The 566001-nt window shown below is 39.2% G+C and overlaps 8 protein-coding genes, 5 long non-coding RNA genes and 1 pseudogene across 29 annotated transcripts in view; 7 read left to right on the top strand and 7 right to left on the bottom strand.

The window, feature by feature from the left end:
- Positions 1-47051, top strand: part of LOC129417250 (BRISC and BRCA1-A complex member 2) — a 205963-nt gene extending 158912 nt beyond the window's left edge. For both annotated transcript variants that reach the window (XM_055171795.2, XM_055171796.2), the window contains exons 7-12: positions 5980-6089; positions 13754-13853; positions 38001-38071; positions 45375-45457; positions 45583-45736; positions 46674-47051. In XM_055171795.2, the coding sequence (XP_055027770.1) occupies positions 5980-6089; positions 13754-13853; positions 38001-38071; positions 45375-45457; positions 45583-45736; positions 46674-46737 (582 nt within the window). In that variant the 3' untranslated portion in view covers positions 46738-47051. The remainder of the gene's footprint in view (positions 1-5979; positions 6090-13753; positions 13854-38000; positions 38072-45374; positions 45458-45582; positions 45737-46673) is intronic.
- A 7071-nt stretch (positions 47052-54122) lies between these two features.
- On the top strand, positions 54123-59149 carry LOC141362538 (E3 SUMO-protein ligase ZBED1-like). Its single transcript, XM_073864770.1, has 2 exons — positions 54123-56276; positions 56355-59149. The coding sequence occupies exons 1-2, from the start codon at positions 54866-54868 to the stop codon at positions 56747-56749; spliced, it is 1806 nt and encodes a 601-aa protein (XP_073720871.1). The 5' UTR covers positions 54123-54865; the 3' UTR covers positions 56750-59149.
- A 40977-nt stretch (positions 59150-100126) lies between these two features.
- Positions 100127-102175, bottom strand: LOC141362573 (uncharacterized). The gene is made up of 3 exons (XR_012368310.1): positions 102035-102175; positions 100362-100417; positions 100127-100267 (listed from the first exon to the last, which is right to left on the bottom strand). It is a non-coding gene; the product is annotated as an uncharacterized lncRNA (long non-coding RNA).
- A 776-nt stretch (positions 102176-102951) lies between these two features.
- On the top strand, positions 102952-105303 carry LOC141362574 (uncharacterized). Its single transcript, XR_012368311.1, has 3 exons — positions 102952-104881; positions 104981-105111; positions 105195-105303. It is a non-coding gene; the product is annotated as an uncharacterized lncRNA (long non-coding RNA).
- An 8111-nt stretch (positions 105304-113414) lies between these two features.
- Positions 113415-130179, top strand: LOC129418067 (fos-related antigen 2). 3 transcript variants are annotated; one of them, XM_055172993.2, is made up of 5 exons: positions 113415-113705; positions 113926-114141; positions 116630-116884; positions 117031-117138; positions 126803-130179. In XM_055172993.2, the coding sequence occupies exons 2-5, from the start codon at positions 114040-114042 to the stop codon at positions 127346-127348; spliced, it is 1011 nt and encodes a 336-aa protein (XP_055028968.1). In that variant the 5' UTR covers positions 113415-113705; positions 113926-114039; the 3' UTR covers positions 127349-130179. The 3 variants fall into 3 exon arrangements, with proteins under 3 accessions (XP_055028968.1, XP_055028967.1, XP_055028969.1); XM_055172994.2 differs by having other exon boundaries at positions 113418-113705; positions 114049-114141; XM_055172992.2 differs by having other exon boundaries at positions 113415-114141.
- Positions 130180-200119: 69940 nt separating this feature from the next.
- Positions 200120-201766, bottom strand: LOC141362512 (uncharacterized). Its single transcript, XM_073864708.1, has one exon. It carries the CDS (start codon positions 201585-201587, stop codon positions 200523-200525), a length of 1065 nt encoding a protein of 354 aa, XP_073720809.1. The 5' UTR covers positions 201588-201766; the 3' UTR covers positions 200120-200522.
- Positions 201767-224097: 22331 nt separating this feature from the next.
- Positions 224098-236450, bottom strand: LOC141362565 (uncharacterized). Of its 5 annotated transcripts, none has more exons than XM_073864822.1 (4): positions 236349-236450; positions 235449-235663; positions 234248-234464; positions 224098-227216 (listed from the first exon to the last, which is right to left on the bottom strand). In XM_073864822.1, the coding sequence occupies exon 4, from the start codon at positions 225628-225630 to the stop codon at positions 224383-224385; it is 1248 nt and encodes a 415-aa protein (XP_073720923.1). In that variant the 5' UTR covers positions 225631-227216; positions 234248-234464; positions 235449-235663; positions 236349-236450; the 3' UTR covers positions 224098-224382. The 5 variants fall into 5 exon arrangements, with proteins under 5 accessions (XP_073720923.1, XP_073720925.1, XP_073720924.1 ...); XM_073864824.1 differs by lacking the exon at positions 234248-234464 and adding an exon at positions 234788-234901; XM_073864823.1 differs by lacking the exon at positions 236349-236450 and adding an exon at positions 235997-236342.
- A 3077-nt stretch (positions 236451-239527) lies between these two features.
- On the bottom strand, positions 239528-240880 carry LOC129416943 (uncharacterized; the record flags this gene model as incomplete). Its single annotated transcript, XM_055171356.2, has 1 exon — positions 239528-240880. A coding segment is annotated over one exon (1125 nt), but the record flags the coding sequence as incomplete, so codon positions are not given.
- A 17876-nt stretch (positions 240881-258756) lies between these two features.
- On the top strand, positions 258757-260512 carry LOC141362617 (uncharacterized). Of its 2 annotated transcripts, XR_012368338.1 has the most exons (5): positions 258757-259074; positions 259667-259726; positions 259822-259912; positions 260011-260090; positions 260293-260512. It is a non-coding gene; the product is annotated as an uncharacterized lncRNA (long non-coding RNA). The 2 variants fall into 2 exon arrangements; XR_012368337.1 differs by having other exon boundaries at positions 258757-259726.
- Positions 260513-262270: 1758 nt separating this feature from the next.
- On the top strand, positions 262271-267296 carry LOC129432530 (uncharacterized). 2 transcript variants are annotated; one of them, XM_073864928.1, is made up of 4 exons: positions 262271-264172; positions 264918-266087; positions 266235-266271; positions 266483-267296. In XM_073864928.1, exon 1 carries the CDS (start codon positions 262340-262342, stop codon positions 263627-263629), a length of 1290 nt encoding a protein of 429 aa, XP_073721029.1. In that variant the 5' UTR covers positions 262271-262339; the 3' UTR covers positions 263630-264172; positions 264918-266087; positions 266235-266271; positions 266483-267296. The 2 variants fall into 2 exon arrangements, with proteins under 2 accessions (XP_073721029.1, XP_073721028.1); XM_073864927.1 differs by having other exon boundaries at positions 264918-266271.
- Positions 267297-282576: 15280 nt separating this feature from the next.
- Positions 282577-469835, top strand: LOC129417554 (molybdenum cofactor biosynthesis protein 1). 7 transcript variants are annotated; one of them, XM_073864847.1, is made up of 11 exons: positions 282577-282921; positions 316173-316311; positions 317842-318009; positions 328545-328709; positions 331323-331384; positions 418641-418752; positions 436457-436569; positions 438616-438726; positions 438842-438962; positions 439308-439355; positions 469099-469494. In XM_073864847.1, exons 1-11 carry the CDS (start codon positions 282796-282798, stop codon positions 469269-469271), a joined length of 1338 nt encoding a protein of 445 aa, XP_073720948.1. In that variant the 5' UTR covers positions 282577-282795; the 3' UTR covers positions 469272-469494. The 7 variants fall into 7 exon arrangements, with proteins under 7 accessions (XP_073720948.1, XP_055028282.1, XP_055028284.1 ...); XM_055172307.2 differs by lacking the exon at positions 469099-469494 and adding an exon at positions 469501-469835 and having other exon boundaries at positions 282580-282921; XM_055172309.2 differs by having other exon boundaries at positions 282582-282921; positions 439308-439370; positions 469099-469240.
- LOC141362541 (uncharacterized) lies at positions 350517-353870 on the bottom strand. Its single transcript, XR_012368288.1, has 5 exons — positions 352438-353870; positions 352022-352119; positions 351785-351905; positions 351590-351704; positions 350517-351451 (listed from the first exon to the last, which is right to left on the bottom strand). It is a non-coding gene; the product is annotated as an uncharacterized lncRNA (long non-coding RNA).
- LOC141362618 (5S ribosomal RNA) lies at positions 358553-358669 on the bottom strand (annotated as a pseudogene).
- Positions 381632-383864, bottom strand: LOC129417556 (uncharacterized). 2 transcript variants are annotated; one of them, XR_008635792.2, is made up of 4 exons: positions 383750-383864; positions 383518-383659; positions 383180-383305; positions 381632-382973 (listed from the first exon to the last, which is right to left on the bottom strand). It is a non-coding gene; the product is annotated as an uncharacterized lncRNA (long non-coding RNA). The 2 variants fall into 2 exon arrangements; XR_008635791.2 differs by having other exon boundaries at positions 383518-383824.
- Positions 469836-566001: the final 96166 nt, after the last annotated feature.

Here is a 566001-nt window from a genome sequence, read left to right on the forward strand (position 1 = left end):
GACAGGGAATATCTTAAGACAGGACTCGGCCTTAGTTTAATTAGAAAACATAACTAATTTTAACAAAAATGCCTTACTAAAAACATTATTTGTGTGGATTTTGAGGCAAAACAAAGGGCACTGGTGTATTTTAAGATATGTCAGTGCAAGCTTTTTTCAGTTTGGACAGCTCTTAGCCTACTTTTTGATAAAGTGATTTTCACTGACCATCAAAGAAACATTTTTAATTGACACCAGAGTTTAAGAGGCACAAACAACAGCCTATATATAATTTAAATGAAATAGAGTAAATAGAATAACATTTAAATAAAATATTATATAAAATAATAAATATAAATAATAAATAACACTTAAATGTTTAAATTTTTCAAATAAACAAAATTAACAATAATATCTAAAACACCACAAACAAGGTTAATAGTACCTAACATTCGCTAAATAGCATAACAAAAGTTAATAGGCTTGTTTGAGATGAGCTAAATCTGACACAAACATAGGTTTGTGGATAATAACAATTAACTTGCAAATAATATTAATAATTGAAGATTAACAATTAACATTGCATTCATAACATTAATCTAACAAAGCTGGCTACTGTATGTCATATGCATTGCTATAGTTTAAATATTAAACACTGAACAGTGACATTATACACTTTTGCAAAGGCTAGCAGGTGGTTTAACAACGGTGCGCTGTCTGGACATTTACCACGAATATGCGCATGAGTTTGTTTACTCTTACACATAAAACACTTTAAATTCAGACATTTAACAATATAATTACACTAATAACATAAATATGTAGAAATGACAATGGCATATGTGAAATATAAGCGTAACAGAAGTAATTTACCACATTAAACCGTTTAAATATTAATTATTAAGCTTAATAAACCAATTCACGTTATGATGGGAAATATAAGAAAGAGAAAACAAACAGAACACGGTTTGGTCATTACTGAAGTCAAATAAGATCCACTTACTTTGCATTTACGCACAAACACATAACATTAAAGAAATTGTCCTTAAAGCAACAGCAAAAGTTCGCGTCTGTAGCAGCCGGCTCAACTCAACTTTGCGTTCTGTGGGCGGGATGCTCGCCTGCACATAGATCGCTGGCACTGATTGGCTGCTGCGCTGGATGCTGTGTGTCAATCAATCTCGGCAAGAAAGAGATCTTATTAGCGAACTTTCATAATAACTATAATAACAAGTAACAGCCTTTTTAACATTGCCATAATAATAAATAATTAATATTTATATTTATTTTATGTTACTTTTGATGAATTATTTTTTTCAACCACTGGCTAAGTGACTTTAGGGGGCCCTCTGCTGGCCACGAGGCCCTTTGCAATTGCAAGTGTCGTTTAGTGGCTGGGCCGGCTCTGGACATCCTGTTTAATTTATCCACGTTTAGTTGGTGTTGTGGTCTACCGCAAAACTAAATCCAGAGAAGACACATACGTTATCTCGTTTAAGATGTGGCTTGAGAAAGGGTAAAAAAAATACACAAAAAAGGTTGCCCAGCCTCGATACCTAGTGTCAGAGTTGCATGTACCCCATGCACACCGTTTGACCATTTTAAACTTAAAATGACAAGAAAAAACATATAAAAATGATTGATAACTGACTAACTGCATTGCATTTCAATGGACATGTAAGCAGAGAATGTCCAATGTATTGGGTTAGCTATGCGTACTGTGATTGGCTCTTCGTGTTTGGGGCCGTGGTTTAGCCATAGGTCAATTGGGGCAGAGGTTACATGGCAGGCAGCAATTATCACAAATGGATGAGTTCAAACCGACTGAAAGACATTTGATTAAATCCCTTCCTAACCACTGTGGTGCCAATGACATACATCAGGGCCTAGCTCTAGGCAAGCTGGGCACAACCAGCACAGAAACAAAAACAGACACGTATCATCTAGATCAGGGGTCTTCAACTAAAATTGGTGGAGGTCCAGTAAATGAACCATCTGCACCAGCCGAGGTCCAGACAATTATGTACTGCTTGTAAAAACATAAATTGACCGCTTTCGCCAGACTAAAGAAATTAGTGTAAATATTTATTGAACAAAATATAGTGTTATCAAGTATATTGAATAATGTTTCTTCATATGTATAAGCATAAATAATCCTTCACAAAATGGATTTCATTTTAATGCTGTTCTGTTACTGTATGTCCTTTCAGTTGATTGGTACAAAATATCTACATTTATCCAGTAACAATGTCTGACAAAACTATGAAGGGAACAGTGCAAAATGCATTCATCTCTAAATCTGCAAAACACACATTCATTTCCACATAACAACTTAAAAGGAAAACTAAAGTGCTCTTTTCTGCTAAACTGAGAATTACAATCACAATCAATGAAGACAAACCTCTCTGGCTTAATCAAATCATATCACGTTACTTTCATTCTCATTTATTGTCTGTACTTAAAGGAATAGTCTACTCAATTTCAATATTAAACTATGTTATTACCTTAATTAAGAATTGTTGATACATCCCTCTATCATCTGTGTGCGTGCACGTAAGCGCTGGAGCGCGCTGCGACACTTCGATAGCATTCAGCTTAGCCCCATTCATTCAATGGTACCAATCAGAGATAAAGTTAGAAGTGACCAAACACATCAACGTTTTTTTTTATTTAAGACGAGTAGTTATACGAGCAAGTTTGGTGGTACAAAATAAAACGTAGCGCTTTTCTAAGCGGATTTAAAAGAGGAACTATATTTTATGGCGTAACAGCACTTTTGGGAGTACTTTGACTCGCCTGAAAAGTCCGCTCCCCTTCTCCCTCTCATAATGGGAGAGGGAGGGTGTTACTGCGCCGAGTCGAAGTACTCCCAAAAGTGCTTTTATTACCTCTTCTTAGTTAAGGTAATAACATAGTTTTATATTGAAAATGAGTACACTATTCCTTTAACTAAATGTAAATGTTGAACTCTTCTGCTTCAAGTTGCACTGGTAAAAGATCATCATCAATATCATTCATAAACACAAACAGGTAAAAGTAAACTGCCAGTTTTGGAAAACTGAAAAAGTGCAGGAAACCATTTCTCTCTTAATTTGTACTGTTCCTTCAAGTCTATAAAAATGTAAATAAGTTCAAAAGACGAAAGAATAAAACGTCCTAGTTAAAAAAAACTATGTTCATTGATCATTCTTGACATGTTTTTACTTTTGATAATGTTAACTGTTAAATGCTGACTTGCAACTATACATTGAACCAAAAATGCAGCATCCACGCACTCCTTTACTATTTTCCCATCTGTAAAGGGCTTGTTATGCTTTCCTAAAATCCACTGTATTTTCAGTGAACACTCATAGATGGCTCGATGACGCATAGCTCGTTGTTTGGCAATTGAGTGTGGGTCGCTCATACTGGGCTTTTAGTTTATCTTCTGGGCATTTATTTTTCGCACCCTTACCTCGGACTGCTGAGGGTAAGTTTCTTCAAAGTGTCTTTGTTTAGTTTCGTAATGGTGTTTAATGTCTTCACTTTTGACAACCGCAACAGACTCGCGAGCAAGATGAGGCTCTCTGCTTTCTCCCCTGCACACCTGTCTGTGACTCTGTGACTGTTCGCGCTGGCTCCGCACTCGAAACCTGTGTTGATGCAGGACCCATATAGCGCTACTGGGCTGACCATATATGTGCCTGGAATAAATAGGATTTTATAATAACGTTAAATAGCCTTTGCTATTTATGTATTTTATTGTGTTAAAAGTCTTTGCGGTCCGGATGGACGTATCTCGCGGTCCGGATTCGGACCGGGGTCCGCCAGTTGGGGACCCCTGATCTAGATTCACCTGTAAATCTTCTAAAGCAATAAGCCGGAGACAGATATGGCTGCAACACAAGGGAAAGCTAATACAAGTGAAAATCCTGGTTGTAGTTTTTAAATTAAGCTTCTCAGTACAAGCTGATTCTTCTAACTGACGTGAAGAGTCTGTAATGCATTAAAGTCTCAAACTGGTTGCACACCCACAGCATTCATACTGCTCGCTCAAAAGCTGAAGCAGCAGAACGATTGTTTCGGTGCTGGGCCAATTTTTGCTGCACTGCTTGTGCTCAATTAAAGTGACAATGCATTGTTTATGGTTTGAATGCTTGTGGATTGACGCAATAAAGTGACAAATTACACAAAATTATGTATGTGATGTCTAATGTGTTTTCAACTGTCACCATGACTTTCAGCAATTTAAAAAAGCAAATATAAAAACACCTTTGGCAGACGTTTTTTTGCCAAAATCACAAAAACGATCTTTGATATAAATCTAGCTTGAACTGATGATTAATTGTATCATGCATATCGTCGCTGCCCGATGAAACTCATGTAGCCTATGTCCAAAATGGTTACTTTTCAGGAAGTGAAAAAACACCGTATTTCAAAAGCAGTTGAATGTAGCGTTGTCATACTTGGTACGGCATCTTTATATGTAACCATATTCTTGCCAGTGTAATGATATGATCCACATTTGACCAAAATTGAGTTTAAATGGACATACATGCATATTTTACAGTAACGCACACAAAAATATATTTTTTAAACTAAAACAGCATATAAAGCAAAAAACAACAAAAAACTCCCCAAAATATTATGAGTATGAATTGCTCTATCTGAGGCTAAAGTGGATCGCACACCGGCCGTGCAGCGCCGCGCCGTTCTAAAAAATTGGACACATTGTTTTCTATGAGTACACGCCCACCGGCGCTGCCAGGTGCCCAGCTGACTCAGGAAGTTGCTCAAATCCCTATCGCGCCACACAGCGCCACTCACATAGTTTAACATCAAATAACATCATATTTGTCCCAAATCATTAAGGATTAACATTGACTGCTAACGTATATTTTGCATTTTGAAGTAGACGCTATCTGACGAAGCTCGCGCTATTTAATGTGCACTTCCGGTTTACAATACCTCCGAGTTGTCCTAGACGCGACTCGACGCGACGCTGAGCTGCGGGGCCGGTGTGCGACCCCCTTGAGACCTAAACTCAACTGCCGCGTTCATATAATGACAATAACACATGACTCTAATGTTAAACTTGATATTAACAGCAATATAAAACATAACACCTCATAACTCTCAAATGTTCTTGATCAAAATTGTATTTATTGAACATTTACTTACTATTTACAGTGAAAGAGATGATCTTCTGCTTGAACTGCATCAACCAAAAACACGGTTCAATGTGTGCTGTAAAGAGGGGGAGGTATTCTCTATTTAACACCCTAGGAGTTAACAAACACCACTAACAAAACACTGTAGGAGTTGATTTTTTAAAAAAAGTGGTAACACTGTGTTTTGACACCAATTCTTTATTTTTATAGAGTAAAATAAAATAGTTTTAACTCAATTCAGTGTTAACTCCGAACTCTTTATATTTCCATTAACACCATAATTTTAACTCTGCTAAATTTGCTGTGTTCTTGGTGGTTCCGGCCTAGAAATTAAAACTGGATGGCAGAGAAAATTATCCTGCATGTATCCTGATAAATCAAGCTGTACAACACAGTTAGTGTTTTGTCTTGCTGTCACTGTAGTTCTTGTAAGCTGTTGGAAAAAAGAATACTATGGAAGTTAATGGGGCTCGTGGACAATTTGGTTACAACCATTCCTCAAAATGTCTTCATTCATGTTCATTAGAACAAAGAAATTAATACAGGTTTGTAACAACATGAAAGCGAGTAAATGATGACAGAACTTTTGACTGAGCGTTTTTCAATTTAGTTGAACAGATATTATTACCATTTTATTTTTAAAGACATATATTTTGTGTAAAAATGTTATTATTTAGGAGGTTCATGTTATTAAGCATGGTTGGTAATATTTAATTGGCAATTGTTGAAGAATTATATTAGCATGCACACAATATTTGCATGTTTTTGTTTTGTAAGAATATCTTGGTAATTTCTTATTAGAATTTTCTCATTAAAGATGTCATCAAATATATGTGTTTTTCTGTCACAGGACACTTCACTGGATCCAGGCGAAGATGTGGTGCTTCTTTCAGTTAACTTTGAAGATGCTGAAGCCACACAGGTCTTCCCAAAACTCTACCTGTCTCCCAGCATTGAGCAGTGAGTGTTTCTGTTATTATTTTCACAGTAATCTGATTTGTGATGGTGAAGACCTTTCAAAGTTTGCTTGAATGTCTTACCACATTTACCATTAAAACAGCACGTGGAAAGGCTTGCCTATAGTCTGTGCTGCACATAACAGCCTGGAAAATATGAGATTTTCTATTTATTTGCTATTACAAAGGGCATTATGGGAGGGAACGTTATTCTTCTAAAAAAGCATTTTAATTGGACAATAAGCTAATGATAAGTCAGTTTTTCCAAATGGGTCGTTATCCCATTTTCCTTTTACTATAGTTTTTTTTTTGAAAATGTCTATTTTATCAAAATACAACTTGTGGATTAAAGGATAAAAGCTTGTATTGTAGAAAGGATGTGTTCATTTTTACACATTCTTTTGTGTTATCCTATTTAACAAGTTATGTGTTATTTTAACACATTATGTGTCATTTCGTGTTGCTTTTTTGTGATCTAGTAAATTAAAGGGACAACATGTGTTGTTTTAACACATTCATTTTAAGAGTGAAACATTGTGAACCATCATTTAATAATATGGTTTGAATTTATATTAAGAATCAAAAAGCATCTATTGTTACTTTGGCAGTTATTAATACACTGCCAATATGAGAATTACTCACTTATGGCATGTTTTTTTATGTAAGAGATTCAAGTGCATGGTTCATGACACACCTTATCCAACCACAAACTTCGTAAAATGAAGCTTCTTCTGCTATTTACTTCCTTAAACCCCGAGGGAATTGAGAATTGGTGGTAAAACAATATACTGTTTACGCAATGGACAAAAAGAGACATTATTAAAGGGTTCAGTTAGTGTGGAACTCATAATTTTACAGCTACTGTTTACAGTTTGTGCAGAAAATGTAAATATAAATGTATGTGCAACACAACTGATGAATATTTGATATAAAAGACAAAGAATCTTTCTTTGTATGACCCTGAGTGCAACAGTCACCGCCCGCCATATCAAGTTATTTTTAGATTTTTTATGAAACATATCAATTATTAAAATAAACTAAATGTCTTTAAACAACATTTAATCAAAAAGTAGAAATGTAAAAAAACACAAAATAACAACAAAAAATAATAAAAAACATATTATTTACACATATCACCAATAGCAGATGCAAGTACAAAGGCTTTGGTTTCTGTCTGGAAGCTTTATAAGAAACTACGGCATAATGCATGGTTTAAATGGGGCTAAATAAAGTGAATTTTATGATTAATATCTGTTTACTACTGTAAATAACAGTAAATAAAAAATGTTTTCTTACTTAAAATAAAATACTTTGTTGAACCATTGAAGAGTCAATTAAGAGAAAATGCTGCCCTGCCAATGACAGGTTTTTACACAATCCATATTTCCGCTGTTATCTACTAGATGGGGCTCTTAGCCAGCTTACAAAACATACTCTATGGTCATTAGATTCACTGTCTTTACCTTAAGAAGATTACTTCTTGTTGCAGTTTTAATTTTGTTCTGGGGGCTTAACACGCACTCTTCTACCACGCTTCAGCTTCATGCAGTATTCAGCGCAGATTGATCAGTATATGACATCAAAGTGTCGCGAGAGCGTTTCAAGACCAGTGCTTACTAATTGCTCACTTTCACGTCATACGCCATTCGGTCTGTGCAGTACTGCATGAATTCAAACACCTACTGGCTTATCAATATGCACAATTGTCACCAGGGAATTACAAGTTAAAATAAATCACCCTTAGTGTAATGTCAAAATGAATATCAGATTTTGTCACTTCTATAAAGACGCATTTGGTAAATTCGACCTCTGCTCCAGCATAGTTTGGCAAGTTCAAAACTCTGTACAGAACATCTTCAATAAGAAATTGTTAGACTGTCAGTTGGCTTGTTTTACTGGAAGGCAGGACCTCTAAAGCAGCCGTAGTTGCACTTTCACCCATTCATAGTAACAGAACTGCATAATGTTTTTAAAATCTACTGTATAGTCTTGGTTTAACTCAACATGTTCTTGTAATCAAAGCTATATAAAGTATGAAATAAGCAATAGAGATTCACATTGCTAGGTTGCCCCTATTTCCTCCTGTCCTTTGTAGTAACTACCATAGGACAAAAGATCACCTTACAGAAAAAATGAAGGAAACTTCAGTGTGCCCCCACAACAGGCAAACGGCAGCTTCTGAGTGCCTAATCATTTTTCTGTCTTCTTTCACTCTCTGTGCCATCCGATCAAATCAATGTAGCATTAGAGATGAAAGCACAAGCCTGTTTTGTTTTCTCTCCAGCCATGTCAGCATCTATCTGTCACAGCTACGCTTTCTCCACCCTGTAACATTAACTAGGGGTTGAATAATATGGAACCACACAGGGTTAACATTGCCTTCGCAAATGCATGTTAGCGGCTCAGTCTTGAGAAAATTATGAGAAGGGACAGCCAGGCGATTTTGTGTCTGTAAGGTTTTTTCTCAAAGGAAGAGCCAGAGGGATAAAGGAATGCGTAGGAATGTAGAAATAGACCTTCTGAGGATATACTTAAAATATGAAAAGTGCTTGAACAGGTACACAGAGGTTTTTGATGCCCACTTTTGTATGCAGTATCTGAACTTAATGCTTAATGTTCACAAATACCACACAAGTACAATAGTAAATCAGTGAAGCAAATGTTTATACAAAAAAATAGGAAGAAAAATAGACTTGTTCTTGTACCTGCATCTGTATTGGGTTTCTATAGACTTGTATAGGTGTTGCCAGATTGGGTGTTTTTCCCGCTACACATTAAGGCCTGTTTAAAGTGTGTTTTAGCCAGGTTTTCGCCTGGAAGACTATAGAAATCTGGCACCCTATTAATGACGTTAAACTGAGAGAGTGTGCCGTTCACAAGCACCAGAATGAACGAGTTCACAGTAATGCAGTACGTTCAATTCACGTTTGCCCAAAATATGAACGAGTTCATGAACTTTCGTTCAATGAACTCGTTCAGGCACAACACTGATGAAACCGGGAGGCTTCTGTCTGTCGCATAGACATCAGTTTGTTTCACAACTCTTTTCACCCAGAAATAAATGGAAGACATTGGCGAAAAGGTCCATGTTCCATCAGTAGTTCAATAATAATATTATGAAGCGATGAGAACACTTTTGTGTGCAAAAAAAACAGAACAAACTTTTTTTAAATAATAAAAATAGCTGCCTCTCATTGGCATGCACAAACCTCCTCGGAGAGAAGGGGCGGACGGACAAATAAGGGCATAAAAATACCACATCAAAATAACAATCAAATGTATTTTTACAGACTTTAAGTGCAATCAAGAGAAGACGCTTCCCTGCCAATTACAAGTTTTTATGGCAATCCATATTTTTGCTATTATCCACTAGGTGGTGCTCTTTCAAAACAATAAAGCATTCACTCTAGAGTTGTGCCGATAGGCACAATAGTATCGTGTTTCGACGACCGTCAAATATATTGCTAATAGCAGGCTTTCATGACAATAGTTGGCGATGGTTATTATCATCATCATCATAGTTTCACATTAACATGCACATTGTGTGCTTTTTTTTTCACATTAAAGGGTTTGTGGGCTTCAGTTTGCACGAGAGAGCTTGTAACCCGTGCGGATTCCTTCTCGCAAGCACCTGGAGGACTTAATGCACCCGTCTTAGCTGAATAAAAAATGAACAAATAAATAAATGAGTAAACTACTGCCACCCCGCCACCCCCCCCACCCACCCAATGATTTTACAGGCTGAAAATAGGATAATCCCAAAATGCAAAAGGCATATCATAGGGCCTAATACAGCTCGCTCAGACTGGAGATGTAAAAAAAACACAGATCAAGCTGTCACCCCATATCCAAAAAAGTCTCAGGCATGGTCTTCCAGTGAAAACTACATTTGCTCCAGGTAGAGGAGCTGGACGCAGAGAGATCCATGGGGGAATTAAACAGAGAGAAAACGCAGCAAAGTAAGTCCAACTTGTTGGTCAGGCCTTCTGTCACGGTTGTGGTGGCATGGAGACAGGCAAAGAAGATGAGAATGTAAACAAACTTACTTTTACTAAAAGCTTAAACAAAAGGATAAAATAAAGAACACAACACTATACTTTAAGGGAACAGAACTAAGGCAGTAGTATAAATAAACAGAATTGATGAGGAACTAAACAAGACAAAGGTGAACGGAGTAATCAAACAAATGAGGAACAGCTGAGGATGATGAAACATAATTAATTAATTGACACACAATGAGAAATCTAGGAAAAACAATATAACTAGAGCAAGACTATTACATCGTCAGCATGGGAAAAATGCAAAAATATACTATTTTAATAGTGTGTTGAAGTGTGAATGAACCACTGGGGTGATTTTCAGAATTTTCCTTTAAACATACCCAGGACATTCCTATAGCTCTCATCCAGGCTGGCACAGAACATGTCATCTTTCGCCAGCCAGTCATGTGGCTGTCCCTGCAATTCCGTCACAGAACCAGACAAAGAGTGAGTGGGCCTTAAAAAAGAAGAACCAGATTTTTTCAACCTGCCCGAGTGAAATAAAAACCCTCCCAGGAATGTTTCTCTTGTACCATCTCTCTTACACATCCAATGTTTAGCCGCCGTATCGTTCTCTCCAAACATGCCTGCTTTTGCACTGATGGCTATTCTCGACTCCCACACAGGAGGCTCCTTCGGTATGCAATGGTGCGAGATTGACTCCTACACATTTGTCTATGGTTTGATGAAGCACTGAACATTTTTTTTCACTTTTTGATACACTTGTTGATTGCGTGTTTTCTGTTTAGAAGATGCCTGTTTATTTTTTCTGTTTCATGTTTTTGTGGAGTTTGTTACGTGTTGTCTCATTTCTGTGTGGTTCTTGTTTATTCTGTACTGGAGTCCATAAGAACATTTGCTCTTTAAAATGTTAACCTGAATTATTTTCTTTGAACCCCCCCCCCCCCAAAAAAAAATGAAATAGCCAAACTAAAATAGATACAGTTTATGAAGCCTTTGCACTAAAATCATACGTTTGGTCTCATTTGAAAGCAGACACTTGGAAGTTTATTAAGACATCAAAATTAGTTACTGTCATCATGAAAAAAGTTGTTATAAAGAGCTTAAATGATAAATTTTCAAATAACTCCACAAAACATATGAAATATTATTTTATGAAAACCTAACTGAAACTGGCCTTTGAGCGATCAAGATTCAAATCGGTTTCAAATCTGAAGATGATACCTCTAAAACTCTAAATGTTTTTTAAAACCATGGCTCAAGATGGCCATTCCTGAGCTCCCTGAACTTTCTGCCTGGCCCAAGATGGCCGTTCCTTAGCTCCCTGAACGCTCTGCCTGGCACAAGATGGCTGTCGCCGAGCCCCGTGAACTCTCTGCCCTCCCCAAGATGACCAGCCCCAAGCTCCCTAAACTCTTTGCCACAACTAACCTGTGGCACCACCCTGGTCTCCAGTTCCTCCTGGGTTCCTGAAACCACCAGCACCACCATGGTTTCCCGATCCACCCTGGATCCTGGTTCCTGCCCTGACGGCTCCGCCCTGTCTGCTCTGCCCTGAACTCCTGGTTCTTGGCCACTACATGGTCCTAGCCCACCTTCCTTCCCCTAGTTCCGCCTCCGCTACACCACCCACCAGAACCATTTGTTACTGCGGGTGCATCTGGAAGCCACTCTTGGGGGGGGCGCTCTGTCATGAGTCTGTCCTGTTTCCCTTGTCAAGTCCTGTCATTGTCTCCCATGTCTGCAGTTCATTGTAGTTCTTTTGTTCATTGGTCTGTGTGCTGATTGTTCTTCAGGTGTGTATAATTACGTTTTGGTTTCAAATGTACTATATTTAAATATAATATCATATTGTAAACTACTGATATTACCTTATGAACTGTGTTTACATTATAAATTGTCATTTTTCATACAATTACATTTTACATTATGTGGAAAATTCTTATTACATAAAAATTATTACATTATGAACTCAAGATTTTATTACATTTTGAAAAATTATTACAAACATTTCATTAAATTATTAATTTACATTATATGCAGCTGTTTCATTCTTCTTAGCTATTACATTATGAGTTGCTGCAAGGGACCCAAACCATATGTAGAGACCCATAAGTTTTATAAGACTTATTTGAGACCACTTATTCGATCCACCTACCCAAGTAATGGCACAACAACACCCTAGCAATGACCCATTACACTCAAGCATAGTGCTGGTGAATTTTGAATTGCCAAGCAACTTGGCTGAAGCAGCTCAATTGTTATTGTAACAGTGCGACTAAACTGTTTTATGATGTTTTTTCAGATTTATGGAGAATTGACAGCTAAAAGTGTTTTGAGCCATGTCTCTCCCCATGTCCTGTTTCGCTTTTAATAAATAACATGTCTGTGCATTAACATCATTAAACAGTCAATGAATAAACTTCAAGTGTTGATGGAAATGAATGACATTTTCATTCTTGCAGATTGGTTAAGATTGTTTCAGCAAAGGTAATCTTTCTGTCAGTCAAGGGCATTGTTGATCTTAACTCAACTGACAGTGTATTCTAGTCTCTATTCTTTATATTCTGAAAGAATAATTGCAGAATATAAGAAATTGTATTTTTTTCAGAAGCGCATTGTTATCTTCCGTCAAATTCTATCAAGAGATTTTCTCCATTATTTCAGCCACATAAAAGGCCCCTTTTAGTCAAAATAAGTATCTTAACAGGTATCTCGAACGTTAGAGGCATCAATGGAGGTTCTCTTTCTAACACATGTTTACATCACAGCCTGTCATGTCATCTCACTCTATATTCATCTGTTGTGGTTTGGAGTAACAGTTGTCTTAGAATCTGTTTTTCTTTGTGGGTTTTATTGTCTCCTCCTTGTCTCCTCAGTGCAAAATACCACCTGCCTTTTCACATACATGTATAAACCAGAAGCAGATTATATTGTGCTTATTTTAAATATGCAGATGCACTAGTGTAGAGCAGTTGTCTAATTATTTTTTTTTTATTTCACTGTAAATGCTTTTGATTAAAGCCTTTGTCAGATGATTGAATATGATATAAATTGACAGGTGATTCACACAATTATTTCAAACACAACATGTCTACGGTGTCAATTTTGAAAACCAGTTTAATCAGATAAACATAGTGGCTTGGTGTCACAGATGAGACGTAGCTAAAGCCAGGACTAGGCCTTAGTTCAATTAAAATGTTTGAGCATCTTTAAATGCCTTGGAAAAAGACATTACAGGTGTGCATCTTGAGATAAATTAAATGACACTGGCATATTTTAAGATCTGTCAGTGCAAGTTATTTTCAGTTGAAACAACTCAAACATGTATCTTGTCTGTGAAAACGGGGGAATATCTAACTAATACCTAATCATTCTACAATTATTTAAAGCGGAATTAAACTCTAGACATTTTAGCCTGTTATCACAAGTAATTTATTTCCATCTTGCATTTTACATGAGAAATGACTTTTTACATGACTTTTTTATGTGGTTTAAAGTCAAATGAAGTCAAATTGGCATTACAAATTTCAGTTGTATTGTATGAGTTGTATTATTAATCCTTATTATAAACATAATGCTGTGAATCGGGGTAAGGTAAAGCGACTTACTTGCTTCGTTTACTTTTATTTTCATTTACTTTTTGTTCCTTTTTTTCCTCTTTTAGTGCACTTGGAGGACCTTCGGCATTACATATACCAGCATTCCCCAGTGGAGGCTGTCTCATTGATTATGTGCCTCAAGTATGCCAGTTACTTACAAACAAGGTAAAAAAATCCCACACTTTACTATGTAATTATTACTGATAATAGAATGACTCTGGATACTCCATCAGCTTAAAGTAGTACAAGTATGGAACTGGTGGGTTGTGACCTAACAGGGCTGTTCTCAAAATAAGGCCATGGACAGGAACAAAAAACTGTAAAGTTAATATACCAGATGCCAACTTGTACCAATTGTTTACAATTCCCCTGTCCTTTAAAACTGTATTAAACACTTGCAGCTATGCTAAGCATGTTCTGGCCATGTGTTTGTACAAATGCATGATTGTTTATTGGTATTTGTGCATCTTTAGACAAGACCCATGCCAAATGGAAATACGACAGAAAAAAATATGACTGTCATTGGCCTGAGGATTTACAGACATTCATTTACCCTGTCATCTCTCTTTTGGCATCACACCTTATATCCACATAGACAGCATGAATAATCAGGCATTCCATTTTCCACATTATGCCCTAACAGAGCCCACCAGCTCTTCAGGACACACTCACCTGAACTGGGGTCACTCATTTTGGTGAAGTATTTGTAAGGGTGACAACTTGTGTACATTTTCCCCGTTTGTGCGTGTGTGTGCGTGTATGCGTGCGTGCGTGCGTGCGTGCGTGTGTGTGTGTGTGTGTGTGTGTGTGTGTGTGTGTGTGTGTGTGTGTGTGTGTACCTGGTAATTATCATGTATGGGTCCCCATAAGGCTGTATTATATCTATAAAGCAGTCCATGACCCCATTCTAAAATTAAATTGTGTGTCTTTAGGGCTGTCAATAATCAAATTAACTGCATAATGTGCAAATAAATTCAAATCAATCACAAAGTTTGGGCTAAAAAATGTATCCCCAAAAGCTCATTTAAAATCATTGTGTTAGACTACTAGCTTTAGAAATATTATTTCTTGATTCAACATTGACTTTATTACGCACAAATAAAGCCTACAGTCACAATAAAGAATTTCTATAACAACAACATATTGTATTCATCTCAAGACTGTATCTCAAGCCTAGTACATATAGGCAGCATAACATTATTGGCAATTTTAAAGTATAATTTATAACAGAAAAGAATATGAGCATATTTTTTTAATCATTTTGGGGTGACACACGCTGTTGGTTTGTACTCTGATAGAAATTATACAACATTCCTTATGAACATTAACCATAGCTTTACTACAGGTAAAAAAAACATGTTTACTATAGTTGTATAGTAATATTTTAATAGCTTAATAGCCATCATAATATAATATCATATAAAAGGTGGTCTCATATACAAGAAGATATTAAAATAACCAGTGTTGGCAACGTTACTTTAAAAATGTAATTAGTTATAGTTACTAGTTTCTTCTCAAAAATAGTAACTAAGTTAGTAACTGTGTTACATCATTATAAAAGTAACTAATTACCAGGCAAAGTAACTATTGCATTACTTAAAAAGTTCAAATATCTCAAATAACTTGGATGCCCCCTATATTCAATTTGTTAAATAAATGAACTGGACACTAAAGAAAAAAACACACATTTTGTTTGTGGCAGCATGTGATGATGTGAGGTGCTTAGATCAGAATTACAGACGTGGAGAGACTCTTTACTCAGCATAAGTTGCACGTTAGGTAAACATTCTTGCTTTTCACCTCAACGATGGAAAAGTCATGCTTATTATACTTTGTGTTTGCGACGGCTACCTTTGAGTTTTTGTACTTGCCACCGCTCTGTTGTTGGGGACTTGGACGGACTGCAGCGCAAGGACTGGGCTGCCTGTGAGTGGCTAGCAGCACCCGCTGCTCGTTGAGTAGAGAGAGTGATACATGCTCTCACATCAGTCTCCAACCATGCCAGAAAAGATCGCTAGATTTGTCCTAGTCACTTTTTTAAAATAAAGTCGTTAAAGGGGTTTAGAAAGTTGCTAAATCTAGCAACAAAGTCACCAAGTCTCATTTCAGTTTTCTTTAAAGCGCGACTCTGATTCCGCATGTTTGCCATTATATTAGTGTAATGCAGACAGATTTAAACTGTGGTAAAAAATTTTGAATTCATAAAACCCTTTCAAATGCAGATTGACCACTCAAATTAAGAATGCATATATCAGGTGGTATATACCTGGAGCAGTGTCAAGTACAACTGTCATGGAAAAAAGAAAAAAACACGAAATGGTCACCCACTGCTTAATAAAAGTCCAAGTATATACACTTAAACAATAAATAAAAAACATCCCAGCATGCTACAAATTCACAAAAGAAAAAAACCCTCACAATTAGTAGACAGTCAGGGTGGCTACTCTTGAATAGCTGTAAAAATCAATCCCTCGCGGAGATCACATGACCTGCTGACAGAGTCAGCTTGAGTCTGGAGCTCCTCTCTCCTCTCTAACCTTTAAAGGACAATGGCTAAACATCAGCTTTTACTATCGTCTCAGAGAAGAAACGTCTAAAAGACCCGGATGACGAGAAACTTGTGCAACATGGTGGCTAACGAGCTAAAGCTACAGCATGGTTCGAGAAATTCTCAGGGAGGAGATTCAACCTATGGTAGAAAGAACCGGCTCTCTCGAAAAAGAGATGAACGCGATTAGCAACAATTTCAGGCTGTGGTTATGCTACAAGACAAGATGGCGAGGCTAGAGGATAAGAGCCAACAAAGCAACCTGCATCTTGTCTTAAAGAGGGGGAAAAAGGAAACGATTCTGTGGGTTATCTACAAGCTTAGCTGCTGATATGGATTCCGGCTCTTCAAAACAGTAGGTTGGAAATAGAAAGAGCACATTGAATTTACACTGGCGATAGCAAAAGAAAGGCCCCGCGAACACTGATTTTCAAACTGCTACGTTTCCAACCTTCTCCACTTCTACCCGGACTACAGTAATCAAACTGGCACTCAAAGCCAAGAGATGAACTTATCCAGGAAGAAGCTGACCCACATAGGGATCTCCTCCTTTATGATCTACCCCTCCGTAGTAAAGGTAATGCACCACGGATCAACCTGCCTTTCCATATGGTCCTCCGAGTTACAGGTACATCCCTTATGGGATTGGCTAGAACTTAAGATCCCTACCAGTGGCTTAGTATTAAGTCTATGACTCAACTCTTTGTTCTCAATATTCATCTGTCCTGGCCACATATTCCTGGGAACGTGAAGACCTAGCCAAACCCGACTGGGATAATGTATGGGGAAATTGCTTCACTGCCTCTAAGAATCTGGCACACCAGATGATCCACTACAAATCTATTAATAAGTCTTATCCTACCCCAAGTGTTTTGTACAAGATGTGGTTTAGATCTGATTACTCTTGTCATATTTGTAATAACTCCATTATTAGGTGTGTCACGATTGTCCACGATTCAATTCGATTCTCAATTTAAAAAAATTTTTAAAGACAAAAAATGCTATGCCATTATTATTTATTATTATTTAATAGTTTCACATTAACATGCACATTGCGTGCTTTTCCTCGCATGGGGGTTTGTGGGCTTCGCAACGTGAGAAAGCTTGTAGAGAGGACTCCTTCTTACACCCACATGGACTTAATGCGCGCGTCTTGGACTCCTAGCATCTGAAATAAATCCAGCGCGTCATAAGCAGCTGCGCTTCTGTGGCTCACATGCACGCGCTATTGCATCTTTCCGAAGTCTAAACATAAACTAAAGTAGTAATCCTTACGTATTTGTTCAGCTTTATGCGTTTCAGGTGAGCTGAAGCAAACTATCCCTTTTGTTTAAAATATAACCCACTGCATCTTGGCGCCTTTCTCACTCTTGTGCACGTGCAGAGAGCTGCGCTCTGTTTGAAGTCAGATCACTAGGTAGTAATCCTGTTTATGATATGCATTTCAAGGAGTTGTAGCAATACATCCCTCGTGTTTAAAATATAAATCACCTTCCGCTGAACCAATGTTTTTAAAGGCACCTCAGAGAGTTTTTCCCCACAAGCCGACCGGACGTGACATGGGGGCATCGACAATCCCATTTTTTAATTCGAAGTTCAAGGTCGTGACTTAACTTCGATCGATTTAGATTTAAAATCGAAATCATGACACCCTTATCCATTATAGGTTTATATATACACATGTTCTGGAAATGTCCTAGAATACTTTCCCTATGGAAATCTATGGATTCCCTATGTATCTTCCACTCTCTCGGACCTTTTGTATATGGACATACCCAAGGACCCATTACTTCTCCTGTTACTAGATGATTCAAATGCTAATCAAAAAAGGATACTCCTGGCAGCCAGTACGGCTGCCAAAAAGACTATTCTGAAATTGTGGCTTGAACCATCCATCTCTCCAAACTTCATCTAGATATCTTTCCTCAGAGGCATTGTTCTGTTAGAATGCACCACTGCTAAACTCAATGGTGCAAAGGATCGGACTATCAGAAGCTGGGAAGAAATGGCAGAAATCCCATTGGACAAATTGAAAAGCTGATACCATTTTAAATGACTGTAAGGGCTCTGATCTTAATATCCTACTCCATATTGTTTTATATTATTTTCTTTTCTGTACCATTTAACTCATACATTTGTCTATATTTGGACGTTACATGTACACACTGTGTTTGGCAGTAATCATGGTATCTGTTGTATATAGTTTTGATTCTTTTCCATAAAAAATACTGATCACAAAAAATCAATCCTTCAACATGTGCAAAAAACAAACCCCAAGTTTTATTAAACTTTGCAAGAGAACCATGTATCAGGCACCTAACTTTTTCCAACTTAAAAAACTGAAGATGTCCCTGATCCCTGAAGTGAGAAGGCGGCGCAGGAGACTTCCACATCAATAAAATCAAATGTCTAGCCAATAAGGAGACAAAGGCTAGGAAGTCAGCTTTATATTTAGGAAGCTGCAAAGTGGGAGGTAAAACCCCAAACAAAGCGCTCTTGAAAAGCACCCCCACTCTAGCCCAAACCATGAGAAAACCTACTTTCACTAAAATGGTTGTTTTTACGAAACCATTTAGAGTATAAGCATAGTTATGGTATCATTATAGAGAAGACACTTTGAGCTTCATTTTCCAGGTTTCAAAATTAGTTAAAAATTAAAAAAGTTAGAGAGGCTGAAGTACATTAGAATAAAACTTTTTTTCATAACATCTTTTTTATTACTAAAAAACTTGATGAATATACAGTCTTGTTCAAAATAATAGCAGTACAATGTGACTAACCAGAATAATCAAGGTTTTTAGTATATTTTTTATTGCTACGTGGCAAACAAGTTACCAGTAGGTTCAGTAGATTCTCAGAAAACAAACAAGACCCAGCATTCATGATATGCACGCTCTTAAGGCTGTGCAATTGGGCAATTAGTTGAAAGGGGTGTGTTCAAAAAAATAGCAGTGTCTACCTTTGACTGTACAAACTCAAAACTATTTTGTACAAACATTTTTTTTTCTGGGATTTAACAATCCTGTGAATCACTAAACTAATATTTAGTTGTATGACCACAGTTTTTTAAAACTGCTTGACATCTGTGTGGCATGGAGTCAACCAACTTGTGGCACCTCTCAGCTGTTATTCCACTCCATGATTCTTTAACAACATTCCACAATTCATTCACATTTCTTGGTTTTGCTTCAGAAACAGCATTTTTGATATCACCCCACAAGTTCTCAATTGGATTAAGGTCTGGAGATTGGGCTGGCCACTCCATAACATTAATTTTGTTGGTTTGGAACCAAGACTTTGCCCGTTTACTAGTGTGTTTTGGGTCATTGTCTTGTTGAAACAACCATTTCAAGGGCATGTCCTCTTCAGCATAGGGCAACATGACCTCTTCAAGTATTTTAACATATGCAAACTGATCCATGATCCCTGGTATGCGATAAATAGGCCCAACACCATAGTAGGAGAAACATGCCCATATCATGATCCATGCTTCACTGTCTTCACTGTGTACTGTGGCTTGAATTCAGAGTTTGGGGGTCGTCTCACAAACTGCCTGTGGCCCTTGAACCCAAAAAGAACAATTTTACTCTCATCAGTCCACAAAATGTTCCTCCATTTCTCTTTATGTCAGTTGATGTGTTCTTTGGCAAATTGTAACCTCTTCTGCACATGCCTTTTTTTTAACAGAGGGACTTTGCGGGGGATTCTTGAAAATAGATTAGCTTCACACAGACGTCTTCTAACTGTCACAGTACTTACAGGTAACTCCAGACTGTCTTTGATCATCCTGGAGGTGATCATTGGCTGAGCCTTTGCCATTCTGGTTATTATTCTATCCATTTTGATGGTTGTCTTCCGTTTTCTTCCACGTCTCTCTGGTTTTTCTCTCCATTTTAAGGCATTGGAGATCATTTTAGCTGAACAGCCTATCATTTTTTGCACCTCTTTATAGGTTTTCCCCTCTCCAATCAACTTTTTAATCAAAGTATGCTGTTCTTCTGAACAATGTCTTGAACGACCCATTTTCCTCAGCTTTCAAATGCATGTTCAACAAGTGTTGGCTTCATCCTTAAATAGGGGCCACCTGATTCACACCTGTTTCTTCAAAAAATTGATGACCTCAGTGATTGAATGCCACACTGCTATTTTTTTGAACACACCCCTTTCAACTAATTCAACTAATTGCCCAATTGCACAGCCTTAAGAGCGTGCATATCATGAATGCTGGGTCTCATTTGTTTTCTGAGAATCTACTGAACCTACTGGTAACTTGTTTGCCACGTAGCAATAAAAAATATACTAAAAACCTTGATTATTCTGGTTAGTCACATTGTACTGCTATTATTTTGAACAATACTGTATGTGTGAAACCTAGAAATGCAATGATCCCAAAGCCACAAGTCTAAAGAAGTTATGTTTCACGTTTAAGGTCAATGAACTAAGAATGTCAAGAGCAGCTGGAACTGAGACATAGATATTGGACACATATAGTAACAAGTCATCGGCATATAGGGAGACCTTCTCTTCAAGACCATATCTTGTTATACCAGTGATGTGTGGCTCTGAACAAAGTGCAATAGCCAAAGGTTCAATAGCAACAGCAAATAAAAGAGGACTACAGAGGACAGCCCCAACGAGTGGAGCGGTGCAAAGGGAGATAATCTGAATGGGTGTCATTAGTTCTGATTGAAGCCACAGGGGATTAATAGAGCAACTTAATCCAAGAAATGAACTCCTGGCCAAAACCAAATTTCTCCAAAGTGTAAAAAAGGTAGTTCCACTCCACCCTGTCAAATGCCTTCTCCGCGTCTAATGAGATTACGGCTTCCGGCCCCACTGACGTAGACGAATTATAAACAACATTGAGAAGTCGTCTGAGATTAAAGAACCCATGCCTGTTCTGGACAAAACCTGTTTGATCAGGGGAGATTATCAAAGGCAAAACTGATTCCAGTTGCAGAGCTAATAATTTGGACAGAAGTTTTACATCTACAGATAAAAGACTAATTGGATGGTAACTAGAGCAGGAAAGATGGTCCTTATTCTTTTTTAAGAGTAAAGGTATGAAGGCCTAATGTACAGTCTGAGGTCACTTAGAGTAAGTAAGAGATTCATTGAACATTTCTATCAAAACTGGTGCTAATTTGTCAAAAAAGGTCTTGTAAAACTCGGTCGAAAAACCATCCAGGCTGGACATTTTTCAGACTGCATAGAAAGTGTTGCCCGTTTAAGTTCCTTTATGGTGATTGGGCCTAGAGTTCTCAACGGGTTCGGGTCAAAAATATAAGCAACTGAATCGGATCATCACTGCTGTTCACCGTAAAGAAAGTCTGGTCTGGCTGCTGCAACATGCATCACAGAGAGGGGCGGGGGATAGCAATAAGCTCCGGTTGCGGATCTGCTTCAGAGCAAATCCGTTGCGGATCCGCCCCAGAGCTTATTGCTATCACTGCGTGCACGCCTGTTGCCTGGAGAAGAAGAGATGGAGAAAAGTAAACTTGCTGCAGGTGAATTCACCGTTGCTTGCTACTACAGGAGGAGAAGCCGCTGGCTGGGTACATGTTTGAGTTCTTTTTATTTATTATTGTGTGATTTTTAGGCATATTTATATAGCCTATATTTAAAGTTTATTGTTTCAGTTGTTTGTATTGTTAAAAGGCGTGAACATGATAGTATCTGCTGGTCATGAAAATAGCCTACGTGTATGAGAAAAAAAGGCAGGGGGGGGTCAGCGGCGTCGGGCCGCAGGTCGGGTTCGGACAGATAATTCACGTTGATGTGTTGGGTTACATCGGGTCCGGGCTTTAAAAGCCACGGGTCGGGTCGGGTCGGAATTTTCAGGCCCGTTGAGAACTCTAATTAGGCCCTCTAACTGCTCAGTAATATTAGCATCTACCTTAACCGACTCCAGTAAGTCAAAAAAACTATCCAGGGCTGACAAATCAGACCCAACCTCAGAAGTATATAAGAGGAGTAAAACTGTTTGATCATTCAAATTGATCAAATTGATCATCAAATTAATCATTAAATTTTTTAGGATCAGTTGTGATGCAAGGAGGAGTATGAATTTGTGGAATCTGCTAAGAGGAGGAAGCCTGTAGAAGCTGATGGGCCAAAAGTTTAGTTGCCTTATCCCCAGATTCATAAAAACAATATTTAGCCTTAAATAAGAGCTCCTCAACCTCTTTAGTGGAAAGAACGTTAAACTCAGCCTTATATATGTTAGGGGATGGGGAGGAAGCATTGATATTATCAAGCTGGGAGATTCGTAACCTCAATTTCTTTCATTGTTTTCCTTTGTTTGTTCTCATATTGCTGCTGTAGACTCCCAGAGAAGGGAGGCTGAGATCCCTGGAGTTCTGTTGGTAGTAAGAAAAAAGTAAATTTGATTAGAGACATCCTCACTAGATAACAAGCACGCATTGAGATGCCAAGGGGGCATGTACGTTGGCACTCCTGTATGAATAGCTCCAATGTGGTCGGAGCATAATCTGATATTAGAATAGTACACTCTTAAGAAAAATGGTTCTTCAAAGGTTCTGAAACGATGGTAAAGGTTCTATATAGAACCATAGCTTACTGAAGAACCCTTTTTTCCCGAAATGGTTCTTTGTCTTGGCAAAAGGTTCTTTATTTCCCTCCTTTTTTGTTTTAAATTTAGTCAGTTATTTTCAAGCTGCCTCCTGATTATTTTCACCTGTAAAAGCTCTGAATCATCAGTCCTGCTGAACGGCTTGCAGACCAACAACACAAACAGGTAAGAGAGTAAAATAATCATCATTTACTGTTAAAAAACATTTTGAAAATTGAAGTTTAGTGTGTTCTTATTGTAATTTATTTATTTTATAACAGGTAAACTTTATACTGTAAGCTTCATTCCCTTTATAGCAGGTAAGCTTCATACTGTTTTAAATGATATATTTAAAGGACTCTGCTTTAAGACTTAGGATAATGATTTGTAAAGTGTTAAAAAGCTAATACATGTATATTGTACATTAAGTTTATTAAACTAATTATGAAAAGAATGTGGTACAACATATGTTTAGTGTTTTTTTATTGATATTTCAGAGTTTTCGTATGTGAGGTAATCTTACTGGGAGTGAAGGCAGTGCGTATGACCGCTTGATATGAGAGACACATCCTGCTTTTAAAGGTGATGTATGCATGTTTCTTTCAATGCTGACATTAACACTCTGGGGTCGATGGCGGCGCGGGTGCCGCAAACTCTTTATTTTTCAATCACTCCGCAAAGAGAGTTAGATAACTTTGCTGATTTTGGACATACAGATATGATTTATACATCATTTAAAACGTTAAAGTGTCTAGTTTTTTTTCTGTCCACTCCCAATAAAAACATAATGTTTTGCTTTTCGCAAAATTAAGATAATAAACATGATGCGCGTTTTGTTCTCTCTCCCTCAGTGAAGTCCTTTCAGAAACACGTCAGAAAAATTAACTGTAACTTAACGAATACTTGTCATAGAAACAAAAGATACATGTCCACAAAATGCTTGGAATGTCTGCTTTTGGAAGATGTAAGTGAAATCGAAAACAAATATTGTAATTCGTTGTTAACTGTCTTAGAAGAGTGAGATGTACCGTCTTTCTTGTGTTACTGCATTATCTATAATGAGCCACGCCCCGCTCCATTGAAGAGAAGAGCAGAGATCATCCATATTCATTAGTCAACCCCAGTCAATGGAGTCTCAGTCTCTGTGGCCATTCAGTGCTGTGTTGAGTTTTAATCCAATTGCTGGTGACATGACATCTACTTGTTTACTGACTCAGACTGTAACTTAAGTTATCTCCAGACGCGAGTGTGTGTGCTTCATCAAACAGACGCGATCGACGTCCAAACGCACACACAAACACACGATACCACATATTTGACGCGCTTTGTGGTATCATTATAAAATATGCGATTGTAAACATCACATCTACTTGTTTACTCGCGCCTAAAGTTATCTCCAAACAGACGCAAGTGTGTGTGCTTCGTCAGTGACGCGATGTTCAAACGCACACACAAACACACGATGCCTCATATTTGACGCGCTTTGTGGTATTCTTATAAAAGGTGCCATTGCAAACATCACATCTACTATTGTTTACTCGCGCATAAAGTTATTTCCAAACAGACGCGAGTGTGTGCTTCGTCAGTGTGACGGGATCAATGTCCAAACGCACACAAAAACACATGATGCCTCATATTTGACACGCTTTGTGGTAAAATTATAAAATATGCTCTCTCGCCTGTAAATACAAGTTATCTCCAGGCGCTTATGTGTTCTTTGTGCTTCCGTCAGACGCGGTTGACGGCCAAACGCACACACAAACACACAATGCCTCCTATTTGACACACTTTTGTATTAAGACGCATCTAAACACATCTAAAACCCTGTTTGTTCACGTATATCTCTGCACAGTAAGTTTATTTAACGCAGGATCACGCATGGGAAGGCATTTCTTTTGTGTTGCTTTCACAAACAAACACGTAACAAGGCGTCATCTTACTGCCTAAAGGCTCATTATGCAGCTCATTATGCAAGTGTTTTGTTCTTCAGCTGTCAATCACAGATTATTCAAGAGCTTCCAGCCTCCTTGCATATTGCCCTCCTAACCAAAAAGTGACTTTGAAATTATAAATCAATATAATGTCTTTTGTAAATGAGTAAGCAGAATGATTTTCACATCATTTTAAAGAAAAAACTCTAGACTACTAGATCCTGTTTTGAAAAGTCTTGGGAAAACATGTTTAGTATGGGTTTTTTGGACTTATATCAGTCACTTAAAAATGTAGCTTTTTCAAAAACCACGCTTAAACATTTTTCTCTCAAAAATACAAACATGTACATACATGTTGATCATATAATATAGTAGCCCAGTTTGTGCTGAACACAGTGTTATAAGACTTTTGCCATTATTATGTTTTTAAGCAACTGAAAAAAGCACAAATGTCAGTGCATGTCAAAACTTCTCCAGGGCCCTAAAAACCCCTTAGACTCCAGAGGGTTAAATAATAATATTTATTTACTGTTAAAACATCTTGAAAATTGAAGTTTTGTGTGTTTTAATTGTACTTTATTTATTTTACAACAGGTAAACTTTAAGCTTCATTCCCTTTAAAGCAGGTAAGCTTCATACTGTTTTAAATGATATATTTAGGGGACTCTGGTTTAACAATGATTTAGGATAATAATTTGTTAAAGTGTTAAAAAGCATAGACATGTATATTGTACATTAAGTTTATTAAACTAATTATGAAAATAATGTGGTACAACATGAAGGCAGTGCGTATGACTGCTTGATATGAGAGACACATCCTGTTTTTAAAGGTGATGTATGCATGTTACTTTCAATGCTGGCATTAAAATAATAGTTATTTACTTTTTAAACATTTTGGAGATTGAGTGTGTGATCTTGTGGCACATTTACATGTAATAGCAGAATTACTTATTATTTTTGTCTCTTTTAGGTGGATCATGAGTGAAGCTCTGCAGGTCGGCCATTGACTTGATAACAGTGGTTTATGTTTATTCAATTTATGAATAAATCTCTCGCCAACCATTCACCTATTTACTGACAAAGCAGGTAGCTTGAGCAGAATCATATTAAAACTTCTGTCAAATCATGTTTTACATACAGTATGCAAGCAAACTTCAGGCTAATATTAACTTGTTTTGTCTCTATGTCTTATCCTTTCTCACATGTCCAATAGATCCAAATCTTGTTCAGCCTGATGCTCAACCTTGTATAATGATGACCACTGCAAGGTGATGGAAATCTGCGTCTCAAGATCAACATGACGATAGCAGACCATCTCTTATCTTACTCTTATCTGACTAAATGTTCAACTTCATTGCCACAAAACAAAGAATATTGGATGGAGTATGTACTGTACAATGATCCAGCAAACAAAATAATATGGACTTTTTTAGCGAGATTCTACAAACATTGACACAATCCTATTGACTTTTATTATTAACATCCCATTCATTTGTATTCTATGCCATTTATCTGTTTGTGCTAAAGTGAAAGTAATGTCATAATATGTTAATATTCAGTATTTATTATCATTTGCATGATTTGATGTCGCATATGTCATGATTTTATTGATTTCATGTTATTGTTGTCTATTTAGAATGATTGTCTTTGCCAAATTTTATTGTTCATTTATTTAATTTTGAAGCTGTCATTTAACATCCATATCTTATTTGAGTAATGATTTGTTATATTTGCATAATAATTCACATATTTATTTTGATTGTGATTTTAATGCAGATATTTATTATTGTATGATATCTCATGTAATGAAAATAAAGTAAAAGTATTTTTCTGATGTCTTGAAGTTCTATTTTTAAACTGTTAAACCTTATAAAGTGCTATAAATAAAAACAAAACAAAAATATAAACAAAAATAATCCTCCTGACTGCTGATAAATGAAAGGGTTCTTTATAGCACCACTGAGGTTCTATTAGGGCTGGGTGATTTGTCCCCATAAAAAATCTGAGATTTTTTTACGATTTACGATTTTTTTATTACGATTTGATTCGATCCCCCCCCCCGCCCCCATTTAAAACAAAATAATTGCAAACTGTATATATTTTAAAAATATATATTTATTATATTTAATTAAAATGCATCAACAAAAAATTGTGAAGGAAGGAAGATTTGGCAAATGCAAAATGTATGTCAGTGTTTCCCACAGATCTGAAATTTACTTGTGGTGGTAGCTGGTGAAAAGGGCAATCATTATAATCCACTGACAAAAATGGTCTACTATACATGTGACACAGAACTAATAATGTGTGACACAAAACAATACTTTGATTTATTGAACATTAATATTAATTTCACATTATAGTTCATTAATCTAACCACCCCAAACTTTCTTTGCCATAAACAAAGCTGACACTGTTTGTCAAAGCACTACTAAAACACTTAATGTTTTTGCACTGATATATGAAGCAATTTGATGACCCCTTTTATCAAACTCAATATAATACAATACTATGTACAGTATATTAATAGACAGTGCAGGTTTATAGATTATAAATGTGACTGATGTTATAATTGTAATAATTTCTATTAGATAGGCACTTTTACTGCTTCTGCTTTCTATTTCTCTTTTGCCGATTAAAAAAGCTTAATCCACTCATTATTTCAGATTTAAAAGTCTACTTGCTGTCCCGATGGTAGGCTTTACATTACAGCTTTGCGTTTTTTATATCCTGAGTCAGCTTGAGCTTTGCTCGTTCAGTGCAATGGGCTTGACATTAGCACTGCTTTTTGCTACAATCTCTGTGCAAACTTTTTAGATTTTAGAAAATATATGGTCTATTAATAGTAAGATTATTAAAAAATGGGATAAAGAAAATGCAGCGCGTGGTCTCAACAAGAGCCAGTTGTTATCACCATAGAAACCGGAGGCACGCTGAAACTGCACTCGAGCTTTAGCGCGGTAGCGCTCACGGCCGTTCTCCGATCGACTCTGGTTTTACACACAATATTAATCATACTTGGGACCCTAAGTAATAAACTAGGACCGACCCGGACCAGACTGACCATTTCAAATATAAACCCGGAACCGTACGGGTCCTCTCAGTGAAGAAAGACCTCTAATGGTAAAACTCTGATCAAGTTCAGAAACATGGAAGGATACATTGTGACACTGAGCTTGCTTTGCGTCGCACCCAATTCATTGAGAAACAAAGAGCACGTGAACGCACACTCAACGGAAGAGACACAACATGCTTGCACACAAAATGAAGCCAACATGGATGCTATAAACACATATGCACATAAGCATATGCGACCATTTTGGTCGCAGTGGAGTTCCCTGGCTGCTCAGTATGTGCTGCAGTTGATCCAGTTTGCCGCGCTGGATGATGAGTTTATGACGCGCTGGATGATGAGTTTATGACGCGTGCATCTTCACGGGCTCTCTCAACAAAACACGGGTCATCCAGTCGAGTTCAGAAAATACGGAAATTCGTAAAGTGATTTTTTTTTCTGGGCGGGTCGCAATTTACCTGGGCGGAATGCCCAGTAGAGCCTATGTTTGGGAAACACTGTATGTACTGCGCTATACTGCAGAGGGGGAGAAAAAAATCTAAAAAAATCGATTTTTTGAAAATATGAATCGATTTGACCTACCAACTCGATTTTAAAATCAAATCGATTTTTTTCCCAGCCCTAGGTTCTATGTAGCACTTTTCAAGGCAAGGTTCTATATAGAACCATCTAAAAAGGGTTCTATATAGTACCAAAAACGGTGCTGCTATTGTTACGAGCTGAAGAACCTTTATTAGGTACTATATAGAACCAATTTTCTTAAGAGTGTATCATAAGAGCAAAAGACTGAACCAAATGGAGAAAATGGTTGTCCATGTGAAAAAAATCAATACGAGAAAAGGTGTGATGTACATGAGAAAAAAAAGAATACATTTTACCAGACGGATTAAGAAAGTGCCAAGGATCAGAGACCGAGACTCATCCATAAAGGATAATATGGACTTAGAAGACTTTGAGGGCACTCCTGGTCTAATAGAAGAATGATTTAATACAGGATTAAGCCAACAATTGAAGTCACCTCCCATAATAAGTAGATGTGTGGACATGTCAGGTAATTTGCTGAATAATTGATGGAAAAAATTGTCGTCATCCCAGTTTGGACCATACATATTAGCCAGAATTACAGAATACTGTAATACTATATAGCTGTCCCATTACAAACACAAACCTTCCATTGGGGTCAGCTATTACATTAGAGCACACAATAGAAACCAATTTGTGAATCCAAATTGCAATACCCCTAGATTTACCATTAAAACTAGAATGAAAAACTTGACTGACCCACCTCCCCTTTAATCTGATATGGCTGGAAGTGCATCAAGTGGGTAAATATCAAAGGAATATTTTGTGTTGTTACTGACCCTTTTGGGGACTGTAGGTAAAAGAAACCCCAGATTTTAGACAAACGGGGGCACCAGAGAGCCACTTAAGAGACTTTGTCTGACCTTTTTGTCTACACTTAATGGGCGGGCCGCATTGACGACTTGGAAGTAAACCCCCACTGCTATGATTGGATAACAGTTTTTCATAGTCAAACTAACTTTCAATACTTATTTAATCTCATGTGTAATCAGTTTAATGTTAAGTGAGTGTCTTAAGACACAGTGTCTTTCTTACACACACACATTTTATCATAAACCCTTTTGACACACACACGCGTGTCTTTTATTGTAAACCCACGCACAAACACGTACACACGCGCGCGCACACACACACACACACACACACACACACACACACACACACATCTTTTATCGTAAACCCTTTCGATGCGCGTGTAGCAGCGCGCACGCACAAACACACACACACACACGTGTCTTTTACATAAACCCTTTCGACGCACGTGTAGCATGAATTCCCATGAATCGCGTCCCTCTGAAGAGAAGTCCCGGCTGCCACTGATAGTGACACATAGTACTAAAGTGTTTTACTCACACAAACACGCATGTCTTTTATCATAAACCCTTTCCACGTGTGTGCAGCATGAATTCGCGTGAATCGCGTCCCTCTGAAGAGAAGTCCCGGCTGCCACTGATAGTGACACATAGTACTAAAGTGTTTCACTCACACACACCCCCGTGTCTTTTATCATAAACCTTTTCCACGCGCGTGCAGCATGAATTCGCTTCCCTCGGAAGAGAAGTCACCGGCCGCCACTGTGACACATAGTACTAAAGTGTTTTACTCACTTAAGCTGTGCCATTCTGTCCAGATTCAATATTGATGGAGGAGCATTGCTTTTTAATCGCAGTCTTTCTTCAAATCCAGCGTTCTTCTGAACATCCAAACATGTAGCAACTGTTATGATTCCCTCGTTTGATTGGAATGATGTCTCTTGACAAAAACAATGGCCCGAATACGGTACGGTTGACGTTTAGCCATCCTTGCTGTAACTTGTTATGAAAACTCTGAACTACACGTATTATGTGGGCGCGATCTCAAGTTGGAGAGCTCATGAATAGTGATTACCTCGATCAGTTCCACGTCACACTGATCAGCTTTTCAAACTGACCTGGGGTGCGTTCTCCGATAACGTTCTCTCTTAGCGCGATACGAAGACTCAAAAGGTACACCTTAACTACAGGTATATCTTTCCTACGTCTGTTCTCCGAACTATACCTTAGGATGTTGCTTAAGGTAAACCTTCTTAAGTTCGACCTTAGCGGGTGCTGTCCATGGTGGAGGTGCTGAATAGGTTGATATCGATTGCTCGACAATCAATTATTCACTTTATGTAATAGGTTTCGCTGCGTTATGAGATAGCGGTGTTCTTTATTAAATAAACATTTTAGAAATAGTTCAAGTTAAATTTATTAGGAATATCTGTTAAAAATATTTTAAATTGCAAACAACTAAATTCAACCTTCTATATTTTATATCAAACCCGTGCAAAACCCGCAACTTTATTTCCAAACGTATCATGTTTAAACTGCTCCAATTCATCCGCTTTGCCTTCACTTGAAAGGATAATTTATATTAGGGGTTCCCAATAAGTGCGTTGCACAGGGGAATAAATTGGGTCGTGCAAGTAATTGGTTGTGCAAAAACAAACTGTTGTTGTTCATTAGTTCACGCGTTTATTGTGCTTGGACAGTGGATGCGCAAGCAGCATCGTTACAATGCGGATAAAGCTTAATGGACGCATTTCTGGAGCCTGTCTGTCTACCTCAAATATAACATATAATATATATATATATATATATATATATATATATATATATATATATATATATATATATATATATATAATTAATAAATATATATTATGATTACTTTAGATTTTAGCTTTGATTAGTTTTAATGTGGAAATTGTGTTGACCTTAGGAGACTATAAGTAAGTGCGCAGTTTGTTTTGAATGTTTATAAAGAATATGGCATGCAGTTGCCTCAAAGTTATAAAACATTAAAAAACTTCGATGCAAAGTCGAATTAACATTAACAATCCTAATTAGTTTTTTATTTTTTATTTTACCCGATTTATTTATGCAGCTAAAATACTTGCCGGTAGACTAAGATTTAACGGATATGAAATGCACAAATTAAATCGTAGGATTCGCTGTATAGCTGCCAGTTTCACCAACTCCATCACCCAAAATATATTTTTTAAATAGTTTCTTAATCCTGTAGCATTTAATAGTTCGCAGTTGATGTCCCTTTGGAAAACATAATTAAAAATCTAACAACCATTAATGTAATGATGTCTAATTATGTGAATGTTTTATTCTTTAAATATAAAAATATTTGCCTAATTAAACACGAAGTGTTTTTTTTTTTACAAATATTTAGTTATATAGACTGCAATGTAAGCTTTTATGAAAGTGATGGCCCCTAGTGGAGTCATGTGGGATAAGGAATAGTTAAGAGTGCTCCAGACCAACCTTCCGAACGAACGACTTACAGAAGTGATACGTAACTAAGAACGTTTCGGAAAACACGTATTAGCGATAAGGTACAGCTTAAGGTACAACTTAAGAACGACGTAGCGTTAAGGTAGTTTCGGAGAACGCAGCCCTGATTTCTCCGCTTATTTCTTTTCAGTGGCTAGAGTTGACGAGGGGGGTGGAAGTTAATTTTCACATTCACGACACAACACATATAGACCTAACACATATCAAAAAATACAAGTAAAAACGGTTTCATCTGGAAGGGCCTCTTTAAAGGAACAGTATGTAGGATTGTGACCAAAACTGGTATTGCAATCAGAAAACTTGTGGCTAAAACTGGTACTGCAATCACATAACTGGTGGCCAATACACAAAATGACAACATAAACATCAGTTGAGGGCTGCAACTCCACTTTTTAAATGAAATATCATGGCCAGACCACTGTTGTCACTGTTGTGATATAAGTATTTGAAATTAAAATGATTTCCTAATGTCAAGTGACATATCAGGGCCATTTTATGATTAATTGATATACATTTCTTACATACTGTTTCTTTAAACGTTCATCACATGCATTTTTGAAACAATCCAAAATGGCTGACTTTCTGTTGTACGGAACTTACCAACTTTAACAGTACCAACTTTTGTACATGTGCGTACATGTTTGCACCATCTGTGCACCAATGTTTTTTTTTGTTTTTTTTTTGCATTACAGGGGGCGCTACAGAGCCCCCCTGCCACGCCCGTGTTCCAGTCTTTGCTCGGTCGCAATAACGGATGACTCTGACGTCTGTGCCAAATTTCAAGAGTTTTCAAGCATGATAAGGCATGGCTTGTGCAGTTCAGCTGCATATGCAACCTCAGCAGACGGCACGCTTCGGATTGAGAAACACCCATTGTTTACAAACGAGGACGTGTGTAATCACGTAATGGCGTATAATTCCGTACATGCCATGCAGTTTAGACATAGTAATTCACTATCGTGTATCCTTCAACTTTCAGTAAGGATGCACTACAGGTTTTTTTTAAAGGTCCCCTTCTTTCTGTGTTTTTGAAGCTTTAATTGTGTTTACAGTGCACAATATAACATGTGTCCATGTTTCACGTGTAAAAAACACAGTATTTTTCACACAATTTACTTATCTGTATACAGCTGTTTTCACTGTCCTCAAAATGGGCTGATGTCTTCCTTGTTCTATGAAGTCCCTCTTTCAGAAATACGTAACGAGTTCTGATTGTGTAGTTTGTTTAGTGTGTTGTGATTCGACAGCAGCTCAACTTGCCATTAGCTTAGCTGGCGACTGACGTATTCCTGTGGGCGGAGTTTAGTCAAAAAACTGTTTTATTGACGTCATTAAAGCAGGAAGTAGAGGGCTGCGGTCCAAACCGGCCGTTCGCTGTAGGCTTTAAAAGGGGAATTCTGTTCAAGAAAATATATCGCCTGGCAGGAAACTCTGAGCTTTATAATTTTACAGGTATTATTTATTCTATTATAGCAACATGACACACTAACTAGGGTTTAAAAAATGGGATCAGAAAAAACATGACCTTTAAGTCTGTGCTGTAATATGATTCCATACACATGCCACGCCAATGTTTACAAGTGCTGCGTTGTTTACTTCTGTTCACACAGGAGGCATTCCATAAATGTTACTAGGTCCCCTTTACAGGAGCGATCACATAACTTTTACAGGACATGTTTGTGTTCGTACAGAAGGCTCTCTGCCAATGTTACAGAAATTTTCTGCGATCAAAGTGCTGTGTGAATGGGGTTTATGATGCACAAGCATGAACCTCTACCCTCAAGGGTTTAATTTGCCTTTGCACAAACAAATGGGCACTTTCAGCTCTATGAATTTCTCTCCGCTCTCGCTCAGAGAGTGAGCAAAAACTTAAAATCTCTTCTGTGTAATTGCGTATTTTTCCCCTTCCATGAAGTGTGCGTGTGTTAGCTTAGACTGCGTCCCATGCGTTTGCAAATCCATCAGTGCTCTAGCTCTCTATGGTAATAGCCCTTGTGTTAGTGGCTAGTGGGAGTGTCTGTCTTACTTGTCATAGCTGAAATCTACCCCCATTTGGAGGGTTGGCGGGGTTAATGTCAACCCCTGTTTGTATTTACAGTAACTTTATAGGGATACATATATTTATGACAGATGGAATTTGTGTTAGTAAGGCCAGTTATGAATGGCATTTCCAGTTTCAGAATGAGCACTCTGACATCAGAAGCTGGACTCTTATTTAGAGTAGCCATGTTTCCATTGCCATGATTTCATGCACATTTTGAAGTATCGCATCAAGAATGAGTGATGAAAATGCCAAAGTTCGATAAAAAATCACCTAATTTGCAAAAAAAGTTGTTATGCTCGCTTGAGGTGGTTTTTGATATATTTGAAAAAGATTAAATGCGAATAATGGGAGATGGAAACGCATTTGCCGAATTCATTCTGACCTAGCGAACAATAAACCAACAGGACTGATCATCTAGCTGTTTCCACTGTCTTTGTCTTTACCATATATATTGGGCTCAACGTCATTACAATGATCTTGCTGCTAGTGCCTTCATCAAAAATGCTGCATTCCTTTTTCTGTGCACAGCATTCAGTTTGGCGATTACAAGCTGTACAGCTAATAAATGAATAACTTGCCCCATTGTGAGTACATGCAGTCCTATCTCCATTTTCATGTACCTTGTTTTGTTTACTGTTGGTTACTAGGTTACCACCTACCTAGTAGGTTACCACCTCATTCGCTCAAACTACTTGATGGAAACGCACCTAATTCACATTTCTTTATTTATTTATTTTTTGCGAATTTTGAAAAGATTTGCTTAACGTTTAGATGGAAACCCAGCTAGTGATAAACGTTCAGCTGTGTTAAAACATTGATCTCACCTGTCATTGTCTCCCACGCTCCCTGTGTGGGTGTATAGTTCACTGATCCAAAGTTCCTGACACACCTCTTCTAAACAAACAAGCTGAAAGAGAGGGAGAGAGAGAGAACAAATGTGTGTGTTTATGTGTGTGACCTTGCATAGAGCAGTAAAACATTTCTTTCTGCTCTTAACACATGCTGAGTCATGAAACGAAGAACAGCATTGATCCTTACTTCACACATCACACAAATCCCCACTTGTACAACCTTTAAGATAAGTAATACAATCTGCTAGACCATGCTGTCTGTTTGGGTGTTAGAGACACTAATTTATGTGTATCTAAGTCATTGTGTGTAGGTCATCTTTAGTTGTTCAGGGCCTCAAGGTCTTTCGCCTTGCATCCACATGAGTACAGGCCTGCCACAAACTTTGACTGCCACAAGCCATCAGTCATGAAAACAAAACACTGGTTAGGCGACTTGCTCATTAATGCTAATTAACGTGTTCACCAGCATAATAGCACACTGCATCACAAGCTCCTTTATGATCTTATCATAAGCAAAATGCCTGTGTGTGGTTTCTCAAAAGAAAATCACGAATAATACGCGAATTTTAGAGGCTGCAAAAAAAAAAAATTAATCCCTTTATGAGATGTGTGAACCATAGACCGTAAAAAAATATGGACGTAGTGTCCGTGACGTCACCCATTGGTTTGTGAAGATCGCTTTTGAAGCTTAAATTAGGCGTTGCCTGCCATCGCCATCTTGGTTGCGCGTCCCCGCAAATTACTCGCGGAAAACCGAAAATGGGTAAAGAGGCGGGACATGCGTGAAGCTGAGGTGAAACCACGCCCGCCTAGCGCGAGTCTAGTGACAGCAGTGGCTGTTCAACCGACACTCAAGCGGCCACGCCCTTAATTATGCAGAAGTTTAAGGCTTAATATAATCTAAACGGATGAGTTACAAAAAAATTCACTCCCCTCACAGTTGTCATGAAGGGCAAAATTAGCTATATAAGCTTTTTGTACCAGGCTGTAAACATATTATTTTCTACTGTAAAGTTGGCCATTTTTAACATGGGAGTCTATGGGAATTGACTCCCTTTTGGAGCCAGCCTCAAGCGGCCAGTCAATGAATTGCAGTTTAAGGGGGCAGTCACACCAAAAGCGCTTTAAACGCTTGCAAACGCAAGGCGTGACGCACTGCCTTTTTTAAAAAAAGAGCAGTGCGACGCGGCTTTTCATATTGCTAAGCAACCACCGAGTCAGCTGTCTTGTCAATCAAATACTGAAGCGTGAGCGCTCTTTTGCTGTTAACTCTTTCACCGCCAGCATTTTTTAAAAAAAGTTGCCAGCCAGCGCCAGCGTTTTTCATGATTTTCACCAAAGTTTAATGCCTTCCAGAAAATGTTCTTCTTCAAATAAACATACAATATACCAAATGAAAGAACAGACCCTCTGCTTTCAAACAAAAAAAAACGTTTCATCCTACCTTAAGCAGTTCTTTTGTAATCAGCTTTTGAATATGGGTAGGTTTCTGCAAAAATACCACATTTTGAGCAAAAAGCAGAGATAATTCAATTTTTGTGAAGGACTTTTCATAGAGATCCCATTCAGAGCGATCTTTAAAACAGACACGGACATGCAGCAGCTTGCCATAGGGCAATACTTCCGGGTTTAGAAAGTTGCGGAAGGGCGCCACCTAGTGGATAATAGCGGTATTGCGGAAAGACGGAAATACTCGTCATTGGCGGGGAAGCGTTTTCTCTTGATTGATGAGATATCTCGTCAATGGCGGGGAAAGAGTTAACTGTCATATTAGCAGAAACTTTAAAAAGAGGGCGCTTGCTCTGATCTTGTTTGAGGATGAGAGGTGCACAAACACGCAGGAGAGAGTGAGCGAGTGGAGTCCGGTTCTTCAAAGCAACTGTAAACTTCCCTCACCACAACGTAAGGCCCGCCTCTCCCCTCATTCAATTGGACAATGGAAAGACGCGAATGACGTCGGGCGCTTCTCCGCTCTCAGCGCTCCTTCAAAAACGCGTGCGTGGCAGGCGGCAAAAAAACGTAAGGCGCTCGGCGCGCATAAACAGCGCGCAAACGCGCCCTGCCCATAGAATATCATTCAAAAAAGGCGCCTTCAACTGCCATAAACGCTTTTGGTGTTTCTGGCCCCTAAGGGGGCGTGCACACCAACGCTTTTAACGTCGCGGCCGGCGCATGTTTTCAATTCATTTCAATGGAAACTCAGCGTTTTTCAAATAAGCCAGCAGCTAGCGGTTTTCTTTCGCGCTGAAAATCGGCGCCCGGCGGTTTTTCCGCGCTCAGCTCTGAGCACCGAGAGTTGAAAGATGTTCAACTTTGGAAGAAAAGCTCCGCTCGTCAATGTCAGTTTTCACACGGCCGCCCAATCACAGTGGAGGAGGGGCGGGACATTACCACAGCAACCAACCGGCTCGCAGCTGAAGAATCACAGCTACCAAAGCGCTCATCTGAAGAAAGCTGGCACTCAGCTGAAAAACAGCTGGCATTCGGCGTCCTCAAGGCGTTTTCAGCCGCGTTTAAAAGTTTTGGTGTGTCCAGCTCCAGCCCCTAAGTCACTTCCGTGTTGGCTTCATTAGAGAGATCGGAAGGTTGCCCCTCGGTGTGAACACACAGATATGACGTCAGATTTATGATAAAAAGTGCCCATAAACACAGATTTAGACTGATTTGTGAACAATATTTGAGAGAAATTGTTTTTGTACATAAAAAATATGGACAAAAACAAAAGTGTTGCTTTTATAATTTTGTTCAGTGTACTAGGGCGGCAGTTGCTCAGTGGTTCATGTAGGTTGTCTACAAATCGGAACATTGGTGGTTCAATCCCCGGCTCCACCTGACCAAATGTCAAGGTGTCCTTGAGCAAGACACCTAACCCTAACTGCTCCCGACGAGCTGGATGGCGCCTTGCATGGCTGACACGACCATCGGTGTATTAATGTGTGAGTGAATGGGTGAATGTGATGCAAATTGTAAAGTGCTTTGGATGGCCATGGGTCTATGAAAGCGCTATATAAATGCAGTCCATTTAACATTTACTATTAGTTACTATTACTCCACTAAGGCTGAAATGTATATTGTATGTTTTAATCCCCTGGAAAAAAACTCAAACATGATGATTTTATAGAACATGATGCATTACTGTGTCTGTCATAATTGAATAATTAAATACATTTGGAGGCAGTGGTTGTTTTATATTTGAGCACCATATAGAAAGTTAACATGACAAGCCACTGACCACCATTCCCTCTAGGTATTAACATCTACATTGGTCTTTAAAACACATATAAAGTCATAGTTATTTTATCTTTAAGCCACATGCCTTTTGTTGTGTAATTTTTACCTTCACTAATCTTCTACCAATGTTATTACAGTTCTCTCTTTCTTGGTTTCAGGTGCAGTATGTTATTCAAGGATATCAGAAGAGAAGAGAATACATTGCTGCTTTTCTCAGTCATTTTGGAATGTGAGTGCCTTTTTACTCTTGAAGACTTTTTGACATTAAAAGTCAAGTTAAAAGTCCACTCTTTGTTCTTAAAACCATTAAGCTTGGTAATAGATAGGTTGAGGAAAAAATTATTTATATTTAAATGTTTCACAAAATTGCAAACAAAAATAGTAATGACACAATATCATTGCTATTTTATTGATAAACCAGAATCAGAGGCTGCCATTCCACATTATTACGTGGCTCTTTAGAATGTTTAATTCTGATCGGACAGTTGCAAGTTTTCAGAGGTATATTATTCCTAGATAACAACTGTCTGAAACTGATAACTGATCCAGGTACTACATGTCATATTGAGCAAAACAATTTAATACTTAAAAATAAATTAAATATAAATATGCTTGATTAATAACATATATGAGTCTTTATTAATGTAAAAAAGTAAAATCCTAGCAAAATGTTTGTGTTTCTTACAAGTGAGCTAATTGAATATTCCAGATCAATGTTCCATGTCCATATATTTACTCATGTGGGAAGTAGCTGTGTAATAAGAGGGATAATGTACAAATGTACATCCACAAATAAACCCCTTCAGGGGGATACAATACCTGCTGTAAAAATACTGAAATTTTTGGGTTGTCAAAGTTTTTGATAACTGTTTTTGATTAGTGGATGGTGGAGATTCGCTCATGTGATGTAGTAGGTATCAGTAAGTAGATCAAAACTTAAACACTGCAGTGACATTGAAAGATCAAATGTAGTTCATACCTTATGAAGCTTATGTACAGGCAAGCACACAAATGCAACAATTCTGTCTTCTTAAAACAATATATAAATCAATTATTTAAGTTTTCTATATTTATTTATTTTTTTATATTTTGTATGGCGTCTCTATTTACCTACATTTGCACTACCCTATTCTGCATATTCGGTACATACAGTATTTGTTTATATTGCACTTTTCTATATTGGTTTCATATTTTGTTTAACACTGTACTTACTAATATTTTGTACAGATTTGTTTACATTGTTGATATTAGATTTTTGTAAGTGCGTGTCTATGAGAGTAGGTAAAGTGTTGTCCCAAAGTAAAATCTAAAGTCAATACATTAAGCAGCATAGGCATAAGGCATTTAGACAGCAATGTTAAAAGGTGAGATTCAGTACTTTGTACAGATAAGCAGATAAGCCTAGAATATGAAAGCATTGCACTTGGGCATTGTAGCCTAGTGGTTAGAGTTTCAGGCTTATAACCCGAGAGTTGTCTGCTCACGACTGGCAGGTTGCAACTGTGGTGCCCTTGAGCAAGTCACTGGGTGCTGCAGTGATAGCTGCCCCCTGTGTGTGTGTTCACAACTTGCAGTGAGTGTGTTTTTTTTTCACTGGATAGATTAAATGCAGAGGTCACATTCCAAGTATGGGTTACCATACATTGGGCAAGTACGTCACTTTCGCTTGTTTCACTTCACTTTAGATACGTTAAGTGTTTTCCTCCTATCATTATTATTGGAAAATGCTTCTCTAAAGGAAATCAAAACAATGTATGCATTATAAAATGTCCTAGTCCATCGCATTACATTTTAATCATCTTACAGTTTATGAAGTTTATTGTTGCTATGTATGCACTCAGGTTTTTGTAATTTGGCCAAAATCTCCTGTTATAAAAGAATTGCTATGCACCTGCTATGAGACAGTATTGTCTATATGACTTGATGACAAATTCTGGATTAATAAAATTTTCTTCACTCCTTAGGTACATGAAACATAAGCCTTTAGGGTTTGTTGAGTAAAGTCAGTTATACCACCCAACAAAGTTGTGAGGTTTCATTAGAAGCTCTTTCTATATGTGTAAAACCCACAGACAGAAGTCAATGGAGATCGATAGCAATGATTTATGCAAAAAAATTACCAAAAATGGAGACACACGGTTTACGTTGGAAAGTGATGATATACACTTGAAACAAGCTTAAAAACGTTCTTATTAAATGTGTGCTGGCAGCAAATGATTATCTTGTACAGTATTTGATTTGGTATAAAACTGCTCTTGCGAGTACTGGTCTGTTCTGTTACTAGTACAGGAACTTGTAACACTGGCACACCCCAGTGATCATGAGAAATTAGTTACCAACAATAATCTTTTTTCTTAATTACTTGAGATAATTCAGGTTCTAATCTCACAAACAAGCACAGACAGTCACCTTATTATAGACCGTAATACATGAGGCACCTAGATGTCTCTGGTTTATTAACACACCCTTATGCAGCAACAGACAAGGCATTCTGGCTAGAGGCACAGCCTTAAAGGGATAGTTTACCCAAAAATGAAAAATCTGTCATCATTTACTTACTCTCATGTTGTTACAAAACTATATTAATTTATTTTTTTTTCTGCTGAACACAAAGTCAAATATTTTGAGCAATGTTTTTAACAAAATCATTTTTGAGCACCATTGATTTTAATAGTAGTATTTTTCCTTCTATGAATGTTAATGGTATTTTTGTTTTCTGCTTGATTACAAATACAACCCGAATTCCAGAAAAGTTGGGACGTTTTTTAAACTTTAATAAAATGATAACTAAAAGACTTTCAAATCACATGAGCCAATATTTTATTCACAGTAGAACATAGAAAACATAGCAAATGTTTAAAATGAGAAATGTTACAATTGTATGCACAAAATGAGCTAATTTCAAATTTGATTTCTGCTACAGGTCTCAAAATAGTTGGCACAGGGCATGTTTACCATGGTGTAACATCTCCTTTTCTTTTCAAAACAGTTTGAAGACGTCTGGGCATTGAGGCTATGAGTTGCTGGAGTTTGTGGTCGTCTTTGACGTATTTTTTGTTTAATGATGCGCCAAATGTTCTCTATAGGTGAAAGCAGGCAGGCCAGTTCAGCACCCGGACTCTTCTACGACGAAGCCATGCTGTTGTAATAGCTGCAGTATGTGGTTTTGCATTGTCCTGCTGAAATATAAAAGGCCTTCCCTGAAATAGATGTCGTTTGGAGGGCAGCATATGTTGCTCTAAAACCTTTATATACCTTTCAGCATTCACACAGCCTTCCAAAATATTCAAGCTGCCCATACTGAATGCACTTATGCACCCTCATACCATCAGAGATGCTGGCTTTTAAACTGAACGCTGATAACAACCTGGAAGGTCTCCGTGATTTCCAACAAGAATGTCAAATTTGGACTCGTCTGACCATAGAACACTATTCCACTTTGAAATAGTCAATTTTAAATTAGCCTTGGCCCACAGGACACGACGGCGCTTCTGGACCATGTTCACATGTGGCTTCCTTTTTGCATGATAGAGCTTTAGTTGGCATCTGCTGATGGCACGGCGGATTGTGTTTATTGACAGTGGTTTCTGGAAGTATTCCTGGGACCATTTAGTAATGTCATTGATACAATCATGCCGATGAGTGATGCAGTGTCGAAAACCCGAAAACCACGGGCATCCAATAAAGGTCTCCGGCCTTGTCCCTTACGCACAAAGATTTCTCAAGTTTCTCTGAATCTTTTGATGATGTTATGCACTGTAGATGATGAGATTTGCAAAGCCTTTTCAATTTGATGTTGAGGAACATTGTTTTTAAAGTATTCCACAATCTTTTTACGCAGTCTTTCACAGATTGGAGAGCCTCTGCCCATCTTTACTTCTGAGAGACTCTGCTTCTCTAAGACATACCTTTTATAGCTAATCATGTTACAGACTTAATTTCAATTAACTTGATGTTCTCCCAGCTGAATCTTTTCAAAACTGCTTGCTTTTTTAGCCATTTGTTGCCCCCGTGCCAACTTTTTTGAGACCTAAAGCAGGCATTAAATTTTAAATGAGCTAATTAAGTGGATAAAAGTGTAAAATTTCTCAGTTTAAACATTTGCTATGTTATTTATGTTCTATTGTGAATAAAATATTGGCTCATGTGATTTGGAATTCCTTTAGTTTTCATTTTATTCAAATTAAAAAAACGTCCCAACTTTTCCGGAATTCGGGTTGTTTGAGCTGTCCTGATTGGTGGACACAATCGACTGTGTTGACGCTGATAATTAGTCAAAATCAATATTTATAGTCGATTCTATTTTTTACCTTTTAATTTTTGATCTCATGCTAAAATAACAACTGTTCTCTTCACACCACTATGAGGCGCAAACCTTATTTCTATCTCCATCTCCACCAGTGGGCTAACTGGGCTCAGTAAGCAACAGTTTCCAAAGAATAAAGCGGGATCGAGTGCAATGTCAAACTCTGTAAGGTTTCGTTGGCATATCACAGCAGTTCCAGTTTGATGCATGAACATCTGAACATCTGCTACTGTAATTTTTTGGTGAATTAACTTGTCCGTTTAGGCAGAACTATTAAAATCTGCTGTTCTTTTTTTTAAAAAAGGGTCGGGAGGGCTGGAATTGATTGATCATTTCGATTGATCTATGCCTGCGTTTGATAATGTTCAGGCATCTGCTGCGCCCCGGCCACTGACTGCAGATTGATCCGCAAAAAAAACATAAAAGTCTTCTCTCGCAATGCTTTGATTTCATACGCCATCCGTTTGCACATATTTAGGCTACAGGGGAGCTCCGCATACATACATACATACATACATACATACATACATACATACAGTGAGGAAAATAAGTATTTGAACACACTGCTATTTTCCATTTTGTCCCACTTAGAATCATGGAGGGGTTTTTTAACTATTTATTTGTATGATACAGCTGCAAATAAGTATTTGAACACCTGTTTATTAGCTAGAATTCTGACCCTCAAAGACCTGCTAGTCTGCCTTTAAAATGTCCACCTCCACTCCATTTATTATCCTAAATTGATGCACCTTTTTGAGGTCGTTAGCTGCATAAAGACACCTGTCCACCCCATACAATCAGTAAGAATCCAACTACTAACATGGCCAAGACCAAAGAGCTGTCCAAAGACACTACAGACAAAATTGTACACCTCCACAAGTCTGGAATGGGCTACGGGGAAAATGCCAAGCAGCTTGGGCCAAAATCCCTCCTGCAATTTAGTTTTTATTTTGTAACCCACATTTAGTTTTATTTTTATTCGTCAACAATATTGGATTATACATTTAATTATAGTCATTGTCACATGACCCGCATTTTCGTTGCGTCTCGTTTTCATCACGTGATAAAGGTTCGTTGACGACTATATTTAGTCATACTTTTCGTTGACGAAAGCAACACTAGTGAGCACCACTTTCACTTCCAGCCATGTAGTAACAACAATCAACTGTAAACCTTATCACCCCGATACACTGTAAAAATAACTTGCCTCCCTAACTCAAAATTATCTAGCGACTGGTATCTTTGAAATTTTTCACTTGTGTCAATAGATTTTCTGTGAATTGGATTTTATCAATTGTGGCAACAATCTGTAAACATTAGCTCAATGGGAAATAACAGGTTGAGCCAATTGAAATTAAGAAACTTAATTTAAAATCATATCTTAACAAATATCAGTGCCATTGTTTTATCTCAAGATGCACACCAATAATGTTTTTTATAAGGTTTGTTTGTAAAAACGACCTAAATATCCTAATATAACTAAGGCCTAGTCCTGGATTAATCCGTACAGGAAAACACCCAAGTGTTCAGTAAAGCTTCACATAGATTTTAGCATTCTTATGACGAGTTCAGACTGCTTGATTTTCAAACTAGTCGGGTCACCGATATCTTCACACTGCGTGATTATATGGGGAAGCGTTCAGTCACTGCTAATTCAGGCTGCATGATGGATTGGCGTTTTCATACTGCATGACTTTAACGTAAGAAGAATCGCTGATAACTTTGTCCCGGTCCGCAAACTACGTCTCACAACCAAACGTACATGAGAAGTGACGGGAAGGAAACAACGCGAGGTCACGCGTGCAAGACCGGAGTTCTCACGTGAGACTGGAATTATTATTAAAAATGGTAGCTCGCAAGAAGCTTACCATACAAATTGCATGTGCGTTTATTTGCAGCAGAAAGAAGAAGAAATAAAGATTATTAAGGAGGACTCCCCGAACTTCCAGCTGCCCTGTATGTTGCTCTCTCATTGGCTGTAGGTCATCGCTGATGTTATGGTCAGTCAATACACATTTCACACTGCATGATTTTGAAACGCAGACAGGTCGAGATATTTAGCATGCCAAATATCTCACGGATGTCGGCGACTCGTTGGCAATCTCAGAACGCATCTTTTATAATTCACATTGTGTGATTGTCACTCGCCTGCACGAGCATCGATTTGCCTGTGATTTCGGGCATTTGTCTGCGATTTCTCAAAACCTGTCGGCGAGTCAAAATCAGGGCTAAAATTGTGCAGTCTGAACTCGGCATTACTCAAAGCTCATGGAACTGCAACTTAACAATTCATACGTTAAACATGTAAACATTTTATAAATATCTCCAAAAATACCAATATAAAAGTGGGGAGGGTTCCTCACCCAATGTTAATCACAATTTCACTTGAATTTAACATTCTCACACGTAAGAGCTTCTGAAACTACTTCTTCCAAACATCTTACAAATATTTTAAAAAATTGTCAAAACACTATAAAATGTAAGTAACTGAGTGAAGGGTTTCTCACTCAGTGTTCAGCAAAATGTCACTTGAATTTTAGCATTCTTACATGTAGTAAAGCTCATGAAAATGCCTTATAACAGATTAAACATTAAACACCTAAAACATTTTACAAATTGAAGGCATTTATAAAGTCTCACAAATTTTCCAGCACAACCTGGAAAGTAATCTTGACATGGAACAGCTACTGCTCAGAGTTTCACAAATTCCCATTTTCATGTCACGTGTGTATCTCCAAAGCCAATGTAATAAATAAAACCAGATCAATACAGAATATTCTTAAATTTTACACTTCTGAACATTCTGAAAAACGGCTGTTCTTAGCTATATTGCTGTTCAACATTATGAAAATTAAACACAATTTTAATATAGAAGTACAGTTATTGGAATTTTTTTTAAATATACATGTTTTACAGTGTAGACAGGAAAGGGAAAAGAGCATATTACATTTTCTGACAGTATTTTTGCAAGTTCACACAGCTTTTTAGTGTTATCTTCAGTTTAAGGTAATTACACAGTTACATGTAAGAAGTACATTCATTATTTAAATTTTTTTTTTAAATAATGTAATGTATATCCAGCCAGTGCTTATTGTGAAATAAAGCCCCTCAGGGTGATAGAATACCCTTTCTCTTCACATCGGGTTTTCTTATCACCTTGTCAGAGTTTGTTCTGCAGTAAAAACCAGCTGGCTTTTATAAAAAAAATATTTTTTGGTCCACACAGGGGGGTGGTGGAGTATGATGCTGTGGGGTTTACCAAGCTCACCCTTTTGCTAATGTGGAAAGATTTCTGCTTCCTGGTACATGGTAAGATACACAAAAACACAGATTCACTCTAGTAATAATACAATGTACTCCATACGTCACTATTTCGTTCTGAATGTTGATCTGAGACCTGTAGTAAAATTGTTCTCCATACTGTCTTGCTGTAGTGGACCTACCTTTATACTTCCCTCGAGATCAACCAACCCTTACCTTTCAATCAGTCTATCACTTTACCAGCAGTGGGCAGCTCTACTCTCAGGTGCAAAAGTCTTACCCCTATAGTCCACGCTGGGACGGCAATGAAATGGCCAAACGAGCCAAGTAAGAACAAAAAGATACTCTTTGTTTTCCCCCTGTGAATTACTGGCTGCGTCCGAAAACTTGGGCAGCTGACTTGTTGCCTCGTTGCCTCATGAGTCAATGACTTTGGCGGCATAAAGGCAGCTCTGGGAAATGCATTCGGTCAGCCTTCATAGGCAGCTTAATGGAATTCAGAATTCAGAGCGCCTTTGTGATAACTAATCGCATATTTGAAAACTAGAATACTAATTTCTCACTAGAAATGCAATCAAAAGGTGTACAAATGAAAATAAAACCACATTTGTGCTCCAGCCACTTTCTTGGCCGCCATTTTATTTTTCCGAACTTGACCAGGCTCGACCAATCACATTTCCTGCGCACTTTCAGGCATAGAATTGTGGGACAAGATGATGAAGGTGTTTCAGGAGTAAGAAGTAAACTAAACATTAGATTTGTATGTGCATGTGCTCCGAAGGCAGCATTTTAGAGATTTCGGACGTAGCCAATATAGTATTTCTTTTATTCGGATTTACTTCCTGTGTAATGCTGATCTTAATGCAATGAAAGTGTATTTTTTACAAGCCACTGGAATATGTAATGTGTAGGTTATAGTGTACACCTTTGGACTGTTCTATCAGCCACAACTCATTCCTGGAGAGCACTTGTTGTCCTGAGTGTGTCAAAGATAACAAATCTCTTATGTTTGTGTTCAGCCCATATCTCATCTCTCATCTCATTTATTGCTTCCACTTTTCAAGTTTATTGTCATGCCATGTCATGTCATATAACATAATGTAATATAATACTGTATTTTAGAGTATTACATTACATTATATTATGCTGTCAGGTTATGGCCATTTGAGTCAGAAAGTCAGAGAACTTTCCGTTAAAATTAATGTCATTGTTTGTCCCTTTCTATTTTTCTCTATCTCACTTTTTTGTTTTCTCTTTTCCTCAGGGCTTACTTCAAGGGCTTTATTCCTCAGTTCCAAGAGGGGGCTTTTACCAATGGAAAACTGTAGATATATTCTGTAAATTAGGATAATGTCTCTAATTTGACTGCTGACTTTTGGAGTTTTTGGAGAATATCTATGAATGTCAATTAGTCTAACGTGCATGAACCCAGAATTAGTCTGTTTTTTGAAAAACCTCTGAATCACAAGGCTTATATTAGCTGGTCCTTTTTATTGTTCAACCTTCTTGACCTCATGAGCAAGAGGTACACGTAAATGTACTGCATGTACTTTTTCATCTTTTTTTGTGCTCCTGGCTAATAATTTAAATTGGTTTATTTGTGTTTTGCAATAGATTACAGCAATAAATCTAATTTCTTTTACTTTCCTTATTTTCTACAATTTATTCACAAGTTTTGTTTTACACCAATTATTTGCTTACCAATTTATATTCTGGTCAAATTACAGAAAGAATTTGTCTAAATGCATACATTTATCAAAGAAATACAAACCCAATTAACACTAAGATGTGGATCTGGACTGTCACGTCATACATAGCTCACATTTTTTTAACACATTTTTGTCATATGTTATTTAGATATAAGTTGCATTCCACATAAAAAGGCTATAAATATAAGCTATGAAAATATATTTTAGAGTTAAAAAGAAGGTAGTCAGTTATGTACAATTAATTAACAGAACTGAAAAGGTACAGTTGTTATAAAAAATGGCATCCTTAGTAAATATGAGGAAAAAAGCTATGAAAATAAATATGCAATGTTTCTCCTTTTGAGCAGCTCTCTAACGCATAACAACGTTATTTACGTCACTGTTCAAAATTGCTCACTCATTTTCGTTCACTTCTTTCCCATATAGTGGACTCAATTGTCATTCGCTATATAGGGAATGACAATTTTGGACACAGCAGAAGACTACAGTGTTCCGTTCCACCGTAAGTGGACTGAGAAGTGGACTTAACACCGTATTCCACCATCTTAAAGTGCCAGACAGATCCAATATAGAAAATTACCTGTACTGCAGTGTGTCATGTAGCTGTCCATAAATGTAAACAATGTGCAAAGTAGTTAAAGCAAAAAGTGCACGATAAATAAAGTTATTTGCTTTTAAAGTAGGAGTCAACTCTGAACTGCGTTTTCGAGTCATATTATTTTCGAATTTCCCACCTGTTTTCTGTCTACGTATAAAGGCAATACTTTGCATATTCTCCGCCTACAGTGTTGCCGTGAGTTTCGTCCAGTCTTATGTAGCCTCAAGACTAGAGGCACCTCAATTTGAGACACGCGCGATCAGCAGAGGCTCGTTTCGTGGTGCAGAGCAAAGCGCAAGTAACTTATAAACAAAGGTTAGTAGGTCTGGACATTAGAAACTAAAAGAGAGGCTGCAGAGGTCAGAGAGAGAGAGAAAAAATGTGCTGACAATTACCCAATATTTTTTAAAGAAAGGTAACCTCACGTTATATATAATTTCTTTACGGATTAAATCATTATTTTCGCTAACAGTACCTAATGGTCAATTCAATAGGTTACTTTATCACTGGTAAAACTGAGAAAAATATCACTTTTATCAAGATATAGAATTTGTACCCACTTGGCAGCATTATATATATACAGTTGAAAGAAAAAGTATGTGAACCCTTTGGGCTTACTTTGATTTCTTCATAAATTGGTCATAAAATGTGTTCTGATCTTCATTTAAGTCACAACAATAGAGAAACACAGTCTGCTTAAATTAATACTGCACAAGCATTATACGCAGTAGCGGAGTGGCCATCGGGAGAGTCGGGACATTTCCCGGTGGGCCGGTAGTGTTTTGAGGCTGCGAGGGCCGGTCTTATAATGGATAATAGTTATACATTGCAAGTTATATAGCAACCCCGTCTGGCGGCATGATGTGCAGCCGCTTCCTGCTGGTCAAACTGTGCAGCCTCTTTGCTCAACACAGTAGGCTATATAAAAGTGCTCAACCTGTTCGCCAGGTCCAACCATGTTTAGGATTTTTTTTAAATATAGGGGGATTATTGAACGGCCCCTCTCCAAATTGCATAGCCTGTTGGCCTTTGATGTGAAAAGCCGCGTCGCTGAATACCTGTTTATTTCAGAACAAGCGGAGACTATTTGATAGAAAGTGTGGATTAAGGATGTTTAAAATCTCTAGCCTGGTGGTCAGTACTTGAATGGATAAAATCAGCACATTTGCAAAGGTTTATCTCCATATGGCTATATATAATAAATAAAATTTAGAAGGGTAACTTTGCAGTATCACATTTTATATTTCCTACTATTAGACTTCTATTAGATTTCCATATTAATAGACGAGAGTATTCAACTGAAATATATAAATATCCTCACAACATTATTATTTTTCAAAACTTTGACAAAAATTATTTTCAAATGAACTGTATTCTTACAGTACAAAGATGCACACATTATTCCGGATATGATTTGAATATTAGACGAGATAATATAACGGCAATTAACGTCTCATATGCCATTAAATATCCACATAACTTAATATAACAGCATAATGAAATGAATAAAAAGACAAGGAAGCAGGATTGGCATGTAAATTGTATTATTATTAGCGGGAAAAAAGCAATATTACTGAAAGTAACTCTGAGGTAATGCGCCAAACACGTTAAAATAAATAAGCAATAACCGTGGAAAAAACATTATTATCTCTCAAAACTTTATATGACAAAAATGATATTTAAAGGAAATATTCTTACAGTTATTCAAAGATGCACAAATTATTCCATATTACTCCGTTTATGAGCACATTCATCTCTAGTCTCGCTCTGTTATGTAATAGCTGATTGAGGTGCGCATCTCCGTCTTTCAACCAGGTATCATTTTGTATAGTTACTCATTTAGGAGAATTAGCCATGATTTAATGATTTTATTAATATTATGAAAATTTTTTTTTTTTTGGGGGGGCAAATTGATTACGATTTGTATTACCCTAGTTTTACTACAAATAGGCTACAAGACATTTTTTCACCACGGAGGGCCGGTGGTATACGAAATTTCCCGGTAGATTTTTTGGTCCCACTCCGCCCCTGATTATACGTTTTCATGTTTTTATTGAACACAACATGTAAACATTCATAGTGCAGGGTGGAAAAAGTATGTGAACCTTTGGGTTTAATAACTGGTTGACCCTCCTTTGGCAGCAATAACCTCAACCAAACGTTTCCTATAGTTGCAGATCAGACCTGCACAACGGTTCGGAAAAATTTGGACCAATCCTCTTTACAAAAGTGTTTCAGTTTAGCAATATTCTTGGGATGTCTGGTGTCAATCGCTCTCTTGAGGTCATGCCACATCATCTCAATCGGGTTGAGGTCAGGACTCTGACTGGGCCACTCCAGAAGGCGTATTTTCTTCTGTTGAAGCCATTCTGTTGTTGATTTACTTCTATGCTTTGGGTCGTTGTCCTGTTGCATTGTCCATCCTCTGTTAAGCTTCAGTTGGCGGACAGATGGTCTTAAGTTTTCCTGCAAAATGTCTTGATAAACTTTGGGATTCATTTTTCCATCGATGACAGTAATCCGTCCAGGGCCTGAGGCAGCAAAGCAGCCCCAAACCATGATGCCCCCTCCACCATATTTCACAGTTGGGATGAGGTTTTGATGTTGGTGTGCTGTGCCTTTTGTTCTCCACACATAGCGTTGTGTGTTCTTTCCCAACAACTCAATTTGGTTTCATATGTCCACAAAATGTTTTGCCAGTAGTGCTGTGGAACATCCAGGTGCTCTTTTGCAAACTTCAAACGTGCTGCAATGTTTTTTTTTTTGACAGCAGTGGCTTCCTCCGTGGTGTCCTCCCATGAAGTCCATTCTTGTTTAATGTTTTCCTTATTGTAGATTTGTCAACAAAAATGTTAGCATGTGCCAGAGATTTCTGTAAGTCTTTAGCTGACACTCTAGGATTCTTCTTCACCTCATTGAGCATTCTGCGCTGTCATCTTTACAGGACGACCACGCCTAGGGATTGTAGCAACAGTGCTGAACTTTCTTTATTTGTAGACAGTCTGTCTTACCGTGGACACATGGACATCAAGGCTTTTAGATATACGTTTGTAGCCCTTTCCAGCTTTATGTAAGTCAACAATTCTTGATCATAGGTCTTCTGAGAGCTCTTTTGTGCGAGGCATGGTTCACATCAGACAATGCTTCTTCAGAACAGCAAACTCAAAACTCGTGTGTGTTTTTTATTGGACAGGGCAGCTTTAATCAACACATCCAATTAGGGTTGTTGCGGTGACAGAATTTTCCCACCAGTTAATCAGCGCGTGACAAACCCGGTTATATCGGTTTCACCGGGTCAGATGGGCTTATAAATGCACATACAGACGTGCGCATTTTACTTTTACTTTTGAATGAGATGCAACTGTTGTTTAAATCCAGCGCTTGCGTACGCTGCGTTAAATCGCGTATGAATTTGCGTGCAAATGCGAGTGCAACAGCTGGTTTAATGCTTCAGTCAATTTGCGCAGGTACTTCTGACAGAAACCCGCCAGTCCCAAGCAGAGCAACCGGCTATTCCTCCATAAAGTGCTGCTTGAATGATGGGTTTATTATTATTCTTAATGAAAAACACAACAACAAAACGATCTCGCATATATTAAACATCATATGTATATTATAACAAAAACGAGTAAGCACGCGGCTTCTGCCATCGTCTGGTCGGTCAGCTCGCCTTGCACACTGACAGAAATAAATGAAATCTGACACCTGCTGCTCTGTGACGTGACGCGCGTTCAGCTCCGCTGAAATCAGGCAGCAGATACATTCGGTTGTTAGTGTTTGCTCTCTCTAACAAAACTAAATGATTTAATTACAAGAAAATATCAAAACGACGGTGAAAGACGGTGTCGCGGTGGCAAGTGATCTAACCGGTGAGAGGCTGAAGCACCGTAATCACCGTTTCACCGAATATTGCAACAAGCCTACATCCAATCTCATCACATTGATTGGACCCCAGGTTGGCTGACTCCTGGCTCCAATTAGCTCTTGGAGAAGTCATTAGCCTAGGGTTTCACATACTTTTTCCACCCTGCACTATGAATGTTTACATGTTGTGTTCAATAAAAACATGAAAGCGTTAAATGTTTGTGCGGTATTAGTTTAAGCAGACTGTGTTTCTCTATTGTTGTGACTTAGATGAAGATCAGAACACATTTTATGACCAATTTATGAAGAAATCCCAGTAAGCCCAAAGGGTTCACATACTTTTTATTTCAACTGTATATATATATATATATATATATATATATATATATATATATATATATATATATATATATATATATATATATATATATATATTAGGGGTGGCACGGTTCATAAAAAAAATCCGAACCGTTCAGTTCGCTTGTCTCGGTTTGGAGCGCGTGTGTGTCGTACGGTTCAACGGTTCATGGCATGCGCAATGTATGTAGCCTCGTGCCCTGTATGTGACCTCAGATAGTAGTGATGGAAATTTTTGTTCATTTAGGTGACTCGTTCATTTTCAGTTCGTTCACCAAAATGATTCAGTGACCATTTCTTAATTTTACATAAATACTCCAATAGGTGGCGAAGATGTGTGTCATTATGTGTTATAAGACAATGAAAGACTTGCAAAAACTCATTAGTTTTTAATAAAGCTCAAATTGTGAAATACTAAGCATAATTTTATCAAGCTACAGAATATATTAAGACACACGCACATTTATAGTACATCTAATCTGGATTTGTTGTAAATAAAGACTCCCGTGCATGCCTTCTCTGGTTCAGTCAGTCATCAGATCCTCATTCATGAATCATAACATTTCGGTCATGTCGTTCAAGACTTCGTTCAGACGTAGATGACTGATTTAAGTTCAGTGAAAGGGTGGATTTGAACTATATAGATATATAAAACTATATTAAACAAAAATACCAAATTTTTCAACAGTAATTACCTTGATTATCATTTGTATTAAGGTAAATAGTAGGGATGTCCCGATCCGATCACATGATCGGAAATCGGCCCCGATCACGTGGTTTCAGACTCGATCGGAATCGGCCGTTACCTCCCGATCAGGACTCGGATACATATGCAGGGTTTAAAATCCATTAAGGTCTCGCTCTGCTCCGCGCCAGTGTACGCGCTGCGCTGGTGCGTGTGAACTGATGAGAAGAGAATAGGCTTGTTTGACTTCATGCAGCGCCACAAGAACCGGCAGCTGGATGACGTCTAAGTTCCGCGAGAGCGATTTAAAAGCAAACTCCTCCGTATGATTTCGCGGATCACTCTCGCGATAGTTTGACGTCACCCGGCTGTCGATTGTTGCGGCGCTACATGAAGTCGAACAAGCCTATTGACGTGCTACGGTGCTTTCAAATTCATTCATAGGCTTCACACTCGTGCGTGCAAGGAACCCACGACAAAACCGTGTTTTTACCGCTCATTTAAACGACGCGTTGATCGTTTTTGTCACCATGTGCTCAGACGCAGCTCCGCGTCTCACTCAGAACCTCAAGAACGCGCATTCGCGCAGGATACTGTAGAGATGACATGAGAGAGAGAGAGAGAGGTAAGAATGGTGCCCACGTCGAAGAACTTAATAGAAGTCTAGAAACAAAGTATTAAAGCATGTCTAACCATGTCACTCATCTCATTACAATATGTTAACTAGATAACTGGATACAACTGATTGTATAGTTTAATAAAATAATGTATTTTGATTATACAGATTAATTACGACCTAACTATAGGTATTTTATAACTAACTGCTAACTAGCTTAGGGAATCTCTATGGCTAATTTATAAGATATATTGCTGAATCAGTATGTTGTTTTTCTTGTTAATTGAGTCTGGGTAGCCTATCTTATGCCTAGAATTAGTCAAGGAGGTTGATTCTTATAACTTCCTTTAAAGTTTGATCAATTGTGCATAATGACATGTGCAACAAATGCATATAGGGTGTCAGACTCATAGATTTGCATAATTTAAAGTTCAGGTTTTAAAGTTTGGGTCAACATGTGGCAAAGCTTTAAAACTGAAACTTATAAAATCCTATCAGAGGTCCAAAATGTCATTGAAACACACCAGTGGCTTTGCTGTCATCAGGATTAAACATGTTACCCCTCGAACCCTCCCTCCCAACAGAGCATCCCCACAAAACAAATCCCAATTTAACCCCTGTACATATACTATATTCTCATTATTTTTTAACACATCTGTAGTTATGCGCTGGCACAGAGTTAGACTCTTTTGACTCCAGAAACAGCAATGCGTGCGGCATGACATAAGGAACATCCTGGTTTTGTTTTTTTCGCTCTTATTTATTCTTTTTTATGTATTATAGAAGTATCGGATCGGGACTCGGTATCGGCAGATACTCAAAATCAAATGACTCGGACTCGGACTCGAGGGCAAAAAAACCTGATCGGGACATCCCTAGTAAATAGTCCGCCTAAACATGGTTACTATAACTTTACTAAAATAAAACCACATGATTCTTTCACAAGATTGTTTACGTTGCTCTCGCTTTCTATACGATCCCTCTCATTCATCTCATTCATTAGGTTGTAACTTGTACCAGTCATTCAGTTTGTTTAAGAACGCAAATCCCTGTCTCTCTCGTTCGTTCAGACTCAAAAACAGCGGCTCGGTCAGTGAAGGGCGTATTATCAGTGTGTTGAGCCAATCATATGCTCGGCCACAGCTTATACTCGATTGCCATTGGCTCGTAGTTTTGTCACTCTTTGAAGGCGGAAAGAAATCCGCGCTTTATTTGTCCCTGATCCTCAAGAAGGGAGGGAAATTTCAGTGAACGAGAAATATGAGTCAATGGATGGCGTGAACGAGAACGATTCGTTCACCTAAAAGATTCGTTCAAAAAGAACGATTCGTTCACGAACGTAACATCACTATCAGATAGCGTGTTCCCCTTTCGCGAATAGCGTGAAAGAAGAGGTGACTGGTGTGGAGAGTGAGTGCTGCCGGTCATGTTACGTGTAGAAATGGCAAGAGGGAGAGAAAAAGAAGTCTGCCCGCAGTTGGAGGATGCCCCAGCGTCGTATAAGTTTGGTGTGTGGTAGGGCTTGCATAGACTAGTCGAGTAGTCGAGAGATCGACTACTCCAACCACTAGTCGGCGCTGTCGGAAACGATCGAATACTCGAGCGCGCATTTATAAATGATTTCAAAATGGCGAACGTCACCAGCAGACAACACACATCAGATGTGTGGAAGTATTTTATCAAGGATGACAAAAATGTTGTAATTTGCCAACTCTGTAAGACTACTTTAAAATACAACAGTAGTACAACAGCTATGCACAACCACCTACGAATGAAACATCCAACAACTAAGGCAACTGTTAGTGAGACGCACACCAAGAAGCAAACGAGCATTGGTGAATTCTGTAAACGCCCGATTACAGAGAGGAGAAGACAGGTAATAACAGATTTACTTGTGGATTTTATAGTGAAGGATATAAGACCACTCTCTGCAGTTTCAGGAGAGGGATTCAGGGGAATTATAAACTTTTTTGAACCCAGTTACACCGTTCCATCGAATGCTACACTCTGGAAAACAATTGGCCACAAATACGACTCTCTAAAAGCGGACATTGCGTCTGAAATGAAAGGCAAGAACGTCTCGCTTACTACTGATCTCTGGACTTCTTGCACCATGGATCCGTATATAACAATTACGGCTCATTACATCAATGAACTGTGGAAGTTGAAATCGAGGGTGTTGTGCACCACTATAATGCCAGGAAGACACACTGCTGTTAACATTGCGCAAAAGCTTACAGAAACCATTAATGAGTGGGAGTTGCGCATATTCTGCACAGTTCATGACAACGCAAACAATATGAACTTAGCGATGGAAATCTGTGAGGCATTACCCCACCACATTGGTTGCAGCGGACACACGTTACAGCTTGCAGTGAAGGCAGGTTTGGATTTACCTGTGGTTTCGAAGGCCGTTGACGCTGCGAGGCGTGTCGTCAGTCACTTCCGTCACTCTTCGGTTGCGACCCGCGCATTGAAAGCACGCCAGGAGCAGCTATCCATCAGAGGGAGAAAACTCCAAAGTGATTGTGCAACTAGATGGAATTCCACGTTCGATATGTTGGATCGGCTTTACGAGCAGAGAATCCCGGTACAAGCTGTACTCGCTGACGAAGCAGTGACCAATGTCCAGTATCGAAAAACTCTGGCAATAAAGTCATCTTGCTGGGATCTGATTGAACAGCTACTTCCAATACTGAGTCCGCTGGCTAAGGCGACAACAATCATGTGTGGAGAGCTGCACGTCGGCCTGTCCTTTCTATATCCGGTGATTATCAATCTGACTGAAAATACTCTGCGGCCCAGCGCGGGTGATCTCACCGGCACTCAGGCATTCAAAGAAACGGTTCGGAAACAGCTGGTGACGCGGTTTAAACTGGACTCTGAAACGGTAGCCAAATCGCTACCCATTAGCGCGTGCATGTTGGATCCGCGGTTCAAGCGTTTGCTGTTTCTACCAGAGAAAGCCAGAGAGGATGCCAAAGCCCATCTCACCGATTTATTGCATGACAGTGAGATAACGCACTCAGAAACTTCAGGTGAGCTAATAATTCACAGTAAACATTTTGATTTTTTATGCATATGCATGCTTGATGCATTTTTCACTGTCATAACAGGTGAACAGGATTTTGCCGACTGCAGCGGGACAACCAATGCGTTGCCCAGTGAGCATAAAAAACCAAGACTCGAAGCTGATCTCGAGGAGCTCTTTGGATTCCACTACAAAAGCCGAAATCCTACGACAAAGCAGCCAACTACCAGTGAAGATGAGATTCAAGATTTTTTTCAGATGCCTGACATTCCCACCTTGGGGAATCCTCTCGAATGGTGGGCATGTAATGGACACCAGTTTCCTCGGCTATCCAAGCTGGCTAAATCTTATCTTGCGGTCCCTGCCACCAGTACACCAAGTGAAAGAATTTTTTCCTTGGCCGGCAACACCGTCACAAGGCAAAGATCAAGCTTGCATCCATCTCACGTCGATGCTCTTGTGTTTCTAAATGCAAACTAGCGATCCACGAGCTCGACCAAAGACTGTGTGTTGCGCGAGGAAGAAAGCGACGATGACTAAACTTTCAAACCGGTTGAAGAAAGATATTCGTTCTTGTTATTATTACGGTTGAAAACTTGGTAAATATAAAATTATTAAATGAGTTTATTCATGTTTTTACTGTTTTCCTAATGTTTAAACTAAATACACATTCACAGAGTTTTGAAGTATGATGCGAATTTTAGTATTAAAATATTGCGTGCCTGAATTTCTCTGTTAACAAGTAAAATTTGAATTTAATGATATGTATATTTTTTTATTTTTTTACGTAACGTAATTGTTGCTTGTTGTATGCTTGTTGACAATAACCAGTGAAGGTTGAAGTAAGATTAATGTTGTTCTTGTTATTACTGCTGAAAACTTGTTAAATATTAAAGTTGATACTTATTATATAAGTTATTAAATTGTTACTGTATGCATTTAGCCATGCACGTATAGTTTGCATATACGGCGCAAATGTTATGAATGCAATGTCGCGTGCAGCTATTTATTTGTCTTTAATCTGTTACATGAAAACTTAAATAGCCTATGTAATGTCATAATTATAATGTTTTGATTGTTTACTTTATTTAATTAATAGCCTAATGCAACAATTAAATAAAGATTTATTGATAGAAACCATTTCATGTCTTTTCATTTGCTGTAGCATGGACCACGAGTAATCGAGTAACTCGAGTATTGTTTTGATAAGAAATCGACTAGCAGAAATCAGTAGTCGTGCAACCCCTAGTGTGTGGAAACATTTTTTATTTCATGTTACCTATGATGACAGCGGAAATAAAACAATAGATAAAACTGCAGTCTATGGGTTGAATGTGTTCGAACAGCCACACGCGACAGCCTTCTCTCCGACCATTTATCTAATCTGATGTAATGAACACTCTTTTACGTCTTTTCGTATTCAGCGCTATTTTTAGCCTTTCGTTGATAAAACGAAAGCGGCTGATTTCCGCGTAGTTTCATTTTGCTAGCGTGTGAAAGTTGCGCGATCTTATTTATTACAGGATTTAAATATTACAGGTGTAAACGTAATGTTTCTCTCTCGTCCACATATACTCTGCATTATTTAAGCAGCCTCTCAGTGATAAATCTTAAAGCTACACTGAAGTTGGCATTTTGATAAATGCAAGTTATCTTTGTGTGCTAAAAATGCACACAAAGTTCATGTAGATGGCAATACACATTCTCTTTTTTGCCATATAAATGAAAAGCATGTTGAAATCATCAATGTCTTCCCTCTCGGTGTGTCAAAATCTCACCTGGCTTTCCTCAGGGATGTTCCCAATAATGTGCTTAAAGTCAAATTCAGTTTGCATGATTACATGATATAACTTTTTTTAATACTGTATCCTAAATTATGGATAATTAATACATTAATAAGATAATACATTTCTGGAGTGTTAAAAAAATAACAACAAGAACCGTACTGAACCGAGAACCGTGACCATAGAACCGTGATACGAACCGAACCGAGGGATTTGTGAATCGTGCCAACCCTAATATATATATATATATATATATATATATATATATATATATATATATATATATATATATATATATATATATATATATATATATAAAACGAGAGAGAGAAAGATAATGACAATACATATAATACTGGTAGAGAGAATAGCAAAATAGTTAATTTCATGGAGGCGTAATCTAAGATCATTTGCCATGAATTCTATAACAACCTAATCAGACATTATCAAAGAAAACTTGTATGCTGTTATAATTGCAAATGGATGTACACTGTCAAAAATAAAGGTACAAAAACTGTCACTGGGGCGTACCATTTGAAAAAGGTCCTAATATGTACCATTTAGGTACAAATACGTATCTTTGAACTACGAATGTGTACCTTTGAAGTACTAATACGCACAATTTGGGAAAAAAGTGTACCTTTTTGAAAGGATACTGTCCCAGTGAAAACTTGTGTACCTTTATTTCTGAGAGTGTAGCAAAGAGTATTAAATGAAGAGGGTTCCAATAATTGTGGTCAACTGAGAAAAACATTTTCTTATGATGTGATCCCCCTTGCCTTTCAAATGTTTACCATCAATGAAACTGGCTTTTTGTGAATGAATTAAATAAAAGATAAAAAGGAGAAACAATAAAGATTTATTTTGCCAAATTTCTTTGCTCATATTTACCAAGGGTGCCAATATCTTTGTCCACAACTGTATCTAAATGAAGAGCATACTTATTAAAATGGATAAATCTAGTCTTTATTTTTTTTATTTAGCAAGCAGAACACAGTAAGCCATGGTCATCTGTGCACAGCTTTTTAAAAGATTTCACAGCCCAATTTTTCTGCATGTATGTGTAAATAAATACACAATAAATAAGTTGTATGTTTGCTTTGTCTTGTGCCGAGGTCTAATGTTGATAGAAGTGTCTTGATCAGTGGCGGAGTGGCAATCTGGAGAGTCAGGGGTTTTCCCGGTGGGCCGGTAGTGTTTTAAGGCCGCGAGGGCCGGTCTGATAATAGTCGTGCTTTCAGTCTTTAGTCATGCACTCCGGCCACACTAAAAACGATTTATCATATATTTAATATGCTTCAGCGCTCAAAATGTATCTGGCCGCACAGCTCTTTCTATCAAGCCCGTCTCCCCTGGAGTTCTATCAGCCAATCAAAAAAAAGAAAGAGGCTACACAATAACCAATCAGAAAATAGCACTGTTGTATCTGGGTAAGATTTAACGCAACAACCAATAAAAAAGCATAGCCTTGCACACCCATAGGAATGGAGCTCCGAGCATCACTTTGAGCAGCACAGAGTAAGTCTGATCTTCTATTTTAATGTTACAACAAATGCACAACTTTGACACAAACAATGACAACTTGACTGCTGTTAGAGAATGTTTCCCAGATAATCAGCATCAGTTTTTCACGAGTGTATGTAACTTAGCCAACAGTTTACAGCCTGTTCACTGACAACACCTGCTCAGAACATGTAAGTTAGTCTAAGCCTCGTTATATTTTCGGTATCACACGATGACTTACATTTTGTCACATAAAACATCTCTCTCCAAACACGCTTAATAATTTTATAAGCAACTGCTTTGCAACCATAGTAAGCTTAAGCTTACCTAAAACTAGGGAACTGTTGTTGACTTTAAGATCTTTTAAATAATAATTATTACACTTGGTATTTCATGTTATTGTGCAGTCATTTTATTGTAATTTTAGATTTCAGCATTTGCTTCTTTACAGGGAACCATTTTCTTTTTTCTTTTTTTTTTGACCACGGAGGGCTGGTGGTCTATGAAATTTCCCGGTAGATTTTTGGGTCCCACTCCGCCCCTGGTCTTGATGTTCCGTAACTATCAACCCTGACAGAGCTTTAAGCTTTTTCTAAGCTTTCAAAAAGAAACAAGGCAGCAGTTTGAGGAGTTTAAGGGGCCAATCACACCAAACACGTTTATGGCAGTAGCAGGCACCTTTTTTAAATGATTTTCTATGAGCAGTGAACGTTATGCATGCTGTTTATGCACTTTTTTCTGCCTGACTCTCCACACGTGTTTGAAGTAGCGCTCAGAGCGAAAAATCATCTGACGTCATTTGCGTTTTTCCATTGTCCAATTGAATGATGGGAGAGGCAGGCCTACCGTTGTGGTGACGGAAGTTTACAGTTGCTTGGAACAACCGGACTGCACTCGCTCACTCTCTCCTGCATGTTTGTGCACCTCTCACCCTCGATCAAGGTCAGAGCAAGCATCCTCTTTTAAAGTTTCTGCTAATAGGACAGTTATTAGCAAAAGAACGCAAGCTTCAATATTTGATTGACAGGACAGTGGTTGCCTAGCAAAATACAAATCCGCATTGCACTACTCTTTTTTTAAAGTCACCAGAACAACGGCAGTGTGGCGCGCCTTGCATTCCCAAGCGTTTAAAAAGCATTTGGTGTGATTGGCCCCTAAGAGTCCCTAACCCCTGTAAGAGCGAGTGAGAGTGCTCGCTTATTTTCATCATTAAACATGAGGGTCATTGTCAGGGGTATTTTTGGCCTGGGGGTCTGCCCTTTCCTATATTTATTTATTGTGTTGGTAATGTAAGAGCCTGTCATGTCTAATTGGGAACTACAGCATGAATGTATTTGGGGCATTTAAAAGACTACTCTATAAAAACATTGGGTTAAAAATAACCCAAATTGGGTTGTTTTTAGCCCAACGGCTGGGTAAATATAGGACAGAACGTGAGCTGGGCTAACTTGACCCATCTCGTTGGGTTGTTACTTTTAATCCAGCAAATGGGTTGTTTTTAACCCAAGGATGGTTTCATTTTTATTTAAACATTGGGTTAATTTGACTTAATAAATGGGTTAATATTATTTTTATTTTATCTTAATTTTAATTTATAACTTTATTGCAGATGTCAAATACACCACTTTAAAAACACATGCCAACATGGTATCTTCTTTACACTGTAAAAAATGCTTTGCTGCCTTAAATTTTTTTGTTGAATCAACTCGGATTTACAAGTCATTTCAACTTACTATTATTTATCTTGACTAGAGACGAGTTGTTATAACTACATGTAAGTTGTTATAACTTATAAAATTAAGTTGGCTTTTCTCAACTAGCCTATATTTTATAAGTTGTGACAACTCATCTCTGTTGTCAAACTCATAAAAGTGAGGTTGATTTGACTTTTAACCTGGAAACCAGAATATGTTCAGAAATGTATTTTGAAAGCTGCTTAAGTAGTTTATGCAACGGTTTAACATTTTTTAAATTATCTCAAAAAGCAGATTAAGGGCTCTATCATACACCTAGTGCAATGCGCGACGCAAGTGTCTTTTGCTAGTTTCAACTCGGCGCAATGATCATTTTCACATTACAATGTAAAAGAATATTATTGAGTCTCTTGGACATAAATAAAGATCGATTATGAGACATTAGAAGGCGTAAAGAGCTGCTTCACCTGTAGCCTGGTAAGTAAATACATGCTTTGCTTTAAAGAAATGCATCTATTTTTAAATGTTTTTTAAATGCTACCCCACAGATTTATTGTATATGATGACTCTGTACCTGTGGATATGGTAAGATGAGAAACATTTTCAAGTAGTTTTTTTTTTTTTTAAACCATGGCATGGAGTATAAACCTTTTCAGTAATGTTTTATTTTTTTTTAAAACCATGGTATGAAGTATAAACCTTTTCTTGCATATTTGCAAATTATTTTATGAGATTACAATAATTATGTAGGATATCAATACATTTAGAGCAATTAAAAGCCTGCTATTTTTACTTCTGTAACTGAAAGAAAACGGCTTTTAAATGTTTTAATCCAAAAAAATTACAATTTAAATAGACCCCTTCAAGGTTTGTAAACATTGAATGACTATCGGGTGCGTGCGCAGCATGGGGTCAAACTGTTCATACCATCCAGGCTTTTTAATTTAATATAACAGGGCTGAAAAATTATGACTTACCTGAAATGAAGTGAGCACTACAAACAGAAGCCTCTTTGATCTTTGCATTGTCCCAGTCTGCAGGTTAATTGCTTGCAGCCGCAGATGTTGTATTTTTTTTGTTTTTGAGATTCTGCATGAATCGCGAAAACTTAATGGAAGACCTGGTGCGATTTTCACAGCCCACGACGTAAGTAGACATTTTTAACGATACCGAATAATACGCAACTCAATCTGCTGTAATGACTTTTCTGACCCCAACATGCGCAGTGGGAACCGCCTGTGACGTGAACCGTGAAGGAGTCTATAAAAATGAAAACAACACAATTTTTAACATTATTCTTAAACTGGTGGTCTTTTTCCTCTGCTTAGTTTTTCAGTTTACAAATTCCACTTTCTAAATAGGGATTAGGCATGGCGCCAAGTGCAACTGGCTTTTAAAGAGGATGAGAACTGAGACTCTCATTGGTTTATTGCACGTTATGCCCAAAACACACTGATCACTCATTAGGTGAATAGGAACAACCCTTTTAGGCTGTACGCTATGACGCATAAACCATTTTTCCCATCTTTAAATTAACAAAAGTGGATTCGGACACGCTGTTTAGACCGTGCACTTTAAACAAAGCTCGTTAAAATAGGGCCCTATAGTGTTTTTACATGACATTATTGCATCACACTTCTTCCTTTATTATAACATGTTATTTGCTTAGATTTTTATAGACTCTGGAGTAAAAACCTCACATAAGTCATATTTTGATGAAAATGTTTTGAACATCCAAAACAGAGTAACCAACGTATTTACGATCCAGTGGGTGCAACTAATCAAACTAGCTTACCGCTAATGAACATAGCAGTGCATGTACAGTAAAAACGTTTTACGTCATGAAAACTGGACTGTTGACACACATATTTGCTTTTTCTAGTAAACAGTAATGGTTTTATGGATAACTATATTGATACGTTGTTTATCCACATCAATCTGTCCATTTAAAAATCGCAGCCTCTGCAAAATTAATTCAAACAGCACTGTGCACCTACCCAAGCGCTTAATTAATTTGAACCAGCAATTTGGGTAAATGTTGATTTTTTTGGTAGTATTTGAGAAAATGACCCAATTAAATTATCCAAAAGGCTCACAGCTTTGGGTAGAAAAAAATAACCCAGCATTTTTAAAATGTATTAAAAAATTAAAAGCAATGTTTCTTTTAGTCTGTTTTCAATTCTGTCTCAAATTTGATACTCTTACCTGTTCTTTCTAAATGGCCTAGTCAGACCCTTATTCAAGGGAGGTTTTGAGAGGGGTTAAGGGAATGATTAATGGTCTCTTTAAACTGCCATCAACTTGTTTTCAAAGCTTACATTTTAATTTTAGTAGTTTTTATTAAAGCTCTTGCAGAGTTGCAATAGATGATTAAATTGCTGTACTACGAGCTTGTTTTTTTTTTAAGTCAGGGTCTTGCCTGCCAAGTTTGCAGCTAATTCCTGAAATCCATTAATCCTGCCTTATTTAAACCATTTTAATGGCTGCAGGCCACAGAAAATAAAAAGCTTTGCAATCTACATGATGCTCAGATGCATCAGTTACGAACATGTAAACCTTTGAGGGAATTGCAGCTTATAGCTGCAGATGTTTGTGGCTATTTTAAATTGACGTAGGTGTTGTTTACACTATAGAATTTGTTTTTTTTAATGGCATTTTAGAAAAAATAATCCTCGTCTATGCTGGTATTTCAGAAAAGATCTCCATCCACACTGTACACAACTGTAAACACGTGACGCATGACCATTCACATACTGTACTCTTTGCATGCATGTACAAGTGTAGAAAAACATATTACTCTAATAACACTCTTATGTGTTTTAATCCTTGCAGCCGTCTTTATTGTAATTCATAACGATTTTATACTGCATGTGTTGGCATTTTCTCAAAGCTGCAGAAGCTTGGCAGTGGGTTGTATTTGTTACACATTTCATTCTACTTGGTGTTCCTTTTGATGTTCTTATTAATTTTTGTTCATTAACAAAACACTGATTAAATTTAGGAAACAAATTATACACAGCAAAATCAGCAGTCTTTAATCAACAGACCTGGTGGTCCCCATATATACACCAGCAGTGTTGATTTAACATTTGCTGTGTATGAAAAGAAATTAGCCTCTTGGCTTGGATTTTCACTGCATGTTATGGAGGCGGGCAAAACACATTTTCTGCAGGCAGCTCAAAATAGAGCACTCATAACATTATAACTCCATCAGGATCCATGTTAAAAACATGTTGGTGTAGCGTTTAAAATCTGTGGCAGTATGTGGTAAAACATACAGCAATACATACAGCTCTGTCTCCATTTTTGTTTACAGGTCATTGTGGCTGGTCATTTTCATCTTTTGGTAGCGTAATGGTCACAATATAAGGGCTTGATGAATTTAGGGAAGGATACGCAGTCATGCAAATGTGGGTACTCAGATTCATTTAATTTGGTCATTTTCTCAGTCTGTGTAACCAAATCATTGAGTTATGATATTAGGACAGTTTTTACTGACAGTTGAATGAATGCCCCCTTTCCGTGACACATCAACCCAAATGCTGGGTCAAATTAACTCAGTGTGTGGTGCTGTTGGAATTCACCTCAGGTGTGGAGTGGCTGCGTTTTTACACAGTTTATGTGGATAAACAAGGTTCGTACCAATATATGTATCCATAAAACCATTACTGTTTACTAGAAAAAGCAAACGTGTGACAACAGTCAGTTTACTTAATGTGAAACGTTATTGCATGCACCCGCTATGATCATTAGCGTTTAGCTTGTTTGATAAGTTATGCCCACATGATCGTAAATACATTGGTTACTTTTTTTAGATGTTTATAACGCCTCCTTTAATCAAAATCCGACATTTTCGTCATAAATAAATTACTTACTTGAGATTTTTACTACATAGCCTATAAAAACCTAAGCAAGTGTTGGGAACGTTACTTTAAAAAAGTAATTAGTTATAGTTACTATTTACCTCCCACAAACGGTAACTGAGTTAGTAACTGCATTACATCATTATAAAAGTAACTAATTACCAGGAAAAGTAACTCTTGTGTTACTTAAAAAAAGTTCAAATATTTCAAATAATTTGGATGCCCCCAATATAAAATGTGTTAAATGAAAAAAATGGCCACTAAAGAGAAACCATTAATTTTGTGTCAGCATGTGACGATGTGAGGTGCTTCATTAGACTTGCCACAGATGTGTAGAGACTCTTCCTTCATGGGCATAAGTTACACGTTACATAAACATTTCTGCCTTTCACCTCAACAATGAAAAAGTAGTGCTTATTAGGGCCCGAGCAGAGAGGTGCAAAGCCATATTGTTTTCCTTAGGATTTATATGGGCCAGACCCTAATGGCCTGCACCAAAAAGTGCGAAGCCCTATTGTGTTTTTTTTTTTTCTTAAATGTATTATTACATCCCCAGCACAGAGAAGCAGGCCAAATTGCCCTGCAACGAAAGGTACGAAGCCCTATTGTTTTCCCTCAAATGTATTATTGTTTTTCAACGCATTGGCCAATTTGAGTCCCTTAACATGCTCAAAAATTCTTGAAATTTGGCACACACATCAGAAGGTGTTTCTCAGTGTCAAGTAAGGATCCTTCGAAGCCAGAATTTCGAGGATGCTACGTTATCAACACCCGTCGAAGGACTGTTCCAATGTTGAGGATCCTCGGAATTTCAACCAAGAACTGAGTCCTTAGTTCGAAAAATATCCCATATACAGGAAAGGATGCATGTGTGTAGCCTTCGCGCTTTCGCACTCTCAAATCACCTACAATCCTATGCGCACAGTGCAGAAAGTACACCTTTTCACTGATGTAATGACGCAATTACGTGCACTTGCTAGCCTGTTTCATTTACATGTTTTCCCGATGCTAAAAAGGAGCCTCGCTTAGCCTCTGAAAGAAATAACTTGGAAGGACCAGACATTTTTTTCAAAGTTTTTTTCTATATTTGGGTTTTACAGGGTGAAATAAAATCGCTGTCTAGAAAGTTGCTAAATCTAGCGACAAAGTCACCAGGTTGCAAAGACTGCTCTGACTTTTTTTAGAGCAGCTGGTAGCTAATATTATGAGCATTTTTCCCTGTACCTTTCACTTTCTTAAAACATCATGACAGGGATGTGAGAAAGCACGAGAGAATCAAAGAAAAGACAGAGAATAGCACATATAGGTGGCTGTGTCCTTAAAGCAGATTCCAGCAGGATACGTGATTGGCAGACAGGATGACGTGTGACGCGTCACGTGAGTTAGTCTGTTGCTTCCGAACAGGCTGCAGTTTGTTTGGAGTATTGAGAGCGGTATCTTTATGTACGAGTTTCATTCAATCCTACTCCAGCCTAAGCATATCGGTAAGCTAAAACAGAGATATTCACGGCATATGGACACCTTGTTGTTCCTGCTGCATTCAACGACTAAGCATGTGATCTGCTTAAAACATAGACTGCAAAAAAAATATGGACCGTGACGTCACCCATCGGTTTGTGAAGATCTTTTTTGAAGCCAATAGTAGGCGGTGCCTGCCATTGCCATCTTGGTCACGGGTCACCGTGCATCACTCGCGGATATCCGAAAATGGGTAAAGATGTGGGACGTGGGTGAAGCTGAGGTGGCTAGTTGCTGAAACCACACCCGCCTAGCTCGACTCTAGAGACAGCAGTGGCTGTTCAACTGTCACTTGTGGCCATGCCCTGACTATGCAGAACTTTAAAGGAATATTCCATTTTCTTAAAAGAAAAATCCAGATAATTTACTCACCACCATGTCATCCAAAATGTTGATGTCTTTCTTTGTTCAGTCGAGAAGAAATTATGTTTTTTGAGGAAAACATTGCAGGATTTTTCTCATTTTAATGGACTTTAATAGACACCAACAATTAACACGTAACAGTTTTTTTCAACAGAGTTTCAAAGGACTATAAACAATCCCAAACGAGGCCCAAGTGTCTTATCTAGCAAACCGATTGTCATTTTTGACAAGAAAAATAACAAATATACACTTTTAAAGCACAACTTCTCGTCTAGATCTGGTCGTGATGCACCAGGTGACCCCACGCAATACGTCAAGAGGTCACAGAAGACGAACGCGAAACTCTACCCCAGTGTTTACAAGTGTAACAGATGGCTCGGAGTCAGATCGAGGCCATTGGGCATCTGGACTGTAACAGCCCTAAAATTGTGATAATTAGATAACCCTGTCTCCTTTGTTGACAATCGTCGAGATCTCTTATCACCTATCAAGGCTGTAAAGTGGGCGACAATTAAAACAAATGCCATCGTAAAAGGAGGTTCAAAGGAATTCCACCATTCTGACCATCGCCAGAGACACAGCAGGGGGCACAGACTATATGTCTGTGATGAAACCACATTTAATGAACACAATGAGCTGTTTAAATGTATATATATATATATATATATATATATACAGGGAGTGCAGAATTATTAGGCAAGTTGTATTTTTGAGGATTACTTTTGTTATTGTACAACTACAGTGCTCTTGGTCAATTCAAAATGTTAACAAACCCTCAAACCTGAACATTTAAGTAGTAAAAGTGAAATTTTGGCTTTCTTAAGAGAATATTTCTATGTACATCATTATTAGGCAACTATTAGTGTGCAGAATTATTAGGCAACTAAATGAAAAACAAAGATTTTACCATCTCACTTGTTTTTTTTTCACCTGTTAAAGTGAGAATAATAAACAAACTCTACATTTACAAAAAAAATAATAAAACAATAAAAAATAAAAAATATATATAGACTCAGTGACCAATATAGCCACCCTTCTTTTCGATAACAGTCACAAGCCTTCCATTCACGGAGTCATTCAGTTTCTTGATCTGGTCTGAACCAACATTTTGTGCAGCCACAACCACAGCCTCCCAGACACTGTTCAGAGAGGTGTACTGTTTACCTTCACTGTAAATGTCCTGCTTAAGAAGGGATCAAAAGGTCTCAACAGGGTTTAAGTCAGGTGAAGAAGGGGCCATGTCATTAGTTTTTCCACCTTTAAGACATTTACTGGCCAGCCACTCAGTTGAGTACTTTGATGCATGTGCTGAAGCGTTGTCTTGCATAAAAAAGTCTTATTGAAAGATGCTGATTTTTTCCTGTACCACTGCTTGAAGAAAGTGTCTTCTAAAAATTGGCAGTAGGTCTGAGAGTTGTTTTTTATTTCCATTTTCAACCCAAAAAGGTCCAACAAGCTCATGTTTAATAATACCTGTCTGTGCCTGCCTGCCTGTAATGTAGAAGACACTTTCTTCAAGCAGTGGTACAGGAAAAAGTTTGCATCTTTCAAGAAGACTGATTATTTTGCAAGACAACGCTCCATAACATACATCACAAGTACTCCACTGCAAGGCTGGCCATTAAAGGCCTGAGAGATGAAAAACTAATGCCATGGCCCCCTTCTTTACCTGACTTAAACAGTATTGAGACCTTTTGATCCCTTCTTAAGCAGGACATTTACAGTGAAGGTAAACCGTACACCTCTCTGAACAGTGTCTGGGAGGCTGTGGTTGCGTCTGCACAAAATGTTGGTTCAGACCAGATCAAGAAACTGACTGAATCCGTGAATGGAAGGCTTGTGACTGTTATCAAAAAGAAGGGTGGCTATTTTGGTCACTGAGTCTATATATTTTTTTATTTTTTATTGTTTTATTAATTTTTTTGTAAATGTAGAGTTTTTTTTAATATTCTCACTTTAACAGTTGAAAAAAAAACAAGTGAGATGGTAAAATCTTTGTTTTTCATTTAGTTGCCTAATAATTCTGCACACTAATAGTTGCCTAATAATGATGTACATAGAAATATTTTCTTAATAAAGCCAAAATTTCACTTTTACTACTTAAATGTTCAGGTTTGAGGGTTTGTTAACATTTTGAATTGACCAAGAGCACTGTAGTTGTACAATAACAAAAGTAATCCTCAAAAATACAACTTGCCTAATAATTCTGCACTCCCTGTATATCCCTTTACTGCATGATCATGTATGTGTGATGTAACTGTGTGTTAACACTTTAGTTAGATTTTGTTCACTGTAGCATGGTTCATATCTTAGGTATGAAATTATTATTCAACGTGATCTTAAACCCATGTCTTGTCTAGTATCAAATTAATCTATTCTTTATTTCCCAATCATTTCTATGTATCATATTACCATAAGCCGCATCAATGTCATTTAATATCGATTTGAAGAGTTATGGAAACAAACTTTTATCATTATGCAAGTACGCAAATGTGATGTCTGAAAGATCAAAGGCTTGTTTCCCCGCGCGATCGAACACTTCGCACATTGGTCATTCACCTAAAATGGGCTGGGCGCGTGAAAGGACAAAACGGCCTATCGCCCAAGCCATCATTGGCTCAATTTGCTCAATAGCTCAATGGCTCAATCTCTCTATGGCTGAATCGTTCAGTTCACTCATGAGCGCCCGGTTACTCAGGTAACCCGTCAGCGCAGTTTGGAAACTCGCTGAGACTCACCCAGAGACTCACTCGTTTTACTCGCTGATGTTCAAGCTTTACCCCTTATGAAAATTAAGGCGATCCTTATGAGATTATCCGATGGTTTGTGCAGATGTTAAGCAATAGTGCTATTGCCAATCTTTCACTCTCTCTAGTTATTTTTCAATCTTTTCTTTCTCATCTATGTTTTATGTTATTGTATGTGTGTATGTTTAGTTAGTCGTTATGTGTACTTCGTTTTATAGTTAATAAACCGGTTTTGCATTTTCACAATTGAGTTGTTTCTGTGTTCAATGCTCATGAAAGTAAAGTCACTATTTCTGCCTTTTGATCCAGCTACACGCTGCGAGTAGCACTGTATATCAGTGAGAAGGTTAATTTTAAAGGCCATGAAATTAACATTTCTTAGACGTTAATATACGATTATGGATATATGTCTTCGGTGGACGAACATATTAATTAATTGTTATTATTAATTCTGCTACGCCAGGTAAAACCTGATAAACTTGTATAATTAATTACAGTTAATTATACATAACATTCCCTTTTGAGCTAAAATCTAAGATTCCCTTTGGAATCCCCGTAGTGTTTCGGTCGGAGGTTCATAGTGTTTCAAATAACGTTATTTCCCTCCTCCCGCTGAAATTCGCTACACAAGTGTGTTGAAAGAGGACCGTTCCTACGTTGTTGTATGTCAACTGATACTAATTAATGTCTTTGTGTCAGTTTATTGTTTACAATGGTCCGCAAATGTGCGTTTTATATGTGTAACACGTGACCTCCCTACGTCACTACGCATTTACGTTAGGTCGCGCTGGACCGGACCTAGACGAAAAGTTGTGGTTTAAAAGAGCATATTTTTTATTTTTCTTGTCAAAAATGACAATCGTTTCGCTAGATAAGACCCTTATGCCTCGTTTGGGATTGTTTATAGTCCTTTGAAACTCTTACGTGTCTTCTAAAAATTAGCAGTAGGTCTGAGAGTTGTTTTTTATTTCCATTTTCAACCCAAAAAGGTCCAACAAGCTCATGTTTAATAATACCTGTCTGTGCTTGCCTGCCTGTAATGTAGAAGACACTTTCTTCAAGCAGTGGTACAGGAAAAAGTTTGCATCTTTCAAGCAGACTGATTATTTTGTAAGACAACGCTCCATCACATACATCACAAGTACTCCACTGCATGGCTGGCCAGTAAAGGCCTTAGAGATGAAAAACTAATGCCATGGCCCCCTTCTTCACCTGACTTAAACCCTATTGAGACCTTTTGATCCCTTCTTAAGCAGGACATTTACAGTAAAGGTAAACCGTACACCTCTCTGAACAGTGTCTGGGAGGCTGTGGTTGCGTCTGCACAAAATGTTGGTTCAGACCAGATCAAGAAACTGACTGAATCCGTGAATGGAAGGCTTGTGACTGTTATCGAAAAGAAGGGTGGCTATATTGGTCATGAGTCTATATATTTTTTATTTTTTATTGTTTTATTAATTTTTTTTTTGTAAATGTAGAGTTTGTTTATTATTCTCACTTTAACAGTTGAAAAAAACAAGTGAGATGGTAAAATCTTTGTTTTTCATTTAGTTGCCTAATAATTCTGCAAACTAATAGTTGCCTAATAATGATGTACATAGAAATATTCTCTTAATAAAGCCAAAATTTCACTTTTACTACTTAAATGTTCAGGTTTGAGGGTTTGTTAACATTTTGAATTGACCAAGAGCACTGTAGTTGTACAATAACAAAAGTAATCCTCAAAAATACAACTTGCCTAATAATTCTGCACTCCCTGTATATATATATGACCAAAATAAATTATTCTTTAATCCAATAAAACCAAATATATTATATTCAGTAATTGACATATTAAAACCAGCATGAGCTTAGAAATTGATGATGTGGTACTAGAAAGGGTCAATGAAAACAAATTTCTTGGAATAATATTATACCACAAATTATCCTGGAAACCACACATCGCAACAGCTAATTACATAAAACCAAATATTTCCAAGAAGAGGGAACATGTTTAAATATGTTTTAATGGCGGAATAGCACTTTTGGGAGTACTTCGACTCTGTGCAGTAACACTCTCCCTCTCATTATGAGAGGGAGAAGGGGAGCGGATTTTTCAGGCGAGTCAAAGTACTCTCAAAAGTGCTATTCCGCCATAAAATATAGTTCCTCTTTTAAATCCGCTTAGAAAAGCGCTATGTTTTATTTTGTGCCACCATACTTGCTCGTATAACTACTCGTCTTAAATAGGAAAAACGTTGATGTGTTAGGTCACTTCTAACTTTATCTCTGTTTGGTACCATTGAATGAATGGGGCTAAGCTAAATGCTATCAAAGTGTCGCCGCGCGCCACAGCACTTACGTGCACGCACTAAGATGATAGAGGTATGTATCAACTCTTCTTAGTTAAGGTAATAACATAGTTTAATATGGAACATGGATAGACTATTACTTTAACACATTCCTTATGAAATACATCAAGTATTCCTTATGACTTTAATAGACTCAATTTATTGTACATTTTTAGTAAATCAGTGTACTGTTCCTTAATTCAAACGACATTTAAACATTTTTAAGACATACACTTTCCCCATGAAATTTCCAAATTACACAGGGTCACATTTGTCTATGCCAAACAGGCAAAAACAAGAACCACTTCTAGAGAAAAGCATTTCTGCAAAGGAACTTTTGACTCAAACATAAAGCTTATAACATAAAGCCCTTGTGACAACTTCCTCATGTTTGTCATACCTCCGGTCTCTTCTATGCCAAGATCTCCAGGTCCAATCGCAATCTCACACAGTGTATGTGACAGCTCCCACTTTACTAAACATGACCTTTGCTTTCACCTCAACCTTTCCTCATCAGCCAGAAAACAACCTTTCTGACCCTCCCAAATCCCTTTTATCTGTATTGCATGGGTTCAAATTATAACACTAGATAGCGGGATGATGTTGACAAAAACAGAGAAATAAGAAAGAATATGACTAAAAATCCCATCTGCCACCCCATCATCTCTGTTTTTGGAGATGCTAAAAAAGACACGGAATTAGCAAACACGAGAGATCATCGCAGTGAACTAGAAAACATTATGAGGCCTACAGGTAAATATGTCACAGTAAAGATGAGGAAACAGGGCCGCTGTTACAGTCACAATACTAACAACAATTAAAGAAAAATGCAGACAAACACTTTAAAATGAACAAATAGAGACAGACAATGGTTCCTCCTCAGAGGTACTTTATGTCCTGATGTCTGTAAATTCAGAGTGACACTGGGGAGCATTGCAAACCCCCCATCTTTTCCAGTAGAAGAGAGGCGAAAGGGATTGAGTATTGTGGATTTTAGCTGTGACAGCCCTGCTGAAAAAAACTGCATCAAACCAGCATGGACCAGCATGGGAATTATGCTGGTCTATGCTGGTTTAGCTGGTGGTCACAGCATACCAGCACCAAAACACAACATATGTTGGTATGACCAGCATGGGATGCTGGTGCTAATGCTGGTTTAGCTGGTGCTAATGCTGGTTTGTTGCTGGTTTAGCTGGTGCTAATGCTGGTGCTGGTTTGATGCTGGTTTAGCTGGTGTTCACTAGCAAACCAGCACCAAAACACAACATATGCTGGTCTTGCTGGTATGCTGTTTTTTTTCAGCAGGGAGAGCTCGGGATAGCAGCTTGGTTGTTAAAGCGAGCCATGTTTTGGATGAAGAAGCTGAGAAGCTTAGCTAATTTGGAAGAGTAAGGAAGATTTCAGGCTTTTTGTTGGAGCCTGTTTTATCTGTTGCTAGAAAAAAATGGCCCCCGAGATGTATTGGAAATGAATTACAGCTTTTTTGTCTCAAGGATGTTCCTTGCTTTGTCAAAACACAAGATATGTTTTTACCCTTGCTTAATTATAACTTCCATTCGTTAAGCCCTGATTGTAAAAATTTGTAATTACTCTCCTCTAGCCATGAATCAAAAAGCAGGAGATGGGTATACTAAGCAGATCAAATGAAGTCTATTTCTGGCTCTGGCTGGTTTCTGTTTTTGTCTCCCCCTCATGTTGTAGGAGCTTGTTTAATATTTTTTCACTTTTTAGAGAGTTATGATAAAGAAATGAAAATTGGAGATTTTACTTTACTTCTCTGGTCTGCAACTCAAAACTTTTAATTTAAATGTGACATGGAATTATAGAAGTAAACCCCTCAGCTCAGCCTGGCAAGGATCTAGTAGTTTTCCCCTAACTTAAGAGGATATTAAAGGGACTGGCATTTAAAAGCTTTAGTATATTCTCAGTGACTAAGGATGTGATCACTTCTTGTGACTCTTACAAAAAAATTCTGAGCAGTCTTTTTTTAGATCAATTATTTTAAGCTGCCTTATTTTAAAATTCCAAGCACAGCTTTCAAACAATTTTTTTTTCAAACCTGAGTCTCATGGTTATATGCTAGGCATTTCCATGATCCTCTTTTATGTACAGTATGGTACTTTCTGGCTGCCGGCAATACCTGGTCAACTGTCAGGCTGGATTGAATTTTGACCGCTGTCAGGGTATGAGATATGATGTGATGGCCTTGTCTGGCTGATTGACCTGTCCGAAAAAATTATGCATACATGGTAGAGTCCCAGGTGCACACTGCAGATCAAAAGGCAGGATCCTCTGAAGTTCTGTGAACCTATAGTATATAAGTATATAAGTTCAAGCTTTGGCCACATGGACGTGTGTCATTGTTGCTACGGTACCTTTATGATGTCATTTGTTGTTGCCAAAGGTAGGGTATTGTTTGTTTATAGCTTTTAGTTTCGTGCTTTGTGCTTGAGGGATAATAATGTGTATTTATTGTTAGAAAACGCTGTATGTTGCCTGCTTGGCTGAGCTTTGCTTATTCCTCCCAGTATGTGATTTACCTTATTCTTTTCTAAATGAGTTCAGATTTGTTTCACTTCTGTTTTTTTTAGTTAGGCTTATGTGTTTGCAGCTGATTAAGTAATTGCCATACACTTAAATAAATGATTCATTGAATTTAATCAATTTTCTTAAGGTAAGTGGTTGCAATCAATTTATTTAAGCTACATTTAAACAAAAAAGATTAGTACACTGTCAAAAATAAAGGTACGAAGCTGTCACTGGGGCAGTACCCTTTAAAAAAGGTCCTAATATGTACCATTTAGGTACAAATATGTACCTTTAAAGGTACATTTTGGCAGTGCAAAGTACTAATATGCACTCTTTGGGTACAAAGGTGTACCTTTTTGAAAGGGTACTGTCCCAGTGACTACTTTTGTACCTTTATTTCTGAGAGTGTAACGTAAAACAAAATATAAAACTTTTGTTTAAATGTAGCTTAAATAAATTGATTGCAACCACTTACCTTAAAAAAATTATTAAATTCAATGAATCATTATTTTCAGTGTAAGTGGCGTGACCTGCATCATTCGTTTTGGTATGTACTTATGATTTTGTCTTCTATTTTTAGTAGTGTAATGTCTAATTATTTATTATTCATGTTCGGCAGGTTTATGATCACGTAAAATGATTTCAGTGGTCCTTTTGAGCTAAACGTTAACTGATTTAACGTGTTGCTGTTTTGCCCTTGCTTGCTTTGATGCTGTTACTGTGCTCGTCTGCGAGCTTCGCTCTGTATCGCCACTTCCTGCTTCTATTAATAAACATCTTGGATGCTGTTATGGTGTTCGTCTGCCGAGCTTTGCTCTGCCTAGTGCTTCATACTGCCGTTTCCTGCTGCTATCAATAAACTCTTTGGTGCAGTGGCTGTGCTTGGTTACAGAGTTGTGCTTTGTTGGTATTTCATGCTCATATTCTGCTGTACTAATACAACTTTTCTGCGCTGCTCCGCTTTTGGCTGCTTTGTTTTGTTTCTTTGTTCTTTTGTTATTTACTTATTATTTACTTTATAGGGATTCACAAAGTTTATATTGCTAATTGCTAAAATTTATATTATTATTCTGCTGTAAAACTAAAGATAAGGCCTAGAGACATGCAACTTGACCAAATGGTAGGTCCTGATTGGCCAATGGGGGGGCACTACAGAAATGGCTAACATGTTGGTGCTTATAACTCCCACAATTTTTGTCCAAATATCAAGTGCCTCTTTATATCATTTGAATCCTTTGCTCAAGACGAACTAAATATCTGAGATATCATTTCATTTCCATCATGATATTTTGGATTTAGTAAAAAAAAACTCATTCTAGGTTTTTCGCCCAAATATCAAAGTTATCAAAAAAGTTGAACTTGACTAGACTGACCGATAAAAATGACACGCCCAAATGTTTGGGAGCACAAACAGTTGGAGAAAGAGACACCGAAGGGGTCACAGGAGACAGACCTCTGTAAATTAGTGTTTGATGCCGAAATTAAATGTTTTTTTACTGCTTCCTAAGCATGCAACTACAACACAACTGAAAACTGAATGTGCCCTTGACTTCAGAGGTAATACCTGCTGACTGGAGGCACACAGACTGTTCAGAAGGTGTTCATACTCAATGGGTTTGCTGTTGCACTATTCTTTGATATGACAGGGGCAACTTGAGTAATTCAATCTAAAACCGACACAAACTAGAGGATAGAAAATGTTGTTCACTGGAACAACCATTAATATACAGTGGTGTTAAAAAAACGGTGCAACATCAGAAACCTGATAAACCACTGTTATTATTAGTAGTGATATTTCTGCATTGGAAATTATTTACTTACAGATGTAGTCATGTAATAGAAAAACAATAGACCCATTGGTAATGATATCCACACTACTTGTTCTGAGTTATAGACTTATTTATTAAAAGTGACGTGATAAATATAATAGCAGTGTGAAGTTTACTTAGAAAATGTGTTCATTCTGTGTTCATTTTTGTCTTTTATTAAGAAAGAGAAGCAAATGTTTCACCCATTGTTATAAAATACAGTATATAGGCTGCTGACATTTTTTAAGTAAAATGGACCGTTCCATCTTTGCTCAGAGGAACAACGCAATTTCATTAAAAAGTTGATTTGAGAGGTGAAAACATATAAAGAAATGCAGCAAAGTTTAGAATGCTCAGCTAAAATGCTTAAAATGGCAACCAAAAATCCAAAGCACATGGAAGAAACAAGCAACCACTGTTAAAACAGATGGAAGAATAGTCAGGATGGCAAAGATTCAGCCTTTCATCACCTCTAGAAAGATTGAAAGATTGATTGAAGCTAAGCTGTTTGCAAGAAGCCCACAGACCTTGCACCCTCAAGGATCACACAAAGGTATTTCTGGACATTCAATTCCCATTTATTTGTATAGTTATTTTACAGTCACTGTCTCAAAGAAGCTTTACAGGAAGACACAAGGTAAAATACACATAAACACAGTTCAGAAAATTCAAAGAAAATTGTAAACAGTTTATAGTCCAGTGCAGGCTTTGTCTAAAGTTCTTGCAGGGCCAGTGTCATCTTTCCACATGTGTGGTCATCTGATGGAGGCAGGGCCCGGACTGGGGCTGGTATAATCGCTTGAAACAGAAAAGCACAGAGAAAAAATAGTGTAGCTGCTGTTTAAAATATGTTCAGGTAGAGAGAGATTAGGTTATTTATAAACATAACGCAAAGTTATACAAGGCAGTAATTTGTATGCAAGGCTGAAGAGATGTGTCTTTAATAGGGATGGGTATTGTTTAAAATCTTTCGATCCTGTGCCAATTTCGGTATATCCGTTTCAATACCGGGTCCTAGCGATACTTTTTCGATACCATACTGTGTGTTTTAAAATCCATTTAAACATCAACAAAAATATATTAAACACACAACTTTTATTTTTCACTTTAATTAAAACAAATTCTGGTAACACTTCTCACTCAGGGTAACATTATTAATAAAACTGGTTGTGGTTTTTGGATAGGGGTGCGCACAGACCCGGCGCCAGACCCAAATTCACGGATGGGCATTTAATTTTTTCAGGGGGGGCACAAATGAGATCAACCTCACTGCAATGCATATCATTAATTATTAATTAAATGGACAACAAAGCGAGGAAGAACTAACATACCTCTCCAGTAATGCAATACAACGGAGAAGTCGTAAAGATTGGACCTTGCCTAATGAAGCATTCTAAACACAAATAAAAACACGTCGCTGGGCTCGACATCAACGCTTGTCCGCTTAATATCAGAGACAAGTGGATTTTTTAAAAGGCCAAGTGAAAGAGAATTTTACTTGCTTGACCGAACAAGTTGCCTAGTCTGATTAAAAACGCAAATAACAATCACCAAAACAGGATAATTATTCTGCATCCTTTAGTCTCAATGGCGACCGAAAGTGCATAATGTAATAACGCTAAGTTAAACAAATAAGCGCAGCAAACACAAAGTGAGTTAACAAAGTGGGTTAAACATACTGCGGTAAAAATTTTGAGTTTTTAATAACATGATACAGTTAAGCAGCATCACATCACGGTTGAAAATGTGACAGATTTAATGACAGTTCACTAAACAAGTATTTAATATTAAGCCACTTACATCTAAGATGCAATGTTGACTGTTTTGTTGTTTCAGCAGCAAAAATAGTTGAAAGATATTCAATTCAATTCAATTCAATTCAATTTTATTTATATAGCGCTTTTCACAATACTCAATTGTTTCAAAGCAGCTTTACATTAATAGAAGCAGTAAAAGCCAGAAAAACGACAGATAGCATAACATAATACACAATAGCATAAGAAGTCAAATTTGCTGCGGCTCTGACGCGACATTATAAACGAGCTTATTACTAATGTAACGTCTAGAAGAAGAAGCTAAGTTAAGCCAAAGCAGGCTACCTCCCCGGGGTAAAAAACCCCCTAGGAGAAAAAAAACAAAAACCCTGGGTTGTTTAGCCGAGGAAATAAAAATAAAAGTCCTAGGAGGGAAAAACCCTTGGGAGATATACATGTATATACACACATATAAACGGATAAGGAGTTTAAGCGGAGATTAAGCGGAGATTAAGCAGAGATTAAGCGGATACCAGCAGAGCTTAATGTGTCAGTCTCACTGCAGCACTCAATCGTGTCATAAGCGGTGGCGCGCTTAGCAAACAAGCAAACATTTCCGCGCTCACTATTAACAAACCAATCAAATAGGTTTAAAATATATATATTTTAAAATCAGACCAAACACATTTTTATTTTTATTCAGGAGTTATATATGTACAAAACAATACATTTTAATTAATAATAGTGGCCTATTGATAAAAACATGGAGCTGGTGAACAGGTGAAGGGAGACCTTAGGCTTGTCCAGGGCGGGCACTGGTGACTCACAGGGCGGGCCCGGCCCCCTAAAGCCCGCCCATGGCGCCGGGACTGGGTGCGCCAGCAGACACACTTATCAGTTTTTTATGAAGATAAGGAAACAAAAATAAAGAAATTAAGAATATAATTAACACTACTTTATTTTATAAAATGTAAAATGGTATTTAGCTTGGACTAACAGTATTTAAATAAGTGGGTTCATTATAGCTGCAATTTTGACAAAAAGTTAAAATATTTAAATGGGTGACTGAGTTTTACTGGGAAGATTTGTATGCATGTTTGTTTTTTGTAAACAATACTCAACTTCATAATTATCAAAATATTAAATACATTTGGGATTTTGAAAATGAGTAGAAAATGCAATGTCATTTCATTCAAGTGAAATTAGCAAACCAGTTAAATGGAATTTTAGTTTGTTTTAAATAACGTGCCAGGCTTGTAAGCAGTGTTGGGCTGCGCGTGTGCGTCAAGTTTAAACCATAGACTGTAAAAAAATAGGTTTAAACGCATCGTCCATTTTGGGAGATGAGGGCATGAAGTCTTTGCGATGTGGAGAGACAGGCGCGAGTATGTCATAAGCATTGAAAAACACAAGCTGCACGCGTGGGTCAAGTTTAAACACCTTGTCGAGACTATTGTGGGAGATGCGCGCGCAAAGTCTTGCAATGCGGAACCAGGAGCGAGTAAAACAAGCAGAGACACAGGCTACGTGAGTGCTTTGAATTGAAACCCCTCGTCAGAAGCGCTGTTTTGGTTGACGTGCCTTTCACGGAGACAACACGGCCATACTTGCGCTAACTCTATTGGTAAGAGTGTCACAAAGCCTTTCTGTATATTTCTCATATTGCATCCTTTCTAAACTTGGGTGACTGCGAGTATCTTTAGAAGTCTTCCCCGTCACGTGGTGGTGGACAGCCAATCGCCAGCGCTTTAGGTCCTTACACGCAAGTACAGGCTCACACAGACACAGCCGTTTGGCTTTTGGAATCGAAATTTGGCCCCGAAAGATAAATAATTTTTCGATACTCAAAGTATTTGAGTTTTTCGTTCGATACCATAAAAGTATCGACGTTCGGTACCCAGTCCTAGTCTTTAACCTAGATTTAAACTTAGAGATAATGTCTGAGCCCTGAACAGGCTACCCAGATAGGCTGTTCCACAGATTAGGTGCCAGGTAGGAAAAGGGTCCACTTTTCCTACTCTAGGAAGTACCAAAAGTCTGGAGTTTTGTCATCTTAAAGGTCCCATTTTTCGAAGCTATGATTTTGTTTATGGTGCGCTATATAATGTGTTCATGTTTCATGTGTAAAAAACTGTGTTTTTCACACAATTTCCTTATCTCTGTCAGTCACCTGGGCTAAGCGTGTTACCCTGGAGGACCCGGGCTGACACTGGTTCTACCCGAAGATTGTAAAATCAGGCGAACGTGTTAGGTGTTAGCTGCAGCTCTGCATATGTCTGTCAGGGAGGCGCCTTGCACCAGTGTCCAAGAGGAGGCCACACCTCTAGTGGAGTGAGCCCTCACAAGGGTTCACCACCTGATCCCTGAAGGGAGTAGTGGGAACCTTGGGCACATAGCCTGGCCAAGGTCTCAGTATAACAAAGGAGTCACTCGGCCCGAACTCCAGGCACTCCGAAAAAAACAGAGAGCACCTGTAGGTTCCCCACCCTCTTAATAGAGGCAAGCGCCACTAAGAGTCGTCCGGTGCCTGAGAAGGAAGAGAAATATTGGGGGACCTGGCAGACGGCAAGACGGGGAGGTATCCATCTTGTGCAGGCCTGGGGACGATGTAATGGTCTGCCGGGCCATGCCTGATGGTGAGGTATCATCCCTGGGCTGGGACCATCAGAGCCACTTGGAAGCCTTAGGAGGGTCCCTCACAGACGCCTGATGACCCACCTGCCTGTGGCTGACTCCTTCAGTGGTCGGCCACGTTTTCTTTTCCCAGATGGAGGTGGTGCCGACGCCACAGAAGGCTTTGGCTGCTTGGGAGCAGACGCCGGACGAGACCTCAATGGCTGATAGGCGGCCAGGTTGCACCGAGGCAGGATGTGTTTAATTGCCTCTGTCTGCTTTTTCACTGTAGAGAACTGAAGAGCGAAGTCCTCTACAGTATCGCCAAACAGCACTGCTTGTGAGATAAGGGGATTAAGAAAGCAAACCTTCTCGGACTCTTTCATCTACACAAGGTTAAGCCAGAGATGTCTCTCTTGGACCACCAAAGCGGACATTGATCGACCCAGAGCTGGGCAACAAAGGTGACGGCGCAAAGTTCCTGCATAACCTCTGGGTCGCACCTACCCTCGTGCAGATCTTTCAATGCCTTGGCTTGGTGTACCTGCAGGATAACCATGGCATGCAAGGAGGAGGCAGTATGACCCGGAGCAGTGTAAGCTCTCGACACAAGAGCAGAAGAAAACGTACATGCCTTGGAAGGGAGCCTTGGTCGGTCCCACCAGGTGGCAGCCATCTGCGGGCATAAATGCACCGCAATAGCATGCTCCACCTGGGGTACCTCGACATAGCCCTTAGTTGCCCCACTGCCGAGGGAGGTGAGGACAGCTGAGCTTAGAGTCACGGCTTAGAGTCACAGCTGGACACGACCATTCATCCAGGTTCGAGCTCTTGGGAGAAGGCGGTGCGGTGCACTGCAACCCAATGCTCTTGGTTGCCTGAGCGAGCACGCCTACCATCTGAGCGTCGGCTTCATCCTGGTATCGACCGCCCCTAGGCGGGATCTCCATTGACTCATTCTCTACATCAGACAACAGAATGTCGCCCTCCAATGCTGCAACAGACAACTCATCTTCTGCGTGGACTGCAGTGACTGTGAAACTGCCGAAAGGCTGAAACAGACTAATTTCCTGAGCTGATGGGGGAAGATGAGCGTAGCTGGGGGCGAGCGGACTGCAGGTATTTATCCGGCAGTGAAGCGCCCACACCGCAACCACAACATATTCATAGACATATTCTTGCAATGAGAAAATGTTCCCTCATCAAACCCTGTCTCAGCATGTTGATGACCCAGACAGCCAAGACAACGAGCGAGCCATATACTCGCATAATCTCATACGTAATCAGAGTTTACTGTTAAGGGAGTGTCTTGCGTGTATTTTGTGAACGTGAGCGTTTCTTTTATCATAAACTGTTTTAACGGGTGTGCAGCAGGCACTTATTTTGACAAAACACGTGATGCACATGGTTCACATGACGCAACAAACACATATTTTGAAAACACAAGCAACATACATGACACTCCAAACACTTATTTTGAATATGCACCCCTCGGATGAACAGTCACGAGCCGCCACTGACTCACACACTAACAATGCTCCCACAAAACCTAACCCTTCCTTTTTAGCCTATACCATAATCCTACCCAGTCTCCTGAGGTTGCGTATAAATAGCACGAAGTGTAAAACTCGTGCAATACATATGCCAAGTCCTTCCCATTCACTTAAACGGGGCATCTTTTTTTGTCGTTTTATTTATTGGTTTCTCAATTTTTTTCTGTTTTTTAAACCATTTTCGCTTGGGTTTAGGGTTAGATTTCAGATTTGCTTAATAAGGTTATTTAATATACAGGTTTCTCTATGTTTTTGTCCATATTTAAGCCATGGTCGCTTAGAGTTGGGGTTTGGGTTAGGATGTCATTTTTAAATAACAAAAAGTTGTTCTAACCCTAAACCCAAGCGAAAATGGTAAAAAAATAGCAAAAAAATTGAGAAACCAATAAATAAAACGACAAAAAAAGATGCCCTGTTTAAGTGAATGGGAAGGACTTGCGTATCATATGCACGCCAAAGTGGAATTTGGCGTATGTATTGCACGAGTTTTACACTTCGTGCTATTTATATGCATTTTCAGGAGACTGGGCTGCATAATCAATGACAATCTTTGAGCCATCCACGAAAATGCAAACACAAGAACAAGGTATAAGTATGCTTACACACTTCCCTACATGCATACAAATACATAAATAAAAACATTTACAATATAAATAGAAGATAATAATAATAATAAATAAAATTAAAAGCAAAAGGGATCAGAAACAGGAACAGAATGTTTGAAAATAAGTAAGAAGAGATAATTGGAAAAGAAAAAAAGAAATTTATAGATCTTAGCGAACAGGGAAGATTGTTCCAGTCAGATGGAGCTTTAAATTTGAATCCACGATGACCTACTTCTTTGCTGATTCTGGGTACATAAAAGAAGGGCTGATTCATATCCCTTAAATTGTATTGTGTATTAAAAGGAGTTAGGTAATATTTCAAATATGGGGGGAAATGAAAATGAATACACTTAAAAATAAATGGAATTGCCTTCTTGACTTGGGAGCCAGCCAGTTCAAAAACTCATACATTTGGCAGTGGTGAGTTCTACAAGGACATTTGAGCACAAATCTACAGAGACTGTTATATAGTACAGAAATAGGGTGAACATTTTAATCTGTGGTGTTTCTGTATATAATATCATCATAATTCATCATTGGATGTATCAAATAAGTAATACTTTTTTCCAAACCTGTTTATTAGTTTATTACCTGAGTTTATTAGAGGAAAACCATTTTTGAACTACATTCTTTACCTGTTACCTGTTGCCACTTTTGTTTGTCCTCTTGAAAATAAATCGGTAAGTTTGGCACATTTGGCAGCATCCTCCTCCAATGGCTTTTTTCTTCAACCTGTTTTTTTACACCCTCCTGGCCTCTTCCTCTCAGACGGTAGGGCCAGCCCAGCCTACTTGAGAAAAGTTTTGGAAAACCCATGCAGAGGCTGGCACTGCGGTGTCAGAATGCGGAACGTGTGTAGTGTTATTTAGGAGAAGATATACTCACTAACATGACAAGTGTAAAAAAAAAAACTCGACCGGCCCAAAAGTGAAGCGGCCCACGGGAAATTCTCCTGATTCTTCCAATTACCCACCCTGGGCCTGGACAGTTGTATTTGGAGATAATAATGGTTTACCGTACTTTTTGGACTATAAGCCGCACTGGAGTATAAGCCACATCATTCAAAAATGCGTCATTAAGACGAAATAACATATATAAGTCACAGTGGACTATACGTCGCGTTTATTTAGAAAATTATTTCACAAAATCCAAGTTGAAGAACAAACATTTAATCTGTAAAGGCAAGTTATTCAACTAAACCATAGCATACAGAACTTACCTGGAAGGTTAAATAGTCTAAATTAACCAAACAAGCCAACTAGCGTGAAGTTCGCATACTCTTCATTCCACATTACTGAATCCATTGAATTACATAAATACAGAAGCAGCATATGGCAGACTCTTGTGGCTGTAGACGGTAATGCTGTCTCTTGCTTCATAAATGTCAAAATGAATTCATACTGTCTTACAAGGTGCACCTGACTGTAAGACGCAGCACAAGCCAAGTTATGAAAAATATGGTACGCACCGCTGTGTCTTTGGCATTTTTCCTCTTATGAGCGCTTCATCATGACATGCATACGGGGAATCCCTCTATTTTGGGTGGTCCTTCTCACGTAGCAGTACTGGAGAGTGGCACTGTTTCACTGTGGTGGTTGATACTGTTTGACGAGGGCAAATACACAACCTAAATGACTGTGCGGCCATCGGGGCCCCCCTTCAGCTGGGGGCCCTAGGCAGCTGCCTACCTTGCCTACCCCATTGCGACAGCTCTGGTCATAGTCACATTCCAGCACAACCTTATGTAAACTCTCTCCAGCTTATCCTCTGTGGTCTCCTCCACGCTCCCTCCCCCTAATGCTAACAACAGCACCAACACTCTATGCTCCACACTATTATCCTGCATAGACAGCTTATGTGTGACCCCTTCCGCCCTTTGGTTATCTGATGTTCTCTGTGGGCATCATTCCAGGCTCATTTCTGCTGAGAGGAAGTGGCGCAGATGAAATATCCTACTGACCTTTGTCTCTTTCGGTCCCTTCTTGCCTCTTTCTCCACTGATGTCTCCTCTGCTAAAACTTAGTACTACCACTCCACTCAAAAATCAACAGCTCACCTGACTCTCTTATTATCTTTAAAATTTTCTCTGCTCTTCTTTGTTAGCTGATGATTTTCAGTTCTCTACTCCACCACCTCTTGCACGGTGCATGCTCGCACCGCTCTTTCGCTCTCCTATCTGAAGCTGATGTTTCCAAGGTATTTGCTTCTAATCACTTGACTACCTACCCATTAGATCCCATCCCCACCGATCTCCTTCAGGCCATCTCTCCATCAGTTATCCCTACTCTCACCCACATCATCAACTCATCTCTCTCCATTGGTACATTCCCCACAGCTTTTAAAGAGGTCCGTATAACCCGCTTCTGAAGAAATACACACTTAATCCTGCAATGTTAGATAGCTACAGGTATATGTCCTTCCCTTCACTGTCAAGACTCTCGAGCGTGTGGTTTTTAATCAGCTTTCCTCCTTCTTTACACAAAATAACCTACTGGACAACAATCAGTCTGCCTTTAAAAGTGGTCACTCCACAAAGACTGCACTGCTTTCAGTCATTGAAGCCCTAAGGCAGGTAATGGCAGCCTCTAAATCAGCCTCTAAATAATCTATATTGAACCTACTGGATCTATCTTCCACTTTTGACACTGTCAATTACCACAACCTCCTGTTGACCCTTAAGGCTACGAGTGTCTCTAGAATGGTGCTACTATGGTTCCAGTCTTACCTCTCAGGCAGGTTATTTAGAATATCCTGGAGAGGTGACGTCTCTGAGTCCCAACGTCTCAACACCTGGGGTACCTTAGGGCTCAATGCTTGGATTGCTGCTCTTTTCCATATAAATGATATCCCTAGGTTCTATCATTTGGAAACATGGCTTTTCCTACCACTGCTATACAGGTGACACATAACTCCACTTGTTATACTATCCTGACAATCCATCGGTTTATGCGTGCATTTCAGCATGCCTGAGTGACATTTCATGAAATATTGTGAACAACAATAGGATTTCACGACTTAAAACATCTCTCTGAAAGGTGCAAGCAGCATGAAAGTAGGCGCAGTCATCTTGACAACGCTATGAGACTCCAGTTTTTTGGGAAGCTTAGCATTGCTGAAGAGTTAGATGAAGGCTACAGTATTGGCATTAGAAGGCACAATGTAGAGGTCACCAAAAAATAGACTGCGTGAAATTTTATGGCACATTTGACCTGGCTTTGTGTGGATGTGATGAGAGCGAGAGCTCCGAAAATCCTGGGATATTCCGTGGCTTGGTAGATTTTGTTGCTTCCCTTGACAGAGTTTTAAAAGAGCACCTCAAGAATTCCACTGTGAACTAAGGGAACTTCATAAAACATACAAAAAGGCTGTAGGACTGTATGTTGTCTGTTGTAATCCAAAAAGCGCAGAGCAGCATGTTTCTGTCAATCCAGGCCGACGAAACCACAAATTTTGCCATACAGTGCCAACTTGTGCTTGTGCTGCGCTACATTGATGGAAAAAGTAACATAAATTTTTTTCATTTATTCCTCTGCATTCAACTACAGCTGATTCCATTGCTACACCACTTAAAAAGTTCTTGCGGTCATCCTTCCAGAGCAGGTGTGTCAAACTCAATTTAATTCCCAGGCCACATCAGCATTACGGTTTCTCTCAAAGGGCCAGTTGTATTTGTAAGACCATATGAATGTATCAACTATTACATTGCATAATTACTTCTGCATTTGATTACTTCTGGTTTTGTTAACTCTTTCCCCGCCATTGACGAGATATCTCGTCAATCAAGAGAAAACGCTTCCCCGCCAATGACGAGTATTTCCGTCTTTCCGCAATACCGCTATTATCCCAACTTTATTGCCACAAAGTATTGCCCTATGGCAAGCTGCTGCATGTTTTAAAGATCGCTCTGAATGGGATCTGTATGAAAAGTCCGTCACAAAAATGGAATTATCTCTGCTTTTTGCTCAAAATTTGGTGTTTTTGCAGAAACCTACCCATATTCAAAAGCTGATTACAAAAGCACTGCTGAAGGGAGGATGAAACGTTTTTTTTGTTTGAGAGCAGAGGGTCTGTTCTTTCATCTGGTATATTGTATGTTTATATATTTGAAGAAGAACATTTTCTGGAAGGCATTAAACTTTTGAGGCAAATAATGACAAAGTGTATTTAACTGTGCAACTATTCTATGTGTAACGTGGAGCTGCTACACAAGCGAGAGAGAGACAAATCCAAATGTGAAAGAGGTTTTTATTCAATAATCCCAAAAGGGCAGGCAAACAAATCCACATGGCAATCCAAAAGAGTAATCCAAAAAACAGAGATCTTCTGCCGACCAGAGTACAGGTGACATCGGACACCAGGGTGGCACTGGAGGCGCTCTAGACCTGTAAACAGAGATAGCGGAAAGAGATACTGGTACAGACAGGTTATCAAAACACAGGTCACTAAAAGCAGAGTGTACAAAGAGGTCAATAAGGTTAATATTGAGCCAGACAGAGAGTTCGTGATTGGCCATCTTAGGCAGGGCAAAGAGTTCAGAGCCATACACAGTAATTTTGGCAAGGGCAGAGAGTCCATGGAGCTTAGGAGTGACAATCTCAGCTGACCTACAGGACACAGGGAAATCAGGAGTAACCATCTCGGCCTCTACATGACACACAGGTAACTTGGAAACAGGCAGCTCAGAAACAGGCCTTAGGGTTGTGACAGAAAACTCAGGAAACTTAGCTCAGCAGACTTGTTCGGGACAATAAGTGTAGGGGACTCAGATTCAGACCTTCCAACCGAAACAAAGTGCAGGTGACTCATGTGCAGCAGACAACTCAGGTGAATTAGACTCAGGTGAAGCAGACGACCAAGGTGAATCAGACTCAGGTGAACCAGACAACTCAGGTGAATCAGAGTTAGGTGAACCAGGCGACTCAGGTGAATCAGGCAACTCAGGTAAATCAGACTCAGGTGAACCAGATGAAACAGGCGACTCAGGTGAACCAGGCGGTTCAGGTAAGCCATGCGATTCAGGGGGTTCAGGTAAGCCAGGCGATTCAGGGGGTTCAGGTAAGCCAGGCGATTCAGGTAATCCAGGCGGTTCAGGTAAGCCAGGCGATTCAGGTGGTTTAGGTAACTCAGATGATTCACCTTTGACGGAATGTGATGGAGGCTCAGGTTCGGACCTTCTAGTTGTGGTAGCAAGTGCAGGAGACACAGTTTTGAACCCTCTAGCCGTGACAGGAGGTGCATCAGATGATTCATACTAAAGGGCTTGAGAATCCTCACATGGAACAGAAAAGCAGAAAACAGACCACACACACCACAGGGCCATGGCAAATGCAGGAAGCACAGAGTTCACAGGACATACCTCAGTAGCCGTAGGAACCACAGAACAGGATAAAACTTGACGTGAGGTCCAAGACGTCCATACTAACACCATCTGGGTATCCAGCAGACTTGACCTCAATAGTCTGTTTTTGGGATGAACTGGAGAGGTAGGTGAGGCAGCCATTTTGTGAAGTGGCTCAGGTGAGACAGCCATCTTGTGAAGTGGTTTGGGTGCAGGTATGAAGGCCATCTTGATAACAGGTGCAGGGTTAACAACAGCCTTCTTCAAGGCAGGTCTGGTGGTGGTGATGGCTCTTTGGATCACAGGTGCAGGTAAAGGCGGAAGCCATCTTAAAAACAGGTGCAGGTAATATGACAGCCATCTTGGGTGCAGAGACAGGCATGGTGGCGCCCATTTTAGAGACAGACATGGTGGCGGCCATCTTAGAGACAGGCATGATGGGGCCATCTTAGAGACAGGCATGGCATGGTTTGGTGTATTGTGAACAGTCTTGGGTTTCTCATCCACAACACCAACAGTGAAGGGAGATCCATTCATAAGCAGTGCAAAGTCAATATACTTTTCTAAAGTCCAGGTTGAGGCATTACGTGGCATACACAGGCTCAAATCCTCATTAAGGCCATTAAAAAATTCATCCCTGAGTGCCACATCATTAAATCCTACCTTATCACTCAGTTTCAGGAAGTCTTCAAAGTAATCCTCAATCGGGCGGTTGCCCTGGCATAGCTTGAACAATGCAAAAGCTGGATTCATGCTGATGGCTGGAAATTTCAAACCTCTGCTGAATTCTGGTTTAGGCTGAGTATTCTGTAACGTGGGCTGCTTACGTAAAGCAAGGGAGAGATGAATCCATGTGCAAAAGAGGTTTATTTGTAAAATCCACAAAGTGCTATCCAAGAGAGTAATCCAAATAACAGGCAATCGGTCAGGGCAGGCAGCAAACAAACAATATCCACATAAACAGGCATGGGTCAAAAACAGGCAAACACAGAACAGGAAACAGGATACAGGATAACAGGTTGAATGCTTAGTAAGTAGCTACACACCAACAATACTCAGTGGGGAGTAAACATATTTTACTGGTTAAATACAAATATACAGAAAGTTGGAAGTGAAGCATGGCATGATATGAAAATAAAAGTCAGAACAGAACAGGGTGTCAAAATAAAAGAACACAAAACACAACACAATACCCTTACAATTACATTAGTTTGTGTGTTCCCCGGGATTTGCCTTATGACATTTATGCTACTAACTAAGTGTTTTATCAGTTAAGATAAAGACGCACTATATTTAGTTGTACAGTTAGTATTGTCAATACACAGCTTATGAAACATTTGATACACTTGATTAAATAGCATTCTGTACATAGACTAATTGTCAGGATCCTGCCAGAACCTTGTCTCATTTTTTATATTAGTCCAGTATGGCAGGGTTCTGACAGTACAATGTTTTGTAGGGGGAATCCGTGGTCTATATTGTGTATGCTAACCACATATTTCCTGTGTCTCGTCACTTTTTACCCAACCCCTACTTGTTATGATTTTCACCTGTTCCCCTCATTAGTTCTTCTTATTTAAAGTCCTTGTGTTTGGTGTTCTTTACTGGTTCTTTTTGTCCTGTCATTGTGAGTACTTAAAGTAATATTTAGTAAAGTCATAGTCAAGTTTCTTGTTATTGTCTTTGTAGTCTAGTCTAGTCTAGTTATAATAGTCCAGTGTTTATCCTGTCTTCTGTTCTGTTTATTGTTTTCCCCATTGTGGGTTTTGTTTTCTTGTTTTTTGTATAATAAAGTGTTTTGTTACATCTACGTCTGCGCTTGGTTTTTCTTCCTGCTAATTCCTAATGAACCAGTCAAATAGAACCTAGCAGACAGTATGGATCTGTGCTAGCTCATCAGGCTCACCTTTTATTTGGCCTCCACCAGAATGGGACCAATGTCTGGAGCTTTCTTTCAGAGTTCCGATTCAAGTTTCAACGACGCCGAGCTTTACACTATTTTTAACCGTTGCCTCGATGTGGCCCTTAAACCCAGCGAGCTAAGGATGCTGAGACCTCTGGGTTTTGAGGACATGGCATGTTTCATCAGTAACTGGCCTGAGCCCAGGGTCTCAGCCAAGGTGGCACCTTCAGTTTCGATGCCTTCAATTCCTGAGGGCCTCGTCATGGGAGGGTTGACGCTGGAGGACCCGGCTCTCACCACATCAGCTCTGCCAAGCCTGTCAGCCTCCAAGGGAAACGCGAAAGGGGGATTTCTTGGGAGTCGGCATCCGAAGGATCTTCCATGGAGCCTGTCGCTCCCCCCAATGTGCCCACAGCAACAACCTCACTCTCTGCACCTCGCCCTCGGAAGAAGAAGAGGAGAGGGGCATCGGTTTTTCATGCTGCCCACTGCTACCCCTCTGGTCTCTGCCCCACAGGAGCCAACTCTGTCTTGCCTACCCCGTCTGCTCCCTTGTCTGCCCCTGTTACGCCTTGGAACCCTGTCGTGCCCCCAGTCATTCCTGCATCAGCCCTGCCACATTTTGCTCCCTCTAGACCTGCCTCTCCCAGAACCCCCACTTCACCCCCTGAACCCAAGTGTTTATCCTGTCTTGTGTTCAGTTAACTGTTTGCTCCATTGTGGGTTTTTTTGTATAATAAGGTGTGTTACATCTACGTCAGCGCTTGGGTTTGCTTCCTGCTAATTCCTAACACTAATTATTTTCACAGTATTAAGTAAATATTTTGTAAAAAAAAGCAACAATGCCATGTATTCTATACTTTTTTCCTGTTGTATCTACAGTATGTATTTTAAGTAGAAGTGATAAACAGCATTGGTTTTGTATTTTTATTGCACGTGGAATATTTTATTAATCAGTCTCAACATCCAAAGTCATTTATCTCTCAATAATGAAAACTAAAACTGATGACACACACCACTTATTTAAGTATTGAAAAACATCTGGACCAGTCATGGCTGTAGAAGTTGTAAGAACTCTGCCATTGGCATTCTTAAATCTTTAATGCCTCACTCTTGCACAAACAGTGTAATGCCAAAACAATGGAGACTGGTCCCAGAGCTGGTCCATAGTCTGGAAATGGGCTGAGAAAACTCTGGGATGGGCCCACTTAGTAAATACAAACAGCTACTCAGACAGTGCTTCTAGGCACATGACATAATGTATTTATTTTATCTCACAAACCCCCTATTGTCACACAAATACCACAAAATGTATAGTTCAACATAGTGTAGCAGGATTAGTTAAGCTGTGATTGACAGCTATCACCACCTATTAGGGAGTGGCAGTCCCCTTTTTAAGCGGCGATTGGCTGCTGCCACGAATGCGTCATGTCCGGCTTTCCCCCTTGGTGTTCGCAACGATGGCGATAGGTGAGCATTGCGTGTAAATGTTAGTAGTTTTAATCTGTTTGTTATTTAAAACTAATGTTGCGTTGGTTTTAGAGCGTTTGTCTATCGTGCTGGTGCCTTTCCTGTACTTGAGTGGGTTAAATGACTGTTTACCCTCAGTTAGCTGTTGTTTACCTGATGTTGGTAAACTTATGCCGTAAAACTGTAATGTGTCTGAGGTGATACCACTGTTTGGTACAATCTCAGAAATAAAGGTACAAAACTGTACCTTTTCTGTCACTGGGGCTGTACCCTTTCAAAAAGTACAGCTTTGCACCTAAGGATTTCATTTTAGTACCTCTGAGGTACATATTGGGACCAAAGAGAGCTTATTAGTACTTCAAAAATACATATTAGTATTTCAAAGGTACATATTGGTGCTAAATATTTACATATCTGTACCTAATGGTCCATACTATTACCTTCTTAAAGGGTGCTGACCCACTGACAGCTAGTGTACATATTTTGACTTTTTTCTAACAATATAGGTCCTAAAGGTACGGTAATCTACCCAAAATTGTATTCTGTTTTTTAGTCAGGTAAAGGTACCAAACGGAAACATAGGGTACAGCCCCAGTGACAGAAAGGGTACAGATTTGTACCTTTATTTCTGACAGTGTAAGTGTCCAGCCCAAAGTCGTAATGTTTGAGTGTATAACGTTGTGATTTAGTTTTAATATTATATTTATTCATTTTAGGATTCTCCCTTTTGTTCCACGCCGTGCTTCCTCTGTTGCTGCAGTTTGATTTTCGCGCTGCTGTGTCGTACCGCTGAAACAACTATCTTTACCGTGGTACCATGGACTGTACACAGTCTGGCTTCTAAGCTTTACTGCAAAATTCTATTTCTCAGTGGAGGATTGTCCAGCACATTGAAGCTGGCGTATGGACTTTGTGTTCGCGCCGTATGTTTTCTTCTGTTTAACCCATTTGCCATTTATTGGTGTGTGTTGATTTGCTTTCAGGGGCTGGGGGTTTCCTCGGGCAAAGGATCTTGTAATGGTGGTGGTACAGCGTCAACGGTTGCCGTGCTACACATTTTTGATGTGTATGAGTGTGTGCTCTGAATTCACGGTGTGGTGTGTGAGTGCTTTTTGATAATTTGCGCCAGTGATCACTCCTGAGGGAACCTCAGCTCTGTAAGTTGATGTATTGTGTTTATATTTGTTATTTTGACTGTTGTCAGTCACTGTATTCCTAAAAGAAATTATATTTCTTTTTTTTCTACAGTCGTTTTGTACTGTGTAATTTTGTTTTGTGTGATGTTTTATGTAATCTGTTTTGTGTCTCTTATTGTTGAAGTATAAGAGAGCTGTGTGGAGTAACATCAGTCTATGCCTGTTTTAAGTAATTCTCCTACCTCAATGAAGGTTGTAATAATACATTTTATATTTTTGTATTATACCCACGTCTCCTGCTCATTGCTCTTGTTCTGAGGAATGAACGTGTGTGCCTTACAGCCTTTTTGGGGGTAAGGATTATTTCCCTGGGTGTAAGTCCCGGGGTGGCGTAGTCGGAGTTTTATGCAAAATCTTTGCTTTCGTCACGAAGCTATCCCGCAACCCCCTCGTCATGCCACAATAGTTATGTCAACAAATCAATGAAGCAAAGGAGCTGAAACACAGTAAAACATTTCTTCAAAGACAAAGCAACTTCAAGTAACAATAAATAAAATAAATGTTCAATAACAGCTAAAGCTAAACCTTAAAAGTGAAAATGTAAGAAACAGTTTCATGTTACCAAATGAAACACAACAAAGATAGTTTATTTTGAATGTTTGTATTAAGCTATTATCAAAAATGTTTTACAAAAACAAATGACAGTACAGAATATATAGAACAAAAAAGTGTTTGTTAAAGGTCCCGTTCTTTCTGTGTTTTTGAAGCTTTGATTGTGTTTACAGTGCGCAATATAACGTGTTCATGTTTCATGTGTAAAAAAAAACGTGTTATTTTTCACACAATTTACTTTATCTCTATAGTGCTGTTTTCACTGTCCTAAAAGCAGGCTGATGTCTTCCTTGTTCTATGAAGTCCCTCCTTCAGAAATACGTAACAAGTTCTGATTTTGTAGCTTGTTTAGTGTGTTGTGATTTGACAGCAGCTTAGCTTAGCAGTGCTGTTTGAGCTAGGCTGGCGACTGACGTAGTCCGGTGGGCAGAGGTTAGTCAGAACCCGGGAAGTAGAGGGCTGTAGTCCAAACCGACCTTTCGCTGTTGGCTTTGAAAGGGGAATTCTGTTTAAGAAAATATATCGCCTGGCAGGACTTTGAGCTTTATCATTTTGCAGATATTATTTGTGCTCTAACAGCAACATTACACACTAACTAAAGTTTGAAAAATGGGATCAGGAAGAACGTGACCTTTAATGTGTATAATGGTATTTTCAGGCAATTGTATTATGTTTTAAAATAACATGCAAAGAATTTCCAAATTATCCACTCATGTCTCCCTATTAGTGCAAAGCACTAATATAATATAATCTGTAATTATTATAACAATATAATAATGATTCGGGTAATGTTTGTGACGTTGTGGGTTCAGCATCCTCTTTGGTGAAAATGCAAGACAGGTTATTTTGTCCTGGGAATGGACAAAATAATATAAACATCTATTGTAATAGTGATAAATAATATTTGTATTGGCTACTGTGAAAAACAAGCACTGTGGTTATCTTTAATTACTTAAAGTTGTCTAGGTTTCATTCCAAAACAAGGTTTTGCCAGAATATTGTAAGCTGGTTAATATGTGTTAAGCCAGGGGTCTCAAAATGTTTATTACTGCTCTATGTGTTATTGCATAACAAGCTACATAATGATATTGTCAGGGATGGTGGTGGATGAACCCAAGTGCAGACAGCTCTCAACTCAAAATACTTTTATTAATAAACAAAAACTCCCTCGAGGGGGTAAACAAGACAAGAATTAAATAAAAGACATGGGGTAAACAAGAATTAAATAAAAGACATGGGGTAAACAAGAATTAAATAAAAGACATGGCAAAAACAAGACAAGAACTACTGACGGTGTCACACACGAATACAATGATCCGACAAAGACAAGAGACACAATGGCATATAAATAGGGGAACTAATAAGGGGACAATAACAAACAGGTGAGGAAACTAATCATACATAATAAGGAAACAGGAGGGTAAGGTTAAGACTAAAGACAGGAGAGCACGTGCCACACATAACACATAGGTCACGTGACTCTCCACACAAACACAGAACACGCATACGGGGGTGTCAGGATCCCGGCACCAGAAACAAGACTAAATACACTTAATAACATTCGGGATCCTGACAGATATATTAGATATACTTCATTATATATAGCAGTATACATACTTTTATCCTTTGTACGTTTCTCCTCATCTTTCCTCTTTTCCTAACCTAGGCACTTGATGGCTCTTTTTCTTATCTGTAGTTTAATATGTGTTGCATTACATCTACTGCTACCTCCCTATGCAGTCCATTAGAAGCTGTGACTTGATGTGATTCAACTAAGCCCACTGCAGCTCTTCTCTGAGTAACAGCAGAGTATTCACCAGGAAGTAACAAATCTTCTCTGGACAAACACTACAAAGTCCTGATATGATATGATATGATTGACCCAAGGTTCACAAACTCTAAAAAATGTTGGGTTAAAATTAACCCAACTTGGGTTGTTTTGAAACCCAACATTGGGTTAAATATGGACCAACCCAATGCTGGGTTATTTTATCCCAAGAAGTTGGGTTGTACAATTCAATTTTTTAAGATTTTTTAACCCATCTGTTGGGTAGAAATAACTTTTTATTGGGTTGAAACAACCCAATGTTTGGTTAATGTGTTTAAAGCTGTATAAAATGTTTAAAAGTATCATCTTCTTTTTGTGAAATTTTGGTGGTTTAAATTGCTTTCATACCTTTCATTGTGGTGTCTATAAATAACAAAGCATAAATTTAGAGAAACCATATTTATTGCCCATGAATAATTAAAGAGTACATAGCCCTACACAAACAATCACATTTCTGATAAAAATATATTAGAATATTTTATATCTCATAATCTAAAATGACAGATGCCCAGTTAACATTACAATTAGATTAAAAAGTTGTACAACTAACGGATAATGTATTGGCAGCAGGTCATCACAGAAAAAACCCCAACAGTTTCTTCAGGACAAATGTCACAAACACATTGGTTTAATCATTTGTAAATTTAATGTCGGATATGTTCTTAATAGACATTGAAATTAAATTTTTGTGTAATATTAAAATGATTTGCAGCATCTGAGTTTTTAGTTTGAGCAGTAGTAGGATGTCACGACTGGCAAATCAGAATCTAGCATTTTAGAAAATCGTGTAATTAGAAATGGTTAATGTAACAAATAAGATCAACACAAAGTTGCACAAACAGTCAACATATAATCAACATGAATTATCATCTTAGCATGACAATAACTACACAGACTTCTTATAGAAAGGGATTCTATTCTTGCAAGTTTGTAAACAACTGTCTGCAGAAAATCCCACACTGGTGTGCACTGCTTGGTAAAGTGAAAGTCTAAAACATAAACAAAAAGTTCAAAACGTTTCAACAGCACCAAGGAGGGTGTATTGCTGGAGTGGCTGTCTGTCAAAAACAACGAAGGCTTGATGGCACAGATCGCCATCTTCCAAGTCAATGACAAAAGGGAATGGTTTTCTCACCTCAGCCTCTCACAAGAATGCAACCATGTTGGTCCCAACGTGTTAAAAACACTTGTTAGAATGCAAGCAAAGACTAAAATCTATCTAGCAAAGTCTAAATGCATGATTCAGCATCATTATACAAAACCAAACAATTCATATTTCATAAACACAAATGTACCATCTAGTTTAATTTAATTTCTGTTTTATTTTTAATAAACTTGCAATGCACAAACCCTTTGTTCGTGCCAATAACTCAGATTCTCAGTAATTTCAGATTCTGCCACGTCACGTCATTTTTTGATTTCCCAACAACCTGCATACTTGCCCTTATTACTTAAAGGCGCTCTAAGTGAATTCACGCGTTTTAGACCATAAAACATTTTTTGTTAAATACAGAAAACATCTCCTCACTATTTGCTTGCTGCCTGTCCGCTGATCAAACTGTAAAAACGCGATCTCTGTAGATAGCCCAGGCTCCACAAACTGCAATAAAAACAAAGTGGCCAAACCTACAAACAGAAACCATAACAAAGTGTTCCAGCCAATAAACGACAAGCAGGATTTGAGGGTGGGGGTTGGGCGCGTTCATGAAAGCACGGAAGGGAGGGGGAGCGGGAGGAGTTAGCTACGCTCCGTTTGTTTGAAAACAGTTCAAACATCAACAAAAAGTGACGTCACACAGATTTGCTTAGAGCGCCTTTAATAAAGCCAACGCTTTATATATTATGTAACGAAAACAGGGCTGGACATAAAGTTTGTCCCTAAAGTTAATGTTTTAGATGAGTGAGTGAAAGACAATTTTACTTGTCCGTTTTAACTCTATTACTACTTGTAAGCATGTCTACTTGCTAGTTCACCAACAAAATATTACATGTTTTAGGTCTTTCAGTTAATTAAATGTAAAGTTACAGGGTCCACATCCCTTAAGTCCAAAAAATTTTCATCTATCCTTCACAAAATAAATCCAAACGGCTCCACGATGTAGGGGTGGCACGGTTCACAAAACCGATGTAGAGGTGGCACGGTTCACAAAACCCTCGGTTCGGTTCGTATCACGGTTTTATGGTCACGGTTCTCGGTTCAGTATGGTTCTTGTTGTTATTTTTTCTTTTAATTTTTAACACTCCAGAAATGTATTATCTTATTAATGTATTAATTATCCATAATTTAGGATACAGTATTAAAAAAGTTATCTCATGTAATCATGCACAAACTGAATTTGACTTTAAGCACATTATTGGGACCATCCATGATGAAAGCCAGGTGAGATTTTGATACAAAGAGGGAAGACATTGATGATTTCAACATGCTTTTCATTTATTTGGCAAAAAAGAGAATGTGCATTGCCATCTACATGAACTTTCTGTGCATTTTTAGCACACAAAGATAACTTGCATTTATCAAAGTACCAACTTCAGTGTAGCTCTTAGATATGTCATGGTTCTGCCATCTTGTCCTTTGTTTAATCTAGTCTTGTGGCAGAATCATGACAGACCCATGTTTTGTGTGGGTTCACGTGGTCTTGGTATTGGTTTACTGGACCACGTGTTCCCTGTGTCTTGTCTCTTTTACCCCGCTCCCTTGTCATCCTCCTCATTATTGTTTCATTTATATCACCTGTTCCCCTCTTGATTTGTTACCCTATTTAATCCTCTTGTATTCATTGTCCTGTGCTTGTGCATTGTTGTCTCATGCCTGTGTATACTCTGTCTCAGTTAAGTATAGTGATATTCAGTGTTTTGTAGAAAAGTGTTCTGTCAGTTTATTGTAAGTGTTTACCAGTTTAGTGTCTTAGTCTAGTCCTGTTTCCAGTTGTGTGTTTATTCTGCCATATTAGTTATCCGGTTTATGTTGTTTTGCTCCCTCGTGGGCCTTTGTTTTCTGTTTGTTAAATAAAGTGTTGTGTTCATCCCACTTCTGTCTGCACTTGGGTTCCCTCATACTTCCACATAACAAGATATGGGTCTGTGTACTTTTTATTTTAATTTTGTCAGTCTTGACTCAAGATTATATTGAAAATGAAATGTCAAATCATTAATTTAATTTTTCAATTTGGCCGGAATGATGCTTCATCACATTAAAAATGAAAATGAAATAATTTAATATAATGTTTTAATTTTAATTTTAGCATTTCATTTTCAAATTTGGGACATATTTTGCGATTTTATTTTATAATTTAATTAATTATTTTATAATTTAATTAATTATTTTATAATTTAATTAATTATTTTATAATTTAATTAATTATTTTATAATTTAATTAAGTATTTTATAATTTAATTAATTATTTTATAATTTAATTAATTAAAAAAAGACCAAAAAAACCTTTCATACTTAGATTTATCACTGAGAGGCTGCAGACAGTAGCCTATATGTGGATGAGAGAGAAACATAACGTTTACACCTGTAATATTTACATCGGTCTCTTTTGTTCACTTTTGACTACTTCTGTCCTGATTACTTTGAGGGGCAATTTATGAAATAAGATTGCGCAACTTTCACACCCTAGCAAAATGAAACTACGCGGAAATCAGCCGCTTTCGTTTTATCAAAAGGCTAAAAATAGCGCTGAATACGAAAAAACATAAAACATTGTGTTCAGTACCTCAGATTAGATAAATGGGCGGAGAGAAGTCGTCTCCTGTGGCTGTTTGAACACATTTAACCCATAGACTGCAGTTCTATCTATCGTTTTATTTCCGTTGTCATCATACGTAACACGAAATAAAAAATGTTTCCACACACCAAACTTATACGATGCTGGCGCATCCTTCCAACTCCGGGCAGACTTCCTTTTCTCTCCCACCTGCCATTTCTACACGTAACATGAGCTGCAGCACTCATTCTCCACACCAGTCACCTCTTCTTTCGCGCAAAAGGGAAACACGCTATCTGAGATCACATACAGAGCATGAGGCTACATTGCGCATGCCATGAACTGTTGAACTGTGCGACCCCTACCATGATGATAAACAAAGGCCTTCTCAGGGTAATCCACGTGGTGTTGTTGTAGAAATATCCATATTTAAAACTTTAAAACTATAAACGGAAAAAAAACTAGCTTCTGATAACACCACCATCTTGGTCGCGTCCACATTCAAGATGAGAGCTGTCCTGAATACAGAGCAGTCTAAGATGGTGGTGTTACCAGAATCTAGTTATTTTCATTTATAAATATAAATATTTCTACAACAACGGATTACCCTCAGAAGGCCTTTGTTTATCATCGTGGAGCCATTTGGATTTCTTTTGTGAAGGATGGATGCACATTTTTGGACCTAAAGAAGTGGACCCTGTAACTTTACGTTTGATTAACTGAAAGAACTAAAACATTTTCTAAAATAACTGAAAATGTGTTTGTCTGAAAAATAATGGACATATGCATCTCGGACGGCTTGGGGGTGAATAAATCATGGGTTTAATATCATTTTTGGCCAAACTATTCCTTTGATCATGCAGCCTTACATACCACTTTTCAAAAATAAGCAAAATAAGCAGCGATTCTTAAAGGCGGAGTCCACGATGTTTGAAAAACGCTTTGGAAAATTAGACGGGCCGTCTACCAAAACACACTTATACCCAATCAAATCAAATCAAATGCCGGGTTGCGTATGTGTGGGGCGGGTCTATCAACAGAAGGTCCAGATTCTATTGGGGTAGGGGCGTGTTTGTTTAGGTGATTTCAAATATCAACATTGGCTTTCAAACATCATGGACTCCGCCTTTAATAAAGAAATGCTTTGATATGCCTTAATGTAATTGTCACGGAGTGACTTCAGTAGGGTGGAATCTAATGAGAGTGTAGTGGTTCCGTCCGGACCTATCTGCAGCAAACACCAGCGCTTCCGGGTTTCCCGGGAATCCCCGAAATCACCGCAATGGGCAACAGCTGTGCCGATGACGTGGCGGATAGCGATTGGTCAGGATACGCTGGAGAGACGAGCATAAAAAGAGGAGTTAGAAGAGGCACAGTGCGTTGTGTTGTTATTGAACTGGTGAGTGTGTTGGGCAGACGCTGGGCTACCTCCGTAAGGATTACTCTGGGACTGCAGGAAAGGAAATTAGGAGATCGTTGGGCATCTGCAAAACAAGAGAGAGATATCGCGAGGATTAACGAAGGGTGAGCAAACGAGAATTAAGAACGCACAAACGATTGGATTGTTGCGGTGTGTACGGAGGCTGGAGAACGCTTTCTTACACGAGGCTGGAGAAAAACCACGGAGCTGTGAGTAATTGCATATATTGTTGTTGGCCACCGGAGTGTTAAAGGAGTGTGTGCTTTACCTTTCTAGCGGCCCCATTAAGGGAAGTCAGTGGGTGAGCCGTGAAGCTGGAGAGAAACCACGGAGCTGTGAGTAACTGTATATATTGTTGTTGGCTACCCGAAGTGTTAAAGGAGTGTGTGTTTTACCTTTCTAGCGGCCCCACCCAGGGAAGACAGTGGGTGAGCCGGAGACTAAGTGCGCCTACAGGCAGCGGGCATTAAAGCCTTTAGTTGATTGGGGTTTCGTCAGCGTGACATCAGAGGTTGCCTTCTTCAACTAGGAGCTGGCTTTGTCTAGAGAGGAGCCAGACCCTAATTATTCACTGGAGTGTGTGAAGTGCTGTGTGAGGAGTGATCGATTGACGTGAGTACACAAGTTGCAGTGTGGTGCCGTGCTTTATTGTCTGTGTTCCCCCTCAGGGAAAGGAAGCTCTTTGCGAGTACTATCGGCAGCCGCCGCGTCGGCGAATACCCAGTCTACTCTATACACGCCAGGATATAAGCCCTGTAAGGACCCTTGGACGCGGTAGGGAAGGCACTGAGAGGGACGTGGTAGTCTGTGCAAAAACCACTGGCGGAGGAGCCACCAAGAGGAGGGCTGGGGGGCCCAGGAGCCGTAAAAACGCTGTGTGTGGCTAGAGCACCGGAAATAACTGCTATCTGTCTAGATCTTCGCCTGCCCTAGGAGAAAGGGAAGAGGACGTGTGGATCCCGTTAGCTGGAACCCACGGATAGCGAGGCGCCACCCGCAGTATCAGGAGGGACCCCCCGCTCCCGTGTCTGGCTCCGTTGGCGATGTGGTGACGTATACCTTCCTTTCCTCCACTTCCTCCAGTGTCACCCGTACTGTACACATCTTGAACGCCCCGTAGAGAGAACACACTCATTACAAACAAGCTAAAGCTATACTTACCCAACACGTCTTGAATGCCCTGTGGAGAGAACACACTCAATGCAAACGAGCTAAAGCTATATTTACCCAACACGTCTTGAATGCCCTTTAGAGAGAACACACTCATTGCAAACGAGCTAAAGCTATATTTACCCAACACGTCTTGAATGCCCTGTAGAGAGAACACACTCATTGCAAACGAGCTAAAGCTATACTTACCCAACACGTCTTGAACGCCCTGTAGAGAGAACACACTCAATGCAAACGAGCTAAAGCTATACTTACCCAACACGTCTTGAATGCCTTGCAACGAGCTAAAGTTATACTTACCCCATTCGTCTCAAAGGCCCCGAGATCCCAGTGGAAGAATAAACTTACCTTGCACGCTCGAACACATAGTGGTACCTAGGAGAGAGAGAATACTTACCTTGTGGCGAGGTGACGCGGCCTATCTCCAGCTTGGCCCGAAGAACCTGATATAGAGAAACAGAGAAAGATTCAGCGACGAAGACGTGGGGCGTTAACATATCATCACACTCACTTTGTGTTTTATTCTATCCTCAGGAGGACGAAGCGGGCCGTGAGGAGACCGTCCATCCAGGAGGCTCCGCCCGACCCTTGCCCTGTGATCTCCTGGCCCTACAGTATCGACCTCTCCCCTCCAACGTCCCAGGCCCGTAGTGTTCCCCCTGAGGGCGAGAGGATATTATTAGATTCCCTTCCCCGTTCCCTTGATTCTTTTAACTAAATTAAATAAAGTTTTGTTATCATTTTACTTATCTTTCGTCTGTCTAGTCATTGGGGTGCTTTGGGGACCTCCTCAAGGCGGAACTTTGGTAAGAGCGTGACCCACGTAGCTCGTGGTCCGCTCGGGCCGTGACATAATATCAACATATAACTTTGAATAATAAAAGACAAACAAGTGCATTTTCATGTTACCTGTAAAGAACTTGGTAAAAGCTGGTATCAGAACCTCCAAGTTCTGTTGTTTTAGCTTTTCCAGGACAAAATTATCCATCTTTTATCCATCTCTACAGGGTCTGTGGAAAAAGAGCCAGAACTGTGACTTAAGTGGGCATAATTTCTCTGAAATAAAAACGTTAATAACAGTTATGTAATGTGAACCATCATTTTGCGTACTTTTGCATTCAGAAATAGTTTAATAGATTAAAAACAATGATAGAAACCTTGTTCCTTCAAATTAATCAAAGATAAGTCGATGAAAAACCATTCATGAATACGGACTACCGGCACATCCGGGAACTTGACTGTAAATTTCGTCACCGCCCCTTTTGGGGGAAAACAAACTAGACTTCTCATAGACTTCCATACAAAATAGTGGAACAAAGCAACGTACGTACACAGCCAGCAGGCGTAAATAACTTAAGAAATCACTCATATTAAACATGTCGAGTAATTATCTGTCCACCCTGCCTGCCATAGAGTGCGAAAGATACATTAACACATTTAATTTGGTCAATATAAAAACATGTCCCTTTCATTCTCCCACCATCCAATTTGTGTAACAATGATATCCAGTGATTGCTGGAAAATCACTTAGGCTAGTTGTATGGCTGGACGGAAAAGTGCACTCAGTAATCTAAATATAAAGACATAATATATAAATACAAAGTAACTTTCAAATACGAAGTAAAATCATTCCCTGGCTTCCCTGTTAACTTGATGAGGTACGGGTAAATGTCCAGGTAAGACACCTCTGGCCAATGGGGTTACACAAATTTGACGCTGTGAGAAAGGGGCATGTTTTTATTTTGACCAAATTAAATATGTTAATGTATCTTTCGCACTCTATGGCAGGCAGGGTGGACAGATAATTACTCAACATGTTTAATCTGAGTGATTTCTTAAGTTATTTATGCCTGCCGGGTGTGTACGAACGTTGCTTTGTCCCGCTCTTTTGTATGGAAGTCAATGGGAAGTCTAGTTTGTTTTCCCCAAAAAGTGGACATGAACCTGTTCAGAGACATTCTATGACGTTGTGCCGGTTGTGCGTATCCTGAGGTAATAGTAAATTCCCGCTTCAGGTAGCATTGCAGTGAGAGGCAGGAGTTCAGCTGACGCGTCTGTGTGGGGGAGGGGAGGAGTTCTCTCTGGGGAAGAAGAACACTGACATCCGGTGGTTGCGCCTGGACCTTTTGTGACTTCACTTAAAGAGCACATATTATGAGATACAGGTTTTTAAACATCCTTTTCTGTGTAGGTGTGTATTAGTACATGCTAACGATATTCAAAAAGTACATACCTCAAAGAAAACAATGACGCGAGTTATCGTCTCTAACGTTCTAGGACTACAAAAAACACTCGGATTGTAGGCAACAGTTTACTTCCTGGGATTAGTGACATAGACAAGACCAACATTATCATAGTTCAGCCCTCTCTGCTTTGCTTGGGTACGCCCTCAAAGATGGGGGTGGAGAGCGCTGAGTCCGAAGAGAGCTGAAATGGTGGAGGTTGGGAGTCCCTGATCGAGTGTGTTTGTAAACTCTTTCATCGTTTAAGCGATTAAATCTCTCGAGTAGACGCTGTCTCTTTAGATGCGAGGGCAAAATAGCACTTTGTGGACTTCCACAGAGGACATCATGTTTAATACGGTTCCGGCAAAATCCAGTCAGAAGTTGTTTGTAAGTTCTCAGACTTTTTACAATGACTGCTTCATGAACCGAAGCTGGATTTGCGCAACATCTCCTCCTGAAAGTGGGATTACTGTGGACTTCTGGATCACAGGCTGTAAGTATTCATGTTTATTATTTGCCTTTTACTGTAAGTTACGTTACCGGTAACCGGAGCTTAACATTATGTGTGTGTAGAGCTAAGCTTGCAAGCTAATTGTTTTGTGTTGTAATACTGTATTTCATAACGTACCATATTTACACACGTGTATATTGAATTATGCAGACTATCGTTTTTTTATCAATGTTGATTTAACGTTAGACGTGATTTAAACTTGCTAAGTTACCAGCTAAACTGTTACCGGTAAAGTTTGTTCTCATGATCAAACTCAAGAAACTCTAAGTACAGATGATTTGTTTAACGTTATATGTATTTTACTGTTGTATTTACTTGAAGCTTTCTTAGATTTTGAAACGAAGTAAACACGTAATGTGTGTTGCTAATGTTGGGCCATGTAATATGTAATACATGAATGTTTTAATGAATAGTCTTACGATTTATAGTCGTTGTACCCTATTGTTATAATATGTCTTTTTGACTGAATACATGTTTGTTTTATTTGTCTATATCCTAGATTCGCAGCTGGACACATCCTTCTACACTGTAGGCAGCAGTAGATGTGATGTACAATGCCAAACATGCAACATGACAGTGGGCACACAGTACAAGGAGTCATACTGGCATATGAGGAGCAAAGGTATGTAACACATATGATGTATTTAGCTAGTGATACCACTACCAGTCTTAAATGTATAACTAATGATGACAAAGTTTTTTTTTCACTGCATAATCATAGGAACCCAGGCAGTAGCGTCGTTTCACAATGTTTCCATCACCATCATTAGTGGATGCCTTTGCCGTCCGTAGCCTGAAATTTCAGATTTGCAGAAAAAATGTGATTTTCCCATTTATTGGAATGCTGTGCAGGTATTTAAGTATTTTAGTAACTGTGTTAAATAAAGTAGTATTTACTTTTACAGTAAATGTATTGCTTGTTTATATTTTTACAGGTTGTACCTTGCAGCCATCCATTACAATGTTACCAAGCCGTAACAAAAGCAGGAGAGGGAAAGTACAAGGCTATGTTCCCAAAACACACAAGTGACATACTATAAGCAGTAATGTTTTTATTTCAAATATATTCATAAATAACAACTTAATGTATGAAGCAGGGAAATAAATGATCAAAACAAAAGATTTATTGACTGCAATATTTGAACAGTTATGCGGATGATGTGATCAGGCAGGTGTTTGATGAGGTATTTGAAGATAAGCTGAAGGAAACCCCGATTCCAATGGACCTGGCATCACAGTTTGAGAGACCTTCAAAGGAGGACGTGATTGCATGCCATCTCACGCGCTTCAGTGCAGGGGTCGTTGGAAGCCAACATACTGACCAGTCTGATCAGGAAGCTCCAAGCGTATCTGGAGAACAACACACGACAGGATGATAACCCTATTGTGTCGTCTTACACTGAAAAAAATAAATAATTGCATTTAATCAATTTTTTAAAGGTGAGTGGTTGCAATCAATTTATTTAAGCTACATTTAAACAAAAAAGATTAGCAACGTAAAGTAAAATATAAAACTTTTGTTTAAATGTAGCTTAAATAAATTGATTGCAACCACTTACCTTAAAAAAATTGATTAAATTCAATGAATCATTTTTTTCAGTGTAGATTTTTCATTAATCTGTATAGAACTTTTGACTGAGTACTATATTTTCTTTGTTACATCTTTTGTTCTTTTGGGTACTTTGTTACTATAATGCTACTTTAGTGTTATTAGTTTAAAAATGTAATACAACTTATAAACACTTACTCGAGTCTCCTGCGCCTCAAGGGCCCAAAGTTGGTACAATAAATGTTCTGTGTGTAGGGATTTACACAATTTGTGCAAAACCTGGATGATGAATCACGCAGGTAAGAGGCCATGGAACCTGTTCCATTCTCCTTAAAACCTAATAAGTAATAACATAGCACTTATAAGTAAGCAGTCTTTCATAAAAAAGTTTACCATAGTGAAATAATGTAGAACTAACATTAATTTCAATGAATACTTTATGTGCTACATTTGGTGTTTCCATATAGTTTGCACAGTAATATATTATGTAAGCAGTCTTTTATAATAAAGTTTACTATAGTAAAATAATGTTAACAAATAAAATAACAAATGAAATAGTCTTATAATCATTTCAACAAATACTTTCTATGTGCTACATTTGGTGTTTCCATATAGTTTGCAAAGTAATGAAGTACGTTATAATTACCTTTTGGATGTCTTTGCAACACATTTTCGTCTTCGTTTAGCATTCTGGCAGAGCTAAGGACACCTTAAAAACTTAAATCCAATCGCGTTCATTGACGGACATCGTTTATACCGTAACGGCCGTTTGAACTCTCTGGATCTAGCTCGAAGTGGTAAGGCAGTACAGATACCATCGTTTATAGAGAAATATAACTGTTTGTTTACATTCATGCCTGTGAATCTCAGTCAGAACCGGAAAACCCACGCGTAGTCAGGGGCGTAACCTTTGAAACACATGCTGAACCCAGTTGACCAATAACAGTTGTGTAGGTCATCTGACCAATTCGAGTACGCTAGACATTTTGGGAGGCGGAGACAGGAACTAAAGCGTTTCACAGACAGAGAAAAATCTGTGAGGTATGTAAGCAATTTATAAGACTCATAATGCATTAGTTCAAGTTTTAATAACATGTATGTACTATGGGATATTACAATAATGTGCTAACGTGCTAATTAATTAGCATAATAGGTGCTCTTTAATTAAATTTTAAAACTGCCGCTATCTCTACAAATTGACTGCAAATTTGACCATTAAACATATATATTCTCACCTGAACTTATCTTAAAAATAAATTTTGTGAACCAGAGAAAGTAATATTGAGAAACTATATGTATCTATTAAGTTGGCTCTGCTTCAAAATTACCCAACATTTAACCCAAATCGTTGGGTTACACAAAAACTATCCAACACTGATAAAACAATCCAACAAAAAAACAACGAAACATTTTTTAGAGTGCATGAGGAATTAAAATCAGATCACGCATTCCTTTATCCTCACCATCACGGAGAGTGCGGCTCATGGCTGTGTAGCAGACCCCCACGCCACGGTGCACATCCTCCCAAGCACTTTGGAAAGTAAGAAACACCTCGACTCGTTTTACAAAAAATGGTAAAATAGGTAACTTGGGTAACTGATTTCCAAAGAGGATGATTTGTGGGAGTTCATTTATCAGAATGTTTTATACTGTTTCACTGAATTATACAGATTTTTTACACAGTTCACTAGAGCATCTTCTAGACATTATTCAAAAGTTTGGATGAATCTATTGCAGCTGTATTAAAGGCAAACAGTGGTCCAACACTTTATATATTAAAGAAATTTACCTGGTGTTCACATTAGTGTGTCCAGTCCTTGTACTTATTTGTTTGTTTCTTTTGATGTTCACTAGATGTTTTTGCCAGAACACTTCATTGTAAAGACTTCTTACACCATTATTTGTTTGCAACAGTCATAAAAGGCAGGCTTACAGGGACTATATCAGATCAGACAACCAATTGGGCCACACTTAGTGTTATAAACAAATCTTTTATAACACTAACTCCATTCATACTTCTTATAAATCCTACAAGAACCTTATTAGATCAGACAACCAATCACTGGGGCCACACTTTTGTGCTTTAAACAAATATATTAGCATTCCAAGAGACTTTTACTCCACTCATACTTCTCATAAATCTAAAATAGTAAGCTAATTACCTTTCTGAAAAATTCTTCCCCATTGTGTTCTGTGCCTGTGATGAAAAACATTTAAAGGAAGTTGAAAGCAACATGCAACAAATAACTTGCAAAACAAAAGGAAAAAAAATGTAAATCTCTCAAATGCCCCTGCATCTTTCCTTTCTGCCCTCTTGGAATAAAGGCTAACCCTGATGGGTCATATTTGCCTTGGCCAAACACCCCAGCTTTACAGGAATACCCTTTTACAATAAAGACTGATGTTCAGCCTGTTATTCTTTAAAGTCCCCCCACCTCTCCTATTTCTTCTCCATTCGTTTAGTTCTTCCACTATACTCTCCTGCATTTGCCCCGTCTTTGTTTTTAAGTGGCAGTTACTCTGTTCTGTCGCTCTTTGTTTTGAGTCAGCAATGTGTTTATGACGCATTTCCTTCCATTCTAGCAGGAATTGGTTCTTGTAATAACTCTTCTAAACCACATTCAAACCTTTGGTGCATTTGTGTACAAATGTAGCATACCACCAACAAAACTGTTTTTCTGTTATAAAGCGCCTGCATAAACAGTCAGTAACACTGAGAAGGTAAAGCATTGTTAGGGTAATAGTAATAGGGTATAAGAATGTGACATTGGATATTGAAATGGCAGTCATTTTATTGTAATTTTAGATTTCAGCATTTGCTTATTTACAGCGAACCATTTCCTTTTTTTGACCACAGAGGGCTGGTGGTCTATGAAATTTCCCGGTAGATTTTTGGGTCCCACTCCGCCCCTGCTGTGGGCATTAGCATATGGCCAGACATTGCTTTTCCTAACATATATGTTTGTCTTGCCTAACAATATTAAACCATTCCACCTTTGTACACAAGGCTCATCATAATGGATGTTTTTTAATGAAGGCTCACTGACAAAACTTAAGAATAAAAGTATTCACTGGTGTATTTTTATCCCAAAATTTTACATACCTGACATATGACTACTGCTACTGATTTACTTTTCCTTTGAGTCTTTTTTGCAGACTTCTCCAAATGTTTGTTGAATCTGTAAGCACAGTCGATCACACAACTACTTTCGCACTTTAGTTTTTCACGCAGTCGATCACACAACTACTTTTACACTTTAGTTTTTCAGGCTATGATGCTTAGACCGTTTGCCACTCGGTGGGCATAATCGCAGTCACTTTTGCCGAAGGTGACGTCACATGCATACCCTCTATACCTGCATATACCCTGCACTACACCACTGTTGCCAGGGAAACCTGCAAATAAAATTTTAAGAGATCATCGAATCTATATCAGATGATCTCACTCAGTAATCCACAAATAATTTTCTCACCAACCTTCACCTGAAACTGCCATACAGTTTGTAGAACATTGCGTGAGCAATGGGTTCAATATAAAAGGAACACAAACAGATAAAAACTGATGAAATATATACTTTAAAGGCACTGTGGGTTTGTTGAATGTATAAAATAGCCTACAAATGTAAATATATTTACCTTTGCAAAAAAATGTGTTACATTATTAAATGGCTTTAAAAGTGTGAGAGTAGACATGGTGTAATATTTGACAAACCAATTTTGCTTAATTGTGTATGATAAGCAGGTGTTGATGCGACAATTCTTTAAATACAATAAAGTATAATATGGACTATTTCTCAATAACTATGGCTTTAAGCCGAATTAAAAGTGTTTTTTTTTTCAGTAGCAATGTTTAACAGCTACTTTTAGGTAAGACTTTAGGATACAGAATGTGCCCTATACCGAAAACGACTTTAAAAGAAATTAATCATACTTAAAACTAGGTGAAAACTCCAAATCATTGATTTGTATACTTAATGTTTACACCTGACCCAGCGTTGTTCTTCTTCTGAACAGCGTTTTTCTTCTTCTGAGGTATTTATGGCAGGTATTGGATTTTATGACAGGTGTTGATAGTGATAGAAAATCGTAGCGTAATGTGTCCATGCGAACTGTTATAATTTGTTTCCCTGGTTTAGGAGAGCTGTGCCAGACAACGAGTGACGTTCACAAGTACCGAGAACGCGCGTCACTCCCCAGCCAACATTGCAAGGTGGGGCCCATGTGGGCCCCATATGGGCTTCCTATGTGGGCCCTATATGGGTTTGTCCATGGGTTCCACTATGGCCCCACATGGGTTGCCCACATGAATTTGATATAGAAACTGAGTGGGGCTTATGTGGGGCCCAGCTGGGCAACACACATGGGACCCATGTGGGCCCTATATGGGCCCCATATGGGCTTCCAATGTGGGCTGTACATGGGTTTGTCCATGGGTTCCACTGTGGCCCCACCTGGGTTGCCCACATGAATTTGATATAGTGGGGCCTATGTGGGGCACACGTGGGCAACACACATAGGGCCCATATTGCACCCACGTAATGAAGCCCACGTTACATATCAGGGCCCAGAATGGATTTTTAATGTGTACTGGACTGGTCCCTTATTATGAAATAATTATACTTTTAATGCTTAATTGTAATTTACTTAAATAATATATTTGTTTTAAATTGAAAACAGATAAAAGCAAATCATTTCAGTTCGGTAAATATCAGATTTCAGCATAAATATTCAACAGTTCATTCATCTGTAACATCACAAAACATGAAGGAGGTGCAATATGAGAAATCAAATTAAAAAACTGTAAAGGTTCAATATATCAAAATACTTTATTGTCAATTTATAACAATACAATGCTAAAATAATCATGAACATTTCAAAACTGCTAAGGCAGGTAATGACTAACAATTTAACATAACACTTAAAATAAGCATTGAAAGAAGTCAAACTCTTAAAATACTTCGAACTCAAAAACAACACAAACATTGCTCACTCTTCTGGAGATGTTCTTCTGATCATCAATTAATCTTTGCTCAAACAATTTATGAAGAACTTCCAAAGCATCCACAGCCAAACTCATTAAATGTCCTTGCACGTTTGCTTTGATTCATCCCTGTGCCGTCCGTGAACTTGTACCGTAGTATTACATTTTCTAAAAACACAACTCAGGATAAATTACAAGTGTAACAGTTGTGAGAGACTCCTGCTGCTTCGATAGAAACCGTATCCTTGCGCCTGAGTGGAAATTCTTGTAGTTTAAATGTTTATCATCTTTATAGTTGTAATTTTAAAAGTCTGCCTATTTTAGCAAAGATTATTTAAAATATGATATTATATTATGTGATAAAAATCACAATTAAAAACATTTGAAGCAGGACTACTTTGTCAAGCGTAATGTGTCGTAGCAGTGAGCAGATCGTAATGAGGTCTCCTTATATGAAACACCTGACTCCAATAATCAGACTCCTTTCAGAATGTTTGAAACATTTCTTTAATTAACACACTTATCAAACTGATGAACTTTCTGACATTTCTTATTTTCACTCATGCTCAGCTGTGCAAATTAAAATTAATAATTGGCAGGTAAACATTACAAATTTCACAAATAAATGTTAACAATAATGCATTTTTATTTAAAATGTTTTATACTGATCATATCCTATCTGTGATATTATTTGCTATTTGTATAAAAGTGACTATAAACCAAAAGTAATAATTTTAAGAGTTTAAATGTATATAAAATGTATTTTAAGCATAAAATGTTTTGCCCACATAGGTGCCATGAGGGCCCCACATTATTATCCCACATAGGCAAACCTATATGGGGCCCACATAGGGAAACCCACATGGGACCCACATAGTCAACCCATATGGGACCCATATATATTGCCCATGTTAAGCCCATGGCCACATGAAACCCATGTTGCCCATATGGGACCCATGTGGGGCCCACATATCAATGTTAATTAAATGTAAAACATAATGCATTTTTATTTAAAATGTTTTATACTGATCAAACCATATCTGTTATATTATTTGCTATTTGTTTAAAAGTGACAATCAACCAAAAGTTATTATTTTAAGATTGTAAATGTATAAAGATATATTTCAAGCATAATTTTTTTTTGCCCACATAGGTGCCATGAGGGCCCCACATTATTATCCCACATGGGCAAACCTATATGGGGCCCACATAGGAAACCCACATGGGACCCACATAGGCAACCCACATGGGACCCATATATATTGCCCATGTTAAGCCCATGGCCACATGAAACCCATGTTGCCCATATGGGACCCATGTGGGGCCCACATATCAATGTTAATTAAATGTAAAAATAATGCATTTTTATTTAAAATGTTTTATACTGATCAAATCATATCTGTTATATTATTTGCTATTTGTTTAAAGGTGACAATCAACCAAAAGTTATTATTTTAAGATTGTAAATGTATAAAGATGTATTTCAAGCATAAAAATGTTTTGCCCACATAGGTGCCATGAGGGGCCCACATTATTATCCCACATGGGCAAACCCATATGGGGCCCACATAGGAAACCCACATGGGACCCACATATATTGCCCATGTGAAGCCCATGCCCACATGTAACCCATGTTGCCCAGATGGGACCCACGTGGGGCCCACATGTCAATGTTGGCTGGGTCTTGTTCTTGTTTTTTTCCATTATTCTCAGCTGTCGAGGCAGTCAAGTCACACAAACATACAGGCATTTAAAACAACAAGTACATACTTGTTTAGTTTGTAGTTTCTAGATTGTTGTTGTTTTTTCTTTTTTGTATTTGTTCATTAATTGACTGATTTCGTATTTTAATATAATTGGAGATGGATAGGAATTGAATGGTACACATATGACTCTACTCCTTTATTGTTGTACCTGGAACAGTGGTTGTGTCTAGACATGCCTGATCGCTTATTTATTCCTTGCAATTCCAGATATAATACGTGGGCTGGACCTCACTTTGGGATCTAAAAACTGCATTAATCTAAACATCCCCTCCACCAGTGAACGTTTTGTATCTCTGGCGACATCTACAGTATCTGTTCTCCTAAAGATAAAGATGATTTATTGTAGTCTCAAAAATAATCTTAAGATATTTGTAAAACACAGACTGTAGCCTAACAAATGATATTTCCTTACACCGTGTCAAAATGATGTTAAAGGAATTGCGCAAGCATGCATGCAAATTCAAAAAGCCACTCGTGGTTTGTAGAGCACTTCCGCAAAGCAGCTCTGTGGCCGTTTTCTAGTGAACCCACGATCACCTCCATTTGATCTTGCGTGTTCCATGCATTCGGAACCCCTAAAACATGTGAACAGACCACCCAGTGAAAATACAGGTGGGGAAAGAGGGGAGGGAATCCCTGACGTGTCTTTACATTGCTTTTTACCAAGGAAACCCATGCGCGTGTGCTCTGACGCAACTGCCCATTTTTGGAAACATGCGTCAATGGTCGAAACCAAATGAGAAACGGGGATTGGAGTAAAAAGCGAACAGGTCTAAAGCAAGCCAAATCACAATTAACTAAATGCCCTTTGGTAAATACGATTAGTTTGAACTAGTTTTATTCAGATTGCAGTCTTTGTCTTGAATGATTATCAACGTCTGACCTAATATGTAACAACGTACGGATTGAACACCCCTATTTTATATCAGGGCTGTGACGAGTACTGTAGTTGGCGTTAATAAGTCAAGCTGCGAACTAGAGTAGTGCCATTGAAGTGAGTCATCTTACGGCGTGACCTGAAGAATTAGCACTAAAGTTCGCTTACTCGCCAAAATCAGTTCAGCAAAGTCCAGAGCGGTACACTCATCGCTGCCGTGAGTCACAGCTGTAGGGACAGGACTAAACCTGCGAGAACACCGAGTTCACTGAAGTAGGTGCTTCACGGATTTTTTTTCCAATTTTTATCTTGTTCTTGTAGAACATCATAGTGTCTTTTAGGTACGAGTTTACAACGGGAATATCAATTTATTGGACTATAGGAGACATTTGAGAGCACCGGCTTCGCTAATAATAGAATGTTAATGTATCTGGATTAATGTGCCTACTATAGCCTACAGACCATTAAGAAGTATTCTTGATATTATGTGTAGATTAGGCATAAAGGAGTCGCTTTGATTGGAAGTGCTTATTTGCCACTGAAGACAATCTGATCGTGTGGGAACTCATTGTCAACCTTTTGAAATTTCCTCCTATTTCCCTGGATCATGTACCAGGATTACACAGGGACATACGACACATCATCCCGCGGAAGCAGCAGCTCACCGGCGCACCCAGACAGCAGCCCTATTCCTGTTTCCAACTACCAGGTACGTTACATCCTAGTTCTTGTATTTATGTATCTAATAGCCTAACTTCATACTTGCACATAGCCTACATTACACATACACTGCAAATCCTGTACTTACCAACCTGATAATTATTACAGTAGCCTACATTCAAGCGGCACCACAAAACAATTGCACATGTAAATAGGCATAGTCTTAAACTTATTATATCCCGAGAAGTGAATATCAGTTATTGGATGTTGCTTTTTTTACTTTGTTTTCTGATAGGAAAACTGCACACATGTTGCACCTGAATACAATTTACTTTGCATATTGTGACAAACTTAAAGTTTATTAATATAGCAAGATATGCTTGGGGCGCGCATCTTCGCTCAATGTTAAAAACATATCTTACGAATCCCTCTCGTGCTCGTAATGGAGTAATTTTCAAAGGAAAAATTTCCCTTCTGCAATCATATTGCTGCAAGAGTGCAGATGTTGGCTCTGATAACATTATATTTCCGTGGAATTAGACATCTTGACAGATAAGGAGAGTAATGGCGTGGGTGGCGTGCGTAATGTGAAATAACACGCGGGTGCGCACATAGTGGCCACAGGATGCCACATTTCCGGTACTGTATCATAGTTAATATACTTTATTAAACTTAAAATATGGTTTATGTACAGACTAGTTCTGTACCAGTCTTTTAATTTTTTTTGCAAAGAAGTCATTATTTTATGAATTACTTATACATTTGTGTGACTACATGATGAACAAAATGAAAGTAATAAAAATGCCCAAATGCATTATAAAGGTATTCTAGGTTTTATGCATTAAAATAATCTAAAAATGAAATTGAATTAAACTAATGCCAGGGTTCGCACAGGGTCAATAAAGCAAATTTTAATATCTTATAACTATCATGCTATCATTTACTGGTAAATTTGCTGTTTTACTAACATATAAAAATGAAATGCCACCTCCCATTCCAGCATGTGCTGTTTAATCAAGGGGAGTAAAGGCAAAAATTGTTTGGAGGGGAAAATTTGGGTCAACAGCAAAGCAAATGTTTCAGCAATAACACAAATACTGCTTTGTAAGAGAATAAAAGGCAATTTCAAAGTGCTAACCTTTCCTATGTGGTAGAAAATGTGGAAGCTTATAGTCTTTCACAATACTGATATTTTGAGAGAGAGAATAATCCTTAGTGAACATAAAAAGATTTAAGTAAAATGTTTGACTGTAACCTTTAGAGTTATGCTACAAATGACCTATACTTGCAATGAGTGGTGAGGTTATTTTATTTTAAACAACACAAAGTTTCCTGAAATTCATTCGCCTGTAAATGATTTGCGGTTAACATTCTCCATCACGTTGTCAGTTTACTGTTAAAATCCCACCAGGAATGTGTGAATGGACTGGAATTGGGTGGATGGAATGCGATGACATGGAAAGCTTGTTAATTTTCTCGGAAGACTGGACAAAGTAATTTTATAACATTATTCAGCATTTATTAAACCAAATCTTTATAAATATTTGTCTAACATTTTGTTAATAAGACTTAATACTTAATAGATTAATTCTCATGTGTTTTGAGTATGAATTTTATATAAACAGAGTTTAATGGTTGTTTGGTAATCTGTTATTATTATTATTATTATTATATTCATAATATAAATTCATATGGAAATTAGAAATGAAAAGCTGGAAATATTAACAGTACTAGCTATTTTAATTGAATAGTTAAACTTACAATTAGTTAAACTATAACACGTTTCCATTATGTAATATAATTGTATTCTGTAGGTATATAAAAAAAATGTTCAAAATTGAAAATGTTTCACAAATGAGTTTATAAACGGAGCTTGCTTTATAGACAAGCAAGTTCACACACTGAAAGGAAATACATTTAAGTCAAAACAATGGTAGCATTTTCAGTAGTATACCACCCTTTAAAACGGAAAATATTTTTATTATAGTTTTTATAAAAATGACAATTGTTTTTTCTTCTTTGACCATTTTTCTTATTTGCATAAGTAAACAAAGCTCTTCTCTGTTTTTACCATGATCTTTATTAAAGACATTGCCCTCTTTGAAAAAAAAATCTGTTAAAAATCCCACACAAGTGGTGATTCTGTTCTCCATTGCATCACAGAAGCTATTATCTGTTCCTGCTTGGCTTGTGTCCTGCTTGGCTTGTGTCAGGGTGGGTTGCGGGCTTTCCCATGATTCACAGTGTGTATCACCCTTTCGTTCTGGGGGTCAAGCAGTCAAGAGGGCACAGTATGAAAAAAGCAGTTGGAATGATTAATTAGTCTTCAAATGTGGAGATTTTTAAAATGACTAAAAGTGGGTGGCTAGGGGGACTACATTACCAAAAATAATAAATCATACTATGTTTAATATATGGTAAAAGTTAAAGCCTACTTTTCACCCTTTTTCCCTAAATGCCAATATTTGAACAGGTTGTTTGTTCTATCATTTTCTTTGGATTTGTGTTTATCCACACATCTTCCTTTTTTTTTACAGAAATACAGAGGAGACATGCCTGGCTCTAGCAGTGCCTTTATTCCAACCATTAATGCCATAACTACCAGTCAGGACCTGCAATGGATGGTTCAGCCCACTGTAATCACCTCTATGTCTAATCCATACTCGCGGCCTCATTCGTATGGTATGTCTGTGTCTAGTGGCCCAACCCTTTTTGGCAACACAGCCCTCACACGGCCCGGGGTCATCCGATCCATCGGCGACACCCGAGGACGACGCAAGAGAGATGAGCAGGTTAGTGTAGATGAAAACAACAACAGACCATTAAAATAAATGTATAGACCAAACAAACATGTTGTCAACATGTAAAAAAAAAAACTATAACTAATTTTTTTTACTGCTTGTCAGTTATTAAAGCTCACTTCTTATTTTGTATGCAGCTCACTCCTGAGGAAGAGGAAAAAAGAAGAGTTAGGCGAGAAAGAAACAAATTAGCTGCAGCTAAATGCCGGAACCGGAGAAGAGAACTAACTGAGATGTTGCAAGGGGTAAGTAGTTTGTACTTATTAAAAGAAGCATTCCCTTACTGTACGTGCACAATTAAACACTAATTTACAAAATGCCCACAATTGTCTCAGGGCTCTTTTTTGGAAGGTAAAAAAAGAGACATTCTAAAATGGCAGTGTTTACAGCAACAAAAGACCAGTTGTTTTCTGACAAACATGGGAATGCCCAATGAAGGCTGTAGTTGAGCTACTTAGATTTATAATGTCATCTGTTAGCAAGTCAGACCTGAAACATGAGGGAGGAATGTGCAGCGTGGAGTTGGGCTGAGGAAAACTTCTAATATTGTTCAAGGAGGAAACCACAGCTAACCATCAAATCCCACACACTGTTAACTTCCTTTTTCCCTTCTCCCAGCCCATTCGTTCATCACCAAATAAGGAACTTTATCTAATACAGTAATAACTTCCAAAGTATGCATTAACTGCTTCTTTCTTAGCAACTGCAGCGTTTGTTTTAATTTTGATTCCTACACAAATTTTTCGGTAAAGAATTCAGACCATTAAAGTTTGTCTTTGGTTGTCGCATCATGTTGTTATGTCAGTATTTTAACTTAAAGGGGACAGAGAATGAAAAAACATTTTTGCCTTGTCTTTGTTGAATAATGTAGTCTACCCGCATTCCCAAACATACAAAAAGTGCTGGATATGCTAAACATCTCAGTCTCATAGAAATTACTCTTTTAGAAATGTCAGCCAGAAAACGGCCCAATCTGAAAAACTGATGCTTATGACATCACAGGCATCTCACTGCCCCTCCACTTTAAAATAATTGGCTACATTTTTTGAGTGGCAGCAAAGTCAGCCAGTCAGTAATGTAGGGCCCTATAAAATCCGTTTTATTTTTTCCCAAATTCCGTTTTATTTTTTCCCAAATTCCGTTTTCTCCGTTTTAATTTTTGCAAATTCCGTTTTATCCGTTTTAATTTTTGGCAATTATATTTTTTACCCTTTACTTTTATTTTAGTCATAAAAAGAGTGTGCCTTTAATGTTAATGATTAAAATGTAAATGATTTGGGGGGAAAACTGGATAACAGGATTACTTAATGACTATAAAAGATGCATTTACACACGCACATACACACGCACGCGCGCACACACAACTCAATTCAATGCATTGTTTTTTAGTGTTGTTGCAGGAGGCTACAACAAGGTGTCAACGCAGTGGTGCCTTCAAAAGTGCCTTAAACACATCAATCCAGCGGAACGCGATCCATATTTTATACACAATCGCTTGAAATGCATATAACTTTACAAACATACACAGGATAGTGATCTGACTTAGGACAGCATGAGCACGCAGCTCTTTGCACGTGCGAGCGAAAGAGAGACAGAGAGCGGCGCCATGATGCAGATGATTATATTTTAAATGCGAGGGATAGTTAGTTTGCCTCAGCTCACTTGAAATGCATAAAACTGAACAAATACATGAGGATTTGTGTTCGCACTTCGGACAGATGCGTGAGCGCATGACGTGAGAGGTACAGTGAGACAGACATGGATGAGAGAGTGCATGTATCTTTGCGCTCACCGTGAACAGAGTGTTGACTAAACTTCCAAAATAACAGTTGTCCGGTCACATAAAAGTCATGTTAGACCTGCTCGGAACTAAGTGCTTAGCATCGAATTTCTTATTTTTTTCGCTGACGAAAGCAGAGTCGTGGAGAGCCGCTTCGCCATGGTTTCAATGTTTTGGAGGAGGTCTGAAACGACGGGAGGGGGCGTGTCGCCCAGATTTACTTCCCCCGGTCTGCATTTCCCCCAGACATACGTTCGTCTCCCACACAAAAACATAATTTTATCCAAAATATGTAAAATTCCGCAAAATTCCGCGTTAATACTAGATTCCGTGTTAATTAGCCAATTCCGCGATTCCGTCCGCGATTCCGTGATCGCGGAAATTATAGGGCCCTAGTAATGAGATTGCAAGTTAAGCCAGTACGGGGAGCCAAATAGGTGCAAAACCACTTGTTTAAAATCCCCCACCCTAGAGCTATCTAAGATAGGTTTTTAGGAAGCTTCTAAGGCATTAGAGACCCAAACACATTTTTTTTGTCTACATATCACAGAACAAGGATAAATACCCCGTTCAATCAGTCTATGTCACCTTTAAGGCCTTTTACTTAACTTATAATTTAATTTCACAATATAAATCAGTTGTTTAAAAATATTTAACAATAACACAGATTTTACTGACCTGATCACCCAATAGCGCTGAACTTACTGCTTGAGTTAAAATATTACTGCTACAGATGCACTAGTAACAGTTGTGGACAGTAACGAAGTAGATGTAATTCTTTACTGTACTTAAGTACTTTTTTTGCGTATCTGTACTTTACTCAAGTACTTTTATTTTGGGATACTTTTACTTTAATACATTTAAAGTCAAAAATCTTACTTTTTACTTTACTAGGCAAGGCAAGGCAAGTTTATTTGTATAGCACATTTCATACACAGAGGTCATTCAAAGTGCTTTACATACAGTAAAAATGAGAAAATAATATATTAAAGAGTAAATGTAAAAATAATAGATACACGATAAAATCACAATAAAAACAAAGATACTACATTTTAAAAATCGGTTGTTCCTTTTTTATTTATCAGTGGATAAAAACTTAACTGGGCAAACTAAGATGCACACGTGACGCGTCAAACCACCAATCAGGCTACAGCACGCGCTTCGTTTTGAACTTGTTTTGGTTGCCCCGGCAACGTTATATTTTAGCGTGAATACACGGTTCATGTAAGAGACACGTCAGTACAGCAGCCAGCGTATCGTTTGGAGAGTGAAACTGCATTCATAAACAATGGAGAAAATAACTGACTCACCACAACACCCATGGACTTACTTACGCAAATTTTTTAAGTAGTTGAAAAGAAGAATGAGTCCTTGTGTCTTCTCTGCCTGCCTCGAGACTGTGCTATTTTATTTTACAAGAATTCTCCTTCAAATCTAAGGAAACACGTAGAGGTAAGCCAATTTTATTCTGCTTATATTTTTTAAATTAGCAATCTTAACAGTAACTTGCATTCCAAAATATATAAATACATTTATTTATGTATTACAATATACATATGACATGCTTAAGCACATAAAAATGTTTCTTAAATTATATTGGCTTATTTTATTTGTCAAAGTAAGCAAAACTAATTTCTAGATATGTAGTTAATGTTTTGAATCTTTTATTTTGCAGAGAAAGCATGGTAGCCACATTAAAAGGTATGTTGCCATAACAGCATCAAGGAAAAGAAAACTGGAAAGTGTGGATGCTCCTTCAACCTCTAGATAGTAAAAGAAAACTCCTGTGAACCTGTGCTTAGTTCAAGCTTGTATTACCCTTAAACTGTTAAACTATGTAACAAATAAATCTTGAAATGAGACTTACTGCTCTCAAATGCTGTTATTTCATTTGGTGCTAAAGGGAATCTTTTGGCTTTAAGGTTTTAGGCTGATGATCATTAATAGACATCAGTGTCTGATTCATTAATGTCCTTCTATTAATAGATTGGTGAGCCAAGCAAGTCTTTTCAATTAATAGATTGGTGAGCCAAGCAAGTCTTTTCAAGTAATTTGAGTTCAGCATGAGTTTTTTTGACAAAAATGCAAAGTACTTTTACTTAAGTAATATTTTACCTTGGGTATCTCTACTTTTACTTAAGTACATAATTTGGTGCGAGGTCATGGCATTTGGGTTCTGGCGCGAGGTCACGGCGTTGGGGTTCGCACGCTTACAAGGTTTGTGAACAGTAAACGCTACAGGCTAAAACACTCGAGATGACAGGATAAAGCGTGCAAAGAAAAGTAGTGTCTTGGACCATTTCTCCAAAATGAATGACACAAATGAAAGTTGCTTGCAACTTGTGTATGCAAAGCTTAAATACAGTAGTAGCACATCACCTATGATGTATCACTTGAAAACCCGACACCCGCAAGCCTCTTCGGGTGAGAAAGGTAGCCAAAGCCAACCTTCCTTGTCATCTATGCTAGCTGGTAGGAAATGTGACAAACAGTACTCAGAGATTATTACCCAAAAGATATGCAGAATGATTGAAAAGACATGCTGCCTCTTGACTTTGTAAGCAGTGAGGGCTTTCTGGAGATTATGCACTTCCTTGAATCCAACTACACAGTCCCGTCTCGACGGACCATAACCACAAGCATTGAAGAGCATTTTGTCAAGAAAAAAGATGACCTCAAAGTGCGCCTGTGTGGTGCCAGATGTGTAGCCATCATGACGGACCGCTGGACACACTAACCACAGAGAGTTATGTGTCACCTCCCACTGGATTGACAAGGTCTGGCAGGTTAAGTCAGCAGTACTCCTCACAAAAAGTTTGCCAGGCAGACACACCGCCGACAACCTGGCTGCAACACCAAACGAAGAGGTAGATGCCTGGGGTATGACAGGGAAAGTGGTTGCATGTGCCAAAACAACGGGAACAACATAGTGGCTGCCAACATTCCTGAAAAGGTGGACTGAGTATCAGTTGCATATTCCGCCCATATACCACAACTGGTGATCAATGACGCATTTAAGCCGTTTGTGTATAAAGTTATATCTGTAGCCGGCAAACTAGTTCCACTTTTCAATCACAGCACTGTAGCCTGCAAAGCACTCCAGGATAAACAAGAACAGATGCAGCTCCTCAAACACAAGCTCATTCAGTCCTGCAAAACTAGATGGAATTCGGTGTTCGACATGTTTGAGAGGCTTCTCGAACAGCGATGGGCAGTGACAGCCGTCTTGTCCGACCGCACCATCATAAGCTGCAGGATTCCAGAATTCTCAAGATCAAGGACGAATACTGGGCAATAATGTCTGATTTTAAACCTGTCCTGGAAACCCTCAAATCCGCAACCACTATCATGTCTTCTGAGAAGACCGTGTCGATCTCCCACAACTACACCATCACCTTCAGCATCATAATAAGCACATTGCCATCGCTATGGATGACAGGCCCCGGGTAGCAGAGTTCAAGGCCACGTTTCGACAGTCATTGAGTGAACGCATGGAGGTAGGTTATAATTTTGTCTTTAGGAGTATCGTTTTTCATTCATTCATCATACACTACACATAGTCACTACACACAGTCAGGTTCAGTGTTGGTCAAGTTACTTGGAAAAAGTAATTAGTTACTGATTAATTATAAATTAAATTAAATAAAAAAACTTTTTAAAAACTTGTTTTATTAGTTTTAATATTTTCGTTTTATTCACATTGCATCAAGCAAAATTTAATTAAATGCAACAGTTTCAGACTTGTAGAAAATTGCTGATCATTTAAACCTATTTTCTGCACAGCATATAAAATAAAAATATTTTTGTTAAATCTTTCATTTGAACAGTAAATAAAATACAGCAATAAAATAATTAAAATGAAAGTCTCTCCTGATTTGATTCCAAATTATTAACATTTACGTCTTTTAACAGTAAAGTGCAGAAGTTTTGCTTTGTAGAAACCTTTCTTTAAAGTGAATTTCGTTTTCTATAAATTGTATCTTCATTTTAATAAATGTTTCATCAACCAATTGCATGTATTTAATAACTAATGCGTGCTTTGAGCTAATACGTTACTGCCCATCACTGGTCAGGTTATAGGCCTATTGGGCGTTATATAGGCTACAATTCAATATATCAAGCGTTATGAATTAATTCATTATAGACATTAATTCAGCTATATTGTTCACCACAGGATGACTACAACGAACGCTTGGTTGCAATGCCAGTGATGATCGCCTCTGCCCTGAACCCTTGACATAAACATGAAATGCTTGAAAAAGACATGAAAAAGACAATTTATCAAGAAAAAAACAAAAGGCAGTGCTTGATAAACTCAAGGAACTCTGTGCTGACGTGGAGCATGCAGCTGTTGAGAAGGACATGGGTGAGGAAGAAGAGCCTGGTGCTGCAGGATGATGCTGCTGTGACAGCGGGTCCATCCAGTGGAGCCAGCCACAAGGAGAGTACAATGAGTCTGCTACTGGAAGATGATTACAGTACTGCCGATGCCACAGATCCACAGTTGGAAGTGGATACATATGTGAAAGATAGTCGCCCCTTACTAGAAAGCAATCCGCTTGATTGGTGGAGGGCAAACCAGACGCGCTTTCCCAGACTGGCAAGATTGGCGCAGCGCTACCTTTGCATCCCCGGGACTTCTGTTCCATCAGAAAGGGTTTTCTCCGCTGCAGGCCTTGTGGTTAATCGACTGCGTACCCACTTGGGGTAGACCCATATTTTCTGTTATGTAAGAGTGGTTGGGGCCTAACCCTAGACACCTAAGAAAAATAAGTTACGGTGTCTTTTATGCATTCATTAAAGATTTTCAGACAGTCTATTTGGTAGGCCACAGTATTCTCTATTTAACTTGTTTTTCGTTAATTTATTTTCCAAGAATAACTAATGGCCAAACCATTGTGTTATGTTTTAATAATTAGGCGGCCTAACACTTAAACCTGTCTGTGAGCTGTCTGTTTTTTTGTTTATTTAATGTTATTCTTAAGAATAGCTGTAGGCCGTGTTGGCCATTGTCTGTTATTGTTTAGGAGATGTTCCCCTTAACAGAAGTTGACACTTGTCTTTTTCAAAAATAAAAAATAATAATAAAAAAAAATCTGAAGGGGCCTGTTTTATCCATTGGTTTTATCGTGTATTAGGTAACATTCCGCATAAGATGGGCTTAGATTTGGAAATACATTACATCGACTTTCAGTGGTAGTCATCGTCTTTCTTTATTATGTGTATATATGCTAATTTGTCCTCTGATTACATAGAAGCTTCTCAACGCCGCGTTTGCGGGAATCATGTTTGAGTGGAAGAAGGGCAGCGCCAGGGCTGTGTGTGTGTGTGTGTGTGTGTGAGCGGGAGGCAGAGCGGCAGAGAGATGCGACAGAGTTGCGAAATTGCAGGCGTGGCTCGAAATGGCTGTTATTTCAAATAGCGTAGCATATTATAAACTAATCAGTTTCAACCGATTAATGAGGCTTGGTGGTCGGTCATGAAAATGTTTAGTTTTCGCCATCCCTAATTTTCACAGAACTTTTAACATTTTATCATTTTAGAGAAAATAGACAATATTCCATTGTCAGCAGTGTTCGAATTATGTCAAAGATTATGGGGGTCCCCTAGCAAAGCCCCACCCCCGGCAACCCCCTTGTCATTATAGGGTTGCCGTGATTTTACAAAGTAAAACATTTTTTTTGTTGGTCCTGGATCAAAGTTTATAAAAAATATATATTACCCTTAACTCAAACCCTAATCATTTACTCCCACAAATTAGTATGAAATAATAATTTAAGAAGAATTTTTTTTAAAAGCCCCCAATCCTAAATCGAACAATCTGTCGATTTCTCCAGAAAACAGCATGAGGCGCACTTAAGAGTTTTTTTCAGAGAGTGATTTATTTCAGATAGAAATCTTTTTGGATTAGTTAATTGCAAAATTAATAATGGACAGTAGCCTACCGCTTTGAGGCAGCGCACCACGATCATTTTAAATTCATGTAGTATTTTAATTTGAATAAAAACCAGGGGATCCCTCAAATGTATATTTTTGTATATAATGTATATAATTCTGATTATCAATAATCAGAATTAATAATACTGATTATCAGTGGTTTAAGGCATCCACTCACTACCCACCAATTAATTTATGCTATTTTTAAATACTTGACCCACCTGACCGGAAGGAATCCGTACATCTTTAGCTCCTAGACTTCTAAACATGCACGTTTGTCCTATGAAGGCAATTCACAGCTGTTCAGCCAGCGCTACAGACTGCTTGAATCAAAGAGTGCCAAAAAATTAATTCAGCGCTGCAGACCTGAATTGTGTGAAGGACATCAAATTAACGCAAGAATCACTTTGGGTAGTGTGGCGTCAAGTCAAACACATTACTTCAAACTGCTTTGCCCAACAGGCTTGGCCAGAGGTACGCCCCTGATCAGGTGTCTCTGTTTACAAATGAATGTCAACAGCTAAAGTCTGATTGGGGACCAATAACTCGAGTTGTTGGGAGGTGTGCCTTTTATAGTGTTGAAACTGCTATGAATGTTGAAATGAGGACAAGGTTTGGCAGTTAATGAAATGCACTAGGTATACATGCATCATCAATGTGTGTCTTCAATTAGAAGTAAAATAAGGCTTAGTTTATTATGGTTTATACCAAGATAATTTACTCTGTGGTTTCTTAACTAATTGCTTATGAGATGTAATTAAACAGCACATGCTTAATATTATTAATATTACTATTGCTCATTTTAAAAAGGAGAGGTGTGCTTTTACTTTTCTCAACAACTAGTGCTAAATGAAGCTTGGCAGATCTCATTATCTTACATTTTATGAAGAACTCAACAATATCTTAGGACCAGATAATCAAAGACTTTGACACTGCCTTTTTTTACTTGGGCTAGTTGGCAACCCCTAAGTACCCTACCGACTTTATGTAAACCTTCAGAACACCTTAGCAATGTCCTGCATGTTTCTTCTGTCCTGAATTTAAGCAATGCCTTGCTTTGATTGTCACATGACAATTGGTCTGCACAGCACCACACAAAATACCTCAAGAGCAATTCGAGAGGAGACTGCTCCACATCCTTTTGAATGGTCACATTGTATTTTTATTTCTTTTTCTTTTTTGCATGCATTTCTTTGATCAATTGTTAAATCCATTTTAAGCCATGTTGGGTAGTGTTTGGGCAGAACACACTGCTGGGTTAAAATTGACCCAATGCTGGGTTGTTTTAACCTAACTTCTGTGTTATAATAACCCATGGTTGCATAACAACACCCAAACATTGGGTCAGTTTTTAACCTATCATGGGGTAATTTGTCCAATATCTAACCATTATGGGTTAAAAAGAATCCAGCAATTTTTAGAGTGCAGTCATTATCATATCTGATTACAGGTCAGTGCAGACTTGTGGAAATTTAGACCTGGGTTGCTTGTACGGAAAAAACTAAAGTTTATGTTAAGTGGTCTCAGAGAGGACTGGAGAGGTATAACAGTTTTGCTGGTGGCACCAAGAAACACACCAGCTGTTTGATGGTGTGCTTTACATTTAGTCATTTAGCAGATGCTTTTATACACAGCAACTTACAAATGAGGAAAACAATGGAAGCAATAACATCAACAAAAAAGCAGCAGTGCATAACTGCTCTCAATCTTGTCTCTGCTAATCTAACGCAGTACACAAAGCAGAAATATATATATATATACATATATATATATATATATATATATATATATATATATATATATATATATATATATATATATATATATATATATATATATATATATATATATACAAAAATTCTTCAGTCGGTTTTTGAAGGTTGCTAACAACTCTGCTACTCTTGTGGAAAAAGGCAGATCATTCCACCAGTCGCGAACGCTCCAGGAGAACATGTATGATATATTTCTGACTGAAGATTGTTTGCATCAAGTTAGATTCAGTTATCTTCTAATCTTTATTCAGACCCTCTAAATCGAACACTCATTTGCATAAATAAGCACTTATGTTTCGCTGTGAAATGCTTTAACATTATAAATCAATTACAAGCAAAAATATTTTCTATGCAGAAGTGCTTTAAAATGTATGTTGTGAATATTTTATTAAACATTACCATTTTGTCTTTTTAATACAGGAAACAGAGAAGTTAGAAGAGGAGAAGGCAGACCTGCAGAAGGAAATAGAGACACTCCAGAAGGAAAAGGACAAGTTAGAATTTATGTTGGTTGCCCACAACCCAGTGTGCAAGCTGCCCCCTGAGGAACGACAGAAGAGCTCTCACAGCCAGCAGTGTGGACCCCTTCCTCTGACCCTGCGCTCCAACCTGGTTTCCCGGGGCCTAATGAAGACTCTGAACCCAGTGGTAGTGAAGCAGGAGCCTTTGGAGGAAGATGAAGAAGAGGAGGGGGGAAAAGCACAACATTCAGTCATCAAGCCTATCTGCCTGAGCAGTGGCATGTTTTGTTCTGATGGAGACAGCCTCAACACACCTGTGGTGGCTGCCTCCACACCGGTGTCCACCCCCAGCAATCCCAGCCTCATCTTCACTTACCCAAACATGCTGGAACCCGAGAGTCCCTCACCCTCGTCGGAGTCCTGCTCCAAAGCACACCGACGTAGCAGTAGCAGCGGTGATCAGTCTTCAGATTCCCTCAATTCTCCCACTTTGTTGGCGCTCTGAAGGAAGCTTTTAGGATCTCCATTACACTCTCAGCTGGGATTTGAAGCTCTATGAAGCTGAGAAACCTTGAAGGGCTAATTTGCTCATTATAATGTTTTGGTTGTTGTTTGTGATTTGTTGTTGTTTAGATGTATGCACAAATTTTAAACGCTATTTCAGCTCTGAATAGTGGTGAGGTTTCTCAATACAAATAGAAAGTGGGAGGAAAGCTTGCATCATTTAATCTTTAAGAGCATCTTGCAGTCAGTGCTTAATAAAGCTATTGGCCCCCAGTTTGGAAGCATGGCAGGTTACTATTATCTGCCAGCCATCTGATTTTAAACAGAGCAAAATTGTTTAAAAACGTAATTACTGATAGGTACTGAATCCAATATTGGACACTACGCTAGACAACTGCTGCTTTAAACTTTCGTACTTGTGATGTGTGAATTTTGTCTCATTGTATTTTGTCTCCTGCTGTTTATACTTTTTAGGATTCACTAGATGAGCCTAAATTCCAGATGGTAAAAGAATAACCTATAATAAAAGGCTGTTTTTTGTTGATATTTTGTACATGAGGCACAAGTGCTATCAAATTTTGCCAAATTTACATACCTTTTGATATGTTTAAAATAAAAAACACTCATTAGCATCAGTGAATCTACTGTCAGGGATTTTTGTCTTACAAGCCATACAAGCATTAATAGAAGCAATTGCACATAGAAATCAATAATTAAAACATAATATATGAGTATAAATAAGGGAAACTCCAGCCATATTAGGCTCTGCCTCTTACCCTGACATTGCAATACTGCTTTTGTATTGGTGCACACTGTGGTTAAAAACATTTAACTATGTTTAACTTTTATAATATATACTTTTATGTATTGACTGGTAGATGCCCTTTTTGCAGGGTACAGTTTGAACTGATACATATACCATGGGCACTTCTCCCTGAAACACTGGTTGGCTTTATAGCTGCACTTGGGAACAGATGCACTTTGTTAGCAACCTTATAATCAAATAAAATGCTATTACTTTAAAAAGTCAGATTACATTGAAAATTTGAAGCAATAGGTGAGTGTATGTGTTTTGGACACTGAAGAAAAATATTTTTGAATAAACTCTTGAAAAACATTCCTTGGAAAAGATACTGAACTTTAAAGAGAACTTGAGTTATTGTTTGTTGTCACTACAGTCAGTTAATGACTGAGCATCAACAAGAGTGTCGTCTTGTACTGGATGCAGCAAAAAAAAAAAAAAAAAAATGCTGCTTGACTGGTTTCTGTTTGTGGGACTTCTATATTGCTTATTTATTTCAGGAACTTTAGTTTAAGGGAAAGTTCACCCCAAAATGAAAATTCCTTATGTTGTTATAAACCTGTATGAGTATGTTTATTGTGTTGAACACAAAATCGCAACCCAGTCGATGGTCCCCATTCACTTCCATAGTAGGATTAACAAATACTATGGAATTCAATGGGTAATTTCAACTGTGTCCTCATCATCTATTATCAAAAAATATTTTTTTTTCTACAAAATGAACAAACTCATAAAGGAAAGATGACAGAATTTTTTTGGGTGGGGTTAACTATCCCTTTAAACTTGATTTAACACTTATCAAAAGTAAGAGATTTTATTTGTGAATTTAATACCAAAAAAGAGCAAATGTCTGAGGACAGTGTGTTATGTTGTCAGTCTTTAAACCCAGTGTAATTTAAGCAATCAATTTGTACAGTTTTCTGCATATGTACTTCTCTGTCTGTATTTTCTCTTTTAATATATTGCTTTAAATCTTAAAAGACAGAAAATAACCAACAAAAAACAGCAATATACAAAGCTTTGTTTGTTTAATTGGTCATTTAAATTGATTATGATATATGAAAATACCACTTTGGAAACCTTTTTATTATGTATTTTGCTTGTGGACAGTATTTGAATATGTTGGATTATCATTGTTACATTGTGGTGCTTTTGTATTTGCTTTTCATCAATGCTGTTAATTTATGATTTATTCAATTAACATGAAGATATAAGCATCTTAATATTGGATGGTATAGCTCTAAATCTGTAGACCACTTTGTTTAAGATTTGTTAAGCACCAATTGATGCTAATGAGAAATTTTAGGAACACACAAACACTTGCTTTGTAAAATGCATAAAAACATTACTTGATGAATGGATATCGGAGTTAAAACACGCTGAGTTAAAACACGCTGTAAAAAATATGCAGCATTGTTGTCAAATCAACATATATTTTTATGTTACTTTAACTTATAAAATCAAGTTGAAATAGTTTTAACAGCCAAAACCTAAAACCAAGTTGTTTTAACTTTATACTGCATTTTTTCACAGTGCATTAATAAAAAGAATCTAGGTATGTACAGTATGTGTGATTTAATTTGAGTGTAGTACATCAAATACAAATCTACTTGCTTCTTTCATCAGTGCTGATAAAACTGTGCTTCTGCTTTAGTTCTGACTATTAAGCCATTGCAAGCTGCACCTTATGGATTTGAATTCAAACATTGCCCAGCAAGTAACACTAAATTGAGAATGTGTCGATTTGCCTAACAAATGCATTTGTACATTTTACTTAAACCTAAAAATCACCATATACAACTATCATTTCAAACATTTATGTTAACATTAAGTTTTGGTTAAAGGTTTGGCATTAATTTTACTTATACATTATTATTAAATAAATATAATTTGCCTGAAGTTTTGGTAATAATCAAATCGACTTTGAAAGTCATTAATGGATGTTTTGCAGTTGTGTATTGAAATGTAGACCATATTCCTGTGTTTGTGTGGAAATCTATTATTTTTAAATAAATCTTTTTGAAAATGTGTACTCTGAGCACATTGTTTTTGAATATTATGAATAAGGTACAGTCATTATGAAATTAGAAATGTTCACACGTTTTGCTACAGATTGATAAACAGCATTTTATGAAATCTCATATAGATAATTTATTGTAGCATGTCAAAATAGGCACTTTATGGGTGTGAGCAAAATAAATAGTTTTTGTGTTCATCCATTTAAATCCAAAATAGCTGGTGGGTAGGCGGAGTCTCAAAAACTTGCATGCTGCAGACAGTATCAGATAAGCCACAACAAAGCAGGAGATTTTCACTTAACAAGTTAGTAGCGGTGTTCAGCTTTATTTGATTAAAAAGTCAATCATCTGTTAGCCTCGTCAGAAAAGCTGGGTCGGTAAGGCCCGCAGAGCCGGATTAAATAAATGGACTACACTAGGCAGGCTGCATTTTTTTGCCCCCCCCCCCCCATCGAGGTTATTTATGAATTGAAATCTGAAACTTACCAAAGTTACTAATAAAACTTAATTCACATTTTACATAGCCTAGTCTTTGGTTACAAATTGGTTTTTGTATACCAAATTAAGTCATGTGTTGTATATTAACCAGTCTATCAGACAATTTTTTGCTAAATGTATTATTTATACGTCATTACACGGCTCTATTAAATGCTATTAAATTATCCTCACCTTATCCATTGGGAGTGTCGTTGTTAAGGCAGTAGTACAAGTAAATAACCAATAGGTGTCAGTAATCCGCGGGAGAGCTTCGCTGCATATTTCTCTTCAAGATTGAATCGCAACCTAATCCTCGTCGAGCAACACGTCCACTGAGGTAAATGTCCTCAAAACACTGGTTATTTATGTTTCAGTTATATGAATTATATAATAACAGTTTTTATATTATGTATAACAGTTTTATCTCAAAGTAATGGTAGTGCTAAAGTCTAATGTATCGTTTCTGAGGCTGCTAGATTTTTCTTTACGCTATTCACGTTTGTGAAGTGAATTTAAAACACAGATTGCTTGCAGTTGACTTAGTTAGCCACTATCCATTGGTTTTGTTATCATGTTTGGTATCTAACGTGATTTTTGTGGGGCTTAAAGAAAATAAAAACTCGACTCCGCTAGTTCTGCCATTGCAGAATTATTATGCAAGGAACTGTTTTTTTTTTTTTTGCCTCGTTATTATACGCAAACATGCCTTATATAACGTAGGGAAATGATCATTTGTCCTTTATTTATTTATTTTTTGCAGCAACCATGTCTGTGTCCTTAAAGGAACTCTGTCAGAGAGTGGAACGATGAACTTGAAAATCAACCATTCTGATGACTGGCGTCCCCATCCGAGTCACCACCTCAGACAACAACAGTCATAAACTCACAAACACAAATACACTCAGTAATGCGCTTAATAAAGAAAGACTTAACTATGATTTTATCTGTGTTAACCTATGATATCAGTTATTGATGTATTTTAAATATTTACGTATCATAGGCTTATCATACATGCATTGAAGTTTTAAAATGTATCTAATATAATACTTTAATTAAATTGAATGTTTTGGAAACCACCATTAAATTATTTTGTGCATGTAAAACACAAGTAGCAATGTTTTTATTGAATTCAATTTTGAATTCAATTGAATGTTTTGCATACCACCATTAAATTATTTTGTGAATGTTAAACACAAGTAAATGTTTTATTTATTGGAGATAAAATGGCTGTTTAATTAATATAATACTTCTGTTTGTTAGGCACTAACAAGTGAAAATAGTTAGGTTTTGAGTACATTTATTAAAACTCGATAGCTGTAATGCTTCTGTGCAGAAGGAAGCCCGTGAGCCACGAAGGTAAGTTTGCGAGCAGATTCATTTCCACTTATTAGACAGCAGTCCGCTCATCGTGTTTTGTATTGCATCACTTATAAATCGTAAACCTTTAAAATCGAGTTTAGTAAGATGTATACTACAGTCAGCTTTGGTTAACTATTGAAGCATCGTCTTTAAGGCTCAATGTGACCGTATTTGTTGAACACTGCTGGCAGCGGCGACGTCTGTGTCCGTACCATTTTTATCAATGAGAGCATAAGTTCGTATCTCTCTGCTCGCGAGTCATAAAGCTCGTGTTTAATTGAAATAATGTTTAATAACTTAAAAAATACGGCGTTTTTTTAATTTCCTGAAAAACAATGGTTTTGGACATACGGGGATCCCGCCCGACAGCTGCGAAATTGTAGATGGGACATTTGTAAAAAAAAAATAAAAAATCCATCTCTGTCTGGGCCCCATCCCGCCAATCGGGCCCTAGGCACGTGCCTAGTTTGCCTTTGGGTTAATCCGGCTCTGAAGGCCCGGTCTCGGTTAGTTTGGCAAAACACTTTTAGTTTGGCAAAACACTATTACTTAGTTCTTGTAGAATTGTAAAATAAAGCCGTAAAAATTTTTTTAAACTATCTAGCCTGCAAAAAAATCTACTGTCTACAAACAATATTAACAATTTACATTTAAAAGGTATAATTTACGGGATTAGCATCAATGTATGATCTCTGTTTTGAGATACAGATGCTCTAGCATTTTAGGTTTAAATAAACATGCGTTAAAACTTTGTTATACAGTATAGAGGATATCAGTGACTGCTCTGTGCTCTCTAGCTACCTGGTGGGTGGAGAGCTGCGAGTGGGGTGGTGGGCGGGATAAATTCAAACAGAATGTGACGAAACGGCTAGTTACATCACAACGGCGCTGAGTTTGAACTCATGCAATCTGAGACTCAAGGCAGAGGACATTCAGAAACCTGTATCTCACTCAAAACAGCATGGATGGATTTTTTTCCAAGTTTGTATGCGTGTGGAAGCATCAGAGACACAAAATAACACCCCAAAACCCATGAAAAAAATTAGTTTTTCATAATATGGGCACTTTAAATACGTGTTCATCAACAGATGGGGAGCATTGTGGGATAAAAATAAAGACTTTTAGGTCTCATGCTGCCTTCACAGGCTAGTGTTTAAAACAGGCACAATGATTTTCATAATTTTACAATAAAATACACGTCCACAAATACTCAGTTTACATTTTGACTGAACCACACAAGCACATTTAAATGATCTGTAATAAAACAACAAGTTTAATGCTTGTATTATTCTCATATTCTTAATCTTTATGTCACGGAGTGACTGCAAGCAGCGGAACCGAAAATATGGGCGGAACTAAAAATGGCGGAAATAATTCGTAATCAGGCGATATTGGCATCAGGTGTGCTTATTAAGCGTGGCGATTGGGCAGTTCTGAGGAGAGAAGGAGTATAAATAGAGCATCAGGAAAATAGGAAGAGGAAGTTTATTCCAGCAAACATTGTGGGGGAGAGGGAAGCGATTGGCCCACTCGTACAGTACATCATCGGTGTGGTGCCCTACTTCATCCTACCCACCGTGTACGAGTCTGTCTGTGGCCGTGTCTGGCCCAATGTGCAGCAGCCTCGACCTGTTCCTCTATCTGCTCGTCTGTTCAAAGTCAAGGGGTGTTGTATCTCCCTCTACATATTCACCAAAATAGTCTATTGTTGAAGAGACTCTGTGTCTGATGCCAGTCTGCAGGTTTGAGCCAAGGGCTCTGTGTCGACGTGGGACTGTTCCACGACGTATTGGAAAGTCAACGTTCAAGTGTTGCATTGGAAGTCTGCCCTAGCAAGGAAGGCTAGAAGTTCACTGTATGTACATACGTCCTCTCCAGTCACCCAAGCCCCAAAGAGCTAAAGCTTGACGTCTGCCTACCTAGGGGTGTGTGAGTTGCATTTATTTCAAGTCTAGTATACTCACCTGTACGCCCAAAGCCAAGTGCCCAGTGTACCCTTCTGTATACTCACCTGTACGCCCAAAGCCAAGTGCCCAGTGTACCCTTCTGTATACTCACCCGTACGCCCAAAGCCAAGAGCCCAGTGTACCTCCCTGTATACTCAACTGTACGCCCAAAGCCAAGTGCCCAGTGTACCTCTCTGTATACTCACCTGTACGCCAAAAGCCCAGTGTACCTTCTGTATACTCACCTGTACACCCAAAGCCCAGTGCCCAGTGTTTCTCCCTGTATACTCACCTGTATGCCCAAAGCCAAGTGCCCAGTGTACTTTTCTGTATACTGACCTGTACTACCAAAGACAAGTGCCCAGTGGACCCTTCTGTATACTTACCTGTACGCCCAAAGCCAAGAGCCCAGTGTACCTCCCTGTATACTCATCTGTACGCCCAAAGCCAAGTGCCCAGTGTACCTCTCTGTATACTCACCTGTACGCCCAAAGCCCAGTGTACCTTCTGTATACTCACCTGTACACCCAAAGCCCAGTGCCCAGTGTTTCTCCCTGTATACTCACCTGTATGCCCAAAGCCAAGTGCCCAGTGTACCTTTCTGTATACTCACCTGTACACCCAAACCCAGTGCCCAGTGTACTTTTCTGTATACTGACCTGTACTACCAAAGACAAGTTCAATTCAATTCAATTTTATTTATATAGCGCTTTTCACAAGTGTTAATTGTTGCAAAGCAGCTTTACATGAGAAGATGTAGAGGAGAACACAGAAAATCTATAGATAATATAAGAAGTAGAGATAGCGGTTAAACCGTACAAGCGAGCATATTAATAATGTAACGTATACAGTAAAGTGCTAAGTTAAGCCAAAGTTGGCTGACTCTCCCTGGGACGAAAACACCCCCTAGGAAAAAACCCAATGGGAAAAACTCCTAGAAGGACAAAGACCCTTATAGATACGGTAGGGATAGGAGGCGGGTAAGCGAATTAAACTGGTTTAGCCGGTGGTCGTTGGTCGGGCATCGGCTGGTCATCACGCTGAAGGACAGCCAGTGGATCAGTGGTGCGATGATCTTCACAGCAACAGGAACTGGGTCTGTTTGTCTCATTGTCCTCGTGGTTGAGGACGAGACAGGGAGAGAAAAACAGAATTCTATTAGCGTAGGGGCCGTTCGCATGTAATGCAAGTGTCAAACATTATAGTGGTTCAAGTCAGCTCGGTTCCAGACAGGCTAACTATTGCGGCAATAGTATATTACCCATATGAGGTATGTGAGTGCTTTGTTCTAGACAAACTGACTACTGCGGGAAAAGTACATTTACTGGACATTTTATGTGAATGCTTTGTTAAAGAAGAATGTCTTATTATTTGGTAAATCATTCCAGAGCTTAGGGGCTAAGTAGGAAAAGGATCTACCACCTTTAGACACTTTTGATGTTCTAGGGATAATTAAGTGACCAGAATTTTGTGAGCGCAGTTTACGTGATGGATTGTATTCTGATAGTAGTTCTTTAATATACGAGGGCGCTAGGCCATTTAAGGCTTTGTAGGTGATTAGTAATATTTTAAATTGTATGCGATATTTAACTGGTAGCCAGTGTAAAGATGCCAGAATTGGACTGATGTGGTCATACTTTTTAGATTGAGTAAGCACTCTTGCGGCGGCGTTTTGAACCAGCTGTAGCTTGTTTACCTGATTTGCATGGCATCCCCCGAATAGTCTATTCTAGAGGTCATAAAAGCATAGATAAGCTTTTCTGCGTCTGATGCAGACAGCATATGGCGTATTTTTGAGATATTTCTAAGATGGAAGAATGCTGTGCGGCAGACGTTGGCGATATGACTATCGAAAGATAGATTGCTGTCGAACATTACGCCTAAATTCTTAACCGTGGAAGATGGCAGCACCGTGCAGCCATCTATGGGCAACTTGTAATCTGACATATTATGTTTGTAGCGATTCGGTTCAATAATAAGTATCTCTGTCTTATTGGAGTTTAGCATAAGAAAGTTATGTGCCATCCAGTCCCTAATATCACTAATGCAGTCTGTTAGCTTAGAAAACTGGTGGGTTTCGCTAGGATGCGACGAGATGTAAAGCTGGGTGTCATCCGCATAGCAGTGAAAACTTATGTTATGTTTCCTGATAATGTCTCCTAGAGGTAACATATATAACGAGAATAGGATAGGGCCTAGAACTGATCCCTGAGGTACGCCGTATTTAACGGGGGAGTGATATGACTCTTCCTCATTTACATAAACAAAGTGATATTGATTGGTTAGATACGATCTGCACCAGGCTAACGCCTGACCACTGATGCCAACATAGTTTTCTAGTCTATTGAGTAAGATTGTGTGATCTATTGTGTCAAAGGCTGCACTAAGGTCTAGTAATATAAGGATTGAGATTTCACCACGATCGGATGTTAATAGGAGGTCATTTGTAACTCTAAGCAGCGCTGTCTCTGTGCTATGGTGGGGCCTGAATCCTGATTGGAACTTTTCATATGCTTTATTATTTTCTACGAATGTGCGTAGCTGGCTTGCCACTACTTTTTCTAATATTTTAGAAAGAAAAGGTAGATTTGAGATTGGTCTAAAGTTATTAAGATCTCCCTGGTCAAGGTTTGTTTTTTTAATGAGCGGTCTAATAACTGCTAGTTTGAAAGCTGTTGAAACGTATCCTAATTCTAGAGATGAGTTAAAGATATTAAGTACCGTGTCTGACACTACATGAAATACCTCTTTTAGTAATTTTGTGGGAACGGGGTCTAGTATACAGGACGATGATTTGGATGACGTTACTAGTTTAGAGAGCTCTTCTATTGTAGTAGGATTAAATGACTCAAAATGTTCGTTTGGTAATCTAGTGGAAAATGTACTATTGGGTAGAGTGGTGGCTGCTTGCGTAGTTTCTATGTTTTCCCTAATAAACATAATTTTGTTAGTAAAGAAGTTCATGAAGTCATCACTATTGTGTTGGAGTTTACTATTGGTTTCTGTTTGTTCTTTGTTTCTAGTCAGTTTCGCAACTGTGCTAAATAGGAAACGAGGGTTGTTATGATTTTCTTTAATAAGCGTACTGAGATAGGTAGATCTGGCAGTTTTAATAGCCTGTCTGTAGTGTTGAACACTCTCTTTCCATGCTGAACGCCATACCTCTAACTTTGTGCTTCGGTAGTTTCTTTCCATTTTTCTAGCTACTTTTTTAAGGGCTGCAGTATGATGGTCATACCATGGAGCTGGCGGTTTTTCTTTGATTCTCTTTTTTCGAATGGGAGCAACGGCATCCAACGTGCTAGAGCAGACGTTGTTCAGGTTTTCTATTATAATATCTAGATCTTCACGGTTATCTGCTACATGTTTCATTTGAGACATGTCTGGAAGAGTGCTAATAAAGCTATCTTTAGTGGTGGAAATTATTGTTCTGGCTAATCTGTAGCATGTTGTAGACTGAGCGGTCCCATCTAGAAGTATTGTGTATGACAGAAGGCAATGGTCTGAAACGGCATCGCTCTGGGGTGATATTTCGATGTCATTAATATTGAGTCCGAGTGACAGAATTAAGTCTAGTGTGTGATTACGAGTATGCGTGGGCCCTGACACGTTTTGTTTAATGCCGAGAGAATTTAGAACATCCATAAACGCACGTCCTAATGCATCTTTTGGATTATCCACATGGATATTAAAATCACCAACGATAAGCGCTTTATCTACAGTGACTGTAAGCTCAGATAGGAAGTCTGCTATTTCTTTAAGAAAATCTGTGTGGTCGCCCGGAGGCCTATATATGGTAGCTAAAATGAACGAAAGCCGTTTGTTGTTGCGATCAGTTATTTCCATATTTAACAGTATTATTTTAAACAAATTAGTTTTAGGTTGGATTTATGGTTTACTTTGAATATTTTATTGTATATTGTAGCTACACCACCCCCTCTCCCTTTTAGACGAGGAACATGTTTATAATAATAGTCTTGTGGGGTGGATTCGTTTAAACTGGTGTAATCGTCTGCTTTAAGCCAGTGCATCTAAGTTTTGGTCAGTAATTATTTCATTGATAATTGGTTCTTTATTGGTAAGCGATCTAATGTTAAGAAGGCCGAATTTTAACATTTGAGTTTCATCTGTTAATGTATTGTGTTCTAATTTTATGTTAATAAGATTTGTACGAGACGAGGTAAACGGTGTTCTGTATTTATTTGTTCGAGGAACAGACAGAGTCGAGATGTGTTGGTACTCTGTTAAAAAAAGGCTCTATGTGCTGGGATATATGTGATCTTGACATGTCAAGGCAGCTAACAGACTGATGGGTAAGCCGATCTGTCTGTTTCCTGACCTGGGCCCTGGATAGTCAGACAATATCAAAAGTAAGACTATTGGTCAGATTTCTAGAGAGTAAAGCACTTCCTTTCGGAGACGGATGGAGGCCATCTCTCTTTAGCAGGTCAGGTCTTCCCCGGAAATGCTTCCAATTGTCTATAAACCCTACATTATGCTGAGAGCACCACTTTGACATCCAGCCATGAAGAGACACTAATCTACTGTAAGTTTCATCCCCCCGGTAGGTGGGGAGGGGACCAGAGCAAATTACATTGTCTGACATTGTTTTTGCAATTTCACACACCTCTTTAATAGTATCTTTGGTGATCTCCGACTGGCGGAGTCTGGTGTCATTCGTGCCGGCGTGAATAACAATCTTAGAAAACTTACGGTTAGCATTAGCCAGCACTTTAAGTTTGGATCTAATGTCAGACGCTCTGGCTCCCGGTATACAATCGACTATGGTGGCTGGTGCCTCAATGCCAACGTTCCTGAGTATAGAATCTCCAATAACCAGGGCACCTTTAACAGATGTCTCAGCCGGTGTATTGCTGAGTGGAGAAAATCTGTTTGATATTAAAACAGGAACGTGATTTGGATGCCGAATGTGACTAGGCCGCCTGACAGTAACCCAGTTAGTCAGCCGCCTTGACTCTGAAGTCGGAACCGAGCCATGTGTATTACACTTAACACTAGGTGCACCCGAAACAGTGTTTGTAACATTAACATTAGCGGTCTTACTGTCCTCAACTAGCGTTCGGATGCGCGCTTCTAGTTCTGCAACCTTCTCTGTCAGCCTTTCTACTTCAATACACTTAGCACATGTAAACCCCTCTATGCTGACGGAAGAAGCTAAACTGTACATGTGGCAAGTAATGCAGGATACAATGACAAGCGTAGTCTTACCGTTTTCATGCTGGGCGATGGCGTCTCCGTTCGCCCGAACGCGGTCCGTGAAGCTGCATCGAGATGGGTGCTCGCTCGTTGCGTTCCTCGGTCGTCTCCGGGTGTCTGGAGCCAGGGTGATGTGAGGCACGCTGTACCGCCTAGTACGAATGCCGGGCCACAACTCCTCCACAGCTTCCCGCTCTGGTGAGGAAAGGTCTGAAAAACATACATCGGATGAGTCCGCCATTAGATCGAAAAGGAAGGCAGATTTACAGTAAACAGACAGTGAGCAAGTGCTAACTTCAACCGGCACGTTTGCTGATGCTAGTGGGCTATATGCTAATACTGGGTGTTTACCAGTGATAAATCGTTTCACTTATTGAAACTGTTGAATAATCGTCACGGTAAAGTATTCCTAAGATGAACTAGTAAGTTATATTATATAGATAGGAACAAGATAGTAAGAAAATAAGATTTAGATGATGAACTCGACGGAGCTCCGATAACAGTGTTGCCACTCTCTTGCGTCTCTCTCTTGCGTCTCTCTCTTGCGTCTCGGCCAGACGTAATCACAAGTGCCCAGTGGACCCTTCTGTATACTTACCTGTATGCCCAAAGCCAAGTGCCCAGTGTACCTTTCCGTAAACTCACCTGTACGCCCAAAGCCAAGTGCCCAGTGTACTTCTCTGTCAACTCACCTGTATGCCCAAACCCAAGTGCCCAGTGTACCTCTCTGTATACTCACCTGTACACCCAAAGTCAAGAGTCCAGTGAACCTCCCTGTATACTCACCAGTGTACCTCCTAGACATCTCCAGTTCCAAATCCAGGCACGTACTTGTATACCTTCTAGATGCCGTAAGCCCAGCGTACCCCTCTACATGCTGAAGGTGGCCTGTCCAGGTATTTACCTACCCATTCCCCAGTGTACTTACCTGTCTCTGCTTTGACACCCAGGAAGAGAGGTTGGAGCGTCTATCTGGAATCCATCTGTAAGACACAAAGAGCGGAAGTTAAGAATACCCTCCTGTAATTCACGAGTGAACCAAGGAGATAAAGACAGGCTAAGAGGACTTACCTGTGATCCCTGTGAGAGTCAGAAGCAACTCAGAGCCTTTCCAAGTTCCCGTACTTACCTTTTAAAGAATCCCTTTCCCCCTTATTTTAATATTTAATAAAGATTGTTGTATTTTATCTCGTTCTTTCGTCTGTTTGGTCATTGGGGCATTTTGGGACCTCCTCGGGGTGGAAACTGAGGGAGGGGCGTGACTCACGTTAGCAGTGGTCCGCTCCGACCTGTGACACTTAGAGGAACAGATAAAACAACATGTTTATGATTATTTTGTGTATGATAAAGTGAATACATTCGAGTTGTTCTTTCAGTCTGTAAGGGTTGTGTTTGTGTTTTGTTTAAGTCTTTTATTATGAAGTCCTGTGGTTCATGTTCATGTCTTTTATTTTGAAATGTTCATTGTCATGGTTTTGTCTTGCTTCCCCATCCCCTGATGTGTCATGTTCTGATTGGTTCTATGTCTGTGTAAAAGCTCTCTTGTGCTGCATTGTCTTGGTCAGGCTTTTTTAAATGTATGTGTGTTTGCTAGAGGTTTTGTTATACCTTGCCATGTTTTGTGTTTGTTCCTGTTTTGGTTAATAAACTGCATTCGTCTCCTCTAGGTTTGTACACGGTTACAGAAAGCAGCAGCTTTGATTTTGAGCTTTGCCAGGGCACCAGCTGCATTGAGGATTATGTACCACTGCTATGCGGATGACACTCAACTTCACTTGTCGTTCCACCCTGATGTCCCCACAGTAGAGCCCTGCATGAGCTTTAAATCTAGGCCCTAGCCCGGCCCTGGTCCGACGCGCTCAGGCCCTAGTCCGGCCCTTGTCCGACAGCTTACCAAAATTCTCAGCCCGAGTCCGACTGAAGCCCGTGTATTTTTTTCACTCCACATTGCACAGTCACAGGCTTTTGCAGCAGTTATAGTAGTTCTTATTTGTTTTTTATTGCCAAAGTAGTTATATTTCGTTTCCTTTCTATATAAAGTTAATTTAGAAAAATGTTTGGATCATGTTTCGTTTGTAAAAATAAAGTTTTACATTTTTTAAGTGACGAGTAAATGACCGACAGCCGGTTTACTTTCAGTTTAGCTTCTCAAATCAACACCTGGCTCTCTATAGAATTAATAAATACAATAAAATAAAATATACATTTAAAACACTTAAACCAATTAACTTTTTTCTTTAAATGTTTATTATGACTACAACAATGAACATGTATATTCTGATAATTCTTTCTGTTCGGCTGCTCGCAACGATGAGGCGGGCGTGCAGGAAAAAGCTGTCTTACCATACAGCTAACATTAGACTATGTTGCAGAAATATAAAAGGAATATTGCCGAACATGCAGCAGAAAAGAAAAGAACAGCGACTAAAGAGAGGTCAAGTCCCAAACGAAAACCAACAGCCTTCTAACAGGGTTATACACAGAAGAACAATTTATTTAGCGAGCATCGTGGAGAAAAAGCAGAGCATTCACAGTGGAAGGTTTTAATCCAGTCCTCCTTTCTTCTAAAACCCTTCCAGCTGCGCTAAAAACACGCTCGCTGCTGCTGCTGGTCGCCGGGACACTTAACACTGTGCGAGAAAGTCTTGACAGTCGTGGTAGCATTGTCTCGTGTTTTTTCCACCAGCCAAGCAAGTCTCCTCCATCACCTTCCATGCTGGGATTGAGACGCAGATAAAGCTGTACTTCATCGGCATCCTCATCAGTCTCCACAATATTTTCCCACTCTTCCTCAAACTCGGCCAGCGCTCTTTTCTTTGTCTGGGCGGCAACAACAGGTGCAGGCACAGCTGGGCCCACCGCTGAAAAGTCATAATTTTAATTGTTAGTAAGGGCTAAACCAAACCAAGTCAATTTTTATATAAATTTTTATTTATATAGCGCTTTTAACAATTGTTCAATTTAAATTGAGACCATGTTGGCTATGATTAATACATTAATTTAGAACCCTTTGTAATACAAGGAAAGCAACGTTTTGTTATTTCCAGTGCAAATAAAGTGAAATAATGGATTTCATCCTTCTCCGCGTCCGCAAACATCCTTAACTGGCTAAACTTAGGCCATAAGAAAAAGGCCAGTTTGTGATGTTGCTGGATGTGGACTTTTTTTTATTATCCATTCAAGGTGTCATTGGCGAATAATGGCTTGATAAGGCATGTCTGACACATTTGGCTGGCAGTGATGTTTCAGTTTGTGTAGCCAGGGCACGACAAGGTTCAGAGTTGGATATTTATCCCCCTCCAACTCCCTTTGTGCTTTGTAAAACGGTCGCAAAAATTGCACCAAGAAGGCCAGCACATCTGGGGACAGATCGTGTAGTCGCTGGCTCTCATTGCGGCTGTTAAGTATTTCCTGTAACTCGGCGTAGACTGACTGAATTGACTCCAAAGTAATGAATACAGTGCTGTATCTGGTTTCTGACATTTGTTTTAACAGTTTTTGACAACTGGCTTGTTAGACCTGACTGCTTTAGATATCGAACTAAAGCTTTGGCAGCCTGTAGGGTCTCTGCTACCTTTGGAACTATTTCTACACAGTGGCGTGTTTACCCACCACGCAAACCACGCAATTGCGTAGGGCCTCGCGGGCTTGGGGGGCCCCCTACTGGCCACAAGGTGTGCGAAAGTATGTTACGTTTATTCAGACCCAAATCTAAGGCACGGATAAAGCACGCGCAAGCGAGAGATTTGCAAGTATGCACGCAGAATAATATATGCGCGCATCCTCGCGAGGGCACATATAGTATGGGAAGCCGAACTCATCAAAAGAAGGACGAAACTGTGCCACTCGAGTGATCTGCGCTGCGCGAACCAATTATATGCGCGGCTATGGCGTTTAATCAGACCCAAAAGTTGCGTGCACAAAAACCACGTGCGAGCGAGAGATATGAGCGCGCAGAAGACTATTCGCGCGTGGACAAGCGTCCTCGCGAGCGCGCAGATGAGCGAACTCTACAGGACAGCGCACCTCTGCACAGCGTGCACAAAAGCAGCCACACAAGTGCTGGAATGAGCGCTCGCTCGACTCTCTCTGTGCTCTCGTAACTGCACAACATTCACTCGATGGTCAAGACTTTGGGCTTCACACTTGTGATTGGTGGTTTGGTTTGATCTGTGACACGCATCTTTTGTTCCACACTTGTAGAGGTATAAACATGATAAAGACACCACGCAGAGGTTTAAATAATGTCTAAAATACATAAATCATATTCTGTATCTCATCATTGTCATTAAAATCTCATCTTTAGTGTATGTCTAGTCTATTTGCTTGTTGTATCTCACAGTAAGTTTGTTTTTACAATATGAACATGAGAGTTATGTGATTCCCATCTATAAATTCAAGCAATAACCAACTTACAATGTGCTTTGCTGGTGTTTGTTAGTTCAGTTTGTTAGATCAGTCTGAATAATAATCTAATGCTTCCTCTTTTTCCTCATTTAGTTTTTTTAGTAAGATGTCAGACACTGAAGTTGCAGTATTAATTACATTGTTTTAAATACATCCTATAATACATTTGCAATCAAAAGAAATATCTGAGAGGGGCGCGAAACATTTTTTTTAAACCAAGAATTTTTGTCATGTCAAACTGTAACAATTTATTTTTATTTTAAGCAGTGTAAAACAAAATAAACCCGGTTTATATATATCTCACTTAATTCTATATACTGAATATTATTGTTGTGCAATTCAATTGAAAAACCTTGGGCAATGCTGGGGCATGGGGGGGCCTTGGTTCTTGGACTTTGCATAGGGCCCCCAAAATGGTAAACACGCCACTGTTTCTACAAGCTCATCTGGGTTCAATGCATGCCGAAGCACAGTGTTGTATAAATGGTCTTGGCAGTCCAGGCGCCGATATGGGTGAAGAGCGGCAACTATATTAGACCCCTGATCGGTTACCCAGACAACATTATTCATCACTGATGCATCAAAACCAAGGACTGAGACTAATTGTTGCTGCAACTCTTTTCGGATGTTGTCTCCTGTTTTGGCCTCATTTGGAAAGCTTGTTGTTTTAAGTACTCTGCTCTTCATGTCATATTGTGGTGTGACACAGTGACATGTGATTGACATGTAGCTTATCTTATGGTGATCATCTGTCCACATATCAGTTGTCATGCCCACATTTATCAATGACATAATGCCTTTGATTTCTTCAACCACGTACCCTCTCTTAGCAGCCGCAATTTCTTTACATTTTCGGGAGATCGTGGTGGGGTCAGGAAGTAAACTTGCAGCTGATAGGCGGCCGTGGGATGCGCCTACATTTATTAGCTCTTGTGCTAACTGAATGAAACCGTTACCTGCTACCGTTTCGAATGGCCGTATGTCCATACAACAGAAATCAATGCACTTAGTTGTGATTTGTGATTTTACCGTGGCGGGAATTGGTTTTGCTAGAAAATCACTCACAGTCTTTGTTTACCTTTGCAGTGTGTTCCACTACACCCTCCACGCTCAAAATGTCTTTGTAAGTGAGATGACCCCGTCTTCTTACTGTCATAGCATAGCACTGCTTTACAAACTGTGCATTGTACATAGCCAGTTGGTTCATCATTTAAGGTTGTCACTACCTGAAAAGTAGCCCAGAAGTTTGCCTTTCCTCTTGTGTTTTTCTCAGTTTTAAGTTCGCCACTGGCGATTTTTCGCTTTATATTCTCCATTGCACGTGGGTTGAACTGTAGGTCTGTCCGAACAATGTGCTTGCGACGTGTGTGTGATTTGGACTGTCAGCGCGCAGCGCGATAGGTTATAACATGTCTTTTTTTAAATGTTACCAAACGTTTTTGCTTTAACACCATAACGTCTCTTTCTTTTAAATTTTAATGTTTTTTTAATAAATGAATGTCTAAATTATTAAAAGGTGGTAAAATCTAAAAATGGCCCGATGCCATGGATCACCATCTCCAGCTTAACCTTGCAAAGACAGAACTGCTTGTCATATCATCTGAACCAAAGATTCATCACAACCTTTACATTCAGCTAGGTTCCTCGACCATCATGCCACCCAGGACAGCCAGAAACCTGGGAGTGGTCATTGATGATCAGCTTAGCTTCACGGCCCATGTTGCCAGCACCTTCTGCTCTTGTAGATTAATTCTCTACAATATTAGGAAAATTAGACCTTTCCTAAATGAGCATGCCACGCAGGTCCTACTCCAAGCTCTTGTCCTGTCCAGGCTGGACTACTGCAATGAGCTACTGGCTGGACTTCCAGCCTGCACAACCAAACCCCTACAGATTATTCAGAACGCAGCGGCAAGAATGGTCTTCGATAAGCCAAAGGGGGCGCACGTCACTCTTCTCTTTGTCAAGTTACACTGGCTCCCTATACCCGCTCGCATCAAATTTAAAGCTCTGCTCCTGGCCTTTAAAACCATAGCTGGGGCAGCACCCCCTTACCTTCACTTGCTTATACAGCCTTAGGTACCCTCTCGATCCCTGCGCTCTGTCACCGAGTGACGGCTTGTGGTGCCATCTCAAAAAGAGAAAAACAATTATTGCGTACCTTCTCTGGAGCTCTGGATCAAATGAGGAATGATTGGCCAGTCGCGACACATATCTGCTGACTCTATAGCTGTCTTTAAGAATCTGTTAGGAATGACACAACACAGGAATCCCAGCGCAGAGGTTTTAATCACAAATGTTTGGAGACAGACACTCAATGTAACCAGAGAAAATAATAACACTTGAAGATATGTATAGTAGGAAATTCTCAATGTCCGTGTGTGTGACGAAGAGCTGGAGATATAACACAATCGAAGTGATCCAAGCGATCCTCTAGAAACGTCACAATGTGGGAAACACAGCCGGGCTGTAGGACATCCACAAGCTCTGTAATCACAGAGACGAAATCCTGGCGGACTCAGATGGAAATTTCTGGCGGGACACAGAGAGAGAGGTAAGTGTGGATGGTGCTTCAGCAGGTGGAGCCGCTGGACAGCGCTCTGATGTAGACAGCGCTCTGGTGAACCCTTTAACTGGAGACGCGCTCTCTTGACTGTTGCCACTCCAGCCCAGAGAGTCCAGCAGACTGAAGGCGATGACAGGTAAGAACTTCTCAGGAAAATAATGCAGTAAAACAGGGGATCAATAATATAAAGGCAGCAGAGAGCACTGGCTATGATATATAAAAGACAAGAGACGACACAACACGACTAGACTTGAACTAGAATACTCTAGTGCAGCATGAACATACAAAGACGAACCTGCAACGAGACACTGAAAACACAGGGAATATATACTGGACTGATGAGGGGAAAACAAGCTACAGGTGAGGATGACACAATGAGGAAGCAATCACACTAAACAGGAACACCTGTGAGGAAGCACACGTGAACCTGTAAAACACATACAAACACAAGACAACCACAGTACAAACAAGACAAAACCATAAATATATTTATATATAAATAAATATATATAAATATATATACACATGGAAACAGAACACAAGACTAAACAAGACATAAAAACAAAGACTGGAAAATGCAAGGGAGCGGGGAAAAAGTCACAAGACACAGGAGAAACGTGGTCAAATATGACAACACTAAAACCACTTTCTCCCACACAAAACATTGTACTGTTAGAACCCTGCCATACTAAACTAGATATAATTACCAACAAGATTAAGGCAGAGTCCTAACAGAATCAGATAAAAACCCATCTCTTCCGCCATTACCTCACTTCCTAATATAAGACTTACTATCTGTTTCTTTTCCTTTTTCCTAATCCTCTATGTACACATCCTTAAAAAACACCGAACCCATGGCTATGTATACTGTGTAAGACTTGAAAAGACTATTTCCAGTGCACTTATGTATTGCTGTTTTTGTGTTGCTCTAATTGCTTCTATTGTTTACCTCATTTGTAAGTCGCTTTAAACAAAAGTGTCTGCTTAATGATTAAATGTAAATGTTCAGGGTTTTCTAACGTGGCCTGGAAGGGCAAAAAAATTACAATGGTAAATGACTTATTTACTAGATTAAAAACAAATTTACAAGTTTTTTTTAAACAAATGTACAAGTTTTTTTTTTTTAAATGTACAAGTGTTTTAACAAATTTACAACGAGTGAATAAATGTACAAGTTTTTAACAAATTTACAAGTGTTTAAACAAATGTACAATGAGTGAATAAATGTACAAATTTGAAAACAAATTTACGTTTTTTATGGAAAGATATGTCACGGAGTGACTTCAGTAGGGCGGAACCTAATAAGAGTGTAATGGTTCCGCCCGGACCTTTTTTCGAGGAAACACCAGCGCTTCCGGGTTTCCCGGGAACCCCCGAAATCACAGCAATGGGCTACAGCTGTGCCGATGACGTAGCGGATAGCGATTCGTCAGGATACGCTGGAAGGACGAGTATAAAAAGAGGAGTTAGGAGAGGCACAGCGCGTGTGTTGTTATTGAACTGTTGAGTGTGTTGGGCAGACGCTGGGCCACCTCCGTAAGGATTACTCTGGGACTGCAGGAAAGGAAATTAGGAGATCGCTGGGCATCTGCAAAACAAGGGAGAGACATTGTGAGGATTAAGGTAGGGTGAGCAGTAGAGTATTAAGAACGCACAAACGATTGGATTGTTGCTGTGTGTACGGAGGCTGGAGAGAAACCACGGAGCTGTGAGTAACTGCATATATTGTTGTTGGCCACCCGAAGTGTTAAAGGAGTGTGTGCTTTACCTTTCTAGCGGCCCCATCAAGGGAAGTCAGTGGGTGAGCCGTGAAGCTGGAGAAGAAACCACGGAGCTGTGAGTAACTGCATATATTGTTGTTGGCCACCCGAAGTGTTAAAGGAGTGTGTGCTTTACCTTTCTAGCGGCCCCATCAAGGGAAGTCAGTGGGTGAGCCGTGAAGCTGGAGAAGGAACCACGGAGCTGTGAGTAACTGCATATATTGTTGTTGGCCACCCGAAGTGTTAAAGGAGTGTGTGCTTTACCTTTCTAGCGGCCCCATCAAGGGAAGTCAGTGGGTGAGCCGTGAAGCTGGAGAGAAACCACGGAGCTGTGAGTAATTGCATATCTTGTTGTTGGCCACCCGAAGTGTTAAAGGAGTGTGTGTTTTACATTTCTAGAGGCCCCACCAAGGGAAACCAGTGGGTGAGCCGGATACCGAGTGAGCTGAAGGAAAACCACGGAGCTGTGAGCGTTTGCACACATTGTTGTAGTTAAACCTGAGTGTTAAAGGAGTGTGTATTTTATCTCTCTAGCGGCCCCACCCAGGGAAGACAGTGGGTGAGCCGGAGATTAAGTGCGCCTACAGGCAGCGGGCATTAAAGCCTTTAGTTGATTGGGGTTTTCAGCAGCGCGACATCAGAGGCTGCTGTCTTCGACCAAGAGCTGGTTTTGTCTAGAGAGGAGCCAGACCCTAATTATTCACTGGAGTGTGTGAAGTGCTGTATGAGGAGTGATCGATTGACGTGAGTACACAAGTTGCAGTGTGGTGCCGTGCTTTATTGTCTGTGTTCCCCCTCAGGGAAAAGGAGCTCTTTGTGAGTACCATCGGCAGCCGCCGCATCGGCGAATACCCAGTCTACTCTATACACGCCAGGATATAAGCCCTGTAAGAACTCTTGGACGCGGTAGGGAAGGCACTGAGAGGGACGTGGTAGTCTGTGCAAGAACCACTGGTGGAGGAGCCGCCAAGAGGAGGGCTGGGGGGGCCCAGGAGCTGTAAAAACGCTGTGTGTGGCTAGAGCACCGGAAATAACTGCTATCTGTCTAGATCTTCGCCTGCCCTAGGAGAAAGGGAAGAGGACGTGTGGATCCCGTTAGCTGGAACCCACGGATAGCGAGGCGCCGCCGCGCTGGCCGCAGTATCAGGAGGGACCCCTCGCTCCTATGTCTGGCTCCGTTGGCGATGTGGTGACGTATACCTTTCTTTCCTCCACTTCCTCCAGTGTCACCCGTACTGTACAACGTCTTGAGTGCGCTGTAGAAAGAACATACCCATTGTAAACGAGCTAAAGCTATACTTATCCAACACGTCTTGAATGCCCTGTAGAGAGAACACACTCATTGTAAACGAGCTAAAGCTATACTTATCCAACACGTCTTGAATGTCCTGTAGAGAGAACACACTCATTGCAAATGAGTTAAAGCTATACTTACCCAACACGTCTTGAATGCCCTGTAGAGAGAACACACTCATTGTAACGAGCTAAAGCTATACTCACCCAACACGTCGTGAATGCCCTGTAGAGAGAACACACCCATTGCAACGAGCTAAAGCTATACTTACCCAACTCGTCTCGAAGGCCCCGAGATCCCAGTGGAAGAATAAACTTACCGTGTAGTGGACTAGGGTGAACTTACCTTGCACGCTCGAACACATAGTGGTACTTAGAAGAGAGAGAATACTTACCTTGTGGCGAGGTGACGCGGCCCATCTCCAGCTTGGCCCGAAGAACCTGAAATAGAGAAACAGAGAAAGATTCAGCGACGAAGACGTGAGCCCGTTAACATCATCACACTCACTCTGTGTTTTATTCTGCCCTCAGGAGGATGAAGCGGGCCGTGAGGAGACCGTCCATACAGGAGGTGGGTCGAGGACGAAGGAGCTCCGCCCGACCCTTGCCCTGTGATCCCTTGGCCCTACAGCATTGACCTGTCCCCTCCAACGTCCCAGGCCCGTAGTGTTCCCCCTGAGGGCGAGAGGACATTTTTAGTTTTCCTTCCCCATTCCCCCTCTTCTTTTTAACTAAATTAAATAAAGTTGTTATCATTTTACTTATCTTTCGTTTGTCTGGTCATTGGGGTGCTTTGGGGACCTCCTCGAGGCGGAACTTTGGTAAGAGCGTGACCCACGTAGTTCGTGGTCCGCTCAGGCCGTGACAGATGTATACGCTGATGTCACACATCCGAGCCTCCGGTGGAAAGAAACCCGGAAGTATTGCCATGAATCACATGAGAGTTGCGAATGCGATGTTGTTTGTTAGGCTGTACATCCTATTATCGGAAAGAGAGTGATAATATATATCCTTTCATCGCTTCCCGAGTTACTCAAAGGCCTGCCGTGAGTGGATTATGAAAATATAAATGGATATTGGACCTTATTTTCAGGTAAGTGAAATAGCTTTAGTTAGCTAACGCTAGCTTTCCAAGTTGCACACGTTTTGAATGGCAGTTATCAAAATAATTCACTGACTTTCTCATTAGATTACAGACAACAGAGGGTGATCCAAACTTTTTAATCAGGATTGCATTGTTCATTCACTCCCGGGGTTACATAGACTGAAACGGGGAAGCATGACGAGTTTGTTTACATGGTGCTGTGAACTCAAACCCAGGAGGACACTTCAGAGTAATCCAGGGTGGGTTTACTTGTTCAATGATATCATCTGAATTACCTTTTAAAGATTAGGATTTTATGTAATGAGACAATTTGTTAAAATTACCAAAATTAATATTATAAATTATATTTTCATTTAATCATTTAAACCTCTCTGAATATGATAGTACTGTAATGTTTTATCATATTACAAATACTCTTATGTTGCCTAAGCAAACTGACATTTATGCCAGATAGATAGATAGACTGCCAAGACTAAAAACATGATTATGTTAATTTCCAGTGTCTGTGATATTGAAACACTAAAGGAAGAAGAGGAGGACTACCATTCGTTTCCTGATCAGAACACAAGAGAAGAGTGAGTCATTGTCTCAGACCTAAGGGCAGGGGGACAAGTTAACCCTCTGGGGTCTGACCATTTTAGGACACTGGCAGAGGTTCTGACATGCTCTTACATTTTTTCTTTTTTCAGTTGCTTTAAAACATAATAATGGCAAGTGTCTCATAACACTGCGTTCAGCACAAACTGCGCTACAATATTATATGAGCTACATGTATGTACAAGTTTGTATTTTTGAGAGAAAAATGTTTATGCATAGTTTTTGAAAAAAGCTAAATTTTTAAGTCACTGATATAAGTCCACAAAACCCATACTAAACATGTTTTAACAAGACTTTTCTGAAAAGAATCTAGTAGTCTAGAGTTTTTTCTTTAAAGTGCCCATATTATGACTGCTTTTCCACAAGTTAAATAGGTGTATGAGTTCCATAAAGCATGTTTCAAAAGTTGTTTGCTCGAAATAGCTTGTAGGAAAAGATTGTTACCCATCTCTAGGAGCCTCTGTTTCAGGGCATTTCAGATTGTGCCGTTTTGAGCTAATCATTACATATTTATGAGCTGCTGCTCCTTTGATCACGCCCCACTACTAACGTCATGTGCGCGTGCATAGTGATATCATGAGCAGTACAGACCATACTGTGTTATTATTTTATATATTATTATTATTAACGGTTCATGTTGCCAACAAACAAATCATGTAGAAAAGTATCACTAATAAGTACACTACAGGAGAAGGAACTCATGACACACAATGATTCCAGAGTAAATTGTGATGTAGCAGTTTCAACAATACACTCGTTTTCCCTGGACAATGCTAACATATTCCCGTTATAAAACATTTTCAAACGCATTATTTTCGCAAATTACAGAAATTAAGACCCGGCGGGGGATGTATACTGCTTGTGGACCACGTGCTAATTGCTAGAAGCTAGCGGGAGGTCCGGACCATAAAGTTATAAGAGGCTCGGGGGTTAGCCTCGTCAGAAAAGCCGGGGCGGTAAGGCCAGGTCTCTGTGTGTCAAACTCATCATGACACACAAAGATTCCAGCGTAAATTGTGATGTAGCAGTCTCAACAATACACTTGTTTTCTTTGGACAATACTAACATATTCCCGTTATAAAACATTTTCAAACGCATTATTTTCGCAAATTACAGAAATTAAGACCTGGCGGGGGATGTATACTGCTTGTGGACCGCATGCTAATTGCTAGAAGCTAGCGGGAGGTCCGGACCGTAAAGTTATAAGAGGCGCGGGGGTTAGCCCCGTCAGAAAAGCCGGGGCGGTAAGGCCCGGTCTCGGTTAGTTTGGCAAAAAACTTTTAGTTTAGCAAAGCACTATTATAAATATTATAAATATTTTTTTTAACTTTCGAAACTTATCTAGCCTGCAAAAATATCTATATAGCCTACTGCAAAAATATCTATATAGCCTACTATATACTATACTATATATCTATATAGCCTACTATATAGCCTACTGTTTACAACCAATTTTAACATCACTATACATTTAAAAGGTATAATTTATGGGATAAGCATCAATGTATGATCTCTGTTTTGAGATACAGATGCTCTAGCATCATAAATGTAGTATTTTGTGACAGAAGATGACAACATGCAAAATATAACGTGACTTCTTACCTTTTGTGTTGATAAAACGATCGCGAATCGAATCCAGTCTGTTTCAGATGTGTGAATGATCCATGAAAGTCCAATAAAATACATCCGATGACCATTTTTGTCCACAAATGCGTATAATCCGTGAAATATAGATACATAGTCTGTTGTTTACATCAGATTTCGCATGAAGGTCTTATCGCCTACAATCTGATGACTATTTGCGTCATAACACACTGTACATAAGATTACTCCGGGTTCCAATAACCACGGGTTAAAACTTTGTTTTTAAAAGTAGGCGGGAGTATAATCCATAATATCCAAATAGCGCTGTTATTTCAGTGAGACATGATAACAGCAGGGTATCAGCGACGTGACTGACTGCTCTGTGGGTAACACTTTAGATTACAGCCCGGAAAGTACTGTGTAAGTACAGCGAATTTACATTGTATGTTTCTGTAATTATAGTACACTTATGAAGTACGTACGTGTAATTATAAGGGAACAATTTATAATATTTGTGGAATAAAGGGGTAACAACCAGGAAAAATACAAATGATGCAGTAAAGTACTGTGTAAGTACAGGGAATTTACAGCGTATGCTTCTGTAATTATAGTATACTTATGAAGTACGTACGTGTAATTATAAGGGAACAATTTATAATATTTGGGGAACAAATGGGTAACAACCAGGAAAAATACAAATAATATATGCAGTAAATATTTTATAACTAAGGGCTAACTGTTTTAATATTACATGATATGTATGACTTATATGCTAAAAACGTGGGAAATTACAAATTATTAATACAGTAAGTAATTCATAACTTCGGACTAACAATTCAAATACAGTCCAAGTCAATTTTTTTACCCCCTTGTTTCACGTAGTTACAGAGTAAGTATAGCATCTGCGGGCTTTAAATTAAAGTGGCACTTGTTACCCCCTTGTTTCACGTAGTTACAGAGTAAATACAACATCTGCGGGCTGTAAATTAAAGTGGCACTTGTTACCCCTTTGTTCCCAAAATATTATAAATTGTTTCCTTAAAAATACACGTATGTACTTTAGAAGTACACTATAATTACAGAAATGTATGCTGTAAATTCGCTGTACTTATGCAGTACTTTACTGCATATAGTATTTGTATTTTTCCTGGTTATTACCCCTTTATTACCCAAATATTATAAATTGTTCCCTTATAATTACACGTACGTACTTCATAAGTAAACTATAATTACAGAAACATATGCTGTAAATTCGCTGTACTTACGCAGTACTTTCCGGGCTGTAATCTAAAGCGTAACTGCTCTGTGCTCTCTCTAGCTCCCTGGTGGGTGGAGACCTGCGAGTGGGGTGGTGGGCGGGAAAATTTAAACTGACTCAAGACTCAAGGCAGAGGACATTCAGAAACCTGTATCTCACTCAAAACAGCATGGATGGATTTTTTTCCAAGTTTGTATGTGTGTGAGAGCATCAGAGACACAAAATAACACCCCAAAACCCAGAAAAAGTGAGTTTTTCATAATATGGGCACTTTAAAATGATGTGAAAATCATTCAGCCTACTCATTCACATAAAACAAAATATTGATTTAGAAATTGTAAGACACTTTTTGTTTAGAGGGGCCATATGCGAGAAGGATTGATTAATGGACAGCTAGCAAACAAAGACTTGCATAATGAGCTGCATAATGAGCGTTTAGGCAGGAATTTAAGAGGGAACTACAGTAAAGAATGTGAGGACAAATGTATACATGTTTGTTTGAGGTTGATTAAAAAGTTAACAATATAATCAAAATAGAAATGAAGGTCAGTAGGAAATTTTCAGTTTATTTGGAAACAAACCCTATTCAAAAACTTAACTTGCATAAACAAAGAAACTGATAAACAACAGAGCTGTAAACATGTGGCTCATGTTACCATTCAATTAAATTTTATTTACATAGCGCTTTTCACAATTGTTAATTGTTTCAAAGCAGCTTTATATGAGTAGATGTAGGGGAAAACACAGAAAATCAATAGATAATATAAGAAGTAGAATATAGCGGCTAGGGATAAACCGTACAAGCGAGCATAGTAATAATATAACGTATACAGTAAAGTGCTAAGTTAATTCAATTCAATTCAATTCAATTTTATTTATATAGCGCTTTTCACAATTGGTGATTGTTTCAAAGCAGCTTTACATTAACCCTTAAGAGATCCTAGGGACATTTTCTGCCATTTTGATTTTGATTTTTAAACCATCTTGACTGTGATGATTGAATATAGCCAAAACTTGCCAAAGGTTAATCATTTTTGATACATTTTAGAATTTTGGTTTCATTTTTTAAAATTAGCTTAAAATGGCTAAGCTACGCAAAAACCGACACATGTGATCCTAGGGACAAAAAATGCCCCATTGAAAACCATTATAACTACCATTTTTGACCCCCCATTTATCTTAACATAAACTAATACATACCTTTATGTCAATATATCATTTTGAACTACTGGCCTTGAAGTTTCAATTTTTATACTTTTCCACCAGGTGGCGCTACTTTTTACCATTTCATGCATTCATCAAAATGTCACAATTTTTGCTGTTTTCTGCGGACCGCATAGCTGCTGAAAAGATAAACCTTTAATGTTGAAAATTGGTGTGTGTGTAAAAAAAGTGTGTCTGAGTGGTAAGGGGGTGGTGGTGATGTCGGGGTGGAGTCGATGTTGAGTGGGGCAGGGGGGCATATTCAACATATCCAAATTCTTCTCTCTTTGAAGGGCACATTCTGCATTATAAACTAATTCAGTAATAAAAACGATGAGAGGTCAGAACCGAAACAAAATCAATGTTCATTTTGGTTCTCGCTCATGTTGTTTATGCAAGTACACTGCTATAAGTATGAACAGTATAGCAGAAGTAGTAAAAATGGCAAGGCATTACAGCACACACAAGGCTCCTGAAATAATCATGCATTTCAAGAGCGAGGATGGCTCCTCATCTTCCTCCGAGGATTCTGAGGTCGACACGGAGGCCTCAGAGGTAGAAGTAGACCAGCTGGAGTCTAATTCATAAGAAGGATCTTCAGAAGACTTGTCAGAAGGTGAGAGTGGAGAGGAGATTGATGAAGTGGCGGCAGGATGGACATAAAAAAATGAAAAATCTTTTGGTCTCCCACAAACATGGAGACGCTCCGCTACTTCCCAGCAGCCAGAGATTTGATCCCAGGGCTTACACACTATGCCACTGCCCAAATCAGTGCCCTGACTTCAAGCTTTTCATTGATGCATGAAATCCTGCAGCATATTGGGGCCATGACAAACCTACATGGGAGACAGTCACAGACTGGAGAGATCTTGAGACAGAGAAACTGCAGGCTTATGTGGGGCTGCTCATTCTGACCGGTGTTTACAGATAAAAAATGAATCAGCCCTCAGTCTCTGGAGTGAGAAATGAGGACAGGTCACTATCTGGGCTACGATGTCCCACAAAAGTTTTCACAACATCAGCCGAACACTGTGGTTCGATTAATGTTAACATATTGGCATTTAAAGGGTTAAAATTTCCACAAATTTAATTAAAATTTGACATGTATGTTTCAGGAAGAAGTAGTGTTAAAAGATTTAATAGTTTAAAGTGGAAAAAATGATTGATGTATGATATTTTTAGAGCAGTTTTTGGGAAGGTGTCATTTTGGCCTTAGGATCATTTTGGCCTTAGGAAGTGTGAGTTTTGTATAAAATCTGACCCTGTTCAAAAAATAACAATGCATCAAAATCAATGTTACTACCAATCTTTTACCCATCCTAGAGTCTAATAATAATTATAATCAAATGGTAGTTCAAATGTTTTTTTGGGGGAAAATATTTAGATTTTTGTTTTTTTCTGTTAAAAAAAAACATGGGTTTATGTAAACAAACTGGCATGTAAAGGGTTAAAATTTCCACAAATTTAATTAATATTTCATATGTATGTTTCAGGCAGAAGTAGTTCTAAAAGACTGAATCATTTAAAGTGTAAAAAAATGTTGACATATGATATTTTTAGAGCAATTTTTAGGAAGGTGTCATTTTGTGGCCTTAGGAACACTTAAGGAAGTTTTTTATAAAATCTGACCTTGTTCAAAAAATAACAATGCATGAAAATTAATGTTGCTACCAATCTTTGACCCATCTCAGGGTATAATAATAATAATAATAATCACATGGTGGTTCAAATGTGTTTTTTGGAAAATATTTAGTTTTTTTGTTTTTTCTGTTAAAAAAAACATGGGCTAATGTAAACAAACAGGCATATAAAGGGTTAAAATTTTCACAAATTATATTAATATTTGATATGTATGTTTCAGGCAGAAGTAGTTTTAAAAGACTGAATCGTTTAAAGTGGAAAAAAATATTGATGTATGATATTTTTAGAGCAGTTTTGGGAAGGTGACATTTTGTGGCCTTAGGATCACAAGTGTGAGTTTTTTATAAAATCTGACTCTGTTCAAAAAATAACAATGCATTAAAATCAATGTTGCTACCAATCTTTGACCCATCCCAGGGTCTAATAATTAAAATAATCAAATGGTAGTTCAAAAGTTTTTTTTTGGAAAATATTTAGTTTTTTTGTTTTTTCCTGTTAAAAAAACAGGGGTTAATATAAACAAAATGGCATATAAAGGGTTAAAATTTTCACAAATCTAATTAATATTTGATATGTATGTTTCAAGCAGAAGTAGTTTTACAAGACTGAATCGTTTAAAGTGGGAAAAAATATTGATGTATGATATTTTAGAGAGGTTTTTGGGAAGGTGACATTTTCTGTCCTTAGGATCACAAGTGTGAGTTTTTTACAAAATTTGACCCTGTTCAAAAAATAACAATGCATCAAAATAAATTTTGCCACCAATCTTTGACCCATCCCAGGGTCTAATAATTAAAATAATCAAATGGTAGTTCAAAAGTTTTTTTTGGAAAATATTTAGTTTTTTTGTTTTTTCCTGTTAAAAAAACAGGGGTTAATGTAAACAAAATGGCATATAAAGGGTTAAAATTTTCACAAATCTAATTAATATTTTATATGTATGTTTCAAGCAGAAGTAGTTTTACAAGACTGAATCGTTTAAAGTGGAAAAAAATATTGATGTATGATATTTTAGAGCAGTTTTTGGGAAGGTGACATTTTCTGTCCTTAGGAACACATACGTAAGTTTTTTTAAGGATCTCTTGAGGGTTAATAGAAGCAGTGGAAAGCACAGAAAAACGACAGATAGCACAACATAATACACGATAGCACAAGCAGCTAAATTTGCTGCGGCTATGAATCAACATTATAAGCGTGCGTATTGCTAATGTAACGTAAAGGGGAAGGTGCTAAGTTAAGCCTAAAAAAGCTGCCTCCCCGGGTTGAAAAACCCCCTAGGAGAAAAAAAACCCCAGGCTTAGCCGGGGAAGTAAAAAAAAGTCCTAGGAGGGAAAAACCCTTGGGAGATATATTTATATACATTGAAACGATTAAGGAGATTAGGTGGAGGTTAAGGGCGTTCTGCTGGTGGTCGTTGGTCATGCATCAGCTGGGCATCACGTTGAAGGTCTGCCGGTGGGTCAGAGGTGTGCCGACACATTTACCGGAACTGGGTCTGTTTGTCTCATTGTCCTCGGTCGAGGACGAGACATGAAGAAAGAAAAACAAAACCCAATTAGCGTAGGGGCCATTCATATGTATACACATGTACATATACACAAACATATATGTGTACATATATATATATATCATATATATATATATATATATATATATATATATATATATATACACATACATACACATACATACACATATATACACATACACACACATATACATACACACATATATATACACACACACACATATATATATATATATATATATATATATATATATATATATATATATATATATATATACATACATCCATACACATATATACACACACACGTTGTGTAAAGATACAACGTCACCCCAGTGACAGACTCTGCACAGTTTGGTTTAGGGAGAATGAGAAAATTGCACGGGACGGCGAATGTTTTGGAGATGGATGCAGTGACACCCTTTTAAGGACCGAAGTACCGCCCCCGACTAGTGGGCTTAATACCACAAATCTATACCCACCGAGCTTTATTGAAATCCGGACGAGCAAGGGAGTAAAGGGGAGGCGGCGACGTGACTGCGCCAGCCATCTCCCTGATGCCTGTCTGGGCTTCATAGTAGCCTTTTCTATTTTATACATGACATTTGTTTTTGAAAGTTTATGCCCGGCTCATGGTTTGCTGCACATATGTAAACGAGTAAGGAGAGATTAAACATATTTCTTAAGAATATTAATAGCATTTACCATGCTTTGAAGTGTTGACGAAAATGAGGATTTAGTTCATTTATTTATTAGGTTGTACAAGCTATCTATTGTGAGATGAGTACCATTACTAAAACAAATTATGTGAATGCCTTGTTAAAGAGAAAAGTTTTAAGTCTAGATTTAAAGGTATCTATTGTGTCTGATTCTCGGACAACGGTTGGTAAATCATTCCAGAGCTTAGGGGCTAAGTAGGAAAAGGATCTTCCACCTTTAGACACTTTTGATATTTTAGGGACAACTAAGAGACCAGAATTTTGCGAACGCAGTACACGTGATGGATTGTATTCTGATAGTAATTCTCTAAGATATGAGGGTGCTAGGCCATTTAAGGCTTTGTAGGTGATAAGTGATAATTTAAATTGTATGCGATAATTAACTGTTAGCCAGTGTAAAGATGCCAGAATTGGACTTATGTGGTCATACTTCTTAGATCGAGTAAGCACTCTTGCAGAAGCGTTTTGAACTAGCTGAAGCTTGTTTACCTGATTTGCTTGGCATCCCCCGAGTAGCGAGTTACAATAGTCTATTCTAGAGGTCATAAAAGCATGGATAAGCTTCTCTGCGTTAGATGTAGACAGTATATGGCGTATTTTTGAGATATTTCTAAGATGGAAGAATGCTGTGCGGCAGACGTTGCCGATATGACTATCGAAGGATAAGTTGCCGTCGAACATCACACTTAAGTTCCTAACTGAGGAAGATGGCACCACAGTGCAGGCATCTATGTGCAACTTGTAATCTGACATATTATGTTTGTAGCGATTCGGTTCAATAATAAGTATCTCTGTCTTATTGGAGTTCAGCTTAAAAAAGTTATGTGCCATCCAGTCACTAACATCGCTAAGGCAGTCTGTTAGTTTAGAAAACGTGTGTGTTTCGCTGGGATGTGAGGAGATGTAAAGCTGGGTATCATCCGCATAGCAGTGAAAACTTATGTTATGTTTCCTGATAATGTCTCCTAGAGGTAACATGTATAACGAGAACAGGATAGGACCTAAAACCGATCCCTGCGGTACACCGTTTTAACCAGGGAGTGATATGACTCTTCCTCGTTTACATAAACAAAGTGATAGCGATTGGTTAGATACGACCTAAACCAGGCTAGCGCCTGACCACTGATACCAACATAGTTTTCTAGTCTATTGAGTAAGATTGTATGATCTATTGTGTCAAAGGCTGCACTAAGGTCTAATAATATAAGAATTGAGATTTCACCACGATCAAATGTTAATAGGAGGTCATTTGTAACTCTAAGCAACGCTGTCTCTGTGCTATGGTGGGGCCTGATTGGAACTTTTCATATGTACTATTATTTGTCAAGAATGTGCGTATATATATATATATATATATATATATACAGTGGGGCAAAAAAGTATTTAGTCAGCTACCAATTGTTCAAGTTCTCACACTTAAAAAGATATGAGAGGCCTGAAATTTTTGTCAAAGGTACACGTCAACTATGAGAGACAAAATGAGAAAAAAAATCCAGAAAATCACATTGTCTGATTTTTTTAAGAATTTATTTGTAAATTATGGTGAAAAATAAGTATTTGGTCAATAACTAAAGTTTATGTCAATACTTTGTTATATACCCTTTGTTGGCAATGACAGAGATCAAACGTTTTCTGTAAGTGTCCACAAGGTTTTTACACACTGTTGCTGGTAGTTTGGCCCATTCCTCCATGCAGATCTCCTCTAGAGCAGTGATGTTTTAGGGCTGTCGCTGGGCAACTCAGATTTTCAACTCCCTCCAAAGATTTTCTATGGGGTTGAGATCTGGAGACTGGCTAGGCCACTCCAGGACCTTGAAATTATTCTTATGAAACCACTCCTTCTTTGCCCGGGCGGTATGTTTGGGATCACTGCCATACTGAAAGACCCAGCCACGTTTCATCTTCAATGCCCTTGCTGACGAAAGGAGGTTTTGAGTCAAAATCTGACGATACATGGCCCCATTCATTCTTTCCTTAACTCGGATCAGTTGTCCTGGTCCCTTTGCAGTAAAACAGCCCCAAAGCATGAGGTTTCCACCCCCATGCTTCACAGTAGGTATGGAGTTCTTTGGATGCAACTCAGCATCTTTCTCCTCCAAACACAAGAAGTTGAGTTTCTACCAAAAAGTTATGTTTTGGTTTCATCTGACCATATGACATTCTCCCACTCTTCTTCTGGATCATCCAAATGCTCTCTAGCAAACTTCAGACGGGTCCAGACATGTACTGGCTTAAGCAGGTGGACACATCTGGCACTGCAGGAATTGAGTCCCTGGCTGCATAGTGTGTTACTGATGGTAGCCTTTGTTACTTTGGTCCCAGCTCTCTGCAGGTTATTCACTAGGTCCCCCCATGTGGTTCTGGGATTTTTGCTCACCATTCTGGTGATAATTTTTACCCTACGGGATGAGATCTTGCGTGGAGCCCCAGATCGAGGGAGATTATCAGTGTTCTTGTATGTCTTACATTTTCTAATAATTGCTCTCACAATTGATTTCTTCACACCAAGCTGCTTACCTATTGCAGATTCAGTCTTCCCAGCCTGGTGCAGATCTACAATTTTGTTTCTGGTGTCCTTTGACAGCTCTTTGGTCTTGGCCATAGTTGAGTTTGCATTCTGACTGTTTTAGGTTGTGGACAGGTGTCTTTTATACTGCTAACAAGTTCAAACAGGTGCCATTAATACAGGTAACAAGTGGAGGACAGAGGATCCTCTTAAAGAAGAAGTTACAGGTCTGTGAGAGAAAGAAATCTTGCTTTTTTGTTATTGACCAAATACTTATTTTCCACCATAAATTGCAAATAAATTCTTAAAAAATCAGACAATGTGATTTTCTGGATTTTTTTCCTCATTTTGTCTCTCATAGTTGAAGTGTAGCTATGATGAAAATTACAGGCCTCTCTCATCTTTTTAAGTGGGAGAACTTGCACAATTGGTGGCTGACTAAATACTTTTTTGCCCCACTGTATAAACTGGGGCTGTCAACGAATATTCTAAATTCGAATATATATTCGAATAGTTAAAAAAAACGAATTTCGAAAATGAAAATTAATATTCGAATTATTTTTTTTTTTTAAAGCCCGCGGTAGTAGAGGCGGGGCTGTCTGCTTTGTGAGTGGGCGCACTAGTGCGCCTGGTTCAGGGACAGGTCACAGTAGTCACAATGTCTGTCACTGTTAAAAGTTGACGTGTCTTCCATGGAAGATGGCAGAAAGTCGACCGCAGCAGAGAAAACGATTTTAACCCCCCAAAATCTAAAAAGCTATGTCTGGAAGTACTCTGGATTTTGGTCGGTAGGAGGTAAAATTGTTGAGCAGCGAGATAAAGTTGTTAGCATACCATTCGACCACTAGCAACATGATGTCACATCTCGAAAATGTGCATCCAAATGAGCATGGCATCTTGTACACACTGCATATTAATTAGTTTGTCACTTCAACTTTAATGCTTAATCCTGTTCTGTACACACACACACTTCAGTAATTTACGGGACTGACAATCGCATTCTACAACCCCATTAACTCCCGCAAACTGCAGTGACAACCACATTTACAGAAACTTTGCATAGTGTGTAGCCTACATAACCGAACTGAACAACTAGTAGTTAATAAAGTGTTCAAACGTGCATCATGGACATTACAGGTCTCTCTTCTGAAGAAATATATTATTGCAAGGGGGAAAAGTCTTCTGTATGTGCGGTACAGAGAATGACAGAGGCACAAGCGTTTGCTGCTCAGTGTTGCCAGATCTTGCACTAAAAAACAGCGAACAAGAAAAATCCAATAATAAACCAAAATAAATCCAAACGCTTTACCTCAAAGATCAAAATATTGGGACTGGCACCTTCACATTTTAACAACACCAAAAACTTGATTGCTTTATGAGCCAAAAGCCATAAACGGTTAAGCGCTAAAATGGTATGCGAATACAAAAAAGACGAGGACCTGGCAACACTGCAAGAGCGCGCGCAGCCTCACAAATGCGTACAATACACAACGACACGACGGAGGTTTATTGCAAAACATAATGCTGTTAAATTATTTTCATCAAAGCTGTGAGTGATAAGCACGTGAGATGGCAGACCGTTGCTATGGTTATCTCCGTGTCAATCATCACATTTTCACATTTAAATGCGGTTGTCACTCCTGAAAGTTTGCAGTGTGTACAAGACCACAATGTGTGGAACTCCAGCTAAACAGTCACGTCTTAACACTTACTTTGCATCGCCCGCCACAAGCTATTTGTCTGCAACACGACAAGAGGTCATAACGGAGAAATTAATTTCGTTCATTTGTAAGGACATGAGACCGATCAGTGTCGTGGATGGAGCAGGCTTCAGGGAGTTTTGTCAAGCAATGTAACCGAGGTACCATATCACTTTGATGTCTCTTGATTTACTTGTTTTGTGTATGTAATATACGTTGTCAAATATGTTTAAACTTAAATAGACTACCTATACAAGTAGTTATGTCTCTTTATATTAATTTGTCCTGTTATTGACGTAATGCGTCATTAAACGTCGTTAACGTTGTTGAAAAAATGGGCAACCAGACATTCGAATAGTTTGAATATTCGTGGGTTTTTTAGGGAGAATATTCGAACGTCATTTTTTAGCAATTTTGACAGCCCTAATATAAACACGGTAGGGATAGGAAGCGGGTAAGCGGATGAAACTGATTCAGCCGGTGGTCGTTGGTCGCGCATCAGCTGGGCATCACGTTGAAGGACAGCCAGTAGATCAGTGGTCTGATGACCTTCACAGCAGCAGGAACTGGGTCTGTTTGTCTCATTGTCCTCGGGGTCGAGGACGAGACAGGGAGAGAAAAACAGAATTCTATTAGCGTAGGGGCTGTTTGCATGTAATGCAAGTGTAATACATTATTGTGGTCTAAGATCCGCTCGGTTCCAGACAGGCTACCTATTGCGGCAAAAGTATATTACCCATATGAGGTATGTGAGTGCTTTGTTTTAGACAAACTGTCTATTGCGGGATAAGTACAATTACTGGACATTTTATGTGAATGCTTTGTTAAAGAAGAATGTCTTAAGGTTAGCTTTAAATTGATCGACTGTGTCTGATACTCGAACATTATTTGGTAAATCATTCCAGAGCTTAGGGGCTAAGTAGGAAAAGGATCTACCACCTTTAGACACTTTTGATTTTCTAGGGATAATTAAGTGCCCAGAACGAGTTACAATAGTCTATTCTAGAGGTCATAAAAGCCTGGATAAGCTTTTCTGCATCTGATGCAGACAGCATATGGCATATTTTTGAGATATTTCTAAGATGGAAGAATGCTGTGCGGCAGATGTTGGAGATATGACTATCGAAAGATAGATTGCTGTCAAACATTACGCCTAAATTCTTAACCGTGGAAGATGGCACCACCATGCAGCCATCTATGGGCAACTTGTAATCTGACATATTATGTTTGGAGCGATTTGGTTCAATAATAAATATCTCAGTCTTATTGGAGTTTAGCATAAGAAAGTTATGTGCCATCCAGTCCCTAATATCACTAATGCAGTCTGTTACCTTAGCAAACTGGTGGGTTTCGCTAGGATGTGACGAGATGTAAAGCTGGGTATCATCCGCATAGCAGTGAAACTTATGTTATGTTTCCTGATAATAAAACTGATCCCTGTGGTACACCATATTTAATGGGGGAGTGATATGACTCTTCCTCATTTACATAAACAAAGTGATATCAATTGGTTAGATCTAAACCAGGCTAACGCCTGTAGGACAGGTGGACAACTTTTGTTTTTGGAGCTGGACCATAAAACAATAAAAAACACATTCTGTGTCTATTTTTGAGAGAACTGTTGTCTCTCTCCACAGGGGTCACAGATACCCAGGAACTGATCTGTATTTCACCCCCTCTCTCTTCTCCTTTAAGGGTTTGGTTACTGGAAATATACTAAACACATGTAACATTGGGTATATCATATGTTGTGATGCTACAAAGGTTTCATCTTCATGTTTGGTGTTGTTTTAAAGGTCATGGTGCGATGGTTAAAAAGGTCTAATTTCTGTAATGTTAAGAGAAAGTATATCAAAGTTTAAAACTTAAGACATAATCTGTACTCCTGTGATGGGTGTCAACTCATGAGGAGATCTAGATTACAGATGGTTAACAGTCCCATTTGGTGCTCCTCTTCAGGTCACGAGAACCGACCAACCAAATCCTGATTTGAGATGTTACTATTCTTTGTCTCGTTCTGTGTATATAAGGTGGCTTGGCAAGAGACTCTGGGAAGTATTCTTTAGCAAGAATCTTCCCCACACTTTGTGTGTGTGTATTCAAACATTATGGAAGTATTCTTTAACAAGAATCTTCCCCACACTTTGGGTGTGTGTATTCAGACATTATGGAAGTATTCTTTAGCAAGAATCTTCCCCACACTTTGGGTGTGTGTATTCAGACATTATGGAAGTATTCTTTAACAAGAATCTTCCCCACACTTTGGGTGTGTGTATTCAGACATTATGGAAGTATTCTTTAACAAGAATCTTTCTAAACCATTTTGGGTATATTATATTCACGATGGAAGTACTCTGTAGCCAGAGTGTCTATTGCCAGGTATGACTTTGTAACTTTTGCAACTGTTGATCATTTTAAATAATTGGAATTGAATCAACTTCTGTATGATATTGTTTAATTTATGTTTGAAGCTGAAACCTGCCTGGTATAATAAATTGTTACATTTGATTCATCTGAATTCTTCAGAAATTGTATTGATTTATTTTAATTCTTTCAGAAATTGTTATGACCAGTACATTAGAAGGAGTCTGGTATTACCGCAAGATTATCCTGTCAGGATATTATCACACTGAGGTTTTGATGGTCGAATGGAGCATGGGGCACATTCATTAAAACTCTCAGATTTATGTTTATCACCTGCCTTAGCAAGTTGCATGAGCGCTAAACTAAAGTAACTATTTTTATGATCGGAGCAAGCATGGAGCGGCCAGACATAAAAATATTAGTTTACCCGGTAACCTCTGACTAAGATCAGACTGACAATTTTGTGTCCGTGAGATGTACGCAAACGGCCGGCGTATGCTCTGTGCGATACCGGGTCCCTAATGAACGAATAACTAAGATTATGGGAATTAATAAATAATCAAACATCTAAATTATGATCAACAGATAATTGGAATAATGCACTAAATTCTTAGTATATTAAATTGGAGTCAGATTATAATTTAAACACAGAGATCAAAGAAATTAATTTAATCATGATATGGAATTATTCTTCTAGAAGCGCTGAGGAAGGAACGAACACGAGTCCCCTTCACCCACTCCACTTGTATCTGTCGTTGGGCTTGTGGGTGGTACCTTACACGCCTGACTACTGATGCCAACATAGTTTTCTAGTCTATTGAGTAAGATTCTGTGTAGAGCCCTGCACATGCCTGAAATCTAGGCCCTGACCCGGCCCTTGCCCGAGACGTTTAAGCCCTAGCCCGGCCCTTGTCCGACAGCTTATCAGAATTCTCAGCCCGAGTCCGACCCGAGTCCGAACTTTTTAATTCTCTCCATTAGGAATCTGTGTCCGCAGATATAGTCACTGCATCGCGTATGTTTGTGAGTAGAAGTCTGTGCTGTCTGCTGTGAGGTTTTTATGAGAGAAGCACAAACTTTTTAATAGCCTATTTAATATGTAAAACTTGAATTTGAAATAAAACTTACTGCGGAGAAGTTAATGAGATCTCTATCGTCTCTCTTGCTACGTGACGCGACAATTATTATTATTTAAAATCCGTGTTTACAAGATAAATATATATACATTGTGTTGTTAAACTGATGAAATTATCTTGCTATACATTACATTCATTATGAGAAGCCTTTTCTTTTTACTCTTACACTGTAGAGAGTAATATATGTACATTATATAAAACTCTATGGTCGTGACAGCACATTATTCATTATCTGTTGGTTCATGTTGGTCCAGTTTAATTTAGGGTAATCCTTTAATAAAATGTATAATATAGTTATAAAATATTTTATTGTTTTGTAATATTCACAGCGCAAATTCTCTCGGATCGTTTTAAAACATTTTAAATCATTCTGCAAAATTCCGCATAGATTTTGCAAAAGAAATCCGCAGAAATAGCAAAAAATAACTCCTTACACAGCTTGTACAGCTGTACTACTCTTGCAGCAATTAAAGCAGTTCAGTTTTGTTTTAAATGGCAAAATAGTTATATTTCTTTTTTATTTACATTTTAGAGCATTTTTTGTTTGTTAAAGTTTTTTATGATAACCAAGTGTTTAGCGGCCGACAGCAAGTTGACGACATGTTTGATGAATTGAGCCTCTCAAATCAGCACTTCACTTGCCTATAATAACAACTATATAAAATATATATTTTCAGCATATCACAATGTTAGTTTAAACGTTTATTATGAACACACACTATTTTTAAAAAGCGAAGGCAGGTTGCTCTGCTGCTCGCAGTTGCAACGGGTGCAGAAATAAAAAAATAAAAAGGGCTATACAAAACGAAACGAAATAAACATGAAACGGAATAAACATGCATGTTGCCTTATCTTACAACTTCGCTATGCATATACATTTTTTTTAAATGTAAGGACTTACCACAGAACATGTCTATTCATGTATCCATCCAACAGTTAAACTAAGAAAAAAATCGATCTAAACAAGAAATAAAGACACAGCCTTTTTACACGAAATTAATACAGGGAGAAGTCTTTAATAGATTGTGTCTTGGATGCTGTCTGCATAGATTATGTGCAGTATCCAAGGTTTAAATCTAGTCCTAATTTTTCTCGGTGCGCTGAAGGTCCTGCTGTTAAATACGCAACAGCTGCATTGTAAATGTGTGGCTGTGCGTAGCGGACTCATGCGATAGGTTAGACGTCTTCCTATGTTTGTTTTGCAATTATCAATGTCTGTCAAAAGGTTCTTTTAATTAAATTGAAAAATATAAAAAGATGAAGAAGCCTAAATAAGCCCGAGGTCCGGCCCGCATATCTGCTGTGACGTTAAAATTGGCCCGAAACCCGACCTGAAGGGAGTAAACAGGTTGGGCCCCGTCGGGCTTGGGCTGAAATGCAGGGCTCTAATTCTGTGATCTCTTGTGTCAAAGGCTGCACTAAGGTCTAGTAATATAAGGATTGAGATTTCACCACTTTAACTTTTTGTTAAAAGCAGTGCTGTCTCTGTGCTATGGTGGGGCCTGAACGCTTAGGTTACTCACGTAACCCCGGTTCCCTGAAATAACGGGAACTAAGCATTGCGTCAGTTGCTGACGCTATGGGGGGAAACTCCTGTTTACTCCGCGATTGAATCCTATTGGTAAACGTCTGTAAAAAATACAGACCAATGACGTTTGAGCCCGCGCACGGGATGGCACACGTCCATATATAAGCACGGGATCAAGCGTCAAGAGCTCATTATTATTCGACTGAAGCGCGCAGCCGAATAACACTCGCTGCGTAGACGTTTGTAGCATGGCAAGAGACGCAATGCTTCGTTCCCGTTATTTCAGGGAACCGGGGTTACGTGAGTAATCTAAGCGTTCCCTTTCAATACGGTTCACTTCGCATTGCGTCAGTTGCTGACGCTATGGGGGAACGTAATCTCATCATGCCATGCATACACAACGGACTGAAGTGCCTTACCGGAGAGACACTGTATGTGGCCCTATATCCAGCATGTTCACAGCTTTAAAGCAAAGTGTAAGCACCATATAAAATGTTAACGCGCATACAGAGGTATTAAACGCACCAGGAAGCACATTACCTAGCACAAGACAGCGAGATCACAGAGCGCGCCGCTGGTGTGCGAGAACAAGTAAGTCCAGAGTCACGTTGGTGAGCTCGCTGAGTGCACCCCGATGTACATATAAAGAGCATGAATGCGCGTGCATGGTTAAGCCGAGAGAACCTGTGCTCGTAGGGCAGGGACGTCTAAGCTTTAAAATCTGACAAACGTAGACGGCGAAGACCAGCCGGCTGCATTGCAGATATCAAAAATAGATACTCCTGTAAACCAAGCCCATGATGAAGCCAACTTCGCAGAGAGTGGGTTCTAACATCATAGCTTATTGAGGAAGGCATGAGCCAGCACAATGGCTTCAACGATCCATACAGGTGATCTTACGGGTGCACCTTTAATGCAACAAACCCCAGTAGTGCGCAAGGCAGGGATGTCGAAGCTGTAAAATTGGCAACATGGATGGTGGGGACCAGCCGGCCGTGTCACAAATGTCAAATGAGAAACCTCTAAGACCATGCCCAAGGTAGAGCTAATCCATACATGGAGTAGATTAACCACGAGTGAGCATCATTGTTGCGGGAGGTGATAACTTCAACGATCCATAAATAACCTGTATTGACAGGTGCGCTAGTGAGTGATCTGTGATGCAGACGAACAGCTGATCGTCTGATGTACGTCAGACGTGTCTGTCATTCAGGACCTTGGACAGTTGCGACGGGCACCGTCCGTATCTGAGAGATGACAGGCTTATGAATTAGTGAATGGCCGGCTGTAAAAGCGTGGTTCGCTGTTATCACCGCCGCCCGCATCTGAGAGATGACAGGCTTGTGAATTTAAATGAATGGTCGGTCTTAAAAGCGTGGTTCGCTGTTATCGCCGCCACATAGATATAGCGTAGGGGGAGAGAGCCGCCGTGCACGAGCCTCTGTAGTGAGGAGAAAAGTGTTCCACACCACAATTCGCGGGGGTTTAGACTTTTCGCTGTCACTAGACAGAAATAGATCAGACTTTGCATAAGGACGCCTCGCGAAAGGGGCCCTAGAAGCTCGTGTCAACGTGTCATAAGGCACGTAATGTAGGTCGTGTCTCACGGATGCAATCTCCACACGCCCATCGTAACGGGTTAATATGTCTGCACCTTGGTGGTTTAAGCATGAGATGCGTATCCCTCTGATTGAACATAGCTTATAAAAGCGATGCAATGAGTTTATAAAGGAGATGACTCGTCAGCTTGTACAGGGGGCGAGATCTCAGCCTGGCTCGGTGAATAATGAAACCACCGTAGTTTGCTCGACCGCATTATCACAATAACACGGTCGAGAGTGCTGCAGTGCTAAAATCATCCCCTTAAATGGACTGTATGTACAGTACAAGGTGATTGATATGAGACAAACGGGCGTTCCACGCGCCGAAGGCTGATTGCCGTCGCAAGGCATGTTTAACCCACAGCAGATGCTGGGCGAGCTCGTAACGATAGCACTTCATGCAGCCGTGTGTAACTCAGCATAAGCTTCCCGGCCGTCAGCTCGGGGCGGGACCTTTGCTTGTCAAACTGAAGTGGTCTTATGAACAGAATGCCACAATATTCAGCTTTTTGGGGCTCGTTAGGGGGGTACGTGAGCCCGCCTTAAACGAGATGCTGCGCGTCTGATTGTGAGCGCGTTCTGGTGTTAAGCTCGCTTCCGAGCGTCATAAACGAAACTCATTGTGGCGGGTAGCAAGCTCACTTGAGGTTGATATTACCTTTAATTTCTCAGAGTATTGGAGCGGAGCGGAGGTGTGAGCGTCTTCGGATCCACTGATATAAACCAGCCATATGGCCGAAAAACGTCATAAACCGCTTGGCTGTAAGCCTTTGAGTGGTCGTCCGGAGAGGGGACGATTCAAACGCTTGGAGCCATGAAAAAGTCTGAGGCTGCCGTCTCTCTAGGAAGAGACAATAACAGCCGCAAGACCAGGCTCACTTGCACCGTCAGTATCATAGCGGAGAAACTGAGGTGGGCTGCGAGCGAATTTCAGCGAGAAAGCGTCTGAATTATTGTTTAGAATCCAGCCCGGTGTCCCGGGAGAGGATCGCCAAACCAGGCGAGCGTCGATACAATTATGAACGGCGGGCCGTGTGTGCGTATTTCTGACTGCTTGTCGGTAAGGCAAAAAGTGTTTAGAGACACCGTACAGCCGTGGGGTGTCAATACACAGTATAGTAAGCACGAAAATTGCTCTTAGAGGAATTCAATACCGTTTGCCACTACAGTGAGGTCGCATAACCGACAGTATTACACAGTATGTTTTTTAGATAAACAGCACACAGAAAACATTTCAGGGTAGTCCAGCCGAGGCGCGAGTTAACCCTTCCTCTCCCAGACAGTCTGTTCTCTGTCGACGCAGCTATGCTGCGAAGACCAGAGCTCGGCTGTTCAGGTGCACGAGCCTCAGTAGTGACGGTGACCAGAGCGGCTCACAGAGCAGAGCAGTATGTCTAGGTGGTTTGATGTCAGACTGGACCCATCACGCAGAGAGGAAGTCTGCCGTGAGGCTCGCAGTTTTGCCGTTTATTAAAAGGGCAGAAAAACCAGGATATATAAGAAATGTACCAATATTCAGCGCACTGATATAGGACAGGACTGAATAAAGGAAGGTATTCGGGCCTCAGCATATTATAAACAAATTTGTTCTGCCTCTGATTCCGTCTAAGCCAGAGAGAAATGACCGGGCAGACGAATAGTGAGCTCTACCGAAGTGAGACAGACTCAGGCCGGTTAGGCTCTTATAAAAAGTGTTCTTAGTGCTCCAATAGCGCCGTGTCCGCCCTATCGAGCAGACGAATGAGATCGCGCCGCTCCAGGAGGGGAGGGGCATGAAGCTCTGTAATCGTTGAACACTAGACAGCTGCACTTAGAGGCAACGAGCCGTAAAACCGCGAGCTGACTCTAAGAAGCCGTTAAGAGACCTCGCTACTGCGTGGGAAGGAGCTGATGCTGTTCTTGCCCGCTTTACTGTGTTCTCATCTTTCGCTCCAGGTTGGGGGTCTTGTGTCCAACTGGTGCTCAGGTGGTTGGATTGGTGGCATGTCATCTGGAATGGTGGCTGGCACATGCCTTTGATTGTCAGAGTAGGTCTTCCTCAAGTGCTCCTTCAGTTCCCTCACAGTTACATTAAGAGTCCCGGTTTTCTCCTTTACAAAGAGGTCTTTGGCAAACTTGTAGGGATCTCTATAGAAGGCTGTCCTTGCTCTCTCTTTCTTTTTACGTTGCTTTCTCAAGCATTCTGCTCTTCGCAGGGTTGCAAGGCGCTGCTTGCTGACACCCTGCAATACCTCAATTCCTGCCCTTTCCACTTCTGGGGCCTTCCTCCACTGTCTCCTTAAGCATCTTCTCTCTTTCACCAGTCGCTCAATCTCTTGCTGCCTCCTGGACTTAATATGGGCTGTAGGTTCCTTCTGAGTACTGTGTTCCTTGCGTTTCACTCCGAACCTCTCTGTGCCATAGCGGTAGATGATCTCTCCTATCTTTTCCAATTTTCTTTCAACATCCCCTTTCATCCCTTCAAGCAGATGGATGAGGTCTGTGTCGATGGTTCCCCACTCCTTTTTCTGGCAGGATTTAGGCCACAAAATTTGAGGCTTTCGTCCATCCATTTTCCTCTCTACTGCCGGCTGTGACTGGAAGGGGTCTGGGCTCCTGTCCATTGGTGGAGCTGTACTTGACAGAGCTTCGTCTGGGATACTGATACCCTGTGGACTGTGGTGAGTATCCTGCCACTGGGCTTCATCCGACTGATTTTCCCTACCTCTAAGGAAGTATTGGTCAATGCGGGGTCCCTTGGTAAGCTCTTTTAAGCACTTTTTCCTGCCTTGATGGATCTTGAGACCCTTCTCCGATGTAAACTTATTCCAACCACATATACAACTTTGTAGTTTGTGTCCTGCCAGTGCTGTTAGTCCATCAACTGTTTTGCTAATTATCTGTGTCGTCGTCGTATCCGTTCCAAGGTCTGTTATCGTGTGATCAGCCAATGAGTCATCTTGCAGTCACCCCGCTCTCGTAGACTCAGGGGGTATTTTTCCTCTTACATTTTTCGTAGCATTGGTTGGGTGGATTCGAGTCATTGTATTGTGACCGGACCCTGCCAACATGGGTAGCTAGCCCATGCCAGCCCCGTTGGGGTCTGTTTCCTCCTGTCAGCAGTCTCTCCAGGCCATCACCAGGTCTTTCCCAGGTTGTCAACTGCCCTTTCACAGTAGTCACTGGTTTCAACCCAGAGTTCATTATGCTTACTAGGACTAGATGTTAAAATCCCTTGATAATTAACAAAGTTGTTGTTGGAGACGTCCTCTTGAGTGGGGTTGGGTTGAGGAGGAGGAGGAAAAAAAAACCTGGTGCCTCCAATACACCACATCATCAGTTGTGCACCCCGGCCTCATTGGGTGTTTCAGCCTTTTACCACAATACACCCTCACCCGAGGATGGCCCACCACAGGCTGATCAGACCTGGGTGTGTGTTGCACTAGAGGCTCCATGAGGTCATTTGGCTGCCCATACGGTCTCCTTCCGCTTCAGCCACAGCCAGTGACTGCTTCTTTCGGCAGCGGTTGCAAGGTCTTTGATGGTTTTTCGCTGCGCCTGTCCTCTGATTCCAACCTCCTTTAGTAGCCTTGTGGTGGAACTAGCAACAAAGCCCCTGCAGCCCACTTCCACTGGACGCACGCTTACCTTCCAGCCCCGGTCCTCTGCTTCGGCAGCCAACTCTGCATATCGCAACCTTTTCCTTTCAGATGCCTCTTCGATGGCTTCTTCCCACGGGACTGTCAGTCCTTGTGTATCTACTTGTGTATCTACTTATTATTGAATCGATATTGAAGCAAACAAATCAATATCGAATTGAATCGAATCGAATTGAATCGAAGCCTCAAGAATCGGAATCGAATTGTGAAATTCCTAACAATACCCAGCCCTAATTTTCACCAAAGTTTAATGCCTTCCAGAAAATGTTCTTCTTCAGATATATAAACATACAATATACCAAATGAAAGAACAGACCATCTGCTTTCAAACAAAAAATAAACGTTTTATCCTACCTTGAGTAGTTCTTTTGTAATCAGCTTTTGAATAGGGGTAGGTTTCTACAAAAACACCACATTTTGAGCAAAAAGCAGAGATAATCCCATTTTTGTGACAGACTTTTCATAGAGATCCCATTCAGAGCGATCTTTAAAACAGACACGGACATGCAGCAGTTTGCCATAGGGCAATACTTCCGGGTTTAAAAAGTTGTGGAAGGGCGCCACCTAGTGGATAATAGCGGTATTGCGGAAAGACGGAAATACTCGTCATTGGCGGGGAAGCGTTTTCTCTTGATTAGGGCTGGGATAAACTATTATTTTTAAACGATTAATCTAGCGATTATTTCTTCGATGCATCGATTAATCTAACGATTCATTTTATCAGTCCGATTCGACTTCGATTCGATTCTCGATTATCTCCCCATTAATTAACTAATAGCAATTTATACATGCTGATTTACATATCTGAATGTAAACATTTCAATATATGTTCATTGCTCTTAAAATTTCAAAATAAAAAAAGACTATACAAGTGCAAAATACTGCATTCTTAGTCAGAGGTAGCATTCAATAAAGCGTTTGCAGCTCATACTGTGCAGTTTAGTAACAGTATAAAAATCTGAAGTTCAAATTACTTTATTTTACATGCATTTATGAGCAGAACCTCTTCAATGTGCCTTTTGATGGTCAGTGTAACTTTTATAACTTGATTTGTTTAATCCACATTGTTTTCGTGCTGTTCTAGTCCATTTAATGAAAGATATAAGCACAATTATAGACTTAAGAATCACATATATTATTAAATCTCTTTCTCTTAAGTTTGTTAAGATAGATTAGGACTCATTTACTGCTGTACAGAGAGTGAATGAAAGCGCAGTCTTCTGGCAACAGTGACATATTTCATTGCTTTCTGTTAAATTGCTCAAAGTCATGACTGTTTAAAACACACTTCACATTCATGATTTTAGGGTAAAATGACACTTTTTCGCGTCAATCCACGAGCATTTAAACCACAAACAAAGCACTTTCACTTTAATTGAGCATGAGCAGCGCAGCAGAACCGACGCAGAAACGATTGCAGCACTGTTGCTACAGAGCCGCGAGCTCGCGCTGCTCATGCGGCGGGGTGCATGCTTGTTAACATGGGCGCTGAAAAAAACACGCGCTGCACGTACTGCTCACACTTGCTGTGTGAAACCGGCTTGGACTGAAGCCACTCGCGTTGCTACTATTCTACGGCGCCGCCTTTTTGGGTCTGACGTATTCTACGGCGCCGCCTTTTTGGGTCTGACGAATCGACGCGCATATTTTGCGTCAACGTATTTTTTGCGTCGACGTCGTCGATTACGTCGACGCGTTGTCCCAGCCCTACTCTTGATTGACGAGATATCTCGTCAATGGCGTGGAAAGAGCTAAGATCTCCCTGGTCAAGGTTTGGTTTTTTAATGAGCAGTCTAATAACTGCTAGTGTGAAAGCTGTTGGAACGTATCCTAGTTCTAGAGATGAGTTAAAGATATTTTGTACTGTGTCTGACACTACATGAAATACCTTCTTTAAGTAATTTTGTGGGAACGGGGTCTAATATACATGACGATGATTTGGATGACGTTACTAATTTAGAGAGCTCTTCTATTGTAGTAGGTTTAAATGACTCAAGATGTTCGTATGGTAATCTAGTGTTAAATGTACTGTTGGGTAGAGTGGTGGCTGCTTGCGTAGTTTCTATGTTTTCCCTAAAAACCATAATTTTTTTGGTAAAGAAATTCATGAAGTCGTTACTATTGTGTTGGAGTTTACTATTGGTTTCTGTTTGTTCTTTGTTTCTAGTCAGTTTCGCAACTGTGCTAAAGAGGAAACGAGGGTTGTTATGATTTTCTTTAATAAGCGTACTGAGATAGGTAGATCTGGTGGTTTTTATAGCCTGTCTGTAGTGTTGAACACTCTCTTTCCATGCTGAACGCCATACCTCTAACTTTGTGCTTCGGTAGTTTCTTTCCATTTTTCTAGCTACTTTTTTAAGGGCTGTAGTATGATGGTCATATCATGGAGCTGGCGGTTTTTCTTTGATTCTGTTTTTCCGAATGGGAGCAATGGCATCCAACGTGCTAGAACAAAGGTTGTTCAGGTTTTCTATTATAATATCCAGATCTTCACGGTTATCTGCTACATGTTTCATTTGAGAGTGCTAATAAAGCTATCTTTAGTGGTGGAAATTATTGTTCTGGCTAATCTGTAGCATGTTGTAGACTGAGTGATCATATCTAGAAGTGCAGTGTATGACACAAGGCAATGGTCTGAAACTGCATCGCTCTGGGGTAATATTTCGATGTCATTAATATTGAGTCCGAGTGACAGAATTAAGTCTAACGTGTGCTTACGAGTATGCGTGGGCCCTGACACGTTTTGTTTAATACCGAGAGAATTTAGAACATCCATAAACACATATCCTAATGGATCTTTTGGGTTATCCACATGGATATTAAAATCACCAACGATAAGAGCTTTATCTGCTATTTCTTTAAGAAAATCTGTGTGGTGGCCCGGAGGCCTGTAGATGGTAGCTAAAATGAACGAAAGCTGTTTGTTGTTATGATCAGTTATTTCCATATTTAACAGTATTATTTCAAACAAATTAAATTTTAGTTTGGATTTATGGTTTACTTTAAATATTTTGTTCTATATTGTAGCTACACCACCCCCTCTCCCTTTTAAATGAGGAACCTGTTTATAATAATAGTCTTGGGGGGTGGATTTGTTTAAACTGATGTAATTGTCTGCTTTAAGCCAGGTCTCTGTTAAACAGAGTGCATCTAAGTTTTGGTCTGTAATTATTTCATTGATAATAGGTTCTTTATTGGTAAGCGATCTAATGTTAAGAAGGCCGAATTTTAAAATTTGAGTTTCATCTGTTAAAGGCAGGGTAGGCAGGAATTATCTAAAAAACTTTTTTACAAATTTGTTTAAACTGTCTCTATATACAAATACATAATTAAAATGTAAGTACTCTGAAAAAGAGAGTATAATGGCGCTTTTCCATTGCATAGTACCCCACGGTTTAGTTTAGTTTGGGTCGGGTCAGCTCACCTCACTTTGGCGTGGTTAGCTTTTCCATGGAGTTTAGTATCACTTCGCAGTGGGAGGGATTATAGGCGTGTCATTATATTTGCGCTGCCTGCTGTGACATCATACAAGTGAGAGCTTCGTTGTATTTTCCCATACAGTTATTTATTTCTCAGTCCGCCACAAAATTAAAATTGACCACCACAAACAGATATTGCACATTGCGTTTATCACTATACCTCTGTCTCACATGACAGTTTCTGTACAAACACCCGCGGCGTCAGCCGACGGCGCTCCCCGGAGCCTCATTTAGGTTGCATTTAAGCATATAATGCTGACGTGCTCGTCGCAAATATTCCGCCACAAACTGCAAGTCTGGAAAAAACTGTTATGGTGTCGCTGATTCTCAACCTGTAGACGTTTTTCATCGCTTTGGGAACTTATAGCAGAGCAGATGACAACATGTTTGCTCGAGACAGCGCAAGCTAGCATTGAGGTAAAGCTAATCTTTTACATTATAGCGATGACGTGACGATTCTCTCAAACCAATCAGTGATCTACAGTGTTTTCGCGTCACGTTTGGTGTCAGCTCGGGTCGCTTGGAACCCCAACCGAGGTGGTACGAAAAAAAGTATCGGGTACTACGTACTGCACCCAATGGAAAAGCTCCCAAAAGTAAGCTGACCCGACACAAACTAAACCAAACTGTGGGGTACTATGCAATGGAAAAGCGCCATAAAACTCAAGTGTCTGTAGACCTCTCACGACTGTTTAAACACAGCTAATTATTTCCATTCGGGACGAAACAAATGATTAGCTTGCGCGAATATCACTCTCTCTCGCTACCATGGCACCACCCGTTGCTATGGGATCTGCCCAGACATGCGCACACCCAATTGATTTGAACGTGCACGAGGCACTCTAGAAAGAGCACAAGCATGGCAGAGAAATTGCATTCAGAACTCCCAGAAAGTGAATTCAGAACTCACAGTACCTGCATATCCAGTCAGCGAAGGCAAACAAGGCAAAAGGGGAATAAACGAAGCAATCAAATGAGAGTAAATATCACGTGGCTTTTCCTCGAGTCGGCGATGCGACGTAGCGGTATTGTCTGCGGAGTGTAGTCCTCATCAGAGTCAACAATGCTTTCATCACGGAAACTCTTCCATGCAAAACACTGGCTTAATAGTGAGTACTAGAAGGCATCCTATCTGTTTATATTCCTACTGATAAAGTTAGGTGTATAATTACATGTGATTGTGACATGATGTTATTACTTGCACCGCGCTCCTTCCTCTCCGCTTGTCTGAGGTAAATCCTTCTCCCAGCAAAGCTGTCGGTGTCTCGCGTTCATGTGTTTTGGGGCGTGGCTTTAGAAGAAACCCAGAAGGGAGGGGGTGGAGTGAATGGAAAAAATGATCTGTGTTTAAAACAGTGGTGAGAGGTCTACAGACACTCGATTTTTATACTCTCTTTTTCAGAGTACTTACATTTTACTTATGTATTGATATATAAAGACAGTTTAAACAAATTTGTAAAAAAGTTTTTTTAGATTATTCCTGCCTATCCTGCCTTTAATGTATGTGTTCTAATTTTATGTTAATAAGATTTGTGCGAGACGAGGTAAACGGTGCTCTGTATTTATTTGTTCGAGGAACAGAAACAGTCGAGATGTGTTGGTACTCTGGTAAAAAAGGCTCTATGTGCTGGGATATATGTGATCTTGACATGTCAAGGCAGCTAACCCATTACTTACCCATCTGTCTGTTTCCTGACCTGGGCCCTGGGTAGTCAGACAATATCAAAAGTAAGACTATTGGTCAGATTTCTAGAGAGTATAGCACTTCCTTCCGGAGACGGATGGAGTCCATCTCTCTTTAGGAGGTCAGGTCTTCCCCAGAAATGCTTCCAATTGTCTATAAACCCTACGTTATGCTGAGGGCTCCGCTTTGACATCCAGCCATGAAGAGACACTAATCTACTGTAGGTTTCATCCCCCCGATAGGCGGGGAGAGGATCAGAGCATATTACATTGTCTGACATTGTTTTTGCAATTTCACACACCTCTTTAATAGTATCTTTAGTGATCTCCGACTGGCGGAGTCTGGTGTCATTCGTGCCGGCGTGAATAACAATCTTAGAAAACTTACGTTTAGCATTAGCCAGCACTTTAAGTTTGGATCTAATGTCAGACGCTTTGGCTCCCGGTATACAATCGACTATGGTGGCTGGTGCCTCAATGTTAAAGTTCCTGAGTATAGAATCTCCAATAACCAGGGCACTTTTAACAGACGTCTCAGCCGGTGTATTGCTGAGTGGAGAAAATCTGTTTGATATAACTACAGGAGCGTAATTTGGGTGCCAAATGTGACTATGCCGCCTGACAGTCACCCAGTTAGTCAGCCGTCTTGACTCTGAAGTCGGAACCGAGCCATGTGTATTACACTTAACACTAGGCGCACCTGAAACAGTGTTTGTAACATTAACATTAGCGGTTTTATTATGCTTAACTAGCGTTCGGATGCACGCTTCTAGTTCTGCAACCTTCTCCATCAGCCTTACTACTTCAATACACTTAGCACATGTAAAACCCTCTATGCTGACGGATGAAGCTTAACTGTACATGTGGCAAGTAGTGCAGGTTACAATAACAAGCGGAGCCTTACCGTTTTCATGCTGGGCAATGGCGTCTCCGTTCACCCGAACGCGGTCCGTGAAGCTGCAGCACGCCTCGGTCGCCTGCGAACGTCTGTGGCCAGGGTGATGTGAGGCACGCTGACTCTGCAAAGGCCGGGCAGCACCTCCTTCACAGCTTCCCGATCTGGTGTGGACAGGTCAGAAAAGCATACATCGGATGAATCCACCATTAGATCGCCAAACAAGGCAGGTTTACAGTAAACAGACGGTAAGAAATGCTAGCTTTGGCCGGCACTGACTGGTGATGCTAGCGGGTTATATGCTAACGGGCTATATGCTAACACTGGGTGTTACTAGTGATAAAATCGTTTCGCTTAGTAATACAATTCAGTAATCGTCAAGGTAAATATTCCTATGATAAACGAATAAGTTATATTATATAGATAGGAGTAAGATAGGATAAAAAATAGGATTTAGATGATAAGCTTAACGGAGCTCCGGCCTGCGACCTCACTCGTCTCTCTGCGTCATTCGTCTGTCAGCGTCACTCACTTCAGAACATCTCAGATAAACATCTGCAGTGATTCGTTTTATAAAAAGCTGTTTTCAGATGTTTTTAACTCGTTTCTGTAAGCGCTTATGAATTTTAAAAACACATCGCATATGGTGACCATGTGCGCGAGTATTCGCGTAAACAACGCGGCACTCATAAAAACAGGTGTCGCATGTAAAGCGCAATGTATGGAATTGCGTTGCATGTAAACAATATGTAATCATATTACAGCACACACTTAAAAGATCCCGCAGTGAACGATACGAAAGTGAATTACTGTGTCTAACACTGTACAGCATGTAACAGTTATCCGCCATTACACGCGTCCTCGTTTTTAAATAATGCGAAAGTTTTTCAATCTGAAGCGTGCAGTCTGCAGAGGTTGCTTTTGTAGGCTGAACTGCACAAGCCATAAGCATATTACATGATAGCAAATATAAATGAGGATAAATTAACTGTTACTTACTTCAAGTATATATCTTCCTCCAGTGCGTCTTCCATTGTTCTTCTTCTTAGGTAACGTTAACTTTAAAGATAAAAGCTTCTCTTCCTCAATGTCCAGACAGAAGATCTTCCTCACATGTGTGTATAAAGTTTATAATCCAAACATGCGGTAAAGTCTTTAAATCTGATAAAACTTTACGCTTTATTTGTTATCGTTTGAACTGCTCGTCTGTTCATTACCATGTCAACAGTGGGTACCGCCTGTGGCCGTGGCCGCATTAAAGATAATGAAGTCAGACAGGAAAAACAGTACTCTTTTACTTCAATGCAGATAATACAAACAGTCAATATTTGTTTTCGATTATAATTCGCTTGTTTAAAATTAGACATTTCAGGCTTTCTTTGGATATGTGTATCATGTTTGTGTGACGAGTATTCGCGGCGTTTCAATAGATTTTTGTAACGTGTTTTGAGAGACAGCTGGCGGAGACAGAAAGGTCTGAATGCGCACCCTCTTTATTCTTTATTTGACAAAAACACAAAGATCTGTTGTTATTGTGAATGTACACAAATAAAAGAAGACCCTTCACAGTTTCAAATAATGTCAAACACGTAAGTGTATGATTATTAATGATGGAGTATTTTAAGTTGATTCTGCTATTATAAGGAGAAAACAGGTCAAAACACAGCGCCGCGTTTCTGGCCCCCTGGGGGTTAAATAAAAAAAATAAAAAATGTAATTCATTGATGAAAGTTAGAACATGTAAATAAATATTATGACCTCTTTGATCTTTCTTTTTTTACATGCAATTTCCTCTTTCTCAATACACAGATCTAACAGTGGTTTGCAAGACCATGATTACCTGGAAACATCTCCTATTATGGAAGAGCACAACATCATGCTCGCAACATTTGTGCGTTGGATCAGTTTTTCTTGTTTCTCTGCCGTATGAGGCAGGGGCTTTAGCTGTAAGGTTTAAAATGTACCATTTTTCCTGATCCCATTTTTTAAACTTTAGTTAGTGTGTAATGTTGCTGTTAAAAGCATAAATAATACCTTGTAACAATCAGCCCTATCGGTTGTGTCACAAAATATATATAAGGGGTCAGATTTTACTGTGTGAGATTAAAAGAGTTAAAATGATGAGACAAACAAGTGTAATCAACTTAAATAAGTGTATTTACAAACACAAGACTTAAAACAACACACTAAAAACTCAAGACTGTTAAAAGAAAGGAATATAAAAAACCAAACCTAAAACAATCTAAAAGTCCAAGTGTGCTAAAAGTCCAAGTGTTCAAAGTGTCCTCCAGTGTATATACAATAAAAGTGTAATCCACAAAACGTGCTTGGAAGGGTAAGTCCACAATGATAGGTAACTCCACAATCCATCAGAGCTTTAGCTTTAGCATATGCTAACAATGTGCTTCTGCTGCTTCCTTTTATACTGGCATTGTTTCCTGTCATGTGATTACTCACATGACAGGCAACCCAAACAAAATAAAAGACATAAACACATAAAATAGCAAAAGGAATAAAATGGAATAAAATGGCTAAGAAAACATGTAAAACCTATTTAAAACTCAAATATACATAAAACCACAATATAATGTATAAAATGAGCGGTACAACATGTTTCTTGTGTGACGGTGTCACATAGTCCCCCCCCTTAGCTTACCGCCTCGGGGAAGGAACTAGACCTTTAAAAGTTACCGTCAGCCATTGACCATGAAATGGGTATCCTTTCGCACCTGTGCATTCAAATGTCCTTGGTTCATAGTCTGTGCTAGGCCCGCCCACATCGGCACTAGCTTGCCGGAGGAATCTGTGAAAATCCAGTAGAGAGGTGGAATCCAATACCAGCCCGAGTGCCCCTGGGTAGACGGTACCTTTCCTCCCAGAGTTCTATTACACCCAGCTCCGCTGGCACGCCATTCCCCCTGGTGTTTCCTCTTTTCCGGCTTGTGGGTCTGATGATGGATGTTAGCAGATGAACGGTGGTGATGCTGATGTTGTGGTTGCTTATGTGAGTTGGTGACAACATACTCCTTGTTCTCCACACCACAAGACTCGCAGTTGGTGATGAATGCCCAGACGTCTTTGCGGATTGTAGGCCACCAGGCCACCTCCAGGATCCTGAGGAGAGTTTTCAGCTTTCCTTGATGCCTCTCCTCAGACCTGTAATGGAGGTGCTGTATCGTCTGGGGGACCAGGGCTTGAGGTATGATGAGTTGTATCTTGCCCTGGCCATCTTCCTTCTGGATATGACGATACAGCAGGCCCTGGTGGCTCCTCACGCTGATGATGGTGGTCTGGGCGGTGGGTGGAGAGATGGTAAGTCCTTGGAGTATGTCGTCCCTAGCCTGCGTGCTGCAAAGTTCCTGTCTGGAGAAGGGGAGGACGGAGAAGGTGAAGTGGAAATCTGGCCCTGCTGGTACTGTGGCACAGTGGTCTCTGTCCATGGCTCTGTTGACTGTCCGTGAAGTAGTAGAAATGGTGGAACTGTTGGTAGGAGGAATACCAGGGGAGATCGTGGGAGGCACTGGGCTGGCAGTCGATGCAGGTGGAGAGACTGTAGCAACTGAAGCTCTCTCTTTCTTCAGCTCTTTTGCCAACTTGTTGTCCCTCCTCTTAAAACACTCGACCACCTCTCTCTCCAGTGTGGCCATGGCATCCTTCACAGATTCCTCCAGCTTACAGATTTTAAAATCCACACTTTCTCTAAAAAACACTTCACGGTTAAAATGACTTTCAACAGAGTCTTTAAAATCCTTCTCCAGTTTTAAAACAATGTTCTTAAGTTCAGATAGTTCAGCACGCAGTTTTGTACACTCACATTTACATAAAATCCGTTCATCATTAAAACCAGCAGATGTTTTAAAAGAAGCAGCATTGAAAGAATTGGTCGTCATCTTTTAACTTTTTTCTCAACACAGCTTATAAAATCTTTAAAACGATCCCCGTACGGGTCACCACTATGTAACAATCAGCCCTATCGGTTGTGTCACAAAATATATATAAGGGGTCAGATTTTACTGTGTGAGATTAAAAGAGTTAAAATGATGAGACAAACAAGTGTAATCAACTTAAATAAGTGTATTTACAAACACAAGACTTAAAACAACACACTAAAAACTCAAGACTGTTAAAAGAAAGGAATATAAAAAACCAAACCTAAAACAATCTAAAAGTCCAAGTGTGCTAAAAGTCCAAGTGTTCAAAGTGTCCTCCAGTGTATATACAATAAAAGTGTAATCCACAAAACGTGCTTGGAAGGGTAAGTCCACAATGATAGGTAACTCCACAATCCATCAGAGGTTTAGCTTTAGCATATGCTAACAATGTGCTTCTGCTGCTTCCTTTTATACTGGCATTGTTTCCTGTCATGTGATTACTCACATGACAGGCAACCCAAACAAAATAAAAGACATAAACACATAAAATAGCAAAAGGAATAAAATGGAATAAAATGGCTAAGAAAACATGTAAAACCTATTTAAAACTCAAATATACATAAAACCACAATATAATGTATAAAATGAGCGGTACAACATGTTTCTTGTGTGACGGTGTCACAACCTGTAAAATTATAAAGCTTAAAATTCAATGCCAAGCGCTATATTTTCTTCAATAGAATTCCCCTTTCATAGCCTACAGTGAATGGCCGGTTTGGACTACAGCCCTCTACTTCCTGGTTGAATGACATCCAAAGAAAAGTTTTTTTTTACAACCTCCCACCGCCCACAGTTATATGTCTGTCGCCAGCTAAGCTCAAATGGCTCTGGCTAAGCTGAGCTGCTGCTGAATCACAGTACACTAAACAAGCTACAGTACACAATCAGAACTTGATATGTATTTCTGAAGGAGGGACTTCAAAGAACAAGGAAGACATCAGCCCGTTTTTAGGACAGTGAAAATAGCGCTATAGCGATAAGTATTTATGTGAGAAATACTGCGTTTTTTACATACAAAACATGAACACGTTATATTGCACACCATAAACACAATCATATTTTAAAAACACAGGAAAAACGGGACCTTTAATCTGTCAAAGGCAACAGTCAGTCAATTATGCATAACATGGGCTAACGTCCAAACATGCATCTTTTCACTTCACAAGAGGTGCAAAGTTTTGACTCTTTATTCTCACGGCACCCATTCACTGCATCCAATTGTAAGCAATGTAATATTGAATTTCTACAAATCTGTTCCAATAAAAAAACAAACGCATCTATATTTTGGGTGAAAAAGTCCTTTAACACTAGAACCTCCATGACGGTCAAAACGACAGTTTTGAAATGTATATGTAAAATAACTTAAATTAAAACATACAATATTGCTGGTTTGTGACTTTTCCTAAAAGTGTTTTTATTTTAACTTGCAATAGATTTTATATAAATTACATAAAAGGCACAGAAAATATGACCATTTCTACCTATTTAAGCCATAGAGGTCATTTAGAGCAACCGCTCTAAATCTCTGGCGATTCTATTGTTCTTTCCCATGGTTTATTGTCTCTGTCAGCGTCTCCAGTACTTTTAGCATATGCTCATTTGATTACAAATATAATTTCTTGAACTACACATTATTATTGACTTAAAAAAATAGGTTTATAAAGAGTTTAGAGGGACCGTTTAAAAAAATGTCTGATACAAATAATAGAATAAAGAGAAATATGACCGCTGCCATGGCCATGGAGATGCTTTACAATCTGGACAGTGATGACTCTGATGCAGGGGCGCTATCTGAGGTGGAAAGTGACAGCGACCTTTCCTGTGTGCAAGACAAGAATTCATCCTCATCAGAGAGTGAGTCAGAATCAGTACCAAGGAAAAAGAGGCGGCTACCTTCTTCGGAGTTTAGGGTTCCAGATGTTCCGTTCACAGCTGACGTTCCATGTAAGCTTGGCAGCCCAAGTTTTATAAAATAATTCACTTCTCCCCCTCAAGGTATATGTAATCTTTTCTAATGGTACACAGTTGCAAATTTCTGACAACCACAAACCAATTGGGACATTAAAATTTGCTTTCCATTTCAAAGCAATACATTTCTTTGCTATTATCAACAAGATTTCAGTAAGCTTAATAGCTTGATTATTTTGGATATTAGAGTTAGCAAAATTACCTAATAAACATATCTCTGGATCCAATGGAAAATCACTTCCAAGGATCTGTGATATAATATCACATACTTGTACCCAAAATACCTTCACTTTAGGGCACAGCCAGGTAGAATGCAAAAATGTTCCTTCTTCTGTACCACATCTAAAGCAAAGGGGTGAAATGCTATTTTTAAATTTATGCAATCTGGATGGAGTATAATACAGCTGGTGTAAGAAATTAAACTGGATTAATCTATATCTGGAATTCAAAGTTGTGGTGACCCCATCTTTGCATAACTGACTCCACAGATTGTCATCTATCGTTATCTCCAAATCCTGCTCCCATCTTTTTTTGGATTTATCTAAGTCCTCTAAAGGCTGGCTTGACATCAGAGCTTCATATATTCTTGAAATTATTTTAAACAGTGGCTTATCCGAAAAGCAGAGTTGTTCCATAACTGTCAATTCAGGTATATTGGGATATGTTTTGGATTTTGCCCTTAAACAATCTCGTAATTGCAAATAACTAAAGAAATCTTTATTACTCAAGTTGTATTTATTCCTTAACTGTTCGAATGACATTAAAACACTATCTTCAAAGCAGTGTTCCAAACGTATAATTCCCTTGTCTGCCCAATTTCTAACATTTTTTGGGAGCAATCTATTTCCCCATAAAGGTGTTTTAGGGGAAAGAAAGGTCTCCTGCCCGAACAACGACTGCAGTTTATACCAGATCTGAACTGATTGAATAATCATTGGGTTACTGGTTCTTGTTTTAATCAATTTGTTATCCCATGTATATAATATATTTGCAGGGCACTCTTCTTTTATACCAGATGTCTCCATATTAAGCCAAGACGGATAAGGGGTACCAGCAAACATCTGAGCCAAATACCTGGATTGGGCTGCCCAATAATACATATTAAAATTGGGAAGCTTCAGTCCTCCTTTGTTGTAGTCCAAAGTCAGTTTATCAAGGCCAACCCTAGGAGTTTTTCGATGCCAAATAAATGATCTTATCATTCCGTTAAGAGACGTGAAAAAGTAATTAGGGATTGATATTGGAAGAGTTTGAAACATGTATAAAGTTTTGGGCAAAATATTCATTTTCACTACATTTATTCTACCAAATAATGTAAGTGGTAGATCCATCCACTTCGTTAAATCTTTACCAATTTTTTCTAAAAGATTAGCCAAATTAAGTTTATAGAGATTCTTCAGATTACCATCTACTTGAATACCTAGATATTTAATGCCTGTAGGTGAGCACTTAAAGGAAAAAGTATCCAGTGAAGTATAATTAAACCCTGATAATGGCAAAATTTCACTTTTGTCAATATTAACTTTATATCCGGAAAAAGTACTGTATAATTGTAACACATTCTGTAATTTTGATAAGGATTCTACTGGATTAGTTAGGAACAAAAGGATATCATCGGCAAACAATGATATTTTGTGAGTTTCGTGACCAATATCAAAGCCCTTTATATCGGGATTACATCTAATAGCCTCGGCTAAAGGTTCGATAGTGAGAGCAAAGAGAGCTGGGCTAAGGGGGCATGCTTGTCTACATCCCCGGTACAGAGAGAAGGAGGTAGAAATATTTCCATTTGTAACAATTTTAGCCTTTGGAGATTTATAAAGTGATTGAATTAGGTGTATAAATGCTTCTCCGAATCCAAACTTTTTCAATACTTCAAACAAATAGAACCACTCTACCCGATCAAAAGCCTTTTCGGCATCTAGAAAAACAGCTACTCCCGGTATATGTTTTTGTTTAGCAGTGTAAATTACATTAAAAAATCTCCTCAGATTGTTTGCAGATAACCTTACATTTACAAAACTAGTTTGGTCCGGGTTTATTCATGGGGGAGTCGGGTTTCTAATCTTTTAGCTACCATTTTTGTAACTAATTTATAATCCACATTAAGGAGTGAAATTGGCCTATAAGAGGCACATTTCATCGGATCCTTACCTTTCTTGTATATTACTGAAATTATTGCATTAGAAAAGGAATCTGGAAAACATTGGTCCACCCTAGACTGATAGAATTCCCATTAAATATGGCACAATCAAATCCTTAAATTCTTTAAAAAATTCAGCTGGGAAGCCATCCTCACCCGGTGATTTATTATTAGGTAATAGATTGATTGCTTCAATTAGCTCAGGGGCAGAGAAAGGTTCATCCAAACTAAGTCTGTCTTCCTCTGAAAGATATGGTAGATTGATTGAGGATAGGAAAGTATCCATTTGTGAATGATCTGTACACATTTGAGAAGTATATAACTCTGTATAATACTGCTTAAACGCATTGTTAATCTCTACAGGGTTGTATGTTTCCATATTACCAGTATTTATAGCATTTATCGTTCGTTTCTGTTCATCTCGTTTCAATTGCCAAGCCAAAACTTTGTGTGCTTTCTCACCAAGCTCATAATAACGCTGCTTAGAATAGGTAATAGCTTTCTCTACCTGATAGTTGTTCAATTTATTATATTCCATTTTTTTATTTAGTAATTCCTTATAAACATCCTTTGTCTGTGACTTATGGTATAATTTTTCAAGAGCTAAAATTTCAGATTCCAAAGTATTCAGTTTGGAATTTTTTGTTTTTATTAACCCTTTAGTGTAAGCAATACATTGACCCCTAAGAAAAGCCTTTAAAGTGTCCCATAGTAGAAAGCTATTGGGACATGAAGGTTTATTTGTAGAAGTAAAAATATCAATCTGTTCTCTTATGAATTTATGGAATTCAGGCTGTTTAAGAAGGGTGGGATTAAGCCTCCACCTATATGTACCACCTGTTTTTTCTGGAATGGTCAATGACATTACCAACGGAGAATGGTCACTCAGTAATCGAGGGAGATATTCAACATTTAACACACGATATAAAAGTTGAGTGGACAAAAGTAATCTATACGAGTATGTGTACCATGAGGATGTGAAAAAAATGAGTAGTCTCTATCTTGTGGGTGTTCCTGTCTCCAAACATCAGTAAGGTTAAGATCTTTCATAAAAGCAATGGTAGATTTAGCTGCTTTGGAGAGAGGCATTGGTTTAGTAGAAGATCTATCTAGTACATTATCTAGAAAAAAATTTAAATCTCCTCCTACCAAGAGTGAACCTGGTGCTTGAGCAATTTGGAGAAAAATATTCTGCATAAACAAATGATCGTCAATATTTGGAGCATACATATTCAGCATCGTCCACTGTTCAGAATACATATGGCCTTGTATCATGACATATCGTCGTAACCGTAAAAGGGATATTTTTATTTATCAATATTGCCGTCCTTCTTGACTTGGAGTTAAACGACGATGCAAACACTTGACCGACCCATTCCCTTTTTAATTTTATATGCTCTGGGTCTGTTAAATGAGTTTCTTGTAAGAAAACTATCTCTGCCCCCAATTTTTTTAAGGTACATATAGACTTTTTTCCTTTTAACCGGACTATGTAGACCTTTCACATTAAACGTCACAGATTTCAATGGTTTTATCGTGTATAACCCGTGCTCGCAATATCACCATATTGAATAACCTCATGTTTAATTGTCTCCATCCAGATCGAACCAATGTCACAGATTTGAAATGCCAAAAAGTACCTCTCAGGAAAACTAACAAACAAAAGGAAAAAACACATATATAAACACATATATAAACACAGAATAGCTGCTGAACCAGAACTATACAGCAACCAAGGAAAAAAACACTCTGTTGAGAAACGATAAAGTCGCTCTAACTTTCTTAAACAAATAAAGTCCGTAAGCTCTCCTTACACCTAAAATGCACTGAAAACCCAAAAGTCACTTTGTAAAGTATAGTGATCCCAAACATATTGAACTAAATTATAAATAATAATAAACAAAAATCGTATTATCCATCCATGTAAAATTAGTGTCTGGTTTAGTCAGGTGGAATCCTTCGAATTAAATGTGAACATACAGGCACTCACCGGAACTCCGGTTAATTCTGCCGGAGCACCGCGGGTGCGTGCAAGCCTCAATTTAACTTCGTTCAAAAAGATAGGCGTGATCCGTCAGAAATTTTAATGCTTCGTCCGGTGTGTAACAGATCCGTGCTCCACCATCCGCCGTGAGAATTCGGATACGAGCGGGATACACGAGATGACATTTAACGTTCTTTTCCTTTAATGCTTTGAGAGCTGGAATCATTTCTTTTCTACGGCTCATCACCTCCGAAGAGAAATCCGGATAGAAGCTGATTCTCTTTCCTTCAAATGAAATTGGAGCTTTTTCTCTGGCAATACGTAAAATGCTTTCACGATCCTGGAATCTCAGAAGTCGGATAAGGATGTGCCGCGGAGCCTTTCCTGGGATTCGCGCCGCCGGGAGTCGGTGGGCGCGCTCGATGACGAGCGGAATTCTGAAGTTTTCTTCTCCCAAAACATTCGGTAGCCATGTGCTGAAAAATTCAACCGTGTCGCGGCCTTCCACTCCCTCACTCAGCCCAACCAAGCGGATGTTATTCCTTCTGCTATAATTTTCCATGTATTCCAGCTTATTTTTGAGAACCGCGTTATCTTTTTGGAGGAGACTGAGGGACCACTCATTTCCAGAAATTGTGTCTTCCACATCGCTGATTCTTTGCTCAGCAACGGCAACTCGGGTCTGCGTAGAGGAGACAGACACCGTGAGGGCATCAATAGAGCCCTGGATGGAGTTGCGAAGCTCTGACATCTGGGAAATTAGTTCCTGCTTAAAGGGGGGGTTTAATGGTATTTCAAGCATTCTGACTTATTAACACAGTTATAGAGTTGTTTCCTCATGCTAAACGTAGGCAAAGTGTCAAAACCGCAGTTGGGCATGTTTCAGAGTATTTCTGTGCCGAATGCACTTCGCCAGGGTTCGTACAAGTTTCGGCTAGTTTTTTTCGATTACAGTTCTAACTGAAGTTTCAGGGGTTTTCGATACGTATCACTTCTTTATATGGGCTTCCGCCGGAAAACTTCCCCCGTAAAACCCCGCCCAGCCGTCAGTCAGCGGGAGACGCTAGAGCTTGCTAACAGCTTATCACGCCACTCAGCTTTGTTTAATTTCAAAAGTCAACAATGGCACAAGAAGAAGTGTGTTTTTGGATGTAAGGAGAAGACATCCAGCCTTATGGAAACAATGGATATAGTTTATTATCCGGATTAGCAGTGGAGTTTTGCGTGTGTGTTTGATGCTGTGGATTTTCAGAACCGGGTCATGACGAGTTACACGTGGTAAGTAAGACTTCTGTCTTATGTTGGAAATAGGCGCGTGTATATTATATAAATGACACGAACATGTAGTGAATCATAAGTTAAAACAGTGTTGTATAGTGTTGCATGACTCGTACTCGCTCCTCCTGCGGTAGTAACTCCTCCTTTTATTTTTTCGTACGTTATCGGAAAGATTCGGTAAAGCTAATCTTTCTTTTATAAATCTGATTAAACTAAAGACTCTTCAGAGATATAAAGGATGTCATACTACTCTATAGGTACTCCAGATTAACATCAGAAATGCAGAAACAGCGTGTGTTACGTGAGCTTTAACACTCCCGATTACCTCACGAAACTCCTTAAGTGCGGCGGCAATCATGCTTGCAGTACTTTCCCCCTCAGAGACGTTCATCTCGGCGCCATTTTGCGGGGTCTTTTTCTCTGTAGTTTCGGCGGTTTTATGCTTGTCTTTCTTGGGTTTTGGACGACGCTCCATAATTCCACGTTGATCACCAGTACCAGGTAATAAATTCCCACTATTTAAACGAAGTTTCAGTGCTTATTTCAAATGTTATTATAGACAATTTCTAGAGAGCTCGCTTAGTTACGTCTAACTACTCTGGGCGCATCACGTGACTCCAAAATCAGCAGAGTAATTTAAGTCTCTTTGCGGAGTGATTGAAAAATAAAGCGTTTGCAGCGCCCACGCTGCAGTCGATCCCAGAGTGTTAAATCTATATTCATTTAGTTGAATCGAGAATCGAGTATAAAAACCGACCTGAGAACCGAAATCGAAAGTTGAACCAGCCTGTAGAGTCATCTCATCCCGAGGTGGCTGTGGAAATGGGAAAGGATGGGACAATGTGGACTGTCCTTCAGTCAACTGAACGTCCAGGGAGAAGGCAGAGCCAAAATGTCCTAACTGAAGCTGCTGGCCCCACCGCGCACGCGAAGCGCAACATCGAAGATGCGCTCACAGCCTTTCTGTGTTTGTTTGACGATGGTATGCTGAAACACATCAGGGACTGCACTGTGGCTGAGGCACATCAGCACCGTGGTGACAGCTCATGGGACCTGACAGTGGCTGAACTGAAAGCCTTCATAGCTCTGTTATATATCCGTGGAGCACAGGGTGCGAAGAACATAGATTTGGGGAGCCTTTGGTCGGAAAAATGGGGCTTCCCGTTTTTCAAAGAAACGATAGCCAGAAATAGCTTCAGGGAGATAATGAGATTCCTGCAGTTCGATAAAAAAGAGACCCGACGTGTGCATCTGCAGGATGACAGGTTTGCCCTGGTATCGGCCACTTGGAACAAGTTTATTCAGAACAGCATAGCCTGTTACAAGCCTGGTGGGGATATAACCATAGATAAGCAGCTGTTTCCCACCAAAGCCTGGTGCAGATTCATTCTTCAGTACATGGGCAATAAGCCTGATAAATTTGGCATCAAATTTTGGCTGGCTGCAGATGTCTGTTCGAAATACATGATAAACGGGGCTCTATTTCTGGGTAAAGAAGAGGCACGGAGCAGAGGTCAGCTCGTGGAAGAGAGTGTGGTGCTGAAACTGGCGGAGCCATTCTTGGGTAGGGGAAGAAATATTACAACGGATGATTTCTTCACTTCACTGAAACTGGCCACCGCCCTACAGGCCAAGAAGACCAGCGTGGTTGGCACCATGGGAAAAAGTAAGCGTGAGTTGCCCCCCTCCGCAAAAGAGCAAGCGGAGCTGTATAGCACAAAAGTGCTAAAATGTGCAGATGCGACGCTAACCATTTACCAGGGAAACCCGAGGAAGAATGTGTGCATCACCAATGGGCCGAAAGCAAAGCCGGAGTCTGTGACGTATTACAACAACACCAAGTATGGGGTGGATGTCTTAGATCAGATGGCACGGGCATACTCTGTGAAAGGCGGTACGTGTAGATGGCCAGAGGCTGTATTCTAGAACAATATATCTTTTTAAATGTTATTTTGTTGTTCTAAGTTATGTTAAATAGAGAGAAATACTGAATATATAATTACATTTTACTATATGAAATGATGCGAATATTTCTATTAATAATATTTCTATGTATAATTATCTTTTTTAACTAAACAAAAATGTACATGTTGGTGTTATTTGTTTTTTTTTTAAATATCCTTACACAATTAATGCATTAATCTCTCATTTGGGTAATTTATTTAGATATTATAGAGTTTATAATCTAGCGGTCAAAATGACTGCTCACGGCGGTTCTAGTAGTTTTGGAATTCTGGCGCTTCTAGTGTTAATCCCCAAAACAGACTTTTTTCATTTAAATGTTTTTACTTTGCTTTATTGTTACAATTTGTACAGTAGAAAATGTGACATAGGAACAAATTTGTTCAATACAGGAACAAATACAGTGGTGTGAAAAAGAGTTGCATACTTTAATGTTTCAGATCATCAAACAAATTTTAATATTAGTCAAAGATGACAAAAGTGAACACAACATGCAGTTTTTAAATGAAGGTTTTTATTATTAGGGGAAAAAATCCAAAACTACATGGCCCTGTGTAAAAAAAAAGTGTGTTAGTACCCATTGGCCTTTAATGTAAATATGACTGGTTCTAAAAATGTACATATATATTTTTTATACTTGAGACAATATACATTGAAGTTCATTTATAAATAAAACTGTATTTTGAACAATGAGAGAAATTAAGTTTCTTTAAGTGTAAATAACTTTCATAAAGTTAAATATATGTCAAAGTGATGCATATCTGCAGAAAGTAGAGATTCTAAGCTTTCGAACAGTATCTCATATGTGGTACTGGGTCCATGACAGACCATTATAAATTAAAGGAAGATTTTATATTAAGTCATATTAAGTGATTTTGGACCCGGTACAGGGTCCACCGTGTAGAGGAGGTTAATGTAAAAATGAGTTGTTCTAAAACTGTACAATTATTTACTTAACACGACTCTAATGTGTGCAGTGCATGTTTATAAGCATAGGTTGGGCAGCCAGTAGTTAAAAAAGAACGAGCACAACTTAATTTTTACTGACTCCCATTTCTCTTCAAAGTAAATGCGTTCCAGGTGGATTTGGAAGTCAGTTCTGATACTTCCGGGTTTCTTCCCACCGGAGGCTCGGATGCGTGACATCAGCATATTGTATCTACCCTTTCCGTATAAAAATGTACATTTGCTTTAAAACTTGTAAATTGGTTAAAAAAATTGTAAATTTGTTCACTCATTGAAAATTTGTTAAAAAACTTGTACATTTGTTACAATTTTTTAAATTTGTTTAAACACTTGTACATTTGTTAAAAATTGTAAATTTGTAAAAAAAAACCTGTGTAAATTAATTTTTAATCTTGTAAATAAGTAATTTACCATTGTATTTTTTTTGCACTTCAAGGCCACCATAGTTTTCTGTGTCTGAGAAACTTGACCTAAAGAGACAGTAAGTAGGATTTGAAGTGTTTTATACATTTTTATACATGTCCTCATTGGTGTCAAATGACCTCTGCCAATTATCTGACTTTTCTTTGTAAGCTTAGAATTTCTTCTCTGTACTTACATTGAACAGGTAAGTCCAAGGAGGCTTCCATGTCGTTCCGCAATGTTGATAAACTATAATAGCAGAGAGGGATAAAAAGCACTAGCCTACCAACACGTTTCCACAACGCAGAACACATGAAACGGACAAGGAGATCAGTGAGTACATAACAGCTACTGTAGTTGCAACACGCATTTGGAAAAGCGAGGCGCTAGAGAGCAATATTACAATTTCACCACTAGATGGGGGGAAATTCTACTTATTGTCCCTTGTCCCTTTTGTGCTTAATGCCATGGGGGTACGAAGTAAGTACCTTATTGGAATTTATAGCCTGTGCTTTATTGTTATGTGGCTCTCGTTTCACTGTGGGAACCGTGGATGAGGAGCTCCACACTCCCACTGTGATTTCTACACCTGAGCCTCCACACATTGTGACTGTTTAGCCAGAGCTCACAGCCGAGACGGCTGAAAGGACTGTTCCTGATACACCTAAGCCAGTTCTCGAGATTGCCACCTCTACAACATCTCTGGTGAACTGCAGGACCAGACCGCTGATTTTGAGTTTGGCAGACACTCCATATGTCAGTGTGGTTGGCTGGTGTTCCTATTCTGGTGATCCCAGTTCTGTGGTCTCCGTGGTGTCTGAGGTATGTCCACTGTCTGATGTGCTTCCTGTATTTGCCATGGCTCTGTGGTTTGTTTGGGCCACTCACTGTTCTGACTTTATTGCAGCCCAGGAACCTGAGTCTCCTGAATCATCTTCCATGCCTGAGCCTGTTCACAAGATGGCTGCCACACATGAGCCTGTTCACAAGATGGCTGCCAGGCTTGAGCCACTTCCCAAGATGGCCGTCGCCGTGCCTGCAGCACCAGCCGAGATGGCCGGCGCCGTACCTGCAGCCCCAGCCAAGATGGCCGCCACCATGCCTGCAGCCCTGCCATGCCTGCGACCCCAACCATGATAGCCGCCACCATGTCTACAGCCAAAGACAAGTTAACATACAGTTAACAAAGAATTCATGAATCAGTAGATGTCTACTGCCTTTGAACTTCTGCAGGGAGCGTGTTTCTTCACCAAATTAGACCTGCGCAATGCCTATCATCAGTGTTGGGAACGTTACTTTAAAAAAGTACTTCTCACAAATAGTAACTAAGTTAGTAACTGCGTTACATTATTATAAAAGTAATTAATTACCAGGAAAAGTAATTACTGCGTTACTTAAAAAATTCTAATATTTCAAATAACTTGAATGCCCCTTACAAAATTAAATATGTTAAATGACTAAAATAGATACTAAAGAGAAATCACAAATTTTGTGGCAGCATGTGACGATGTGAGGTGCTTTATTAGATCAGAATTACTTGCCACAGACATGGAGAGACTTTTTCTTCATGGGCATAAGTTGCACATTACACAAACATTCTTGCCTTTCACCTCAACAATGGAAAAGTAGTGCTTTATACTTTGTGTTTGCGACCGCTACCTTTGAGCTTGTTGTACTTGCCATCGCCCTGTCGCCGGTGTTTTCGGAGTGATTGACGCGCGATGAACGGGCTTGCATGTCAGTGCTTTGATATGGGGCACAGCAGCAGCACCGCTGCTCGTTGAGAAGAGAAAACGACGCGTATTTTCATGTCAGTCTACAAAAGCCTCCAACCACGCCAGAAAAGATAGCTAGATTTGTCCTATAAAGTCGCTAAAGTGATAGAAAGTTGCTAAATCTAACGACAAAGTGACAAAGTTGCTCAGACTTTTTTACACTGTTCGCTCGGACTGTGCGAGTGTGCGTGTCTGTTTGTGAACTAGCCTCTGGTTGGCTAACGATGGAAATTAAGCCAATCATCATCAGCTATGGGGTTCTCCTACCCCCTCTAACACACACACACACCAATCATCATCAGTTATGTTTCTCACAACAAACACACACAAGAGAAAAACAGTGTTTGGCTGAGAGAGCGAGCATACGTGGGTGAAAATCACTACAGTGAGATCAAGTTTATTAACGTGCAGCATTTTAATGTCAGTAACGATAACGGCGTTATAACGGGGGAAACAGTAATTTATTTGATTACTCGTTACTGAAAAAAAATAACGCAGTTTCTAACGCCAATTACTTATAACGCCATTATTCCCATCACTGCCTATCATCTGGTGCGCATCAGAGAGAGAGCGATGAGTGGAAGATGGCATTTAATACACCTTCTGGACATTTTGAATACTCCGTTTTACCGTTCGGATTTACGAACGCTCCGTCCGTCTTCCAGGCTCTGGTTAATGACGTGCTGGGGGACATGATTAATGAGTTTGTCTTTGTGTACCTGGATGACATTCTCATCTTTTCCCCCTCTATGCAAGTACACACTCAGCATGTTTGCAGAGTTTTACGACACTTACGAGGCTTCATCTTTTGGTCTTAATCTGACCAATAACCTTTATTTTATTGTTCATATTAAATGTACACATTTATGAAATATGAGATTAATTGTCATGTAAAATGTTACTAATAAATGCATAAAAATTGTTTGAAATAATCGTATGTTTTGTCACTGTTGTTACATTGCATCACTGGTGTTACTGCATGGCATATTGGTTTTCTGGCATTATAGTTGCCCAGTTTCATAGAATATGTTTTTTGTATCTACCTAACTGTTGCTGCATTCATTAGTAAGCATTAAGGATATCATCATTCAATTTTGATCACTCAACCTCAATTATTTCTAATTATTTCAATTATAACAAAAAACACATGGTAGAAATAGAAAAAGGTCACACAATAGAATTTTACGCATGCCTGTTTAAAGTAAATTAATACTAATCAAGACAATTTCTTAATATTACATTAACTTTTTCTGTCTTTGATTATGTATGCAAATTAATTAGTCAAATTACATTCTGGGAAGCCAGAATAAAATATAGGTAACACCAGGGACAAAAAAGCAGCACAAGCATTTTTTTATGTAATGTAGTAAAAATAAAAAAAATATATTAAGCTGTAATTTACATTAAGCCCTTACAAAAGTAACCGTGGATTAACTACAGTTAAAACCAAAAAAACATGGTTACTGTAGTAAAACCATGTTAACGAGAAAAGTACCATGGTTTTGACAATTGTGGTTTTGAAAAACCATAGTTAAACCATGGTTAGTAGCAATGCTGACATCGCGAGTACGCCCGTCGAACTTCTGGGTTTCAACCGGCGTGTTACTTGCGTGTAATGCATGTAATGCAATATCCACTTCTCACCACATGGTTGTAGTAATTTTTTTACTAAATACTACAAAAAATATGCAAAGAATTGATATTTTGAACTTTCAGTCCTGATGTGTTTTTATTTTACAGCAACTGTTTAAAAATTTGTGTCACTTTTGAAGGATTGCATTCCTGATATCTGCCTCCTCTTCTTCATATCCCTAAATTATTTTAAATACTTATTAATCAAATACTAATCAATATTTATCATCCCAGATATTAAAGTGATTGGAGTAAATTCTTTATGATTATGAAATAAGCTTGTTTCTCAGTGTTAAGATTACAAGTAAAACAATTACTTGTTGCATAGTCCTCAAATATAACTCTGCTTTCTGTGAGAATGCACTTCTTATCATAATGTTTTTATTACACTTCCTAAACAACCAGTGCTCTGAGGAAGGTCGGACTAAAGATGGTGGCCTTCACAGGTCATGCTGTGCCTTAATTGGACTGTTTGCTGTCATACTATTACTCAGATATGCTCAGAACTGGATGTCCATGTGTGGAAGTTCTCTAAATGTATCTATAGTTTAACCAATCAGAATCATGACATTTGACATAATGACGTATTTTATTATCTCTGTTAGAGTACAAATCCTTCTGTATTGGAATGCATGAGCTGAGTGTTGCTGCTGACTTCTGCTAAATGATCTGCAAAGAATTCTCTTCAGTAAAATTTCTTATTAAATTTATCTCTGACTTCTGGTCTTCATTTATCATCACAGTTCAATGGGTCTTAACTGTAATTCCCCTGAACTTTCAACCGGTAGGTGTGCTTCCGCTAGACTGAGGGCACTAATGAAGGTATGACAAAATATATATCTTTTATCTTGGTACTGACGAAATTTCACAGAAACCTATGGAGGAGAAATTATTTAAATAAATTGCAAAAATTTGGTAGTCACGTTTGTGGTGGTAGATTTGCAAATCTCCTTTCTGAACATCAGAATTGCAGGCATCGTTCTAAAAACCATGGGTCTGAGTCTGAATAAGACAAACAAATTTCAACTAAATGGCCCGTTCCAACCGAAACAGTAAATGTTCATGATTTAATTTGAAAGAACTAACACAATTCTACCGTCTGTTAAAATTTCATGCAAATATCTGATGAAATGAGAAAGTTACAAGCAAAAACATGTGAATAAGCAGCATTTTTGGTAACACACCTCCCATTAACATCTATATATAACTTTTTCTCTGATTTCTAATATTAAAAATATCATAACTTTCTCAATCCTTAACCGATACTGGAAAATTTTGTCATCATACCTATGGTTAGTGTAGTAAAACCATAGTTTTGCTGATAGTTTTGTCACACAATGAAGTTGCCAACCTGATCTCCCGGTCGAAAAAATGAACAAAAAAATTCTGTGACTATCCCACAGAACTTTGTAAGATCATGTTGGAAGTTGCAGTTCTGTATTAATTACATTGTTTAAAATAGCCTACATCCTATAAGAAGTTGCAGGCAAATGATATATCTGAGAGGGGCTTAAACACTATTTGGAACCATGGGCTTAAGGTAAATCCAAAACAGAATTTTGTATAGAGAATGATTCTGTATAATTTTGAATAAGACAAGTGTCCATTTTATTTTTCAAACAATTTGTCTTATACCACACTGTATCAAACTGTAACATGATTCATGATTTGTCATGATGAATAATGCCTCTGTCTTTGTCTCTTTTTAAATCCTTTTAAAATGCCTCTTCTAATCTATTTACAGTTTAGCTCAATTTTTCAAATGTGAATTTTTGTCTAAACAAAATCTCTGAACAATTAGTCTCTTGTTAACATCAAATGATCAGGAATTTCTTATTGATTTAAACCAATTGCAAGTGTTTTGGCACATGAGTGCAAAGAGAGGTACAAATGTCACAGTTTGCACAATAACTAAATTAATATGGCATGTTGGCAAAACTAATTTAATTCTCAGCAAAACTGTCAAACTTTCAAAACCTCTCAATATTCTTTCATTGTGTAAGTAATCAAATTAAAAATGATCCATTCAAGTATTAAAATCTGTCTACAACATGTATATTCCATAAATATCTGACATGGAATGATTGTAATGTCTACCATTGCAATAAAATTGGAATCAAATCAACCAATCAAGTTTGGGAACATATAGTTTGTCTGCAGCAATCGGAGGACTACACCCTAATTTGAACAGTTCCACAGTGTCATCAATTGTGCAAACCTTTCATGGGGAAAACTGGTAAATATGTAAATAGAATAGAATAGAATAGAATAGAATAGAATAGAATAGAACTTTGCAGTACAAAGTGAATAACTTACCAAAATAACGAACATAATCAGAATTTTAAATCAGAATTGGATACAGCACATTTTCAGTTGTGTAGACTTAGTAGTTCGCTTGTAATTTTGAAAACATAAATATTGTTATGCTAATTCATGAAGGTACACAAACTACATACATAAGCAACACAATGTTCAATCAAAATAAAATATCTGAAACCATCTGAATAGAATCATACTGTGTACCTACCTTGCCAAAAGAAACACTGCAACAACCCTTTCAAACCTTTTGCCTCCAACAACTGTTTCTATCTCATGGAAAAACAGAAAGGTTACCAATGTTAATCCACAGGTTTTTTTGTTGTTGTTTCAAAAAATATCTTTACAACAGGTGTCACTTGTGTCACGGGTAGCAACACGATGAGGCAGAAGGCGGATCCAAATGCAGTTATTTATAAAATTATACAGGTAAATAAAGCTAAACATAAACTCAGGCACACTAGAGACAGGCAACATCATACAACGAACGACAAACAATGAATGAACAGGCAAGTTATAAATGCATGACAATGACCAGTAACAGAGCAGACACAATCAGTAACTAAGACAATAAACAAGGGGAAGAGCATGAGAACAATGAGTAAACATGGTAACAAACAAGGGGGTGGAGACACTAATCAACATGAGGAGATACAACTAGAAACAAGGGTACACAAGTAAACCACAGAATACAGAGACATATGAATTAAACCAAAACACAAATGAACACAGGGACAACACGTTACATAGCCCCCCTCAAAGGGGCGGCTTCCAGACGCCCCACCAAAAAACCCAAAGTACATAAGTCTAGGTGGGCGGTGGAATGGAGGTGGAACCGGGGGAGGGATGGTGGGCCAGGACCATGAAAGTCCAGAGGCTAGAGCCCAGGTGGAGCCACGGGCGGAGGCAGGAGCCCGGGCAGGGCCGCGGGCGGATGCTGGGGCCAAGGCGGAGCCGCGGGCAGAGCAGGTAGCCAGGGCGGAGCCGCGGGCAGACCAGGTAGCCAGGGTGGAGCCGCGGGCAGAGCAGGTAGCCAGGGCGGAGCCACGGGCAGAGCAGGTAGCCAGGGCGGAGCCGGCAGAGCAGGAACCCAGGGCGGAGCCGGCAGAGCAGGAACCCAGGGCGGAGCCGGCAGAGCAGGAAACCAGGGCGGAGCCAGCAGAGCAGGAAACCAGGGCGGAGCCCGGGGCCTGCAAATAGAGACAGGGTAGAGAGGCTGGGAAAGCCAGAGAAGCACAACACAAGGGGGGACCAGATATCAGGCACAGACCAGTTGTACCAGGCAGAGAGTTCATCGAGTTCAGGAACAGCCACCTTGGGACAGGCAGATAGTTCAATACTGGCCATTTTAGACAGGACAGAAAGTTCACAAGGAGCCATGTTATGCTGAGGACAGAGTTCATAATCAGCCAACTTTTCGCTTACAGTAAAGAGTCTCTGGCGCTTAGCGGTGACCACACTGGCTGACCAATGTGGCACAGGGGACTCGGGAATAACCATCTCAGCCTGTAACAGGGGCTCAGAAGCCTCGCTCGGCTCAGAGGGCTCAGAAGATTCGCTCGGCTTAGAGGGCTCAGAAGACTGGCTCGGCTCAGAGGGCTCAGAAGGCTCGCTCGGCTCAGAGGGCTCAGAAGACTCGCTCGGCTCAGAGGGCTCAGAAGACTCGCTCGGCTCAGAGGGCTCAGAAGACTCGCTCGGCTCAGAGGGCTCAGAAGACTCGCTCGGCTCAGAAGACTCGCTCGGCTCAGAAGACTCGCTCGGCTCAGAAGACCCACTCGGCTCAGATGACTCAGATACTTCCGATTCAGGATCCTGGAAAGCATCACAGGAGACAGAAGCGCAGAACGCGGACCACACACACCATAGAGCCATGCCAAATATGGGAAGTGCAGAATGCGGAGAACATACCTCAGACTTAACAGACACCACAGAGCTGGAGACCACAGGACGGGGAACCCCAGCCACCCGTACAGATACCAATGGGGTATCCACCAGACTGGCGATTAAACGTTGGAACTTAGGCAGCGCTGGAGAGTTCAGCAAGGCAGTCGTTTGGTGAAGTGTGGGTGTGGCAGCCATTTTGTGAAGTGGCTCAGGTATGGGAGCTATTTTGGGAATGGGTGTAGGTGTCACTACTGCACCTTTAACAACCGGTACAGTGATGGTGGCTTTCTTAAAAACCGGAGCTGGTATGGTTGTGGTAAACTCGAAAACCGGGGCAGGTAGAATAATGGCAGTCTGAAGCATGGAGTGGGATGAGGTGGTGGCCATCTTGAGCACAGAGTCGGGCGCTGACACAGGGAGAACAGGACTCGGGAGAACAGCGTCCGTGCTAACAGCGGGTCGCTCGGGCATGGGTTTCTTCCTCCGCCGTCGGTGACGTGAGCAACGCGAGGGGGTAGCGTTCACCGGCACGGAAGTCACAACAGTCTTATGCACGGGGCAGCGGACATGAACTCAAGTGACTCGGGCGTGAATCGTGCATACCTTCCGCCACGCTTGTCCACGTAACGGGCGAATAAAAAAAACTCCATATACTCAAGCACGGCCATCTTTCATCGCGGCAGAGCCTCATCCAAACTATCATTAAACATGTACTTAAGTTCCGTTTCACTAAGATCTAAATCGTTTGCCAAGGTCCAGAAAGTAGAGGCAAAACAACTCACGGGTTGCGCCTGTTGCCGGAGGGAAATCAGGTCCGTGAGTGCGTCCTACCATTCTTCTTCCGTGGTGGGGAGCGAAACCTGCACTCGGACACTGCCGACACGGAGCATACAGACACTAGGGACACACCAGGGAACTTGGAAAAAACACGGGAAATGGACACTGCTGGATCCTTATTTGGTCGTTCGTTCTGTCACGGGTAGCAACACGATGAGGCAGAAGGCGGATCCAAATGCAGTTATTTATCAAATTATACAGGTAAATAAAGCTAAACATAACCTCGGGCACACTAGAGACAGGCAACATCATACAATGAAGACAAACAATGAATGAACAGGCAAGGTATAAATGCATGACAATGACCAATAACAGAGCAGATACAATCAGTAACTAAGACAACAAACAAAGGGAAGAGCATGAGAACAATGAGTAACCATGGTAACAAACAAGGGGGCGGAGACACTAATCAACATGAGGAGATACAACTAGAAACAAGGGTACACAAGTAAACCACAGAATACACAGAGACATATGAATTAAACCAAAACACAAATGAACACAGGGACAACACGTTACAACTTGTCAATTCAGCAGGAAAGTTTGCATGCCTGCCATTCTCAATCTTTTTACAGAGCGGACATGAACGCGCTGAACATTTCATGGTCCTACGCCTTTTACATACAGCATATATTTATGTGAGGAAACTTTTAACCAACTGTTCGTTAAAGTTACTCTCAATGCAGTTCCATTAAAATCTTTTGGATTTCCTCAAAAATAAAGCGGAGATCAGGATAGAGGATAGCTTAGGTTTAAGGCATACATCAGCTCAAACAACATGGCACGATGTTGCAACACCTTCATGGCTTCCAGGACTATACAAAGATCCTCTTCTTCATCACAAGAAGCATGTTGTTTGAGAGCACAAATCCCAACATTGGTGTCTTCAAATGACCACACTGATGCTGACTTCATCCATGCCCTGTACAAAACAAACAAATGTAGTTAAAGAAACAGAAAAAAGGTTACAATAAAAGTGTCATTGGAAATTAGTACAATGCAAACAAATATAAATGTAAGAATACAGACCCATGTGCATTGCCACTGCATGTTACAATTGGTTACAAATACATGGGATACAAAGCAAGGCAGCTGCACTGTCCACTGCTCTGGATGTGTGTGTGTGTGTGTGTGTGTGTCTGTGTGTTCACTACACTGGGATGAGTTAAATAAAGAGGCCACATTTCGAGTGTGTGCTACCATACCTGACAATCACATCAAAAGGGAATTCTCTCATTTTCTCATTCTCATGTTGTTACAGACCTGTATAAATGTCTTTGTACTGATGAACACGAAGGAAGATATTTATTTTGAGTAATGTTTGCAACCAAACTGTTCATGAGCCCCATTCACTTCAATAGTATTATTTTTCCCCACTATGGAAGTGAATGGGGCTTATGATTGGTTTGGTTACAAACATTCCTCAAAATATCTTCCTTAGTGTTCATCAGAACTAAGACATTTATACAGGTTTGTAACAACATGATACGGAGTAAGTGATGAAAATTTTTATTTTTGGGTAAACTACCCCTTTAAATCTTCCCAGGTGTTTTAATGACCCGTGTGCCAAAAGATGTTGTAACTAAAACATACTAAATGTTCTGTACTTCCAACAATGTTTACACATTTTTATGTCTATGAATCTATATTACTTACTTCTGTCATTTGATCATTAATTGTTTAAAGTCTTTTTGCTAGCTGTCCTCCTTTCTGATAGAAGAGTTTCATCAGGTTTTTGGATTGGAGGTCCAGGTGACACGCAGGTAGGGTTGCCACCCATGTCTGATAAAAAACCTGGACATATCGATGACCCGGCCAATTGGTTTGCTCACAAGCCCCCCCCCCCCCCCATAGCATAATATTTCTATAGGCCTATGCAATTATTGGCAACACTTTACAATTGTCTTTTTTTAATTCTTATTTGTTAACATTAGTTAATGTATTAACTAACATGAACTAACCATGAGCAGTACATTTGTTACTGTATTTGTTAATCTTTGATAACGTTAGTAAATAAAAATACAGCTGTTCATGGTTTATTCATGTTAGTTCACAGTGCATTAACTAATGTTAACAAGATTTAAATAAATGTATTATTAACATTAACAAAGATAAAAAATTGCTTTATGCTATAAGTGCAGTTTATTATTAGCAGTGGCGGAACTAGAATTTTTTTAATGGGGTGGCCAGGGGGTGGCCAAAGCTACTTTAGGGGGTCCATAGTCCATAAAAGAAAATGACGTGTAACCATGTGTCAAGAAACATAAATTAATCTTTTGATCGCATTAGATGTAAACATAATAAGGGTGAATTTTAAATCTTTCTACTGTATTTCTTACATCTGATTTACTGTCTGTTAAAGGGATTCACCCAAAAATGAAAATTCTGTCATCATTTACTCACCCTCATGTTGTTCTAAACCTGTATTTTATTTTAATAAACACAAAAGAAGATATTTTAATAAATGATGGTAAGCATACAATTAATGGTATATCCATTGAATTCCATCATGTTGTTTTTATTCCTACTATGGAAGTCAATGGTTACAGCTGTGTGCATACCATCATTTATCAAAGTATCTTCTTTTGTGTTCATCAGAAAAAAGTTATACGTACACAGGGCTCGAAATTGCGACCATTTTGGTCGCATATGCGACCGAAATTTAATCTGTGCGACCTTAAAATATATTTGGGAGCATTTGTGCGACTGCCCATTTTGTTGTGACGCGAGTTGATTGTGATCCTGCGTGCTGGCGCCATAGATATAAAGGCTGGCGCTGTCCCAGGTTCAGTGTTCTCTCCAACGATACATAACCAATCAAATTTCACCATTAAGTTCTTGCGTTTAATGAAGACCGCAGATTGGCTAATATGAGCGTCAGTCATTCCTTGTTGCCGTGGAGCGCGGAAATGTGAAAAGACGAACGCGTCGCGAGCATGACGAGAGCGAGCCGATTACAGCCAAGGTTATTACTGTATTTTATGACGACGATCCGGATTCAAATGTAACTCCACCACCGGAAAATACGAGTTGACGTTAAACCTTTCAGAGAGAGTGGCTTAAAGATTTCGAGTGTCTTTGCTATGAAAATGTAACTTACTGTGTTTACTGTAAATCCTGTAAAACGGCGTTAATGGCGGAATCAAAACATTTTAAGCGCCAGACGTACCTTGCTTAAACATGGCGAAAGTGCCAAAAACACAAGACGTGTCATGACAAATGTGTTTATTATTGATGGAGACACCGACCTCCTGTCTGTCAAAGTGTGTTTGATGGTGTATGTGCGCATGCGCTGGTGAATGGACATTCGACAAACATCCTTGTGGTCCATGTTGCGGTGGAATACGACAATGCTGATGGTATGTTTTTATTGTATTTTTTAAAACATTGCCTATTTAGTAGTAAAAGCATCCTGGTAATGCAGTTATCAATACCAATATATATTAGCCTTCTATATTAGGGTCACTTTTGTAATGTCACAATTAATCAGTGTTTTACGTGTTTGCTAGATTTTCTATGTAATCTTAATCATGTTACCTGTAATTGTTAAATTATTATTGCTGCTATACTATTTCAACAGCATTGGGTATTAATTTAGGAATTTATGCAGCAAAAAATAAAATAAAATAGAAGACCAACTTTTAAATGCTGGCCATAGGATGTGTAAAGCCCGGTGGTGGTGTTTTATTTTTAATAAAATAAATCTATTAACATGTACATTGTAGTTGTGGTGCTTTTTAATTTTTGGATAAATGCGCCAAAATTTTTGCTGGTGCTCCTAACTCTTTAAAGTTGGGAGCACCAGTGCTACCAAATAAAAAAGTTAATTTTGAGCCCTGGTACAGGTTTAGAAAAACATAAGGATGTAAAAATGATGACAGGATTTTCATTTAGTGAACTATCCCTTTAATGAAGCAAAAGATCAGGAAATCTAAACTCCATGATAAACCTTAAACTTACTTTAAATAGCAGAGCTTAACACAAAGGATGGTTGGATTAATCTTTATTTACGAAGATACAGAAGATGCAAAGGTTTTCTTTTTTCTTTTGATATTTAATTAACTTTAATGACAGAGAGACTTTAACAGGTTAGGCTAAGACCGAATGCAATAAAATATTTATTTGTTTAAGACGTACAGTAACCAAATGTTTAGTATGAAAATCACCAGCCATTTTGACATATGAGCATTTGTCCGTTTAAGCCAAAAAGACGCGAACAGTCGTCTAAGCTCTGGCTGTGCACGAGCACGGATATGCGCGTCACGCTTTCAAGTTCAATGTGGCAATCCAGTCGAATTAACAATCATACAGTAGCCTATAAAGATCACGTCAAGAATGAAAACACGGTTCTGGGTTTTGTTGTTAAAAGAATTGGCAATCTTAGACTTTATTCAGTCCACAAGAAAATTACCACACTTCCAGCATATACGGTGATATCATGTAGTATTAGCAATGTATGACTTCACTTACATAATTTTAAAGAGATTCCAAGCATTATGTAGACATGACATTTATCTTCTGATGGTATGAAAAGTATTCGTTAAGTTACAGTAATTTTTCTGACGCGTTTTTGAAAAGACGTCACTGATGGAGAGATAACAGAACGCGCATTATGTATTTCTTAATTTTGTGAAAAGCACAACATTCAGTTTTTATAGACACACAAAAAATGACACTTTAACGTTTTAAATGATGTATAAATCATATCTGTATGTCCAAAACCAAGTCTCTTTGCGCATTGATTGAAAAATAAAGAGCTTGCGCCGCGACCGCAGGGAGGGTTAATATTCATAATGTTTGTTTTTAACAATGTGCTGCGCTGCCGCACGTCGAAAATAAAGTGAAAGTAGCGCATTAAATTTGGGGTGGCACACGGGGTGGCCAGTGACATGTCAAGGGTGTCCAGTGCCACCCTGGACACCCCTCTGGCTCCGCCACTGATTATTAGTTCATGTGTTAACTAATGAACCTTATTGTAAAGTGTTACCCAATTATTTGTTCATTATGTTAAAATATGTAAATCAGGTTTACAATTTATTAAAGCTGCTTATACTATTTATGTAAACTGTTTTTATTTATATTCCATTGCAACTTTAAACACGTCTAAATAGCAACTAGCAAATATGCAAATTAAATTAAACTTGTTGAACTCACCTCAACATGTATTTTACAATCATTTAACCCGCCATGGGAAAAGCTGAAATCACTGTTACAAACTCTACACCATGCAAGATTTTAAGTCTTTTAAGACAGGGATACACTTTCGTGTAGTCTGGTGTAAAATGTGTCTTATATTTTCGCTTTTGGGGCACTCTCCCTCTGCCATGGCGCTCCTGTTTCTAGATACACTGATTAGTTTGGTTCGGGAGAAGAGATAAAAGCCCGCCCACACTGACAATTGATTGGTTGGTGTCCTGAAACAGGCCAATCAGGATGCTCTCTGTCTTACATGCGCTAAATGAGGCAAACACACACACAGACGCAAGGTCTCCCTCTCTGCCGTGCGCGCGCTAAATTTCATATTTACATAGCTTTTCGAAAACTGGGACATTCAGTGTCCCGGGAGAGTTGATAAATTTCCCGGGACAGGTTATTAAAAAGAAGGACGATCCCGGTAAAACCGGGACAGGTGGCAACCCTACACGCAGGAACATAAGACAGTAGTGATTCTTTTAACCCCCAGGGGTCCAAAAACGCGGGGACGCGTTTTGACGTGTTTTCTCCTTATCATAGCAGAATCAACTTAAAATACTCCATCATTAATAATCAAACACTTACGTGTTTGACATCATTTGAAACTCTGAAGGGTCCTCTTTAATTAGTTCACATTCACAATAACAAGAGATCTTTGTGTTTTTGTCAAATAAAGAAAATAAACAGGGTGCGCATTCAGACATTTCTGTCTCCGCCAGCTGTCTCTTAAAACACCTTACAAAAATCAGTTGAAACTCCGCGAATACTCGTCACACAAACATAATACACATATCCAAAGAAAGCCTGAAATGTCTACTTTTAAACAAGCTAATTATAATCAAAAACAAATATTTCCTGTTTATATAATCTGCATTGAAGTAAAGAGAGTACAGTTTTTCCTGGCTGAGCTCATTATCTCTAATGCGGCCACGCCCTCAGGCTGTTGACATGGTAATGAAGAGACAGCAGTTCCAACAATAATAAACAAAGCGTAAAGTTTTATCAGATTTAAAGACTTTACCGCATGTTTGGATTATAAACTTTATACACACACGTAAGGAATATCTTCATTTATGTCTGGACATTGAGGAAGAGAAGCGTTTATCTTTTGTTGTTAAATATTTTTATTAGGAATTTTAACCGCCAGTCCATTGTAATTACATTTTATGCCAAACAAAACTTACATTTAACAAATACACATTAAAAGAAAAAATACAAAACCCATACACAGAAGACATCAAAATAACTATTAAACAGAAAATATAACTAAAATTACCCTCCCCACCTAAAAAATACAACCCCTAAGTGCTATCCAATGGTAATAATAAGTCAAGTAGGCCTGGTAAACAAATTAATCAATCACAAGATTGCAAAAAGGAAATAAAAGGGGACCAAATTTTTCCAAATATCAAAGTCTTATCCATTAGCATATATCTAATTCTCTCCAGATGTAGTGTGCTTGACATTTCTGTCAACCATAATTTAAGAGCTGGCACTTCCTTTTTCTTCCAGAACAAAAGAATAAGTTTTTTAGCAGTTATTATTCCATATGAAACAAACTGTTGTTGTACCCGAGTAAGTTTCAAAAATTCTTCTGAAATTCCAAATATAATTAATATAGGATCAGGTTCAATAAGAGTATCCAATGTATCTGAAAATACCTGGAAAATTTTGATCCAGAAACTTTGTAATTTTGGACACATGGCATAGCTGTGTGACAGGTTAGCGTCTAAAATTTGACATTTGTCACATACTACCGACACATCTGGGAAAATTTTATTTAATTTACACTTGGAATAATGAAGCCTGTGAAGCACTTTAAATTGAATGAGACAGTGTCTTGCATTAACGGAACATCTGTGGACCAGTTCCAGACTTTGTTCCCAAATTTCACTAGAAATTTCTACTGCAAGTTCCTCTTCCCAGGCAGCTTTAATTTTCTCCATAGATGGACTTTTCACCTGTTCTAAAGCGTTGTAAAACAACGAAATGGTACTACCCCCTCGAAGACCTCTTTCCAACAATGTGTCCAAATACATAGGTGAAGTTGTGGCATAATTAGAAATGTTAGACTTCACAAAGTCTCTAATCTGGAGGTACCTAAAGAAGTGATTAGAGGGGATATTGTATTTTTCACACAACTGCTGAAATGAGGCAAATTTTCCATTCACATATAAATCCCCTATTTTCCATAACCCTAACTTTTTCCAAATCTCAAATACATTATCCAATACCGAAGGGCAAAAAGCAGGGTTAGCTGAAATTGATAACAGAAATGACATTTGTGTAAATTTAAAATGTGTCAGTAATTGTTTCCAAATACGAATAGAATTATGAATAACAGGATTGTGATTATAAAGTGAACTAACTATACCTTTGGGTGATAAAAGAATTGCATTAATAGAATATGGGGCACATTCTTCCTGTTCCAGCCCCAACCAACTATCCCACACCGGTGTTAAATCTATCCACGAAGTCAAGAACCTCAGATTCGCAGCCCAATAATAAAAGAGAAAATTAGGTAGCGCGAGTCCTCCCTGTATTTTAATTTTACACAGGTGTTGTTTCGAAATCCTGTGGGCTTTATAATTCCAAACAAATGGGACCAAGATAGAGTCTAACTTTTTGAAAAAGGATTTGGGCAGAAATACAGGAATGTTCTGTACCACATATAAAAATTGTGGGAGAAAAATCATCTTGATCGCATTTACCCTTCCCACCAGAGATAGAGGGAGTGTTCTCCAAAAACCAATCAAGGAATTAAATTTCGACAGCAGGGGTTGAAAATTGGCTTTAACCAGATTGGAAAACTTTTTTGTCACCTCAATTCCTAGATATGTAAATTGTTCTGAGGTAACCTTAAAGGGCAATCCCTGAAGCCAAGACGAGTCCTTGATAGTAACTGGCATCAACACACTCTTGTCCCAATTAATTTTATATCCTGCAAATGTGCCATAGTAATTAATCAAATTAAGGATATTTGGAATGCTACTATTGGGATCAGAAATAAATAAAATTACATCATCTGCGTATAATGCCAATTTATTATCAGTGTTTTTAGTTTTATGGCCTTTAATACCTGAATGGGCTCTAATAGCCTGAGCTAGAGGCTCAATCGCTAATGCAAACAAAAGAGGTGACATCGAGCAGCCCTGTCTTGTGCCTCTGTGTAATTCAAAACGAGAAGATATTGATTGATTTGTGAGAATTCTTGCACACGGATTAGAGTACAACACTCTAATCCATGAGATGAAATTATCTCCAAGATTAAACTTCTTCAGTACAGCAAATAGGTAAGGCCACTCAATTTGATCAAATGCCTTTTCTGCATCCAATGAGAGAATGGCAAAATCTTGTTTCTGGGCTTTGGACGAATACAAAATATTAAAGAGACGCCTAAGATTAGACGAAGAGTTACGCTTTGGTATAAAGCCATTTTGATCTGGATGCACCAAGTTACTTATCACTATATTTAGTCTGCATGCCAAAATTTTTGCCAGAATTTTTTGATCTGTATTTAGAAGTGAAATCGGCCTATAAGAGCCAAGTTCTTCTGGGTTCCTTCCTTTTTTTGGGATTACAATAATAATTGCCTCATTTAGGGAAGAGGGCAGAGACTGATCTATAAATGCTTGTTTGTAAACCCTATATAAATAAGGTGATAGTAATTCATAGTAGGCTTTGTAAAATTCGTTACAAAATCCGTCCGGCCCAGCAGTTTTACATCCTTTTAGAGATTTTATATTATCTGAAATTTCTTTAATAGTAATTTCTGCACCTAACTCTTCAGCTTGTTCTTGATTTAATGCGGGTAGGTTCTGTTGATATAGAAACTGTACTATTACTGAAGGATCTATATTTCCTTTAGATGAATACAGTGACTCATAAAATGTTTGAAACTTACTATTTATATCTTTAGAGGACGTTAGGAAATTTCCAGTGTCTGATTTAATTTTGTATATTGTACGTTCAGCTACTGATTTACGGAGATGTCGAGCTAAGAGTTTCTGAGGTTTATCACCAAATTCGAAGTATTTTTGCTTTACATACTGAAAGGATTTTAAAATTTTGGAAGCGAGAATTTCATTCACTTTATATTTAAGTGCACAAATTTTTTTATATTTTTCCATACATGGGTGTTTAGCATTTTCCACTTCTAAATCGCGAATTTGAACTTCTAATAGCTCTAGTTCAGCCCTATTTTTCTTTCTTTGAAATGCTTGATAGGAAATAATACACCCCCTAATGTATGCTTTAAATGTGTCCCATAGTACCCCCATAGAAGTGTCAGGTTTGTCATTTAATTAAAAAAAAAAATGTATATCCTGTTTTAAGTGATTGATAAAAACCTTATTTGTAAGTAAATGAGAATTAAGTCTCCAATTTCTTTGTGGTTTCTCCATATTATCAATCTTAATAGAGAAGGTCACTGGACTGTGATCAGAGATAACTATATTATGGTATCTAGCCGAGCAGACCTGGGGCATAAGTTTACCATCCAAAATAAAATAATCTATTCGGGTATAGATGTTATGTACTTGCGAATGAAATGAGTAATCTCTAGCTGATGGATAGAGAGATCGCCATACATCAAACATGTTAGAGTTACTTATATAAGCATTCAGAAATTTTGTGGAGTTGGAACTAACTATTTTTGTGGAAGACTTGTCCAAATATGGATCAAGAACACAATTAAAGTCACCCCCAATTATAAGATTTGTGTCTGAGCTAGATGGAATTAAATCCAGAACTTTTTTGAAAAACTCAGGATTGTCAGCATTTGGTCCATAAATATTGACTAGTGTTAATGGCACAGAGAATACTTCCCCAACAACAATTACATATCTCCCTTCTTTATCTGAAATAGTCAAATTATGTTTAAATGGGACTCCTTTACGAATAAGGATAGCTGTTCCTCTAGATTTGGCACAGAAATTGGAATGATATATTTGTCCAATCCATTTGCATCTCAGTCTAACATGTGCAGTACGTTTCAAGTGGGTCTCTTGTAGAAACATAATATCTGCAGACAGTGATTTTAAATGAGATAATATTTTCCCCCTCTTAACTGGTTCATTCACTCCTTTAACATTCCAAGTAGAGAAACTTAAACACGCCCCTTTTGCATTTAAATTATTTAACATACACAGTAATTATAATCTGTTCTAACCAATTACCAACACACATGTAGTTGTCATCATGATACCATTTAGCACTATCCCACCCTCCCAACAAAACATTAGTTAACAGAACATGTTTAGCTGTTACCAAAACACATGTACAGCAAAACTTACCACGAAGTATAAGGCAACAAAAACGTATAATAAAAAACAAAAAATTGAAGGTTAAAGCCGACCTTCGCATATTACTTGCAGAGACTTCACACACAAGTCCAACATAAGTCCGCTACATAACTGAAACTTCTACAAAACAACAGATATTAATCTTGGAGTACTTTTCCAATATTTACTTATCTGCGCCAAACTGTTCAATAGCAAATTTCCATGCTTCATTCACGTCGGTGAAAAGCTTCTCTCCTTCGCTGTACGTCACCCGAAGTTTCGCTGGATACAAGATTCCAAACTTCACCCCGGGTTTATCCCGCAGGATCTGTCTTACTTTGGCAAAGGCAGCTAGACGTTTTACCCCAGCCGCCGGGTAATCTCTGAAGATCTGGATGGAGCGACCGTTAAAGGTTAGCTGTCTTTGTGATGATACTTTACGCATGATTTTTTCCATTGTGTGGCCCTGATGCACTCGTGCAATAAACTGACGCGGAGGGTCATTGTTATCAGGCCGGGAGCGTAGAGCCCGATGCGCGCGATCCAGCACAGGCAGCTCATCTAATTCAAGCACCTCCATCAGCAGCTTAGCTACAAATTCTCTAGCACCTTGACCGTTTTCCAATCCTTCTCGGATCCCCGCGATTCTTATATTTTGCCTCTTAGAGCGGCCTTCCAGATCGATGCATTTCTCTGTTAATTCTGACACCTGCTCGGACAAACTTTTAACATGCGCTTGTAGTTTCGTAACCGCATCTGACGAGGCTGTAGCGTTCTGTTCAAGATGTTCGAGAGTAGTGCGATGGTCATTTATAATTAACTGCATTGCATCAAATTTTGCATCAATTTTCCTCTCCAGCGTCGCCATCTCTTCTTTCAAACTTTCTTTAATATCAGTCTTAACTTTGCCCAGCTCTAATCGGAGAGATTCAATAGCAAGCAGCACCGGGTTATTGCCTTCGGTTGCACTGGCCTCTTCCAACGAACCCGCTGGTTCGGCCGCACTTTCTCCTCCAGCGACATCTTTCTTTCCTTGTTTCTTCGACGGCATTTAGGCAGGAGAATTGCGATTAATGTTTAGCGTTTGTAACCCTATGAACAGTTCGCAAGCACACTAACTAGCTTTATGTTGTCTTGTTTTAATGAAGTTTGAGTGAAAATCAGCGGAGCTACAAAACTCACGTCTTACTCCATCTTGAACCCGGTTAATGTTAATATAATTATACATGATTTTCGAGGATACATCACTCGTATTACTTACCAAACACAATGAAACACATAGCAGCATTGTGAAGCAGTGTGACTTTCTTATAAGGCATTTAGCTTGTCGCTGTTGCCCCCTAGTGTTACTCATAATATATAAAAAAAGATAAGTATAAAGTAGATGGCCACCAGTAATAAAATATTAAACCATTAAATCTATATTATTCACACATTATACACAACTCATTAAAATATAAAAATTGTACTAGTTATTATTAACGATAATCATTACCTACAGCAGAGTTCATAAAATATCACTGTTGACTATATTCATAAAATGTCCGAAAATGTAAAGAGAAATGGTAATTTCATCGATTTACCAGCAGGTGCCATTGAAATGAATGGGGTTCAGTGCTGCATTTGTAACTATACGGACTACCGGCACATCCGGGAACTTGACTGTAAATTTCGTCACCGCCCCTTTTTGGGGATAAAAAGCAGACCTTCCATTGGCTTCCATTCAAAATAGCGGAACAAAGCAACGTTTTTACACAGCCGGCAGGCGTAAATAACTTATGAAATCACTCAGATTAAACATGTCGAGTATTTATCTGTCCACCCTGCCTGCCATAGAGCCCGAAAGATACATTAACACATTTAATTTGGTCAATATAAAAACATGTCCCTTTCTTTCTCACAGCGTCAAATTTGTGTAACAACGCCATCCAGTGATTGCTGGAAATATCGCTAAGCCAGTTAGTTGTATGGCTGGACGGAAAAGTGCACTCATTACTCTAAATATAAAGACATAATAAATAAATACGAAGTAACTTTCAAATACGAAGTAAAATCATTCACTTGCTTCCCTGTTGACTCGATGAGGTACGAGTAAATGTCCGGGTAAGACACCTCTGGCCAATAGGGAGCGTTGTTACACAAATTTGATGCTGGGAGAATGAAAGAGACATGTTTTTATATTGACCAAATTAAATATGTTAATGTATCTTTCGCGCTCTATGGCAGGCAGGGTGGACAGATAATTACTCAACATGTTTAATCTGAGTGATTTCATAAGTTATTAAGGTCTAGTCTGATTTCCCCCAAAAGTGGGCGTGAACCTGTTCAGAGACATTCTATGACGTTGCGCCGGTTGTGCGTATGCGTCACTCCATGACACGCTGTTACTTCCGCATTCCATTCTTACAACGGACGTCTATGAGTGTCGTAACTCTATTATTATACGACTCTGGTTTTTAAGTACCGCGAGAGCGTTTCGAGAGTAGCCGGCTAGCTCAGCCGGTGCAGCTTCTCCAGAGCGGATGCACGGAGTTGTGATGACGACATAGCTTTACGTGATTGGTTACCTCACTGATGACAACGATCACGTGCGTTTCAAGTTTAATCCAACCTTTAGTTCCACTAATAAACATTATACATTTTTGTTTTAAACAGGAAAAAAAACACGGTAATATGCTTAAATATTGTTATAATGAAGAAAATTCCAAGGCAGATATCACAGGGAATTAGAGTCTTTAATAAAAGATAACAAAGGCAGTCTGGAGATTTCACACAGCACTGGAATGAAACAAAGATACTTGAGTCCCGATCCGGGAAAACGACACAGATCTAATCCCTGGAGCTGGCCTGGAGCGCAGCAGTCAATAAATCAGGCACGGAGAATTCTCCTCAGCTTCACACGCAGCTGAACCTCAATGAACTTAAAGGAGACACTGGACAGGACAGACAAGACAGGACCAGGTGAGTTACTCCTATGACACGACACGATAAAGCTGTAGAGTATACAGAAAACATGTGTAATTCAATAATCCGACAAAGAGACTGCCAAAACAGCCACCAGATAAATGCTAAAGGCAGAGTGGGAACAGGTGTCAAAGCAATCAGCGCGAGCGCAGATTGCAATGACACACAGGTGAGAGGGGAGAGAGAGGGAGAGAGAGAATGATAACCAACTGAAAATGAAGGGGTGTGTGTGAGTGATAGGATGTGTGTATGTGTGAATAAGCATGTCTATGTGTGTGTATATGAGTATGTGACAAAAAGGCAGATAGAGAAAAACAAATTCATGACAGTACCCCACCCCCAACGAGCGCCTCTAGGCGCTCGCGGGAGGGGGCTGACGGGACCGGTAGAAGTCATCAATGAGCGATCGATCCAGAACGTCCCGGGCTGGAATCCACTGCCTCTCCTCTGGACCGTAGCCCTCCCAGTCAACCAAAAACTGGTGGCCACGGCCCCGAGGACGAACATCGAGAAGTCTGCGAACTCTGTAAATAGATTCCCCCTCATCAAGGGGAGGAGGGGGAAGGGGGGGACGAGTGGGCACATGAATGACCGGTTTAATACACGAAACATGAAAGACTGGATGAACGCGGCGTAACCGACCGAATAGCTTGAGCTTAACAGCGACAGGACTAATGACTTTGACAATGGAGAATGGACCAACAAAACGGGGCAATAGCTTGCGAGATGTCTCCTGAATAGGGAGATTTCGGGTGGACAACCAAACCTTCTGACCGCAGATATATCTAGGGGACCGAATTCTGCGGCGGTTGGCAGCTCGACGCGTGCGTTCTCTAGTCTGACACAATTTGGATCTCACTCTCCTCCAGGTACGCTTACATCGCTTAATAAACGCTTCGACAGACGGGACCGAGACTAGAGACTCCTGAGCAGAAAAAATAGGCGGCTGGTAACCGAGGCAACCCTCAAACGGAGAGAAACCGGTAGCGGATGAAGGGAGGAAATTATGGGCGTATTCAGCCCATGACAGCTGATCACACCATGACGCAGGACTAGAGGCGGTAAGACTACGCAACATGCGACCCAAAATCTGATTTGTCCGTTCGGCCTGGCCATTGGTCTGAGGATGGAATCCTGACGACAGACTGGGGGAAGCCCCAATCTGGCGACAGAATTCCCTCCAAAACTGAGAGGCAAACTGCGGACCTCTATCAGACATAATGTCCAAGGGGAGACCGTGGATTTTAAAAACGTGATCCACCATAATCTGAGCTGTCTCCTTAGCAGATGGTAATTTAGGAAGCGGAATAAAATGGGCAGCCTTAGAAAAACGGTCTACGGCGGTGAGAATGACCGTATTCCCAGCTGAGATAGGGAGACCGGTAACAAAGTCCATGGCGATATGAGACCAAGGACGTGTGGGAATAGGAAGAGGTCTGAGAAGACCCGCCGGAGGGTTATTACTGGACTTAGCCTGGGCGCAAATAGAACGTTGCGCTCACGAGTGGGCCACCAAAATCTCTGACAGATCGCGGCTAACGTACCTCTCACCCCCGGGTGAGCGACCAATTTAGAAGTATGACCCCAACGAAGGACTGACGGACAGACAGACTCGGGTACATATGAAGAGCTATTTTCCAAAACGCTATAAATCCATTTCAATAGTTTTCAGAAAAAGTACATTTTTTACCTAGACCCACACATTTTGTGAATATTCAATTTATTCTGTTATAATTGTTTGTTTGCTCAATCTGAACATGTTGAATAATGATTATTAAATCAAACGACAATATTGTTGATTATAAATTCAAAGATAATTTTATTTTTTTTCAAAACGCTATAAATCCATAATTTTTTCCATAAATTGACTCAGGGACTCTACTATAAATGAATAAGTAAATTGTTCAGATTGTAATATACATTGGAGCCAGTATGAAATAAACAGAATTACACATAACTAACTTGCTATTACTCCCTCCACCATTTCAGTTTTCTCCTTAGCAGGGCGTTAGGAACCTCTTTTGCTTAATATATTTCACATAACCGTAACACCGTAACAATTTTGTACTTTTGCACGACATTGATCAATGTATCAAACGCCAGTCTGTCTATCAGCAGGCTATCGAACTATTCAGTACTTTTCATGTTACGTTAGCAGGCTTCTTCACAGTAATTAAACTTTATCGCGAACGTACAAAACGGTATTAAACGAGCCAGTTCTGAAACGAAAGTTGTACATACCAAACACTTTGATGAAGATCGCCTTGCAAACGGGTACCTTCTCCGGGTGATGTATTAACATGACATTAATCCTCATTTTGAGTAATGATGAATGAACATAAACAAACATCTGTTCAGACTCAGAGTGCCGCCATTGGATTGCGTCGAACGCTCATCGAGTTCTGATTGGTCGAGAGGATAAATCGCGTTTAGGCTAAAAATAGACTCGGCGCTTATCGCGTTTTGGAAAAGAACGGCATCTTGTACCTACATTTTAACAAGGAAATGTAGTGATTTGGCATGAAGCGTTCATGGAGCAGTGAATAGTTTCAGTACACAGCCAAATGACATGACAAACTCATTTTTTTAAAATGGCGTTTATCGCGTTTTGGAAAAGAGCTCTTCATATAAAGTTCCCTCGGGAGAGGGAAGGGGTCTCCTAATCTGAGAGAGTGCTCGCTTAACCGTCCGTTCCACCCCCCAGACGGCTGCCCCGACCACACAGTGTTGAGGTAAAATCCCCTCATAGGTCGGGACTCCCTCTGGAGGATCGAACTGCCGGGAAAGAGCGTCAGGCTTCTGATTCTTCGAACCCGATCTAAAGGAAATAGAAAAATTAAACCGGTTGAAAAATAAAGCCCAGCGAGCCTGACGAGCGCTCAGGCGCTTAGCCGAACGAATATACTCTAAGTTGCGATGATCCGTCCAGACAATGAATGGAACACTGGCTCCCTCGAGCCAATGTTGCCATTCACCGAGCGCGAGACGGATCGCCAAAAGCTCTCGGTTACCAATGTCATAGTTGCATTGCGCGGGAGAAAGACGATGCGAATAAAAAGCGCAAGGATGAATGTGATCATCCTGGGGGGAGCGCTGCGACAAGACAGCTCCGACTCCAATATTAGAGGCATTGACCTCCACAATAAATTGACGCTTAGGATCAGGCGTGATCAGGATAGGTGCGGAGGTAAAAAGTCTCTTAAGATGATCGAACGCAAATTGAGCAGCCTCGGACCAAGAAAACCTGCTCTTGGATGAGGTGAGGGCAGTGAGGGGGGCGGCAACCTGACTAAAACCTTGAATAAAGCGTCGGTAAAAATTTGCAAACCCCAGAAATCTCTGAAGCGCAACTCGGGAACCGGCCAATTTAGAACCGCCTGGACCTTATCAGGATCCATACGAATCCCCTCCCCTGAAAAAACCGAACCGAGAAACGTGACCTATTGAGCGTGAAAGACACACTTCTCAGCCTTAACAAAAAGGCGATTCTCTAGCAAGCGCTGTAAGACCCGGCAAACGTGTTGTACGTGTACCTGGGGAGACGGTGAAAAAATAAGTATATCGTCTATATACACGAATACAAAGACGTTAAGCATGTCTCTCAGAACATCGTTAATTAAAGCCTGAAAGACGGACGGAGCGTTTACGAGACCGAACGGTAGGACCCGGTACTCAAAGTGACCGACAGGGGTATTAAAAGCGGTCTTCCACTCGTCCCCCTCCCTAATGCGCACTAGATGGTAGGCGTTACGCAAATCCAATTTAGTAAAGATCTTTGCGCCCTGTAAGATTTCGAAGGCTGACGACATAAGAGGCAAAGGATAACGATTCTTTACCGTTATTTCGTTCAGCCCTCGATAATCGATACACGGATGCAAAGACCCATCCTTTTTCTTGACAAAAAAGAAACCAGCGCCGGCAGGAGACGAAGATGGAACAATAATCCCCGCGTCAAGAGACTGTGATATATTTCTCCAGAGTCTCTCGTTCGGGCGCAGAGAGAGAATAAAGTCTACCGCGGGGGGGCGTGGTGTTGGGATGGAGATCAATAGCGCAATCGTAAGGACGGTGAGGCGGCAGAGAAACCGCCCGGGAACGGCTGAAGACAGATCGCAGATCATGGTACTCCTCCGGTACCCCAGACAAATCACCTGGTTCCTCCTGGAAAACAGAAACAGAGGTCACGGGAGACACAGCAGACACTAAACAATTACTATGACAAGACAATTTCCATGAATGAACACCCCCCTTAACCCAGTCTATCTGAGGATTATGAAGAACAAGCCAAGGATGCCCTAACACAATGGGGGTAAAGGGAGATTGAAAAATAAAAAAAGAAATAGTCTCTTGATGATTACCGGAAACAATAAGACTAACCGGACAGGTAGTACGGCGAACAGTGGTGAGTTTTCTGCCATCCAGAGCGAAGACTGAGGTGGCTTGAGGCAAATCGACCAATGGCATCTTCAATGAGAGCAAGTCCAGCGGCGGAGTGCCCAAACCAGCGGAGAGTTGCAGGGATCATAGTCCGGGACCGGGGGGAAGAGGAGATGACAGACGCGCTCACCAGTACTCCTCCGTCTACTGGCGAGCCCTGACTTTTAAAGGACAGTTGGAGGGGAAATGCCCAGCAGTGCCACAGTAGAGACAGAGGCGGTTGATGATACGGCGCTGACGCTCCTCCGAAGAGATGCGCACACTGCCCAACTGCATGGGCTCGGTGTCAGCCGAGTGACGGGAAGGGGCAGCCGAAGAAAAAGTGTCAACGACAGAGCTGGGAGTGCGAGCTCGTCTTCTCTGCTCGAAACACCGGTCCAGATGGATAGCCAGGTCAATCAACGGGTCGAGCTCAGCAGGAGCGCCTCGAGCATAAATCTCCTCCCTGAGCTCCAAACTCAGACCCTCCAGGAAACGAGTGACCAGGGCAGGGTCGTTCCACCCACTGGTAGAGGCAAGAGTATGAAACTCTATAGCAAAGTCGGCCACAGATCTCCTTCCCTGACGAAGAGTGGCGAGGAGACGAGAAGCTTCACTGCCAAATACGGACCGATCGAAAACCTTAGTCATCTCCTCCTTGAAAAGACTGTACTTGCGGCAGCATGTGGGGTTCGCCTCCCACACAGATGTTCCCCACTTGCGTGCTCGACCCGTCAAGAGGGAGAGAACAAAGGCAATGCGAGCTCGATCCTCCGCATATGTCTGAGGCTGAAGAGAAAAGACAACCTCACATTGGATGAGAAAAGCTCTGCATTCAGTGGGCTCATCGGCATAACTGGATGGGTTGTTAACCCTAGGTTCCGTGGACTGGTGTCGATTAGATGGCACGGCCGCCTCCTGATGAAGATGGAGTAAACGAGCAGACAAATCGGCCACCTGAGCGGAAAGACTCCCCACAGCCTGATGTGCGGCGGCCAGTTGTTCCTCATGCCTGCCAAGCATGGCCCCTTGTACCTCGACTGCTGAAAACACAGATTTCTCCTCTGCAGAATCCATATTCGTGGTCGGATTATTCTGTTATAATGAAGAAAATTCCGAGGCAGATATCACAGGGAATTAGAGTCTTTAATAAAAGGTAACAAAGGCAGTCTGGAGATTTCACACAGCGCGAGCGCAGATTGCAATGACACACAGGTGAGAGGGGAGAGAGAGGGAGAGAGAGAATGATAACCAACTGAAAATGAAGGGGGGTGTGTGAGTGATAGGATGTGTGTATGTGTGAATAAGCATGTGTATGTGTGTGTATATGAGTATGTGACAAAAAGGCAGACAGAGAATACCAGATTCATGACAAATATGTTATATTGTGTCGTGTAATAAAATAAAAATGAAAATAACAAACTCTATTGGTATTTTAATAATATAGGCTTGTTTCCCGTTATTTTCGGGTATACAGTATAAGCAGCAAGCAACATATTCAATATTAAATGTTTTTGGTTGCAACTTTTTATTAAAAGATTTGTTTGTATCAAATTCAGCATCTAATTCACTTCATTCGCGATTAAAAACCAGGAAACACGGCGCACACGTCACTACGGCAAGCAGCAGGTGTCCGGCTTGACGGTGTTGTGTCGAAGTCTGTTCCCCCTATGTTCCCCCTATTTTTCCCTTCAGTGTAGTGTTTTTATGGCGTTTTTATCACGTTATAGGTTTTTTTACTTATATATTTAAAGTTTTAATGGCTACTGAGATGTATATGTGTGCATTTCTGTAATGTATCTGTATTGTTCTTAATGGTAAGTCAATTATTTTTACAGTATGAATCATATTATATGTATAATTTTTATTTAATTATGTATGCAAACATTACATTTTTAAAACAACCAGTAAAGGAAAAAAAGAAAAAGACAGGCTATATTTTAAAAGAAATACCCTAATAGAAAACTGTCAAATGTATGAAATATTTAATAAATTGTATTATAAAATACATGATATTATGCCTTTTTAGTATAACCAATTCAAATCTTTAATCTTTCTAAATGTAACGTGATGAAAACGCTATAAAAGCACTACACTAAAGGGAAACATAGGGGGAACTGAGTTCGACACAACACCTGATGATCTCGAACACACCTAATGGAGAAGGTTGGATTGTTTCCCCCCCGGTAGGTGTGGTTTTCAGGTTATGACGCGCTGCACTCTGTCTCTAGCTCTGTCCCAATTCAAGGGCTGCGACCTTATAAGCATGGGACCTTAAAGATGAGCACTCGGTCTTTCAAGGTGGCAGCCTCAGAAGTTCACGAAGAGAACTGAAATGAGACGGTCTAACCTTCGGACGACCCATAATTGGCGTCACCTGCTGCACGCGCCTGTCAGCAGGACATAGCGGAAACGTTTCTGACTTATTAAAATAAATATGAAATCAGAAAAATATTAATTTAGTTTAAGAAATATGACATGCTGATGTAGATTAAACTATTCAACAGTATATTAAATTAATCAACCTTAGAAATATATGCATCATAAAAATAATAATATTAACACAAAACATAACTTATAATACTAAAACAGTGACAAACTTTTTTTTTATAAATACACACTTTTATTTAATGAACGTTTTAATTGTTTATTTTAGAATATCCAGCCGTTATATGCAGCTGTTTCAGGCGCGCAATGAATCTTGGGATATCCTCGGCTGTTAAGGATCCATTCGTTCTATCCTTCATCGCGGGGAAATGAGGAAGCATTTTGAGGCTTCATTCTAAGCATCCTTTGAATTGGGACCTCCTTAGCCGCCTCAAGTCGCGCTGCTGTGACGCAATCGGTCTTAAAATACGTCCTTAGAAGGTCGCAGCCCTTGAATTGGGACACAGCTTCTATGTGATATCTATGCTGGGACCAGTCACTGGGGGGCGATCGTATGGAAGGCCAACAGGGCAAAAACATCTTAAAAATACGTGTTAACACGCACTACGCGTTAACGCGTAAATGCGTGTTAACACGTGATTTACGCGTTAACACGTACCTACACTGTTTTCTTTACCACCACCTACTGGTGTGGAGCTTTGAAAACACAGAAACAAACAAGGCTTGGATATCACAGGATGTAATCTAAAATATATTTTGAGCATTTTATAAAAGCATTAGTAGGCTACAACTACATATTTTTAAACAGTTAACTATAACCGTTTGTAACGGATGCTTTAAAGAAAGCGATGAGAAGGTGAATCCATGTGCAAAAGGTGTTTATTAGTAAAATCCCATAAAGGGCCAGCAACCAAATCCAAACAGGGTTAATCCAACAAACGTAATCCAAAATACAGGCAATGTGTCAGGGCAGGCGGCAGTACAGGCAAAATCCAAAATAACAGGCACAGGTCAAAAAACAGGCAGATCCAGGTAACAGGTAAAACAGATAAACAGATAACAAAACAGAATTCAGGTAACAGGTATCAGACAGGTAACAGACAGGCTTACTATGTATGATATTCAGCAGGGAACAGGTGAACAGGAAGTGACTTATATACACAAAACAGACAGGAAGTGTGAACTGAAACATGGCATGATGAATATCAAAATAAAAGTCAGAACAGAGCAGGGTATCAAAATAAAAGTCCAAAATACAAAAATACACAGAACACAGAACAAAACCATTACAGAACCCCCCCCCTCTAAAGGGCGACTCCCGGAGCCCAACAAACAAAACATACAGTCCAATAGAGGGTGGGCGGGCGGGCCAGGACCTCTTGGCGAAGGCAGGGCAGTTCAGGAGAGGTCCTGGGTCATATGGCCAGGATGGTCCAGGGTTGTGGGGCCAGCATGGTCCTGGATCATGGGGCAGATGTGGGCCTGGGTCATGGGGCAGATGCAGGCCTGGGTCATGGGGCAGATGCGGGCCTGGGTCATGGGGCGGATGCGGGCCTGGGTCATGGGGCAGATGCGGGCCTGGGTCATGGGGCAGGCTTGGACCTGGGTCATGGGGCAGGCTTGGACCTGGGTCATGGGGCAGGCTTGGACCTGGGTCATGGGGCAGGCATGGACCTGGGTCATGGGGCAGACATGGAGCTAGATCATGAGGCAGGAATAGACCTGGAACACAAGGAAAGGAAGGGTCCGAGCACACTTCGGCCTCCGCCTTGGTGTCCTCTGCCTCCTTCCTGTGTCCGGGTACTACCCCCCCCCCCCAAAAAAAAACTTGGGAAAGCTTCCGTGGACCAGGGTGATGATATTCCAGATGGTGGACCAGACGAATCAGATGAGTCAGTTGAGCCAGGTGAATCAGACGGGACAGGTGAGCCAGGTAAGCAAGATGAGTCGGGCAGGACAGACGAATCAGATGAGTCGGGCAGGACAGACGAATCAGATGAGTCGGGCAGGACAGACGAATCAGATGAGTCGGGCAGGACAGACGAATCAGATGAGTCGGGCAGGACAGACGAATCAGATGAGTCGGGCAGATCAGATGAGTCGGGCAGATCAGATGAGTCGGGCAGATCAGATGAGTCGGGCAGATCATATGAGTCGGGCAGATCAGATGAGTCGGGCAGATCAGATGAGACGGGCAGATCAGATGAGACGGGCAGATCAGATGAGACGGGCAGATCAGATGAGACGGGCAGATCAGATGAGTCCAGGGGTTCGGGTTCAGGGCCTTGAGAAACATGGGGAACAGCAGAACAAACGGCAGACAAAACGCACCACAGGGCTATGGCAAATTCTGAGAGTCTAAAATCCAAGAGACATACTTCAGGGGAAGATTTAGGCATGGCGGCCATCTTCACGGCAGGTGCAGGGTGATCAACAGCCCTCATCAGTGCAGGTGTGGTGACGATGGCCCTCTGAATTACAGGTGCTGGGATGACGGTAGCTCTCTCACAAACAGGTGCAAGTGCAGAGACAGGCAGGATGGCGGCCATTTTAGGAACAGGCATGGTGGCAGCCATTTTACGAACAGGCATGGTGGCAGCCATTTTAGGAACAGGCATGGTGGCGGCCATTTTAGGAACAGGCATAGACAAAACAGGCATAGCAGGGCTTGGCGTGTTGTGAATAGCCTCTGGTTTGCTATTCACAACACCGACAGTGAAGGGAGAGCCACACAAACACAGAGCATAATCAATATAATGTTCTAAAGTCCAGTGTGGTGTATGGAGTGGCATAGCACGGGAAATGTCTCGATCTAACCCACAATAAAAAATATCTTTCAGGAAAGAGTCTTTGAAATCTACCTGATGTTGTAGTTCACAAAACTCTTCTACAAACTCCTCAATAGGGCGGTGGTTCTGGCGGAGACAAACAAGTTGATCTGCTGGAGTCATGGTGCTGGTGGGAAATTTCAATCCTTCGCTGGATTCCGGTTTAGGCTGAATATTCTGTAACGGATGCTTTAAAGAAAGCAATGAGAAGGTGAATCCATGTGCAAAAGGTGTTTATTAGTAAAATCCCATAAAGGGCCAGCAACCAAATCCAAACAGGGTTAATCCAACAAACGTAATCCAAAATACAGGCAATGTGTCAGGGCAGGCGGCAGTACAGGCAAAATCCAAAATAACAGGCACAGGTCAAAAAACAGGCAGATCCAGGTAACAGGTAAAACAGATAAACAGATAACAAAACAGAATTCAGGTAACAGGTATCAGACAGGTAACAGACAGGCTTACTATGTATAATATTCAGCAGGGAACAGGTGAACAGGAAGTGACTTATATACACAAAACAGACAGGAAGTGTGAACTGAAACATGGCATGATGAATATCAAAATAAAAGTCAGAACAGAGCAGGGTATCAAAATAAAAGTCCAAAATACAAAAATACACAGAACACAGAACAAAACCATTACACCGTTCAACCCTTGAAATCCATGACCACTTTCACACATTTCTCCAAACTATATTTTTAAATACACTTTAACTTTATCATGTTTCTAAAGCCTAACTGGTAACTGACAAATGAAAACAGGACATTATGTTTTCACAGGTCAACCCATATGCATTATATTTGTTTGTTAGTCCCTTTGATAACCACCTTAAGTCTTATGAAGCTGCTATTGGTTTAGATAGCTTTATAGTAAATTTAGTAGCTTTGCTTTATCCTTCAAAGTATAATTGATCAATTATAATTTTTTATTATCATTAGACACACACAGGAAAAAAACAATAAATAACACTGGTGAGGATCATATACGTCCTCCAGATGCTGTGTTGTCTGTGTAAAATGTGTCGCGGTTGTAAAAGGAGAAATACTATGTGAATGAGTCCTTTTTCTTGGGATGTTTTTATCTTTGCTGGAGATGGAGCAAGCAGTAGCCTACTGTAGACTCCAAATACTCATCCTTTTCAATATTGTAATGAAACAGAGATGTATACCATAGTTTAATGTTGCATGTGCAAATAAACAGTTGTTTTGATATTATGCTCTCTATTTTCATTGGCTTTTTTCATAAGGGTTAAAGTGCCTGACACACTACTAGTAGAATACATAAGGAATGAAAAAAGATACATGATGCTTTTAAAATAACATAATATTTAACTTTTATTTATGCCATAAAACAGTAATTACTAAATTTAAGACTCAAATTCCACAGGAAGAAATATCTTTGCTTTTCCATAGCATTTCTTCATTTAATAATTGATTAGTTCGTAAATTGTTGAGGAGACAGGAGCTTTGCAGTATCCAGATGTGATAAGGAACATGGCCCTTCCATTGTATGGCACATCGCATGGAGTATGAACTACCCTATCTTATGTGATTTTGTTAAATGGTTTATGAAGCCTTTAATGGACAGTGGTCCCCTGCTTCAAAAACAGCAGACCTCCAACATCAAGCTTAGCAGAGCTGGGGTGGTTGGTGAGAATCGTTTTGGTTGGCTGAAGAAAGATGGTGATGACCTCAGAAGTGCAATGCCTGCAACACATAAATGGTAAAGTTTATTGTGCTGCCCTGGGAAATGGGTTACCTAGGAATGTTAGTATATGTAGGCCTAATGCACATCACAGCCTGTAAACTGTTAAGTCTTATAACTTCATACAATCAGAATGTACTGTAGTAAAAACATAAATGACAAAGAAAACTGAACTTTATTACTCTAGTAAGAATTAGGCAAATTATAATGGAATATAAACTCCAAAAGGATTTTTTTTTTTGCTCAGTTATAAATTAATCTTATTTAATATTTGATTATTAATAAAACCCATAAACAACAAACATTGGCAACAAAGGCATTGTCAGGAACCACACAAGTCAGGAATCCCAGTGCAGAGGGTTTTAATCAGGTATGAAGGTAACAATCAGTGGGTATGTATAAGAGACAAAACACTCTATGTCTTCATGTAATGTATGTAAAAATATGTATGGCAAACACTCAATGTCTTCATGAAAAACGTAAGATATGTATGGCAAAAACACTCAATGTATGTATGGCAAAAACACTCTGTGTATGTATGGCAAAAACACTCTAAGTGGGAAACACAGCAGGGCTGTAGGACATCCACTAATTCCGTAGACAAACGATGAAATCCTCACGGGGCACAGAGAGAGCTTCCTGGTGGGGCACAGAGAGAGAGAGATGGCTCACGGAGTCTTCAGCTGACTAAGTGCTGGACGGCGCACGCTCCCGGTCAGCACGAGCCACTGGACGGCGTCCGGAGCTTCACTGATGCAGAGGGAGAAACACGACTGTTGCCACACCAGTCGGGTTAAACTTGAAAGCAGCGAAGAAGAGACAACCAGCTGGGATGGAGGACAAAGACTGATAATAATCCACAACTGAGTGAAAACGGGACAGGGAATCTAAGGGGCAAAGGCAGCAGAAAGCACAGATAAAATCAGAAAACTTTCAGAGCTCAGACTAGACAAGAACTAGCAACGCTAGCGGGCACGAACATACAAAGACGAACTTGCAAAGAACAAAGGAAACGAGGGGAATTTAAATCAAACCGGATTGGACAATAATAAGAATCAGGTGCGGGACGCCGGTGAGAGAAGTCAGAGGTAATGAGATCACCAGGTGGAAGACGCGCACGTGTGGAGCTGTCAAAACAAAAACACACAGAAGTGGTGTGCACATCACATGAACCCAAATTTGTTGCCTGATGAAGACCTGAGGGTCGAAACGTTGCCTTTTAATTAATTAAATAAACTTTTGTATGGAGCACTATTTTTCAGTGTGCAGACTGCATTTTTGTATTTATTGAAAACAAAAACACAACACATAGTAAAACAAAGACAGAGCAGCCAATAAGACCGAAATCATGACAGGACTCCCCCCCCACGACCGCCACCGGGCGGTCCATGAGGAGGCTCACCCCATCGCCGGCGGAGATCCTCTATCAACCCAGGGTCCAGAATGTCCCGGGCCGGTACCCAACACCTCTCCTCCGGACCATATCCTTCCCAGTCTACGAGATATTGAAATCCCCTACCCCGGCGACGCACATCCAGTAAAGACTTAACTGAATACACGGGGGCACCATCTACAAGCTGAGGAGTGGGAGGGGTGGGGGCAGAGGGAACAGGATTAAGGTGGGAAAAATACACAGGTTTCAGTTTAGACACATGAAAAACTGGATGAACCCGACCGAGTGCTGGGGGCAATCTGAGCTGGACCGTTACAGGATTAATAACCTTAACTATGCTGTATGGCCCAAGGAATCGTGGAGCCAGCTTGCGAGAAGGCTCACGGAGAGGTAAATCCTTGGACGAAAGCCATACTTTCTGCCCACAGATAAAACGGGGCGCGGTTCTACGGTGACGATCGGCCGCGGCTTTGGTTCGTCTGGAAACCTGGCGTAATGTAAATCTAGCCTTTCTCCAGGTGCGTTTGCAACGACGGACGAAAGCTAGCGCAGACGGAACCACCGCATCAGGTTCTTGTGACGGGAATAAAGGAGGTTGAAACCTCATGGACGCCTCAAAAGGGGACATGTTAAGAGAAGAAACAGGGAGAGAATTATGGGCGTATTCGACCCAGGGTAACTGTTGGCACCAGGAACTCGGATATTGCGATGTCAGACAGCGGAGAGCTCTACCTAAATCTTGGTTAGCCCGTTCACATTGCCCGTTGGTCTGAGGATGATACCCCAAAGACAAGCTAGCTGTGGAGCCTATTTGTCTACAAAATTCCTGCCAGAAACGAGAAATAAACTGAGGACCCCTACCTGAAACAACGTCTGTAGGCAGACCATGTAAGCGAAAGACGTGTTCGATCATAACCTGGGCAGTTTCCTTAGCAGTGGGCAATTTGGGCAAAGGGACAAAGTGAGCCGCCTTGGAGAAGCGGTCAACAATGGGCAAAACAACAGTGTTTCCCTTAGAATTAGGTAAATTGGTTACAAAATCGATAGCGATATGTGACCAAGGATGAGAGGGAATGGGTAACGGTTTAAGCAGACCAATAGGGGCTTGATGAGAGGCCTTATTACGGGTACAAACCTGACAGGCTAACACAAACTGTCTGACATCGGGACCCATAGAGGGCCACCAGAAACGCTGACGAATGGTAGCCAACGTTCTCCGAACCCCCGGATGGCAAACAAACTTGGACTCGTGACCCCACCGGATGACCTCGGAGCGAAGCGCATTCAGAACCCACAATCGACCCGCTGGGCACCCCTCTGGCACTTCCCCCTCCCGACCGGCCCGTCTCACCCGTTGTTCTATTCCCCAGCGCAGGGCACCCACCACCCGCTCCTCAGGGAGGATGGTTTCGTCCCCAGCAGAACCGGGACTTTCGAACACACGAGAGAGAGCATCGGGCTCAGTATTCTTTGAACCTGGCCGGTACGAGAGAGTGAAGTTAAATCTGTCAAAGAAGAGTGCCCAACGAGCCTGACGAGAAGATAACCTCCTGGCTGAACGGATATATTCGAGATTTTTATGATCCGTCCAGACCAGGAAGGGCTCCGAGGTCCCCTCCAACCAGTGACGCCACTCACCCAAAGCCAGTCTGACGGCCAGCAGCTCCCGATTACCTATGTCATAATTTTGTTCTGCTGGGTTTAACCGATGGGAGAAAAAGGCACAAGGATGCACCTTGCCATCCTTAGCAGACCGCTGAGACAAAACGGTGCCTACCCCGACATCCGAAGCATCCACCTCCACAATGAATTGAGCAGCCGGGTCTGGAATAGAGAGAACAGGAGGAGAGATAAACCGGGACTTTAAATTATCAAAGGCCTCCTGAGCACTAGAATTCCAGACAAACCTCTCCTTAGTAGAAGTGAGAGCAGTAAGAGGTTGAGCAACCTGACCATAATTTCTGATAAATCGCCGGTAAAAATTGGCGAAGCCCAGAAATCTTAATAAATCCTTACGGGACTCGGGGACTGGCCATTCGGCAACCGCTTTGATCTTGGCTGGGTCGGGATGGATCTCACCTGGGGCAACAACAAAACCCAAGAATGAAACTGACTTACGATGGAATTCGCACTTCTCCGCCTTAACATACAACTTATTCTCTAACAACCGGCGTAAGATTTGGCGGACATGCTGAGTGTGTTCCTGCATAGAGGGAGAAAAGATGAGAATATCATCTATGTACACAAAGACAAATTTGTTAATCATGTCTCTCAACACATCATTGACCAGAGTTTGGAAGACTGAGGGAGCGTTACAAAGCCCGAACGGCAAAACGCAGTACTTAAAGTGTCCAGTAGGGGTATTAAATGCTGTCTTCCACTCATCTCCCTCTCTTATACGCACAAGGTGATAGGCAGTGCGTAAATCTAGCTTAGTAAAGACCTTCGCTCCCTGCAAGAGCTCAAACGCAGTAGACATTAAAGGAAGGGGGTACCTATTCTTAACAGTAATGTCATTCAAACCCCTATAATCAATACAAGGACGCAGGGAGCCGTCTTTCTTTTCAACAAAGAAAAACCCCGCCCCTGCGGGCGAGGTGGAGGGACGGATGAGACCAGCACGCAGGGCATCATTAATATACTGGTCCATAGCCTCTCTCTCAGGACCCGATAAAGAATAAAGTCTACCTTTAGGCGGAGAAGTGCCGGGGAGGAGATCAATAGCGCAATCATATGGCCGGTGAGGAGGAAGGGAGGTGGCCCGGGCTTTACTAAACACCTGAGCGATATCCGCATACTCCGCCGGGACCCCGGTCAAATCGACCGCCGGAACCTGAGGAAGAGAAAGAACAGAACCAGAAACAGCAGAACCTAGAGATGACACATGACAAGACTGGGACCAAGACAAAATAATACTATGCTGCCAATCAACGGGAGGATTGTGTTGGGCTAACCATCCATGCCCTAAAATAATAGGAGATAGAGAAGCATGAAGGATATGCAACACAATCTCTTCACGATGATTACCAGACACAGAGAGACTCACAGGAGAAGTGCAATGTGTAATCCGTGCCATCTGCTGCCCCTTAAGGGACCAGACATCCAAAGGGGATTGGAGAGGGACAATCGGAACACTCCAGGCGCGAACCACAGCTTCATCAATGAAGTTGCCCTCCGCACCAGAGTCGAGAAGGGCAGTGGACGGGTAATCACGCCCAGCGAAGGACAACATGACGGGGAGTTGGGTACTGGAAACAGGGGAGAGTTTTGAAGAAGTGGCGCCCACCAGGACTCCCGTATTCACTGATGGGCAGCGGCTTTTAACGGGCAGACCTTAGCAAAATGTCCGGGTTTCCCGCAATACAAGCACAGAGCCTTCTGTAAACGCCTTTCTCTCTCTCTCTGTGACAGGCGCATGCGCCCCAGCTGCATGGGCTCTGGCTCAGCTGATGGTAAAGGTGAAGAAGAGGGGGAAGTGGTGGTCTCATCTGTAAACACTCGCTGACGAATGGAGCGTCGCTGATTGCGAAGCAATCTCCGGGCTTCGATCCGGAGAGCAAGATCAATAATAGCATCCAGCGAGGGAGGAAGATCATGAACAGCAATCTGGTCCTGGAGATCATCGGACAACCCCTCAACAAACTGGGCTTGGAGAGCCGCTTTATTCCAGTGGCAGGCAGCCGCTAGGGTCTTAAACTCTATGGCATACTCAGTAACTGTGAGTCTTCCCTGAATAAGATGTGCCAGTCGAGCTGCAGCGGGGTCCCCGCGCACCGAACGGTCGAAGAGCTTCTCCATTTCTTCACGAAATTCATCAAAAGACCGGCAGCAAGTATCGCGGGCATCCCACACGGCCGTAGCCCACTCGCGTGCCTTGCCAACCAGAAGGGTAATCACATACGTAACCCGGGTGCGCTCTGAAGAATAGCGGCGGGCTGGAGGGCAAAAACCAAAGAGCATTGTGACAGAAAAGCCCGACAGGAGGCAGGATTACCATCATATGGAGGTGGGGCTGTAACATGAGGCTCTGTCTGCGACGGCTGACTGGGTTGGGTGGCATCATGACTGACCTGGTCAAGCCGAGAGGAAAGGTCAGCCATACGGGCAGATAAATCCTCAACCTCTTGAGATGTTGTGGTGAGGCGAGCCGAGTGTTGTCCCAACCATGAGCCCTGCTGGGCGAGCGCCGACCGGAGAGCATCAACCTCCGCGGGATCCATACTGGCAAGTTCGTCCTGTCAGGAACCACACAAGTCAGGAATCCCAGTGCAGAGGGTTTTAATCAGGTATGAAGGTAACAATCAGTGGGTATGTATAAGAGACAGAACACTCTATGTCTTCATGTAATGTATGTAAAAATATGTATGGCAAACACTCAATGTCTTCATGAAAAACGTAAGATATGTATGGCAAAAACACTCAATGTATTTATGGCAAAAACACTCTGTGTATGTATGGCAAAAACACTCTAAGTGGGAAACACAGCAGGGCTGTAGGACATCCACTAATTCCGTAGACAAACGATGAAATCCTCACGGGGCACAGAGAGAGCTTCCTGGTGGGGCACAGAGAGAGAGAGATGGCTCACGGAGTCTTCAGCTGACTAAGTGCTGGACAGCGCACGCTCCCGGTCAGCACGAGCCACTGGACGGCGTCCGGAGCTTCACTGATGCAGAGGGAGAAACACGACTGTTGCCACACCAGTCGGGTTAAACTTGAAAGCAGCGAGGAAGAGACAACCAGCTGGGATGGAGGACGAAGACTGATAATAATCCACAACAGAGTGAAAACGGGACAGGGAATCTAAGGGGCAAAGGCAGCAGAAAGCACAGATAAAAATCAGAAAACTTTCAGAGCTCAGACTAGACAAGAACTAGCAACGCTAGCGGGCACGAACATACAAAGACGACCTTGCAAAGAAAAAAGGAAACGAGGGGAATTTAAATCAAACCGGATTGGACAATAATAAGAATCAGGTGCGGGACGCCGGTGAGAGAAGTCAGAGGTAATGAGATCACCAGGTGGAAGACGCGCACGTGTGGAGCTGTCAAAACAAAAACACAACACATAGTGAAACAAAGACAAAGCAGCCAATAAGACCGAAATCATGACAGGCATATAATTGTTTTCAACCAAAAACATTGTAATAGGTAGTACTGACATAGGAAACAGAAATACAGACTCTCTAAAAAAGGCCCATCATAAAGACAACTGTGTAACTAGAAATCAATATTAAAAGGTATAAAGTTGAGACCTTACTTACATCACTTGGTCAAAAAAAAGTCACAGACTCAACTGTAGGCACAAAACAGTTTATTGAATGGGCAATGAAAGTCTCAATTCCAGAATGCAGAGACTCACCAAGCAGCAGGGTGGCACTAAATTGAATCACTGCTGAGAATGGCACCTTGCAGAAAGAGTCAGAGTGCAAGGCATCAGTCAGGAAATGTTATCAGGGAGAGCAGCGAGGCAGGCAGACGGGATGAAGAGAGCCAAAGAAGAGCCAACCGATGTGAAGCTAGGCATAGAGAGGGAAGATGAGGCTGGGAGAACGGGGCAGATGGCATCAGGGCACAATCTGGAGAGAACAGAGAAGAGTCAGAAAGAAAAAGCACTCAATTCCAGAATGCAGAGACTCACCAAGCAGCAGGGTGGCACTAAATTGAGTCACTGCTGAGAATGGCACCTTGCAGAAAGAGTCAGAGTGCAAGGCATCAGTCAGGAAATGTTATCAGGGAGAGCAGCGAGGCAGGCAGACGGGATGAAGAGAGCCAAAGAAGAGCCAACCGATGTGAAGCTAGGCATAGAGAGGGAAGATGAGGCTGGGAGAACGGGGCAGATGGCATCAGGGCACAATCTGGAGAGAACAGAGAAGAGTCAGAAAGAAAAAGCACTGACAGCGCATCTCATAATTAATGAGATGATGACTAGACGGAGGGGAGAATATAGCCTGGGATACACTGCATGATTTTTGGCGGACCCAAACGAAAGATTACCATCGTGAAACATTTGTGGTCATTTCTGTGATCGTGGCTCTTCGGTGGTCCTATGTCGACCAGCGTACCAGTATTTGTTTAACACTAGCACATGCTGGTGACATTGCACTTAACTGGAGTCACAGTCATCACAACCTATGAGTCAATAGGTGTCATCATTATACAGTCTACATGCTTGTCGTACCCAAGTTTAAATGATCCATGTCGCACAGTGTGATAAGGTAATGATATTATAGGAGAGCAAAAATCTTGCAGTGTATCCTGGGCTTAAGACAATGACTGGTACGTGCATGGCCACCTGTCAAAACAAACCAATGACAAAACACACAGCATACAAAACACATAAACAGAAACAACTGATCAGAACAAAGCTGTGACACACTTTTAGCTATAGTATTCAATCAGATACTGGTTGCCCAAATTCATTGATTGTTTCTATCTAATGAAACAGGTTTTGGAATGTTTGGTGTGATGGTTGCTGTATCGGTCAGGTTAACAAGTGAAAACTCTTCTGTAATCAAGTGCTATTTGGGGCTGAATATTTCATTTAGTATGAAAAGTAAAAGTTACACTCTGATTTTGACCTTAAATGCTTAAAAATGTATAAATTAAGTGCAAAGTCATAGATATATTCATTTGTGACAGTTCTACTGTTTGCACTTGAAATAAACACAGACATGACATGTAGATAATAAAAATCTTTAACAAAATTATAATCTGAAAAAGGATAAAGATGTTTTAACAATTTAAAACAAAACTGTTTACTAATAATAAAACAGACAATAGCAGAAAGAATAAGCATGCATGTTTAAGTTAAGAAGAATAATGAGCTTTTTAAAAAGTACCTGTATGTCCAGTTGTGCGGTCTGGAGTACATTGCTTTGCATGAAGTCCTATAAGGATCGCTTGGTCTTCTTGAATATATTAAGTCCTATAACTGCTTCAAGTACGCATTCTCTCATCAGGCACACTCTTACAGCCTCAGGGTGGGTCATTGTTCATAATTTGGTCATCTAAATAAGCTTCGGTCAATCTTGTGAATAAACACTGGGTGAATTATCTGTGAAAGACAAGCATATAGAGAACCATAAAAGTTGCTTGTATTAGTAATAACTAGAATCAGATTTGTTTTTATGATTTTTGAAACAATGGTTATTCAAATGTAAAATCATAGTATTAATGTAAAATCAACAAGGAAATTATATAGACCAACTTACTCTAATAATGCTACACAGTAGGCCTACAAAGTAATATAAATATAGTTTCCCTCATATTTGGACAGATCTGTGTTATTAACTCTCTTGCCAGTTTGTCATTAGTCATAACTTTATGTTCATATGTTTAAATGAATAACAAACACAACGCATTCATTTAAACAGCACTAAAATTTTACCTCACTATATTGTCTCGATCTGGGAAAGCCTGACACTGTTTCCACTAACTTATGTGATTGCAGTTATAAAGACTTTTGCCCAAGGCCATTTATCTAACAAAACTGTTTTCTGTTGTTGTTACTGCTGCGGCTTTTGCGTTTGTATTCCTCCATAGTACTTTTTGGCTCTTCCGTGTGGTTACGTTACCCTTCTGTCAGCGTACCTGGCTTATGATGGCTATGAGGTAAGCTTACGGCAAACTCGACGTAATGCTTGGATCACTATATCATTAATTATTCAAACAATGACAGTGCCTGTCGTAACGCATTCGCTGCAATATAATTATTCATAAGCTTGTGAGCGAGCACTTACCTAATGCTTACGGTGAGCCACCTCATCTCTGACGTTACAATCTTCATCTTCTTCTTTTGGTTTAATGGCGGGTTACGAACCAACTTTAAAGGTGCACCTGCTGTGATAGAGTGTGAAAATAATGATCTGCCTCTTCTATATCCTGTTATATAACACACTATTCTTAATAAATCTCAAACTGCATTTGACTTCCTGATTTTGGATCTTCATTTAATAAGTTGGCTATAGTAAAACCATTGCATACTATTTTTTTGTAAATCTTTCTTTAAAATACAACTCAAAATGATAGTGGCGAAGAAGTCATCTGCCATCTTGTGCTCATTAGTGGTAACAACATGCAATGCACAAATGACTAAAACAAGTTATTGTTTTTAAAGCCAGTTTCATTGAAAGCATGGTTTACCGACAATGCATTAATGATCTTATCATTTTAATAATATATTAATAAATCTATGTCCAAAGTTAAGAATATGAACGTGTAGCAAATGGCTCGGAGTCTAATAGAGGCCATTGGGCATCTGGATTTCAAGAGCCCTAAAATTGTGATAATTAGATAACCCTGTCTCCTCTATCACCTATCAAGGCTGTAAAGTGGGCGACAATTAAAACAAATGCCGTCGTAAAAGGAGGTTCAAAGGAATTCCACCAGAGAAACCTGAGAGTGACAATCGCCAGAGACACAGCAGGGGGCACAGACGATATGTCTCTGATGAAACCACGTTTAAAGATCACAATGAGCTGTTTAAATGTATATATATGTTATATCCCTTTACTGCATGATCATGTATGTGTGATGTAACTGTGTGTTAACACTTTAGTTAGATTTTGTTCACTGTAGCATGATTCATATCTTAGGTATGAAATTATTATTCAACGTGATCTTAAACCCATGTCTTGTCTAGTATCAAATTAATCTACTCTTTATTTCCCAATCATTTCTATGTATCATGTTACCATAAGCCGCATCAATGTCATTTAATATCGATTTGAAGAGTTATGGAAACAAACTTTTATCATTATGCAATTACGCAAATGTGATGTCTGAAAGAACAAAGGCTTGTTTCCCCACGCGATCAAACACTTCGCACATTGGTCATTCACCTAAAATGGGCTGGGAGCGTGAAAGGACAAAACGGCCTATCGCCCAAGCCATCATTGCTCAATTGCTCAATTCGCTCAGTTCGCTCAATCGCTCAGTATCTCAGTAAGTGGCTTAGTTCACTCATGAGCGCTCAGTCGCCTGGTTACTCAGGTAACCCGCCAGCGCAGTTTGGAAACTCGCTGAGACTCACCCAGAGTCCCTCGGATTCATCATCTTTTCTCTGAGCCCTGTCCTACTCTTGGGGACAGTCTTTCCTGGCTTTGCGCTAGAGTTCGGAAAATCCCGCGGACCAATCCGCCCTACGAAACAACTTAACGGACTTCCATCTTAAACGAACACACCTGGATTTTCTCTCTCTCTCCTTGCTCGCACCGCGAGCATAAGAAACTTCGCACCGCATCACAAAGAGCCAAACGCAAGTATAAACTCGTTTTACTCGCTGATGTTCAAGCTTTACCCTTATGAAAATTAAGGCGATCCTTTGAGATTATCCGATGGTTTGTGCAGATGTTAAGCAATAGTGCTATTGCCAATCTTTTACTCTCTCTAGTTTTTTTCAATCTTTTCTTTCTCATCTATGTTTTATGTTGTTGTACGTGTGTATGTTTAGTTAGTCGTTATGTGTACTTCATTTTATAGTTAATAAACCGGTTTGCATTTTCACAATTGAATTGTTTCTGTGTTCAATGCTCATGAAATTAAAGTCACTATTTCTGCCTTTTGATCCAGCTACAAGCTGCGAGTAGCACTGTATATCAGTGAGTAGGGTTAATTTTAAAGGCCATGAAATTAACATTTCTTAGACGTTAATATACGATTATGGATATATGTCTTCGGTGGACGAACATATGAATTAATTGTTATTATTAATTCTGCTACGCCAGGTAAAACCTGATAAATTTGTATAGTTAATTACAGTTAATTATACATAATATTCCCTTTTGAGCTAAAATCTAAGATTCCCTTGGGAATCCCCGTAGTGTTTCGGTCGGAGGTTCATAGTGTTTCAAATAACGTTATTCCCCTCCTCCCACATAAATTCGCTACAAATGCAAAACACTAAGGGGCAGTTTCCCGGACAGGGATTAGACTAGTCCTAGACTTAAACACTTTTAAGAGCTCTCTAAACTGAAAACAACTTGCACTGACAGATCTTAAAATACATCAGTGCCCTTTGTTTTACCTCAAAATGCACACAGGTAATGTTTTTAGTAAGGCATGTTTGTTAAAACTAGTTATATTTCCTAATTATACTAAGGCCTAGTCCTGGATTAAGCTAATCCTGGTCCGGGAAACCGCCCCTAAATGACAAACATTAAGTGGTGTTTTCCCGGACAGGGGTTTTCTTAAACCAGGATTAAGCCTAATTAGGAAAAAATAAACAAACATACCTTACTAAAAACATTACTTGTGTGCATTTTAAGGCAAAACAAAGAGCACTGATGTATTTTAAGATATGTCAATGCATTTTTATTTTTTGTACAGCTCTTACATTTATTTTAGTCTAGGACTAGTGTAATCCCTGTCCGGGAAACCGCCCCTAAATTGCTCCCAATACAATTTTGCCGTGTTCTCTACTGTACATTGATTGTACTGATTATAATCCAAAGGTCAGACAGGCCAAGTAATTCCCACGTCATCCATTATAAAGGGAGTTTTATTGTGTAGTGTAGCCAATTTCTATACAATTTAGTCCAAGTTTGAAAAACCTTTTGTTTCTATGTCACTCAGAAAGTCAGTGTGATGTCTTGAATTAGTAAGCAAGCAAAAACCATTCAAACGTTTTAGCCTATAAAATGAATTACCTATAAAAATGCAATTAAGCATTTTAATGTAGTTTATTAATCAACATTAATTATCATGATTATCGAGGGCATAATCAAAAATAAATATTTTTGTTTTATTCTTGCAGCCCCCTGTAGTGAGTAGCCTATCTGTCTCATATCTGCTTGGAGTTTGAAAGACTCTTCTGATGCTTTTCTATTAAGTTTATTTACATATTTGACATTGAAGTTGTTGTGATTATAATCCAGGTAAGACAGGATGCGGATCCAAATGCAGTGAGGTTTTATTAAAATAGCAACAAACAAGCAAAAACATATCAGGAAGTCCCACAAGGAACCAAGAACACGGAACATGAAACACCATAACATCAAGTAACGATCGACATCAGACACTGGAAACACTAGGCTTAAATACACAGAGTAATCAGGGAAAACAAGACACACCTGGGGAACAATCATCACACGACCAATGAACAAAAGAACTACAAAGAACTACAGACATGGATGACACAGACATGACTTCAAAATAAGAGTACAAGACAGGGTACACAGACAGAGTTCATTACATAGCCCCCCCTAAGAGCGGCTTCCAGACGCTCCCAGAGAGTCCACAATAAAGTCCAGGTGGGCGGAGGCTGGAGCCAGGGCGGAGGCTGGAGCCAGGGCGGAGCCCCGGGCGAAGACAGGGACCTAGGCGGAGTCACGGGCGGAGACTGGGACCAGGGAGGAGCCGGCAGACCTGGCAACCAGGGCGGAGCCGGCAGAGCAGGAACCCAGGGCGGAGCTGGCAGAGCAGGAACCCAGGGCGGAGCCGGCAGAGCACAGAGGGGGACTGGATACCAGGGTGGTGCTGGTGGTACCAGGAACCTGGGTAGAGAGGAACAACAGAGAGAGGCCCTCTGGGCCTGGTTAGACAGGGCAGTGAGTTCACATATTGTCATCATGGACCAGGCAGTGAGGGCAAGGAGCTTGGGGACAGCCATCGTGGGATAGGCAGAGAGTTCTGTACTGGCCATAGTTCTGGTGACAATAGAAAGTCTCTGGAGCTTCGGGGTGGCCACACTAGCTGACCAAAGAGGCACACGGGACTCACTCGGCACAGATGACCCACTCGGCACAGATGACCCACTCGGCACAGATGACCCACTCGGCACAGATGACCCACTCGGCTCAGGGGAATCAGATGACTCACTCGGCTCAGGGGAATCATATGACTCACTTGGCTCAGGGGAATCAGAAGACTCACTCGGCTCAGGGGAATCAGAAGACTCACTCGGCTCGGGGGACTCAGAAGATTCAGGGGACTCGGGGAACTCAGAGGACTCGGGAGATTCACTCGGCTCGGAGGACTCGGGAGATTCACTCGGCTCGGAGGACTCGGGAGATTCACTCGGCTCGGAGGACTCGGGAGATTCACTCGGCTCGGAGGACTCGGGAGATTCACTCGGCTCGGAGGACTCGGGAGATTCACTCGGCTCAGAGGACTCGGGAGATTCACTCGGCTCAGAGGACTCGGGAGATTCACTCGGCTCAGAGGACTCGGGAGATTCACTCGGCTCAGAGGACTCGGGAGATTCACTCGGCTCAGAGGACTCGGGAGATTCACTCGGCTCAGAGGACTCGGGAGATTCAGATGATTCAGTGGGTTACTGGAAGTCATCATAAGAGACAGAAGAGCAGTACGCTACCACACACTCCACAGAGCCATGCCAAATATGGAAATTACTGAGTGCAGAGAACATACCTCAGATTTAGTATGCACCACGGAGCTGGAAACCACAGGACGGGGCACCCCGGCCACCCGTACGGTTACCAATGGTACATCCATCAGACTGGTGATTAAATGTCTGACTTTTTGGCAGTGCTGGAGGGTTCATCAATGCAAGTTGGTGAAGTGGAGCGGGTGTGGCAGTCATTTTGTGAGTTTGTTCGGGTGTGGGAGCCATCTTGACAATGGGTGTAGGTGTTACTACTGCACCTTTAACAGCTGGAACAGTGATGATGGTGGCTTTGTGGAAAATCGGAGCTGGTATGGTTGTGGCAAACTCGAATACTGGGGCCGGATTAACAGCAGCGAACTGAAGCATGGAGTGGAATGTCGTGGCGGCCATCTTGAGCACGGGCGCTGACTCAGGGGAAACAGGACTCGGGGAATTAGCGTCCGCACTAACAGCGGGTCGCTCGGGCATGGGTTTCTTCCTCCGCCACCGGTGACGTGAGCAACGCGAGGGGGTAGCGTTCACCGGCACGGAAGTGACAGTCTTATGCACGGGGGCAGTGGACATGCACTCAAGTGACTCGGGCGTGAATCGTGCATACCTTTCACCAAGCTTATCCACGTAACGGGCAAATTAAAAAAAAACTCCATCTCCTCGAGCCCGGCCATTTTCCATCAGGGCAGAGGCTCGTCCAAACAATCATTAAATATGTAATTAAGTTCCATATCGCGGAGACCCAAACCAGACGCCAATGTCCAAAAGATTTGAGCAAAACAACCCACAGTCTGCCCCCGCTGATGGAGGGCAGTAAGGTCCGCTAGTCTGTCCCACCACTCCTCCTCCGTGGAGGGAGGACAAACCTGAACTCGGATGCCGTCACAACGAAGCATACTGGAATCCCTGAGACGCACACGGGAACAAGGAGTACTGCTGGATCCTATTTTTGGTCGATCGTTCTGTTGTGATTATAATCCAGGTAAGACAGGATGCGGATCCAAATGCAGTGAGGTTTTATTAAAATAGCAACAAACAAGCAAAAACATATCAGGAAGTCCCACAAGGAACCAAGAACACGGAACACGAAACACCATAACATCAAGTAACGATCGACATCAGACACTGGAAACACTAGGCTTAAATACACAGAGTCATCAGGGAAAACAAGACACACCTGGGGAACAATCATCACACGGACCAATGAACAAAAGAACTACAAAGAACTACAGACATGGATGTAGGAAAACATCGTAGCTACACAGGCAGCCACCACTCTACCCGTTAGTTCACTTAACACTAGACTACCACACGAACATCTTGATTCATTTAAACCTACTACAATAGAAGAGCTCTCTAAACTAGTAACGTCATCCAAATCATCGTCCTGTATATTAGACCCCGTTCCCACAAAACTACTTAAAGAGGTATTTCCTGTAGTGTCAACCCCGGTTCTAAATATCTTTAACTCATCGCTAGAAATAGGATACGTTCCAACATCTTTCAAACTAGCAGTTATTAAACCGCTGATTAAAAAACCACAGCTTGATCAGGGAGAGCTTAATAACTTTAGACCAATCTCAAATCTCCCTTTTCTTTCGAAAATATTAGAAAAGGTAGTGGCAAGCCAGTTACGCACATTTTTGACAAATAATAGTACATATGAAAAGTTCCAATCAGGATTCAGGCCCCACCATAGCACAGAGACAGCGTTGCTTAGAGTTACAAATGACCTCCTATTAACATCCGATCGTGGTGAAATCTCAATTCTTATATTATTAGACCTTAGTGCGGCCTTTGACACAATAGATCATACAATCTTACTCAATAGACTAGAAAACTATGTTGGTATCAGTGGTCAGGCGCTAGCATGGTTTAGGTCGTATCTAACCAATCGCTATCACTTTGTTTATGTAAACGAGGAAGAGTCATATCACTCCCTGGTTAAATACGGTGTACCGCAGGGATCGGTTTTAGGTCCTATCCTGTTCTCGTTATACATGTTACCTCTAGGAGACATTATCAGGAAACATAACATAAGTTTTCACTGCTATGCGGATGATACCCAGCTTTACATCTCCTCACATCCCAGCGAAACACACACGTTTTCTAAGCTAACAGACTGCCTTAGCGATGTTAGTGACTGGATGGCACATAACTTTCTTAAGCTGAACTCCAATAAGACAGAGATACTTATTATTGAACCGAATCGCTACAAACATAATATGTCAGATTACACGTTGCACATAGATGGCTGCACTGTGGTGCCATCTTCCACGGTAAGGAACTTAGGTGTGATGTTCGACAGCAACTTATCCTTCGATAGTCATATCGCCAACGTCTGCCGTACAGCTTTCTTCCACCTTAGAAATATCTCGAAAATACGCCATATACTGTCTACATCTGACGCAGAGAAGCTTATCCATGCTTTTATGACCTCTAGAATAGACTATTGTAACTCGCTACTCGGGGGATGCCATGCAAATCAAGTAAACAAGCTTCAGCTAGTTCAAAACGCTTCCGCAAGGGTACTTACTCGATCTAAAAAGTACGACCACATAAGCCCAATTCTGGCATCTTTACACTGGCTACCAGTTAAATATCGCATACAATTTAAAATATCACTACTCACCTACAAAGCTTTAAATGGCCTAGCACCCTCATACCTTAGAGAATTACTATCAGAATACAATCCATCACGCACACTACGGTCACAAAATTCTGGTCTCTTGATTATCCCTAGACTATCAAAAGTGTCTAAAAGTGGAAGGTCATTTTCCTACTTAGCCCCTAAGCTCTGGAATGATTTACCAACCGATGTCCGAGAATCAGACACAGTCGATAATTTTAAATCTAGACTTAAAACTTTTCTCTTCAACAAAGCATTCGCATAATTTGTCTAGTAAAAGTACTTAACTCGAAATAGTTATTTGTACCGAACAAAGCACTCGCGGTCATAAAACAGACCAACCAAATAAATAAATAAAAACCTTATCTTAACGTATAGTCGGATTGCGATTTTGGAACTTTCGTGTTCTTGTGAATAGTATGCCATACAAACCCGTTTGCCACTGATCGTGCATTAACGGCGTCAGTGGGGCATCCAGCCTTAGTCAAACGGGTTGGCACGTATGGTTGGGTTGGGCTTTTGGCGCTTTCTTTATATTGCGAATACTATGCCATACAGACCCGTTTGCCACTGAACCTGCATTAACGACGACAGTGGGGCTTCCAGCCTTAGTCAAACGGGTTGGCACGTATGGTCGGGTTGCGATTTTGGCGCTTTTTTGTGTCTTGTGAATAGTATGCCATACAGACCCGTTTGCCACTGAACCTGCATTAACGACGACAGTGGGGCCTCCAGCCTTAGTCAAACGGGTTGGCACGTATGGCCAGGTTGCGATGTTGGCGTTTTCTCATGATCTTGTAAATAGCATGCAATATAGACCCGTTTGCCACTGAACCTGCATTAACGACGACAGTGGGGTTACAGGCCTTAGTCAAACGGGTCGACAGGTTTCATTTTCTCTTTCTCTTAAAATCAAAAGGTGACCCTTAGTTACCATATATACCGTCGCAGTGGGCCCCCAATTTGCAAAATCCTCAACTGTGGATAATATAATTATGCCGCAATAGTTAGTCTGTCTGAAACTAAGCTGATTAAACCACATCACTGTGTGACACTTGCATTACATGTGAACGGCCCCTACGCTAATATGATTTTGTTTTTCTCTCCCTGTCCTGTCCTCGACCCTGAGGACAATGGGACAAACAGACCCAGTTCCGGTAGATGTGAAAGTCGACTCACCTCTGATCTACTGGTCGTCCATCACTGTGATGCCCAGCTGATGCCTGACCAACGACCACCGGCAGAACCCGCTTAAACCCCGCTTAATCCCCGCTTAATCTCCTTATCCGTTTATATGTGTTTATATACATATATATCTCCCAAGGGTTTTTCCCTCCTAGGACTTTTTATTTTTTTTTTCCTCGGCTCAACAACCCGGGGTTTTTGTTTTTTTTTTTCTCCTAGGGGGTTTTTTACCCCGGGGAGGTAGCCTGCTTGGGCTTAATTTAGCATCTTCTCCTAGACGTTACATTAGTAATACGCTCGTTCATAATGTCGAGTCATAGCCTCAGCAAATTTGACAGCTTATGCTATTGTGTATTATGTTGTGCTATCTGTCATTTTTTCTGTGCTTTTACTGCTTCTATTAATGTAAAGCTGCTTTGAAACAATTGAGTATTGTGAAAAGCGCTATATAAATAAAATTGAATTGAATTGAATTGGATGACACAGACATGACTTCAAAATAAGAGTACAAGACAGGGTACACAGACAGAGTTCATTACAGAAGTAGTCTAAAGGTAAGTCTTGATTACTTTCATTTTGTGATACTTGAATTAGGTTACTGCATCTCTTTAAGGTTATTTGTAACTGTATTGGAAATTATGTTGAAGTAGTTCTCCCTACCCTGTTCATACTTACACACAAATATAATAACAAAATTACAGAAATCAAAGTATAATCAGTTCAATGTAAGAAGTTATTATGATTACTAATAGAAGTGTACTCTTTGTCCTGTTATTTTCCTTACCTGTCCTTTAGGTTAGGGTAGTTGAAACTATTTCTAATTTCAGCAAAATCTCCAGAGTTTAATCAACACTGCTTAGATCCACACCCAAGGTGTTAAAAATTACCACAGATTTTTTTGTATTCTTCCTACAAACTATCACAATGCATCAACACAAACAATAAATTTTTTGGGGTCAAGTGCTCAGCTAAGTAAAGGTAAAACTACCCACTAAACAAAAACACGTCCAAAAGACGTCATTATAACGTCTTTGTCTACCGTTTAAAAGACGTCCACTGAGTAGCCAGAATGAAAGTTTTTACAACGTCTTTTTTAGACGTCTTATATATGTTGAAATTAAACGTCTCACTGACATGCCTTTTGAACGTTCAAAAGACGTCCACTGAGTAGCCAGGATGAAAGTTTTTGCGACGTCTTTTTTAGACGTCTTATATGTGTTGAAATTAAACGTCTCACTGACATGCCTTTTGAACGTTCAAAAGACGTCCACTGAGTAGCCAGAATGAAAGTTTTTGCGACGTCTTTTTTAGACGTCTTATATGTGTTGAAATTAAACGTCTCACTGACATGCCTTTTGAAGGTTCAAAAGACGTCCACTGAATAGCCAGAATGAAGTTTTTGCGACGTCTTTTTTAGACGTCTTATATGTGTTGAAATTAAACGTCTCACTGACATGCCTGTTGAACGTTTAAAAGACGTCCACTGAGTAGCCAGAATGAAGTTTTTGTGACGTCTTTTTTAGACGTCTTATATGTGTTGAAATTAAACGTCTCACTGACATGCCTGTTGAATGTTTAAAAGACATCCACTGAGTAGCCAGAATGAAGTTTTTGTGACGTCTTTTTTAGACGTCTTATATGTGTTGAAATTAAACGTCTCACTGACATGCCTGTTGAACGTTTAAAAGACGTCCACTGAGTCGCCAGAATGAAGTTTTTGTGACGTCTTTTTTAGACGTCTTATATGTGTTGAAATTAAACGTCTCACTGACATGCCTGTTAAACGTTTAAAAGACGTCCACTAAGTAGCCAGAATGAAGTTTTTGTGACGTCTTTTTTAGACGTCTTATATGTGTTGAAATTAAACGTCTCACTGACATCCCTGTTGAACGTTCAAAAGACGTCCACTGAGTAGCCAGAGGCCACAGTTCAGTCCTGTCTTACCATCAATACCATCAAATATACTACACAGGTGTAACCCAGGCTCAAAAACATTTGTAGTCTGAGGTAGTGATAAAATGAATAATTTTATTGAATGATAAGTGAAAATGAAGAAGAGTCTAAGTATTAAAATGAAGATAAAGTTTCTATCAAGGATGGTTTATTTACAATATAAGTAAAAACAAAGAAAAATATATAGCACTAAAGGGAAAAAAAACTAAAGAAAAAGTTTTTGTTGTAAACTTGTTCTGATTTGTGATATTGATCTGCACTGCACAACTGGGCAGCCAGTTGCGTGTAAGTAGGTCACGCTGACTCCGCCCTAGGCAGAAGCTGCTGGAAAGGGGAAAGATAGAGAGCATGAGAGCTGAAGCATGAGCCACATGTTGCTCAAATCTTTGATAAAGTTGGATTTTTGAGAGGTTTATTTGCAAAATACACCTGGAAGATAAAACTGTAAGTTATTTTGTCATTATTTTGTTGAAAAATAAAATGTAACAGATCTTAGTAGAACTTACCTTTTGTTTTGTTATCCACGTGCTGTTTTCGTGTTGAAATCCTATGATGTAGGCCATCCGGTAATCATCTGGTGAAAATCTGAAGGAGATAAAAATATATTTTTGTTATATGAGGGAATCGGTGAGTTTTGTATGATTATTTTGAGTATATACAGTGGATATAAAAAGTCTACACACCCCTGTTTAAATTGCATGTTTTTGTGATTTATAAAATGAAACCAAGATGAATCATTTTGGAACCTGTTCCAACTTAATTCCCTACTTCAAACCTATATATTAAAGTAATTAACATTAAGAATAATTTTGTGGTGAAAAAATGGCAAGTAAAGTTGTACAATAACCAGGTTGCATAAGTGTGCACACCCTTTTACAATAGTGATTGTGGCAGTGTTCAAAAGCAACCAATCACATTTAGACTTAAGTTAAATATGAAGTAGTACATACCTCTCATCAATTAAAATTACTTTTTAACTATTAATATAGTGTGCCTGGTCCTAAAGGTTTTTTTTATGTATCATCCCACTGAAAAAAACATTGTCTGTGTAGAGCTTACTCAGCAGATACATGATCCCATTGTTGAAAAATATCAATCAACAGAGGGTTAAAAACATTTCCAAGACACTGAATTTACCATGGAATACTGTAAAAACAATAATCCACAAGTGGAGAAAATATGGCACGACATTGACATTACTAAGACCAGGCATCCACCTAAAATTTATGAGAAAACCAGGAAAAAAATGGTAAGGAAGGCTGCTGAGAGGCCTACAGCAACATTTAAAGAATTGTAACAATATCTGGCAAGTACTTTTTGCTCCCTACATGTGACAAAAATCTCCTGAATTCTTCATGTTTGGGCTATTTGCATTTTTTAACCAAAAATATCATCAAGTCCATCTAAAGTTTGTAAAAACAAATATTTCTATATCCCAAATCCATGTGGAATAATGTATTATAGTCAATTGAGACCAAAGTTGAACTTGGGCCATTATACCAAAATATATATTTGGTGCAATAAAACCCACATCACATCACCAAATGAACACCATGCCCAGAGTAAAGCATGAAGGTGACAGCATCATACTTTGTGGCTTCTTTTCTTCAGCTGGAACTGGGGTTTTAATCAGGGTGTATGGAATAATGAATAGCTCCAAATACCCGTCAATTTTGGCCCAAAACCTAAAGGCTTCTGCCAAAACACTTAAAATGAAGAGAAATTTCACCTCACAGCATGACAATGACAGAAAGCACACATCTAATCAACAAAGGAATTACTTCACCAAAACAAGATCAAGGTTTTGGAATGGCCCAGCAAGAGTCCGGATCTAAATCCCATCCAAAATCTATGGGGTGATCTGAAGAGGGCTGTGCACAGGAGACACCCAACCAATTTGACAGATTTCAAATGCTTTTGAAAGGAGAAATGGCAAAATATTGCAAATTCAAAAGTGTGAAATTGATTGACGCATTCCCATTAAGATTGAATACTGTGATAAAATCTAAAGGTGCTTAAACTAAGTTTTAGTTTAAGGGTGTGCACACTTATGCAACCTGGTTATTGTACAACTTTACTTGCCATTTTTTCACCACCAAAGTTTTCTTATTGTTATTAGCTTTAGCCCTCTAGGCGCCACGGTCGACTTTTGTCGACAAGATGCGTCACTGAATGTAACTGCCGATTTTGTCACATAGGGTGTCAAATTTCGTTCATCCCCCCCCTCCACTAGATGGCAGACATGTCATACTTTATACCCGACTCAGAAACACATCATGCTTCTATACAAACTATTAGAGCAAGAGCGCATTGAAGTGCGCAACAGCAAAGCTAGTGTGCAAGTGAGTCATTTTATCAGAGCGATAACCTCAGCGAGTTTTTTTCAATACATGATAATATAATGGCATCAAAAAAGCTTACCTGCAATGAAGTATTGGGTCTTATATTCGCTGACAATGATTATGAAGGGGAATATCTGCCTTCAGAAGATGCTGGTGATTCATTTAGTGACCACGATTCAGACGCGCCCCTGCTTTGCAATCGTGCGGCTGGACAAAGTGAAAGTGTAGCTAAGTTATACACCAAGCACATGATGAATCCTTTGCCCAATGTCAGTGGTGGGAATGTTACACGGGGTCGGAGAATTCATCGGGTTAGCGGGCGTGTTACAGGTGTGGGGAATGAGGCTGGAGGTAATATGCGCGTCCAGTCTTTTTACCGTGCAAGCAATGTAGAGCGAGCTGCGTCTTCCCGACGGGCCCTGGGAGTTTGTCGGGCGAGCGGACGACTTCCAGTGCTCCGTCCCGTGCACACAATCACGGCGACAGTAAAGGCAATAGTCCAAGCTGTGCAAATTCTCTCCACTCGGGGCGCATGCGAGGAAGATCTGGCCATTAGTGATGGGTCGTTGGCGAACGAGCGGCTCTAAGAGCTGATTCTTTGTAGCGAACGAGCAGAGCCGAATCTTCAGACGCATGCAGGGGAGCCGGCTCTTCTAAGGGAGCCGAGTCAGAAGAGCCGAATCTATGAAAAGAGCCGGACTGCCATCACTAAAATGTAGAGCCAGTGCTTGAGCCGAAAGAGCCGAATCAAAGAGCCGTAGCAGGAGCAGAGGCGGAGTTACATTACACGGGGCAGAGAGGAGCCATTATGCATAACGTTAGTCTATCGGCGCGCAGATCAGTTTGTTTACTACCTACTATTTACCTGAGCATTCAGTATTGTGCAATATAGCATACAGAAGGTGAGGGACATTTTGGGGGGAAAGAAGTGCTGCATTTTATCATTCAAACATGTGACTTTTCATGAAAATTCAAGATGGCTGCCACATATGACGTCATAATATGCAAATTTAATGATTAAATTTAATTAATTTTTATTTCCCTCCATAAAGTGTTTCATCCTTAATATTTCTCTAATTTACAGAAAGTCTCTATCTCTTATCACGTTTAAGATATAGCCTTTTGAAAGTAACATGTCAAAATTAAATGTTTTAGGAAAAAACCTCTGGCGCCTAAAGGGTTAATATATAGGTTGGAAGTACGGAATTAAGTTGGAACAGGTTCCAAAATGATTCATCTTGTTTTCATTTTTTAAATCACAAAAACCTGCCATTTTAACAGGGGTGTGTAGACTTTTTATATCCACTGTATGTGAAAATGTATGATTTAATACTATGTTCATGTGTTAAAGGATAAATGTTCTGTTTATATTGAATAAATGTGTGTATTATATGAAAGTAGATATGTATAAAAGTTTAAAGTGTATCTATAATGAGAGATGCATGTGATGTATACATTGATTAAGTGTGTATCCTGTGTGTTGTGCACAGGCCAGTTTTGTTATTTGAGAAATCAGATTCTGGATCTCTTAACTGTGGACTGCATTAATCTGGAACTTCGAATGTGCATAGTGTGAGATGGCGAGCCACCATGAGACACCTACTTTTCTTCTGTTGATATCTGCGTTGCAATTTCTACAAATTGTTTCACTGGATTATTGAAGGTTTGATTATTGAAGCACTGGAACATTCATTCTAAGGAACTGAAGAAAGAGAAATTATTAATCTCATTTGAACTGATATACTTGATTTTTGTGCCTTGTTGAACTATACACTCCAAGGAGTTTCTTGGTATTTGAGTTTATTTCGTTAATTATACGAATTGTTACTCTACTTTTAGAGTTGGTTTGCTTTCTTTTACATTCCTTTTATTTTAATTTGTTTATATTGTGATAGTGTCATACTAAAATTTTCTTTTCTTTGGTAACAATTATAAACATAACATACATAAACATTTACATTCAAACTATATATATATACGTGTGTGTGTGTGTGTGTGTGCGCCATTGCCTCCTACGAACCTTGTTGTCTTCTGATCTATCTGGCCTAGTGCATTGTTGCATTTCAGTGAGTAGTCATCCCTAAGAAGCCTCATAGGGGCTACATATTCGTGGCGAGCCAGTCAGGAGGCAAAGGAAAACACACACACTTACTAATGTTTGTTTAAAGTTCCCATTTTTTGGAGGGAGTTAACCATTTTGGAAACAGTTGTAGAAGTAGTGAAAAAAAACAAATGGAGGTTGTAGAGAAAGAGGGCGTGAAAGTTCCAAATGCTGTTTTAATTAGCGGCATAACTGATACTGAAGTGGATGAAGAAATATTAGGCTTCCTGGCGCAGTATGGGGAGGTTAATAGATCTATCCCGGTGATTGATCCTAGCTTAGAGTCAAAGAAGTCTTTAATAGTTGAATTCAGCTCTGGACTAGCAGTCCAAAACCTCCAGGAAATGCTTCCCTATGTTCAGCAAGCAGAAGATAATCCTGACATCTCTTTTCATGTAACAGCTCTATCAGACACTTATATTCAGAAGCTGGGAAAAACCACAACCCAAAGTTATCTCAATGATCTGAAAGAATTAGTGAGTCGTAGTGGGGAAAGCTTTGAGGATGTTCTGAAGGGAATGCTAGATCATATTCAGGAGACAATTATCCAAAAGCCATGTCTTGAACCTACCCTTGTGGGAGCTGACGAGTCATTACCTGTTCATTCAGCAGATCCTCCCCAAACTGAGTTCACCCTTAAGCAGTCTCAAGTGCCAACAAATGCTGCACAACATCACACTGTTCCACCAGCATCTGCAGCCGCAAGCCCAAGGTCCCCATCATTCACTGTAAGTGACTTAAACCCAACTGCAGTGCAAAAAGTTGTAGTGGAGCACCTTGTACGCACAAGTGACTTTGCAATGACTGGGAATTCACCATTGCGGCTCCGCGCTTTCTCTGGGCGAGTTCCCCACCCACCCAATGAGGCTGATTATGAAACCTGGCGCACCAGTGCTGAACTTCTCTTTCAAGACCCAACAGTATCTGATTTCCACAGAGTTCGTAGAATCTTTGAAAGTCTTTTGTCCCCAGCAGCAGACATTGTGAAATCTCTTAGTCCCACAGCGACGCCTTCAGCTTACATTCAGCTACTTGACTCTGCTTTTGCTCCCATTGAGGATGGTGATGAATTATTCGCCAAATTTCTAAATACATTCCAGAACCCAGGTGAAAAGCCATCTGCCTACCTACAACGACTGCATGTGGCATTGCAGACCACCATGCGACGTGGTGGAGTACTTAGTTCAGAGGTCGACAAACATCTGCTTAAACAGTTTTGCAGGGGATGTTGGGAAAGCCCTTTGCTTCTAGAGTTGCAATTAGAGCAGAAAAAGAACTCACCTCCGTCCTTTGCTGAGCTGATGACAATGTTACGTACTGAGGAGAGCAAACAAGCTTCAAAAAATGTACGGATGAAACAACACTTAGGTAATCCTAAGCCGCGTGTTGTAGTAAATTCTCAAACAGCCATTAGTGATGATGTGACCCAGTTACATTCCGTTACTGCTCAGTTAGCAAGCCAAATAACACAGCTCCAAAAGCAGCTCGCAGTGCTAACTTCAAAACAGTCCAAAGAGAAGCAAAACCCAAAGATTAGTGCTGTCAAACCTGAGAGTAGTTCTAAGAGAAAAGACAAAATTTCAGACAAATCACAGCCAGCTAGACCTAAGCCAGGTTACTGCTTTAGGTGTGGAGAGGAGGGGCATATTGCCAGCTCCTGCTCAAATGATCCTAATCCCATGTTAGTAGCAGAAAAAAGAGAACAACTCAAAAAGCGTCAAAGCGAATGGGATTTGCAGTATGGCAACCTTAAGCCGCAGTCAAACTGAAAGCAGTTCCTGCTGCGGGACAAACAGGAACTGGAACCAAATCAAAGTGTCCCAAACCACAAAAAGTGTTGATAGCTCGAGCACAGAGTAATTTATGACAACCAATGTTACCCAGAGGATTAATTGGAGCCAGATGCACCACCCAAGTGAACATAGCAGGAGTAATGTGTGACTGTTTGCTCGATACTGGTTCGCAAGTTACCACCATCACGCAGTCTTTCTATAATAGGAACCTAAGTGACCAACAAATTCATTCTTTAGGTAATTTACTTGAGGTTGAGAGTGCCAACGGTCAAAATGTCCCCTACCTTGGTTATGTCGAACTCACCATCACCTTTCCTAGAGTATTTGTTGGAGTCAACATGGATGTACCTACCTTAGCTCTTGTTATCCCTGATCTTCCATCTGCCTTTCAGACATCTGCATTGATTGGCACAAATACCTTGGATGAGCTATATAAGGACTTTTCACATCAAAAACCTCGTTACTTTTCACCCTCTTTTGGGTACAAGCAAGTTCTTAAAATCTTGGAGTTGCGCCAAAACCAGGCTGTGGAAGGAAATGTCGGGCTGGTGCGTTTACCTGAGAAGCAACCCCAAGTAATTCCAGCTGGTCAAAGCACAGTTCTTTGTGGAACAGCATCTGTTCAAAGAGTGTACCCTGACAAATGGGTAGTTGTTGAACACCCAACCTTTTCTTCCTTACCTGGTGGCTTGATTGTAAAGAAATGCATAGCTACCCTTGGGGAGTTTAACCCTTGTTACTTACCTGTGGTGATTTTTAATCCCACCGCTCATGACATCACCATTCCTTCCAGATGTATTGTGGCTGAACTAAAGGCTGTTCAGTCTGTGAATCCTAGTAAACAGTCAGCCAGTGAGGTTGATACAGAACCCCCTCTGAAGTCTTCTCTTGAATTCAATTTTGGAGATTCGTCCATTCCGCCAGAATGGAAAGACAGGCTTACCCGTCGGTTAAGGGAAATGCCAGAAGTCTTTTCTTTACATTCTCAAGATTTCGGGTGCACTGACAAAGTTAAACATAAAATCAACCTCACGGATGAGACCCCTTTTAAACATCGGGTCAGGCCTATACATCCAGAGGATATGGAAGCTGTAAAGAAACATCTACAGGAGTTGCTCGATGCAGGAGTCATACGAGAATCTGTGTCCCCTTATTCCTCACCAATTGTCGTTGTGAAAAAGAAAAGTGGTGATGTCAGATTATGTATAGACTACCGGAAACTGAACCAACGAACCATAAAAGATGCTTATGCACTTCCAAAACTGGAGGATACCTTCATGGCTTTGACAGGATCCAAGTGGTTCTCGGTACTTGACCTGAAGTCTGGATTTTACCAAATTGAGGTCGAGGAGAAGGATAAGGCAAAGACCGCGTTTGTGTGTCCCTTGGGATTCTACGAATTCAACCGTATGCCACAAGGGGTCACTAATGCAACAAGCACTTTTAAGAGAATCATGGAGAAGTGCATGGCAGACATAAATCTCCGTGAAGTTTTTGTGTTTATTGATGATATAATTGTGTTCTCCAAAGATTTGAATGAGCATGAAGAAAGGCTATTCAGGGTCTTAAACAGGCTCAAGGAATATGGCTTAAAACTTGCTCCAGAGAAATGCATCTTTGCACAGTCCTCAGTCAGGTACCTTGGACATATAGTGTCCGACAAAGGTGTGCAGACCGATCCAGACAAAGTGGCAGCTGTCAAAACCTGGCCGGTTCCTAGGAATCTGAAAGAACTTCGATCCTTTCTAGGATTTGTAGGTTATTACCGCCGTTTTGTCAGAGATTTCTCGAAAAAAGTCAAGCCCCTAAATGACTTAACTTCAGGATACCCCCCTGCTCGTCGGGACACAAAGCCAAATAAAAGTGGACAGTATTGGAACCCGAAGGATTCTTTCAGCAGTAGATGGACAACTACTTGCCAAAGAGCATTTGATCAAATAATTGAGGAACTCACTACTGCTCCCGTATTAGCATTCGCTAACCCAAAATTACCATATGTTCTGCACACAGATGCTAGCACATCAGGGCTAGGTGCCGCTTTATACCAAGAGCAGGACGGGCAAATGAGGGTAGTTGCTTATGCAAGTTGGGGACTCTCATCCAGCGAATCCAAGTATCCCGCCCATAAATTAGAATTCCTAGCGTTAAAATGGGCGGTCACAGAGAAATTCCATGATTTCCTTTATGGCAGCACCTTCACAGTAGTGACAGATAGTAACCCCCTAACCTATGTCCTTTCCACTGCCAAGCTTGATGCAGCAGGGTATAGGTGGTTAGCTGCGCTCTCTACTTATGACTTTAAGCTGCAGTACAGGTGCAAGAGGCAAAACATTGACGCTGATGGATTGTCTCGCCGACCTCATACAAACCTTTCTGTAGATGATGCCTCTCACAATGAACAGAACCAAATACTTACCTTTGTTGAACGGCTCACTGAAGAGGCAGGAGAGAGAAAAATTAGCAGTGAAGTAGTCAGAGCCATATGTGACAGTCGTCTTACCCAACAGTCAGAGTATGTGCACGACTTACCTGTTACCTTCATTAGTTCTCTGACAATGCAGACAGCTGCAGTGCCTGATGTTTACTCACAAGAAGACCATTGTGGGGGATTACCAAGTATTCCCCATCTATCTTCTTTAGAGATCCAAAGAGCTCAACTGGCCGATCCCTGTATCAGAGAAGTTATCACCCAAATTCAGACTGGAGAATTTCCTTCAAGAACTGTCCGTGATGCTCTTCCTAGGTTACCTTACCTTCTCAGAGAAAAGGAACGGTTGGAGTTCCATGATGGAGTTCTATCGAAGAAGTGTAGCTGATAAGACAACATATCAGTTGGTTCTGCCGGAAGAATATCATTCCGACGTCCTTAAATATCTACATGATGACCTTGGTCATATGGGAATTGACCGTACTTTAGAGTTGGTGCGGAACCGTTTCTATTGGCCCAAAATGGCTTCGGACATAGAGTATAAGATCAGAACATGTGGTCGATGTATACGGCGAAAGGTCCTACCTGAAAAGGCTGCACCACTAGTGAACATTACAACCAACCGGCCTTTACAGTTAGTATGCATGGACTTTCTTACACTTGAGCCTGATCACAGCAACACTAAGGATGTGTTGGTAATAACAGATCACTTTACTAAATATGCCCTGGCTATTCCTACTCCAAACCAAAAAGCCAAGACTGTTGCGAAGTGTCTGTGGGAGCAGTTCATATGTTACTATGGCTATCCAGAACACCTTCACAGCGATCAAGGCCCTGATTTTGAGTCGCAGCTAATTAAGGAATTGTGTGATATTGCTGGAGTGCGGAAAGTCAGGACAACCCCATACCATCCGAGGGGAAACCCAGTTGAAAGATTCAACAGGACTTTGCTAAACATCCTTGGAACTTTGGAAGCCAAGAAGAAAAGTTGCTGGAAAGAGCACTGCATGAAAAGAGCTGTATACGGACAAATACGGGATGGGAAATCCCTGCTAAACTTTAGGTTTGCCAGATTTTTGAGGCAGAGTGCTTGGAAAGGTAATACACCAAAGTAAACTTGTGAAACATCCAGAAACTTTACGTTTGTGGATGTATATAGGAACTGGTGGAAGTTTCCAGGAATCCTTACAGCTGGTTGTGAGGAGAGGTGGGTGTGAGGTGTGAAGGGCTTTTTATATGTTAATGACCCACAGGTAGAGGTGTCTTCTTTGTTTTCAGAGCTGAGTGAGGTGGGGGGTTAACCATGTCTCTTTAAGATAGCACATACAGTATTGTGGTACATAAAAACTGTTTTCTAAATAGGTTTATTATTAATATAATTTAATTAGTCTATTTTAGAAACTTAGCATCATTCAAAATAACTAAAATTCAATGGACACAATTAGAATTTTAATGTGTGAAAATTATGTCTCTGACTCAAGAGAAATGCAACAAATGTTATTTCAGAATATTTATTTCCAACACTTTGAAAACATGTCTCCAACTGCCCTAGGTCAGAATATTGTGCACGTTTCTCACAATGCTGCATACATCGTTTAAAAGAAGCCGTTCAAATGACATGTAACACATTTTTGCTAGCTAGGATGTTGATAAATGAGTCAGTGAAATGTAAAGCTGCTTGATTTTGCTGATGTCTCATGATTTGAAGTTCACTGTTTCTATTGTTATTATAATTCTACCCTAACATTTCATTAAATCTTTTAAAATAGAAACAAAAATATCAATAGACAGGTCCATAATCTAAAAGACAGTCTTTCACATGTGAATGCAAAACATGTTGGGTGATACAGACTGATAAACTCGGGTAAACATATCTGCAGATACCTGTCAGCTACTGTACTTCTAATCCAGAGGTGCCCAAAGTTGGCCCACAATAGATCTTTAATTTGGCCCAGTGGCTCAGTGGTTCATGTAGGTTGTCTACAAACCGGAAGGTTGGTGGTTCAATCCCCGGCTCCACCGGACCAAGTGTCGAGGTGTCCTTGAGCAAGACACCTAACCCCAGCTGCTCCCGACGAGCTGGATGGCGCCTTGCATGGCTGACACCGCCGTCGGTGTATGAATGTGTGCGTGAATGGGTGAATGTGAGGCAAACTTGTAAAGCGCTTTGGATGGCCATAGGTCTGTTAAAAGCGCTATATAAATGCAGTCCATTTACCATTTACCATGCCACGTTAGATAAGGAAAAAGAATAAAAGTCATTGACGCAGATGTTCATATTTTTAATTAAACATTTTCTAAAATGTATCATTTTTTGTTGTATTTTTACATTACAAAAATGTAAATTAATATTAAATGCAAGGGATTAAAGTGATTTTTTTATGTTTCATGCATACTTGAAGGTGTATAAAATGCATCACGAAACTTAAAGAACTTGGGTACTACAGGCTAAAAATGAAGAGGTTTTGGCAGTGGCACACAGAGAAAAGGATATTTAAAATTGATTGGAAAAATTATTTCTTTTTTTTACAAAAAGCCTTGGAAAATAAAACTGGATTAGTTATGCATAAACAGAGTAATGTTTGCTTTTTTATTTTTAAAATATTAGAAAATTATAAATTAGGGGATATCAGGGCAACTTTAATTTTAATATAACACAACAACGTTTACTTTTGGCCCACGGCCCTCAGTCAGGTGTGGCCCTTGTAAGGAAAATGTTCGGGCACCAATCAATGTATAGTCTATCTGAGGAGGTAACTGTTAGCATATGATAATGCATGCTTGTACAAAGTCAGACCACATATTATCATGTTTGTCTTCAATTAATACATTTAAATAAAAGAGATGGGGACTTTATAATATAATAAGGGTCCATATATCACAGTGATAAAAGACATATATGTATTTTTACATTAACATGAACTAATGCTGAGTTAAGGCATATACTAATCATAAACTATGAAGAGTCATCATTAACTTCAACATGACATGTTTTCATTGTTAGTTAATGCATTCATTTACAATAAATTAATTTTTGAGTTCATGTTGTAATTAAGTAAGTTCAGTAAGTTACATGTCTTAACTCAGCATTAGTTTATATTTACTTATATTTAAGTAAGAATTCATTTAGGTATACGTTCAATGTTTCCAATGATGAGCAGTGATAATTCCTGAGGCATGTTTAAAGAGTTTTGTATTTCATCAAGAAAGTGCTGATTCACAAAGATTTTATATTTAAGAAGATCTGAGCATCATTCAAAATAACTGTTACATGTTTGTCAACTAAACATGTTTTGTCAACGTTATAAACTTCATAGAAATATTTTTTTATTTTTTATTAATGATCAAGTATAAAGAACAATGCATAGTGTAAAAAACGCGGATTATAAAAAAGTATATAAAGTGCGAGCAGAGGATCAATCAAACTTGGGTTGGAATGATGTAGTGCAGTGCATCCAATGGATCTTGGAACTCGTAGTCCGTTTACATCTAACTTACAGCAGCATATCTATGCTACAGCAGTGACAACGCCAAAGAAAATGACTACATTTCCCAGAATGCACCTGCACCCACTCATCTGCCCTCACCCTTCAGGTGCAACCGCTTCACCTATGGGCTTGACGGGAAAATTCAAACTCGCGAACCGTTACAGCCTGGACTACTCGCTGTCTTTGTTTGTTTGCTCATCAACAGTAAGGTAAGTTTGATTTAATTAATTTGTCTGCATCGCGCTGATCGGTTGCCTATTTGTTCATATTATGTTATTTACTATGATTCGTTTTTGTCTTTATACTAGAACTGTTTGAATTTAAAGCACAAACAGTAAAACATTAAGGTTATACGTGGTACACAGCGGTAAACACGAGGTTAAAAATACGCAAAGTAACATTCAAACCGGGCTGTTAAAAGAATCAATTCGATGTTTAAGTTTTTAAAAACAAAACTTTAAAGAAGCCAAGATGAGACGTTCTTTGCTTAAAACAAACATAACAACAGTAACTTGTGTGTTGGAAATGTTAGCAGCTAGCAAGTGTGTCTCTGCTATTTTAAATGATAAACAGACGATCTTTTGTTGTTTAAAAGCTCATTGCTTTAGTTGTGGTAGATGCTGCTTATTTTTCAAGACGGTTTTAATAGCTTTATATTGATTTGTAACAAAGCCAGCTTCACTTTGAGAGAACCTAGATGCTAATTGTAAAGAAGCTTGGAGTCATAATATATTTTAACGTAATATGTTTGCTGTTCTTCATCTTTTTAAATATGAAGTCTATCCATGTTTGTGTTTACAGAGGTCATGTACACTGTGGTCAACTTTGTGGACGCTGAAGAGGTTTCTGGGGAAAGATGATGTAAGTTTATTCATTCAATTTTAAAAAACAGGTTAAATAGTAAACAGATGTGTTATGATGTATGTGATTTTGATTTTTAATTCTGTGTTTGACAGAGAAATATAATGAAGTAACAGTGGAAGCTAAAACATCAGACTGATCCAGACACTGAAGAAATTGAGGTCACTGCAAACTGGCCAAAATGATGTAATTTTAATAATGAAATTATTAAATCAAAGAGGTTAAATAGTAAGTAGAGGTGTTATGATGTATGTGATTCTATTTTTTTATTCTGTGTTTGATAGACAACTATAATGAAGTAGCCTACTGTAATGAAGCTGCAGAACGTCACAGAGACTCTGAGGACATCAACACACAAAATCAAGTAAGAAGATGGACATTATGAAGTTCTTTGATCATATATTGTTGTATCTTTGTACAGTTTAATATAAACTTTCTAAAATGTACAACTTTAATTATATGTCATTTTTAATTTGCCGTGTGTGTGTATCTGTATATGTATATGTATATGTATATATGTATTAGTATTATGCCAAATACTTATATGTACTTTTATATTTCCAAAGGGCTCCAAAGAGATGTCTGTCCAGATGAGGGTGCATCAACATTACCTTTGCTGACAAGTATATGCTTTACAATGTAAAACCTAACAGTTAACTTAACTCAAACCATTTAAGGAAATCGGTTGCCTTAAACCATTAAGTTTAAAAAAAAAACATACATTTGAGTACTGTGAACTTAAGTCTTGTGCAATTATGCACTTATATTTAGGTAGTGTGAACTTAAATTGAGTCACATGCAGTTATGCACTTATATTTAAGTTCACACTACCTAAATATAAGTGCATAATTGCACAAGACTTAAGTTCACAGTACTCAAATCTATGTGTTTTAAAACTTGAATGGTTTAATGCAACCGGTTTTCTTAAATGTAAGAAATTACAGTGTTACAGTGAGAAATGTTTGAGTAATTCCAAGACAGAGCTCTGTAATTGATTCTACACTGCAAAAAATCACTTTCTAATTTAGGATTTTTATCTTGTTTTTAGTAGGAAAAACTAAAAATTCTTAAATCAAGATGTATTTTCTTGATGAGCAAAATTACCTAAGAAAATATGTCTAGTTTTTAGACAAAAATATACAATTTAAGATAATTTGTGCCTAAACAAGCAAAAATATCTAACAATGGGGTGAGAAAATTGTGTTTTAATTAAGTTTTTAAGAAAAAAGAAAACTTAAGATTTTTTTTCTCACACCATTGGCAGATATTTTTGCTTGTTTTAAGCACAAATTCACTTAAATTGTGTGTGTGTATTTTATTTATTTATTTAGTCTAAAACTAGACTTATTTTCTTGGGTCATTTTGTTCCTCAAGAAAAAGCATTTTAATTTAAATAATATTTCTACTGAAAACAAGACAAAAATACTAAGTAAGAAAGTCATTTTTTGCAGTGTAGGACTGATTTCTTAAAGCAAGATCAATATAGTTGTTGTTCATTTTATTTAGATATTTACTACATTACAGTGGCAGCTGGTGACTTCTTTTTTTGTGAGCACTTGATGCGAAGTTTGTCAGAACATGTATATAGCCCGTCATTTGTGTGGTTCCCAATTTCAAAATATGTGTTCTGCGTGTCGAGTGCGTGTATGTGCATCACGTGTTTTGACTAAACACGTGATGCACGTGGTTTACATGAAGCAACAAACACACATTTTAAAAACACAAGCAACACACATGACACTGCGAACACTTATTTTGAACTTGCAACCCTCGGATGAGCAGTCACGAGCCGCCACTGCTACATTACATTGTACTGCTTTGAATGTAGTTTTCATTGTTGCTTTTATTTTGTTTTATTTTACTCTAATATTGCTTTCTCTGTCTGTATATTTATGAGTTTAAATAGTGTTGTTTATGTATGCAACTTTAATATTTGTGTATATTATTTTGTGATTGTGACAATTGTGGATTGTTCAGTTATTTATTAAATAAACATTTCAAACTCAATTCAAGTTTTTATTTTTTTAAGGGTTTTGGGGATGTATAGTAGTATATAATGTGGGGGGGCGGTGTAGTCTATCTGCAGAGCAGGCAAATAACCAATCAAGTCACTAAGCGTGGGTTGGGCTTAATACAAAGTGTAACCAATCAAATCATCTCAACTGGAAAATTTCAAAGTGCTGTCCCAATAGTTGTCAGAGTGTTGGGAGGGGGTTTTAAAAGCAACCAATCAGTGTTGAGATTAAACACCAATGGGGACACTAGAATTGTGCAAAGGTGTGAAATTCCAGTACCTCTGTAGGTGTGAAAATGTCCCCTGACAAAATCTTCAATGGGATTATTTGCCATGGCAACAAATGGCTGCCTATACCACGGGGATATCCACTCAGCAAGATACATCCGAATTGGTATCATTACGGGAGTTTCCTAACTTGGTGGAATTAGTAGTTTACCCTCAGTGGAACTAGTAGATACTTCCGAAAATCAGTAGTGTTTACAGGAGTTTCCTAGTACGGATACACCTCTTTTCATGCAGTGGAGTTTGTAAAGCCACTCGTACACGCTTACAACTGTACCAGAAATGAAACCACCGGGTTTAGCCCTTATGAGCTAATGTTTGGGCGACAACCTAGGCTTCCAGTAGATCTAGCATTTGGATTACCCATAAAAGACAAGATGGATGTGACACACTCTCAGTATGTAAAGAACCTAAAGTCAAACCTCAAGGAAAGTTTTCGGATCGCAGTCGAAAATTCCAAAAAGATGGCTGGGAAAAATAAAGCTCGCTATGATAGACATGTTGTTGCATCAGTATTGGAAAAAGGTGACAGAGTTCTCGTGAGAAATGTCAGATTGAGAGGAAAGAATAAACTTGCCGACAAATGGGAAGAAATGGTCTACGTTGTGATTGATCAACATGGTGATTTACCTGTGTACAAAGTGTGTCCTGAGTTTCAAACCGGGCCCATTCGGACTTTACATCGTGACTTATTACTTCCTTGCGGAACCCTCTCTTCTGATGTAAAGGAGCATGAGTCACCAAGTCCAGTTCCAAAGCGTAAAACTCGTAGTAGAGCAGTCTGTGAAGATTCTGAAAATATTCCTGACTCAGATGAGGAGGTTTACTATTTAGGACCCCAATTAGATGTTGTACATGAGTCTTACACACTTCACACTTCTGAAGTTACGCATCCTGAGAGGAATACTGTTAAGTTCTTGAAGGCGTGCTCCGAGAATGAAAGCCCAAATGGTGAGGTTCAGCCTGAAGAAAACTTACCTGGAGATCCTGAAGAAAACTTACATGGAGATCCTGAAGAAAACTTACCTGGAGATCCTGAAGGAAACTTACCTCTGAGTCTTGAAGTCGAACCTGAAAGAGAGAACACAGTCCAGCTAACTCATTCAGCTACCTTGGTGTCAAGTGAATCAAGTGTTCATAGAGAATCGCCCATAGATAGATCTGGTTCAGCTGGAGAGGAATCAAACAATGTTAAAGTTGCTGAAACTTGTACAGGAGTCCAAAAACCTGAGGAGATCATAGATGGAAATGAGCTAAGAAGATCTACCAGAATTAGAGAGAAACCTAAGGTCTTGACTTACCCTAAATTAGGAAATCCTCTGATTACAATAGTTCAGTCCCTTCTTCAAGGTCTGAATGATGCTTTTTCAGAGTCCTTGCAAGAACATTCCCAACTGAGTTGTCCTGTGTCTCAAGAGTATGTACTCACTAAGGATGTGCAAAGGGACTTGCAAGATTTTAACCCCCAGGGGTCCAAAAACGCGGGGACGCGTTTTGACGTGTTTTCTCCTTATCATAGCAGAATCAACTTAAAATACTCCATCATTAATAATCAAACACTTACGTGTTTGACATCATTTGAAACTCTGAAGGTTCCTCTTTAATTAGTGTAAATTCACAATAACAACAGATCTTTGTGTTTTTGTCAAATAAAGAAAATAAACAGGGTGCTCATTCAGACATTTCTGTCTCCGCCAGCTGTCTCTCAAATCACGTTACAAAAATTAGTTGAAACTCCGCGAATACTCTTCACACAAACATAATACACATATCCAAAGAAAGCCTGAAATGTCTACTTTTAAACAAGCTAATTATTATCAAAAACAAATATTTCCTGTTTATATAATCTGCATTGAAGTAAAGAGTGTACCGTTTTCCCTGGCTGAGCTCATTATCTCTAATGCGGTCACGCCCACACGCTGTTGACATGGTAATGAAGAGACGAGCTGTTCAAACCAGCAAAGCGTAATGTTTGATAAGATTTAAAGACTTTAGCGCATGTTTGGATTATAAACTTTATACACACACGTGAGGAATATCTTCATTTATGTTTGGACATTGAGGAAGAGAAGCGTTTATCTTTAACGTTACCTAAGAAGAAGAACAATGGAAGGCGCAATGGAGGCGGATATATTCCTGAAGAAACTGTAAGTCATTTGTCTTCATTTATATTTACTATCATGTAATATGTTATGGCTTGTGCAGTTCAGCCTACATAAGCAACCTCAACAGACTGCAGGCTTCGGATTGAAAAACGTTCGCATTGTTTACAAACGAGTAACTTACGCGTGATCACGTAATGGCGGATTTCATTGTTTGCTGTACAGTGTTAGACACAGTTATTCACTTTCGTATCCTTCATGGCAACTTTGAGTAATACTGCACTGCTGTGTCTTTTAAGTGTGTGCTGTAAGATTCCATGTTTACATGCTTATTTACAAACGAGTACGCGTGATCACGTACAGTAATGGCGGATTTCATTGTTACATGCTGTACAGTAGACACTTTCGTATCCTTCATGGCAACTTTGAGTAATGCTGCACTGGGGGGGTCTGCTGTAATATGATATTGTTTACATGCAACGCATTCCATACATTGCGCTTTACACGCGACACCGTTTTATTATGAGCTCCGCGTTGTTTACACGGAGACTCGCCTTTTTTTTTTTAATTATAAATTTATAAATGGTGGCGCAGTGGTAGTGCGTTAGGCCGCCACGTGGTAGACCCGGGTTCGAAACCCGCCTAGGCCAAGTTTTTTTTATACAGTATATTGAGTATATTGAGTTTAGGCGACCACCGTTACAAGTGCTATCATTTACCCATCAGTTATGTATGTAAGGGTATTTCTGTGGACAATTTATGCTAACAGCTGTTCATAACTCTCTTACAGGTCTGCATCCCTCTCATCAGTAAACTATGAAGTGGAAAAACATATTCACACTCTTTGGACATAAAGTTGTATGGTAACATGAGCCACATGAAGTTTACAGCTCTGTTGTTTATCAGTTTCTTATACAAGTTAAGTTTTTAAATAGGGTCTTACTGACCTTCATTTCTATTTTGATTATATTGTTAACTTCTTAATAAACCTCAAACAAACATGTTCATTTGTCCTCACATTCATTACTGTAGTTCCCTCCTCCCTCATTATGCAGATCATTATGCAGCTCATTATGCGAGCCTTTGTTTGCTAGCTGTCAATCAATCCTTCTCGCATACGGCCCCTCTAAACAAAAAGTGTCTTACAATTTCTAAATCAATATACTGGTTTATGTGAATGAGTAGGCAGGATGATTTTCACATCATTTTAAAGAAAAAACTCTAGACTACTAGATTCTGTTTAGGAAAGTCTTGTTAAAACATGTTTAGTATGGGTTTTGTGGACTTATATCAGTGACTTAAAATTTTAGCTTTTTTAAAAACCACGCATAAACCTTTTTCTCTCAAAAATACAAACATGTACATACATGTAGCTCATATAATATTTTAGCCCAGTTTGTGCTGAACACAGTGGTATGAACACACTTGCCATTATTATGTTTTAAAGCAACTGAAAAAAGACCAAATGTAAGAGCATGTCAGAACCTCTGACAGTGTCCCAAAATGGTCGGACCCCAGAGGGTTAAGGGGGGAGGGTGTAACCCAGGCTCAAAAACATTTGTAGTCTGAGGTAGTGATAAGATGAATAATTTTATTGAATGATAAGTGAAAATGAAGAAGAGTCTAAGTAGTGAAATGAAGATAAAGTTTATATCAAGGATGGTTTATTTACATTATAAGTAAAAACAAAGAAAAATATATAGCACTAAAGGGAAAAAAAACTAAAGAAAAAGTTTTTGTTGTAAACTTGTTCTGATTTGTGATATTGAGCTGCACTGCACAACTGGGCAGCCAGTTGCGTGTAAGTAGGTCACGCTGACTCCGCCCTAGGCAGAAGCTGCTGGAAAGGGGAAAGATAGAGAGCATGAGAGCTGAAGCATGAGCCACATGTTGCTCAAATCTTTGATAAAGTTGGATTTTTGAGAGGTTTATTTGCAAAATACACCTGGAAGATAAAACTGTAAGTTATTTTGTCATTATTTTGTTGAAAAATAAAATGTAACAGATCTTAGTAGAACTTACCTTTTGTTTTGTTATCCACGTGCTGTTTTCGTGTTGAAATCCTATGATGTGGGCCATCCGGTCATCATCTGGTGAAAATCTAAAGGAGATAAAAATATATATTTTTTTATATGAGGGAATCGGTGAGTTTTGTATGATTATTTTAAGTATATATGTGAAAATGTATGATTTAATACTATGTTCATGTGTTAAAGGATAAATGTTCTGTTTATATTGAATAAATGTGTGTATTATATGAAAGTAGATATGTATAAAAGTTTAAAGTGTATGTATAATGAGAGATGCATGTGATGTATACATTGATTAAGTGTGTATCCTGTGTGTTGTGCACAGGCCAGTTTTGTTATCTGAGAAATCAGATTCTGGATCTCTTAACTGTGGACTGCATTAATCTGGAACTTCGAATGTGCATAGTGTGAGATGGCGAGCCACCATGAGACACCTACTTTTCTTCTGTTGATATCTGTGTTGCAATTTCTACAAATTGTTTCACTGGATTATTGAAGGTTTGATTATTGAAGCACTGGAACATTCATTCTAAGGAACTGAAGAAAGAGAAATTATTAATCTCATTTGAACTGATATACTTTATTTTTGTGCCTTGTTGAACTAAACACTCCAAGGAGTTTCTTGGTATTTGAGTTTATTTCGTTAATTATACGAATTGTTACTCTACTTTTAGAGTTGGTTTGCTTTCTTTTACATTCCTTTTATTTTAATTTGTTTATATTGTGATAGTGTCATACTAAAATTTTCTTTTCTTTGGTAACAATTATAAACATAACATACATAAACATTTACATTCAAACTATATATATATATACGTATGTGTGTGTGTGCCATTGCCTCCTACGAACCGTGTTGTCTTCTGATCTATCTGGCCTAGTGCATTGTTGCATTTCAGTGAGTAGTCATCCCTAAGAAGCCTCATAGGGGCTACACAAGGCTTTGGACATCAACACGTCTACAGGTACTTTATGGTGGATGACTAAAAGCTTAGAGTAAAGACAGTGTGCACACTTTAAAATAATATCTGGCCCCTTGGCTGACATGTACCCATTCAAGAACTATAGGTATGCAAAGAATTTTTTTATTACATGACATCTCTTTTTTTTAAGTACACAAATAAAACATTTCATGACAATAACATTTTGCCAGTCTTTAATAAGGTTATCCTCAAAACTTAAGCTGTTTAAAAAAAACAACAACACCACCACACACAGTTTACTGACATCAATTAACTCAAAAAGGTACATGACATGAAATGTGAACGGATAAGTCTGGTAAACCTTGTGTGTGTGTGTGTGTGTGTGTGTAATATTTTATTTAGGGCTGTCAATAGATTAAAAAAATTAATCTAGATTAATCGCATGATTTCATGAGTTAACTGCGATTAATCGCAAATTAATCGCACATTTTTATCCATTCTAAATTTACCCTAATTTAACACTTTTCAGGTTTTTAATATTCTAATCATATATACATATATAGATGCTTTATGCAAATGTATGTTAACAACAGCCTGTTTACATTTTTAACAGGATCATCAGCCATTGTTTTGTATATGAATTTTCCTTTTTAGAAGATTTTTCTTTCTCCATTTTTGTTTGCTGCTGCATCATTTGTGACCTGTGCAGGCAAGTTGAGTCGGAATTAGCAAATTTTAAAAAAATAGTTGTTCATATTTTGACATTCTCTATTAAAACATAGAACAATGCATGATTTGTTGAAATATAACAAAATATGACAGAACTACACGTGTTTGAAGTTGAAAGAGTCAAATTACCACAAAAATTTCCACATCCGTACATTATATTACCACATCAATACCTTAAAATCACTGGTAAAACTAATAGATTTAGCACACACAAAGCAAAAACATCATCAATGTATGTTCAACTTTTTTTCCTTTTGTTTGATTGACATTGAGACAGACTGCTTAAAATCTAAGTGATCTAATATAATGTTACACATCAGATAGTTTTACCCAACAGTTAACCAAACATTTACTTAAAACATAACAGATTATAGAGCCTACCTGCGTGAATTCTTATCAAAACAGATATTTGTAAAACTGTAATTTTGTGTAGATGTCTATATATCCGGGTCGCGCACTCGCGCGTCTGTGTGCACGCGCTTCAGATATCAGTCAGTCAGCGTGAGGGGATCGCTTTTGAGTCTTGTCGCTCTTAATAACTCTTTAACATTAATCAGGTACCGAACTTTATCTCTCTTAATGACTCTTTTAACATCAAGCAAGTCCTGCAGTCTATTTTCTAAGTCATGCATAAAAGCGAAACCAAAATGAATTGAGACGCATTTTTGTATTAGATTAAGCATTAGGAGGACGGTAACGTTACACCTCTCAGACGTATAAATAAAGATCATATCAGATGTCCAACGAGCATTTAGAGCATTGGATTTGGTAGACGATTTGCTTAATGTTCTTATTTCTATGAAAACCTTTTACTCATTTAGAGAGAGTCACATTTGTCTGCGGCTGCGTCCGAAAACTCTAAATTGCTGCCTTCTGAGGCAGCTTTCCAAGGCAGCAAGGCATTAAGGCATGTCCGAATTCAATGTTTGGTTTACTTCCTGTCTCCTGAGATACCTATTCGTGGACGTGCATTAAGAATGTGATTGGTCGAGTCCGGTCGAGTTCAAAAAAATAAAATGGCGGCCAAGGACGCGACTGGACCACCAATTTAGTGTAAATAAAGGTATGTTTTCACTTTTTACACCTTTTAATTGCATTTCTAGCGAGAAATTAGTATTGTAGTTTTCAAATATGTGATTAGTTATCACAAAGGCGCTCTCTGTTTAAATTTCAAACACGCTGCCTTAGAAGTGTGTCCGAAAGTCTTTCTCTGAGCTACCTTCATGCCTCCGAAGTCATTTCCTCATGAGGCAGCGAGGCAACGAGTCACTGCCTTGAGTTTTCGGACGCAGCATGCGTCTCTGTTCATTCAACTATGGGCTGGACCAAGGGTCAAACAGAAATTGCGCGTTGCGTTAATCTCCGTTAAAAAAATTAGTGGCGTTAAAACGAATTTGCGTTAACGCGTTATTAACGCGTTAATTTTGACAGCCCTAATTTTATTTTAAATTTAAATTCATATTTAAATGTAACTTTAACATAGTTTTATATATACACATTATACTTAGTTACTTTGCAACACTGTATGCCCTCCCCCTCCCTTCCTCCCCGGTGCATGTTTCAGATGTTCTGCTGCATGATGGTTTATTGTTGCCTCTGTAGCTGTCTTGTCCCATTTCATTAAAGCAGCTGCAAGAGAAAACAAACAAACATTCTAAACATGTAAAGAATACCAACTTAGTTACATTGCAGTTGGTGTAAAACAAATGAAATGAGGAAAAAAGTATGTGTACCTGTAATTGCTTTGTAAGTTTCACTTTTTTCCAGAGGAAGTTTCTGCTTCTTCCCTTTCCCCTTCATGTTAAATTTGGCCCATCACCCGGTTGGTAAACAGCCTGAAGAAACAAAAGCCCCGTTTAGAAAGTAAACTATGTGCATAACTATTATCCAAATTAATATTTCAAACATAAAAAAATGAAAATAAAAAACCTTCCACGTCAGGTTTCTCTGCAGTTTCATGATTGCATTTCAGGGTAGTTGTTTTATTCATATTTTTTTTTACCAATTTACCCTTTTAGGAAATGTAAACATGGAAGTCAATGCAATTGTCTGGAGCTCTTGTTTTCCCATAGTTTACTTACAATTTACAACTGGCAAACTGTAATGGGAAAATGTAATTTGTTTGGAAAGCTATGCATTTGTGGATACTGATGAAAATACCTGTCAAGAATTTTGTGCACACAATCTCTGACATCTTTCCCTCCAATTCTTGAGAGTTGCAACACCTTTAAAGAGAGCGGGTATATTACAATCATCTTAAAAAAACAATAGCCTATAACAAGTTTAACTGATATACTGTACCACAGAGCATAAAATTCTACAGTGTATAACGGTCAGCCTTATAGACATTTATATATAGAGCAGTTCAAATGTGTCATGTGTGCCTTGCAGATCATACCAGAGATTCCAAGGCTTGCTTGTCCTTGAGGCGTTCCTCCTCTCTCTCAAACTCTTCTAAAGTTTCCAGTTGCTCAATATGGGTGGATGAAAGGGAAGGCTCGCTTCTTCCCAGCCTTCTAACCTCCATGTGGATGTCCACCAATTTTGTTAATACTTTTTTCTGAAATTCTACAAAAAAAAAACAACATGTATATAAAACTGTCCATGTTAGTTTAAACTGCTAGCAAGAAAGTCAATCGGAAAACTTTGCTACTGTTATTGGATGTACCAAGTTAAACCTGCTAATGCTTTATGTCTTGTTCAATTCTGTTGTGGTGCTTTTAATACGAGCTCCAACAGTTAGGTACTTACTTGCCATGTTCAATGGAAATCTTAACTCTGTTCTATTACTAGAGCCTGTACAACCAGATTCATGTGCAGGTGAAATGCGACAATTTTCTAAGAAAGACCTGCCAGAGTTTGACTTTGAACACTTTGGTAAGCTGAAAGACAAAAAAATTGTAAAATATTATTTTGCTAGTCATAATAGTAGAACTCTAGTAGAACCTATGTTATCTTATACGGCTAATATAGCCAATATGCACTACGTAAAAACACAGCTGCTATTTCAGAACATTTACGCTCTTGCCACAGTAACTTGCATAAGTGTTCAGATGAGTACCGTTCTTAAACAAATGGTGACTGGACCGGCGGCTGCCGTGACTGGACCGGCCGCTGCCGTGACTGGACCGGCGGCTGCCGTGACTGGACCGGCGGCTGCCGTGACTGGACGGGCGGCTGCCGTGACTGGACGGGCGGCTGCCGTGACTGGACCGGCGGCTGCCGTGACTGGACCGGCGGCTGCCGTGACTGGACCGGCGGCTGCCGTGACTGGACCGGCCGCTGCCGTGCCTGGACCGATAACTGCACCCATCACCCCTAGATTGGCTGGTATTTCCTTTTGAATGTCCAGGGTCTAAAGAACAAATCACAGAGTTAATTAACAATAAAAGGCAGGTTCATGGGAGTAATAAAAACAAAAGGAAGAAATATACTTAGACATTCAACTGAATTCACAAAGCACATGGTTGATTATATGGTTTATTATATATAAAAAAAATATTTGGTATTCAAGGTGACTGATTTCATGTGATGAATACTTACTGCCTGTGGACTTGTCCCTGGACTTAGCACCCTGTTCATGGTGGGAAACTGCTGACTTTGAATGTCTAGAGTCTGAAATTAAGCTTGTCCATGATTAATATTAACCACCTTCATGTTATATTATGCAAGAAACAAAATATGTATAAAGTATTACATTCAGGTGATGTATACTTACTACCAGTGAGCTTTCTGCAAGATCCAGCAGACTCAATCTGGGTCGACTTTATCACCTTTGTTGGTGGAATGGGAAAGGAGGACGACTTGATAGTGGTACCTTATAGATGAAGTACATAAAATAAATAGAAGCATCACTCATTAAAATAATGAGAACTAACTCTGTAATCTAATGACATAGCAATTCCATTAGAAGTACTTGGGAGAGGAAGGTCATCTTGGGAATCACAGGTCGTGTTCTCTTTTTCCTTCTCCAACACGTCAGATTCTGTAATTGTACAAATTAACATTTTATAACATGCATTAATTACGAGTTTAAAAGTGACACGAATTCAGTGTACAGAGTTATATTATCAAGACAAATTCAACAGATATAGGGGCTTACCAAGAACAAAGCCATCAAACTTGCGTTTGGTCTTTTTCCTCCTAACGTCTGTGTCATTTTCCTTAACTTCATCCTCCACATGGTCACCTGTAGTAGGGGATTTTTTCCACTCCGTACATGTTTTTTGATATTTTGGAGATGATTTTCAAAAGGAAAACAGGAAATATCATTCAATGAGCAATTGAAGTGTTGAACATCTTCATGAAGGTGTATCAGTCCATGTACATTGTACACTGAAAAATACTTGCCGTACAGGTCAGCACAGCGTAAGACAAAGTGTGACAGGAGTTCTTGGGCATATTGAAGGTATGCATTGCGAGTGCTCTCATCTGATTCCAACATAATTGACATGGCTACTGTCAAGCACAGGAAATGGTAGTATCTTTCAGGAGATAAAACATTTTTAAGTACAACTGGTCCAGTATACAACAAAAACTGTCGATATTCCGTGGCCTTCCACCTGTCCAGCTCATCCAGACCACGGGGCTGCCGAGCAAATTCACTAGGCATTTTTCCTCTCAGTCCATTCAGCTTCTGTGATATTTCTTTCTTTTGCCTCACAGATAAGCGGCAAAGTGATGGGCCTCGCGTCAAGAATATTAGCATCCGTCTAACTACTCCCAAGGTGACCATATGCATATAGTCTAATACAAATAGGCTAACACAAGGAATCCCGGCAGCAATTAAGGGGCTGACACCAGTTTGATGGTTCTTGTACTGTACTGCATTGAACGCCTCATCCATTCGCAAGTTACATCCCTGTTCATAGAATACCATTCTTCTATTGATGTAAGCACCTTTTTATTTAATTCTGAATCATCATGTAGAACTTATTTTTCTGAATCAGAAGACACATATTCCACATCAGTATTAAAGTCTGATTCATCTGTTGTCAGACTGTCATTTGCCAAATGAAAACTTTCCAAACTGCTGTTAGCACTGTCATGTAATACACAGGTTGATCTTTCGGTCACTGATCTCTGACTTTCCTGATCATTGTCACTGTCCGAATGCAGGAACTGATCAATTTCTGCCTTCCTTTTACGCCATGCTTTTAAATAAGCCATCTGTAATACATAGTATAATTTTGAGTGCAATTTTGAAGTGTGCTTCTGTAATCGGTTTTGATGTCAACACTTCTTACATCTCTCATTATGAGTTAATGTTTCCCAAACAGACTTACAGTTTAATTGTGGTGGCACAACCGACAGGGGTATGTGTGAATAATGGGTAACTAACTTGCAGTCTGGTCAGTAATTTTTGATTGCAAGGCAACAATGTAAAAAGAAAAGCTTTTTTTAACCACGCTTAAAGTACTCCTAGTATCATTAATATGTCCTGCATGTTTAACTTTTCACCACCAGCATTTTTTTTATATATAAAAACAAACAATTTATCAAATGAAAGAATAGAACATCTGCTTTCAAAGAAGAAAACAAACAAAAGCGAAAACAATACTTTTATTCTATTCATTTTTTTGCATCCTTTTCAAGAACCGCTTTGCCCACTGGCATTCCTTCAGAGAAGCCCCGCCTTAAATGGGGCTTCTGGTATTGTTTGATAATTTGTGTTCTTGTTGGCAATAATTAATTTCCTATCTGTTAAAGAGTAAAAATTTTGCAGTCTTTGCACACAAACTATATGTCTGTGTCCGCTAATGATTTATTTATGTGCTTCCTTTATGTGCTTCCTTAAGTGGTAAAAACTTTTATGGTTGTGCCTGTGACATTGTTTGGGTTCAGGCTGCACCACACACAACAGAAAGGGTTTCTGCTTGAAAAGAAACGTACCTTTGAGTCTTTAGTGCATCAACCTAAAAGAGATAAAGAAAAATATTCCAAAATAAAACACAATCAAAATATTATACGTTTATGGATTCTAATTACTATATATTATTAAATAATCAATAATAATAATAATAATAATAATAAAATAATTATTTTGATATGCCTTTCTGCTATTGAACATACAGATCAGATTCATTTTAAAATGAAATGACATGCTGCTGTGCGTTTTATGTGCGTTTACCAGGACAGCATTTAGATTAAACCAGGACCAGACATTAGTAGGACATTTAAAAAAAAAACAATACTTGTGTGCATCTTGACACAGACCAATGGCACTGAAATATGTTGAGAAATTAAGGTAGCTCAAACTTGTATTTTAGTCTGGGACTGACGTTAGGATAAGTCCAGGAAACCGCACCTTAATGTTAATGCAATGTCTTATAATAAATGTCAAAGCACCAGTGGCCCCCAAACCCTTGCCCTGTAGACACGTTGGGCCCTATTTTAACGATCTAAGCAATTTAAAGCGCAAGGCGCGTTTGATATTAAAAATCTTTAATAGTCGTTTTCATGCATACCTTTATATTTGCATTTCGTTCCGTAATCTCCAGTCTGTGGCGAGCAAGCCAAATTCTGAATATTAAACCACGTAAACCATGTGTATCACGTAGGCGCCAAATTATGTTTCTGCCACTGTGTGTGTGTCCTCCATCAATCAACAAGCAACAACCAAAAAAACATATTAGGAAGATAGGCTAAACGGTAACATTAAATATTTTTTAACGGGAGCAATGTCCACTTGTCAAAATTATTTGTTATTAGGTACAACTATCGATAACTCGCATGCGATTGGTATGCGCATCTCGTTAGTTCCTTGATTAATAAATCGCTATCACCTGATTTCAGATGGAGCAGCACCTACGTACGCTGCGTCCCAAACCGCATACTTCCATACTATATAGTAGGCGAAAAGCACTACTTCTCATACTTTTTGACTACTATATAGTATGGAAGTAGGTGGTTTGGGACGCAGCGAGTTTATAGACAAGCTGGCAATATCCAATTCACAATCGCTCACCTGCGATAATGAATGGGATAACGTTACCACCTACAGTAGCTTTGAAATGCCTGGTTTAATCGTTTCACCCTAAGTGTGATATTTACCATTCCAAATGCTTTGTTTGAAACAACATTTTAACGTACAAAATGTGCTTTCACGACCATGGAAAGTTTGTTCACCAAACAAAATGGGTTAACATGACAAATTCCAGTGATCATATTTAGAGTAAAAATACGGTTTCAAAACATACCAAGACACCAAGCCATCGATCCGGATATTTGCAAGTTTTAATGGGGCCCGTGCAAGTTGACAAGTTTACATGTCACATAAAATTAATCGAAAACATTTAATGTATGTTTTTACTCACCTTTTCACGTGTAGCCTCTATCTCTCATCAGCAGCCCGTTATGACGATCTCTTCTTTCTCTTTTTCGGGTCGCACCAATTTCGCGCAGTACCGCCACCTGTCCGATGAAATTGCTCTATATTTTTTTAATCGTGAAAGCTTATATTTTTCCCTCTACACATACAAAACATTGGAAGCTTGTAAACATGTATTGGGACAGAATCACCTAAGATAATTTGTTCATTATTTCATCTACTGACATTAATGACAAATTCCAATATACACACACACACGTTTATTTGCAGAAAAGCAAAATAATCTGTTTGCATTTAGCTTCCAGACAGACTGGCTAGCACTGTTGTCTCACAGCAAGAAAGTCCCTAGTTTGAGCCCTGGTTAAGTGGCCTTTCTGTGTAGAGTTTGCATGTTCTCCCTGTGTCAGCGTGGGTTTACTCCGGTTTCCTCACATTGGCCAAAAACATGCAAGTTGTCAAATTGTCCCTCCCCCAGCCTGAGTCTGAAGAAAACTTGTGAATGAATTAAAGGGATACTTCACCGATTTAGCATTCAGCTTTGTATCTGTAGAAACCCGGCAGTATTACTGAATGACCATGTTTCCCTCCATCATTTCCCCCTGAGAGGAGAGATATCTGCATTTTGGTTCTGCAAAAAAGTCCTCCGATGATGCAAAAATCGTCATATTACATCATCGGAGGACTTTTTTGCAGAACCAAAATGCAGATATCTCTCCTCTCAGGGGGAAATGAGGGAGGGAAACATGGTCATTCAGTAATACTGCCGGGTTTCTACAGATACAAAGCTGAATGCTAAATCGGTGAAGTATCCCTGTTCTTGCCATGAATATAGCCATAAATGCTGGAATGGTATAAAGAATCAAAGTGTCATCTGCATTCAGAACTCACAGAGCAAAATCATGTGCAAAAGACGTCATTATAACGTCTTTGTCTAACGTTTAAAAGATGTTCCATGGAGGCATAATTTGGACTTGACTGTCATAAGAACCACACCTACAGCAATAGAGGTAGTGGGAAGTACAAAGTAGAAATGATGATTAAATGCAAAATGGTAGGTCTGCAGTTTTGAGGCTGTATATTAAATAGTAAAGAATTACATATATTTTTATTTGCCAATTGTGAATTCTTTATGTAGCAGGTATTTCTCCAGACTATTTGACAATATTTTTATTGTAAAAACACATTTCCATATGCGTTCATGACAGTCTCTGGTCAAACATTCAGATATTTAATAATTTTGGCACAACCACACACATCCAAAACGGGTCATGGTCTTGCATTCATACATAAGGTGAACCAAACAGACGTTCATACATTGAACCTTTCTGGCAAAGAAAGTCCCTAGTTTGAGCCCTGGTTAAGTGGCCTTTCTGTGTAGAGTTTGCATGTTCTCCCTGTGTCAGCGTGGGTTTACTCCGGTTTCCTCACATTGGCCAAAAACATGCAAGTTGTCAAATTGTCCCTCCCCCAGCCTGAGTCTGAAGAAAACTTGTGAATGAATTAACCAGTTCTTGCCATGAATATAGCCATAAATGCTGGAATGGTATAAAGAATCAAAGTGTCATCTGCATTCAGAACTCACAGAGCAAAATCATGTGCAAAAGACGTCATTATAACGTCTTTGTCTAACGTTTAAAAGATGTTCCATGGAGGCATAATTTGGACTTGACTGTCATAAGAACCACACCTACAGCAATAGAGGTAGTGGGAAGTACAAAGTAGAAATGATGATTAAATGCAAAATGGTAGGTCTGCAGTTTTGAGGCTGTATATTAAATAGTAAAGAATTACATATATTTTTATTTGCCAATTGTGAATTCTTTATGTAGCAGGTATTTCTCCAGACTATTTGACAATATTTTTATTGTAAAAACATATTTCCATATGCGTTCATGACAGTCTCTGGTCAAACATTCAGATATTTAATAATTTTGGCACAACCACACACATCCAAAACGGGTCATGGTCTTACATTCATACATAAGGTGAACCAAACAGACGTTCATACATTGAACCTTTCTGGCACGTCCACAGACATCCATAAGGGGTCATAGTCTGACGTTCATACACTGAACCTTTTTGGCACGTCCACAGACATCCAAGAGGTGTGCAAGTGTGACGTCCAGACACTGAACCTGTACTGCACGTCCACAGACGCCCACAGTGTGAACCAAATAGACAATCATACACCCAACCTTTCTGGCACGTCCACAGACATCCAAGAAGGGTGCAAGAGTGACGTCCAGATACTGACCCTGTTTTGCATGTCCACATACATCCACAAGGGGTCGTAGTCTGACGTTCATACGCTGAACCTGTACTGCACGTCCACAGACGCCCACAGTGTGAACCAAATAGACAATCATACAACCAACCTTTCTGGCACGTCCACAGACATCCAAGAAGGGTGCAAGAGTGACGTCCAGATACTGACCCTGTTTTGCATGTCCACATACATCCACAAGGGGTTGTAGTCTGATGTTCATACGCTGAACCTGTACTGCACGTCCACAGACGCCCACAGTGTGAACCAAATAGACAATCATACACCCAACCTTTCTGGCACGTCCACAGACACCCAAAAGGGGTGCAAGAGTGACGTCCAGACACTGACCCTGTTTTGCACGTCCACAGACATCCAAAAGGGGTGGTAGTCTGACGTTCATACACTGAACCTTTCTGGCACGTCCACAGACATCCAAAAGGGGTGCAAGAGTGACGTCCAGACACTGACCCTGTTTTGCACGTCCACAGACATCCATCAGGGGTCATAGTCTGACGTTCATACACTGAACCTTTTTGGCACGTCCACAGACATCCAAGAGGGGTGCAAGAGTGACGTCCAGACACTGACCCTGTTTTGCACGTCCACAGACATCCATCAGGGGTCATAGTCTGACGTTCATACACTGAACCTTTTTGGCACGTTCACAGACATCCAAAAGGTGTGCAAGAGTGACGTCCAGACACTGACCCTCTATTGCACGTCCAGCAGACGTTTAAAAGTGGGTCTGAACTAACGGACGTTATACAGACATGATCTGAATGTCTCCCAGACGTTCCATGTTTGGTGGGTAATCACTGTTAGTATGAACTTTTGTTTTTATCTTTCTTGTTTACAGCAAGTGTTCATCATAAATATTCATTTCATTATTTAACTTATCCTAGGGGCTTATCCTAAAATTATTAGACTAAAATATATGTTTGAGCTCGCTTAATTTAAAAACAACTTGCACTTACGCTTTTACTTTGTATCAATATGAATTGTTGATAAAAGGCTGTTAACAGTTACCAAAAAAGCTTAACTTCTTAAATATAACATAATATTTACATCATAAGATAATAGGCAGTCATGGTCTAATAGTTAGAGTCGGCCTTATAACCTGAGAGTTTTGCTGGTTCGAGTCTCACGGCTGACAGGTTGCGACTGAGGTGCCTTGAGCCAGCCACCTGTCTCCCAGTGTTTCCCGGGCACTGCAGTACTGCTCTGGGTGTGTATGTTCACGACATGCAGTGCGTGTTCACCACTCACTTGATAGGTTAAAGGCGGAGTCCACGATGTTTGAAAAACGCGTTGGAAAAGAAGACTGGCCGACTACCAAAACACACTTATAGCCAATAAAATCAAATTAAATGCCGGGTTGCGTATGTGTGGGGCGGGTCTATCAACAGAAGGTCCAGATTCTATTGGGCTAGGGGCGTGTTTGTTTAGGTGATTTCAAATATCAACATTGGCTTTCAAACATCATGGACTCCGCCTTTAAATACAGACGTCACATTTCAAGTATGGGTTACCATACATTGGTCATTATGTCACTTTTCCTTAAAAAGGATCAGATGGAAAAAAAACTAAAGGTGAAAACAAGAAAGCACTTTTTTTTAAATTCCAATCAAATCTATAGACATGTGTCTTATTGCCATTCTTCTTTTTTTCCAGTCATCACATATGCATTTATTCATTTAGCATATGTGACCAGTCACGGAAAGTAGGGACACAAGTCGGATCTGGGACATTTTGAGTTATTCACAGATCCTGAAAGTGCAGATTCTAAGCTTTCCAACGATATGTAACACATGGAAATCTGATAAGAATTGGAGAAGTTGTGGCCATTTGAAGGTAGGCACTCCAAAATTCTTAATGCTGAGAAAACGGCTTTTAAAGTTTGTGCTTTTTCACCCCTCTCAGCTGCTGGGAGGGACAATAGGGCTCATTTACATCTCATTGAGATAAGCCATACCCTCTGTAAAGCTCCCCCATGTAAATTTTGACCAATACCTTTTACTGTTAATTCACTGTAAAAGTTTGTGGTTAGACCTGGTTTAAGTCTGATTAAAAAAACGTAAAAATATTTTAAGTTTTGACTTATAATGCACATTTAACGGCTACACATACTTCATACGTGAGCTAAGTCATTAACATCGGTCAATTCAGGCATTATTCAAATTAATAGCAGATGCTCACATTGCCATCTAAAAGCTCATTATAGTAATGGGGGCAATCGAAACCACAGTCCTAAGCTATCTAATAACAATAGGGGTTTTGGCAATCGAAACCACAGTCCTGGGTTAACAACAACTTTGGGTTTTGGCAATCGAAACCTGAGCTGGCTAATAACAATTGCACTAAATGTGAGACTCTACGTGTACGTGTTCTTACAATGAACAAAAAACAACAAACTTTAATGTTTATGGAAACTCACCCCATAAGAAACAGAAAACTGTTCTTGCAGATCTTGTTCCCTCCAATGAAATAAGTTGTTCGGGCACACCTCTCTTTGTCGGTGTCTTTGTGGGTGTTATCATTTCCGAAGTTTGCACTGTGATATCAATGATATCAGATTGAGCCTGTCAGAGTGCTGCTTAAGTAGCCACGCTGTTCTCTTGGGGGGCGGGTCCATAACTAAAGTATCAAAAGCCGCTGCATGTAAATAAACACAGACAATGACCGCGCCCCCCGCTGCACGCTAGAATCTCGGGAAAAACAACCCGTTCTCAACAGCAAAACACACTTTAATGAAACCAATCGCTCACTCGTTCCTCCAGCAGCCAATGACTTCATTGAAAATATTGATAGACAAAACATGTAGCCAATTATATAACGTATTCAACAATGTCTATAGGCTTGTTCGACTTAATGCGGCGCCACAAGAACCGGCAGCCGAATGACGTCAGAGTTTCGCGAGAGCGATTTAAAAGCAAACTCCTCCATATGATTTCGCGGATCACTCTCGCGGTAGTTTGACGTCACCCGGCTGTCGATCTTTGCAGCGCCGCATGAAGTCGAACAAGCCTTATGTGACTTTTTGTGTATGTGTGTCTTCATGTTGTGATGCAAGAACTGACGTCAAAGTACCGCGAGAGCGAGTCGAATTAAACTACTCCATAAGATTTCTTAAAGAGCTTTCGCGGTACTTTGACATCATCCGACTGCGGCGCCGCATAAAGTCAGTGACACGGAACTACAGTCACGTGACTTCACGCTCGAGCCGGAAAAGAAGACAATGCTGAATAAAGTTGTAATTCTTGCTGTTTTTGGACCAAACTGTATTCTCGATGCTTTAACACATTCTTACTGACCAACTGATGTCACATGGACTACTTTGATGATGTTTTTATTACCTTTCTGGACATGGAAACCGTACATAGATTTTAAATGGAGGAGACATAAAGCTCTCGGACTAAATCTAACGTTAAAACATCCTAAACTGTTTTCCGAAGATGAACGGAGGTCTTTTGAGTTTAGAACGACATAAGGGTAAGTCATTACTTACATTATTTTCATTTTTGGGCAAACTATCCTTATTTAGTAGTCACGCTGTTCCCTTTGCGGGCGGGAGCGAAAACCAAGCTGCTTATACAGTATGTAAATACACCCAGACAATGACGCCCCCCGCTGCACGCTAGAATCTCCGGAAAAACAAGCCTATTTCAACCGCAAAATTTACGCTTTTAAATATACAAAAACTGCTATCTCAAACACGGAGAGGCTTCTTCGTGATCTCAACTAACAGATTCTGCAATAAAACGAAAATCACAAATTTTGAAAATAAACACTTTGTTGCTCATTATCTCGAAACTTGCGCTGCCGACTTGTGTCCCTAGTTTCCGTGACTGGTCACATATACATTCATCCAAAGTGTCTTATAGATCAGAAAATACACAGAAAAAAGCATCAAAAGTTTATTACATTTGCATAATTGTTCTAGTATCTGCTGCAGAGTAGTTCTAGTTACTATGACAAAGAAACGGTCTGAGCGTGACTAATCCATTGGAAGCCTCAGATTGATCTATGACACATACTTTCTGATATGGAAACTTTGTCTGAGGCAACACGTGCCAAAAAGTAAAAAAAAGCTTAAAAGGTATGTAGTAGAGAGCCTCCTTCAGACAAAATAAGATTATTAATTAAACTCAAAAAGCATGTTTTAAAGCCTAACTGCTCTATACATTGACATTGATGTTCTCCCATTAGGCCATACATATAGAGTTCCATCTGTTGTTCATATGCTAAATTGGTTGTAATTATATAGTGTGGTATTGCTATACTGTATTATTAAGGATATGTGTTTGACACTAGTGAAAAACAAATTTTATAAGGCATTTATAAACTAGCTGAACTAGCTTTAAGTGCAATCAGATCATGATGGCAGGTAGTCCAAAGACTTCATACGTAGAACATCATAATGTGTGGGTGTGTTCACAAATGATGCAGATGTACCATCTGCTTGAGCATACATTCCATTTACGTTCATAATCTTGCTATTAACCAATTGTTATTAACATAAACTTAATTAGATTACCTGTGGTTAAGTAGTGTTTAAAGAATGTTTTTCTTGCAATATTAATCATCCTCTACTGTTTATAAGAATTGTATGACACTACTGTGTCATCATTTAACACCTCTATTATTAAGAATATAATTCTTTCCAGAGGCAGGTACTAAAAGAACAAGACATTAGACACAAAGTAAATAGAAATTGGGACCATTGCCTAATTCACAAAGCTAACAAAATTATTTATAACAAAATTAAATGATACTATAATTATTATATATAGTCAAAGCTGTAACCTATTTATGATCATTATTCACTGTTAATTACTTTTAAAAATATATATTTAGGATAAAATACTTCAATTTACAATCCTATCTATCTGTCCGTTCTGTGTATTTAGGTCAGATTCGCCACACCACTAGATGGTGGTAAAACTCCATGTCCATGATTTCTAACGCGTTAACACGTGATTAACGTGTTAACACGCATCTACGCGTTAACACGTAGTGCGTGTTAACACGTGATTTACGCGTTAACACGTAGTGCGTGTTAACACGTATTTTTAACATGTTTTTGCCCTGTTGGCCTTCCATACGATCGAGACGTTTTGGCTTCCTAATATTGCACTTTTCAGTGCTTGTGCGGCGCGAATCATGACGCAGCACAATTTGCATGCGACGACTACCAGCCTCAGGTTTGTAGTTTGTAGTCGCTTAAACTTCACTACCCAGAAATCAATGAGAATAATTCGGCGCTGGTTGGCTAAATAAAGACACAACCCCTACCCTCGTGATTGTTCAAGGCGATCTGCTGGTCAACTTTAACACAGCTACATAAGGCTCAGATAATGTGTTTTTCCAGTGTAACCTGACGTTTCGTGAGTGCGATGGCCTTAAACTGCAGTAGATTTTACCGTCTTATTTTAGGAGCACACAGCGCGGCTGAGGTCTGCTCAAAGGGAACAGTTCAACATTACTCCAGTATTGCACGTGAAGAAAACAGACTGCTGCAGGTATGTGTGACAGCTATTACACTTGCAGGAAACACCTTAGGTTTGTAACTTAAAGTAGACAAATTTGGTGTTACTTGTTGTACAAGGTTGCAGAGTAGGTAAGTTATGTTCAGAACTATTTAAGTAATTCTGTTATGCAAATATGCAAGTATCTTATTTAATGTTTTAAAAGTGTCAAATTTTTGATAGTAGTTGTCTTTAGGTTTAAGTGCAAGGAGTTGCTTGTAGCACAATTCACCGTAACAAAAACCTTTACAAGACTTTTAGTATTTTAAGTATTTAAAGTAAACACTATTGGGTGGTTTCCTCAGACATTTTAAATTAATCCAGGACTAGCCCTATATTATTTAGGACAATTAAGTAGTATTTACTAACAAACCATACAAATAATAATACAGGTGTGCAGCTTGAGACAAAACAGTGACACTGACATATATGTTAAGATATGTCAGTACAAGATGTTTTTAAATTAAGATGAGTTTTATTTATTTATCCTTTTGGAAACTTGTTCTGTACCATAAAGCACGCCTGATACATCTATACATAATGACGATTAAACAAATAACAAAACAACCACAAAACAAAATATACAAAAGAGTTTCCCTTGCCCCAACAACCCCTCACTCATGAACAAAACATCAGGACAAAAAAAACTCAGACCCCCACCACATAACTAGGACAAAGTGCAGTTGTGCATACCCAGAGTCGTATAATAATAGAGTTACGACACTCACATAGACATCCGTTGTAAGAATGGAATGCGGAAGTAACAGCGTGTCATGTAGTGACGCATAGTTCCAAACGCAGCACTGAAGCCCATTCATTTCAATGACACCTGCTGGTAAATCGATGAAATTACCGTTTCTCTTTACATTTTCAGACATTTTATGAATATAGTCAACAGTGATATTTTATGAACTCTGCTGTAGGTAATGATTATCGTTAATAATAACTAGTACAATTTTTATATTTTAATGAGTTGTGTATAATGTGTGAATAATATAGATTTAATGGTTTAATATTTTATTACTGGTGGCCATCTACTTTATACTTATCTTTTTTTATATATTACGAGTAACACTAGGGGGCAACAGCGACAAGCTAAATGCCTTATAAGAAAGTCACACTGCTTCACAATGCTGCTATGTGTTTCATTGTGTTTGGTAAGTAATACGAGTGATGTATCCTCGAAAATCATGTATAATTATATTAACATTTAATGTGTACTATAAATACAATTAATTATCAATTTAGTGTGTTTCTGTTATGCTTCACTGTTACAAATAACCGTGTTGGCGATCTTTTTTGTGATTTTAATATAGTAAAAGTGTAGGAATTATGTTTTTAGCAGATTGATAGACATTTATATAGCCATATTTTTGCTATAAAAATAAAAGATAAACTGTGTTGCTGTAGTTGGTATAGATAACCACAGTTATCTTTGGGTCATCATTAACTGTTTATCTTTATTAACTGATTTACTGTATTTCCATCACTCCCTAGTAAAAAAAAACCGTTATAAACATAGTAAGTATAGTGATCAATTCACATTACAAGCTAATATTTACCTAAAATAGCTGAAAACCTATGCAAACAGATTGACAGCCCTGCTTGGTTAGGAACTGTAGAACGTTACATGAATCACGTGACCGCGCGGCGGCGAGATCAAAGCGTTTCGTAACTCTCTCTTTATATGACTCTGTGCATACCATGATAGTCCCACAAGGGAGAAAGTGCATGGTGCTATTTAAAAGTGCTGTCCTCCAGGTACTCCTTATTCATCAATACAATGCTAGTTGGTATAAATGACTTGCTAGCTCGATTTGTTTGAAAATAAGATAGCCTAAACCTCCTTCCTGATGGCAACATCTCATATGCCTGATGTAGAGGATGTGACACATCTTTATTTATTGCTTGACCTTTCTTCAACACCCTTCTTGAACAGGTACTTGCCATGCTTTCTAATTCTTTCCTTGCAACCTTACTGGCCAAATTAACTAATTAAGGCAGCTCTGTTTCTTGTTTACAAATGAAAAGTTAGGAACTAGCCCAATTTCTTTGCAGTTGTCATTTAGTTTAATGCTGTGGTTCTCAAACTCTGGTGTGCATACCCCCCCACCCCCTTATATATTTTATAATATTACCATATAATACTTGTTTTACGTGTTATTTTAAAAGACCTGTCAAATTGAATGATTCAACACCCATGTTTTTAACGTCATTGATGAGTTTTAACTTTTCTTTTTATATATATTTTTTAATTTCATTAATACATGTTCTATAGTTTGTGGCTAATTACTATAATGACCTGATTCATGTTTTCCTATTTTGAACAGAGAGTGATTCAATCTAGAATGCCATATTCAGATGCATGAAATAACTGTATCTTCTGTTCCTAAAAACATTTTTCCCATTTCCTACTTGCTGTTGAAAATTATAAACCTGCCCTTGCTATCACAATTCCATGCCCGAATTCCATGAATTCTTAAATGTTCCCTTTAACTAAATTTTTGAATATCTGTTTCTGAGTGTTTAAGAACTTCCTTAGCCAGCTTATCAACTAGGGGTGGGACAATATATCGATAGGGCAATGTATCGTTGGTCTGTCTCTGGCGATACGAGAATCGATATGCTGGCACAAAATATCGATAAATAAATGAATACACACGATACTTTGAATAGATTTCCCAGCCTCATTACTTTATGGCTCCTCGGGGTGGCCCTAAACACATGAATTAGTGAAACGTGAAGAGATTAGGATAGGATGGCGGATGCGCGCCTCAGCCACATTTCAGTCCAAATGCTTTAATACCATTGATTGGCTGGTAAAATTTTTATACAAAACACATTTTTATGTTGTTAAAGGAATAGTCTACTCATTTTCACTATTAAAATATGTTATTACCTTAACTAAGAATTGTTGATACATCCCTCTATCATCTGTGTGCGTGCACGTAAGCGCTGGAGCGCGCTGCGACGCTTCGATAGCATTTAGCTTAGCCACATTCATTCAATGGTACCATTTAGAGATAAAGTTAGAAGTGACCAAACACATCAACGTTTTTCCTATTTAAGACGAGTAGTTATACGAGCAAGTTTGGTGGTACAAAATAAAACGTAGCGCTTTTCTAAGCGGATTTAAAAGAGGAACTATATTTTATGGCGTAATAGCACTTTTGGGAGTACTTCGACTCGGCGCAGTAACACCCTTCCTCTCCCATTATGAGAGTGAGAAGGGGAGTGGACTTTTCAGGCGAGTCGAAGTACTCCCAAAAGTGCTATTACGCCATAAAATATAGTTCCTCTTTTAAATCCGCTTAGAAAAGCGCTACGTTTTATTTTGTACCACCAAACTTTCTCGTATAACTACTCGTCTTAAATAGGAAAAACGTTGATGTGTTTGGTCACTTCTAACTTTATCTCTAAATGGTACTATTGAATGAATGGGGCTAAGCTAAATGCTGTCGCAGCGCGCTCCAGCGCTTACGTGCACGCACACAGATGATAGAGGGATGTATCAACAATTCTTAGTTAAGGCAATAACATATTTTAATATTGAAATGTTTTTGCCACTCATTTGGACAAGGCGTCTATTCTTTGTAAACATACACTCAGTAATCTACCGATGGTGTGCTCAGCCCTTGCATAAACTTTAAATCAAACACAGATTCAACCACATGAAGATGTGGGGTCATTAGACAATGCATAAATGAGAGATAAAGAGAGCCGGAAAACCAAATGAACACCTACATTACAAATATAAAGGTATTTTGCTTCCTATTAAAGTTTGATCAATTGTGCATAATGACATGTGCAAAAATGCATATAGAGTCAAGTCTATTTATTATAGTAGTATTTGTCAGAAACTCAGTTATTATGGGGAAAAAGTTAATAATTGCATTCATTGGTATAAGGTGTGCACCTATATTCTAGCCTGACTATGTCATACTTAATTCTAGTCAGAATTTAAGTCTGATACCGCTCCATTGGGCTGTAATTATTTGCAATAGTACTTCGTGTTTCAACCACAGCAGGACAAAACATGCCTCTGCACCAGTGTTGAGAGTAACGCATTACAAAATATAATATATTACAGTAATATATTCGTTTTTGCTGTAACGCAGGAATATAACGCATTACTAATAAAATTTTGGTAATATTTTACTCGTTACAGTCTTATAACGCGCATTACAACAATGCATTTCAAAATTTGACCGTGTTATTTTTATTTTTTTATTTTTGATCAATGCGCGCGACCAGCATCCACACAGCATAAAATAGTTATGGCTGCGTCCCAAACCGCATACTTCCATACTATATAGTAGGCGAAAAGCACTACTTCTCGTACTATTTGCCTACTATATAGAATGGAAGTAGGCGGTTTGGGACGCAGCGTATGTCTGTCTCCAGGTGATGTATGCAGCATGTTCATTTTTAATTTTGTATTTGAAATGCGATTTGGACGCGGTGCGCGTTAAATATAGACACGTTTCTTAAAGAGCCGAATCTTGGAAATCCGCAGCTGTATAGCATTGACTAAAGTGGTCGCAATCAGGTCCGGTAGCGCCGCACATGCATAATTCTGCGAATTAGAGCACTAAGTAAAAGCAACAGAAAGTTTATATCGGTCTCCCATGCTGCTTGAACCTCAGAAGTAAAGAGACTCTTAGAAATCTTGTCAGTAACATCCATATCACACCAGCAATGACAAGGTAAGCTAACGTTGCTATGGTTACATTCCATATACATAATAGATTGCTAGGCTATTACTATGCTATCTACAGTTTTATTACAAACAGCAACCTAAACTACAACATAACATTAGTGTAGACTTAAACATGGTTATCTAAATAGAACATTTAAACATCACTGTTTAAAGTTTTTACCAGCCTTTGTATGGGAGCCTATATGCATTGTTTGGCAAAAAGCAGTGTTCCTCTGTTTGTCTGTGTTTTATATGTTAGTCTACATGTAATCCTTATATTCTACTGAAATGAGCTGTATTCCTTGAGACCTAATCCTCCAATAGGACTTTTTGATAAGTTGTGTCACTGTCAACCCAGTGCATGCCAGGTTTGTGCTATGAATCTGAATTAAAAGTGAATTAAAGAATAGAAATGAAAAGAGGGTGCGTGTCTTGCCATGTAATTAGTCTATAGGTTGCATTATAGTGGGCTCTAGCTCTATTGTGTTTGGTATGTGTACCATAATTTACCAGACTTTTACCAGATCATTTGTCTGTTTATGATTCTGACAGTGATTTTACTGTATTTTGCCATAAGTCTTCACCGTGCCTATTCAAAGCTCGAGGGCCAACACATAATTTCTAGATTTATAAGCATCAATAAACTACATTTTAACATTTTATAATGTCTAGTCATACTTCTGTTATTTTGATGAAAGTAACTCAAAAGTAACGCAAAAGTAGTGTAACTCATTACAATTCAGAGTCAGTAATATTGTAATGTAACTAATTACTTTCAAATGACAGTAATTTGTAATATATAATGTATTACACTTTGGAAGTAACTTGCCCAACACTGCTCTGCACTCAATTGGATAGACCTACAACCAATCAGAGCAACCGAGTGTGTGACGTATGTTGAAATGGCGTCTGTCCTTTTGCGGCTTGAACTGCTTATTTCGCTACAAATGAGACTAACATTAATAATTTATACTTGGTACCATTAGTAATCATAAAGTATCAATTAAATTATGGTACTAAGTCTGAGTTAGCTAACATACATCGACACCTACTGTTTACAACATTTCATTTATTTACTTGTTATTTACAAAGTCATACAGTCAGACTATCTCTTACCATTTGTAAGTTAGCCTGATAGGGAACACTGTGCACACAAACCCCCATTTTCCAGACTTATTTTTGGGGAAAAAGCGATTTTGTTGAAAAAATCTGGTTTTCAACAGGAAACAATTTTATTTGTAAATTCTAGTGATACTTCATTGGAAAAAAAATTAACACCATTCATTAAATATTTTGATTAATTTGTCAGAAAATAAAGTGCACTCGGTCAATGAATGAGTTCAGAAATGAATGAATAAGTGACAAAAATGAATAACCTTTCCACAAAAATGCAATAATTATGTAGGCCCATGTATGTATGTAACTGTGGTACTTTGAAGATAGATAGAAAATAACCATCTGCTTTAAATCAAACACATCTGACCTATTGTGTTGGCGCCCTCTACTGTTTTCCTGTGATTTTGTCTATATTGCGAATATAAGACGACCCCCCATTTTTCGGTCTTATTTTTAGTACAAAAACCTTGTCTTATATTCGGGCATATACGGTATATCCACGTTATTGTGCACGCCAATCAAAAAGTTCCTCTAAGCATACAGTACTTTATGTAAGCACTTAAAACATCTGGACTTAAATGTTGTTGCATTACTGAATGTGTCTGGCTGTGCATTATTAACAGTATTAATTCTTCTTTGCGTTACTTAAAAAGGGTGCTATAGATGGAATTAATGTAGATGTCTTGAATATTATACATTTTATTGTTATAGATATCTAAAAGTAACAGTGACCCACTTGCTTACCACCAAAGGGTGTTGAACAAGTGCTTGCATCTGTGTTCGTGTACTTTACTACCTCATTCACACTAGGTGTGTGCCATATCATACCGTTCATGATAATACTGGTATCATTTTTACATGATAAAAAAAATGTCATATCATGATATCAATGATATAGCGACGTGATGACGTATGGTGCCCTTACATTCCCCACAGCAACAACCCATGAGAGCAAAAGCAGCATGTCAGCAACGCGAGTACAACCAAGCTGTAAGCGATGAGGAGATACTAGCAGCAGCGGGTGCAGCCAAAAAGTAAACTAATGACTGAACCGAGCATCGCTGTGCAAATTACTTTAGTCACTGTTAAACTAAAGTGTTAAGGAGTTGCGTTATATAGGGAAAACACTACCAACTCGTACCACTGTGACAGTAACTTACTTTACTGACTGAATTAAAATACAAAAAAAATTCACAAATGTTCACATTCTGGTTTTACTGACGCACGTTTACTTAATATTTTATTAGACACATCCATCTTTTCTATTCATTTTCCATTAAATTATGCAAACTGATGAGTTTAAAGCTCCGTTTTACCCTGTTTTTTTCTTCAGCGACTGCCGCAAGGTGCGGGCGCATCGTCCACTCCTGGGTCCTAAAGTACACCCGATTTCTCACAACAGCCGATTTCTTCTGTGTTTACTGTATATGAAAATCTGATTTATTCACTTGATTTTTATTTGAACTACATAAACATTTATCTCACGGACCCATATCGGTAGGCCAATATTATCGGCCGATATTAGGCATTTTCCAAACTATCGGTATCGGCATTCATAATGGCCGAAAAATGAATATAAAAAACCCCGGACGAAACAGCCTTCAACCATGTCATGAGTGTTGCCGTTGTATAGTTTGTCCACCAGAGGGCACTCTACAACCTCCCTGTTGACAACACTCGTGTATAACGCGTCACACATCCTGCAACCTGCTTATCCAGGCAGAGAGAACAACGGTTAAGTGAGTTCATGGTAAGTTGGTCACGAGACAATTAAAGAAACAAGTTTCTTTTTAAAATGCATTATCATATTATTTTAGTTAAAACTCATAAATAACTACAAATAACTAATGTTAGGGAAATCAGTTAATGTTTTGTGCGTTTCTGGGAAAAAAAATCGGCCGATATATCGGAATATCGGATTTTAAAACCAACAAACATTTGTATTGGTATCGACCTTCAAAATCCTTTATCAGTCGGGCTCTAGTAGACAGCCCAGGCTTTGCAAACTGCAATAAAAAAAACACAGTGGCAAAACCTAGCACCACGAAACCAAAATATTCTAGCCAATAAACAACAAGAAGGATTTGGGGGTGGGGGTTGGGCGCGTTCATGAAAGCACGGAAGGGAGGGGGAGGATTTAGCTATGCTCCGTTTGTTTAAAAACAGTTGAAACATCAACAAAAAGTGACGTCACACAGATTCGCATAGAGCGCATTTAATGCTGATTCTTCCACTTTATGACAATGTATTTACACTTTGAATTAGGTAGTTTGTCATCAAGGACAGCTCATTGGGTGGAAATTGCCCTTCCTTTTCCGTAAATGTTTTCATTACTGCAAAAATTCTTAAAATATCATGATATAATTTTGAGGCTGTATTGCCCACCCCTAATTCACACAGCACTTTGGTCCCAGAAAATATCTGTAGAATTGGCAGACAGGCATTTGTGTGAACACAACCATGTCCAGTAAATGTTCTGGGATTGTTCCAGGAAAGAGGACCTCGTAACATTGCCGTAAGATACCCCGAAAGCCCTCTGTGTGAATGAGACGCAGAAACAATGGCATAGGAGTGTGTGGTAGCAAGGGAGTGAGGAAATCAAACGATCCCAGACAAAGTTTAAGTGTAATATGAGTGGGCCTTTCTATAATGTATCGTGTCTAACAGATACCAAGTAGAAAAGTTTGTCTCACCTGTGGGCCACAACATTTAGTTCTGTCGTAGTATACACCTTTAAGGAACTACACTAACCTTTTCCACTGGTGGCACTTGCGCTACTAACTTTTTCAGTTACTGGTGCAAAACATGATTTGGTCGCACAAATTAGTTATATTAAGCCGCTCTGGATAATAATGAACAATAATGAAACCCACCAACAAAAAATGGTCTACTATACTGCCCTACAAAGCGAAAGCGCAGTAACTACGCATTTGGTCAAAATTGAGTTAAGGGTTAAAATGGGCTTTGTGAGATCTGTTGTGTCTTGTGAAAAAGTCTCCTGGTTAAATTTTGTCCCATTTCAGAGAAATGTGTGTGCCAAAATTGCAGTAACATGTTTGACTGGCTGGTGTAAAAAACTTTAAAGCCATTTTTCTCAGTTTCAGTGTTTGCGTAGATACTGCACTTAGCCTTTGGAGGGCAGTATAGGCTACATGTGACAAAGAACTAATAATGTGTGACACAACACAATATTTTGATTTATTGAACGTTATTATTAATTTCACATTATAGTTCATTAATCCAACCACTAGGGATGCACCGAATATTCGACCACTGAAAATTTCTGGCCGAAAATGGCCCAAAAGAGCATTTTCGGTTTACGGCCGAAAGACTTTTATCACTGAAACAATATGGCCGAAATGTTTTGATGGCGCAAACAGAAACCGTGACCTGCACATGCTTGTCTAAAGCAACATCTGCAATGTGGACATATTTAACCGCAAAAAGGCATTAAAGTGAGCACCTTTCTGTAGGCACAGAGGCACATGTGGTTGAATTTGTCAGACATGATCGATCAGAAGTCTTGATGTGTAAACTTTAGAGAGTTGTGCTAATGTGTCTCATACTGTCAATTAACATACATTCGGCGAATAAAGCAATAAAAAACAACGGAACATTTTTATGTGGAGCGAATGTTTATGCTGTACTGTTTGGGTTCATTCACCCTTGGTCTCTGTGTGCGCGCACGTTTAAGGGCACTTGGTAGTACATACGAGAGACGCGTTTCAAAAAGCAAGTAAACATAAAGCCTTTCTGTTCTTGACCGGACACATACAAACAAAATGATCTCCATAGTACTCTTTTTCCAATAAAAACATTTGTTTATGTCTTAAAGGGACACTTCACCCATTTGCATTAAGCTTTGTATAGTTAGAAACCGAGTCATGTTTTTGAATGGTCGTGCATGATTCCCTCTGTTTCCCCTGAGACAGGAGAAATACAGATTTCAGTGTTACACTTCCTTCTTTAAATCATGTAAAAATCATCATTTTGCATCATTGAAAGAAGGAAGTCCTATATCTTTGTAGAGGGGGTGAGACTACAAACACTCCTTTTCTCGGTCAAATAGGCACCAAATTCTAAATTTATGTTACATGTCGACTACAAATATGATCCACTTTTAATAACGATGAATGTTTCCACGGGTGAAATGCTCCTTTAAGTAGAGGCCGACCAATATTGGATTTTGCCGATAACGATAGCCAAGCTGAGCACTAACTGCCGATAACCGATAAATTAACCGATAGTTTCTGACCATTTACTGAATTCAAACACAACACTCATAACTCATTCACTGAGCTCAAACATAACACAACAAAGTTGTGTTGAACTTTATTACCAAATTAGAATAAAGAATTGACAAAATAGTTTGTAGTTTTAAGTAAAAATAAATATGAATATTAACTTTCAACAAACCTTAGACTAAGCAAACTAAAACTATACCACAGAACAACAAAAACAGATTCAAACTATATAAACAGTATAGCATGAACTGTTGTAAAAAAAGTACAAATTAAATTAGGGATGCTCCGATCGATCGGCCGCCGATCGTAATCGGCCGATAACGGCATTAAATGACGCAATCGGCACTCACTAAATTTGCCGATCTCATGAGCCAATCTTTCTGATTACTTTTGTCATTTATAGCGTTCCTGGTGCAGCTGCAATTAGAGACCATTTTACACAGTGCAAGCATTTTGTAACCCGTTGCGCATGTGACGTACAGATTTGGATTTCTCTCTCTGCCTTTACAGAGATATGCATATTTTTTATGAGGACGCGCTCCGGTCCTCAGCGCGATGCGTCTTCACATCCCTATCAAACAGCATATACAACACACATCTATCGCGGACAATTGCATACTCATGCCGAAAGTTTATTACTTGCATTCGTTTTAAAGTTTTGAAGGTTTAAACTTACATTTTCCTCACAGCTGCTCTTGTTTGCGGACACCAGCTGCACGCATACACAGCAGCCGGTAATACTTGGTCATCAGTGCACGTGAAGAGAACGATCTCTCCCACGTCTTAAAGCTACAGTATCCTAATTCATCTCTCAATAAAATTACTCTCTGCTCATCAGTGAAGAACTGTTGTACTTCATACGAATGCGTGTATATTTAATTCATACAGTAAAGACTGTGAAGTGTTTTATTTTAATTACTGTGATTTCTCAAAATGCCTTAAGAGCACATTAATCTAATTAAAATAACAAATGATGTATTTCAATGATGATTAAAATCAGCTAAAACCAGACCATAACTGTTTGTAAGTTACTTTTCTCTCGGCTGCATAAAGGCTAAAGACATCTCGAATAGGACGCTTTAAAATTTTATTTAGCCTATTACAAACGTTAAAAACGTGATGGTATTAACTACAGCACAATGCAGCAAAAAGCAAGACATGTACACATTGTTTCGCATTTGTGTGGTGTTGTTTATTTCTACGCTTAAGGTAGCCTATTAATGTTAGCATCATCTAAGCATTGTTGGGAAATATATAAGTTACAACTAATGCAGCATCTATTTCTTACTTATACAGGTATGTAATTTGTAATAGTTAATATGACAACGTGAACTTTAGTGTACTGTACGCAGGGGCGGACTGGCCATCTGGCACACCGGGCAGTTTCCTGGTGGGCCGACCTACTTTTTGGGCCGATACATCTCATACTATCTTTGTCTGAGCACCCCAGTTAGCGTCTTTTTTTCTAGATAGACCGGCCCACTGATATTTAAGCAGCAGCCCATTGGTTATTTTTTTTTTATGACATTAAGCTTGCCCAATGACTGACCAGCCCAGTCATCGTCCTTTTTTTCCTAGATGGACAGGCCCACTCAGTAGCAGCCAATTGGTTATTTTTTTGAATGACATTAAGCTGGCCCAATCACCGCTTTGGTCTCTGTGCAAGCGAGCGTGCATCGTCGGTCAGTTCACGTATCAAAATTGAGAGAGAGAGAGATGGAGAAAAAACTCAAGGGAGTCACAGAAAAACTGCGTGACAAAAAGAAGCAGGCTCTTCAGGCAGACGCTGCAAAATGGGTTAAAATAACACAAATGTTTTCTGCAGCAGCAGGACCTTCAACTCGCGTCGCTGGTGATGATGGTGATGATGGTGGCGGTGGTGGCACTGGCAGTACCAGCACGCAAAGTGTCAGTGAGGAGAGGGAGAGAGACGAGGGAGAAGTGAGTGTAGTGCCTGCGGTAAGCAGAACTGCTTTCAAAACACAAGTTTAAATAGATACCCCTTGATAAAACACAAAGTCAAAAACACAAAATTATGTTGATAAAGCTGCAATAAAATAATTGCACTCTTTGGGCTGTCACTACGAGAGTGTATCTGATTCGTAGATTTTTTGACAGATAATGTTAAAAATCTCTTACTGTAATCACACAAGTTTAGTTCAGTGAATGTAGTAAATACTTTCCTGTAAGTACTGCAAGTAATAATCAGTTTTCAATATTACTGTAAGCAGCACTTGTATTTTGTAAAAAGTCAGCAATTCAATGGCAAATTTTTCCAATTGCATGAAGCTTGTTTTAGGATTCATAAGTGTGGATTACTAAACTAAACTAATAAATAACACTTTCTAGAAGTGTTTGTTGTGTCAACTCTCACTCTTTTCTACCTGCTATTAATTGGGTTTAGTGCTTTTATGGAATTGCTATTGCTATACATATTTAAAGGCGTGCAAAGATGGGTGGTATTTGTAATTATACACTGCAAAAAAAATGATTTTCAAGAAAAAAAATTCTTAGTATTTTTGTCTTGTTTTCAGTAAAAATATCTAAAAATTCTTAAATTAAGATGTTTTTTCTTGATGAACAAAATGACCCAAGAAAATAAGTCTACTTTTTACACCAAAAATGTTACATTTAAAGGGCGTGTTGCAGGTTAACCACCACTGTCGATTAATGGGTACATAAATCACTCAAGATATGTGTATAATTTTTAAAATGTCTCAAAAATGGTCTTAAAGACCACTTTTTTTAAGTTTTTGGTATTAACGTTTTTTTTACGCAATTCTGCGATGACGTCACTTTGGGGAGAAGTGGAGAAAGCCTCAGCCAGAGCCATAGAGATAGATGAGACATTTATTGCTGTTTAATACTTACGTATATCATTTGGAAATCATATATACATCGTAGGAAATATATAAGTGTTATACTGCAAAGTTACCATGCTAATTATTATTTATGATATATGTGGAGATAAATAAAACTTCGCAAATCTGCTGATTTGATCCATTCATGTCCTGACCACCAGGCTAGAGATTTTTAAACATCCTTAATCCACACTTACTAGTCTATCAAATAATATCTCAAATATATTGTTTTGTGAAATAAAAGGATGCTTTGTTATATTGTTTATGCGATTATAACGAATCACACGATCATTTTATACGCAGCAGCAGTCAGCAGCTGCAGCACACTCGGATCCGACCGCATACATACTGTAATAAACAGGCGTTCGGCGGCTTTTTACACCACGACAGACTATGCCATTTGAGGAGGAACCGCTCATTGATCACCGTATTTTTATAAATCCTGTACATGTTTGGACCTGCCGAACAGGTTGAGCACTTTTATATACTTTGTTGAGCAGAGAGGCTGCACAGTTTGACCAGCGGGCTGCGGGAACCGCCGCACATCACGCCGCCAGACGGTGTTAACTCGAAATGTATAACTATTATCAGATCGGCCCACCGGGAAAGACCCGACTCTCCCGATTGCCATTCCGCTACTGGCTGTAAGAAAGTGAGTGCGTTTGGGTCGCTGGTCCCCGCGAACAGATGTGACGTGCCTCACTCAGCTTCCAGGATTAGAGACATGCTGCCAAAACCGTTTGTGCTGAAGATCGCATAAAGTTACACCCATTTCAGGCAGAATCATGGACCCCCTTAAGCCAGCATGCACGAGTATGTTAATTGTTTGTTTACTTTCTACACGAAGATATGCTAACGTTATGCTATCTGACTGTCTGCCTATCTCTCTATACTAGCCTATCCATCTGTCTGTCTGTCTGTCTGTCTCTGTCTGTCTGTCTCTGTCTGTCTGTCCCTATCTGTCTGTCTGTCTGTCTGTCTGTCTATCTATGTATTTATCTATAATCTGCGCTATCAAAACTGTACTTTACTCATCTTTCTATAGTCATTCTCAATGCTCTCAAGGCGGCTTTGGTAAATTCTCTCCCCAGCGTGACGTCATACAGTGCGTTGTGGGGGAAAGGAGAATCATTGCAAACCGCTGTACTTTTTCATACTTTTTCGGGTTTTGTGATACCCAACAACATAAAATAAAATGGATAACAGTTTAAATGTTTATTATCAACAAGCAAATTGCACAAATTCGTTGAAAATTTTAACCTGCAAAACGCTTTTTATGGGATTTTGTGCATAAAACAAGCAAAACAATCTGCCAATGGGGTAAGCTAATTTTTCTTGAATTTTTCTTGCATTTAGTGTGTAAGAAAAATGTTCAAGATTTTTTGCTTACCCCATTGGCAGATTTGCTTGTTTTATGCACAAAATCACTTAAATGTAAAATTTTTGGTCTAAAAACTAGACTTATTTTCTTGGGTCATTTTGTTCATCAAGAAAAAGCATCTTAATTTAAGAATTTTTAGATATTTTTACTGAAAACAAGACAAAAATACTAAGATTTTTTTCTTAAATAATTTTTTGCAGTGTATGTAGTGTGACCGATTTGGGCCAAAATGCCAGGGCCACATTTTTGTCCCAGTCCAGCCCTGACTGTACCTTTTTACTTGGTTTTACATTCACGTGCGATCCCCTGTTGCTGCGTTGCGTATCACATCACGTGTCACAACAACCAGCACAAGGCATTAATGGTGTTAGTTTTCACCAGTAGAGGGCAATCTACTAGTTTTTAATGCAGATCAGTAGCAGAGCTTCCCTGTTGAGTAAGCAACAAACGCAACCGAAAAATATAGCTGCAAGCAGCAATTACCGGGGTCAAGCCAAAAAGGGCACAGAAGAAAGTTGAGTTCAGATGAGCAGTTTAAAAAAACTATAAAAAATCTCTTGAGTTCACACAAAATATTATAACAGTTATCATCAAAAAGCTGTGTTCTCATGCAGTGAAATCACTCCCTCTCTTCTCGAATAGCATTGACAATGAAATCACTGAAGGAAATGTGAGTGGTGCTTGGTGTGGCAATACTCAGCTCACAAAATGTTACAGTGGTGTTAATGAGTCAAAAGAGCCCACCCCCATGTCTCTACGATGTTCTGATGCAGAAATATAGCTCTTGCAAAAATGGTTGATAAGGTATTCTCATTGGTTGCTAGGGAGTGGATTTGGCATCCACCAATGTTTATACTCCAAGTCATTAAAGGCTTAATCCATGATGATTCAAGGTTTTAGTTGTACTGTAGAAGCAGTTTTAGGCAAAAAATACCATATTTCTGTCTCAAAACCACTAGATGGCGCAATGACAAAATTGTGCATGCAATCTTAGGGCATAACTGCGTTACATCTACCTAGTTTCATAACTATTCACCTTATTCCGCCACGCCGCTTTTTAATTCTTCGCTCTTCCGCATTTTGTCAACCGACTTCTGCTGCTAATATGGCACAGTGCATTCGGTGGTTAGTTTGGTGGTTAGAAGATTGTTTGTAGTTCACTATGGCTACATTTACACACAGCCGGGTATTTTGAGAAACGACTACTTTCCCGCCTCCGTTTTCAATAATAATATCGTGCACACAACATCGTTTTCAAAAAAACTTTCCATTTACATCAACCCGCATAAATACGCTGTCAAGCGGCATAATAACTATGCCAAACCTGTGGGAGGCAGTGTAGGAAGGGGAATACAGCCATGCAAGCCAATCAAAATCGTCAGAATTGACACCAACGAAGAACACGAGCGACTTCCTGTTCCTTTCATAACAGCAAACATGGGCTGAATCCCAAACCGCCTACTTCCATACTATATAGTATGCAAAGTAGCGCTTTTTACATACTATATAGTATGGAAGTAGGCGGTTTGGGATTCAGCCAACATAAACCTGATTGATCAGTAGCCAAACAAACTGTAAGGGCGCTCTCATGACGTTAAACATTTTCTGGCACAAAATGTGACGTTTAAGAACCTAAAACCCCGTTTCTCCCAGTTGACACGGCAACACATAACCGGGGTAATCAGAAATATCCAATATAGAGAGAGAGCGCGAGCGAGAGAGAGAGCGCGAGCGAGAGAGAGCGAGCGCGAGCGAGAGAGAGCGAGCGCGAGCGAGAGAGAGCGAGCGCGAGCGAGAGAGAGCGAGCGCGAGCGAGAGAGAGCGAGCGCGAGCGAGAGAGAGAGAGCGCGAGCGCGAGAGAGAGAGCGCGAGCGCGAGAGAGAGAGAGAGCGCGAGCGCGAGAGAGAGAGAGAGCGCGAGCGCGAGAGAGAGAGAGAGCGCGAGCGCGAGAGAGAGAGAGAGCGCGAGCGCGAGAGAGAGAGAGAGCGCGAGCGCGAGAGAGAGAGAGAGCGCGAGCGCGAGAGAGAGAGAGAGCGCGAGCGCGAGAGAGAGAGAGAGCGCGAGCGCGAGAGAGAGAGAGAGCGCGAGCGCGAGAGAGAGAGAGAGCGCGAGCGCGAGAGAGAGAGAGAGCGCGAGCGCGAGAGAGAGAGAGAGCGCGAGCGCGAGAGAGAGAGAGAGCGCGAGCGCGAGAGAGAGAGAGAGCGCGAGCGCGAGAGAGAGAGAGAGCGCGAGCGCGAGAGAGAGAGAGAGCGCGAGCGCGAGAGAGAGAGAGAGCGCGAGCGCGAGAGAGAGAGAGAGCGCGAGCGAGAGAGAGAGAGAGAGCGCGAGCGAGAGAGAGAGAGAGAGCGCGAGCGAGAGAGAGAGAGAGAGCGCGAGCGAGAGAGAGAGAGAGAGCGCGAGCGAGAGAGAGAGAGAGAGCCGCGAGCGAGAGAGAGAGAGAGAGCTGCGAGCGAGAGAGAGAGAGAGAGCTGCGAGCGAGAGAGAGAGAGAGAGGCGAGCGAGAGAGAGAGAGAGAGAGCGCGAGCGAGAGAGAGAGAGAGAGAGCGCGAGCGAGAGAGAGAGAGAGAGCGCGAGCGAGAGAGAGAGAGAGAGCGCGAGCGAGAGAGAGAGAGAGAGCGCGAGCGAGAGAGAGAGAGAGAGCGCGAGCGAGAGAGAGAGAGAGAGCGCGAGCGAGAGAGAGAGAGAGAGCGCGAGCGAGAGAGAGAGAGAGAGCGCGAGCGAGAGAGAGAGAGAGAGCGCGAGCGAGAGAGAGAGAGAGAGCTGCGAGCGAGAGAGAGAGAGAGAGCGCGCGAGCGAGAGAGAGAGAGAGAGCGCGAGCGAGAGAGAGAGAGAGAGCGCGAGCGAGAGAGAGAGAGAGAGCGCGAGCGAGAGAGAGAGAGAGAGCGCTGCGAGCGAGAGAGAGAGAGAGAGCAGCGAGCGAGAGAGAGAGAGAGAGCGCGAGCGAGAGAGAGAGAGAGAGCGCGAGCGAGAGAGAGAGAGAGAGCGCGAGCGCGAGAGAGAGAGAGAGCGCGAGCGCGAGAGAGAGAGAGAGCGCGAGCGCGAGAGAGAGAGAGAGCGCGAGCGCGAGAGAGAGAGAGAGCGCGAGCGCGAGAGAGAGAGAGAGCGCGAGCGCGAGAGAGAGAGAGAGCGCGAGCGCGAGAGAGAGAGAGAGCGCGAGCGCGAGAGAGAGAGAGAGCGCGAGCGCGAGAGAGAGAGAGAGCGCGAGCGCGAGAGAGAGAGAGAGCGCGAGCGCGAGAGAGAGAGAGAGCGCGAGCGCGAGAGAGAGAGAGAGCGCGAGCGCGAGAGAGAGAGAGAGAGCGCGAGCGCGAGAGAGAGAGAGAGCGCGAGCGCGAGAGAGAGAGAGAGCGCGAGCGCGAGAGAGAGAGAGAGCGCGAGCGCGAGAGAGAGAGAGAGCGCGAGCGCGAGAGAGAGAGAGAGCGCGAGCGCGAGAGAGAGAGAGAGCGCGAGCGCGAGAGAGAGAGAGAGCGCGAGAGAGAGCGCGAGCGCGAGAGAGCGCGAGAGAGAGAGAGCGCGCGAGAGAGAGAGAGCGCGAGAGAGAGAGAGCGCGAGAGAGAGAGAGCGCGAGAGAGAGAGAGCGCGAGAGAGAGAGCGCGAGAGAGAGAGAGCGCGAGCGCGAGAGAGAGAGCGCGAGCGCGAGAGAGAGAGCGCGAGCGAGAGAGAGAGAGAGAGCGCGAGCGAGAGAGAGAGAGAGAGCGCGAGCGAGAGAGAGAGAGAGAGCGCGAGCGAGAGAGAGAGAGAGCGCGAGAGAGAGAGAGAGCGCGAGCGAGAGAGAGAGAGAGCGCGAGCGAGAGAGAGCGCGAGCGAGAGAGAGAGAGAGCGCGAGCGAGAGAGAGAGAGCGCGAGAGATAGAAAGGTGGGGGCCGGGTGACCGTGAAGATGATGCACGTGTCATAAGCTCATCATCCAGCGCGCAAACTGGATCAACTGCAGCACATACTGAGGTAACTGAGCAGCCAGGGAACTACACTGCGACCAAAATGGTCGCATATGCTTATGTGCATATGTGTTTATAGCATCCAAGTTGGCTTCATTTTGCGTGCAAGCACGTTGTGTCTCTCCCGTTGAGTGTCCGTTCACGTGCTCTCTGTTTCTCAATGAATTGGGTGCGACGCGAAGCAACCTCAGTGTCACATTGTATCCTTTCATGTTTCTGAACTTGAGCAGAGTTTTACCATTAGAGGTCTTTCTTCACTGAGGACGCGGGACCCGTACAGTTCCGGGTTTATATTTTAAATGGTCAGTCGGGTCCGGGTCGGTCCTAGTTCATTACTTCGGGTCCCAAGTCTGATTAATATTGTGTGTAAAACCCGAGTCGATTGGAGAACGGCCGCTAGCGCAAAGCTCGAGTGCTGTTTCAGCGTGCATCCGGTTTCTTTGGCGATAACAGCTGGCTCTTGTCACGACCACGCGCCGCTTCATTTTTTTATAATCTTACAATTAATAGACCATATCTTTACTAAAATCTAAACAGTTTGCACAGAGATTGTAGCAAAAAGCAGTGCTAATACTGAATGAGCAAAGCTGACTCAGGATATAAAAAACGCAAAGCTGTAATGTAAAGTCTGTCATCGGGACAGCAAGTAGACTTTTAAATCTGAAATAATGAGTGGATTAAGCTTTTTTAATCGGCAAAAGAGAAATAGAAAGCAGAAGCAGTAAAAGTGCCTAATAGAAATTATTAACATTATAACATCAGTCACATTTATAATCTATAGACCTGCACTGTCTATTAATATACTGTACATAGTATTGTATATAATTGAGTTTGATAAAAGGGGTCATTAAATTGCTTCATATATCAGTGCAAAAACAAAGTGTTTTCGTGGTGCTTTAACAAACAGTGTCAGCTTTGGTTATGGCAAAGAAAGTTTGGGGTGGTTAGATTAATGAACTATAATGTGAAATTAATATTAATGTTTAATAAATCAAAGTATTGTGTTGTGTCACACATTATTAGTTCTTTGTCACATGTATAGTAGACCATTTTTTGTCGGTGGATATAATGATTGCCCTTTTCACGAGCTACCACCACAAGTAAATTTCAGATCTGTGGGAAACACTGAAAAGTATGTCTACCAATATTTACACAGTGATTTTGTCTTTTTTAAAGCAAATGTGCACCTTAGCCAGTCCAATAACTATTTCGTTTTTATGTGGTACCATGATAGAATTCATTTGCAAACTTGCCAACATATTCCTTCAAATCAGGAGACTTAAATCCTTTTAAGTGGAATCTACAAAGTTTACATATGGTTTAAGAAATTCCTTACAGATAATATCTGAACACACTGTAAAGGTTTATATAACTGCATGGCAGGTTACATCTGATCACATATTAAATGTTTAATATAACTGCATGACAGGTAACAGCTGATCACATAGTAAAGGTTTAATATAACTGCACAACATCTGATCACATTGTAAAGGTTTAATATAATTGCACAACATCTGATCCCACTGTAAATGTTTAATATCACTGCATGACATCTGATCACATATGAAGGTTTAATGTAACTTTACAACAGGTAAAGCAAGACCACCCTGCAATAAATTAAGACACAGCTTTATCGGAGTCATCAGGAGCTGATCCCAAGTGTTTATCTGGAAGCTGTTGGTGTATGTACTGGTAAAGTGCTTGGCGGCGACTGTGTAATGGATGCAATATCAACCCTCTGTAAAGCTGACACAAAGATGGTTGTTTCTCAGCAGAGATATGTACATTTGTGCCAGCTCAACACATTGAAGTAGTTTCTCGGACAGGGTTTACAGGACTAGGATTTAATAATATTAGGACATTTTAGTTTTTACAAACAACCCCTACAAAAAAAAACAAGACTGGTGCGCATCTTGTGACAAAACAATGGCACTCATATATGTTGAGGTATGTCAGTAGAAGGTGATTTTAAATTATTGTAGCTCAAATATGCATTTTAGCCTGGGACCAGCATAAGCCCTGTCAGGGAAACTGCACCATTGTTTTCCCATATCAGATGTAGGTTGCTTCAGGTTGAGCTGTGATTTTAAAGTGTAGTTGTGGTCAGAGACGGATGGATCCTCCCATTGTGTTTCTGCATCACAGTTTAGGAACATGTTGATTGTATCATCCTCACAGTTGTCCACTGCATCACTACACATCAATGCATCTGTGAAAACAATATAACCATAAACATTTTTATGTTAGTATTTAAAATAAACTTGCATCATGAGAATTAATATATAAATGGCACCCATACTTAAACAGAACAGTGGATTAGAGAGAGATGCATTAAAAAGAGACAGTAACATTATACACACAACCTTTAACTTCAGTGTTAAATAATACGTTGTTTAATAGGTCATTATCAATATCTGAATGAGAAATGAACTGACATTCTAGCATCTGAAATGTCAGTAACTTGTAGGAATCACGTGGGCTACTGTAAGAATGTACTATAATATCTCGTTGTACTATCATAAATATAAAAATATAGGTGAACAAATAAAACCATTCAAATAGATGCATTTTATAAACTAACGTTACTGATCTTAAGTGTATTTGTAGAACGGACTTCACAAATCTAACTTTAGGCGAACGAGCACAAAGTTAGCTAAGATAGCTTACCTGAAACTGGACACCTTTTCAACACCCGGCGTGGTTTAAAGTTACCGGAACATCGTAGTCGAACCATTTACTTGGGATAAGGGTGTTCCTCAGTTGGCTTAAAATTGGTAAGAAAGAAACATAAAGGCGCTCGAGTGAGCTTTTTAAGCTTAACGCGTCGCCTTCAGTCACTGCCTCAGCTGCTCATCGTCTATGCGGCCGGAAGAACGTTGACAAAATGAGCGCAATGGCGCCGTCCTTGTTGTCGTGAAAAATAAGGTGAATACACTTTAGTTTAGTGAAGAAACAGTTGCCTGATTTCACAGGTTTTGTTCAATTATAAGGCCAACTAGTGGTGAAAGCATACAATTTTTTTTGTGTAGCCTCAGACTCTGCTCATACATCATCGTATCAAATCTGGGGAAAAAAATTATTTTCGTTGCGAAGTTATAACCATTTATGTGTAAAAAACACAAAATTTAAAGGTAATTTTTAGTTTTTTGCAATTTTCGGCCATTTCTGATGGAAATTTTAATATTACGCAAATAGAGTTTTTTGTTCAGAAGGTAATGCTTTGTTCTTCTTATGGTGTTTTCGAGTCAATCCGAATAAAGCTCAAAGAGATATTTGCGCGTGTTTTTTAAGTGCTATTTTGCCGCACAGGGTTAACCGCAAGGCAAATCCTGGCATGTTTGGTATCATTGGACTCGGCAACTATTCAAAACTCCAAGAAAACAAATCCCATGAAAATACGTCAATCACAGCCAAAGTTATAGGCGCATAAAACATTCGTCTGGCCACTAGGTGGCGCTGCAACGAAACTGTGCATGCACCCTCAGTTCCTGACTGGCATCTCAAGTACCAAGTTTCATGTCAATATGCCTAAGTTTGACGAAGATACAGCCTAAAATCTGTTTTTTTGCACTTTACGTAAAATTCATTGACGCGCTATATGACAACGGATTGGTTTATCGAAATTCTTTTAATAACTTTTTGCCTTGAGTGTCTCTAAATGCTGTACACCGATTTTCGTGGCAATCTGGCAAAAATCTCTAGGACGAGTTCGCAAAAGTAGGTTTTACGAATAATTCAAAATGGCGAAAAAAATTTCATGGCGGAAAAATTTTCATGACGGGTCCAATCGAATCGTCTTGAGTCAAGGAATCAGAGGAAGCAAGAATTTCATTTTTATGACTTACAGATCAGAAGTTATAAGCAGAAACGTAAGTGTAACTTTGGACTGTCGGTGGCGCTTGCGGGTTTGAGATAGGCACTCCAAAATTGCTGTGGATAGTATTTGGACTGTCCTCTCAGTGTTTCCTCTATAATTTTTTCCAGCTGTGGCGGCAGGGGGCGCCCATGATGATTTTTAATGTAGAATATAGGCTACAGTAAACTAACATGTATTTTTTTATCACTTTCATGCTGTCATTTACTTTTCCTTATATTTATAGCATATTGCTTTTCTATGTTTAATCTAAACTGTATTTTCTTAAAAAATACGTAAGTTTTATAGCTTCATATGGATCTTTCATTGTAGTTTTAATGTAGTGTGCAAGTTTGTGCTCATGTTTAGCGTTACAGAGCTGTTGCAAAGTCCCGCACAGTCCTGTTTGATTATCCGCACCGCTGTGATATGACAGAACACCTGACCAGTTATCCGACATCAGCAGCAATTTATTCCAGCATTCCACACTCGGCCTGTTTGACATAAAGAGCCTGACCCGGTCACACCCCAAATCGCGCAGCTAAATATAAACCTTTAAAGTTCTTCAGACAGAGCTTAAACACAAATAAGCCATTTAAAAACTGCTACCTATCGGAATCGAGTCGAATTTTGGTCTTGGATGTTAGACCTGCAGTTTAGCCTACTCTTGCTTATTGAGTCCCTACCTGCATCTACAACGCAAATGACACGTTAATATTATTACACCCGTTACATCAAATATTATGCGGTTCACCCGCGGTTACCCCGATCCTGCTGTCTGAAAACATATATGAAACCGTCTCACTGTCTGCCTCAAGTTTTTATTTCCAACGTCCGTCTCTTCCACGGGAATAATGTAGGTTTCCTTCCAAACAGATTTGACTATTAATGTCTTGCAGTCCCATATAAGTCGTATTCAGTGTTTAGCCTTTTGTTTTTGGACAAACATCTTATCATTTAATGTGAAACTTTGTGAGGGTCGATCTAAAGCACAGAAGATTGACTGACAGCTGAGCGGTCAGCAGTGCGCTGCGCTTATAGTCTATATTCTAAATAACTAATGGCCTGATAAGTTGATAATATGAGTACAGTGATTCCAAATGAATGTCCAAAAAACTTCTTTCTCGCAGCCCAGCGCTGCGTCCGTGTATATGCGCATGTGAAAAGCATACGCGTGATGACCTTGCAACTTATATTACCCTTAATTTATTGCCATACAGATACAAGTAAAATAACATTCGAAACTGAATTTTTTTTTATTTGTGTAAACTCACAATAAGGAGAAAACCTTGTGCTTATTTAAAATCATTAAAAATATGACGTGCTTTCTGCTGCTTTGGTTTAACAGCGCCTCACAAAAAAAGAACAGCAACTCAAATACTTTTTTATTCGTTTTGTCAATCTGATAATTATAACATATTTCGTGTAGGCTTATTTATTTTATTATTATTTCTCAAAACAGAGACGTAGCCTAATCATCATCTGTTGATTTAAATCCATTTGTGCATGAAACTAAACCCATGGGGGAAATGATGATATTTTAGGAGATTTATTTATTATAAATGAGTGAACAACGCGAATCCAGAAAGAAATTTATTTCTTTAAAACAGCCAGTCTGGCAGGGCTGACATTTCGGTAGCTTTATTTATTTTGCGAGCTGCCCTCGTGGGTTTTGTCTAGAAGGGATACAGAAAATGCCGAAAAGTTTAGGATTAGATTTGGAGGTAGGATTTTTAGGATGAAAACAGCGGCTCTGGCTAAATGAGAGACAAATACATCCTACAATCCTGTGAAATTTTGTGTTTAGAGTTGGGTTTGGGTGAAGGATTAGGATAAAACAGTGCTCATCCGGCGAGATTTCGTTTGCTGTATCCTTTCTATCCACAACCGCAGGCGTGGCGGGGATGTTTTAGGCGTGGCGGCCCGCCACGGTTGAATGTATATAGCGGAAACACTGCCTCTGTCAGTGTGCCAAATTTCATAACTTTCCTACGTACGGTTCTATGGGCTGCCATAGACCGCAATGGAACAGGAAGAAGAATAATAGTTAAGAAAAAGAAAAAGAAAACTAATGGATACAATAGGGGTCTTCGCCCATTCTGGGCTTGACCCCTAAAAAACTATCAGTCGGAATTTTTGCAGATGAACGATAGTTATTGTTATCGTTATCTGCGAGGATTAATCGGCAAATCCGATGAATCGGTCGACCTCTAGTCTTAAGTGTATGAATATATTACAGTCAGAAAACAGTCTGTGCTTATTTGGTCTTAAAGAGACAGTAACCTCAATTAACCTACTTAAAGGGCCATTTCACCGATAGGAACATTAATCTTTATGGAAAGTGAGTCATATTTGTAGTCAAAATGTAACATAAATGTAGAATTGTGTGCCTATTTGACCGAGAAAAGACCAAATGTGACTTTAGAGCACATTTGTATGAAAAACTACAACTCCCATTATGCACCACAATGCACAGCACTGCAAGCCACTCCCATTAATCGGAACACGGCTCAGATATGATATTGTGTACATAAATGCCACGTTAGTAAAACAAAGAAAATAGCCACCACCACTGTGTCTGACAGACACCAATCATGACTTACTTTTAAACGTGGTGTTACATTGTGGTACACACAATAACACTCTGGCCTGGTGTGTAGCAAAGTCTTATTCAAACAGTAACGTGCGGTTTCAGATCCGCAGTACAAATGTCTTTTCAAGTAGTTAAAAAAGGGTATGCATTTTAAATGTTTATTTAGTTTTACCAATTTTCTTTTTGTCTCTTGTTTACTGTAATTACATCTGTGTAATATCAGCCTCACTGCTCTCACAATATAGACATATAAAACACCGCTCAGATATGCTATTGTGTATATAAATGCCACCTTAGTATAACAAAGAAAATTGAAACACTCACTTTAGTTAGACGTCCGTTTACCCCTGCATCCTGCACACAAACGCGTCCCCTGCATAATATCTCCACATACGTGCTGCCTCAGCTCTTGGAGCTTGTGCTCGTAAACCGAAACACGTCTTTGAAATAAGCACGCGCCCAGAAACATTAACAAAACAAACGTTCATATCCTTATCTGATCCAGAAATCTTAAACCGAAAGCACACAGCGCGAGTCTGTCCAAGCTCATATACTCCGTATGTGAAATAAACATGTCCAAACGCGCGCAAAGTTGCCTCGAAACCTTCACCAAACGAACGTCCATGTCCTTATCTGATGCAGAAATGTTATAAAGAAGCCACACAGCGAGAGAACAGGCAAGCTTCTCTACGCAGCAGAGGCCGATGGTTGCGGTGTCTTCCCCCGGCTCCTCTACCCAGCCGACGCCCAGGCTCCGGCTTCTCCTCGGGCTTCTGTTCCTCCATCTGCCTCAGCTCTTTGCAGTATTGTGGCTCATAAAGGTGCAATGAACAGCGGATTAGAGCATCACGCTTGCGAAATCACCCTCTTCTATATTATATTGATTAACTTCCACTGTTATTGTAACATGAAGTCTGACTCGCTCCACAACTTCTGTTTAGCTTAGCTTAGCATAAAGATGGCGGCTGATCGTTTTTTCCCGTCTGTGTTCGTATATTTTTGTAAGTCCCACCCACTGATCTGTAATTGGTCTGAAGCGTGAGTGGGTCCCACCCATAGCCCCCACCTTGGAAAAATGAGGAATGAGTGTCTGTGACGATGACGATTTTTACATCATTGAAAGAAGGAAGTGCCTCACTGAAATCAGTATTTCTCCCCTCTCAGGGGAAACTGAGGGAATGATGCACGACCATTCAAAAACATGACTGGGGTTCTAACGGTACAAAGCTTAATGCAAATGGGTGAAGTTTCCCTTTAAGTCTGTGTCATTAATGTTAATCAAACAACCAAAGACAAAGAGAAAATCACTTCAGTTTTGATTTCTGTTTTGATTTCTGTACCTAATGCTAATTTTAGATCTTATTTAATGTGCAACTTTGTTCTTTTTTATAAAAGTTTGCAATTTCTTTATTTGTTATTAGATTTTCCCCTTTATCCCCTTTTTTGCAAATCTTAATCGTCGGCAAATGGTGCAGAATGCAGCTGCTAGGCTCCTTACTGGTGTGCGCAAACGAGAGCATATAACCCCTGTGCTTAAGTCTCTGCACTGGCTCCCAATACGTTTTAGAATCGATTTTAAAGTTTTTATGCTGGTTTTTAAATCTTTGAATGGGCTGGCTCCTGAATACATTTCTGACTTAATCTCCATCCATAATCCTGGAAGATCACTTAGGTCATCCAATCAGAGAATGTTAAGTGTTCCGCGGGTTAAATTAAAAACTAGAGGAGATCGAGCGTTTTCTGTGGTTGCACCAAAACTATGGAACAGTCTACCTGCTGTTATTAGAACTGCCACCACACTACATGAGTTTAAGGTTAAACTCAAAACCTACTTGTTTTCCTTGGCGTACAAGTGTAGTTGATATTGCGGTGTCTGGAGTGTTTTTATGTATTTGTCCTGTCTTTCTGGTGTAATTGATGCTTTTAGTTTTATTTTATTGTTAATACTATGGATCAATGTACAGCACCTTGGTCAACAATCGTTGTTTTTAGTGGTGCTATATAAATAAAGTTGAGTTGAGTTGAGTTGAGTTTATGCTGATCTGAAAAATAATCCAATCCGTGCCTCAAAAACTGTAATGTGATCCGAACCATGAGTTTTGTGATCCGTCAAACCCCTAGTAAAGTTAGTACACAGTGATAGCCATAAATGCAATGGTACTAATAATTGGCAGCATAATTTCTTTTCGGTGTTTCGATTTTCGGCCTTGGTTTCCTCATCCCTAGGTGCGTCTGAGAAAACAATGCACAGTGGGCAAGTGCATCAGTGGGTAAATATCAGTGAGCTATTTAATGTTGTTATGGACCCATTTGGGGACAGTAGGTAAAAGAAACCCCACATTTTAGACAAACAGGGCGCTAGTGAGTGACTTAAGAGGCACACCTATGTCTGACCTTTTTGTCCACACTTAACAGCCGACAACTCCGATGTGTGTGCCAAATTTTAGGTTAATCTAAGCATGCCAATGGCCCTAAATATGTCTGAAATAAAAGTATCCACTATTTAGCAAGTGCAATGTCTCAGCATCATGTTCACCACGTTTAGTGTCAATCGCATGAATCCCCTAGGAGGAGTATTTAAAAGTTCACTGCATGCATTTTTTAAACTATCCAAAATGTCTGACTTCCTGTTGGGCGGAGCTAATAGGTTTGAGGGCGAAAGTCAATGAGATCTATTTACGTACCATCTCTTGTACATGTGTGTACATGTTTGCCCGATCTGTGCACCAATGTTTTTTTGCATTACAGGGGGCGCTATAGAGCTCCCTTGCCATGCCCGTGGTCCAGCCTTTACCCGGACCTGATGGCCTTCGACTCTGACGTCTGTGCCAAATTTCAAGAGTTTTTGAGCATTTTAACCTCTCGACGCGCACTAGCTCGGGGGCGGAAAGACATCAGTTTTTTTTTAACGCTGCTAACGATATCTATATAGCTTACTGCCTCAAACAATAATAATATTAACGTTACTATACATTGTTTAAAAGGTCTACGGGTTTAGCATCTGTGTATGGTCTCTGTTTTGATATACAGATGCTCTAGCATCATAAATATAGTATTTTGTTACAGAAGTCCAGATGACAACATGCAGAATATGAACGTGATCTCTTACTTTTGTGTTGATATAACGATCGCGAATCGAATCCAGTCTGTTTCAGATGTGTGAATAACCCATAAAAACGCTCCAACAAAATACATCCAATGACCATTTTTGTCCACAAATGCGTATAATCCGTGAAATATAGATATATTGTCCATTGTTTACATCGATTTCACATGCACGTAATAAAATATAATATACAATCTGAGGACTATTTACATCGTTACACTTGTATATGAGATTACACTCGCATTCAAAACCGCAGCCAAACTTTATTTCTAAAAGTAGGCGGGAGTATAATACATAATATCCAAACAGCGCTGTCAAATATCGTGACGTCATCTGACTCGCTTGTTCCTCCAATGACTTCGTGGAAAATATTGATAGACAGAACGTGTAGCCAATAAGATAATGAATCCAACGATCTTTGTGTGACGTTTTATTTCCTGGTGTGGAAACGCTTACATTAGGATAAATAGGATAATATTATACGCTTACATTAGGATAAATAAGAATAAGAACGAACGTGTATGCATGTAAACAAAAGACTTTTATTTTGGGGCTGACTGGCACTTAGAAAAAGCACTAGTCTTACAAAAACTCTTGCAAGAACCTAATTTTTGGGTCTATTGACTTCAAACGTGAAACATAACTTCTTTAGACTTGTGGCTTTGGCATCATTGCATTTCTAGGTTTCACACATATATTTTTCATTAAGATTTTTAGTATTAAAAAAGATGTTATGCAAAAAAATTTTATTACAATTTCAGCCTCTCTGACTTTTTTAAATTGATCTTAAAATAATTTTGAAACCTGAAAAATGAAGCTCAAGGTGTCTTCTATCTAATGATACCACAGGGAAAGTAGGTCTTTTCATGGTTTGGGCCAGAGTGGAGGTGCTTTTCAAGAGGTTAAGGCACCCAAGTGCCCAAAAGTGTTTGAAAAAATAATAATAATCCTAAGGAAAATAATAGGGCTTCGCACCTTTCGGTGCAGGCCATTTGGCCTCCTTGGTGCTCGGGCCCCAATAACTTTGAGGAAAAACAAAAGGGTTTCGCACCTTTCGATGCAGGCCATACATATATATACATATACATATACATATATATATATACACACACACACATGAGATTAAGTAGTTTAATCGGGGCAGCCGGTGGTCATTGGTCAGACATCGGCTGTGCATAATGTTGTTAAAGAATCGAGGACGAGACTGGTAAAGAGACACAAAATCCTATTAGTGTATGGCCTGTTCGCATGTCACAGTATTGTGGTTTAATATCTGCTGTAGGGCTGTAACGATAAAACGCGTGTCCCATTAAAAAGACCTGCCTAAAATCGATTCTGCATTGCAAGGCTGCGATTCTGTGTTTAATGTGCAGCTTGTGCGTGTACTATGGCGTTTTGGTCAGTAAGAAATCCTTATCAATCTAAAATCATTATGAGTTGGAGTCGTTTATAACGTGCATTTAAAAAAGTAACACTCGTTAAATAAAATCATTCAAATATTCTTTATTATCATGAAAATACATGAAACAATCTGAAGAACGCCGATATAAATATCATTCTAGACATTTCCTGGAATAGCATCTGTAATGCTACTTCTTCCGTGGCACAATTGGAGTTTCTGCACATGAGCGCCCTCTGGCTTTTGGATGTGGCGGCATTTCACCGTAATTCATTCAAATTCATTAATTGAGAAAAGGCGCATTTGCACGATAAATCGTTACAGCCCTAATCTGCTCGGTTTCAGACAGGCTAACTATTGCGGCATAAGTATATTACCTAGGCGAGTTATGTGAATGCTTTTTCCGGACAAGCTAACTGTAGCAGGATAAGTAGATTCTCGAACATTTTTTTGGTAAATCATTCCAAAGCTTAGAGGCTAAGTAGGAAAAGAATCGACCACCTTTAGACACTTTTGATATTCTATGGATAATTAAGTGACCAGAGTTTTGCGACCACAGTGTACGTAGTGTATTGTATTCTGATAGTAGTTTTCTAAGATACGAAGGTGCTAGGCCATTTAAGGCTTTATAGGTGATTAGCAATATTTTAAAATCTATGCAATGTTTAACTGGTAAGTAACCAGTGTAAAGATGCCAAAATTGGGCTTATGTGGTCATACTTCTTAGAGTAACTGTGCTTTCACACCGCCACCGGCGAGAGCGTCAATAAAAGCTCTGGCTGCCCTACTAACGACGCTATAGAAAAGGTGTAGTGGATGCTCTGATGCTCGAATGCATTCTCTGAACTCCTCTCAAGCAGAGGTTTCCGCCTTCCGATTGGTTGCAGCCAAACCGCGTCAGAGCTGATTTCCACTGTCCTCGATACTCACACCATACATGACGTGCTGCTCGACGGGGCTCGCCACCGGCTCTCATTGAAAATGAATTACTTCCGGCTACTTTGACGCTCTCGCCTGTGGTGGTGTGAAGTAGAGGGCTGCATTGGGATTGGACTCCCGCGGGACCCAACGCAAATCTCGCGGGGGCGGGCGGGTTCACCTTTGCTGTGGGCGGGAGTGGGTGGTCAGAATTTTTTTGCGGGAGACCCGCAGGTCCCGGTGGGATTTTGCATGTAATAGAAATGGGGTCAACACATGAAGTTGAAAAGAAAATTAAGCTAAACATTATGTGGGACATACCATGGCAACTTCGGGGAGCACATGCTCAATGCTGTTATACACTATATGCCTCGCGTCTGGAAGAACTGGTGAGCACTAGTGACAAATCCGGTTGTTAACAGTTAAACTGTTTGTTTGTTTGTTTAATTAATCATTTGATGCATGTGTATTATGCAGTATACATTTGAAAACTGAGGTTTTGTTTTAACGGTTAATGTTACAAAACACTGCTTAAAAAATTATGTCATTTTAACTGCGTAAAACCCAACGCAGAGCGAAGGCTGAGTCAAATCATTGGTTTCAATGTGGTCATTAGTACGAATTCAGTACTGTTTGATCTTATAGAAATTATAGTATATAGCAAGTATTATACTCTAACACCAAACGCAAGCAAAGTTTAAAGTTTGAGGACATGATAAAGTACACTATCAACCAGACTCGAAACACCAAGTAAGAGCCCGGAGCAAACGAAAAAACATAGGCTATAACAGACTGCACGGTCGGCATATGAATATCTTTTTCTTTATTTGGTTTGACATGTTTTTATGAAGAAAGACAACCATATTTAGCCTACTTGCTCCGGTGAAAGCCTGTTCTTAATGCCAGCGGAGAAAACTCTGCTTAAACAGGCATTTGCAGTTCTGTTTCATTTTCCACATAGAGCACCGCATATAGCTAATAAATGTTCTCCATTTCGTTTTCCATGTCTGTCCCGTTTAGCTGTAATAACAAAATAAAATAAGCCATAACAAGACGCTAACAAATCTCTCATGATGCGCGCTGATGCGGCGGAGAAGCACGTCTAAATTAAACCTGAGCCGGTGGACAAAACAAACAACCCGGTGTTAAAACTCTAAATACTTAAATTAGTCTGCGATCTGAATTGCCAAAACAATCAGATATACACACAAATACATTTTCATGTATATATAATTTATATTTGATGTATATTTACAAGACTGTAAAAGACAATACATGAAGTGGAAACATTAAATGAATAGTAGCATTCACCCTGCGGTGGCGCATTAAAAACAAACAAACTAACATTCCAATAGCATCTTTTCCATTATAATTATTATTTTAGATCAAATATTCGACCATTCGTGCACATCCCTAATTTTAAACACAATAGTGTTGAAAGTCTGTTATTCTGGATGTTAATCTGAACCGATGAAGAACATGCATTTGTGTAGTTTACACAAGCTCCGAGAAAATCCGCGGGAGCGGGCGGGAGTGGACACAAATATTGCAGGCGCGGGCGGGAGTGGAACACGCAGGTTGCGGGAGCGGGCGGGACTGGTCATAAATTCAGCGGGTGCGGGCGGGCGCGGGTTTAAAAAAACAGTCCCGCGCAGGGCTCTAGTGTGAAGGCACAGTAAGCCCTCTTGCAGCAGCGTTTTGAACCAGCTGAAGCTTGTTTACCTGATTTGCGTGACACTTCATGACATGCCTGCATCGCCTGTATTAACGCCCTTGCTAATAATCTCATTATTATGGTTAAATTCTTAACCTTATCTATTTTTACTTCTGTTATTCTTTAATTTTCTGTGGTAGTATCTAATTAATATGGTTTAACTCTTAATCCTAACAATTTTGTTACATCTCTTTGATTTTTCTGTGGTAGTATCGTAACCTAAAAACTTCTTCAGTAAATACGCTAATGCTAGTATATTGTTTGGAATTGGATTATTATATGCATCACTGATCTACTACTAACCAAAACAAAGACCTGCATGAACTCCATCCTAGACTATGTTCATATTATTTAATAAGAAACAACTCCATGTAACTTCAAATACTCCATCCTGAACTTTATTTAAAACTGCCATGCTCTGTTGTTTTTTCCTTTTGTAGGTTCTTTTTTATTCTATTACATGCAAAGCTGTTTTGGTATAATAAACAATTGTTAAAAGCATTATATAAATACATATATATATATAAAATATAAATTGAATTAAAATTAAACTAAAATATATAAAAAAAAAATTCTACACACTTTACCATACATTTTGAATGTTTAATTAAGGTTTGGGTTCTTCTTTAAAACACCATCATGTCATAATACAGCTCTTATTGGTTTTTTATAGCCAAATTTTTATAGCCTTTTTTGTGCTTTGCGGCAGGGGGTGGGATACAGCGAAACGTATCCAGGGTGGTGTATTGCCATTTTTCAGTTCGTTTGGAGTATGGTTACACCCCTAATGATTATAATGGATAATTAATACAATAGATACTAGTAATTATTATTCAAAGGTAATACTACTTCTACTAATAACAATATATAAATAAGGATTAATGAGATGCTGGGTTGATAAATATTAATCACTTTACCAGCATTCGCTCGAACTGTACATTGATCAACGCTCAAACAACTGTTCGAAGCATAATTGATGCTGTCTGTTATATGACTACTGTAAAACTAAGTTCCATTTAAGTTTGTCAACAATTTCCTTAACTTAGCAGGATAATGCATGTTGGGTTTACGCTCCTGTTTTTAAATTTTTTTTTGAGATGTTGCGCTAAAAAATGGGTGCGTGCTCAAGTGCACTTTGACTTACAAGCAAATCTTCAGACAGACTGATCGTTGTTGGGTATATTTGTGTGATAGGCTATATGACTTGTCCATATGTAGTAAAATGTCCAGAGCTTATCATTATTAACAGAAATTTTGTTACAATTTAATCTCATAGATATCATTTTATTGTCCATCCTTATTCTGGAATCAAAAACTGCAAGTAATTTTATTGGATCTTTAAACTGACAGCCTTTAAAAAATTATCTGATATCATTTTTTAAATTTGTCTGTATAGTTCCAAACATCCCAGCCCACTTTTTTTGCAGGTCAAAGAGCTTACAGTACCTGGTGGTCATAGGCAGGACCTTAAGGATGCCCTGCCCTTTTCAGCATTCCTTACTGACTCCTTCGGACGAAGACATAATTACCTTCGTATTTCCCTGACTGAGAAGTGTAATTTTCGCTGTAAGTCTCTCATAACAACATATTCTTTATAGAAACAAGTTAATTCCCAGTTCTTGTAAATTGACACTGTGTGTGTACCATATGTGGCTATTAATAAAACTGTAAATTGAAAAAAAAAACACCTGCTCTCCATATTGTGTAATTCATGTTGTTGTTAAATAAAGGAATAAGCCATTAGAGGCCATACACTTTAAAAGTATTTTATCACTACTAAGGATGTGTTCACAGATTACAAATGTTCAGTAAATAAATTTTAAAATAAAAATATAGCTGCAAGCAGCGATGGCGGGCCCTCGCACGTTTTTTTTATTGCTACACTGTGCCTCAGAGAAAACAATGCACGTTGGGCAAGTGTTTCAAGTGGGTAAATATTGGTGGGCTATTTAATGTAGTTACTGACCCATTTAGGGACTGTAGGTAAAATAAAACCCACATTTTAGACAAACGGGGGAGCTAGTGCGCGACTAGGAGGCACACCTATGTTTGACCTGTTTGTCCACACGCCGACAACATCATGTTGACCACATTTGGTGTCAATCGCATGAATATCCTAGGAGGGGTATTTAAAAGTTCACCGCATGCAGCTGTCAAAAAATACACCTTTATGACTGACACTTCCTTGCTCAAGTCAGAACAAGAATGCTACAGATAACTGGTGATAGCATGATAACCATCGATAACTACCATGTTAACGTTTACTATCTACCAGATTGATAATTCGCTCATCTACTAGCATAACTTGATTCATGAAGATAAATGAAGGACCAGATAGCTTCCATAACATAGTCAGGCAGACACCAAATTTCTTCAATACTTACTAGTCCAACAGCATGACGGCCAAGTCAGCATCGGTCGGGCAGCCCTTCTCCTCCTTTAGCTCACGCCAGCAGCAAACGCTGTACCAATGTTTATCCTCGTCCAGCCTTTAATTTTGTCACTCTCCCTTTTTCTCTTCCTAGACTCCTCCGACAAAACCTTTGCCGCCTTGGTTTTCGTTGCTGCTTTGGCCATGATAACAACATATAGTACACCCGCATGACAGCACAAAGAAATGCTAGTTAGGCTCTCACGTCCGAACTTGAGGAAATGGGGGTGGGGGGCGGAAGTGAGGTATGCCGTAAAGCAGTCAAATTTTGTTGTTATTTTTGTGCTTGGGTTACTACCCGCACCCGTAAGTTCCGTAGTGCCAGTAAAAGCGATACAGACCCCATCAGGCTATGGCATACGTGTAATTCAACCTATTGAAGGTCAATGTACCATCACAGGGGTCTTGGAAATATATTATGAAGGTTAAAAAACTATATAGTGTTGCTTTAAAAGTATGACACACATTAATATAGAATTTTGATGTTTAGATGTGTTGGTGTTTATATCCGCTATGCCAGAGTGGCCTCAGACTCATTAGTATTGTGAGTTCAATAAAGCTTGAGGTTAATCATATTTCATGCAATGTTTTTTTAGCTACGGCTATTTACTAGCTTTTTGTTAAAGATACAAATTAATATTGAATGATGTTCTTCCATCCCCTAGGTCAGTACTGTATGCCTGAGGAGGGAGTTACACTCACACCTCGCTCTGAGCTTTTAACAGCAGAGGAGGTGCTGACATTAGCCAGACTTTTTGTGCTAGAGGGGGTGAACAAGATACGCTTGACTGGAGGAGAACCCCTCATTCGGAAAGATATTTTGGATATCATAGGTAATCTTTAAAAAAGTTAATGTGCCATGGTGAATCTTTGTTAAACACTGGACATGTGCATGCACTGAAGGTTTATGGGGCATATATATCCCATATATCACACATTCACAGGCAGATGTACCTGTATATGTACCTATACCAATGTATAAAATATTAATTTAATAGTAAAGCAGTGATGCTTTAATGTGATAATATAAAAGACCATGTACCCGTAAATTATGATAAGAAAACGTGTCTTTCTATTACTACGTAGTCTAAACAAACGACTCTTGTAAATTGCTTCATTGTAGTTAATCAAACATATTTAATGCAACCAGCCTAATCGCTAATCACAAACACATGACTAAGTCTAACGCTTTGGTTGGTATAATTAATGTTTTTTTTTTTTGTATTCATTAAATGGAGAAAAACTATTCAGTGTAGTGTATGTTTAGAAAGAAAATACCTTATACTTGTCGCATTTTCCAGGATACTTGATCAAAAGAGAGGCTGACATCAAGAGTTTTTAAACAAAAATAATCTGTACAAAAGATGTTGTGGAGAAATAAAGTTCTTGGTGGAAGAAATAAATATAGAAATGAATGACAGAGCTAGAAAGAAGTGAAAAGACTAAAGGAATTCAGCATGAAGTGAGTAAAGAGGTGGAAGAGAGAGGGTTAAGAGAGAAATGGAGCTCAGACATTAAAAGCGAGAAGATAGCTTAAAACAACAGCACCCTGTGTGTCAGATGCCGATGGTTTGTTGTGTTCATAGTCCCTTTCAAATATTTTTTACATCAATATAAAATATTTTATTTAACCTATAATCACATAAAGGACCATACCTTAATATATATTTTTACCTAGCTTATCCTGGTTCCCCTCAGTGCTTTTGTACATACTGGTGAAATATATGTTATATACAGAGTTATATACTTTCAGAGTTATATACTTTCAAATAAAGACTTTAGAAAAAAAATCAAAAGCACCTATTTAGTTTTGTGTTTATTAACGGACTGACAACACATACAGCCATGTTTACCACTTTCAACCATGTTTTATGTAATTCCAAAGGGTTTCCTGTAAAATGATACCAAACTTTTGTATGTAAACCTGTCCATGTGGGTATAGGAAATTGGGTAGGCCAAATCCAGGCGCAAATCCCCAAAATGGGTGTAACCAATTGAGCAGATTTGAAGTAGGCAGGTGTATGATGCCTGAGAATTTTGTTTTTGTAAAGACTGCTCAACTTCATCACTTTTGTGATGCGAGTTAGGATATGGTACAGTAAGTTACATCAGACTTACAAATAGAGATGTTAACCGATGACCGTTTGACCGATAGTTGACTGTATCAACGTAACCGGTCAAAGTTGTCAGTTTTCGATAAAAAAAAATGATCTCTAATTTAGGCTATTATAGATAGTGGACTAAACGCTACTACAGTTAGTCATCTCTTGCCAAGATCTTTTTTTGTGAAGTGAACAAATGCCTCACACTCAGTTTTTCATAAAAAAACATTTGGCACGAGGTCACTGCGTTTGGTTTCACAGGCTCATAAGGTTTGTGAAAAGTAAATGCTACCGGCTATTTTTTGGTAAATTCCTTTTTTTGAATAGTAAATAAAATACAGCAATTTGAGATTGTGTTCCAAATAATTAACATTTACGTCTTTTTAGGCTAACAGTAAAGTGCAGATTAAGTTTTGTAAATCCTCAGACATGATTTTTACCACTTAATTCAGTTTTGCTTTGTAGAAAGCATTTCTTTAAAGTGAATTTCGTTTGTATAAATTGTATCTAAATTTTAATAAATGTTCTATCAACCAATTGCATGTATTTAATAAATAAAAAGCAAATATAGCAGAGAATATAATAACCGGTCCGTGCATGAAGGCGACGGCACTGCGCGTTCACTTGCATTGCATTGTTAACTAGAACACACCTCATCATAATTGAATACAACTCAGTGTAGGCCTATATGCCTCATACATTAGCATTAAATATATTTGCTGCATTTGTTCTAGAACAGACAAGGGCTTTCTCGCACAGAGTGAGTTAGACCTGCCTTGGCCGGTGCGTCCTTTAGGCATTCTGAAGGTGCCCGTTTTATCCATTGGTTTTATCGTGTTGCAGTCTATTAGGCAACATTCCGCATAAGATGGGCTTAGATTTGAAAATACATCACATCTACATTTCAGTTGTAACAGATAGCCTAAGGTGATGATGATCATCATCTTTCTTTATTATTGTTACTACCTCAAACTAAAGCGCGTCTCTTCTGAGCTGTCATTTTCTTAAATGAGCCACGGCAATTTTCAAATGAGCTTCACAAACGTCTTTATTTTCAACGTGATCACCTTGTACCTTAACCATTTCGAAACTAAGCAGCCATTTGTCCTCCGATTCGGCTCTGCGTTTGCATGTTCCGCGCTGTAGGGGATTTAAAAAAGTGTTGTGAGTGGAAGGGTAACGCCGGGCTGTGTGTGTGTGTGTGTGTGTGTGTGTGTGTGTGTGTGTGTGTGTGTACCTGGTAATTATCACGTTGTGGGGACCAATTGTCCCCATAAAGATATACCAGTGTTTTTGTGACCTTGTGGGGACATTTTGATGTCTCCATGAGGAAACATGCTTATAAATCAAACAGAATTATGTTTATTGAAAATGTGAAGTAGCAGAAAGTTTTGTGTGATGGTTGGGGTTAGGGAATGGTGTAGGTAAGGGAAATAGAATATACAGTTTGTGTGGTATAAAATGCATTACGTCTATGGAATGTCCCCACAAAACATGGAAACCAGAGTGTGTGTGTGTGTGTGTGTGTGTGTGTGTGTGTGTGTGTGTGTGTGTGTGTGTGTGTGTGTGTGTGTGAGAGCTGGAGGCAGAGAGATGCGACAGAGTTGCGAAATTGCAGGCGCAGCTCGAAATGGCTGTTATTTCAAATAGCGTAGCATATTTTAAACTAATAGCCCTATCGGTTAACCGGTTTCAACCGGCTAATGAGGCCCGGTGGCTGGTCAAGAAATATTTTTGTTTTCGCCATCCCTCTTACAAATGGTATCAAAAACATTCACATCACCTTTGCACTGTGAAAAGCGAGAGTAGTCCCACTGAAACTGATGACCATTCTAGAGCCCGACCGATTTATCGTTTTGCCGATTTTATCGGCCGATATGAGCATGTCGCAGATATATCTGTATCGGCGTATAAGCCGCAGATATGCGCCGATATGAACGTTTGTTACAGAACACATTAAATGCATTTGAAAGATGCAAGTACTTGTTTGTCCAGCAGAGTGCGCCATACTGGTTGCTAATGGCGACCCAGATCACTCACTGTAGTGACACCAGCCAATCCCCCACCCCCTTCACAGTCAGTCAGTCTCTCAGTTCAGGTGGCTGCAGTCACGCAGTGTCTTCTTCACAACATTTTTACACCTGGTATTAAGACGCGCTTTGGTCGATTGGATTATAAATGGACAAGAGAGACGCATTCCCGCTTACATTTGGTGTTTTTAATCCGTCTCTTTGTCGACTTGCGAGTTAAAACGCAAGCGGGAGAAATGACGCGAGACGGAGAAATGACACGTTTAAACTACGCGCAGCCGTGCACTTATATAACACTATATGAGATTACAGCTGCTTGTGTTGTTAGTTAACACGCTCATTTCAGAGCAATTGATTCAATAAGCTCGCGCAACTCTACACCCTTGCTAAATAAAAGAGGCGGAGCGAAGACGCTTTAGTTTTATAAAAGTCTAAAGTTTGCATGGAACCCTCAACCCTGGGTTTGTGTTATAAAAACGTTGTGCACAAGCACAACATTAAACATAGCGTACGTACATTAGTATGTGCTCCGTCAAGCATTGTCTTCGTAACTGTGAGTGGCTAACTAATTTGTGAAGAACACAACTTACTGTAAAGCTAATAATCAATGACTTCATAAGTTTCTCTTTATAACGTTATTCTCGTCAAAACTGCAAATGATGCAAGTTTTATGTATTTTGTTCTCTTTGTGTTTTAAAGTTATTTATAATAAGTCAAGTTTACTGTTTAGTGCACTGATATCAAACTAATTTTGGATAATAAAGTTTATTGTTAACTTCTTGCCTATACTTTGTCACATCAATATGGTGTTGGATCACCACATTTGTGAGTGATCACCACATTTGTGAGTGATCATTGCATTGCATTGTATTTATTCATAGTATATTATGTTAAAGTATATAGTGTATTCTATGTACAGTACTTTAGTATAATATACTGTAGTATATACTGAACTATAATGTACACATAAAGAATATCGGCCGATATATCGTTATCGGTCTTTTTTTACTCCCTAATATCTGTATCGGCATCGGCCTGAAAAAACGCATATCGGTCGGGCTCTAGACCATTCCAAGACTTGAGCTTGCAGCTCCAAAACTTGCTGTAAAAGTAGATTAGGGCTGGGACGGTTGTAATTACCATCGCAGTGGTGGAGTCAACCGGCGGTCAAGAAGTGTGCCCCGCGGTGGTGTGCACGTCGCAAATTATGAAAAATATAAAGTACAATCTCGCCGAGTGAGATGTCTTCAGGTTCGTGTTAACGCAAACAGCCAGCAGACGCGGAGTTAATGTGCTAATTTGCAAGGGAAGGAAACTGATATCAGTGATGACTCGCTGGCTTGGGGGCGGAACAATGAAGAAAGATATTGGCCGTTTCTCAAGCCGAAGACTGTAGCCTCCGGAGGTCGAATTTGCAAGCTGCATATGTCATCAAGACTTATAACATTAACAATTATAAAGTTGACTATTATTCTTTGTTAATCATACATTGTTGTAATATGCTTATGACTTGCAAATGTCTGAAAATAATAAACCAGGCTTGATGACATATACAGCCGGGACCTCCGGAGGCTGCAGCCTTCAGATTGAGAAACGTCTGTTCTCTCTTGGTCACGAAAAGTATCAATCTGCGCTACCAGTACACCATCAGAACGCGTTTTCATCGTGGCTGGAAACATTATAACCCCAAAAAGGTTTCTCACTTGTTGTTTCATGAGTGGAAGTGCTACAATGAATAAACACGCAGAAATGCGCCAATCTCCTGTGTGCTCCGGGGCTCAGCTCGAGCAGTCACCAAAATTGCCAAGCACATACGCACAGTTGCTTCACGTGACCGCGCCACTTCCCCCCTTTTCAAAGCTTGTGGGCGCTTTAGAGCATCTTTTGTTGCTAAGTAACCTAAGCATTGCTTGACGCTGTGACGGTATGTTGCCAACAGGATTGCATTGATTCATAACCTCTCCCAAGTTCATCAGTGGAGATATGTATGTTCTGGAGACAACCCAGCAGATGAAGCCTCACGTGGATTACAAATAGAATCCCTCTTGAATTCTAGATGGTTGAACGGTAGCTTCTTGACAAAAGAGGAATCTGAATGGCCTGAGGTTCCAGAAGATCTGAGTTACATCTCACCAAGTGATACAGAGGTAAAAAAGGAAATCACCATGAACTGCATGAACCTGCAAAACAATGCAACTTCCAGAATTATTGAGTACTATTCTTCATGGAAGAAACTTTTGAGAGCTACTGCATGGTGGGTGAAGCTCAAAAGACTACTGATGCTTAGAAATCAAAAAGCTAATTCCAACATTGAGCAAAAAGCATTGACACCAGAAAACTTGGACAAAGCCAAGAAATCTATAATTCACTATGAACAACAGCACTACTTTGACCAGGAACTTACACTTTTGAGAGAAGGCAAATCCATCAAATCCGGTAGCTCCATATGCAAACTAGATCCAATCATTGATAAGGGCATTTTAAGAATTGGAGGAAGACTAAGTAAAGCAGCCATGCCGGTGAGTCTAAAAAACCAAAAACCAACACATATCCAAATTGATCCTGCGTGATATCCATCAAAGGGTTGGACACTCAGGAAGAAATCACATGCTCTCACAGTTAGGTCAGAGGTTCTAGTTACCTACTGCCAACTCTTCCGCTAGAAAGATAATAAAATCTTGTGTCTTCTGCAGACGAATGCAAGCTAAAGTTGGAGAACAGAAAATGGCTGACTTACCAGAGAAGCATTTTGCTTCTGACCTATCACCTTTCTCACATGTAGGTATTGACTATTTTGGACCTATAGAAGTCAAGAGAGGTTGCTCTTAGTGAAAAGATGGGGAGTGATATTCACCTGCCTGGCTAGTCAAGCCATTCATCTCGAAGTGGCTAATACACTTGACACAAACTCTTGTATCAATGCTATTCGACGATTCTTATGTTGAAGAGGACCAGCACTGATCATCAGAACAGATTGTGGAACCAATTTTGTGGGTGCACAGAAAGAATTGGAGATCGTATTCAACCAGATTGACTATCACAAAATTCAAGAAGCATTGCTGAATAATCATGTCAAATAGATATTTAATCCACCACATGCAGCCCACTTTGGAGGAGCCTGGGAGAGGCTAATCAGACTAGTGAAAAAGTTATTGCTTTCAGTAATAAAACAACAGACACTGGACGATGATATGATACAAACAGCTTTGTGTGAATTTAAATGCATTCTCAAAGACCGGCCCATCACAACTGTATCAGGTGACCCAAATGACCTCGAACCCCTAACACCAAATCATCTTCTTCATCTGAAATCCAAGCCTCTATTACCACCTGTACTATTCAGTAAGGCTGACTTGTATACTAAAAAACGATGGAAACAAGTACAATGCCTTGCAGACCTCTTCTGGCAAAGATGGACTACTGAAAATCTTTCATTGAGGAAGCAATGGCAAAGTGGGCCAAAACCAAGAGAAACTTCAAGGTAAATGACATAGTAATCATAGTATAGTATACATAGTCAAAATAAGATTATCATTATTATTTAGAAACTTACTTTGAGTTAGCTTATAAATCCTGACGAAATTAATCGTGAGGCGTTACCTGGACTTTTGAATGCAGTTGTGCGGGGATGAACGCAAAGACGCGCGGACATGGATTTGTACGTGTATGCATCAATGCGACTGCTGCGTTGCTTTTAAAAGCGTAAATTGGGTAACTATATTGCATATAGATCTGTTTTGCCGCTATTATCTTTGTAAAGGAACACACTAGTTAACTGCTAAAATTTAAACTTGAGATTTACATCGGGGCACAAAAGATTTACACTGGGGCACGTAAAAGGGGTCTAGCGACGCCCCTGATTAGCTGTAACAATCATAGTAAATTAAGTAAGGGATGTAGTGTATTGAGTTGTTATTGAACTAATTTAAACATAATTTTAAAGTAGACATTCCAAGCATTATGTAGTAGGGGTGGCAAGGTTCACAGTTTTCGGTTCTGTACGGTTGTTGTTGTTGTTGTTGTTTTTAATCGTTAACAATCCAGAAATTTACTTCAGCAAATCTTTAAAGATCTTCATGCAGAACATGGACAGAAATAAGCACAGGGCCATGATTGGACAAATATATTAGGCTATCATTTAATGTGAAATTTTGCGAGGGTCGGCAGATTGACAGCTGAGCAGTCAGCAGTGTTTGAATAAACGCTTATATTTATAATTACCTGATAAATTGATGATATAATTGCAGTTATTCCAAAGGGATGTCCAAAAAAACTCTAGTAGAGTGTTAAATGTTTTAAGTTTAATGTATCTTTCTCGCCGTCCTGCGTAAACCCAAGCCGGTGATGGCATACTGCCGCGTGATGAGCTTGCATCTTGCATTACCTTAAATTACCCTAAATTATGCTCATACAGATAAAAGTAAAACAACATTCAAAACTGTAAATGGCGTAAAAACTGTAAAATGCTTTATTAAATAATTTAAAAAAAGGGTTTTGTGCTGCATCGGTTTTGGAGCGCGTCACACAAAAAATAAACTCATATAGGCTAGGCTACTTTTGAATTCGTTTTGTTCATTTGCAAATTATGTAAGTGAAACACATTTCGTCTACGCTTATTTATTTTAGAATTTTCTCACCAAAGATAGACGTAATCATCATGTTCTATTGATTTTAATGCTATTTGCGCATGAAACTAAACCCTTGGGGGAAATTATTTATAAATGAGTCAACAACGCCAATCAGGGTATGAACTTATTTCTCTACTTAAGTCTGGCAAACGTAATAGTGATACAGCAAACACCGAAAATTTTATAGGATTAGATTTGGAAGTTAGATTATGATGAAAACAGAGGTCCTGGCTTTTTTTCTGGCTTTATTTTTTTGATGCGTTTCTGAAAGGACTTCACTGATGGAGAGAGAACAGAATGCGCATCATGTTTAACGTTTTAAATGAGGTATAAATCATATCTGTATGTCCAAAATCAGCAGAGTAATCTAAGTCTCTTTGCATAGTGATTGAAAAATCAAGAGTTTGTGGCACCTGCGATGCAATCGTGACAGAACAATGAACACATACTATCAACTGAAAAAAGCACAAATGTCAGTGCAGGTCAAAACTTCCACAGGTCTCCAACACCTCAAAGGCCTCAGAGCCGTGGTCTCAAACTCCTGGCCAGCAAGCCATTTGGGTCCCTCACTCCCCCTCTCTGCGGCCCCAATGTTCTGTCAAAAATGTAATATAATCAGAGATTAGGATTTTTATTTACTTAGTTTCATATTCGTTTGATTATTGATGTAAACATTTAAGAGGCTCCACAGTCGCATCTAAAAATGTGTGGCAAGGCTTTCTTCTTTCCAAAGCGATTGCGAGGTTGTGCTTTGTGCGTTGCTAAGCAACCATGTCCCGCACTCTGTATGCAGCTCACTTATCTATCTTAAGTATATGTGAAAGTTTATCATTATGTTGCTTGCTATACAGTTAAACATAAAGCAGTGGTCTTATATAAATTTTTACAGAGATGAAAGTTCTTGCGAGAGTCTATTCTCAACGGATCTTGCGCATTGTACGGTACCCATAATGCACATTGGCCTCTTATGGGGCTAGTTATTTTCGTTTAGAAAGTTTTAAATATTCTATTACAAAATCACATAATTTACCCTTAGATGGCCTTTATTTATCCCCTGTAGCGGTTTGGATTAATTTTGTTAAACATGTATGCACATTCTTTAGACTTGAAGTAAGTGGACCCCATTTTCCAAATTTATAAAACTTTGAAGAGCAAGGGCATTTTCTTAAATAACTGAAAATGTGTTATTCTGAAAGATGGTGGGCATATGTATCTCGGATGACTAGATGGTAAATAAATCATGGGGAAATTTTCATTTTTGCATGAACTATTGCTTTAAGAGTTTGCCAGTATATAAGAATGAATTATATGTATGAATAGTAATAAAAATATTAATTGTTTAAAAGATTGACATAAATTAGTTCATTTTAAGTATTATTTTCTCTTGTATAGTGAGGATTGTTCTTTATTAAAGAATGTTTATTTTTATGCGATTACTTGATTTATCAATAGAAAAATCAGTAGAATACTAGATTACTAAAATAATTGATCATGCAATTATCATGCTAAGTGTTCGTATCTACGTAGATTGAGACAGGCAGAAGATTCAAACTATATGCTGACTCATTTCAGTGATTCAGATTCGACTCCCTACTTTAGAAAGCCAATAACTTCATGCACTTTTTGGTTTAACTACATCATTTACATTTATGGACAGCTACATCATACACTGCAATACAGGTCATTTTCGATTTTGGATCTGTTTGGCACTTTAAGATTGCATGCTGTGACAAAATCTAAAGGGGCTTTAAAGAAGTATTAGTTTATGGGTGTGCACACTGGTTATGCAACCTGGTTATTTGTAAAATTTTTACTTGCCATTTTTTCACCCCAGAATTATTGTTATTTCTATTCAGTTAAATGTTAAGTTTGGAATTTCGCAATCAAGTGGAATCCTGTTGGAACCTGTTCCACTTTTGTTTCATTTTTTTCCTGCTGTGATTTACAATCACAGCAGGCAGCTTCAATGTTCAGATGTTTAGACATTCATGGCATGACCCAGAATTTCCATTTCCAAGTCTAATTTATAGTGCATATTTTAACTCTACATTCTATATTTAGTATTTATGCTTGTATCCAAAGCTATGCAGAGTAGGACCAAATGGAGATCGAATCAATTAAATCGGTTAAGTTAAAGCATTCAAATTAATGTTACAGTGAGAGAATTCTGATACTCATGCTTTTGGCCACTGGTCATGTGCTACATGTCATTTGCTACATGTCTCGTGCTTTTTCTCATCTGAACACAATCCTTCAAACAAGCCCAACATAAGATTATATAAGAGTTAGGTTTAAAAACCAGATAACTCTGGGGTTTTTTTTAAATATTGTTTTTTAATTGTGTATTCCCGATAATATCAAATCAAACTGCAGTTGGATTGTTTTGATTTAAGCCTTCATTACTAAAAAATAAATACAGCTAAGTAGCACAATAAAACACAATAAAAACATGACAACATAATAATAAACATGTTTCGAAATTTGAGTTAATCTGGTTTTGGAACCAAACTTTTTATATTTATCTTCACAAACGGTGTTCAAACATGTTTAATACATAATTGTATGCATTTAACAATGCATAATTAATTTGTTTTTGTTTTTTCTTAAGTGGAATTGAGAAGGTTGGAGGGTCTGAAGACCATTGCTGTCACCACTAATGGCATGAATTTGACCAGACTGCTGCCTGGTCTTATGAAGGCTGGAGTAGATCTCCTTAACATCAGCTTAGACACTCTAGTCCCTGCCAAATTTGAGTTCATCACTAGACGTAAAGGTAAAAGACTCTGTTGATTACCAAAATACATATTACAAAACTTAGGCAAGCTAGCTTTAGGTTTTTACATGAGATTGTATACTTTGTAGAATTCAGAAAGATACAAATAAGAAAGAAAAAAGTGTCCTGCATAAAGAAGTGTAGACAGTTGGAGGCAACTGATTTGTTGTACAAAGGTAGCAGCGGAGTGAAAATCATTGAGGGCATTGAGCAGTTTAGCTCTGTTTTAAGCTTGTGTGAGAAATGTTAAGACCTGTTGCACAATGCCATTTTCAATGGCTACCCAGGTAGGTTTTAGTTTAAAAAAAAACATTTATATATTTTTATATATATTATACATTTATATATAATTATAAAGGATTATTAGGAACAACATACTAATACTGTGTTTAACCCCCTTTCGCCTTCAGAACTGGCTTAATTCTACGTGCCATTGATTAAACAAGGTGCTGAAAGCATTCTTTAGAAATGTTGGCCCATATTGATAGGATAGCATTTTGCAGTTGGAGATTTGTGGAATGCACATCCAGGGCACAAAGCTCCCGTTTCACCACCTCTTAAAGATGCTCTATTGGGTTGAGATCTGGTGACTCTGGGGGCCATTTAAGTACAGTGAACTCATTGTCATGTTCAAGAAACCAATTTGAAATGATTCAAGCTTTGTGACATGGTGCATTATCCTGCTGGAAGTAGCCATCAGAGGTTGGGGACATTGTGGTCATAAAGGGATTAGGGATGTGCATTTATGTCATTTTTCATTTCGATTAATCCATAGGTCTGAAGAACGAGTACTCGATTAACTGGGGCCGGGGCGTACACGTCATGGTGAAAATGAAAATATTTTTATTAAAAACACTCAAATAAAACTTATTTTTGACGAAACTATGACAGAACAACACATACTAGATGATTAATAAATTAAATGTTTTTTACAGGAATAGTTGCGTGATGAAGAGAAACTAAAGGGTTAATAAACACAAACCGAAGCGCTTTCTATATGACGCACTCTGCGTAATATTAAGCCTTTATACAACATAAATGTACAACGTGCATATATCTGAATAAAATGCAAGACTTCTATGTTTTCAAACACATCGAGTCAAAGCACAAGCTTCATAACATTAAACAGCTTTCAGTCTTTTGCTATCCTTTTAGCAATTAGCTGTGTCGTGTCATCCCCTTACCTGTTCTCAGTCAAGATGTAAATCTTAATGCTCGTGTGGCTCTCTGGTATCTCTTGGCATTTGATGTTTAAATATGAGATGATAACCCATTGAACTTTTGACGGGCTTGTACATTTTGCACCTGACTGACTGTATTTCCGAAAATCACGGCATCCTTTTAAACCATAGTGCCGGCTTCACGCGATCGGCGGGCTGCCGCACAATGCGCGGATCGGCGGGTTGCTGTGGCACGGGTGCATGGAATTATCTGTTTGTTTATGAATCATGCATGGCAATGTTACTGATGTCATACGCCGGTCTGCGTAGCTCAACACGATGTCAAACACACATCTCCAGACCCAGTCTTTACTACCACATGCGCTTGTAACACTAACCAGACATCCAAATGCCGCCATATCCACAATAAATAAATAAATAAACCCACATGATCATCGTTTTCGTGATCGATCATCAATGCCACGTACCAGTACTCGAGCAATCGAGTACTCGTGCCCATCCCTAAAAGGGATGGACATGATCAGAAACAATGCTCAGGTAGGCCGTGGCATTTAAACAATGCCCAATTGGCACTAAGAGGCCTAAAGTGTGCCAAGAAAACATCCCCCTCACCATTATACCACCACCAGCCTGCACGGTGGTAACAAGGCATGAATGATCCATGTTCTCATTCTGTTTACGCCAAATTCTGACTCTGCCATCTGAATGTCTCAACAGAAATCGAGACTCATCCGACCAGGCAACATTTTTTCAGTCTTCAACTGTACAATTTTGGTGAGCTTGTGCAAATTGTAGCCTCTTTTTCCTATTTGTAGTGGAGATGAGTGGTACCCGGTGGGGTCTTCTGCTGTTGTAGCCCATCCGCCTCAAGGTTGTGCGTGTTGTGGCTTTACAAATGCTTTGCTGCATACCTTGAACGTCAAAGTTGCTCTTCTATTAGCTTGAATCAGCCCATTACCCTCTGACCTCTAGCATCAACAAGGCTACATACTGGATGTTTTTCCCTTTTCACACCATTTTTTTGTAAACCCTAAAAATGGTTGTGCGTGAAAATCCCAGTGACTGAGCAGACTGTGAAAACTCAGACCGGCCCTTCTGGCACCAACAACCATGCCACGCTCAGAAATGCTTAAATCACCTTTCTTTCCCATTCTGGAGATTGTCTTTACCAGGACCACACCCCTAAAAGCATAAAGCAACTGCCACGTGATTGCTTGATTAGATAATTGCATTAATGAGAAATTGAACAGATGTTCCTAATAATCCTTTAGGTCAGTGCAGTAAGATTTTAATCGATTGACTCAAAATCAATACTCAAAAATGTTTGTAGAAGAGAAGCATTGCACTAGATAGAAAATAGAAGAAATTGACATAAAAATGAAATATACAGTGTATATGAATATATGACGACAGTCTCCAATAACATTTGCAGGATTTTATAATGTAATAAAAGGCATTGAGAAGGCTATTGAAATGGGCTACAATCCAGTCAAGGTAAGCTGCTTTAGTGTTATATTTAATAAGAACATTGTAACATTTTTGATGGGGACATGTTTTTCTTTTTCAAGGTTTAATTTATTTTTTCATAAAGGCATGAGGATGTAGTTACTAATGAGTTGAAAAAGTTAACTTCCTTTTTCTGTGGTGGCGTGTAGATTGTGTTTGTTTGTTTTTTTGTTTGTTTGTTTGTTGTTTGTTATAACTTTGTTGTTATAACTTGTTTAGTTATATTTCACAATCTTATCTTATTTTTTTGATTAATTTATCTAACTTCATTTGCCATCATGCATCACTTTTTATTGCTGAGTTTTATGTCTGTGTTTGTTACTTTTTCCACTTTTCCTGGTGCTGTACATCTACTTTTTGTCTAAAATCAGTGCAGTATGTAATGATGGCATATGCACTTTATGTCACAAGTATAATTTAGCTTCTTCTGTCAGAGAAGTGACTTGTGATAAGTCTAAGGACGTTGTGCGGGTGAAGGAGATGGAAACTTTCATTGGAACGCTAGTTAGGGGCTAGTAAGAGTGAAAATGTTTAGGGTGTTTCTGTCACGGTTGGTATAACCGGATAATGGAAAATAATAATAGATGAACCCAAACGCAAGATGTATGAAAATATAACTATTTATTAACAGAAACTAAAACACCCACGAGGGGGTAAAAACAGAAGGAAACAGAAACACTGTGTTGGAACACAAAATAAACAGAACACGAGAAGAACTCGGATTTGAAAAACTGGTGACACATAAACACAGCTTCTACAAACAACGCACGCACACCACACAGAGAACACAAGGGCATTATATAGACAGCACATCAATGGGGAACAGGTGAACATAATAAATCACTTAAGACATGATTACATAAGGGAGTAGGGTAAAAGTGACAAGACACTGGGAACACGTGTTACACATACATGATGTGAAACAACACGTATTCCCACATAAAACAATGCTGCCCTGGTCCTGCCCTCTGGATAATAACCAAGGTCAGGCAAGACCATGACAGCCACAAAACACTGGGAACACGTGTCACACAGATATGATGTGAACACACGTGTTCCCACGTACACACACTGCTGCCCTGACCTTGCCCACAGAACATAGACCTGATCTACACTAAGGTCTGGCAAGATCACGACAGCAACAAGACACCGGGGACATGTGGCAGCCACACACAGAATGTGATCCCACATGTCCCCACACAGAACATGATACTGCCACGGTCCTGTCAGATGCACTCAGACCTACATCTAGCACGGATGTCTGACAGGACCATGACAGTTTCTAGTGTACACTGTAAAACCCGATAAGTTAACTCAACTTAAACCATTTGAGGAAACCGATTGCCTTAAACCATTTAAGTTCTAAAACATATCAGTATTGTAAACTCGTGAATTAAAGTGCATATGACACAATATATTTGTGTTGGTTTAGCCAATTATTTAGAGTAAATGTAACTTAAAGATTTTAAGTTTGCTTAAGTTCAAACCACTTAGTTGGTTTTAGTTAACTTAATAAATCTTATTAAGTTCACATAACTATACAGCTACTCAAATGGTTTGAGGAAACCAATTGCCTTAAACTCAAATCAATTAAGTTACATGAGTGCAGAAAATCATTAGTATAAAAAATGATGACAAAAATGGTACAATTTTTACAGTTAATTGAACAACTATTTATTTTACAAAAGGTTTTAGACATAAAACAAAAGTGTGCTGTTCAGTCCACAGTTTGTCCGTGCGGTTGTAAAATGTAGTAAAAAGAATCTACCAAAATTCAGGCCCTTGAAAGGTAGTAAAAGGTAACAAACGCAATTTCACTTGGTAGTATATATTTTTCGCTTAATATTTGTGTCTCCGTGTTTAAACTTCATCTAGCATAGTTTAAAAATATATACGGTGCTAACAGGACCTGAGTGAGTCCGAGTTGAAGTTTAAGCAGTCTGTGCAGATTGAGTGCACACACCTAGTATTTTCTCATTCAAGGTTACGCGCCCACGTCAAGTTGCTGTGTGTGTGGTCACAAAACCTTAACATTTGTACTAGAGCTGCACGATTAATCGTTAAAAGATCGTGATCTCGATTCGACCCCCCCCCCCCAAACGATCTTAATCCAGCATTTTGACGATTCAGGTAATTATATTTTCAAGGAGGAAAGACGCAGTCTCGTCAGTTCTGAGTTCTCTCAACAAGACACAATCACAATGGCTGCGATGACGTGTTGACGTCCCATTTATTATTGCGCAGGCCAGATGTGCTCGTGCTCGCTCCACTGGTACAGCGGATGCTTTCGCCGAGAAGTTAGACAGAAGAAACAGAAACTAAAGAGAATGAGTGAGGCATAGCAATGCGCAGGTACGTCTGACAAGAACCTTAATGTTGTTTTAGTACCAAAAAGAGGATATTATTCCGGATCTTATCCCATTCGAAAGGGTTTTTAGCACAGGGGGAAACATTGGCCTTGTTCAAATAACCACACTTGCTGTCTTTGCACTTCACCACTTGACTACTTACCTTTACGTTGTCTTGTATTTTTCCCAAGTGTAGTGGGCATGATGATTAAGCGTGCATGTATATTTATTCACCCGATGGACGTTCACGCCGCCAGCGAATGCATTCTCTGGAATCCTCTCAAGCGGAGGTTTCCGCCTTCTGATTGGTTGCTGCAGAGCATTTCCGCCTTGCGATTATTTGCCGCTGAACCGCGTCATAGCTCATTACCATAAAGTAATGTTAGTCCATGTCTTCTTAAAATATATATATATTTTTTTTTCTTTAAATAAAATATATACATCAATCTACAATTAACATTAACCGAATTTAAAGATTATGTACACTTATCTGAAACTTTCAGAAGCATGATTCTTTGCACCTGTAAAAACTAATGTTAAACTTAATGTTGTACATCTTTAAAATTAACAAAGTTCTTGAGAATCGTGAAAGACCCGTGATCTTAATTTTAAGCAAAAGAATCGTGATTCTCATTTTATACAGAATCGTGCAGCTCTAATTTGTACACGCCGTTGAAACATAAACAACAGTGCTATAAGAAACTTTAAAAAGAGGGCCTTTGCTCTGACCTTGTTTGAGGGTGAGAGGTGCACAAACACGCAGGAGAGAGTGAGCGAGTGGAGTCCGGTTCTTCAACGCAACTGTAAACTTCCCGCACCACAACGTAAGGCGCGCCTCTCCCCTCATTCGATTGGACAATGGAAAGACACAAATGACGCAAAAACCACAAGGCGTTCAGCGCGCATAAACAGTGTGCAAACGCTCCCTGCCCATAGAATATCATTAAAAAAAGGGGCGCCTGCATCTGCCATAAACACTTTTGGTGTGATCAGTCCTTTAAAGTTACCTAAATTGGCTCCTGTATCTGTCACTCGTGTTAATCAAACAGCATTGAGAGAAAACTATTAACTAAATCACTATTAACAAATATATATATATATATATATATATATATATATATATATATATATATATATATATATATATATATACATAGTGTAGAAACCTTCATTTATGTCTGCATGATGGGGCGCATACGTCACAGACGTGTGTCCGATACCATGCCTATCATGAGTTGGAGGGCTTGTCTCTATTGCAACCCCTGGTTTTAATCCTATAATTACAGCCAACCTTTAAAAAAACTTTTGTGATGTCTTTGGGGGTACTTTTAGAAATACCTTGTTTTTAACGTGGTCAAATCCAAAACTCACTGTCGATGGTAGATTTGCATTGATCTCCCTGATCAAGAAAACAATGTCATCATAATATCCGGATTTTATCCTGTAAAGTACGTTTGATGTCTTTTGATCCCTGTTGATGAAGATGTTTATCTCTTTGCCTTCAGCAGTGTAATCAGTGATATACTTTATACCATTGTCGAGAACAAAGATAGCCTCTTTCTCATTAAATGTATACCATGACGTTGGATATTCAAATTCAATCAACCCCACCTCCCATTCTCCTTTCAGGTTCATAGTTCTTCTAAGCTGGTTGTATAATTAGATATTTTATTTCCCGCAAGAGCTGCTAAACAAGCATTGCAGGGCAATGTAACATAAAAGCCACCCTCAGCCATGGTAGATTTTTGCAAAAATTTGTCATCCCGCACAGCTGAAAAATAACAGTATACATTTTATCACACTGTGGCTCAAAATAAATGAAGAGCTCTTTTCCAAAACGCTATAAATCCATTTCAATAGTTTTCAGAAAAAGTAAATTTTTTACTTTTGTGAATATTCAATCTATTCTGTTAAAATAGTTTTTTGCTCAGTCTAAACATGTTGAATAATGATTATTTAATCAAACAATATTGTTGATTATAAATTCAATTTTTTTTTTCAAAAAAAACAAAAAAAACCAACGCTATAAATCCATCAATTTTTTTCCATAAATTGATGTTTTTTCTTTAAAAAACACAAATAAGAAAACATGCAACATATAGGGACTCTACTGTAAATAAATAAGTAAATTATTCACATTGTGATATACATTGGAGCCAGTATGAAATAAACAGAATTACACATAACTAACTTGCTATTACTCACTCCACCATTTCAGTTTTCTCCTTCGCAGGGCGTTAGGAACCTCTTTTGCATCTCTCTCTCTCTCTCTCTCTCTCTCTCTCTCTCTGTGCACATGTGCTAGCGTGAGCGTGAGGTATGGGATGATATTAGACTCAAAATTATTAACAAATACATGCACAACTTGAAGCATGTTACAAATGTATTTTACTATCCACGAACAAATGTCTTGAGATTTGAATATGTGAAATTCAGAATTTGAATAAGCGTGTATCGATTTGTACAAATGTACAAATACAAATATGTTATTTTGATTTCAAATATCATAATTTGCGCATGCAAAAAGGGAGATGTGCATTTGTGGATCAGGTGACACGCGTGCATTAATTCCGGTCTGTTCATTTGTATATTGAGACTTTCATTTCGCCGTTTAAAGCATTTTTTGAGCTAAATACAAACAACAATCAATGAATGAACTAAACAGATGTCTTCATTTTGTGTCCGCGAATTTTTATATTTACGTGAATGTGCATCGATTTGTACAAACAGAGTCATATTTGTGAATTCAGTTGGCATATTTTGTATCATTATTTCACAATTTGTACACGCAAAAAAGAGGATGTGCATTTGTGGATCAGGCGACACGCGAGCATTCATCCTGTTCTGTTCACACGAGTTTTGAGACTTAAGTTGCGTCGTTTGCATTGAAAGATCCACGAGCACAGCTGTGCTAAGAAAACAGTCACCACTAGGCGGCAGTATAACAGAGTTTCACACATGGCGGTGAATTATGTTCCCTCCCTGCATGTGTTTCCCTTTAGTCTGGTGTTTTTAAAGCATTAAGTAGAGTTGTGACGTTCGCGAACGAACCGATTCTTTTGAACGGCTCACAAACATGAACGATGGGAGCCGAGTCGCGGCTGGAGGGGAGCCGTTCTTTCTGTCGTTCTTTTTTCCTCTGCGTGTTTCACACAGATGCACACAAATTAGCTCATCCGTGAGACAGAACAGTTATAGGGGGAGGGGCGCACCCAGCGCAGGGGTTGTTCATTTAAGACTTGAAGAGGCTGATGTCCTATTTGCAAAGTTTACATTAGTAATAGTAGTAATATTGGACTGTATGTAGACATTTCCATTTTATTTATTCTAAATTGTGGAAGTGTTTGTAGTAAAAGCTATTTTGCACAGAAATTCATTGCAGCCGGCTTTGTTTTTGTTTTTTTGTGAGTAGGTATTGTATGAATAACATAAGTCAACGTAGCTTTACACATACACACACTTTGTACTAAAGGTAAATCCAAAATAGTGATGTCACTGTCTAATGTTGTGCAACCCTATGGAATATAGTCTACACATGACAAACGAGGTAATGATCAATATTTCAGAATAATTCAAACTCAGATATTGGTGTGTGACTACAAATCTAACCTCATCATTCCTCCCAGTGATTATTTACAGTTTTACAGGACAAACTGAGATGCCCCAAGCTGGCTTCTTAAAACTGACTAAATATTTAAAAAGAGCCAAATGAGCCGTTCTTTTGAACGGCTCTTTGAAAGGAACGGATCGCCAAGATCCGGATCCCCTAAAAGAGCCATAAATCCCATCACTAGCATTAAGTTTATTATCTATATATATATTAAAAGTTTTATTTGGCTTGGCTACTGAGGTGTGTATGTGTGCATGTATGTAATGTATCTTTATTGTTCTTTAATGGTAAGTCAATAATTTTTTCAGTATAATTCACTTCATATTAAAAGTAATACTTTCATGTATTATACAATACCATTTATTAAATATTTTATATTTTTTCATAATATTTCCTGTTTTCTATTATTTCTTTTTACCTTTTATATATAGCCTACGTGTTAGTTCTAAAATTATTTGTTACATACATACAAATTAATATGCACCAGCCTGTTAATAACACTTCACATGATGGGTGTGTGCTATATTTATGTATTTATTAAGTATGTACACATAATAATTTTTAAAACAACCAGTAGAGAGGTTATAAAAAATAGCATAATAGAAAACTGTGGAAAGTATGAAATATTTAATAAAACTGTATTATAGAATACATTAAATTATTGTGTTTTTTTAGTATAAACCATTCAAATCTTAAATATATAAAGACCGTGAAAACGCTGCACTAAAGGGAAGGGAACAGACTTTGACAGAACACCTGAAATCAGTTGCTTTGCTTAGGCCTTATCAGTAATGCTGGTAAGAAACCCCAAGGTGGCTGGGCTGTCGCGGTAACCGCAATCCTGTTTTACCGCACTACTGACAAGCCAACCGCATGAATGCAACCGCAACAACGGCCCTTTTTACGTTAAATTCATGAAACTAGCTATGACCTTCTTGTTTTTCATATCATACATGAAGGCCAACTAAATTGGTAAGAGGGCAATTTCGTTAAATCACAAAGGCTACAGCAAGGGCTGGATTGTCGGGATTGGGTGAGTGCCCTGGGGCACTAGGCAATAGGGGGTCACCAAGGTCTCCAGACTGCGACCAAAATGTTTTTACAAGTACTCGAGCATGTGCGGGCAGCCGTAACAAAACTACGGAATGCGCGATCGGGTTTTAATCGCTCAATTGCATGACGCGTAATCGCGTATATCACCATGTGCTCAGTCGATTCAAATCTTTCAGTCAACACATCTCACTCAGAACCGTGAGGAGACGCGCCGGCACGGATTTAAATTAAACATTACAGCGATGAGAGATAAACTTTTAGCTTTTAGCGGGACAACTTTTAGCCTACATTAACATCAACATTATAGATGAGAATAAAGGTTTACATCAGGTTGCGATAAAAGATAAGAAACGTGTAAAGGATACAAGTATATTGCTGCCCTGCTGCCACTCATCTCATGTATGCTATCTAGAAATAACTTATTGTAGCCTATGTATGCCTAGAATTAGTTAAGGGGGTTGTATGAATCTTGGTATATGACTTCCTACTCTGAAAGTTTCTTCAATTGTGCATATGACATGTTCTGCAACAGCATATTCTGTTTAGTATTTTTCAGTAATGTAGTTATTTTGTGAAAATGTGAAAAATTGCATTGCAGGCTGATTTAAGGTGTGCCCTAAATTTTCTGCTAGCGCTCCTAAAAGTTTCAGTCAGGGGCTACAGTGCTCCTAAAAACAAAAAAGTTAGTCTGGATCCCTGAATGACTAGTTTAAATATATATGAGTTGAACGTTTTCGTTTTGTACTGTTTTACTTGCATATATTTCAACATATATTCAAGAAACACACAGGATATAATGTAAGTTGTTATAGATAGACTTTAAGCTTGTTCTGAAATGATGACAAAATCTAAATGACTAAAAATTATCTCTCCATCTTAATTTAGCCAAAATACTAATTAATTCGTTTTCATACTTTATAGATACACATTAATTTATCTAATCAACCCATTATCATCAAATGCGTATGAATAGCAAGCAGTGTGATTATCGTGCAATACATAGCCTACGCCAAATTCCAATTTTGCGTGCGTTGTTCACTTAAATGGCGCCTCTTTTGGTGATGTTTTATTCATTAGTTTCTTGTCTGTTTTTTAAACCTTTGCCACTTGGGTTTGGGTTAGAATTGGGGTTTGGGTTTGGACATCATTTTATTTTACAAAAACTTACTCTAACCCCAAACCCAAGACAAATGAGAAACCAATAAATAAAACAACACGAATAGATGAGCCATAAGGGAACAGGAAGGCATTGCGTATCTTATTCACTCAAAATTTTAATTATATGTAGCCTATGTATTGCACGATAATCACACTGCGTGTTATTTGTACGCATTTCATGAGAATACTAATATATTATTGAAAATGGCCTAATTTAATATGCAGTGCCCTGTGTATTGCATTCGTTTTGTACAGTTACAGCGCAGTGTTCTGTATTAACCGATGCTCTGAAAATGTGCACTTAACAAGCCTAAACCATGTTCTTTAATTCATTTATGTATTATTTTTTAATGTAGCTGTAGTATAGCTTGTGTCGATGATGTTTGTTCTCATAAGGGTTAAGACATAGCACCCTGCTTCTACCTTAGTGCACCTCGTTGTTCTGAATTTAAATTATATTTTTAGTAAATAAAGGCCGTAAAATCGCATACAGCGCCACGCAAGGGAAAGTCCTTCACGGCGACAAACCTAGTTCAGTAACATTATTTGTAATTTAATCAGTAATTTGATTTAGGAGCTTAATTAAAAAAAAAAAAAACCTTACCGTGTGTGTAATGTACTGTCACTCAGATCAGGATCCTTATGAAAGGCAGTAATACATGATGTTGTATTACTGCCATTAATAAGGATCCTGATCTGAGTGACAGTAGGCTACATTACATTTTATTGGATTGCCGCCTGCGACCTTGTGCTTTGTTTACTGGATTTCGTTCTTGTATTGCCGCCCGCCCCGATCTTTTGCATGTATATGTATATATATGCCAACTGAATTCACAAATATGACTCTGTTTGTACAAATCGATGCACATTCACGTAAATATAAAAATTCGCGGACACAAAATGAAAGACATCTGTTTAGTTCATTGATTGATAGTTGTTTGTATTTAGCTAAAAAAAATGCTTTAAACGGCGAAATGAAAGTCTCAATATACAAATGAACAGACCGGGATTAATGCACGCGTGTCACCTGATCCACAAATGCACATCTCCCTTTTTGCATGCGCAAATTATGATATTTGAATACAAAATAACATATTTATATTTGTACATTTGTACAAATCGATACACGCTTATTCAAATTCTGAATTTCACATATTCAAATCTCAAGACATTTGTTCGTGGATAGTAAAATACATTTGTAACATGCTTCAAGTTTACAAATACATGTGCATGTATTTGTTAATAATTTTGAGTCTAATATCATCCCATAGTGAGGAGGTTGTGAGCGTCTGAGCGAACTGTGGATAGTTTGAGTGAGTTTTCTTTATTTCCTTTTCCCTGGTTTGTTTAAACATATTTGTCTAGTGTAGACCTAGTTGTTGACAATTTCGTCACTTAAGGGTGGTGAAAATGGGGACAAATTCAGATGGTTGTGCCTCATTAACAGCTAAACATGGGTGCAAATGCATACCTGACGAGACAATAACAGTTGAGGATTGTTTAATTGCGATTAGTAGTGAAGTTGGCGTTCGCAATATTGTGTCCGCATCACGGATTAATAAAGCGGTTGTTGTCTTTTTGAGAGAAGTGTCTTTTGTGCAGCATTTAGTTGAGTTTGGCATATCTGTAAGAGATACTTTTTTTTACCAGTTTTGCCGTTGTCGAATCCTTCCAAAAGAGTTATCCTGTCAAATGTGCCTCCATTTATCAGTAATGATTCACTCGAGCGTATGTTAGGACGCTATGGTAAATTAGTGGGGCCGATTAAAATGATCCCTTTTGGAACAAAAAATCCGGATTTTAAACATGTGATGTCGTTTAGACGTCAGACTTTTATGATCCTGAATGCAGAATTTCAGTCTTTGAATACGTCAGCAAAAACTACTTTGTTGGGTAAAGATTATATAATTTATATCAGTACCGAATCAATGAAGTGTTTTAGTTGTGGAATGTATGGCCATACAAAACAGTCATGTCCAAAGAATGATGAGGCTAGCAATAATAATGAGACTGTGAATAATCCTACGGCAGAGCAATTAACGTTGCTTTTTATCCAGATAAATAATGAAGATGGAAATAATAACGGTGGCACTAATCAGGAAAACGAACCATCTTCTCTTTCTAAAGATGGAGGTAATGTTGTTGAAATGAATGAGTCTACACATATTGCTGCAAAAGCAGATGTAAATGTTAATGTCAATGTCGGTGTAGTTCAGGACGAGGGAGAGATCGCTGAGACAGATTCTCCTGGTGAAAACAGCGCACCGGAGCAGCCTGTAGAGGGGGCTAAAATAGCGGACCCTGCTGGCGAGCTAATAGATTCACAGGAATCAGGACTCGGTGTATCACAGGGTGATGTGGCTTTGATGATTGAAGGAAGTGAAGTTCAGTCTATGGATTCTGATAGTGAGGGCTCTTATATAGCAGAATCTCAAGGAGAATCTGCAGAGAGTTGTCAGATTTCCAAAATAAAGCGTCCTCTTTATACAGTTCAACAAATAAATGATTTTCTTGATGATACTTTCAATCAGAGAAAACCAAAACTTGAAAAGTTTTTCCCTGATTTACAGCTTTTTGTTGACAGCAACACTGGAGGAGCTTGATCAGCCTAAACGTTACAGGCTCAAAAAACACATGAGTATTGTTAAAAAGAAAATTAAAAGCTTGTTTAAAGGGACATAAATAAGGTTATGAGTATTAGTTTGGTTCTCTGGATCCTTGGATATCTTAGCCTTATTTTTCTAATGGCATCTATACATATTGGATCTTTTAATATCAATGGATGTCGTGATACAACAAAGAGATTTGCTCTATTTAATTATTTACAGTTAAAAAAGTAGATAGAAAGTAGAAAGAAGTTATTTTGCTTCAAGAGACTCATACAGATGTTCAAAATCAGACGCAGTGGAATTGTGATTGGAAGGGAAATATTATAATGAGCCATGGTACTAATCTTAGTGCTGGAGTTGCTAAACTTTTTTCTCCATACGTCTGTGATCAACCAGTTATGGTTGAGATAATACCTGGTAGACTTCTGAGAGTAGATATTACTTTGGGACAAAATAGATTCTCTTTTTTAAATATATATGCTCCAAATGTTGGACAAGAGCGTTTAGTATTTTTTGAAAAATTATCTGAAGCTTTGTCACAGTGTCCAATGGATAACATTGTTGTAGTAGGAGGGGATTTTAATTGTACATTAAATCCAGATCTTGATAGGAATCATGATGAACCTCTGCAGATATTTTAAAAAATGTTATCAGATATCATGATTTGGTTGATTTGTGGAGAGAGAGTTTTCCTGGTGTTAAGCAATATACTTGGTTAAAAAATTATTCAAATTTTTTGTCTGGAGCGAGACTTGACTGCTTCTATGTTGCTAAGAGTAATAGAGGTAGATTTTATAATAGCTCAATAGCACCATCTTTTCTGTCTGATCATCATTTTATTTCTGTAACTGTTTCTGCTATATCTTTAAAAGCACATAAATCACACTGGCACTTCAATAATAGATTATTACAGGATCACTCTTTTATTCACTCTTTTGACCTTTTCTGGAAATCTTGGAGAGAGGAGAGAGTTAATTTTTCTTGTTTAAGTCAATGGTGGGATATGGGCAAAGTACACATTAAAATGTTTTGTCAACAATACACTGCCTATACCACTAGAGCCCTGAAAGAAAAAATGAAGGCACTTGAAGAAGATATCCTTAAACAGACTAATTATGGTGACTCTGTTGATGCTATAGAGAGGAAGAAATTCCTATTGAAGTCCCTATTGGAGGAGCAGGGGAAAACAGCCCTTTTAAGGACCAGATATTCTCAGTTAAATCATATGGATGCCCCTTCTGCATTTTTCTTCAGTCTTGAAAAAAAACCAAGAGAACAGAAATGCTTCCATAAATTAAAATTACCAGAAGGCGGAGTGACAGTTGACCAGCAGACAATTCGTACTCATGCCCTTAACTTTTATGAGAACCTTTACTGTACTCAACTGTGTGATGGAACAGTAACAGAACAACTTTTGTATGATCTACCAAAATTAGCAGATGAAGATCGAAAAATCCTTGAGAAATCTATTTCCTTAGCTGAACTTTCTGAAGCTGTCCAAGAGCTGAGCCCTGGGAAGTCACCTAGCCTTGATGGTCTTTCGGCTGAATTTTATCGTGTATTTTGGAAATTGATTGGAGAGGATTTGTATGCAGTTCTTCATGAAAGTTTTAATCAAGGGATACTTCCACTGAGTTGTCGGAGGGCCGTTTTAACGTTGATCCCGAAGAAAGGAGATCTTTGTTTCCTCAAAAACTGGCGACCCGTCTCTTTAATCTGTGTTGATTTCAAAATACTATCTAAAACAATAACTAATAGGCTTAAAAAATATATGGCAAATGTAATTCATGAAGATCAGACTTTTTGTGTCCCTAAACAAACAATTTTTGATAACCTTTTTCTAGTGAGAGACATTATTGCAGTCACAAAAAAACACAAATTGGACATTGGGTTTCTTTCCCTGGATCAGGAAAAAGCCTTTGACAGGGTGGATCATCAATATTTGTTTAAGACCCTGGAGGCCTTTGGATTTGGTCCACATTTTGTCTCTCTTATCAAGTTGTTGTATAGGGACATTTATAGTATGCTGAGGATTAATGGGACTCTTACTAGGCCATTCCCTGTGACTAGGGGGATAAGGCAAGGATGCCCTCTTTCTGGGCTTCTTTATTCGATTGCCATTGAGCCGTTGTTGGTTATGTTGAGAAAGCAGCTTTCTGGTATTGGTGTCCCAGGTTCCCCAGAAGTTGTCCCAGTAAAATTAACAGCTTATGCAGATGACGTAACAGTCATAATTAAGAGTACTAATGATGTTACCAAACTTATTTCTTGTTTAAATATGTTTCAAAAAGCAACATCTGCATGTATAAACTGGGATAAATGTGCAATGAAGGACCACCTCAATTGCCACAACAGTATAAATGGGCTCGGGATGGCTTTAAAATATTGGGTGTTTATTTTGGGACAGCTCAATATACTGAAAAGAACTGGGAGAGTCTAGCAGATCGAGTGATTGGCAGATTGCAGAAATGGCAATGGCTTGTTCCACAACTCTCTTTCAGAGGTAGATGCCTGATTATTAATAATCTAGCAGCCTCAATGCTATGGCACAGAGTTACTGTTTTTAATCCTCCTAGGGAATTACTTGGGACAATTCAAAAGGCTTTTGTTAAATTTTTTTGGAATGGTCTTCATTGGCTTACTCCTGGGATAATTTACCTTCCTGTGGCAGAGGGAGGTCAAGGGCTAATACATATAGGCCCCTATCTTGCACCCAGCGCAATTGACTTTGTCAGTGACGCATGTATCATTTCGTATTTTGCACTGGCGCACAGCGGGTTTTTCCCTCCACAGATGCACGTCGGCAAACTAGGGAATGAACTTGCGCTCCCTGGGTGGTTCAGCGCAAAAAAGGAGGCGTGCTCCGGCGCAAACCATCCCTGATGCTATTTTGCAGTTTCAAAAAACAATTGCGCTACTAACCAAAAAAAACTAGTCTAAAGTCAGTGGCGCGTTGCGCGTGGTTCATTATGCTATTTTAAGGGCGCATGCTTGACCATAATGTATAATGACCACAACGCGCATTGCTTATCTAATCTACACAGATGCAACAGTTATTTTTGCAAATCATAAATTGTTACAATAAAAAATATTAACAGATGAGATACGGGTGAGCATCGTGGTGATAGTTTTTATTTATTTTGTGTGGCAGCGTTAAATAATTATCATGCAAATAACGATTAAAGTTTGTTGTGTGGCTGTATTACGTTTATTTTATCTAAATAATAATTAAAATGTTTTCATAACCTTCATGTATGTGAACTTGATTTGTACTTTGGGGTTGAACCTTGCTTGCGTTTCTTGTGTCCGATTTCAAAGCCCCCAAACCCTTTCAGCGGTGAGGGTGGACGCAGCGATGTCCTCCTGTGTGTCCGGCGTGCCCGATTTATGCTGGCAAGCTTGGGATCCCCCGTCTCCTGACTTCATTGTAGTGCTTGGCGCAGCTGATGAGACAATTGCGGCTATTTCCTCTCACGCCTGTTTAACCGACGCTGATTTGGGCTGGTTTCTCCCATCCCCATACAAACCAACTTCTCTGTCTTTGACTGCTCTTACAAGAACGTTGGTCTCCTCGGCTGTGAACCGCTCCTGGTGTGCGCCTGTCAAATCCGTCATAATAATAGCAACCCGCCATGGAACTTGCGCCCTTGCGTTTAAAGGGAATGTTGGATAGCGTTCTGATTGGTTTATTTGACGTTACGCCCAAACCACACCTATGAATAATGAACCTACTTCAGACCAACCCCTTATTGATTTGCGCCCGGCGCAAGACTTAATTCTCCCGCCGGGAAAATAGCAACAGCGCCCAAGATCCGCCCACAAAGTCACTTGCGCTTTGCGCTTCGGACTTGCGTTTCAGTTCGTTAAAATAGGGCCCATAGAGTCAAAAATATTAGCAATGAGACTACAAACATTGCAGAAGATTCTGTATTGTTCTGATCATTTACGCTGGGCTACATTTGGTTTATGTTTGTTAACAGATCTAGGTGGAGTAGGCCTAGATAAACAGTTGTTTTTAATAGACAAACCCTTTGAGGACAAGAAACAGTGTTTTTGGTCTAGTTTCTATTTATCAGTAATTAAAGCATGGAAGTATTTAAATATTTACAGAACTAAAGAAGTGCATTATGGGATTTTAGAACCTTTGTTTTTTAATCCCCTTATACAACTGCCATCTAATGTATCCCCTTTAATTCCCAATTTTCTGAATGGTGGGGTCAGTAAAGTAAGGGACTTAATTGATTTAACTCAAGGTCAGTGGAGAACTGTGCAATCAATTGCTACACAGGTTGAACTCAAATCCCTGAGGATTGTGGAGAAGATAATGGAGTGCATTAAAGATGCTTTCCCTCCTACATTAGTTTCTTTCATAAACTTAGTTTTGGTAAATGGGTTTATACATCAGAACTTTCCTGAACTAAGAGTGATACCTACAGATGAAAGAATTGGTTCTGATATTAATCAGACGACATTGCTGAAGGGATATGGGGATATGTTCTTTCATCATATGGATAAGAAAGTTCTTTATTATATTTGTGCCAAATCTGTACATGTTGGGCAATTGCAAGAAAGGACCGATACTAAATGGAGGGCAAAGCTCTCTTTTGGTGAAGATATGCATCCATCTTGGAGAGTATTATATAAGCCTCCTATTTCTAAGAGATGTGGAGATATTCAGTGGAGGGTACTCCATTGTGTTATAGCTTCAAATAGCTTAGTTTCGTTAAATTTAATGAAGTGGTTTATTGTGTCCTTTCTGTGATGCTCATGATACTGTGTTTCATATGTTCTCTGAATGTTCAAGACTTCGCCCTCTTTTTGTAATTTTAGAAAACCTCATTACAAAATTGGTTTTTTTATACAATATTACTTTATTTATATTGGGATGTAAATACAGAAGGTCATGGCAACAACAATGTTTTCTTGCCAATTTTTTGATTGGTCAAGCTAAGCTAGCCATTTTAAAATCCCATCAGTGCAAAAAAGCAGGACAGGATGTTGATATGGTAGCTATGTTTAAGTCCTTGGTAAAAACACGAGTGATTATTGAGTATTCATATTATCGATATACTGACAATATTGCCTTTTTTGAATGGAGATGGGGTGTTAGAGAGGCACTGGTGATTGTGAATGAAAATGGAAACTTAGTGTTCAATTGGTGAGATTATAAGACTGGTTGTACTAAATGCATGAAAATGTATATTGTTGAAATTGTAATCTGCTGTTTGAATTTATTTATAACCCTATTTTAATTAAAAGGACTCTTAAAAGTCTCTCTCTCTCTCTCTCTCTCTCTCTCTCTCTCTCTCTCTCTCCCGGTGTGACTGTTGAGCGCGAGTGGAGTTGCAGGAGCGTGGTTTGGAGTGTGTGAGTGAGTTTTTTTCGCCTTTTCTTACTTCTCTTCTTGCTGGGTGTTTATCTTTTGTTGTTAGCTAATTTACTGTTTGGCTGGGACGCGTGCTACCGTATTTGATACGGTCAGCATGGCGGCCCCGCGGTCACAAGTTTTGAGTAAACTCACGCGTCGCCATGGTGTTAAAGTGGCGGCTGCAGTGAGCGTAGAGGATTGTTGTATAGCTATAGGAGAGGTTGTTGGACATGAAAACATTATGTCCGCTTCGAAAATGAACAATGCCAATGTGTTTTTTCTTAGCTCTGTTGACAAAGCAAATGAGGTTGTTGAAACTGGTATAGTCATTGGGGGGCTTTTTATTCCAGTACTTTATCCAGTCCTTTATCCATGCCATCTAAAAAAGTGCTACTGTCAAATGTACCAACATTCATTAGTGATGAAACACTAGTGAGAATCTTGTCACGGTATGGCAAAATTGTTTCGCCTATTAAGATGATCCCGATTGGTTGTAATTCTCCGCTTTTGAAACATGTTGTTTCTTTCAGACGCTTTGTTTACATGATCCTTAAAGAAAACGAGAAACTTGATTTATCGTTACATCTGAAAGTAGACGAGTTTGATTACGTTATTTATGCCACAACGGAAATGTTTAAGTGTTTCAATTGCGGAGAAGTGGGTCATTTAATTCGTACCTGTCCAAGGAAAAACTCTTCGGTGGCTGGTGATAGTGATGCGGTTCAAGCTGGACCGTCAAATGCAAATCCACCCACCGCAAAAGCGAACACAGTGGAGATGAGATTACCCGATGAAACGTTTGTTCGGGAAACAACAGATAGTTTAATAACTGGAAATGCTGAAAACACACCACTGAACGCTGAAATTGCAAAAACCCCAAAAACTCGGTCTGACGCAGGGGCAGACATAACGGAAGGCAGTTACACTTTTTTGGGTTTGCAGCCTAGATTAGTTGACGATGAAAGTGTACTAGAAATGGAACAGAGTGCTTTTAAAGTTCCAATAAAAAGAAAAAAACCTGGTGATTCTCAAATGATTAAAGCAAAAAGAGTTGATGTGGAAGATGATATTGATGAGGAAGAAATGGGGAGTGGAAGTATAAGTCCTCTGATTCAAGTGTTAGTTTTTCACAAAATGACTTTTCTGGTTCCAACACAGCAAAATCACTGGTGTTAAAATAACACCCACAGTGTCAAATTTAACACCGGCAAAGTGTGTATATGTGTCCACACTACACTGTGTTATTTTAGTCAAAAGTGTAGTGTTAACGCTTTGTTCAACACTATTCATTGTTGTTTCCACACTACACTGGTGTTGGCACAGAAATACAGTGTTAAAAATTAACACTCCTAATTTAAGGTCAACACCAGTGTAATGTGAATTCAACAATGTTAAGTGTTAAAATACTGATTAATAGCCACTTTTGTTGCTACTGGGTTGTTTCTATAAAAGACGAATGACAAGAAATATTGCAAAACCTTCAGTGTTTCCTCTAGGATTTTTTTCAGCTGTGGCGGCAGGGGGCGCCCATGATGATTATAAATGTACATTTTTTTTTTTAAGTAGAATATAGGCTACAGTAAACTAACATGTATTTTTTTATAATTTTCATGCTGTCATTTACTTTTCCTTATATTTATAGCATATTGCTTTTCTATGTTTTGATCTAAACTGTATTTTCTTAAAAAAACGTTACATAGCTACGTACGTATAGTTCGGATATTTCATTGTAGTTTTAATGTAGTGTGCATTGCAAGTTCGTCCTCGTGTTTAGCGTTACAGAGCTGTTGCAGTCATGCAGTCCTGTTTGATAATCCGCACCGCTGTGATTGACAGATTAACCGACCAGTTATCCGACATCAGCAGCAATTTTATTTCACACCCGTACCATTTGACATAAAGACTGTGACCCCGAGCAGGTCACAACGCAAATCGCGCAGTTAAATATAAACCTTTAACGGTCTTCAGACAGATCTTAAACACAAATAAACACGGGGCCATTTAAAAACGAGTCGAATTTTGGTCTTGGATGTTGGGGATGTTAGACCCGCATTTTACTTTTGTCTATTGAGTCCCGACCTGCATCTACAACACAAATGACTCGCGAAAAGTCTATTATTACACCCGTTAGATCAAATATTATGCGGTTCACCCGTGGGTACTCCGACCCTGCTGTTTCGTCTGAAAACAGATAAAACAGTCTCACCTTCTGCCTCAAGTTTCTATTACCAACGTTCTTCTCTTCCACGGGAATAATGTAAGTTTCCTTGCAAACAGATTCGACTATTAATGTCTTGCAGTCGCATATAAGTAGTATTCAGTATTTAGCCTTTTGTTTTTTGAATATCTTATCATTTAATGTGAAACTTTGTGAGTGTCGATCTAAAGCACAGAAGATTGACTGACAGCTGAGCGGACAGCTGAGCGGTCAGCAGCGCGCTGCGCTTATAGCCTATATTCTGCATAACTAATGACCAGATAAGTTGATAATAGAAGTACAGTGATTCCAAATGAATTTTCCAAAAAAACTCGTAATATGTTAAATCAAACGTTTAATAATGTCTTTTCTCGCAGCCCTGCGCTGTGTTGGTGTAGATATGCGCCGGTGAACATCATATGCGTGATGACCTTGCAGCTTAAATTACCCTAAATTTATAGTCATAAAGATAAAAGTAAAACAACATTCGAAACTTCAAATGATGTATTTTTATTTGTGTAAACTCACAATAAGGAGAAAACATTGTGCTTATTTATAATCATTAAAAACATGACGTGCTTTCTGCTGCTTTGGTTTTAGAGCGCGTCACAAAAAAAGAACAGAAACTTTTTTATTCGTTTTGTCAATTTAATAATTTAATAATTATTTAAGTGCAACATATTTCGTATAGGCTTATTTATTTTATTATTATTTCTCAAAACAGAGACGTAGCTTAATCATCCTCTGTTGATTTAAATCTATATGTGCATGAAACTAAACCCATGGAGGAAATTATGATATTTTAGGAGATTTATTTATAAATGAGTGAACAACGCGAATCCAGAAAGGAATTTATTTCTAGACAGCCAGTCTGGCAGAGCGGACATTTCGGTAGCTTTTTTGCGAGCTGCCGCCGTGGGTTTTGTCTAGAAGGTATACAGCAAATGCCAAAAAGTTAAGGATTAGATTTGGAGGTAGGATTATTAGGATGAAAACAGCGGTTCTGGCTAAATTAGATACAAATACATCCTACAATCGTGTGAAATTTTGTGTTTAAAGTTGGGTTTGCTTGAAGGATTAGGATAAAACAGTGCTCATCCAACGAGATTTCGTTTGCTGTATCCCTTCTATCCACAACCGCAGGCGTGGCGGGGATGTTTTAGGAGTGGCGGGCCGCCACGGTTGAATGTATATAGCGGAAACACTGACCTTTGCAAAACCTTTTTATTAAAGTGCATCACATTTAATATTTACATTGATACACACAACACTTTGCATTTCACACTTCTTATTTAAATACCTCAGCTACAATTAGAAACAGAATACAGTATGGAATAATGAAAGTTATCTTATACCACAGCGCAGGGACATGAAAACCACTTTTATAAGGTCTTTAATAAATCAAATGAGTTAAAAAAATTAACCACCCTACTCAAAACCTGAACATCAAAATACACTGCAATTACCTTACTGGCAGGCAGAAATGCTTATCCTTCACAATACTAAAGATTTTTCCATAACAAAACAGACATTTCAATTCAAAAGACGTTTCATTTTTCTTAAATACGTTCCAACCTGGTATTAGTTCTGTAGTTGTTTTACTCATGATGTAGTGGAAGGCTGCATCAGTGGATGCAACTTCTGTTCCCAACGAAGAGCAGGCAGGGCTGTGCTGATTCATCCCCCTCAAAGCATGGATTGATGCTCATCACCTAAGTGTTTTAAAAGAGTATATTTGATGAATGTATTTGATGTGTATTTATGAACTTGTATGCTTTTACATGGGGTGAACAATGCAACCAAACTAACTGCTGAATAAATAACTAGAACAAAATACCAAAAAAACTTACACAGCACAATCAGTAGCTTCAGATGCACATTGACCCTCTCCAGTCTTTCTTCCTTTCACAAATGAAGGCAAGAGGTGAATGAGCCAGGGAAGAGCTGCCACATAACTGTCCCGTCCTAGCAAAACAGAATTTAAACACCATGAGTATACAGTTAAACTTTAAAACCGTAAAAGTAACAAACCCATTTACACTTACCATATTTAAACTCCTGTTGACCAGACAGAGGGTCATCCATATCTTCATCAGGATGTAGTCTGCAATTATCCTTTAATTGTTGTATGTTGGCTATTTTGCAATATATCACCTCAGCATATTTCTGCAGATTTTCAAAGACAAAAAGAGTCAAGAAAATACCAAAAAGGGTGCAGTTTTAACCGTTTTTTGAATCAAAACCATCTCAGTATAATACTGTTAGAGACTGTGTGTACTCACATAACTAGTTGGTAAGCTCTTATCCTCCAAACTGGGTTAAGGAATAACAGTTCCAGAATTCATGGGTATGCCGTATTCAGATATAGTCAGGTAGGGTCCTATCACAAAAAAATGACAATAAAGACTCTGAAAACTCAACATTCTTTTTACATTAAAAACAGCACTCAAGACAATATGAATATTCATTTATACATTTTCAAAATAGTAATCAATTTGATTGCTATTTAATATGATACCAATAGCAAAACGATGTATGAGAAGATAATATATTTTTATTAAAGTTGGCAGCAGGTCATGAGACTTTCTTGCCAGATTAATAACCATAATATGTACAAAACTACATATACTAAAAAGATTGGTTAACTGTTCAATTATGTCAAATAAAATTATTTATATATATAAATATATAAACTTACCTTCTGTAATGAATTTATAAGTATTAGCAGCCGTTTAATTCATCCATGTCAGGTCTTCTTTAATAAACAGCATCTCTTCTGAATGATTTGAAGCACTCAGTGTGTACTTTCACCAAACTAGCATCTATAATGACAGAAAAACAAATGTTCGCCATACACGTTTTACACTTTCGTATGTATTTGCCATTTGCATCTGTCTGACATCTAGCGCCACGAAAAGCTTACAACACACAATGCATCCAATCCAGCAATCTGTGCATACAAATGATGATATATTCTGAGGTATAATCAATTGTTAGTGGCGATATTTCCCCTGTTTGCATACATCTTAGAAACCCACACGATGCGGTTGCGGTTTTCTCCGTGTTTTTCAGTAATTTGAATAATTAACCGATATCCGTGCACTCAAGTGCATGTAAACGACCTCGTTAACTCACGGTATCTAGTCTATATGATTACCTCATAACGAGCATCATATGGTGAATAAACGAGCTTTCATTTAACTTAATTTCACACCTTCAATTTGTAGTGCATGTCACGTTTTATCATGGTTCAATTCTTTCGTTCATATCTCCTGTTAATATTATCCTTCTTGCTTAAAACTTTTAGCTAGCAGTTTAACTATATACTAAACTAACAAGGGAACAACGTAACACAAGGTAGCTCTGATTAAACTGAACCAAATAATGAACAAAGTGGAAATAAAATGGGAAAAATCTCTTATTTAGTTTTTTTGGCATATGGCTGCGTAGAGTCAGACAGAGAAATAACAGTTTAATTTAGCTAAACCATGTGAATACTATGAGACTTACCTGCTCTCTTCAGTCCTCCTTTGAAAGAAAATGGCGGTAAAATCCCTGACAGGATATGTGGAGGCGTGGCTTGATTTACACCGCTCAGAGTGAAATCTGATAACACCCTTGTTTTACACTGACACTGTCGTGAATATAACACTGGCCTAGCAATGGCAGTGTTATTTTATTACCAGATAGTGTTAAAACAGCATCAACACTGTGTATTTAACTCCATCCCTGAAAATTTAACACTGGTGATTTTGCTGTGAACTATGATGTAGATGACATTAAACTCTTTCTTAGAGCCGCCAAAAATAAGAGAGGGGTACATGTAAATCAGTTCTTTTCTGACAATGAGCAGTTTGTAAATAAAACTACACTGTTTATGTCAGAGGGTTTATTTACAAAGAGGTGTACAGATTGAAGAAAATAGAAATGAGGAAGCTCACTGCTGACAATACTAATGATGGAGAAGACAAAGTTTAGTTTTTTAGCCTTCGATGTGATATATTCACGTAGAATGGTGTTCTTTTTATTTCTTTTTCTTTTTCTGAATATGTGTGAAGTTAATATTGCAACGATGAATGTTAACGGAGCCAGAGAAATGAAAAAAGAGCAGAAATGTTTGAGTTGATTAAACAAAGAAAAATTGATGTCTGTTTGATGCAAGAGACGCATAGTGATTTAAGTAATGCTGTTGATTGGGCAAGAGAGTGGAATGGGGTCTCTGTCCTGAGTCATAATACTTCATTCAGCGGAGGAGTTGTCATTCTTTTCGCTATAAAATTTTACTCCATCCTCTTATCAGGTGGATGAAATAGTAAAGGGAAGACTTTTAAGAGTAAGAGCCACTTTTGATAATTTTTCCTTTGTTTTTATTTGTGTATATATTCCAACGTCAGGAGTGGAAAGAGTTTTATTTTTAAACTCATTATGTTCCACATTACAGAATGTTTGTGGTGATGATTACTTTTTTCTGGGTGGAGATTTTAATTGTACAATGTCAAATCTGGACAGGAACCACGTTGAGCCTCATATGCCTTCTCGAAATCGTTTAATCCAACTCATTAAGACGCATGAGTTATGTGATATTTGGAGGCAATTTAATGGGACACAGAGACAGTATACGTGGACTCATGTGCGTGATAACATGATTTCTCTTGCTAGACTGGATCATTTTTATTGTTTTAAGCACCAATGTAATATTGTAAGGAGATGTATGATCACTCCATTGGGTTTCTCTGATCATAGCATGGTACAGTGTTTTGTGTTTGTTAATTCTATAAAGCCAAGGAGTGCATATTGGCAGTTTTAATATTTTAAGGACACATTTAAATTGTTTTGGTCAGATTTTAGGAACACAAAAGCCTCATTTAAGTCGTTGGCAGTGGTGGGATTATGGCAAAGCCCAAATAAAACAATTTTGTGTACAGTATACGCAAAACGTCACTAGAGAGACTAATTTTAATATGAACATCTTGGAGACTGAAATTTTAAATTTGCAAAAATTGGTTGAACAAACTGGTGATCGCAATTTTGTAGACGTATTGGCAAACAAAAAGACCCAGTTAGCTGATTTGCTGGGAACTAAGACGCAAGGGGCTCTGGTCAGGTCACGGTTCCAGAGGGTAAACCAGATGGATGCTCCATCAAAATTCTTTTTTAATTTAGAAAAGAAAAATGGGCAGAGTGGGGCAATTCATGCCTTAAGCTCTGAATTTGGCACTTTTTTAACAGACCCTGCAGACATTCGAAGGAGAGCGGCTTTTTTTAATGAAAATTTATATCAAGATGAGATTGGGGATAATTTTAAAGATGATAGTACTTTTTTTGATGATTTGCCTCAGCTGTCGCAAGAAGGCAACACCGAAATCTCAGGTGATTTGAGAATGGAGGAAGTGTATAAAGCCTTACAAGGCATGGAGTCTGGGAAGGCTCCAGGACTCGACGGATTACCAGTTGACTTTTACAAGTCTTTCTGGTCAGTACTGTGCAAAGATTTGCTGGATGTACTGAGTGAGAGTTTGGCGGAAGGCCAACTACCTTTGAGATGCCGTAGAGCAGTGCTAACCCTCCTCCCGAAGAAAGGCGACCTAATAGATATTAGGTGTTGGCGACCTGTTTCGTTACTTTGTACCGACTATAAACTGCTCTCCAAAGCATTGGCCAATAGGTTGGCAGGGGTAATGGAGTGTGTAGTCCATACTGATCAGACTTATTGCATTCCCGGTAGATCGATTTTTGATTGTTTATTTGATTAGAGATCTGTTTGATATCTCCAAGATGCTTAAAACCTGTTAACCCTCTTTCCATTTTCTGAACCCCCCCACAAAAACTGTCATAGCCAAACTAAAATAGATACAGTTTATGAAGTCTTTGCACTAAAAACATAAGTTTAGTCTCATTTGAAAGCAGACACTTGGAAGTTTATTAAGAGGTGAAAATTAGTTACTGTCATAATGAAAAAGGTTGTTATAGAGAGCTTAAATTATACTTTTTTATTAACTCCATCAAACATGTATGAAATATTGTTATGAAAATCTAAATGAAACTGGCCTTGGAGCAATCTAGAAATGCTCTGCAGATAAAGCCACAGGTCTGACCATGTTCTGTTTTAAATCTGAAGATGATACCTCTAAAACTCTGTATTTTATGAAATGTTTTTTAGACCCATGTCACAGGGGCGTAGCCAGTAATGGGCCAGGGCGGCACTGGCCCGCCCACATAACTCCCTGGCCCGCCCAGGCAAGTTTAATCAAAATACATTTTTTGTTTATTTTTATTATTCAAATGTATTTAAGAAAATATATTAATATAATCCGGATTTATTGTTGACCGGTGTGTGTATAAAATAAAATGGAGTTGTTAAAGCAAGTTGTAGGAAGCCTCCGGAACGTAATTGGTTGCTAGGGTTTCTGGCAGGTAGACTCTGTGGGGAGCGACGGGCTCTGGCAGCCAGCCAGCTAACTTTGCTAACTGCTTTTTTAGCTAATATTAAGATTGCCACAATGGCTAAAGTTTCTTTAATGTGTTATTTAAAAAAGCAAGAGTTGAGGAAGACGATACGCCACTGCCTCCATCTGCCGAGTCCTACCAGCCCAGTTCTTCAGACTCATCAACCCACAAGGCGGCTAGTCAGGCGCGCTGGTGGCGCCGGTTGCCGCTTGCTCCCTGGCGGCAGTTCCAGTGCGCTCTCCCGGTCAGACTGGCGTCTCAATAAATGGAAGTATTTATTGCCAGCAATGTCATTCAGGGGGCGCATCTTAATCATTAACAACTTGGTTGCGTCCTCATTATGGCATAAATTGATGTGTGTTGACCCTCCTATTCAGTTGATAACAAAGATTCAAGCTTTATTGGTTGATTTTTTTTGGGATAAGATGCACTGGGTCCCACAGAGCATTTTATTTTTACCCAAAGAGAATGGTGGACATGGCTTAATACATCTACAAAGCAGATTAGCAACTTTCCGGTTGCAGTTTGTTCAAAGGTTGCTAATGGGTTCAAGTAGCTTAAAATGGTGTGCTGCTGCTTATGTGGTTTTACGTAAGACAGAAAGCTTGGGATTGGATAGAACTATTTTTCTAATGGACCCTTTGAAGTTGAACTTTTCTACCTTGCCAGTATTTTACAGGAACACTCTTAAAGTTTGGAGTCTTTTTGACTTTAAACAAACAGACAATTTGAAATCTCTCCATTGGCTCCTACAAGAACCGTTAATTCATGGATCACGTTTGAATTTATTTGAAAATGCTTATTTTCCGGGACTCAATGAGGTACTCATTGAAAATAAAATCATCACCTTGGGCCACTTATTGGATATATCCAGACCTGATTTTAAGAATGAAGAGGCGGTAGCCCAATGTTTGAAGATTAGATCAACCCGCTTAGTTGCACAGCTTCTGTCAAAGTGGCAGTCAGCACTCATGTCATCAGAAAGGACTTTGCTGAAAGAACTTTGTGCTGGATTTGTGAAAGACAACCTTATGGACTCCTTTCCTGATTTGTTTATCTCATTGGACTTGGTAGGTTTTTCTGGTGTTTTTTTGGATTCTGTTGAATTTGAGAATGTGGATTTTTTTTCTTGTGCTGGAAAAACACTTTATAAGCATTGTGTGATTGTTTTTAACAAAAAGGCTTTAAATATGAAAGTTGATACTCCTTGGCGCGCTTTTTTAATTTGGATGCAGATATGAAACCTGAGTGGAGGGCATTGTACAAACCACCGTTGGCCAAAAAGATAGGTGATTTACAGTGGAGGGTGATACACGGTGCTATTGCTGTGAATACTTTTATTTCAATTCTGAATCTTGATGTTAATGTTGCTTGTCCCTTTTGTGCCGAGAGAGAGAGAGACCCTCTTTCATGTGTTTTTGCTTTGTTCCAGATTACAACCTTTGTTTAATCTGGTGGGGAATATTTTTGGCAGGTGCAAGGAAGTGCTCTCTCAGGAAGTTTTTATTCTAGGTTTTAAGTATGTGGCGAAAAGAAAATATCTATGCCAGATGCTAAACTTTGTCTTGGGCCAAGCTAAAATGGCAGTCTACATGAGTAGGAAAAAGAAAATTGAGCAAAATTTGAGTCAAGATATTAGTGTTATATTTTCGAACATGGTGCAATCAAGGATTTTGATTGATTTTAATTATTATAAGCTGGTGGACGATTTTGTCACTTTTGAAAACATTTGGGGGCGGTTTCCTGGACCAGGATTAGCTTAATCCAGGACTAGGCCTTAGTTTAATTAGGAAATATAACTAGTTTTAAACAACATGCCTTACTAAAAACATTACCTGTGTGCATCTTGAAGTAAAACAAAGGGCCCTGATGTATTTTAAGATCTGTAAGTGAAAGTTGTTTTCAGTTTGGAGAGCTCTTAATTAATAATTAATTAGTTACATTTATATAGCGCTTTTCTCAGTACTCAAAGCGCTTTACATATGAATGGGGGAATCTCCTCAACCACCACCAATGTGCAGCATCCACCTGGATGATGCGACGGCAGCCATATTGCGCCAGAACGCCCACCACACACCAGCTTATTAGTGGAGAGGAGACAGAGTGATATAGCCAATGATTAGTATCTATGGGGGATGATTAGTAGGCCAATGGGCAAGTTTGGCCAGGATGCCGGGGCACACCCCTACTCTTTTCGAATAACATCCTGGGATTTTTAACGACCACAGAGAGTCAGGACCTCGGTTTAACGTCTCATCCGAAAGACGGTGCTTTTTGACAGTATAGTGTCCCTGTCACTATACTGGGGTGTTAGGACCCACACAGACCACAGGATGAGCACCCCCTGCTGGTCTCACTAACACCTCTACCAGCAGCAACCTGGATTTCCCAGGTGGTCTCCCATCCAAGTACTGACCAGGCTCAACCCTGCTTAGCTTCAGTGGGCAAGCTGTCTTGGGCTACAGGGTGATATGGCTGCTGGCCTGCTCTTAAAGCAAAAAAGTGTTTAAGTCTAGGACTAGTCTAATCCCTGTCCGGGAAACCGCCCCTTGGTGTTGTGATGAGGCGTTATGTTGCCTAATTGAGGGTGATTTGGTTTTTACTTTTTCAGTGTGAATTTTTTATAAGTCACATTGGTGCTTATTGTATTTTAGGTTTGTGATATGGTTTTGTATGTAATAAAGCGATGTTAAAATTCAAATTCTCTCTCTCTCTCTCTCTCTCTCTCTCTCTCTCTCTCTCTCTCTCTCTCTCTCTCTCTATCTATCTCTTTAAGAATTATAGAAGGTTTTGTTAGGGTATTTAAAGCATCCCTTCCTCTATCGATTGACAATTTTGTAAATCATGTTTTAAAAAATGGTGTTGTCTTGCAGACTTTTCCGCAGTTAAAAGTGTTTCCCAAAATGTATGGAATTGATGAAAATATTGATTGTGTGTCCTTACTAAAGGGTTATGGTGAATTGGTGTTTGAATGTATTGAGAAAAAGAAATTGTATCATATATGTGTTAAAACCTTATTTTTGAATCAACTGAAAGGAAAAATTGATACTAAATGGAGATCTCATTTTATCTGATGAACTTTCTCCATCTTGGAGACTTTTGTATAAATCTCCCATCCCCAAGAGATGTGGATACCTCCAGTGGAGGTTGATTCATTGTATTATTGCTTCTAATCGGTTCATTGCGAAGGTGAATGAGAATGTTACATCAAACTATCCCTTTTGTGGTGCTTCAGACACTGTTTTTCATATGTTTTGTGATTGCTCCAGACTTGTACCTCTTTTTGTATTATTAAGAGAAATAATTACAAGGTTGGGGGTTCTGTATACTAATAGCTTATTTATATTGGGATGCCACTACAGTAGATCTACACAAGAGCAGTCTGTTCTCGCTAATTTTGTAATTGGTCAAGCAAAATTAGCAATTCTGAAAACTCATCAGGAGAATAATGCAGGAAAAGATATAGGTTTGGTATCCCTATTTAAGTCCTTAGTGGAATCACGGATTGTTATTGAGTATACTTATTACAAGCATATTGACAATGTGCTTTTCTTTAATTGGAGGTGGGGTGTTAAAGAAGCACTGGTTGTAGTAGGTGATTTTGGAGAATTGATTTTTAATTGGTATTTTTTTTATAATTATTATTAATTATTATTTTTTTTCTGTGGTTAAATGAATGTGTGTTTTTTTTTGTTTATATTTGTACGTGTGTGTACACGGCTAATAGCTATATGAAACATTTTACCTTGATCTAGTGTTGTGGATTAAAAGGTTTTTAAAAGTCAAAGTCTCTCTCTCTCTCTCTCTCTCTCTCTCTCTCTCGTCTACACACTGTTTGTGTTAACCTCACACGCGCACACAGCGTTTATTGCGTTTTGGAAAAGAGCTCCTCAAATATAAAATGAATCTGGCCACTTTAATATTATTGTTCTTTTAACTTAATACAATTATACATACCAAAAGAATCAAGAGCCAAGTTCAAGTGTCCCTCAAATGTCTCAGAGTGAGAAAGTGCTTCCATTAGCAGCCTTAAAAATTCATGTCGGGGGCCACCAAGATCAACAGCCTCTGCAGTTGTTCCCTTGTCATCAGAGAATTAAATTGACATTGTGTGGTTTGGGTTGTATGCATGCCTGATAGCGCTCCGGCGCCACGCCGGATTTCCGGCGTAAAGACGTGTCTGCAAAAAAAAAGTTCGAGTTTGCGTGATCTGAGAGGTGCTTTCACTTTAAACCACACCAGTAGGCCTACTTCAGCCAATCGGTAATAGGGTAGGGGCTGGTCTTGGGTTTTGGCCAATCAGATTGATTCAGCAGTCACTCCAGTCCACGTGCAAATTTGTTTTGTTTTCCCATACACTACGAATGTGTTTCCCACACTGGCAACGCGAAACGTAACCAAAGTCATGGAGTGCAACTTTATGAAGCTAGGAGAAGACACCAAACTTGTCGATAAGGGTATAAAGAATAAATGGCGCTGGTCTTGGATAGAGGAGGTGGGTAGAGACGAAAAGCCCTTTGGAAGCTGGTGTCAAAAACTCCGGCAACCAGGAGCATGTTTCTGCACTTTGTGCGCAAGGAAAATATTATATGGCACTAGCGGGAAAAAAGTGCTGCCACGGCACGAGTTAGACCCTAGTCATCAAGCAGCTGTCAGAGCAATTAAACACACGTCACAGCAGATATCCGACCCTCAATGACCGATCGCGTGGCTGATTTAAAAATTCGCTTGTGCTCCTTCATTGCCGAGTTTGATCTGTCGTTTACAATCGCTCATCCACTCGTCACTTTGTGTAAGAAATTAGCGGAGGATAAACTCGCTCTGACGCATCTGTCTGTCTCGAGGCAGCATGCGGGTTATCTCATTACACACGGCATCGCGCCAGAATTTAAAAGAAATTTGTCCGACAAGCTGAAGAATACCATGTTTTCACTTAACATTGATGAGGCAACGGACAAAAGCATGGATAAGATTTTAAATGTACTGGTCCGATTTTATGATGAGGATGCAGGCAGTGTGAAAACACAGCACCTTGCCAGCAAAAAGGTTAATTTTGCAAATGCCTCAGCACTAATGTTTTCTGTAGTAAACTGTATTTGCTTATTTTTATTTATTTCTCACTGTTTTTCAGTTCTTGAAGCACTTTAAATTATTGCTAATTTTTGTTCTCTTATAGCAAATTGTTTTGAATAAACAAATTGAGTGTTGTATTACATACAGTTTGTTGCACTGTAACTGCACTGTAAAAAATTTAAAATTAAAGGTGCATATTTTGCAGAAAAATTAATATCTACTTGTTCGTGCCCTTAAGTGAATGGTTAAGCTACTAATCAAATCCTAGTTTACTTTGGAGTATTATAATTCCCACCCACTGACCTTTCTTGGTATGCTATACAAGCAATAAGTATGCAGGTAAGTGACTAGTTAAAAGCAGGGATGGATTAAAGGGATAGTTCACCCAAAAATGAAAATTCTGTCATCATTTACTTAATCTCATTTTGTTACAAACCCACATAAATTGCTTTGTTCTGATGAACACGAAGATATTTTGAGAAATATTTGTAACCAAACCGTTCATTGACCCCAATCACTTCCTTAGTATTCTTTTTTCCTACCATGGTGGAAGTCAATGGGGTACATGAACAGTTTGGTTACAAACATTACTCAAAATATCTTCGTTTGTGTTCATCAGAATAAAGCAATTTATGGTGGTTTGTAACAACATGAGATTGAGTTGATGATAACAGAATTTTCATTTTTGGGTGAACTATCCCTTTATGAACAGGCCTACCAGGCCCAGGAGCTCTGCTCTACAAAAAGGTGCTATTGGCTTGCATTGGGTTTGTTCGTCTCAGACATGTTTATATATTTATATTCACAAAAGTCACCAGAATCTATCATTTAAGGCTTAAATTATAGATTCTGGTGACTTTTGTGAATATAAATATATAAACATGTCTGACTATTTATCAAAATATTCTCCCAGGGGAGCACACCCCTGGATCCCGCTTGACAATTGTGTTGATCAGGGCATATGTCTTGGCTTAGGGGCCCGCTTACCTCCCAGGGAAAAAAGTTCAGGCTCAGGATTTTTTTCTACTATCACCCCTGTGTATGACATTCGCCGAAACCCTCGAATAGCTCCATCAAGCACTGCAGCACGATTGATGTTGAATTTGGACGTGCCTGTTTGTGTGATCTTTTCGCTAAGTTCTTTTAAAAAAATGACAAATGCAGAAAAAAGCTTCAGAAAATATTGTTTGGACTCCAATCATTTTTCTAATCAGTTAGCTATATCATATAAGACTACTGTAAACAAATGTTCCTAAAACACAGGCTATACTAAGGGTAAAAATACCAAAGTCCAAATGTCCAAAGTTATCTGTTGGACCATTTTTAGTTGCATGACATATAACAAGCACTTATTTTATTCATGAGCTATTTTATTCACGAGTAATACTAAAATAATGAAATCAATGCAATTGTTATGAGCATATCATACTTTTTTTATATAAAGTCAAATTAATCCCATTTTGCAGAATATGCAGGCATTATAAAGCATATACTTACAAACCACCTACCGGTACTTAAACTAGCAGACCTTCATTAGGACTTTGAAAATACTTTCACTTTTCCAGATGACAATGATGTTAAAAGTTCAGTAAAAAAAACTACACTTACGTCTGGTCCTCAATACTGGCCATAATAGCTGTATACAAGTCTTCATCAGATGTGTCATTTCAGGGAACTACACTAACCTTTTCCACTGGTGGCACTTGCGCTACCAACTTTTTCAGTTACTGGCACAAAATATGATTTGGTCGCACATATTTTTTTCAAGTTATATTAAGGCGCTCTGGATAATAATGAACAATAATGAAACTGTGTTGCATACAGATATGCTTTTTATTTTACTTGCCATCTTTTAAACCACATGCCGCCTTGTTTTCTTAAACGTTGCAGTGTTTCCCACAGATCTGAAATTTACTTGTGGTGGTAGCCGGTGAAAAGGGCAATCATTACCTACTGACAAATAATGGTCTACTATACATGTGACGAAGAACTAATAATGTGTGACACAATACTTTGATTTATTGAAAATTAATATTAATTTCACATTATATTTCATTAATCTAACCACCCCAAACTTTCTTTGCCATTAACAAAGCTGACACTGTTTGTCAAAGCAACACGAAAACACTTACTGATATATGAAGCAATTAGACCCCTTTTATCAAACTCAATATATTACAATACTATGTATAGTATATTAATAGACAGTGCAGGTCTATAGATTATAAATGTGACTGATGTTATGACTGATGTTATAATGGTAATAATTTCTATTAGCACTTTGACTGCTTCTGCTCTATCTTTCTATTTCTCTCTTGCCGATTTAAAAAGCTTAATCCACTCATTATTTCAGATTTAAAAGTCTACTTGCTGTCCCGGTGACAGACTTTACATTGCTGTACTCGTTCAGTGCATTGGCTTGACATTAGCACTGCTTTTTTGCTACAATCTCTGTGCAAACTTAATATGTATATGGTTTTAGAAAATATATGGTTTATTAATAATAAGATTATTAAAAAAATGTGAGAAAAAAAAATGCAGCGCGTGGTCGTAACAAGAACCATCGCCATAGAAACCGCACTCGAGCTTTAGCGCAGTAGCGCTCATGGCCGTTTTCCGATCGACTCGGGTTATAAACACAATATTAATCAGACTTGGGACCCAAAGTAATTAAACTAGGACCTAGCCGGACCCAACAGACCATTTAAATTATAAACCCGGAACCATACGGGTCCCGTGTCCTCAGTGAAGAAAGACCTCTGCGCAAGTTCAGAAACATGGAAGACACTGCGCTTGCTTCGCGTCCCACCCAATTCATTGAGAAACAGAGAGCACGCGAACGCACACTCATAGGGAGAGACACGACGTGCTTTCACGCAAAATGAAGCCAATGTGTTGAAGGCTCAGAGCACATTATAAAACGTATTCTTAAAATCCACATTTCTGTTTTAATAAATGCTCATAGTAAATCATAGCATATTGTCTAAAACATTAGGTAGCACATTTGCGACCCATTAAAAATTAGGGTCACAACGGCAGTTCAAAAGGTCGCATATGCGACCATTTTGGTCGCAGTGTAGTTCCCTGTGTCATTTATGAGATTAATGTAAGTACCATAATCATTTTGCCAGCGTCCTGAGATGAGGCTATTTCATTGTGATGAGGATCGGGTGCTTTTTGGGGCATCTTTTTGGTTGTTGGACAAGGTTTGGACTCTTGATGGATGAAAGCTGGAATTTGAGTGGAGTTGAGCTGGAGTTGGAGCCTGGCCGTCTGTCTCTGGCTGTGATAAAATTGATCTTGCCATGGTACAGGACTCTGTTGCCGGTAGCTCTGCTGTTGAGGTTTGACCATTTGCTGAAACACAGGTGTCGTTTTCTGATGTTTTTTTGCAAGACCTTGAGAACTGTTGTGGCCACTCATCTTCCTCATCGTCCACACTGTAAGCTTCTGAATCTGAGGTTTCTTTACTGAAAGACTACAAAAAACAAGTTGCCAGTAGTTTGGAGAAATGTGATACAAACACCACAGTACAAGCATGATATCATTACTCTTTTATTGTCACCTATTTTGACATTAATTGCTGTATGTTAAGTCATTTTAGAGGACAGTAAATCTATACTGCTATACAAGCAGCACACTGACTACTCTAAAATATAACCAAATTTAATTTCTAGTATTTTCCTTTGAGAAGATATACCAAAATATCTTGCAACATTTTAATATCACAAGATCTCATCACACCCCTACTGCTAACAAGCTAATTTGAACAAACTTACCTCACGCCACATGGAATTTTCCCTTTAAATGCCTCATGAATTTTATTCATGACTGTTCTGTAGTCCCAGGTTTTGTCAAATTCAAAAGTACCTAGTATGGGTCCTTTTGCATATAGCTTCTGGGTTGTCCTCTGCTTGACCACGTTGTTCTCTTTGGGGTGTGTCAATAAAACCAGGTCTTTGTTAAAATTTTGATGATATAGTGGTTTTGGCCAAAAAAATGTAAAGAAAGTATAAAATCTCATAAATGCAATATTAATTGTAAAGGTTTACCCATTACATTACTCTCTCTCTCTCTCTCTCTCTCTCTCTCTCTCTCTCTCTCTCTCTCTCTCTCTCTCTGTTGCGCATGTGCGGGGTGAGTGGGGAGCGTGAGTGTTCACGAGCAGAGACTAAATGAAAGTGGTTTTTCTACTGTTTATTCCGTTTAATTTCTTCTTATTTTGAGGATCATCATTTATAAGTAAGAATATAGGAAGTGAAGTGCTTAATTATTTGTTTGGCGCGGCGTCGGGAGGATTGCTGGCGGAGTTGGGATGGCATCGCGGCCTGGCGAGGACGCGCCGGTGCCACCGTCACTATCGCTTCAGCATGGCGTCAGGTGTGAGGTTGAATCGAGTGTGGCAGTGGAGGAAGTTTTAGTATCAATTGGAGAACAAGTTGGATATGAGAACATTTCTTCAGCGTCAAGAATGAACAAAGCTGTGGTAGTGTTCTTAAAGGATGAGAATTTGGTTAATCGTCTAGTAAGCAGCGGGATTTCGGTAAGTGGACTTTTTGTTGCTATTTCACCGTTAGTTAACCCAACCCGAAGGGTAATAATTTCAAATGTTCCCCCGTTCATCCCTGATGATGAAATTGAGCGTGCATTGTTATGGTACGGAAAGTTTGCTAGTACGCTAAAAACGATCCCATTAGGGTGTAAACATACGGCTTTAAAACACGTAATGTCGTTTAGGAGACAGGTGATAATGTTTCTGAAACAACCTGATTTGGATGTGTCTTTCAGAGTTCCTTATGAAGGGAAGACATACATGGTTTATGCTAGCACAGGCAGTTTAAAGTGCTTTGAATGTGGAGATGTTGGACATAAAAAGTCTAAATGTCCACATAAGGCGGGTGGTAGCGGTGTTAATACATCGAATCCTGCTGTTGATTCAGAGAACAGAGAATCTCATGTAGAGCAAATGACTCCTAGTGCGATTCGTACTGTGATTCCTAATGTTGATTCAGAGGCCAGAAACGAATCCAACGGAGAGCAAACGACTCTTAATGTAACAAAGGAAAGTGATGGAAGTGATGTTGCATCATGTAGTAGCGTAGGAAATGGAAAACAGACTTTTGACAAGATTACAGAAATAAGAGAAAGTCTTGAATCAGATTGTAAGGAAAGTGAGGATGTTCCGACGAATGAAGTGGTTACTATGGAGATTAACAGTATGCTGGTTTGTCCTGAGATGGCTAGAGAGGAAGATCTAAGGGAGGATGATACTCTTTCGGATATCTCTGAGATTGGGTCTCAAAACATGGAGGAGATGTATTCGTTGGATGAGATTAATGATTTTTTGGATACAACCTTTGGTAAAGTGGTAGAGGTGAAAGATTTTTTCCCAGATGTAGAAAAATTTGTTTATTCAATTAAAGTACTGCAGCGTACAGTGAGTTATGATGCATTGAGCAAACAAAAGAGATTCAGATTAAAGAAATTTCTTACGAAGGTGAGGAAAAATAAAGGGCCGTCTCTAATGAATAAGTAATGGCTAAAAAGCACTGGGTGACTTTTATGTGTTGTCTTTCTGTCCTTCTGTCTCTGTCCACTTTATATCTCAACTTTTTTATGGAGAATTTAAAAGTGGGCTCTTTAAATATAAATGGAGGAAGAGATAGGGGCAAATTGGCAGTAATATCTGAGTTTTTAAATATAAATCGGGTCAATGTTGTATTTTTGCAAGAGACTCATAGCAATGATGATAATGAAATTGAGTGGAATAGATGGTGGGATGGAAATTTGGTATTAAGTCATGGGACAAATAATAGTGCGGGAGTAGCTATATTATTTAAAAAAGGGTTGAATGTCAATATTTTATATACTGAGGAAATTGAAAAAGGAAGGGTACTTTTATTAAAAATACAGTATGGGGGACATGTTTTTGTTCTGGTTAATGTGTATGCCCCAAATAATGGGATGGAAAGAGTAAGAGTTTTTAATCAATTAGATAAAGCGCTTCAAAATTTTGATGATGATACTTGGTTAGTGTTAGGAGGGGACTGGAACTGTACTATTAATTTTCTAATTGATAGGAATGGTGAAGAGTCACATAGTTACTCTAGTAAATTACTGTCTAACATAATGGGGAAATATGATTTGGTAGATGTGTGGAGAAGAAGGAATATTGGAGTAAGACGATATACATGGATGAAAGTAGTAGAAAATCTGGTTAGTGGGGCTAGACTGGATAGGTTTTATTTAAGTAAGTTGGTGGAAAATAGGGTAATGAGTGCATCAATATTGCCGAATGGTTTTTCTGATCATCATTTGATCATTTTTGATTTTAATATTAAGCAAATTTCAAAACCTAGATATTATTGGCATTTTAATGAAAAATTGCTAAAAGATATACTTTTTTGTGACAGTTTTAAGCTGTTTTGGGAGAAATGGAAAGAAAAAAAAGTGATTTTGAAAGCCTTAGTCAATGGTGGGATGTGGGCAAAGTGCAAATTAGAGAGTTTTGTCAAAATGTTTCTGCTTGTAATTCTGTAAATGTGAAAAAAACTATTCAAAGTTTGCAAAAAGACATTGAGTGTTTGGAAGAGGATTTGATAAATAACAAAAGAGTACAGGACAATAGTAAAATTTTAAATAAGAAAAGGAAAGAACTGGGGACTTTGTTACAAGAACAAGTGAAAGGGGCACTTGTGAGATCAAGGATCTGTTCAATTAAAGACATGGACGCTCCAACTTCATATTTTTTTAACTTGGAAAAAAAGACTGTTCAGTATAAACAGATGCATCATCTTCGTTGCCCAAATGGAAATATAACAACAAATCCGACGGAAATGAGGAGGTTGGCGGTGGATTTTTATTCTATGTTGTATAGTGCTGAGGATTGTGATCATGATAGTGCAAAAGACTTGCTTAAAGATTTACCACAGTTGGAAAAAAAAATAAAAAAGATTTGGATGGTATAATTACATATGGAGAATTAACAAAAGCGGTGCAGCAGTTGTCTAGGGGGCGCTCTCCAGGAATTGATGGTTTAACAGCTGAGTTTTATAAACATTTTTGGGGAATATTAGGGGAGGATTTTTATGAAGTTGTATTAGAATGTTTTAAAAATAAACTTCTTCCTGTTAGTTGTAGAAGGGCTGTAATTTCACTGTTACCAAAAAAAGGAGATTTAGGATATTTAAAGAATTGGAGGCCAGTGTCTTTATTATGTTTAGATTATAAAATACTCTCAAAATCTATTGCAAATAAGCTTAAAAATGTTTTAAACATGTTGATTCATAAAGATCAAACATATTGTATACCGAAGCGATCAATAATGGACAATTTTTTTTTTAAGAGATGTGATTGATTGTGGCTGTGTAAATGATTTAAATGTTGGTGTCCTGTCAATAGATCAGGAAAAAGCCTTTGATAGGGTGGACCATGATTATCTTTTCAATGTGTTAAAAAGTTTTGGAATTGGGGATCAATTTATTTCATATGTTAAATTGTTATATTCTGATGTATCAGTGCTAATTAAGGTTGGTGGAGGAATAAGTGCCCCAGTAACAGTAACAAGAGGTATTAGACAGGGTTGTCCTCTTTCTGGACAATTATACAGTCTTGTAATTGAACCATTGTTGTGTAAGTTAAGGAGAAATTTGGGTGGTGTTTTAATTACGGGTATGAAGGAAACTTTTAAAGTGTATATGTCCGCTTATGCGGATGATGTAACTGTTTTAATTTCAGGACAAAATGATATTATAGCCTTGGAAACAAGCATTAGGCAATATGAGATGGCTTCTTCAGCTAGAGTTAATTGGGAGAAAAGTGAGGGGTTTTTAATGGGCAGGTGGAGAGATACCGGACCTCCGAAACTTCCAGGAGGATTGATTTGGGGGAGGGAGGGTGTAAAAGTGTTAGGGGTGTTTTTAGGAAAAGAAAGTTTTAAAATGAAGAATTGGGAGGGAGTGCTGGAGAAGGTTGTAGCTCGATTGTCTAAATGGAAATGGCTATTACCACAATTGTCCTATAGAGGGAGAGTTCTAGTGGTAAACAATCTGGCAGCTTCCACATTGTGGTATAAAGTTATTGTTCTGGAACCACCAAATGACTTGATCTGTAATATACAGAGGACAATTGTGGACTTTTTCTGGAGTGGAGAACACTGGACTCGGGCAGCAGTGCTGTACTTACCAGTATACGAAGGAGGTCAAGGACTGGTGGACGTAAAGAGTCGAATTGTTGTTTTCCGATTACAAGCAGTGCAGAAGTTACTCTATCAAGAGGATTTATCATGGACACAGACAGCATGTGCATTCCTGCAGAAGGTTGAAGGTCTTGGATTAGACAAACACCTGTTTTTATTGAAAATTGATGGGTTGAGACTGGACAATCTCTCGTCTTTTTACAAATCATTGTTAAAAGCTTGGATTAAAGTTTTGAAAGTGGAGAGAAATTTGGATGAACTTGGAGACTGGATTAATGAGGAACCTTTGTTTCATAATCCGTTGATTCAGACCAGGTTTTTATCATCATTAAGCATTCGGAGAACTCTCGTTAAGAATGGAGTCACTAAACTGGGACATTTATTGGATAACGGTGGTTGGAGTTCAGTGGACACTTTTAAAGCACTATCTGGTTTGTGCTCAATAAGAATTGCTTCGAAACTGAGAGATGAGATATTTGCTGTTTTGCCAAGTAGGTACAGAAGCCTTGTTGCTGGGGGAAACATACAACAGCGAAAGGAGGTTTTCCAGAGCTACAGATTTCTCCCAATGTTAGTAGAGAACAAGAAGAAGAATGTGATGGATCTATATTGTCTTTTAAAACTCCGCAGCTGGAAGAGCTTGACATTGTGTCGAAAAAAGCTTTGTATTATGTCACAGTGAAAGTTTTTCATATGACTTCACTTAGCAGGCACAGTTTTACAAAATGGACAGAGACAATGGAGCCAGACTTCCTAGTGAGGGACAGGTGGAGAGTCCTGTATAAGCCTCCTATTGAGAAGCGGACAGCTGATCTGCAGTGGAGGCTTATTCACAGGGCGATAGCTACAAACAGACATGTGGCTCACCTGAATCCAGCCATTGGGGGGGATTGTAGATTTTGTAGTGGTGAAGAAACTATAGAACATTTGTTCTTAGAATGTCGGAGACTTGGAGGCCTTTTTATGCTGCTTGATGCTTGGTTTCAGGGTTTTGGGGAGGAGTTTTCCCATAAAGTTTTTATTGGGGGACTCAAATACAAAGTGCTTGATAGAGGTAAAGTGTGTTTATTAAAGTATTTAATTGGTACAGCAAAGCTTGCAATGTGGAAAACTAGGAAAAATACGGAACTAGAACTTGGTTCAACGGATGTAGAAATGATGTTGAAGTGTATGGTAAAAGGCAGGATAAAAATTGAATTTTCATATTACAAATTGATTAATAATGTTGAGAATTTTTTAGAAATTTGGGGTATAAATGAGGTTTTATGTGTTATTATGGATGGAGTTTTATGTTTCACTTTTTAATATATTCATTTTGTTTTATTGTTGAAGGAAAATGATATGATAATAGTGTTGTAAATCCTGTATTTAATGTAATAATAAAGATCTGTTAAGCCTCTCTCTCTCTCTCTCTCTCTCTCTCTCTCTCCTGCGCATGTGCGAAGCGTTTGAGAAGAGTTTGTGAGCGGCTGAGCGGCGTGCTTGAGTGAGTTTTCAAAACTTTTCCTTTGTTCCCTTTCTAGAATATAGAGTATACTGGCTGAGCTCTTTTTTGGTTTAAGAGAGAGCGATGGGCTCGAATTCTGATGGCTTCGCGGCATTGACCGCACGACACGGGTGTAAATGTTTGTCTGATGAGACAGTGACGGTGGAGGATTGTTTAGTTGCTATTAGCAATGCAGTTGGTTCATAAAACATTTTGTCTGCATCACGAATGAACAAGGCAGTCGTGGTTTTTCTAAAAGAAACATATATGGTAGATGATTTAGTTGAACATGGCATATCAGTGAGAGATTTATTCATTCCGGTTCTACCATTGTCTAACCCCTCGAAAAAAATCATTCTGTCTAATGTGCCGCCTTTCATCTCTAATGATGCACTTGAGCGTATTCTGGTGCGTTATGGCAAACTAATGGGACCGATTAAAATGATCCCGTTAGGTTTAAAAACGCCAGAATTAAAACATATCATGTAATTCAGACGCTGTACATACATGACTTTGAATGCTGAATTCCAAGATTTGGAAGTTTCAGTGAAGCTAAAGATAAATGGATTATACGATCTTTATCTCTGTAGATTCAATGAAATGTTTCACTTGTGGGAAACAGGGTCATATGAGACAATCGTGCCCTTTGAATATGCAGGCGCAGAAAGAGAAAGACGGCAATATTGTGACAGAACAGGGGGCTGTCGTAGATATTATTGCTGAAAGTAATGATGATATTGTACAAAATGAAGTTGTACCTCCTATTGAAGTTGTGCCTCCTATTGATTATTCTACTGTAGCGGAACAAGATCGCGTTAATGTAAATATGGACAGCACTATTGTTACCATTGTGCAAGTTAATGAAAGTGCGTGAGTTGATGAGGAGCTTGTTGAGGTGGATAGTGATTTAAACCCGATAGAGCAGGGTGAGCTTGAAGCCTCGCAGTCACAAAGCAGTTGTCTGTCACAGGGCGATGCAGAGTTGTTGTCACAGAGGGCGGATGAACCTGTCTGAAATTGATTCTGATGGTGAATGTCCAGATATTGGAGAGGAAAATGATGCAGATTCTCAAGGTAATTCAGTTGAGAATACTGCACATTTAAGAGCTCCTATTTATACAGTTCAGCAGTTAAGTAATTTTCTTGATGTCACAAAGAATCAGAGAAAGCCTAAATTGGAGAAATATTTTCCAGATTTGGAGCTTTTTGTTGAGTCTGCTACCATTGCTTTGCGCAAAACGACTTTGGAAGAACTTGACCAACCAAAACGCTATAGACTTAAGAAGTTTGTTAGCAATGTGAGAAAAATTTTAAATTCACGGTTGAAAAAACATTGAGGTCATGAAAAGTGTTATAAATAAAATGCGGTGGGTCGTTTTATACCCCTTTATAATAATTTTTATGACGCTCCTTAATATTGGGTCTTTAAATATTAATGGTTGTCGGAGTACAACAAAAAGGAATGACCTTTTTAATTTTTTAACTTTTAAAAAGGGGATGTGATCTTACTTCAGGAAACTCATACAGATCTGGGAAACCAGTCACAGTGGATTAATGATTGGAAGGGTAATGTGTTTTTGAGCCATGGTACAAATATTAGTGCAGGGGTTGCATTTTTGTTTTCACCGCAAGTCAGTGGTATTTTTAAGAGTTTTGATATATTACCAGGAAGATTATTAAGGGTGGATGTTACTGTGAGTGAAACAAGTTTTTCTATGTTTAATGTGTATGCTCCAAATGAAGGTAGGGAACGCATAGATTTTTTTGGAAAATTGTCAGATGCGTTGGAACAGTGTCCCCAGAACAATATTATCATGTTGGGGGGGGGATTTCAATTGTACTTTAAATCAGGAGTTGGATAGGAATCACAATGAACCTCATCCTTGTTCAGCTAAAACCCTTAAAGGTGTAGTTGATACATATAACTTTGTTGATCTGTGGAGAGAAGCATTCCCTAGGCTTAGACAGTATACTTGGCTAAAAGTAAACTCAAATAATATGTCTGGAGCTAGGCTTGATCGTTTCTATACTGAAGCATGTCATAGGGGAAGATTTTTTAGGAATTCTATTTCACCTACTTTTCTCTCAGATCATCATTATATTTCTATGACTGTTTCTGTTGAGTCCACCAAATCTTATAAGTCACTCTGGCACTTTGATATTAGGCTACTTCAGGATCACTGCTTTATCCACTCTTTTCACCTTTTTTGGAGTGCTTGGAGAGAGAAGAGAGTTAATTTCCCATCAATAAGTCAATGGTGGGATGTGGGCAAGGTGCAGATTAAAAAATTTTGTCAGCAGTATACTGCACACAGCAGGAGCACTCTAATAGGAAGAATGAAAGCTATTGAGCAAGAAATTCTTGGACAAAGCAGTAATCATACTACGGGTTCTTTTTCAAGTGATTTTTTTGAGAGGAATAAATTTCTCCTACGTAGCTTGGCTGAAGAGCAAGGCAAAACAGCGCTTCTAAGGGCTAAGTTTACCCGCTTAAATGATATGGATTCTCCTACTGCTTTTTTCTTTGGACTTGAAAAAAAGCCAAGAGAGCATAAATATCTTCATCAATTGAAACTCCCAGATGGAAGATTATTAACAGAACAAACTGAAGTTAATGCTTCGGCTATTGCTTTTTATGAAGATTTATATCGTTCAGAGCCATGCAATGAAGTAGAAGTTGATGTACTTTTAAATGATTTACCACAATTGTCAGAGAAGGATAAGACGGATCTTGAGAGATCTTTATCAATGGCTGAACTTTCGAAAGCTGTTAAGGAGCTAAATTCTGCAAAGTCACCTGGGTTGGACAGCCTTCCAGCAGAGTTCTATAAAGCTTTTTGGAACTTAATTGTTCAGGATCTGCACAATGTTTTTGGGGAAAGCATTAAAAGAAAGATTCTTCCTCTAAGTTGGCGGAGAGAGGTATTGACTTTGATCCCTAAAAAAGGAGATCTTGGTTATTTAAAGAACTGGCGCCCCGTTTCCTTGTTGTGTGTGGATCTCAAAATCTTCTCAAAAGTTTTGACCAACAGACTGAAGGACTGCATAGAAACTGTTATTCAAAATGACCAGTCGTACTGTATTCCTAACCGAACCATTTTTGACAATCTTTTTTTGGTTCGGGATATAATTGCAGTGGCAAAAAGACATAACCTGGACATAGGTTTTCTGGCTTTAGATCAAGAAAAAGCCTTTGATAGAGTGGACCATCTTTATTTATTTAAAACTCTTGAGGCTTTTGGATTTGGTCAACGTTTTGTGTCTTTCATTAAGCTCATGTATACTGATGTTTATAGCATGTTAAGAGTAAATGGCACATTAACAAGACCTTTTTTAGTGACAAGAGGAATAAGACAAGGGTGTCCTCTGTCAGGTTTACTCTATGCTATTTCTATTGAGCCTTTATTAAGACTGCTGAGAGAGAGACTATATGGTGTTGGGGTCCCTGGATACCCTAAAATTCCCCATGTAAAACTCACAGCATATGCTGATGATGTTACTCTGATAATTAGGAATTCAAATGATGTTGACAATGTGATTTCTTGTTTAAATGTTTTTCAGAAAGCTACTTCTGCACGTATAAATTGGGAAAAATGTGAATCTTTCTTAATTGGTGATTGGCATGATACAGGACCTCCACAGCTGCCAAAGCAGTGTAAATGGGTCCAAGATGGTATTAAAATACTTGGTATTTATCTTGGAACCGACCAGTATATGGAAAAGAACTGGGAAGGGGTCATTGACAAGGTGACTGGTAGAATTTTTAAGAGCTTGCTAAAATTATCAAGAGTGGATGATGAACATTATGGGTGTAAAGAACCCTTGTTTTTCAACCCACTATTTAAAGTACAGCCCCCATTATCAGACTCTAGTTATTCCTGCATTTACAAACATTTTGATAACAGAGTTATAGACCTGCTTGATATAACAAGAGGTCAGTGGCGCACGGCACAGTCACTTGCTGATCAGGTTGGGATCAGGTCAGTGAGAACAGTTGAAGGGATTGTTAAGCGTTTCAAAGCTGGTTTCCCCTCAGATTTTATGTTATTTATAGATTCTGTCTTAACTGATGGTCTAATTCTGAAGACATTTCCTGCATTAGAAGTTGTCCCGAAGAATGTAGGATTGGAAGAGAACACTGAGGGTTTTCTACTAAAGGGTTTTGAGGTTTTGGACTTCCAAGCTATAGAGAAGAAAACTGTTTATCATATTTGTGTTAAATCTGAGCACGCTTGCCAGTTGAAGGAAAGGATAGATACTAAATGGAGGTCTTATTTTTCTGCCCCTAAAGATGTCAATCCCTCATGGCGAGTTTTGTATAAGCATCCTATTCCTAAGAAATGTGGTGATTTACAGTGGAGAGTACTTCATAGTGCACTGGCTACAAATATGTTTGTTTCTAAATTTAATGAAATGGTTTTACCTGAGTGTTCTTTTTGTAAAGCTCCTGAAACAATATTTCATCTTTTTTGTGAATGTTATAGGTTGGTTACACTTTTTGTACTTTTACAACAAATATTTTCAAAATTGGGGTTCTCTTTTACAAATACCCTTTTTATATTTGGGTGTAAGTATAAACAGGCATGGCGTGAACAGTGTGTGCTGGCCAACTTTTTAGTAGGTCAAGCAAAATTAGCCTTTTTAAAAACGCATCAATGTAAAAACTCAGGTCAAGATGTTGAGTTGTTGTCTCTTTTTAAATCATTAGTAGAATACAGGGTAAAAATTGAATATGCATATTACAAACAAGTGGATAATGTAACCTTTTTCATGATGAGGTGGGGTGTGAGAGATGCATTAGGGACAATTGATGAATATGATAATTTTTTGTTTGACTGGTGAAATGTTATTTATTTTTAAAATTTTTTGTACATGATTTTGTAAGGTAAAAAATGGTGTAAATTAAAAGAGCTCTTAAAAGTCAAAAGTCTCTCTCTCTCTCTCTCTCTCTCTCTCTCTCTCTCTCTCTCTCTCTCTCTGTCTGTGCGCATGTGCGGAGTGAGTGCGGGGAGCGTTTGCGTGAAGCGTTTGGAGAGTGTGAGGTACGAGTGCTTATTTTCTATTTCTTTTTTATGTGTGTTTGTTTTTTGTGTTGTTTGGTGGTGTGTTGTCTTTGTGGTTGTTGGTAAAGTGGTCAATTCGCTGGGCTCTCTGCTCCCAGTTTATTGCATACTGGGAGCATGGTGTCTCCAGGTGTGCAAAATCTCTGGTTTTTAAAGAGACGGCATGCGGTAAAAATTGACTCAGTTTTCAGTGTTGAAGAATGTAGCTTAGCTATAGGGACGTTAATTGGTTATGGAAATATCCTGTCTGCATCGCGGATGAATGGTGCTGTTGTTGTTTTCGTTAAGACGATTGATTTGGGGAATCAACTGGTGGAGACTGGTGTTGATATTTGCGGCACTTTTGCTCAGGTGCTTCCTCTTTCTACACCTTCGAAAAGGGTAACGTTAGCTAACGTGCCACCCTTTATTAAGAATGAGGTTTTAGCGGAGATGCTTTCCAGATATGGTAGATTGGTGTCAACAATAAAGATGATTCCAATTGGGGTAAAGTCTTCTCTTCTGAAACATGTGGTGTCGTTTAGACATTATGTCTATATGATTCTAAAAGATAATGTTGAAGAATTGGATTTAACTCTAAATTTTCATCATGAGAATTTCAATTATGTTATTTTCGCCACAACAAACACAATGAAGTGTTTTGGTTGTGGAGAAAATAGACATCAAGTACGCAATTGTCCCAGGAAAGTGGATGAAACAAATAAAAGCGCCGAGACAGTTCAAGATATAGTTGCTTTGAGTACAATTGTGAGAGATTTGCAGAACGTAACTCCCGCTGTAGATGCGGAAAGGCCGGGAACAAGTGTCGTTTGTGCGCCCGCTGCATTAATAGATGTGGAAAAAACGTAAATGAGACGACAACAGTAAAACCAGTTGAAAGTGCAAAATTAGCGGTTGCTGAAGACAAAGAGAATGAAACTCTCTTAGAGAGCGCTATGACAACAGCAGCTCGAACGATTGAATCGGAAGAGGTCAATAGTATGGTTGAATCTGACGATCAGAGCGCGATGAATGAGGATATTGAAGAATCTGTGCTTGAATTGGAGGATCATTCATTTAAAACTCCCCAGAAAAGAAAGTTAGAGAAACGCAAAACTTGCAAACCGATTAAAAGACTTGATGTTCGGGAGGTGAGCCATACAGACACAGAAAGTGACAGTGAAGCCTCTGAATGTAGTATTTCAGGTAGCTTACCACAGGGTGGATTCTCCAGTTGAGTATATAGTGTTGCTGACATCAAAGAGTTTTTAAAAGTGACAAAAAATGTAAGGAGAGTTAAAATTGAAGAATTCTTTCCAGATATAATGCAATTCATTGAGAAAGCAAAAACTTTTAGGAGTGAGAACTGCTTTACCGACCAAGAAGGTTATCGTTTAAAAAAGATACTTACCAGACTAAATGCTCAATCAGAATTCAGCGAAAATAGTCAAAATGGTTAGGGTTATTTTTCTACTTCGTGTTTACTCTCCCTGTTATGGTGGGAGTTTTTTCTTTTCCTATTTATGGGAGTCATAAATTTTGCTTCTTTGAATATTAATGGAGCAAGGGACAGTAGGAAAAGAGCACAGTTGTTTGAGATAATGACACAAAAGAAGATTGATATTTTATTTATGCAAGAAACCCAAAGTGATTTATCAAATGCTTCAGATTGGGCGATGGAATTTGATGGGTTACCAGTTTTAAGCCATTCCACCTCGTTGAGCGGTGGAGTTGCTATTTTGTTTTCGAAAAGTTTTATACCTACATCTTTTAAAGTTGATGAAATTATTAAAGGTAGACTTTTAAAAGTTGATGTTTCTTATGAAAACAGTGTTTCTTTTATATTAATTTGTGTTTATGCTCCAAATGCTGCAATTATAAGAATGATATTCTTAAAGCAACACTATGTAGTTTTTTGACCTTTAAATAATGTCTCTAAAAAATTTTTCAGTGATAGAACAACTTTTAACTGGACAAATTGTACTGTTGCTGCAACCTGAGCAGCCTCCTAGCTGCTACAAGCACACTCTGAAAGTGGCGGTGGAGGGTAGAGCACACAGCCCCGCCCCTCCCACTGCCTGCAGAAGAGTGTCTGATACCAGGCACTGTTGCGCTTTTCAACCACATGGGGGAGCTGTAAGTCATTTTTACATGGAAACTACATAGTGTTGCTTTAAACACTCTGTGCAAAACTTTAAGTGATTGTGATTCAGATAGTTTTTTATTATTGGGGGGAGATTTTAATTGCACTGAAAATGGTTTAGACAGGAATCATGTTGAGCCACATATGCAGTCACGTAAGAGGTTAGTTCAGTTAATGAAATCTCATGACATTATTGATATTTGGAGGAATTTTCATTATACACAAAGACAATACACTTGGGTACATGCATATGAAAGTAGGCTATCTTTGGCAAGATTAGACCGATTTTATGGTTTCAAGCATCAATTGAATTTTTTTAAAGATTGTTTAATATGCCCAGTTGGAATTTCCGATCACAGCATGGTAAAATGTGAGTTTTTTGTTGATTGTGTAAAACCGAAAAGTGCCTATTGGCATTTTAATAATACATTGTTAGGTGATAAACATTTTAAGGATGTTTTTAAGTCTTTTTGGGTAAATGCACGATTCATGAAGTCTTCTTTTCAAACTTTACAGCAGTGGTGGGAGTTTGTAAAAGCTCAAATTAAACAACTTTGTCAACAATATACTCTCAACGTTACACAAGATAAGTTTGAGTCCATAAGAAAGTTAGAAGAAGATTTAGTTAAACTCCAAGAACTTTTTTTGACAAAAAATGAAACTCTTGTAGAATCTTTTAGGAAAAAGAAAGCTTGTTTGACTGAATTGTTGGATTTAACTACACAAGGTGCTATAATCAGATCACGTTTTCAGAGTATTGAGTCCATGGATGCACCTTCGAAATTATTTTTTAATATGGAGAGAAAAATGGTCAAAATAGATTTATTCATGCTCTACGCTCTGAAACGGGAGTTTTTTTGCTTAATCCTGTAGATATTCGGAAGAGAGCGGTTAAGTTTTACAAGGAGTTATATAAGAGTGAATTACTGGAAACACAAGGTCTGAGCAATGTTTTTCTCGAAAGCATGCCACAGGTATCTGAAGAGGCAAATGCTAAAATTAGCAAAGTACTGTCGATGGAGGAACTAGAGAGAGCTCTTAAAAGTATGGAAAATGGAAAAACGCCTGGGATTGACGGCATTTCAATAGATTTTTATAAAGCTTTTTGGGCAGAGGTTGGTCCAGATTTGTTAGAAGTTCTTAATCAGAGTTTAATTGATGGACAGTTACCAAAGAGCTGCCGTAGAGCAATCATTACTTTACTCCCGAAAAAGGGAGATTTAAGTGAGATTAAGAATTGGAGGCCTATAAGTTTGTTATGTAATGAATATAAACTATTGTCGAAAGCCTTGGCAAATAGATTAGGTGAAGTTTTAGATCAAATTATTCATTCAGATCAGACTTATTGTGTCCCTGGCCAGAAATTTTTTGATAATATTTCTTTTATTAGAGATATTTTGGATAATGGAAAGACTTTTTCAGATTTTGGTTTAATTTCAGTCGACCAAGAAAAAGCTTTCGACAGAGTCGAGCACAGTTATTTGTGGAATGTTCTTGAAGCTTTTGGTTTTAGTCCTAATTTTATATCAATGATTAAAGCCTTGTATTGTGACGTTGAGAGTATGTTGAAAATAAATGGTGACTTATGCTCTCCCTTTAAGGTTTTAAGAGGGGTTAGACAAGGCTGTGCATTATCTGGTTTGCTCTACACGTTAGCCTTAGAACCTCTTTTGAATAAATTAAGAGCGGAGATGTCAGGTGTGGTTATGCCGAATTCCACTTATACTGTTAAATTATCAGCTTATGCTGATGATGTGGTGGTATTAATTAAAGACCAAAATGATGTAAACAAGATGATGCATTTAATGGAAGAGTTTAAAAGTGTTTCTTCAGCAAAAGTAAATTGGCAAAAAAGCGAGGCCATAAGTGTTGGGAGTTGGTTATGTGGTGAGCCCATTCTTCCAGCTGGTCTAAAATGGGCCAAGGATGGTTTTAAATATTTGGGAGTTTTTTTGGGAAATGAGAATGTTGTTAAGAAAAATTTTGAAGATGTTATTGAAAAGGTAAAAGGGCGTTTAAATAAGTGGAAGTTTTTGCTTCCGAAAATGTCTTACAAGGGGCGAATATTGATTATTAATAATTTGATTGCCTCTGCTCTCTGGCATCGCTTGATTTGCGTAGACCCCCTAGCTGAGTTTTTAAGAAGATCCAGTCAATTTTAATAGACTTTTTCTGGGATAAGCTGCACTGGGTGCCAAAACATGTACTGTACCTTCCTAAGGAAGGAGGAGGCCATGGACTAGTAAATTTGCTAAGTCGAATAGCAGCTTTTCGAATTCAAGTCATACAAAGACTTTTAAAAAACTCAGAAAATGCAAACTGGAGGATTGTATCTCTCTCTTTATTGAGGGAGTTTGAAGGACTGGGGCTGGATAAAGCCTTATTTTGGATGGATCCTCAAAAGTTAAAACTCTTGAAATTTCCTGTTTTTTATCGGAATCTTTTTAAAGTTTGGGCTTTGTTTGAAGTACCAAGGAAAAGAACTGTGAACTCTTTGTTTTGGTTGCTGCAAGAGCTATTAATTTTTGGGTCACGTTTTGATTTGTCCAAAGATCTGGGTTATTCTATGACAGAAGAGACCCTTATTAACACTGGAATTTTAACTATTGGACATGTACAACGGATAGCAGGAGCTGATTTTAAAGACGTGAACTTAATGACTGAACAGCTGGGGGTGAGATCTACCCGTTTGGTTGCCAGAGTACTTGATAAATGGAAGTCAGCCCTTTCTGTAAATGAGTTGAAATTGTTAACAGATTACTCTTTGGGGTCTATCAGCCCAGATTGTAGTGATCCATTTGTTTCCATAATTAATCCTGTCACTGATCAGAATTGTCCTTTTTGTTTACAAAGGGAAACTGTTTTTCATGCTTTTATGCAGTGTTCAAGATTGGAACCGTTATTTATTGTTTTAAAAAGACTTTTTAATTGTTTCAATGAGTGTTTCTCAATGAAGATGTTAATTTGCGGTTTTAAATATTCTCAGAGACACAAGTATCAATGTCAATTGTTCAATTTTATTTTAGGTCAGGCAAAAATGGCGATTTATATTACAAGAAAAGAGAAAGTTGATCAAGGTGTTTGTAATAGTTTAGAAGCTGTGTTTGGTAATTCTGTGAAATCTAGAATTTTAATAGATTTTAAGTATTATAAAGCAATGCATGATCTTATGAAGTTTGAATTAATTTGGTGTTGTAAAGGGGCATTGTGTGAAATTGTGTGAAATTGTTAATGATGAATTATTATAAAATGATTGACATGATTTGTCTATTGTAATAAAGGTGTTAAAAATCAAATCTCTCTCTCTCTCTCTCTCTCTCTCTCTCTCTCTCTCTCTCTCTCTCCCTCTCAGAATCTTTTAAATGTCTCTCAATATAACACACGCGATTGAGCTAATCAGCTTGTTATACACTCTAAAAAACAATGGGTTAAAAACAACCCAAATTGGGTTGTTTTTAACCTAACTGCTGGGTAAATATAGGGCAGAACCCATATGGGGTTAAATTAACCCAAGAAGTTGGGTTAATAATTTTAACCCAGCCAATGGGTTGTTTTTCTACCCAAAACTTGGGTTATTTTTTACTAAAATGATGGGTTAATTTGACTTCATAAATGGGTTAAAAATGTATATAGGGTTATTTTTATTCCTTTTAAGATTATCATTTAAAATTAAAAACCACAAGATAAACAAACAGGTCAACATTGTATTAACTTTATTTTTCATTAATATTTTTTAGCATATTACACTTTGTGTAATGTAACAAATTCAATGTGTGTAACGTACACTTTGTACACAATAGCTCAATCAAAAATTCAGGAGATCATACAAAACTATAAATACAATAAATAATAAAATTCCATTTTTAAACAATTTCTTCACTTGCCTCTAATTGCAAAAGTGTAAGGGGTGGAAAACATTTTGAGGGAAAACAAAGGGCATTGATGAATTTTAAGATATGTCAGTGCAAGTAGTTTTCAGTTTGGACAGCTCTTACATTTACTTTAGTCTAGGACTAGTCTTATCCTTGTCTGTGAAACCGCCCCTATATGTTTTAACATTTTAAAAAAATTCATGAAATTCATAAAATACCTTTAAGAACAACTGTTTGTTACAAAGCAGTATTGTTTTAGTCTACATTTTGAACACACACAAAAAAAACTATGAAATACAGCATTTTGCCAGTGTAACATTTCATAAACATGTCATTAATATTCAGCAAGTAATACTCTTCCTTAAAGGTGCTCTAAGCGAATTCACGTGTTTTAGACCATAAAACATTTTTTGTTACATACAGCAAACATCTCCTCACTATCTGCTTGCTGCCTGTCTGCTGATCAAACTGTAAAAACGCGATCTCTGTAGACAGCCCAGGCTCCACAAACTGCAATAAAAATAAAGTGGCCAAACCTACCATCAGAAAGGATAACAAAGTGTTCCAGCCAATTAACGACAAGAAGGATTTGGGGGTGAGGGTTGGGCGCGTTCATGAAAGCACGGAAGGGAGGGGAGGAGTTAGCTATGCTCCGTTTGTTTGAAAACAGTTCAAACATCAACAAAAAGTAACGTCACACAGATTCGGTTAGAGCACCTTTAAGTCTGTAAAAAAAACTAAAATGATAACTCTTGTACCTGAAACCCAGTCTATTCAAAAAACCTCTTGTCATTTACTTGCAAGAATGTAGTGCTTTTACTACCCCAATCTAAGTGCCTTGTCCAAAGTTTCTCCTCCAAGGATGACGAATGCCTGGGACTCATTTTCTCGTGTCCATTTTCAAGTGACAGGAAATAAGGGTAAAGTCCTGATGCTTCAGCCTGCTGGAGGTACTCCATCATATTTGTTCCAACCTAAAGGACACACAGTGCAAATGAGTTAAGGTGAAACTTGGGGGGTGTCAGGGTGTGGGTATGGGTGATGGGTTTGGGAGTTATTACACATTGATCTTGCCCACTTTAAGACAGCCACTAACATAATGTCCCAAACTTTTGAATGGTAGTTTATTTAAATACTTGGTAAATAAAGTATTAAAGTAAATTTCTTGATTTGTACTTACAGGCTGAATGTCGATGAAAGCTTTTTTGCCATCATCAATTCTGGCCCGGACTTTTTCTGGCAGTTTTGAAGGGTGGAGGTGGAAGCAAAACAGGGAGCAGCTTTAATGCAAGATATCCCTTTGCATCTGTAGCGGCAGAAATTGAAAAGCAATATGTTCAGATAATGTTGGTTAAATGTCTGGCATTTCAAATAAATGAAGATGAGTGGAGAAAGTGCTAAATCTCCCAACAGCAATTATTGCCAAAAATTTTCTTCATTAATTTATCAGTGGCTGCCTTTATTAAATTGATATTAGTAAATCTGGCCCATAATATCAAAATAGTGGAGAAACTTTACCTTGTGTCATCTCCTCAACTGAACATGGAAGCTTTGCTTCTGGTTTAGAAAAATGCAAGATCCTATCGGTATATCAAGGGAGCCATTTCTCTAAGAGTTTTGGAGCTGCATCCTGGTGTAATGTGTACAAGTCTTGTGCAATCTAAATGCAAAAATAACAAAAAAAAAACTTCTTAAAAAAGACTAAATAAAACTCTTGTTACCATATGATAAAGACAGTATATTAACATACCATGCCTGGGGTAGTTAGCCTAGGAAACTCATGAAAACTCAGACCACCTAAAACAGAAAAACACAAACTTTTAGCTGTAAGTGATGCATTTTTGTCTATCAATATAGATAATAGACCAGGGGTGGCGAACATCGGTCCTGGAGAGCCGCAGCCCTGCCGCTTTTAGCTACAACCCTGATTAAACCTCACCCGTCTGAAGGTTTCTAGTAACTCTTAAGACCTTGATTACCTGTTCAGGTGTGTTTGATTAGAGCTGGAGCTAAACTCTGCAGGACTGCGGCTCTCCAGGACCGACGTTCGCCACCTCTGTAATAAACCATTCATACTCATTCATTTGTTTAGGTGATTTCAAAAGTCAACATTGGCTTTCAGAGATCATGCACCCCGCCTTAAATTCACTTGTCACCACCTGCTGGCATTAATGTTGTACTAAAGAGAAACTATATTTGAAGCATTGTCACTGTCGAAAAGACGATTTAATCTCTTTTGACAGCAGTGTTTATATCTGAACTATAAAGATTTATTCCAGTACTTCTGGAATAAGTACTGGAATAACATATATCTGAATGTTTGTTTCATACACGTAAACTGCTTTCGCTGGATAAGCACGGACGCAGATTTGAATGTCACAGAGTGTGATTAACTTAGGCTTTAATGGACATATTAAAGTTAGTTGAATCTTGTCATTTATAAACAACTTCCGGTAAACTCGGCTAAGAATAAATAACAACAAAGTATTTTTAGAGTAGTTAATTTCTGATACCAAGCAAAATAAACAACAAGTAAATTACGTCAGTTCTTATTTCATAGCTAAAGCGTATAAAAACTACACTGAGCTAACGTTGCTAAGTAAAATGTGTATTAAAATGTATACAATGTTAACTACAAATCGGCTATCGCCGTTTCCCCCTGCCTTTAGGAAACCAAAACATTTGTTATTTTTGAAGAGTTAATTTGTTCCAGAATTCATTTGAGGCACTAGTCAGACCATTATACCGGAAGTAAAGACCAGACGCATAGTTGCGTACCCGCGACACGCGTGCGTCCGATGAACGGTCTATACTCATAATAATAAAGTATAATTATAGTCCAATGTTAATCGCCATTATTACCATATTAAATATATTGTCCAACATTACCCCGTTTTGTGGTAAAAAACGCGCATCTGCTCACAAAAAGTTATTTCAAGCACTCGACTGATGTTGTTGACTAAACGTAATGAAATGCCCTCGTTGTTGGACAACACTTTTGCCAATAAGTATCGATTGAATGATACAAAGACAAATACAGACCTTTATTTCACCAGAAAAGAACCGCTGAAGAATGTCTGCTTGTAAAGTCCTGCTGACGATCCAAAATCCACGCGACAGATGATCCAGCAATTGGGTTGTTTTGACCCAGCAGCACTGCTGTACAGCGGGGGATGGGCTGCTTTAACTGTTCGTGTACAAAAAATGGTTTTCAGAAAATAATTACCAGAGATTTGTTACGGGCTGTAATTGTCAAAAATCTCATTTTAATAATCTGAAAAAGCAAAGAATGCATTTACTTTAACTTACATTAATCTCGTTTTAAGTTAACAGTTAACTGGGCTTTGAAGTAACGTAAATGTCGTCATATAACGTTAGTTAAGAAAAAAACTTAAGGCTTTGTCCAAAGGGGACGTTTAAAACATTAAACAAAAACAGTAGAAAATGTATTTACTATTCAACGGGCATATCAAACAAGTCAACCTAAACGAACGAAGCTGGCGGCGTATTTAATGCCATGTAAAACTGAATGTAATGGCACTTACGTCTTTATATAGCCCTCGGTATTATGATACGTGTATAAATAGGTTTAAAAATATATGTTATATGAATAAATATGTTGATACGAACCTTATTTCTCCAAATATTAGTGTGCGTTGCATCCACCTCAAATTCAGTCAGCCCGTGTGCTGCACCTGAATCTGCGCCGAGTTGATTTGACCCAATGAGCTGGGTTGTTGAGTCCGGGTGGGGAAGGGGGTGTATTGATTCCACTCTCAGTGAAAATTACCCAGAAAATAACCCAGTGGTGGGGTTACATAAAACTACCCAAAAAACTACCCAAGACTGCGAAAATAACCCAAAAAAATTAACCCAACATTTGGGTAGAAAAAATAACCCAGGATTTTTTTAGAGCGTAGTATTAACAAGCCCCGACATTTTTATCCACTGATTGTATCTCGTCAGTTAAGAGAAACACTTCTATACCAATGACGATTTTTACAGCAATCCATATTCCGATGTTACTATTTGGCACTTTCACCCTACTTATAAAAGCCTAACTTTTGTGAAAATTTTAAAAAAAGCTGAACACTCTCTCTTTTTATTCTTCTTTATGTTTTATAGGAGGTTGCAAACCTGCTCTCCCTCACTCTCATACTCCTGGGTTTTTACACATATGCAAAGCATTCATTTGACTCAAGGGCCGGTCACACTAGATTTTCGGAAACTCGTGCGACGATATTTCGCAGGTAGCTGAGTGACAAAGTTCAAGTGGAGAACTCTGACTTGTGAATTCGTAGCCCATGGAGTATTGTGACCAGTACAATACCGGTTGTCAATGCGTGACCTTTCTCTCTACCGAAAAGCACAAATTGAAGGTACCAAAGACCATATTGACTAACCGCTCCCTGCAGCAACATTGTGTTTTTTGCCCAAATACACAGCAAGTCCATTTTTGGGCGCTAACTTCTCACATTCATATGGATAAAACCCAGGCCTGACCTAGAACTGAATTGAGCAGGAACTTTGAAAGTGGAATCGGAAACGTTATGAGAACCAGGATTGGATAAGACATTTGAAGAGTTTCGTTGCAAAACAAGATAAATCAATTTTTTTACATTTTTGTCAAAACATGTTTATTATTATGTTATCATGTTATTATTTTGTTTGATGGTGCTACTTAGATGTATTTTTTAAGTTATAAAGGTTTAAATCAAAACAAACCAACTGCAGTTGAATTGATATTAATTTGAATGCACAACTAAAAAAACAAGATTTCTGAACAATTAAAAAAACAGAGTTATCTCGTTTTGCAACGAAACTCTTCATTTCCAGATATCAACAACAGTGTTTGTGAGGATTTGGAGAAATGTGATACAAACACCACAGTACATCAATTTGACCTTAATAAAAACATTATTTTAGACTTATGGTGTTGTAGTATATTTTGATAGAGTAAAACAAATCCAGTATAATGATGTTCATGTAGAATATATTAATATGCTTATTTTCTCAGCTCTTTCCCCGCCAGTGTTTTTAAAAAAAAGTTGCCAGCCAGCACCAGCATTTTTCATGATTTTCACAAAAGTGTAATGCTTTCCAGAAAATGTTCTTCTTTAAATAAATAAACACAATATATCAAATGAAAGAACAGACCCTCTGCTTTAAAAAAAGTTTAATCCTACCTTTATTAGTTCTCTTTTATCACCTCTCATTTATGGGTAGGTTTCTTCAAAAACACGAAATTTTGAGCAAAAAGCTGAGATACTTCAATTTTTGCGAAGGACTTTTGATAGAGATCAGATGCAGAACAATCTTTAAAACATATCCGGAGTTCTTTCTCTTTCATGTCAGTTGTTACTTCTAGGTTGTAAAAGTTGCGGAAGTTATCCACCTAGTGGATAATAGCGGTATTGCGGAAAGCCGTATATTCTCGTCATTGGCAGTAAAGCGTTTTCTCTTAATTGACGAGATAACTCGTCAACAGAGGCGGACAGAGTACACAGGTTCATTACTTGAGTAAGAGTACAGTTACCCCTTGCTAAATTTTACTCAAGTACAAGTAAAAGTACTGCAGTCAGATGTCTACTCAAGTAAAAGTAAAAAGTACTTGTTTTTAAAAGTACTTGAGTATCAAGAGTACAAGAGTAAATTTTTTTAATTTTGCATTACTACTGCCACAGTGCACATTAAACCATGTGAGATGATTGACAGCTGTACAGCAAATGATAGAGCTCTGAGGTCAAATCTGACACAAATCCGGAAGAGGAGACACACATCTCACTCCGTTCGCTCTTTGAGCTCTTCAGATCGCATAATTCAGTGGAAAATGAATAGAAATCTTATTCTGTAAGACTAAATATTTTACTAACATGTGATAATTAATCATTATTTCTTCAAATATGCGCACCATTGTACTAATAGCCCTGGTGGATTCTGTATATTTTATGTATTTGAATACAAATAAACCGGAGAAGACGAGAATGAATGTTTGATGATTTCTATTCATAATAACGAACGTTTCAGATTAATTATTTTGCACTCCTGGCATAAATTAAGAAATTTGTGTCACTGCAAACCAGTTTAATAACAAACAGTGGTCAAATGTCGAAGCTGGAGTCTTAAACCTGTCTTGTGATGCTGAGTTTGTCCAGATCAAGTAAGAGTGTGATGTTTTGAAGAGCAATGAATTTTGAACAACAATAATCCGGGATCACCAGTGATCCCTGCCGCTCTCAAGGGGTTGAATTTTTGGTGATGAAGCTCTGTTTTGATAAACAAAGCAAACCCTTAAAGCGAAAACTATCATTAACTTGTTTAGAAAATTAAAATAGTCTGGCGAGGTGCAGCCACGGGTTGTCACATTCCCAGGATGGACCTGCTGTGTCTTCATCCATTGTTTCGTCCATGATTTCTTCTCTTATCTAAATCTGACTATTGGGACTTTGGCGGAAAGCTGAAGGTGATAGCTGATAGGCTGTCCCAATCAGTGGCGCCTGCACAATCCAATCACGTTTGAGAAAAGGGAAACAACAAATCGAGGGTTTCTGAGATTTTTCTTTTTTTCCTTTTTTTTAGAAGAAGTAACGGGTACTCACGGTTATGGATAGAAATGTAGTGGAGTAAAGAGTACAATATTTGCCTCTCAAATGTACTTGAGTAAAGTCATGAGTACTCCCCAAAAATAATACTCGAGTAAAGTACAGATCCCTCAAAATTGTACTTAAGTACTGTACTCAAGTAAAGTACTCCGTTACTGTCCGGCTCTGCTCGTCAATGACGGGGAAAGTGTTAATAGATTGGGTAATACAAAAATGAAAATTCTGTCTATTTCTGGGCCTTGAAAGTCCATGGAAGAACAGAAACCTCTCATGGTTAGATCTGAACCCTGCATATCCTGGAACATTTACATAATACATTGATTGTATTGGTTGTAAATAATACTGGTTGCCAACTGTACCGAACTATGCATCGACGTCTGTTTCGGTTTTTCCTCAGGAACAATATAGCAGTCAGAGGTGGAAGTAACGAATTACAACTACTTGCGTTACTGTAATTAAGTCGTTTTTTTCGCGTACTTGTACTTTTATGAGTATATTTTTAAGTCTAATTTTCCTTCACTGTAAAATGTAATTTGTTGACTTTACTTAAAAAAACTTAGGAAACCGATTGCCTCAAATTTTTAAAGTAAAGTTGACAATCAATTTTTAAGTTGTTGTAGCTGAGAAGAAATGTGTTAGGACAACTCATATCATGGTAGTACACTTGAGTACAGTTAACGCAAAATCATTAGTTATGATGACAAAAAAAATGTTAGTCAAGACAACTCATGTCATGGTAGTACAGTGAACTTAAAAATAATTAGCTCCCGTCACTAAGGAAATGTCAGTTCAGACAACTGAGTTATGTTCAGTTAGCAGTACTCATTAAGGCAAGTTATCCTTACAAGGCTAAGTGTTCACATTACTAAGGAAATCTTAGGAAACCGATTGCCTTAAAATATTCAAGTAAACTTTACTCAAAAGTTTTAAGTTGTTGAAACAAAGAGAGACAACAGTTTGAATGAATCAATGAAACACTTTATTTGATTGAAACAGATCAATACAGTGAACTGCACATCCAATAAGAGAGAATTTGAATTTTGAAAAAAGACATAAAAACCCAACAAATCACACATTCACCATTACACAAAACCAAGACCAAATGACAAAAAGAAAAAAATATATATTTCCATCAATAATGTAGATACACCATAAATGTAAGTGTGTGTGTGTGTGTGTGTGTAAAACAAAGAACTTCACTACTCACTGCACAGAAGATTTTTGAGTGATTGAATTTTGGGCCTTAAAGGAACACGCAGACATTTTGGGTTTTTACCTTATTCACCGTATCCCCCAGAGTTAGATAAGTCCATACATACCTTTTTCATCTCTGTGCGTCCTGTAACTCTGTCTGACGTACCCACCGCTAGCTTGGCTTAGCAAAAAGACTGGAAGTAAATGGCTCCAGCTAGCATACTGCTCCAAATAAGTGACAAATTAACACGAACATTTTCCTATTTATATGTTGCGATTTGTATAGTCACAGTGTGTAAAAATAACAAGGTCATATGAGACAGACATCTTTTAACGGTATACATACAGGAAACTATATTCTCAGATGAAGCACTGATACTTGGGCGGAGTGATTAGCACAACTCTCTCCTCACCAGGGGGCTTCTCAGGTGCTGCGAACAAATCACTCCACCCAAGTAGCAGTGCTTCTATAGTTCCCTGTATGTATATTGTTAGAAGATGGCTGTGTCTCATATGACCTTGTTATTTGTACACCCTGTGACTATACAAATCACAACATATAAATAGGAAAATGTTTGCGTTATTTTGTCACTTATAGGGAGCAGTATGCTAGCTGAAGCCATTTACTTACAATCTTTGTGCTAAGCTAAGCTAGCGGTGGGTGCGTCAGACAAAGTTACAGGACACACAGAGATGAAAATGGTATGTATGGACTTATCTAACTCTGGGGAATTCTGGTGAATAAGCTAAAAACCCAAAATGTTGGTGTGTTCCTTGAGGTGGGGTACCTTCCGGGATTACTGTTAGGATCTCAATGGAGGTGTTGGCCAGTTCCGGTTCATCACAGTCCTAAAAACACAAATTACATGAGATATTATTACACAATTCCACATTGATATACAACCTTGCATTTAGGTAGAAAACACAAAGCAGCCACTTTAGAAAGAAGGTTGATAGGTAGTTCTGATCAGGACCAATTGAGGGTATCTCACATCTGCTCATATTTACATCTGAAGAGGCATTGGCTGATGACACATTAGCCTTATTGAGTTAGCCCTACCATTTGTTCCAAAAACGTGATAGAACACCACCTCCAATGTTTTTGTTGTAGCGAGATATTTTAAGACAACCTTTTTACTAGTAAGTCACCATTGTTTGTTTGACCCATAATGCATTATGGACCGTGACGTAGACCGGTCCAAGCGCCGCTACAAACAAAAGGCAAATAAACTATAACATTATCAAGTGAAGCGATTACCTCAATTAGCGAGCGAAATGTCTGCCATTCAAGACTTTCCAATTTGAGCCTAAACATGCCGTAAACACGGAGGAAGGTATATTTCGCTCGCTAACTGAGGTAATAGCTTATCTTGATAACGTTATTGTTTATTTGCCTTATGTTTGTAGCAGCGCTTGGAGCCATCTACATCAGTCCAGAATGCATTATGGGTAAAAATGCTGTCTTTAAATATCGCTACAACGAAAACATTGGGGTGTTCTTCTATCACGTTTGTGGGGCAAAACGTTAGGGCTAACCCAAAAAGGCTAATTTGTTAAACTAGCCAGAGGTCCTTTTAACTAAAATTTCCAATAAGCATAACCTATGCATTACACATTGTACTGAGCAGTAGGGCTGGGCGAGAAATCGACTGCGATTCTCATGCGCATCTCATCAGTAAAGCTGGCTCCGTGATTAATAGTAAATCACCATCACCTGCTTTCAGGTGGAGCAGCATTTACTACACAGAGCCGTATTTCACAGAGAAGCTCGGCAAAATCTCATGCATTATCAGAGGCGATTTTCCACGATTACGAACACGATTTTGCCTAGCTTCTCAGTGAAATACGTCTCTGTGTAGTAAATGCTGCTGCATTTGAAAGCAGGTGATGGCGACTTACTACTAATCATGAAACCAGCTTTACTGATGAGATACGCATGAGAATTGCAGTCAATTTATGGCCCAGCTCTACTGTGCAGTTTGCATTGCATGTCGAAATTGCATATGGCATATATGAAAATAATAGGCCACTTTTATGACACTGTTGTTTCCAAATCTGGAGGTGCTGTGGCATTTGCAATGCATGTGTTGTGACCCCTCTCGGCCATAGGGTTGCTGCGGTGACAGAATTTTCCCACCGGTTAATCGGTGCGTGACAACCCCGATGATACCGGTTTCACAGGGTGGGAGGGGCTTACTTTCAATTTGAATTAGATGCAACTGTTTAAATGCAGTGCTTGCGTACGCTGTCTTAAAGGAATAGTCTACTCATTTTCAATATTAAAATATGTTATTACCTTAACTAAGAAGAGTTGATACATCCCTCTATCATCTGTGTGCGTGCACGCAAGCGCTGGAGCGCGCTGCGACGCTTCGATAGCATTTAGCTTAGCCCCATTCATTCAATGGTACCAATCAGAGATAAAGTTAGAAGTGACCAAACACATCAACGTTTTAACTATTTAAGACGAGTAGTTATACGAGCAAGTTTGGTGGTACAAAATAAAACGTATCGCTTTTCTAAGCGGATTTAAAAGAGGAACTATATTTTATGGCGTAATAGCACTTTTGGGAGTACTTCGACTCGGCGCAGTAACACCCTCCCTCTCCCATTATGAGAGGGAGAAGGGGAGCGGACTTTTCAGGCGAGTCGAAGTACTCACAAAAGTGCTATTACACCATAAAATATAGTTCCTCTTTTAAATCCGCTTAGAAAAGCGCTACGTTTTATTTTCTACCACCAAACTTGCTCGTATAACTACTCGTCATAAATAGGAAAAACGTTGATGTGTTTGGTCACTTCTAACTTTATCTCTAAATGGTACCATTGAATGAATGGGGCTAAGCTAAATGCTATCGAAGCGTCGCAGCGCGCTCCAGCGCTTACGTGCAGGCACACAGATGATAGAGGGATGTATCAACAATTCTTAGTTAAGGTAATAACATATTTTAATATTGAAAATGAGTAGACTATTCCTTTAAACAACATATATCTATATTATAACAAAAATGAGTAAGCATACGGCTTCTGCCATCGTCTGGTCAGTCGCTCGCCTCACACACTCTGAAAGGAATAAATGAAATCTGACACCGGCTGCTCTGTGATGATGCGCGTTCAGCTCTGCTGAATTCAGGCAGAAGACACATTCATGTTTGCTCTCTCTAACGAAACTAAATTATTTAATTACAAAAAAATATCAAAACGACGGTGAAAGACGGTGTCGCGGTGGGCAAGTGATCTAACCGGTAAGAGGCTGACACACTGGTAATCACCGTTACACCGACTATCGCGACAAGCCTACTCGGCCACTGTAAATTAGCACCTGAAACTACTTACAAAGTATGTCTTGAAGAAGTCTTTGTTCTCATCTCCAAGGAGGATGGGAAGGCCACGGAGGACTGCTGTTCACTAAGCAGTAACATCTGTATTCTGAAAGATAATTTCATACATATCACCCATAAATGGTCAAGGACCATCAATTAACAGCTCTGAAAATGCAATGTGGTTACACTATTTTGCTGACACCATTAAATTATTAATGTGCATGAGAAACGTACCCCCAGTGCGATTTGATGATGCAAATACGCCTTAAGTATCTGGCCGGTACATCCACCCTTGGACTTGAAAATGTCAAGACAGCGAGGAGTGTATTTGTCCAGTTCTTTGAAAAACTCGATTTTGAGGTTTTTGCTGGTTAAGCGAAAGAACTCTGACAGAACCTAAAGAAACAGACAAATGAGCATTTAATGAAGTCATTTTGGATGCGTTTTAATAACAAATCACTAGGTCACACTGGCCAGAAAACTAGTATTACACAAGCCTCGAAAATGAATATATTACTGCAACTTCTGCATCCAATCAGCTCTAATTAACGCTTGCTTGTAAGGCATAAAGGATACATGTATGTATATTGCCCTGCTACTCATTCCATTACAACAGGCTATCTGAATATAACAAATTGTATATGTAAGTTATGTATTTTATGCTTAGAATTAGTCAAGGGGGTTTTATAATTATTTGGTTCATATCATAACTTTCTATTCTGAAAGTTTCATTAATTTAGGTTTAGTATCTAGTATTTTTCAGTAATGCAGTTATTTTGGGAAAATTTTAAATAATTGCAGGCTGAGTTGAGGTGCCCTTAATTTTCTGCTTGGGCCAAAATGTTAAATAAATAACCTTAATTATTTTAAAATCACAAAAATACCAAATGCCCTTTCAATAGAAAAATATATCCCACCTTTAATATTGGAGCACATTAACAGTAAGTTACAAACCTTGAGCGGGAGCGTGAAGTGCACTTCCTGCTTGGCAGTCTCTGCATTAACGCTAATGTTAAAAACAGAAAAAAAATTCGAATCTCAAAATTAAAAATCGAATGAATATATGAATATTCTGATCCAGACCTCCTGCTTAACAGCTGAGCTAGCAGATAAGTTAAAGTTTTACTGTGCCATCGCCAGTTATAGCCGATGCACGCAACAGTTAACAAGCACATTGCGTTTGGCGATATGAATTCATATTTACAGTTTAAGAAATTTGAGATTTACAAGGTGGGACTATGACAAGGTGGTTAGCTAGCTTTAGCTTAAACCTTACCTCACAAACAAAACTCAGCTCAGAACATTAACAGAACATAGTCCTGACTTTACTAAATTGTAGAAATACATTTAACCTACAAACAGACTGAAGTATTACATGCATGGCCTTTCCAAATTAACATTTTGCATGCTCTTACCTTCAAACCAAATCCAGACAAACGTTCTTTTGCCGCGTGATGGTTCAAATCCAACGTCTCAGGAGGAACTGCGCATGTGCAATCTCTTCTTCGTTGATTTGTATTGGCGGTTGGCATCCAGCATGGTGCATTACCGCCACCAACTGTTGGGAGGGTGTGGAGACACTCATACTTCTCAAGTAAAGGTTACTGAAGTATGATCAGTTTAATTACTCTCCTCACCAAAATGCTGTGTCAACTTATTGTAAGCTAGTAGAGTCAACAAATTATGGAGCAACTAGTTATGATAACTATTTATTTTTAAGTAAAGTTAGCTATTACATTTTACAGTGTTGTACTTAAGTACAAATTAAGTTAAAGGTGCAGTGAGTAAATTTTAGCGCCATCTAGTGGTGAGGTGCTGGTGCAACCAATGGCTCAGTCCACTGCTTACCCCTCGTTTTTTAGTCACATAGAGAAGCTACGGTAGCCACCACCGGACAAACATGTCATCAGAGACAACTTAGTAAAAAAAAGTTTGTCCATTTTAAGGGTTTATGTAGAAACATGGCGGCACAAAATGGCGACGTCCATGTAAGGGGACCCTCGGTATATGTAGATAAAAACGTCTCATTCTAAGGTAATAAACATATAACAGTTCATTATGAAAGGTCTTTATACACCACTGATGATATAGTTTTGTATATTATTTTGCATTTCTGTCAAGAGATCCTTCTAAAAATTACACACTGCACCTTTAAGTAATGTACTTCACTACTTTCAAAATCACATTCGTTACTGAGCACTTATACAATTTAAATTAAACTATATTCAAGTCTTTGACCAGCATTTGGGTATCCAATAGAAATAACTGATCGTGGGCAGGCCAATAAAAGCCCTTGTATTTGGACCGGGAAAAAGGCCGGTTTCTGGAGAGCTATTCGTCCTCGCACGTCCTTTACTGTGAAGGTGTATGTTAGTGTTATCAAAGAACTTATATCTTTGCTGTTATGGACATGGAGATTCGAGACACTGAATTAATTGAAAATTCCGAAGAAATACCGGATGACGAGTCCCCATGGCCGCACCTGGAGGAGTTGTTCACATACAGAGGAAGGAAAGGAGACAGCGTGCAAATGCAATGCATGTCATTGTCAACACATTGTTTTATTCATATTTAGGGGTGTAACGATACACTAAGCTCACGGTTGGATCTGTATCTTGAATTCTGTCAATTTTACATAGAATTAGAATTAAGGGACTGAGCAGAGGCGTTTTTAGACATAAAGCTGTACTGGGGCACAGGACCCCTATTTTTTTGGACTTTTTGAAAACACTTTTCCCTATACAATTCCCTACAATGCTTAACCCACTGTTCCTATACTGCAACAAGTTCTGGTCATTTTATGACTGTTCCTCTTATAAGAAATGCTTATGTTTAAGTCATTATGTTAATTAAACTACAGAAGACAAAAGAAAAATCACCTTTATAGCTTTAAAAAGATCAATTATATTTAATTTATAGAAAAAACAGTGCTATATTTATTTGATACCGTTTCTCTACCTAATCAATAATGTTAGGTTTTACTTTATTTGTAACTTTTTTCTTTTCTTTTTTATATGCAAAAGCATAAATCATTTCTTGATTTGTTCTTATTTTATTTTCCTACATCACTTTTTTGCTGATCTAAAAATTATTCAACCCATGACTCAAAAACCATAATGTTATTAATTTAACCAGTACTATATTGTAGAATGAAGTAATTTTAAATTACATGTAGACCTTCAGGTCCACCTTATTCCAAGGCCACTTAAAATTTTATGGTTTTGCGACTGATGGTCAGATTATGGCAAAATAAAATCATTGCAGATGTAACATAGTAAGGGAATGCTACTTGTTACAGCTTTCCACATTTATCAACCCATTTAATTACACATGGTTTCTGTTACTAGTCAAATGTTTACATTTGAAATTTAAAATCTAAATTGTCCGTCAGAAATAACAAATTTATTATAATGGTCATAATGTATTTTTTGCTTATGTTATGGTGTGCGTTTTGTTTCTGCGGGGAAGTTGGGTTCCTTCCTTCTTTTTTTGTCCTTGGGCAATCACATGCCTAAAGAATAAACAAGTTATGTTACAGCATGTCCCCTAATGAGGCCATAATATTTATTCTGGGGGGTCCCCCCACCTTGCGGCCCCATCAGAGGCCACTTTGCCCCTCGAGCACCCTTTTTAACTTTTTCCATCCCTGACCCGTTTTCAATGAACGTGACTGGGTGAGGATTAAACTCCCTTAAACTCATCATCTCTCATTTCTGCTTCCCTTTCCCTGCTTTGCCCGAAAATTTTTTGATGTCCATTAACAGGAGCCAATAGTGATCGAGTCAAAATTTTTAGACATAAAGCTGTACTGGGGCACAGGACCCCTATTTTTTCGGACTTTTTGAAATCACTTTTCCCTATACAATTCCCTACAATGCTTAACCCACTGTTCCTATACTGCAACAAGTTCTGGTCATTTTATGACTGCTATACTAAAATAATCCCAGTCATTGTTACTGCCAACTGTGTCCAACAGTTAGGAAACTAAATATTAATGTCATAAATATTGTACAGTATAACACATACATGTGTTTATTTTCTCAGCAACAATGCAATCCTATAGACTTGACAGAGGTTTACCTGAGATTTTTCCTCTGTTTGAGAGCTGACTGCAGGCATCTAAATCCCTCACCTTTTGGCGAAATTCGCTGTTTTGAAGCCAAAACAGGTGATCCACGTGAATCGTGTAGATTCATTAAGAAATTTTTTGGGGGTGGGCATGCGCAAATTGTTTGTTGACGCGCCCTTCGCTGTCATCCAACATATATCCCAGATATTAGAATTGTTTGAGTTCATGCTCATGCCCGAAACATTTTTGATGTCCATTAACAGGAGCCAATAGTGATCGAGTCAAAATAAGTTTATACTTATTATTTAGAAACGTACTTAAGTTTTGTTATGTTTTCATTAGATATCTCAATCGCGTGGCGTCACCTGGACTATTGTATGCGGCTGCGTGCGGCTAAACGGACAGAAGCGTGCGTCCGGACATGTTTTTGTGCGTGCACGCATCCGTGCGACTAATTTAAGGCCGGGGTATACCTTAGGTGTTTCTCAATGTCAAGGATACTTCCTTGGCAGGACTGGTCCTTACAAGTCACTTCCTTCAGAGTCTAGACGAGGCTCCTCTTTAGCATTCGGAGAACATGTAAATGGAACAGGCTAGCAAGTGCACATCATTGCATCATTATGTCAGTGAAAAGGTGTACTTTCAGCACTGCGTGCATAGGATTGTGGGTGAATTTAGAGCACGAAGGTTACACACATGCATCCTTTCCTGTTTATTGGATATTTTTTGAAAGAAGGACTCAGTCCTTGGTTGAAATTCCGAGGATCCTCGACATTGGAACAGTACTTCGACGGATGTTGATGACGCAATATCCTCGAAATTCTGGCTTCAGAGGATCCTTCCTTGACATTGAGAAATGCCTGTTTATTTCCGCGTCCGTCATCACCTTCGATGAAAGTGACTGCGGTTACGCCCACTGAGTGGCAAAAGCAGAGCGGTAGCATTTGTTTACAGTGTGAAATCAGCGAAAACACGGGGAAAATGCGTCTAAATGTGGAAAAAGCTGTTGTACAATAGACTGTACTAACAAGAATTTAACAAGAATTCGGAGATATCGTTTTACAGACTGCCAAAAAACACAGTAAGTACATAGATCGTTCATGCCAACGTCCACTGTGGGGTGGGTTGACCATGTTAAGGCACCCAAAGTGCACGTCAAGGCCTTAAATATGCCTGAAAATGAAAGTAAAGTTTGACGCGTTGCCATGGGAACAGTGTTTGAGATATCAAAAATCCCTTTGCAATTTAACATCTACAATGTCTCGGCATCATGTTGACCACTTTTGGTGTCAATTGCATGTATATCCTAGGAGGAGTATTTAACTCTTTCGCCGCCAGCATTTTTCATGATTTTCACAAAAGTTTAATGCCTTCCAGAAAATGCTCCTTTTTAAATATATAAACATACAATATATGAAATAAAAGAACAGACCCTCTGCTTTTAAACAAAAAAATCCGTTTCATCCTACCTTCATGTATTCTGTTTTTATCACCTCTCAAATATGTGTAGGTTTCATCAAAAACACCAAATGTTGAGCAAAAAGCTGAGATAATTCCATTTTTGTGAAGGACTTTTGATAGAGATCAGATGCAAAGCGATCTTTAAAACATACACGGACATACAGCTGTTTGCCCTAGGGCAATACTTCTGGTTTTTATAAGTTGTGGAAGAGACCTGGTGGATAATAGCGGTATTGCAGATTGACGAGATAACTCGTCAATGGCGGGGAAAGAGTTAAAAGAACATCGCATGAAACTGTAAAAAAAATCCACCTTTGTGACTGACACACTTGCTGGAACCTGGTGGTGGCGCTATACCCTGGAGCAGGGGCGGACTGGCCATCGGGAGTTCCGGGAGCAATCCATTTCAGGCCGAACCGGCCGGAGGTCAAAAAGTTTTTTTTTTTAAATGCCTGACCAGGCGCTCAGCTGCAGCGGAACGCTGTGTCTGTTTCAGACCGAGCCAAACCAATTCTTCAAATCTTGAGGGGGGATAAGAGCGGCCCCTCCCAACTTGGACTGATCCTCGTTTTTCCTCACATCCGATTGGCTCAAAAGCGCAGATCAAAAGAGTTTACTTTTGGTCAGGTTTGGATTCGTGTGAATGCAACATAGACAAGACGGTAACAATTGCAAAAACAAGAAAAGAAGAGAAAGAAATGGGTGGGGCCTAAAAAATAAAAATGTTGGCACAAGAGGCAGCTAAATGCGCCAAATTAACAGACCTTTTTCACAGTCAAAAGGACGCTGTGGCAGGAGGTGCAGATGAGGAAGGACCAGCAGCATGAACAGGACAGGTGCACAATTAGTGATGCATCTATTATACACTGAAATAATTTATATTTGCATTTAAATATAGGCATATATAAGGGATAATGTAGAGCGAGGCGGTTGTTATAGCGAATACAACCCCGACAGGCTTATCAGGACCCCACAATTTGGTCACAAGCAAACAACACCTCTTGCAAACCATTACTTTCATTATATAAAAAAACTCTTAAAGTACTTGATAGGAAGCCCATAAATCACCATCATTGTCATGTTTTAAAAAAATATAAACTTTTAAGTTTTGAAAATTGGATAAGATTCACAAATCTCTGTCTAATGTACAAAATTCAACATGAACTGGCTCCTCGTGTATTGAACCAGTTCGTAAATATTGTACCAAACACACATAGATTTACACGGAGTGCAACAAGAGGTGATTGTATTGTTCCATTGAGGAAGAGTGCATTTGGCCAAACAGCCTTTTCAGTTAGGGCAGCTCGTGAATGGAATCTCATTCCAATACACATTAGGAATTTTAAAACTTACGCTTCTTTTAAATTTCACTTAAAGAAATGGCTAAAAGATAATCAAGACTGTCAGCACTACACATAGACACCACATCTTTCCTGTCCTGTCAGTTTGCTTGAGCCACTTGTGTTATCGTCACTCATGTGTAAAGTGCTGAGTCAAAGTTTTTATATTGACTATTTGTTTTTGTTTTTTTGTGTACTTGTACTTATATTTTGCCTTTTTATTGTATTAAAATTGTATGGTTATAATATTTTTATCTTTTTAGGTGTGACATCATGCGATCTGTCCAGGGACAACAGATGTAAAATAGCCTTTTGGCTAATTCTGGCACATTGTACATTACTTAAATGTATTATTGATGTGCATTGTCCCTGTTAAATAAACCTGAAATGAAATGAAACGCAAAGCGGAGCTTGAATCAGCCTTACGGGGTTGTATTCGCTATAAGAACCACCTCGCTCTACATTATCCCGCTTATGAAATTGATGAAATAGCCAGCGTGCGCATTTTGGCAACAGAAGTGGTGTTGTTCCCCAGTGGTTTTAACGTGTTGGCAACTCAGTAAGTTTATCAAAACAGTTTCCCAGCATCAAAATGTCTGGTAATTGCATTTGGTTGCACTAATAATATACTAATATACGTATATATGGTCACTTTATATTTGGCCATCTGCTAATGTCTTCTATTCACTCCACTATAGTACACGGATCTGGTAGCTGTGTTGAAAAACTTGATTAGGGCTGAAACGATTCATCGAGTTACTCGATTTACTCGATTCAAAAAATTCCTTGAGGCAAAAATTCTGCCTCGAAGCCTCGTTAAATTCCTATGACGCGCACTACACGCGCCGAGATCTGATTCACACGGACCGTTGTTCAATGTTCAGGAAGCACATCATTGCGCGTGGTACATTTTGAATTTAGTTGGCGCGATGGCGGAGCGAATATGTCCATAAACGGCAGAGAGAGACTGTCTAAAGTTTGGGATCATTACATTCAGCATCTGAACTAAAAACATCCACTGTTGTTTCACCAAGCGTCGATGAAACAAGGTAACGTAGCTTCCGCTGATTTTAATCCCATACTGTATTTGTAGCGATGTCATTATGCGGTTTGACTAGATATGATGTTTAGCTTTGATGTTTTTAAGTAGTAAACGTATTCACGTTCAATTGCAGGACAGTATAGATTAGAAAAGAACCCCTTGACACACACGCATGCACTACAGGTGTGTGTACCAAAAAACGGCACCACAGTGCAATCATATATGGGCAACTTGTAATCTGACATATTTTGTTCAATAATAATATTCTCTCACGCGAGTCAGACCGATCGCGCAATGCATCACATATGCTTAAACTTTTATGTAGCCACGCAACAATAATTTTAGCTGCATGCATTCACTGTATACAGCGGGACGTGATGTTGTGATTTTTCGAACGGATTCTTAACCTAAAATGCACCGCAATGCAAGTGATGCAAACCAAATGCAGCGTTCTATTGAAAAGTAATGTATGTATTTCTGCAGTACCAAACTGCAATGAAGCAACTGAATGTCTGACTGGGGTGTCACTCTTCCTCACGCAAACACAAGTGCACGTGCGCGCATACACACAGGTTGTTACCATAGCAAATAGGCTCACCTCAGAAATGATATATTATATGTTAAAAGCCTAATGGTAAATGCTGCAGGTGTAGAAATGTACATAAACCAGATATTTACTTTGATGTCAGGGCTAGATTACAGCATGAAACCTGTTGTGCATATTAATAAATTAAAGTGTTTAATTGTTGGCACTGGCACTTATAAACACTAAATGGGTAAAAAATTGAAATAAATAGGCTTATTTCTTGGAGCCAAATACCTCTTTTTTTTAGAAATAAAAGTCAAATGCTTGAACATTTTACAGCCAAGTCATTTTCGTTATGCATTATTTGTTTTGGTTGTTTAAAAACACACAAAAAATTATTCGATTACTCGATTAATCGATCGATTCAGTGCTGGATTAATCGATTACAAAAAGAATCGATAGCTGCAGCCCTAAACTTGATAGTCAACTTTTAAATATAACTTTCTCTGTCTGTGTTGCTTCACTGCTGATTCTTGCCATACTTCCATTGCCAACATGCGCGTGCATACGTTTCCACGTCATCATTGTGTTCAAACAGTAAAATGGTCTAAGGAATCCCTGTATGTCTGTATATTAGCTGTTAAGGTAACTGATGGAGAGAGACAGGTTGATGATGACCCTTGCAGTCATATTGATGAGGAGGAGGAAGGAAAGCAGAACAAGAGGAGGAGGAGAATGGAACCAGTACAAAAACAGTGATGGGGCAGTGTGCAGGGCTGAGTAGGCAATCATATTACCCTGCTGGAAAAACCAGCATACCAGCAAGACCAGCATATGTTGTGTTTTGGTGCTGGTATGCTGGTGACCACCAGCTAAACCAGCATCAAACCAGCATAGATCAGCATAATTCCCATGCTGGTTTGATGCTGTTTTTTTCAGCAGGGTAGGCATATCAATCAATCAATCAATCAAAGCTTTATTAAGGACACACAAATAGACAAATACAGCACAATATTACATATTTACATATAGGATAAAATGCAATAGTTCCACTTACTAGATTAAAACCTAACTAAAGCACAGATTCAATTAAAAAAGGAATTATTCTTAGTCATATTTATTACTGATGTTCTTCTCATGCATATGTAGCTGTACAATCAGTAAGCAGAGGCAGGGTCCAGCACAGGGGAAGTGGAGCCAGGGAGAGTTGAAAGTGAGTACGTACACACTAGGGGTGGAACGGTACACAGAAGTCCCGGTTCGGTTCGTACCTCGGTTCAGTCGCCACGGTTCGATTCACTTTCGGTACAATGGAGGGAAAAGCAAAACAAAAATTAAAGATTTTTTTTAGTACTTAAGCTAATCTTAAAAACATAGGTGTCCTTATCAGTGTTATTTTGAGATGTCATGAATATGAACTGAAATGCATTTAACATACTATCTTGTATTTCAAAAATGTATACCACTTTAAGTAATCTTGTACTCATCTTTCATACAAATATGGGTTCAATTGTATTACAAGTGTTACCTAAATACAATTTAAAATTACATTTTGGCCTTATTCCATATTAATGTACTAAAGAACAAAAAAAGGCTCTTAGGATGAATTAATAGGTGTGTACGACTTCACGAGGGGCTGCAAGAAACGACAAGTGGATGACGTCAGAGTAACGCGAGAGCGATTTGAAATCAGCCTCCTCCGCAAGATTTCTCGCGGTACTCTGACGCTGATGGCGCTGCGTAAAGTTGACTGAAAGCTGAAAACTGAAAGCAGCTGAACTCGACAGAACTGCCCTGCATATGCCTGTTGTATATAGCAGGACAATTTATCTCCTACTTCTCAGCGTGAGAAATACAAAGTGTGGCGTTTGAACTGACTGAAATGCGTGTTTGTCAAGGTGAATGCGTGAGACTTGAGAGCCCTGATTAGATGTATTTCCACTGACATACCTAACAACTGCTGAACAACGCCGATGCAAAGTCCTCGTCTTTTCCACCACTCTCTTGCCTGTACTATTGTTACTCACTGGAAAACTGAAGTTTTGCCAAACTTGCGATGGCTGGCGGAGCGTCTAATCTCTTGTGGAACACCACTTGCCATCCTCGCTATCTCTGCTCACTAACTGACTGGACCGGCGTCGACGTGACAAAAAACTGCAGAGTGCCAGAATGTAGACGGTCTCTGATAGAGCGCATAGATAGGCGGAGCTCGGATGCATCGGCGCCAATCAGAGCTTCAGAGCTAAAGCAGGGCAACAGATTAGCTGTCCATAAAGAACCCGCGTATCTAACAGTAGTTCCGCATTACATTAATTATTTTGCACGCAAGTTTTTTTATTTTCATACCGTGTATTCTCCGTTTAAATTCATGCACCGAACCGTGACCCCCGTACCGATTCGGTTCGAAACGAATACATGTATTGTTCCACCCCTAGTACACACACAATCTCTATTTTATGGGACTGTATTGTAGTTTTTGATTATCTGAGTGGGTATGTGTGAGTAATTGTAACAATTTTATCACTCCAACTGACTGTACACATGACATACTGGTAGTTAGCAAGATATACTGTGACTTATGTGTTCGAGATTAGGTTTTGCTGACCTGGTTGTGTTTAGTGCAGTGGTGACTTGCTTATACAACCTGAGGAGGCAGGTGTTATCCTAAAGTTTCTTTAAGGTCTTCAGCATAATCTGATTCTCTTCATACCATAAAAACACTACTAGAATTAAAATAACTGCAAAAAATCCTGCTCGTGCACCAAGGGCACTCGCGTAAAAGGCCTCTCCATCTTAAAGTCCCGGGCTGAATTTCAGTCCAAGTACGTCCCTGCCCTGGAGTCACAATAGGCACATCGATGTGATCGGAATCTTCAGGAATCTTAAGATGCCTTAGAAATTAGACACTTCCTGTTTCTCTGATTTCGCCATAAATTTGTCGCCTCGCCATGGCAGCACTGTTCGAGATATCAAAAATCCCTCAACAATTTAGCAAGACCAATGTCTCGACATTATGTATACCTGGTTTGGTGGCAATCGCATGAATTCCCTAGGAGGAATATTTAAAAGTTCACCGCATGCATTTTTTTAAACAATCCGAAATGGCCGACTTCCTGTTGGGCGGAGCTAAAATGTTTGAGGGCGAAAGTTGTTCGGGTCTCTGCCAAATTTCAAGAGTTTTTGAGTATGTCAAGTATGGAGACAGATTAATCTCATTAATAATTCACGCAAAAAACATGATTCACACATGCGTAGACAATTTTACATGCATGAAATCTAATTCACATACACAAAAAAAACTTGGGTTGTTTAAAGAGGCTCAGGTGCTTCGCGCCCTTGATGTTGAATGTGCTCAGCAACGGTCCACGTAAAAGAGTCACTGGAAGCAGTTGTTTCAAGGTAAGTTTATATGTTTTTGTGAACATTTCATGAATATAAACAAGATTATAACATTTTGCGAGACAGCAACGGGTTAATTTATACAGACTAAGACGACGGGTGTAATTTAGAGGAATGACGACTGTTACCTCTGATTGCCATTTACACAAATTGACTTGAATAATCGTTCTAAGATGTTTAATATGGCATATTAATAAAATTATTAAAATCGATGCTACAAAATCCCCATCACACGGTTGATTTATTAACTCATGACAATTTCTGTAAGCCTTTAACAAAGCAAGTAAAAACCGGAACCGAGTCGACCTCCGCAACCCCACTTCGGCTTTTTGTGTCACACACGCGCATAGTTTACCCAACTTAGCCATAGCGACACTATTAACTTAAATTTAGTGACAAACTAGTTGCTTTCTCGTCATTCGATATGGAAAGACAGACCGCGAGCACAAGTTAACTTTACCGGTGGGGGAGAATCGCGGAACCGGCATCTACACTGTCAGTGAGAGGCAGGGACAAGCAGCACTCAATTCACCGTCGATACGGCAGGTAACTCGTCAATAAATGAAAACGAAACAGCGCGTTTCCAAGAACCGCTGTCTTATATGTATATTGCTTCGCACTCTCTTTTAAAATTAAATAATAATTTAAGTGTTTGGATATGAACTTGAAAACATAAACGTATTATCACCAAGACGGAGGCTGCGTGAAAGTGACCGGTTAACAAACATTTATAATATGTGTTATATGAATTTAGATGTGTTCTTGAGTCGTATTTAGTCACTATTTTATATTCATTTCATAATATTTTTGAGTTGTCTCCTGTGATTTTAAATTTATATTGACCAACCCTCTGATCTGTGGCTGATACTGTATCAGAGATATTGTGTTTTTTGCAGAGATTAGATGTGATGTTGTTTTCCCATTCTTTCTTTCTAGAGTGTGCAGAGTTTTTACGTCCATCCATTGATGAGGCTAGCAAGGCCTTCATACAACTTCATCCAGTAAGTATATCATTTAATAATTCCTATTTAATAATACCTTACATTTATATAGCACTTTTCTCAGTACTCAAAGCGCTTTACATATGAACGGGGGAATCTCCTCAACCACCACCAATGTGCAGCATCCACCTGGATGATGCGACGGCAGCCATATTGCGCCAGACCGCTCACCACACACCAGCTTATTAATGGAGAGGAGACCGAGTGATATAGCCAATTAGTATGAGGGATGATTAGTAGGCCAATGGGCAAGTTTGGCCAGGATGCCGGGCACACCCCTACTCTTTTCGAAGGACATCTTGGGAATGTCTTAATTATCTGCTGCATTTAGTACTGCAGCACTTTATTATTTATAGTCAGATCATCCTATTTGTCAGTCTGTGTGGTTTGCAGCCTTTGTTGTTGGCACAACAGTTAAAGGAGTGTAACACCAAAGTCTTATGCAAACCGACAACAGGCCATTGCATTTTTGGAAAAAAATCTCACACGTGGTGGTAATGCGGCCAGGGATGCAAAAGGAAGCATTATAATTTTTATAAAATTGATAATTCACTTGGCCCACATGGTTTTCTGAATATTTAAATCTGATCATTCAGTTCAGAACACTAAATTTTTTTTCTGTTTTGTACATTGCAACAAATGTGGTGGAATTTCTTCCCTGGACAGAATCCTCGAAACCCTTTCCTTTCGTCCTGGCCATGGGAAACATGTAGCAGATCTCTCAATCTTTTTTCTCAACCAGTCTCTCTGATGGAGCCAATATGGAAGTGACTTAAACTGCAATTCGGCCAAGATGGCGACGGCACGCACCGCCTACTTTAAGCTTCAAAAATGCTCTTCACAAACCAGTGGGTGACGTCACAGACACTACTTTCATGTTTTTTTACAGTCTATGGTTTAAATGCATTTTACCTGCTTGAAAATAAAACCCCAGGCAATGTGTGAGGATTTCAGACAATGATGAACCCAAATGCAGACAGGACTAAAAATAATAATTTATTGACAACAAACAGGGAAAACAAAACCCACGAGGGGGTAAAACAAGACAGGATCACACTACACTAAACTAACATTAAACTAAACATGAACCAACATAAACTACAAATAACAAACTAGACTTAATATACTAAATACTCACAAAAGCAAGACTCAGGAACACGACAGGGAATGTAACAATGATTCAACAAGACGCACGAGCACAGAACAGCAAACACAAGGACAAATATAGCTGCAAGCAGCAATTGTCGGGTTTCGAGCATTAAAGCACGTCAAAAACGTCAGACGTCGATTACCAGGCTGAGGAGTTGCACCCGAATACAGACACAATGAATGATAGACCACCTCGCTCCAGAAAAACGAAAGAGATGGTCAAAAGCGGATCATACAGACTATTTATGCTTACACACATGTGCACCTATAAGACAAACATGTAATGTCCTTAATGTGAAGTTATAAGGATAATTTGTTAACGAGAATTAGTTATTCAGATTTATACGGAAACATACAATTCAGAAATGGCTGTGTTTAGTTTAACTAAAAGGCCATTGAGTCGTGGTATGGTCATCAATGGTTCAAACAGACTGCGGACGTGCATATACGACACAAACAGCAGCGCAGCAGACCGCAAAGACTTACAGTGGACAGCACATCAAAGATGTCAGACGTCGTCGACCAGGCTGATCCAGCATCCACAAAAACGAAAGAGATGGTCAGAAACAGTTCATACAGACTATGTATGCTTAAACACACGTGCACCTATAGGACAAACATGTCACGTGCTTAATGTGAAGTCATTCGCTTGGGTTCAAGCGATTTGGGATCTTATGACCTTTAAGGGCATGCCTGAGTAGATTTGCTGCATTGTACAAAATAAATGATGAAAAGTAAGCTACCAGACACACTTGTTCATAGTTGTCGTCATAGCCGAACCCCATGTCTCTAAGATGTTCTGATACTGAGATACAGCTCTTGCTAAATGGTTGCTAGGGTATTATCATTGGTTGCTAGGGAGTGAACTGCAATCCACCAATGATTATACTCAAAGCCATGAAAGGCACAATCTATGATGACTCATGATTTTAGATGTAAGGTTGCAGTATTTTTAAGTGAAAATAACAAATAACCACTAGGTGGCGCTATGTCAAACTCGTGCATGTAACCTCGGGTCATGACTGTGTTACATGTAGCTAGGATCACGGCTATTCACTTTAGTTTAGTGAAGAAACAATTGTATGACCATTAGGCTTACTCAATGTCAAAGGTTTTGTTCAATTATGAGGCCAACTACTGGTGTAGGCAAACAATTTTCTTTGTATTGCCTCAGACTCTGCTGAGACATCAGCATATCAAATCTGGTAGAAAAATGTCATTTCATAGCGGAGTTATAACCATTTATGTGTAGAAAACACAAAAAATGAATGTAATTTTTCGTTTTTTGCAATTTTCGGCCATTTCTGATGGAAATTTTCACATAACGCCAATAGAGTTTTTTGTTCAGAAGGTAAAGTTAATTTCTTCCTATGGTGTTTTCGAGTCGATCGGAATAACGCTCTCGGAGTTATTTACGCATGTTTTGTAAGCACAGTTTTTGCAGTGCAGAACTAACCGTAAGGCAAAACCTGGTATGTTTGGTATCGTAGGACTTGGAAACAATTCAGGATGATAAAAAAACAACTCCCATGAAAATCTCTTGACCACAGATAAAATTATAGGCGTGAAAGTTGTAACCATTGCATAATCACAGTATTTAGTGCCATTTTCCCCGTTATAGCGCCATCTAGTGTCCGATCGGCGAGCTTTTTATATCACGGCCTAAGACCGATGACCTACAAATATGATTCAAGCCCCGTGATGATATCTCAAACGACTCTCGAGTTATGGCCGTTTTAATGTTTTAAGCTCCGCCCAGTTTGGTTTTTGGCCACTCCTTGCGTGATTGAATGTAAATTTCAATTTTTTTTTGATAATTATTTATATTCACACTCCACAGAATCAATCAGCCTTGGTTAGGTTCAGATCGGGCGAAAAACCAAGGACTAGTTCGCAAAAGTAGGTTTGAACGTTATCGCCAATAACTCACAAACCGTTTGATTGACAGCAACGCTTCCAGAGGCAAAGTTTTTTGTCATGAGCCGATCTATCATATGATGTCATGTTTGTTTGTGTACGTCAAACGTCACGTGATACAGGCACCGAAATACGGTATTACGCCCCCTAGTGGCCAAATGACACCAAAATTCTTACAGGCCTTCAGGAGCAGTACACGAAGAAGCACAGTGCGTTTCGTTCCGATCGACCTTTGTTAACCCTGTCAAATCAGTCCTCAACCTTCATTGGCCGACGACGGCCATGTTTTTGAAGATACGCCAATGTCCTTCTAGACCCTTATGGTACATTGCACAAAGACATACAATACAAAATATTAAGTGTATCGGGCTAACGGTTGTGTAGTAATAGCCATTCCCGATCTCAAGCCTGTTACAGCGCCACCTAGTGGCCAAAATCCGCATCTTTTTTACTGTGATCCCGGAGTGAGCTGGTACATATGTGTACCAAATCTCGTTAAGATATCTCAAACCGTTCACGAGTTATAGCCATTTCAGTGACGATAGGCTACTTCCTGTATGGAGTTTTGGTGCCCCCTAGTGACCCTGAAGCGGAATTTCAAATTCTGTTCGATAATTATTTACCTACTCACTCCACAGATTTCTCCTGCATTGGAACGATTCCGATCGGGCGAAAAACCTAGGACTAGTTCATTTTGGCTAGAAATGCATATTATGCAAATTAGCGAAAAAATTTGCATACCGGAAATGAAATCGGAGATATACATTTTTTAAGTTTGGAGCCAGGGATTACAATGATACCAAACACTTGAGTGTATGATGTCCGGTTTAGGAGTTATGAGCCCAAACGCGTCGGGCATTGCTATAGCGCCACCTATGGGCCGATTTGGCTGATTCACTGTATCTGAGTAGCCTGCTAATATACAACCAGATGACTAAGTGGCAAGTTTCTACGACTTACGGTTTGGGCTGGGCAATGCGTTTTAGCGTGGAAAAATAATAAATAATAATAATAATAAAACAGACAAATACAATAGGTTTTCAGCACTTCGTGCTCGAAACCCTAATAAATAGGGAGAACTAATGAGGGACACAGCTGAAATCAATGACAAGTAAGGGAGCGGGAAAAAGTGACGAGACCCGGGAAATGCGTGGTCAGAATAATTCAATACTAAAAGCACGCATTTCCCACATAGAACATGGTACTGCCAGGACCCTGAACACAAAGACTAGATATAATTAAACACATGATTTTGACAGATCCTGACAGTACCCCCCCCCTTAAGGAGCGGCTACCAGACGCCCCTCAGGGGGAACACTAAACTCTGGACAAGACCAACTGACAGACAGAGAACAACCAAGAAAACATAACAAATAACATTAAGGGCAAACAAGACAAAATTACAAACGGGTTAGGGTGGGATAACAAAAATAATAAACAAGGGAGGGGGGGTGGGGAAACAACAGAGTTCAAAGGTTGTGGTCCATGGTGGGAGGGTGGAGAAAAAGTCCGGGTGAATCTAGAGTGAGTCCTGGAAGAGGCATGACAGGAATGGGCAAAACCTGGCTGGGGTTGCGCTGGCTGCGCACACGGCTGGGGCTGCGCACACGGCTGGGGCTGCGCTGGCTGCGCACACGGCTGGGGCTGCCCTGGCTGCGCACACGGCTGGGGCTGCACTGGCTGCGCACAAGGCTGGGGCTGCGCTGGCTGCGCACACGGCTGGGGCTGCGCTGGCTGCGCACACGGCTGGGGCTGCGCTGGCTGCGCACACGGCTGGGGCTGCGCACACGGCTGGGGCTGCTGCGGCGTCTGCGTCGACGCCTCTGGGCGCTGCGGCGGCTGCGGCGGCTGCGTCGACGCCTCTGGGCGCTGCGGCGTCTGCGTCGACGCCTCTGGGCGATGCGGCGGCGCCTCTAGCTGGATAATCGGTCCCCTCCCCTTTTTCCTCCTCCGAGGCCGTGGGGCAGAGAGAGGATGAGGTGAAACCAACTCAGAGTCGCCGAGAGTCAAGCTTCCCATGACTAGACCCTCCGGAGCACCCCGAAGAGGAGCGGGATGAGAAACCTCGGTATGAGCTCTGAACTCACGGTTCATGATAAGCTCCACTGAGTCCGGGAAGTTCATTGGTCCGACGACCCATTGCTCAGACTCAGTAAGGGGCTCATCCAAGCAGCTGAAAAAGATGATTTTGAGTTCAGTCTCATTAAATCCGGTGCCCTTCGCTGCTTTCAAAAAGTCCATAGCGAAATCCTTAACTGGATCTCCCTTCTGTCGCATGCCCAACAAGACATCACGGCACGCAATGATATTGTCCATCGTCTGCTGGGTTCTGGTTTGGCTCGTGCGTAAAGTGAGGATTTCAGACAATGATGAACCCAAATGCAGACAGGACTAAAAATAATAATTTATTGACAACAAACAGGGAAAACAAAACCCACGAGGGGGTAAAACAAGACAGGATCACACTACACTAAACTAACATTAAACTAAACATGAACCAACATAAACTACAAATAACAAACTAGACTTAATATACTAAATACTCACAAAAGCAAGACTCAGGAACACGACAGGGAATGTAACAATGATTCAACAAGACGCACGAGCACAGAACAGCAAACACAAGGACAATAAATAGGAAGAACTAATGAGGGACACAGCTGAAATCAATGACAAGTAAGGGAGCGGGAAAAAGTGACGAGACCCGGGAAATGCGTGGTCAGAATAATTCAATACTAAAAGCACGCATTTCCCACATAGAACATGGTACTGCCAGGACCCTGAACACAAAGACTAGATATAATTAAACACATGATTTTGACAGATCCTGACACAATGTGCATTTTCCAAATGGATGAATCCTCTGCTGTTCGATTCCTTTGTACATCTTTGTTCGCAAGGAGTAACTTAAAACATTTGTTCTGTTAAAAACTTTACACATTTATGAATAATTTTACTTTTAATTTAACAATTACATAGTTTCTTTTCTTACACTGCTGTAGTTTTGTTCATGTACATTTCAGTATTTCATTTATGTACTGTAAAATTACAAATTCTGTCTTAAATTCAAACAAATTGATTCAACCTGTTACATTGTTACTTCAATGTGCATGATTTCTGATATTTAATAAATATATTTATACTTGATGTCAGTAAGCAGTCCTTTAAATGATTTTGCAACTGCCAACTGTAAAAATACTTCCAGCGCATTTCGTATCTGAGTGTACTAGCAGCAAAATGATTTCATATAATTCATTTGAGAGCGATTTATAACTAAAGTATATTTATAGCATTATATAGTTAACCATTATAGTAATGGCTTCCAGAAAGTTTAAATATCAACAGAGGAAAGAAAGTAGTTAAGCTGAACATTGCTGTGTCCAGTTATGTGAGGACTCCTCAAAGTTCAACTCTGTATGAGTTTCAAAATGTTTTTTGTGGACGAAAACACGCAGAAAATGGATTTACAACATTCGACGTGAGCGATTTAACCTCACATCTCGTACAAGGATCTGCAGTCATTTTAAAAGTGATGATTTGATCGTGCTTAGACTTATAGTGAGTTTCAGTTGTCAGTTAATTTCTTCTTTATTTTTATTTTCTCAAAGATACTAATGCAAATATTAAAAAAGGTCTTGAATGTCTCAAAAATATCAATAAGTAATTTTTGACCAAAAACAAAGTTACTGCCTTTTGCCTTTGTAAGGCAGTATTGACCCTTAAAGTGCGTCGCTGGCTGAGAAAGGACGCTTTTCCAGTGAACCAAGTATTGCATTTAGTTTTGTTCAGGTATAAATAATATTGACATGTATATAATCAACTTTTATTCAGTGTTGCCTGCACTGCAGTAATGCTAATATAAATTACTTCACACATTTGCAATGCAGTAATGTATTTAAATATACTGTAAACAACTTTAATATAGGGTTGTCTGCACTACATGAATGTAAACATGTAAATATAAATTACTTCGAACATTTGCAATTCAGTAATGTATTTGAATATACTGTAAATAATTTTAATACAGTGTTGCCTGCACTGCATGAATGTAAACATGTAAATATAAATTACTTCGAACATTTACAATGCAGTAATGTATTTAAATATACTGTAAATAACTTTCATACAGTGTTGCATGCACTGCATGAATGTAAACATGTAAACATAAATGACTTTGAACATTTACAATGCAGTAATGAATGTAAATATACTGTAAATAACTTTTATTCAGTGTTACATGCACTGCATGAATGTAAAACTAAATGACTTTGAACATTTACATTGCACTAATGTAGGTATGTAATATACTGTAAATAACTGCCCGCAATTCAGAAATGTAAACATGTAAATATAAATAACTAACAAGCAAACAGATGTGTCAAGGCTGTAGCCAAATAGTTGCAGAGTTTGTAGTTATGGGGCATCTTGATAGCGATTAAGGTTGCGTTGCTGGTTATGATGACACATTTCCATGCTAAACTTTTCCAAAGTCAGAATCCACCAAAAAAATTGACATGTGACATCCTGATAGTGGTAACCAAAGGGGCTACAGCACTGGCAAAGTCCTTAAATGCCCCTGCTACTTGGAGGACTGTGAGGTTAGGCAGCTTACAGGTGACACTCTTTTAACTCTTTCCCCACCATTGTCTCGTCAATCAAGAGAAAACGCTTCCCCGCCAATGACGAGTATTTCCGTCTTTCCGCAATACCGCCCTTCTTTTTAATACCGGAAGTTTTGCCCTATGGCAAGCTGCTGCATGTCCGTGTCTGTTTTAAAGATCGCTCTAAATGGGATCTCTATGAAAAGTCTGTCACAAAAATGGAATTATCTCAGCTTTTTGCTCAAAATGTGGTGTTTTTTCAGAAACCTACCCATATTCAAAGGCTGATTACAAAAGAACTGCTGAAGGTAGGATGAAACGTTTTTTTTTTTTTTTTTTTGAAAGCAGAGGGTCTGTTCTTTCATTTGGTATATTGTATGTTTATATATTTGAAGAAGAACATTTTCTGGAAGGCATTAAACTTTTGTGAAAATCATTAAAAACGCTGGCGCTGGCTGGCAACTTTTTTAAAAAACGCTGGCGGTGAAAGAGTTAAAAGGTACTCCTGAAATGAAAAAAGTTCAATTCCTATCATTTTAGTCTGTATAATCTTTCATATTTTTTATGAAATACTGCTTCTTATTACATGGCAATTTGCAGTACTTCTAATCGTCTGACGTCCTGAATGTCACACCGCAGCCTCAATCTGGACAGGACTATTGTTTTGCACATTGTAACAGATTATTCTGTAATAACCACTCGTATGGACTTTATCCGTTACATAAACATTTCAGTGAAATGAGCCTGATCTCACACTGTGTGCGTGCATGGTGTGTGTGTGTGTGTGTGTGTGTGTGTGTGTGTGTGTGTGTGTGTACCTGGTAATTATCACGTTGTGGGGACAAAGATAGGAATACCAGTGTTTTTGTGACCTCGTGGGGACATTTTGATGTCCCCATGAGGAAACAAGCTTATAAATCAAACAGAATGATGTTTCTTGAAAATGTTAAGTAGGAGAAGGGTTTCTGTGATGGTTGGGGTTAGGGAATGGGGTAGGTAAGGGGAATAGAATATACAGTTTGTACGGTATAAAATGCATTACGTCTATGAAATGTCCCCACAAAACATGGAAACCTGGGTGGGTGTGTGTGTGTGGGTGGGTGTGTGTGGGTGTGAAATATTACATTGCAAAATGTTTGTGTTGCACCTTTAATACCTCAGCAAGCTTCCTTTCTTTCTTCTCTGTATTTACAGAACCTCTGAAAATACACAGAAAACACACAGTGGCCATGTTAACATTTAATAAAAATTACAGCAAAGTTTGGAATACTACATTACAGTAAAATGTAGATTAAATAAAAATTACCATTGTTTTAGGTCTGTGTCAGCTCTCCTCCGTTTCAGTACAGCTGTGAACTTCACTGATGCCAAGCTCTGAGTAGTGCAACAATGTGCTGTCCCAGCAACACAAGAACAACTGCTCTGTGACAGTATTACACAACAAGAGTGAGAGTCCTTTAATACAATCTGTGAATAAATGACATTAAACAATATCAAGAATTAAGAATAAATGTTATATGTAAACTGATTCTAAATATGACACATGTAAACTCTATTTACTAGGCTACTGTCATTAAACTGAAGCACTTATGAACAGATTTAGCCGTTCTATGCACAGATGTAGAACCCACAAAAACGTCTGCTTAAAATGCATTTTAGCTGTCTTTTGTGTTTTCATACACACTCAGTTTATGTTGTTTGACTTTCTCATCGACCTGAAACAAGTCGCCCTCACCATGATCTCTCATGCAGTGACCTGATCCTTACTGAAAAACTACTCGTAGTCAGTAACAATCTTATTCCTGTACGTACATTGCAAAAACAAACACTTTAGGCATAACATAAAGACTATATTGTGTTTACTATTTAACTAAATAGATAAATAATACAAAGATCAATATTAACTGGTCAGAAACAGAGACGAGGATTTAGCATGAGATGAAAATACTTAACGTACTCTTAAAGTTGTTGATTTAACTTAAAAAAAAACACTTCTCCTTCTACAGTCTGTCTTGCAATACGATTAACGTCATTCACGTTAATCGCGGGAATCTCTTGTAATCAGCGAGTGTAATATGTGTTATTTTAGCAATATTAAATTATGAAACAATATGAAATAAAGTAATAACTTACACGTATATCCCGCACTTCGTTCGCCATGCTTTGTTGATGACGTGAAGCTTCATTTCAGTTGATTGCGCAAAAGGTGTGCAATGCTGAGCTCCTTGAGTGCTGCGGTCTTTGCGGGTTATGATTGGTTGAATGGTAAGCTTGCATCTGATTGCTAAAGAGTACGAGTGACCCAGGTTGGAGAAGCCCGCTGCCACCAAAGTCTCAAAAAACACACACACGAATTCAAAGCAATTCACACACGAAAAAGATGATTCGTACATTCACAGTCATGATAAACTCAAAACGTAAAACTTTCCAAACACAGTTCTACATTTGTAAATTGTTTTTTTTCGTTTGTGAAACATATTTTATGAATATGTATTTTTATTTTGTGCATGTACGTCGTTTTTTGTGAAAATATATATATTTATATTTGTGTATGTGAATTAGATTTCATGCATGTGAAATTGTCTACGCATGTGTGAATCATGTTTTTTGCGTGAATTATTAATTAGATTAATCTGTCTCTATAGTTAAGGCCCCCAAATTGCCCACAAATGTAAAAAAAACAATAAATCCAAGCAAAAACAATAGGGCTTCGCACCTTTCGGTGTACTGGCCCTAATAAAAATAATAATTAGAGCAAAAACAATTGGGCTTTGCCCCTTTTCGGTACAGGCCATGCTGGCCTGCTCCTCGGTGCTCGAGCCCTAATAAATTCGAGCAAAAACAATAGGGCTTCACACCTTTCGGTGCACGGGCCCTAATTACTTTAGCTGGGTTTTTACACGCAGAGTCAAATGCATTTAATGTAGGATTACACTAAATTCTTTGTTGCACTTCATATAAATGGGCATCGCACGCACAATCATCTTTACTTTTTTGTACAACTGTTATGCGCTGTCAAGAACGTTACTTGTTTTTAAAAAAAGTGATGTTCAATATTTTGCATGCACTCATTATTCAATTCAATTTTATTTATATAGCGCTGTTCACAATTGTTAATGGTTTCAAAGCAGCTTTACATTAATAGATGTAGGAAAAGCATAGAAAAACGAGCATAGTAATAATGTAACATATACAGTAAAGTAGTTAAGTTAAGCCAAAGGTGGCGGACTCTCCAGGGCATAAAAAAAACCCTAGGAGAAAAACCCTCCTGGCTAGTCCAGGGGGAAAACTCCTAGGAGGGGAAAAACCCTTGAGAGAGATAGCTACATATAATCTCCCGGAGACCAGCACAATGACAAAGCACATCATATAAAAACCTTTCATTAACGTTGTCTAAACATTTTGAACAATACCCCTTCTTGTCTTAGGACAACTTTGATGAACTTTTTTTGGATTTACTTCAAATGTTAAAATGTCTGTATTACAATATACAGTACTGTAAATATTTGTGTGTCTATTACTATTTATAATTGATATATTATTGTGGATGTTTTTTCACAATCATGACGTGATGTGAAATAAAAAAAACCTCAAAAGTAATAATCTATTAGCATGTTATACAATCTTGAAAATAATTAAAGGGATAGTTCGGCCAAAAACGATATTAAACACATGATTTACTCACCCCCAAGCTGTCCGAGTTGCATATGTCCATCGTTTTTCAGACAAACACATTTTCGGATATTTTAGAAAATATTTTAGATATTTCTGTTCATTAAATGTTATGTTACGGGGTCCAGCAATAGTCCACGACCTTCAAGTCCAAAAAAGTGCGTCCATCCTTCACAAATTAAATCCAAACGGCTCCAGGATGATAAACAAAGGTCTTCTGTGGGTAATCCGTGCGGTGTTTTTGTAGAAATATCCATATTTAAAATGTTATTAACTTTATAAACTAGCTTCCGGTAGCGCCGCCATCTTAGACTCAGGAGAGAGGATTAGCGTAGTGTACGCACTTTTCTTAGTGACGTATGACAAATTCGGAGGGCGGGGGCACCGAGCAGCAGCAGAGAAACTCTGTACGCTGCGTAAGCTCTCATCCTGAATGCGCATCACTCCAAAATGGCGGCGCTACCGGAAGCTAGTTTATAAAGTTAATAACATTTTAAATATGGATATTTCTACAAAAACACCGCACGGATTACCCACAGAAGACCTTTGTTTATCATCCTGGAGCCGTTTGGATTTAATTTGTGAAGGATGGACGCACTTTTTTGGACTTGAAGGTCGTGGACTATTGCTGGACCCCGTAACATAACATTTAATGAACAGAAATATCTAAAATATTTTCTAAAATATCCGAAAATGTGTTTGTCTGAAAAACGATGGACATATGCAACTCGGACAGCTTGGGGGTGAGTAAATCATGGGTTTAATATCGTTTTTTGGCCGAACTATCCCTTTAAGAGAAACCTTGTAAGGCGTTGGTGTGTTGTTCCATGCGCCACCTGGTGGATATTCTGTGAAACAAAAACATTTATTTAACTTCAAAGAAAAATACTTGTCCTACTATGTGGGACGAAATTGCTGTATGCAGCATCATTAAAGGCCACATCTGTACATCAAAATCCACAAAAAAATGGTTTACTGACCAAAAATTCAAGTTCTTGCCCTTCCCATCCCAGGCACTGACCTGACTTGAATCCCATAGAAAGCCTGTGGGTTGAACTGAAGTGGAGAGTCCACAAGAGTGGACCTTGAAATCTGAAGGATCTGGAGAGATTGCGTATGGAAGAATGGTCTCTGATAGGAAAAGAGTAGAGCTGTTATCTTGGCAAAAAAAAGGCAGCACAAAGTCTTGACTTAATAGGTGCCAATTATTGTGGCACATATTTAACAAAGATTTTTTATAAAACCGTGTTGTGTTTATAATTTTTTTTCAATGAGAGCAGTTTTATTTTGTTAATATTTTGAGCAAAGTATTGAGTTATTTTAATTCATTGTTGACTGCTTTCAGATAAACTGTGTGGTCATGAGAGGTCTGAATGAAGACGAGTTACTGGACTTTGTGGCTTTAACAGAGAAGAAACCTTTGGATGTGAGATTCATAGAATACATGCCTTTTGATGGTAAGATTATGTTGTAAGATTATGGAAAGTGTTTTGAAGGATTGGGTCAGCTTTGCATTTTAAGTGTCCAATGACTTTCAAAGCACGTACAGACGCTGTACCAGTCTCTCGTTATTTCACCCATGTGTTTGTTAAAAATTTGTCTGATATACTTATGACACAATGGGTAGGCCTTTCTGGGTGTAATTTGCATGTCGCACTGTGCTAACGTGGGTTTCTTTCAGGAACCTTGGTTTCCCCCATTTGTCCAAAGACAATTCGATTAGTTCTATATTGCTTTTCACAGTTACACATGGTTTGAAAAAGGCTTAAATGCATATTAAAGACAATAATAATTAAAGACATAATGGGAAAAAATATTAGCTTACACACTTATAATAATAAGCTCAGTTATAAGTGCATTGTAAGCATTTAGGCAATTATTATTTTAATAATTATTATTTTATTCTTATATGTGACTAAAAGTAATGTTAATGTCTCAATTGTGTTAGAAATCATTTTAAAATGTTTTTGTAAATCATGAAGAAATAATGAGCAAATCATTAGTAAATAGTAAATAGGGCTGGGTGATATGGCCTAAAATAAAAATCCCAGATTTTTTCACAAAAAATCAGATTTACGATTTACAAACCCCCCCCCCCCACCACCACCACCTTAAAAAACTATACTATCTGCAGATTGCAAAGAAATTGTTCAAAACAAGTTTTAACTTTATTTCCACAGTATATATGGGGACCATATCTTTAGCAATATACATTGCGACTGCATCCGTGATCTTTTTCCAACTGGCCCCTTTTTATCATACTGAATACAGGTGATGTGGGATCAGGATTTTTTTTAACCCTCAGGTTCCGCATTTATAAAATATTTATCCCGCCACACACCACTGTATCTTTTTTACAACCCGCCCTACGACTATTAAAATATACATACAAGGCATGTGTACGTAGGCCTACGTAATTTAACCTTATCAAAGAACCTAATAAAATATGAAAATAAATATCCCCAAATATTTAATAAAGACTACAGGGTATTGCACGCAACATACATGTTTTTTATTTTGTTTTTAATGACCCGCTCCGCAATAAAGTGACATCTTTACCCGCCCTCGCGCATCACTAACGTTACTGGATACAGTTTGTAAATGTTTCTAGAAGGTAGGTTGTTATTTGGCATGTGTGCTTGTGCTGCCGCGGTCTTTTTCATTTCGCAGGGTGCAATATGTCTCCCACTCGACAGCATGCCTTTGTTTAAGGTGCTGCAGTAAATTGGTCGTAAATTACCTTTGCTAGCAACAGACTTCTAACACACTTTGCAGCAGGGTGTTGTTTGTTTTGCGTCTGACGCCGCAAAACCGAACAAATTACAAATTACAGATGACACTGTGCCTTTCTTGGGACACGTTCTTCCCTGCTCGCTGCCATGTTGTTTCTGTATCTCTATGGTGAACGCGCGGGGGGAGGGCTGAGCCCACTCAGAACTACGGGAGCCCAGAGTGAAGCGTTGGCAGATGTTAAAGAGGAAACCAATTTCATTCAAACGAATCGATGTTAAACTACACATTCGAGTTAATCGATAAAATCGATTTATCGACCAGCCCTAATAGTAAATAAATAATAAATCACATATTTCACAAGTTTGTTGTGTGGTCAAGAGCAAGTGCACAACTGTGTGGGTTGCCACAGAAATGTAAGCAACAAAATATGTGCCATGTACATGCAGATATAAATCATAACACCTGCCATTGTAGTTAAAAGATTGTATACATTTTATTATACACATTTGTGACCAGTCACGGAAAGTAGGGACACTAGTTGGATCTGGGGCATTTTCAGGTATTTACAGATTCCAAAAGTTCTAAGCTTTCCAACGATCTGTAACACATGGAAATCTGATAAGATTTGGAGAAGTTGTGGCCATTTGAATGTAACACATTCAAGAAATAGAAAGACGGAAAGTTAACTTTTCCCTGCCGGGAGAGACAATAGGGCTCATTTACATCTCATTTAGTTAAATCATACCCCCTGTAAAGCCGTTTTGAGATACAGATGTTCTAGCACCATATGTAGTATTTTGTGACAGAAGTCCGGATGACAACATGCAAAAATAAACATCACTTTGTGTTGATCACAAGTCGAATCCAGTCTGTTTCAGACGTGTGAATCATCCAATTATCATTTTTGTCCACAAATGTGTATAATCCATGAAATATAGATATATAGTCTATTGTTTACATCAGATTCTGCATGAACGTCTGGTAATAGAATATAATATACAATCTGAGGACTATTTACATCGTAACATGTAAGGGTATATGAGATTACACTTCACGCGGTTCACAACAGAACCGAAAGAGAAGACAATGCTGAATAAAGTCATAATTCTTACTATTTTCGGACTGAAATGTATTTTCGATGCTTCAACACATTCTAACTGAAACTGACCCACTGATGTCACATGGACTACTTTGATGATGTTTTTATTACCTTTCTGGACATGAAAACCTACATAGATTTTCAAGCAAGGGACAGAAAGCTCTTGGACTAAATCTAATGTTAAAACATCTTAAACTGTGTTCTGAAGATGAACGGAGGTCTTCCGAGTTTAGAACAACATAAGGGTAAGTCATTAATGACATTGTTTTCATTTTTGGGCGAACTATCCCTATTAAGGGGCCATGCTGTTTTCTTTATGGGCGGGGGCAAAAACAACCACTTATCCAGTATGTAAATATACACAGACAATGGCTGGGTTTACACTTTGCATTAACATGCGATCTCGGTGATCAGATCACGCAGATCGGATCATCAGTATATCAGGACACGGCGCGTTTACATTTGTCCACATCAAAGTGGCTTCTGTATCCGGATGTGTGATCGGATCCCGTGCTGGGAGACGCCCTGGATGAATAGCTGTCAATCAAAATGGGTACAGCTGTCTTTAGCCACATGATTTAGGTTTTTCGCGCTAACCGCAATCCCGTATTGTACAGTGCTACTGAGAAGCCAACAGCAGAGAATAACTAGCAACCCCAACAACCGTGATGTTCACGTTATATTTTTTAGCTTTAAAAGCCTTATCTTTAAAAGCCTTATAGCGTCCGCACCGCGGATGAATGTCCTGTTTAACTTTACCTGAACTTGACTTTCACCTGCATGCTTTAAATCAACAACAAAATCCGTGTGAAACATGACTGACTCCACTGTTTTATTCTGCCTTAATAACGGGCTTTTGGCTCTGCCTGAACTTATATGTATATTTATATTTTAACCATAAACTGTTGTTAGTTGTGTTTCCTGGTAATTTTAATATGATTTAATTAAAAGAGCTAACAATTTCCTAAATTTCCTGTTCATAGTGCGTAAGAAGTAATGTAATTTACAAACACATATAAGTAACCTTGCATAAAACCAACACTGAATAAATGTATTTGGTTAATGTTATTATGGTTTGTACGTGTTTTAAAGTAACTTAAAATGTGTTAAATGAGACAGAAACAGCCGATTGACTAGAAAGAAGCGCAACATTCACGTTGATATGTCACCATGGAAACTCAAACACTATAACGATCCTGAATTCTGCCATTAAATATTAAATCTCTCTATGAATAGGAACATATAACATATGCCTGAATAACTTAAATACAGTCAGCAGTGTTAAAATGCTTTTGTATATCGATTTATTAAGATACTTTTAAGCGTAGCTAGCATTGCTTCACAAATATGAATGTATGCATCTCTCACCTCCGCTCCATGACCTAACGTGCTTTATTTTTGACAGTTGTCAGTGAGAGGAGATGATAGTGGGCGGGTTTTTTTGTGACGTTGACCTGTAAATGCAGATACGATGGCTGGATTGCGTTTACATTACACTGAGATCCGATCACAAAGCGTCCTCGACTACCTCTGCATCAGGACACACAGATCGGATAACATTCCGATCACAGATGCGTTTACACTTGTCTTTTCAATGTGTATGTGGACAACATCCGGATACAGGTCGCATGTTAATGCCAAGTGTAAACGCAGCCAATGACGCCCCCCGCTGCCCGCTAGAATCTCCGGAAAAAATGCCGATTTCAACCGCAAAATGTACGCTTTTTAAATATACAAAAAACTGCTATCTCAAACACAAGGCTTTGAACCTGTTCACGGAATGAAAACCAGAAACATGTGATGTTTTGCAAGGAACAGAAACGAAACCAGAAACTTTCAAAAAATATATGTTCCAGAACAGAATCATTTATTTAAAATAATGGTAACCGGTTAATACCATTGTTTTTTTTCTTTTTCTTTTTTTTTCTTTGACAAGATTTCTCTGCAATACTTGGTGAAGTTCACTTCCGGTCATCATTGACTCATCTGAGAAATGAGAAGCTTGCCACCAGCAAGTAGCCTACTCAAGCCCAAGTCTCTAATGCTCAATCATAACAGATAAATATTGTAGGCTACAAAGTATCTCAAGATGTTTGTTTTTTACTAATTAGTGGTGTAAAGGATTAGAGCTGATCCGTGATCCGTACAGATCAAGACCCACGTTTCGTCTTGCATGCGATTCGTGGATTAATTTGCATATTTATATAGGGTGAAAGTTGATCATTTGCACGTGTTTCAAAGTGATTTTAAACAATTTAACCGCAAAAAGGCGCTAAAGTGAGCAATTTTCTGTACACACAGACGCACATGCGGTTAGATGTGTCCAGTCCAATCCCATTAAACGTGATTATCCCTATGCCCTTCAAAGATCAGAACTCTTGATGTATAAACTTGAGAGAGAGTTGCGCTACTGTGTCTCATACTTTAGTTCATTAGAATACATCTGGGGAATATCACTTTATGTGGAGCGACGGTTTAAGCTGCATCTTCTTCCTGAAGCGCCATTTGGAATTTGTCCTCCGTCTGTGTGTGTGTGCGTGTTTAAGTGCACTCAACAATTGTAGGCATGTCAAAATTAAAGTTATGCCATTTTCATAATCTACCCTTTTTTAATGTTTGATGACAAGAGACTTAATGAAATTATGTAGACTAACAATTTAAGTTTAATGTCCTAATTATCAGCCTACTTATTTGTATTTCCCACAGCTAACATGGAATGTTATTAACCAGTTAGGGAACTTTATTTTTTTGTTCTAACCAGTTCAGGAATGTCAATTCTAACAGATTCTGCAATAAAACGAAAATCACAAATTAAAAAAAAAACTTTCCTTCTCATTATCTCAATCACTTAAACGTCGCACACCTGTGTGCGATAGGTGCGTAGGAAAAAAGGACTCGAAAGTCCAAATAGACAGATAAAAAAGAGAGGTCCCGCACACTATCCACTTGCAAAAAATTTAAAAGATTTATTGCAACGTTTCGATCTTTCGATCTTCTTCAGGCATCAAAACATCTATTACATACATTTGTCACTTCCGTGTATTTAAAAAAAATTATCTTGACCAATCACATTGTTAAGGTCAAAACTAAACCAATCACAATGAGCAATAAAAAATCATCATAAGCTCATCACAACCAATCACAGTGAATGGAAAAATACATCATCATAAACTCATCACATTACAATAAATGGTAGAACTAATGAACTCATCATATTACAATGAATAATAGAATATAATCTCATAAACTCGTCATATCACAATAGATAGTAGAACACATCCTCACAATAAAGGTCAATGAATGGTAGAATACATCTTCATACAGTCACCATCATAATAAATAATGTTTCCTCATACATTCAAGATTATAACATTACATTATAAATTGCCTCATCATTCATCCCGAAAGGAGATAACGTGTTTAAAGTAAAAATCCAAAAGAGTTCTCATCTCTGTAAGAGCAATTCAATGTTTCCGCCTCTAGGTGGCATTCTGACTACCTCTATCCCACAAAACCGTAAGGTTGACACATCATGATTATGAGATAGAAAGTGTGCCGCGACTGGATAATTTAAATCTTTTCTCCTGATGGTGCTTTTATGTTCACTGATTCTTTGCTTTAGTTGACGTGAAGTTTTGCCAACATACCCCAGTCCGCAAGGACAACGAATCAAATATACAACATGTGTAGAGACACAGGTAATCACAGACTTAATCATGAATTTTTTTCCCGTTCTGGGATGACAAAAGAATGATGTTTTTGTGGTGTTGTTACATTGAGCGCAATTACCACACCGATAATTGCCACTTGGTAAAGGACTCAATAATCTTTGTGACGGAATGGGAGTATCACCTTGAAATCGTGCATGAACTAATAGATCTTTTAAATTCTTCGCCCGTTTATATACAATCAGTGGAGGATGTTGAAAAACCGTACTGAGTTCAGGATCTGAAGATAACAAATGCCAATATTTTTTGAAAACAGATCTCATGGCAAAAGAATTAGAAGAGTAAGTCGTAATGAATGAAAAAGAATGTTTCTTACTTTTTTTGTTCTCTTTTTTAATAATTCAGCAAGTGTCTTATTTAATGTAATATTAAAAGCCTCCTCGATCCATTCAACCGGATACCCTCTTTCTAAGAATCTCTTCCTCATAATTGTCGATTTTTCAATAAAATCTGTGTCTGAATGACAGATTCTTCTCAATCTGAAAAATTGACTCTTAGGTAGGCCTTTTTTGAGAGGGGTAGGATGAAAGCTAGTCGCTAATAACAGCGTGTTTCGATCGGTATCTTTAGTGTATAAAGTAGTGCTCAAATGTCCATCATCATTATCTCGAAAATTGTGCTGCCGACTTGTGTCACTGGTTTCGTGACGGGTCACAAATGGAAGAAGCTAAACATGACTGTCAATCTCCCTCGGACTGTGGCTCATGCAAGATCTCACCTCGTGGGGTCTCAATGATCCTTAGAAAGGTGAGAAATCAGTCCAGAACTACACGGGAGGTGCTGGTCTATGACCTGAAAAGAGCTGGGACCACCGTTTCCAAGGTTACTGTTGGTAATACACTAAGACGTCATGGTTTCCCCTGCTTAAACCAGCACATGTCCATGCCCGTCTTAAGTTTGCCAATGACCATTTGGATGATCCAGAGGAGTCATGGAAGAAAGTCATGTGGTCAGATGAGACCATAATATAATTTTTGGTCATAATTTCACTAAATGTGTTTGGAGGAAGAAGAATAATGAGTACCATCCCAAGAACACTATCCCTACTGTGAAGCATGGGGGTGGTAGCATCATGCTTTGGGGGTGTTTTTCTGCACATGGGACAGGGCGACTGACTGTATTAAGGAGAGGATGACCGGGGCCATGTACTGCAAGATTTTGGGGAGCAACCTCCTTCCCTCAGTTAGAACATAGAAGATGGGTCGAGGCTGGGTCTTCCAACATGACAATGACCCAAGGCACACAGCCAGGATAACCAAGGAGGGGCTTTGTAAGAAGCATATCAAGGTTCTGACTTGGCCTAGCCAGTGTCCAGACCTAAACCCAATAGAGAATCTTTGGAGGGAGCTCAAACTCCGTGTTTCTTAGCGACAGGCCAGAAACCTGACTGTGTAGAGAAGATCTGTGTGGAGGAGTGGGCCAAAATCTCTCCTGCAGTGTGTGCATACCTGGTGAAAAACTACTGGAAACGTTTGACCTCTGTAATTGCAAACAAAGGCTACTGTACCAAATATTAACATTGACTTTCTCATGTGTTCAAATACTTATTTGCAGCTGTATCATACAAACAAATAGTTAAAAAATTGTAATTTCTGGAATTTTTTTAGATTATGTCTCACACAGTGGACATGCACCTACGTTGACACTTTCAGACCCCTCCATGATTTCTAAGGGGGAGAACTTGCAAAATAGCAGGGTGTTCAAATATTTATTTTCCTCACTGTTTTTTCCTCACTGTTCCAACACAGGCTAACTATTGCGGAATAATTATATTTACAAAATGAGTTATGTAAATGCTTTGTTAAAAAAATAAGTCTTTAAAGGGCCATTTCATCGATAGGAACATTAATCTTTGTTGAAAGTGGGTCATATTTGTAGTCGAAATGTAACATACATTTAGAGTTTTGTGCCTATTTGACGGAGAAAAGACAGAACATGACTTTAGAGCACATTTGTATGAAAAACTACAACTCCCACTATGCACCACAATGCACAGCTCTGCAAGCCACTCCTATTAATCGGAACACAGCTCAGATATGCTATTGTGCAAATAAATGCCACGTTAGTAAAACAAAGAAAATAGCCACCACTTTATCTGACAGACACCAATCATGACTTACTTTTAAACGTGATGTTACATTGTCTTACACACAATAACACTTTTGTCCTGGTGTGTAGCAAAGTCTTATTCAAACAGTAACGTGCGGTTTCAGATCCGCAGTACAAATGGCTTTCCAAGTACTTAAAAAAGGGTGTGCATATTAAATGTTTATTTAGTTTTACCAATTTTCTTTTTGTCTCTTGTTTACTGTAATTACATCTGTGTAATATCAGCCTCATTGCTTTCACATAGACATATAAAACACCGCTCAGATATGCTAAATGCCACCTTAGTATAACAAAGAAAATAGAAACACTCATTTTACAGTCAGACGTCCGTTTATCCCTGCATCCTGCACACAAACGCGTCCCCTGCACAATATCTCCACAGGCGCGCTGCCTCAGCTCTTGGAGCTTGTGCTCGTAAGCCGAAACACGTCTTTGAAATAAGCACGCGGAAAGTGCCCCGAAACAGTCACAAAACAAACGTTTATATCCTTATCTGATGGAGAAATGTTAAATAGAAAGCACACAGCGAGAGTCCGTCCAAGCTCATATACTGTACTCCGCAGCGCGTCTGCTCGTAAGCCGAAACACGTCTGTGAAATAAACATGTCCAAACACGCGCCCAGTCTTCCCTAGGCTCCTCTACTCAGCCGAAGCCCAGGCTCCGGCCTACTCTTTAGGCTTCTGTTCCTCCATCTGCCTGAGCTCTTTGCTGTATTGTGGCTCATAAAGGTGCAATGAACAGCAGATTAGAGCACCACGCTTGCGAAATCACCCTCTTCTATATCATATTGATTAACTTCCGCTGTTATTGTAGTCTGGCTCGCTTCACAACGTCTGTTTAGCTTAGCTTAGCATAAAGATGGCGGCTGATCGTTTTTTTTTCGTCTGTGTTCATACATTTTCGTAAGTCCCACCCACTGATCTGTAATAGGTCTTTATGCTATACATGTAACGATACAATAAAGTGGAGGAAGCAAGCGCAGGCGATCAACACAGATTTATTATGAATGATGGTAATACAGTGAAACAACATAGAAAGTGACTGAGTCCAGGATGTTGGCAATGGTGATCGAAGGTCTACGGTGGCGTGAGAAGTGTTGGTTGGTGAAGTCGGTGGTGAGTGTGAAGATGGCCAATGGATGAAACCAGGAACGGACCGGAACACTCACACGAAGACGACAACACGAAACACTAATCCAAATACACGAACACGGGAGACGATAATCCAAACTGTGTGGCTGGAACATGAATGAGGATCTGACAACAGGAAGAGAACTGAGTGAGTATATGTAGCAGATGGGTAATGAGGACCAGCTGGAGCGAGGCAATCATACACAGGTGACAACACTTAATCAAACGAGCACATGGCAGAGGTGAGTGAACAAACAAACACACACACACATGACACGGAGGAAACAGAGGATTTCCTACCGTGACAATACATGCTCATACTTTTCAAATTCATACTTTTCAGTTTCAAATTTTAAAGAAATCCTTTCTTTGTATTTGTCTTAAGTATTATTTTGATTTTCTGAGATACTGAATTTGGGATTTCCTTAGTTGTCAGTTATAATCATCAAAATGAAAAGAAATAAACATTTGAAATATATCAGTCTGTGTGTAAAGAATGAATATAATATACAAGTTTCACTTTTTGAATGGAATGACCATTGCTCTGGGGATGGAACCCGGATGAAAGACTAACAGTCGCCCCTAATGATTTACAAAATTCTCGCCAAAATTTGGACACAAATTGGGGACCCCTGTCAGAAACCACGTCTGTCGGAAGGCCATGTATACGGAAGACGTGGTCAATGACAGTTACCGCTGTTTCCTTGGCTGATGGCAATTTGGGCAAGGGAATGAAATGAGCCGCCTTCGAGAACCGGTCCACTACGGTTAAAATCACCGTATTACCCTTAGAGGGTGGGAGGGCGGTAATGAAATCTAGCGAGATGTGGGACCAGGGTCTCGAAGGGACAGACAGCGGTAAGAGTAACCCATCTGGAGGTCGATTGGAAGTCTTACCAACAGCACAAACCGAGCAAGCCAAGACGAAATCGTGGACATCACGAGCCATACCAGGCCACCAAAATCGTTGCTTGACTAGAAATTTAGTTCTACTAACCCCTGGGTGACAAGCAACACTGGAACAATGACCCCACTGGAGAACGTCTGACCGTAACCCCTCCGGCACAAATAAACGGTTCGGTGGGCAACGAGCCGGGGGTGTTACCCCTTCTAAGGCAGTCAAAACCTTCGATTCGACCTCCCATCTGAGCGCGGAGATAATGATGGTCTCCGGTAAAATGGGCTCGGGAGTAGCAGTACGATCGGAACGCTCAAAAAGACGGGATAAAGCATCGGGTTTGATGTTTTTGGAACCCGGCCGGTAAGAAAGTGTAAAATCGAAACGACCGAAAAACAATGCCCACCGAGCCTGCCTGGAGTTAAGTCTTTTAGCAGTTCTAATGTATTCGAGATTCTTATGGTCCGTCCATACAATGAAAGGTACACCCGACCCTTCAAGCCAGTGACGCCATTCCTCCAGTGCCAATTTGACGGCCAACAACTCCCGATTGCCAATGTCATAGTTAACCTCCGCAGGGGATAAACGATGAGAATAATACGCGCAAGGATGAACCTTTCCGTCTGAGGATGCGCGCTGGGATAACACTGCTCCTACCCCCACCTCTGACGCGTCGACCTCCACTATGAATTGACGTGAGCGATCAGGGGTGACAAGAATTGGAGCTGAAACAAAGCAGCTTTTCAGTTTGGCAAACGCAGCCTCAGCTGCGTCTGACCACCTGAACGTCAAACTAGGGGAGGTCAAAGCGGTCAGAGGTGCGGCTAGCTGGCTGAAATTGCGAATGAAACGCCGATAAAAATTGGCGAACCCCAGAAATCTCTGCAGGGCCTTGCGAGACTCTGGGGATGGCCAATCTACCACAGCCTTAACCTTCTCAGGATCCATGCGAACACCCTCAGTTTAAATGATGTGTCCTAGAAAAGAAACAGACTGTGCATGAAAAACGCATTTCTCCGCCTTGACAAACAATCCATTCTCTAGCAACCGCAGAAGCACTCGTCGTATGTGTTGCACGTGTTCCTGGAGAGACGAAGAAAAAATCAATATGTCATCCAGGTAAACATATATGAACTGATCGACCATGTCTCGCAACACGTCATTAACGAGTGCTTGGAAGACTGCCGGCGAGTTAGATAGCCCGAAAGGCATCACGCAGTACTCAAAATGGCCACGAGGGGTGTTAAACGCAGTCTTCCATTCGTCCCCCTCCCTGATGCGGACCAAATGATAAGCGTTACGTAAGTCCAATTTAGTGAAAACGGCCGCTCCCTGCAACCTCTCAAAAGCTGAAGACATAAGCGGCAAAGGATAAGTATTCTTTACCGTTATGTTGTTCAGCCCTCGGTAATCAATACAAGGTCGCAAGGATCCGTCCTTCTTTCCCACAAAAAAGAACCCCGCCCCCGCTGGAGAAGAGGAAGGGCGAATGAACCCCGTTGCTAGAGAACTGGATATATATTTCTCCATGGCCGCCGTCTCTGGAATAGACAAGGAATATAACTTGCCCTTAGGCGGAGAGGTACCTGGCAATAACTCTATCGCACAGTCATAGGGACGATGAGGAGGAAGAGAATCAGCCCGCGACTTACTGAACACCTCCTTCAGGTCGTGGTACTCCCCGGGCACGTTAGTCATATCCACTGCTTCCCCCTGAAACACAGACTCAGAAACATTAACACCAGCAGACAAAAGACAAGACAAATGACACTCCTCGCTCCAGCTAACCACAGATCCAAGACGCCAATCAATCCTGGGGTTGTGTTGATGGAGCCAAGTGTGACCGAGAACAATGGGAGTCTGAGGTGAGTCTGTGATGAGGAAGGAAATGTTCTCCGTATGATTACCAGATGTGATGAGTGAAACAGGGATGGTGGTCTGAGTGATTACTGGTAGCTTGTGTCCATCAAGTGCAAACGGTGCAATGGGATGTTTGAGGGAGGTGAGAGGAATCCTGATCTTATGTGCGAAGTTGATGTCCATGAAACTACCCTCGGCCCCAGAATCCACCAAAGCGTGCTGATCCAGTGTGTGGGTAGACCACCGTAGTCTCACCGGAAGGAGTGTCGATGTTGATGAGGTCTTCCTGGCAGAGATCCCACCCGATAGTAGCCTCAGATTTACTATCGGGCTTGATCCTTTTACTGGGCAGCGCTGGATGTGATGTTCTGGGCTGCCACAGTATAAACACAGTCCAAGGGATCTCTGCCTGATCCTCTCCTCCCGGGAGAGCCGAGCTCACCCCACCTGCATGGGTTCCAGATCTCCAGGTGGGCTGACCGCAACCTCTGGCCGCCGGTGCTGAACCTCTGGACAGGTCGTGCGAGTGGTGCTCTCCCTCCGTCTGGCTGCTTGGTTGAGCCGGTTGTCTATCTTGATAGTGAGTTCGATAAGTCCGTTGAGTGAAGAGGGAAGTTCAACGGCTCGAATCTCCTGCTGGATGCGGTCAGCCAACCCATGCAGGAAATGATCCCACTGCGCCTCTTCGTTCCACTTACACTCCGCCGCCAGGGTGCGGAACTCAATAGAGTAGTCTGATACGGACCTATCATCTTGACGTAGGTCCGCTAGAATCCTGGCCGCCTCTCTCCCGGCGACGGAGCGGTCGAAAACCCGTCTCATCTCCTCCGAAAGGGTGTGGAACGAAGCACAGCAGCGATCTTGGTTCTCCCACACCGCCGTCCCCCAGAGGGCAGCCCTCCCCGTAAGTAGGGAAAGTACGAACGCCACCTTCATCTCCTCGGTGGTGAATGTGCGGGGCTGCAAGGCGAAGTGCAGAGAACAATGAGAAAGAAATGATCGACAAAATCTTGGCTCACCCGCATACTTCTCTGGAATGGGGAGGTGTGGCTCGGACTGGGGAAAACCCCCAGTGATGATCGGCGGTGTGGGTGGCGTGGGGGGCGCGGTGGGCGGTGGTGGAAGATGTTGTTGAGCCTGGAGAGCGAGCTCGGAAACCTTCGTCACCATCGCTTGGAAAGCTCGACCCATCTCATCTATTGCCTTGTCTTGACGATCCATGCGACCCACGGTGCGTTGCAAAAACTCCTCCAGATGAGATGGGGAGCGATCGCCTGCTGCTTCCATGATGGTCAGATCCTTCTGTAACGATACAATAAAGTGGAGGAAGCAAGCGCAGGCGATCAACACAGATTTATTATGAATGATGGTAATACAGTGAAACAACATAGAAAGTGACTGAGTCCAGGATGTTGGCAATGGTGATCGAAGGTCTACGGTGGCGTGAGAAGTGTTGGTTGGTGAAGTCGGTGGTGAGTGTGAAGATGGCCAATGGATGAAACCAGGAACGGACCGGAACACTCACACGAAGACGACAACACGAAACACTAATCCAAATACACGAACACGGGAGACGATAATCCAAACTGTGTGGCTGGAACATGAATGAGGATCTGACAACAGGAAGAGAACTGAGTGAGTATATGTAGCAGATGGGTAATGAGGACCAGCTGGAGCGAGGCAATCATACACAGGTGACAACACTTAATCAAACGAGCACATGGCAGAGGTGAGTGAACAAACAAACACACACACACATGACACGGAGGAAACAGAGGATTTCCTACCGTGACAATACATGCTCATACTTTTCAAATTCATACTTTTCAGTTTCAAATTTTAAAGAAATCCTTTCTTTGTATTTGTCTTAAGTATTATTTTGATTTTCTGAGATACTGAATTTGGGATTTCCTTAGTTGTCAGTTATAATCATCAAAATGAAAAGAAATAAACATTTGAAATATATCAGTCTGTGTGTAAAGAATGAATATAATATACAAGTTTCACTTTTTGAATGGAATTAGTGAAATACATCAACTTTTTGATGATATTCTAATTATATGACCAGCACCGTTATACTAAATATTTAGTAAATTATAAAAAAAAATGGGTAACACTTTCTATGAAGCCCACGCTTATAATGAATAATAACCCCCTTTATAATTATTTATAGGCAGATATTACTATACATATACAGGGAGTGCAGAATTATTAGGCAAGTTGTATTTTTGAGGATTACTTTTGTTATTGTACAACTACAGTGCTCTTGGTCAATTCAAAATGTTAACAAACCCTCAAACCTGAACATTTAAGTAGTAAAAGTGAAATTTTGGCTTTCTTAAGAGAATATTTCTATGTACATCCTTATTAGGCAACTATTAGTGTGCAGAATTATTAGGCAACTAAATGAAAAACAAAGATTTTACCATCTCACTTGTTTTTTTTCCACCTGTTAAAGTGAGAATAATAAACAAACTCTACATTTACAAAAAATAAAATAAAACGATTAAAAAAATATATATATATAGACTCAGTGACCAATATAGCCACCCTTCTTTTCGATAACAGTCACAAGCCTTCCATTCACGGATTCAGTCAGTTTCTTGATCTGGTCTGAACCAACATTTTGTGCAGCCACAACCACAGCCTCCCAGACACTGTTCAGAGAGGTGCACGGTTTACCTTCACTGTAAATGTCCTGCTTAAGAAGGGATCAAAAGGTCTCAACAGGATTTAAGTCAGGTGAAGAAGGGGCCTTTTCAGGTGTCATTAGTTTTTCACCTTTAAGGCCTTTACTGGCCAGCCACTCAGTTGAGTACTTTGATGCATGTGCTGAAGCGTTGTCTTGCATAAAAAAGTCTTGAAAGATGCAGATTTTTTCCTGTACCACTGCTTGAAGAAAGTGTCTTCTAAAAATTGGCAGTAGGTCTGAGAGTTGTTTTTTATTTCCATTTTCAACCCAAAAAGGTCCAACAAGCTCATGTTTAATAATACCTGTCTGTGCCTGCCTGCCTGTAATGTAGAAGACACTTTCTTCAAGCAGTGGTACAGGAAAAAGTTTGCATCTTTCAAGCAGACTGATTATTTTGTAAGACAACGCTCCATCACATACATCACAAGTACTCCACTGCATGGCTGGCCAGTAAAGGCCTTAGAGATGAAAAACCAATGCCATGGCCCCCTTCTTCACCTGACTTAAATCCTATTGAGACCTTTTGATCCCTTCTTAAGCAGGACATTTACAGTGAAGGTAAACAGTACACCTCTCTGAACAGTGTCTGGGAGGCTGTGGTTGCGTCTGCACAAAATGTTGGTTCAGACCAGATCAAGAAACTGACTGAATCCGTGAATGGAAGGCTTGGGACTGTTATCGAAAAGAAGGGTGGCTATATTGGTCACTGAGTCTATATATTTTTTTATTTTTTATTTTATTATTTTTTTTTGTAAATGTAGAGTTTGTTTATTATTCTCACTTTAACAGTTGAAAAAAAAAACAAGTGAGATGATAAAATCTTTGTTTTTCATTTAGTTGCCTAATAATTCTGCACACTAATAGTTGCCTAATAATGATGTACATAGAAATATTCTCTTAATAAAGCCAAAATTTCACTTGTACTACTTAAATGTTTAGGTTTGAGGGTTTGTTAACATTTTGAATTGACCGAGAGCACTGTAGTTGTACAAAAACAAAAGTAATCCTCAAAAATACAATTTGCCTAATAATTCTGCACTCTCTGTATGTATAAAGACACACAAACACCTATACCCCATAAGAACAGTATTGTAATGCAGGTGCTGCTTACACAAAGCGAGTGAGAGAGAGAGATGAATCCATATGCAGGAGGTTTTATTAGTAAAATCCACGAAGGCGGTTAAACACATCCAAAAGGGTAATCCATAACCGTAATCCAAATAAACAGGCAAGGGTCAAAACCATGAACCACAATACAAAACAAACCATGAACAGGAAACAAACAGTGACCATGAACGCTTAGGATTGCAGCTGTTACACTAAACGATACTTAGTGAGATGATGAGATTGAACCGGCTTTATACTGACAAACAGGAAATGAATGGTGAAGTGTGACATGACATAGTTTCAAAATAAAAGACCTTAAGGGGATACTTCACCGATTTAGCATTCAGCTTTGTATCTGTAGAAACCCGGCAGTATTACTGAATGACCATGTTTCCCTCCCTCATTTTCCCCTGAGAGGAGAGATATCTGCATTTTGGTTCTGCAAAAAAGTCCTCCGATGATGTAATATGACGATTTTTGCATCATCGGAGGACTTTTTTGCAGAACCAAAATGCAGATATCTCTCCTCTCAGGGGGAAATGATGGAGGGAAACATGGTCATTCAGTAATACTGCCGGGTTTCTACAGATACAAAGCTGAATGCTAAATCGGTGAAGTATCCCTTTAACAATAAACCAAACTGAACACAAGACAAAACCCTTACAAGTATAGTTACATTTATAATATTTTTATTATAACTTATAAGTGATGCATTTGCATTTTAATGTGCATGCACATAATCCACTATATAGCAATGCAGTCTGCACCTTTATAAATACCCTCATGGAAGTATATGACTGATCAGTTATTACTTATAAATCAGTGTAATGTCATTATATTATAGTTACTATTTACTTAAACATGCAGATTCACTTTTACAGTATTTCAAATAACTGATTTGATTTATATTGTTATAACCATGTTATAAGTTACTTATTGTTAGTCATAATGCAGTTATTAATCTCTATAAATGCATTATTGATGGCTTTAAGTAAAGTGAAAGCATAGGATACAGTTTTCCTAACCGAAATGTTAGGAAATCATGAAGATGTTATCTAAAATAGCCATGTTGTGAGTTACTCAAAACACCCTCGGACCCCAGAGGGTTAAAATGAATTAGTGTTTCAGACAAAGTTGGGAAGGTTATTTTCAGAGTATGTTAAAGATTCACCACTTTTAATTGTATTTCTTAGTTTTCTGGAAAATACTATCAGCTCATACCCACAATAAATGTTTACTCACTCTCATGTTGTTTCACACCCATAAGACTTGTGTTCATCTTTGGAATTCAAATTAAGATATATTTTTAAAAAAAAACTTTCTGAGTCCCCCATAAACAGCAATGCAACCTACAATTTTCAAGGCCCAGAAAGGCAGTAAAGACATTATTTAAAAAATTCTCTGAACTGTGACAAGATAACTTGTCAATGGCGGAAGAGAGTTAACGAAAGCAGCCAACACATGCTTTAAATGACAGCCATAAATTTATATATACATGTACATAGATACCCCATTTATGGCTCGCTTTTATGGAGCAGTCGAATTAAGGTATCTGTGTATATATGTCTATGGCTGACACATGATGCTGGTGTTTAACATATGCATGTGATCCTATTGTGGATTTTTTTCCTGTTCATTCCTCATGACAGAACCGATCCAGCTCCTTAAATTTTTGAAAAGATTTAAATTTCCACATACATTTAAAATGTTTAATGTTCAAGCTACAATCTTTAAATTTTTTGGTGAAAAATAAACTGTACTATTGTAGGTTTAAGTAACTTTACACATGGGTCTATTTCTGAAGGTAACCGATGGAACTTCAAGAAGATGGTGAGCTATCGGGAAATGTTGGACTGTATAAAGCAGAAATGGCCCGATTTGGAGCTGGTGCCTGGAGAAGTAACCGACATATCCAAGGTCAGCCAAGCCAAAAAACATTTTTAAAACTCTATGGGGCAGTGTCCCAGAGAGGGATTAGGTTAATCCAGACCAAGTCTTAGTTATATTAGGACATTTAAGTAGTTTTAACAAACATACCATACAAAATAACAATACTGCATCTTAAGAAAAAACAATGGCACCAGTGCTGTATGCAGAACGTGACATATGAGTGGCCATGGATCAAGTCGATGTGGGCCTGAATCTATGGGTGTCCCGAATCCAGGACTTGGTTTCCAGAAACCTTTTTATGTTACACTGTACCTTATCATATATGTGCATATGTACATCACTTTTTTAATATGAATATGAAGTCTATAAAACTCAAAAATTCACGAATCACAAGCGTATTGGTCAGAGCACTCAATTAAACGGGATACACACACACACACACACACACACACACACCCGAACTTGACTGCACGTCACATTTTTGACATTATTGATTCTGCTTTAAATCGTAATGCAACGTGACATTAATTAAGCCTTTTTAGTAAAAGAAAGTTATTGGGCTGACATACAAAAAAAGCCTGCACACAGTGACAGGAAATATAAATGAACACAGAAAACCTAAAACTTTTTAAATAGCCCATTAAAGTGTTTATTACAAATAAATTAGGCTACTAAATGCTTAAAATGAAGAGGAAATTGGAACTCACTCAAATATATATTCGTTCTCTTAAGTTACTAAATAAGATAGAGAAAAAGGACAAGCTCAAACAATCTTAGTCTTATTTTTTTAAATGACTTGAGTTCGCGCTTTTTTGCTGAGCACAAGAGCAAGCGGGTACTTGTGAAGAGCGGAGCAATGAGAAGCACGTGCAGAGGAGTGCGCATATCAGACGTGAACACGAAAGGAATAATGGGTTTAATTATGCTTTCACTTCATTTCCTGACAGCTTCACTTGTTATGTGAGTGAGGATAGTATTGACTGACAAGACGACGCCGAATTACATACAATATAATTACCTAACTAAATCTGAGAGAATGCAAAAACATTACAATATTTTTCCTACCTAACACAGCAGATATATTTTGATAGCCCTGAGAAGTCGTGCTCTAAAGTCACGTTTGTTTTGTAGAAAGACTTTCTTTAAAGTGAATTTTGTTTTGTATAAATAGTATCTTCATTTCAATCAATGTTTAATCACTTTAAATTCTGCTGGGATTTTTAACCCAATTCTGGATAAATATAACCCAACATGTGTTCTTCTGTCCAATATTTACCCAGCATTAGGTTAAAAAAATGGCAGAATTTAGAGTAATGCTAGCATTGGCAGTGTAGATGTCATATTTTATCATATTTTATAATACATGACCTTTATTACAGTAAAAGTAGTTAGTTACCATGTTTATTTGGTGGGTGATTACAAGTAATTTAACCATAATTTTAAAACTATGGTTATTTTAGTAAATTTGTGGTTACGATTTACTACAAATAAAAGTTAAACTATTTTTGTTATTTACTTATTTGCAGAAATTTATTTTTACTGTTAGAACACAGGAGTTACTTGAAGGATGAATAGCTTCACTTTTTACTTTTATTTTCATAAAATAAACATGCTTACTATGGCTATCCTGCAAGAGTTTTAAATGAATAGCAACTTGAACTGTTTGGCTTTTGCTATTGAAGTTTAGAGGTTTATAAATATACACAAGTTGTTTTGAAAACTTTAATGATGTTTATTTTGTTATTTTGACAGCCCCTGTCCCATGTCCGCTTTGATTGTAAAAGAGCAGAATAAACAGAATAAAGATAAAGTTAGGGATAAAGGAAAGGAAGTTATGTGGGTTTTGGACAACATGACAACGATGTTGAACATCACAATTGACATTTTATTTTTGTAAACTGTAAACATTTAAAAGCACACAGCAAAATTAGCGGTGTTAAATCAATAAGTAACACCAGACCTGGTCGTCCCTATATATACACCGGCAGTGTTGATTTAACACTGGTGATTTTGCTGTGCAGTTGTCAGTTAATATACCCTTGTGTGTTCATTTTTTACTCTAAATGATAATAGGCATTTAGAGTACCAGGATTTCAGGGCCAGCTGGGATTCATTACCTCTATGTCAGACAATTTCTGTGGCTCATGCAGTCGTCTACGAATCACGGCTGATGGAAACCTGAAGGTATCTGAATGTAGAGTTTGTATGGTGTTCTTTAAGGTCAAATGTCAAGTTGGTTTGTTTTAATGTCTCTTTACTGTATATTTGTGTTTTATTTGTATGTTTCTGTTTGCGGTAGGTGTGTTTGTTTGGGAACTCTGAGGTATCCTTGAGGGATTGTCTGCGTTCTGGAGCATCTAAAGATGAACTTTTGCACATCATAGGGGCGGCAGTGCGGAGGAAAAATAAACAGCATGCTGGTACACACAAACTTCATTATATCATTGTGTTCTCATTTTAACACTTTTTCAACTCCTAAAAGTACTTATCTCAGTTAAATGAGACAAAAATATGTGGGACAGTGTTCCAGTGTTGCATATCTGTTAGACATAATAATAAAAGCAAAAGTTCTGCTGTAAAATTGTACTTTTTAAATTCTTATTTATTTCTGATTCTTTATCAATGTATTTTGTAGATCTCCTTCTATTTAGTAACACCCATACAAGTTCACTAGTCACAATTACTCGGGTCTTACGTCTAATCCTGTTTTGTTTAGTTTTTCTTTAAGTTGGAAGTATATGATAATGCTCACTCCTTTTCTTTAGGGATGAATAATATATCTCAGATGAAGAACAGGCCGATGATCCTCATTGGTGGGTGATGTGGCTGTACGTAAAACAATTTAACTCTCTGCTTCTGCAGTTCTCTGGATTAAATATTAAACCTAATTCACTCATATAGCAGGCAAATACACTGGTAGAATCTTAATTACATGTTCAATAGATTTTTCAGTTGCAAAACATCTGAAATAGCACTCTATATTTAAACCAAATATTAATCCTGGATAGGCTCTACAACCAAAAAAGAACGTAGAAGCCTCTTGATGTAGAGATGCCTAAAATTTGACCTAAAAGTTAACACATTACCAGATACATAATTTATTAGACATACAAAATACAACTTTGTGATGTGTGACTCAAGAAACAAAATACAAATTAAAGCTGCAAGCAGCGATGGAAGGGCCCTCGCACGCATGTGCACCGCCACCCTATGGCATTAGTTAAGCAGTGAACCAGGGGGATATAAATTAAAGTGGGTAAATATAGGTGGATATTCAAAGGACAAAAAATGTGCCACACCGCCTGTGTGCAGCAGGTGGCGCTATGACTGTACCTGATTATTGTTATATTGACGTGTTCAGGCCGGGACCCTTATCAAACTTGTGAAGTTGGGGGCTGATCGGATAATGTATGCCTGAATTACAACAGCTTCCTGTTTCATGGCGAAATATCACACTTTGCCAGGCTGCCACGGACACGCCCTTCAACGAAAAGTCAAGATCTTCGCAATTTATCACGGCAAAGGGCTTAAATTCAGTCTGACCAAATATGATGTTGATTTGATTAAATCTCTAAGAGCAGTAAATCACAGCGTAAAACATGGCATTTCCTGCTACCTCTAGGTGGCGCTATGACTGAATCTGAATAGTGGCATTGAAATGTGTTCAGGGCTAGACCCTTATCAAACATGTGAAGTGTGGGGCAGATTGGACATTGAATGCCTGAGTTATAACAACTTCCTGTTTCATGGCGAAAACGCTGAAATTTGTCAGGCTGCCACGGACACACCCTCCAACGAAAAGTCAAAAGCTCCGCAATTTACCATCGCAAAGGCCTTTAGATGAGACCGACCAAATATGATGATGATCGGATTAAATCTCTGGGAGGAGTTTGTTAAAGTATGACGCTTGGAAATGTCAAAAAATGACAGAGAAAATTCAAAATGGTCGACTTCCTGTGGGGTTTAGAGCTTAGCTCCAAGAGACTTTTTTGTAGGTCTTGGGGTGCTAGATGATCCTACCAAATTTCGTATCTGTAAGTTTTTCGTAGTGGGGGGGCTGTTCTTTTGAAATTTTGCAGGTGGCGCTATCGAGCCATTTCTACATGCCCACTTCTGACGCCTATACCACATGTAAATTTTCACCACTTCTGACGCGTGTGCAAAATTTCATGAGTTTTTGAGCATGGTTAGGCCTTCAAAAATGCGATTCATTTCGGAAAATAATAATAAATATAGCTGCAAGCAGCAATGGCGGGCCCTCGCACGTTTTTTTACCGCTACACGGTGCGTTCAAGAAAACGATGCACGGTGGGCAAGGGCATCAAGTGGGTAAAATATCAGTGGGCTATTTAATGTTGTTTCTGAGCCATTTGGGGACTGTAGGTAAAAGAAACTCCACATTTTAGACAAACAGGGGCACTAGTGAGCCACTTAAAAGACACACCTATGTCTGACCTTTTTGTCAACACTTAACAGCCGAAAACTCTGATGTGTGTGCCAAATTTAAAGTTCAACTAAGCACGCAAAGAGCCTTAAACATGCCTGAAATTAAAGTAAAGTTTTACACGTTGCCATGGGAACAGCTTTTGAGATGTCAAAAATCCCTTCGCAATTTATCATCTACAATATCTCGGCATCATGTTGACCACTTCTGGTGTCAATCGCATTATTATTCTAGAAGGAGTATTTAAAGGTTCACAGCATGTAACTGTCAGCCTTAAATATGTGTAAAAATGAAAGTAAAGTTTGATGCATTGCCATGGGAACAGTGTTCGAGATATCAAAAATCCCTTCGCAATTGATCATCTACAATGTCTCGGCATCATGTTGACCACTTCTTGTGTCAATCGCATGAAAACCCTAGAAGGAGTATTTAAAAGTTAACTGTATGCAACTAAAAGGCTTAAATATGCCTTTAAAATGAAAGTAAAGTTTGACGCGTTGCCATATGAATAGCGTTTGAGATATCAAAAATCCCTTCGCAATTTATCCTCTACAATGTCTCGGCATCATGGTGACCACTTTTGGTGTCAATTGCATGAAAATCCTAGAAGGAGTATTTAAAAGAACATTGCATGGATCTTTCAAAAAAATCCAGCTTTGTGACTGACACACTTCTTGGCGCCTGCTGGTGGCGCTATACCCGGGAGTCACAATAGGCACATCAATGCGATCGGAATCTTCAGACAAACAAACAGCCCGCGTGTCATTACAATAAGACATTTTTTGCCTTAGATATTAGACACTTCCTGTTTCTCTGATTTCGCCACAACTTTGTTGCCATGCCATGGCAGAACCGTTCGAGATATCAAAAATCCCTTTGCAATTTAGCAAGTCCAATGTCTCGACATCATGATCACCACGTTTGGTGACATTCACATGAATCCTCTAGGAGGAGTATTTAAAAGTTCACCGCATGCATTTTTTAAACAATCCAAAATAGCCGACTTCCTGTTGGGCGGAGCTTAAATGTTAGAGGGCGAAAGTTGTTCGGGTCGATGAGATCTATAAGCGTACCAATTCTCGTACCTGTGCGTAAATTTTTTCCCGATCTGTGCATCAATGTTTTTTGTTGCATTACAGGGGGCGCTACAGAGCCTCCGTGCCACGCCCGTGTTCCAGCCTTTGGTTTTCTGCGATGACGGACGACTCTGATGTCTGTGCCAAATTTCAAGAGTTTTCGCGTATGTTAAGGCACCCAAAGTGCATGCCATGAGCTTAAATATGCCTGAAAATGAAAGTAAAGTTTGACGTGTTGCCATGGAAACAGCGTTCGAGATATCAAAAATCCCTTCGCAATTTATCATCTACGATGTCTCAGCATCATGTTGACCACTTTTGGTGTTAATCGCATGAAAATCCTAGGAGGAGTATTTAAAAGTTCACCACATGCAACTGTCAAAAATCCACCTTTTGTGACTGCCACACTTCCTGGTGCCTGCTGGTGGCGCTATACCCGAGACTCACAATAGGCACATCGATGCGATCGGAATCCTTGGCCGAACATACACACTGCGTTTTATTCCTATAAGACATTTTTTGCTTAAGATATTAGACACTTCCTGTTTCTCTGAATTCGCCATAAATTTGTCACCTCGCCATGGCAACACCGTTCGAGATATCAAAAATCCCTTGGCAATTTAGCAAGTCCAATGTCTCAGCATCATGTTCACCACGTTTGGTGTCAATCGTATGAATTCCCTAGGAGAAGTATTTAAAAGATCACCACGTTTGGTGACATTCACATGAATCCTCTAGGAGGAGTATTTAAAAGTTCACCGCATGCATTTTTTAAACAATCCAAAATAGCCGACTTCCTGTTGGGCGGAGCTTAAATGTTAGAGGGCGAAAGTTGTTCGGGTCGATGAGATCTATAAGCGTACCAATTCTCGTACCTGTGCGTAAATTTTTTCCCGATCTGTGCATCAATGTTTTTTGTTGCATTACAGGGGGCGCTACAGAGCCTCCGTGCCACGCCCGTGTTCCAGCCTTTGGTTTTCTGCGATGACGGACGACTCTGATGTCTGTGCCAAATTTCAAGAGTTTTTGCGTATGTTAAGGCACCCAAAGTGCATGCCAAGAGCTTAAATATGCCTGAAAATGAAAGTAAAGTTTGACGTGTTGCCATGGAAACAGCGTTCGAGATATCAAAAATCCCTTCGCAATTTATCATCTACGATGTCTCAGCATCATGTTGACCACTTTTGGTGTTAATCGCATGAAAATCCTAGGAGGAGTATTTAAAAGTTCACCACATGCAACTGTCAAAAATCCACCTTTTGTGACTGCCACACTTCCTGGTGCCTGCTGGTGGCGCTATACCCGAGACTCACAATAGGCACATCGATGCGATCGGAATCCTTGGCCGAACATACACACTGCGTTTTATTCCTATAAGACATTTTTTGCTTAAGATATTAGACACTTCCTGTTTCTCTGAATTCGCCATAAATTTGTCACCTCGCCATGGCAACACCGTTCGAGATATCAAAAATCCCTTGGCAATTTAGCAAGTCCAATGTCTCAGCATCATGTTCACCACGTTTGGTGTCAATCGTATGAATTCCCTAGGAGAAGTATTTAAAAGTTCATGACTGACACACTTTCTGGCCCCTGGTGGTGGCGCTATACCTGAGACTTACAATAGGCACATTGATGCGACCGGAATGTTCAGACTAACAAATGCCCCGCTTGGCATCACAATAAGACATTTTTTGCCTTAGATATTAGACACTTCCTGTTGCTCTGATTTCGCCACAACTTTGTCGCCATGCCATGGCAGAACCGTTCGAGATATCAAAAATCCCTTCGCAATTTAGCAAGTACAATATCTCGACATCATGATCACCACGTTTGGTGTCATTCGCATGAATCCCCTAGGAGGAGTATTTAAAAGTTCACCGCATGCAATTTTTAAACAATCCAAAATAGCAGACTTCCTGTTGGGCGGAGCTAAAATGTTAGAGGGCGAAAGTTGTTCGGGTTAATGAGATCTATAAGCATACCAATTCTCAAACATGTGCGTACATTTTTGCCCGATCTGTGCATCAATGTTTTTTGTTGTATTACAGGGGGCGCTACAGAGCCCCCGTGCCACACCCGTGTTCCAGCCTTTGGTTTTCTGCAATGACGGACGACTCTGACGTCTGTGCCAAATTTCAAGAGTTTTCGAGTATGTTAAGGCACCCAAAATGTCCAAAAGTGTTTAAAAAAATTAAAAAAAATAAAAAAAATATAGCTGCAAGCAGCGATGGCGGGCCCTCGCACGTATTTTTACCGCTACACGGTGCCTCCGAGAAAACGATGCACGGTGGGCAAGTGCATCAAGTGGGTAAATATCGGTGGACTATTTATGTTGTTACTGACCCAATTGGGGACTGTAGGTAAAAGAAACCTCACATTTTGGACAAACGGGGGCGCTAGTGAGCGACTTAAGAGGCACACCTATGTCTGACCTGTTTGTCAACACTTAACAGTTGACAACTCTGATGTGTGTGCCAAATTTGAAGTTAATCTAAGCATGCCAAGAGGCTTAAATATTCCTGAAATAATAGTAAACTTTGATGCGTTGCCATGGCAACAGCGTTCGAGATGTCAAAAATCCCTTCGCATTTTATCATCTCCAATGTCTCAGCATCATGTTGACCACGTTTGGTGTCAATCGCATGAATATCCTAGAAGGAGTATTGAAAAGTTCAATGCATGCAACTGAAGGGCTTAAATATGCCTTTAAAATGAAAGTAAAGTTTGACGCGTTGTCATGGGAACAACGTTCAAAATATCAAAAATCCCTTCGCAATTTATCATCTACTATGTCTTGGCATCATGTTGATTACTTTTGGTGTCAATCGCATAAACATTCTAGGAGGAGTATTTAAAAGAACATCACATGGAACTGTCAAAAAAATCAACCTTTGTGACTGCAACACTTCCTGGCGCCTGGTGGTGGCGCTATACCCGAGACTTACAATAGGCACATCGATGCGATCGGAATCTTCAGACGAACAAATACCCCGCGTGTCATCACTATAAGACATTTTTTGCCTTAGATATTAGACACTTTCTGTTTCTCTGATTTCGCCATGACTTTGCCGCTTCGCCATTGCAACACCGTTCGAGATATCAAAAATCCCTTCGCAATTTAGCAAGTCCAATGTCTTGACATCATGATCACCACGTTTAGTGTCATTTGCTTGAATCCCCTAGGAGGAGTATTCAAAAGTTCACCGCATGCATTTTTTAAACAATCCAAAATGGCAGACTTCCTGTTGGGCAGAGCTAAAATGTTAGAGGGCGAAAGTTGTTCGGGTCGATGAGATCTATATGTGTACCAACTTTCGTAAATGTGCGTACATGTTTGCCCGATCTGCGTACTACTGTTTGTTTTTGCATTACAGGGGGCGCTACAGAGCCCCCGTGCCACGCCCGTGTTCCAGCCTTTGTCTGTTCGCAATGACGGACGACTCTAACGTCTGTGCCAAATTTCAAGAGTTTTCGAGTATGTTAAGGCACCCAAAATGCCCAAAAGTGTTAAAAAAAATAAAAATAATTAAAAAAAATAAATAAAAAAAATAAATAAATATAGCTGCAAGCAGCGATGGCGGGCCCTCGCACGTTATTTTCCCGCTATACGATGCCTCTGAGAAAACGATGCATGGTGGGCAAGTGGATCAAGTGGGTAAATATCAGTGGGCTGTTAAATGTTGTTACTGACCCATTTAGGGACTGTAGGTAAAAAAAACACATTTTAGACAAACAGGGGTGCTAGTGAGCCACTTAATAGACACGCCTTTATCTGACCTTTTTGTGCACACTTAACAGCCAACAACTCTGATGTGTGTGCCAAGTTTTAGGTTAATCTAAGCACGCCAAGAGCCCTAAATATGCCTGAAATAAAAGTAAAATTTGCCGTGTTGCCATGGGAACAGCGTTGGAGATATCAAAAATTCCTTCGCAATTTATCATCTACAATGTCTCGGCATCATGTTGACCAATTTTGGTGTCAATCTCATAAAAATCCTAGAAGGAGTATTTAAAAGAACATTGGATGGAACTGTCAAAAAAATCCACCTTTGTGACTGACACACTTCCTGGCGCCTGGTGGTGGCGCTATACCCGAGACTCACAATAGGCACATCGATGCGTTCGGAATCTTCAGACGAACAAACGTCCTGCGTATTATTACAATAAGACATTTTTTGACTTAGATATTAGACACTTCCTGTTTCTCTGATTTCGCCATGACTTTGTCGCTTTGCCATGGCAGAACCGTTCGAGATATCAAAAATCCCTTCGCAATTTAGCAAGTACAATGTCTCGACATCATGTTCACCGCGTTTGGTGTCAATCGCATAAATCCCCTTGGAGGAGTATTTAAAAGTTCATCACATGCGTTTTTGAAACAATCAAAAATGGCCGACTTCCTGTTGGGCGGAGCTAATAGGTTTAAGGGCGAAAGTTGTTCGGGTTGATGAGTTCTATATGTGTACCAACTCTCGTACATGTGCGTACATTTTTGCCCGATCTGTGCCCCAATGTTTGTTTTTGAATTACAGGGGGCGCTACAGAGCTCCCTTGCCACGCCCGTGGTCCGGCCTTTGCCCGGACCTGATGGCCGACGACTCTGATATCTGTGCAAAATTTCAAGAGTTTTTGAGTATGTTAAGGCCCCCAAATTGCCCCGAAACGTAAAAAAAAAATAAAAAAAAAAATAATAATAATAAATATAGCTGCAAGCAGCGATGGCGGGCCCTCGCACGTTTTTTTAACGCTACACGGTGCCTCCGAGAAAACGATGCACGGTGGGCATGTGCATCAAGTGGGTAAATATCAGTGGACTATTTCATGTTGCTACTGATCCATTTAGGTACTGTAGGTAAAAGAAACCCCACATTTTAGACAAATGGGGGCGCTAGTGAGACACTAAATAGACATGCCTTTATCTGACGTTTTTGTCAACACTTAACAGCCGACAACTCTGATGTGTTTGCCAAATTTAAATTTAATCTAAGCACGCCAAGAGCCTTAAATATGCCTGAAATAAAAGTAAAGTTTGACGTGTTGCCATGGGAACAGCGTTCGAGATGTCAAAAATTCCTTCGCAATTTAGCATCTACAATGTCTCAGCATCATGTTGACCCCTTCTGGTGTCAATAACATTATTTACCTAGAAGGAGTATTTAAAAGAACATCGCATGCAACTGTAATGCTTAAATATGCCTTTAAAATGAAAGTAAAGTTTGACACGTTGCCATGGGAACAGCGTTCGAGATATCAAAAATCCCTTCGCAATTTATCATCTACAATGTCTCGTCATCATGTTGACCACTTTTGGTGTCAATTGCATGATTTTTCTAGAAGGAGTATTTAAAAGAACATTGCATGGAACTGTCAAAAAAATCCAGCTTTGTAACTGACACACTTTCTGCCGCCTGGTGGTGGCGCTATACCCGGGAGTCACAATAGGCGCATCGATGCGATCGGAATCTTCAGACGAACAAACACCCCGCATGGCATCACAATAAGATATTTTTTGCCATAGATATTAGACACTTCCTGTTTCTCTGATTTCGCCATGACTTTGCCGCTTCGCCATGGCAACACCGTTCGAGATATCAAAAATCCCTTCGCAATTTAGCAAGTCCAATGTCTTGACATCATGATCTCCACTTTTGGTGTCATTTGCATAAATCCCCTAGGAGGAGTATTCAAAAGTTCACCGCATGCATTTTTTAAACAATCCAAAATGGCGGACTTCCTGTTGGGCGGAGCTAAAATGTTAGAGGGCGAAAGTTGTTCGGGTCGATGAGATCTATATGCGTACCAACTTTCGTACATGTGCGTACATGCTTGCCCGATCTGTGCACCAATGTTTGTTTTTGCATTACAGGGGGCGCTACAGAGCCCCTGTGCCACGCCCGTGTTCCAGCCTTTGCATGAGCCTAGTGGTACGGGACTCTGACATGTGTGCCAAATTTCAAGAGTTTTCGCGTATGTTAAGGGACCCAAATTAGGTCAAGTGTTGAAAAAAAAAAAAATAATAAATAAAAAATATAGCTGCAAGCAGCGATGGCGGGCCCTCGCACGTATTTTTACCGCTAAACGGTGCCTCCGAGAAAACGATGCACGGTGGGCAAGTGCATCAAGTGGGTAAATATCGGTGGACTATTTATGTTGTTACTGACCCAATTGGGGACTGTAGGTAAAAGAAACCTCACATTTTGGACAAACGGGGGCGCTAGTGAGCGACTTAAGAGGCACACCTATGTCTGACCTGTTTGTCAACACTTAACAGTTGACAACTCTGATGTGTGTGCCAAATTTGAAGTTAATCTAAGCATGCCAAGAGGCTTAAATATTCCTGAAATAATAGTAAACTTTGATGCGTTGCCATGGCAACAGCGTTCGAGATGTCAAAAATCCCTTCGCATTTTATCATCTCCAATGTCTCAGCATCATGTTGACCACGTTTGGTGTCAATCGCATGAATATCCTAGAAGGAGTATTGAAAAGTTCAATGCATGCAACTGAAGGGCTTAAATATGCCTTTAAAATGAAAGTAAAGTTTGACGCGTTGTCATGGGAACAACGTTCGAAATATCAAAAATCCCTTCGCAATTTATCATCTACTATGTCTTGGCATCATGTTGATTACTTTTGGTGTCAATCGCATAAACATTCTAGGAGGAGTATTTAAAAGAACATCACATGGAACTGTCAAAAAAATCAACCTTTGTGACTGCAACACTTCCTGGCGCCTGGTGGTGGCGCTATACCCGAGACTTACAATAGGCACATCGATGCGATCGGAATCTTCAGACGAACAAATACCCCGCGTGTCATCACTATAAGACATTTTTTGCCTTAGATATTAGACACTTTCTGTTTCTCTGATTTCGCCATGACTTTGCCGCTTCGCCATTGCAACACCGTTCGAGATATCAAAAATCCCTTCGCAATTTAGCAAGTCCAATGTCTTGACATCATGATCACCACGTTTGGTGTCATTTGCTTGAATCCCCTAGGAGGAGTATTCAAAAGTTCACCGCATGCATTTTTTAAACAATCCAAAATGGCGGACTTCCTGTTGGGCGGAGCTAAAATGTTAGAGGGCGAAAGTTGTTCGGGTCGATGAGATCTATATGTGTACCAACTTTCGTAAATGTGCGTACATGTTTGCCCGATCTGCGTACTACTGTTTGTTTTTGCATTACAGGGGGCGCTACAGAGCCCCCGTGCCACGCCCGTGTTCCAGCCTTTGTCTGTTCGCAATGACGGACGACTCTAACGTCTGTGCCAAATTTCAAGAGTTTTCGAGTATGTTAAGGCACCCAAAATGCCCAAAAGTGTTAAAAAAAATAAAAATAATAAAAAAAAAAAAATAAAAAATATAGCTGCAAGCAGCGATGGCGGGCCCTCGCACGTATTTTTACCGCCACACTGTGCCTCTGAGAAAACGATGCACGGTGGGCAAGTGCATTAAGTGGGTAAATATCGGTGGACTATTTATGTTGCTACTGACCAATTTGGGTACTGTAGGTAAAAGAAACCCCACATTTAGACAAACGGGGGCGCTAGTGAGCCACTAAATAGACACACCTTTATCTGACCTTTTTGTCAACACTTAACAGCCGACAACTCTCATGTGTGTGCCAAATTTAAAGTTAATCTAAGCACGCCAAGAGGCTTAAATATGCCTGAAATTAAAGTAAAGTTTGAAGCGTTGCCATGGCAACAGTGTTCGAGATGTCAAAAATCCCTTCGCAATTTATCATCTACTATGTCTTGGCATCATGTTGACCACTTTTGGTGTCAATCGCATAAACATTCTAGGAGTATTTAAAAGAACATCACATGGAACTGTCAAAAAATCAACCTTTGTGACTGCAACACTTCCTGGCGCCTGGTGGTGGCGCTATACCCGAGACTCACAATAGGCACATCGATGCAATCAGAATCTTCAGACGAACAAACACCCCGCGTGTCATCACAATAAGACATTTTTTACCTTAGATATTAGACACCTCCTGTTTCTCTGATTTCGCCATGAATTTGTCGCCTCGCCATGGCAACACCGTTCGAGATATCAAAAATCCCTTCGCAATTTAGCAAGTACAATGTCTCGGCATCATGATCACCACGTTTGGTGTCAATCCCATGAATTCCCTAGAAGGAGTATTCAAAAGTTCACCGTATGCATTTTTGAAACCATCCAAAATGGCCGACTTCCTGTTAGGCGGAGCTAATAGGTTTGATTGTGAAAGTTGTTCGGGTCGATGGGATCTATATACGTACCAACTCTCGTACATGTGCGTACATGTTTGCCCGATTTGTGCACCAATAATTTTTTTGCATTATAGGGGGCGCTACAGAGCACTACTGCCACGCCCGTGTTCCAGCATTTGCCCGGTCCTAATGGCCAATGACTTTGAGGTCTGTGCCAAATTCCCGGTGTTTTCGAGCATGTCAAGGCACCCAAAGTGCATGCCAAGTGCTTAAATATGCCTGAAAATGAAAGGAAAATTTGACGTGTTGCCATGGGAGCAGCATTCAAGATATCAAAAATCCCTTCGCAATTTATTATCTACAATGCCTCAGCATCATGTTGACCACTTTTGGTGTCAATCGCATGAAAATCCTAGGAGGAGTATTTAAAAGAACATCGCATGGAACTGTCAAAAATCCACCTTTTGTGACTGCCACACTTCCTGGTGCCTGTTGGTGGCGCTATACCCGAAACTCACAATAGGCACATCGATGCGATCGGAATCCTTGGCCGAACATACACAATGCGTTTCATCCCAATAAGACATTTTTTGCTTTAGATATTAGACACTTCCTGTTTCTCTGAATTCGCCATAAATTTGTCGCCTCGCCATGGCAACACCGTTCAAGATATCAAAAATCCCTTCGCAATTTAGCATGTCCAATGTCTCAGCATCATGTTCACCACGTTTGGTGTCAATCGTATGAATTCCCTAGGAGAAGTATTTAAAAGTTCATGACTGACACACTTCCTGGCGCCTGGTGGTGGCGCTATACCCGGGAGTCACAATAGGCACATCGATGCGATCGGAATCTTCAGAAGAACAAACACACCGCATGGCATCACAATAAGACTTTTTTTGCCTTAGATATTACACACTTCCTGTTTTTCTGAATTCGCCATGACTTTGTCGCCTCGCCATGGCAGAACCGTTTAAGATATCAAAAATCCCTTCGCAATTTAGCAAGTCCAATGTCTTGACATCATGATCACCACGTTTGGTGTCAATCCCATGAATCCCCTAGAAGGAGTATTTAAAAGTTCACTGCATGCATTTTTTAAACAATCCAAAATGGCTGACTTCCTGTTGGGCGGAGCTAAAATGTTAGAGGGCGAAAGTTGTTCGGATCGATGAGATCTATATGCGTACCAACTCTCGTACATGTGCGTACATGTTTGCACGCTCTGTGCACCAATGTTTTTTCTTGCATTACAGGGGGCGCTACAGAGCCCCTGTGCCACGCCCGTGTTCCAGCCTTTGCCCGTTCGCAATGACGGACGACTCTGACGGCTGTGCCAAATTTCAAGAGTTTTCGAGTATGTTAAGGCACCCAAAATGCCCAAAAGTGTTAAAAAAAATAAAAATAAAAAAAATAATAATAAATTCGAGCAAAAACAATAGGGCTTCGCACCTTTCGGTGCAGGCCATTCTGGCCTGCTCCTCGGTGCTCGGGCCCTAATAAAAATAAAAAAATAATAAATTCGAGCAAAAACAATAGGGCTTCGCACCTTTCGGTGCAGGCCATTCTGGCCTGCTCCTCGGTGCTCGGGCCCTAATAATAATCCTAAGGAAAACAATAGGGCTTCGCACCTTTCGGTGCAGGCCATTCTGGCCTGCTCCTCGGTGCTCGGGCCCTAATAATAAAAATAATAATCCGAGCAAAAACAATAGGGCTTCGCACCTTTCGGTGCAGGCCATTCTGGCCTGCTCCTCGGTGCTCGGGCCCTAATAAATTCGAGCAAAAACAATAGGGCTTCGCACCTTTCGGTGCAGGCCATTCTGGCCTGGTCCTCGGTGCTCGGGCCCTAATAATAAATTCGAGCAAAAACAATAGGGCTTCGCACCTTTCGGTGCAGGCCATTCTGGCCTGCTCCTCGGTGCTCGGGCCCTAATAAACGGAGCAAAAACAATAGGGCTTTGCACCCACGGTGCAGGCCATTCTGGCCTGCTCCTCGGTGCTCGGGCCCTAATAATAATAATAATAAACCGAGCAAAAACAATAGGGTCCTCGCACCCCGGTGTGTGCTCGGGCCCTAATGAAAGATTAAAGCTGCAAGCAGCAATGACCGCCAGCCGATGGCCTTAGGAGAGCAGTAAACAGTGGGGAATATGCATTTAACTGGGTAAATATAGGAGAAACAGGGCAATGTTATTTTGCAACTGGAGGCGCAATAACTAAAACTGAATAGTGTACATAAATGCTTTCAGTCCTAGAGTCTTATTAAACATTAATTAGATTAGCTGGTGGCGCTATGACCATAAGTGACTTTTGGCATGTGGATGTGTTCAGTCCAGGAATCTTATCAATCATGTGAAGTTTGGGACAAATCTGACATTGCATAATCATTGTAACTTCCTGTTGCCAGCAGGAGGCGCTATGACCATAACTGACTATTGGCATGTAAATGTGTTCAGTCCAGGACTCTGTAAGACAATTTCCTGAATAAAGATAGCACCTCCCCAAAGGACACTGCATGGGGGCAAAGTGAGTGCCCGGGAAAGCCACTCTCCACGATTCACAGTGGACTTCCCACTGAGACACATTTGGGTTTCAAAGACACACCTTTAGGATGTCATACATTTGTATTCTTTTCTCTCAAAGCAAACTGTATATGAAATGCTACATGCACAAAGAATCTAAAATCTGTATCTTATTTGTTTTTCATTGAAATATCTCATTGCAAGTGGTTACAATGGTCACACTCATATAAAAACAGAATTCAATGTTAAAGTATAAGTAAAACTTCCTCTAATGTTGATAGACACCTCATATCCTAAACATAAACCAATCATCCACTGTATGCAAACTAAGGACAGCCCTGAGTTTTACAACAACCAATCAGTACCAAATTCCCATATGCTTTGGGTCTCTGGATATTTAAGGGAATGATGTAAAATAGTTCGGCGGGACTTTCTATATCTAGAAATTCTATATCTTTCTATATCTAGAATAAAATAAAAAGAAATGTTTCTTTTTATTTTATTTTGAGGAATCTGTAACCAGATCTTCATTCTTACCAGGTATGCAATGGTTTTTCTTTTTATTCATTCTTATTTTAATTGGATTGTAATTTGGCTTCTGAATTATGTTTTACCTACCTGGTTAATAAATTGTTATGCTTTGCATTCATTCTAATTTGCTCTGTATTATTGACTCTTCTAAGTTACTATAAAGAATGATTAATCCTCTGTTTAGGCAGGGAAGATTAGCATCACATGCTAATATTGGTGAACCTCTATTATAACAGGGAAGCCTCTGTTACTACAGGGAAGAATTGGTTATCCTCTGTTTAGGCAGGGAAGATTAGCACTACAGGTTAATATTGGTTATCCTCTGCTATAGTAGGGAAGTTTTGGTTATCCTCTGTTCAGGCAGGGAAGATTAGCATCACATGCTAATATGTGTTATTCTCTGCTATAGTAGGGAAGAATTGGTTATCCTCTGTTCAGGCAGGGAAGATTAGCACTACGGGCCCTATTTTAACGATCTGAAACGCAAGTTCGAAGCGCAAAGCGCAAGTGACTTTGTGGGCGGATCTTGGGCGCTGTTGCTATTTTCCCGGCGGGAGAAATAAGTCTTGCGCCGGGCGCAAATCAATAAGGGGTTGGTCTGAAGTAGGTTCATTATTCATAGGTGTGGTTTGGGCGTAACGTCAAATAAACCAATCAGAACGCTATCCAACATTCCCTTTAAATGCAAGGGCGCAAGTTCCATGGCGGGTTGCTATTATTAAGACGGATTTGACAGGCGCACGCCAGGAGCGGTTCACAGCCGAGGAGACCCACGTTCTTATAAGAGCAGTCAAAGACAGAGAAGTTGTTTTGTTTGGGGATGGGAGAAACCCGCCCAAATCAGCGTCGGTTAAACAGGCGTGAGAGGAAATAGCCGCAATTGTCTCATCAGCTGCGCCAAGCACTACAATGATGTCAGGAGACGGGGGGATCCCAAGCTTGCCAGCATAAATCGGGCACGCCGGGCACACAGGAGGACATCGCTGCGTCCACCCTCACCGCTGAAAGGGTTTGGGGGCTTTGAAATCGGACACAAGAAACGCAAGCAAGGTCCAACCCCAAAGTACACTTACAAATCAAGTTCACATACATGAAGGTTTCTTATGAAAACATTTTAATTATTATTTAGATAAAATAAACGTAATACAGCCACACAACAAACTTATGAAAATATTTTAATCGTTATTTGCATGATAATTGTTTAACGCTGCCACACAAAATAAATAAAAACTATCACCACAATGCTCACCACAATGATTTCCCTTATCTCATGTATTAATATTTTTTATTGTAACAATTTATGATTTAATGATTTCCATTATCTTATATTTTTTATTGTAACAATTTATGATTTGCAAAAATAACTGTTGCATCTGTGTAGATTAGATAAGCAATGCGCGTTCTGCACGCTATACATTATGGTCAAGCATGCGCCCTTAAAATAGCATAATGAACCACGCGCAACGCGCCACTGACTTTAGACTAGTTTTTTTTGTTTAGTAGCGCAATTGTTTTTTGAAACTGCAAAATAGCATAAGAGATGGTTTGCGCCGGAGCACGCCTCCTTTTTTGCGCTGAACCGCCCAGGGAGCGCAAGTTCATTCCCTAGTTTGCCGACGTGCGTCTGTGGAGGGAAAAACCCGCTGTGCGCCGGTGCAAAATACGAAATGATATATGCGTCACTGACAAAGTCAATTGCGCTGGGTGCAAGATAGGGCCCTACATGTTAAAATGTGTTACCTCTGTTATAACAGGGAAGGATTTGTGTATGTGACTGTAGGGGCTACACATTAGTAATCAAATGAATGAATTCAATGTAAACATGAGTAAATAGAATGATGAAACGTTTATCCAAATTTTGAGCGTGGCATAGTTGGAGACTAAGTATTTCTCGATCTGGTTAGGTACTGGGATTTTCACGCAAAACCATTTCTAGGGTTTACAAAGAATGGTGTGAAAAGGGAAAAACATCCAGTATGCAGCAGTCCTATGGGCAAAAATGCCTTGTTGATGATAGAGGTCAGAGGAGAATGGGCCGACTGATTCAACTTTGACTGAAATAACCACTCGTTACAACCAAGGAATGCAGCAAAGCATTTGTGAAGCCACAACACGCACAACCTTGAGGCGGATGGGCTACAACAGCAGAAGACCCCACCGGGTACCACTCATCTACATTTCAAATAGGAAAAAGAGGCTATAATTTGCACAAGCTTACCAAAATTGGACAGTTGAAGACTGGAAAAATGTTGCCTGGTCTGATGAGTCTCGATTTCTGTTGAGACATTCAGATGGTAGAGTCAGATTTGGTGTAAAAAGGATGAGAACATGGATCTGTCATGCTTTGTTACCACTGTGCAGACTGGTGGTGGTGGTGTAATGGTGTGGGGGATGTTTTCTTGGCACACTTTAGGCCCCTTAGTGCCAATTGGGCATTGTTTAAATGCCATGGCCTACCTGAGCTTTGTTTCTGACCATGTCCATCCCTTTGTGACCACCATGTACCCATCCTCTGATGGCTACTTCCAGCAGGATAATGCACCATGTCACAAAGGTCAAATCATTTCATATGGTTTCTTGAACATGACAACGAGTTCACTGAACTAAAATGGCCCCCACAATCACCAGATTTCAACCCAATAGAGCATCTTTGTGGTGGAACGGGAGCTTCGTGTCCTGGATGTTCATCCCACAAATCTCCATCAACTGAAGGTTCTGAAGGCGAAAGGGGGTCCAACACAGTATTAGTATGGTGTTCCTAATAATCCTTTAGGTGAGTGTTTATCTGCCTATAATAGATAGATATCCACCCATTCATCCGTTCATGATACTTCATCTAACCATCCTTGTATTATGCATCAATGCATATAAATAGATTTTTTGAAAGGGCCGCACAATTAAGACAAAAAAATTATAATAGTATATTATAGTATATTATATAGTAATAGTTATTTCCCCTAATATATTGTTTTAACAGTTATCATTTTGATGAATAGTATTTACATTGTTTTCATTTCATTATCATTATAAACTGGAGGCTTAGTAGTTGCAACGCTGTGTTACAACTAACCCCACTGTGTAAAAATGTTGTCAATCCCAGCTATCAGTTACTAGGAGTTGCTGACATGTTTCAAAATGGTATTATGTTTTAGGTAACAAAACAGTGATTAAAATAATATAAGGTTGGATTTGGTGACTTACACACCCAACTTATGCAATCAGCCAGCTCAGCCATCGTAGAACTGTGGCAGCAATAACTGTGCTTTTTAAAATGCACACGGAAAACTGCCCAGAGGATCTCAAAGCATTGCTACCTCCTCCTGATCTCCGCTGCCGAACCACTCGAAGAGCACGACCAAGTCACGCTCTAAAACTCCCCAAGTCCAACACCAAATGCCTGGGGAGGAGCTTTCTTCATTCGGCTGTAACAACTTGGAACTGCCTCCCCTGTACTGTAGTAGGGGAAATCACTTCAAGGAACGTTCAGGCCTTTAAGAAGAGACTAAATAAACACCTCCTTAGAATAAAAACTGTAATTTCCTGATGCATTACGTCACTTATCCTAAATATTCAGTCCTGAGTAGCTGCAGATCATGATAGGCTCTCGGTACATGAACTGTTAAAGCCTGTATCTGCTCAAGCATGAATAAAAAAAAAAAAAAAAAAAAAAAAAACTTAGAAATCAAAAATAAACATAAGATGAAGAAATTTACTTTTATGCCACCAAAACACACTTTATTTTATATCTTAACCAAAACACATCAAAACTTTTAACTAATTCATAGGAGATCATCTTCTGATAGTAAGAGAAAAAGACCAAAAGCACCGATTGTTCGGCCTTGTATAAATATGTAAAATAGCTGTGTTACAATTAACCCCGCGTTATTTTGTGCACAGTTCACCCCTATTCCTAGTCCGAGTTATTTAAAAATTTCCTGTGTGACGGTGTAGCCATCACACCCAGATATTATGCACAGCTACTTCATGTACTACGGCTTTTGATCAGTAAGTCCTTATCAATCTGAAATCACTGTTGGTTTGAGTCGTTTAAAACATGCATTTGACAAAGCAACACTTGTCAAACGTAATCATTATTAGGGATCTACCGATATCGGGGGTTTTTTGTGCCGATACAGATTTTTTTCCATCAGCCTTAGCCGATGACCGATACAGGCTGCCGATTTTCTTTAGCCGATATTTGGAGCTGATACTGCTTTTGCTCATTCAGTTTACATCATAAAAATGACACAATGATAAAACCAAATGTTACAACTCTTAATTTAAAAAAAGGAATATTTATTGAACTATATTTAACAAATAGTAAAAACAGGTGAGGTAGAACAAATAAGAAAATTCAGTGCTGCTGAAAATACTAAGCATAAATAAAATAATTACACTCACACCCGTCGCTATGGGCGGGCCTTAGGGGGCCGGGCCCGCCCTCAAGGACGCTTGTGCCCCCCCAGTATTTAAAAAAATACTGTCATTTTAAATTATTAATGTTGCTAATTTTGTGTTGCATTAATGTTGTATTCTTTATAATTAAAACATTAAAAATATAAAAAACAATGGTGTGATTTTGTTTGATTGATAGGAATCTAGCTACACTGCAACAGCCTATCACGAGGCTACGTACGACACGTACGTGACGTAGCCTACGTCAGTGTAGCCGCTCAACAGTTACCGCACTTTTTTTAAACTGGATGAGTTTTCGCTTAGCTATACTGCTTTAAGATGGATATTATCCGCAAATGGTTAAAAGCCCAACAACAGTCTCCAAAAGACGCACAGCAGTCAGACAGAAAGAAACTCCGGTGGCCTTGCAACCAATTTGACGAGCTGCTCCATTGGTTTTACTTTGTTATCTGACGACGACACCAACGTAACCGCTAAAATGTACATTTATAATTGACTGACATGTTTGTCTCAACGAACATGAACCTTCCGACAACCACACAATGTCGCAAGCGCTCTTGGCAAACAGATGAGAGGTTTGAAAAGGACATTGAGGCACACAGGCGAGAGAGTTTGGGTCTTCTCGGGTCCGTTCAGAAAAAACACATTCTTTTTTAAATTACCCGAGACCCGATGCCGCTATTGTTGTACCCGACCCGTGTCCGAGGCACATGTGAAACTTTTAGACCCGAACCCGATCGGGTCTCGGGCCGGGCCGGACCTCGGGTTTTCGGATCTAAGTGGACCCGTGAAGACCTCTACCGTGGAGCCCGACCCCGGGCCTAACAGACTACTACATTCAGAAGATATCGACACTTTATTAATGAGGAGCATCTGCTCGGAGAAACGCCGCCTGCCGCTGTACTGACAGGAGGGAAAGGAGAGACGACAGCACTGCCTCCACAGTACCGTAGGTTCAAAGTCTGCGTGCGTGTGATTGTGTGTGTGTGCGCGCACGTGTCTTATGGCAATGCATATCCCTCTGTTGACTGCTTTAAAATGCAATGTTTGAGAGATGTCTCTGGTGTTACATGTAATATGTTGTATAGATTTATGGATATTCATAAAATTGTTTCTATATGTAATGTGGTGTGTAGGCTATAGGCTATCTGGTCATATTGCTGATGGTTGTTTAACGTGATGATTACGTGCTGCGCGAATAGTGTATATATTATTATAAGTATACTGTAGGCTAATAATAAGTGTACCCTCCCATGCATTTCATATGCCCCCCTTAAGACTGAGGTCTGGCGACGGGTCTGATTACACTATTGCACACAGTAGCAGCAACCAAGCAGCATAACAAGGGGAACACTGTACTTTTTCCTTGAAAGTAACCAACTATTTACAACCTATTTAATCCTTAGGTCTAAGTTTTAGTGCACATAACTTAATCTCTTGTAGAGCAAATGTCTTTCATAAGAAGACAAGGAAAATGTAAACAGCAATATTGATCAAAAAACAACTTAAAATGATTCTGAATAACATGCGCATTGCCCCACTTTTGTACCTCACACACCCTAGGGCCCTATAATAAATGCAAGGGATAGTTAGTTTGCCTCAGCTCGCTTGAAACGCACAAAACTGAACAAATACATGAGGATTTGTATTCGGACTTCGGTCAGATAGTAGAGCGCGTGCACGTGAGAGAGGTGCAGTGAGAGAGACATGGATGAGAGAGTGCATGTATCTTTGCCCTCCCAGTGAACGGAGATGTTGACAAAACTTACCCAATAACAGTTCTCCGGATACATAAAAGCCATGTGGGAACTGCTCGGAACTAAGTGCTTATTGTCAAATTTCTTATTTTTTCGCTGACAAAAATTCAGCGAAATTCCACGCTAATATGAATGTATGTAACCATGAACTGCGCTCTCCACAATGACGAGAAACTATCAGCAATGGATATTGATTTTTAGCCTTTTACTACTACATATGGAGATGAGAATTAAAAACCCACCCTGTCCAGCTATGATCAGCTGTTCGGCTGATCAAATGACCTGCGTTCGCTTGTGACATTATGAGCATGCGTCCAAACTTCAGACTGGTGGTCGCTGAATAAAACCCCTACAAATACCATGGAATCATGGAACAACATCAGCATTATATAATCCTATGACCAGTGTTCGTAACAGCTGCCGTATGCATACTTGGTTAATGCCGGGAAAAAGCTATCAGCGAACGCAAGCCACGTATCGGCCAATGCCGATACACCTAAAACCTGTTAAAATCGTCCCGATGTATCGGCCGGCCGATGTATCGGTCGATCACTAATCATTATACATATTCTTTATTATCATGAAAATACCTGAAAAGGTTTGAATGAATATGAATATATCCTTAAAGGAATAGTCTACTCATTTTAAATATTAAAATATGTTATTACCTTAACTAAGAATTGTTGATACATCCCTCTATCATCTGTGTGCGTGCACGTAAGCGCTGGAGCGCGCTGCGACGCTTCGATAGCATTTAGCTTAGCCCCATTCATTCAATGGTACCATTTAGAGATAAAGTTAGAAGTGACCAAACACATCAAAGTTTTTCCTATTTAAGACGAGTAGTTATACGAGCAAGTTTGGTGGTACAAAATAAAACGTAGTGCTTTTCTAAGCAGATTTAAAAGAGGAACTATATTTTATGGCGTAATAGCACTTTTGGAAGTACTTCGACTCGCCTGAAAAGTCCGCTCCCCTTCTCACTCTCATAATGGGAGAGGGAGGGTGTTACTGCGCCGAGTCGAAGTACTCCCAAAAGTGCTATTACGCCATAAAATATAGTTCCTCTTTTAAATCCGCTTAGAAAAGAGCTACGTTTTATTTTGTACCACCATAGCTGCATGTGTATGGTTCTTCGTCTGCAGCGCATATTGAGTTTCTGCACAAGAGCGCCCTCTGCCGTTTGGATGTAGCGGCATTTCATCCTAATTCATTAAAAAGCATAGCAAGCTTCATTGGCCAATTTATAGGTGCACCCCAATTTAGGTCAGTGTCTCCAGTCTACCAACCACACTTTTTTGCCACGGTTTATGCATCTGATGGAAAACAAAGGCTGTTTCTCAATTCCAAGAACGCAAAGAACAGACTTGCGTTCTCGTGGAGACTGGTCTTGCCAGGCGACCTTGGAAGAATGAACTCAGAAGCTTGCGAGAACACAAAACGCACTTGTGAGAATTGAGATGTGTGCGATCTTCCTGCTGGTCACCTAACCTCCCCAGATTTCAGCGCGCAAGTCTGCACTTGATGCATCCTCGATATCAAGAACTCATCGGGGGATTTTCATGCGTCCTCTGTACTTGTGTTCTTGAGAATTGGAACTGAACTTCGACTGTTAATGATAGGGCTGCACGATAAATCGCATGCGATACCACGCGCATCACGTCAGTAATGCCGGTTCCTTGATTAGTATTAAATCGCCAACGGCTGCTTTCAGATGGCGCGACATTAACTGCACAGAGCCGTAGTTCCCTGACAAGCTGGGCCATATTGCATACATATCGCAGGCGATACGTCCGCGATAATTAATGCGAAATTGCCCGATTGTCAGTGAACTACGGCTCTGTGTAGTTAAAGCTGCTCCATCTGAAAACAGCTGATGGCAATTTAGTACTAATCAAGGAACCGGCATTACTGACGAGATGGGCCTGACAAACACATACGATTTATCGTGCAGCCTTAATGACGATGTAGAGTGAGGACACAAGGACGACGTAGAGTGAGGACACAAGGACGCAAGATCGCTGAAGAACGCATATTGAGAAACAGCCAAACTATGCCATTTCTCTAATTAAATGCAAAATACACTTGTTATGAATGTACTTTAATTGAAAATACTTTTGTCCAAACTATTTGTGTTGATTTGTTATATAAACAAATGATTTACAAAAAGTTATTACCATGCTTGACAATATTTGTAATAACCAGTTTTTCTGAACCAATGAAAATTATGAGAATTAAGATTTGAACCTTTGAATGTAAACTTTGAGAACCCCTGCCCTAAACCAAACAGCAAGTATTTTTATTTCTTTCTTAGATTTGGGCTCGGTTGTTGTCATTTACAGCCATCATACTTTAACAAACTCCTCCTAGAGTTTTCGTCGGATCATCATCATATTTGGCGAGTCTCATCTTAAGGCCTTTGTGATGCTAAATTGTTAAGGATTTGATTCTATGTGAAACTTTGTCTGTTCTGGCCTGTCAAACTTCTTGTTTCGCTATGAAACAGGTTGCAGAAACTTAGGCATACAGTGTACGATCTGTCCCAAACTTCACATGATTGATAAGAGTCCTGGACTGAACTACATGCCAATAGTCACTTATGGTCATAACGCCACCAGCTGGCAACAGGAAGTGACATGTTTTACACTGATTATGCAATGTCCAATCTGTCCCAAACTTTACATGATTGATAAGAGTCCTGGACTGAACTATATGCCAATAGTCACTTATGGTCATAGCGCCACCAGCTGGCAACAGGAAGTGACATGTTTCACATTCACTTACAGTCAATGTCTGATTTAACCCACCATTTTAGATAATTAATAAGAGTCCTGGGGCCCCATTTATCAACTGTGCTTACAAACAATTGTGTGTGTAATGAGTGCGTAAGAATAGTTTTATGCAAAGTGTGGAATTTACCAAAGTGTGGAACTTGCACTTATATGTAGAAATTTGTGTAAATATACACAAACAATAATAATAATAATAAACTTTATTTTTATAAAGCGCCTTTAAAAGCAGCTTCTCAAAGCGCTGTACAACAAATCACAATACAATAAAACATTCAGCAAGAAAAAAAATAAAAAACAGTAAAAAATAACTGTAAAATGATCACAAGCTCAGCAATCAAATGCAAGTTTAAAAAGATGTGTTTTAAGAAGAGCTTTAAAAGATCCAAGAGTCTGTGCTTCCCTGAGTTCAAGAGGAAGAGAGTTCCAAAGTGTGGGAGCATACACAGAGAAAGCCCCATAGATTTAAGATGTGATTGTGGAACGACTAGCAAATTACACTGTGAGGAGCGCAGGCTACGATTTGGAGAATAAGTGGTCAATAAATCAGATAAGTACTGCGGAGCTAGGCCATGCAGTGCCTTGTAGGTTAACATCATGACCTTAAAATCAACACGGTACCTGACTGGAAGCCAGTGCAGAGATTTCAGAACCGGTGTGATATGTTCAAATTTCCTAGTTCCAGTCAGGATCCGGGCAGCAGAATTCTGGACATATTGCAATTTACTAATTGTGGCTTTAGAGACTCCAGCCAAAACTGCATTGCAATAGTCCAAACGTGAAATCACAAAAGAATTAATCAACCTCTCAGCGACCGATATGCTTAACATCGGGCGTATTCTAGCTATATTTCTGAGATGGAAAAAGGACGCCTTCACAGTACTCTGGACAGAAGAATCAAAAGTGAGGCTGGTGTCAAAAAATACACCAAGGTTCCTGATTTGCTTTGAGACTCTAAAACAGTGCCATCAACAGACAATGTCAGAGTAGTCGCTTTGCGAACTCGATGCCGAGACCCTATTAACATAACCTCAGTTTTCCCACCATTCAAGCACAGAAAGTTGTTATTCATCCATAGTTTAATCTCAGAAATACAGCCAGCGAGGTAACATGAATCAATATCTTCTCCAGGTTTAGAATGGATATAAATTTGGGTATCGTCAGCATAAAAATGATAATTAAGACCAAGCGATCGCAGAAGATGCCCAAATGGATATAGATAAATATTAAAAAGTAAAGGACCCAAAACAGATCCCTGAGGGACACCAGTAACAACCGGACAAGAAACAGAGCGAAAGCCACCCATCGAAACAAATTGGGAACGGTCAGTAAAATACGATTTGAACCATTCCAAAACTGTCCCAGACACCCCAAATGTAGTTTCTAGTCGAGCAAGTAAAAGACCGTGATCCACAGTGTCAAAGGCTGCTTTAAGATCCAGAAGAATTAAAAGTGAGATAGCTCCAGAGTCTGCAGCCATCAGCAGGTCATTGGTTACTTTGACCAAGGCCGTTTCAGTGCTGTGACATTTGCGAAAACCTGACTTAAGAGGTTCAAACAGATTATTAGTTATTAGATGATTACTGAGTTGGGAAGCAACAACACGCTCAAGCACTTTTGCCAAGCAAGGAAGATTAGAAATGGGGCGAAAATTGTTAAAATCATCCATAGGAACATTATCTTTCTTTGGCACCGGCATAACAGCAGCAGTCTTTAGTACTGCTGGTACGACTCCAGTTTCCAGTGATTCATTTATAATACTAAGGATAAAGGGGCACCAAACAGAGAAGCATGCTTTAAATAAATCCATAGGAATTGGATCCAACAAACAGGTGGATGATTTTGTGTTTGATACCTCCCTTGTGAGAGCCTCAGAATCAAGTAGTGAGAAAAGAGTTAAAGGAACACCAGTGAACCCCGATGTATAAAAAAATGAAGTTGCATAGTCAGAGTTAGCCTCAATTTCTTTGCGGGTATTAGCAACCTTTGAGTTAAAAAAATGTAAGAAAGAATCACAGAGCTGCTGGGAGCCAGGCAAATGAGTTACAGAATCAACTTGAAGCAACTTGTTTATGGTTTGAAACAGATGCCTGGGATTATTTTGATTATTTACAATAGTCTGAGTGTAATACGATGATCTTTCAGCTTCCAAGAGAGTTTGATAGCCCCCCAAAAGGACCTTCCACTCTAGATAATAGACACTCTGACCAGTAAGGCGCCATTTATGCTCCATTTGCCGACAAGCAGACTTTTTTGAGCGCAGATTGTCGTTATACCATGGAGCGGAACGGGCATAAGTGACCTTGCGTGACCTTTGAGGAGCAAAAATGTCAAGATTAGCAGCTAAAGTTGAGTTGACTTTTTCCTCCAATGGTAGTTGATGAAGATCACTTAGGGTGGATACCACAGAGCTGGAGAAAGCTGTCTGATCGATGGACTTCCACTTCCGAAAAGATACTGTTCGGGAGGTAGGCTCATTTGAGTGATATAATTCAAGGTTAAAACAGACAGCTGAATGATCAGACAAGCCAATGTCAATAGTTAAAAACTGTGATACAAAGGAGCCATTAGCTATCACAAGATCCAGCGTGTGACCCTTATTATGGGTTGGGCCAGCAACAAACTGCATGAAATTAAAGCAGTCAATTAGTGACAGAAACTCCTTAGCATCGCCTGAATCACTCCGGTCAACGTGGATATTAAAGTCTCCCACAATTAAAACTCTGTCGAACTTTAAAGCCAGCATTGACAAAAAGTCTGCAAACTCAGAAATAAAAGCCGCATGTGTCCTAGTCTTAGGTGGTCTGTAGACTATAGCAATGATGGTGGATACAGGGGCAGAAATACTAATAACCAGACATTCAAATGATGAATACTGGGGAACAGTCACAGTGCTTGTACAAAGTTTTAAGTTGTAAACAACAATGATGCCTCCACCTCTACCAGATAATCTTGGAAGATCTAATACTCCAAAACCCGCAGGAGTGATCTGATTAAAGAGGAACCCATCGTTTCCCTTATGCCAAGTTTCAGTTAAAAGCAACAAGTCCAGATTTTTGTCTGTAATAAAATCCGATAAGAGCAATGCTTTATTGTTCACAGATCGCGCATTAAATAAAGCAGCGTAGGCCTGACATTGTAACGGCGCCGTCAGAGGTTTAACATCCATGCGCAGAACCGATATCAAATTACTAAAAACCACACCAGTATGCGACAGTTTGTTGGTCTTACGTCGGCAAATGGGGGCAAAGATGTTAGGAGAGGATGTATCAGCAAAGCTGCGCTTCATGCCCCGATGGATATATCGCTTGGGACGTAACAGACCAATATCTCGACAGAGATTATAGGAGTCTTTAGCTAGAGAATAATAGTTATGTTTTAAAGCCAAAAGCGTACGTGTAGTGTACCTTAGCGCCATGATCGACGAATGTCCGTTCACGAGTCAAGGCGTATGGAGCTCCGTATTACACCAACCACAGTGTCGTACAATCCACACCCTCAGCCAGCAGACGCAATGAACCGAAGTTTACACACTGCAGACAAGTCCAGTGAGGTGACCCTCCGTAGCGGCGTTCTCCCCTGCAATCCACACACAACCGGGTTGCAGCTCAACCGGAGTTAAACACTGCACGTTTTCCAAGCAAATCTCTGTAGCACACTACGAGCTCGAACTCTTAAAATCCTCACAGACAGTTGAATCAACGCAGTAATCCAGGGCCTACTCCAGTATAGTCTAAAAGGAACTTAAAATAAACAGATATAAACAAATAACAACAGTAACAGGAGCGGCAGCAAAGCGCGCCAGCGTACCCTGAGACCGGAAGTCACAATGTTGCCCCAACAGCTTAACAGCAAATGAAGGAAGTAATGCCCAAACCTCTGATTATGCTTACGCAGAGAATCTAGTGGTAGAATAGCGATACTACACAGGATCATCCCCAGTGTGTAAAGAAATGTGTATTTATTATCCACAAGCAGGTGTTAAAAACAATTAGTGTTAATATAGTAACAGCAAACCAGTGTTGAAGTTAGTAGGTTTTTTGTGATTTGTCGTCAAATTGGTGTCTTCCCCAATAAAAGAAAGCTCTGACTAATGCTTGACACAGTGCAATGGCTTATCTTGCGTTATCGAAAGACTTGGCAAATCATCCATTGCATCTTCAGCGCATTTTCAAAGATTGTGCCGATGATGCTGGCTATATGTGTCTGTCCAAGGTGGAAAGTTCTGTCGTTGTCTGTCCTCTTCCAATTGCACTGATTTCACGTCGGTGTGCTGTGATGCATTTTTTTGGCTGATAATTTAATGTCAAACCACTTTTTTATTTCTGGAAGTGTTCTCTCCCCATACCCAATGGAATAAACCATACTGGTAACATGTTCCATGCAGATAATTTTTTTTAGTCATTCTTCCCCGCACTAAGTGAACCAAACAGTGCGTGTTTTTTGGATTCAACCTCATCCACCAGAAACTCAATTTCTTTGTCTGTAAAGTTCCTCTTTTTCGCTCTATTTCCCATTATTGCGGTGAGGAAAAAGCACAACCACGTGACTTATAAAGGGAGGTGTTGTCACCATATATGGTTCATTGGAGGCATTTTGGAATGCAAATGACCATGAACGTGCACGAGCATAGTGCTTAAGAACACATGGGATTTATCAACAATGATTACTTACTGATGTGGTTAAGAACTGTGTGCACGTTTGATAAATACAGATTTTTTGGACTAATACTAAATTTCATTCATAGGGCAAAATATAGAACATTTTCTACGCACTGTTGATAAATGAGGTCCATGAACTGAACACATTTACATGGCAATATTCAGTTACAGTCATAGCGCCACCAGCTGGTAACAGGACATGACATTTTTACACTGATTATGCATTGTCCAATCTGCCTCATTTCACATGATTGATAAGAGTCCTGGACTGAACACATTAACATGGCAATATTCAGTTACAGTCATAGCGCCACCTGCAGGCATCATGAACAGGCATGTTTTACATTAACTTACACATACAGTGTTCAATCTGTGCTCTAATTAATGTTTAATTAGACTCTAGGACTGAAGGCATTTATGTGCACTATTCAGTTTTAGTTATTGCGCCTCCTGCTGTCAACATTAGTTGATTAGTCGCAGAAAAATATGCAGTCCTTGATTGATGTGAGGTGAGGTGATAATTTTTAACCAAATAGTTGAAGTGCATACCCTGCAGGCATACGTTGATGTATTATTCTTTCAACCTCAAAAATATAGCTTATAATTTTTTTTAAATATAAGAAGTATAGGATACAACGTTACCCATGCCTGCTAGCGCTAACGTTGACTAACGTGCGCCATTATCAGACACATATTTAAGTGTTCGCTCGTTTGGAATTGTGTACACCATGGGTCTTCAACTAGGGGTCTGCAACGGATCTGCAGGGGATCCGCCAAATGATGTTTAATCACAAGCAATTTTTTGCTAAAATGTAAAACATGTACCAAACGTTACATGTCCCCTTTAAGTTGCGCAGATGCGCAGCCGCATAGGCTTGAAGACGCGCGTTCACTTTAGCCAGTGGACCAAAATAAAAGATCTGAAGATTATAAATGTCCACTCAGGAGGCAGCCGTAGCGACAGAAAAGGCATCATAAAACAGGTAAATCTTATAGGCATGCGTGTCTTTCTTTCTTTTATTTTAGAATCAGTGCGACATGTCATCTTTATTTCTGAACTTGGACGGCTGTTTCACGCTGTTCAGATTTGTATTTGTTAAAGCGCTTATTCAACAGGCAAATTACACCACCCCACGTGACAAGATTATCGCTCACATTTAAAAATTAATGAAATGCACGGGGTGATTGTGTGTTGTGCACGATCCAGGTTGAAATCCACCCCTCAAAAAGTTCCCAACAGGGATGCATGCGGACTCGTTGCATGTTATTCTCCTGAGTCTGATACATGTATAATGCTTTGCAGAAAATAAACCTGCATTAATCAAACTCCTGACAATGATGATCCACAAGAAAGGCAACAGACATCAGAATTATAAAGTAGCACAACAACCTCTATCCGCACCAGAATAGTCTTTGTGCCATTCACCATGATCAGTCATCTTTATAAACCGAAAGCCCAGGTTCTGGTAAATGTGTAATTGCCCATCTCACAGTAAAATGAAAATGTAAAACTGCAAATACCTTAAAATAATAATTGAACTAAATCTACTATAACAAAAAAATACACACAGAAAATTATGCATGTACAACAACCGCAAAGTGCTAATCTACTATCTTAACATAGTATGGCTTTGTGACAATATGGTTTGTTTCTATTTATAAAACCAGTCCTTGATTCGGATTGGTCAATAGTTGTACTTTACTCCACTTTGCGTTGTGCCTAATATGAAAAAGCAGCCTCTCGTACCTTACTGCTTACTTGGGGTCCCTGCTCCATGCTCTCTCATCTAAGGGGTCCCCGCCCTGAAAAACTTTGAAGACCCCTGGTGTATGGTGTCCAAAAAGCAAAAGACTTTGCCAAAATGTAAGGACCGCTATAAGCTTGCTAGATCTGCCAAGCGCCTGCATCTCCATCTCTCTCTTCAAGGTCATCAGTGTGGATGTTCTTAAAGGGGCGTGCATTGGCTTCACTGCGAGCAGGACACAGAGCTGAAACCCAAACCGTTATCAGATGCCCCCTCCACTGTATATGTATATTTAAATAATAAATGAATATCATAAATGTTGGACTAGTCGAATAATTGCGAAAATGAACGACAACTAGTATTTGTATTTGGAAATAAAGGTGTTAAAATATTCCCATTCTTTTCTACAGGTAAAGATTGCACCTGGCATCTGCAAGCATTTAGAATCAATCCCAGGCAGTATTTTCCTTTAATCCACTTCAATTTTTCAGCGGCCTCAGCTACAACCCTTCAAGAAATAACATTCAGCATTGGTGTGGCAATGCCCATTAGTAATACACAAGCACTTTCTCTGAAGCACTAGATTTGATTAATCAGGATAATCAACCAAGTTGATATTCAAACACACAATGGTACATTTTCATACACATCATCTGGTGGAGATCTTGCACTACACAGTGTTAACATATTGCCTAAATCAAGCTATTGGCAATGTCACCCTAGACCCAAAAACCTTTAATCTGGTGCAGAGCCCTTTAGGAAGAGAGTTGGGTTAACTCAATTTACTTCAATAAAACCTTTTTTTTTTACAGCAATTGTGGATCATAGAACCTCTCAAGAGTTCCAGGAAGTTACTGTCAGCAGCTGCAGCAGAAAAGACTAAATGTGATGAACTTGATGAAAGTTTTAAGACTTAAGACGTTTAAAAAATTAAAATTGAATATTAGCACGACATGTGAATCAAATCACTTTGTTTATCAATGCATTTGTAGTGGATTATTTCTCATTAATTTAGTACATTTAATAATGGTATTTGCATACCTAACCTTACTCAAACTGCAGTTGCCTTGTAATTGAATTGTTTTTTTCTGAAGACTTGTAATTAAAATTATTCTGTCTAAAAAATAAAAACCAGTGTTATGCAAGATTCTAAAATTATTTGCTGTTAAGCTGTTCCTGGTTGTAAGGGAGCCAACCAGTTGGCTGAAATGACGTGCTGTACTAAAAATTTAATGCAGGGTCCAAATGGTGTTTTATATTTTAAGGTGCAAAAATATTTACAGTGTATGAGAAAACAAAAATAAATAAAAACTGTACAAAATGAAAACAAAGAGCAGCAATGTACTATTTTGGCTAAACCGAATGGCCCAAGTTTGCAACACTGCTTAGTTGTAAGTTCACAATGAAACTGAATGCATTTTAGCAAGCAAGCCTGTTTATAGGCTCAAGCCCGCCTACAGGGCAAACCATCTTATCCTGGAAAAAATAAAAAGTTTGTAACAATCATATTAAATAATATAACAATCAACATAACAAGATTTAAACTTCTAAACAGCTAGAAAAACCAAATTAAATGTCAGAATCAAGTGTTCCTAAATTCTCCCCTTCTGGTCACCCAAAATGGTAGCTTCCAAAAAGAAGTGATGTGGCTGTTAGCTTTAAAAAACAGTTTTACCCAGACTATGGGTTTGGTTGTAAGGAGTGTGGTCTGGGAAGTTTAACTGCAATAAGGTTGGTGAAAAATAATTGTAAAAATAAAGGGAAATACTACATGAATTATTGTGTGTAGTGATTGCCACTGATGAGGCTTCCTGAACCACTAAGGTATTCCAGCCCATTGGTTCGCCAAAAGGTATACCCTGAAGCCTCATGAAACAGTGTGCTCTCTAGTGACACCTGCTGTGCAAAGCAATGTATTGCACACAAATCTATTCATCCTGAGCAACCAAATTGTCATGGTGTGGGCTTTTTCTATTGCATGTGGATTACACTGTAAAAAATGTCTGTAGAAATTACAGTATTAATGGGTATTACTGGCAACTAGCTGCCAGTAACTTACTGTAGATTTTACATTTATGTTATTTACTGGCAACATTTTGTTCAAAGTTAAATGAACATGAAATATTTTTTGACTTTATCTTCTACAGTAAGTTACTGGCAACCAGCTGCAAAATTACAGCAAATTTTTTAGAGTGTATATAAAGTATTTTACTCTCTTGTGTTAACCTATGTACACACAACTCATACTACATACACAACTTTGTGTTCAACTATTCAGTTGTTCTTTGGGTTAGTGATAACAGTGAATGCCCCAAATGAGTGTAAAGAAATTATTGTGAGTGCAGTGCTGACTGGGAATGCAGTAGTGCAGACAGTGCTTATGGGACTGGGAGTGCAATAATGTAGTGCTTATGGAACTGGGGGTGCAATAGTGCAGTGCTTATGGACTGGAAGTGTGGAACAGCAAACTGCAACACGGAAAAGTATGGAACGATATTCCGGACAATATTAAAAAGGAATTGCAAATTGTATTTGCAATTGCGTTTCCTACTTGTGGGTGTAAAAACTGTGACTTAATTCAAACGCAAATGCAAACTGTTTGCATTTCCGTTTACGCGAACGTACAATATATGCCAAATTTCAAATGTAAAATCAAAGTCCATTTGCAATTGAATTTCCAATGTCTTTCGAGTTATGACCCTGCCATATTTTAATCTCAATTGCAATTCATCATTTGCTATTTTACTTCCTCTAGCGTCGCATACTGATCTTGCCAAAACTCAAATGAAATTGCAATCCTCTTTGCATTTGCGTTTCCAATGCCTGTACTTAAACTTGTCAATCACAGTGTTGGGGGTGGGGTTATATTATAGGGCGTGTTTGGAAGCGACGTCACTCACAGTCGACCACGCTTCACTGCACTTAAACGGCCACAAGGGGGAGCACAAGAAAAGCTAAAATGATAACGCAGAAAATATTTTATACATTAAATTATATATTACCTCAGTTATATTTCAGCAATTAATCAAATAAGCTTAAGCACTGTTTATTAACTTGCATAAACTTGCATTAACTTGCTAGTAAAGAAAGATGCCATTTTAAAGCATTTTAATAAAAAAATAGCTCATTCTGTGTTAATCAGATGTGATATGAGCTAGTGAAGTATCAAGTAAATGTGGGTTCATTACTTTATTTCATGCTAATAACATTTTATTTTAATAGTGATTGGTTATGGAAGGACGGGGACTGGCTTAATGCGTTTTAACTGAGAACAAAAAACACCCGCTTCTTGGTTCTCCTTCAATAAATATTCTTTCTTCAGGGTTCTAGAGCATCAGTCCACATACATTTCTCTCACCCTCTCCAGAAAGATCGCATTTGCAGCTTTTGTTTCCCCACGACGATTAATGACGAGAAACATCTCATGCTGAACCTGACCCTTACGAAAATTAACCATGGTTTTACTACATTTAAAAAACATGGTTTTGACAGCCATGGTTTTCAAAAATCATAGTTAAACCATGGTTTTGCTGATAGTAATCAATACACCAAACACCATGGTTACTACACTTTTACCACAATAAAACCATGGTTAATTTTCGTAAGGGGAACTTTGGGACCGCTCGTCTTCGCTGTCACTCGTTGCTGACTCCGTTGAGCCAACGACCACTCTTTGTTTTGTCAGACAGATTAACATTTTTATATTGTTTTACTAAAAATACCAAGGTTACAAAATATTTTGAAGAAATTTAGGTTATATGATATTTTGATACATAATAGACTGCATTAATTTTATAATACATTTAGTCAATAAGTCAGCTAAATGTTCATATATTATTTTTCTGATCGAAATATCATTTAGCATACTTCATTGACTGATTTATAAAATAATACCTTTTCTAATAAAACACAAGTGTTTAAAATAATGCACTTATGATACACTTCTAATAATACACTTATAGCGTTTGACATGAGATATTGTCAAAACATTCTGCCATATTATTACTGACAAAATCAATTAAAGGTCAATAATCAATTAATGAAGATGCGTTCATTTAATTCATAAAACTCACACTTTTGAAACGGTGTTTATCTGGTTAATAATTGCTGCAATATAACTGAGGTAATATATAATTTAACGTATAAAAATTTTCTGCGTTATCATTTTAGGTTTTCTTGTGCTCCCCCTTGTGGCAATTTAAGCGCAGTGAAGCGTGGTCGACTGTGAGTGACGTCGCTTCCAAACACGCCCTATAATATAACCCCACCCCAACACTTTGATTGACAAGTTTAAGTACAGGCATTGGAAACGCAAATGCAAAGAGGATTGCGATTTCATTTGAGTTTTGGCAAGATCAGTATGCGACGCTAGAGGAAGTGAAATAGCAAATGATGAATTGCAATTGAGATTGAAATATGGCAGGGTCATAACTCGAAAGACATAGGAAATTCAATTGCAAATGGACTTTGATTTTACATTTGAAATTTGGCATATGTTGTACGTTCGCGTAAACGGAAATGCAAACAGTTTGCATTTGCGTTTGAATTAAGTCACAGTTTTTACACCCACAAGTAGGAAACGCAATTGCAAATACAATTTGCAATTCCTTTTTAATATTGTCCGGAATATCATTCCATAGAAAAGTGTTTACTGGTTTTTATTAAGAAACAAAGGTTTTTTAAACAGTATTTGGATTGAGGCGGCTTCTCTTTTTAGAAAGCACTTCTCCAGCCTTAGAAAAAACCCTTTCACAGGGCACAGATGAAGCTGGACAAAATAAGAAAGTCAGTGCCAGCTTATACAAATTGGGATATTGGAGCTTCTGTTTGTTAAATAGTGTAAGAAAAGAACTGCACTCACAGTTCAAATTGCAAAACGCTATTTTGCAATTTGAACTATGAGTGCTGTCCTTTTCTTACATTATTTTACATGATTGACATTGAGGGATTAAGCACCCAGTTTAACTTATTCCAATTATCAGTAAGTGTGAGCGTAATGTTGCATACAAGAGCTTCTGTTTGTTCCAATATCCTAATGGATCCTCATGCCTTCTAGGCTATCCCTAATACAGTCTAGTCTTATAATAATAATAACAGCAATATATATATATTTAAGCAATATCGCTCGAGTAGTAGTGTGATATAGCTCTATATCATCACGGCTGTGATTAGGCCAGAGGCACGAGGCCGTAGACTCCGAGAGCGATATTGCTTTTATACAACAGTTCGACGGCACACGTTTGAAAAACAAAACTAGAAAACAACAACGGAGTTATACAACGGAGTTATTTTAAAAGCCTCTTTGTTTGAGAACTACTTCTTCCGCCACGGATTTGAGGGCGGCCAGAATGACAGGAAACACTTTCGGCTGCTTTGAAGCTCATAACAACTTAATGGACGGAAAAGCCGTTACTTTATATTACCGTTTCTTGGTCACAAAGTGTAGTTTTAAGATTAGTTCAGTCGAGAATGTATATGTATTATATTTAAATCTGCAGTCGATTAGTAAAGATAGCGCCTGTTTGAACGCTTGCTTAGTGAGATTCAGTACGAATGAGAACCAAAGCATGAGCGGACGTCAGTGTTCACTCGCCCCGCTGACCAACGCCCTCTCTGGGCTACATCTCTGACAGAGATACCCTGGCTCTCATGTTGGCCTTGTTTGTTTATGATCGTCAAAATGAGATAAAATCAGCAGTATTTGGTGTCATGATCAAACTATTACTTGTTTTTTAATTCATATTTAGTGTCTTTTGTGTTGTTATTGTTTTGGCGCGAGGTAAAAGTTAATTAAACTACTTGTATAACGTTACTATTGCTTTCTCATTTATTCTTAACGTGATACGAGCACTCGATTATTATTATTAAACTTTGTTCTTGTCAGTACTATATAAAACGGTTTTTTATAAGTGTCAGAGAGATGTTTTTGCATGCTGCTTATAAATAACGTTATACCAGGGGCGATATCTCACAACATGTTTTGATAGTCACGTCACGATAAAGTAAATGATCAATGTCCACATTTAAAAGCTGCAGTGCTTAACTGCAGTTCCACGGTGTTTTCGCGTTCTGATGAGATATAGCTCCAGAAAAAAAACGAGTGTTTATATTCCTCTTTCCAAGTGTTAATCGTCCACACGATGTGACAAGACATTTCTCCCATTAACTTTAACGTAACATCCAATAATAACTTCCGATTGGGGATTCACAGACTGATTTATGAGCTAGTAAACTAATGAGATACACGGAGAGTGATTCAAAACAGCGCGTCTGTGTTTTTCCATTCAGAGATGAGCCTGCTTAGGACCTCCATTCACTAGGTGGCGGAATGATACGAAAGGTGAAGCGGTTACAGTGCCGATATTAGCACAATATCGCATAGCTCTTAGCCAATCAGATTCGAGAACCAGAAAGAACTGTTGTATAAATATATATATATAGCCTAGAAATCTAGACGCACCCTAGCGGCCGCAAAATATATTTGCTGCCAGGGTTTAGTCTAGGCACTCACAATACACTTAACAGCTCCAAAAACCAAAATTTGGTCAGGCCAATCACATCGTGTGTAGCGTCTGTGGGGCGGGCTTAACATGATGACGACAGCGCTGCCTGCGACGGTTCCTACTTGAAAACAAAGAATGGCTGCTGCTGCTGGCGAACAGCTTTCTTTTGAAGCGGCTTTGGCCGCGACTCTGGAGGACTTAGACTTATGTTTTTCTTTGAAAGAAGAGCAAATAACCCTACTGAAGTCCTTTTTAAGCAAGAAAGATGTGTTTGGAGTTTTGCCGACTGGTTACGGTAAAAGTTTGATATACCAATTAGCTCGACTGGTGGGGAAACGCAGGGGACTCATACGTCACCTTCTTCGTTGCTCTGATTGGTCATAGCGCTATCCTATTGCGTGCAGAGGCATTTTGAGGGACAACCTTATATCCTGCCCCTTGCATAGAGCCGTTTGTGTGAAGAGTTGCCAGACCTTACATCTTGATGTAGGTCTGGCTAACCAGGCTAATATATATATATATATCAATTAATCATAAAATGACCCTGATATGTCACTAGACATTAAGAAATAATTTTCATTTCAAATACTTATATCACTGACAGCAGTGGTCTGGCCAGGATATTGTCTTTTAAAAAGTGGAGTTGCAGCCCTCAACTGATGTTTATGTTGTCATGTTGTCTATTGGCCACCAGGGGCCCGTTCTTCGTACGTCGCCAACTCAGTTAGCTGGATTTGATTGTTGATGATTTGGCATGATCTTGGATTATTTGGTTCTTCGAAGCTCATTCTAAACTTGCTGTCATAGAAACAGGTCCGTAAGCTCAAACCTGCTCGGGAGCAGGCATATTTCAGGTAAACAAGATTAGTTTGTACCTTTTTAAGCGGATGTGATACGGAAAGTCTGACGCAGTCGCGTATTCTCCATTATACGAGCGCAATCTGCGTAAGATGCATGATTAATATAAAGAGCTTTTCAAATTCAACACATAATAAAAAAGGATATATTAATTAAATCTTTTAGCGATGTTATTTAAAAAATATATAATATAACAAATATATTTTTTTCTGTACTTGTGCGACTTGTTTCTGTGTAACAGGTGTTTGATTATTATTCTTAACCTGATAGCCTGCGCGAGGGCGTGGATGTACTGAAGAGCTATTTATTTACATAATTTAAATTACTGTTATTTTAAATGTACTTACATTAAACAACTATACATCATTAAAAAGTGTTTTGATTTAAGATTTAGTTTTTGACCTTTATTTTAATCTGAGAATCCTAGTAACAGTAATTTCTTCATTTTTGTCAGGCGTTATGAAAATAAAAAAACGGTACATACCTTTAATTTGAAATATAACCCTCAGCCGCACTCATTGATAAAAATACTCCTCCGTGATCGTCATGAAAGCACTCGATAAAACAACATCCATCGGGGCTTTTAATTCAAAAGCCCTATTCGGACAGGATTAGTTTTACAGGGGTAGATGGCGTAATGTAATTTTACCACAGGACGTCGGTAATATTAATGGTCAATTCGGACGGGATTAGAAATCTCAGTAAAACATTTAGAAGTGGGAGGGGTAACTCGTTTGCGCAGCGCGTCACCTCTCGTCTTCACGTGCACGTTACCTTGCCTCTTGATATCAGATGTGCAAACAACATGAAACAGACAAGGAAAACGCGAAACACTGTGATTAATTCAGTTTGGGGAGAACGTCAGTTTCGTAAACAGTTCCGCGAATCTGAGAAGTGAATTTGACTTTTTTTTTTAAGTTTGTGTCGTGTTTTATTCAGAAACTGACCTGCCACTGACTTGTTTCCCGTCTAGAACGCAAGTAAATGCTTCTTTAAGCGCTTCTATATTTAAAAGAAACCCGCAAATTGAAAGGAAATGACGCGATTTACGTGGATATTTACAGCTGGTCTATTCGCACTGGATTAGTATTACCTGAGGTAATTTCTCCGGACCTTTTTACAGAAGGTAAAAGACACCATAATCTTTACTGACATTGTCCGTAATGATTACTGACATAGAGCATTCGGACTGGACTAAAATCACAGAGAAGCTCTGATAAAAACTTGCTTTACCCCACCTCCCTATGTAAAACTAATCCCGTCCGAATAGTACTAAAGTATGCATATTTGGAGAAATATTACTTCAATTTTATATGTTTACTTCAAATTTCTGCAGGGGGGGGTAATATTTCACCCATTTTTATTCCAAACATGGCGATATGAGCAAGCTGGAGTCTGCAGTCATTCACACTCAGTTTGTTTCATTCATACGTGAAGCCGGAGGGCGCTAAAGTCTGAAACTCTCAATATGAAAACTTTCATAAAGCAAGACGTCAGAGCTCAGCTCAGCTGTCAGACGTGAACTTGAACAGTGACGTGCAACGATCGATCGCTGTTTTTATAATAACATGCAAATAAAGATGTTTTGATGTTTTAAAACCATGGAGACAATAAACACGATTAAGATTATATATGGTTTGTCTGTATTTTTAACGCTATGTCTGGTATTTTCATAACAGTACTGTATATTATAATGCTATGCTAATCGAGCAAAGCTAACAGCATAAATAGCATAAAATTGTTTATTTTTGGTCTTATTTTATGATCCAAAGCCACATCAGATCACGCATGATTGTTTAAGCACTCGACTTTTGATGTTATAATGTGAGTTTTATTATAAATGCTTTTATTTGTAGTGTTTTGATGGTATGCTAAGCTAACGTACTAGCTGTTCTGTAAACATCTGCTGTCTGGAGATATGAGATATGTGTTTCTAGGAATAATTTTGACTGGTAAAGCTTCTTTAAGGTTAGTTTCTTTTTGTAAGAAAGGAATTTAATAAAAAGAAGGTGAATTGAGACAAAAGGAGGAAATAAAACACTAAATAGAATGTATGAGCAATTATTAATAATAATAATAAAATAAACATTTAGACAGCCATATCCCGGATTAAAAGTTGTTAATGACTCATCCGGATGCTTATTTAATGAGTCTGTTTAAAACACGGAGCAATAGGACAATAAACTGAAAGGATGTTGTGAGATATAAATAAACAAACATTAGCTTAGCATTTTTGCTGTTTTCTCTAAATAAATTTACATGACATGGGTCTAAAAAACATTTTATAAAATACAGAGTTTTAGAGGTATCATCTTCAGATTTAAAACAGAACATGGTCAGACCTGTGGCTTTATCTGCAGAGCATTTCTAGATTGCTCCAAGGCCAGTTTCATTTAGATTTTCATAACAATATTTCATACATGTTTGGTGGAGTTTATAAAAAAGTATAATTTAAGCTCTCCATAACAACTTTTTTCATTATGACAGTAACTAATTTTCACCTCTTAATAAACTTACAAGTGTCTGCTTTCAAATGAGACCAAACTTATGCTTTTAGTGCAAAGACTTCATAAACTGTATCTATTTTAGTTTGGCTATGACAGTTTTTGTGGGGGGGTTCAGAAAATGGAACGAGGGTTAATAAACGAATGACAAGACAAACATGCTGATCACATTCATTTTAAATTTGTTTGAATTAATCATACCCAGCACTAATAGATGTTATGTACAATAAAGACTATTACTCAGTGTGAAATAATTTTCATTTGAATAAACTAATCTCCTATTTTAGTTTTTTCTTTAGATTGTCAAGTAGCTTACAAAGTCATGCATGAAAGGGTTTTCGTTTAGTAATTTCTATCTGTTCTATCTTTAAAACGTTGTCTACAAATATGTTACCCCCTGTCCCTGTTCTGTGACAAAAATGACCAAAATAACAAAATGAGTTTTTTGCACATATTTTCACATATCTTTATCTTCTTTACTACACTTTTCTGTGCAGATTCAGCAGATGCAGGACTTTCAGTTAACGTGGAATACTGCTAATATAGTCAGAAATCAGTTAAGAATAATGCAATTGAAGTAAACTTATTTAACCACTTGCATATAGTTTCTCTAAAGGACTACCATCTGAGAGGATTTCTTTGTCATGTGCATTGCTATCAGAAACAATTGCATTTTATAATCTTTTGATGTAGAATAACATTACCATTCCCTTACTGCACATCATACTTTATTCACCACATTCTTGGAAACTGCTAAAAGTGTTGGTGTATTATCTACAACTGCACAAAAGAGAGGAAAACACTATCTTATAATAAAATACAATTAAAATTGTATTTATCAGGAATTAAATTGTTGCATTGGCTGTGGGTTTAAGAAAGAGCAACTGCTCTGCACACTCAGTCAGTTTAGAGACATCACTCCTGCCCGCACATCATATGAAAATGGAGGACCACCACCTGTTTTTATTCTGCTTTTTAAGTTGCTGTTACAAACAGACAAAATAGCATTTAACTGTTTTTAAAAGAGACTTAAAGTACTTTAGGAGCATCAAATTTTAATTACAATCATTAATTTCAATCTTTGACAAGCATAGTAAAGATATCAAGATTATATTTTTACAGAAAATTTTACATTATTTATGGTGATTTATGTACAAAAGTAGCTTTAACTGGGTTTTTAAATTCAGTGTCATAAAAAGTTCACAACCTTTCATCAATAGCTCTCAGACTGCATAGGTTAAAAATGGGCGTGTTCTTGGCCATTGTAACAACTGGCCAATCACAGCGTTGCTGATCAGTGTTTCTACTATCGATATGTATTGCCTTTTCTTGCAGTGCACGAACGCGCAGTGATCTCAGATAATTCAATCCTGCCATACTAATCATCAACAGCAGTGGTGTTCAAAGAACCAAATAAGCGAGATCATAATTAGTGAGATCTAAACATCTCAGATGGCTCATTTGATCTCGGATGTATTAAGCAACGTACAAAGAACGGGCCCCAGTTGGGTGATTGCAGTACCAGTTTTAGCCACAAGTTTTGTTATTGCAATACCAGTTTTGGCCACAATCCTACATACTTTTCCTTTAAGTTTATTCATAGCTGCTGTATTTTGCTACTTATATTGTCTGTCAATTTTTCTGTGTTTTCCCCTGCTTCTATTAATGTAAAGCTGCTTTGAAACAATTAACAATTGTTAAAACGCTATATAAATAAAATTTTATTGAATAAATCACTCCTCAAATTGGCCCATCTTTGTTCTCACTGCCGCAAATGGAAATGGCTATGACGCAGGGTTTTTTTACCTGATTGTGTTGTGGTTTTCCTTTTCCTCAAATAAAACAATCTTCAGTCTTAGGTTCTGATTTCAAGAGATAGACTTTTATTTTCCGGACAAAATAAGAAGCCGAGCCTGCCTGATGAATCTCCCCAGAACCCGAGTGAAGTTCTGGGGACATTCTCCAAATCAGTCTGAAGCTCTCAGCCAGGCTTGGTAAATATATATGGTCTTTGTCCCTCCCCTCCATATGCTTTAACGATATGTTTCTGTTCAGGCTTGTAACTTGAAGAATCACATGACAGTCCCCAGACCAGACCAGTGTCTTGGTCCCATGACCTATTTGACCCTTGGCTGTTTGCTAATACTAAAACCCTTTGTGCCTGCCTGTCCAGATGGCTCTTTAAACTACCTTGAAACCCGAATACACCCAGCTGGTCCAATAGCAATCCCATGGCAAACAAACTCCTGATCCGTATACAGCATAACACATGACATAATGCATAACTTCATGGAAAACAAATTGCATGTGATTATAATGGTGTGATTATAATGGTAAACTCATATTCATCATATAAATGTAGATTGGGATTAAAATAAAACTTCTTCATAATCCCCGCTCTGAGGCTTAATTTAGCCTCACCTTTCCTGTTTATTTTAATCCGGAGTGCAGTTTCATAATTCAGCGTCTTCTTATTACTATCTTGTGGCTAAAGAAAGCCACTATACATTACCAATTACCCAATTATGCCACAGCACTTCGAACTATGGACATTAAGACAAACATCTTTCCATTCTCATTTTGACTTGAATGTAAAAGTAAAAGTACTTAAGCCCTAAACAGTTTGTGCGCAATTGGTTCTACGCTTACAGTTATCGTTTTAGCTATGTAGAGTATATGATAAAGCATCGTAAATGTAAAGTCAACGTTAATGAATCCAAGTAAAAAATAATAAAACAAAAGTAAAGTATGCATAATAAACACAAATTAAATGTTATAGATTCAATGTTCAAATTCAAAACAAGTAAATATAACTAATTGATACTGAATTGAAGCATAAAAACTCAAAAATTAAGTATAATAAACAAGTATAAATGTAAGTTAATTCAAATAAACAAAGTAAAGAGCAATAACCAATAATAAAACTAGGTAAAGAAAGATTTCAACACAAATGAAAGTAAATTACTCCAAATAAAACAATTAAATGTAAATAACCAATAATAAACTAATTAAAGATTGCATATTACACGCATGAATGTAATTAATTCAAATAAAACTAGTAAATGGAAATAACCCATAATATAACTAAGTAAATCATCCATAATAATTCTTGATCACAATTTAAATAAATTTTTTCATCCTCATCAGAGGTGCTTGAATTCTCGTTTACTATTTGTAAATTCATTACTGTCTTGTAACGTAATTCCTGATAACATTCTTGTTGATTTCAAGTAAATTTTTCCATCATATTTTAAATTTCATTTGGTTCTTTAACCAGACACCAATGCCTCATTTACCCACTAACCTCTAATTAAAATTGATTCAGTATATGTTATCATGTATTTCTAATGGCTGCATCTAGTTGTTATCCTAAGATAAATTAATGCCTTATTTATAAACTTAATAATCTACTTTTTGATTGTAGTACTGTACATAATTTATTTATTCTGTATTCTTATTCTGACAAAACTTTATTAAATTCCTTATTTAGCTTAATCCCATGCCTTAATCTAATTTAGTATCCATTTGGTTGATCAACAGAATCTACATATAATTGATGATTAATTGTTGTGTTCATCCTTTTGTAAGGATTCTAAATACCCTTCTTTTGTAGTGATTTCTTGTCTCCATCATATTTAAGTACTTTTTCTCTCCCTCCTAATGAGGTCAAGCATTTTCTTTTTCTACCAATCCAAAATAATTCTCCAATCGATATTATTTGATCTTCCAATACCTTCATTGTATATGTTGCTCTGATTTGATTATATTATTCTTCTAATAGCATTTCTCTTCTCACTTTTACACCTTAAGTTATATGTTTTGATGTCTTCATAATAGATCTAGAGGTTTTTTAGTTGATTCATTCAAAATTCCTGTTATAAAACATTTCCTATTTAATTTCCTTAAGTCTATAATTCCATAAGGCTTATATTTCCTTGATTGTAATCTTACTGTACCATTCAGAATTTTTACTGTACCATTCTGAAATATCTATCCTTCCTTTTTTATATTTAGTGTTTTGTTATTTACTTCCATTGACACAAATTTCCAAATTGTGGCCTACCAGATGTATTTTTAAACTCAGATTTTTTCAAATGACCTTAAGTATTATCAAGATAAGTTGACCTTAAACTTTTTCTCGTAATCCATAAGAATTCTTGTTGAACTTATCACCCCAAACTATGTGGGCTTGAAAATGTTATTGCATTATTGAAATCTGGTTTTGCAAATATATTTCCTTAACTGTAAATATTCCCCATTTGTATCATTGTTATCTTTGGGATGTTTCCCATAAAATGTCCACCTTAAGTTCTCTGTTCAATGTCTCTATGTTTTCAGTCTTTCTTTCAGAGTCTGTTCCTTTGAAATTATTGCAGATATTTCACTGGGCCTCGTTTAAGGCAAAAGTCCATCGCCATGAAATTTAATTGACTGTAGCAATGCAAATCTTCTGTAGTAATCGGCTTCGGTTTTTTTTCAATTCAATTTCTTTTGACAATTTCTCTTTTTCACTTTTTCCTCTCGGTGCTCAAAACTTTGCTCTCCATCCGTCGGTATACTCGAATTGCTTTAACTTTGATTTGGTTTTGATGTTTCTTCTTTCATATCATTGGCATTCTTTCTCATTCTCTCCTTCCTACGAGCTCTGCTATACAGTGGCTGCTCCTTCCACTTGGACATTCTGGAGCTGGTCTCATCTTGTCTCCCCCATTTAGGCGCCCTGTGGCCGTGTTTGGCCTCCTCCGACCTCTCGAACCTCAGATAAGCTAGATCATCTCGCACAAGGAGTCATGTTTCTCATCTCCTCCACTCCTTTCAGCTTTTTCTGTACACAAATAACTCAATACATAGACAATTAGTTTGTTCATATAACACTTAATTCCAGATGTTTTTACAATACGCATAGGTCTATCGGCGAATATTTCATGCAGTGTTAAAGGTGTACGGTTGTTAGTTTAGGTAAAACATAAGTTCTGTTATGATTAGTATTTTTACACATTTTGTTAAGTATGGCTTTGATGATTATTCCTTTTCTATACATCTTTATCTACCATCCCTTGTGAATGTAGATAATAGTCAAATTTTTCTTCACTCTTATCCGTCACTTCAATTTTTCCCTTCTTATCTCAACTCAAAATCTTTATTCTTCTCATGAATCAAATGATTTATTCTCATTCCACTTATTTGCCCCATGTACATCTATGATAATAATATTTATGACTGAGATTTCTCACTTCTTATACAATTTAAAAAGATCTCCTGACACTCTGAGGCCCTTTTTAGCTTCCCCATCTGTTTGCCCCTGCTGGCAAAATCAACTGTTCTCCTGTGTCCCTATAACTCAATAACAACCAATCATTTTATCAACTTTTTAGCATTAATCAACCAAATTAACTTTCCGCATGTTGGAATAGTAGTTCATCCATTCTAAACCTGTATAATATTTTCCCTTATAATTAAATACGTAAATGCAAGTATCTACTTCTGCAAATAATAAGTCACAGTAAAAATGTTTATCAAATGGAGAAACACTTGTAAGCAAAGTATGTAATTTTTTTTTTTTTTTTTTTTGGATCATCAATCTTTTCTTGTCATTAATTGCTCTTAAATCGTGACTAGATACAATTTAGATTTATTTCCTTAAATTGTATGTTTGTTACAATAATTAGTTATTTCTTTTTTCTATTCTCACAGCTTTTTCTTGTTTACCTATTATAGTATCCTATGGTGTTTTTTTCAATTTATTTCTTTTATCTATTTTATTTTCCTTTCTGCCATAGCTGTTCGATGCCATTTATATTTGCTTTTTAGCTTAGTACCATCATTGGAGTTCTAACTTCCTCTGTAGAATACCAAATTCAAACCCCCCAATTTTCATTATGCATTTCTTCCTGTCAGATTAATAGGAGTTTGATTTGATTTCAGAAAAGGTAGTCACACCTAACAACATAAATTCTTGATCAGCCTTTAAATTTGTCTAGCTGATTTTCACCTAAAGATTGTATGTGTCCCTACAGTTATAAGGTACTAGTTAAACATTGAACGGCTGTTCCACTCTTTCCCTTTTCACCCAAAGGCTTGTATGAAAAAGTATAGTCCAGTTTTTCTCTTGTCTCCAAGAACAATATTGTCTTTGTGAGTCTTTCTGCACTCAGTCTTTTTTCTGAACATGTTTCAGAACATTGTGCAGTGCCCCCATCACTGCTTGAGCTCAGTTTTAGTCCCATTCCTGTAGGATGTGTTCTCAGTCCAGTTTATGAGTTACTACTCTCTTTGCAACTCCAACACTTTGATGTCACACAGTTTTTGCCATTGTCTTTTCATCGCCAGCTTTTGTTCACTTTCTTGAATGTCAAAGGATCAGAATGATCAGCCCACAAGGTTTTAGCTTGACCCATGCAAAATATTGCCTTTTGATTTAAAATAAAATTTATTTTGTGACCACCTTCCATCATCAGATGAAGACTCCTCTTCATTTTGTAATAATTTATCTTTGTATAATTTATCTGTGTCATTCACCTTTTAATAATTTTCCTGTCCTTTTTATTTTTCTCTTTATTTCCACCTTTAATAACTTGGTCTCTACTTTTTTCTCTAATTTGTTGTTTTTTCTTTTCAAAGCTTTACTTCTGTCTTCCTGCTAGATTTTAATCTCACAATTCCCTCGAGCTATGGCTTTCCCCCTCCCTTTCTCTCTCTCTCTTTCTCTCTCTTTCTCCCTTTGAGCATTTCTTTGTCTGTTAATTATCTCCTCTTATCTTTCATTAGTTTATATTTTTATTTAGTTGTACTTCTCCTCACACAATGCCACATCAAATGTTTCCTCATTTGAACATCCAATTATTCTATTTTCTAATTCTCCACACAACAGTTGTTTAATCCTTATTTTTCCATTAATGTGACTGCCATAATCTTTCCTTTGCAATATAACACACCTTATATTTTATAGTTATTTCTCATTTAACCACTTCACAAACTTATTGTTTTTATTTATCCAATTTATATATTCTCCAAATAATTACTTAGATTTCCCATGTGTCTTTAAAATAAAATTTCCTTTATAATATTTTGTAGTGTTTCGTCAAATAGAATCAAATACCTTCACCAACATCTGTCCTTTTTTGGACTAGCAATTTTTTCCTATTGAGCACATTTTTTTTTATTTTAATCAATCATTTAAACGAATTATTTAATTTCTAGAATTAGCTGTATATTTCACTGTAATAACTAAAAAGGTTTTTGACTACAATACCTCAGAACCACAATGTCTTCAACTCTAATCTTTAATACCCAGCATTTATAACTGCCTCTTATCCATAATCATATTCTTAGTCTTATTCACATACTTTCAAACTTTATCCCCTTTTTTATAGTTTTGAACAATCTTCACTCCTGTAACACAACACCTCTCTGTGGGCTCTTTAGAGCCACAGGAGAAAGACACACCCACTGCTCACTCAGCCCCCACTCTTTCCATCTCAGACCTTCACACACACACACACAGACTCTGTATATCACAGACACATTGCATTCTCACACAAATAAAATAAAACAACTCTATCTAGACTACCTGGCCAAATTCATCTTTCCACTACACCTCAGTCGACAAGGAAAAGATTCACTTACACAATTTACCAATCCGACATGACAAATAAAACAAAAACAATATCTCTCATCAGCCCGGGCCTTCCAAAACAACAAGACAAATAACACATAGACCGTACCTGACCTGCAGGACTTAATAACTCTTCTCTTCGAACCCCAACGTGTCTGCCCCGACACGGTAACACTCAGGTTCGCGAAACTTCTTAGGCATTTTCTCAACTTAACATTAACTCTTTATCCAAGCCACTCAACGACAAAAATAAAACAATGAAACTCATTCACACAACAAACCATCATCTGTCCTAGCCCACATTCCTTTTGAAAATGAAACCCTTTATTCTTATAATTTAATCTCGTAATCTTTAATTTCCCCTTTTTATTCTAAAATTTGTAAGAGCATTTGTGATTTGACCAGCACTTGTGATTTGACCACCCCGAGCCATCTCAGGTGAACAATACAATCTTTAAACAAGCAAAACTGCTCATCTCTGTAGGTGGCCACCTGATTGCATTGTCCATTGAGAAAGCCAGCTGTGGTCTCAGGTTCTGTGCTCCTTTTGATGTCCCATCTGGTGTCAATTGTTTTTACCAAACCTTAATTTTCAAATGTATGTTTGATAACCTATAAACCAAATTGTTAACCCAACCATTTTTCAGTAATAACCAATTAGCATTTATTTATTTATTTTTTAGGGCTCATTCTTCCACACTCTAACACAGTAATTTACCCTATACTCAAAGGATATACCCCCCTTAACAGGCCGCAGAGACTGCCTAAGGGAAACTTTCTCCCGGCCTGCCAGATGCACGTTCACATTTCTCTCACTATCAAACATTTTGCAGCTGCATACATACACACTCAAACACAAATCATTCAACAAATAACCAATCGTTAATTCACATAACGATTTAAACTTTTATCCGTTCTCTTAACTTAACTCTCTACGTCATCCTTTTCCCCGATAGACGCAGCATATGCAACCTTGCATACAAAACTCTTACGCGTTCTCTTTTATTTAAACCTCTACGTCATCCTTTTTCCCGATAGACGCAGCATATGCAACCTTGCATACAAAACTCTTACGCGTTCCTTTTTTACTTAAACCTCTACGTCATCCTTTTCCCCGATAGACGCAGCATATGCAACCTTGCATACAAAACTCTTACGCGTTCCTTTTTTACTTAAACCTGTTTCAATTCACCATGATCATCAAAGCCAAAGTAATTAACACAGATTCATGCATGCATGCCTTAATTAGATTGTACCCTTGAAATCAAAACCCAGTTCACATCTATGGTTCTTAAATTTAGAAGAGCTTAAATTTCTCACCACCTGGAGCAAATTCTGGCAAACAACACAATTAATAAGCGAAAAAGTGCTTACCTTGTATATGGCCATACGTTGTTTGTGTTGCTCGTCAGGTTCGCTCAGGTGGTGTGACTGTCCAGCTCTTTTCTATCCCGGGTTTCGGCACCAAATGTTGTGGTTTTCCTTTTCCTCAAATAAAACAATCTTCAGTCTTAGGTTCTGATTTCAAGAGATAGACTTTTATTTTCCGGACAAAATAAGAAGCCGAGCCTGCCTGATGAATCTCCCCAGAACCCGAGTGAAGTTCTGGGGACATTCTCCAAATCAGTCTGAAGCTCTCAGCCAGGCTTGGTAAATATATATGGTCTTTGTCCCTCCCCTCCATATGCTTTAACGATATGTTTCTGTTCAGGCTTGTAACTTGAAGAATCACATGACAGTCCCCAGACCAGACCAGTGTCTTGGTCCCATGACCTATTTGACCCTTGGCTGTTTGCTAATACTAAAACCCTTTGTGCCTGCCTGTCCAGATGGCTCTTTAAACTACCTTGAAACCCGAATACACCCAGCTGGTCCAATAGCAATCCCATGGCAAACAAACTCCTGATCCGCATACAGCATAACACATGACATAATGCATAACTTCATGGAAAACAAATTGCATGTGATTATAATGGTGTGATTATAATGGTAAACTCATATTCATCATATAAATGTAGATTGGGATTAAAATAAAACTTCTTCAATTGAAGGCTGTTCTAGTGGACCAATAGACGGGTTGCACGGCGACGTCATTAACTGGTTGCGCGCGCAACCGAGAGGCAGAAAGAAGAGATGTGCATTGTGTTGTAGGCTAGTAGCGGTGTCTGTAAGTCAAAATGCCAAGGAGTTGTTGCGTGGAAAATAGTACCAACAGAGTCAGTGCTGGGTGCATGATGTTAACATACCAGTAGATGCGACTATTACGTTACTAGCCTAACATTATAATTCATACATGTATCACAGTAACACTGCAAAAATTAAGACAGAAAAACAGATCCAACAAAAAACAAGTTTTATTTATATACAAACAATAAAGAACACTTCAATAATTAAGGTTGTTGCAGTAGCGGATCAGCTCACCAAGCGGGCTTTCTGCCTCCTGGATGCGCACGCACCCTGTAATGTTTGTAAACCTGCAACCCGTCTATAACAAATTGCGAGGTGCACATCAGGCTACACAGCGCCACGCTCAGGCTATGGGTAACCTACAGTGTAGACCTTACGCACGACTTCAACATGGGCTTCAGACAATGACATTTTTGTCATGTGGCAGCTACCATAGAATCCTATTGCATTTCGAAATTGAGGTTGATATTCGCAATTTCATCGCTAGATGCCACAACAAAATATAATAAACCTTTAACAGATATAACTTTTGATTTTAAATATGTATTAGCAAATGCTGAAATTAACATGAACTAAGATTAATAAATATTGTATTGTTTATTGTTAGTTCATGGTAGCAAATTCTTACAAATAAAGTGTTACCATTGCAATTTGATACTAAACTTAAAAATGTGTAAATTCAGAGGAGTTGAAGTTTAATATGTTTTGAGCTCATTTGTTGACAGTAAACAATATAATAATATTGGGCTTGTTTTTGAAGCTGCGGTTGCTTTTTTGTCTCACAAGAGCTGGCAACACTGAAGACAGTTTAGTAAGAAACCGTATAGAAAAAAAGGAAAATAAATAAAGGAAAAATATGAAATTACAAAGTACACCTTATTTTGCAGTCACCAACACTTTGACAGTTTAAATGATGGGTGTAGAATGTGAGATACAGTTGTGTTCAAAATTATTCAACCCCCAATGCTGTTAAGGGTTTTAGGGAATTTAGTGTACATTTGTAATTGTATTCAGAATGAAATCCTACAATGACTTCTTAAAGAACCATATGCAACTAAAATGACATCAATTGGTTTTGTAATATAGTAGTAAATGTTTCTTTTGTGAATTCTTCATTGACACAATTATTCAACCCCTTAAAGAACTACCACTCTGAAGAACAGAGGTTCATTGAAGTGTTTTCAATCAGGTATTGAAAACACCTATGGATGTCAGGGAACAGCAATAAAGCCTAATAAGCACCAATTAGGCAGCTTTAAAATGACTGTGATACTCAACTCCTTCTAAACATTTACTGGTGTGGTTACAAACATGGTGAAGTCAAAAGAATGGTCCAGGAAGACAAGAGAAGAGGTGATTAATCTTCACAGGAAGGGCAATGGCTATAAGAAGATTGCAAAGATGTTAAACATACCAAGAGACACCATAGGAAGCATCATTCGCAAATTCAAGGCAAAGGGCACTGTTGAAACGCTTCCTGGTCGTGGCAGAAAAAAAAGTGCTAACTGCGACTGCTGTGCGCTATCTGAAGCGTAGAGTGGAAAAAAGTCCCAGTGTGACTGCTGAGGAACTGAAAAAAGATTTGTCAGATGTGGGTACTGAAGTTTCTGCTCAGACAATACGGCGCACCCTGCGTACTGAAGGCCTCCATGCCAGAACTCCCAGGCGCACCCCCTTGCTGTCTCCAAAGAGTAAGAAGAGTCGACTGCAGTATGCCAAAAGTCATGTGGACAAACCACAGAAGTTTTGGGATAGTGTTCTGTGGAAAATTAGAACTGTTTGGGCCCATGGATCAACGCTATGTTTGGAGGAGGAAAAACAAGGCCTATGAAGAAAAGAACACCTTGCCTACTGTGAAGCATGGTGGGGGGTCAATCATGCTTTGGGGCTGTTTTGCTTCTGCAGGTACAGGGAAACTTCAGCGTGTGCAAGGTACCATGAATTCTCTTCAGTACCAGGAGATATTGGATGACAATGTGTTGCAGTCCGTCACAAACCTGAGGCTTGGGAGACGTTGGACCTTTCAACAGGACAATGATCCCAAGCATACCTCCAAATCCACCAGAGCATGGTTGCAGAAAAAAGGCTGGAACATTTTGAAGTGGCCATCGCAGTCACCAGACTTAAATCCGATTGAGAACCTCTGGTGGGACTTAAAGAAAGCAGTTGCAGTGCGCAAGCCTAAGAATGTGACTGAACTGGAGGCTTTTGCCAATGATGAATGGGCGAAGATACCCGTAGATCGCTGCAAGACACTTGTGTCAAGCTATGCTTCACGTTTAAAAGCTGTTTTAACTGTAAAAGGATGTTGTACTAAGTACTAAGATTGAATGTCACTTGGGGGTTGAATAAAACTGAAAATGATGTGAGCACAGAAAAGACATTTGTGGTTATTTCATTATAAATGTTATGTTATATTTGTCTGACCTACACATGCCTCTTTGATGTAATTGTAAGCAGGATGACTGAATGATCAAAATCAATGTCAAACCGGCCAAAACAATCAATTTCAGTTGGGGTTGAATAATTTTGAACACAACTGTATAGTTCAAGTTTACATGAGGATGTATGTCTTACCTGTATCTTTTTCATTGTTCTTTTCCAGCAGTTTCAGCGTTGGACTTGTATTCTGCGTGTTTAACACAGTCTCACCCCATGTCGTCAATATTTGACGACACTTGACCATTCGTCAATATGTGACGCGGAGGGTATACCTTTCGCGTCATTTTTTGACGAACTGGGGACTTCAATACTATTACGTCCGTTGCATTCTCTTCTCCTATTTTCTTACCATTTTCGCGTCGGTTTAGGGTTAGATTTACATAATGACATCCCTACCCAAACCTAACTCTAACCCCAACGCCAGGTGACAACTGTTTCTAACCCCAACGCCAGGTGACAACTGTTTAATTTCGCGTACACTGTTTAATTTCGCGTACACTGTTTAATTTTGCGTAATCTAACCCTAAACCGACGCGAAAATGGTAAGAAAATAGGAGAAGAGAATGCAACGGACGTAATAGTATTGAAGTCCCCAGTTCGTCAAAAAATGACACGAAAGGTATACCCTCCGCGTCACATATTGACGAATGGTCAAGTGTCGTCAAATATTGACGACATGGGGTGAGACTTGGCGTGTTTGGCCTCTTTAGCACTTGCTGTTTGAAAGTCATTGCTTGCAACAGATTGAGTGACTGTCATTCTGCATTTCTGTTTGCATTGCTCTGCTTGCATTTTAAATCCTTCGCAATGATAAAAGTTTTACATTTGAGCTGTAGTTGAATATTCAAGTTTGTTTTTCTTGATATAATGTATTTGTATAGATTTTTGCTGTGTGACAATTATTTATCATGCAGTGCTGCATATATGAGAAAGACAACGCTTGAAGAACCACACAACACCGTATCATATTAATCAAAATAATCAGGTAGCCTACTGGCACTTCATTTGTACTTAATCGGGTGATATGTAACTTCACAATGGTGGATTCTTTACCAATTACATGAATATGTGCATTGTGGATTCGATTTATTGATAATAGTTATGTCTTAGAAATAGTGGGGAAAATCATTTACTAAAAAAGACAAGGTGGTAGATGTTTTTATTTATGTTAAATGCAATAAAACTATAGCACAATTGTAAGCAGCTTTAATGGGATCTATGTAATATAATCAATAAAGGGTCAATATAAAGGCCATGTTTAGCATACAAAGTAGTTTATAAATTAAGAAAAAAAGTTCTTAATATTAGATACTATAAACTACGATTTTCATTAGTAAACCATAGCAAAAACAGCATTTTTACTTTGATGTCTTCATAAAAGGGTAACTCTAAGTTTAATGTGCCCTTATTATGGAAAACTCACTTTTTCTGGGTTTTGGGGTGTTATTTTGTGTCTCTGATGTTCCCACACGCATACAAACTTGGAAAAAATCCATCCATGCTGTTTTGAGTGAGATACAGGTTTCTGAATGTCCTCTGCCTTGAGTCTCAGATTGCGCGAGTTCAAACTCAGCTCCGTTGTTACGTAACTAGCCGTTTCGTCACATTCAGTTTGAATTTTCCCGCCCACCACCCCACTCGCAGGTCTCCACCCACCAGTGAGCTAGAGAGAGCACAGAGCAGTCAGTCACTTCGCTGATACCCTGCTGTTATCATGTCTCACTGAAATAACAGCGGTATTTGGATATTATGGATTATACTCCCACCTACTTTTAAAAACAAAGTTTTAACGCGTGGTTATTGGAACCCGGAGTAATCTTATATACAGTGTGTTACGACGCAAATAGTCATCAGATTGTAGGCGATAAGACCTTCATGCGAAATCTGATGTAAACAACAGCCTATGTATCAATATTTCACGGATTATACGCATTTGTGGACAAAAATGGTCATTGGATGTATTTTATTGGACTTTCATGGATCATTCACACATCTGAAACAGACTGGATTCGATTCGCGATCGTTGTATCAACACAAAAGGTAAGAAGTCACATTATATTTTGCATGTTGTCATCTTCAATTCAATTCAATTCAATTCAATTTTATTTATATAGCGCTTTTCACAATAGTTAATTGTTTCAAAGCAGCTTTACATTAATAGAAGCAGTAAAAGCACAGAAAAACGACAGATAGCACAACATAATACACAATAGCATAAGCAGTCAAATTTGCTGCGGCTATGACTCGACATTATAAGCGAGCGTATTACTAATGTAACGTTTAGAAGAGGAAGCTAAGTTAAGCCCAAGAAGGCTGCCTCCCCGGGGTAAAAAAAACCCTAGGAGAAAAAAAACCCCGGGCTGTTTAGCCGAGGAAATAAAAAAAAGTCCTTGGAGGGGAAAACCCTTGGGAGATATATATGTATATACACACATATAAACGGATAAGGAGATTAAGCGGGTTATGCCGGTGATCGTTGGTCAGGCATCAGCTGGGCATCACGTTGAAGGACGACCAGTAGATCAGAGGTGTGCCGACTTTCACATCTACCGGAACTGGGTCTGTTTGTCTCATTGTCCTCGGGGTCGAGGACGAGACAGGGAGAGAAAAACAAAATCATATTAGCGTAGGGGCCGTTCACATGTAATGCAAGTGTCACACAGTGATGTGGTTTAATCAGCTTAGTTTCAGACAGACTAACTATTGCAGCATAATTATATTATCCACAGTTGAGGATTTTGCAAATTGGGGGCCCACTGCAACGGTATATATGGTAACTAAGGGTCACCTTCCGATCTTTAAGAGAAAATGAAACCTGTCGACCCGTTTGACTAAGGCCTGTAGCCCCACTGTCGTCGTTAATGCAGCTTCAGTGGCAAACGGGTCTATAATTGCATACTATTTACAAGACCACGAGAAAACGCCAAAATCGCAACCTGACCATACGTGTCAACCCGTTTGACTAAGGCTGGAGGCCCCACTGTCGTCGTTAATGCAGGTTCAGTGGCAAACGGGTCTGTATGGCATACTATTCACAAGACACACGAAAACGCCAAAATCGCAACCAGACCATACGTGCCAACCCGTTTGACTAAGGCCGGAAGCCCCACTGTCGTTGTTAATGCAGGTTCAGTGGCAAACGGGTCTGTATGGCATCCTATTCACAAGACACACGAAAGTTCCATAATCGCAACCTGACCATACGTGCCAACCCGTTTGACTAAGGCCAGAGGCCCCACTGTCGTCGTTAATGCAGGTTCAGTGGCAAACGGTGGCAAACTATTTAATGCAATTCATTTTGAAGTGTTTGTGCAGATAAGGTTTTTATTTATTTATTTGGTTGGTCTGTGTAATGACCGTAAGTGCTTTGTTCCGTACAAATAACTATTGCGAGTTAAGTACCTTTACTAGACAAATTACGCGAATGCTTTGTTGAAGAGAAAAGTTTTAAGTCTAGATTTAAAATGATCGACTGTGTCTGATTCTCGGACACCGGTTGGTAAATCATTCCAGAGCTTAGGGGCTAAGTAGGAAAAGGATCTTCCACTTTTAGACACTTTTGATAGTCTAGGGATAATCAAGAGACCAGAATTTTGCGACCGTAGTGTGCGTGATGGATTGTATTCTGATAGTAATTCTCTAAGATATGAGGGTGCTAGGCCATTTAAAGCTTTGTAGGTGATTAGTAATATTTTAAACTGTATGCGATATTTAACTGGTAGCCAGTGTAAAGATGCCAGAATTGGGCTTATGTGGTCATACTTCTTAGATCGAGTAAGTACCCTTGCAGAAGCGTTTTGAACTAGCTGAAGCTTGTTTACTTGATTTGCATGGCATCCCCCGAGTAGCAAGTTACAATAGTCTATTCTAGAGGTCATAAAAGCATGGATAAGCTTCTCTGCGTCAGATGTAGACAGCATATGGCGTATTTTTGAGATATTTCTAAGATGGAAGAATGCTGTGCGGCAGACGTTGGCGATATGACTATCGAAGGATAAGTTGCTGTCGAACATCACACCTAAGTTCCTAACCGTGGAAGATGGCACCACAGTGCAGCCATCTATGTGCAACTTGTAATCTGATATATTATGTTTGTAGCGATTCGGTTCAATAATAAGTACAGTTGTGTTCAAAATTATTCAACCCCAACTGAAATTGATTGTTTTGGCCGGTTTGACATTGATTTTGATCATTCAGTCATCCTGCTTACAATTACATCAAAGAGGCATGTGTAGGTCAGACAAATATAACATAACATTTATAATGAAATAACCACAAATGTCTTTTCTGTGCTCACATCATTTTCAGTTTTATTCAACCCCCAAGTGACATTCAATCTTAGTACTTAGTACAACATCCTTTTACAGTTAAAACAGCTTTTAAACGTGAAGCATAGCTTGACACAAGTGTCTTGCAGCGATCTACGGGTATCTTCGCCCATTCATCATTGGCAAAAGCCTCCAGTTCAGTCACATTCTTAGGCTTGCGCACTGCAACTGCTTTCTTTAAGTCCCACCAGAGGTTCTCAATCGGATTTAAGTCTGGTGACTGCGATGGCCACTTCAAAATGTTCCAGCCTTTTTTCTGCAACCATGCTCTGGTGGATTTGGAGGTATGCTTGGGATCATTGTCCTGTTGAAAGGTCCAACGTCTCCCAAGCCTCAGGTTTGTGACGGACTGCAACACATTGTCATCCAATATCTCCTGGTACTGAAGAGAATTCATGGTACCTTGCACACGCTGAAGTTTCCCTGTACCTGCAGAAGCAAAACAGCCCCAAAGCATGATTGACCCCCCACCATGCTTCACAGTAGGCAAGGTGTTCTTTTCTTCATAGGCCTTGTTTTTCCTCCTCCAAACATAGCGTTGATCCATGGGCCCAAACAGTTCTAATTTTCCACAGAACACTATCCCAAAACTTCTGTGGTTTGTCCACATGACTTTTGGCATACTGCAGTCGACTCTTCTTACTCTTTGGAGACAGCAAGGGGGTGCGCCTGGGAGTTCTGGCATGGAGGCCTTCAGTACGCAGGGTGCGCCGTATTGTCTGAGCAGAAACTTCAGTACCCACATCTGACAAATCTTTTTTCAGTTCCTCAGCAGTCACACTGGGACTTTTTTCCACTCTACGCTTCAGATAGCGCACAGCAGTCGCAGTTAGCACTTTTTTTTCTGCCACGACCAGGAAGCGTTTCAACAGTGCCCTTTGCCTTGAATTTGCGAATGATGCTTCCTATGGTGTCTCTTGGTATGTTTAACATCTTTGCAATCTTCTTATAGCCATTGCCCTTCCTGTGAAGATTAATCACCTCTTCTCTTGTCTTCCTGGACCATTCTTTTGACTTCACCATGTTTGTAACCACACCAGTAAATGTTTAGAAGGAGTTGAGTATCACAGTCATTTTAAAGCTGCCTAATTGGTGCTTATTAGGCTTTATTGCTGTTCCCTGACATCCATAGGTGTTTTCAATACCTGATTGAAAACACTTCAATGAACCTCTGTTCTTCAGAGTGGTAGTTCTTTAAGGGGTTGAATAATTGTGTCAATGAAGAATTCACAAAAGAAACATTTACTACTATATTACAAAACCAATTGATGTCATTTTAGTTGCATATGGTTCTTTAAGAAGTCATTGTAGGATTTCATTCTGAATACAATTACAAATGTACACTAAATTCCCTAAAACCCTTAACAGCATTGGGGGTTGAATAATTTTGAACACAACTGTATCTCTGTCTTACTGGAGTTGAGCTTAAGAAAGTTATGTGCCATCCAGTCACTAACATCGCTAATGCAGTCTGTTAGCTTAGAAAACGTGTGTGTTTCGCTGGGATGTGAGGAGATGTAAAGCTGGGTATCATCCGCATAGCAGTGAAAACTTATGTTATGTTTCCTGATAATGTCTCCTAGCGGTAACATATATAAATATAGCTGCAAGCAGCAATGCCGGGGTCAAGCCGAAAAGGGCACAAAAGGATGTAAAAATGAGATTGGATAAGCAGATTGAAGAACCTAGGTAAACCTAATAATTTTAGATGAAAAAACAAAAAAGTTATCAACAAAATTAATCTAAGTTCTTGTCTACTGCAGTCGTCCTTCTGTTATTGACAATAATGGAACATTAGAGCACTGAAGGACATGTGAGTGGTGTTTGCAGTGGCAAAACATGGGTCACATTATGTTATAACAAGTTTAATTAGTCAAAAGAGACAATCCCCATGTCTCTACGGTGTTCTGATGCAGAGATATAGCTCTTGCAAAAACGGTTGATAAGGTATTCTCAATGGTTGCTGGGGAGTGAATTGGCAACCACCAGTGATTATAGTCAAAGCCATGAAAGGAATAATCCATGATGACTCATGGTTTTAGATGTGTTGTTGCAGTAGTTTTAGGCAAAAATACCATATTCTATCTCAAAACCAGTAGGTGGCGCAATGACAAAATTGTGCATGCAACATCAGGTCATGATTGTGTTACATCTAGCTAGTTTTATGACTATACACTTTAGTTTAGTGAAGAAACAGTTGTATGACCATAAGGCTGGCTTGATATCAAAGGTTTTGTTCAATTATAAGGCCATCTAGTGGTGCAAGCATACATTTTTTTTGTGGCCTCGGAATGTGCTCATACATCAGCGTATCAAATCTGGTGAAAAAATATATTTTCGTTACGAAGTTACAACCATTTATGTGTAAAAAACACAAAATTTGAAGATAATTTTTCGTTTTTTGCAATTTTCGGCCATTTCTGATGAAAATTTTAATATAACGCCAATAGAACTTTTTGTTCAGAAGGTAAGGTTAGTTTCTTCCTATGGTGTTTTTGAGTCGATCGGAATAACGCTCGCAGAGATATTCACGCGTGTTTTTTAAGTGCTGTTTTGCTGCACAGGGCTAACCGTAAGGCGAATTCTGGCATGTTTGGTATCGTTGGACTCGGCAACTATTCAGGACTTCAAGGAAACAAGTCCTGTAAAAATATGTCAATCGGAGCCAAAGTTATAGGTGTATAAAACATTTCTCTGGCCACTAGGTGGTGCTGCGACGAAACTGTGCATGCACCCTCAGTTCCTGACTGGCATCACAAGTACCAAGTGTCGTGTCAATAGGCCTAAGTTTGACGAAGATACAGCCTAAAATCTGTTTTTTTGCGCTCTACGTAAAATTCGTTAAGGCGGTATACGACAACGGATTGCTGTATCGACATTCTTTTGATAACTTTTTGCCATGAGTGTCTCAAGATGACACATACCAATTTTCATGGCAATCGGACAAAAGCTCTAGGACGAGTTCGAAAAAGTAGGTTTTACGAATAATTCAAAATGGCGGAAATATTTTCATGACGGAAAATATTATCCTAGTGTCCAATCGAATCGTCTTGAGCCAAGGAATCAGAGGAAACAAGAATTTCACTTCTAGGATGTACGGGTCAGAAGTTATAAGCAAAAACGTAAGTGCAACTTTGGACTGTTGGTGGCGCTAGTGGGTTAGACATAGAGACTCCAAATTTGCTGTGGGGACACATTGGACTGTCCTCTATCAGTGTGCCAAATTTCATAACTTTCCTACGTACGGTTCTATAAGCTGCCATAGACCGCAATGGCGGAAGAAGAAGAAGAATAACTAAATATAGCTGCAAGCAGCAATGCCGGGGTCAAGCCGAAAAGGGCACAAAAGGATGTAAAATTGAGGTTGGATAAGCAGATTAAAGAACTTAGGTAAACCTAATAATTTTAGATGAAAAAACAAAAAAGTTATCAACAAAAATAATCTAAGTTCTTGTCAACTGCAATCGTCCTTCTGTTGTTGACAATCATGGAACATTAGAGCACTGAAGGACATGTGAGTGGTGTTTGCAGTGGTAAAACATGGGTCACATCATGTTACAAGAAAGTTTAATTAGTCAAAAGAGACCATCCCCGTCTCTCTACGATGTTCTGATGCAGAGATATAGCTCTTGCAAAAATGGTTGATAAGGTATTCTCAATGGTTCCTAGGGAGTAAATTGGCAACCACCAGTGATTGTAGTCAAAGCCATGAAAAGAATAATCCATGATGACTCATGGTTTTAGATGTGTTGTTGCAGTAGTTTTTAGGCAAAAATACCATATTCTATCTCAAAACCAGTAGGTGGCGCAATGAAAAAATTGTGCATGCAACATCAGGTCATGATTGTGTTACATCTAGCTAGTTTTATGACAATACACTTTAGTTTAGTTAAGAAACAGTTGTATGACCATAAGGCTGGCTTGTTATCAAAGGTTTGTTCAATTATGAGGCCATCTAGTGGTGAAAGCATACAATTTTTTTTTGTGTAGCCTCAGAATGTGCTCATGCATCAGCGTATCAAATCTGGTGAAAAAATATATTTTCGTTACGAAGTTACAACCATTTATGTGTAAAAAACACAAAATTTGAATGTAATTTTTCGTTTTTTGCAATTTTCGGCCATTTCTGATGAAAATTTTAATACAACGCCAATAGAACTTTTTGTTCAGAAGGTAAGGTTAGTTTCTTCCTATGGTGTTTTCAAGTCGATCGGAAAAACGCTCGCGGAGATATTCACGCGTGTTTTTTAAGCGCTATTTTACTGTGCAGGGTTAACCGTAAGGCGAATTCTGGCATGTTTGGTATCGTTGGACTCGGCAACTTTTCAGAACTCCAAAGAAATAAGTCCCGTGAAAAAACGTCGATCGGAGCCAAAGTTATAGGCATGTAAAGCATAAGTCTGACCACTAGGTGGCGCTGCGACGAAACTCTGCAGGCACCCTTAGTTCCTGACTGGCATCACAAGTACCAAGTGTCATGTCAATAGGCCTAAGTTTGACGAAAATACAGCCTAAAATCTGTTTTTTTGCGCTCTACATACAATTCGTTAAGGCGGTTTACGAGAACGGATTGATGTATCGAAATTCTTTTGATAACTTTTTGCCATGAGTGTCTCAAGGTGATACATACCAATTTTCGTAGCAATCGGACAAAAGCTCTAGGACGAGTTCGAAAAAGTAGGTTTTTTGATTAATTCAAAATGGCGGGAAAATTTACATGACGGAAAATGACATCATAGTGTCCAATCGAATCGTCTTGAGCCAAGGAATCAGAGGAAACAAGAATTTCGTTTCTAGGACTTACGGATCAGAAGTTATAAACAAAAACATAAGTGCAACTTTGGACTGTTGGTGGCGCTAGCGGGTTAGACATAGAGGCTCCAAATTTGCTGTGGGGACACATTGGAGTGTCCTTTATCAGTGTGCCAAATTTCAGAACTTTCCTACGTACGGTTCTATGGGCTGCCATAGACTGCAATGGTGGAAGAAGAATAACTAATAAATATAGCTGCAAGCAGCAATGCCGGGGTCAAGCCGAAAAGGGCACAAAAGGATGTAAAATTGAGATTGGATGAGCAGATTGAAGAACCCAAGTAAACCTAATAATTGTAGATGAAAAAACAAAAAAGTTATCCACAAAAATAATCTATGTTCTTGTCTACTGCAATCGTCCTTCTGTTATTGACAATTATGGAACATTAGAGCACTGAAGGACATGTGAGTGGTGTTTGCAGTGGCAAAACATCACATCATGTTATAACAAGTTTAATTAGTCAAAAGAAACCATCTCCGTGTCTCTACGATGTTCTGATGCAGAGATATAGCTTTTGCAAAAACGGTTAATAAGGTATTCTCAATGGTTGCTAGGGAGTGAATTGGCAACCACCAGTGATCATAGTCAAAGCCATGAAAGGAATAATCCATGATGACTCATGGTTTTAGATGTGTTATTGCAGTAGTTTTAAGCAAAAATACCATATTTCTATCTCAAAACCACAAGGTGGTGCAATGAATAATTGTGCATGCAACATCAGGTCATGATTGTGTTACATCTAGCTAGTTTTATGTCTATACACTTTAGTTTAGTGAAGAAACAGTTGTAAGACCATAGGGATGGCTTGTTATCAAAGGTTTTGTTCAATTATAAGGCCATCTAGTGGTGCAAGCATACAATTTTTTTTGTGCAGCCTCAGAATATGCTCATGCATCAGTGTATCAAATCTGGTGAAAAAATATATTTTCGTTACGAAGTTACAACCATTTATGTGTAATAAACACAAATTTTGAAGGAAATTTTTCGTTTTTTTGCAATTTTCGGCCATTTCTGATAAAAATTTTAATATAACGTCAATAGAACTTTTTGTTCAGAAGGTAAGGTTAGTTTCTTCCTATGGTGTTTTCGAGTCGATCGGAAAAACGTTTGCGGAGATATTCATGCGTGTTTCTTAAGCGCTATTTTGCTGCGCAGGGTTAACCGTAAGGCGGATTCTGGCATGTTTGGTATCGTTGGACTCGACAACTATTCAGAACTCCAAAGCAACAAGTCCCGTGAAAATACGTCAATCGGAGCCAAAGTTATAGGTGTATAAAACATTTCTCTGGCCACTAGGTGGCGCTGCGACGAAACTGTGCATGCACCCTCAGTTCCTGACTGGCATCACAAGTACCAAGTGTCGTGTCAATAGGCCAAAGTTTGACGAAGATACAGCCTAAAATCCGTTTTTTTGCGCTCTACGTAAAATTCGTTAAGGAGGTATATGACAACGGATTGCTGTATCAAAATTCTTTTGATAACTTTTTGCCATGAGTGTCTCAAGATGATACATACCAATTTTCGTGGAAATCGGACAAAAGCTCTAGGACGAGTTCGAAAAAGTAGGTTTTTTAAACAATTCAAAATGGCGGAAAAATTTAATGACGGAAAATGACGTCATAGGGTCCAATCGAATTGTCTTGAGCCAAGGAATCAGAAGAACCAAGAATTTTGTTTCTGGGACTTACGGATCAGAAGTTATAACCAAAAACATAAGTGCAACTTTGGACTGTTGGTGGCGCTAGCGGGTTAGAGATAGAGACTCCAAATTTGCTGTGGGGACACATTGGACTGTCCTCTATCAGTGTGCCAAATTTCATAACTTTCCTATGTACGGTTCTATGGGCTGCCATAGACCGCAATGGCGGAAGAAGAACCAGAATAATAATTATTATAATAGGAAAACTAACAAATACAATAGGGTTCTACGCCCCTTCGGGGCTTGACCCCTAATAAATATAGCTGCAAGCAGCGATACCGGGGTCAAGCCAAACATGGCAAAAAATGATTCATACGTGATGACTGTCATGATTTAAGATCTAAGTTTGCATTAGTTTTATGAAAAAAATAGCATTTTTTTCGTATCTTGAGACCACTAGGTGGCGCTGTGCCGGAACAATAGATGGTGCCTCAGGTCGTGACTGTGATGACACATACCAAATTTAGTGTAAATACGATAAACCGATACGGAGATATCGCCTTAAATGACTTGACCACTAGGGGGCACTGACCAAACAATAAATTGTAACTCAGGCCTTGATTGTGATGACACCCACCAAATTTGGTGTAAATACGATAAAGAGATGCAGAGATATAGCTTCAAATCTCTTGACCACTAGGGGGCACCAAAAAGTTTACAAGTCCTCCCAGAACATGTTGCTGATGAACCATACCAAGTTTCATAACAATACGCAATTGCGTTTCTGAAATACTTGAACTTAAAGAAAAAATTCAAAATGGCCGACACACAAAATGGCCGACCAAAAACCATTTGGTATCGTTTGACTCGGTATGCCTCAAGAAATCTAACAAGACCAGTCTCATAACTTTACATTCAAGTTTGCAGTAGTTATAAACAAAAATAGACATTTTTTATATCTCGTGACCAGTAGGGGGCAGTGTGATGAAATGTTGCATGCACCCTCAGGTCATCACTGTTATGACATATACCAAGTCTCATATTAATACGCAAAAGTTTTGCGAAGATACAGGCTCAAACACATTTTGGCGTGCTCGCCCTCGCATTCTTTGATGCGTTATACGACAACGGATAGGTCTACGGAAAATCTTTTGATAACTTTTTGTCTAGAGTGTCTCTAGATGGTGCATACCAAAAATCAAGCCAATCACACAAGCGCTCTAGGAGGAGTTCGAAAAAGTAGGTGTTCAATATAATTCAAAATGGCCGACAGGAAGTAGGTTTGACTCAGACATATTTGGTACAGTCGGACTCAGCATGAGCCAAGGAATCAATAGAGTGAAGTCTTATGTCATAGTGGCAATTTAATCAAATGATATAAAGATTTAAAAAATTGTTTTTACATATCCTGACCACTAGGTGGCGCCGTCCTAAAGATTTATAAGTGCGCTCAGAACATGTCACTGATGAACCATGCCAAATTTCGTAGCGATACGCCATTCTGTTTGTGAAATATTGAACTTAATGAGAAAATTCAAAATGGCCGACACCCAAAATGGCCGACCGAAAACCGTTTGGTATCGTTTGACTCGGCATGCCTCAAGGAATCTAACAAGACCACCTTCATGATTTTAGACTGAAGTTTGAAGTAGTTATAAGCGAAAATAGGCATTTTTCGAATCTCGTGACCACTAGGTGGCGCTGTGACGAAACGTTGCAGGCACCCTCAGGTCATGACTGTTATGACATATACCAAGTTTCGTGTCGATACAATAAAGTTTTGTGAAGATAAGGCCTCACGTCCGTTTTGGCGTGCTCGCCGCCATATATGTTGTCAATTTATATGAGAACGCATTGGTCTATCAAAAAGCTTTTGATAACTTTTTGTCATGGGTGTCTCTAGATGCTACATACCAAAGGACATGCAAATCAGACAAACGGTCTAGGAGTAGTTAGAAAAAGTAGGTTTAACGAAAAATTCAAAATGGCGGAAAGATGTGCATGACACAAATGACATCAATGTGTGCATTTGAATCATCATGAGCAAAGGATTCAGAGGAAACAAGAATTTAGTTTCTAGGACTCACGGGTCAGAAGTTGTGAGCATGAACATAAGTGCATATTTGGACTGTTGGTGGCGCTAGAGGGTTTGAGTCAGACACACCAATGTTGCTATAGTAACTTCTGAGACTGTCCTCCACATGTGTGCCAAATTTCATAACTTTCCTATGTATGGTTCTATGGGCTGCCATTGACTTCAATGGCGGAAGAACAAGAAGAAGAATAATATATAAATATAGCTGCAAGCAGCGATACCGGGGTCAAGCCAAACATGGCAAAAAATGATTAATACGTGATGACTGTCATGATTTAAGATCTAAGTTTGCATTAGTTTTATGAAAAAAAAATTTTTTTTCGTATCTTGAGACCACTAGGTGGCACTGTGCCGAAAGAATAGATGGTGCCTCAGGTCATGACTGTGATGACACATACCAAATTTAGTGTAAATACAATAAAGCGATACGGAGATATAGCCCTAAATGACTTGACCACTAGGGGGCACTGACCAAAAAATAAATTGTGACTCAGGTCTTGATTGTGATGACACCCACCAAATTTGGTGTAAATACGATAAAGAGATGCAGAGATATAGCTTCAAATCTCTTGACCACTAGGGGGCACCGGAAAGTTTACAAGTCCTCCCAGAACATGTTGCTGATGAACCATACCAAGTTTCATAATAATACGCAATTGCGTTTCTGAAATACTTGAACTTAAAGAAAAATTCAAAATGGCTGACACACAAAATGGCCGACCAAAAACCATTTGGTATCGTTTGACTCGGCATGCCTCACGAAATCTAACAAGACCAGTCTCATAATTTTACATTCAAATTTGCAGTAGTTATAAGCAAAAATAGAATTTTTTTATATCTCGTGACCAGTAGGGGGCAGTGTGACGAAATGGTGCATGCACCCTCAGGTCATCACTGTTATGACATACACCAAGTCTCATATTAATATGCAAAAGTTTTGCGAAGATACAGGCTCAAACACATTTTGGCGTGCTCGCCCTCGCATTCTTTGATGCGTTATACGACAACGGATAGGTCTAACGAAAATCTTTTGATAACTTTTTGTCTAGAGTGTCTCTAGATGATGCATACCAAAAATCAAGCCAATCACACAAGCGCTCTAGGAGGAGTTCGAAAAAGTAGGTGTTCAATATAATTCACAATGGCCGACAGGAAGTAGGTTTGACTCAGACATATTTTATACAGTCGGACTCAGCATTAGCCAAGGAATCAATAGAGTGAAGTCTTATGTCATAGTGGCAATTTAATCAAATGACATAAAGATTTTAAAAAAAATGTTTACATATCCTGACCACTAGGTGGCGCCGTCCTAAAGATTTAAAGGTGCGCTCAGAACATGTCACTGATGAACCATGCCAAATTTCGTAGCGATACGCCAATCTGTTTGTGAAATACTGAACTTAATGAGAAAATTCAAAATGGCCGACACCCAAAATGGCCGACCGAAAACCGTTTGGTATCGTTTGACTCGGCATGCCTCAAGGAATCTAACAAGACCACCTTCATGATTTTAGACTCAAGTTTGAAGTAGTTATAAGCGAAAATAGGCATTTTTCAAATCTCGTGACCACTAGGTGGCGCTGTGACGAAACGTTGCAGGCACCCTCAGGTCATGACTGTAATGACATATACCAAGTTTCGTGTCGATACAATAAAGTTTTGCGAAGATAAGGCCTCACGTCCGTTTTGGCGTGCTCGCCGTCATATATGTTGTCAATTTATATGAGAACGCATTGGTCTATCAAAAAGCTTTTGATAACTTTTTGTCTTGGGTGTCTCTAGATGCTACATACCAAAGGACATGCAAATCAGACAAACGGTCTAGGAGGAGTTCGAAAAAGTAGGTTTTACGAAAAATTCAAAATGGCGGAAAGATGTGCATGACACAAATGACATCAATGTGTGCATTTGAATCATCATGAGCCAAGGATTCAGAGGAAACAAGAATTTAGTTTCTAGGACTCACGGGTCAGAAGTTATGAGCATGAAAATAAGTGGATTTTTGGACTGTTGGTGGCGCTAGAGGGTTTGAGTCAGACACACCAATGTTGCTATAGTAACTTCTAAGACTGTCCTCTACATGTGTGCCAAATTTCATAACTTTCCTATGTACGGTTCTATGGGCTGCCATTGACTTCAATGGCGGAAGAACAAGAAGAAGAAATATAGCTGCAAGCAGCAATGCCGGGGTCAAGCCGAAAAGGGCACAAAGGATGTAAAATTGAGATTGGATAAGCAGATTGAAGAACCTAGGTAAACCTAATAATTTTAGATGAAAAAACTAAAAAGTTATCAACAAAAATAATCTATGTTCTTGTCTACTGCAATCGTCCTTCTGTTATTGACAATCATGGAACATTAGAGCACTGAAGGACATGTGAGTGGTGTTTGCAGTGGTAAAACGTAGGTCACATCATGTTACAGCAAGTTTATTGAGTCAAAAGAGACCACCCCCATGTCTCTACAATGTTCTGATGCAGAGATATAGCTTTTGCAAAAACGGTTGATAAGGTATTCTCAATGGTTGCTAGGGAGTCAATTGGCAACCACCAGTGATTATAGTCAAAGCCATGAAAGGAATAATCCATGATGACTCCTGGTTTTAGATGTGTTGTTGCAGTAGTTTTAGGCAAAAATACCATATTCTATCTCAAAACCAGTAGGTGGCAAAATGACAAAATTGCGCATGCAAGATCAGGTCATGATTGTGTTACATCTAGCTACTATTATGTCTATACACTTTAGTTTAGTTAAGAAACAGTTGTATGACCATAAGGCTGGCTTGTTATCAAAGGTTTTGTTCAATTATAAGGCCATCTAGTGGTGAAAGCATACAATTTTTTTTGTGTGACCTCAGAATGTGCTCATACATCAGCGTATCAAATCTGGTGAAAAAATCTCTTTTCGTTACGAAGTTACAACCATTTATGTGTAAAAACACAAAATTTGAAGTTACTTTTTCGTTTTTTGCAATTTTCGGCAATTTCTGATGAAAATTTTAATATAACGCCAATAGAACTTTTTGTTCAGAAGGTAAGGTTAGTTTCTTCCTATGGTGTTTTCGAGTCGATCGGAAAAACGTTCGCGGAGATATTCACACATGTTTTTTAAGCGCTATTTTGCTGCGCAGGGTTAACCGTAAGGCGGATTCTTGCATGTTTGGTATCGTTGGACTCGGCAACTACCCAGAACTCCAAAGAAACAAGTCCCGTGAAAATATGTCAATCGGGGCCAAAGTTATAGGCATGTAAAGCATTGGTCTGGCCACTAGGTGGCGCTGCGACGAAACTGTGCATGCCCCCTCAGCTCCTGACTGACATCACAAGTATCAAGTGTCGTGTCAATAGGGCTAAGTTTGACGAAGATACAGCCTAAAATCTGTTTTTTTGTGCTCTACGTTAAATTCGTTAAGGCGGTATACGACAACGGATTGCTGTATCAAAATTCTTTTGATAACTTTTTGCCATGAGTGTCTCAAGATGATACATACCGATTTTCGTGGCAATCGGACAAAAGCTCTAGGACGAGTTCGAAAAAGTAGGTTTTACGAATAATTCAAAATGGCGGAAAAATTTTCATGACGGAAAATGACGACATAGGGTCCAATCGAATCGTCTTGAGCCAAGGAATCAGAAGAAGCAAGAATTTTGTTTCTAGGGCTTACGGATCAGAAGTTATAAGCAAAAGCATAAGTGCAATTTTGGACTGTTGGTGGCGCTAGCGGGTTAGACATAGAGACTCCAAATTTGCTGTGGGGACACATTGGACTGTCCTCTATCAGTGTGCCAAATTTCATAACTTTCCTACGTACGGTTCTATGGGCTGCCATAGACCGCAATGGCGGAAGAAGAAGAATAACTAATAATAATAATAATTGTTATAAGAAAACTAACAAATACAATAGGGGTCTTCGCCCCTTCGGGGCTTGACCCCTAATAATATATAATAATAATAATAAATATAGCTGCAAGCAGCGATACCGGGGTCAAGCCAAACATGGCAAAAAATGATTCATACGTGATGACTGTCATGATTTAAGATCTAAGTTTGCATTAGTTTTATGAAAAAAAAGCAATTTTTTCGTATCTTGAGACCACTAGGTGGCACTGTGCCAAAAGAATAGATGGTGCCTCAGGTCATGACTGTGATGACACATACCAAATTTAGTGTAAATACAATAAAGCGATACGGAGATATAGCCTTAAATGACTTGACCACTAGGGGGCACTGACCAAAAAATAAATTGTGACTCAGGTCTTGATTGTGATGACACCCACCAAATTTGGTGTAAATACAATAAAGAGATGCAGAGATATAGCCTTAAATGACTTGACCACTAGGGGGCACTGACCAAAAAATAAATTGTGACTCAGGTCTTGATTGTGATTACACCCACCAAATTTGGTGTAAATACGATAAAGAGATGCAGAGATATAGCTTCAAATCTCTTGACCACTAGGGGGCACCGGAAAGTTTACAAGTCCTCTCAGAACATGTTGCTGATGAACCATACCAAGTTTCATAACAATACGCAATTGCGTTTCTGAAATACTTGAACTTAAAGAAAAATTCAAAATAGCCGACACCCAAAATGGCCGACCGAAAACCGTTTGGTATCGTTTGACTCGGCATGCCTCAAGGACTCTAACAAGACCACCTTCATGATTTTAGACTCAAGTTTGAAGTAGTTATAAGCGAAAATAGGCATTTTTCGAATCTCGTGACCACTAGGTGGCGCTGTGACGAAACATTGCAGGCACCCTCAGGTCATGACTGTAATGACATATACCAAGTTTCGTGTCGATACAATAAAGTTTTGCGAAGATAAGGCCTCACGTCCGTTTTGGCGTGCTCGCCGCCATATATGTTGTCAATTTATATGAGAACGCATTGGTCTATCAAAAAGCTTTTGATAACTTTTTGTCTTGGGTGTCTCTAGATGCTACATACCAAAGGACATGCAAATCGGACAAACGGTCTAGGAGGAGTTCGAAAAAGTAGGTTTTATGAAAAATTCAAAATGGCGGAAAGATGTGCATGACACAAATTACATCCATGTGTGCATTTGAATCATCATGAGCCAAGGATTCAGAGGAAACAAGAATTTAGTTTCTAGGACTCACGGGTCAGAAGTTATGAGCATGAACATAAGTGGATTTTGGACTGTTGGTGGCGCTAGAGGGTTTGAGTCAGACACACCAATGTTGCTATAGTAACTTCTAAGACCGTCCGCTACATGTGTGCCAAATTTCATAACTTTCCTATGTACGGTTCTATGGGCTGCCATTGACTTCAATGGCGGAAGAACAAGAAGAAGAATAATATATAATAATAATAATAATAAATATAGCTGCAAGCAGCGATACCGGGGTCAAGCCGAACATGGCAAAAAATTATTTATATGTGATGACTGTCATGATTTAAGATCTAAGTTTGCATTAGTTTTATGAAAAAAATAGCAATTTTTTCGTATCTTGAGACCACTAGGTGGCGCTGTGCCGAAACAATAAATGGTAGCTCAGGTCATGACTGTGATGACACATACCAAATTTAGTGTAAATACAATAAAGCGATATGGAGATATAGCCTTAAATGACTTGACCACTAGGGGGCACTGACCAAACAATAAATTGTGACTCAGGTCTTGATTGTGATGACACCCACCAAATTTGGTGTTAATACGATAAAGAGATGAAGAGATATAGTTTCAAATCTTTTGACCACTAGGGGGTGCCGAAAAGTTTACAAGTCCTCCCAGAACATGTTGCTGATGAACCATACTAAGTTTCATAACAATACGCAATTGTGTTTCTGAAATACTTCAATTAAAAAGAAAAAATTCAAAATGGCCGACACACAAAATGGCCGACCAAGAACCATTTGGTATCGTTTGACTCAGCATGCCTCACGAAATCTAAAAAGACTAGTCTCATAATTTTACATTCAAGTTTGCAGTAGTTATAAGCAAAAATAGACATATTTTATATCTCATGACCAGGAGGGGGCAGTGTGACGAAATGGTGCATGCACCCTCAGGTCATCACTGTTATGACATATACCAAGTCTCATATTAATACGCAAAAGTTTTGCGAAGATACAGGCTCAAACACATTTTGGCGTGCTCGCCCTCGCATTCTTTGATGCGTTATACGACAACGGATAGGTCTACCGAAAAGCTTTTGATAACTTTTTGTCTAGAGTGACTCTAGATGATGCCTACCAAAATTCAAGCCAATCAAACAAGCGCTCTAGGAGGAGTTCGAAAAAGTAGGTCTTCAATATAATTCAAAATGGCCGACAGGAAGTAGGTTTGACTCAGACATACTTGGTACAGTTGGACTCAGCATGAGCCAAGGAATCAATAGAGTGAAGTCTTATGTCATAGTGGCAATTTAATCAAATGAAATAAAGATTTTAAACAATTTATTTACATATTCTGACCACTAGGCGGCGCCGTCCTAAAGATTTATAGGTGCGCTCAGAACATGTCACTGATGAACCATGCCAAATTTCGTAGCGATACGCCATTCTGTTTGTGAAATACTGAACTTAATGAGAAAATTCATAATGGCCGACACCCAAAATGGCCGACCGAAAACCGTTTGGTATCGTTTGACTCGGCATGCCTCAAGGAATCTAACAAGACCACCTTCATGATTTTAGACTCAAGTTTGAAGTAGTTATAAGCGAAAATAGGCATTTTTCGAATCTCGTGACCACTAGGTGGCGCTGTGACGAAACGTTGCAGGCACCCTCAGGTCATGACTGTAATGACATATACCAAGTTTCGTGTCGATACAATAAAGATTTGCGAAGATATGGCCTCACGTCCGTTTTGGCGTGCTCGCCGCCATATATGTTGTCAATTTATACAAGAACGCATTGGTCTATCAAAAAGCTTTTGATAACTTTTTGTCTGGGGTGTCTCTAGATGCTATATACCAAAGGACATGCAAATCGGACGGACGCTCTAGGAGGAGTTCGAAAAAGTAGGTTTTACGGAAAAATCAAAATGGCGGAAAGATTTGCATGACACAAATGACATCAACGTATGCAATTGAATCATCATGAGCCAAGGATTCAGAAGAAACAGGAATTTAGTTTCTAGGACTCACGAGTCAGAAGTTATGAGCATGAACATAAGTGGATTTTTGGACTGTTGGTGGCGCTAGAGGGTTTGAGTCAGACACACCAATGTTGCTAAAGTAACTTCTAAGACCGTCCTCTACATGTGTGCCAAATTTCATAACTTTCCTATGTACGGTTCTATGGGCTGCCATTGACTTTAATGGCGGAAGAACAAGAAGAAGAATAATATATAAATATAGCTGCAAGCAGCGATACCGGGGTCAAGCCGAATATGGCAAAAAATGAATCATATGGATGACTGCCATGAACTGATGACACCCACCAAATTTGGTGTAAATACAATAAAGCAATACAGAGATTTAGCCTAAAATGTCTTGACCACTAGGGGGCACTGGCTAAAACTATAGATGTTGACTCGGAACATTACTGTAATAACACCCACCAAATTTGGTGTTAATACGATGAAGAGATGCAGAGATATAGCCTCAAATCTTTTTGACCACGAGGGGGCACCAAAAAGTTTACAAGTCCTCTCAGAACATGTTGCTGATGAACCATACCAAGTTTCATAACAATACGCAGTTGCGTTAATGAAATACTTGACTTAAAGGAATAAATCAAAATGGCCGACACCCAAAATGGCCGACCAAAAACCATTTGGTATCGTTTGACTCGACATGCTTCAAGAAATCTAACAAAACCACTTTCATAATTTTACACACATGCTTGCAGTAGTTATAAGCAAAAATAGTCGATTTTCATATCTCGAGACCAGTAGGGGGCAGTGTGACGAAATGGTGCATGCACCCTCAGGTCATCACTGTTTTGACATATACCAAGTCTCATATCAATACGCGAAAGTTTTGCGAAGATACAGGCTCAAACACATTTTGGCGTGCTTGCCCTCACATTCTTTCATGCGTTATACGACAACGAATAGGTCTACCGAAAAGCTTTTGATAACTTTTTGTCTGGAGTGTCTGTAGATGATGCATACCAAAAATCAAGCCAATCAAACAAACGGTCTAGGAGGAGTTCGAAAAAGTAGGTGTTCAATATAATTCAAAATGGCCGACAGGAAGTAGGTTTGACTCTGACATTTTTGGTACAATCGGACTCAGCACGAGCCAAGGAATCAATAGAGTGAAGTCTCATGTCAGTGCGGCAAATGAATCAAATGCTATAAAGATTTTAAACAATTTCTTAACATATCCTGACCACTAGGTGGCGCTGTCCTAAAGATTTACAGGTGCGCTCAGAACATGTCACTGATGAACCATGCCAAATTTCCTATTGATACATCATTCTGTTTGTGAAATACTGAACTTAATGAGAAAATTTAAAATGGCCGACACCCAAAATGGCCGACCGAAAACCGTTTGGTATCGTTTGACTCGGCATGCCTCAAGGTATCTAACAAGACCACCTTCATGATTTTAGACTCAAGTTAGAAGTAGTTACAAGCAAAAATAGGCATTTTTCGAAACTCGTGACCACTAGGTGGCGCTGTGACGAAACGTTGCAGGCACCCTCAGGTCATGACTGTAATGACATATACCAAGTTTCGTGTCGATACACATAAGTTTTGCGAAGATATGGCCTCACGTCCGTTTTGGCGTGCTCGCCGCCGTATATGTTGTCACGGTATACAAGAACGCATTGGTCTATCAAAAAGCTTTTGATAACTTTTTGTCAGGGGTGTCTCTAGATGCTATATACCAAAGGACATGCAAATCGGACAAACGCTCTAGGAGGAGTTCGAAAAAGTAGGTTTTACGGAAAATTCAAAATGGCGGAAAGATGTGCATGACAGCAATGACATCAATGTGTGCAATTGAATCATCATGAGCCAAGGAATCAGAGGAATTAAGAATTTAGTTTCTAGGACTCACGGGTCAGAAGTTATGAGCATGAACATAAGTGGATTTTTGGACTGTTGGTGGCGCTAGAGGGTTTGAGTCAGACACACCAATGTTGCTACAGTAACTTCTGAGACCGTCCTCTACATGTGTGCCAAATTTCATAACTTTCCTATGTACGGTTCTATGGGCTGCCATTGACTTCAATGGCGGAAGAACAAGAAGAAGAATAATATATAATAATAATAATAAATATAGCTGCAAGCAGCGATACCGGGGTCAAGCCAAACATGGCAAAAAATGATTCATACGTGATGACTGTCATGATTTAAGATCTAAGTTTGCAATAGTTTTATGAATAAAATAACAATTTTTTGTATCTTGAGACCACTAGGTGGCGCGGTGCAGAAACAATAGATGGTGCCTCAGGTCATGACTGTGATGACACATACCAAATTTAGTGTAAATACGATAAAGCAATACAGAGATATAGCCTTAAATGACTTGACCACTAGGGGGCACAAACCAAACAATAAATTGTGACTCAGGTCTTGATTGTGATGACACCCACCAAATTTGGTGTAAATACAATAAAGAGATGCAGAGATATAGCCTTAAATGACTTGACCACTAGGGGGCACTGACCAAAAAATAAAGTGTGACTCAGGTCTTGATTGTGATGACACCCACCAAATTTGGTGTAAATACGATAAAGAGATGCAGAGATATAGCTTGAAATCTCTTGACCACTAGGGGGCACCGAAAAGTTTACAAGTCCTCCCAGAATATGTAGGTAATGAACCATACCAAGTTTCATAACAATACACAGTTGCGTTTCTGAAATACTTGAACTTAAAGAAAAATTCAAAATGGCCGACACACAAAATGGCCGACCAAAAACCATTTGGTATCGTTTGACTCGCCATGCCTCACGAAATCTAACAAGACCAGTCTCATAATTTTACATTCAAATTTGCAGTAGTTATAAGCAAAAATAGACATTTTTTATATCTCGTGACCAGTAGGGGGCAGTGTGACGAAATGGTGCATGCACCCTCAGGTCATGACTGTAATGACATATACCAAGTTTCGTGTCGATACAATAAAGTTTTGCGAAGATACGGCCTCACGTCCGTTTTGGCGTGCTCGCCGCCATATATGTTGTCAATTTATACGAGAACGCATTGGTCTATCAAAAAGCTTTTGATAACTTTTTGTCTGTGGTGTCTCTAGATGCTACATACCAAAGGACATGCAAATCGGACGGACGGTCTAGGAGGAGTTCGAAAAAGTAGGTTTTACGGAAAATTCAAAATGGCGGAAAGATGTGCATGACACAAATGACATCAACATGTGCAATTGAATCATCATGAGCCAAGGATTCAGAGGAAACAAGAATTTATTTTCTAGGACTCACGGGTCAGAAGTTGTGAGCATGAACATTAGTGGATTTTTGGACTGTTGGTGGCGCTAGAGGGTTTGAGTCAGACACACCAATGTTGCTATAGTAACTTCTGAGACTGTCCTCTACATGTGTGCCAAATTTCATAACTTTCCTACGTACGGTTCTATGGGCTGCCATTGACTTCAATGGCGGAAGAGGAAACATAATAATAATAATAATAATAATAATAATAATAATAATAATAATAAGAAAACTAACAATAACAATAGGGTTCTACGCCCCTTCGGGGCTTGACCCCTAATAATAAGAAAACTAACAATAACAATAGGGTTCTACGCCCCTTCGGGGCTTGACCCCTAAATATAGCTGCAAGCAGCGATACCGGGGTCAAGCCAAACATGGCAAAAAATGATTCATACGTGATGACTGTCATGATTTAAGATCTAAGTTTGCATTAGTTTTATGAAAAAAATTGAATTTTTTTCTAATCTTGAGACCACTAGGTGGCGCTCTGCTGAAACAATAGATGGTGCCTCAGGGCATGACTGTGATGACACATACCAAATTTAGTGTAAATACAATAAAGCGATACGGAGATATAGCCTTAAATGACTTGACCACTAGGGGGCACTGACCAAACAATAAATTGTAACTCAAGCCTTGATTGTGATGACACCCTCCAAATTTGGTGTAAATACGATAAAGAGATGCAGAGATATAGCTTCAAATCTCTTGACCACTAGGGGGCGCCGAAAAGTTTACAAGTCCTCCCAGAACATGTTGCTGATGAACCATACCAAGTTTCATAACAATACGCAATTGTGTTTCTGAAATACTTGAACTTAAAGAAAAAATTCAAAATGGCTGACACACAAAATGGCCGACCAAAAACCATTTGGTATCGTTTGACTCGGTATGCCTCAAGAAATCTAACAAGACCAGTCTCATAATTTTACATTCAAGTTTGCAGTAGTTATAAGCAAAAATAGACATGTTTTATATCTCGTGACCAGTAGGGGGCAGTGTGACGAAATGGTGCATGCACCCTCAGGTCATCACTGTTATGACATATACCAAGTCTCATATTAATACGCAAAAGTTTTGCGAAGATACAGGCTCAAACACATTTTGGCGTGCTCGCCCTCGCATTCATTGATGCGTGATACGACAACGGAAAGGTCTACCGAAAAGCTTTTGATAACTTTTTGTCTGGAGTGTCTCTAGATGATGCATACCAAAAATCAAGCCAATCACACGAGCGCTCTAGGAGGAGTTCGAAAAAGTAGGTGTTCAATATAATTCAAAATGGCTGACAGGAAGTAGGTTTGATTCGGACATATTTGGTACAGTCGGACTCAGCACGAGCCAAGGAATCAATAGAGTGAAGTCTCATGTCTGTGTGGCAATTTAATCAAATGATATAAAGATTTTAAACAATTTCTTTACATATCCTGACCACTAGGTGGCGCCGTCCTAAAGATTTATAGGTGCGCTCAGAACATGTCACTGATGAACAATGCCAAATTTCGTAGCGATACGCCATTCTGTTTGTGAAATACTGAACTTAATGAGAAAATTCAAAATGGCCGACACCCAAAATGGCCGACCGAAAACCGTTTGGTATCGTTTGACTCGGCATGCCACAAGGAATCTAACAAGACCACCTTCATGATTTTAGACTCAAGTTTGAAGTAGTTATAAGCGAAAATAGGCATTTTTCGAATCTCGTGACCATTAGGTGGCGCTGTGACGAAACGTTGCAGGCACCCTCAGGTCAAGACTGTAATGACATATACCAAGTTTCGTGTCGATACACCAAAGATTGGCGAAGATACGGCCTCACGTCCGTTTTGGCGTGCTCGCCGCCGTATATGTTGTCACGGTATACGAGAACGCATTGGTCTATCAAAAAGCTTTTGATAACTTTTTGTCTGGGGTGTCTCTAGATGCTAGATACCAAAGGACATGCAAATCGGACAAACGCTCTAGGAGGAGTTCGAAAAAGTAGGTTTTACGGAAAATTCAAAATGGCGGAAAGATGTGCATGACACAAATGAAATCAATGTGTGCAATTGAATCATCATGAGCCAAGGATTCAGAGGAAACAAGAATTTAGTTTCTAGGTCTTACGGGTCAGAAGTTATGAGCATGAACATGAGTGGATTTTTGGACTGTTGGTGGCGCTAGAGGGTTTGAGTTAGACACACCAATGTTGCTATAGTAACTTCTAAGACTGTCCTCTACATGTGTGCCAAATTTTATAACTTTCCTATGTACGGTTCTATGGGCTGCCATTGACTTCAATGGCGGAAGAACAAGGATGAATAATAATAATAATAAGAAAACTAACAATAACAATAGGGTTCTACGCCCCTTCGGGGCTTGACCCCTAAATATAGCTGCAAGCAGCGATACCGGGGTCAAGCCAAACATGGCAAAAAATTATTCATACGTGATGACTGTCATGATTTAAGATCTAAGTTTGCATTAGTTTTAGGAAAAAAATAGCAATTTTTTTGTATCTTGAGACCACTAGGTGGCGCTCTGTCGAAACAATAGATGGTGCCTCAGGTCATGACTGTGATGACACATACCAAATTTAGTGTAAATACGATAAAGCGATACGGAGATATAGCCTTAAATACCTTGACCACTAGGGGGCTCTGACCAAACAATAAATTGTGACTCAGGTCTTGATTGTGATGACACCCACCAAATTTGGTGTAAATATGATAAAGAGATGCAGAGATATAGCTTCAAATCTCTTGACCACTAGGGGGCGCCGAAAAGTTTACAAGTCCTCCCAGAACATGTTGCTGATGAACCATACCAAGTTTCATAACAATACGCAATTGCGTTTCTGAAATACTTGAACTTAAAGAAAAAATTCAAAATGGCCGACACACAAAATGGCCGACCAAAAACCATTTGGTATCGTTTGACTCGGCATGCCTCACGAACTCTAACAAGACCGCTCTCATAATTTTACATTCAAGTTTGCAGTAGTTATAAGCAAAAATAGACATTTTTTATATCTTGTGACCAGTAGGGGGCAGTGTGACGAAACGGTGCATGCACCCTCAGGTCATCACTGTTATGACATATACCAAGTCTCATATTAATACGCAAAAGTTTTGCGAAGATACAGGCTCAAAGACATTTTGGCGTGCTCGCCCTCGCATTCTTTGATGCGTTATACGACAACGGATAGGTCTACCGAAAAGCTTTTGATAACTTTTTGTCTAGAGTGTCTCTAGATGATGCATACCAAAATTCAAGCCAATCACACGAGCGCTCTAGGAGGAGTTCGAAAAAGTAGGTGTTCAATATAATTCAAAATGGCCGACAGGAAGTAGGTTTGACTCAGACATATTTGGTACAGTCAGACTCAGCATGAGCCAAGGAATCAATAGAGTGAAGACTTATGTCATAGTGGCAATTTAGTCAAAAGATATAAAGATTTTAAACAATTTATTTACATATCCTGACCACTAGGTGGCGCCGTCCTAAAGATTTATAGGTGCGCTCAGAACATGTCACCGATGAACCATGCCAAATTTCGTAGCGATACGCCATTCGGTTTGTGAAATACTGAACTTAATGAGAAAATTCAAAATGGCCGACACCCAAAATGGGCGACCGAAAACGGTTTGGTATCGTTTGACTCGGCATGCCTCAAGGAATCTAACAAGACCTCCTTCATGATTTTAGACTCAAGTTTGAAGTATTTATAAGCGAAAATAGGCATTTTTCGAATCTCGTGACCACTAGGTGGCGCTGTGACGAAACGTTGCAGGCACCCTCAGGTCATGACTGTTATGACATATGCCAAGTTTCGTGTCGATACACAAAAGTTTTGCGAAGATACGGCCTCACGTCCGTTTTGGCGTGCTCGCCGCCATATATGTTGTCAATTTATACGAGAACGCAATGGTCTATCAAAAAGCTTTTGATAACTTTTTGTCTTGGGTGTCTCTAGATGCTACATACCAAAGGACCTGCAAATCGGACAAACGGTCTAGTAGGAGTTCGAAAAAGTAGGTTTTACGGAAAATTCAAAATGGCGGAAAGATGTGTATGACACAAATGACATCAATGTGTGCAATTGAATCATCATGAGCCAAGGATTCAGAGGAAACAAGAATTTAGTTTCTAGGACTCACGGGTCAGAAGTTGTGAGCATGAACATAAGTGGATTTTTGGACTGTTGGTGGCGCTAGAGGGTTTGAGTCAGACACACCAATGTTGCTATAGTAACTTCTGAGACTGTCCTCTACATGTGTGCCAAATTTCATAACTTTCCTATGTACGGTTCTATGGGCTGCCATTGAATTTCGGCGGAAGAACGAGGAAGAAAAATAATAATAAATATAGCTGCAAGCAGCAATACCGGGGTCAAGCCAAACATGGCAAAAATTATTCATACGTGATGACTGTCATGATTTAAGATCTAAGTTTGCATTAGTTTTATGAAAAAATAGCAATTTTTTTGTATCTTGAGACCACTAGGTGGCGCTGTACCGAAACAATAGATGGTGCCTCAGGTCATGACTGTGATGACACATACCAAATTTAGTGTAAATACGATAAAGCGATACGAAGATATAGCCTTAAATGACTTGACCACTAGGGGGCACTGACCAAACAATAAATTGTGACTCAGGTCTTGATTGTGATGACACCCACCAAATTTGGTGTAAATACGATAAAGAGATGCAGAGATATAGCTTCAAATCTCTTTTGACCACTAGGGGGCGCCGAAAATTTTACAAGTCCTCTCAGAACATGTTGCTGATGAACCATACCAAGTTTCATAACAATACGCAATTGCGTTTCTGAAATACTTGAAATTAAAGAAAAAATTCAAAATGGCCGACACACAAAATGGCCGACCAAAAACCATTTGGTATTGTTTGACTCGGCATGCCTCACGAAATCTAACAAGACCAGTCTCATAATTTTACATTCAAGTTTGCAGTAGTTATAAGCAAAAATAGACATATTTTATATCTCGTGACCAGTAGGGGGCAGTGTGACGAAATGGTGCATGCACCCTCAGGTCATCACTATTATGACATATACCAAGTCTCATATTAATACGCAAAAGTATTGCGAAGATACAGGCTCAAACACATTTTGGCGTGCTCGCCCTCGCATTCTTTGATGCGTTATACGACAACGGATAGGTCTACCGAAAAGCTTTTGATAACTTTTAGTCTAGAGTGTCTCTAGATGATGCATACCAAAAATCAAGCCAATCACACGAGCACTCTAGGAGGAGTTCGAAAAAGTAGGTGTTCAATATAATTCAAAATGGCCGACAGGAAGTAGGTTTGACTCAGACATATTTGGTACAGTCTGACTCAGCATGAGCCAAGGAATCAATAGAGTGAAGTCTTATGTCATAGTGGCAATTTAATCAAATGATATAAAGATTTGAAACAATTTCTTTACATATCCTGACCACTAGGTGGCGCCGTTCTAAAGATTTATAGGTGCGCTCAGAACATGTCACTGATGAACCATGCCAAATTTTGTAGCGATAGGCCATTCTGTTTGTGAAATACTGAACTTAATGAGAAAATTCAAAATGTCCGACACCCAAAATGGCCGACCGAAAACCGTTTGGCATCGTTTGACTCTGCATGCCTCAAGGAATCTAACAAGACCACCTTCATGATTTTAGACTCAAGTTTGAAGTAGTTTTAAGCGAAAATAGGCATTTTTCGAATTTCATGACCACTAGGTGGCGCTGTGACGAAACGTTGCAGACACCCTCAGGTCATGACTGTAATGACATATACCAAGTTTCGTGTCGATACAATAAAGTTTTGCGAAGATACGGCCTTACGTCCATTTTAGCGTGCTCGCCGCCTTGTATGTTGTCACTGTATACGAGAACGCATTGGTCTATCAAAAAGCTTTTGATAACTTTTTGTCTGGGGTGTCTCTAGATGCTATATACCAAAGGACATGCAAATCGGACGAACGCTCTAGGAGGAGTTCGAAAAAGTAGGTTTTACGGAAAATTCAAAATGGCGGAAAGATTTGCATGACACAAATGTCATCAATGTGTGCATTTGAATCATCATGAGCAAAGGATTCAGAGGAAACAAGAATTTAGTTTCTAGGACTCACGGGTCAGAAGTTATGAGCATGAACATAAGTGGATTTTTGGACTGTTGGTGGCGCTAGAGGGTTTGAGTCAGACACACCAATGTTGCTATAGTAACTTCTGAGACTGTCCTCTACATGTGTGCCAAATTTCATAACTTTCCTATGTACGGTTCTATGGGCTGCCATTGACTTTCGGCGGAAGAACGAGGAAGATAAATAATAATAATAATAATAAGAAAACTAACAATAACAATAGGTGTCTACGCCACTTCGTGGCTTGACCCCTAAATATAGCTGCAAGCAGCGATACCGGGGTCAAGCCAAACATGGCAAAAAATGATTCATACATTATGACTGTCATGATTTAAGATCTAAGTTTGCATTACTTTTGTGAAAAAAATAGCAATTTTTTCGTATCTTGAGACCACTAGGTGGCACTGTGCCGAAAGAATAGATGGTGCCTCAGGTCATGACTGTGATGACACATACCAAATTTAGTGTAAATACAATAAAGCGATACGGAGATATAGCCTTAAATGACTTGACCACTAGGGGGCACTGACCAAAAAATAAATTGTGACTCAGGTCTTGATTGTGATGACACCCACCAAATTTGGTGTTAATATGATAAAGAGATGAAGAGATATAGCTTCAAATCTCTTGACCACTAGGGGGCACCGAAAAGTTTACAAGTCCTCCCAGAACATGTTGCTGATGAACCATACCAAGTTTCATAACAATACGCAATTGTGTTTCTGAAATACTTCAATTTAAAGAAAAAATTCAAAATGGCCGACACACAAAATGGCCGACCAAAAACCATTTGGTATCGTTTGACTCGGCATGCCTCACGAAATCTAAAAAGACTAGTCTCATAATTTTACATTCAAGTTTGCAGTAGTTATAAGCAAAAATAGACATATTTTATATATCGTGACCAGTAGGGGGGAGTGTGACGAAATGGTGCATGCACCCTCAGGTCATCACTGTTATGACATATACCAAGTCTCATATTAATACACAAAAGTTTTGCGAAGATACAGGCTCAAACACATTTTGGCGTGCTCGCCCTCGCATTCTTTGATGCGTTATACGACAACGGATAGGTCTACCGAAAAGCTTTTGATAACTTTTTGTCTAGAGTGTCTCTAGATGATGCCTACCAAAATTCAAGCCAATCAAACAATCGCTCTAGGAGGAGTTCGAAAAAGTAGGACTTCAATATAATTCAAAATGGCCGACAGGAAGTAGGTTTGACTCCGACATATTTGGTACAGTCAGACTCAGCATGAGCCAAGGAATCAATAGAGTGAAGTCTTATGTCATAGTGGCAATTTAATCAAATGAAATAAAGATTTTAAACAATTTATTTACATATTCTGACCACTAGGTGGCGCCGTCCTAAAGATTTATAGGTGGGCTCAGAACATTTCACTGATGAACCATGCCAAATTTCGTAGCGATACGCCATTCTGTTTGTGAAATACTGAACTTAATGAGAAAATTCAAAATGGCCGACACCCAAAATGGCCGACCGAAAACCGTTTGGTATCGTTTGACTCGGCATGCCTCAAGGAATCTAACAAGACCACCTTCATGATTTTAGACTCAAGTTTGAAGTAGTTATAAGCGAAAATAGGCATTTTTCGAATCTCGTTACCACTAGGTGGCGCTGTGACGAAACGTTGCAGGCACCCTCAGGTCATGACTGTTATGACATATACCAAGTTTCATGTCGATAGACCAAAGTGTTGCGAAGATACAGCCTCACGTCCATTTTGGCGTGCTCGCCGCCATATATGTTGTTAATTTATGTGAGAACGCAATGGTCTATCAAAAAGCTTTTGATAACTTTTTGTCTAGGGTGTCTCTAGATGCTACATACCAAAGGACATGCAAATCGGACAAACAGTCTAGGAGAAGTTCGAAAAAGTAGGTTTTACGGAAAATTCAAAATGGCGGAAAGATGTGCATGACACAAATGACATCAATGTGTGCAATTGAATCATCATGAGCCAAGGATTCAGAGGAAACAAGAATTTAGTTTCTAGGACTCACGGGTCAGAAGTTGTGAGCATGAACATAAGTGGATTTTTGGACTGTTGGTGGCGCTAGAGGGTTTGAGTCAGACACACCAATGTTGCTATAGTAACTTCTGAGACTGTCCTCTACATGTGTGCCAAATTTCATAACTTTCCTATGTACGGTTCTAGGGGCTGCCATTGACTTCAATGGCGGAAGAGGAAACATAATAATAATAATAATAATAATAATAATAATAATAAGAAAACTAACAATAACAATAGGGTTCTACGCCCCTTCGGGGCTTGACCCCTAATAATAATAATAATAAGAAAACTAACAATAACAATAGGGTTCTACGCCCCTTCGGGGCTTGACCCCTAATAATAAGAAAACTAACAATAACAATAGGGTTCTACGCCCCTTCGGGGCTTGACCCCTAATAATAATAATAAATATAGCTGCAAGCAGCGATGCCGGGGTCAAGCCGAAAAGGGCACAGAATGAAGTATTGGTTGATGACCGTCATGATTTAAGATTTAAGAAGTTTTCAGTAGATTAAGGCAAATATAGCCATTTTTCAAATCTTGAGTGCTGTGTAGAAACAATGGGTTTTGCCTCAGGTCATGTTTGTAATGACACCCACCAAATTTAATATACATATGATTAAGCAATGTTGAGATATAGCCTCAAATGACTTGACCACTAGGGGGCACTGCACTAAAACAATAGATGGTGCCTCAGGTCACGATTGTGAAGACACCCACCAAATTTGGTGTACATACGATTAAGCAATGTGGAGATATAGCCTCAAATGACTTGACCCCTAGGGGGCACTGCATCGAAACAATAGATGGTTCCTCAGGTCATGATTGTGATGACATCCACCAAATTTGATATACATACGATTAAGCAATGTTGAGATATAGCCTCAAATGACTTGACCACGAGGGGGCACTGCCCCGAAACAACAGATGGTGCCTCAGGTCATGATTGTGATGACACCCACCAAATTTGATATACATACAATTAAGCAATGTTGATATATAGCCTCAAATGACTTGACCACTAGGAGGCACTGCACCGATACAATAGATGGTGCATCAGGTCATGATTGTGATGACACCCACCAAATTTGGTGTACATATGATTAAGCAATGTGGAGATATGGCCTCAAATGACTTGACCACTAGGTGGCACTGCACCGAAACAATAGATGATGCCTTGGGTCATGATTGTGATGACACCCACAAAATTTGATATACATATGATTAAGCAATGTTGAAATATAGCCTCAAATGACTTGACCACTGGGGGCACTGCACCGAAACAATATGGTGCCTCAGGTCATGATTGTGATGACAAATCCAAATTTGGTGTACATACAATAAAGTGATCTGGAGATAAAGCCTCAAAACTCTTAACCAGTAGGGGCACTGAAAAGTTTACAAGGGCTTTCAAAAAATGTCACTGATGAACTAGGTGGTGCAGTAACAAAACATTCCATACACCCTCAGTTCATGACATTTCCAAGTTGTGAAACATTCACCTATTCATACAGTGTCAGCCACACAAGAGCCATCCAGCTCATCGGGAGAATTTGGGCTTAGATGTCTCACTCATGGACACCTCAACACTTGGTCAGGTGGAGCTGGGGTTTGAACCACCAACCTTCCGATTTGTGGACAACCTACACTAACCACTGAACCACTGCCAATACACACATCAATGTGCAAAACCTTTGCGAAGATATAGCCTCAAATCCATTTTCGTGCTCGCCATTATATTTGTTGATGTGCTATACAACAACTGACAAAAACTTTTTCTCTAGAGTCTAGATTGTGTGTACCAAATCCAAGCCAATCAAACGAACGCTGTAGGAGGAGTTTTGAAAAAGTTGGTATGCTTTGTTATTGAAAATGGCAGACAGAAAACGTTTTGATATCATTTGACTCAGCATGCCTCAAGGAATCTAACAATAGCACTTTCATGAATTTAGACTAAATTTTGCAGTAGTTATAAGCAAAAAAAAATCACTTTTCAATGACTGTTATGACATATAACTCATGGACATCTTGACACTTGGTCAGGTGGAGCTGGGGTTTGAACCACCAACCTTCCGATTTGTAGACAACCACCACTAACCCCTGATCCACTGAACCACTGCCAATGTGCAAAACTTTTGCGAAGATATAGCCGCAAATCCATTGTGGCATGCTCATCAACATGCTCAAACTAGGTGGCGCTGTACCGAAACTGTGCACGCACTCTCAGGTCATGACTGCCATCAAAACTACCAAATCTCATGTGAATATGTTTAACTTTGGAGAAGATACTGCCTCAAATCCGTTTGTTCCCACTCTGCGTAAAATTTGTTGACGCGGTGTACGGACACGGATTGGCGGATCGACACGAATTCCATAACTTTTTGCCATGAGTGTCTCTAGATGCTACACACCCATTCTTTACGCAAATTGGACAAAAGCTCTAGGACGAGTTCGAAAAAGTAGGTTTTACAAACAATTCAAAATATCGAAATAATTAGCATGACGGAAATGATGTCATATGGTGCAATCGAATTGGCATGAGCCAAGGAATCAGAAGAAACAAGAATTGCGTTTCTATGACGTACGGGTCAGCAGTTATAACCAAAAATGTAAGTGAAAATTTGGACTGTTGGTGGCGCTATCGGGTTTGACATAGACACTCCAAATTTGGTGTGGGGACTATTTGGAATGTCCTCTTTGAGTGTGCCAAATTTCATAACTTTCCTACAAAAAAGTTAAAATTCAAAATGGCCGACCCCCAAAATGGCCGACCGAAAACCTTTTGGTATCGTTTGACTCGGCATGCCTCAAGGAATCTAACAATAGCACTTTTATAATTTTAGACTCAAGTTTGCAGTAGTTATAAGCAAAAATAGCCATTTTTCAAATCTCGTGAACACTAGGTGGCGCTGTGACGAAACTGGGCATGGACCCTCAGGTCGTGACTGCCATCAAAACTACCAAGTTTCGTATGAATACGCTTAACTTTGGTGAAGATACAGCCTCAAATCCGTTTTTTCGCGCTCTACGTAAAATTCATTGACGCGTTATACGGTAACGGATTGGTGAATCAACACGAATTCCATAACTTTTTGCCATGAGTGTCTATAGATCCTACACACACATTCTTTAAGCAAATTGGACAAAAGCTCTAGGACGAGTTCGAAAAAGTAGGTTTTACAAACAATTCAAAATATCGAAATAATTAGCATAACGGAAATGACGTCATATGGTGCAATCGAATCGGCATGAGCCAAGGAATCAGAAGAAACAAGAATTGCGTTTCTATGACGTACGGGTCAGCAGTTATAACCAAAAATGTAAGTGAAAATTTGGACTGTTGGTGGCGCTATTGGGTTTGACATAGACACTCCAAATTTGGTGTGGTGACTTTTTCGAATGTCCTCTATGAGTGTGCCAAATTTCATAACTTTCCTACGTACGGTTCTATGGGCTGCCATAGACGCAATGGCGGAAGAAGAAGAATAATAGATAATAATAATAATAATAATAATAAGAAAACTAACAATCCCAATAGGGGTCTCGCCCATTCTGGGCTTGACCCCTAATAATAATAAGAAAACTAACAATAACAATAGGGTTCTACGCCCCTTCGGGGCTTGACCCCTAAATATAGCTGCAAGCAGCGATACCGGGGTCAAGCCAAACATGGCAAAAAATGATTCATACGTGATGACTGTCATGATTTCACATCTAAGTTTGCAATATTTTTTTGAAAAAATAGCAATTTTTTTGTATCTTGAGACCACTAGGTGGCGCTGTGCCGAAACAATAGATGGTGCCTCAGGTCATGACTGTGATGACACATACCAAATTTAGTGTAAATACGATAAAGCGATATGGAGATATAGCCTTAAATGACTTGACCACTAGGGGGCACTGACCAAACAATAAATTATGACTCAGGTCTTGATTGTGATGACACCCACCAAATTTGGTGTAAATACGATAAAGCGATACGGAGATATAGCCTTAAATGACTTGACCACTAGGGGGCACTGACCAAACCATAAATTATGACTCAGGTCTTGATTGTGATGACACCCACCAAATTTGGTGTAAATACGATAAAGACATGCAGAGATATAGCTTCAAATCTCTTGACCACTAGGGGGTGCCGAAAAGTTTACAAGTTCTTCCAGAACATGTTGCTGATGAACCGTACCAAGTTTCATAACTATACGCAATTGCGTTTCTGAAATACTTGAATTTAAAGAAAAAATTCAAAATGGCCGACACACAAAATGGCCGACCAAAAACCATTTGTTATCGTTTGACTCGGCATGCCTCACGAAATCTAACAAGACCAGTCTCATAATTTTACATTCAAATTTGCAGTAGTTATAAGCAAAAATAGACATTTTTTATATCTCGTGACCAGTTGGGGGCAGTGTGACGAAATGGTGCATGCACCCTCAGGTCATCACTGTCATGACATATACCAAGTCTCATATTAATACGCAAAAGTTTTGCGAAGATACAGGCTCAAACACATTTTGGCGTGCTCGCCCTCGCATTCTTTGATGCGTTATACGACAACGGATAGGTCTACCGAAAATCTTTTGATAACTTTTTGTCTAGAGTGTCTCTAGATGATGCATACCAAAAATCAAGCCAAGCACACGAGCGCTCTAGGAGGAGTTCGAAAAAGTAGGTGTTCAATATAATTCAAAATGGCCGACAGGAAGTAGGTTTGACTCTGACATATTTGGTACAGTCGGACTCAGCACGAGCCAAGGAATCAATAGAGTGAAGTCTCATTTCAGTGTGGCAAATGAATCAAATGCTATAAAGATTTTAAACAATTTATTTATATATCCTGACCACTAGGTGGCGCTGTCCTAAAGATTTATAGGTGCGCTCAGAACATGTCACTGATGAACCATGCCAAATTTCGTAGCGATACGTCATTCTGTTTGTGAAATACTGAACTTAATGAGAAAATTCAAAATGGCCGACACCCAAAATGGCCGACCGAAAACCGTTTGTTATCGTTTGACTCGGCATGCCTCAAGGAATCTAACAAGACCACCTTCATGATTTTAGACTCAAGTTTGAAGTAGTTATAAGCGAAAATAGGCATTTTTCGAATCTCGTGACCACTAGGTGGCGCTGTGACGAAACGTTGCAGGCACCCTCAGGTCATGACTGTAATGACATATACCAAGTTTCGTGTCGATACAATAAAGTTTTGCAAAGATACAGCCTCACGTCCGTTTTGGCGTGCTCGCCACCATATATGTTGTCAATTTATACAAGAACGCATTGGTCTATCAAAAAGCTTTTGATAACTTTTTGTCTGGGGTGTCTCTAGATGCTACATACCAAAGGACATGCAAATCGGACGAACGGTCTAGGAGGAGTTCGAAAAAGTAGGTTTTACGGAAAATTCAAAATGGCGGAAAGATGTGCATGACACAAATGACATCAATGTGTGCAATTGAATCATCATGAGCAAAGGATTCAGAGGAAACAATAATTTAGTTTCTAGGACTCACGGGTCAGAAGTTATGAGCATGAACATAAGTGGATTTTTGGACTGTTGGTGGCGCTAGAGGGTTTGAGTCAGACACACCAATGTTGCTATAGTAACTTCTGAGACTGTCCTCTACATGTGTGCCAAGTTTCATAACTTTCCTACGTACGGTTCTATGGGCTGCCATTGACTTTTGGGTGGAAGAACGCGGAACAAGAATAATAATAAATATAGCTGCAAGCAGCGATACCGGGGTCAAGCCAAACATGGGAAAAAATGATTCATACGTGATGACTGTCATGATTTAAGATCTAAGTTTGCATTAGTTTTATTAAAAAATAGCATTTTTTTGTATCTTGAGACCACTATGTGGCGCTGTGCTGAAACAATAGATGGTGCCTCAGGTCTTGATTGTAATGACACCCACCAAATTTGGTGTAAATACAATAAAGAGATGCAGAGATATAGCCTTAAATGACTTGACCACTAGGGGGCACTGACCAAAAAAAAAAAAAATTGTGACTCAGGTCTTGATTGTGATGACACCCACCAAATTTGGTGTAAATACAATAAAGAGATGCAGAGATATAGCTTCAAATCTCTTGACCACTAGGGGGCACCGAAAAGTTTACAAGTCCTCCCAGAACATGTTGCTGATGAACCATACCAAGTTTCATAACAATACGCAATTGCGTTTCTGAAATACTTGAACTTAAAGAAAAATTCAAAATGGCCGACACACAAAATGGCCGACCAAAAACCATTTGGTATCGTTTGACTCTGCATGCCTCACGAAATCTAAAAAAGACCAGTCTCATAATTTTACATTCAAGTTTGCAGTAGTTATAAGCAAAAATAGACATTTTTTATATTTCGTGACCAGTAGGGGGCAGTGTGACGAAACGGTGCATGCACCCTCAGGACATCACTGTTATGACATATACCAAGTCTCATATTAATACGCAAAAGTTTTGCGAAGATACAGGCTCAAACACATTTTGGCGTGCTCGCCCTCGCATTCTTTGATGCGTTATACGACAACGGATAGGTCTACCGAAAAGCTTTTGATAACTTTTTGTCTGGAGTGTCTCTAGATGATGCGTACCAAAAATCAAGCCAATCACTCGAGCGCTCTAGGAGGAGTTCGAAAAAGTAGGTGTTCAATATAATTCAAAATGGCCGACAGGAAGTAGGTTTGACTCAGACATATTTGGTACAGTCGGACTCAGCATGAGCCAAGGAATCAATAGAGTGAAGTCTTATGTCAGTGTGGCAATTTAATCAAATGATATAAAGATTTAAAAATTTATTTATACATATCCTGACCACTAGGTGGCGCCGTCCTAAAGATTTATAGGTGCGCTCAGAACATGTCACTGATGAACCATGCCAAATTTCGTAGCGATACGCCATTCTGTTTGTGAAATACTGAACTTAATGAGAAAATTCAAAATGGCCGACACCCAAAATGGCCGACCGAAAACCGTTTGGTATCATTTGAGTCGGCATGCCTCAAGGAATCTAACAAGACCACCTTCATGATTTTAGACTCAAGTTTAAAGTAGTTATAAGCAAAAATATGCATTTTTCGAATCTCGTGACCACTAGGTGGGGCTGTGACGAAACGTTGCAGACACCCTCAGGTCATGACTGTTATGACATATACCAAGTTTCTTGTCGATACAATAAAGTTTTGCGAAGATAAGGCCTCACGTCCGTTTTGGCGTGCTCGCCGCCATATATGTTGTCAATTTATATGAGAACGCATTGGTCTATCAAAAAGCTTTTGATAACTTTTTGTCTTGGGTGTCTCTAGATGCTACATACCAAAGGACATGCAAATCGGACAAACGGTCTAGGAGGAGTTCGAAAAAGTAGGTTTTACGAAAAATTCAAAATGGCGGAAAGATGTGCATGACACAAATGATATCAATGTGTGCATTTGAATCATCATGAGCCAAGGATTCAGAGGAAACAATAATTTAGTTTCTAGGACTCACGGGTCAGAAGTTATGAGCATGAACATAAGTGGATTTTTGGACTGTTGGTGGCGCTAGAGGGTTTGAGTCAGACACACCAATGTTGCTATAGTAACTTCTAAGACTGTCCTCTACATGTGTGCCAAATTTCATAACTTTCCTATGTACGGTTCTATGGGCTGCCATTGACTTTTGGGTGGAAGAACGAGGAACAAGAATAAATATAGCTGCAAGCAGCGATACCGGGGTCAAGCCAAACATGGCAAAAAATGATTCATACGTGATGACTGTCATGATTTAGGATCTAAGTTTGCATTAGTCTTAGAAAAAAAGCAATTTTTTCGTATCTTGAGACCACCAGGTGGCACTGTGCCGAAACAATAGATGGTGCCTCAGGTCATGACTGTGATGACACATACCAAATTTAGTGTAAATACGATAAAGCGATACGGAGATATAGCCTTAAATGACTTGACCACTAGGGGGCACTGACCAGACAATAAATTGTGACTCAGGTCTTGATTGTGATGACACCCACCAAATTTGGTGTTAATACGATAAAGAGATGAAGAGATATAGCTTCAAATCTTTTGACCACTAGGGGGCGCCGAAAAGTTTACAAGTCCTCCCAGAACATGTTGCTGATGAACCATACCAAGTTTCATAACAATACGCAATTGTGTTTCTGAAATACTTCAATTTAAAGAAAAAATTCAAAATGGCCGAAACACAAAATGGCCGACCAAAAACCATTTGGTATCGTTTGACTCGGCATGCCTCACGAAATCTTAAAAGACCACTCTCATAATTTTACATTCAAGTTTGCAGTAGTTATAAGCAAAAATAGACATATTTTATATCTCGTGACCAGTAGGGGGCAGTGTGACGAAATGGTGCATGCACCCTCAGGTCATCACTGTTATGACATATACCAAGTCTCATATTAATACACAAAAGTTTTGCGAAGATACAGGCTCAAACACATTTTGGCGTGCTCGCCCTCGCATTCTTTGATGCGTTATACGACAACAAATAGGTCTACTGAAAAGCTTTTGATAACTTTTTGTCTAGAGTGTCTCTAGATGATGCCTACCAAAATTCAAGCCAATCAAACAAGCGCTCTAGGAGGAGTTCGAAAAAGTAGGTCTTCAATATAATTCAAAATGGTCGACAGGAAGTAGGTTTGACTCAGACATACTTGGTACAGTCGGACTCAGCATGAGCCAAGGAATCAATAGAGTGAAGTCTTATGTCATAGTGGCAATTTATTCAAATGATATAAAGATTTTAAACTATTTATTTACATATCCTGACCACTAGGTGGCGCTGTCCTAAAGATTTATAGGTGCGCTCAGAACATGTCACTGATGAACCATGCCAAATTTCGTAGCGATACGCCATTCTGTTTGTGAAATACTGAACTTAATGAGAAAATTCAAAATGGCCGACACCCAAAATGGCCGACCGAAAACCGTTTGGTATCGTTTGACTCGGCATGCCTCAAGGAATCTAACAAGACTAACTTCATGATTTTAGACTCAAGTTTGAAGTAGTTATAAGCGAAAATAGGCATTTTTCGAATCTCGTGACCACTAGGTGGCGCTGTGACGAAACGTTGCAGGCACCCTCAGATCATGACTGTAATGACATATACCAAGTTTCGTGTCGATACACCAAAGTGTTGCGAAGATACAGCCACACGTCCGTTTTGGCGTGCTCGCCGCCATATATGTTGTTAATTTATACGAGAACGCATTGGTCTATCAAAAAGCTTTTGATAACTTTTTGTCAGAGGTGTCTCTAGATGCTATATACCAAAGGACATGCAAATCGGACAAACGCTCTAGGAGGAGTTCGAAAAAGTAGGTTTTACGGAAAATTCAAAATGGCGGAAAGATGTGCATGACACAAATGACATCAATGTGTGCAATTGAATCAACATGAGCCAAGGATTCAGAGGAAACACGAATTTAGTTTATAGGACTCACGGGTCAGAAGTTATGAGCATGAACATAAGTGGACTTTTGGACTGTTGGTGGCGCTAGAGAGTTTGAGTTAGACACACCAAATTTGCTATAGTAACTTCTAAGACTGTCCTGTACATGTGTGCCAAATTTCATAACTTTCCTATGTACGGTTCTATGGGCTGCCATTGACTTCAATGGCGGAAGAGGAAGAATAATAATAATAATAATAATAAGAAAACTAACAATAACAATAGGGTTCTACGCCCCTTCGGGGCTTGACCCCTAATTATAGCTGCAAGCAGCGATACCGGGGTCAAGCCAAACATGGCAAAAAATGATTCATACGTGATGACTGTCATGATTTAAGATCTAAGTTTGCATTAGTTTTATGAAAAAATAGCAATTTTTTCATATCTTGAGACCACTAGGGGGCGCTGTGCCAAAACAATAGATGGTGCCTCAGGGAATGACTGTGATGACACATACCAAATTTAGTGTAAATACAATAAAGCGATACAGAGATATAGCCTTAGATGGCTTGACCACTAGGGGGCACTGACCAAACAATAAATTGTGACTCAGGTCTTGATTGTGATGACACCCACCAAATTTGGTGTAAATACGATAAAGAGATGCAGAGATATAGCTTCAAATCTCTTGACCACTAGGGGGCGCCGAAAAGTTTACAAGTCCTCCCGGAACATGTTGCTGATGAACCATACCAAGTTTCATAACAATACGCAATTGCGTTTCTGAAATACTTGAACTTAAAGAAAAAATTCAAAATGGCCGACACACAAAATGGCCGACCAAAAACCATTTGGTATCGTTTGACTCGGCATGCCTCACGAAATCTAACAAGACCAGTCTCATAATTTTACATTTAAGTTTGCAGTAGTTATAAGCAAAATTAGAAATGTTTAATATCTCATGACCAGTAGGGGGCAGTGTGACGAAATGGTGCATGCACCCTCAGGTCATCACTGTTATGACATATACCAAGTCTCATATTAATACGCAAAAGTTTTGCGAAGATACAGGCTCAAACACATTTTGGCGTGCTCGCCCTCGCATTCTTTGATGCGTTATACGACAACGGATAGGTCTACCGAAAAGCTTTTGATAACTTTTTGTCTAGAGTGTCTCTAGAAGATGCATACCAAAAATCAAGCCAATCAGACGAGCGCTCCAGGAGGAGTTCGAAAAAGTAGGTGTTCAATATAATTCAAAATGGCCGACAGGAAGTAGGTTTGACTCAGATATATTTGGTACAGTTGGATTCAGCATGAGCCAAGGAATCAATAGAGTGAAGTATTATGTCATAGTGGCAATTTAATCAAATGATATAAAGATTTTAAACAATTTATTTACATATCCTGACCACTAGGTGGCGCTGTCTTAAAGATTTATAGGTGAGCTCAGAACATGTCACTGATGAACCATGCCAAATTTCGTAGCGATACGCCATTCTGTTTGTGAAATACTGAACTTAATGAGAAAATTCAAAATGGCCGACACCCAAAATGGCCGACCGAAAACCGTTTGGTATCGTTTGACTCGGCATGCCTCAAGGAATCTTACAAGACCACCTTCATGATTTTAGACTCAAGTTTGAAGTAGTTATAAGCGAAAATAAGCATTTTTCGAATCTCGTGACCACTAGGTGGCGCTGTGACGAAACGTTGCAGGCACCCTCAGGTCATGACTGTAATGACATATACCAAGTTTCGTGTCGATACAATAAAGTTTTGCGAAGATACGGCCACACGTCCGTTTTGGCGTGCTCGCCGCCATATATGTTGTGAATTTATACGAGAACGCATTGGTCTATCAAAAAGCTTTTGATAACTTTTTGTCTGGGGTGTCTCTAGATGCTACATACCAAAGGACATGCAAATCGGATGGACGGTCTAGGAGGAGTTCGAAAAAGTAGGTTTTACGGAAAATTCAAAATGGCGGAAAGATGTGCATGACACAAATGACATCAACATGTGCAACTGAATCATCATGAGCCAAGGATTCAGAGGAAACAAGAATTTATTTTCTAGGACTCACGGGTCACAAGTTGTGAGCATGAACATAAGTGGATTTTTGGACTGTTGGTGGCGCTAGAGGGTTTGAGTCAGACACACCAATGTTGCTATAGTAACTTCTGTGACTGTCCTCTACATGTGTGCCAAATTTCATAACTTTCCTATGTACGGTTCTATGGGCTGCCATTGACTTTTGGGTGGAAGAACGAGGAACAAGAATAACAATAATAAATATAGCTGCAAGCAGCGATACCGGGGTCAAGCCAAACATGGCAAAAAATGATTCATACGTGATGACTGTCATAATTTAAGATCTAAGTTTGCATTAGTTTTATGAAAAAATAGCAATTTTTTGTATCTTGAGACCACTAGGTGGCGCTTTGCCGAAACAATAGATGGTGCCTCAGGTCATGACTGTGATGACACATACCAAATTTAGTGTAAATACAATAAAGCGATACGGAGATATAGCCTTAAATGACTTGACCACTAGGGGGCACTGACCAAACAATAAATTGTGACTCAGGTCTTGATTGTGATGACACCCACCAAATTTGGTGTAAATACAATAAAGCGATACGGAGATATAGCCTTAAATGACTTGACCACTAGGGGGCACTGACCAAATAATAAATTATGACTCAGGTCTTGATTGTGATGACACCCACCAAATTTGGTGTAAATACAATCAGGAGATGCAGAGATATAGCCTTAAATGACTTGACCACTAGGGGGCACTGACCAAAAAATAAATTGTGACTCAGGTCTTGATTGTGATGACACCCACCAAATTTGGTGTAAATACAATAAAGAGATGCAGAGATATAGCCTTAAATATCTTGACCACTAGGGGGCACTGACCAAAAAATAAATTGTGATTCAGGTCTTGATTGTGATGACACCCACCAAATTTGGTGTAAATACGATAAAGAGATGCAGAGATATAGCTTCAAATCTCTTGACCACTAGGGGGCACCGGAAAGTTTACAAGTCCTCCCAGAACATGTTGCTGATGAACCATACCAAGTTTCATAACAATACGTAATTGCGTTTCTGAAATACTTGGACTTAAAGAAAAATCCAAAATGGCCGACACACAAAATGGCCGACCAAAAACCATTTGGTATCGTTTGACTCGGCATGCCTCACGAAATCTAACAAGACCACTCTCATAATTTTACATTCAAGTTTGCAGTAGTTATAAGCAAAAATAGACATTTTTTATATCTCGTGACCAGTAGGGGGCAGTGTGACGAAATGGTGCATGCACCCTCAGGTCATCACTGTTATGACATATACCAAGTCTCATATTAATACGCAAAAGTTTTGCGAAGATACAGGCTCAAACACATTTTGGCGTGCTCGCCCTCGCATTCTTTGATGCGTTATACGACAACGGATAGGTCTACCGAAAAGCTTTTGATAACTTTTTGTCTAGAGTGTCTCTAGATGATGCATACCAAAAATCTAGCCAATCACACGAGCGCTCTAGGAGGAGTTCGAAAAAGTAGGTGTTCAATATAATTCAAAATGGCCGACAGGAAGTAGGTTTGACTCAGACATATTTGGTACAGTCGGACTCAGCATGAGCCAAGGAATCAATAGAGTGAAGTCTTATGTCATAGTGGCAATTTAATCAAATGATATAAAGATTTAAAAAAAAAATTTACATATCCTGACCACTAGGTGGCGCCGTCCTAAAGATTTATTGGTGCGCTCAGAACATGTCACTGATGAACCATGCCAAATTTCGTAGCGATACGCCATTCTGTTTGTGAAATACTGAACTTAATGAGAAAATTCAAAATGGCCGACACCCAAAATGGCCGACCGAAAACCGTTTGGTATCGTTTGACTCGGCATGCCTCAAGGAATCTAACAAGACCACCTTCATGATTTTAGACTCAAGTTTGAAGTAGTTATAAGCGAAAATAGGCATTTTTCGAATCTCGTGACCACTAGGTGGCGCTGTGACGAAACGTTGCAGGCACCCTCAGGTCATGACTGTTAAGACATATACCAAGTTTCGTGTCGATACAATAAAGTTTTGCGAAGATACGGCCTCACGTCCGTTTTGGCGTGCTCGCCGCCTTGTATGTTGTCACTGTATACGAGAACGCATTGGTCTATCAAAAAGCTTTTGATAACTTTTTGTCTGGGGTGTCTCTGGATGCTACATACCAAAGGACATGCAAATCGGACAAACGCTCTAGGTGGAGTTCGAAAAAGTAGGTTTTACGGAAAATTCAAAATGGCGGAAAGATGTGCATGCAACAAATGACATCAATGTGTGCAATTGAATCATCATGAGCAAAGGATTCAGAGGAAACAAGAATTTGGTTTCTAGGACTCACGGGTCAGAAGTTATGAGCATGAACATAAGTGGATTTTTGGACTGTTGGTGGCGCTAGAGGGTTTGAGTTAGACACACCAATGTTGCTATAGTAACTTCTGAGACTGTCCTCTACATGTGTGCCAAATTTCATAACTTTCCTACGTACGGTTCTATGGGCTGCCATTGACTTCAATGGAGGAAGAAGGAAGAAGAATAATAATAAGAAAACTAACAGATACAATAGGTGTCTACGCCACTTCGTGGCTTGACCCCTAATAATAATAATAATAAGAAAACTAACAATAACAATAGGGTTCTACGCCCCTTCGGGGCTTGACCCCTAATAATAAATATAGCTGCAAGCAGCGATACCGGGGTCAAGCCAAACATGGCAAAAAATGATTCATACGTGATGACTGTCATGATTTAAGATGCATGTTTGCATTCGTTTTATGAAAAAAATAGCATTTTTTTGTATCTTGAGACCACTAGGTGGCGCTTTGCCGAAACAATAGATGGTGCCTCAGGTCATGACTGTGATGACACATACCAAAATTAGTGTAAATACGATAAAGCGATACGGAGATATAGCCTTAAATGACTTGACCACTAGGGGGCTCTGACCAAACAATAAATTGTGACTCAGGTCTTGATTGTGATGACACCCACCAAATTTGGTGTAAATACGATAAAGAGATGCAGAGATATAGCTTCAAATCTCTTGACCACTAGGGGGCGCCGAAAAGTTTACAAGTCCTCCCAGAACATGTTGCTGATGAACCATACCAAGTTTCATAACAATACGCAATTGCGTTTATGAAATACTTGAACTTAAAGAAAAAATTCAAAATGGCCGACACACAAAATGGCCGACCAAAAACCATTTGGTATCGTTTGACTCGGCATGCCTCACGAACTCTAACAAGACCAGTCTCATAATTTTACATTCAAGTTTGCAGTAGTTATAAGCAAAAATAGACATTTTTTATATCTCGTGACCAGCAGGGGGCAGTGTGACGAAATGGTGCATGCACCCTCAGGTCATCACTGTTATGACATATATCAAGTCTCATATTAATACACAAAAGTTTTGCGAAGATACAGGCTCAAAGACATTTTGGCGTGCTCGCCCTCGCATTCTTTGATGCGTTATACGACAACGGATAGGTCTACCAAAAAGCTTTTGATAACTTTTTGTCTAGAGTGTCTCTAGATGATGCATACCAAAATTCAAGCCAATCACACGAGCGCTCTAGGAGGAGTTCGAAAAAGTAGGTGTTCAATATAATTCAAAATGGCCGACAGGAAGTAGGTTTGACTCAGACATATTTGGTACAGTCGGACTCAGCATGAGCCAAGGAATCAATAGAGTGAAGTCTTATGTCATAGTGGCAATTTAATCAAATGATATAAAGATTTTAAACAATTTATTTACATATCCTGACCACTAGGTGGCGCCGTCCTAAAGATTTATAGGTCCGCTCAGAACATGTCACTGATGAACCATGCCAAATTTCATAGCGATACGCCATTCTGTTTGTGAAATACTGAACTTAATGAGAAAATTCAAAATGGCCGACACACAAAATGGCCGACCGAAAACCGTTTGGTATCGTTTGACTCGGCATGCCTCAAGGAATCTAACAAGACCACCTTCATGATTTTAGACTTAAGTTTGAAGCAGTTATAAGCGAAAATAAGCATTTTTCGAATCTCGTGACCACTAGGTGGCGCTGTGACGAAACGTTGCAGGCACCCTCAGGTCATGACTGTAATGACAGACACCAAGTTTTGTATCGATACACAAAAGTTTTGCGAAGATACGGCCTCACGTCCGTTTTGGCGTGCTCGCCGCCATATATGTTGTCAATTTATACGAGAACGCATTGGTCTATCAAAAAGCTTTTGATAACTTTTTGTCTGGGGTGTCTCTAGATGCTACATACCAAAGGACATGCAAATCGGACGAACGCTCTAGGAGGAGTTCGAAAAAGTAGGTTTTACGGAAAATTCAAAATGGCGGAAAGATTTGCATGACACAAATGACATCAATGTGTGCAATTGAATCAACATGAGCCAAGGATTCAGAGGAAACAAGAATTTAGTTTCTAGGTCTCACGGGTCAGAAGTTATGAGCATGAACATAAGTGGATTTTTGGACTGTTGGTGGCGCTAGAGGGTTTGAGTCAGACACACCAATGTTGCTATAGTAACTTCTGAGACTGTCCTCTACATGTGTGCCAAATTTCATAACTTTCCTACGTACGGTTCTATGGGCTGCCATTGACTTCAATGGCGGAAGAGGAAACATAATAATAATAAGAAAACTAACAATAACAATAGGTGTCTACGCCACTTCGTGGCTTGACCCCTAATAATAATAATAAGAAAACTAACAATAACAATAGGGTTCTACGCCCCTTCGGGGCTTGACCCCTAAATATAGCTGCAAGCAGCGATACCGGGGTCAAGCCAAACATGGCAAAAAATGATTCATACGTGATGACTGTCATGATTTAAGATCTAAGTTTGCATTAGTTTCATGAAAAAAAGCAATTTTTTCGTATCTTGAGACCACTAGGTGGCACTGTGCCGAAAGAATAGATGGTGCCTCAGGTCATGACTGTGATGACACATACCAAATTTAGTGTAAATACAATAAAGCAATACGGAGATATAGCCTTAAATGACTTGACCACTAGGGGGCACTGACCAAAAAATAAATTGTGACTCAGGTCTTGATTGTGATGACACCCACCAAATTTGGTGTAAATACAATAAAGAGATGCAGAGATATAGCCTTAAATGACTTGACCACTAGGGGGCACTGACCAAAAAATAAATTGTGACTCAGGTCTTGATTGTGATGACACCCACCAAATTTGGTGTAAATACGATAAAGAGATGAAGAGATATAGCTTCAAATCTCTTGACCACTAGGGGGCATCGGAAAGTTTACAAGTCCTCCCAGAACATGTTGCTGATGAACCATACCAAGTTTCATAACAATACGCAATTGCGTTTCTGAAATACTTGAACTTAAAGAAAAATTCAAAATGGCCGACACACAAAATGGCCGACCAAAAACCATTTGGTATCGTTTGACTCGGCATGCCTCACGAACTCTAAAAAGACCAGTCTCATAATTTTACATTCAAGTTTGCAGTAGTTATAAGCAAAATTAGACATTTTTTTATATCTCGTGACCAGTAGGGGGCAGTGTGACGAAATGGTGCATGCACCCTCAGGTCATCACTGTTATGACATATACCAAGTCTCATATTAATACGCAAAAGTTTTGCGAAGATACAGGCTCAAACACATTTTGGCGTGCTCGCCCTCGCATTCTTTGATGCGTTATAAGACAACAAATAGGTCTACCGAAAAGCTTTTGATAACTTTTTGTCTAGAGTGTCTCTAGATGATGCATACCAAAAATCTAGCCAATCACACGAGCGCTCTAGGAGGAGTTCGAAAAAGTAGGTGTTCAATATAATTCAAAATGGCCGACAGGAAGTAGGTTTGACTCAGACATATTTGGTACAGTCGGACTCAGCATGAGCCAAGGAATCAATAGAGTGAAGTCTTATGTCATAGTGGCAATTTAATCAAATGATATAAAGATTTTAAACAATTTATTTACATATCCTGACCACTAGGTGGCGCCGTCCTAAAGATTTATAGGTGCGCTCAGAACATGTCACTGATGAACCATGCCAAATTTCGTAGCGATACGCCATTCTGTTTGTGAAATACTGAACTTAATGAGAAAATTCAAAATGGCCGACACCCAAAATGGCTGACCGAAAACCGTTTGGTATCGTTTGACTCGGCATGCCTCAAGGAATCTAACAAGACCACCTTCGTGATTTTAGGCTCAAGTTTGAAGTAGTTATAAGCGAGAATAGGCATTTTTCGAATCTCGTGACCACTAGGTGGCGCTGTGACGAAACGTTGCAGGCACCCTCAGGTCATGACTGTAATGACATATACCAAGTTTCGTGTCGATACAATAAAGTTTTGCGAAGATACGGCCTCACGTCCGTTTTGGCGTGCTCGCCGCCATATATGTTGTCAATTTATACGAGAACGCATTGGTCTATCAAAAAGCTTTTGATAACTTTTTGTCACGGGTGTCTCTAGATGCTACATACCAAAGGACATGCAAATCCGACGGACGGTCTAGGAGAAGTTCGAAAAAGTAGGTTTTACGGAAAATTCAAAATGGCGGAAAGATGTGCATGACACAAATGACATCAACATGTGCAATTGAATCATCATGAGCAAAGGATTCAGAGGAAACAAGAATTTATTTTCTAGGACTCACGGGTCAGAAGTTGTGAGCATGAACATAAGTGGATTTTTGGACTGTTGGTGGCGCTAGAGGGTTTGAGTCAGACACACCAATGTTGCTATAGTAACTTCTGTGACTGTCCTCTACATGTGTGCCAAATTTCATAACTTTCCTATGTACGGTTCTATGGGCTGCCATTGACTTTTGGGTGGAAGAACGAGGAACAAGAATAACAATAATAAATATAGCTGCAAGCAGCGATACCGGGGTCAAGCCAAACATGGCAAAAAATGATTCATACGTGATGACTGTCATGATTTAAGATCTAAGTTTGCATTAGTTTTATGAAAAAAATTGCAATTTTTTCGTATCTTGAGACCACTAGGTGGTGCTGTGCCGAAACAATAGATGGTGCCTCAGGTCATTACTGTGATGACACATACCAAATTAAGTGTAAATACGATAAACCGATACGGAGATATAGCCTTAAATGACTTGACCACTAGGGGGCACTGACCAAACAATAAATTGTAACTCAGGCCTTGATTGTGATGACACCAACCAAATTTGGTGTAAATACGATAAAGAGATGCAGAGATATAGCTTCAAATCTCTTGACCACTAGGGGGCACCGAAAAGTTTACAAGTCCTCCCAGAACATGTTGCTGATGAACCATACCAAGTTTCATAACAATACGCAATTGCGTTTCTGAAATACTTGAACTTAAAGAAAAAATTCAAAATGGCCGACACACAAAATGGCCGACCAAAAACCATTTGGTATGGTTTGACTCGGCATGCCTCAAGAAATCTAACAAGACCAGTCTCATAATTTTACATTCAAGTTTGCAGTAGTTATAAGCAAAAATAGACATTTTTTATATCTCCTGACCAGTAGGGGGCAGTGTGACGAAATGTTGCATGCCCCCTCAGGTCATCACTGTTATGACATATACCAAGTCTCATATTAATACGCAAAAGTTTTGCGAAGATACAGGCTCAAACACATTTTGGCGTGCTCGCCCTCGCATTCTTTGATGCGTTATACGACAACGGATAGGTCTACCGAAAAGCTTTTGATAACTTTTTGTCTGGAGTGTCTCTAGATGATGCATACCAAAAATCAAGCCAATCACACGAGCGCTCTAGGAGGAGTTCGAAAAAGTAGGTGTTCAATATAATTCAAAATGGCCGACAGGAAGTAGGTTTGACTCAGACATATTTGGTACAGTCGGACTCAGCATGAGCCAAGGAATCAATAGAGTGAAGTCTTATGTCATAGTGGCAATTTAATCAAATGATATAAAGATTTTAAACAATTTATTTACATATCCTGACCACTAGGTGGCGCTGTCCTAAAGATTTATAGGTGCGCTCAGAACATGTCACTGATAAACCATGCCAAATTTCGTAGCGATACACCATTCTGTTTGTGAAATACTGAACTTAATGAGAAAATTCAAAATGGCCGACACCCAAAATGGCCGACCGAAAACCGTTTGGTATCGTTTGACTCGGCATGCCTCAAGGAATCTAACAAGCCCACCTTCGTGATTTTAGGCTCAAGTTTGAAGTAGTTATAAGCGAGAATAGGCATTTTTCGAATCTCGTGACCACTAGGTGGCGCTGTGACGAAACGTTGCAGGCACCCTCAGGTCATGACTGTAATGACATATACCAAGTTTCGTGTCGATACAATAAAGTTTTGCGAAGATACGGCCTCACGTCCGTTTTGGCGTGCTCGCCGCCATATATGTTGTCAATTTATACGAGAACGCATTGGTCTATCAAAAAGCTTTTGATAACTTTTTGTCAGGGGTGTCTCTAGATGCTACATACCAAAGGACATGCAAATCCGACGGACGGTCTAGGAGGAGTTCGAAAAAGTAGGTTTTACGGAAAATTCAAAATGGCGGAAAGATGTGCATGACACAAATGACATCAACATGTGCAATTGAATCATCATGAGCCAAGGATTTAGAGGAAACAAGAATTTATTTTCTAGGACTCACGGGTCAGAAGTTGTGAGCATGAACATAAGTGGATTTTTGGACTGTTGGTGGCGCTAGAGGGTTTGAGTCAGACACACCAATGTTGCTATAGTAACTTCTGTGACTGTCCTCTACATGTGTGCCAAATTTCATAACTTTCCTATGTACGGTTCTATGGGCTGCCATTGACTTTTGGGTGGAAGAACGAGGAACAAGAATAACAATAATAATAATAATAATAATAAATATAGCTGCAAGCAGCGATACCGGGGTCAAGCCAAACATGGCAAAAAATGATTCATACGTGATGACTGTCATGATTTAAGATCTAAGTTTGCATTAGTTTTATGAAAAAAATAGCAATTTTTTCGTATCTTGAGACCACTAGGTGGCGCTGTGCCGAAACAATAGATGGTGCCTCAGGTCACGACTGTGATGACACATACCAAATTTAGTGTAAATACGATAAACCGATACGGAGATATAGCCTTAAATGACTTGACCACTAGGGGGCACTGACCAAACAATAAATTGTAACTCAGGCCTTGATTGTGATGACACCCACCAAATTTGGTGTAAATACGATAAAGAGATGCAGAGATATAGCTTCAAATCTCTTGACCACTAGGGGGCGCCAAAAAGTTTACAAGTCCTCCCAGAACATGTTGCTGATGAACCATACCAAGTTTCATAACAATACGCAATTGCGTTTATGAAATACTTGAACTTAAAGAAAAAATTCAAAATGGCCGACACACAAAATGGCCGACCAAAAACTATTTGGTATCGTTTGACTCGGTATGCCTCAAGAAATCTAACAAGACCAGTCTCATAATTTTACAATCAAGTTTGCAGTAGTTATAAGCAAAAATAGAAATTTTTTATATCTCGTGACCAGTAGGGGCAGTGTGACGAAATGTTGCATGCACCCTCAGGTCATCACTGTTATGACATATACCAAGTCTCATATTAATACGCAAAAGTTTTGCGAAGATACAAGCTTAAACACATTTTGGCGTGCTTGCCCTCGCATTCTTTGATGCGTTATACGACAACGGATAGTTCTACTGAAAAGCTTTTGATAACTTTTTGTCTGGAGTGTCTCTAGATGATGCATACCAAAAATCAAGCCAATCACACGAGCGCTCTAGGAGGAGTTCGAAAAACTAGGTGTTCAATATAATTCAAAATGGCTGACAGGAAGTAGGTTTGACTCAGACATATTTGGTACAGTCGGACTCAGCATGAGCCAAGGAATCAATAGAGTGAAGTCTTATGTCATAGTGGCAATTTAATCAAATGATATAAAGATTTTAAACAATTTATTTACATATCCTGACCACTAGGTGGCGCTGTCCTAAAGATTTATAGGTGCGCTCAGAACATGTCACTGATAAACCATGCCAAATTTCGTAGCGATACGCCATTCTGTTTGTGAAATACTGAACTTAATGAGAAAATTCAAAATGGCCGACACCCAAAATGGCCGACCGAAAACCGTTTGCTATCGTTTGACTCGGCATGCCTCAAGGAATCTAACAAGACCACCTTCGTGATTTTAGGCTCAAGTTTGAAGTAGTTATAAGCTAGAATAAGCATTTTTCGAATCTCGTGACCACTAGGTGGCGCTGTGACGAAACGTTGCAGACACCCTCAGGTCATGACTGTAATGACATATACCAAGTTTCGTGTCGATACAATAAAGTTTTGCGAAGATACGGCCTCACGTCCATTTTGGCGTGCTCGCCGCCATATATGTTGTTAATTTATACGAGAACGCATTGGTCTATCAAAAAGCTTTTGATAACTTTTTGTCTGGGGTGTCTCTAGATGCTACATACCAAAGGACATGCAAATCGGACGGATGCTCTAGGAGGAGTTCGAAAAAGTAGGTTTTACGGAAAATTCAAAATGGCGGAAAGATGTGCATGACACAAATGACATCAATGTGTGCAATTGAATCATCATGAGCCAAGGATTCAGAGGAAACAAGAATTTAGTTTCTAGGACTCATGGGTCAGAAGTTATGAGCATGAACATAAGTGGATTTTTGGACTGTTGGTGGCGCTAGAGGGTTTGAGTCAGACACACCAATGTTGCTATAGTAACTTCTGAGACTGTCCTCTACATGTGTGCCAAATTTCATAACTTTCCTACGTACGGTTCTATGGGCTGCCATTGACTTTTGGGTGGAAGAACGCGGAACAAGAATAATAATAATAATAAATATAGCTGCAAGCAGCGATACCGGGGTCAAGCCAAACATGGCAAAAAATGATTCATACGTGATGACTGTCATGATTTAAGATCTAAGTCTGTATTATTTTTAGTAAAAAAATAGCAATTTTTTGTATCTTGAGACCACTAGGTGGCGTTGTGCCGAAACAATAGATGGTACCTCAGGTCATGACTGTGATGACACATACCAAATTTAGTGTAAATACAATAAAGCGATATGGAAATATAGCCTTAAATGACTTGACCACTAGGGGGCACTGACCAAACAATAAATTGTGACTCAGGTCTTGATTGTGATGACACCCACCAAATTTGGTGTTAATACGATAAAGAGATGAAGAGATATAGCTTCAAATCTTTTGACCACTAGGGGGCGCCGAAAAGTTTACAAGTCCTCCCAGAACATGTTGCTGATGAACCATACCAAGTTTCATAACAATACGCAATTGTGTTTCTGAAATACTTCAATTTAAAGAACAAATTCAAAATGGCCGACACACAAAATGGCCGACCAAAAACCATTTGGTATCGTTTGACTCGGCATGCCTCACGAAATCTAAAAATACTAGTCTCATAATTTTACATTCAAGTTTGCAGTAGTTATAAGCAAAAATAGACATATTTTATATCTCGTGACCAGTAGGGGGCAGTGTGACGAAATGGTGCATGCACCCTCAGGTCATCACTGTTATGACATATACCAAGTCTCATATTTATACGCAAAAGTTTTGCGAAGATACAGGCTCAAACACATTTTGGCGTGCTCGCCCTCGCATTCTTTGATGCGTTATACGACAACGGATAGGTCTAACGAAAATCTTTTGATAACTTTTTGTCTAGAGTGTCTCTAGATGATGCCTACCAAAATTCAAGCCAATCAAACAAGCGCTCTAGGAGGAGTTCGAAAAAGTAGGTCTTCAATATAATTCAAAATGGCCGACAGGAAGTAGGTTTGACTCAGACATACTTGGTACAGTCGGACTCAGCATGAGCCAAGGAATCAATAGAGTGAAGTCTTATGTCATAGTGGCAATTTAATCAAATGAAATAAAGATTTTAAACAATTTATTTACATATCCTGACCACTAGGTGGCGCCGTCCTAAAGATTTATAGGTGCGCTCAGAACATGTCACTGATGAACCATGCCAAATTTCGTAGCGATACGCCATTCTGTTTGTGAAATACTGAACTTAATGAGAAAATTCAAAATGGCCGACACCCAAAATGGCCGACCGAAAACCGTTTGGTATCGTTTGACTCGGCATGCCTCAAGGAATCTAACAAGACCACCTTCATGATTTTAGACTCAAGTTTGAAGTAGTTATAAGCGAAAATAGGCATTTTTCGAATCTCGTGACCACTAGGTGGCGCTGTGACGAAACGTTGCAGGCACCCTCAGGTCATGACTGTAATGACATATACCAAGTTTCGTGTCGATACACCAAAGTGTTGCGAAGATACGGCCTCACGTCCGTTTTGGCGTGCTCGCCGCCGTATATGTTGTCACGGTATACGAGAACGCATTGGTCTATCAAAAAGCTTTTGATAACTTTTTGTCAGGGGTGTCTATAGATGCTAGATACCAAAGGACATGCAAATCGGACAAACGCTCTAGGAGGAGTTCGAAAAAGTAGGTTTTACGGAAAATTCAAAATGGCGGAAAGATGTGCATGACACAAATGACATCAATGTGTGCATTTGAATCATCATGAGCCAAGGATTTAGAGGGAACAAGAATTTAGTTTCTAGGACTCACGGGTCAGAAGTTATGAGCATGAACATAAGTGGATTTTTGGACTGTTGGTGGCGCTAGAGGGTTTGAGTCAGACACACCAAAGTTGCTATAGTAACTTCTGAGACTGTCCTCTACATGTGTGCCAAATTTCATAACTTTCCTACGTTTGGTTCTATGGGCTGCCATTGACTTTTGGGTGGAAGAACGAGGAACAAGAATAACAATAATAAATATAGCTGCAAGCAGCGATACCGGGGTCAAGCCAAACATGGCAAAAATAATTCATACGTGATGACTGTCATGATTTAAGATCTAAGTTTGCATTAGTTTTAGGAAAAAATAGCAATTTTTTGTATCTTTTGACCACTAGGTGGCACTGTGCCGAAACAAGAGATGGTGCCTCAGGCCATGACTGTGATGACACATACCAAATTTAGTGTAAATACGATAAAGCGATACGGAGATATAGCCTTAAATGACTTGACCACTAGGGGGCACTGACCAAAACAATAGATGGTGACTCAGGTCATGATTGTGATGACACATACCAAATTTAGTGTAAATACGATAAAGCGATACGGAGATATAGCCTTAAATGACTTGACCACTAGGGGGCACTGACCAAAACAATAGATGGTGACTCAGGTCATGATTGTGATGACACCCACCAAATTTGGTGTAAATGCGATAAAGAGATGCAGAGATATAGCTTCAAATCTCTTGACCACTAGGGGGCGCCTTAAAGTTTACAAGTCCTCCCAGAACATGTTGTTGATGAACCATACCAAGTTTCATAACAATACGCAATTGCGTTTATGAAATACTTGAACTTAAAGAAAAAATTTAAAATGGCCGACACACAAAATGGCCGACCAAAAACCATTTGTTATTGTTTGACTCGGCATGCCTCACGAAATCTAACAAGACCAGTCTGATAATTTTACATTCAAATTTGCAGTAGTTATAAGCAAAAATAGACATTTTTTATATCTCGTGACCAGTAGGGGGCAGTGTGACAAAATGGTGCATGCACCCTCAGGTCATCACTGTTATGACATTTACCAAGTCTCATATTAATACGCAAAAGTTTTGCGAAGATACAGGCTCAAACACATTTTGACGTGCTCGCCCTCGCATTCTTTGATGCGTTATACGACAACGGATAGGTCTACCGAAAATCTTTTGATAACTTTTTGTCTAGAGTGTCTCTAGATGATGCATACCAAAAATCAAGCCAATCACACGAGCGCTCTAGGAGGAGTTCGAAAAAGTAGATGTTCAATATAATTCAAAATGGCCGACAGGAAGTAGGTTTGACTCTGACATATTTGGTACAGTCGGACTCAGCACGAGCCAAGGAATCAAAAGAGTGAAGTCTCATTTCAGTGTGGCAAATGAATCAAATGCTATAAAGATTTTAAACAATTGATTTATATATCCTGACCACTAGGTGGCGCTGTCCTAAAGATTTATAGGTGCGCTCAGAACATGTCACTGATGAACCATGCCAAATTTCGTAGCGATACGTCATTCTGTTTGTGAAATACTGAACTTAATGAGAAAATTCAAAATGGCCGACACCCAAAATGGCCGACCGAAAACCGTTTGTTATCGTTTGACTCGGCATGCCTCAAGGAATCTAACAAGACCACCTTCGTGATTTTAGACTCAAGTTTGAAGTAGTTATAAGCGAAAATAGGCATTTTTCGAATCTCGTGACCACTAGGTGGCGCTGTGACGAAACGTTGCAGGCACCCTCAGGTCATGACTGTAATGACATATACCAAGTTTCGTGTCGATACAATAAAGTTTTGCGAAGATACGGCCTCACGTCCGTTTTGGCGTGCTCGCCGCCATATATGTTGTCACTGTATACGAGAACGCATTGGTCTATCAAAAAGCTTTTGATAACTTTTTGTCTGGGGTGTTTCTAGATGCTACATACCAAAGGACATGCAAATCGGACGAACGGTCTAGGAGGAGTTCGAAAAAGTAGGTTTTACGGAAAATTCAAAATGGCGGAAAGATGTGCATGACACAAATGACATCAATGTGTGCAATTGAATCATCATGAGCAAAGGATTCAGAGGAAACAATAATTTAGTTTCTAGGACTCACGGGTCAGAAGTTATGAGCATGAACATAAGTGGATTTTTGGACTGTTGGTGGCGCTAGAGGGTTTGAGTCAGACACACCAATGTTGCTATAGTAACTTCTGAGACTGTCCTCTACATGTGTGCCAATTTTCATAACTTTCCTACGTACGGTTCTATGGGCTGCCATTGACTTTTGGGTGGAAGAACGAGGAACAAGAATAACAATAATAATAAGAAAACTAACAATAACAATAGGGTTCTACGCCCCTTCGGGGCTTGACCCCTAATAAGAAAACTAACAATAACAATAGGGTTCTACGCCCCTTCGGGGCTTGACCCCTAATAAGAAAACTAACAATAACAATAGGGTTCTACGCCCCTTCGGGGCTTGACCCCTAATAATAATAATAATAAGAAAACTAACAATAACAATAGGGTTCTACGCCCCTTCGGGGCTTGACCCCTAAATATAGCTGCAAGCAGCGATACCGGGGTCAAGCCAAACATGGCAAAAAATGATTCATACGTGATGACTATCATGATTTAAGATCTAAGTTTGCATTAGTTTTATGAAAAAAATAGCAATTTTTTTCGTATCTTGAGACCACTAGGTGGCGCTGTGCCGAAACAATAGATGGTGCCTCAGGTCATGACTGTGAGGACACATACCAAATTAAGTGTAAATACGATAAACCGATACGGAGATATAGCCTTAAATGACTTGACCACTAGGGGGCACTGAACAAACAATAAATTGTAACTCAGGCCTTGATTGTGATGACACCCACCAAATTTTGTGTAAATACGATAAAGAGATGCAGAGATATAGCTTCAAATCTCTTGACCACTAGGGGGCGCCGAAAAGTTTACAAGTCCTCCCAGAACATGTTGCTGATGAACCATACCAAGTTTCATAACAATACGCAATTGCGTTTCTGAAATACTTAAACTTAAAGAAAAAATTCAAAATGGCCGACACAAAATGGCCGACCAAAAACCATTTGGTATCGTTTGACTCGGCATGCCTCAAGAAATCTAACAAGACCAGTCTCATAATTTTACATTCAAGTTTGCAGTAGTTATAAGCAAAAATAGACATTTTTTATAACTCCTGACCAGTAGGGGGCAGTGTGACGAAATGTTGCATGCACCCTCAGGTCATCGCTGTTATGACATATACCAAGTCTCATATTAATACGCAAAAGTTTTGCAAAGATACAGGCTCAAACACATTTTGGCGTGCTCGCCCTCGCATTCTTTGATGCGTGATACGACAACGGATAGGTCTACCGAAAAGCTTTTGATAACTTTTTGTCTAGAGTGTCTCTAGATGATGCCTAATAAAATTCAAGCCAATCAAAAAAGCGCTCTAGGAGGAGTTCGAAAAAGTAGGTCTTCAATATAATTCAAAATGGCCGACAGGAAGTAGGTTTGACTCAGACATATTTGGTACAGTCGGACTCAGCATGAGCCAAGGAATCAGTAGAGTGAAGTCTTATGTCATAGTGGCAATTTAATCAAATGAAATAAAGATTTTAAACAATTTATTTACATATCCTGACCACTAGGTGGCGCCGTCCTAAAGATTTATAGGTGCGCTCAGAACATGTCACTGATTAACCATGCCAAATTTCGTAGCGATACGCCATTCTGTTTGTGAAATACTGAACTTAATGAGAAAATTCAAAATGGCCGACACCCAAAATGGCCGACTGAAAACCGTTTGGTATCGTTTGACTCGGCATGCCTCAAGAAATCTAACAAGACCACCTTCATGATTTTAGACTCAAGTTTGAAGTAGTTATAAGCGAAAATAGGCATTTTTCGAATCTCGTGACCACTAGGTGGCGCTGTGACGAAACGTTGCAGGCACCCTCAGGTCATGACTGTAATGACATATACCAAGTTTCATGTCGATACAATAAAGTTTTGTGAAGATACAGCCTCACGTCCGTTTTGGCGTGCTCGCTGCCATATATGTTGTCAATTTATATGAGAACGCATTGGTCTATCAAAAAGCTTTTGATAACTTTTTGTCTGGGGTGTCTCTAGATGCTACATACCAAAGGACATGCAAATCGGACAAATGGTCTAGGAGGAGTTCGAAAAAGTAGGTTTTACGGAAAATTCAAAATGGCGGAAAGATGTGCATGACACAAATGACATCAATGTGTGCATTTGAATCAACATGAGCCAAGGATTCAGAGGAAACAAGAATTTAGTTTCTAGGACTCACGGGTCAGAAGTTGTGAGCATGAACATAAGTGGATTTTTGGACTGTTGGTGGCGCTAGAGGGTTTGAGTCAGACACACCAATGTTGCTATAGTAACTTCTGAGACTGTCCTCTACATGTGTGCCAAATTTCATAACTTTCCTATGTACGGTTCTATGGGCTGCCATTGACTTTTGGGTGGAAGAACGAGGAACAAGAATAACAATAATAAATATAGCTGCAAGCAGCGATACCGGGGTCAAGCCAAACATGGCAAAAAATGATTCATACGTGATGACTGTCATGATTTAAGATCTAAGTTTGCATTAGTTTTATGAAAAAATAGCAATTTTTTCGTATCTTGAGACCACTAGGTGGCGTTGTGCCGAAACAATAGATGGTACCTCAGGTCATGACTGTGATGACACATACCAAATTTGGTGTAAATACAATAAAGAGATGCAGAGATATAGCCTTAAATGACTTGACCACTAGGGGGCACTGACCAAAAAATAAATTGTGACTCAGGCCTTGATTGTGATGACTCCCACCAAATTTGGTGTAAATACGATAAAGAGATGCAGAGATATAGCTTCAAATCTCTTGACCACTAGGGGGCGCCGAAAAGTTTACAAGTCCTCCCAGAACATGTTGCTGATGAACCATACCAAGTTTCATAACAATACGCAATTGCGTTTCTGAAATACTTGAACTTAAAGAAAAATTTCAAAATGGCCGACACAAAATGGCCGACCAAAAACCATTTGGTATCGTTTGACTCGGTATGCCTCAAGAAATCTAACAAGACCAGTCTCATAATTTTACATTCAAGTTTGCAGTAGTTATAAGCAAAAATAAATATTTTTTATATCTCGTGACCAGTAGGGGGCAGTGTGACGAAATGTTGCATGCACCCTCAGGTCATCACTGTTATGACATATACCAAGTCTCATATTAATACGCAAAAGTTTTGCGAAGATACAGGCTCAAACACATTTTGGCGTGCTCGCCCTCGCATTCTTTGATGCGTTATAAGACAACAAATAGGTCTACCGAAAAGCTTTTGATAACTTTTTGTCTAGAGTGTCTCTAGATGATGCATACCAAAAATCTAGCCAATCACACGAGCGCTCTAGGAGGAGTTCGAAAAAGTAGGTGTTCAATATAATTCAAAATGGCCGACAGGAAGTAGGTTTGACTCAGACATATTTGGTACAGTCGGACTCAGCATGAGCCAAGGAATCAATAGAGTGAAGTCTTATGTCATAGTGGCAATTTAATCAAATGATATAAAGATTTTAAACAATTTATTTACATATCCTGACCACTAGGTGGCGCCGTCCTAAAGATTTATAGGTGCGCTCAGAACATGTTACTGATGAACCATGCCAAATTTCGTAGCGATACGCCATTCTGTTTGTGAAATACTGAACTTAATGAGAAAATTCAAAATGGCCGACACCCAAAATGGCTGACCGAAAACCGTTTGGTATCGTTTGACTCGGCATGCCTCAAGGAATCTAACAAGACCACCTTCGTGATTTTAGGCTCAAGTTTGAAGTAGTTATAAGCGAGAATAGGCATTTTTCGAATCTCGTGACCACTAGGTGGCGCTGTGACGAAACGTTGCAGGCACCCTCAGGTCATGACTGTAATGACATATACCAAGTTTCGTGTCGATACAATAAAGTTTTGCGAAGATACGGCCTCACGTCCGTTTTGGCGTGCTCGCCGCCATATATGTTGTCAATTTATACGAGAACGCATTGGTCTATCAAAAAGCTTTTGATAACTTTTTGTCACGGGTGTCTCTAGATGCTACATACCAAAGGACATGCAAATCCGACGGACGGTCTAGGAGGAGTTCGAAAAAGTAGGTTTTACGGAAAATTCAAAATGGCGGAAAGATGTGCATGACACAAATGACATCAACATGTGCAATTGAATCATCATGAGCAAAGGATTCAGAGGAAACAAGAATTTATTTTCTAGGACTCACGGGTCAGAAGTTGTGAGCATGAACATAAGTGGATTTTTGGACTGTTGGTGGCGCTAGAGGGTTTGAGTCAGACACACCAATGTTGCTATAGTAACTTCTGTGACTGTCCTCTACATGTGTGCCAAATTTCATAACTTTCCTATGTACGGTTCTATGGGCTGCCATTGACTTTTGGGTGGAAGAACGAGGAACAAGAATAACAATAATAATAATAAATATAGCTGCAAGCAGCGATACCGGGGTCAAGCCAAACATGGCAAAAAATGATTCATACGTGATGACTGTCATGATTTAAGATCTAAGTTTGCATTAGTTGTAGGAAAAAAATAGCAATTTTTTCGTATCTTGAGACCACTAGGTGGCGCTGTGCCGAAACAATAGATGGTGCCTCAGGTCATGACTGTGATGACACATACCAAATTTAGTGTAAATACAATAAAGCGATACGGAAATATAGCCTTAAATGACTTGACCACTAGGGGGCACTGACCAAACAATAAATTGTGACTCAGGTCTTGATTGTGATGACACCCACCAAATTTGGTGTAAATACGATAAAGAGATGAAGAGATATAGCTTCAAATCTCTTGACCACTAGGGGGCGCCGAAAAGTTTACAAGTCCTCTCAGAACATGTTGCTGATGAACCATACCAAGTTTCATAACAATACGCAATTGCGTTTCTGAAATACTTGAATTTAAAGAAAAAATTCAAAATGTCCGACACACAAAATGGCTGACCAAAACCATTTGGTATCGTTTGACTCGGCATGCCTCACGAAATCTAACAAAACTAGTCTCATAATTTTACATTCAGGTTTGCAGTAGTTATAAGCAAAAATAGACATATTTTATATCTCGTGACCAGTAGGGGGCAGTGTGACGAAATGGTGCATGCACCCTCAGGTCATCACTGTTATGACATATACCAAGTCTCATATTAATACGCAAAAGTTTTGCGAAGATACAGGCTCAAACACATTTTGGCGTGCTCGCCCTCACATTCTTTGATGCGTTATACGACAACGAATAGGTCTACCGAAAAGCTTTTGATAACTTTTTGTCTAGAGTGTCTCTAGATGATGCATACCAAAAATCAAGCCAATCACACGAGCGCTCTAGGAGGAGTTCGAAAAAGTAGGTGTTCAATATAATTCAAAATGGCCGACAGGAAGTACGTTTGACTCAGACATATTTGGTACAGTCGGACTCGGCATGAGCCAAGGAATCAATAAAGTGAAGTCTTATGTCAGTGTGGCAATTTAATCAAATGATATAAAGATTTTAAACAATTTATTTACATATCCTGACCACTAGGTGGCGCTGTCCTAAAGATTTATAGGTGCGCTCAGAACATGTCACCCATGAACCATGCCAAATTTCGTAACCATACGCCATTCGGTTTGTGAAATACTGAACTTAATGAGAAAATTCAAAATGGCCGACACCCAAAATGGCCGACCGAAAACCGTTAGGTATCGTTTGACTCGGCATGCCTCAAGGAATCTAACAAGACCACCTTCATGATTTTAGACTCAAGTTTGAAGTAGTTATAAGCGAAAATATGCATTTTTCGAATCTCGTGACCACTAGGTGGCGCTGTGACAAAACGTTGCAGGCACCCTCAGGTCATGACTGTAATGACATATACCAAGTTTCGTGTCGATACAATAAAGTTTTGCGAAGATATGGCCTCACGTCCGTTTTGGCGTGCTCGCCGCCATATATGTTGTCAATTTATACGAGAACGCATTGGTCTATCAAAAAGCTTTTGATAACTTTTTGTCTGGGGTGTCTCTAGATGCTATATACCAAAGGACATGCAAATCTGACGGACGGTCTAGGAGGAGTTCGAAAAAGTAGGTTTTACGGAAAAATCAAAATGGCGGAAAGATTTGCATGACACAAATGACATCAACGTATGCAATTGAATCATCATGAGCCAAGGATTCAGAAGAAACAGGAATTTAGTTTCTAGGACTCACGGGTCAGAAGTTATGAGCATGAACATAAGTGGATTTTTGGACTGTTGGTGGCGCTAGAGGGTTTGAGTCAGACACACCAATGTTGCTATAGTAACTTCTAAGACCGTCCTCTACATGTGTGCCAAATTTCATAACTTTCCTATGTACGGTTCTATGGGCTGCCATTGACTTTAATGGCGGAAGAACAAGAAGAAGAATAATATATAATAATAATAATAATAAGAAAACTAACAATAACAATAGGGTTCTACGCCCCTTCGGGGCTTGACCCCTAATAATAATAAGAAAACTAACAATAACAATAGGGTTCTACGCCCCTTCGGGGCTTGACCCCTAATAAATATAGCTGCAAGCAGCGATACCGGGGTCAAGCCAAACATGGCAAAAATAATTCATAAGTGATGACTGTCATGATTTAAGATCTAAGTTTGCACTAGTTTTAGGAAAAAATAGACATTTTTTGTATCTTTTGACCACTAGGGGGCACTGTGCCGAAACAAGAGATGGTGCCTCAGGCCATGCATGTGATGACACATACCAAATTTAGTGTAAATACGATAAAGCGATACGGAGATATAGCCTTAAATGACTTGACCACTAGTGGGCACTGACCAAAACAATAGATGGTGACTCAGGTCATGATTGTGATGACACATACCAAATTTAGTGTAAATACGATAAAGCGATACGGAGATATAGCCTTAAATGACTTGACCACTAGGGGGCACTGACCAAAACATTAGATGGTGACTCAGGTCATGATTGTGATGACACCCACCAAATTTGGTGTAAATGCGATAAAGAGATGCAGAGATATAGCTTCAAATCTCTTGACCACTAGGGGGTGCCGAAAAGTTTACAAGGCCTCTCAGAACATGTTGCTGATGAACCATACCAAGTTTCATAACAATACGCAATTGCGTTTCTGAAATACTTGAACTTAAAGAAAAAATTCAAAATGGCCGACACACAAAATGGCCGACCAAAAACCATTTGGTATCGTTTGACTCGGCATGACTCACGAAATCTAAAAAGACCAGTATCATTATTTTACATTCAAGTTTGCAGTAGTTATAAGCAAAAACAGACATATTTTATATCTCGTGACCAGTAGGGGGCAGTGTGACGAAACGGTGCATGCAGCCTCAGGTCATCACTGTTATGACATATACCAAGTCTCATATTAATTCGCAAAAGTTTTGCGAAGATACAGGCTCAAACACATTTTGGCGTGCTCGCCCTCGCATTCTTTGATGCGTTATACGACAACGGATAGGTCTACCGAAAAGCTTTTGATAACTTTTTGTCTAGAGTGTCTCTAGATGATGCATACCAAAAATCAAGCCAATCACACGAGCGATCTAGGAGGAGTTCGAAAAAGTAGGTTTTCAATATAATTCAAAATGGCCGACAGGAAGTAGGTTTGCCTCAGACATATTTGGTACAGTAGGACTCAGCACGAGCCAAGGAGTCAATAGAGTGAAGTCTTATGTCATAGTGGCAATTTAATCAAATGATATAAAGATTTTAAACAATTTATTTACATATCCTGACCACTAGGTGGCGCTGTCCTAAAGATTTATAGGTGCGCTCAGAACATGTCACTGATGAACCATGCCAAATTTCGTAGCGATACGCCATTCTATTTGTGAAATACTGAACTTAATGAGAAAATTCAAAATGGCCGACACCCAAAATGGCAGACTGAAAACCGTTTGGTATTGTTTGACTCGGCATGCCTCAAGGAATCTAACAAGACCACCTTCATGATTTTAGACTCAAGTTTGAAGTAGTTATAAGCGAAAATAGGCATTTTTCGAATCTCGTTACCACTAGGTGGCACTGTTACGAAACGTTGCAGGCACCCTCAGGTCATGACTGTAATGACATATACCAAGTTTCGTGTCGATACAATAAAGTTTTGCGAAGATACAGCCTCACGTCCGTTTTGGCGTGCTCGCCGCCATATATGTTGTCAATTTATACGAGAACGCATTGGTCTATCAAAAAGCTTTTGATAACTTTTTGTCTGGGGTGTCTCTCGATGCTACATTCCAAAGGACATGCAAATCGGACAAACGGTCTAGGAGGAGTTCGAAAAAGTAGGTTTTACGGAAAATTCTAAATGGCGGAAAGATGTGGATGACACAAATGACATCAATGTGTGCAATTGAATCATCATGAGCCAAGGATTCAGATGAAACAAGAATTTAGTTTCTAGGACTCACAGGTCAGAAGATATGAGCATGAACATAAGTGGATTTTTGGACTGTTGGTGGCGCTAGAGGGTTTGAGTCAGACACACCAATGTTGCTACAGTAACTTCTGAGGCTGTCCTCTACATGTGTACCAAATTTCATAACTTTCCTACGTACGGTTCTATGGACTGCCATTGACTTCAATGGCGGAAGAACAAGGATGAATAATAATAATAAGAAAACTGACAATAACAATAGGTGTCTACGCCACTTCGTGGCTTGACCCCTAATAATAATAATAATAATAAGAAAACTAACAATAACAATAGGGTTCTACGCCCCTTCGGGGCTTGACCCCTAATAATAATTATTATAAAAAGAAAACTAACAAATACAATAGGGGTCTTCGCCCCTTCGGGGCTTGACCCCTAAATATAGCTGCAAGCAGCGATACCGGGGTCAAGCCAAAAAGGGCACAGAAGAAGGTAAACTTGAGTCCGGATGAGCAGTTTAAAAAACCTAGCAAAACCTCCTGATTTCAGACAAATTAATATAACAGTAATCAGCAAAAAAGCTGTGTTCTTATTCAGTGAAATCTCTCCCTCACGTCTTGAGGAGCATTGACAACTAGAACACTGAAGGAAATGTGAGTGGTGCTTGCAGTTGTAATACTCAGCTCACAAAATGTTACTGTGGTGTTAATGAGTCGAAAGAGCCCACCCCCATGTCTCTACGCTGTTCTGATGAAGAGATATAGCTCTTGCAAAAACAGGTGATAAGGCATTCTCATTGGTTGCTAGACAGTAAATTGACATCCATCAGTGATTATAATCCAAGCCATGAAATGAATAATCCATGATGACTTACGGTTTTAAATTTGTTTGTTGCAGTAGTTTTAGGCAAAAATTACCATTTTCTATCTCAAAACCACTAGGTGGCGCTGTGACAAAATTGTGCATGCAACTTCAGGTCATGATTATGTTACATCGAGCTAGTTTTATGACTATACACTTTAGTTTAGTGAAGAAACAGTTGTATGACCATAGGGCTGGCTTGATATCACAGGTTTTGTTCAATTATAACGCCAACTAGTGGTGCAAGCATACAATTTTTTTTGTGTAGCCTCAGACTGTGGTCGTACATCAGCGTATCAAATCTGGTGAAAAAATCTCTTTTCGTTGCGAAGTTATAACCATTTATGTGTAAAAAATACAAAATTTTAAGGTAATTTTTCGTTTTTTGCATTTTTCGGCCATTTCTGATGAAAATTTTAATATAATGCCGATAGAACTTTTTGTTCAGAAGGTAAGGTTAGTTTCTTCCTATGGTGTTTTCGAGTCGATCGGAAAAACGCTCGTGGAGATATTCACGCGTGTTTTTTAAGCGCTATTTTGCTGCGCAGGGTTAACCGTAAGGCGAAATCTGGCATGTTTGGTATCGTTGGACTCGGCAACGATTCAGAACTCCAAAGAAACAAGTCCCATGAAAATACGTCAATCGCAGCCAAAGTTATAGGCGTATAAAACATTCGTCTGGCCACTAGGTGGCGCTGCGACGAAACTGTGCATGCACCCTCAGTTCCTGACTGGCATCACAAGTACCAAGTGTTGTGTCAATAGGCTTAAGTTTGGCGAAGATACAGACAAAAACCTGTTTTTTTGCACTCTACGTAAAATTTGTTGATGCGCCATACGACAAAGGATTGGTTTATCAAAATTCTTTTAATAACTTTTTGCCTTAAGTGTCTATAGATGCTGCATACTGATTTTCGTGGCAATCGGGCAAAAGGTCTAGGAGGAGTTCGCAAAAGTAGGTTTTACGAATAATTCAAAATGGCGGAAAATTTTCATGACGGAAAATGACGTCATAGGGTCCAATCGAATCGTCTTGAGCCAAGGAATCAGAGGAAGCAAGAATTTTGTTTATAGGACTTACGGATCAGAAGTTATAAGCAAAAACATAAGTGCAACTTTGGACTGTTGGTGGCGCTAGCGGGTTAGACATAGAGACTCCAAATTTGCTATGGGGACACATTGGACTGTCCTTTATCAGTGTGCCAAATTTCATAACTTTCCTACGTACGGTTCTATGGGCTGCCATAGACCGCAATGGCGGAAGAAGAAGAAGAAGAATAACTAATAATAAATATAGCTGCAAGCAGCAATGCCGGGGTCAAGCCAAAAAGGGCACAGAAGAAGGTAAACTTGAGTCCGGATGAGCAGTTTAAAAAACCTAGCAAAACCTCCTGATTTCAGACAAATTAATATAACAGTAATCAGCAAAAAAGCTGTGTTCTTATTCAGTGAAATCTCTCCCTCACGTCTTGAGGAGCATTGACAACTAGAACACTGAAGGAAATGTGAGTGGTGCTTGCAGTGGTAATACTCAGCTCACAAAATGTTACTGTGGTGTTAATGAGTCAAAAGAGCCCACCCCCATGTCTCTACGCTGTTCTGATGAAGAGATATAGCTCTTGCAAAAACAGTTGATAAGGTATTCTCATTGGTTGCTAGACAGTAAATTGACATCCACCAGTGATTATAATCCAAGCCATGAAATGAATAATCCATGATGACATGTGGTTTTAGATGTGTTGTTGCAGTAGTTTTAGGCAAAATTTTCAATTTTCTATCTCAAAACCACTAGGTGGCGCTGTGACAAAATTGTGCATGCAACTTCAGGTCATGATTACGTTACATCGAGCTAGTTTTATGACTATACACTTTAGTTTAGTGAAGAAACAGTTGTATGACCATAGGGCTGGCTTGATATCACAGGTTTTGTTCAATTATAACGCCAACTAGTGGTGCAAGCAAGCAATTTTTTTTTGTAGCCTCAGACTGTGGTCGTACATCAGCGTATCAAATCTGGTGAAAAAATCTCTTTTCGTTGCGAAGTTATAACCATTTATGTGTAAAAAATACAAAATTTAAAATGTAATTTTTCGTTTTTTGCATTTTTCGGTCATTTCTGATGAAAATTTTAATATAACGCCAATAGAACTTTTTGTTCAGAAGGTAAGGTTAGTTTCTTCCTATGGTGTTTTTGAGTCGATCAGAATTACGGTCGCGGAGATATTCGCGCGTGTTTTTTAAGCACTATTTTGCCGCACAGGGTTAACCGTAAGGCGAATCCTGGCATGTTTGGTATCGTTGGACTCGGCAACTATTCAAAACTCCAAGGAAACCAGTCGCTTGTAAATATGATGATCATAGCCAAAGTTATAGGCCTATAAAACATTCGTCTGGCCACTAGGTGGCGCTGCAACGAAACTGTGCATGCTCCCTCAGTTCCTGACTGGCATCTCAAGTACCAAGATTTGTGTCAATAGGCCTAAGTTTGGAGAAGATACAGCCTAAAATCTGTTTTTTTGCGCTCTATGTAAAATTTGTTGACGCGCTATACGACAACGGATTGGTTTATCGAAATTCTTTTAATAACTTTTTGCCGTGAGTGTCTCTAGATGCTGCATACCAATTTTCGTGGAAATCGGGGAAAAGCTCTAGGACGAGTTCGCAAAAGTAGGTTTTACGAATAATTCAAAATGGCGAAAAAATTTCATGACGGAAAATGATGTCATAGGGTCCAATGGAATCGTCTTGAGCCAAGGAATCAGAGGAACCAAGAATTTTGTTTCTAGGGCTTACGGATAAGAAGTTATAGGCAAAAACATAAGTGCAACTTTGGACTGTTGGTGGCGCTAGTGGGTTAGACATAGAGACTCCAAATTTGCTGTGGGGACACATTGGACTGTCCTTTATCAGTGTGCCAAATTTCATAACTTTCCTACGTACGGTTCTATGGGCTGCCATAGACCGCAATGGCGGAAGAAGAATAACTAATAATAATAATAATAAAATTAAGAAAACTAACGGATACAATAGGGGTCTTCGCCCCTTCGGGGCTTGACCCCTAAATATAGCTGCAAGCAGCAATGCCGGGGTCAAGCCGAAAAGGGCACAAAAGGATGCAAAATTGAGATTGGATAAGCAGATTGAAGAACCTAGGTAAACCTAATAATTTTAGATGAAAAAACAAAAAGTTATCAACAAAAATGATCTATGTTCTTGTCTACTGCAATCGTCCTTCTGTTATTGACAAGCATGGAACATTAGAGCACTGAAGGACATGTGAGTGGTGTTTGCAGTGGTAAAACATGGGTCACATCATGTTACAACAAGTTTAATTAGTCAAAAGAGACCATCCCCGTGTCTCTACGATATTCTGATGCAGAGATATAGCTTTTGCAAAAACGGTTGATAAGGTATTCTCAATGGTTGCTAGGTAGTGAATTGGCAACCACCAGTGATTATAGTCAAAGCCATGAAAGGAATAATCAATGATGACTCATGGTTTTAGATGTGTTGTTGCAGTAGTTTTAGGCAAAAATACCATATTCCATCTCAAAACCAGTAGGTGGCGCAATGAAAAAATTGTGCATGCAACATCAGGTCATGATTGTGTTACATCTAGCTAGTTTTATGACTATACACTTTAGTTTAGTTAAGAAACAGTTGTATGACCATAGGGCTGGCTTGTTATCAAAGGTTTTGTTCAATTATAAGGCCATCTAGTGGTGCAAGCATACAATTTTTTTTGTGTGGCCTCAGAATGTGCTCATGCATCATCGTATCAAATCTGGTGGAAAAATCTCTTTTCGTTACAAAGTTACAACCATTTATGTGTAAAAAACACAAAATTTGAAGGTAATTTTTCGTTTTTTGCAATTTTCGGCCATTTCTGATGAAAATTTTAATATAACGCCAATAGAACTTTTTGTTCAGAAGGTAAGGTTAGTTTCTTCCTATGGTGTTTTCGAGTCGATCGGAAAAACGTTCGCGGAGATATTTACGCGTGTTTCTTAAGTGCTATTTTGCTGCGCAGGGTTAACCGTAAGGCGAATTCGGGTATGTTTGGTATCGTTGGACTCGGCAACTATTTAGAACTCAAAGGAAACAAGTCCTGTGAAAATATGTCAATCGGAGCCAAAGTTATAGGCATGTAAAACATAAGTCTGACCACTAGGTGGCGCTGTGACGAAACTCTGCATGCACCCTTAGTTCCTGACTGGCATCACAAATACAAAGTATCGTGTCAATAGGCTTAAGTTTGGCGAAGATACAGCCTCAAATCCGTTTTTTTGAGCTCTACGTAAAATTTGTTGACGCGCTATACGACAACGGATTGGTTTATCAAAATTCTTTTAATAACTTTTTGCCTTGAGTGTCTCTAGATGGTGCATACCGATTTTCAAGGCAATCCGGCAAAAGCTCTAGGACGAGTTCGCAAAAGTAGGTTTTATGAATATTTAAAAATGGCGGGAAAATTTTCATGACGGAAAATGACGTCATAGGGTCCAATCGAATCGTCTTGAGCCAAGGAATCAGAGGAAACAAGAATTTAATTTCTAGGACGTACGGGTCAGAAGTTATAGGCAAAAACATAAGTGCAATTTTGGACTGTTGGTGGCGCTAGTGGGTTAGATATAGAGACTCCAAATTTGCTGTGGGGACACATTGGACTGTCGTTTATCAGTGTGCCAAATTTCATAACTTTCCTACGTACGGTTCTATGGGCTGCCATAGACCGCAATGGCGGAAGAAGAATAACTAATAATAAATATAGCTGCAAGCAGCAATTACCGGGGTCAAGCCAAAAAGGGCACAGAATGAAGTAAAGTTGAGTTTGGATAAGCAGACTAAAGAACCTATGTAAACCTAATGATTTCAGATGAAAAAACGCAAAAGTAATCAACAAAAATAATCTATGTTCTTGTCTACTGCAATTGTCCTTCTGTTATTGACAATCATGGAACATTAGATCACTGAAAAACATGTGAGTGGTGTTTGCAGTGACAAAACGTGTCACAACATGTTACAACAACTTAAATGAGTGAAAAGAGACCATCGCCATGTCTCTCTGATGTTCTGATGCAGAGAAAAAGCTTTTGCAAAAATGGTTAATAAGGTATTCTCATTGGTTGCTAGAGAGTAAATGGACATTCACCAGTGATTATAGTTCAATCCTTGAAAGGAATAATCCATGAAGACTCATGGTTTTAGATGTGTTGTTGCAGTAGTTTTAGGCAAAAATACCATATTCTATGTCAAAACCAGTAGGTGGCGCAATGAAAAAATTGTGCATGCAACATCAGGTCATGATTGTGTTACATCTAGCTAGTTTTATGACAATACACTTTAGTTTAGTTAAGAAACAGTTGTATGACCATAAGGCTGGCTTGTTATCAAAGGTTTTGTTCAATTATAAGGCCATCTAGTGGTGCAAGCACACAATTTTTTTTGTGTAGCCTCAGAATGGGCTCATGCATCAGCGTATCAAATCTGGTGAAAAAATATGTTTTCGTTACGAAGTTACAACCATTTATGTCTAAAAAACACAAAATTTGAAGGTAATTTTTCGTTTTTTGCAATTTTCGGCCATTTCTGATGAAAATTTTAATATAACGCCAATAGAACTTTTTGTTCAGAAGGTAAGGTTAGTTTCTTCCTATGGTATTTTCGAGTCGATCGGAAAAACGCTCGCGGAGATATTCACGCGTGTTTTTTAAGCACTATTTTGCTGCGCAGGGTTAACCGTAAGGCGAATTCTGGCATGTTTGGTATCGTTGGACTCGGCAACTATTCAGAACTCCAAAGAAACAAGTCCCGTGAAAATACGTCAATCGGAGCCAAAGTTATAGGCATGTAAAGCATATATCTGACCACTAGGTGGCGCTGTGACGAAACTCTGCATGCACCCTTAGTTCCTGACTGGCATCACAAGTACCAAGTGTCATGTCAATAGGCCTAAGTTTCACGAAAATACAGCCTAAAATCTGTTTTTTTGCGCTCTACGTAAAATTCGTTAAGGCGGTATACAAGAACGGATTGATGTATCGAAATTCTTTTGATAACTTTTTGCCATGAGTGTCTCTAGATGATACATACCAATTTTTGTGGCAATCGGACAAAAGCCCTAGGACGAGTTCGAAAAAGTAGAGTTTACGAATAATTCAAAATGGCGGAAAATTTTCATGACGGAAAATGACGCCATAGGGTCCAATCAAATCGTCTTGAGCCAATGAATAAGCGAAAGCAAGAATTTTGTTTCTAGGACTTACGGATCAGAAGTTATAAGCAAAAACATAAGTGCAACTTTGGAGTGTTGGTGGCGCTAGCGGGTTAGAGATAGAGACTCCAAATTTGCTGTGGGGACACATTGGACTGTCCTTTATCAGTGTGCCAAATTTCATAACTTTCCTACGTACGGTTCTATGGGCTGCCATAGACCGCAATGGCGGAAGAAGAATAACTAATAATAATAATTATTATAAAAAGAAAACTAACAAATACAATAGGGTTCTACGCCCCTTCGGGGCTTGACCCCTAATAATAAAATTAAGAAAACTAACAAATACAATAGGGTTCTACGCCCCTTCGGGGCTTGACCCCTAAATATAGCTGCAAGCAGCAATGCCGGGGTCAAGCCGAAAAGGGCACAAAAGGATGTAAAATTGAGATTGGATAAGCAGATTGAAGAACCTAGGTAAATCTAATAATTTTAGATGAAAAAACAAAAAAGTTATCAACAAAATTAATCTAAGTTCTTGTCTACTGCAATCGTCCTTCTGTTATTGACAATCATGGAACATTAGAACACTGAAGGACATGTGAGTGGTGTTTGCAGTGGTCACATCATGTTACAACAAGTTTAATTAGTCAAAAGAGACCATCCCCATGTCTCTACGATGTTCTGATGCAGAGATATAGCTTTTGCAAAAACGGTTGATAAGGTATTCTCAATGGTTGCTAGGGAGTAAATTGGCAACCACCAGTGATTATAGTCAAAGCCATGAAAGGAATAATCCATGATGACTCATGGTTTTAGATGTGTTATTGCAGTAGTTTTAGGCAAAAATACCATATTCCATCTCAAAACCAGTAGGTGGCGCAATGAAAAAATTGTGCATGCAACATCAGGTCATGATTGTGTTACATCTAGCTAGTTTTATGACTATACACTTTAGTTTAGTTAAGAAACAGTTGTATGACCATAGGGCTGGCTTGTTATCAAAGGTTTTGTTCAATTATAAGGCCATCTAGTGGTGCAAGCATACAATTTTTTTTGTGTGGCCTCAGAATGTGCTCATGCATCATCGTATCAAATCTGGTGAAAAAATCTCTTTTCGTTACAAAGTAACAACCATTTATGTGTAAAAAACACAAAATTTGAAGGTAATTTTTCGTTTTTTGCAATTTTCGGCCATTTCTGATGAAAATTTTAATATAACGCCAATAGAACTTTTTGTTCAGAAGGTAAGGTTAGTTTCTTCCTATGGTGTTTTCGAGTCGATCGGAAAAACGTTCGCGGAGATATTTACGCGTGTTTCTTAAGTGCTATTTTGCTGCGCAGGGTTAACCGTAAGGCGAATTCGGGTATGTTTGGTATCGTTGGACTCGGCAACTATTTAGAACTCAAAGGAAACAAGTCCTGTGAAAATATGTCAATCGGAGCCAAAGTTATAGGCATGTAAAACATAAGTCTGACCACTAGGTGGCGCTGTGACGAAACTCTGCATGCACCCTTAGTTCCTGACTGGCATCACAAATACAAAGTATCGTGTCAATAGGCTTAAGTTTGGCGAAGATACAGCCTCAAATCCGTTTTTTTGAGCTCTACGTAAAATTTGTTGACGCGCTATACGACAACGGATTGGTTTATCAAAATTCTTTTAATAACTTTTTGCCTTGAGTGTCTCTAGATGGTGCATACCGATTTTCAAGGCAATCCGGCAAAAGCTCTAGGACGAGTTCGCAAAAGTAGGTTTTATGAATATTTAAAAATGGCGGGAAAATTTTCATGACGGAAAATGACGTCATAGGGTCCAATCGAATCGTCTTGAGCCAAGGAATCAGAGGAAACAAGAATTTAATTTCTAGGACGTACGGGTCAGAAGTTATAGGCAAAAACATAAGTGCAATTTTGGACTGTTGGTGGCGCTAGTGGGTTAGATATAGAGACTCCAAATTTGCTGTGGGGACACATTGGACTGTCGTTTATCAGTGTGCCAAATTTCATAACTTTCCTACGTACGGTTCTATGGGCTGCCATAGACCGCAATGGCGGAAGAAGAATAACTAATAATAATAATAAAATTAAGAAAACTAACAAATACAATAGGGTTCTACGCCCCTTCGGGGCTTGACCCCTAAATATAGCTGCAAGCAGCG

The sequence above is a fragment of the Misgurnus anguillicaudatus genome, unplaced genomic scaffold (genome assembly GCF_027580225.2).
Source record: "Misgurnus anguillicaudatus unplaced genomic scaffold, ASM2758022v2 HiC_scaffold_28, whole genome shotgun sequence".
NCBI classification, from domain to species: domain Eukaryota; kingdom Metazoa; phylum Chordata; class Actinopteri; order Cypriniformes; family Cobitidae; genus Misgurnus; species Misgurnus anguillicaudatus.

Excerpts from the sequence above, each read along its gene's own strand:
- LOC141362565 (XM_073864825.1), bottom strand. The coding sequence starts at position 225,630 with ATGACTCCAGCAGATCAACTTGTTTGTCTCCGCCAGAACCACCGCCCT.
- LOC129432530 (XM_073864927.1), top strand. The coding sequence starts at position 262,340 with ATGTTTGGGCGACAACCTAGGCTTCCAGTAGATCTAGCATTTGGATTA.
- LOC129417554 (XM_073864847.1), top strand. The coding sequence starts at position 282,796 with ATGGCCTTAAACTGCAGTAGATTTTACCGTCTTATTTTAGGAGCACAC. Across the intron at positions 418,753-436,456 it reads AGAATACATGCCTTTTGATG|GTAACCGATGGAACTTCAAG; the intron begins GTAAGATTATGT and ends CTATTTCTGAAG. Across the intron at positions 438,727-438,841 it reads CGGCTGATGGAAACCTGAAG|GTGTGTTTGTTTGGGAACTC; the intron begins GTATCTGAATGT and ends TGTTTGCGGTAG.
- LOC141362538 (XM_073864770.1), top strand. The coding sequence starts at position 54,866 with ATGGCGAACGTCACCAGCAGACAACACACATCAGATGTGTGGAAGTAT. Across the intron at positions 56,277-56,354 it reads AACGCACTCAGAAACTTCAG|GTGAACAGGATTTTGCCGAC; the intron begins GTGAGCTAATAA and ends CTGTCATAACAG.
- LOC141362512 (XM_073864708.1), bottom strand. The coding sequence starts at position 201,587 with ATGGCTCTATGGTGTGTGTGGTCCGCGTTCTGCGCTTCTGTCTCCTGT.
- LOC129418067 (XM_055172992.2), top strand. The coding sequence starts at position 114,040 with ATGTACCAGGATTACACAGGGACATACGACACATCATCCCGCGGAAGC. Across the intron at positions 116,885-117,030 it reads GACGCAAGAGAGATGAGCAG|CTCACTCCTGAGGAAGAGGA; the intron begins GTTAGTGTAGAT and ends TTTTGTATGCAG. Across the intron at positions 117,139-126,802 it reads TAACTGAGATGTTGCAAGGG|GAAACAGAGAAGTTAGAAGA; the intron begins GTAAGTAGTTTG and ends TTTTTAATACAG.